The 576,716-nt window shown below is 43.3% G+C and overlaps 2 protein-coding genes across 3 annotated transcripts in view; one reads left to right on the forward strand and one right to left on the reverse strand.

Moving 5' to 3' along the window:
• Window positions 1–50,888: 50,888 nt before the first annotated feature.
• CCDC178 (coiled-coil domain containing 178) lies at window positions 50,889–443,018 on the reverse strand. Of its 2 annotated transcripts, XM_068237319.1 has the most exons (20): window positions 442,883–443,018; window positions 431,854–432,027; window positions 398,803–398,942; window positions 393,230–393,264; window positions 390,236–390,327; window positions 374,751–374,963; window positions 361,548–361,768; window positions 354,300–354,442; window positions 348,198–348,351; window positions 321,948–322,043; window positions 321,170–321,306; window positions 320,204–320,387; window positions 316,556–316,618; window positions 311,681–311,842; window positions 300,757–300,870; window positions 289,357–289,502; window positions 282,921–283,080; window positions 188,464–188,613; window positions 100,839–100,973; window positions 50,889–51,272 (listed from the first exon to the last, which is right to left on the reverse strand). In XM_068237319.1, the coding sequence occupies exons 2-20, from the start codon at window positions 431,885–431,887 to the stop codon at window positions 51,120–51,122; spliced, it is 2,532 nt and encodes an 843-aa protein (XP_068093420.1). In that variant the 5' UTR covers window positions 431,888–432,027; window positions 442,883–443,018; the 3' UTR covers window positions 50,889–51,119. The 2 variants fall into 2 exon arrangements, with proteins under 2 accessions (XP_068093420.1, XP_068093421.1); XM_068237320.1 differs by lacking the exon at window positions 431,854–432,027.
• Window positions 443,019–554,560: 111,542 nt separating this feature from the next.
• Window positions 554,561–576,716, forward strand: part of ASXL3 (ASXL transcriptional regulator 3) — a 149,270-nt gene continuing 127,114 nt past the window's right edge. Inside the window, exon 1 of the mRNA XM_068237321.1 lies at window positions 554,561–554,796. The gene's annotated coding sequence lies outside the window, so the exon portion shown is untranslated. The remainder of the gene's footprint in view (window positions 554,797–576,716) is intronic.

A 576,716-nucleotide genomic window follows, 5' to 3' on the forward strand; every position in this document is an offset into this window, starting at 1 on the left:
GTTCCCTTTCCCAAGCCTCTTTATTTCCTATATCACCTATGCAGGCTGGTATAGCTGGAATTCAGAGCCCTGACCGCGTGGGGCTTAACCCTAACCATTAGCAATACAGCCCGCGTGGTCCATGATGTGGGTGGGGGGGGGATTCTGAAAGAGAGGGGTGTCAAAGCCTCCCCTCTTGCCCCAGTGCACTTGTCCAATCCATGGACAAGGGCTCTTCCTGACCTCTGGTGTCCCGGAGGAGGTGGGGGTCCTGGGTGGGAGACCCCTAGATTCCCCCACCATATGAAATGAGTATAAGAGAACTAATGTACCCCTTACCTATTTCAACACATTTTCATTTTTTGAATTAACCATAACTGTGTACTGACCAACAGGAAACCCCAGCAGGATATACACTGCGGTTCCTGGGGATATACGTAATACTGATAAGTAGATAAATTACCTGTCATTTAATCACATTTAAAACCCATTTCACCTATCGTAACTTTGAAATGTTTTTTTCTCCTTGTTTCCACTATTCTCCTTAACATATGATGCAAATATGGTGATTAGCATTTATGGAGGCTTTGCTTTCAACCGCTAAAGTCAGCAGTATTCTTTAACCTGCTGAGCGGTCTGGACGAGCTCAGCTCGTCCAACACCGCTGGAGGCTGCCGCTCAGGCCCTGCTGGGCCGATTTTAATGAAATAAAAAGCAGCACACGCAGCCGGCACTTTGCCAGCCGCGTGTGCTGCCTGATCGCCGCTGCAGCGCGGCGATCCGCCACGTGCAGCGGCGAAAGAGGGTCCCCCCAGCCGCCCGAGCCCAGCGTAGCCGGAACAAACAGTTCCGGCCAGCGCTAAGGGCTGGATCGGAGGCGGCTGACGTCAAGACGTCGGCTGACGTCCATGACGTCACTCCGCTCGTCGCCATGGCGACGAGGTAAGTGAAACACGGAAGGCCGCTTATTTGCGGCCTTCCGTGTTACTTCTGGCCGCCGGAGGCGATCGGAAGAACGCCTCCGGAGCGCCCTCTAGTGGGCTTGCATGGAATAGTTTTTTTTTAATTTAAAAAAAACCCTCCCGCAGCCACCCTGGCGATTTTATCAGAACGCCAGGGTGGTTAATGCAATTTCACCACAAAATCTGCCAGTGAATTTGCAGAAATGTGAAAGGAAAAATTTAACCTGATGGAGAGATGTCTTTTTTCAACCAAACTATGGTACTATGTTATGTTACGTCAGTACCCCCCAAAAAGTTCAGTAAGTTCAAATGGACTAATTTGCCACAAATTCAAGTTAGAAAATTTTGCCTGCTCATCCTTAGTCCCCAAATTCCCTTAAAGAGAATCTGTATTGTTAAAATCGCACAAAAGTAAACATACCAGTGCGTTAGGGGACATCTCCTATTCCCCTCTGTCACAATTTTGCCGCTCCCCGCCGCATTAAAAGTGGTTAAAAACAGTTTTAAAAAGTCTGTTTATAAACAAACAAAATGGCCACCAAAACAGGAAGTAGGTTGATGTACAGTATGTCCACACATAGAAAATACATCCATACACAAGCAGGCTGTATACAGCCTTCCTTTTTAATCTCAAGAGATCATTTGTGTGTTTCTTTCCCCCCTGAGGGGGGAGTGCATAGCAGAACCACAACACTGAAGAACTTGGCAGCCTTCCAGACACAGGCTGACAAGTCTGACAAGGGAAAGATACATTGTTTTATTACAGAGACTGTGATAGTACAAAGTGCTGCAGTAAGCCAGAACACATTAGAATAGCTTTTGGAACTTGTAGGATGATAAAAAACAGGATGCGATTTTTGTTACGGAGTCTCTTTAAATGCTCTTCCTCACATTTGAATTTGTCCTTACAAACCTAGATTCACTATAGAAGCTAGAGGCTGCCTTAGGGGAATTGTTTAGTGTTGCTTACATGAATATAAGTGCTGTTCAACACTTTATTTTTATGTCTGTTCTTAGGAAAAGTCCAGAAAAATTAATTTTCACTGTACACCTTCATACCTGAGGTTGATCATAAATCCACTACGATGATCATAAACTGCTAATTGAAATTACGTGGAATTTTGCATACATTTTTGCAATTAAGGCCATACGTACCGGTAATTACGATTGGGAAATTCAATTGATTCTGTGTAATTCATTCATAATTTCGAATAATTTTGTGGTGACTTTAGTTGTTAATAGCAAAGCACCCATACATGCTTTCATCATCAAAACCGGTACATTAAAGAGAGACAAACAAATGCTAGCCGAGAAGGTTGTACCAGGGAAAACAATAACACACACTTAGTCCAAAGGACAGGCCCTAAGGGTACAATAGAGACAAACGTGTTGTTTGTACATAAATAGACTCGAGAGTCCAAAGAGTAGGAGGTACATAAGGTAATTAACTCCCCAGCAAGGTATTACATACAGTGAGAGGAGACCATACTATGTGTGGAGGTCTTTGCTTATCCCCCACAACATGAATGTGGTGTAGCTATTCCACACTGTGGTCTCTATGAGCTCTGACTGGGGCTATTTGCTGGGGAATTAATGTTGGTGGGGGTTGCACTTTGTATATAATACTGTAAATATGTATAGCACTCTTTGAAAAAGCCGTAGGGGGAAATGTTAGAGCATCATATTACAGCACTTTGTAAATAAGCACTCCACATCTATCTTGTATACCTCCAGTTGAATATATTTGCTGCACAGGATGTATTATACATTATTGCGACCGCTCTGAGTTCAGGCCCAAAAGCCATCATAGGAGTCTGTCTGGATACAGCCTGTGTAGCTCAGCAAGGCTCATAGAGACCACAGTGTGGAATAGCTACACCACATTCATGTTGTGGGGGATAAGCAAAGACCTCCACACATAGTATGGTCTTCTCTCACTGTATGTAATACCTTGCTGGGGAGTTACTTACCTTATGTACCTCCTACTCTTTGGACTCTCAAGTCTATTTATGTACAAACAACACGTTTGTCTCTATTGTACCCTTAGGGCATGTCCTTTGGACTAAGTGTGTGTTACATTAACCACTTTACCCCCAGCAGTGCGGATTTCTCAGTCCCTTTCTCCACCCTGTTACCACCAAGGGACGGAGAAATCCGCACCTGACGCCGCTCCCACCGCTCCCGCCACTGACCGCGCGCCCCCGCGCTCGTGCACGCCGCTGCACGCTCGCCCAGAGATCAATGAATGGGAAAAACCTTTCCTGTTCGTTGATCTAAGCCCCCCGCAATGATCAGCTGCTTCTACGAGAAGCAGCGCGATCATTGTGAGAAAAAAAGTTTACCAGCCTCCCTGAACTTCCTGCAAGCGTACTTCCTGTACACTTGCAGCTCGCATAAACAAAAACTTACTGTGGCCATCTTGTGGCCAAATAGTAAAACTACGCCCTAAAGCATTTTTCATATACAAATACATTAGTTATACATTAAAAATTAACTCATCACCCCCCACACTCCCCAATTATTTTTTTTTTGTAATTTAAAAAAAAAATGACAATTAAAAAATATATATAAATAGTTACCTTAGGGACTGAACTTTTTAAATATTTATGTCAAGAGGGTATAACACTGTTACTTTATAAACTATGGGCTTGTAATTAGGGATGGACGCAAAACTGAAAAAAATGCACCTTTATTTCCAAATAAAATATTGGCGCCAAACATTGTGATAGGGACAAAATTTAAACGGTTTTATAACCGGGACAAATGGGCAAATTAATTTCATGGGTTTTAACTACAGTAGCATGCATTATTTAAAAACTATAAAGGCCGAAAACTGAAAAATAATAAATTTTTTCCCACATTTTTCCTATTTTTTCAATTAAAACACATTTAGAATAAAATAATTCTTGGCATAATGTCCCACCTAAAGAAAGCCTAATTGGTGGCGAAAAAAACAAGATATAGTTCATTTCATTGTGATAAGTAATGACAAAGTTATAGATGAATGAATGATAGAAGCGCTGAAAGGTGAAAATTGCTCTGGTGCTCAAGGGGTAAAACCCCTCAGTTGTGAAGTGGTTAAAGAGAGGCCGAGGTGGGTTCATATCACTGAAAAAAACCTAGACTACCTGATCCAGGGGGGGGGGGGGGGGCTGGGCGGATCAGGTAGTCACCATCCACGCCACTCTTCGCCGTTCCTGAGGCCCGCATGGCTCCACTTTCACTTTTGTGACCTCTGTTTCACGACGCTGGAAGAAGAGAGATCTCTCCCTCCTAGCATTCAGGGAGGAGGGGGTTGCATAATAATAAAGGCCTGCTGGCCGAAACGTTGTGTTGTTTTGTCACTATGGTGCAATAAAATGGTGCTACAATATATAATAATCCAATCATTTGTATAGCGCTTTTCTCCTGTCAGACTCAAAGCACTCAAGAGTTGCAGCCACTGGGACGCGCTCAAGATGCCACCCTGCCGTGTTAAGGAGTCTTGCCTTGAACTCCTTACTGAATAGGTAATGACCCTAGCCAGGATTCGAACTCTGGTCTCCCATGTCAGAGGTAGTGCCCTTAACCAGTACACTATCCAGCTACTGCATTTATCCAGGTAGAGACCCAGTCTTTTTCTTCTATTGCGGCAGGGGGCGTGACCAGGCAGAGAGAGCTGCCCAATGGCAGGTCTGGAAAGCCTGAAGAAGTGCCCCTTGTGGGTATTTGAGAAGGGAATCCCTCTCCTCCCATTGCCCTCCTCGGGGGTAAGGGGGCTATAGCGCTGCAGTGGGGAGGGGGAAGAAATCGGCAGTGGGGGGACACAGAGGCATGTCACCAGGCAGAGACTATGCCTCTGTAACCCATCCCCCCCCCCCCCCCCCCGCCGAAGTGCCTCAGGTTCTCTTTAAGGGGAATAGTGGGAACAAGTCCAAAAATTATTTTTCAAAAATTCCTTATAGTTTATGAGAAAATCAATTTAAATATATAAAGGAAAATATTTTTTAACCACTTAAGCCTATCTTGACAAGTATTCTCGTCCAGATAGGCACCGCTAAAGGCAACCTGGATGAGTATTCTCATCCAGTTTGCAAGTGGCGGTAAGAACATAAACTTAAAAAAAAGATGAATCACTTCCTGGTAAACCAGGGAGTGTTTCTAGCACCATCCAGTGACGATAGGTTAAATTACACACCACTGATTTAGTTTAAAAATGTACATAATTATCATTATTAATCACTTCCAAAGCCCCCCCCCCCCCCCCCCCCATCCCAGTTACCAAGCAAATAGAGTGAACAAAAATCTATAAATAGTTGCCTTAGGGTCTCTTTTTAATATGTATTTCATGAGGGTATATCACTGTTATTTTAGTACAGAAGGGCTTACAATTGATGGGACACGAAAAAATATAAATACACCTTTATTTCCACATAATATATAGACACCATACATTGTACTAATAACATAATTTAAATGTTGTGATAGACGGGACTAATGGGCAAATAAAATGGGTGGGTTTTATTTTATAGTAGCATTGCTTATTTTAAAACTATAGGGGATGGAACTGGAGAAATAGTGTATTTTTTCTCTTCAATTTGTGTATTTGCCTAAAAAATGCATAGAAAATAACGTAATTACTGAAAGTATTGCTCACAAAAAGCTTAATTTGTGGTGAAAAAAATGAGATATAGATCATTTACGTGTGATGAGTAGTAATAAAGTTATTGGCGAACGAATGGGAGGAGCGCTGACAGGGGAAAATTGCTTCCTTCCTGAAGGTGAAAACACCTGCGGGCTGAAGTGGTTAAACTAAGAAAAATGAAAGTTGTAAAGAACATTTTTTATTTGTATAATGTTCTATTTTATGTGATTTCTGCAGGCCATATTGGGCTCACAAATTGTCTGTACAACGTTTTCTACTTTTTCTACTATAAATTGGCCTTTGTACCTAATAAAAGATTTTGGAACTAAAAAACATTTTTCCTTTGCATTTTTCAAATTGTAGCAGTTTTAGTGACTATCTAGCATGTCTGAGGCTTTGCTGTTAACTGCTAAAGTCAGCACAAAATTATATGAAAATGATGCGAAAATGCAAAATTATGCTGATTACAGTTACAAACAAATTCAATTATGATTTTCCCTAAATTTTGCATTACGAATTTGCAATGTAATTGTGAATTACGATGTGAAATTATGATTATGCAAAATACAGAGTTGTACCCATCCCAATCAATCAAGGTTAGTCATTTAACTGATTTGGCTGTAGAAAATGAAATCAGATAGGCTGTTAAGGGTTATTGCACATTGTATATTATCAATACGTATCATTCTGCCTTTTTAAGTAAAACTATTTTTTTCTCTTTCTAAAGACCTAGCATCAGATCATCTCCATATGTAAACATTGAAAACAACGTATATTATAATAAATAATGAATAACCTAGTTAACCTACCATTCAGAACAAGCACAAAACAAACCTCACTTTAAAACCTCCTCAAGTATCAAATATAATTAAAGATTGATTCAAAGAGATCATTAGGACAAATATCTTATTATTTCTTATTGCTTTTGGTTAATTGAATCCCTTTGATACTCCTCACTAAAAGAAAATAATTGTTATCCTAATGTTTCAATCTCACCCTAACTCTTAACCGTATATTAATAGATAACACAAAGTGACAAGACAAAGGACTGAGATTTGCTAAAAAGTGTTTTCGTAATCTTTTTTGTCCTTAAGAATTGTTTCATATATGACAAACTTAGTTTAAATAAATACCACAAAAAAATCTCAGAGAAAAGAAAAACAGTGGAATCATAAAAATGTAATTGATTAATTCAATACAAAAAAAAAAGTAATTGATTAAAAATACACTCAATAAAAACCTTACATGCCATAGCTGAAAGGCAAACTCTAGATTTACTTGACTTATTTCCTGTTGGCAACAGTGTGAGGTGTTGGTGGCAGTGTTGCAGTTAGTGCAAAGCAAGTCTAAATGCGGTTTAATTGTATAGAGATTTTGCATTGTGACTTTGGTGTATAGGTGCAATTTTAAGTTCATTTCCATACTGAACATTTTATCCACCAAGAAAGTCTATGATTTTTTTTTTCTGAGTGCTCATCGTGAATATATAACAAGTGACCTGCATGGTTGGGAATCTGTTACATCACAGATATCAGTCCTCCAAATTCGCTCAGCAAATTTTCTTTGCATAGAACAGAGGTGTCGAACTCCAGGCCTGGAGGGCCAGAGCCATGCCAGTGTTTAGGATGGAATGAGAAAGAGAGGAATGTGTTCTGCATGATGGACCACACCTTTCCTGATTCAGACCCATCCATTTATTTGAGCTGTGTCATGTGTGAGGACCTCGGTCCTCGTAGGACCGGTTTGACATCCCTGGCATAGAACTTTCTGCTTTTTATGATATATAGAATGTGGCTGGTGTATTTTATGACTTAAGATTGGTAAAAGTTTAATAAGCCTGCAGATGTGCTGGGTGTTGGTGGTGGAGTTGTAAAAAAAAGTTGGTGGTGGAATTGTAAAGCCAGGTACATAAGGGTTCACTTGGTGTTTGATGCACACACCCTTTTTGCAATACGTTTTCAGTTCCTTTCTTCTGGAAGCAGGTGGTGGATGACCCTCTTTACATGGGCTGTCTGCAGCCTGTTTCCCCATTGGGGTGTGTAGCTGTAGAGTCACACTTGAGCTTTACCGGGCTTGGGGTGACTTATGCTTCACTCCTCCCGTCGTAGTGCTCCCAAGTTGCGCACATTTGGCCTGGTATAATAATGCACTTGGACGCAATACGAAATAAGGTAGGTCTTATCTTTTGGGAGGTGGGTGCGGGCGGCCCTCCCTGGCGGCGGCAGCGCTTGGGGGGGCGCCCCACACTACTCAAAACCTCCCCCCAGGGGGGTGGCTACAGAGTCTCTGAGCAGTGAGAGTGCTTGGAGTGCCCTGTTGGCCCCCCTTTTCCTGGGATCCTGGGGGACCTCCACGTGGTGAACCTGGATAAGTGCTAAATGCTGTGTGAATGAATCCCCCGCAGGGCAAAAATTTTGCGGTGAGTTAGTTGGCAAAACCCTGCATATACTGGCATGCGAAAACGAATGCAGATTTGCTTGAGCAGTGTCTCATGAATAAGCTGATTAGGCCTTATCTGCAAAGCCAGGTTCACTTGGTGTTTGATGCACGCACCCTTTTTGCAATAAGTAGGTGGTGGAGTTGTCTGAACACAAAAAAATTATACAATTTTAGTTTGTTTTCTAGGGGTTTTAGTTTCAGTTGTTTTTATTGACAGTTGAATTAATAAACATAACAGTGAATAAGCATCCCGAAGGCACTGATATCTACACAGAGATAATAATAGCAGATAACATGTCACATAATAAAATTATGAAAATACACATACATATCATATACTTACCGATATACAGTCAATATTAGAACCTAGATTTTTAAGACCGAGAGGACACAAGACCTAAGTCCAAGGAGATCAGAGGCCGATAGAGAAGGCTGCCAGGATTTAGTGAAGGTTTCAAAAGTATCATTGGCGATTGCCAGTAGACGCTCGGATATCAATATATCCAAAATAATAGTGTCGATTTGGGCTATAGACAAAGTAGGCTGCTGCCATTGTCTAGCTATATGTATTCTGGCAGCCTTGGCTACGTGTTGGGACAAGCATTGCTCTGGAAATTTCCAACCATATGGATTGTCCTCCAGCAGAAGGAAACAGGGATCAGGGGGTATCGATGTACCAGAGTGGTGTTAATGAGGGTGGTTATTTTAGACCAGTAACGGTTAATGCTGGGCAAAACCACCATATATGGGAGAAGATACCAGGTTGGCCACAATTCCTAAAACACAAGTTACTTCTAGTAGGATTGATGGAATAAAGCCTATCTGGATTGAGATACGACCTGTGGAGGATCTTGTAATTAGCCTCAATTGTGCTAATTCATAAAGATTTCCCCAGCTGCCGTTGAAGGCGGTAAATTACCGCAGCCCCTTGAGCGGTAGAGTAGAGCAGTGTGGTGATATCGCTCTGTTGCCCTGCACAGATGACTCACACAGACTTTCCCTGCCTGCAAAGATGACTTGCACAGATGACTCACACAGACTTTCCCTGCCTGCACAGATGACTCGCACAGACTTTCCCTGCCTGCACAGATGACTCACACAGACTTTCCCTGCCTGCACAGATGACTCGCACAGATGACTCACACAGACTTTAGGCTCCCTGCACTGTGCATTGTTAACAACTCACCAGAGGTGTAGGTAACTTGTTAAGACCTCACCAGAGGTGTCGGTAACTATCGTCAGGCTTACCGCTTGTTGAAGGCTTTATGAATTGACATTTGCTGAAAATGTACTAACATGTGTTGGAGGTAACTACAGCCAAGTCGGTAATTTATCTCCCTGGTCGGTAATGTCAGCTTTTCATGCGGTAACAGCCTTTATGAATTGATACATTGCTAAGTGATTGGGAAAGTCTGCTGTTTTCAGGATTACCGCATGCGGTAATGCTTTATGAATTGAGGCCATTGTGAGAGAAATAACTACTACCTTTTTTCTAGTGGTTTTGATTTGTTATAATATTCCTTTACATATGCAAACTATCTATCACTGTAAATTAAGTACCCACTAGAGATGCTCATCTGAATTTCCAATCAGAACTCGGAAATCGGAAAACGGAACTCGGAAATCTGATTTTTGTGGAAATGTTGCATTACTGCAATTTGGTAATTTTAGCCCAATCACAGAACTCGGAAGCATTGGACCATTCAGAGAATGCAGAGTCAACTCAAAAGTATTTAGCCAATGAGAGAATGCAAAAAAATTACCAAACAGCCACTACTCAGAAATCGGAAAACGGAACTATCTCGGAAATCGGTTTCCTGTGGAAATACTGCATTACCACAACTCAGTAATTTTAGCCCAATCACAGAACTCGGAAGCATTGGACCAATCAGAGAATGCAGAGTCAACTCAGAACTATTTGGCCAATCAGAGAATGCAAAAAAAATTACTCAAAAAACACTACTTGGAAATCAGTAATCCGAACTCGGAAATCGGAAAACAATCGGAAATCTGCAGAATCATTAATCTGCATAGGCAGAAATCAGAATTTCTGTGGAATCAGCATTTTTGACCATCCCTAGAACCCACTGCAAAAAAATAAAAAATAAATAAATAAAAATATTGTCTCAGGATGCCAAATTTGCTCATTCTGCTTTCTAAGCCAGGCTGAGGAATTATCATTTAAGGTACTGTATATACTCCCATATAAGCCGACTCGCATATAAGCTGACAACCCCCCCCCCCCAAGTTTTACTAAAAAAAGGGGTAAAATTGATTGACTCTCATATAAGCCGAGGGTAGCAATCGCAGCAAAGGCAGGCGAGCAGAACCACGGTCACAGGTGCCTCTATATAGTGCACTGATGGTGTGACAATGCAAATAGTGACAATGTAACCCCCCACAAACACATACACACACTCCTCAAATGCCCCACATAAAAATTGTCACGCCACAAGAATGCCCTCCACTACATGTATAACACAATAATGAAAATCAAATATTCCCACCTACACAGACACTGCCCAAGTGCCCCCCACCAAAATGTATAACACAATTACCAGTATGACAGTAAAAACAGTCCCCCCCACACAAACACTTTATCGTAGAGAAGACGTCCCCCCCACACAACCACTACGTTATAGAGAAGAGACTGTGAGGTAGAAGCAGGCTGAATCCTGTCAGCGCGGGCCAGAGAGAAGACGCGCAACGCTGTGTATCAAAATGCTAATGCCGGGCAGGGCACCTGCTTGATCGGAGGAAGCACAGACCACTGTGCATTGACCGGGGGGGCATTCCGGTCCAGTAAAAAAGAATGCGGTTATGCTTTACATGGCTCTGCAATTCCTGGGGGCACTCGGGCAGTGTTTGTGTAAGGGGGGGGGGTATTTGATGTCATACTTGTATTATACATTTGGCGGGGGCACAACATTTTTGCTGGCTCGCATAGAAGCCAACACCCCCACTTTAGGGCCACTTTTTTGGACCCAAAAATTCGGCTTCTATGCAAGTATATTCGGTATATCTTTTTCACCAAAGGGTAGACTTGCCAGAAGCAGAAATTCAATCATTTGGCATGTCTATGAGATGAGCTAACATCTGTAAAACATTATTTTTCTCTATTGGACTCAATCTATCAGTATGTTTTTTTAATGTAGAGGGTAAACCAAAGAAAGCCTGGCAAACATGTGGGAAGTATACAAACTCCATGTATTGTACTCAGGCCAGGACTGAACCTGGGTCTATAACATTGCAAGTGACCATGTGTTGATTCACACAAATGGTTATGTGTCTATGAGGTTTGCTGCACCATTTTTTTTATGTAAGTGGGATTATTTAAGGACATTTTTGCAGTGAAGACGAAGCCTGTGTACAGGACATACTGTATGAAAACAAGTCTACTAATTTCTTAGATTAATTAAGTCATGTCTTAGTTCCTATTAATGTAATGCATGTTATCTGTATGCCAATACATAATTTCATGAATCAATACCTCAAATTGATTAGGTACTTCCAGCATATAAATAGCTTTAATCTATTAAATGAGAATGGCTTTCTTCCTAAATTCAATAGAAAATGTAATTACACCACATAAATGTAGGTATTTCTATACCTATCTACCATATATTATGATCGCTGCTGCGTTAGTAATGTGACAGAGTCAGAATGGAATAGGGGATTGGGAGCTTCGTATATGTCAGGAACAGATAGACAAGTGATGCCTGTGGTTACTATTGACAATCAAATTATAGTTGGTTTGTTAACATAGAGAAATACTTGTCGCCAAGACTAGGAAGATTTCTGGTTTGGAAATCTGGCAAATAGCAAATGTATAGGCTATGCAGAGGTTGGTTCTTTTAGATTTTTTTTTTTTTTAACAAGAACACATATAGGTTAAAATGGTTACTGCAATAGCAGATACATAAAATGAACAAAGCATTGTGCATTGACAATCAATATACTGTAAAGCTGTCCAGTCCACTCCCCTCCCATCGCCATCCCTGCATGAAGTAGTCAAAAAGGGTCTGGGAGGAGGCCAGCAGCCATTCCCTGTGAGCGCAGATCACCTGACATCGCCACTACCTCCCTTAAAGAGAACCAGAGATGAAGCACCCTCATGTATTTTATTACATTTATCAGTGGGAACATGACAGTAAACACCTACCCTGCTTTTAGTTTCATTGTTATCTGCTTAATTAGTCTATTAGCAACTGTGATAAGAATCCACCGACTATTCAGTCGAGGTTTGACCTGGAATCATTATAGCTGAGTCACTCTTCTGTGGAGTCCTGTCAAGCCCAAGCCTTCCCCCTCCTGGCTTAGATCTTCTGCTTTGCATACTGAGAGCTGTGATGACTGGGAGGGGCTGCTGCTCCTGAGAGAGAAGCTCTGTGGCTGTAATATGATCTCTGTGTGCACTAGATTCTCATAGGAATGAAACTGCAGTTATTATCAATGACACTTCCTACAGGCAGATCATACCAATATGAAAGCACATAGATGAAAGGCTGCATTTAGCCTAGATAGCAGCATAGTCTCATATAGCCTAGACAGCACATCCAGAACAACTCATATAACCCGGAAGGAGAAGGGATATGAGCCGGCGGCCATATTTGATTTTTCCTGGAGCAAAAATGGATAAAAACACTAAAAAAGGCACACCAGAGCGGCAAAATTATCAGGTAGAGCATTTATTCTTTACAAGCTATCAACTGATATGTTTATTTTGTGTGAAACGTTCATCTCTGGTTCCCTTTAAAAAGGAACTTTACCAAAAGATAGTAGTACAGGAAAAAAAAGTTAATACATTGTAAAGTGAGAAGATAGAATAGAAGTAGAAGATAGATAGAAAATGATTGATACTCACTGTGTAATTTGTTCATGTCGTCTGATCCACTGTGAGCCTGCAGGTCATCATTTTTACTACTGGTAGGTAAAAAAAACAACAGACAGCTCCAACTGATATATAACAGCCATTATTTCTTACAATGCAACGAAGGTTCACAGACAGAAGGCTGTCAGGGCCATTGCACTAACAACACACTGTGGGAGGGGTGTCACCACGATATCAGCCATACAGATGACCCTGCTGATCTAGTCGAGAAAAAGATAAAGATTTCTCGTGGGAAAGGGGTTATCAGGGTTATTGCTTGTTTAAATGTGGAAGGGAAAATGCTATAGAGAGGTTGGAAATAGTGGTTAGAGCAGGAATGAAGGGAGAGTAGAGCTGGGGTATAAGATAAGAAGGAATAGGGTCCAGAGCACATGTAGTGAGATGAGCTTTAGAGATTAGTGAAGAAAGGCGCTGTTCGGTTAACCACTTGAGGACCCACCCTTTACCCCCCCTTAAGGACCAGCGCTGTTTGTTTGGATCTGTGCTGGGTGGGCTCTGCAGCCCCCAGCACAGATCCGCGGCCACACAGAGCGATCAGATCGCCCCCCTTTTTTTCCCCCTATGGGGATGATGTGCAGGGGGGTCTGATCGCTCCTACCTGCAGGCATGTTGCGGGGGGAGCACCTCAAAGCCCCCCTCCACGGCGACATTCTCCCCCCTCCCTCTCCTACCTGCTCCCCCGGGAGATCTGGGCTGCACAGGACGCTATCCGTCCTGTGCAGCCAGTGACAGGACGTCCCCTGTCACATGGCGGCGATCCCCGGCCGCTGATTGGCCGGGGATCGCCGATCTGCCTTACGGCGCTGCTGCGCAGCAGCGCCGTACAAATGTAAACAAAGCGGATTATTTCCGCTTGTGTTTACATTTAGCCTGCGAGCCGCCATCGGCGGCCCGCAGGCTATTCACGGAGCCCCCCGCCGTGAATTGACAGGAAGCAGCCGCTCGCACGAGCGGCAGCTTCCTGATTAATCAGCCTGCAGCTGGCGACGCAGTACTGCGTCGCTGGTCCTGCAGCTGCCACTTTGCCGACGCACGGTATAAGCGTGCGGTCGGCAAGTGGTTAAAGAACCACCATCGCGAAAATCATAACAATTTAAAATAACGTAAACACATACAAAGTAGTACGTTTCTTCCAGAATAAAATGAGACAAATAACTTTTCTCCTATGTTGCTGTCACTTACAATAGGTAGTAGAAATATGACAGAACCAACAGGTTTTGGACTAGCCCAGCTCCTTATGGGGGATTCTCAGGATTTTCTTTACTTTTAAAAGCACTTGGTGAATGGCAGTTGCTGTGCCTAACTGCCAAAAAAGTGTGCAAACAGGTAGGGGGCGGTCTGCATCTTTATATAAATTATTTTCAGGGATTGTCTCTTTAGAAATAATAAAGGCCATGTGGAGAATCTCCTATGAAAAGATGGACTAGTCCAAATCCTGCTGGTTCTGTCAGATTTCTACTGCTTAATGTCTGTGACAGCAACATAGGAGAAAAGTAATTTATGGCTCATTTTACTTTGCAAGAAACATACTTTTTATTTGTATGCGTTTACATGTATTTTAGATTTTTCAATTTTCGCGATGGTGGTCCTTTAAAGAAGTGAAAGCCGTTACAGTGGGTGAGTGACCAGCCAGATAGAGTGGGGGGGGGGGGGGGGAGGAAAGGAGGCCTGGGAGAGCAACCAGGCAGAGGTGCGAAAGGTTGAATAGATGGTTAAAATTGGAGTAAGTAGGAGGTGCCCGGGAAGGAATCAGTATATCGATATCTATCAATAGCGCTATACTGTAGTATCCAACAATAATATAGAATAATATTAGGTTGTCCTACCTTAGAGTAGTCCCGTTAGGGAAAAAGGCGAGGAAAGGCTTGATAAATAAGGGTCAAATTTAATGGTGCACAAGACAACGCGTTTCGTGGCCACTGCCGCTTCCTCAGGTCAATATAAGTGCCTGTTAGGTTGAGTGTCCGAGTATCCGGGCGCCATTGAGACTAGATAGTTGGACTGGTGAAAGGGTAGCTGATAGACATGACAATGGGGAAGAGGTGGGGTGGAGTAGGGAGTTGAAGGTGTTAAAAAGTTGTTTATGGATTTGGGACTGTGAATAGATGAGGGAGGTGAAATATGACTGTTTTGCAAGGGAAATGGTGTCCCTGAGACAGTGCAACACTTTTTTATAATGCTGGTACACTTCTACAGTAATGCTTTTCCTTCACTGTCGCTCTGCCACTCTTGACTGACTTTTCAGTTGTTTAATGGGTTCAGTCAGTCAAGACTATTTGTTGATTTGGTGGGGCAAATGTTGGTGAGAAGGGCAGCTGAATTCATGACAGCAGAGTCTAAGTTGGAATAGTGATTGGATGCTGTCTCAGGGTCAGTGTAGGGTGACAGATTACTCAGAAATTTTAAAGAATCAGCCAAGGACTGGAGATCAAGGTTGCAACAAATCCTACATAAGTGAGTGGGATGCAGTGCTGGGGAAGGAGGAGACAGGGAGGGACAGATTGTGAATGTTATAAGCCTGTGATCTGAAAGGGGAAATAGAGGGTTATTAAAGATTGAAACAGAGAAAAGCCAAGTAAAGACTAGGTCAAGAGTGTGGCCATCTTTGTGGGTGGATGTAGAGGACCATTGGAGGAGATCATAAGAGGAGGCTAGTTTGAGAAGTTTAGTGACAGTAGGGCAGTTGGTATCAATGGGCACATTGAAGTCCCCGATAATGATAGAAGGTATGTCAGCGGAGAGCAACTGGAGAAGCCATGCAGTGAAGTGGTCTATAAACAGAGTCTGATCCTGGAGGACAATAGATGACAGCAATCTGGAAGTGGTGAGGGGAGTAGACACAGCATAAACCTCAAAATATGCAAGAGATAGTGAAGGTGCCTGTGTAGGAGGTTTGAAGGAATACGGTTCAAAAAGGAGAAACCCACCGTCCCCCTTTTTGCAATCAGATCTAGGAGTGTGGTTAAATTGAATTCCACCATATGAGGGGGTAGCCAGAGATACAATATAAGATGGAGTTTGCCATGTCTCAGTAAGGCCCAGGAAGGTGAAGGAGAAATTAAGGTTTTATGGACATCATGGGCCAATTTGTTAGCTACAGAGTGGGCATTCCATAGAGCACCAGATATGGGAGGGGGAGAATGGGTAAGAAAAGGAATGTTAATGAGGTTAATCAGGTTAGAATGTTTGTGGGTAAGGTAGGTATACGGATACAGAACCAGGATACACGAGGAATCTCCTCTAGATGCTGAGGGAATTGCTGTTTCTTGATAATCTCTTTCTTTGAATCTTTTTAACTTCATCTAATTGTTTTTACTTTTTTTAATGGGAGGTCTTCCACAGAGGAGAGGTCCATATCTTTTCTGCAGTCTAAAGAGCTGCCATGAGAAATAGCTGAAGAATCATTGGACACCAGTATGTTCCTAAGTGCAATCAGGTAGTCATGTAATGATTAGAGTTTGTGAGTGATTTCCATTAACAAGTAGTTCTATTTAAGAGGGGATTTGGTGTAGACCCAGTTTTATAACTATATAAGTTGCTATTAACAGCACAAAACAGATGTCAAGTCTTCTGCACCCAATTTCTGTCCATGTGAGTAATGTGTTCACATATCTAATTAGTTCATGGATCCGATACATTGTTAACTTACTATCAAGGACAGTTTAAGTTCTATTGTCATTTTAGTTAAATAGCTGGTGGTACTAATCCTGTATCCTCCATGTGAGTGTCTAGCGACTTTTAATTTTAGCATTCATTTTTATGGGTCCTTCTTGAGGCCTACGAATTATAGTGATAAAATCTTGTTTTTGTATATTTTTTGCAGTTACTTGTATCTTCATATATTATCATTTTCATCATTGTTTCATTGGGCATATTGTAAATACACGAATTGTTTTACTTGTTTAATTACTTTGACTTATTTAAACACTCTACACACATTTCCTCCCGTTGTCTGTCCACGTGAGTAAATGTTCTACCAGCCTCTGTGCACACTAGAAATTTTAATTTTGGAATAAAGTAATGACTTTAAATTGGATGTGCTTTAATTCCCCCTCTCCTGTTCTGGAACAGAAGAATGCTTTTTATTTAAGAATGAACTGCAGAGACTGAAGGGGTTTACACTTGTATAGTTTATGAAAGTGCACATTCCTCATTTGGCTATGGACTTACAAGGCTTGCGATATGTTCACTGGAGACCTCAATAGTTCTCCATGCACTGTTCAGTTTGTTTACAAGCAACTGAAGATTGTCCTATTTATTGTGATCAAGATTTAAGGTTAAAATTTAATTGTGCTGCCTACTTCCGGGTTTTCTGTACCCCATAATCCAGTGTAACCAATGACATGTCCAGACATCCGCCACTCATGTCATAGTATGGAAGAGCGGGCAAAGGGTCTGCGATCAGCTGCTGAATGAAACTCCGACATTTCTGTGATGTCTGTACGTTCTCTTCATGTTAGCATGGGTTTCCTTCAGGCACTTTGGTTTCCTTCCACATCCCAAATCACATACAAATAATTTTAATAGTTAAATGGATTCTCCAAAAATCACACAAATAATTTAATTGGCTTTTCACCTTTGTATAGTGCTTTTCTCCCCTCAGGCTTTAAAACTTCAGATTCTAAGGGCATTCTCAGTAGGCCATCCTGCAGTGTTAAGGAGTCCTGCCCAAGGACCCCTAATGAAAAGGTGCTGGCATCAACCAGGTTTTTTTGACATGCAAAAATTTCTGACTTGATGCAGAATTATGCAATTTTTTATTCAAATGTATGCATCTTGAAAATGGACCGATCAAAATTCGACCCTGGTGGGATTTGATCGGTTCATTTTCAAGCTGGGGAACCACTTAACATTCACTGATAATTAATTACAGGCCACTAAACGCGTGTGGCATTGAACATATCTAAGATCAAACAGATAAAAATCATTTCTAGTTCAAGTTTTGTCTGTATGGGAGATCTCATTTATCTGAGGCAGTCAAAACTTAAAACATGGCCGAGGTCGCAGCCATGTTGACAAAAAAAATGATTTATGGATGTAAAAATAAACATGAAATTGGCAGTGGGGAGCAGCGAAAGTGACAGCAATAACATTAGGGGGTCACACTGAAGACATACATATGTTTATACATATGTATTGTTGCATATGTTCCGACTCGCTCTCTGAACAATGAGCTGGGACACCTACATAGATGAGCAGATGCCTGGGCGGGAATGTGCAGCAACAGGGCGGAGATGGGCGGCAACAGGGCAGTCAAGGAGGCAACTGCTCTGCCTCTACCAGAAACATTATCTCTGACTTTAATGTTGGAGATATTACAGGCATATGGGGCTGGTGGTGACTGCAAGAGGATACTGAACCAGCATACAGGTATGGTGGCCTTCAAGGCACATACTGCTGCAGTCAGTGTAGATGTCAGGTTTTGGGTTAAATATCTCCTTTAAGTACTTAAAAGAAGAACATGGGTCCGATACAATTCCATTTTTCTTCTAAGTTTTCTGCTAGGAGAAAATTTGTGTCTTCTGTTTAAAATAACTTTTTAGCACTGCAATTGAAAAATTACCAAAAAGTAAGTGAAAAAGTACTATCAATTTTTTTTTCTTGCTTGCTGGTGGCTTAAATGCATTGTATTGATAAGATGCGAAAATATCACCTAGGAGAAAACCTGGAGAAAAAGTGAATTGAATCCGGTTCAATGTGAGGAAGCATTGGATCAGCTCTAAGCTACTGATCAGTTGGTCATGATCACATGACTCCATGCCTACCGTGCATCCTGTTTAAGCTGAAAAAGAAGAGACAAACAGAAATGCAGCATAATCACATGCTTGCAACCTGATACAGATCTCCAAATTCATCATATGACTTCATATTTTGCATATTTACCCTTAACGTTGCTCTTAGTTTAGGAGTATTGTTTAACCTTTTTCAGAAGCCACCCTATTATGAGTTTTTATAAATCACATATAATATATATACTGTAGGCCATTTATATTTATTTATGACAAAATCAAATAAAAAATACAATAACACTACTATGTTATTCTAATGTTTGTAATGTGTTTTTTTTTTTTAAGAAAAAAAGTTTTCTGGTTTAATCATGCCAGACCTTGTATTTCGCTGTCTTACTTTTGAAGTCAAGCTGTGACAAGTTCATTTCTGCAGATTTTTGTACGCTTTAGAAATCAATATGCTTCTTATTGCCATTACTGAACAGTTTGGGGCTTTGCGGCTAGCTAGCATGACAATAGATGCACTGCCTGGAACAAGTTTTAGTTAATTAGAGTCAATCAATCCAAACTTTGCTAAATTATTCATGTGAAACAATAGTATAATGAACTAAAGTCTGTGAGATGATTGGGAAATACAAATTATCGCACCCTGTTAAATTAAATGTGACTCTCTGAGAGTAAACCCATCCCCTTAAACGAGTACCTAGAGAGTAAGTGTGGAAAAGGTGAATAAGCATCACATAGTAAAAATAATAAACACGATTCATTGTCAAAAGACAGTTCATTTCATATTGACTTTCTCAAGGAAACAATGCAGCATACCTGCTAATCAGAATACAATGTAACTTGCAATCCACAGTACTGGCCCCTGTGGAATATGATTTGTCAGCTTTACATGTCTACATCTGTACTGAGAACTTGTTAAAGAGACTCCGTAACAAAAATTGCATCCTGTTTTTTTATCATCCTACAAGTTCCAAAAGCTATTCTAATGTGTTCTGGCTTACTGCAGCACGTTTTACTATCTCCATCTCTCTAATAAATCAACTTATCTCTCTCTGGTTCAATTTACATTACTATCTCCATCTCTGTAATAAATCAACTTATCTCTCTCTTGTCAGACTTGTCAGCCTGTGTCTGGAAGGCTGCCAAGTTCTTCAGTGTTGTGGTTCTGTGATGCATCTCCCCCCTCCAGCCCCCTCTCTGCACACTGCCTGTGTATTATTTAGATTAGGGCAGCTTCTCTCTTCTCTCTTATCTTTTACAAGCTGGATAAATCCTCCTCTGAGCTGGCTGGGCTTTCACATACTGAGGAATTACATACAGGCAGAGCTGTCTGCACTCTGCAGAAAGAAACAGCCTGACACTTCAGTGGAAGATAGCTGCAGGGGGAAAGAAACACACAAATGATCTCTTGAGATTCAAAAGGAAGGGTGTATACAGCCTGCTTGTGTATGATTGTATTTTCTATGTGTGGACATACTGTACATCAATCTACTTCCTGTTTTGGTGGCCATTTTGTTTGTTTATAAACAAACTTTTTAAAACTGTTTTTAACCACTTTTAATGCGGCGAGGAGCGGCGAAATTGTGACAGAGGGTAATAGGAGATGTCCCCTAACGCACTGGTATGTTTACTTTTGTGCGATTTTAACAATACAGATTCTCTTTAAATTGCTATCTGTCTGGTAATCAGATAAGTCAAGTTCCCAACAATTCAAATTAAATTTAAATTATAATGATAATATGAAGGCTGCCATTGGCATGACCTTTTCAAAAATGTAATTTTCTTGATCATCAGGTAGTTGTTTTTTTTATCACTAGTAGTTTTTGAGTAGATATTCTGTTAGTGGAGTTCACTTGGAAAGTGAAATTATCTTTGAAGAAAATAGTTTAGAGAATCTTTTTTATTTTATTTATTTTACTTTTTTCTTTTCATTTTGGTTTACTAATTATTTTGCTCTAACCTACACAAAAGAAGATCATGTTTTAGATCTTTAAGTCCAAACTTCTGGCTCATTGCCGTTCTCTTATCATGGTTGTCTGTGAAGGATGATTTTTTCCTTTATAGTTGACATTCTTTGACTGGTCAAAGCCAAGAGACTGTGACCAGCAAATGACTAAAATAATCCAATCAACTGCTTAGAAACCTGGCTATACATGAAAGTGGCATCCTTAATTTCTGGCTATCATAAGTGAAAGCAAAGAGGGAGGAGCAACATAAATATATTATATGAACAGAAAAGTAATAATAAAAATATGTTTTATTATTATACAGTTCCTAGAGGCTAAAACAGGAGTGGGGGGTACATATTGCATTTCCATTATATGGTTGACCTGTACTCATTTCTAAACCACTCATATGTGGTATGTAAGTCATACAAATCAAGTACAGAGTTCCCACTTTACTCCAGAGTCATTTTCCAAGAGGGGTTTGTGTAAATCAAACTTCCCTATGCTAATGTATACCAGAGTGAGTTCAGGACTAGAAGAGAAACTGGCTCTGATTGGCTAGGTAGATTAGACTTAGTAGGGAGTTTTACTTACAACTGTAGGGTTTGTTTTTGAATCCAGCAAAGTGAGCTAGTGGTTAAAGGGTCAGTGACAGTGTACCCCTGCAAAGCCATACCAGCCCACATGGTTTTTTAACATTTGCGATTACCTTTCACAAGGGGCAGCAAACCTTTCTACCTAATCCAACCCACACAACAATCTATTTCCTGACATTTAGGGACATGGGGACTCATGCCATTTGTTACCTTAATAGAATGTGGAAATAACATAAAGGATGCTTCCGGGGTGTCTAGTCCCCACTGTAATGGTGCAACCAAAGAGCACTCTCCAATTGAGGTTTAAAGAAGTTCTCCATGAGGTCCATCTGTTAATATAATGTGCTAATAACATAAATGATGCTTATGAGCAAGGGTGCAACACGATAACACTCCCAAAATGTGGTTTTAAACAAGTTCTCCATCAGGTTCATCTGACATGACCTGTCCTTGAATATAAATGTCTGTCTTCGTTTTATTTTAGATACAGTGCTTTACTGTGCATTATAGCAAGTAGACTGGTCAATTTCAATTAAATCTCCCATTAGGTTCTAAAAAGGCAGTCAGTAATGTAATACCTGCTGCTTGAGGAGGGGATCGGTCAGGCAAAAACAATGCAAAATATTAATGGCTGTTTCATATGCATAATGATTGAATTGTAAGCTATAATAAAGAAGATTTTAAACCTATGGCAGAGAAATGACCATTGTGTTGAGCACATGAATTGTGATGGAAGCTATGGACAGCTGAGAGCTGTTCAAGCCAGATTGAGGACTGTAACTGACAAAGACAGGTGTGTAGAGGGCAGTTATAGTGTTTTGGTCCAGGGATGAGAAGAGGGATTTAGTTTGTTTCCTCATGGATCACAAGTGTGTAAATAGTGAGAGAGAGAGAGATAGCAGAAATTTATCAGCACCTTACCAGATATTTTGGTCTCTCAGGATCACCTGAGCTGATAACACCCAAATCTGTTTCTCAGCTCCTGATTAAATCCCTATACACATGCTACATTAAAGTCGGCTGAGGTGGCCAATAGTGGCTGCCTCAGCCGATAGTGCGGCTTGTGTACAGCAGCCCCCGACCAGCGATCACAGCTTGGCCAGCAATCTACCAGGCGGATCAACTCAGCTGAGCAACAGCTGATACCTTTGTTGGTGCAGCTTGCCCCGCCCATCATGTGACGTAATATCAGTGCAAATGCATTTGCCCTCTGCTCCTCACATAGCATCAGAACGCATCATCAGCTGTACAGCTAACTCTGCATCTGTACAGCCTCTGTGCAGTGCTATCCACTGAGGGAGTGGGTCCCAATCCTCATCGGGTGATATCAATCGTGTGTACAGCCTTTTGCTACAGTAACAGCTCCCTTAACCCTCCTGGCGGTCTATTAAAAACCGCCAGGGGGCAGCGCAGCAGTTTTTTTTTTTTTTTTTAATCTTGTAGCGAGCCTAGGGCTCGCTACATGATAGCCACTGTGCAGCGGCATCCCCCCATCCTCTTTGATCGCCTCCGGCGATCAGGAAATCCTGTTCAAAGAACGGGATTTCCTGGAGGGCTTCCCCCGTCGCCATGGCAATGGGCGGGTTGACGTCACCAACGTCATCGACGTTGTGACGTCATCGAGAGTCCCGATCCACCCCTCAGCGCTGCCTGGCGCTGATAGGCCAGGCTGCGTAAGGGGTCTAGGGGGGGGCGCGGCGGATAGCGGCGAATCGGCGCGGAGCTGCGGTGATCGGCGTGCACACGCAGCTAGCAAAGTGCTAGCTGCGTGTAGCAAAAAAAAATTATGCAAATCGGCCCAGCAGGGCCTGAGAAATCTTCCTGCGTGGCTTACCCCGAACTACGTTCGGGGTTACTGCCAGGAAGGTTAAGCCCTCAGAACACAGGTGTCAACATCGAGGCCCATGAGCCAAACTTGGCCCGTCTCACAATTTTATGTAGACTGTTAAATAGTTACATAGTTATTTTGGTTGAAAAAAGACATACGTCCATCGAGTTCAACCAGTACAAAGTACAACTCCAGCCTGCTCCCTCACATATCCCTGTTGATCCAGAGGAAGGCGAAAAAACCCTTACAAGGCATGGTCCAATTAGCCCCTAAAGGGAAAAATTCCTTCCCGACTCCAGATGGCAATCAGATAAAATGCCTGGATCAACATCATTAGGCATTACCTAGTAATTGTAGCCATGGATGTCATTCAACGCAAGGAAAGCATCTAAGCCCCCTTTAAATGCAGGTATAGAGTTTGCCATAACGACTTCCTGTGGCAATGCATTCCACATCTTAATCACTCTAACTGTAAAGAACCCTTTCCTAAATAAATGGCTAAAACGTTTTTCCTCCATGCGCAGATCATGTCCTCTAGTCCTTTGAGAAGGCCTAGGGACAAAAAGCTCATCCGCCAAGCTATTATATTGCCCTCTGATGTATTTATACATGTTAATTAGATCCCCTCTAAGGCGTCTTTTCTCTAGACTAAATAAACCCAGTTTATCTAACCTTTCTTGATAAGTGAGACCTTCCATCCCACGTATCAATTTTGTTGCTCGTCTCTGCACCTGCTCTAAAACTGCAATATCTTTTTTGTAATGTGGTGCCCAGAACTGAATTCCATATTCCAGATGTGGCCTTACTAGAGAGTTAAACAGGGGCAATATTATGCTAGCATCTCGAGTTTTTATTTCCCTTTTAATGCATCCCAAAATTTTGTTAGCTTTAGCTGCAGCTGCTTGGCATTGAGTACGATTATTTAACTTGTTGTCAATGAGTACTCCTAAGTCCTTCTCCAAGTTTGATGTCCCCAACTGTATCCCATTTATTTTGTATGGTGCTAGACCATTAGTACGTCCAAAATGCATGACCTTACATTTGTCAACATTGAATTTCATCTGCCATGTATGTGCCCATATAGCCATCCTATCCAGATCCTGTTGCAATATGACACTATCTTCCTGAGAGTTGATGATTCTGCACAATTTTGTATCATCTGCAAAAATAGCAACATTGCTCACTACTGCATCTACTAGGTCATTAATAAATAAATTGAAGAGCACTGGACCCAGAACAGACCCCTGCGGGACCCCACTGCTAACAGTTTCCCATTTTGAGTACGATCCATTGACCACAACTCTTTGTTTTCTGTCCATTAGCCAGTTCCCTATCCATGAACACAGACTCTTCCCCAGTCCTTGCATCCTCAACTTTTGCACCAGACTTTTGTGGGGAACAGTGTCGAAGGCCTTTGCAAAGTCCAAGTATATCACATCTACAGCATTCCCAATATCCATATTAGTATTCACTACCTCATAAAAGCTGAGCATGTTAGTCAAACAGGCCTGTCTTTAGTAAACCCATGTTGATGCTGAGAAATAAGATTATTTTCAACTATGAAGTCATGTATAGTATCTCTTAGTAACCCCTCAAATAGTTTGCATACAACTGATGTTAAGCTTACAGGTAACAGCTTCAAAGGTGCATGATTGTAAGGAGTAAAAGACTGTAAATATTAATACACAATTTGGTTCACCACTGGCACTTAGACTGTTTTAGATTTTGTCTCTTCATGTGATTGAATTTGACACCCCTGCCTTAGACTATAAGCTCAAATAGGCAGCAACCCTCTTTCCCCTTATGTACTGCTGTGTAACTAGAGTTGGGCCGAACCTCCGATTTTAGGTTCGCGAACCGGGTTGGCGAACTTCCGCGGAAGGTTCGGTTCGCGTTAAAGTTCGCGAACCGCAATAGACTTCAATGGGGATGCGAACTTTGAAAAAAAAATTTTTTATGCTGGCCACAAAAGTGATGGAAAAGATGTTTCAAGGGGTCTAACACCTGGAGGGGGGCATGGCGGAGTGGGATACATGCCAAAAGTCCCCGGGAAAAATCTGGATTTGACGCAAAGCAGCGTTTTAAGGGCAGAAATCACATTGAATGCTAAATGACAGGCCTAAAGTGCTTTAAAACATCTTGCATGTGTATACATCTTTTAGGTAGTATAATTAAGGTACTGCTTCACACTGACACACCAAACTCACCGCAAATAGCTGTTTGTGTAGTGACGGCCGTGCTGGACTGGTGCGCACCATGGCGAGAGTGCAGGTTTTGGTGGCTTTACAGCCCATATGGTCGCCTGGCTGATGTAGCTGAATGACAGAACAGTGACTGTCCAGCTGATCAAATTTGGTCTGACCACAATGAAGCAACGACCCTATTATCTTTTGTGTGCCCCCCGAGACACTCATCTAGGCGCCGGTCATTGCTTCATTGTGATACGCAAGCCCCTTCACCACGGCAAGGTAATGATCACGAAGGGGAATGGGCGCATGTACATGCCTTTTCTTTTGTTGTTGCAGCTGCCCGCAGTGCAGCCAGAAAAATTAGGCAGTCATGTACACGCACCAGAAAAATTATTACAGCGGCCGCTGGTAGCAGCGGCCTAAAAAATTCAGCAATCCGCCTGGAGTCCCGGACCCTGTTGGTGGTGGCGGAGAAGGTAGTCAAGCGGCCTGCAGGCAGACATGCTGTGTGGAGGGACTGGGAGCGACTTAGTCTTCTTGGGGCAGGCCAGGCAGCCAGTCACACGGCGTGCAGGCAGAGATGCTGTGTGTGCGGGGACTGACTTAGTCTTGGGGCGGGCAGCAGCCCTCCGGGATTCATGCCTCATTCATTTTGATAAAGGTGAGGTACTTAACACTTTTGTGACTTAGGCGACTTCTCTTCTCAGTGACAATGCCTCCAGCTGCGCTGAAGGTCCTTTCTGACAGGACGCTTGCGGCAGGGCAGGAGAGAAGTTGGATGGCAAATTGGGACAGCTCTGGCCACAGGTCAAGCCTGCACACCTAGTAGTTCAAGGGTTCCTCATCGCTGTTTACAGCAGTGTCTACATCCACACTTAAGGCCAGGTAGTCGGCTACCTGCCGTTCCAGGCGTTGGTGGAGGGTGGATCCGGAAGGGCTACGGCAAGGCGTTGGACTAAAGAACGTCCACATGTCCGACATCACCATGAGATCGCTGGGGCGTCCTGTCTTTGACTGCGTGGACACGGGAGGAGGATTAGTGGCAGTGGTACCTTGCTGGCGTTGTGCTGTCACATCACCCTTAAAGGCATTGTAAAGCATAGTTGACAGCTTGTTCTGCATGTGCTGCATCCTTTCCACCTTCAGGTGAGTTGGTAACAGGTCCGCCACTTTGTGCCTGTACCGAGGGTCTAGTAGTGTGGCCACCCAGTACAGCTCATTCCCCTTGAGGTTTTTTATACGGGGGTCCCTCAACAGGCAGGACAGCATAAAAGACGACATCTGCACAAAGTCGGATCCAGTACCCTCCATCTCCTCTTGCTCTTCTTCAGTGACGTCACGTAAGTCAACCTCCTCCCCCCAGCCGCGAACAATACCACGGGAAGGTTGAGCAGCACAAGCCCCCTGCGACGCCTGCTGCGGTTGTTCTCCTGCCGCCGTCCCCTCCTCCTCCTCCTCCCCCAAAGAAACACCTTGCTCATCATCCTCTGAGTCTGACTCGTCTTCTGCACACGACTTCTCTTCTTCCTCCTCTTCCCCCCTCTGTGCTGCCGCAGGTGTTGAGGAAACAGCTGGGTCTGATGAAAATTGGTCCCATGCCTGTTCCTGCCGTAACGGTTCCTGGTCACGCTCATTCGCAGCTTCATCCGCCACTCTACGCACAGCACGCTCCAAAAAGTAAGCGTAGGGAATTAAGTCGCTGATGGTGCCCTCACTGCGGCTCACCAGGTTGGTCACCTCCTCAAACGGCCGCATGAGCCTGCATGCATTTTTCATCAGTGTCCAGTTGTCGGGCCAGAACATCCCCATCTTCCCAGACTGTTTCATTCTATTGTAGTTGTAGAGGTACTGGGTGACGGCTTTCTTCTGTTCTAGCAGGCGGGAGAACAGGAGCAGGGTCGAATTCCAGCGAGTCAGGCTATCGCAAATCAGGCGTCTCACCGGCATGTTGTTTTTCCGCTGAATTTCCGCAAAGCATGCCATGGCTGTGTAAGACCACCTCAAATGCCCACAGAACTTCCTGGCCTGCTTCAGGACATCCGCTAAGCCAGGGTACTTTGCCACAAATCTTTGAACAACTAGATTCATGACATGTGCCATGCAGGGTATGTGTGTCAGCTTCCCCATATGCAAAGCGGCAAGCAGATGGCGTGACACCGTCGTACCTGGCATGCAGCATAGGCCCTGCGGAGCCGGGGCTGTGTAGCTGGAGAGGAGAACTGCCACTCAGCCAAGGAGGAGGAGGACAGCAAAGTGCATGTAGCAGGAGGAGAGGAGGTGGCAGGAGGCCTGCCTGCAAGCCGTGGATGTGTCACAATTTGGTCCGCTGCGCCCTGCTTGCCATCGTTCACCACCAGGTTGACCCAATGGGCTGTGTACGTAATGTAGTGGCCCTGCCCGTGCTTGGCAGACCAGGCATCCGTGGTCAGGTGGACCCTTGACCCAACGCTCTTCGCAAGAGATGACACCACTTGCCTCTCAACTTCACGGTGCAGTTGGGGTATGGCCTTTCTCGAAAAATAATTCCTGCCTGGCATCTGCCACTGCGGTGTTCCGATGGCCACAAATTTACGGAAGGCCTCAGAGTCCACCAGACGGTATGGTAACAGCTGGCGAGCTAACAGTTCCGCCACGCCAGCTGTCAGACGCCGGGCAAGGGGGTGACTGGCCGAAATTGGCTTCTTCCGCTCAAACATTTCCTTCACGGACACCTGACTGCTGCTGTGGGCAGAGGAGCAGGAAGCGCTCAAGGGCAGAGGCGGAGTGGAGGAGGGTGCCTATGAAGGTGGAAAGGAGAAAGCGGCAGAAGCAGATGATGCACCTGAAGGAGGAAGAGGAGAAGGAGGGTGACTTTTCTTTTGTGTGCTGCTGCTGCTTTTGCTCAGGTGGCCATCCCATTGCGGTTTGTGCCTTTTCTCCAGGTGCCTTCGTAAGGCACTTGTCCCTACGTGAGTGTTGGCCTTTCCACGGCTCAATTTTTGTTGGCAGAGCCAACAGATGGCTTTGGTCCGATCTGAGACACACACATTAAAAAATTTCCACACCGCTGAGCCACCCTGGGATGTGGGCACTATGGGGACCTCAGCAGCTGATGCTGAAGGGCAAGTTGGCTGGCTGTACATAGGTGGCGATACATGGTGCCGGACACTGCCACCAGCTGTTTCTGACGAAGAGCTGCCCCAGCTTCTTTCAGCAACTTCTCTCCTCCTACTACTCTCTGAATCCCCCTCTGAACTGTCCCCCTCTTCATCTCCTCTATTGGGAACATACAGAGGATCCCTATCATCGTCATCATCGTAATCATCCTGCCCAGCTTAGCTTGCCTCAGAAAAATCCAAACATGCACCATCAGTAGGTCCTTCATCCTCCTTACACGTTACATCCATAGTGTTGCCGCGTAACTCAGACATATGAGCTGGTGAAAATTCATCTGGCTGTAACAATGGCTGTGCATCAGTGATTTCAACACTAAATAATTCTTGCGAAGTGTCAAATGCAGCGGAAGTGGTGCTAGTAGTAGCGCTGGTGGCTGAGCAAGATGAGGTGTTCTGTGTCGCTAAATACTCAACCACGTCCTGACAATCTTGGGAGGTGATGGGACGAGCCTTCTTCCGAGCACTGTACTGTGGGCCAGGTCCACACGAAATTACATTTACACGACCTTGCGCAGACCTGCCGGGTGGCCTTCCTCTGGCTCTGGCACTACCTCTTCCTCTACCTGTTTTGTCCATATCGGGTATGCACGGAGTGGTATATCACACTGCGTGCACTCACGTAGGTAGGTGGGTTCACTTAACTGCACAGGTATGCACACTGATGCGGTGGGTTCACTGAACAGAACAGGTATACAGTGGCGGGTTCACTGAATAGTACAGGTATACAGTGGCGGGTTCACTGAACACAACAGGTATGCAGTGGCGGGTTCACTGAACAGAACAGGTATACAGTGGCGGGTCCACTGAACACAACAGGTATGCAGTGGCGGGTCCACTGAACACAACAGGTATGCAGTGGCGGGTTCACTGAACAGAACAGGTATACAGTGGCGGGTCCACTGAACACAACAGGTATGCAGTGGCGGGTCCACTGAACACAACAGGTATGCAGTGGCGGGTTCACTGAACAGAACAGATATACAGTGGCGGGTTCACTGAACAGTACAGGTATACAGTGGCGGGTTCACTGAACACAACAGGTATGCAGTGGCGGGTTCACTGAACAGAACAGGTATACAGTGGCGGGTTCACTGAACAGTACAGGTATACAGTGGCGGGTTCACTGAACACAACAGGTATGCAGTGGCGGGTTCACAGAGCAGGTATGCAGTGGCAGGTTCACTGAACACAACAGGTATGCAGTGGCGGGTTCACTGAACACAACAGGTATGCAGTGGCGGGTTCACTGAACACAACAGGTATGCAGTGGTGGGTTCACTGAACAGGTATGCAGTGGTGGGTTCACAGAACAGGTATGCAGTGGTGGGTTTACAGAACAGGTATGCAGTGGCAGGTTCACTGAACACAACAGGTATGCAGTGGCGGGTTCACTGAACAGGTATACAGTGGCGGGTCCACTGAACAGAACAGGTATGCAGTGGCGGGTTCACTGAACACAACAGGTATGCAGTGGTGGGTTCACTGAACAGGTATGCAGTGGTGGGTTCACAGAACAGGTATGCAGTGGCGGGTTCACAGAACAGGTATGCAGTGGCAGGTTCACTGAACAAAACAGGTATGCAGTGGCGGGTTTACTGAACAGGTATACAGTGGCGGGTCCACTGAACAGAACAGGTATGCAGTGGCGGGTTCACTGAACACAACAGGTATGCAGTGGTGGGTTCACTGAACAGGTATGCAGTGGTGGGTTCACAGAACAGGTATGCAGTGGTGGGTTCACAGAACAGGTATGCAGTGGCAGGTTCACTGAACAGGTATGCAGTGGTGGGTTCACTGAACAGGTATGCAGTGGTGGGTTCACTGAACAGGTATGCAGTGGTGTGTTCACAGTACAGGTATGCAGTGGTGGGTTCACAGAACAAGTATGCAGTGGCAGGTTCACTGAACACAACAGGTATGCAGTGGCGGGTTCACTGAACAGGTATACAGTGGCGGGTCCACTGAACAGAACAGGTATGCAGTGGCGGGTTCACTGAACACAACAGGTATGCAGTGGTGGGTTCACTGAACAGGTATGCAGTGGTGGGTTCACAGAACAGGTATGCAGTGGCGGGTTCACAGAACAGGTATGCAGTGGCAGGTTCACTGAACACAACAGGTATGCAGTGGCGGGGTGGGGCTCCAGGGGCTAGTGTAGCCTAATTGGCTACACTGGGCCTGCTGACTGTGATGTAGAGGGTCAAAGTTGACCCTCCATGGTGCATTATGGGGCGAACCGAACTTCCGCAAATGTTCGCCTGCGGGACGCGAACGCGAACCACGGAAGTTCGCATGGAACCGTTCGCAGGCGAACCGTTCGGCCCAACTCTATGTGTAACATGGGTACATATTGTCCACCTCTATGTACAACTCGTGGTCATGATGATTTGTCCTTTATCTGTAATCAGTTGTTTTGTAACTATAGTTTGTAATCTCTACTGTACAGCGCCACAGTGTCAAAATAATAATACTGCAATATCAACTTAATGTGATCATCCTACAACAAATATCAAAAGGTGGGCTTTAGTAAGTATCAAATGGCTGACACATTTGGAAAATGTTTTTTTACCAAAGGAATAGCTGTGTGTTAGAGCTTTAAAAAGAACGTCTGATTTCCTGAAGCACCCAGCACTTGCTATAATCACTCAAACTACCTTGTTGAGTGGTTGTTGAGCTATGCGTAATTCTTGACACACAATTTATTTTATTGTACACCTACAATGTGCGATGTACTAATCACTCACTTAAGATGATTGGTCATTTGCTGCTAATCTATTTGTATTAGCACAAAACTATATATTACCATATTGATGCAGTTTATAACCTGTTAAATGAAAGTACTTTATGTTGTTTTGAGCATATTACCAATTCTACATAAGAAGACCTACATGTGAGAGAAATATATATATATATATATGGTTTCACTCACAAACATTATTTCAAAAAGATGTTTACATTATTTTTCAGAATGGTGTTTGCCATTTAACAGTGCTTATTGCTAATTTGTGCGTAAAGTTATACATCTACACCCTCAGGGAAATATGTTATATGCACTTTATAATAGGCATCTTATCATTTAGTGCTATGTGTACTTTATTATATTCACAACTGCACTGTATTTTTCCATAACTATTTATATATTTATCTCTATAATAAATACCTTGGCCCATATGCAATTCACTTGTCATATCAATGCACCTTGTCCTAAAATCCATTTTAAACCACCAGCAAGCAAGAAAATACTCAATATAAATTTGGTAGTACTTTTTCACCAACTTTTGGGTACTTTTACACTTGTAAAATGCTGAAAAGTTAGTTTAAAGAGAAGATGAAAATTATCTCCTAGGAGATGACTCAGGGAAAAAAGTGAATTTGTGTAAATAGAATGAACAATGAAAGCAAAGGATCATTAAACGAATCATGTGCCCATTAAACAATTTTGCCATTCGTACTGGTCAGTGACTTTCGTTAGACATAAGGGTCTGTGTGCAGTTCACTTTTTCACCTGACTTATCTCCTAGGAGATAGTTTTTTATGTTTGTTTAAAACATTCGGTACTTTAACAGGAAAAAGTAACAAAAAGTATGTGAACAAGTACTATTAAAATTATTTTGAGTATTTCTTGCTTGTTGGTGGTTTAAAAGATATTTCATTGACAAGTTGTGAAAATATCTCCTAGGAGAAAACTCAGGAGAAAAAGTGAATTGCATATGGGCCAAAGGCCCTCCATTAAATTCACTTTTTTCTCCTAGGAGATAATTTTTCATCTTCTATTTAAAATATGGAAAACTACCAAGAAGTAGGGGGGAAAGTGCTAACAAAATTATTCTGAGTACTTTCTTGCTTGCTGGTGGTTAAAAAAAGCAAAAATCAGTAACCCTTTGCACGCTCGCATGCAAATGTTCAAACAAATGCATTCACAGATTCACTCATCCAGGCACCACTGTTATCCCTACAGCTAAATTAAATGCCAGGGTCTTAGTTCACAGAAGAATGCATTATTTTGCTTAGTCACCTACACTGTGCAGAAGTACCCAGGTACACGTAGGTGTCCTAACTCTGGTCTTGTAACATGCATAGTGCAGACATGCAAACATTCATTGCATCAAACCTATCTAGGGATTAGGAGCACACATCCTGACGTCCTCTCATGGGACAGCTAGTGCATCATACCAATCGCACAAGGGAGCTAACATAATGTATCCATGCGCACAATGCACATACACCAGCATAAGCTGTGTACATGCTGACAAAAAAACACAAACAGGGGAAGGAGGGAGTGCACTAGATTAAAACCCTGGCCACATAGGTCCGTAACAAGAAAAAAACATAAGTCCAGGCACATCGCCTCTAGTTAGGACATTTAAATAAGTCATTTAAGGAAAGGGAGGTGCTAAAGGGGGTGTGGTCAGAAAAATAGCAAAAATCAGTAACCCTTTGCACGCTCGCATGCAAATATTCAAACAACTGCATTCACAGATTCACTCAACCAGGCACCACTGTTATCCCTACAGCTAAATTAAAAGCCGGGGTCTTAGTTCACAAAGGAATGCATTATTTTGCTTAGTCACCTACACAGCGCAGAAGTACCCAGGTAAACGTAGGTGTCCTAACTCTGGCCCTGTAACATGCATGAGATGTCCCATGAGAGGACGTCAGCATGTGTGCTCCTAATCCCTAGATAGGTTTGATGCAATGAATGTTTGCATGTCTGCACTATGCATGCTACAGGGCCAGAGTTAGGACACCTACTTTTACCTGGGTACTTCTGCGCAGTGTAGGGGACTAAGCAAAAGAATGCATTCCTTTGTGAACTAAGACCCCGGCTTTTAATTTAGCTGTAGGGATAACAGTGGTGCCCGGATGAGTAAATCTGTGAATGCATTTTTTGAACATTTGCATGCGAGCGTGCAAAGGGTCACTGATTTTTGCTATTTTTATGGCCACTCCCCCTTTAACACCTCCTTTTCCTTAAATTACTTATTTAAATGTCCTAACTAGAGGCGATGTGCCTGGACTTATTTTTTTTTTTTTTTTTGCAGGTGGCTAAAAGGCATTTTTTTATAATGGGAAATATCACCTGGAAGAAAACATTTACTATTTATTTATTGTATTTATAACGTGCCAACGTATTACACAGCGATTGACATTAGTTAGGGTTACAGACAATATTTAGGGGTGACATACAGCAATAAGACAATACAGGAATACATGCAAACCAGATCACACAGCACAGTATGAGTACAAGATAATGCTTTTCCAGTCACTGGATGGGAGCATGGAGATTAGGCAAGTCAAGTTCACTCAAGAGTTCACTCAGATCCATAGGATGGGTGTACAGTAATGGAGGTGCGTGAACAGGTAGGAGACTTAAGGAGGAGGTCAATCTAGAGGGAGAGGTAGGGACACGAAAGGTAGGGGACCAGAGTTCACCTGCCACCAATCCATAGGAGAAAAAGTGAATTGAATAAGGGCAATGGGCTCTCCATATGATGATTAACATACTTATACGTACTGGGCACCTCTACTGTCATTAATGTTGGTGTTTGACATCCGTGACAAATTTGCCCAGTTTAAGACTATAGTTTGCAGGAATGTAATACTAATATTGACACAAACACCATTCAGCAGCTTGTAAATCAACCTGCATGTTAGAGATTAGGGGATGATAGACATATAGACAGATAGAAGTGCAAAATATTTCATAGTGTAAAATGAACAAAATGACCTCCCTTCTAAAATACTTCAAAGTCTTCGATGTTCCAGGTAACAGACTTTGTCCATCTTACAGGAATAATAACGTCTGACGATTACAACAAAACTTTCATAATTGCAAAAGGGATGTTTAGACAAAAAATGAATAAGATTGGAAAAAAAACAAGCATTAAAAAAAACAACTTTTGCTTCCTGATGGAGATAGGTAAAGCAAGTAGAAGAGAATAATACGCCATATGTATTTTAAATAGGAACAAGAAGTTGCCCCCAGACACAGCAAGAAGATGATGACAGATGGAGGAAAATGTGTCATGATCACACCTGCAGGCTTCTGTGAGTCTCATTTCATTCCAGCTCTACCCTGTCATATGGGTGCTTGTGAAGCGATTTCAATGATTTGGTAAACAGATGTGGAGCCAAACTGCCAGTGTCATATCATTCTGCATTCAAAGCTGGAAATCAAGAGACCGTAATACATAGATCCTCTCAGACATTTCTGTAAAAGACTATTAAATGTCAGCTTTGAATAAGCACTGTCTGCATATGTAATATACAAACCAGTAAATGCCAACTCTACTATAACAAACATATTTCAGTTGTGCGTGAATGTTGGTAACATAAATGACATACACAATCTCTTGGGGGATCCAGTGGCAACGTGATTCTGCCAGATTTTTCAGGACTCCCAGGGGAGCAGTCACTACAAATCCAAATCATAGTGTCAGTTCTCAAATGGATTGTCTGTAAAGTATGAAAAAGTAATAACTGGACAGTTCAGCTGAGAAATAATGACTCCTTTCTTATTGTCCTATAGGATGAGGCACATACATGTAGTACTGCACGGATAGCTAGCCATACTTCAAGACATGTGAAAACATGGCAGGTAATGAGCTCTACAACTAAAGCGCAATACTCACCATGATGTCACCATGGCATACCATGGGAATGCATGATGTCACGCAATGTTACATGACGGCACCAACGAGAAGTCAAGCAATCGCGGTGCTTTGCGTGGAGTCATCGGGGATCTCACAGATTTTATCCGCCATGGTGGTCATTATGGCTGCATGCCGCTAAACGTTGTTCACATGATCACGCACCCGTCCACACATCATCGCTCAAAAAATGATGGTTGTGAAAAAAATCATCTGGAAAATCGCGTAGTTGGTACGGGCTTTAAATCCCTAAACTTACTTGAAGTTACCCATTAAAGGGGCACTATGGCGAAAAATTGTAAAATGTAAAATATGTGCAAACATATACAAATAAAAAGTACATTTTTTTCCAGAGTAAAATGAGCCATAAATTACTTTTCTCCTATGTTGCTGTCACTTACTGTAGGTAGTAGAAATCTGACAGAAGCGACAGGTTTTGGACTAGTCCATCTCTTCATGGGGGATTCTCAAGGATTTATTTATTTTCAAAAGCACTTAGTGAATGGCAGTTGCTCTGTCCAACTGCCAAAAAACTGTGTAGCAAGCAGGGAAGCTGGTTAGCATAATTGTTTAAATCCTTTTTAGGGAATATCTTTATAAAGAATAAAAGCCTTGCTGAGAATCCCCCATGAAGAGATGGACTTGTCCAAAACCTATTGCTTCTGTCAGATTTCTACTACCTACTGTAAGTGACAGCAACATAGGAGAAAAGTAATTTATGGCTCATTTTACTCTAGAAAAAAATGTACTTCTTATTTGTCTATGTTTGCACATATTTTAAATTTTACAATTTTTTGCCATAGTGCCCCTTTAAAGGAAACCTAAATTGAGAGAAATATGGAGGCTACCATTGCCTACTCCCTAGTCTTGCTGTTATATACCTCTGCCTCGAATACTTTCTAAATCACTTTTCCAGAACAGCTGATCTGCATAGTAATTCTAGATCAGTGATTTAGAACATTTTAGAGGCAGAAGAACATAAAAGCCAGAGAAGGAAGCCTCTGTTTTATATGTAAAAGTAAGCAAAACATTTTGAATCAGGATGCTACAATTTATTAGCTAATTTCAAAGAAAAAGAGGAAGCTTTCAGCTAATCGGCCGTCTTCAGACTCTGTTCCTGTATGCTGACAAGATGTTAGTAAACACAGCTTCTATACATTTAACAATTATATATTGATGTTAAATGTATATAAGCTCCCTTGTTTAACATGTTGTCAGCAGACATGAACAGAGTCTGAAGAAGGCTTATTAGCCAAAAGCTTCCTCTTTTTCTTTTAAATTATCCAATAAATGGTATCATCCTGATTTGAAACTTCTTACTTTTACTGATGTCTAACACGGTACAATACTCTATCGCTACACATAAAAATGAAGGGACTGTTCTTTTAAAGAGCTGGACTACACCTGGTCCTGAGATGATCCACACCTACTGGCTAAAGGAGAAATATCATGTACAGGTATATACACACTTCTAGCAATTTACATTTCTAATACTTACAGGACACAGCTGTGCCCTGTATGGCATATATCTTAACATAATAATAGTACATACATTAGAGAGGTGTGCTTTATGAACATAATGGAAATGATGGAAGGATAAAATGGAAATAATAAAGGATATACTGGTAATTTAAATGATTTTCTATTGTCTACCGATGTAGGAATCTAATCAGAGTCTGAGATATAATACTGTCATTTTTATTTTTGATTGATGCAGTAATATGGGCTTGACCTGATTTGCACTTTCAAGGTAGTTGTTACAGGTTTTAGTTTCTGTCATTAACTGGTTACAATAAAGACTAATGAGACTGAACCTATTTACCTGAGAGAAGAAGCAGTTATGGGGTGTATCATCAACTGTATAAACATGTAAATACTGTAGACCATTTAGAAAATACACTGCTCAGTTGCTATGTTAATATCTTTATGTTTTCATGAGGAGAAACGTTTATTTCTGCAGACGTATGAAGAGTTTTATGTCTTCCTCTGTCCTGACTATATAACTTTTTGTTTTCAAGTTCTAAGTTAAAGAAGAACATTTTTTTCAAGCAAACTGCACTGTAGATGTCACCACTCCATTTAGTGTAAAAATAATAAAATATTGGGACGGAAGCACCCTAAAAATGTATAATTATTTAAATGATTAAAACCATTTAAAAGGCAAGAAAAACAAGATGAGGGCTAATATAAAATATAAAAATAACCTATTGAAAAACACTGACAATGGGTTTCACAGGCATCCACGTGCTTCCTCAGGTCATTAAAACAGTGTGTCAAAGTAAGAGCTTGGAGCTTGACCCGAGGAAGCAGATGGATGCCAGCGAAATGTGATGTCCAATGTTTTTAAATGAATTATGTTTTTATCTTGTAATATTTTTTTTCTTGGGGTACATTTTTCTTGCCTTTTAAAGTTTTTAATCGTTTTATACGCCTTTGGAGTGCCTCCATCCCTATTTTGCACCTCTGAACCCCCCACTGGAGTCAGTCTTTAGTGTAGGCAATTGTTTGTTCTTCCATTTTCCCATCTACTATCACCTTTTTTGCTGTGGGATTTAACCACACCAAAGCAAGTCAACCCTCTCTCGGTAGTCAGTTCCACCACTTTCAAGCTAAAATCCATAGATGCCGTTCTTCTACCTGGTTTTATGATTACCCTATTTGTTATCTTTTCTTTGTGCATTACTGTACATACTACACCATATGGGGCCCCGGTTCTCTCTGTTTTGATTTATTCCCCCTGAAACAACAGGTGTTCCAGACCCCCCATCATTAATAAAGTACTTTGGCTCACATTTTAAGACTTGTTTTTACAGCACATTAATAGTGGCAGAAAGCATATTCAGTACTTGTGGAGCAGCTCAGAGCAGCATTGAGGGAGGACTTTCACAGTGGCTGCTTGCATTACAGAGAGGGCATGGGGGCAGGGCAATGACCTCTGACCTCAGATCAACATCTGTGTTAACAGCATTAGCTTTATGAACACCATACTGGGTGGCTATATACAGTAGCACATTTTTGAGTTATTAGATGTAAATGGAGCAATGCAAATCTGTTTCTAGCAAAAGATATCTTGAAGCTTGAATTTTCTTTGTTTCACAACTTTAGTTCAGATTTAATAAAAGACACAGTGCTTGAATCCATTTAACAGAAAAGAAAAATGTTTTTTTTTTTTTTTTTAAATGAATCCAAAGACAAAAAAAATGGATCTCTTATTTCTGATGATGCAGTGAGGCTGAATCAAGTTATACAAAAGATATCACATTTCCATAGTTCCCTTTGAAATAACTCCCACATGAGCTACACTATACATCTTCAGTTGTATATTCATCTTTAGTAGTAGTATACATGAGACCACACTGGGAGATTTCTTTTTCATTGAACACTGTAAATGCATAAGCAAAATTGTATGATTTCATGGTATGGAAATTACCATAGTTTAATGCAAACTCAACTGCTGAACTCAGATTGCAAGTTTTACTTTGCACAGTTATCTGTCTAGGAATGCAGAGTTGGGATCGCTTGTGACGAGTATTTGAGTGAGCTAAAACACTGTTTTTTTATAGGGGATTAATGCATTTTAGCCTGTGTCTCAAATATGCCACTCATAGGCTTGTAAAACAAAGCAGTGTGTAATTAAAATTTAAAGGACTACTACAAATGGTAAAGTCGTAAAATTCAAAATACATGTCAACTCATGTATTTAAAACATGTGTCCCAAAGTAATACTGTATGCACTACATTTTTTTCCTACATCACTGTCAATCACAGTAAGTAGTAAAAAAGCTGATAAATCTGACCTGGTTTTGGACAAGTCCATCTCCTCGTGGGGGTTTCTCATCGTTTCCTTTATTCTTTTCCCAAACGCTCCTCAGGAATAGTCTACACACAGATACCAGTCAGCCTCCCTTCTTGTTTGGATGCTATTTTGGCAGGTGGAATAAGTAACTGCCATTCAGTAAGTGTTTTTAAAAATGCAGAGAATCCACTATGTGAAGATAGACTAGTCCAAAACCAGACAGATGTTACATTTTTACTATCTACAATAAGTGACATTGACCTAGCAAAAAATGTAATGCATAAGGAATTCTACTTTAGGACAAATGAACAGCTTATAGGTATGTATTCTAAGTTGTTACAATTATTTACGCTAGTGGTCCTTTAAGGACTTTTGAGATAAGGGAAGCAAAGGCCTCCATAGGCATTACACAACAGTTCACCCCGCAGGTCATTTCAAATGGACTGGACTACAATCTTATGTTCCTGGGAGTAAAGAATGTCTGCCACATGAGCGATGTTATGATGGAAGTTGTTCCTCCTTATGCATCAAAATCATTGTCACTATAATCCCCTAAATAAAACAGTACTTCGTGACTGCTTATCCTCCCTCCCTTCTCCTTAGATATTAAGAGATTGTATATCTGATCTGAAAAATCGTGATAACATCACAGTCAGACATCGTACAGCCTTGACATTAGGTCTTATAAATTTTTTTCAAACCAAGATGAAACAGGAAATGATGTATTGAACTTGTGACCCCGGCTTTTCTCTTGAAAGTAACACAATGGCCTTTTATTAGTCCGTTATTTATTAAATTTTTTAAAGTTTCAGATATATACTATTTTAGATTACATTTAATTATTGGCAAAAAAAATGCTTTATTTTATAGCTTTACAGTTCTCATCCAGGTTGCAGCCATATTGTTCACTTTGCAAAGCAGGAAGGAGTCTCTAAAAAAAACAGCAATGCCTGCATATCTACAGGCAGTGGAGGTAATGGCCTTTTATGTATAAGTTATTCATCAGTATCTTTATACTACTCCAAAACATAAAAAAACAGGATGTTAAGATGAGATTTTATATTGCCTGCCCTATGTTTAGGACTTTAACCTGTAACCTAGTTGGTGGCCTTGGTTTGTTTCTTTTACTTTACCACAGAAGCCTGTTTATTCTCTTGTTTGCGTGCTATTAACAATATTCTCAAAAAAAAAACAGAAAATAAATGGCAATTTCTCGCACAATAAAAATAAGACATAAAACTATATGTTGTGACCTCTGACCTGTGTCCAGCCTGGTCATATCTGTGAAGTTTTTTACCCATTTGTGTCAAGCTGAGCATTTTTTTTTTTGCATAATATTTACCTCAAGCTTGCTTCAAGCTAATGTCTTAATAATTTTCACTCCTTTCTCAGGTCCTTACCACAAAGGACTTGACTAATGATCCGTGGACAAAATGAAGCATTTAAATTTATTCATTAATCATTCATCTCCAGCTCATTGAAAACTTTAAACTTCTTCAAAATTAAGATAGAACACTGAAGAGTGATTGAGGGAGACAGCTCCCCACGAGCTAAAGAACAGGAAAAAAAACACGTACAGGCAAAAATCGTAAACAGGGAAAAAAAACGTACAACAAAAATAGATGACGGCGGGCATCACCACCGATCACACGGGTATTAGGATCATTACAGTTTATATAAACTTTAACTACTCCTTCCAGAAGCCTTTATTCGGGCCAACACAATGGGGAAATCTGGGGAAGCGTACAGTCACTGTCAACACCGCCAGTAATTATTCTCTCTTCCAATTAATGGTGACATAGATTAATTATCATGCAGGAGAACAGAGGCGCCAAAAGGATAAAAGGAAGCTAAATGAGCTTAAAAACCAAATTCTTGGTAAATAGAGGAGGTAGTGGTGGACTTACCTCCTCCAAGTAGACACACAACGACTGTAGTAAAGACAGTCAATATATTTTATTTATGAACTCCAAATATGCAACGCGTTTCGCAGGTTTGATCCCGCTTCATCAGGCAATAACAACGGAGCAATAGCTGTAAACAGAGATAATTGGCTCATAACCCATGTGTAGTCATACAGTCATTAAATTGTATAAAAATAAAAATATATATAAAAACTATAAATAAATATCAAACATCAGAGGTGAAATAGGTATTAAAAAGTGGGGGTGATTGGGATAAAGACAGTGGAACAGGTAATTGTGAGCAGTGATGAGCAAAACTGTTAATATTCTTTTCACATAAAATCTTGCAATAATAATGCTTAATTCAAATTTTAAGTAAACAATTTTGGGGAAAAAATTCCCGTTAAATTGCGCGGTTTTTGCGTACATTGCACATATTCACGAAAAAAACACCGATCTTTTGGGCTAGAATAAAAATTATTGTTTCAGACGTTTTGCGCTAAAATATAGTTCTATACGTTTTTACAATAAAATATTGATCTTGTGTATTTTTGCGCTAAAAGCAAAGAATGTAAAAATCAAAGATAAACCTCAAATCAAAAACCGAATTCTCAATGCAAAAGTTCACAAGCAATTGAAAACATGAAGGTATCATAAAGAAAGACAGCTGGGACTTACCATATGTGGTCAGTAGAAGAGCCAGGCACCTCTGTGAGGGCTCACTTCCAGGAGTGCTCATTTATACTACTTTGGGGGTTGATTGACCAATCACAGTGCTTGGTAAATGTGCTGAGTCATTCTGCACATGTGCAGATGAAACTAGCAGTTGCTGGTGCCATTTTGGAATAGGGCAAGAGTAAGGGCAAGTTCATTTTAGTGATGCAGTGCCATCTAGTGGTGGATTGTGATATATGTATATAGGTGATTGTATGAAAAAGTGCATAGTAGAGCGTAACAATTACCTGAACAGATAAAATAAGTACCTGCAAGACAGGTTAAAATGATGTGATATATGTAGAATAATAAGATAATCAAAGAATATTAAAAACGCATACTATAAAAATATATAAAAACCTCTAAGAAAAGCATGATATAAAACACTAGGAAAAATTGTCACATCTGTGTCACTTGATGTTGTAGCATCATGATATAAATAACCATATTGTTGTCTATCCATCCATACGTTTTTACAGTTTTGTGGCACTGTATTGATCATAATTTACAGTAAAAATTATAAAACTGTAAAATCATAACATCAGAAATTAAAAAATTAAAAGAGAGGACTAGATAAAAGTGTGAACGGAACAGTATGAATATATTGCTTACAAAATTAATAGATTTTTTCTAGGACCTCGTTTAATCCTTCTGGAGCGAGTGTCCTAAGAGTCTGGATCCAGTACATTTCTAGTTTTTTGAGTTTCTCAAATGCCGCTGGTTCTGATTCGTTAATGGTGTCAATTAAGGTGATGGAAAAAGTGTCGGGTTTGCTCTGGTGCATGAGGTGAAAGTGACGTGAAACACTGTGCATGGGAAATTTATTAAGAATGTTCCTTTTATGTTGGCCGATTCGGCTCCGGGCTTCTTGAGTTGTTCTGCCAACATACTGGAGATGACAGGCACAAGTAATCACGTAAATAACGAATTTGGACTGGCAGGAGATGTGTTTCTTTATGGAGTAATGGGTATTGGTGACAAATGATTTAAATGAGGAGGTATTGGAGACAAAGGTGCATGCTAGACAACGGATGTGGTTGCAGGACCAGGACCCTGGTGTGGAGGGGGCTTGGTTAGGTGTACTTTCAGTTTTGTGGCAGCGGAGTCTGCTGGGGGCTAGTAAGTTACGGAGGTTGGGTGCTCTTCTATAAGTGATGAGTGGCTTATTGGGTAGAATGGGTCTGAGGTATGGGTCCTGGAGTAAAATTTCCCATCACACTCATCCCCGCATTCATACAATTTCTAAACTCAAACAAAGCCGGCCTTCAATTCACCTCACAACATCACCCTGTATCCATCGACTTCCTGGACCTAACGATTTTCACTGAACACAGTAAAATCAAAACCAAGACCTTCTTCAAATCCGTAGACTCCAACAACTACATCCACTTCAATAGCTTTCATCACAGACCTTGGACCCAAAATACACCCTACAGCCAGTTCAGACGCATACACAGAAACTGTACCGATAACCATGATTATATTACACAATCCAAAACACTTACCAAGAAATTTACTGCTCGAAAATACCCGAAAAAACTCATCCGTGATGCATGCCATAAAGCTAAACAACCCTCCATTTCATACCCAATACCCAATCCTAATACTGATGCAAATCCACCCCCCAGATTCATCACACAATTTAGCAAAGAACACCAGGGCATCAGATCAATACTCAACAAAAGATGGGAAATTTTACTCCAGGACCCATACCTCAGACCCATTCTACCCAATAAGCCACTCATCACTTATAGAAGAGCACCCAACCTCCGTAACTTACTAGCCCCCAGCAGACTCCGCTGCCACAAAACTGAAAGTACACCTAACCAAGCCCCCTCCACACCAGGGTCCTGGTCCTGCAACCACATCCGTTGTCTAGCATGCACCTTTGTCTCCAATACCTCCTCATTTAAATCATTTGTCACCAATACCCATTACTCCATAAAGAAACACATCTCCTGCCAGTCCAAATTCGTTATTTACGTGATTACTTGTGCCTGTCATCTCCAGTATGTTGGCAGAACAACTCAAGAAGCCCGGAGCCGAATCGGCCAACATAAAAGGAACATTCTTAATAAATTTCCCATGCACAGTGTTTCACGTCACTTTCACCTCATGCACCAGAGCAAACCCGACACTTTTTCCATCACCTTAATTGACACCATTAACGAATCAGAACCAGCGGCATTTGAGAAACTCAAAAAACTAGAAATGTACTGGATCCAGACTCTTAGGACACTCGCTCCAGAAGGATTAAACGAGGTCCTAGAAAAAATCTATTAATTTTGTAAGCAATATATTCATACTGTTCCGTTCACACTTTTATCTAGTCCTCTCTTTTAATTTTTTAATTTCTGATGTTATGATTTTACAGTTTTATAATTTTTACTGTAAATTATGATCAATACAGTGCCACAAAACTGTAAAAACGTATGGATGGATAGACAACAATATGGTTATTTATATCATGATGCTACAACATCAAGTGACACAGATGTGACAATTTTTCCTAGTGTTTTATATCATGCTTTTCTTAGAGGTTTTTATATATTTTTATAGTATGCGTTTTTAATATTCTTTGATTATCTTATTATTCTACATATATCACATCATTTTAACCTGTCTTGCAGGTACTTATTTTATCTGTTCAGGTAATTGTTACGCTCTACTATGCACTTTTTCATACAATCACCTATATACATATATCACAATCCACCACTAGATGGCACTGCATCACTAAAATGAACTTGCCCTTACTCTTGCCCTATTCCAAAATGGCACCAGCAACTGCTAGTTTCATCTGCACATGTGCAGAATGACTCAGCACATTTACCAAGCACTGTGATTGGTCAATCAACCCCCAAAGTAGTATAAATGAGCACTCCTGGAAGTGAGCCCTCACAGAGGTGCCTGGCTCTTCTACTGACCACATATGGTAAGTCCCAGCTGTCTTTCTTTATGATACCTTCATGTTTTCAATTGCTTGTGAACTTTTGCATTGAGAATTCGGTTTTTGATTTGAGGTTTATCTTTGATTTTTACATTCTTTGCTTTTAGCGCAAAAATACACAAGATCAATATTTTATTGTAAAAACGTATAGAACTATATTTTAGCGCAAAACGTCTGAAACAATAATTTTTATTCTAGCCCAAAAGATCGGTGTTTTTTTCGTGAATATGTGCAATGTACGCAAAAACCGCGCAATTTAACGGGAATTTTTTCCCCAAAATTGTTTACTTAAAATTTGAATTAAGCATTATTATTGCAAGATTTTATGTGAAAAGAATATTAACAGTTTTGCTCATCACTGCTCACAATTACCTGTTCCACTGTCTTTATCCCAATCACCCCCACTTTTTAATACCTATTTCACCTCTGATGTTTGATATTTATTTATAGTTTTTATATATATTTTTATTTTTATACAATTTAATGACTGTATGACTACACATGGGTTATGAGCCAATTATCTCTGTTTACAGCTATTGCTCCGTTGTTATTGCCTGATGAAGCGGGATCAAACCTGCGAAACGCGTTGCATATTTGGAGTTCATAAATAAAATATATTGACTGTCTTTACTACAGTCGTTGTGTGTCTACTTGGAGGAGGTAAGTCCACCACTACCTCCTCTATTTACCAAGAATTTGGTTTTTAAGCTCATTTAGCTTCCTTTTATCCTTTTGGCGCCTCTGTTCTCCTGCATAATATTGAGTCCACCCTGGGTGGAGGGTTGAACCCCCTTTTTCTCATCTACAGAGAGCGACTTCTTATTCCTGAGTGGGGTCAGGAAAATCTCCCCACCTGCCTTTACAGTGGTTGCCTAATGGTAACCCTGGTTTGTGAGTATTAATATTTACTCTATCTAGTAACCATTTACCAGTACATATTACACTATTGGGGCTCTTGGTGTTCCTTGTTTTTATCTCGTTGCAAGCTCGCTTGGCCCATCCACGGATCAGGGCACCCTACACCAATTGCAGACCCTCAAACATGGAGTTCGTTAATGATCGATCTACACATAGGAACAATCTCCTGGCGCTGTTTAAACGCAATCCGGACCTGCCCAATGTTCCCGCCTCCATACCCACTACTGATGGACCTGTACCAGATCCCATCGATCTCAAACCTACATTCCTAAAACTTGAAAATGCCTTAAAAGATGAGTTTTTTCAATTAGCGGACATAGCAATGCAGCAGACTTATATAAACGAAAAGATCTCCCCCGATGGTATTCGAGTTAAGACATTATCAGCCTTCCCGAATGACACCGTATACTCTACAGAATGGTACGAGTACCTTGAATCTTGTGGCGAAGGTATGATGACCAGATTAATAAATAAACGCACTACGCTGGTCAACAATTTACAGCCAATCATCAATGAATGCAGAGAAGTTCTGTCTCTGCATATCAATAACCCACAGTATTACCCACTAATGTCGAATCTCACAAATAAAGTAAAAAAGTTTGAACGGGACACCATGGATAACAAAATCAAAAAGCTAAACAGGGACCGACTGGCATACGCAGAACATCGCGAAAGGGAGCGTAAACCGAGACCTCCCCCAGGCGGTCCCCCCCGCCCCCCTCACAACCCACTACCCAAATATCACCCCACATCCACACCATGCCCACTCATGAGCCTGTCTATCCCTCCCCCACCACAATTCAAATACCCACCATATCCCCCACCTCCCCTGTTCCACCCCCCACCAACTGGATATGTCCCAATCACAGCCCCACCCCCCCCACAGCCTAAGCCCACAGACACCCCTACCCTCATCAACACTCCCCTACCCATCCAACCACTACCCACAACACTGCCCAACACAACACACTCTACCCCCAGACCCAATCTAGAACCAAAACCCATGAGGACAAACCCCAAAAAAAGAACTTTCAATGAAATAGCCAGCAGCCCAGACAAATCTGATGACAACATGGAGATGACAGGCAACACTCCCGCCACCACCGTCCCGGTCTCCACTACCAAGGCCGCCAAAGTACCTCACTTGGACCCCCTCATCGCCAACCCCACCACATTAGCCCAAAACGTCCTTCAGGACCACACCCCCATACCAATTTCTGAACCAGTTTCCCCAACAGAATTTGGGATCTCACAGATCAGCCTCTGTGATACAGACCCATCATCACCCAACTATTCCCCACTCCCGAGTCCCCACCCCCAACCCACCCGGGCAGCCCTTCTCTCTCAAAGTCTTCCCCTCCTGGCCCCAAACACAGTTCAAACCTCAATAAAATACTTTTTCCAACCCCTCAAGATTCAATCCCATCAAGCACCCACTCTACAAAATAAACCCAATCTGTCCAACTCTTTTTTAGAATTGCCCCCATCCCTCTCCCAGAAAACGACGACCACCCCACAACCCTACCCAGTCACCACCCAGAACAGAACCCACCACCCCGAGTAACCATATTAACCTCTTCCCCACCCAAACGTAGGAAAAGGGGCTCGAGGGGAAAAGGCAAAAACAAAAACAAAATACCCACACAAACAGAATCCAAAGATCAACCCATAAAATGCATTTTTAACCTCTCGAATCACATACTCACTCAACATGAAACTACACTGCTGGAAAAGGGGCTGTCTTTCTGTCCCATCAATTCCACCAATATGTTTGATCTCTTCACTGACCTCAATTCCTACATACGGAAACTCACCCTCAAAAGACACTTTGCCATCAAAAAGAATCAAACCCTACTCACCTCCGCCCCTCTCATTATCACGAATAACGACAATTTACCGGTAGTCTCCTCTGATCCAAACGAAATACAACTTGAAAGATGCATCACCACACAGCTTAAAGGTAAATCCCGCTTCTATCCGACAGCCTCAAAGGGTAATTTCATTGAAACATTTTACTCCCTGGTTTTAGATGACTTACAGACCTTACAATATCATACACCTACTGTTAAACCCAATCTCACACCCAAAGAAAATTCTGCTCTCAAATCTCTCCTCAACAATCCAGACCTCATCATAAAATCCGCCGACAAAGGCGGCGGTATAGTTATCCTCAACAGAACAGACTACTTAGAGGAAGCCGCAAGGCTCCTTGAAGACCCCAGACACTACAATAAACTTTCCTCAGACCCCACCATCACACTCAATAAAATCCTTAAAGACTTCATTAACCAAGCCCTACTACTAAACATCATCACCAAAAACGAACGTAATTTCATTCTTAATTTTCACCCAAAAACCCCCTTCTTCTACTATCTCCCCAAAATACACAAAGATCTCCATAAACCACCCGGCCGACCAATCATATCAGGTATAGACTCCATGACAAGCAATCTCTCCCGCTTCATCGACCGACACCTACAACCAATAGTTACCAACCTCCCATCATATCTGAAGGACTCGCAACATCTGATACAAATACTATCCCACATCCCCTGGTCCTCTGAATACCATTGGCTCACTTGTGACATCACATCGCTTTACACCAACATTCCCCATCAGTTTGGTTTATCAGCTATACAATTCTTCCTTACCACTGTTCCCTCCATGCCACCCATACAACAGAATTTTCTTTTACAATGCACCGAATTCATCCTTAACAATAACATTTTTTCCTTCAATGACAAATACTACCACCAAATCAGCGGCACAGCTATGGGTAGCTCCTTTGCACCATCATATGCAAACCTCACCATGGGCTACATTGAACAACAACTAATAGAAACTGAACATCCATTTACCGACAACATTATACTATACAAACGTTACATCGATGACCTGTTTTTTATTTGGAAAGGTGACATCACACTCATCCCCGCATTCATACAATTTCTAAACTCAAACAAAGCCGGCCTTCAATTCACCTCACAACATCACCCTGTATCCATCGACTTCCTGGACCTAACGATTTTCACTGAACACAGTAAAATCAAAACCAAGACCTTCTTCAAATCCGTAGACTCCAACAACTACATCCACTTCAATAGCTTTCATCACAGACCTTGGACCCAAAATACACCCTACAGCCAGTTCAGACGCATACACAGAAACTGTACCGATAACCATGATTATATTACACAATCCAAAACACTTACCAAGAAATTTACTGCTCGAAAATACCCGAAAAAACTCATCCGTGATGCATGCCATAAAGCTAAACAACCCTCCATTTCATACCCAATACCCAATCCTAATACTGATGCAAATCCACCCCCCAGATTCATCACACAATTTAGCAAAGAACACCAGGGCATCAGATCAATACTCAACAAAAGATGGGAAATTTTACTCCAGGACCCATACCTCAGACCCATTCTACCCAATAAGCCACTCATCACTTATAGAAGAGCACCCAACCTCCGTAACTTACTAGCCCCCAGCAGACTCCGCTGCCACAAAACTGAAAGTACACCTAACCAAGCCCCCTCCACACCAGGGTCCTGGTCCTGCAACCACATCCGTTGTCTAGCATGCACCTTTGTCTCCAATACCTCCTCATTTAAATCATTTGTCACCAATACCCATTACTCCATAAAGAAACACATCTCCTGCCAGTCCAAATTCGTTATTTACGTGATTACTTGTGCCTGTCATCTCCAGTATGTTGGCAGAACAACTCAAGAAGCCCGGAGCCGAATCGGCCAACATAAAAGGAACATTCTTAATAAATTTCCCATGCACAGTGTTTCACGTCACTTTCACCTCATGCACCAGAGCAAACCCGACACTTTTTCCATCACCTTAATTGACACCATTAACGAATCAGAACCAGCGGCATTTGAGAAACTCAAAAAACTAGAAATGTACTGGATCCAGACTCTTAGGACACTCGCTCCAGAAGGATTAAACGAGGTCCTAGAAAAAATCTATTAATTTTGTAAGCAATATATTCATACTGTTCCGTTCACACTTTTATCTAGTCCTCTCTTTTAATTTTTTAATTTCTGATGTTATGATTTTACAGTTTTATAATTTTTACTGTAAATTATGATCAATACAGTGCCACAAAACTGTAAAAACGTATGGATGGATAGACAACAATATGGTTATTTATATCATGATGCTACAACATCAAGTGACACAGATGTGACAATTTTTCCTAGTGTTTTATATCATGCTTTTCTTAGAGGTTTTTATATATTTTTATAGTATGCGTTTTTAATATTCTTTGATTATCTTATTATTCTACATATATCACATCATTTTAACCTGTCTTGCAGGTACTTATTTTATCTGTTCAGGTAATTGTTACGCTCTACTATGCACTTTTTCATACAATCACCTATATACATATATCACAATCCACCACTAGATGGCACTGCATCACTAAAATGAACTTGCCCTTACTCTTGCCCTATTCCAAAATGGCACCAGCAACTGCTAGTTTCATCTGCACATGTGCAGAATGACTCAGCACATTTACCAAGCACTGTGATTGGTCAATCAACCCCCAAAGTAGTATAAATGAGCACTCCTGGAAGTGAGCCCTCACAGAGGTGCCTGGCTCTTCTACTGACCACATATGGTAAGTCCCAGCTGTCTTTCTTTATGATACCTTCATGTTTTCAATTGCTTGTGAACTTTTGCATTGAGAATTCGGTTTTTGATTTGAGGTTTATCTTTGATTTTTACATTCTTTGCTTTTAGCGCAAAAATACACAAGATCAATATTTTATTGTAAAAACGTATAGAACTATATTTTAGCGCAAAACGTCTGAAACAATAATTTTTATTCTAGCCCAAAAGATCGGTGTTTTTTTCGTGAATATGTGCAATGTACGCAAAAACCGCGCAATTTAACGGGAATTTTTTCCCCAAAATTGTTTACTTAAAATTTGAATTAAGCATTATTATTGCAAGATTTTATGTGAAAAGAATATTAACAGTTTTGCTCATCACTGCTCACAATTACCTGTTCCACTGTCTTTATCCCAATCACCCCCACTTTTTAATACCTATTTCACCTCTGATGTTTGATATTTATTTATAGTTTTTATATATATTTTTATTTTTATACAATTTAATGACTGTATGACTACACATGGGTTATGAGCCAATTATCTCTGTTTACAGCTATTGCTCCGTTGTTATTGCCTGATGAAGCGGGATCAAACCTGCGAAACGCGTTGCATATTTGGAGTTCATAAATAAAATATATTGACTGTCTTTACTACAGTCGTTGTGTGTCTACTTGGAGGAGGTAAGTCCACCACTACCTCCTCTATTTACCAAGAATTTGGTTTTTAAGCTCATTTAGCTTCCTTTTATCCTTTTGGCGCCTCTGTTCTCCTGCATAATATTGAGTCCACCCTGGGTGGAGGGTTGAACCCCCTTTTTCTCATCTACAGAGAGCGACTTCTTATTCCTGAGTGGGGTCAGGAAAATCTCCCCACCTGCCTTTACAGTGGTTGCCTAATGGTAACCCTGGTTTGTGAGTATTAATATTTACTCTATCTAGTAACCATTTACCAGTACATATTACACTATTGGGGCTCTTGGTGTTCCTTGTTTTTATTTCCTTGTTTTTAGATTAATTATCAGATGAGGCAAAGCCAATTGCAATCAGTCACCCAGAGCTGAAATTAGATCGTTCCTGACAGCAGCATGAAAGTCACCTGTTTCATTGTTATGGATTTGCTGTAAGTAAAAGGATGGCAAGGCATGCTGGGATGTGAGAGAGTTTTTCGTCCGTAGAAGTGTGAAATGGCAAACAGGTGAATGTCCAATTACACTGTTATGTGAACTGTGTGACTTTGCCTGTCTTTTGTTTCGGCATGTGAGATAGACTGCTTGTTTTCTTTGCCGTCTTCTCTGGGTGAGCCATCTGTCAGAGAAGTAAGGAAGGCAGAGATGTGCTGAATTGTTTTTGACATCTCCTCCTGTTTAGAAGAGGAAAACAAACAAAATCAATATATTCTCATTAATTAAGAAAACAAAGCACTATTACTAAATCAAACATATGGAAGACTTACTAACAATACAACGATAAAAGCCGTAAGATATCTTGTTTCTTTCCTCAGCGCAGCCCATAAACAAAAATAAAGAGACAACACAGAGTCCTATAAAGTCTACACATGGAAGGCATTCAACTGACGCTATTCCAAAGTGCAAAGCAGGTGTCTGTGCTGTGCTAATGCCTCTGCTCACTCACTTTCATACTAACAGACTTGTAGAACACATGATATATATGGGTGCCAATAGGAATTACATAATTTTATCCTAGAATGCAAATTATTCACAACATTAGGTGACACTTTGGTTCTCATCACTGTACCTATGGTGGTACAAAAACTCCTCAAACCACCTGTAAAATGCAATAAAGATACCCTCCAGCTGTATTTTTTCAAACAATGGTCTATTTTCCAAAATACAATCAGACTTATATGTAATTGCCTGCAATTATCTAAAACGGTCCACAAATATGAGCCAATGGTCAATTAGGGATGATGAATGATACATTTTTGCACAGTCGGTGCAATTATGGACGCAACTTGTTTGCTGATTGAAATTGGATCCATCAAATTCAGTTGCAGTTGGTTTTGGTTGATACCATGTCAGTCTGCACACAAACATTAAAGAAATGTGCATCAAAATAAGCATATTGACCATCTCTATGGTTGATCAAACCAACCTTTTTTACGTTAGAATAAGTGCTGATCTCATGTCTATTGGTACAGCAGATGGCCACCCCAGGTCAACCATTCCTCACTGTGAGATTGATCAGCCAGGCATGTTGGAAAAATTGTCACAACTGATCACTGTTTCCAACAGACATAGCTAATGCTGACAATATTTGTTTTTCAATCCATAGGCATAAATGCACATGTTCCAACCAAGATGAGCATTTATATTTATTTCAGGCCAAGTCTGCACATTAAAATGCCCTTTTAAGGTAAAACAGTAGGAAATTATACTCCTCTTGAACAGAATTTATCCTACAGATATGTGTACATTATTTAGTTTTGGCCGCTTAGCCACTCCCTCTACCCTCACTCCCGACTGCAATGTAAGCAATTTGAAGATCCAGGCTTTGTCATGTAAAGGCCTATACCACTGCAGAAAAGTGTAATTTGCATTATTTGCATGTTAAGTACGAGGGGCTGCAGGGATGCAGTGTAGGTTAAAACAGCAATTATAAAAACACGTTATGTCACCTTAAAAGTGTCCACTGTAACATATCACTGTTGTGGGATGTATTTGTCAGAGGGTGTCTGAAGAGCTCCTACACCCATCAGCTGAGAGTGTATTACTTTTTGAGGGGTGGAAGGGTTTGCCAACCCCTATGCAAGGCATCCTCCCAAACACAAATACACACTGCTGACAGGCATATCAGGCTGGTAATTTGAGCTGGGGGGGATCATTCTGATCATTAACAGCCTCTACCAAGGTAACGCACCAACAAGGCGTGCACCGGGCCGAGTAACAGCTCCAGCGGTGGGTTTATCGCAGATAGCGCACTTTTGTCAGTCGATGGCTTCAAAAACTGTGCTGAGTGATGGCAGGGGTAACAGAGGGTCCCTGCAATCCAGGTAAATCATATACACTGGTACAATGCATAATTCAATCTAACTTACATTATGTAAATGTAATGTAATAACTACATGCAGACTGGTTCATATACTATATTTACATGCATACTGATTAGGAGGTGGTACTGGATCTCCCATGGGCAGTACTGTATCACTTTGGTTGTATTTATTGAGAGGTGCACATTATGTCTTGTTATATGTCTGCACTGTTCTGAAGAAGGGGACCCTGCATGGCCCCAAAACAATTGTCAACGTTTGGCGTTTGACACATGCATTTGATGGAATAAAACAACATTTTTTGCTTGTGAGAAGCCTGGTGTTCTGACCGATCTTTGGACTTACTGGTACAAATATGGGTGAGGAAACTGCATGAAGTTTGAATGTTCTCAAAGTATTTGCCTGGTTACTTTGGTTTCCTCCCATATCCAAAATACATACAGATACGTTTTTTGGCTCCTCTCACACAAAAGCTGTCAACACTCCCATTTAAACCACATGAAAGCATGAAAAGCACCTATCAGCAAACTTCAGACTGACCAGGTGGGTCCCTGCATTGTAGCCATGACTTATACAGGCGTACAAATAATAAAGCAGTAGGGTATTGTACCATCAGTAAGGGCTGGTGCACACCGAGCGGCTTTTTGGGCGTTTTCAGATCCGCTTGCGGCTGCGGATCTGCTTGGTCAATGTATCTCAATGGGGTGGTGCACACCAGAGCGGCAGGCGTTTTGCAGAAACGAAAAATGCCTGGGTGAGGCATTTTTTGGATTTCGGATGCATTTCTGCCTCAATGTTAAGTATAGGAAAAACGCAAACCGCTCTGAAAAACGGCACTTCAGAGCGGTTTTGCCGGCGGTTTTGTTACAGAAGCTGTTCAGTAACAGCTTTACTGTAACAATATATGAAATCTACTATACTGAAAACCGCAGCAGCAATCCGCAAAACGCTAGCAAAACGCCTCATAAAAATAAAAAAAAGCGTTTAAAAATCTGCTAGCATTTTGCGGATCTGCTAGCGGGTTTTGGTGTGCACCAGCCCTAAGAGCAAGATGTTTTAAATCAGGATGATACCATTTATTGACTAACTAAAAATGAATAACAATAAGCAAGCTTACGGGCTTACAGCCTTCATTGGGCTTACATCCTGTTAGTTTGCAGGCTGGTGGTATAGACAGCTACAGTGGTGTGAAAAACTATTTGCCCCCTTCCTGATTTCTTATTCTTTTGCATGTTTGTCACACTTAAATGTTTCTGCTCATCAAAAACCGTTAACTATTAGTCAAAGATAACATAATTGAACACAAAATGCAGTTTTAAATGATGGTTTTTATTATTTAGTGAGAAAAAAAACTCAAAACCTACATGGCCCTGTGTGAAAAAGAAATTGCCCCCTGAACCTAATAACTGGTTGGGCCACCCTTAGCAGCAATAACTGCAATCAAGCGTTTGCGATAACTTGCAACAAGTCTTTTGCAGCGCTCTGGGGGAATTTTGGCCCATTCATCTTTCCAGAATTGTTGTAATTCAGCTTTATTTGAGGGTTTTCTAGCATGAACCACCTTTTTGAGGTCATGCCACAACATCTCAATAGGATTCAGGTCAGGACTTTGACTAGGCCACTCCAAAGTCTTCATTTTGTTTTTCTTCAGCCATTCAGAGGTGGATTTGCTGGTGTGTTTTGGGTCATTGTCCTGCTGCAGCACCCAAGATCGCTTCAGCTTGAGTTGACGAACAGATGGCCGGACATTCTCCTTCAGGATTTTTTGGTAGACAGTAGAATTCATGGTTCCATCTATCACAGCAAGCCTTCCAGGTCCTGAAGCAGCAAAACAACCCCAGACCATCACACTACCACCACCATATTTTACTGTTGGTATGATGTTCTTTTGCTGAAATGCTGTGTTAGTTCTACGCCAGATGTAATATGACACGCACCTTCCAAAAAGTTCAACTTTTGTCTCGTCGGTCCACAAGGTATTTTCCCCAAAGTCTTGGCAATCATTGAGATGTTTTTTAGCAAAATTGAGACAAGCCTTAATGTTCTTTTTGCTTAAAAGTGGTTTGCGCCTTGGATATCTGTCATGCAGGTCATTTTTGCCCAGTCTCTTTCGTATGGTGGAGTCGTGAACACTGACCTTAATTGAGGCAAGTGAGGCCTGCAGTTCTTTAGATGTTGTCCTGGGGTCTTTTGTGGCCTCTCGGATGAGTTTTCTCTGCGCTCTTGGGGTAATTTTGGTCAGCCGGCCACTCCTGGGAAGGTTCATTACTGTTCCGTGTTTTTGCCATTTGTGGATAATGGCTTTCACTGTGGTTCGCTGGAGTCCCAAAGCTTTAGAAATGGCTTTATAACCTTTACCAGACTGATAGATCTCAATTACAGTACTTTTGTTCTCATTTGTTCCTGAATTTCTTTGGATTATGGCATGATGTCTAGCTTTTGAGGTGCTTTTGGTCTACTTCTCTGTGTCAGATAGCTCCTATTTAAGTGATTTCTTGATTGAAACAGGTGTGGCAGTAATCAGGCCTGGGGATGACAACAGAAATTGAACTCAGGTGTGATAAACCACAGTTAAGTTATTTTTTAACAAGGGGGGCAATCACTTTTTCACACTAGGCCATGCAGATTTGGAGTTTTTTGTCTCACTAAATAATAAAAACTATCATTTAAAACTGCATTTTGTGTTCAATTATGTTATCTTTGACTAATAGTTAACGTTTTTTGATGAGCAGAAACGTTTAAGTGTGACAAACATGCAAAAGAATAAGAAATCAGGAAGGGGGCAAATAGTTTTTCACACCACTGTATATACATGCAACATCAAAAGGGAAAACACATTTTTTCCAAGCATAAATACATGTCATTAAGATGCATTAAGTGAAACAGAACATCTAAATGGGGTGAGAAGTTGTTAGCTGAGATAAGGAACCTTGTTTACTCCATGCTCACAGGCCTGGGAGTTGGACTGACACAGAGATATCGTAAATTCTGAGTTCACAAGTTCAGCTATATTGGCTGAGAAAGAGTTTAAATATCGCCAGCCTCATACCAATATAAAAAGTTTTTGCCCTTATTCAAGCCCTTGTCCACAGCTTTGAACCAATTTATAAATTTTGTTTCTGCTATTAATCGATCATTTGACGTTTTGAAGCCACCCTTCAGGGCAGTGACACAAAGATCATACATGCTGTGTTCGTTGGACCAAAAGTGTGTAGCAACTGGGAGTTCTGAACTGGTATCATCCTGATTTAAAACTTCTTACATATAATAAAGGCGTCTACAAAAAAAGGGTGCCACGCGCCAGATATTGCCGCTAGTAGAATATTGGTAAAATTACATATATTATATTAAAGTCTCATAGTAAAATATTGGTTATATTCCCCGATACTTTACTATGACCTACCCTAACCTTATTTTCCCACAGAATCCTCCCTCTACCAATGCCTACCCGTTAACCTTCCCTCTACTGATTCCTAACACTTAACACCCGCCTCGTGGTGCCTAATACTTAACTCTCCCCTGGTGATGCCTAACCCTTAATCCGCCCCTCTGTAGTGCCTAATCCTTAAACTCCCCTCCCTTGGCTCAAAACTGTGACTAGCAGCAGTACAGGAACATTTGGGTGACCAGAGGCTTCCACTATGTTTTTCATATTGAGACTTCCTATTGTGGCTCTATGAACTTCTGTATGATTTTTGTATTCAGACTTCTACTATAAGATTTTGGTATTGAAAATGCCTATTGTCGTTACATCAGGGGTGTCAAACTGAAATACAAAGTGGGTCGAAATTGAACACTGGGACCTAGTCGCGGGCCAACCTCAATGTCTACTGGCCACCTTCCTCCCTTATAACGTTCACAGGTGTCTAATGCCCCCCCCTCCAACCCCTATAAAGTTCCTTGGTGTCTAGTGGTCCTCCCTCTCTTATACAGTTTCTTAGTGTTTAGTGCTTTCCCCCTTACCTCCTCTATATGGCTTCTCTGGTGTTCTAGGGCCTCACCTCCAATACAGCTTCCCTGGTGGTCTAGAGAGTGGGCCAATCATAATGCAAAGTGGGTAAACCACTTCAGGGCCAAATTTAATGGCTCTGAGGGTCAGATTTGGCCCGCAGGCCGGAGTTTGACATGTATGCGTTACATTAATTTCTCTGTTTTTCATATTGAGACTTCCACTCTATGATTTTCATATTGAGACTTCCTATTACCATTAAAAAATATTGTGCAACCTTATTATACTTTGGGTTCCACAAAAGCCACTAAAAACATTGTGCTCTATGCAGCGCCCTTTTTAACCTCTTGCCAAATGCACCCTTTTTACCTGCTTCACTTATACAGTACTTCTTATCTCATTTTATTTACATCTACTAATTTGTCTTCTGTCTGAAGCAGCTGACCTTCCAACCATAATAGATATGGAAGTTACCGCCATTCTGGATAGCCGATCTAGGGTGAAATCTAATTGACATTTTACAGTCAGCAAAGATGTTTTTCTCATTTGTGACAAAAATTTAAAACTAATTTAATGAGGTTTCATTGGGTTCTGTCTCAATAGACAATAGAACTGGGATTAAGCAGTAAATGAACATTTGATTTGATGGACGTCATGTCTTTTTCTAACCTAATGAATCCAATTCTAATTATCAAATGATACATAAAAAGTATATTTTTATTTTGCCTCCACTGAAAGCTATTACATTGCTAAAGTACAGTGAAAGTTAAATTATATGAACAGGTTGTATTCAGAGGATAAGTGACCGAAGACAAAGCTATCGATCCACATACCATGTGCATTGTCTTTTATTTACCTTGTTTGACCCAGGATCTGTAATCACTCTTTGAAAATTTGGCTTTTACTAAAATCTAATTTTCAGGCAGGCTTGTGGCAACGTTCCTTTCTATAACTTTCTTAATGGGAGTGAATTTGATGGGAAAGAGGAGGAAATGAGATCAGGTGCACCTTCCACCTCCGCAACATCTCTATTATCCTCTCCTACCTGTCCCCTTACACCACCAAACTACTAATCCATGCCCTGGTCATCTCCTGCCTGGACTATTGCAATTGCCTTTTATCAGGCCTCCCCTCAAAACAAATTGTATTGCCCACCTTCAATTGGTAATGAATGCAGCAGCCAGACTGATCAACAGCTCTCATCGCAGTGCCTCCCCTCTGTAAAGCTGTCCACTGGCTCCCCATCCGCATGAGGCAATGGCCAACAAATCGGTGCACAGGACTTTTCAGCCTCCTCCTTTCTATAAAATTGACTTAAGCAAAAGACACATTTTTGAAGGAGAGATTACATGGACCAGGAAGAACCAGGTGAGGAACAGACTACACACAGAGGTGTGTGGATCCAGCATGAACATACATCTGTGCTTACCTTAGGTAGTTTTGCCTTGGGTCAAGTATCCTTCAAAGCTAACTCATAGTTTATAAATATAGTCTGAACAACCTCCCCCCCCCCCCATAAAAAATAATCAACATTGTAAGTTTCTGGAGATAAGTAACTTGGCTGCCCACAGTTAAATCATGAGATGCTAGTAGACCACTCACTCTGTATAAATCACTTGGTAGGCCACATTTGGAATTTGGGATAAATTCTTGGGCACCACACTATGGGAAGGACATTCATACTAGAACAGGTACAAAGATGGGCAACTAAATTATTAAGATGGAAGGCTTCACATACCAAGAAATATTGGACAAACTGAGATTATTTAGCTTGAAAAAGAGGGCTCAGGAGTAACCTGCTTAACATATAAATACATCAGAGGGCAGTACATAAGCTTGGCAGAAATGCTTTTTTGTCACTAGGCTTGTACAAAGGACAAGGGGGCATGAACTGTGTATGGAGGAAAAAGGGTTATTAAGGGGTTATTTTACAGTAAGTGGTTAAAATGTGAAATATTTTACCATAAAAAGTATTTATGGCTAATTCTATATTTGTATTTAAAGGGGGCTTGGATGCTTTGTTTTCCTTGCGTTGAAAGACACCCACCACAGCTATAACTACTAGGTAGTTCCAAGCAGAGTTGATCCCGGTATTTTTACAAAAAGAAGGGAAAGGGAGCTCTAGAGCTAAGCATATTACAACTTTATTCACCAGATCCTGATTATCAAATTACGCATTACAAAGGTAAAAAAAAAACCCATTAAAAACAATAGTGAAGCATGTAGTGAAGCAGGGCTAAACAAAGTTCTCTTTGGAGTGCACTCCTATTAAATAGACTTGCATGTATATTTATATATATTTATACTCTCTTAATCTTTGGGCCCAATTGATTCCATGCTCACAAAGTGTAGATGTCTGGTAGGAAATATTTTGGACAGTTGATCCTTTCAAATGGCAATCACCCCGTATGCCTAAACAATAGCATGCCTCTACAGTATGCATATGCATGTACGCATTCATTACTGACCAATACATTAAGGTCAGACTTCAATCAGATCACTTTAGTGACCAGAGCTGTCTCTATATATAGCAAGCCGATACAAACTCACGTGACCACGAGTATAGCCATGGCTCCCTTTGATGATTGGTTACCCCAGTGGGATGCCATTAGACATAACTCAATCGATCCTGGTAACTCTTGATTCCGGGCTCGGCAGCTGTAGACAACAACATTCAATGGTCCATTACCACGTGGCGGATGGCAGCATTACCCGCTATCTGAGAGGAAGAATGCGGAGGCACGGAGGACGCCGTCTGTGGCTCCACTTCCTGGTCCGACTTCACGCAGCACATGGTGCGTTTCGTCACTGTAGACTTCCTCAGATGTACTGCACATGTGTGCCACCTCACGCAGATTTATAGCCGCGTCAGGCCACATAATTAGCAAGTTAAAAGCTTCTGTAACAAACAGGCTACTGCCATCTTGTGGGTAGATTTCAGAATTGCATGGCTGATAACCAATCCTTCAATATAACAATTCACTTCACTTCACTTGAGGATACAGACTCCCACATTGATAGATCCACGTAAATTCTTTTCTTAATAACTGACGATCAAAGTCCCCTCTTCTGGGGCTTATATTTAATTTGTAAATGCCCATCACTTTTAATCCTGAGACATCAGAGTTGTGCACAGTTTTAAAGTGTAACGCCAGAGGATAAAGCTTCTTTTTATCAATAGTTGTACTTCTTATATTTGACAAATGTTCCCCAATTCTTATATAAAGGGGTCTATAAGTTTTTCCAATATATATTAGATTGCAGGGACACTTTATCTGATAAATGACTTTTGTAGTTGTACATGTTATGAGATCATTCACAAAAAAGGTTTTTGAACCATCATAGTTGTGGAAAACATTCCCTTTTTGTACATGTGTACACACATCACAATCTCCACATCTGTGCATCCCATTGCTTGCCAGCTTTCTTTTGGGATGCCCCGTTCAACCAAACTCACTTCTAACTAAAAGGTCATTAAAATTGACCCCTCTTTTTGCAGCAATATGTGGGTAAGACCCCACAATTTTTGACATAATTGGGTCCGGTAGCAACAAATGCCAATGTTTTTGTAAGATGGCCTGTTTGTTACAGCATTATTGAAGCTTTTAACTTGCTAATTATGTGGCCTGATGCGGCTATAAATGCACGTGAGGTGGCGCACATGCACAATACGTCTGAGGAAGTCTACAGTGGTGAAACGCGTCACATGCTGTGTGACGTCGGACAAGGAAGTGGAGCCACAGACGGCGTCCCCCATGTCTCCGCATTCTTCCTTTTAGATAGCGATTAATGCGCCCATCCGCCGCGTGGTATTGGACCATTGAGTTTTGTTGTCTACAGCTGCTGAGCCTGGAATCAAGAGTTGCCAGGAGCGGTTGAGTTATGTCTAATGACATCCCGCTGGTGTAACCAGTCATCAGAAGGAGCCATGGCTATACTGGTGGTCACGTGAGTTTGTATAGGCTTGCTATATATAGAGACATCTCTGGTCACTAAAGTGATCTGATTGAGGTTTGACCTTAATGTATTGGTCAGTAATTAATGCGTACATGCATTTCTTACCCGACATCTACGCATTGTGAGCATGGAATCAATATATATATATATATATATATATATATATATATATATATATATATATATATATATATATACATGCAAGTCTATCTAATAGGAGTGCACTCCAAAGAATACTTTGTTTAGCCCTGCTTCACTACATGCTTCACTATTGTTTTTTATGGTTTTTTTTTTACCTGTGTAATGCGTAATTTAAAAAATCAGGATCTGGTGAATAAAGTTGTAATATGCTTAGCTCCAGAGCTCCCTTTCCCTTCTTTTTTTGATGTATCTGTATTATAGGTGAGACGAGCCATTTATATGACAGCACTTTTTGGGTTGATAGCCCATAGTTTTTGTATATTGTATTGATCCCAGTATTTTACCTGCCACCTAAAGTAAGGGTGAAATAATATCCCATTGAAGGTTATTTGGCAAAGCATTGTAAGGGTTTGTCTTCCCCTGGATCAATTGGTAAGAGTGCAGGACAGAAATGTACCCAATTTATTTTGACTCATCTGCCCCGAAATTTAACATATTAGTGTCACCCTTATGCACAATAAAAATATGTCTGGCAACCACGGTGTCACAAGATCAAGCAACATCATTAATATGCTCCAAAAAACATCTTTTGAGATGGAGATAATACTTTTCGCCAACATCCTTTTTACAGGTACATGTGCCCATAAACTAGACAAGAGCATGAATATTATCAAGATCTGGTTCACAGGGTCAGCTCATTTTTATTTGCAGTATACCCCCGAGAGAAACTAACAAATAGAACAGGACCTGACTAAAGGCACATCCAGACAAAGGGGGATGGGTTCACAGTTTGTTTATAAAGAACACTATCAATAAATAGCCCAGTGTTGTATAAGACACCGGAGAGTGCATTATAAAATACTGCTAAAAATGTAAAATACCCTTTGTTAGATATCACCTTTGCTCCGACACCAGCACCCCCTTTGAGGTGCACCTCACAGAATGTGAGATGACTCGACTCTCCTTACAGCAAGCATTATAGGAGATAGAACTTCTTTAGGCTTCCAAGTTCCAAGTTGTTTATTCAGTAAACAGATTTACAGATACAGTTCGTTACATCTTAGCAAAGCAGATTCTTGTGTTGCGTTACAGCTTCGTGATTACCTTCCTGCTGAAGGTAATCAGGTCATCTTATGTCTATACTACGTTACATCTAGACTACCTATGTAGAGCATATATTATATCAGATTACATAAATAAAGGAAAGTAATTAGGGTTCCAGTCAGTAGATAGAGAGCATGAAAGTAAGAGTTCCCTCCGTTGGCAAATCATGAACCTTAATACTGACCAGGAAAGAGTTAACTGTGTCATCATCTGAACCATCTATGATTGGTTCAGATCCCTTGTGATGTCCTGATACACACCTACTCAATTAATATTCTATGAGCCCCCTTGTCCCAGTTGCAGGAATGTTATGTTTTATAAGTATGGCCTATGTTGATTGTTTCCGTAGTCCATTTGTCTGGGGCAGTGTAGGCCTGTGGCCTTTCTTCAGGAACATGTTCTCAGTATCTGCTTGCATCATCTGCTTCAAGCAGACACTGAGATGCTTCTGCTTGCATCACGAGAAACTCTATTTAAAGGTATACTCTGCGAACAAGCCTTTTATCTAAAACTCAGTCCAACTAACTGAGGCCTACTTTAATTATAACACCCTTCTGTCCTCCTCATACATTATGTTTATATCAAATTTCTGACTAGGTTTAGACCTGGTACATTGAAACGTAGACAGCATTTTTGGAATTGGTTGAAAAAAACATTTGATGGTTGGGTAGAGATTTTCTGAAATAAATATCAAACTTGTCTGCATGCATTCATCTTGAGAACTGCAGAACACAACCTTTCAACCTTCAAAGTCAACTTTGGAGTTCTATTTTAACTGTCTGCAAGAAATTGGTGTAGCTTAAAATAGATCTTTAAGGCTAGTTTTGGTATGAACTTTGAAGATGGTTAGCTGTATCATCAGGGATATTCAAATTTAAGATAAGCAAATTTGTAAAGTGATAGAGAGATCTGGTAATTGGATAAAACAAAACATATCATCAGCATAAGCTGCCACTATGTCTTTTAGTTTAAATTCCATTGTATTATCATAAAGGTTTATATCCCTAGATTTATAGTAGCCCCATATACTAGCTATATTGGCTGCATGCTGCTACTGCATGCGCCTCTGACACAGGAGACCAGGGTTCAAATCTTGGCTCTTCCTGTTCAGGAAGCCAGCACCTATTCAGTAAGTAATACTTGAGCAAGACTCCCTAACACTGGCATGGTGGCCTACTGACTACTGAGCTCACCCCTAGTGGTTGCAGTTGTCAAGTGCTTTGAGTCCAACAGGAAAGGTGCTATACAAATATTAGGGTTATTACAACTTTTGGATTAGAGTTTGAGTATATTGACAAGAGCCCACTAAACATTCTGGGAACCAACCCAATCTCTTCTAATACCAAATGGTATAAACCCATGACACTCTGCTGGATAACTTCTCCACGTCAGTAGAAAGGAGAAGACTCTCAACACCTTTTTCTCCTGAGTTTTCTCCCAGGAGATTTTTCAATTTATCTATTTTCAACTTATCTTAAAAAAACTTATCAGCATCTAGCAAATAGAAAATTACTAAAAAGTAGGTAAGAAAGCAATATCTAACTTGTTTTGAGTATTTTCTTGCTTGCTGTGAGCTTTAACCACTTCGTATCCAGACCTTGTTTCCCACTTATGGACCAGAGCAGTTTTGACAGTTTAGCTATGTCCTTATTTAATCTGAAATAACGTTATCCCTACTTATGACACAGAAATGAAATATATATTGTTTTCTTTCAAGACAAACTAGGCTTTCATTGTATGCCATTTTTTTCCCTTTTACATTATGTCTCAGTTTTACTAATTCCAGTGTAAAAATAAAAAGTGCTACTGTAGATAAAAAACGCAAATTTTGTTTGGCTATTCTTACTGCTTATCACTAAACTTAGATTATGTTCCGGTCACAATTTATGGTGAAGATATTTGATTCTGAAATATTGCTACAGAGTGTATTTTTCACTGAGAAAATAAAAGTTTTTTTAATGGTAAAAATCAATCTCATTAGCTCAGGAAACATATATTCCTGTTCACCAATTAGTGCTGCATCAGATAGTGCCAAAAATGTGCACAGGAGCAAGCCCAATCATGCACAGCACTGCTTCTGTAGTGGTGGATAAAGAGGTTAAAGGTATTTTATTGGTAAGGTTTGAAAATATCCTTGGAGAGTACTCAGCAGAAAAGTGACTAGGATATGGGCCTAGTTTTCAGTTTATTTTGATATTGGCTGAAACAGGTATTGTCTCATATACTACATCCTCATAGTTGTCTCCCTACTTACATTTTTTAAAAGACTATTATTTATTTTACAAAAATAATATCAATTTGTGGCTGAAGGGGTTGGATTATTATTTTTGGTGACTGGCACACTAAGAACTGAACTGGATAATATCTATTTTTGGCTGAACGGTTTAGATTATTATTTTTGGTGGCTGGCACACTAAGAACTGGACTGGATGATATCAATTTGTGGCTTTAGGGGTTGGATTATTATTTTTGGTGGCTGGCACGCTAAGAACTGAACTGGCTAGCCCATGCCACTGATTTGCACAGTCTCACTGCTTTGGAGTTTGTAGACAGTACACGGAATTGCCTGTAAAAAGTTGCCTACAGTATCCAAGTATGAATTGTTTGAAAAAAAAATACTGACACGAAAAGTGTATTAGATCTCCTATTTTATTTGTGATATAGTCATTATGCTTGTTATCTCACATGGATATAGTACATAAAATGACACAACATAAACAGTAGGTGTAATGTGCCATGAAATGCATAAAGAGTTTTCAAGTGGTGCCCTATTTCATGATTCAAATAGTACACCAGCTTCAGCTACAGCTGTGTTATTTACGCTGTTTATACATTGCTGTGATCACCGCTATGTTTTCTGCATTATAATCCTGAGCAGTTCTATGTTTTGTCCTCATCTTTTCTTGTGTCACATCTCTGTGTAAGTGACATTATCCCTGTGAGGCTGCTATTATATTTATGTTGCAGGGGTGAGCAGGGCCTGTCACGTCTTGGGAATGCAGTGGTTTAGGCATTTCTCAGCTGTGTGGGTTTTAAAAACCTGCAAAGCTGTGCAGGAAATGTTCAGTGCAGCCTCATTTTCATTGAATACATTGTTATGTTCCTAAGAATTTGCAGTTGACTAGCCACATGTGTTTGCTTCCATAACTCAGAAATAAAAGCTGTAGTACCCACTTGACTCATATTTCAAATACAGTATTATAATAATAGGCTGGCTAGCTAAATTGGACACAGATGACTTCACATTTTCTATCATCTGAAGAAACTGGAGTCCTTCTCACACAAAAATGTAAAACACAAAGATGCAATATATATATATATATATATATATATATATATATATATATATATATATATATATATATATACTTGTATGTATTAATAACCCATAAATACACAAACGCACACATACACACACACACACACAAGCGTTGTGACAGGCACAAACCAAATACACACTCTGTTAATCAGTTTTCCCAGGTTTGTTTTTTGTTTTTTTCCTTAGCTTTATTAACCTTACATTGCATCTGAATTAATATGCCATATGTAAGTCCCATAGATTTTCAAAGAAAACCTATTATAAAAATATACAGACGTGAAAAAGTACAGTTTTTGTAAACATTTGTTTAACATAAGTGGGCATATCAATATTTTCAATTCACTCAAACACTAAACTATGATGCACGACCTGTTTGAAAACATCTTGCAGTATCTCTACTGGACTACTTGGCCATTCCAGAATGCTCCATTTTCTCACTAAATTCTTTGGTGCTTTTACTGGAATGTATAAGGTCATTGGGCAAGATTTATCAACACATTACCTACAGTTTTTCCTTCTTAAACAGTTCTAACCAGTACTGGGGCTGTTCTGCATGTTAATAAGAAAGTAATTAAATCCCATGTAATAGCAGCAGTTTAGTGTGAATTTCTAGAGCTGAACTACAGTTAAAAAAAGTGCAAATCCATCCATAAACTGTTGCAGATTAAGACGTGCTTAATAGCAGTTCTACATATAATGCAGCAGTGTAGGCTTTGCATGATTTGTGAAGGGCTCCTCCCTCCTACTGCCAGGTGTCCTGTGAAGCTGTTCTGCGCTTAACCCTTCCAGTGCTGGGCATTGATGCAATACAGCAGATGTATCAGTTACCACAGCAACAGCAATTCCCCTCACACACTGCACTGAGAGATCTTGCTAACTCTTCCTATTTTACAACAATTTTAGAAGGGAATCTTGTGAATTCTTAAGATGTCTGAGACAGTTCTGCAAGGATTTCCAAAAACCTAACAATATTTTGTCTCGGACACTATTGATAAATCAGAATCAGAAACTTTATTTCGCCAAGTTCGACCGAGGTTGAACCCGGAATTGGTTGTGGTTCACATGGCAATGGCAACAGACAATAGACATAACAAGCGAAACAGTCAAAGACAATAGCAATAATACAAATAATATTACAAAAAGTACAAGCAAGGCAGGCAATAATACATCAAGACAGGCAGTACCTATACCTTTTTAACGGTCTATGCAGTACAATATGCGGTCGGCTCATAAACTGAAATCCTCCGGGTTTGGATATTGTGCTGCACAGGAATAACGTAAGTTCATTGAAAGATTCAGCACCTTGAGTAGAGCTCTGCCAAGAAGAGCACCAGGTTACTAGCTGGGTTATTTACTGGCCCGGGTTCCAGTGTGCCTTGTACACACTAATTGGCTAATTTGACCTGAAGCGACTAGCGTAACGACGAGAGGCAGGAGTTCAACAGGAGGGCTGCTTGGGGAAAAAGGTGTCTCTACGCCTGTTAGTCCTCGGGCGGGTGGTCCTGTAGCGTCGTCCCGATGGTCCCGATGGGAGGAGCTTAAAGAAGCGGCAACCTGGGTGGGATGGGTCCTGGGAGATCCTGTTGGCTCTTGTTTTCATTCTGGTAGTGTAGAGGAGGTATAGAGGTGGCAGAGGAGAGCCAATGGTCCTTTCTGCTGAGCTGATAACTCTTTGAAGCTTATACTTGTCACTGGCGGTTGCTCTTGCATACCACATGATAATGGCGGAGCAGAGGGTAGCCTCAATAGTGGCAGTGTAGAAGCTGGACAGCAGCTCCTGAGGCATACCAAATTTTTTTCAATTGGCGCAGGAAGAATAGTCTCTGTTGAGCCTTCTTCTGGATTTTGGTGGTGTTCTGCGCCCACCTTAGGTCCCCCATTGTCCCATGGCATTGTCCAATTTCAGTTAAAATTTAGTTTTCTGACACTTTATCCCCTGGAACATTTAATTCATGGTGGATTTTATGGTGCTGGACTGCCCAGTCCCTAATGCTGCAAAGTATCACCAAACCATAACATTTCCACCCTCCATCTCCATCAGTGTCGGACTGGGATGTGGAAAAACTGAGGAAATCCACCTGCTGGCCAAGCAGCAGAGACCCTGTGTTATCACTCCCAATAGAAACCTGCAGCAAGCCTTCACTGTGTGCAGCAACACCTGATTACTGCTGCTTGGCCAGCAAATGGATTTCCTCAGCTATTCCAGCTCCCAGTCTGACACTGATCTCCATCATTTACAGTAGGTATTAGGTTCTTCTAGTGAAATGCTCTTTTTGGCTTTCACAAAATGACCCATATCCTATTAACTTTCCTTCTGAGTTTTCTCCAAGGTGATATTTTTAAACCTTACCAATACAATACCTTTAAAGAGAATCTGTATTGAAGAAAGGTTATATAAATAAATATATCAGCCTGTTCGGAGACAGCCTTAGCCCCCTCTGTGACATTTCGCCACTCTCCGCAGCAATATTGGCGATAAAATAACAGTTTTATCAACTGTTTTGTAAACAGTAAAGATGGCCGCCGAAACAGGAAGTATACTGAAAAGAAACAGGATGTATACTGCCTTATGTTTGCATGACAAGTTTTTATTATTACACAATGAATGTAACCTTCAGATGTTTATGTGCAAGTTTAGAAAACGTTTTACCTTCTGCCTCTGCGGCTCTGTGCCACTGAAGCGTGACAAGAATCCTCAGACTCCTTTATAAACACAGCTGTTTCTTCTGAGCCAGGAGTCTGGGCTCTGCACTTGTGTCTGGGTAAGAAATTGTCAGCCTGTGACAGGCAGATCCCTCCTCCCTCAGCCTCACAGACACAGTTGAGACTGACAGCAGGGACCTGTCTGTAAGTGAGAAATAAATAAAGCACACAGGAGTGAGCCTGGAGGGGGCGTGCAGGGGGCGTGCATAATTTGTCCCTACCACAGCAGAGGTAGCTCCTTCCACCCTGGGTCAACAAAGATACTGTATCTTAGAGAGACAGTGCAACTAGAAAAGGCTGCAGTAAGCCAGAGCACATTAGAACAGGTATAGGAACTTGTAGGATAGGAGAAATAAGGCTGAACATTTTGTTACAGAGTATCTTCAAAGCTCACAACATGCAAGAAAATGCTCAAAATTAGTTAGATATTACTTTTTACTTACTTTTTCAACTGTTAGGTACTAAAAAGTAATTTTTACATAAGATGAAAAATTATCTCCAGAAATCTAAGGAGAAAAAAATATGCAATTTACTTTTTCTCCTGAGTTTTCTCCTAAGAGATCATTTTTATCTTCCATTTGAACTATTTTTTTCAGCACTTTGCAACTAAAACAATTTCAAAAAGTATTTTAAAAAGTACTGTCAAAATTATTTAGAGTATTTTCTTGCTTCCGGGAGGCGTAAAAAGGCATTTTATTGACAAGGGTCAATATGCAATTAACTTGTTCTCCTGAGTTTTCTCCTAGGAGATACATTTCCACCTTCTCTTGAAAATAACTTTTTGGCACTTTGCAATTGAAAACGTGTCAAAAAGTAAATAAAAAAGGATAAACATAATTATTTTGAGTATTTTGACTATTTTCTTACATGCTAGTTGTTTAAAAAGCCTTATACTGAACTATAACTCAGGAGAAAAAGTGAATTGCATATGGGCCAACGTGTTTTCTGGGACTTTGGCCAGACAATGCTTTGCCTCTTCATACCATACAGATCCAGGGCCCTTATTCAATTCACTTTTTCCTCCTCTCAAGTTTTCTCCTAGGAGATCATTTTTCATCTTTTGTTTAAAATACCTTTTTAGCAATTGAAAAAGTACTAAAAAGTGCTAAAAAAATACTGTCAGTATTTTCTTGCTTGCTTGTGGCTTAAAAGGCATTTTATTTATAAGGTATGAAAATATCCTAGAAGAAAATTTAGGAGAAAATTTAGGAGAAAAAGTGAAATAAATAAATGCAGCAGTGGCTGAATGGAGTTAAGGGCTCTGCCTCTGACACAGGAGACCTGTTCAGTAAGCCAGCACCTATTCAGTAGGAGGCCTTGGTCCAGTCTCCCTAACACTGCTACTGCCTATAGAGCGTGCCCTATTGGCTGCAGCTCTGGCGCTTTGAGTCCGCCAGGAGAAAAGCGTGATATAAGTGTTCTGTGTTTGTTTGTCTGTGTTTGAAATAAAGGCTCTGGGTCCTTATTCAACTAACTTCTCTCCTAAGCAAACAAGATAATACTCCGAATAATTTCGACAGTACCTTTTCACCTACTTCTTGGTACTTTTTCAATTGCAGAGTGCTGAAAAGTAATTTTAGGTCGCATTCACAGTGGGACGTTATGGTTGCGCGTTGTAAAGTCTTATAACGCAGCTTACCACCCTGCAATGATAAGCCTATGGACCGTTCACAGTGCAATATTATCGTCGCGTTGAAAATGTTGCATTGTGGTAACTCACTGCTTACAGTGCGTTACCTCTTAACGCAGACACGTTGCGACTTTAATGTTGCGTTAAACCCAATGTCCCACTGTGAATATGCCCTTAAACAGAAGATGAAAAATTATCTCCTAGGAGAAAACCCAGGAAAAAAGTTAATTGCATATGGACTCTGGTATTTTTTTCCTAGGTGTTCCTAAGCAAACTTTAGTATTGTCCTGTGACCATATGCAATTAACTTTTTCTCATAAGTGATATGTTCACATTCTTGCCAATAAAATGCCCTTTAAACCACCGGCAAACACTTTTTGACCTACTTTTTGGTACTTTTTTATTTGCAAAGTGTTGAAAAGTTATTATAAAAGAAAATACAAAATAAATGGTCTCTGAGGAGAAAAAATTTAATTACATATGGGCCTCAACATTGTACCCAGACAGCAAAGGTTTGCTGCATATACACTTCGCAAGTAAGTAACATGTACATTCCTTTCTAATGGTAGTCTCATGCCACGTTGAAATCACTAGTAACAAAAGCTACCAACAGTTTATGTTAATCGCGCATGCGCAGTACTTTCATGCCGGCCGCCGTGATGACGCGAGGCGGCCGGCGTGTGACGTAATCCGCGTCATATGCGGAAGAAGCAGCCCGACGCTCGGGAGAGTGTCGCCCGGCCTGCGGCCTGTCAGCCATTCTGGAGCGGGGAGAAGGAGAGGAGCCAGGACGCCGGCGTGGGACCTCCCGACCAGCACTGGGCTGGAGAAAGCCCCTGGTGAGTACAACTTTTATTTTTTAGATGAGCTCGGAGTCCCTTTAAACACAGAGGTTGCTATGGAAGAAAAAAATCTAAATCAAAGATATTCTTCTGTGCAAGAAAGAGGAGGAGAGGAGAGGATCGGCACTGCAATCATCTCTTTATTCTATAGTGAGGCACATGAAAAGCATAACCCATCAAAGTGGAAATATTGCAACATACCAGTGCTAGAAGCGATATGGGTGACGGTGGGTACAGGGCACTGGTAGCCTTACGGCCGTTTCACCGTAAGGCTAACCCTAACCCGAACAGTGCCCTGCACCCACCGTCACCCACATCGTTTTTAGCACTGGTATGTTGCAATATTTCCACTTTGATGTGTTATGCTTTTCATGTGCCTCACTATAGAATAAACAGATGATTGCAGTGCCGATCCTCTCCTCTCATCCTCTTTCTTTCACAGCTTCATTGTTATGATCAGTGATTAGAGCAAGCAGCCATACACCATAGTGAGTGAAGCAACGTGGGCTCTGCCAGCTCCCTGCTCAAGAACATTTCACCTGCTGTAGTGCCAACCATACGCTCTCTCTGCACAAAGATATTCTTCTGCTTGAATGGCGATAGTTTTAGCTTTAGGCAAAAGTCAAACTTTATTTTTCATACTGAGCCTTACTGTAGTACTCGGCTATATTTTATATGCTTGTTGAATACCTACTCCTCTGAGAACTTTCCATAACTGCCAAAGTAAGCAGTAAAAGACACTGCGTTTTGTGGATCTGGCTGGCTTCCTCAGGTCTACAGTACATTGTCTTATGCAGCTGCAAGTACGGACTGGGAGTGTCTATAAACAATTATCCTCAAACCTCTAACATGAGGTACGACTGTTTCATTACCAGAGCTTATCCATTGCATATTACAGTGAGGCACCTCCTCCAATTCTGAGTATAGCTCCCCAGTACGCTTCATAAGTAGAAGTGTACAAGCACAGGAGTTAGCAGAAGTTAGCAATTTTTCTCTCATATATGTTGCACTGTGTAGAGTTCAAGCAACAGTCCACATAAATTAAGCTTTAGTTTTATGTCACTGTATCTCTTTTTCCAGCATCCAAAATACAGTCTTCATAGAAGCACAACCAGGCACCACATGGTGAAGGACTCCCGCTGGCTGTATATATGACCTCCATAACCGCTGATCACTAATGCTCCAGATACATTTTTACATCCGCCAACTGATAGCGGATTAGCCGGTACTTGAACGGCTAATACAGTATATGTGTAAATGGTTCCAGACATAGACACTGTTACCTTAAAGATGAAAAGCACATTTAACCATAACATATGCCCATAACATAAGCCCATATACATTTCCTATAATAAATGCATCTGCTCTCACATTGAAAAAAGAGCTTATAGTTTATACATGTGATGGCTCTTAAATGCATACCTCAGACCTGTGAGTTTTATTATCTGAATCAATGTCATTCTCTACCCTATATATAAATAATTATCATCACTGTATGGTATTAAATTCCGATATATATATATATATATATATATATATATATATATATATATATATATATATATATATATATATATATATATATATATATATATATATATATATATATATATATATATATATATATACACACACACACGTACACATACATACATACACACACAGATACACAGTATATATCACTATACCACAAGATCATATGAGAAGGGCTTTCGACCCATAATAATTATGACTGACTCATACATGTTTCATCTACTGGTGGGTGGAATGAAGAAGTAACATCTGAGGCAAGGTTACTGTCAAAAGGGATTCTGGGATATGTAGACCTTACCCATCACCACCTTGCAGCACTGGTCCAGGAAGCATGCCATAACACTATAATGAGGGAAATTTTGTTACTTCTGACATGTCCTCAGGGCACAATGTAAAGTGTGGCAGTTACACTTTCTTTTCAAACACTGATTTAAGTAATGGTGTTTTACATGTGTATAACTGCACTTACCCTTTTATTGCTATTTTCACAGATAATCTAAATATAAAAATTATTGTCAAGTTCTGTAAATGTGCATCTTTCAAATAAGCAGATTATAAAAACTTCACAAGAAGATATTTTTAAAAGTATGTATAATTGCTTCATGCATATCTTTTTACTTTGACTCCAAGCCAGTTGTTATTGTTGTGCCAGGATGTGGCTCACAGACTGACAAAGGTTGGGTATCTCCACATGAAATGGTCTTATGAATAGCTCTCATAGTGATCCATGAATCACCTCACTGCACTCTGTTCATTCAATGCAGGCTGAACGGAATGCAGCTCAAGCAGAGCACCAAACAGAGCACCAGCAGAGCATATCCAACCTTCAAACAATATCAGGATTATTAGATATTTTACTATTTAATTTCTTAAGTGAGGGTAAAGAAAACAAATGATCCTCATTCTAGTGGGATAAAATATCCATATGGTACAGTCATTAGAATATGACTATGGTAGGGATTAGATTGTGAGCTCCACTGAGGGACAGTTATTGGCATGACTATGTTGTCTATAAAGCACCATGATCACAATCTGGTAAGTATCTATCCATCATAAATTCAAGACATTCATATACTGTAAGAACAATAAACATGAAAATGCTTGTTGTCCTATAAGTGACAAATTCAGATAATTTTCCAATAATACATAAAAACCGTGGCGTCAATTCACCAAGCATTACTGCATTTGGTAACGCTGAAAACAGCTGATTTTACCGAGCACTTAAGAAATGTCAATTCACCGAGGCTGTTACTGCATGCAAAGCTGAAATTACTCAGCAGTGAGGTAAGTTACCGACTTGTGTGGCAAACACCTCAACAAATTTCAGTAAATGTCAATTCACCATGGTTAACCTATTTTGGTTCCTGGATGTAGAAACTACGTCCAGGAACCATGTGCGCTACCGAGCACCTCCGCGGCCGATCGCGCGCGTGCACGCGCACTCCCGGCCGCGGATTCGGTAGCCAGGGAATCAATGTATCGGGCTATGGTGCCCGATCATTGATTCCTCTCCCCTGCTGAAAAAGCGACAGCTTCTCTCAGAAGCTGCGCCTTTTCTGGCCGTTCCCTCCCTGATGCGCCACTCTAAGCGTGTGTTACGCTTAGAGTGACGTCATGTAAACAAACTCATGGCCGCCATCTTGTGGCCAAAAAGTAATACTACAACTGAAAATAAAAATAAATTAAAATGAACACACTTTTAAATTATAAATCTATTGTTTACCCCTCACCCTCCCAAAACTACCCAAATAAAATGTTTACTATAAAAAAAAAAAAAAACATTACAATAAAAAAAAACAAAACATGTAAATATTTACCTAAGGGTCTAAACTTTTTAAATATCAATGTAAAGATGAAATATTTCTATATTTTTTTTATTTTAAACTTGTTAATAGTGATAGATGCAAAATGGAAAAAATGCACCTTTATTTCCAAATAAAATATTGTCGCCATACATTGTGATAGGGACATAATTTTAACGGTGTAATAACCGGGACATATGGGCATATACAATACGTGAGTTTTAATTATGGAGGCATGTATTATTTTAAAACTATAATGGCTGAAAACTGAGAAATAATGAATTTTTCCATTTTTTTCTTATTCTTCCTGTTAAAATGCGTTTACAGTAAAGTGGCTCTTAGCAAAATGTACCCCCCAAAGAAAGCCTAATTGGTGGCGGAAAAAACAAGATATAGATCAGTTCATTGTGATAAGTAGTGATAAAGTTATAGGCTAATGAGTGGGAGGTGAACATTTCTCTCGTGAAAACCACGGAACCTGAATGGGTTAAAGCATGCAGTAAAACACTGTTCCATTACCGACAGTTCTCTTCTGTTGGTATCAGTGCGAGACTCACAGAACTCACAGAAGCAGAGAGGATTACCTATGACTGACAGGGGCGGAAGCCAATAGAAAGAGCCCCTGTCTCCTGCAAGTCGGGATGATGCAATTTGATAGGATCTGCAGGCTTCTTCGGCGGGTCAAACTTTCCTACCCCCAGGCAGTGAGCAGGGAGAATGGAACAAAATAAGTTTCCCCTGCCTCCCTTCTGCAGTTTAACCTCTTCCATTCCTGTTTGAAGATGCAGAGTAGCTAGTAGGGAAAACATCTAAGCAGGGCATGTGGAAAGTCTCCTCGAAGTTCATCTAAGCTGTGGCAATTAAATAAAATGTTAAGAAAGACTAATAGACAGATTCAGAGTGAGCAGAGGCAGTATAACAAAAAGTATAACAAAACATGTACCTCTTAAAGGGATGTCAGGATGCCTCTTACTATTGTAATGATGTCTCTGCATGGAGTTTTGTCTATTGAAGCCGGTAAATTACCAAACTTCTGTGGGTAGAGGGTAATGTTCGGTACGTGAAGATCCATATTATTATAAATGTCCATTCATGACAGTCTCTAAAAAGTAAGATAGTAAAACGAGATGTATGTTGCTTTAAATATGTGCAGTGTAGGCTGTGGTTGCCTGGAGACTTGGCTTTAGCATGTTGCCTGTGCACATTTACCAATTAATGTGATAGCAGTCTTAGACATCAGTCCACCAAGTGCTGCAAAATCATCTCAGCTATAAATCTGTCCAAAAATCTTATCAGGTGCACACAGTACAGGTTGGGGGGGAGGAAAATGAAGATTTGATATACTGGCAGACATAGACATAAAATGCATCCTTATATTTAGCCAGGTAAGCCAACTGCATCATCAATTTCAGCATGTAAATGGATGAACTTGCCATGTAAAGATTACATTTTAATGCCGCCATGGCTTTACCTGTGTGATGCCAACATATTTCGCAGCTCTGCACAAAGCCGCTGGCTCATGACAAACAAATACGAATACTGAAATAATTTTTAAAGAAATCTGATAACCAAAAAAATGGTATCTGTTCAAGTCAAAATAAACAAATACCAAGGGGTGAGCAGCACCAACCATCATAAGCAGGCTCTACAAAGTATCACAATAATGATAACCAAAAGGTGGCATCATTTCACCAATATAACCAGCAAATAACAAAAATCCCCTATATGTGTTATTTTACCACCTGTATACTGCAAAGACCAGGAAACATAGAACATATAGAATAACTGTACTCTTTTTTTTTTTTTACAGAAACCTTGAAAAGTAGCAAATATAAAGCATTATTGATTTTGCTCGTACAATGAGACATAAGAAAAAAGTAGAGCCCTTTTTAAACACAATTGTAGTAATAGCAGAGGTATGTGGGGAGGTGTGTAGTCCAGAGGAGTCCCAAGTCTTTCTACAGATACAGTAAAAACACAGAGAGAGGCCAGGAGCCGCTTATGGTGTAGTATATTAAAGTCAGGTTCTGTATAAATACAAAAGTGAGGAGGTACTCACAAAGGTGGGTTGCAAGACCAGCAGCCACAGTATTAAAGCAAGTGAGTAAGTGTTTAGGTGCTCTGAGCTCTGCACCTCGGCTACGCAGACACTACTTACTTTATTTCATCTGAGGAAGCGGACTGTACTCCGCGAAACGCGTTAACGTTTCTGTGTTTGATTATTAAAATTTCTGTTTAATATTGGCGTTGCCCCTTCTTCCTAGAGGTAAGCCCTTTTACATTTATTACATCCATGGTTATTTTTGGTGGTGCCTTCTCCCTCCCAGTGACCCTTAGAAGTACCATGTTGATAAACCAAAAATAGTGAACGCCCCAAGTTGTAAGCTAGTGAAAGTCTAATACCCTAAAGAGAATCCAGCGTTTCACTTTACTTAAGATTTTCCTCAGGGGTAAAGGTGGTAATATTCTACTGTAATTGAAAAAATATACTTTAAGCATTATCATAAAGCATTGAGGAAAGTCATCGGGACAACTTTTTATTATATTACCAATTCTATATTATGTACCAGTGGCTGTGGTTGTATATAGAATTGTCTTTATTATGTACCCCATGTTTTGTTCCTTACTATGTAAAGCAAATTTGTTGGCTCTTTATAAATCAATAATAACAATATCAATAAAAGTAATAAAAAGTTAACTTTCTGATAAAAACATGCAACTTAGGTTGCCCAATGCGATCACAAATGGTCGTTTTGGTCTTATTTGCAAAGTGTGTTCTGATGTCCTCCAAAGCCTGCTGACTTCTTGTTAGCAATCAAGCATGTTGGAAAACAATCACTTTTGTTATTTCTTGCCACAGGTGCCATTAGCTCACTCCCCCTCATCTGTTCTCTCTCCATAGAGCAGAACATGCTGGTCAGCAGATAGCTATGCAGCACGTAAGGAAAAGGGCTGTCCAAATCAATGAAGAATGATTGTCCTGAAGACTATTGTCCAAAGTGTGTACATAGTTTGGTTGAAAAAAGCATCCACCCATTAAGTTCAGCATGATAAAAAAAAGACAAAAGAAAGGAAAAAGATTACTGTCCACACTGCTAAAGCAAAACTCGAGTGGTGTGTGTGTGTGTGTGTGTGTGTGTGTGTGTGTGTGTGTGTGTGTGTGTGTGTGTGTGTGTGTGTGTGTGTGTGTGTGTGTGTGTGCGTGTGTGTGTGTGTGTGTGTAAGTGTGTGTGTGTGTGTAAGTGTGTGTGTGTGTGTGTGTGTGCGCGCTGAAGGAGCAATGAACATTGAGTTCATTCATTCATTTGAAATTAATTCTTTTGACAATTTCAAGTCAGTGCAAAAGCGGAGAATTGTTATCATTTTAATTTGCTTTGAACTGACCCTAAACCATTGAGTGAATGTGAAGATCTGTACCTATTTTTTTAAGTGCACCTTAGCAAGGAACACTATTGCAAACAACACTTTTTGAAACTTATTGCTGAGTTCCCCATATACCGGTATAATCTTTCCTTCTACACATATAGCCATTTTTGGGAGCCTTCTACCTTGAAGAGCTTTGAAAGTCAACTGTTCTGACTGGCTGCTTGAACTTGCTATAACCCTCTACAACAAACCCTCTCCTTCATAAGAAGCTTTGAGTCAGAGATCACTCTTTAGTGTCTGGAGGCAAGTGTCGGGTGTTACTACAGAATCATAAGCTCTGTAGGTAATATCAGTTCCAGAACTTAGCAGTCCCCATGAAACCGAGACCACATATTCTGCAGCTGGGATGATGCTGTGCACTAGTAGAACAATGTTTTTAGGTAAATAGAACATAGCATAGTGCAAGCGTTGCTCTGGTAATGAACATCATAGCGCAAGCGTTGCTCTGGTAATGAACATCATTACCATAGCAATCCTTGCACTACTTCACTATTGCGGGTTGTGCTAATAGCATAACTCGTGTTACACACTACCGGAAATAAGGTTAATATTGCCGTGTGCTTTCTGTTATCGCAGTTTTGTGCATCAAGACCTATGACTGCTATGTTCAATTTGCCTAATTAACATTGTTCTACAGTGTCTCCGCACAGCAATATTACCGCTAGTTAGTGCATCAGGCCCATAGGGCCAAGTGTTCAGGGTAGTTCAGGCTACTGAAATGAAAAGTATATGGAGGCTGCCAAATTTATTTTCTTTTAAACAATACCAGTTGCCTGGCAGCCCTGCTGATTGATTTGGCTGCAGTAGTGTCTGAATCACACCAGAAACAAACATGCAGCTAATCTTGTCACATCTAACAATGTCAGAAACAGCTGATCTGCTGCATGCTTGTTCAGTGTCTATGGTTAAAAGTATTTGAGGCAGAAGATCAGCAGGACAGACAGGCAACTGTTATTGCTTAAAAGAAAATAAATGTGGCAGCCTCCATAGCATAGCCATCTAGCTACAGTTGTGCTTTAAAAGAAAATCTCAACCAAGAGGGACATGGAAATTTGAACATGGACCATGGAAAGCCTGTCTGGCTGCAGGAGTGTGGCTACAACAGGCATGGGAAAACTCGACCCTCCAGCTGTTACAGAACTACAAGTAGTGGTGCCAACTTATCCCTTTAAAGACATATATGAATTATACAGGTTTTGTGGCTAGGTAGATGCAGTTAAGGCACTGATTATGTGAAAATAGCCCCAGAACCTGTATAACTTAGATGTGTCAGTAATTAAAGGGATGAGTTGGCAACACTGACTACAAGTCCCACAATGCATTTGCCTTTAAGAGTCATGACTGTGGCTGCCAGACTACTGCAATGCATTGTGGGACTTGTAGTTCCTTAACAGCTGGAGGGCCAAGTTTGCCCATGCCTGGGCTACAATCATAGGGTTCCAAACTTTGATTGGGCAAAACATTTTCAGGCATAGCTTTTTAAAACATTTCCTATAAATATTGTTAATTAAAGCAGAGGAAGACCCCTGTGAACGCTTAACTTCATTATTTTGGCTACCACGCAGAATTCATTTCACTGCCAACTCAGGTCCACTTGTTAACATGCTCCATAAAAGTTTTGAAACTGATTTGCAATTCACAGCGGTCATGTAACGTAATGCTGTAATTTCAGAAAAGGTTAAATTCCCCTTTGGTTCTTTGTCCAAGTCTTGGACTTGCTGCAAACTTCTGTTCCATAAAGCTCCGAATTTAAAACATTGATAAATGAAGTCTCTCTTTAGTTAATAAATGAAGTATCTCTTTCATTGTCCTTTGTCAGCAACATTCATTTTAATGGAAAGTAAGTTTACAGGGTTACATGATTGAACTACTCAGCCAAGTCAGTGTTGGCAAATGAGGGGCTAAATTATTGATGTTACACACTAATGAATTCTGATGAGAAATAAAACACAGACATTACGTTTCAAGTGGTCCATAATTATTTTTGTACTTTAAAAGCAATTGTGTTCTTTTATTTCAAAATCAGTTTGGTTGAGTAAAATAAAAAACAAAGTTATTGATTATTGCTGAAGTCATTAGACTGAGCGAAAATACTCTGAATTTGATGTGTAGTTAAAAGGTGCCATTTACTCCGGCTGTCATGGCTGCTGAATAAACAATGAGAATGCGGAATCTATTTAACATTGTTCTAATGGGACTTTCAACGTTTCAGCTATGGAAGGTACGATGAGAATTTTCTGTACGGTTCGGTAGTCTAGACCAAGGTAAACACTGAAACGCCAAATGATTATTTAGTTAGACTGTGAGGTCTGTGCCACAAGGGTGATTTCCATGCTTCTGATACAACTTTCAGTGAAAAGTTACTGAAATGAACTTATATTGCCCACCTAGTGTTGGTAGCAAATGACTGATGATCTGCTCCGTCGAACCGTGACATTTGGGCGCCAAAGAGCCACAGAATTATGGGCGCCGGCATAGGCGCTCATACAAATATTGGTAATAGCACAACATTTGCGCCCACTCTTTGTAGCCACAGTTTTCATAGTGGCTGGCCCCAGTGGCCGCTATTCATTGGGTGATTTTGGTGCCTAAATGTCCTGCTATTACTGAAATTTGTATGTGCGTCTTTGGCGGCATTTTTAGTGGCAGGTTTGCGAAGGTGGTTACAGTTAGGTGTTGGTGAGCGGTTAGACATGGGGAGTGTTTTTAAGTTTAGGCATGGGGGGGTGGTTAAGGTTAGGCATGGGGGGTTTTAGGGTTAGGCATCGGCAGGGGGGGTGGTTAGGGTTAGGCTTCAGCAGGGGGAATGGTTAGGGTTAGGCATCGGTAGAGCGAGAGTTCTTTGTGAGAATAAGGTTAGGTTTAGTTGTAGTAAAATTTTGGTATGATTTACCAATATTTAACCATCATAATTTTCACTTCATATTAGTAAAATATTGGCGAATTTACCGATATTCTGCCAGCTGGTATTTTGGAGCTCAAATTTCCAGGTGCCTTTTGCATATATGCCCGCTCAATTGCTGTATAGCTGTATAGCAGCAGTGTTTGAGCTATCAAAGTACCAGCGCATCACTCCCTCCCTGGCAGTAAAGGTTCATGCAGTCAGTTCCCCTCCAGTGAGTTGGGCAGCATGGTGGCATAGTGGTCAGTGTTGCCAAGCGTCAGTGAAAAGACGGACTGTCAGTAAAAAAGCATCTAAAAACAGCTGTCCGTATTGCCCGAATTTCCTGGGCATTCGTCCATACAAATACACAGAATTGCTTCAAATATCTTTTGCCCATGCGCCTTGCATGCTCTGTTCCCCCCTCCCTCAGTCTCCCTCCTCCTCTCCCGAGTCCAGTCCAATCACAGATTGCCTTTTTGGCGCCGTCACCTCTGTTGCCCAATAAGAGAGGCAGCTACGTGACGCAGTCAGCCCGGTCCAGCCAGTCACAAGGACAGGAGTCACGGACGGACACAGACACGAAGGTCGCAGCGCCACACGCCCACCAGCAGCAGCAGCAAGCAAAGCAAGTAGCCCACTGACTTCACTTGAGACCAGGCACAGCGGCGGCGGCCGCCAGGGATTCGGGGAGACGACCAGCGTACAGAGAGGCAGACAGGTACCCCCAGTCACCACTACCATATACTGAGGTGAGGGGACACCCAGGACAGTGAGTGAACGGAGCAACCTGACAGATCAGAATCAGAATCAATTTTATTTCGCCAAGTAAGTTTGCACCTACAAGGATTTTGTCTTGGCAGTTGCTTAACAAACACAAACAAAAACAATACAAGGACAGACAGTATGTATATTACAAGTCAAGGACATTATGCAACTGTAAATTTAATCTACATCTGTTCAAGAACAATGTATCAGTAGCCATACAATCATATTTACATTGTTTTATATATTTCCACAGTCCTATAACCACAAACAGCTGTTCAGTACAGTTAATTTGCTTCTTCCTTCTCCATCCTCTATACAGGTAGTGCCTGGTTAACAAATGAGATAGGGACTGTAGGTTAATTTTTAACCTTAATCTGTTCTTAAAGGGGCACTATGGCGAAAAATTGTAAAATGTAAAATATGTGCAAACATAAACAAATAAGAAGTACATTTTTGCAGAGTAAAATGAGCCATAAAATACTTTTCTCCTATTTAGCTGTCACATACAGTAGGCAATAGAAATCTGATAGAAGCGACAGGTTTTGGACTAGTCCATCTCTTCATGGGGGGATTCTCAGGGTTTTCTTTATTTACAAAAGCACTTAGTGAATGGCAGTTGCTCTGTCCAACTGCCAAAAAAACTGTGTAGCAAGCAAAGGAGCTGGCAGGCATAATTTTTTAAATCCTTTTTAGAGAATATCTTTATAAAGAATAAATGCCTTGCTGAGAATCTCCTATCCCCTACGTAGTCACATACACCGCATAGAGGTAGCCCAGTGTCGTATGTGTCCTAACTCTGGCCCTGTAACATGCATAGCACAAACATGCACACATTCAGCGCATCAAAACCTATCTAGGGAATATCTAATATCTATATCCTTAACGTCCTCCCTGGGACAGATAGCGCATCTAACTAATCCTGCAAGGGAGCTGCTAGTACCTGCATATGTACCATGCGAACACACCAGCAAGCTGTATGTTAAGACCACTAATAGAGGAAGAGGGAGAGCATGTAACGATTGGTGAAGCACAGAGAGGTCTGATCACCGGTGATCTGCAGTATCACGGGGAATACAGACGTATACCAGATTATAAGTGATCTGCAGTCTCACCGATAATCCAATATACTAGCTAACCTCTGTTCACCTGAGTAGAGTGTGGTGTTTGGTGTAACAGTAACACTTAGAGGACTAGGCCTCAGTGCAGCAAGGAGTACTGCACAGATTCCTTCCGCAGACCTGAGCTCTCCGAGACGGGAGGAGTCAGACTGACAGTAGGAAGGATAGTCTGAGAGTGACACTCAGGAGTTGATGTCACTGACAGGACGAGGAACCGCCTCCAAGCGTAAGGTCGGTTCTCGAGGTCAGACAAGCCAGGTTGTACACACACGGACAGACAAACTACAAGATCATAAGGCAGAGGCGGAGTCTAGGTACAGGCAGAGTTCGGCAACAGGGTATCAGAAATATCGAGGTACAAGATCAGAGTTCAGGAGGATAGTCAGGCAAGCAGGAAGTCATAACAGATAATCACAATCAAACTAGTACTTTAGCTATCAACAGAATCTAGCTAAGTGTAGGATTACAGCTCCAGCTGGTCCCGGCACACTTACGGATCTGACTACGGATCTGGGTGCTCCCACATGTGTGATCGCACGCCAGACAAGAAACAAGTGAACAGCCAGCAGTATATATACTCAAGGACCTTTCCAGGACCTCCCTAATTGCTGGACCAATGAAAGTTGTGGAAAATGTCAGCTGACCAGCCTGGTCAGCTGACTACTTCTGGCTGTTATATAAGCTCTGTCTCTGTGCGCGCGCGCGTGTCACTCTGAATCCTGGTGGACTATCAGTCCCAGCCACACCAGAACTGTCTTGCAATGTATCTTGAGCACCGCGTGTGGGGGCCGCTTCCAATGCGGATTCCGCCGTTCCCAATGCGGATTCCGCCGTTCCCAATGCGGATTCCGCCGCTCTGCCTAAGCGGCATGCGGCGGTTTTTCCGCGTTGTGATGCCCTGCTGGACGCGGAAACAGCCACCTCACTTTGAGAGACAGCGGCTTTTCCGCGTTTCATCACAGTAACCCCCCCCCCCGAGGAGTGGACTCCGGACAACTCCTACCAGGTTTCTCGGGGTGTAAGACATGAAATTCCCTCACTAACTCATCCGCATGCATGCGGTTCCCAGGTACCCATTGCCTCTCTTCAATGCCATACCCTTTCCAATGTACCAGATACTGTGTAGAATTTTGTACTACCCGAGAATCTAAAATCTTCTCGACTTCATATTCCGGTCGATCATCAATTATTACAGGAGGAGGAGGATTGAGACCCACATGAACTGCAGGTTTCAGTAGGGATACATGGAAGGACCTAACGCCACGCATGCTCGTAGGGAGATCAATGGCATATGTGACATTGTTGATTTTCTTTGCTACCCGGAATGGGCCCACGAATCTGGGCCCCAACTTGGCTGAGGGCTGTCTCAAGGTCAAGTGGCGGGTGGACACCCAGACCAAGTCTCCTGGTTGAAACCTCCACTCTAAAGAGCGTCTCTTGTCCGCTTGACCTTTCTGACTCTGAAATGCTTTCACTAGATTATCTTTTATGGTCCACCACATGTCCCTAAATGACCTCTGCCAGGCCTCCAAGGCTGGGAATGGGTTGGACGCAATCGGTAACGGAGAGAATTTAGGTAATCTCCCGGTCACTATCTGAAACGGACAGAAACCCGAGGAAGAACTCTTTAAGTTATTGTGCGCAAATTCTGCGTACGGTAAAAATTTGACCCAATCACTCTGCGCTTCAGCAACGTAACATCTTAAAAATTGCTCTAATGATTGGTTGACCCTCTCCGTTTGGCCATTTGTCTGTGGGTGGTAGCCCGAAGAAAATGACAGTCCCATGCCCATTTGGTGACAGAATGCCCTCCAAAATTTTGAGACAAACTGGACTCCCCGATCGGATACTATGTCTTCCGGAATGCCATGCAGCCGGAAGATATGGGTGATGAATAGGTCGGCCAATTCCTGGGCCGAGGGGAGTCCTTTCAAGGGCACGAAATGGGCCATTTTACTAAAGCGGTCGACTACCACCCAGATGACCGACATGCCCTCCGACCTAGGAAGCTCCCCCACAAAATCCATGGACAAGTGGGTCCATGGTTCGCTCGGGGTGGGCAAAGGCTGCAGAGTACCAACAGATGCCAGCCGGGAGGGCTTGCTTTTTGCGCACACCGCACATTCCCTGACAAACTCTTTGCAGTCAGCTGCTAGGGAAGGCCACCACGCACACCTGGCCACTAAATCCTGCGTTCTAGACGCCCCAGGATGTCCCGCATTCTTGTGTGAGTGGACCATCTCCAAGATCTGGAGACGGAAGGGCAACGGGATAAACAAAACCCCCTCAGGTTTCCCTTCCGGGACATCCTGCTGGAAAGGACCCAAAGTTTCCCTCCAATCCTTCCAAGTCTCGGTAGCGGCTAACACCAACTTTCGTGGAACAATGGTGTCAGGAACAGAGGGCTGTGCTGTCTCTGGCTCGAAACACCTAGAGAGTGCATCCGCTTTGGTATTCTTACTACCTGGAGTGTACGTAATTAAGAATGTGAACCTCGAAAAAAATAACGACCATCGAGCCTGCCGAATGCTTAACCTTTTAGCCCCCTCGATGTACTCGAGATTCTTGTGGTCGGTATAAACCGTGATCATGTGCTCCGCTCCTTCCAGCCAATGACGCCACTCTTCGAAGGCTAGTTTGATGGCTAGGAGCTCCCTGTTGCCTATATCGTAGTTTCTCTCTGCCGGAGAGAACCTTCGTGAAAAATAGGCACACGGGTGTAATCTCCCCTGAAGACCTGAACGTTGAGACAGCACAGCCCCCACTCCAATCTCTGAGGCGTCTACCTCAACTATGAACGGGAGAGAAGTGTCCACGTGCCTCAATATGGGTGCTGAGCAGAACAACCCCTTTAAAGTAGCGAATGCCTGTAAGGCCTCGGGAGGCCAATGAGTGGTGTCTGCCCCTTTTTTTGTAAGACTGGTAAGGGGTGCAATAACTGTGGAGTATCCCTTAATAAACCTTCTATAGTAGTTTGCAAAATCCAAGAAGCGTTGTAAGGACTTTAACCCCACCGGCTGCGGCCACTCCAAGACCGCAGAGACCTTGGCAGGGTCCATAGATAGGCCCGAGGTGGAGATTATATATCCCAGAAAAGCCACTGACGTGACCTCAAAAATGCACTTTTCCAGTTTAGCATATAACAAATTCTGCATCAGTTTGTTCAAAACCCATCTGACATGAGTTCTGTGATCAGAGAGGTTGTTAGAAAAGATAAGGATGTCGTCAAGGTAAACTAAAACGAACTTCCCCAACACCTCCCTAAAGACCTCATTAACCTATTTTGGTTCCTGGACGTAGTTTCTACGTCCAGGAACCATGCGCGCTACCGTGCGCCCCCGCGGCCGATCGCGCGCGTGCACGCGCACTCCCGGCCGCGGATTCGGTAGTCAGGGAATCAATGTATCGGTCTACGGTGCCCGATCATTGATTCCTCTCCCCCGCCGAAAAAGCGACAGCTTCTCTCGGAAGCTGCGCCTTTTCTGGCCGTTCCCTCTGCGATGAGTCACTCTAAGCGTGTGTTACGCTTAGAGTGACGTCATGTAAACAAACTCATGGCCGCCATCTTGTGGCCAAAAAGTAATACTACACCTGTAAAAAAAAAAAAATTAAAATTAACACACATTTACATTATCAATCTATTGTTTACCTCCCACCCTCCCAAAAAAAAAAAAAAAACCATTACAATAAAAAAACAAAAACATGTAAATATTTACCTAAGGGTCTAAACTTTTTAAATATCAATGTAAAGATGAAATATTTCTATATATTTTTTATTTTAAACTTGTAAATAGTGATAGATGCAACACGGAAAAAATGCACCTTTATTTCCAAATAAAATATTGTCGCCATACATTGTGATAGGCACATAATTTTAATAGTGTTATAACCGGGACATATGGGCAAATACAATACGTGAGTTTTAATTATGGAGGCATGTATTATTTTAAAACTATAACGGCTGAAAACTGAGAAATAATGAATTTTTTCCGTTTTTTCTTATTCTTCCTGTTAAAATGCATGTACAGTAAAGTGGCTCTTAGCAAAATGTACCCCCCAAAGAAAGCCTAATTGGTGGCGGAAAAAACAAGATATAGATCAGTGCATTGTGATAAGTAGTGATAAAGTTATAGGCTAATGAATGGGAGGTGAACATTTCTCACGTGAAAACGACGGAACCTGAATGGGTTAATGAGTTCCTGGAAAACGGCCGGGGCATTACATAACCCAAAGGGCATTACCAGGTACTCTTAATGCCCGTCCGGAGTATTGAAGGCCGATTTCCATTCGTCGCCTTCTCTGATGCGCACCAGGTTGTATGCCCCTCGTAAATCTAGTTTTGAGAATATCCTAGCCTCCGTGACCTGTGTGAATAGGTCATCTATTAATGGCAGCGGGTAGCGATTCTTCACAGTGATTTTATTAAGCCCCCGATAATCGATACATGGCCGTAAGCCCCCATCTTTTTTCTTAACAAAAAAGAAACCTGCCCCAGCGGGTGACCGGGACGGCCGAATGAAGCCCTTGGCCAAATTCTCACGGATATAATCCTGCATGGCCAATTTCTCGGGCCCCGACAAATTGTACAAATGTCCCCTGGGAGGTACACAACCTGAACGGAGATCGATGGGACAGTCGAAAGGGCGATGTGGGGGTAGTTTGTCAGCTGCCTTGGGACAGAATACATCAGAAAATTCGGAGTACTGATCTGGCACACCTCCCACCTGAACACTGGTTTGCCCCAATGTCAACTTTCCCAAGCACCGTCGGAAACAATGAGGTGACCAGGTAGTTAACTGACCCGTGGCCCAGTCTATTTGAGGTGAATGAGTTTGCAACCACGGCATGCCTAGGATAATAGTGGAGGTGGACATACGTAACACATAAAACCGTAACTGTTCCCCATGCAGTACCCCTATGGCGACTTTCACCTCCGGGGTCTGTGACAGTGGGCGCTCCCGTTGCAGAGGGGAATTGTCCACTGCCGTGACCTGAATGGGGGGACTCACTGGAATGAGGGGAATACCCAACTCCTGAGCAAATTCAAGGTTCATAAAATTAGCTGCTGAGCCTGAATCGACAAACGCTTCAGTGGCTACTGACTTATTCTCCCATGTAATCGTACAGGGGAGAAGCAATTTTTTCTCTTTAAGGGGTGAAAATTGTGTGCCTAGGGTGTCACCCCCCACTACTCCTAGGCAAACTCGTTTCCCGACTTGTTAGGGCAATTTTGCACCCTATGTCCTGCCTCTGCACAGTACAGGCACAGACGTTCTGTCATTCTCCGCCTCCGCTCCACCTGGGTCAGTTTTGATCGACCAATTTGCATTGGCTCGGGTGGAGGCAAGGCCGGAGAGGGTGAAACAGGCGGGGATGCCGTAACTGAGGATGCAGCAGAAGGTACCGCATACGAAGTCACCCTGATACGGTGACTGCCCCTAGCCTGCCTCTGATGGCGAAGTCGACGATCGACTCGGTGGCCGATGATATGGCCTCATCGACTGTCTTGGGCTCGGGTAAGGTTAACATCAAATCGGAGACCTCCTCCGACAACCCAGACAAGAAATAATCCATCAGAGCAAAGTTGTCAAATCTGGCGGTAATAGACCACCTACGAAACTCTGCCGCGTAATCCTCGACCGACCCTCTGCCTTGCCGCAAAAATTTGAGCTTCCGCTCAGAGGTTGCCGCAAGGTCAGGGTCGTCGTATATCATGGCCATAGCCTTAAAAAAATTCCTCTACCGAGGTCAGAGCAGTATCGGTGGGAGGCAGATTGTATGCCCAGGTCTGGGAGTCACCGGTTAACAATGTTTTAATAAAAATGACCCGTTGGGTCTCAGTCCCCGAGGATCGGAGTCTCAATTCGAAGTACGACAACACTCTACTCCTAAAATTCCGGAAGTCAGACTTGTGGCCGGAAAACTTATCAGGTACGGGCATACGTATGTCATCACTAGGAGGGGATCGCACCGAATCAACTGACGTCTGAAGGGTTTGCACAGAGCCTGTTTGGGCATCAATCAAAGCTTTGTGCTGGCCCAGTGCTTGATGGATAGTATCCACTGTAGTGGCAAGCACGGTCAGAGGGTCAGCGCGTGCGTCCATCAGTTTATTGGTCTGGCGTTCTGTAACGATCGGTGAAGCACAGAGAGGTCTGATTACCGGTGATCTGCAGTATCACGGGGAATACAGACGTATACCAGATTATAAGTGATCTGCAGTCTCACCGATAATCCAATATACTAGCTAACCTCTGTTCACCTGAGTAGAGTGTGGTGTTTGGTGTAACAGTAACACTTAGAGGACTAGGCCTCAGTGCAGCAAGGAGTACTGCACAGATTCCTTCCGCAGACCTGAGCTCTCCGAGACGGGAGGAGTCAGACTGACAGTAGGAAGGATAGTCTGAGAGTGACACTCAGGAGTTGATGTCACTGACAGGATGAGGAACCGCCTCCAAGCGTAAGGTCGGTTCTCGAGGTCGGACAAGCCAGGTCGTACACACACGGACAGACAAAGTACAAGATCATAAGGCAGAGGCGGAGTCTAGGTACAGGCAGAGTTCGGCAACAGGGTATCAGAAATATCGAGGTACAAGATCAGAGTTCAGGAGGATAGTCAGGCAAGCAGGAAGTCATAACAGATAATCACAATCAAACTAGTACTTTAGCTATCAACAGAATCTAGCTAAGTGTAGGATTACAGCTCCAGCTGGTCCCGGCACACTTACGGATCTGACTACGGATCTGGGTGCTCCCACATGTGTGATCGCACGCCAGACAAGAAACAAGTGAACAGCCAGCAGTATATATACTCAAGGACCTTTCCAGGACCTCCCTAATTGCTGGACCAATGAAAGTTGTGGAAAATGTCAGCTGACCAGCCTGGTGCCCCGGATGTCCCCCAGACAGAGTCAGCTGTGGTATCTCAACGGTGGACATGCTCAAAGCTGTGGTGCATCAATCCGGGGTATGTTGGGTGCTGTGGTGCCTCTATGTGGGCATACTGGGTGCTGCAGTGCCATGCTGGGCATTGTGATGCCTTTATAGGGGCATGTAGGGAGCTGTGGTTCTTCTATTGAGGCATGCTGGGAGTTGTGGTGCCTGAATGGGAGGCCTTGGGAGCATGAGAGGTGGTCCACTAGAAAGTCAGGGAATGCTATGGGGAACTGCCAGCCCATCTAGCAGAAAGCTAGACCAGCAAGCACAGAAGCTAAGTAACTCTGACTAGTTATGTGATATGCTGCATTTTTTTTTTTTTGCATTAATGAAGAGGGGGGCTTCATCCAACATTTTGCTGGGCAAGCCTACTTAGACAGCTGTTAAGTTCATGTAAATTTGGCTGCACCCATGACCACACCCACATTCTGCAGCATGGCCACACCCATTTTAAGCTAGAGTGCCCAAAAGTGCCCCAGATCTCCTAGGAGCCTAGCAACGCCCCTGCTACTCGCAACAAAATAGTTCATCAATTCTGTTTTCAAAGGTGATCATTTTATGGACTTATTATTATTATTATTTAGTATTTATATAGCGCCGACATATTACACAGCGCTGTACAGTATATATATATATATATCTTGTCACTAACTGTCCCTCAAAGGAGCTTACAATCTAATCCCTACCATTGCCATATGTCTATATTATGTAAGTACTGTAGTCTAGGGCCAATTTTTTAGGGGGAGCCAATTAACTTATCCGTATGTTTTTGGAATGTGGGAGGAAACCGGAGTGCCCCGGAGGAAACCCACGCAGACACGGAGAGAACATACAAACTCTTTGCAGATAGTGCCATGGCTGGGATTTGAACCAGGGACCCAGCGCTGCAAGGCGAGAGAGCTAACCACTACGCCACCGTGCTGCCCATATGACTTATCATATCAACTTTGCCAAAAACATCAGTCAAGATGGTTGTACTCTTTAAGCAGCAGCCTCCAGTATTCACTTACTAAATCACTATTGTGCCACAATTCAGACACACGTATATTTGTATAATAGGGGCACATTTCAAATGACTGCCAAACAACAAGGCTTGTTTAACATTCAATTTGCATCAAATACATTATAGCAGAATCCAAAAACTATTAAGGTCTACGTCTTGCTAAAGGAGCCTCTATATTTCATACAAACAGAGTCAGACAACAGGTAATTACAATACTACATATTTCTATCTGAAGGACTGCATGGATTTCATACGCTGTAAGGCTGAATGGTTTATTTCTGTGCTCAGAAACTGAGCTGGAAATTTATTTTGGTAATTTCCAGATGTCTGTTCCATATTTTATGTACAAGGCCCACCTTGACTCCCGTCCTTCCTGTCAATCACTGAATAACACTAGAAGACTAGCGCATTCCAAACTATGAGGCAGCAATGGCACCAAATGTAAAGGTGTTACATGCTTGAAAGAGGATTGCAGAGCACAGCATATGCATGGCTGTCATGAGAGCACAACAATAACAATGGAAACTTAATTTAAGAACCTTAATATTGTGAACTACGGATTTATTTCAGTAAAAATGAAAATTATTTGGGTTTGATGTATGGATAAATAGGGATAAGGGAATATCAATTTTAGTCTCACAGCAAATTGGGCCTGAATCTGCTTGTAAATTGGATGAATCTATTTTCAGGGTTTCTTGTTTGTAATGATCAACTGGAAACTTTGGGTGAAAATGCCATGGTTTTGATACTACTGGATAAGGATAACTGGCAAATAATGTGTCTAAATAAATGGAAAAAAAAATTGACGGATACCCCCTTCCCCAAGACTGTAACCTTGTGTCGACCATGCAGGCTGGTAGAGCCAGAATTTGGAGACTAGACCTCATGGTGCTCCATGTACTGAGCTATACCATTCTGTATGCTCCATGATATGGGGAGCTCTGGAAGACGGTGGCTGCAAAGCCGCTTCCTCCTCTCCCCAAAATACCTTGTCCATGTCTAGGATGAGGTTCTTATCCCCATCTCTATAAATTAGTGGTCGTAAATCTGGGAGCCCTCTTTAATATTAAGGGGACCCTCAGATGTCTAACCCCGTATTAAGTAAATAGGAATAGAGGGTCTTTAGTGACCCCTTATCAGGTAAATAGGCATAGGGGTCATTATTGACCCCTTGACTATTTAGAATAAATAGTTAAGAAATAAACATTAGGGACCATTTTTTTTAATCGGTTTACTTTCTTCTGTATACTTCTTTCTTCTGATGTCACCTTCTTCTGTATACATCTATCTTCTTACATCATTTTTATTGGTGTATTTCTCTCTCCTCTTTTAATCTAAATTTCTTCTGCCTTCTTCCTTCTGTTATCTTGATTGCAGAGTCCGAGTCCTCACTGCCACAATACTAGAAAGGGAAAGCCGGCAGCCACGGTTTCTTATTGGTCATTACACTAACCAATGGGATCCTTTAAAATGCAAAAATTACATCGGTCGGTGTATTGACTATCAGGAAACCCAAGTGGCAAATTCAAATTCACTGGCTTTGCCAGTGATCTATGTATAGTCGCAAAACCCATGCGTAAGGATACTTTATCTATCATTTAACTTCCATTTTTTCTATTGTAACTTTAAAATCAATTTTATTAAAAATGTCATGGTTTTTTTTAGAAATTATTTTTGACTTGTTCCCACTATTGTCTCTAACATAGAGAGCAAATTAGGTGATGATAGCATGCGTGGGGACTTTGCTATTAACCACAGGAGTCAGCGCAATTGACTTGCATGTATGTTCGCAAAATTGGTTCACTGAAATTTTACAGAACTTTCTGAAGTTTGATGAAGATCTGGTGATGTCACTGTTGGTAATCCCTACTGATTGATAACCTTATGCTGCTGCACAGAAACCCTACAAGAAGCACAAGGAGGTTTCATTAATCCATATCATCAAAGCACAGGAAGGCCCTCCTTTCTACTATCTATCTACAAATACATTTGAATAAATTAATATGGTTAATGGTTTCAGAGAGACGTATGAATCCTGCTAAATATGTTACAGTAATTCTCACAGTGGAGTCTATTCACTTAAAAAAAATAAAACTAACATGTGCATACAGTGCACACAAATTTTACAGGGTGCTACACAAACACGTTACGTTGGCAATGCCTGCGTTGTATGTATCACGTGCGTTACCCAAGCTACATTATGGGAGTAGTTTTATGGTTTTACCTAGTTTGCATCATGTCAAGTAAAATCTTTGCACATGTTACCATTTTTTAGTGAATACCCCTCAATATACTGGTGATTTGTATTTGTGTGTTTTATGTTGTTCTATTGAAATACCGTTAAATTACACCTGGTAATTGGCTCTTCTTGAAACCACACTCCTACTTTGCAGCTGCAATTCTTTTTCTTATCTTCATCCTGTAGGGGACTTGATAACTGCACTTATTATATGGCACATGGCTTATTTTATGTTAGATATATTTTAGTTTGCTAAGGTGTACTGTACATTGGGGCAATCAAAAAAATATGTGTTCTGAAACATGATTGACTATTTGCTGTTTGTGGTGAAGTTAAAAAGTGTACGTGTTTTTGAAAACATTTGTGGAATTAGCTTGAGAAAGGAGCTATACGAATATTGCTGCTTTATAAGCTGCATTTCATAGTCATGAATTGGAAATTGAAGACTTTTTTTTTTCTTTTTTTTTTACTGTTGACAGTGCTGTCTTAACTATCACTATTTACCCTTTTCTATTAAATCACTTTGTAATGGCTTACACATGGGACTTACTGGAATACATAAGGAAAACTATTTAATATGTCAGGCAGAAATACCATGAATTGGTACTACTGGAAGCTGAACAGAATTGCTCTATGTTCCTCCTTCATCGCTGATCACAATCTCCCCATCATATCCTCTCCACGTGTACAAACGCTGGTATGTTAACACTGTGCTCTATTCAGCCACTTACAAACTGATAAACTAACTTAAAGAGGAACTGTAAACAGAAAAAAAATCCTCTCAGCGATGTCCAGTAAAAATGCCTGGGACGAACCATTTTTACTCCTGGCAGAGTAACCGTTATTTTTTTCTTTATTCCAGTAGTTGTAACTGTTATACAGTGAAGGTTGTAACCACCTTTTTTTACTGACTGATGTCATCTGAAGGTGCCCAATGCATGTGTGGAGAGAGAAGTGCAGTTAGAGAACTAGCTGAAGGAGGCTAAAAGTAGTTTGTATATACAAACAAAATTGAATGGTTGTTGTAAAGCAGTTTTAGTAAAGTAATTGTAGCAGGGTAAATGAATGGAGAATAGTGAGGAGCGCAATGACCTAATTACGTTTACGCGAAATGTCGCGTAATTCGCGAAATTAAGATTATGGCCATAATAGAAATTTTGCAAATTTCACAAAATTACATGAAATTTCGCGTCTATGGGGAATTTTGTAATTACAATAGATTTTTCATAAGTAGGATCATTTACTTAACACAAGCAAATCAGAATTTTGTGTTTAACACGAAAATCCTTCAGTTCTTGAAATTGTGTTCCAGTCCAGAGCCTCCTGATACATTTAAAGCGACAGCACTTGCAGGGACCTTTGCATCATCAGATATTGCAAAACCAAGTGTCATGATCACTAAATGCACCTTGACAAAGGGCTGGTGCACACCAGAGCGGTTCATGAGCCTTTTTAAAGAGACACTGAAGCGAGACTAAATCTCGCTTCAGGTCTTATATATAGCAGGGGCACGTGTGCCCCTGCTAAAACGCCGCTATCCCGCGGCTTAACGGGGGTCCCTTCACCCCCAACCCACCCCCCGCAAAAGTTGGTCGTAAAATGGTCGCTGGTAATCTTCTTCCTGGAGGCAGGGCTAACGGCTGCAGCCCTGCCTCCCAGTGCGTCTATCAGCGGCGCATCGCCGCCTCTCCCCCGCCCCTCTCAGTGAAGGAAGACTGAGAGGGGCGGGGGAGAGGCGGAGATACGCGCTGACAGACGCGCGTGGCGCAGGGCTGCGGCGGTTAGCCCTGCCCCAACCAGGAAGCGCTCCCCCGCTGCACGGAGGGGGTTTGGGGGGACAGGGACCCCCGTTAAGCCGCTCTATAGCGGCGTTTTAGCAGGGGCACACATACCCCTGCTAGCGGTTTTTGGTGTGCACTGGGCCAAAGAGCACGTCTTAGAAGTGGCTGCAGATAGAGCCTCCTGATACATTTAAAGCGACAGCACGTGTAGGGTCCTTTGCATTATCATTAATTGCAATCGATGAGTGTCTTTCCTGAGTTTAGTCATTACCTAAATGTGCATAATTACTATTAGGGCTGGGGCACACCGAGCGGCTTTTTGAGTGTTTCTGCAGCAGCTTGCAGCTGCGGATACGCTAGGGTAATGCATTTCAATAGGGGTGTGCACACCACAGTGGGAGGCGTTTTGCAGAAACTAATTCTCCCGGGGTGAGGCATTTTTTGGATTGCGGAGACGTTTCTGCCTCAATGTTAAGTATAGGACAAACGCAAACCGCTCTGAAAAACAGCAGATCAGAGCAGTTTGCCAGGCGGTTTTGTTACAGAAGCTGTTCAGTAACAGCTTTACTGTAACAATATATGAAATGTACTACACTGAAATCCGCAGCAGCAATCCGCAAAATGCCTCAGAAAAATAAAAAAAAGCGTTTAAAAATCTGCTAGCATTTTGCGGATCTGCTAGCGGGTTTTGGTGTGCCCCGGGCCTGAGAAATGAAATTATGTCCATTTTGTTAATTCAAATAACTTTGTTTCTGTAGAAGACATGAAATTACGAAATTTTGCAAGAGCGACGAATGCGATGAAACCCCGGCGCTGTTCCCACAATGTGTATGTACGTAATATGTAAGTGCGCGTTTACACATTACCTGTCCTGTGTTGCGGGTGCCCGCCTGTCTTCTGCTGCTCTTCTATTAGCTGCATAAACCACGCTGGCGTGCTATGCGGCAAGCAGAAGAGTGTTGGAAAATGCACGGGCACTGCAACACAGGACAGGTAATGTATAAATGCACATTTACACATTACACACACACATACATATGTACAGTGGAGAGGCGGTGGACAAGGTGGGCTCGGCCAATTCCCAAGATTTCATGCAGAAATCGATCGGAAATCGCTCTGTGGTGTATAGGCAGCTGACAGATGTGTACCTAGCATTAAGGTAGCCATATCGCTAGCAATGATGGGCAGATTCGACCAAGAGACAAAACCCTCTCTAAGCGATATGGCTACCTTAACCACCCTGGCGTTCTGATAAGATCGCCAGGGAGGCTGCGGGAGGGTTTTTTTTAAATTAAAAAAAAACTATTTCATGCAGCCAACTGAAAGTTGGCTGCATGAAAGCCCACTAGAGGGCGCTCCGGAGGCGTTCTTCCGATCGCCTCCGGCGCCCAGAATAAACAAGGAAGGCCGCAATGAGCGGCCTTCCTTGTTTTGCTTACACCGTCGCCATAGCGACGAGCGGAGTGACGTCATGGACGTCATCCGACGTCCTGACGTCAGACGCCTCCGATCCAGCCCTTAGCGCTGGCCGGAACTTTTTGTTCCGGCTGCGCAGGGCTCAGGCGGCTGGGGGGACCCTCTTTCGCCGCTGCTCGCGGCGAATCGCCGCAGAGCGGCGGCGATCGGGCAGCACACGCGGCTGGCAAAGTGCCGGCTGCGTGTGCTGCTCTTTATTTGGCGCAAATCGGCCCAGCAGGGCCTGAGCGGCAGCCTCCGGCGGTGATGGACGAGCTGAGCTCGTCCATACCGCCCAGCTGGTTAATGCTAGGTACACACGTTGCAATTTTCTGACAGATTTTTCTGTCGGATCGATTATTTCCAACATGTCCAATCTGATTTCTGATCAATTTCCCATTTACTTCTATTGGAAATCCATCAGAAATCCGATCAGACATGTCAGAAATAATCGATGACTGTAAATCTGGCAGATAATTGCATCATGTGTACCTAGCATTAGTTGTCAGTCTTTCAAGACTGAAGAAAAAGACTTTTTTTCTGGACAGAATATTTACAGTGCTGAGTGGACCCCCTGTAGTGTAGGGGGTTGGGGAGGAGGAGGATTGTGCTAAAGGTATGTCTTTACAAAGGGAGAGGTCAACACCCACAGACAAATGACTGCAGAAGGGGAAACAAACAAGCAGAAGCCTGCATTTGTCAGAATGTGTTGTTTACTATGGGTAGCTGTGCAGCCTTGCAGCCCCCACCTCTCCCATATCAGCTTGTTTTACTCACTTCATCCCAGCTGGAAGTCCTCCCTTATCAGCTCTTTCTACAGCCCTCCATTTCAGTAGCTCTATCTCTGCTCTGCCTGCCATGTGAGTTCACCGGAGATGCAGGCAGATGGGACAGAGATAACACAGAGATTGCAGGAGAGCTGTAGGAAGTGTGTGCTGAAAGCACAGGGCTTCCAGCTCCGATGAAGTTCCTTACACATACCAGCTGATCTGCAGGACGTGGAGCTGAGAGTGGCAGCGCAGATTCAGGGGGGCAGAGAGGAGGAAGATCTGTCACAGCAGCTGAGGCTGCAACATCGGCTGCTTCTGCCTCCCCTCGTGCACAACTGCACATGTCCTTCCTTGATGACGGTGAGGACAACAGTTTTTTTTCCTCTCCCAACTACTGCTGGTGATGTCACTACCCAGGGGGCAGTGCGCACAACTAATTTATACATCCGCGGAGGAAACTCATGGAGGGGGCGTGGCTTAGCATTTAAAGGTGAAATTCCAGCAAAATGCTGGCTTTATATGAGGAAATACTGGGGTTTCCCCCATAAATTAGGTATGGCTATCTGCTGGCAATGAGTTGTCTTTGATGTTACAGTACCTCTTTAAGCTGACATCACACTGGGCAGATGTAAATGCTCCATGTGGGATTTTAGCTGTACTCTGTGATTACAAGTGTTCCTCTGATTCACAAGGCACTCCCTTATCTCACAATTCTCATAGACCATCCACTGGAGTGCATCTGTGCAGATGCGAATCAGAATCCATTGCAATGGGGATTCAGGTGCGATTGCAACAAAAATGTGGCTGACACCATTTTTTCCCTACACATGATTCAGATGCAGCCTATTGATTTCAATAGAATCTCATTTCAGTACCCTTTTTGTGTCTGGGATGGGAATAGAGATAGCCCAAATGGTTCGCCAGAGAACTTGTTCGTGCAAACTTAGCTGGTTCGAGTTTGCTGTGAACAGCGAACACTTAGCGAGTTCGACCTGCCCCCTATAGTACATCATTGGGCTAAACTTTGACCCTCTACATCACAGTCAGCATACACATGGCAGCCAATCAGGCTGCTCTCCCTCCTGGAGCCCTCCCCCCTTATAAAAGGCAGCAGCGTCGACCATGTTCTCACTCTGTGTGCTGCTGTATTAGTGAGAGAAGGAAGAGACATTGGCGAGATAGGGAAAGCGATAGTTAGGAGGTCTGTTAGCTTGCTCCTTGCTGATATTTGTTGATGAAAAACACCCCAAAACAGCTCTTTTGAGAGCTAATGTTCTTCTGATGTGTGTGTGTGTGTGTGTGTGTGTGTGTGTGTGTGTGTGTGTGTGTGTGTGTGTGTGTGTGCCACTGACACTGCATATACAGCCCTGTCTGTCGCAGCTGGCCCTTGTTAACTGCTGTACTGTGCCAGGCCCAGCACATTCAGTGCATACCTTTCACTGCCTCTGTGTGACTGTACTTTGTATTATACCACCAGCACAAGTCAGTGCATACCTTTTCCCCGCACCTGTGTGACTGCATAATTGTATTATAGCAGCAGTCAGTGCATACCTTTTCCCTGCACCTGTGTGACTGCACAATTGTATTATAGCAGCAGTCACTGCATACCTTTTCCCTGCACCTGTGTGACTGCACAATTGTATTATAGCAGCAGCCACTGCATACCTTTTCCCTGCACCTGTGTGACTGCACAATTGTATTATAGCAGAAGTCAGTGCATACCTTTTCACTGCACCTGTGTAACTGCACACTGTATTATACCACCAGCAGTCACTGCATACCTTCTCACTGCACCTGTGTGACTGCACACCTTCTCCGCCACCACCAACAGGGTCCAGGACTCCAGGTGGATTCCTGAATTTTTATGGCCGCTGCTGCTAGCAGCGGCTGCTACCAAACATTATAATACATTTTTTTCTGGTGCTTGTACATGCCTAATTTTTCTGGCTGCACTACAGCTGCAACAACAAAACAAAAGGCATGTACATGTGTTAATTCCCCTTCGTGATCATTACCTTACCGTGGTGAAGGGGCTTGCGTATCACAATGAAGCAATGACCAGCTATATGAGTGTGTTGGGGGGCACACCTGACCCAAGATAATAAGGTTGCTTCATTGTGGACAGTTATTCTGTCATTGAGCTACCTCAGCCCGACCATATGGGCTTGAAAACCGCCATCGCCTGCACTCTCACCATCGTGCGCACCAGTCCAGCACAGCCATAACTACACAAACAGCTGTTTGTGGTGCGTTACACAGTGAGTTTGGTCTGTCAGTGTGAAGCAGTACACTACTTACACTAACTGCTGATCCATGTATACACGCGCAAGGATGTTTTCAAGCACTTTAGGCCTCCAGTTTTAGCAATGCAATGTGATTTCTGCCTTTTAGGGATTAGAACCCTGCTGTGCGTCAAATCCGTAATTTTCCCCGGGACTTTTGGCATGTATCCCACTCCGCCATGCCACCCTCCAGGTGTTAGACCCCTTGAAACGTCTTTTCCATCACTTTTGTGGCCAGAAACAGTGTTTGTAGTTTTTCAAGTTCGCCTGCCCATTGAAGTCTATTGCGGTTCGAAAAGTTTGCAGGTTCGCGAACTTCTTCGGAAGTTCGAGTTCGAGGTTCGCAAACCGAAAATCGGAGGTTCGAGCCATCTCTATCTGGGTGAATGGAGCAATTCAGCCCTAGTGAAAACAGGCCTAATCTTCTGTTTCCTTTTACACTCAGCAGACATTTCATGCAAAATGCGGTTAAATTACACACGGAAGCTTAAAGTCTGAACTAATAGGCACTTGCATACAGTACCAATGACATCTTGAAATTTGCTGTCCCTGCTTCCCCAAAACTACTCATTGTTTTACTAGATTTTATGAAGTTTGAGTCTAAGGACCCCTGTTGTATCTGGTTATGTAAAGCGGAGGCTGATATTACTGTATTTTGAGACATATAGGAAAGACATGGCTTTCATATAAAATAATAGGATGTGAGCTAAGGGAAAGCTGGAAATAGCTACACACAGTACAAACTTTTAATGTTTGTGTGACTTATTGCCCTGTCCTGAGAGCACCTCACACAGATTGTTAGCTTGAATCAAATCAACATTTTTGCTTTTAGCTTGACTGGTAGGTGAAGAGAGACAGGGGATCCTCATTGCGGGTTACCCTGCTGGTTATCCCATGAAGGTGAGGGCCTCTTGTCCAATGCAAATCCTCAGGTCGTCTCATTCACTAGCTTTTTGTCCATTCAGATACGTTTTCCATTGTGGGTACATGCATTGTTTATATAGCATGGTTCACAAAACTGATTCACAAAACTTCTCATGAGTTATCCCTCCCTGCCTACTTCTTACTTTGTCTATAAAATAACACTTTTTTGGTATGGTCCAATCAAAAGCCTAACTTCAGTACTGCATTACTCACTCTTTTTTTTAATACTGCTTTGCTTGTTGGGTGCATTGAAGATCTCATATAGATAAGGTGAAAAACCAATACGAAGAGAGAATTAACAAGAAAATATGCAAAACCAAAACTTTTTGTTTCTAGTTGTTGTATGTATCCAATGGTTCATTTTTTCTTACATTTCCGTGGTGTTAGACAGTAAGGCTTCTTTTACACTGAAAACTGATGCGTTTTAACTTTCCAAAGCAGTGCATTGTGAAAAAACTTTCAGTTAAAATGTGCATAGTGTGAACTGAGCCATAGGAACACATGGACATTACTTTAAAAGTCAGTTGTCCTTTCAGTTATAACTGAAAGCATCTGATATAGTGTAAAAGGACCCTATAGCTTGGTTCATAGTGGGCATTGCTTTGTGTTCCCTGTAACAGCAGGAATGCAACGCAACAGGAAAGTCATGCCGCATGTTATCCGTGCATTGTGTCAATGAAAAGCATGCTTCACTGTCACTGTTCACATATACATTTTGTGCTAACACACTGAATGCAGTGCACAGGGGATGCTGCACGCCATTATACCGGACCGCAGTGGCCACTCTGTGAATGTCACATATGTGGTGAACTGCAGAGCGGCAAGCTACATCACAATGTGGCCTTTACAACGAATGCCTGTGACCTGCGCTGTGAGTTCTTCATATGCATGCATATTCATTTGTTTTGTGATTGACAGATTTCACTGTGTGTACAAGGAGTAGAACATGAGTGGTGTACACGGCTACGTTGTATCAGAATCATTTTTGGCCACTCGTAAAATTATCTGAAATAAATAAATAAATAAGAGAAAGCACTAGCACTAAAGATCACACTGGTCACACATTTATCAGCAATTGCAGCCAGTAATGAACTGGTTAATAGAGGAAGTGCTGTTAGATATGAAATACACAGAGAGAGGAAGACTGGGCCGAATAAATCTGAAGGTGAAGTAGCATCAGCCTGCACAGATATGCACGCTTTTGGAGTCATCCTTCATGCAATTTCAGTTTATTAAGGAGGTTAAAAATTGATGAAACCCTGATGGGATATGGTTTAGAGGCTTCATCACACCACCCATCATTTGCTTTTCAATCTAGATCACAATGGTCTTTCCAACTTCCTTACAATCACCTACCTGCACGGCTAATATTTTCTGAGCATTCTCCTGAGAGGCTGCCTGGAAGCGGGCCAGCCCAGCCTGGTTATACAGGCCTCGCTGTTTGAAGAACTCCACCAGAGCCCGGTGCATCCTGCTCTGCAGTACCGAGATCTAAAAATAAATAAATAAAATAAGAAGAGGAGTAGGAGAAGGAGGAGGGGGTTGAAAAAAAAACACAAGTCAGAGCAGGAGAGGAAATTAATGGCAGTGTTCAAGAAGAATGATGGAGGGAAATATAGAAAGCAGTCAATAGCCCATTCTGCACTGTACAGACCTGACAGGAATTTCACAGTCTCTTGGTTTTTCAGCCCACTCATGTGCATTCATCAGAAACCAGTCACATCTGGCTGCCAGGATGGGGGGTTAATTTTCTCTAAATGCCTCAGCAGTTTTGTTCTAGCTGAAGCAAACTCTGTGACTGCAAAGCTGATGAGTAAAATATTTCTACTTCACCCAGTTTAACTCAAAACCGATAGCTTTAGGACATATTGAACCTTTTTTTTTTGTTTTGCTATTTTTTTTTCATAGAAAGGAATCCTCTCAGGCTTTGGGGAAAGCACATCAGGTCAGCAGAACATTTAAAATGCAAGGTTAGGACTTTGATGGACATTGTGTTTTTACTTCTCCTCCTTGTAAAGCTTATCATAGCCTGGCAATGTGTGCTGCGGAGCATGACAAAACTAAAGAGAATTAACTCAGCCATCAAATGCGGAGGGAGAACAATAACAGGATAGAAATTCCACACACAAGTCCCTATTAATCTAGCTTGCGGTGAGCATGTGACACATGAACATGCACCTGAACGCTGCTCGGCTGCCGAGAACGCTGATTCTGAAAAGTGACACCCAATGTCATACAGAATGTGTCTTCAGCAGTCACACAGCAATGTAATGTGTAAACTGATGTACAGAAAATAAACTTACTCCTAACCTTAACACAAACTGATGAACAGGAAAAAAATAATAATAATGTGTTTCTAACCATAACACAGGGAAGATAGTGTGTGTTTTTTATGCCCCAGAATTACTGCAGAAAAATACAACATGCTTGTCAGCTGTAACCTACCAGCATTCTCTTTGTGCTCATCAGACACGGAAATCAAACTGCAAACATGGAATATCCTATGACTACTGACATGCTGACTATACCTGCCCATAGTTAAAGTGTAACTCTAGTTCTTATTTCCATAAAAAAAAATAATAATAAAAATGTAACATAAATGACTGATGAATAAGCAGTTTTGTCATTTTAAAGAAGACCTTTAGCAAAAAGGCGAAAAAATTAATACATTTATCGGAAAGTGAGGAGTAAAAAAAATAGAAGAGAGATCAATAAATTATTTATATTCGCCATGCAATTTGATCATTTTATTTGATCCACAATCATCCTGCACGTAATCATCTTTATTGCTAGCAGACAAAAAAACAAACAAAAAAAGCAGACACCTCCAGCTGCCATTATCTATAACCACACCCACCCACGCGATAGGCTAAAAGGTTGCTTTTTTATAGATATACATATGTACAGGGGGAGATACGGGTTGTTTGGCAGTTAGAAAAAGCTGTTATTTCCCACAATGCAACAAGGTTCACAGACAGGAAACTGTCAGGACCTAGGTCCTGACATCACACCGTGGGAGGGGCTTCACCACAATATCAGCCATACAGACCAAAAGGGTAAATATTTGTCATGGGAAAGGGGGTATCAGCTACTGATTGGGATGAAGTTCAATACTTGGTTACAGTTCATCTTTAGGTAGGCTTATGCACATTATTATTGTTATTTAGTATTTCTATAGCACTGCCATTTTCCGCAGCACTTTTACTGTGTATATAGTCTTATCACTAACTGTCTCTCAGAAGGGCTCGCAAATAGTATGGTTCTGAACCCGAACACACGCATTCAGCAACATTTCAGCATGGAACAGCTGCATTTCATTTAACTCCGATACTTCCTCCTTCTAGCTTAGAAGGAGGAGGTACCCTGCCCTGCTGAATGCGTTTGTTTGGGTTCCGAAACACATATTGCCAAATTCAAACACAAACACTACTCACAAGATTAGTCCTATCATAGTCATAAATCCATCATACGATATGGCCAAATGTATTTTTAGGGGGAAGCCATTCAACGTATCTGTATGTTTTTGGCATGCATAAGAAAACTGAAGTTCCTACCCATGCAGACACAGGGAGAACATACAAAAACCATGCAGATAGTGCCCTGACTAGGGTTTGAACTGGGGATTGTATTTACTTGCCGTTTTTGGAAGGTAAACTGGGTAATTTAAATTTTTTTAATTAAACAAATATACTTTTGTACTGTTGCTAATTGTAGAACCTCATTTTAAGAAAAGAAAAACATAATGCAATGATTTACAACTGTTTTAAACCCTATAAAAAATAAATTTTGAAATTGAGAAATGTTAATGTTTTGTGTAAAACAAGTGCACAGGGCAACAAAGTAAAGTGGAACATTTTTATGATTCTTAAAGTAAAAAAACAAAAACTTCAGATGGAACATCTCCCAACGATTCAGAGTATATTTGTAGAAAACCAAGATACAGTAACAAAAATGGGTAATAAAAAGCACTGTATAGGCAAGTAGTGTAAAAATTTGAGAATAACCTTTCTCAATGTGAAAATTGCAAAGAATTCAATATTTATAGACTTTTTTTTTAAGGTAAGTGCTATTTGTTTTAATTGAGAAAAAAAGAGCATACAAAGGAAAGATACAGCTAAAACAAGCAAAACCATCTGGAGGAAGAGTATCCAGATATTGTATAACAATACAATTGCAGAAAATTGGTTGGTTCAAATGTGTACCCCCTCCCCTTAAAGATAATCTGTACTCTAAAATTCTTACAATAAAAAGCATACCATTCTATTCATTATGTTCTCCTGGGCCCCTCTGTGCTGTTTCTGCCACTCCCTGATGCAATCCTGGCTTGTAATTGCCAGTTTTTGGCAGTGTTTACAAACAAAAGACATGGCTGCTAACCAGCATGTGATAGGCTGAGAGAAGCTCAGTCTGTCACTCATACAGAGCCTGGAGGGGGCGTGGAGAGGGTGTGTATAGCTTATTCCTATCACAAGCAGAGCAGCACATTCCAGCCTGAGCCGACAAAGCTGACAAGGGAAAGAAGATTAGATTATATAACAGAGATAATACAGCCACTGTGCAACTAGGAAAGGCTGCAGTAAAAGATTTTCCCGCTGATATACAGCAGATTCGATCACTGTGAATCTGCTGTGAAATCGCTGCATAAACACAAACGCAAACGATTGATTTCCATCTGAAATCAAACGTTCCCGTCGATTCATGTCGAGCCGTCCGTGCGGAAGATTTTGCTCGATGGCCGGCGGGTCGGGAGCGCGTCGATAGCAGCATTCGAATGCTCGACGACCAACGCAGTGCAGCGGCAATAGTACAGCGCCCTCTACTGTTTAAACTTCCCCGGACAGAAAGAAGGGAAGTCTGCTGGTCCGGAACCCAGCGGAGACAGCGGTGACGGGGGGGGGGGGGGGGGGTGGGGTGGGGGACTCGCGCCGGCCAGAGCAGGTAATGTATGCGGGGGGCGGTAGCTTCCCCTCAGATTGTGATCGGTTTCATGCTGAAATCGATTCACAATCTGTTTGCAGTAAAGGCAGCGATACTATCACTCTCTGATCAGATTCGATCAGAGAGGGATCTATCTGTTGGTTGAATCTGATGGCAAATCGACCAGTGTATGGCCACCTTAAAGAAAACCTGAACTGAAAATGAAAAGTCAAAATAAGCATACACAAGTCATACTTACCTTCCATGTAGTCTACTCCTCAGTGTCTTTCTCCTGTCCCGCGTCCTGGTTGTTCACTGTGATCAAGGGAATTTTCCGTTCTCCATTTTGAAAATGCCCATTGCCCATAACAGCTTTCTGGTCAACACACAGTTAAACTGTAACATCGCCCACTTGAGCCATAGGGAAACATGGACATTACCTGGTACATCAGTTTTCCTCTCAGCTATAACTGACAGCAACTGATATTTTACTGACAGCAACTGATATATTTCAGATCTGACAAAATGTTGTCAGAACTGGAAGGGATTATTGTCAGAAGAAAATGGTGAGCTTCTGAGAGGTGCTGATGGCAAGGTAACTATGTAATGTTCATTTGAAGTTACCTCATGTGTTTATTTTAAATATTTTTACTCAGTACAGGTTCTCTTTAAGACAGACCACATTAGAACTGGTAAAGGAACTTATAGGATAGAAGAAATAAGGCTGAACATTTTGTTACAAAGTCTCTTTAACCACCCTGGCGTTCTATTAAGATCGCCAGGGCGGCTGCGGGAGGGTTTTTTTTAAATTAAAAAAAAACTATTTCATGTAGCCAACTGAAAGTTGGCTGCATGAAAGCCCACTAGAGGGCGCTCCGGAGGCGTTCTTCTGATCGCCTCCGGCGGCCAAAAGTAACACGGAAGGCCGCAATGAGCGGCCTTCCGTGTTTTGCTTACTTCGTCGCCATGGCGACGAGCGGAGGGACGTCATGGACGTCAGCCGATGTCCTGACGTCAGCCGCCTTCGATCCAGCCCTTAGCGCTGGCCGGAACTATTTGTTCCGGCTGCGCAGGGCTCAGGCGGCTGGGGGGACCCTCTTTCACCGCTGCTCGCGGCGGATCGCCGCAGAACGGCGGCGATCAGGCAGCACACGCGGCTGGCAAAGTGCCGGCTGCGTGTGCTGCACTTTATTTGATCAAAATCGGCCCAGCAGGGCCTGAGCAGCACCCTCTGGCGGTAATGGACGAGCTGAGCTCGTCCATACCGCTAAGGTGGTTAAGGCCATCCCTATTCTTTTTTACCACCTAGATGTATACAGCTAAGGACTACAACAGTCAGTCTAGTTTATATTTTAACAGAATCTGGGCTGGTGCACACCAAGAGTGCTTCTGAGCACTTTTAAAAATGCCAGCGCTTTGAAAAGCGCTTGGCCAGTGTATTTGAATGGGTTGGATCACACCAGAGTGATGTGATTTTCTCCCAAACGCAAACGCGGGTCCGGCAGCATGTCTGCTGATTTCTGAGGCGATTCAGCCTCGATGTTAAGTATAGGAAAGTGGAGAATCGCTCTGAAAAGCGCTACATCAGTGTTTTTGTTACATAAGCTGTTCAGTTACAGCTCTACTGTAAAAAAAATAAAAAACGCTACACCAAAACGCTCCAAAAATTGCTAGGCATGATTACAAAATTGCTAGGTACATGCCTAGAATAGCCTAGAAAAATCACATCAAAAAGCGCTGAGCATTTGCAATTATGCTAGCGCTTTTTGGTGTGCACTGGCCCTCAGAGAGTCTGGAGAAATCTCTACATAAAATGGACCAGGCTGGAGACCATATTGGATGGCCGTGATCTTATAATCCTCAGACAAAAAAACACTGTTTATAGCAGCATGCAAAAATGCAATTTAACACTGTAGCATACAAAGAATAAAATATATAAACATGTTTCAGAAACGTCTTTTCTGAGCCCAGGGAACCTGAGTCTCTATTAAGTAAAGTAGACAGGGCTACATTACTCTGTAAAGCACTGTGTAGGCAAGTAGTGTAAAAAATAATAAAATAACATTTATCAATGTAAAAATTGCAAAGTTGCCTTATGCAACTTGTCCAACTCCATTACATGAATGGAATTCCTTGAACCCTAAGGATTTCTTCAGTGATTCCCACTTGACTGAACAACTGAAACAATCCCTGCTCAATCGATTTAGATGAAGTGTACAAAGAAAATGGATGGCAGAAGCTGTTAGAAAAGCCACCACTGATAGTATATATTCCTGAGTATAACTATACACACATAATACTGCCATTTTATCTTTACTTCCACAGATGCCACAATATCTGCTTTGATGAGAGTAACCAGTCTCCTTGAATCTAGAAAAAGATTTACAGATTTGCATTTGATAAGCATTAACCACTTAAGGTAGCCATACACTGGTCGATTTGCCATCAGATTCGACCAACAGATAGATCCCTCTCTGATCGAATCTGACTACCTTTACTGCAAACAGATTGTGAACAGATTTCAGCCTGAAACCGTTCACAATCTGTTGTGGTGGTGCTGCCGCCGCTCCCCCCGCCCGCATACATTACCTGCTCCGCCGGCGCGACTCCAGTCCCAGGTCATCGCTGCTCAGTCTCCGCTCTGGTCTCCAGGTCCAGCATGCTTTACTTCTTCCTGCCCGGCAGGAAGTTTAAACAGTAGAGCGCCCTCTACTGTTTAAACTTCCTGCCAGGCAGGAGGAACTGAAGCATGCCGGAGACCAGCACGGACACGGAGCAGCGGTGACCAGGGATAGTCGCGCCGGTGGAGCAGGTAATGTATTGCCGCTCTATTGCGTCGGTCGTCGGGCACTCGAACGCCGCTAGCGACGCGCTCCTTACCCGCGGGCGATCGACGGTAATTTTCCGCACGGAGCTATCGACGGGATCGGACAAAATGGATCCAAATTCGGCGTGTAGCGCGAACGATTGGCAGCAGATTCGATCCCAGTGATCGAATCTGCTGTCGAAACGGCGGCAAATCGGGCCAGTGTATGGCCAGCTTTAGGTCTATCTGGACGGATATATCCGTCCAGATAGCCTGCCTTGCTGCCGCTGCGCCAGGCGAGCAATCACCCGCGCTCCAACCGCCTTCTGCTAGCCCAGAGATCATTTAATGGGAACACAGTTTCCATTCATTGATCTAAGTCTCCGTATGAAAGACCGACACCGTCAGCGAGACGGCTCCGTCTTTCATAAATCCCATTCTGTCCCAGCCACGCTTTACTTCCGCTTGTGTAGTAATACTACGTGTGCAGAATAAAGCCCCGAGGGCATCTTGTGGCCATATAGTAAAATTACATCAGGAAATAAAGATTTCCAGATAATGCATTTTTACCTCCTACACTCCCCAATAGCTACAAAAAACTTTTGTAAAAAAAATAAATAAAATTACATAAATAGCTACCTTAGGGACTAAACTTTTCTAATATGTATGTAGTAAGGTATATTACTGTTATTATGGGCTTGTTATAAGTGATGGATGCAAAACTGTAAAAATGCACCTTTATTTCCAAATAAAATATCGCCGCCATACATTGTGATAGGAACATAATTGTAATGGTGTAATAACCAGAACAAATTGACAAATAAAATACATGGGTTTTAATTACGGTAGCATGTATTAATTTTAAACTATAATGGCCAAAAACTGAGAAATAATGATTTTTTTTCCATTTCTTTCTTAATCTTCCTGTTAAAATGGATTTAGAATAAAATAATTCTTAGCAAAATGTACCCCCCAAAGAAAGCCTAAATGGTGGCGGAAAAAACAAGATATAGATAATTTCGGTGTGATAACTAGTGATAAAGTTATTGTTGAATTAATGGGAGGTGAAAGTTGCTCGGCTGCACAAGGTGAAACAGCACTGTAGGCTGAAGTGGTTAAGCACATGCTTTATTTTTCAGTTAGCGTAAATCATGTAGTAGTACTATATAGAGGCAGTGGCATAGCTAAGGAGCTATGGGCCCCGGGGCAGGTTTTATATGGGCCCCCCAGAGCACTCCATACATAACAATTGATACGGCGCACCAAAACCTGACAAGGATTTCCACAGTGTCAGAGGTGCAAGTAGGGGATGGGGAACAGTTTGTTAATGATTACTACCATTTTAAGCATCTATACAAGTAAATATTACCAGCACAGGACCAATAAAGAGCTAATATTGTGCTTGAGGGAGGGCCCCCTGTGACCCAAGGGCCCCGATGCGGTCGCTACCTCTGCAACCCCTATTGCTACGCCCCTGTATAGAGGATGCTTTGTTTATCTGAAAAATGTACTGTGCACAGGTGGAGTTTCACACTCTGGAGTTTCTGCAACAGGTGTTGGCCTATGACATTAGTTTGGTGTGGCTTCTACACCAGTTGGTCCATGCACTGCTGCTGTTGTTGCATTTGCAATATGATTTTAATACAGTGCCTTGTACAAGACCTACTCTACAGGTTTGCCTCCTTCATCACATGTAATCTGTGCTTATGGTAGCAGGCTTTTGAAGGTGTTCTCACCAATGTGATTTTTATTTACAACACTATTTACAGAAAAAAATACAAACTATAACGGCAGAAAGTTTAAAGCAAAATAACCATATAATCAATCCTGCCACTCAGCCTACTTACCTTACAGTACAGAGTCCCTTTCTACCAGACTGCCCAGCCTAATGGTGCCCATACATGGTACATTTTTTTTCATCCACTCTTACCATTTTTATGTAGTATAAGGCTTCTTGCACACCAAGACGTTGTGTTAGGTGCCACGTTAAGGTCGCATAACGTGCACCTAACACAACGTATGGTGCTGCAAGAGCCGACGGTAGAGTGAGCCGCGTTAGGCGGCTCGATTCCTATAATGTCTCCCAGAGTGGCGCTGATTGGCCAGCGGGACCACGTGATGCGGAGCGAGACACTCCCCATCACGTGGTCCCGCCGGCCAATCAGCTGCCGCCAGTGCAGTGAATATTAAGTAGCCATGTGCGCGGCTACTGTAGCTGGCTCTCCCCGCCTCCTCTCCGCCCCCCACTGCGCATGTGCAAACAGTCTAACACGGCTATAGCCGCTCCAACGCCGTAGCATGCTGCACTTTGCACCGAACGTGCAGCATTACATGTAACGCAACGTGGGCTGTGTGAACAGCCCACTTGTGTTACATTGCTGTGCGTTGGGGGAGCGTTACAGGCGCACTAACGTGCGCCTGTAACGTCTTGGTGTGTAAGCAGCCTTAGGGTAAATTAAGTGAATATACTGAAAGGATAATTTAGACAGTTCCCTTATTACATAGAAATGGTAAGATTGGATGAAAAAAAATTGTACCATGTATAGGCCCCATTACGCTGCACAGTCTCCTGCCTTCTGTACAAAGTTAGGGTAGGGATGGGACGCACTAGAGCGCGTTTGGCCAAGTTTTTTTATTTCTGACAATCGCTGGAAATTTCAAAAGATGCTTTGCATATGCAGCATTTTGGGCATGTTTGTGTTTCAATGCAAAGGATAGTAGCGCTGCAAAATCACTTTTGTATCTCTTTTCAAAGCAATTTTGCAGCAATTTGGGGGCTGGATGGACACTCACCATGTGTCCTTATGTCCAGCTCCCTCCATAGCCCCACCCCCAACAGAACATCCTTTTCTCCTTTCTTATGCATAATTCAAACTTTACATCCTAAAGTAATCCCCTTTCTAATGCCTAATCCTAATTTTTTACCACCACCCCACAGTATACAGTCCTTCCAGACACTTAGAGATAGAAAACCTGAAGTGAAAACTTATGAGATAATGAATTCTATGTGTAGTGCAGATGATATATAGAAAAACAGTAACATGGAAAGGAGATGTTATTTTCAGTTTTTAATTTTTAAGATTGCTTCAGACTGTCACAGTTGCTGTTTAGAATCTACACGCTGCCCTTTTTGAACTGAAAAAGAAGTAATGACCTTTTGAACTACTACTACTACGATTAAACCATATTAGAAGCCTTATCTAACGGTTTCTCAGCTATTTTAGCCTCTATTTACGCTTCAGGAAACTGACTGAAATCGACAAGCTCTTTTGCATAGATAACAACTCAAAGTTTTTTTTTTAACTCTTACTTTACTAGGAAACAAAAAAGGGACTCCAAAGAATGTCTTACTAAAGGGGCCCATACACTGGTCGATTTCAGCCATCGATCGACAGACGATTCGACCGCTCTGATCGAATCGGCTAGAAATCGATGCAGCAGGAAACATCCGGCCAATTTCGATCGATTTGCTTGATCGGTCTATATGGAAAATATAGGTCGATCGGCTGTTGTCAGCAGATCGTTGCCCATAAGGTTGCATTGGATCGAATGGAGCAATAATGGATTTCGATCTAACATGAATCTATCTGATTCTGAAATCTGCTGCAAATCGATAAGTGTATGGCCATCTTGAAGAGGAACTGCAGCCTAAACAAACATACTGTCATTAAGTTACATTAGTTATGTTAATTAAAATAGATAGGTAATATAATATCTTACCCACACTGTTTTAACCACCCTGGCGTTCTGATAAAACCCGCCAGGGTGGCTGCGGGAGGGTTTTTTTTAAATAAAAAAAAAGCTATTCCATGCAGCCAACTGAAAGTTGGCTGCATGAAAGCCCACTAGAGAGCGCTCCGGAGGCGTTCTTCCGATCGCCTCCGGCGGCCAGAATTAACACGGAAGGCCGCAATAAGCGGCCTTCCGTGTTTCGCTTACCTCGTCGCCATGGCGACGAGCGGAGTGACGTCATGGACGTCAGCCGACGTCTTGACGTCAGCCGCCTCCGATCCAGCCCTTAGCGCTGGCCGGAACTGTTTGTTCCGGCTACGCTGGGCTCGGGCGGCTGGGGGGACCCTCTTTCGCCGCTGCACACGGCGGATCGCCGCGCTGCAGCGGCGATCAGGCAGCACACGCGGCTGGCAAAGTGCCGGCTGCGTGTGCTGCTTTTTATTTCATTAAAATCGGCCCAGCAGGGCCTGAGCGGCAGCCTCTGGCGGTGTTGGACGAGCTGAGCTCGTCCAGACCGCTCAGCAGGTTAAAAGAACAGGCAAATGTTTGATTTCATGATGGCAGCTATCTTTTTGGTTGAAAGGAGGTAACAGGTAGTGTTGGGCGAACAGTGTTCGCCACTGTTCGGGTTCTGCAGAACATCACCCTGTTCGGGTGATGTTCGAGTTCGGCCGAACACCTGACGGTGCTCGGCCAAACCGTTCGGCCACATGGCCAAACTAAGAGCGCATGGCCGAACGTTCCCCGAACGTTCGGCTAGCGCTGTGATTGGCCGAACGGGTCACGTGGTTCGGACCCGAACGCGCTCTGATTGGCCGAACTGTCACGTGGTTCGGGTAAATAAATACCCGAACCACGTCATATCTCCGCCATTTGTCTGTGGGTTTAGCTTTGGGTAGGCAGGCAGGGTAGTTCGCGCTCCAGCCACGCTAGCCAGGGTCCCCCCTGTCATTGTGTCGCTGCTGGGAACAGTAGTACACCGCTCGCTCAGCCACACTATATAGCATTCTGTTTACTGCCACTCTGTGTACCTCGCTCAGCCACATTATATAGCATTCTGTTCACTGTTCTGTGTCTGCTGGGAATAGTGGTACACTGCTCGCTCAGCCACACTATATAGCATTCTGTTTACTGTTCTGTGTCTGCTGGGAATAGTGGTACACCGCTCGCTCAGCCACACTATATAGCATTCTGTTTACTGTTCTGTGTCTGCTGGGAATAGTGGTACACCGCTCGCTCAGCCACACTATATAGCATTCTGTTTACTGTTCTGTGTCTGCTGGGAATAGTGGTACACCGCTCGCTCAGCCACACTATATAGCATTCTGTTCACTGTTCTGTGTCTGCTGGGAATAGTGGTACACCGCTCGCTCAGCCACACTATATAGCATTCTGTTTACTGTTCTGTGTCTGCTGGGAATAGTGGTACACCGCTCGCTCAGCCACACTATATAGCATTCTGTTTACTGTTCTGTGTCTGCTGGGAATAGTAGTACACCGCTCGCTCAGCCACACTATATAGCATTCTGTTTACTGCCACTCTGTGTACCTCGCTCAGCCACATTATAAAGCATTCTGTTCACTGTTCTGTGTCTGCTGGGAATAGTGGTACACCGCTCGCTCAGCCACACTATATAGCATTCTGTTTACTGTTCTGTGTCTGCTGGGAATAGTGGTACACCACTCGCTCAGCCACACTATATAGCATTCTGTTTACTGCCACTCTGTGTACCTCGCTCAGCCACATTATATAGCATTCTGTTCACTGTTCTGTGTCTGCTGGGAATAGTGGTACACCGCTCGCTCAGCCACACTATATAGCATTCTGTTTACTGTTCTGTGTCTGCTGGGAATAGTGGTACACCGCTCGCTCAGCCACACTATATAGCATTCTGTTTACTGTTCTGTGTCTGCTGGGAATAGTGGTACACCGCTCGCTCAGCCACACTATATAGCATTCTGTTTACTGTTCTGTGTCTGCTGGGAATAGTAGTACACCGCTCGCTCAGCCACACTATATAGCATTCTGTTTACTGCCACTCTGTGTACCTCGCTCAGCCACATTATATAGCATTCTGTTCACTGTTCTGTGTCTGCTGGGAATAGTGGTACACCACTCGCTCAGCCACACTATATAGCATTCTGTTTACTGTTCTGTGTCTGCTGGGAATAGTGGTACACCACTCGCTCAGCCACACTATATAGCATTCTGTTTACTGCCACTCTGTGTACCTCGCTCAGCCACATTATATAGCATTCTGTTCACTGTTCTGTGTCTGCTGGGAATAGTGGTACACCGCTCGCTCAGCCACACTATATAGCATTCTGTTTACTGTTCTGTGTCTGCTGGGAATAGTGGTACACCGCTCGCTCAGCCACACTATATAGCATTCTGTTTACTGTTCTGTGTCTGCTGGGAATAGTGGTACACCGCTCGCTCAGCCACACTATATAGCATTCTGTTTACTGTTCTGTGTCTGCTGGGAATAGTAGTACACCGCTCACCCGCCACTGTATAGCATTGTGCTCTGTGTCGCTGCTGGGAATAGTGGTACACCGCTCACCCGTCACTGTATAGCATTGTGCTCTGTGTCGCTGCTGGGAATAGTGGTACTGTATAGCATTTCTGTACTGCCACTGTACTGCTGCCAGTCAGCGTGTACTGTAAGGATAAGTGAAATGAGGAAGAGATCCGGTGAAAGAGGGAGGGGCAAGGGAAGAGGTGTTTCCCCTGACGGTTCACGTACAGGCCACAGGGGAGCACCCAAGAAAACCCACTCAATACCGCCCATGTTGTCCAGGACAACAACCCTCACAAATCCAAAAGAACAGGACCAGATAATTACTTGGATGACCTCTCAAGCGTCCAGCAGTGGGTTAAGCAGCACCAGCACATCACGCACGAGGTCCGAGTCCTCAGCCAGTTACAAGGAGCCAGTGGGCACAAAGCTGACACAACCGGCAGCGACACCACGCACACAACTGCCAGATAACCAGTCCGATGAATTACCTCAGGACACAATGGGGTATTCGCAGGAGCTATTCCCAGCCCAACAAACTTCCACCTTTCAAAGGTCAATGGAGGAACAGCCAGAAATGTTGTGCCTGGATTCACAACCGTTAACTGTGGGAAATGCACCGCGCACTGAAATACAAGGCGAGTCCGAGGAGGACTCGGAAACCCAAATCCCAGAGCAATTTGGGCAGGAGGGGTTGCAATTGCAGGAGGTCGGCCGACAAGATCTGGAAGACGACGTTGGAGTGTGCTGCGCAGAGGTTGTTGTGGGGAGCTCTACTCCACGGCGGCGGCCCACAATGACATATGACGAGTTTGAGGAGATGGAAGAGGAGGGTATGGACAATGTGGACAGAGACCCAGATTTTGTTTGTGAACGAGAACATCGCCGTCGTAGCAGCAGCACAGATGAGTCTGTTGAAGAACCCACTGCTGCACGAGTTCGCCTTGTGCCACAAGGTAGGCGGCGCGCAATTTCAGGCACCACAAGCGTGGAAGTTCAAGTGAGAGGCAAAAGAGGAGCAAACAGAAATCGCCAGCAAGGAGGCAGGTGCTCCAAAGTCTGGGCTTTCTTTGAAGACTGCACTGAGGATGTTACCATGGCGATTTGCAAGGTGTGCAAGACCCGCCTGAGCAGGGGGAAAAGTATTAACAACCTCTCCACCACCAGCATGAGCCGTCACATGCTATCCAAACATCCCACTCTGTGGGCAAACGCGTCAGGACAGGGTACCAGCAACAACACTGCCTCCCTTGGGTTCACCAGACTCACCACCAGACCCGCCTCAGCAGCAGCAGTAGCCCAGCCATTGCGTGGTTCACAACATTCACAAACATCAGACGACGCTGACACTGTCACTTTCCGGAGTAGTGCTCTTGAGGTCTCCCAGTGTTCATCAAACACAACAACCAACAGCCCTTCCATGTGCAGCGCTACGGTTCAGTTGTCTGTGTCGGAGATGTTTGAGCGCAAGAGGAAATTGCCAGCAAATGACCCCCGGGCCGTGGCAGTAACAGCCAGCATAGCCAAGCTTCTGGCCTGCGAAATGCTGCCATATCGAGTGGTGGAGACAAACAGCTTCAAGGGCATGATGTCAGTGGCCATCCCACGTTACGTGGTTCCCAGCCGCTACCACTTTGCGCGCTCTGCAGTGCCTGAGTTGCATGAGCACGTGGTCAGCAAAATAACCCGAAGCTTGAAGAATGCCGTTGCCTGCAAGGTTCACCTCACCACTGACACCTGGACGAGTGCGTTCGGCCAGGGTCGATACATCTCCCTTACCGCGCACTGGGTGAACATTGTGGAGCCTGGCAGCGATTCCTCACCTGCTACGGCACGGGTGTTGCCCACGCCACAAACAGCTGCACCGCCGTCCCTCCCACTGGATAACAACAGCAGCACCTACCTCTCTGACTCCTTCTCCTCCAACGCATCTCAAAGCTGTACCTCATCCGGAAACGCTAACCCAGCAGCAGTAGGATCGTGGAAGCAGTGCAGCACAGCTGTTGGCATGCGTTGCTGAAGCTAATCTGCCTTGGGGATAAGCAGCACACAGGGGAGGAAATTTGGAGGGGAATAAAGGAACAGACGGATTTGTGGCTGGCACCGCTGGACCTGAAACCGGGCATGGTTGTGTGTGATAATGGGAGTAATCTCATTCGCGCTTTAAGGTTGGCTAAGCTGACACACATCCCTTGCCTGGCGCACGTGATGAACCTAGTAGTTCAGCGGTTCCTGAGGACATACCCAGGCGTGGACGATCTTCTGTTGAAGGTGCGTCGAGTGGCCAAACATTGTAGAAATTCCAGTACTGCTTCGGGGGCACTCGCCAAGATGCAGGAGCGCTTCAATCTCCCCCACCATCGCTTGCTGTGTGATGTCCCTACGCGCTGGAATTCTACGCTGCACATGCTAGCCCGCTTTTGCGAGCAGAAGAGTGCAGTGGTCCAGTACATGACGGTGCAGTACCGAGGCGAGTCCGGCCAGCTGCCAAGCTTCTGTGGATCCGATTGGGCCAACATGTTGGACCTCTGCCAAGTCCTCCAAAATTTTGAGCAATCCACGTTGCTTGTGAGCAGTGACAACTCTTCAGTCAGCATTACCATACCACTGCTGTGTTTACTGAAGAGGTCGATGTTCAAAATCAAGGAAACAGCTGTCATGATGCAACTGGGGGAATCTGAAGGAGAAAACGATCAGCGTGATGGTACCAACATCAGGCCATCCGCCTCAGGGAACGCTGGCCCCAGCAGCTATGACGAAGAAGAGGAGGAGGAACAGCTGGAGTTGGAGCAGGAATTTCATGCCACCACTGACGAGGGCCAGAGCGGTGCACGTTGGACTTCCACAATTCAACGCGAATGGTCAGCAGAAGCAGACCAGGAGGAAGGTGACGACTATGATGCATCACAACAACTATCACAACGCTCACAAGAGGATGATGAGGATTCTGGTAGGACTCTGGCACACATGGCTCAATTCATGCTAGACTGCATTGAACGTGACCCACGCATTGTGCGCATTCTGGACAACACCAATTACTGGGTTTATACCCTTCTGGATCCACGGTACAAACACAATGTTCCAAAACTGCTTGAAGAAAGAGTCAGACAGGTCAAAATGGAAGAATACCAGCAGGCCCTTGTGGAGACTTTAGAGAGGAGATTGACATCCTCCCCCTCCTCTAGCCAGTTGTACGCAGACAGACTGACTTCCGCAAACCCAGGACGACCAGGAGGGCAGCAAACAACGCAAGCCGCAGCTAGTACCCAAAAGGGAACGGTATCGGCAGTGTCCTTGGAGTGGGAAAATTTTCTGACACCCATGCAGCAGCAGCCCACTGAACAGCAAGCGTGCAGATCCACCTCCAACACCGATCGCCTGGAGAAGATGGTCAAGGACTACATGTCAGATGACGTAGCTGTGTCGAACAATCCATCTGCACCCTTCAACTATTGGGTATCGAAGCTAGACACCTGGCACGAACTGGCAATGTACGCAATAGAAGTGCTGGCTTGCCCGGCAGCCAGCGTTATGTCGGAACGCTGTTTCAGTGCTGCCGGAGGCATCGTCACAGATCGGCGTATCCGCCTCTCTACAGAAAATGCAGACCGTCTGACTCAAATTAAAATGGATCAATCCTGGATTGGAAATGACTACGCAACACTCCAGGACCCCAACCAAGTAACATGACCAATGAACATCTGGGATGGTGTAGCGTTTCCGGTCCCTGTTTATTGAACCTCTCATCTGTATTACATTTATGACTGCATGGCGGCAAAAAGCATTGCTGCTATATCCGCACGCTTTTTGTCCTCATGCAAGGCCTGGGTTGTTGTGTCTCAAAAACCGTGGCCTTCTCCTCCTGCGCCTGCTCCTGTTCCATCACGTCTGCTGCTGCTGGGTTAGCGTTGCCGCGTGGTCCCTGTTTATTGAACCACTTATCTTTATTACATTTATGACTGCATGGCGGTACAAAGCATGCTATCCGCACGCTTCTTGCCCTCATGCAAGGCCTGGGTTGTTGTGTCTCACAAAGCGTGGCCTTCTTCTCCTGCGCCTCCTCCTGTTCCATCACGTCTGCTGCTGCTGGGTTAGCGTTGCCGCGTGGTCCCTGTTTATTGAACCACTTATCTTTATTACATTTATGACTGCATGGCGGTACAAAGCATGCTATCCGCACGCTTCTTGCCCTCATGCAAGGCCTGGGTTGTTGTGTCTCACAAAGCGTGGCCTTCTCCTCCTGCGCCTCCTCCTGTTCCATCACGTCTGCTGCTGCTGGGTTAGCGTTGCCGCGTGGTCCCTGTTTATTGAACCATTTATCTTTATTACATTTATGACTGCATGGCGGTAAAAAGCATGCTATCCGCACGCTTTTTGTCCTCATGCAAGGCCTGGGTTGTTGTGTCTCACAAAGCGTGGCCTTCTCCTCCTGCGCCTCCTCCTGTTCCATCACGTGTGCTGCTGCTGCTGCTGCTGCTGGGTTAGCGTTGCCGGTCCCTGTTTATGGAACCTCTTATCTTTATTACATTTATGACTGCATGGCGGTACAAAGCATGCTATCCGCACGCTTCTTGCCCTCATGCAAGGCCGGGGTTGTTGTGTCTCACAAAGCGTGGCCTTCTCCTCCTGCGCCTCCTCCTGTTCCATCACGTGTGCTGCTGCTGGGTTAGCATTACCGGTCCCTTTTCCTGGAACCTCTTATATGTATTACATTTATGACTGCATGCCGACAAAAAACATGTTACCTGTGCAAAGAAAACAGACATTTCCCGCATTTAAAAGACAGTTTTCCCTTTGAAACTTTAAAATCGATTTTCTCAAAAACTATAAGCTCTTTTTGCTAATTTTTTTTTCCTCTTGTACCCACTCCCAAGGTTCACATACCCTGTAAATTTGGGGTATGTAGCATGTAAGGAGGCTTTACAAACCACAAAAGTTCGGGTCCCCATTGACTTCCATTATGTTCGGAGTTCGGGTCGAACACCCGAACATCGCGGCCATGTTCGGCCTGTTCGGCCCGAACCCGAACATCTAGATGTTCGCCCAACACTAGTAACAGGGAGCATGAGACTCAGTTCCAACTGTCGTGTGTCCCGAGCACCTCTCCCAGTTGCTAGGCAACGTGAATAACAACATAGGAAATCCCATCATGCTCTGCACAGCATCAGGGGAAAAAAGCCTGTGCTTTTTTTCTTTGATGGGTGGAGCTTAGGTAAAAATGCAGCTATAAATTATGCTTTAGTAAGGAAAACAAAGTTCTGATGCTGTGAATCTGATAAAGAAACACCAAGCCTTTTCAGTTCTGCTGAGTAAATTTTTAGTCCGGAGGTTCACTTTAAGGCTGGTATTGTATGTACCTATGCTTATCTCATCATGTCACTTCAAGAACGCTTTACCTCTCAACTCCTAATTTTAAAGAATACTTTCCCTCACCCCACCCTATCACTAACTCTCCTAACAATAAAAAAAAAGAAAAGAAAAGAAAAAACCAACAACTCGCCTTCCGGCATTTTTTTCATGCACTATAGCCAATATCGCTAGCACCCAAACATTTAAATTGGGGCTGAACAATAGCTACTTGCTGCTATTTACTATTAACCCTATGGCCACACTCAGCTGAGGCTGCACTAAAATGCCGTGCTTTGAGTTTAAACATATCTGCAAAATGGGGTTTATCATTGTACTTACACTTTAAATTGAATTGGTCATGTTAGGTATATGGACCCTTGCCACTGATAATTTTTATTTTAGAAGTTTCTACCAACACCAACACAACACAGACAACACAGAACATTTATATCGCGCTTTTCTCCTGGAGGACTAAAAGCGCCAGAGCTGCAGCCACTAGGACGTGCTCTATAGGCAGTAGCAGTGTTGGGGAGTCTTGCCCAATGTCTCCTACTGAATAGGTGCTGGCTTACTGAACAGGCAGAGCCGAGATTCAAACCCTGGTCTCCTGTGTCAGAGGCAGAGCCCTTAACCATTACACTATCCAGCCACACACTAGTTTCTAGTTTCCAGGCTCCAGTTTATATTGACTAACTGATCAGAAACAAGCCTGTAGGCTGGAACTTCTGATTCCACTAGCAAATCATTTGCTTAAGGCCAGTGGTCCACTCAATGGTAGACACACACAATGTACATGCCACGGAAAACTTAAGTACCACAAGAGTGTGTATAAGTAGAGCTCACCCTTCTATTAGGCTAAGTTCACATTGGGGAGCTGTGTTGGGTTTCCTGTAAAAACAGCAAGGCAATCGAATATCATTGCACGTTATGCTCGCGTTGCATACAGTGAAGCATACAGTCAATGAAAAGTATGCTTCTCTGCCACTGTCAACAAGCGTATTATGCAGGAACACACTGCATGCTCCACCTTAGAATAACGTTGCAAAGACCTACAATGGCAGTCAGTTACTGCACATTATATTGCTATTACATCGCACCGCAGCACTCCACTGTGAATGTACCCTTATGACAGGTTCACTTTAATAGACTTTAAATTAACTTAAATGTATTTTTGTAGACAACAACATCGGTAAATAATGCTGAGCTTCTCTGTATAATACTTCCTGCAAAAAAACAACAACAAAAGTAAGTCCAATAAACAATCATGCTTGTAATGGACAAACACAATAAAGGAAATTTTAATGTGCCTTTAATATTTATTATTTTTAAAGCACAATCAACTGTTTGGATCACATTTCTGTTTTATATTTAACAGTCTAAATTTGCATTAGTTACCAAGCACGACATTACAAGTAATGCAATGTCATCATCATGCACTGCTATTGCCACAGCTGATATGCAAATTAATGCATTCAAAGAATCCGTGGTGCTGTTACAGCACAATCTCAATGGTCTGGAACTCTCCTGACCAATCCCGACGCAGAGTTCCTCAAGCTTGATAGTCAATTAAGGCTGTGTGTTTGTCAAGGAAGTTGCAGAGACCATAATCTTAACAATTCACTACACTTTCATAAACTGTACTTTTCTACATGCTTTGGCAGTTTCTGCTAGGATCACTACGTATAGCGGTATACATTTGGGTATTATTATCTCAGGCTCGTGGTAAGAGACGCTTGTGTACTGGATACATTGTCAAACAATCTTTAAAAAGACATTTTTTAGTTTTAAGAAATTGGTCTGCAACTGTCAATTTCCCCATCTGTCCGCCTCTAATCATATCAGTGCCATTTGTCACAATAAATATTACTAATTTAAAAAATGTATAGACTAGGATGCTCCCTCTGTAGCTGCACAGTGTGAAGGTTCAACGGAAATAACACTGGAGATGATTGATAAATCCAGAAAAAAATAAAATATATAGTAAATATTTCAAAGCCACTAATCGGCAGTTATTCAAATTTATATTTTAAATGGCACTAAAGAAAGCTGTGATTGGTTGAACACAGACGATCAGCAAAGTGCTGAAAAAACGCTCAGCGTGAACTAGCCCTTATACAAATTGGGACAGGATTTCGAGTAAGGCAAACTGGGAAATTGGCTGAAACTCCAACTACTCAATAGGTCCCTAAGACCCTTTGCAAGTCCACCACTAAATCCAATGCACTCCACTTTCCCACATAGATCAGCTAAACATATTGCACTTTACCCTGTTGGGTGGGCTGTCGACACTGGTTAAGACTGGAGGTACCTGCCTCATCTGAAAAATAAGATTGTTACCACACTGGCCAAACAATTGTTTGCCATATTCACAGCAGGAGTAATATAGGCACAGAGAGTAGGAACCCTACTCTCAATGGCACATCTGGCTCCTGAATGGTTACTGTTCTGGCACAGGAGCCAATGGCCTCTTTATATAAATAGAAAGAACCATATAGAAAAAATGAATTCCAAGGTTTTGTGGTACAAAAAGTCTCAAAAATCTTTATTGACATAAGTATAAAGTGATTTCATAAAAAAATCTTTGTAAGAAGCTCCTTATTTCAGTAAAAAAAAACATCCAAAGACAGGGATATAGCAATCAATAGTAGTGTAGGCTTAATATATTCAATTTAGGCAACAGCACGCTCGTTTCGCGCACACAAAAGGCCTTCGTCAGGCCACTGTATAAAGCACTGTCTATGAACCCTGCAAGCAAAACATGGCAGGAACATCAGAGAACAATGGTGACAAGCATCTGAACCAAAAAGATGGAAACTGCACAATCCTAATGGCAGGCAAACATTCAGCCAAGCAGCTAAGTAAGGCACTCCTTAGTGTACTATAATGCTGCACATTTTATTGATAAATGCAGGTCTGCTGTATGTAAGATAAGGCTGAAAAACCACAGGTCATTTGTTATTTATCAGCTTGACTGAAGGCCCATACCCACAGCAACATTGGGCAACATCGTTTAACAAAAGCATGTGAGACGATGTTGCCCCCTGCGGTGATTACACATTGATATGGGATGGACGCAGCGTATCCTTAACCCTTTCGGGACCGGCCGCCTAACCCCCCTTAACCACTTGCCGACCGCCCAGTGCACATTGGCGTTGGCAAAGTAGCAGCCCCAGGACCACGTAACGCACATTGGCGTCGGGTCCTTGGACACTGTGTTGCCGGGGATCCGCCGGCAATAGGCTCCGCCCACCCGCGACGTCAACCCGCCGGCCAATCGGAAGCGCCGGCGGGTTGTTAACCCGAAAATCGCTGCATAGGAAGCGTATAATACGCTTTGTAATGTTTACAAAGTGTATTATACAGGCTGCCTCCTGCCCTGGTGGTCCCAGTGTCCGAGGGACCACCAGGGCAGGCTGCAGCCACCCTAGTCTGCACCCAAACACACTGATCTGCCCCCCCTGCCCCCTGATCGCCCACAGCACCCCTCAGACCCCCCTGCCCACCCTCCAGACCACTGTTTGCACCCAATCACCCCCTAATCACCCATCAATCACTCCCTGTCACTATCTGTCAACGCTATTTTTTTTTAGTCCCTAAACTGCCCCCTGGGGACTCCTGATCAACCCCCACCCCTCAGATTCTCCCCAGACCCCCCCCCCCCTTGTGTACTGTATGCATCTATCCCCCCTGATCACCTGTCAATCACCTGTCATTCACCCATCAATCACCCCTGTCACTGTCACCCATCAATCATCCCCTAACATGCCCCTTGCGGGCAATCTGATCACCCACCCACACCATTAGATTGCCTGCAGACCCGACGTCAGATCACCTCCCAAGTGCACTGTTTACATCTGTTCTCTCCTCTAAACACCCACTAATTACCCATCAATCACCCCCTATCACCACCTGTCACTGTTACCCATCAGATTAGACCCTAATCTGCCCCTTGCGGGCACCCAATCACCCGCCCACATGCTCAGATTGCCCTCAGACCCCCCCCTTATCAATTCGCCAGTGCATTATTTACATCTGTTCTTCCCTGTAATAACCCACTGATCACCTATCAATCACCCCCTGTCACTGCCACCCATCAATCACCCCCTGTCACTGCCACCCATCAATCAGCCCCTAACCTGCCCCTTCCGGGCAATCTGATCACCCACCCACACCATTAGATCGCCTGCAGACCCGATGTCAGATCACCTCCCAAGTGCACTGTTTACATCTGTTCTCTCCTCTAAACACCCACTAATTACCCATAAATCACCCCCTGTCACTGCTACCCATCAGATTAGACCCCTATCTGCCCCTAGGGCACCCAATAACCCGCCCACACCCTCAAAACGCCCTCAGATCCCAGCCCTGATCACCTTGCCAGTGCATTGTTTGCATCTATTCCCCCCACTAATCACACCTTGAGACACCCATCAATCACCTCCTGTCACCACCTGTCACGCCCTAGCACACCTACCCATCAAATCAAGCCCCAATTTGCCCCGTGTGGGCTCCTGATCACTCGGCCAAACCCTCAGATCCCCCTCAGACCCCCTTCCCATCACCTCCCCAGTGCATTGATTGCATCTATTTTCCCCTCTAAACACCCCCTGAGACACCCACCTCCTGTCACCCCCCTAGCACTCCTATCCATCAGATCAGGCCCAATACAACCTGTCATGTAAGAGGCCACCCTGCTTATGACCGGTTCCACAAAATTCGCCCCCTCATAGACCACTTGCTATCAAAATTTGCAGATGCTTATACCCCTGAACAGTCATTTTGAGACATTTGGTTTCCAGACTACTCACGGTTTTGCCCCCGTAAAATGCCAGGGCAGTATAGGAACTCCACAAGTGACCCCTTTTTAGAAAAAAGACACCCCAAGGTATTCTGTTAGGTGTATGAAGAGTTCATAGAAGATTTTATTTTCTGTCAAAAGTTAGCGGAAATTGATTTTTATTGTTTTTTCACAAAGTTTCATTTTTCACTAACTTGTGACAAAAAATAAAATCTTCTATTAACTTCACCATACACCTAATGGAATACCTTGGGGTGTCTTCTTTCTAAAATGGGGTCACTTGTGGCGTTCCTATACTGCCCTGGCATTTAAGGGGCCCTAAACCGTAAGGAGTAGTCCCAGAAAACAAATGCCTCAAAATGACCTGTGAATAGGACGTTGGGCCCCTTAGCGCACCTGGGGCTTGATTCACAAAAGAGTGCTAACTGTTAGCACGCCCGTTTTCGCGCGAATTTTCGCATTGCACACGGTCGCGAATTTTTGCGCGAAATGGTAACGTTTTCGCGTGCAAACGCGAATTTTACCGCGAAAACGATATCGATTTCGCGGTAAAATTCGCGTTTGCGCGCGAAAACGTTATCGTTTCGCGCGAACATTCGCGACCGCGTGCAATGCGAAAATTCCACCCAGCATGGGTATATGTAAAAATACACCACAAAACACATTATACTACTTCTTATGAGCACGGCAGTACCACATGTGTGGCACTTTTTTGCAGCCTAACTGCGCTAAGGGGCCTTAAGTCCAATGAGTACCTTTAGGATTTCACAGGTCATTTTGAGACATTTGGGTTCAAGACTACTCCTCACGGTTTAGGGCTTCTAAAATGCCAGGGCAGTATAGGAACCCCACAAGTGACTCCATTTTAGAAAGAAGACACCCCAAGGTATTCTGTTAGGTGTATGACGAGTTCATAGAAGATTTTATTTTTTGTCACAAGTTAGCGGAAATTGATTTGTATTGTTTTTTTTTTTTCACAAAGTGTCAATTTCCACTAACTTGTGACAAAAAAAAAATCTTCTATGAACTCACCATACTCCTAATGGAATACCTTGGGGTGTCTTCTTTCTAAAATGGGGTCACTTGTGGAGTTCCTATACTGCACTGGCATTTTAGGGGCCCTAAACCATGAGGAGTAGTCTAGAATCGAAATGCCTCAAAATGACCTGTGAATAGGACGTTAGGCCCCTTAGCGCACCTAGGTTGCAAAAAAGTGTCACACATGTGGTATCGCCGTACTCAGAAGAAGTAGTATAATGTGTTTTAGGGTGTATTTTTACACATACCCATGCTGGGTGGAAGAAATATCTCTGTAAATTGACAATTGTGTGTAAAAAAAAATCAAAAAATTGTCATTTACAGAGATATTTCTCCCACCCAGCATGGGTATGTGTAAAAATACACCACAAAACACATTATACTACTTCTTCTGAGTACAGCGGTACCACATGTGTGTTACTTTTTTGCACCCTAACTGCGCTAAGGCCCCCAAAGTCCAATGAGTACCTTTAGGATTTCACAGGTCATTTTGCAACATTTGGTTTCAAGACTACTGCCTACGGTTTAGGGCCCCTAAAATGCCAGGGAAGTATAGGAACCCCACAAATGACCCCATTTTAGAAAGAAGACACCCCAAGGTATTTCGTTAGGAGTATGGTGAGTTTATAGAAGATTTTATTTTTTGTCACAAGTTATCGGAACATGACACTTTGTGAAAAAAAACAATTAAAATCAATTTCCGCTTACTTGTGACAAAAAATAAAATCTTCTATGAACTCACCATACTCCTAACGGAATACCTTGGGGTGTCTTCTTCCTAAAATGGGGTCATTTGTGGGGTTCCTATACTGCCCTGGCATTTTAGGGGCCCTAAACCGTGAGGAGTAGTCTTGAAACCAAATGTCGCAAAATGACCTGTGAAATCCTAAAGGTACTCATTGGACTTTGGGCCCCTTAGCGCAGTTAGGGTGCAAAAAAGTGCCACACGTGGTATCGCCGTACTCAGGAGAAGTAGTATAATGTGTTTTGTTGTGTATTTTTACACATACCCATGCTGAGTGGGAGAAATATCTCTGTAAATGGACAATTGTGTGTAAAAAAATTCAAACAATTGTCATTTACAGAGATATTTCTCCCACCCAGCATGGGTATGTGTAAAAATACACCCCAAAACACATTATACTACTTCTCCTGAGTACGGCAATACCACATGTGTGGCACTTTTTTGCAGCCTAACTGCACTAAGGGGTCCAAAGTCCAATGAGCACCTTTAGGCTTTACAGGGGTGCTTACAATTTAGCACCCCCCAAAATGCCAGGACAGTAAACACACCCCACAAATGACCCCATTTTGTAAAGTAGACACTTCAAGGTATTCAGAGAGGAGCATAGTGAGTCCGTGGCAGATTTCATTTTTTTTTGTCGCAAGTTAGAAGAAATGGAAACTTTTTTTTTCTTTTTTTTTGTCACAAAGTGTCATTTTCCGCTAACTTGTGACAAAAAATAAAATCTTCTATGAACTCACCATGCCTCTTAGTGAATACTTTGGGATGTCTTCTTTCCAAAATGGGGTCATTTGGGGGGTATTTATAACATCCTGGAATTTTAGCACCTCATGAAACATGACAGGTGCTCAGAAAAGTCAGAGATGTTTCAAAATGGGAAAATTTACTTTTGGCACCAAAGTTTGTAAACGCTATAACTTTTACCCACACCAATAAATATAGGCTGAATGGGGTTTTTTTTTATCAAAAACATGTTTGTCCACATTTTTTGTGCTGCATGTATACAGAAATTTTACTTTATTTGAAAAATGTTAGCACAGAAAGTAAAAAGAATCATTTTTTTTGACAAAATTCATGTCTTTTTTGATGAATATAATAAAAAGTAAAAATTGCAGCAGCAATCAAATAGCACCAAAAGAAAGCTGTATTAGTGACAAGAAAAGGAGGTAAAATTCATTTAGATGGTAGGTTGTATCGTATGACCGAGCAATAAACCATTAAAGCTGCAGTGGTCTGAATGGAAAAAAAGGCTCTGGTCCTTAAGGGGTTTTATGACTGCAGTCCTTAAGTGGTTAAAGGGGGGGGGGGCACATTTGGGGGGTCAGGCAGCCGGATACCCTCTGTGGTGTGCTGGGCTGTGAGTCCCCCCCTTTAGCCAGATGTCCTCCCTGCACTCAGCAGCCATCAATCACCTTCCAGGCTCCAACGATGAGCCGCAGCGGACCCCTCTGCTCTGGCCGGCATCTCTGCTCCTAATGCCACTCAGTTCGGGACCCCGGCGCTGACGTCAGAAGGAGCAGAGATGCTGGCAAGAGCGGTGGGGGCTCCGATCTTCGCGGGAGCGGCAGGGAGGTGAGTGGATCCTCTTCTTTCCCCCCCTGCCGCCGCAGCTGTCAAATTGATCACAACGATCTGCCGGCGATCGTAGTGATCACATGATCAGCAGCCATACGCAATGGCTGCTGATCACTGAGGGGAGATGTCAGCTGTCATGTGACAGCTTAATCTCCCCTCTCCGGTGCGCACAATTGCGTCGGGATGGTTTGTTAGCGCGGACGTTGAATCAACGTCCAGTCAGGATGGCAGCACCACCTGCTGGACGTAGATTCAACCTACGTCGGTCCCCAAAAGGTTAAGATCACCGCTGACCCCGTGCAAAGTACTGTGATCGCTTACTTCTCATTCTCGCCTGTCGTGTAACGCTGCGCAACATTGCTGGCAGGAAGAGGCTTCGCTTGACAACCGTCATCAAGGGGACATCTCTAGACCAATCAGGCGGTGAGTATGTAGCTTGAGTAGACTACAACTTCTCTGGAATGTTTGACCAGGGTAGTGCAGAAAGATAGGGGTTTTCTGCTGGTGGTCCCTCCTCATGCCTAACTGCACCGCACCAGGCTTTGGGTCAATGACCCTGTGGGTGACGGTAGCTAAGTCTGCCCTCAGACTTTTCATCCAATTAGATATGTGTCTAATCATGGATACACTGGTTGAATGTGTAGGATGCGACTGGGTCCATTACTAGTTTAGACACCACGATCTCACACTGTCCACTGATAACTCTGCGCAAAACTGAATACAGATACAGTGGTCCAGTCCTGCCCTCTGCCCTGTTCTATTACAAGTTCCAGCTGTAAGGCCTGGGGCCCACTGGAGTTTGCTCCTGTGCTTGCAATTGTGCAACACTCTGTGCAGTGATTCCCATGGTAATTTGGGGTGCCATTTTTTGGATATTCTGTACATTCAACTGCAAGCGAATGTACAGCACTTCTGATTTCTGTATTTTTTTTTCATCCTGTGGAAATAAAGTTTAAAATATGGTTCTTATCGGGCCTCCCAAACTTTATTTTGGCGGGTGCATAGCCCCACCCCTTACATAAGGGTCATATGCGCCTCTCTATCTCTAATTGTTCCAATTATGGAAGCGCAGTTGACCTTTTGTGCTAGGGGCAGGACTACCTGTCAGGGACTCAGGGCTCTTTCACATTAGGGCAGATTTTCTGCGTTTCAACGCAAAGGGTAAAGTTTGCGTTACCCAAGGTGAAATGAAAGTCCATAGACTTTCATTTTAGCTTTCACATATAACGCTGCGTTTTTGTGCGTTGCGTTACACTGCACCCAGGCGCAGTTTTTCGGCCAACGCTAGCTTTATGCGTTACAATGTTAGTCAATGTAAAACGCACATTATGCGCGTTTTTAATCCGTTAACGCAGGCAATCAGTCCCAGAATGCAACAGAGGAACAATGTAGAAAGTTGACAACTAAAAGAAAAAAAAATTACCTGCGTTTTTCTATGTGCAGTAACGCATTGAAAACGGATTAAAAACGCACACTCACTGCAGTGCAACGCATATCAAAACGCAGTAAAAGGCATACAACAAAACGTATGCTTTGAGCGTTCTCCAACGCAAGCTCTGATGTGAAAGAGCCCTCAGCTAGCAGTCTAAACTTAAACTAGCTGAAAAGCTATTCAAAAGTGATTTTGCAGCAATCCTATCATTTGTAACAGAGCACAATCACTACAACAATGCTGCAGGACCCGCAATTGTGATTTGGCCTTAAAGGAAAGTGACGTGTGACATGATGAGATAGACATGAGTATGTACATCAAACAAATACCTATGCTGTGTTCCTTTTTTTCTTTCTCTGCCTGAAAGCGTTAAATATCAGGTATGTAAGTAGCTGACTCAGACAGGAAGTGACTACAATGTGAGCCTCACTGATAAGAAATTCCAACTATAAAACACTTTCCTAGCAGAAAATGGCTTCTGAGAGCAGGAAAGAGATAAAAAGGGTCAATGGTTCATAGATTTTAGCTCTGGCATACTTCAATGAATGTGTCATTGAGCAAAAACAATAAAACAGTTAACACTTAAAAAGTAGATTTAAACATAAAATAAAACTGTGGAATATCTTAAAAAGTAATTTTGGGAGAAGAAAGATAGATACAATCTTTTATTTCATTCGTTTATTTTTGCTTCGGGTGTCCTTTAATGCAATTGCGGGTGTGGAATTCCCTTTATTGACTTGCTTCAGCATAGCACTGTCTGGGATTGCCGATTAGGAGGATTTAATCCGCAAAACAGATTTTTTTTTTTTGCTTTGATATATGGTTACTGTTTGGAAACCAATTTGTTGTTGTTTTTTTCTAAGTTTAGTTAAGCTTTAAACCACTGGCTGCACCACCAAGGCTCAAAAACTATCATTTCCATTTTTAAAACACAACAATAAAACATACAGCAATGATCACCGTAGTAGCCGCGCAATTATAAAATAATTAGCATGGGACTCTAGAGGACTTTTTTATACAGAAATTGAATTGTGCCAATATAATCACGGTAGGAAGCCACGCCAAGATTTATTCTAATTTATCTCACCCAGGAGTGCATCTCAATCTGTAACTCAGTTGTGAAATCCTAAGAAGAAAATTATTTATATGTTCTGCATTCACAATTATTGCTGGAATATCATTTTCAACAATCTTCATTAGCTTACTGTACATAAGGCCTATTCTTCCAAATACAGTATAACAATTTACTCCCATACCGCTCCCAGTGTTAAACAGAAACATAAATAAACATGAGAATTTCTCTTGTGCACCTCCCCATCCATATGGCATCCTGGTTTACATGATGAGAAACCATTCAATGTGACACTGCACACAAATGTGACATTAATTATGGAGGTCAGCAGAAACAGAACAGGGATAAATAACAGGGTGCTGTCTGCAGGCAATTGATACAATGGTTAAAGTAATGATGCCTGATCATTTCAAGCAATAGAAAGTAGTAAACTATGAGAAATAGACCCTAGAGCTTACTAGTTGCTATCCTAATTTGTATGATACATGGTAGGACAACCGGTTAGCAGATCTGGTGTCATTTTATTCTACCCACCCAGCTTCTGATTTCTGTATATCCATGCTGTATACTATCCATATAACCAGAAATAGATTATGATGTAGTGGCTCCCTTGGCAAAGTAGAAGAGTTGGGGCTCCCTTGTGCTTCTTTTGGTAAGCTGAAGTGAAGAGAGATCAAAGAAGGGGGCAGGTGGGACCCTTGACACCCACTAGGCCCCAAGCTCATGCCTAGGTTGCCTTTTGAATGATCCTGCTCTCCTGCTTATCCTGCATATAACCCATGTAAAGTGCTCAGATAAAATTACTACGCCCTTTTTGGGGGGATTCAGACTGTAGGATGTTCAACTAATGTATCTTGAAATCGTTGTTAGGCATAGAAAAAATGGTGGTTTCCGATTTGTAAATTTGGGGGTGATTTACTAAAGAAGTGCAGATGGGTAGTGTTACACACGTGGGGTCCAGCAATGATACAACTAGGGCAGACTCCATTAACTTTCTGCAGAGTCAATACCTACAGATCTCTGAACTTCAAATGGCCTTCAGTTTAGCTCAAAAACAGTGCATGGAGAGCTTCATGGAATGGGTTCCCATGGCTGCCAAGCCTTAAAGAGAAACTCCAACCAAGAATTGAACTTTATCCCAATCAGTAGCTGATACCCCCTTTTACATGAGAAATCTATTGGTTTTCACAAGCAGACCATCAGGGGGCTCTGTATGGCTGATATTGTGGTGAAACCCCTCCCACAAGAAGCTCTGAGGACCGCGGTACTTTTTACAGTTTGCCACAATGTAACAAGATTCACAGACAGGAAATAGCTGTTTACAGCTGTCTTCAACAGCCAAAACAGCTAGCAGCAGCTACATAACCTGCCCACAGTAAAAATGTCACCATGTAATAAATGTCAGAATGTAAATCGGGGAGACTAAAGATGTTACAATGAACAAACACTGACTAAATCATTTATACATAATTATTGTAAAAATGAAGCACTTTTTTTATTACATTATTTTCACTGGAGTTCCTCTTTAACCACTTGAGGACCACAGTCTTTTCACCCCTTAAGGACCAGAGCCTTTTTCTCCATTCAGACCACTGCAGCTTTCACGGTTTAATGCTCGGTCATACAACCTACCACCTAAATGAATTTTACCTCCTTTTCTTGTCACTAATACAGCTTTCTTTTGATGCTATTTGATTGCTCCTGCGAGTTTTACTTTTTATTATATTCATCAAAAAAGACATGAATTTTGGCAAAAAAATGATTTTTTTTAACTTTCTGTGCTGACATTTTTCAAATAAAGTAAAATTTCTGTATACATGCAGCGCGAAAAATGTGGACAAACATGTTTTTGATTAAAAAAAACCCATTCAGTGTATATTTATTGGTTTGGGTAAAAGCGTTTACAAACTATGGTGCCAAAAGTGAATTTTCCCATTTTCAAGCATCTCTGACTTTTCTGCGCACCTGTCAGGTTTCATGAGGGGCTAAAATTCCAGGATAGTACAAATACCCCCCAAATGACCCCATTTTGGAAAGAAGACATCCCAAAGTATTCAGTGAGAGGCATGGTGAGTTCATAGAAGATTTTATTTTTTGTCACAAGTTAGCGGAAAATGACACTTTCTGACAAAAAAAAGAAAAAAAAAAGTTTCCATTTCTTCTAACTTGCAACAAAAAAAAAATGAAATCTGCCACGGACTCACTATGCTCCTCTCTGAATACCTTGAAGTGTCTACTTTCCAAAATGGGGTCATTTGTGGGGTGTGTTCACTGTCCTGGCATTTTGGGGGGTGCCTAATTGTAAGCACCCCTGCAAAGCCTAAAGATGCTCATTGGACTTTTGGCCCCTTAGCGCAGTTAGGCTGCAAAAAAGTGCCACACATGTGGTATTGCCGTACTCAGGAGAAGTAGTATAATGTGTTTTGGGGTGTATTTTTACACATACCCATGCTGGGTGGGAGAAATATCTCCATAAATGACAATTGTTTTATTTTTTTTACACACAATTGTCTATTTATAGAGATATTTCTGCCACTCAGCATGGGTATGTGGAAAAATACACCCCAAAACACATTATACTACTTCTCCTGAGTACGGCGATACCACATGTGTGGCACTTTTTTGCACCCTAACTGCGCTAAGGGGCCCAAAGTTCAATGAGTACCTTTAGGATTTCACAGGTCATTTTGAGAAATTTCGTTTCAAGACTACTCCTCGCGGTTTAGGGCCCCTAAAATGCCAGGACAGTATAGGAACCCCACAAATTACCCCATTTTAGAAAGAAGACACCCCAAGGTATTCCGTTAGGAGGATGGTGAGTTCATAGAAGATTTTTTTTTTTGTCACAAGTTAGCGGAAATTGATTTTAATTGTTTTTTTTCACAAAGTGTCATTTTCCGCTAACTTATGACAAAAAATAAAATCTTCTATGAACTCACCATACTCCTAACGGAATACCTTGGGGTGTCTTCTTTCTAAAATGGGGTCATTTGTGGGGTTCCTATACTGCCCTGGCATTTTAGGGGCCCTAAACCGTGAGGAGTAGTCTTGAAACCAAATGTCGCAAAATGACCTGTGAAATCCTAAAGGTACTCATTGGACTTTGGGCCTCTTAGCGCACTTAGGGTGCAAAAAAGTGCCACACATGTGGTACCGCCGTACTCAGGAGAAGTAGTATAATGTGTTTTGGGGTGTATTTTTACACATACCCATGCTGGGTGGGAGAAATATCTCTGTAAATGACAATTGTTTGATTTTTTTTTACACACAATTGTCCTTTTACAGAGAGATTTCTCCCACCCAGCATGGGTATGTGTAAAAATACACCCCAAAACACAATATACTACTTCTTCTGAGTACGGTGATACCACATGTGTGACACTTTTTTGCAACCTAGGTGCGCTAAGGGGCCTAACGTCCTATTCACAGGTCATTTTGAGGCCTTTGGATTCTAGACTACTGCTCACGGTTTAGGGCCCCTTAAATGCCAGGGCAGTATAGGAACCCCACAAGTGACCCCATTTTAGAAAGAAGACACCCCAAGGTATTCTGTTAGGAGTATGGTGAGTTCATAGAAGATTTTTTTTTTGTCACAAGTTAGCGGAAAATGACACTTTGTGAAAAAAAAAACAATACATATCAATTTCCGCTAACTTGTGACAAAAAATAAAATCTTCTATGAACTCATCATACACCTAACAGAATACCTTGGGGTGTCTTCTTTCTAAAATGGGGTCACTTGTGGGGTTCCTATACTGCCCTGGCATTTTACGGGCCCAAAACTGTGAGTAGTCTGGAAACCAAATTTCTCAAAATGACTGATCAGGGGTATAAGCATCTGCAAATTTTGATGACAGGTGGTCTATGAGGGGGCAAATTTTGTGGAACCGGTCATAAGCAGGGTGGCCTCTTAGATGACAGGATGTTTTGGGCCTGATCTGATGGATAGGAGTGCTAGGGGGTGACAGGAGGTGATTGATGGGTGTCTCAGGGGGCGGTTAGAGGGGAAAATAGATGCAATCAATGCACTGGGGAGGTGATCGGAAGGGGGTCTGAGGGGGACCTGAGGGTTTGGATGAGTGATCAGGAGCCCACACGGGGCAAATTAGGGCCTGATCTGATGGGTAGGTGTGCTAGGGGGTGACAGGAGGTGATTGATGGGTGTCTCAAGGTGTGATTAGAGGGGGGAAATAGATGCAAGCAATGCACTAGCGAGGTGATCAGGGCTGGGGTCTGAGGACGTTCTGAGGTGTGGGCGGGTGATTGGGTGCCCGCAAGGGGCAGATTAGGGTCTAATCTGATGGGTAACCGTGACAGGTGGTGATAGGGGGTGATTGATGGGTAATTAGTGGGTGTTTAGAGGAGAGAAGAGATGTAAACACTGCACTTGGGAGGTGATCTGATGTCGGATCTGCGGGCGATCTATTGGTGTGGGTGGGTGATCAGATTGCCCGCAAGAGGCAGGTTATTGGCTGATTGATGGGTGGCAGTGACAGGGGGTGATTGATGGGTGGCAGTGACAGGGGGTGATTGATAGGTGATTGACAGGTGATCAGTGGGTTATTACAGGGAATAACAGATGTAAATATTGCACTGGCGAATTGATAAAGGGGGGTCTGAGGGCAATCTGAGCGTGTGGGCGGGTGATTGGGTGCCCGCAAGGGGTAGATTAGGGTCTAATCTGATGGGTAACAGTGACAGGTGGTGATAGGGGGTAATTGATAGGTGATTGATGGGTAATTAGTGGGTGTTTAGAGGAGAGAATAGATGTAAACAATGGATTTGGGAGGTGATCTGATGTCGGATCTGCGGGCAATCTATTGGTGTGGGTGGGTGATCAGATTGCCCGCAAGGGGCAGGTTAGGGGCTGATTGATGGGTGGCAGTGACAGGGGGTGATTGATGGGTGGCAGTGACAGGGGGTGATTGATAGGTGATTGACAGGTGATCAGTGGGTTATTACAGGGAATAACAGATGTAAATATTGCACTGGCGAATTGATAAAGGGGGGTCTGAGGGCAATCTGAGCGTGTGGGCGGGTGATTGGGTGCCCGCAAGGGGTAGATTAGGGTCTAATCTGATGGGTAACAGTGACAGGTGGTGATAGGGGGTGATTGATAGGTGATTGATGGGTAATTAGTGGGTGTTTAGAGGAGAGAATAGATGTAAACAATGGATTTGGGAGGTGATCTGATGTCGGATCTGCGGGCGATCTATTGGTGTGGGTGGGTGATCAGATTGCCCGCAAGGGGCAGGTTAGGGGCTGATTGATGGGTGGCAGTGACAGGGGGTGATTGATGGGTGGCAGTGACAGGGGGTGATTGATAGGTGATTGACAGGTGATCAGTGGGTTATTACAGGGAATAACAGATGTAAATATTGCACTGGCGAATTGATAAAGGGGGGTCTGAGGGCAATCTGAGCGTGTGGGCGGGTGATTGGGTGCCCGCAAGGGGTAGATTAGGGTCTAATCTGATGGGTAACAGTGACAGGTGGTGATAGGGGGTGATTGATAGGTGATTGATGGGTAATTAGTGGGTGTTTAGAGGAGAGAATAGATGTAAACAATGGATTTGGGAGGTGATCTGATGTCGGATCTGCGGGCGATCTATTGGTGTGGGTGGGTGATCAGATTGCCCGCAAGGGGCAGGTTAGGGGCTGATTGATGGGTAGCAGAGACAGGGGGTGATTGACTGGTGATTGACGGGTGATTGACAGGTGATTGACAGGTGATCAGGGGGGATAGATGCATACAGTACACGGGGGGAGGGGTCTGGGGGGGGGTCTGGGGAGAATCTGAGGGGTGGGGGGGTGATCAGGAGGGGGCAGTGGGCAGGGGGGGGGATAAAAAAAAAATAACGTTGACAGATAGTGACAGGGAGTGATTGATAGGTGATTAGGGGGGTGACTGGGTGCAAACAGTGGTCTGGGGGGTGGGCAGGGGGGGGGTCTGAGGGGTGCTGTGGGCGATCAGGGGGCAGGGGGAGGGAAATCAGTGTGCTTGGGTGCAGACTAGGGTGGCTGCAGCCTGCCCTGGTGGTCCCTTCGGACACTGGGACCACCAGGGCAGGAGGCAGCCAGTATACTAGGCTTTGTATACATTACAAAGCCTATTATACAATGTAAGTGCGGCGATCCGGGTGCTAGTAACCCACCGGCGCTTCCGAACGGCCGGCGGGTTACTACGAGCGGTGGGCGGAGCCAGTCCCCGGCGGCTGATCGCGTCACGAATGACGCGATCGCCGCATAACCACTCCCGCAGCCGCCCCCGCCGATGGGCGTATTGCGGTCGTTTGGGCCCGGACTTTGCCGCCGCCCATCGGCTGGGGGCGGTCGTGAAGTGGTTAAAGAGGAACTCCAGTGAACATTTTACTGTTGGCAGGTTATGTAGCTGCTACATGGTTTTTGGCAGTTGGAAACAGCTGTAAACAGCTATTTCCCACAGTGCAACAAGGTTCACAGACAGGAAACTGCCAAAAGTTTGAACTTTTCTTGTGGGAGGGGCTACTTGTGGGAGGGGTTTCACCACAATATCAGTCATACAGTGCCCCCTGATGGTCTATTTGTGAAAAGGAATAGATTTCTCATGTAAAAGGGGGTATAGGCGACAGATTGGGATAAAGTTCAATTTTTGGTCGGAGTTTTTCTTTAAATCACCAAGTGCATTGGAATTCCAGGATTCCAAGAGATGAGTGCTTGTCTGACTGCAATGTGCCAAGTGTATAGTTTGATAGGGGGATTATGGTGAGAGGTTGTTTTGCAAGTGCTGGGCTTGGCCCCTCAGTTCTAGTGAAAGGAATGCTTTAGGATGCCAAGACATTTTAGACAATTTCGTGCTTCTATTTGGGAACAGTTTGGGGATAGTCCCTTCCTGTTCCAACATAACATTGTGCTAATGCACAAAGCAAGGTCCATAAAGATATGGATGAGCAAGTTTAAGGAGGAGGAAACTGACAGCCTGTACAGAGCCCTGACCTCAATCTTTGTGAAGAATTAGAGTGGAGACTGTGAGCCAAGCCTTCTCATCCAACATCAATGCCTGACCTCACAAATGCCCTTCTGGAAGACTGGTCAGAAATTCCAATAAACACACCTCTGAACTTTGTGGAATAGCTTAAAGAGAGCCTGAGGTGGGCTCAAAAAATGGAAAAAAAAAGTAGGCTACCTGATCCGTGGAGCTGAGCGGATCAGGTAGCCGCAAAACCGCCGCTCTACGCCTATCCTGTGTGCCGCACAGGCCCACTTTGACTTTCGTGACCTATAGGTCACGATGCTGCAAGGAAAGACTGTGTGTCTCTTGCAGTATGCAGAGAGGTGGTGGAGCAGCAGGGGGCATGGCCAGGGAGAGAGAGCTGCCCAATGACAGCTCTGGAAACCCTGCAGGAATGCCCCTGGCAGGCGTTTTTAACAGGAAATCCCTCTCCATGTGTTTACCTTTGAGATAGCGGGGGGGGGGGGGGGGGGCAGAGAGCAGTGGTGTGGGGACAGTGAGGCATGTCATGAGGCAGAGAACATGCCTCTGTGTCCCATCTGCTCACCATCTGCTCACCTTGGGTTCTCTTTAAGCTGTTATATAGATTAAGAATGGAATGCCATTTGAAATGCTAAAAAAAAAATGGGATGTCATTAAAGTTCATGAGTATACATAAAGGCAGGGCCCCTAACACTTTTGTCAGCATAGTGTAAGAAATTAACATATGACCATATGTATGAAAGTTGCACAAGCTGTGGGGTGGACGACTGGACGGGTAAGTTATTGCAAAATGGCCCTAAATTAGCCATCAATCGTCGCTGCTGGGACACATTCTCATAAACATGACACAACATTCCAATCACTTTGTCAATGCAGAAATAATCGACCAGTGCTCCACACAATAGAATTGATATCTGATTGATTTGTGTTGTCAATCAAACTGTCCTGAAAGTAAGTCATAATGCCAACCCTCTCCTCTCTACTCCAACAAGCTGATGATGCGCATGTTCAGAAACACTGTATAGATTGAAATATAACTTAAAGGCATTTGATTGTCGTAAAATCCACAGACATTTCCCACCCTGTTCAATCAAGCGTTTTTGCGTTATCTGGCAAATATTGATTGGTTTGCATCAATCCAACCTGCAAAATTTTACTTTAAAAAAAAATAGATTTGATAAAAGAACTGGATCTATTGGTGGATCGAACACCAAAATCAATCAATGTATGGTGACCCATAGTGGCTTCTAAAGGGCCCTGGAGCTGAGGGCAGCTTGAAGCTAAGCTGTTCACTGCCTATTTTATTTTTTGTGTTCCCCATACTCAACACCAGACATTTATGCTGATAGCTTTAGGGTTGAGCCGAAATTTTCGAAATTTCGCGTTACTATAATTACGCATGCGAAATTTGCTATTACGATGCGAAATTATGGTAGCGTAATTGCCTTAAAAATCGTAATTGAAAATACCGTAAGCGTAATTTTCAACGCTTAATTTCGCGTTTCGTTCATAACGTAATTTTGCGTTAAACCATAACAAAATTTCGCGTTAAACCATCCCGTAATTTCGCATTTCTTCGTAATTTCGCGAATTTCGTAATTACTTGTTAGCTATAAAAAATTACTTGTTCGCATTAGCCAATCAGAAGCGAATCAGCGGTAGTCAGACGAACGCTAACAAATTTTCGCATATAAACGCTTTTTCGCGTTAAATAATGTAAAAACTAAGCATGCGCAGTTCAAGGGTGTAAACTATGCTTACAAACGTTTGCATGCAAGGCAAACGTAATTTCGCGATACCCACCGTAACGCGAAAACGACGCGAAAATTAACACTTACAGTAATATGAACTATCACAAAATTACGTTATGTAACTACACTTACAAGCGGTTGCATGCAAGGCAAACGTAATTTCGCGATACCCACTGTAATACGAAAATTACGCGAAAATTACGCTTACGCGGAATTTCGCGAAATCCTTCTTCATTACGATTATGTACTTACGGCCATAATCGTAATTACACTAATTATGCGAAATTTCGCAAAATCGTAATTAAGTAATTACGCTCATCTCTAGATCGCTTATCCTTATATCACATGATGGAGCTCAAGAAAAGGGCAGACAGTGAATGCATACATATACAAAGTGTATGAGTGAGTACAACAGAATACCCAAGCAGCTCAGGGTGACCTTGAACCACAAGGAAAGTATACGGGACTAAAAGAGACCAAAAAGCACTCCTACTAAAAGCAACGCTCAGTGTAATTTGCCATCTTAAAACAGAAGGTATTTTGTGATAATTCAGCTTTAAGTGAGCAACCAGGGCTACCCACAATGCATCACTACTGAATATGCAAATTATGTTCTTTATGCCCCTAATGTCAGGCATACATTCAGAACGGCTGGTGTATAGCAAGCCTATAGCTTAGAAATGTTACAGAGTCCCATCAAGTCAATGAACATGGAGTGGATTTTAAAAGAGTGGCTTGTAATCTGACCATTACCCATCCTGAGCCTGTGGATCATGCTAACACTTTCTTGCTGCTGCAACTTTCTGGAAAGCCAAATATCAGGTTTATTGATATATTTATTATACTCAGCCCAAAGAAGGGCTTGTTCCAGGGCTGGTCACAGAGAATTGAGGTTTCTTCCTCCCCCTGGTCCTCCCCTCATAAGTTTCTCATTATACTGTGACCCTGAACCTGATCTGCCAGTCACCAATCCTGACCTCTGCCTGTGACCTTGACCCTATTCTGCCTTGCCTTTTTCAAACTTCAGGATTCAGGCGCTTGTTTTTCTTGTTTCTGAGGGCTGCGATCTAGTAATGTTGACTACTGGGCTAGTGACCTATTATCCTTTGAAAGATGTTTAGGTGATTACTTAGACTCACTCTTGGTGAATTCACATCTCCCGCCAGGATCCTGACATCATACTACTGTAAAGCAAACACTGAGTCCCATGTCAAAGGGCAATGTATTCTTGCAACACAAACTGTAAAGATTTTTTGTTAACTAATTGCAGTTCAGTACAAGATACCTGTAACTTTGCACCTGCAAAGCTATTGCTGGGCCACAGTCTGAGAATTTGGTTGGACTAGTTAATTCCTGATTTAAGTTATCAAGTAATTAATGAAAGTGCGCTTTGAGTCCGCCTGGAGAAAAGCGCAATATAAATGTTATTTGTCTTGTCTTGTCTTGTCTTGTCAAGGGAAAAGGCAAGAAAATTGTGTGACAACTGAATATCAGACTGCCTGTGATGGCTGAGTACTTCAGAAGGAAGCAGGAGATTTGGGTGCCTGTGACTAATGTATAATTTGGGTGACACCATAGGCACTAATGCAATATCGGCTACTGGCCACCGAAAGCAGAAATTTGGGTGCTCAATAAATAGCAGGCACCGAGCCCATCCAACCAAAATTTTTCACTTTAGGTTTAGGTGTCAGGAAGGGGGGTTTAGGGTGAGGTGTCAGGAAGGGTGGTTTTAAGGTTAGGCATCTGGAAGGGGGGTTTTAGGGTTAGGCATCGGAGGGGGGAGGGTTCTGTGTGAGAGTCGGGTTAGGTTTAGCTGTAGTAAAATATCGGTAACATTTACCAATGTTTTACTATCGTCATTACCTCTGTAAATATTTTTTCGTTTACATTTAATGCCCAATTTACAATGAGGCCCTAACAAATTGATACAAGAATTTACAGTTACCCAAAGAGGCCCTTAGATGGTAAAAGTGGCAGAGGATACATTTTGAAGTCACCACACTGATCATTTGTGCGTAACTGGGGTAACTCATAAGAAAACTCAGAACAAGGTGCTGTTCAGTCTCTAATCTATATGTCCATGACATTTACGCTTGCAATTACAGATGCACCTGAAAAGGAAAAACCAAGTGATGTAGCTAAAGAGCACATGACACCTAGTCAAGCATTTTCTAAAAAAATATTGTACTGTAACTGGTTGACTACCATATATTCAAATGGACAGCAAGATAGCGAGTCTCTATTCACAACAAGAGCATAGACCCCTGCTAGACATGATTTGCACAATTTAAAAAGTGAACACTGTTTCACTTTAAAGTGATTATTGGAGGTTTGTACTAGGTTTACAATAATTTCTCGGTGCAGTAATATTGTGTTATACCGTGTGTTGGTGCAAATAATGCATCTATTTAAAACACCTCTGCTTTAAATGTATGTAGTGTGAGTTTATTGCTCATTGTAGTGTTAGCTACATTCAATAAAAAAATACACCAGTTGCAGCAGAAAGGATGCCTTCAAGTAGAAGGTTAGAAAAACAGAGGCCTGATAATAATTTTTCTGCACAGCTCCATCATATAGCATGCTAAGTACTGTCTGCAGATCAATATTCTTAATAATTACGTAGCAGTCAGTATACCATCCTTGGCATCACCACTCATACTGTTTGTTTCCTCACCCAGGGCACTAGCTACAAACTTGCACAGCAGCCTTAGCAACCAGCAGAGCAGGCAAAGAATAGATGTGATTTACTAACAGATGCAAACGTGAAAAAATAAGCAAAATCAACCCAAATCCCCATTTTCTTTAATAATGTACTGATAATGCATTGCTGATTTTATCCCAATTAGGTGTTTCTTGAGAATCTGAAATGAATCACATATCTTTGAAACATTATCTGTAGTGTAGGTCTGAACTAGTAGTGCTTTGTGTAGCCCAACCAGTGGCGTAGCTAAGGAGGTATTGGCCTTAATGCAACTTTTGCATTGGGCCCCCTCCCAAGCACTCTATTTATAACAATTGATACGGTGCACCAAAACCTGCCAAGGACAACCCCTATTGCTACACCACTGTAACCCACTTCCTTCCTGAGCTTTCCCTTAATATTGATGACATGATTTGAAGGCAGCAGAACACAAATATGTGATTCAGATCTTAAATTAGCATTGCCATGCGCAATGATGGGTAGCAGTAGGTGAATGTTTATAACTGGGAGAGATAAAGGGAGGCTTCAACAGGCCAAAATTACAACTCTGGTGTATGGGTACAGACTGTTGGTAAAGGCCACCACATATGTAAACAATAGGTTGCCAGAATATTCTTGCAAAATTTAGCAAATTGAAGTGGTTATGGAGCAGTTCCACTGTTCACTGTCATTTTCAATAAATATACAAAGTATATGTACAGTACAGTATATGATCTTCTACTCCATTTAAACAAAAAATGTTTATTGCAAAATACACATAGATGCATCCATGTGGTGTGTTGCTAGGTATCACACCAATAGAGTGTTATGGTACAGGGGTACATTGAGACGGCACCAGCCCGTTTCGGTTTTTCAAGCATAAAGAACGATGCCACAGCAATTGGAAAATAGATCCAGTTGATACCACAATAAAAAAAAATCAATAAAAAAGCAAAAAGAATGAGGATTGGCTCTTAGGTGCATGGAAAAGAGTAAAAAATGTTTTTCTTTATTATATAAATCGCATATATAAAACCACTACAAACAAATCCCCCCTAAACATACATACAAACCCACAGACATGAAGTTAAATACTCCTCCTAACCACCTATACCACCTGAGGGGGCTGCAGTCCCCCAAAAAACAACTGGTTGTTGAAAAATGCAGAGTCCACTTCCAGACCACAAACATTGATAATCATCACAAAGAAATCCGACTGTGGGATCCCAAGGGGCATAACAAACTTGTTACTGACTGATGCATGAATGGCAGTTATGATGAATATAAGCAGTGTGTGGCTTCCACATAAACATAAAGCGATGGATGCATAGTTCACAGTGTCTCCAAGCAAGTTGCAGAGAGCTTGTTAGTAGATGCAAGCAAGATGGGCCAAATGATGTGCACTATTGTCCATGACCCTCACTCACAGGGCGATAAGCACACAAAGCAATAGCAATGGCAGAAGCAGCATATACTACAATGGATGTCCCTCAATCGCAGGGCAGGTAGCAGCCATCAGCAAATTCCTAGTGCCCACATCATGCAAAAACGGCAACTGCAACAGTATGGAGTATATGCAGTGTTCATCAAATGTATATCCCTCCATGCAATAGAATTGAGGCAATGTGGGAAGCAGTTGAATCAATTGATGTTGTCAGGCATGCCACATAGTTACCAAACCAATGTCCGTGGTCGGATGAATGTAGGAAGGCTTCTGGTATAATCCTGTTGGGTCAGGTGGATGGAGGTGGAGAAGGAGATCTGCTGCCAGGATTGCCTGACATGTTTCGCCGCAACTAGCGGCCTTTTCAAAGGCAGGCAGCGTAAATAGCATCCAGACGCCATTACCGCGTCTCTAAATATGTGCCCAGGCAGCGCCGCTCCGCCCGCCCAACGTCCCGCCGCCCCCACGTCACCACTACACGCCCACAGTGTCACGCAGGCGTGTGGGCGCCAAGTCGCCGGAGCGCATTTGCGCTCCAACTCCGCATACCCGGAAACAGCAATCTGCGCCTACCAGGAAGCGGAACGGGGACGGGCGGCCAATAGCGAGGACGGGAGGCGGCGAGGCAAGGGCGGGACAAGGCGGAACCGCCCCCAAACATCAAAATATAAACATACCCATTAGGCTGAAGCCCATTAATTTGAAAACAAATGTATCCCTCCCCCCGCCCTCAGAGCAGAGGGATTGGTCATCAACATTTATCCTGGGACAACGTAGAGGCCCATGCCCGCAGACGCAGACCAATGAAGAGGTCCCATCTGCGGACAGGGGCCGCCACATCCCCCCCCACAATCACATTGAAGAAATGTATCACAAAATGAAAATAAAAGCTAGGAGAGGAGGAGGGTCCAGCTCAAATGAACCTATCATCATAATAGTTGGGGGAGTGTGCCATTTGTAATAGCAACACCGCCCTCCAAATAGAAAGGCCAAACGAAACGCCACAGTACCTGAAGGTTGAGACGGATGGCAAAGAGAGTGCAACAGGCATGGAACCGGGGGGCCGTGATGGGAGACCCCCCACACGAATTGGTGTCCACACTGAAATGGGGGGGGCCCACGGGAAGGGAACAAGAAGGGATAGGAGGGGAAAGAAATGAAATGAAAAAAATGAAAAGGAACACAGGAAGTGTGAAGTGGGGATGGGATGAAGAGGAACAGGCAGAGGGGAATAGAGGGGGAAAGGTACAATAGGAAGGAAAAAAGAGAGAGTGTGAAGAGAACAGGGCAGTCAGGCAAGAATCAGGAATAATTGGGAAATTGCATGGGAGATCATATGCAAAACAGCATACATTGCAGCATTATCTTGGTAGAAAGATCCTATAGTTAATGCTATCATTCAAACCCTTAGGTTCAGTAGCTCTCAGGTTGAAAATCCATCGGGACTCAAGTTGTAAAAGTGCTCTATCAATGTCCCCCCCTCGGGGGTGTATATGAATTCTATCTAGCCCTATAAATTTGACAAAACTTGAGTCCCCTCTATGTTCCAAGTGTACATGTCTGGAGATGGGTGATTTAAAATTACAGTTTGTAATGTCACCCACATGGTTTTTAATCCTCTCCCTGAAAGCTCTTTTAGTTTTGCCAACATAAAAACATCCACATCTGCAATATAGTAAATATACGACACCAATGGTGTTGCAATTTACAAAATGTTGCAGTTTCCAATTGCGGCCATTGGGTAACATGACAGACTTACCAATCTGTAGATAGCGGCAATAGCTACAACCCCCACAACTATATGTTCCAGTAACTGTGCAGTGTTTCTGGGGGCCGTTAGGACCCCAGAAATGACTCGATGTTAAGGCATTGCGCAGTGTATTACTGCGTTTGTATGTTACCTGGGGGACAGGGGATACAAATTCCCCTATGGATCTATCATTTGTCAGCACATGCTGGACCGATGGTTGAAAAAGGCCTATAAACGGGCAAAATCAACTGATCGGAAGACACTTCTGTCTAAGAAGACCGAAGCCAATGCAGATAATAAGGTGACGAGATTAATTACCCGTTTTAATGATCAAAATAAGGAAGTTGAGGGGATCCTCCGCCGACACTGGCATGTGCTGACAAATGATTGGTAAGTCTGTCATGTTACCCAATGGCCGCAATTGGAAACTGCAACATTTTGTAAATTGCAACACCATTGGTGTCGTATATTTACTATATTGCAGATGTGGATGTTTTTATGTTGGCAAAACTAAAAGAGCTTTCAGGGAGAGGATTAAAAACCATGTGGGTGACATTACAAACTGTAATTTTAAATCACCCATCTCCAGACATGTACACTTGGAACATAGAGGGGACTCAAGTTTTGTCAAATTTATAGGGCTAGATAGAATTCATATACACCCCCGAGGGGGGGACATTGATAGAGCACTTTTACAACTTGAGTCCCGATGGATTTTCAACCTGAGAGCTACTGAACCTAAGGGTTTGAATGATAGCATTAACTATAGGATCTTTCTACCAAGATAATGCTGCAATGTATGCTGTTTTGCATATGATCTCCCATGCAATTTCCCAATTATTCCTGATTCTTGCCTGACTGCCCTGTTCTCTTCACACTCTCTCTTTTTTCCTTCCTATTGTACCTTTCCCCCTCTATTCCCCTCTGCCTGTTCCTCTTCATCCCATCCCCACTTCACACTTCCTGTGTTCCTTTTCATTTTTTTCATTTCATTTCTTTCCCCTCCTATCCCTTCTTGTTCCCTTCCCGTGGGCCCCCCCCATTTCAGTGTGGACACCAATTCGTGTGGGGGGTCTCCCATCACGGCCCCCCGGTTCCATGCCTGTTGCACTCTCTTTGCCATCCGTCTCAACCTTCAGGTACTGTGGCGTTTCGTTTGGCCTTTCTATTTGGAGGGCGGTGTTGCTATTACAAATGGCACACTCCCCCAACTATTATGATGATAGGTTCATTTGAGGAATCTGCACTAGGCAGATTCCCTAGTGCAGTTAGGATTGCATATCTGTTTTGTTTGTCTGTTGCGATTGTTCTGTCCCAGCGGTGGTCGACAGGAAGTCATTCTGATCTTTGTTCTTGGAGTATAGCTGGAGCAGCGGTTGCTACCAGCTATCTCCTCTAATCTGTCTTGCCTGGATCGCACTCGCCTTGCGCTAGTGCTGTGGATCCGTCTCTCTCACTTATTCCTGTTTTCGTGTATCTGTCTTGTCTGCTACGAACGCTTGCTGGAGGCTCGGTGTGGTAACCGTTAAGCAAGCGCTCGCGTCCTCTGTTTCATGTTTGTCTGTCGGTGGTTAGTTAGGCGTGCTTGTCTCTGTTGTGCTTAACACACGGAGACCGCGCATAAACGCGTGCACTGTTGCGAATGAGTGCGGTGTTCACGTTTAGTTAGCGTTTGTTATTTTCCTTATCTTTTCATTGTATTATTTGCTGTGCCTTTGCTACTCTCGTGCTCTGCCTTGCTGTAGCCTTGTGTCACCTCTGGCAATCGCCTCTCTCGTGATTGCGTTCCTACTTCATATCTGCTGTTGTGTGTGCACCGTCGCGGGTTGGCGACTAGATTGGGGCACATACATACATTCTATCCCTGTGCTCATTCTCTTTTGCAATCGCTTCTCTTGCGATTGTGTTCTTACTTGGTTTCCTCAGTTGTGTGTCCGCCGTCGCAGGTTGGCGGCTAGATTGGTGGACATACATACATTTCTCATCTGTGCTTATTCGGTCTTGTGTCGCTGTTAGCAACCGCCATCTCTGGCGATTGCTTTCTCACCCTATCTTCCTGGTTGTGTGTTCATCGTCGCAGGGTGGCGACTAGATTGGTGAACACACATACCCTCTGTCGCTTTGATCTCTCTCTTTCAGGGCTATCTTGCCCTGCGTTTCTTCCCTTCGTGCAATTCCTGTCTTGTGTCTGTGGCAGGGCAGAGGAGCTGTTCCTCTGCACTCCACAGCTCCACCTGCCGACAGGAATTTCCCTCTACAGGTGCATTGCACCTTTTGCTGGGTTCCCTCAAATTATACGCTTGTGGAGGATTTCCGCAGTGTCAGCGCACGTCTTGTGCGCTGATCACGGAGAGAATTCCACAATCGTTACAGAAAGTCACCCAATAATTTAGTTTAATAGAATTCCATAAACAGGAGCTTTAAAAACTGTACAATGTATCTTCTACCTCCGTCCACCATTCACCACCAGTGGTCTAAATTGCTTTAAAGAGGAACTTTAGCGAAAAGGGGAAAAAAATCAATACATGCAAGTCAAATGTTAAAACTTAGAAGAAAGATTAAGAAATGATTGATATTTACCATGTAATTTGTTTATATTGTTTGATTCACAATCAGCCTGCACATAATCATCTTTACGACTGGCAGAGATGAAAAAAAAAACAGACAGCACCAACTGCCATTATTCATAACCACACTCCCTATCAACGTGATAGGCTAAAAGTTTTTTTTTTTATAAATATACATATGTACAGAGGGAGATACAGATTGTTTGGCACTTGGAAAAAGCTGTTATTTCCCACAATGCAACAAGGCTCACAGACAGTAAACTGTCAGGACCAAGGTGCTGACGTCACACTGTGGGAGGGGTTTCACCACAATATCAGCCATAGAGACCCCCTCGATGATCTATTCGAGAGAAGGTAAAGATTTTTCATTAGAAAAGGAGTATCAGCTACTGATTGGGATGAAATTCAATCCTTGGTTACAGTTCCTCTTTAACATACAATGCAATGTACAATTATTTTACATAATGCAAAGTTGAAGTCAGCCAAGTTCCCTACCAGGGTTTCCTACTGTATCAGCTGCTCGAACTTGTTGCATAGCAAAATAAGGGCTTTTGTGTCTTTGAAAGCTGGAATGAAAGTGGCATACTCAAATATTCATGCATGACAGTTTTCCTTTAAGTTATTTTTAAGCTTCATCTTCTCTCCCCCCCCCCCCCCCCCCCCACTATAAGTAACGGAGAGTCACACTTGCTGCAGCCATTTGCATCTAAGGAAGAGATGTTTTGCTTTGGTGATATAGTTAATGAGTCTAAAAATATTCAGTATAATAATTCTGTCAAAGCCCCCACAGTCTCCACAATGAGCAGAAGCCTGCAGGATTCCAATGGGGAGCCACGTAATGAGCTCTCAGCATTCGCTCCCACATCGTCCAGGCAAAATATACTTGGGCCTTTATGGTTCCACATCATTAGCAACATGAAACAAAGACACATGCTTGACTTTAATAAGCGACTAAAGTTGCTGGCTTATTAGGCTGTTACTGCACATAAGCTCTATTTCAGTATGACAAAACAGCTCTGCACAAACAAAAGGCAAGGGAGGGCTCCAGAAACAATTTATGGAATGGGGGGTTTACATGGCAAATTATTGAATGGAGAGCCATCTACAGCCAGTGTCCTCGTATGGATCACTCTGTTGGAGAGCAAGCTGTGATGGGGCTGCCGCCGTGATCACCGTGGCTGCCTATGTGACTGAATTATACTTGATCAACTTGCAAGGAGGAAATGAGCAAGTCTATTTCCCACTGGGAAAGGTTCAGATATGATTAACTGGGGCATGACCAAATAGGTCAATGATATCGCAGTGCATTTCTAGCACTGTAATTAAGTGGGAAATTTCTGTGATTTGTTTTTCCTTGTTCTTCGTGTAGCAATAATGCATTACCATGGATTCAGTTAGTTTCTTTCATAACAACTCACATCTACACAATCATTTTCATTTAAGCAACATTCTCATTTACATCTCTATTTTTTTCCTCCAGCCAATAAACAAACACTTGGGAAGAATTGTATTCCAACTAAAGAAAGCATGTCATGTATTGAATTTCTGATAAACTGGTTACTGCCAGAGACAGGAAATCTTTAATGTACGAGTCAGAAAAAAAAAACGTAACGTTGAGTCTGTTTTGGTTGTCACTGGAAATGACTTCCAATGTTAAAACCAGGACGCGGTGTAGTCTTTTAGACGAGTGATGAAAATTAGACAAAAAATGATGTTTTTTGGTCACGTCAGGTTGAGACCAACAGAGCTTCTGAATCTAGTTGGGTAAAGGTGCATATGCAAGCACTGTTGCCTTAGTATTGGGGCCTGATCTCTAGGGTGACAGTTCCAGGCACTAATGTTATACAGACATGTTGCTTGTCTGTAGCTGAGTGACATGTATTCATCAATGCAGAAGAAAGGAGGTACAATGCAAAATGGAGTGTCTTTGGATGGTTGAGGTAAGGAAGGGAATAATACTCTTGTTTGTTGCTGTAGTTTAAAGACCCAATGTGTCAGATCATTCAAAAATGTCACGAGGTTTCCAAAAAAAAAGGAGGATCCGCAAACTACAGTGGAGTAGATAAAAGCCGGTATTCTTTATTCAAAACAGTCAACATATGAAGACATAGACAACCACAGGATCAAACTGATGCGTGTCGAGCTCAGGATACACCCTTAGTCATAGTTATATAGTTGCAACTTTATCGCATGGGCATAACCCAGAGATTGATGGATCAAAACCATCCTCTGCTAGGCATGATTTATTTTTTGTACCTCGCTTTATTGCATGGGCAAAACGGTTTCCATAGCTATGTAAGAGAAAGTGTAATAAGGGCCCTGCCATAACATAGGTATTAGGGTAGCTAAGACTACTCCTGGGCCTTTCTTGTAGTTGAAGAGATGAGTGAACTGTGACACCACACTTAAAAAAAAACAGCAAAGCTTCCCCATATTGGAGCATTGAATTTGGTAAAGTCTTAAGCCAATGTGTTGTAAGCCACAAGTAAGCATTAGGTTAGCAGGAAGGGTTGCATGGCCACCTAGCTTTTCATCCTTCCCACCCCTGCCCTGGAATCTTCCAGACTTCAAATTGCTGTCCTTTGCTGTGTGTGTTACACCAGCATCATCCAGGGGGGCACATGATCTTTCTGATTCTGAAGTCTTGAATTGAATCCTGTAAGCAGTTTCACCATGTGTCCCACTGCTTTCATCTAGCAAATTAGGCAAATAAGCAAGCTCCTTTTTCTCTTGGGTATATCACAATGGTACATGCTAGGCTGGCTTCAGCATGTAGTTCTGTTGGTAGTATAGTGGTGAGCATATCTGCCTTCCAAGCAGTTGACCTGGGTTTGATTCCTGGCCAATGTATGTGAGCTTGATTTTGACAACCTACAAATCCCTGGAAGGCAAGATGAGAGAGAGAGAGAGAGATATCCGGGTCATGGGTGAAATTATCCGCAGATAGCTGTCCGGATTTTAAAAAAAGAAAAAAAGGAATCCGAATCCAAATCGGATAGCTGAAAAAAGTTCGGATATCCGGGTTACCCGGATATCCAAAATCCATAAGCAATGCACTTCTCTCATTTCAAGCGGAAATGACTCTTTGGGTTGAAGAATAAGTAGGTATTTATAAGGCATCAGAGGCGGGGATACCCACATAGCTATGATCCCGTTTCACCAGGAAGAAACAACTCCGGGTCCATTAAGAATCAGACTGATATAACTGTGGCTCTCAGGCCATTGTCTCCAAATACACAAAGCCAAGGCTGCCAGGTTTTGATGAAAATTTCAAGGGTATCATATGTTATTGCAATCAGCCTTTCAGAGATAAGAATATCTAGAATTATAGATTCCGTAAGATCTAGGGATAGAAAGGTCTACTTCCACTGATGGGCTGTATGCCACCTGGCAGCCTTAGCAATATGTTGGGACAGTCTGTGCTGAGGGCATTTCCATCCAATGGGTTTATCTCCTAGTAATAACATTTGGGGGTCAGGGGGAATGGAATTATTTAGTATTTGTTTTATGAGGGCAGATATCTTGAACCAGAATAGTTTAACAGTGGGACAAAACAAAAAGATATGAGCTAACAAGCCTTGTTGACCACAATTCCTGAAGCAATATGATATATTTGGTGGAGAAATGTTATGTAGTAAGGTTAGGGTCAGATAGGTCCTGTGTAAGATTTTCAAGTTAGTCTCTATGTGTGAGTAATAGCTACTGCCCTTGGTTAGAGTCACACAACATTTAGACCATTTATGTTCAATCATAGCAATATGTAAGTCTTCCTCCCATCGTTGCTTAAATCTAGTCTTCAACATATCTAGAGGCTGGGAAAGGACTGAATATAGATATGAGATCAGCCCACCTTCTGCCAGGGGTTTGAGAAGTGGGTGAAGCAAAAGTTTTGAAGTAGTGAAATATCTGGATGGCTGAGAAGTGCTCAGATGGCAGAAAAGAAGTTAAAGACTTAAAATTGTTCCCAGGTGGGAATAGTATCATTCACCATCAATTGTTTTAAAGTGATGAAGCCCTTTAATTTCCACCATCTAAAGGCTCTGTAGCCCCGGTTAAATGAAGGGTTCCCAAAGATTGGTAACAATTGAGGGGTGGAAGACTGAAGTTGCCTCTTAAATATCAGGCTGTTCCATAGAGATATAGAATGATATGTTAGTGGAGAAATTGATTTTATCTTGGAGAGATCGGGGCAATTACCCCAGACTAGTGTTGGGCGAACAGTGTTCGCCACTGTTCGGGTTCTGCAGAACATCACCCTGTTCGGGTGATGTTCGAGTTCGGCCGAACACCTGACGGTGCTCGGCCAAACCGTTCAGCCACATGGCCGAACTAAGAGCGCATGGCCGAACGTTCCCCGAATGTTCGGCTAGCGCTGTGATTGGCCGAACGGGTCACGTGGTTCGGGCCCGAACGCGCTCTGATTGGCCGAACGGTCACGTGGTTCGGGTAAATAAATACCCGAACCACGTCATATCTCCGCCATTTCTCTGTGGGTTTAGCTTTGGGTAGGCAGGCAGGGTAGTTCACTCTCCAGCCACGCTAGCCAGGGTCCCCCCCAGTCATTGTGTGTTGCTGCTGGGAACAGTAGTACACCGCTCGCTCAGCCACACTATATATATAGCATTGTTTACTGCCACTGTGTACCTCGCTCAGCCACGCTATATATAGCATTGTGTTTTCTGACACTCTGTGTACACGGCTTAGCCTGGCTATATAGCATTGTGTGTACTGCCACTGTGCACCTCGCTCAGCCACGCTATATATAGCATTGTGTTTTCTGACACTCTGTGTACACGGCTTAGCCTGACTATATAGCATTGTGTGTACTGCCACTGTGCACCTCGCTCAGCCACGCTATATATAGCATTGTGTTTTCTGACACTCTGTGTACACGGCTTAGCCTGACTATATAGCATTGTGTGTACTGCCACTGTGCACCTCGCTCAGCCACGCTATATATAGCATTGTGTTTACTGCCACTCTGTGTACACCGCTCAGCCAGACTATATACCATTGATTACTGACACTCTGTGTACACCGCTCAGCCAGACTATATACCATTGTTTACTGCCACTCTGTGTACACCGCTCAGCCAGACTATATACCATTGTTTACTGACACTCTGTGTACACTGCTCAGCCAGACTATATACCATTGTTTACTGACACTCTGTGTACACCGCTCAGCCAGACTATATACCATTGTTTACTGACACTCTGTGTACACCGCTCAGCCAGACTATATACCATTGTTTACTGACACTCTGTGTACACCGCTCAGCCAGATTATATAGCATTGTTTACTGACACTCTGTGTACACCGCTCAGCCAGACTATATTGCATTGTTTACTGACACTCTGTGTACACCGCTCAGCCAGACTATATACCATTGTTTACTGACACTCTGTGTACACCGCTCAGCCAGACTATATACCATTGTTTACTGACACTCTGTGTACACCGCTCAGCCAGACTATATACCATTGTTTACTGACACTCTGTGTACACCGCTCAGCCAGACTATATACCATTGTTTACTGACACTCTGTGTACACCGCTCAGCCAGACTATATACCATTGTTTACTGACACTCTGTGTACACCGCTCAGCCAGACTATATACCATTGTTTACTGACACTCTGTGTACACCGCTCAGCCAGATTATATAGCATTGTTTACTGACACTCTGTGTACACCGCTCAGCCAGACTATATTGCATTGTTTACTGACACTCTGTGCACACCGCTCAGCCAGACTATATACCATTGTTTACTGACACTCTGTGTACACCGCTCAGCCAGACTATATACCATTGTTTACTGACACTCTGTGTACACCGCTCAGCCAGACTATATACCATTGTTTACTGACACTCTGTGTACACCGCTCAGCCAGACTATATACCATTGTTTACTGACACTCTGTGTACACTGCTCAGCCAGACTATATACCATTGTTTACTGCCACTCTGATTCTGCTGGGAACAGTAGTACACCGCTCGCTCAGCCAGACTATATAGCATTGTGTTTACTGCCACTCTGTGTACACCGCTCAGCCACACTATATAGCATTGCGTACTCTGCCAGTCAGTGTGTATATTGCTGGGATCAGTAATACTCCACTCACCGTCAACCACTATATGAGCTCAACATGAGTTCCTCAGAGACCTCCGCTGTGAGCAGCACTCCCAACAACAGCAACAGCCAACGCCCCACGCAAGCTATAACATCAACCCCAGCAGCCGGTGGTCAGCAGCAGCCCTCCCCAGAGGAGAACGTTGTGTCCATCGGTCCGTCGCCAGAGCGATTAATGAGGGCTGCCATTGAGGAGATGATGGGGCCTGATGTGGAGGAGGAGGTCTGGCTCAGGCCAGCATCCCAAGTTAATGTTGAGGACGATGAGGGGTCTGTGTCTGGGGATGTTGGGGTGGCAGAGGTGGTGGGTGGGTCAGACTCAGGAGAAGAGTTGTATGATGAGGATGATGATCGGGACCATCTGTATGTGCCTCAGAGTCCGACCCCGGAAAACATGTTGTATCGTGTGTTTAGGTACTAAAATCTGCGTTCCCTCCCAGTAGTGTTGGGCGAACAGTGTTTGCCACTGTTCGGGTTCTGCAGAACATCACCCTGTTCGGGGTGACTATATAGCAGACTATATAGCATTGTGTTTAATGCCACTCTGTGTACACGGCTCAGCCACACTATATAGCATTGTGTTTACTTCCACTCTGTGTCTGCTGGGAACAGTAGTACACCGCTCACCCGCCACTGTATAGCATTGTGCTCTGTGTCGCTGCTGACAATAGTGGTACACCGCTCACCCACCACTGTATAGCATTTCTGTACTGCCACTGTACTGCTGCCAGTCAGCGTGTACTTTAAGGATAAGTGAAATGAGGAAGAAATCCGGTGAAAGAGGGAGGGGCAAGGGAAGAGGCGTTTCCCCTGACGGTTCACGTACAGGCCACAGGGGAGCACCCAAGAAAACCCACTCAATACCGCCCATGTTGTCCACGACAACAACCCTCACAGATCCAAAAGAACAGGACCAGATAATTACTTGGATGACCTCGCAAGCGTCCAGCAGTGGGTTAAGCAGCACCAGCACATCACGCACGAGGTCCGAGTCCTCAGCCAGTTACAAGGAGCCAGTGGGCACAAAGCTGACACAACCGGCAGCGACACCACGCACACAACTGCCAGATAACCAGACGACGTTGGAGTGAGCTGCGCAGAGGTTGTTCTGGGGAGCTCTACTCCACGGCGGCGGCCCCCCACAATGACATATGACGAGTTTGAGGAGATGGAAGAGGAGGGTATGGACAATGTGGACATAGACCCAGATTTTGTTTGTGAACGAGAACATCGCCGTCGTAGCAGCAGCACAGATGAGTCTGTTGAGGAACCCACTGCTGCACGAGTTCGCCTTGTGCCACAAGGTAGGCGGCGCGCAATTTCAGGCACCGCAAGCGTGGAAGTTCAAGTGAGAGGCAAAAGAGGCGCAAACAGAAATCGCCAGCAAGGCAGGTGCTCCAAAGTCTGGGCTTTCTTTGAAGACTGCACTGAGGATGTTACCATGGCGATTTGCAAGGTGTGCAAGACCCGCCTGAGCAGGGGGAAAAGTATTAACAACCTCTCCACCACCAGCATGAGCCGCCACATTCTATCCAAACATCCCACTCTGTGGGCAAACGCGGCAGGACAGGGTACCACCAGCAACACTGCCTCCCTTGGGTTCACCAGACTCACCACCAGACCCGCCTCAGCAGCAGCAGTAGCCCAGCCATTGCGTGGTTCACAACATTCACAAACATCAGATGATGCTGACACTGTCACTTTCCGGACAAGTGCTCCTGAGGTCTCCCAGTGTTCATCAAACACAACAACCAACAGCCCTTCGGTGTGCAGCCCCACGGTTGAGTTGTCTGTCTCTGAGATGTTTGAGCGCAAGAGGAAATTGCCAGCAAATGACCCCCGGGCCGTGGCAGTAACAGCCAGCCAGCATAGCCAAGCTTCTGGCCTGTGAAATGCTGCCATATCGAGTGGTGGAGACAAACAGCTTCAAGGGCATGATGTCAGTGGCCATCCCACGTTACGTGGTTCCCAGCCGCTACCACTTTGCGCGCTCTGCAGTGCCTGAGTTGCATGAGCACGTGGTCAGCTAAATAACCCGAAGCTTGAAGAATGCCGTTGCCTGCAAGGTTCACCTCACCACTGACACCTGGACGAGTGCGTTCGGCCAGGGTCGATACATCTCCCTTACCGCGCACTGGGTGAACCTTGTGGAGCCTGGCAGCGATTCCTCACCTGCTACGGTGCGGGTGTTGCCCACGCCGCAAACAGCTGCACCGCCGTCCCTCCCACTGGATAACAACAGCAGCACCTACCTCTCTGACTCCTTCTCCTCCAACGCATCTCAAAGCTGTACCTCATCCGGAAACGCTAACCCAGCACCAGCAGCAGTAGGATCGTGGAAGCAGTGCAGCACAGCTGTTGGCATGCGTCAGCAAGCGTTGCTGAAGCTGATCTGCCTTGGGGATAAGCAGCACACAGGGGAGGAAATTTGGAGGGGAATAAAGGAACAGACGGATTTGTGGCTGGCACCGCTGGACCTGAAACCGGGCATGAAGCTAGACACCTGGCACGAACTGGCAATGTACGCAATAGAGGTGCTGGCTTGCCCGGCAGCCAGCGTTATGTCGGAACGCTGTTTCAGTGCTGCCGGAGGCATCGTCACAGATCGGCGTATCCGCCTCTCCACAGAAAATGCAGACCGTCTGACTCAAATTAAAATGAATCAATCCTGGATTGGAAACGACTACGCAACACTCCAGGACCCCAACCAAGTAACATGACCAATGAACATCTGGGATGGTTTAGCGTTTCCGGTCCCTGTTTATTGAACCTCTCATCTGTATTACATTTATGACTGCATGGCGGCAAAAAGCATTGCTGCTATATCCGCACGCTTTTTGTCCTCATGCAAGGCCTGGGTTGTTGGGTCTCAAAAAGCATGGCCTTCTTCTCCTCCTGCGCCTGCTCCTGTTCCATCACGTGTGCTGCTGCTGCTGGGTTAGCGTTGCCGCCCGGTCCCTGTTTATTGAACCTCTTATCTGTATTACATTTATGACTGCATGCATGGCGGTACAAAGCATGCTATCCGCACGCTTTTTGTCCTCATGCAAGGCCTGGGTTGTTGTGTCTCACAAAGCCTGGCCTTCTCCTCCTGCGCCTCCTCCTGTTCCATCACGTGTGCTGCTGCTGCTGCTGCTGGGTTAGCGTTGCCGGTCCCTGTTAATGGAACCTCTTATCTTTATTACATTTATGACTGCATGGCGGTACAAAGCATGCTATCCGCACGCTTTTTGTCCTCATGCAAGGCCTGGGTTGTTGTGTCTCACAAAGCGTGGCCTTCTCCTCCTGCGCCTCCTCCTGTTCCATCACGTGTGCTGCTGCTGCTGCTGCTGCTGCTGGGTTAGCATTGCCGGTCCCTGTTTATGGAACCTCTTATCTTTATTACATTTATGACTGCATGGCGGTACAAAGCATGCTATCCGCACGCTTCTTGTCCTCATGCAAGGCCTGGGTTGTTGTGTCTCAAAGCATGGCCTTCTCCTCCTGCGCCACCCTCCTCCTGTTCCATCACGTGTGCTGCTGCTGGGTTAGCGTTACCGGTCCCTTTTCCTGGAACCTCTTATATGTATTACATTTATGACTGCATGCCGACAAAAAGCATGTTACCTGTGCAAAGAAAACAGACATTTCCCGCATTTAAAGGACAGTTTTCCCTTTGAAACTTTAAAATCGATTTTCTCAAAAACTATAAGCTCTTTTTGCTAATTTTTTTTTCCTCTTGTACCCACTCCCAAGGTGCACATACCCTGTAAATTTGGGGTATGTAGCATGTAAGGAGGCTTTACAAAGCACAAAAGTTCGGGTCCCCATTGACTTCCATTATGTTTGGAGTTCGGGTCGAACACCCGAACATCGCGGCCATGTTCGGCCTGTTCGGCCCGAACCCGAACATCTAGATGTTTGCCCAACACTACCCCAGACCAGGGCCTTCAGTGACACCAGGGCCAAAAGATCCTCTTCCATTTGAGCCCAAAGGGGAGGGTTAAAGGGGGCATGGATAGGTCTGATACCCCCAAGGTCTGATATCCCCAAACCCCCTCTAGACCTGTTCCAGTACATATTTTATTTATTCTACTTTTTTTATTTTTCCATATAAACTTAAGAATATGTTTTTGTAGGTCTTCTAAGATAGATCTGGTGAGTGGGATAGGAATAGAACAAAACAGGTACAGAATGCAGGGGAGTAGCATCATTCTAACTGCCTGGATTCGTCCAGTCCAGGAGAGAATTAGTGAGTCCCACAGTGTTAAATTATTTTTTTTATCTTGCTTAGTAATTAAGGAGCTACAATTTAGTTAACGCAGTTCAGCAGGATTAGATGGGATCTTTATACCCAAATAGGGAAACTCCTAAGGAATCAGTCAGGGCTGTTGCAGCTGAAAGTTGGAAATGAGCAAATAAGACTTTGGTTTTATTTATATTGAGGCAAAGACCTGAGGCTGTTCCAAAGCTCTTTACTAGTTCTAGTAGGTTTGGGATGGAGGTATGAGGAGAAGAGAGCGTCAACAACATATCATCTGCAAAAAGATTTGCCTACTTTTAACCACTTCAGTTTTCAGTGGTTTTTCCCCTTATGCATCCGAGCAATTTTCACCTCCAATTCATTCGCCAATAACTTTATCACTACTAATCACAATGAAATAATCTATACCGTGTTTGTTCCGCCACCAATTAGGCTTTATTTGGGTGGTACATTTTGCTAAGAATTATTTTTTTCTAAATACATTTTAACGGGAATATTAAGAAAATAATGGGGTACAAATTCATTATTTATCAGTTTTCCGCCATAATAACTTTAAAATAATACATGCTACCATAATTAAAACCCACATATTTTATTTGCCCATTTGTCCCAGTTATTACACCATTTAAATGATGTCCCTATGACAATGTATGGCGCCAATATTTATTTGGAAATAAACGTGTATTTTTTTCAGTTTTGTGTCCATCACTACTTACAAGCTTATAATTTAAAACATAATAGTAATATACCCTATTGACAGGCATATTCAAAACAAATTCAGACCCTTAGGTAACTATTTATGTTTTGTTTTTTTTTATTGTATTTTTTTTTTTTATAAAACAATTTTATTTGGGTATTTTTGGGAGAAGGTGAAAGGTAAAGGTTTAAGTGTGGGTCTGTACATTAAAAAAAAGTATGTAGATGAAGTTTTACTATTTGGCCACAAGATGGCCTCAGTCATTTTTTTATAGGCGTCCTGTAAGCGTACCATTAGGGGAGCTACGTCCAAAAGGCTTAAATGGTTAAGTGCATCCTTCAGTGACAGCAGAAACTAAGTTAAATACACGACTGCATAGCTACAATATCCTGATGAACAGTTACATGTTACTAGCTGGACAGACCTGTATTTCCAGTAAAAGAATCCAATTTCTATATACTGTGGAAGAACCTCCATTGGTTAGATATGTCACACACCTACCTATCATTATTGGATTACACCAAGCAGGAAGAGAACACCCACAACGTAGTGTTCATCCTCTATTTTGTCCTGTTATTCCTGTTTTGCTTCCAATATAGATCAGTTCCCTGATTGCCGAGACCAGTGATTCCCAGAAGTACAGATGACATGTGATAATGTCATTGGCTGGAAAAAGGGAATCCTAACAGTTGATTTGAGAGCCTCTTTTCTATCTTGACCACAGTGAGTGATGAGGGATTAAACTGTAATTATCAATCATACAGGGAGATCTAATGTACTGTAGAAAGAGTTCAATGAAAAGAAGAGAAATTTCAATGTTCTCTTTTCAACCATTCAATCAAGTGCAGGGAAGTTGAAAAACGTTAATTCTTTAAAACAAAAGTTTTAAAAACTCACTGCGTATCTCTTCAGTCTTTACTGCTTATCTCTTGTAGCAAAAGAAGGAGTAAAGGGAATCACTTGGCTCTTTTGATGCAGGTACAACAAGATCAGAGGGTAATTTTCAAACACAAGTTGTTCCTGAAATGCTATACTTTGGAAAGGTGGGGTGTGCCGGGCGTTGTTTCTCTTGTGCTGCTATCACCATGGTGGATGGTGGGGGTCTTGGCATGGCTGGTGGGTCAGTCTCCCCACGGGAGTCTCTCAGGATCATCTTTATTATTCAAAGTAGACTGTGCTGGGGATCCCTTGTGGCGGGATGGGCTGTCGGGGGCTTGCTGGTCCTGTCAGGCTGACAATGCCCTATTTGGGTGGCGGTGGGGTGGGGTGCAGCTTTTCTCTCACCCTGAGGGGGCAGCCCTTCCTTTGTTTTTGTTTTTTGGTCTCTGCGGTCGTTCGTGACAAGTTATTGTTAGGGACCACAGTGGTTTGAATGGATGAATATATGGCTTAAGTGGTTAGGGTTTAGAATGTTATGGTAAATGATTCTGCTCATGTACACCTTTGTATATTAAAAAAATAAAATAAAGGTAGAAGCCACCGCTCAACTGCACCGTGGAGAGCAGTGCTGGACCCAAGGCAGCCAGGCCCAGATACTGGCCTCAATTCATGGAGCATTATCAAACGTTTATCAAACACTTTATCAAACGTTTGATAAATTACCTTATGGGTAAAATCTCATTTTGAATTCACTAAGGTGTTATATATTTGTTGAACGTTTTATCGGTAAAACATTCGATAAATATATAACACCTTAGTGAATTTAAAATGAGAATTTACCCATGAGGTAAATTATCAAATGTTTGATAAATTGTTTGATAAACGTTTGATAATGCTCCGTGAATTGAGGCCATTGAAGCAAATATGAAGAAAGGTATGGTCCGCAACAAGATCTCTCCACAAAACCGTAATTTATTTAGGACGTATCCTCAGGCAAGTATAAAAGTACATAAGCTTATGTACTTTTATACTTGCCTGAGGATACGTCCTAAATAAATTACGGTTTTGTGGAGAGATCTTGTTGCGGACCATACCTTTCTTCATATTTGTATATTAAAATCACGAAATCAATGGCAAATATGGCAAATAAGAAATTAGAGAAAATAAAGTATGAATAATGGATATTCAAACAATTATGCAAACTTAACCCAACACAGGAGTGCTGCAATGAAGCCAGTCTGTTTAAAGGGAAGGTCCGAGCAACCTACAAATAAAAAATTTACTTACCTCAGGCTTTCTCCAGCCCCTCCTCAAGCTGTTCTGTGCCTTTTTGACGCAGCTCCGGTGGCTCCCGGTATCCTCCTGGCGAGGTCGGCATCTACCTTCGCACCCCTGCACTCCAGCATGAGGCTCACTGAATTGCACTGACGTCATCCGGACAGTACTGCTCAGACGCAGAACTACTGCGCCTCCGGAATACAGTCCGGATGACATCGGCGCAACTCTGAGAGCCGCTCGTGCAGGCTCGTGGACATCTTGCATCGTAGGAGATTATGGACAACCAGCATGGAGCTGAGCTGCAGCGAGGGCACAGGACGGCTGGCAGGGGATGGAGGAGGCCCCAGGTAAGTGGATTTTTTGATTTTTAGGTTGCTCGGATGCATCATTTAAGTCTTAACTGCTTATCTCTTATAGTAAAAGAAGGAGTAAGGGGAATCACTTGACTCTTTTGATTCAGTTACAACACGATCAGAGGGTAGTTTCCAAACACACATTGTTACTAAAATGCTATACATTGGAAAACTATTGGGGGGGGAGACGCCCAGAATAATAAAATACATTAAAATAATAGAATTGAGAGTGATAGGTTAGCCTACCTTTCTAGAAGAAAAAGGTAGCCTAACCTATCATTCTCAATTTTAACATTTTAATGTATTTTATTATTCTGGGGCCTCCTCCCAATAGCTGTTATAATCTAAACCTTAGCTTTATCATTTAAGAGTCTATCTAAAAGTACTCCCAACATCGAGGCACCTACTCATCTGGGTAGTGACCACCAGAGGTCGACACCCCGACCCGAGAGGAAGGAGGAATCTTTTGTACACATTAAAAATGGTTGCCATCTGTTGCAACCCGCACAACGTGAGTATAACACCTAATCTCCATCCTATAGGTGTTTTTGACAGTTTGCACCATTGGTTCCTGATCTTTTTCAAATATCCTGGGAGCTAAGGGACAACCCACCAAACCTTATACACTGGAGAGGGACGATCATGGGTACCTCGTACAGTATAAAGGATATCCAAGAGAAAAACTAAGATCCTTTAGAAGAGAGTATTGATGTATACAATTTAAAATATATATAAGCTAATTTTAGCAATGCAGCAAAAAAAAAAAGAAAAGAAAAAAAAATCTGCCTATCTGAATTGAAAGTGAGAACTGCATGACTGACTTTTAGTTGTTATAGCAGAGCACAGACTTCTGGACATTGATCAGGCTGCAAAAGAGCAGGTTTACCAACAATGCACATGATGGAGGAAGGAAGCCTCTCTCTTTGTTCTTCTGTTGTACTGTATGCTAAAGCGCCCAGGCACCCAGGCTGCAAACAAAATTCCCTAAGGCATTTTATTGACCAGAGGAAGCAGGTAAAGACCCGAGAAACGTGTTGTCTTTTTAAATTGTGCCTGAATAAACCTCACCTTATCTAAACCCTTGTTTTCTGTGTTTGTTAAATGTATTTATTTAAGATAAATGTATTTATTTATGTCTTTTGCAGAGTTATCTCCGTGGTCAAGGTGGGCGCTGGAAGTCCTCCACAAGCGACTAAAACGGCAGAACCCAGCTTGGTGCAATGCACTGGAAGAGGGAAATTCCCACCGGCAGATGGAGCTGTGGAGTGCAGAAGAACAACCCCTCTGCACTGCCACAGAAGCCAGATGGGAATTGTACGAATTGCAACAATGCAGGGCAAGATAGCCCCTAGAGAGAGAGAGTTAGCACAGCGACAGAATGTATGTGTGTCCACCAATCTAGTCACCCCCGGCGACGGTAAACACACAACAACGGAAATCAAGTGGGAACGCAATCGCAAGAGTGGCGATTGCCAACAGTGACATAAGACCGAATAACGACAGAGCACAATTGGAGCAAGAAAGACACAGCAATAACAATGATCAGAACGCCAAGGAAAATAACAAACGCACTCGCTAAGCGTGGTCACCGCTTGAAAAGCGCAACAGCGACAAAGCACGCTAATGGCGCGGTCTCAGCACGAAAAGCACAACAGAGACAAAGCACGCCAACCCTAACTAACCAATGTAACGTGAAACACGAATAGAGAACGTGAACGCTTGCTAAACGGTTACCTCACCGAGCCTACAGCAAGCGTTCGTTCCAGACAAGACGGACAGAAGGAGCAACCAGCAGCAACCGTAGCTCTGGCCTACACTCCCAGACAGGGTACAGAAGGAACCACCACCACTACCGCTAGGGCGAATGCGATCCAGACAGACAGACAGTTGGGGCTACCAGTAGCAACCGCTGCTCTGGCTTGCACCCCTAAGACAGAATACAGAAGGAACCACCGCTACTATCGCTAGGGCGAATGCGATCCAAACAGACAGAACAATTTGCTGTCGACCACCGCTGGTGACAAGACAATCGCAACAGAAAGACAGTACAAGGAAAACAGATAATACAACCTGACTACGCTAGAAGGAATGCTAGTGCACTCCCAAGGAATTACTCTAAGATAATCTTAGCAAACAATTAGCAAAGGCTGAGACTCCAGGTAAGTTAGCAGGAACAAACCATCATGACCAGCCAGGAATTCTGGGAAGAAATGGTCTTTATACTGCAAGCCATCAGAGGAAGCAGCTAAGCAATTTGCATGACAAGTGGATGCAAATTCATCCCCAGAACAGCAACTCTGCAGCTTTCAGAGTGGAGACAGGTCTCTTTTCCAGGGACCTGCCGCACTCAGATTACAAAATGGTCAAACAGCTGTCTGCCTGTGCAGACAGCAGAGCAGATCATTACACATATACTCTGAGAGATGTATCTTTTTGGGCACCTCCACCTCTCTTCATTTCCCGCTACACCTTCTTTGGAGGTGTCCTTCTCACTAGTGTGGTGCCATCCACAGTTAGTAAGGACCCCAGGAAAGAAACCACCTGGTTCCAGGAGGAGCTGGAGTACCGATCGGGGACGATGTTTTCCATATAGGCGATATACGGTGGTTGCAGGTTCTGCAATCCACCTTTGCAAGTATAACTAATTTTAATATTGAACTAATTTTATCCTACAATACTGCACCATTTGGCTCCTACTCTTGTCTTTGTCACACAGGCTACCGTGGTTCCCCCACAGTGACCGGTCCTACTTCTACACTATATCAGATCATGGCTAAAAAAAGTAGTTTAAAGCACAGTGTGAATATTTTTTTTTAGTATCTTAACATGAAGCACAGCACCTGGACACACTCACTGACACAGGTGTACCAGGGAGGCAGAAAGCAGAATAATGATTAATTCAGTGCATAGCGGCGATAATTATTCATTTATCGCTAGACCACCAACATGCATTACATTTGGGGCGCAGCTGTGTGGTGAGAATTGATAGTGTGGGGGCAGTGCTGAGGGAGACAGAGCTGTGTGTAGGGATATGTGTTAGACCATGCTATCTGTGTGTAAGTGTGTGGGGAGTGGCCTGGAGTTGGTACTGTAGGGATATCCAAATGTCATGTTCGCACTGGGTCCAAGTGTGTAGCTGTTACACAGACAGACATCTGAGACGCCAAGCACTTAACAATAATCAAGAGTTCATATGTTAACAATAATCAGTAACTCACTTATTGTTTGTCAGACTCAGAAAGGCCTCCATCATTTATTTGCACTCTCTACACACTCAGAAAATAACATACAGCCAAGGAAAGAAAATACTTTTCAGTTAAGACAAAAAAATGTCTCTCCCAGCTTAATCAGTCATGTTCACATCATCTGCAACCATATCTTCTTTCCACATAGATTTAATTTGACAATCCATTTATTACATTTGTTACCTTGTGCTGCCACATTTTAATTTGCTCAGCAGTTTTTTCGGTTCTGAGTGACATAATACTTCCTTGGAAATGCCCAGGACCATTAAATACTGAGTCCCTCATGGCACAAGTCTTTTCATTCAAAATGGCTAGAAAGAAAGAATCAAACTGTTTTTTCCCCAGTTCTGTCTTTAGTGACTCCTCAGACTTCCCTGAAACCATTGCTGATGTTTCTATTGTCAGTTCTGTGCTATTTATCTGTTACCTTATTTTAGCCTGCCTTGTGACTTTGTGCAAACCACTATAGGTGGGCATACCTTAAATAGATTAGATGTTAGATATGATATTAGAGCATGGAATCTAAAATCTGCTGAAGTATAAGGCCACAGTGTTACAATATGGCACAAAATACATATGGGACTATAAAATAAAGGTTTATCAAAATAAACCTTTATTTTATAGTCCCATATGTATTTTGTGCCATATTGTAACACTGTGGCCAGTCTATTCCCCTGCCTCTATTTTCACCATTCACGGACAATTGGACGCTGCTCACCACGCCTTCCAGCGTGTGTTTGAACAGACGTCCTCGCTACCATCGCAAGGAGGTCTGGAGCTGGTGACGTCGCCTCCGCCCTGTCTCTGCCTTGCTGCCACGGAGAGCCCGGTCCCCGGCTGCCTAAGAGGGACGCATGCGAATCGCGGCTGAGTACGCTGTACCGGCCACACTAATACTAGGTGAGACCTTTCCTAGTGTTAATTGATCTATCATTGCTGGAAATCTCAGAGCGCTCCTCTCTTTTTTACACACTAGAAGGTCAGGGAATTCTATGGAGTAACTGCCAGCAGGTCAGCCCACCCAGCAGAAAGCCAGACCAGCCAGCACAGAAGCCAGGTAACTCTGCCTAGTTAAGTTTAAGTGCCGATTTATGTGATATGCTGCATTTTTTTTTGTTTTGTTATTAATGGAGAGGGAGCATCATCCAGCTTTTTGCTTGGCTGGCCTACTTAGACTGCTGTTAAGTTCATGTAAATTTGGCTCCACCCATGACCACATCCACATTATGGTGCATGGCCACACCCATTTTCGTTTGGAGTGCCCAAAAGTGCCCCAGATCTCTTAGGATCCTAGCAATGCCCCTGCTCCTAAGATTGCCATGTTTATGTGCATATCAATTATGTTGGACATTAACCACTTGAGGACCGTGGGCTTTACCCCCCTTAAGGACCAGGCACTTTTTTTCCATTCAGACCACTGCAGCTTTCACGGTTTATTGCTCGCTCATACAACCTACCATCCTAAATGAATTTTGGCTCCTTTTCTTGTCACTAATAAAGCTTTCTTTTGGTGCTATTTGATTGCTGCTGCGATTTTTACTTTTTATTATATTCATCAAAAAAGACATGAATTTTGTCAAAAAAAATATTTTTTTAACTTTCTGTGCTGACATTTTTCAAATAAAGTAAAATTTCTGTATACATACAGCGCGAAAAATGTGGACAAACATGTTTTTGATTAAAAAAAACCCATTCAGCCTATATTTATTGGTTTGGGTAAAAGTTATAGCGTTTACAAACTATGGTGCAAAAAGTGAATTTTCCCATTTTCCAGCATCTCTGACTTTTCTGACCACCTGACATGGTTCATGAGGGGCTAGAATTCCAGGATAGTATAAATACCCCCCAAATGGCAGCGTTTTGGAAAGAAGACATCCCAAAGTATTCACTGAGAGGCATAGTGAGTTCATAGAAGATATTATTTTTTGTCACAAGTAAGCGGAAAATGACACTTTGTGACAAAAAAAAAAAATTCTTCTAACTTGCAACATTTCTTCTAACTTGCAACAAAAAAAATGAAATCTGCCACGGACTCACTATGCTCCTCTCTGAATACCTTGAAGTGTCTACTTTCCAAAATGGGGTCATTTGTGGGGTGTGTTTACTGTCCTGACATTTTGGGGGTGCTAAATTGTAAGCACCCCTGTAAAGCCTAAAGGTGCTCATTGGACTTTGGGCCCCTTAGCACAGTTAGGCTGCAAAAAAGTGTCACACATGTGGTATTGCCGTACTCAGGAGAAGTAGTATAATGTGTTTTGGGGTGAGTTTTTACACATACCCATGCTGGGTGGGAGAAATATCTCTATAAATGACAATTGTTTGATTTTTTTTACACACAATTGTCCATTTACAGAGAGATTTCTCCCACTCAGCATGGGTATGTGTAAAAATACACCCCAAAACACATTATACTACTTTTCCTGAGTACGGCGATACCACATGTGACACTTTTTTGCAACCTAGGTGCGCTAAGGGGCCCAAAGTCCAATGAGTACCTTTAGGATTTCACAGGTCATTTTTGTTTCAAGACTACTCCTCACGGTTTTAGGCTCCTAAAATGCCAGGGCAGTATAGGAACCCCACTAATGACCCCATTTTAGAAAGAAGACACCCCAAGGTATTCTGTTAGGAGTATGGTGAGTTCATAGAAGATTTTATTTTTTGTCACAAGTTAGCGGAATTGATTTTAATTGTTTTTTTACACAAAGTGTCATTTTCCGCTAACTTGTGACAAAAAATAAAATCTTCTATGAACTCACCATACTCCTAACGGAATACCTTTGGGTGTCTTCTTTCTAGAATGGGGTCATTTGTGGGGTTCCTATACTGCCCTGGCATTTTAGGGGCCCTAAACCGTGAGGAGTAGTCTTGAAACCAAATGTCGCAAAATGACCTGTGAAATCCTAAAGGTACTCATTGGACTTTGGGCCCCTTAGCGTACTTAGGGTGTAAAAAAGTGCCACACATGTGGTACCGCTGTACTCAGGAGAAGTAGTGTTATGTGTTTTGGGGTGTATTTTTACACATACCCATGCTGGGTGGGAGAAATATCTCTGTAAATGACAATTGATTGATTTTTATTACACACAATTGTCCATTTACAGAGAGATTTCTCCCACCCAGCATGGGTATGTGTAAAAATACACCCTAAAACACATTATACTACTTTTCCTGAGTACGGCGGTACCACATGTGTGACACTTTTTTGCAGCCTAGGTGCACTAAGGGGCCCAACGTCCTATCCACAGGTCATTTTGAGGCATTTGTTTTCTAGACTACTCCTCACGGTTTAGGGCCCCTAAAATGCCAGGGCAGTATAGGAACCCCACAAGTGACCCCATTTTAGAAAGAAGACACCCCAAGGTATTCCGTTAGGTGTATGGCGGGTTCATAGAAGATTTTATTTTTTGTCACAAGTTAGTGAAAAATAACACTTTGTGGAAAAAAAACAATAAAAATCAATTTCCGCTAACTTTTGACAAAAAATAAAATCTTCTATGAACTTGTCATACACCTAACAGAATACCTTGGGGTGTCTTTTTTTCTAAAATGGGGTCACTTGTGGGGTTCCTATACCGCCCTGGCATTTTACGGGCCCAAAACCGTGAGTAGTCTGGAAACCAAATGTCTCAAAATGACTGTTCAGGGGTATAAGCATCTGCAAATTTTGAAGACAGGTGGTCTATGAGGGGGCGAATTTTGTGGAACCGGTCATAAGCAGGGTGGCCTTTTAGATGACAGGTTGTATTGGGCCTGATCTGATGGATAGGAGTGCTAGGGGGGTGACAGGAGGTGATTGATGGGTGTCTCAGGGGGAGGTTAGAGGGGAAAATAGATGCAATCAATGCACTGGGGAGGTGATCGGAGGGGGGTCTGAGGGGGATCTGAGGGTTTGGCCGAGTAATCAAGAGCCCACACAGGGCAAATTAGGGCCTGATCTGATGGGTAGGTGTGCTAGGGGGTGACAGGAGGTGATTGATGGGTGTCTCAAGGTGTGATTAGAGGGGGGAATAGATGCAAGCAATGCACTGGCGAGGTGAGTAGGGCTGGGGTCTGAGGGCGTTCTGAGGGTGTGGGCGGGTGATTGGGTGCCCGCAAGGGGCAGATTAGGGTCTGATCTGATGGGTAACAGTGACAGGTGGTGATAGGGGGTGATTGATGGGTGATTGATGGGTAATTAGTGGGTGTTTAGGGTAGAGAACAGATGTAAACACTGCACTTGGGAGGTGATCGGACGTCGGATCTGCAGGCGATCTATTGGTGTGGGTGGGTGATCAGATTGCCCGCAAGGGGCAGGTTAGGGGCTGATTGATGGGTGGCAGTGACAGGGGGTGATTGATGGGTGGCAGTGACAGGGGGTGATTGATGGGTGATTGACAGGTGATTGACAGGTGATCAGTGGGTTATTACAGGGAAGAACAGATGTAAATATTGCACTGGCGAATTGATAAGGGGGGGTCTGAGGGCAATCTGAGTGTGTAGGCGGGTGATTGGGTGCCCGCAAGGGGCAGATTAGGGTCTGATCTGATGGGTAACAGTGACAGGTGGTGATAGGGGGTGATTGATGGGTGATTGATGGGTAATTAGTGGGTGTTTAGGGTAGAGAACAGATGTAAACATTGCACTTGGGAGGTGATCGGACGTCGGATCTGCAGGCGATCTATTGGTGTGGGTGGGTGATCAGATTGCCCGCAAGAGGCAGGTTAGGGGCTGATTGATGGGTGGCAGTGACAGGGGGTGATTGATGGGTGATTGACAGGTGATCAGTGGGTTATTACAGGGAAGAACAGATGTAAATATTGCACTGGCGAATTGATAAAGGGGGTCTGAGGGCAATCTGAGCGTGTAGGCGGGTGATTGGGTGCTCGCAAGGGGCAGATTAGGGTCTGATCTGATGGGTAACAGTGACAGGTGGTGATAGGGGGTGATTGATGGGTAATTAGTGGGTGTTTAGGGTAGAGAACAGATGTAAACACTGCACTTGGGAGGTCATCTGACGTAGGATCTGCAGGCGATCTATTGGTGTGGGTGGGTGATCAGATTGCCCGCAAGGGGCAGGTTAGGGGCTGATTGATGGGTGGCAGTGACAGGGGGTGATTGATGGGTGGCAGTGACAGGGGAAGATTGATGGGTGAATGACAGGTGATTGACAGGTGATCAGTGGGTTATTACAGGGAAGAACAGATGTAAATATTGCACTGGCGAATTGATAAGGGGGGGGGGTCTGAGGGCAATCTGAGCGTGTAGGCGGGTGATTGGGTGCCCACAAGGGGCAGATTAGGGTCTGATCTGATGGGTAACAGTGACAGGTGGTGATAGGGGGTGATTGATAGGTGATTGATGAGTAATTAGTGGGTGTTTAGGGTAGAGAACAGATGTAAACACTGCACTTGGGAGGTGATCGGACGTCGGATCTGCGGGCGATCTATTGGTGTGGGTGGGTGATCAGATTGCCCGCAAGGGGCAGGTTAGGGGCTGATTGATGGGTGGCAGTGACAGGGGGTGATTGATGGGTGATTGACAGGTGATTGACAGGTGATCAGGGGGATAGATGCATACAGTACACAGGGGGGGGGGTCTGGGGAGAATCTGAGGGGTGGGGGGGTGATCAGGAGGGAGCAGGGGGCAGTTTAGGGCATAAAAAAAAGCGTTGACAGATAGTGACATAGAGTGATTGATGGGTGATTAAGAGGGTGATTGGGTGCAAACAGGGGTCTGGGGGGTGGGCAGGGGGGGGTCTGTGGGGTGCTGTGGGCGATCAGGGGGCACGAGGGTGGAGATCAGTGTGCATGGGTGATTACCGTGGTGGCTGCAGCCTGCGCTGGTGGTCCCTCGGACACTGGGACCACCAGGGCAGGAGGCAGCCTGTATAATACACTTTGTATACATTACAAAGTGTATTATACACTTTGTATGCGGCAATCCGGGTGCTAGTAACCCGCCGGCTCTTCCGAACGGCCGGCGGGTTACAGCGCGAGGGGGCGGAGCCAGTTGCCGGCGGCCGATCGCATCACGAATGACGCGATCGCGCCGCCCATGCCCGTAAAAGGACCGCCGCCATTTGTCTATACGGCGGTCCTTGCGGGGTCCACTTCCCGGCCGCCAATTGTATATACGTCGGTCGGGAAGTGGTTAAAGAGACTCTGAAGTCTCCCTAAAATTAGGTTTTTATTTTAACCAATTCAGGATTCGGCGTACGCTTAACTACGCCCCTGAATCCTGAAGTGAATTGCATGGAAACCCTGCGAGCCGCCGATCGCAGCTCGCAGGGTAAATGTAAACACACGGGGAAGATCTTCCCCGGTGTTTACATGTATACGGCACTGCTATGCAGCAGCGCCGTAGAGGAGATCGGCGATCCCCGGCCTCTGCTTGGCCGGGGATTGCCGACATCTGATAGGCTAAAGCCTATTCCATCAGACGCAGGACGGAAATCCGTCCTGCGTCGCTCACAGGGGGAGGGAGAGGGAGGGAAGGGGAAGGAGGCCAGGAAGCGCTGCGGAGGGGGGCTTTGAAGAGCCCCCCCCGCAAGCGCAAGCAGCCGGTGGCGAACAGACCCCCCCAGCAGGACATCCCCCTAGTGGGGAAAAAAGGGGGGAAGTCTGATCGCCCTGGCTGCTAGCTGATCGGTGCTGCGGGCTGGAGAGCCCACGCAGCACCGATCAGCAAAATACCCCCCTGGCACAGAAGTGGTTAAAAACCTCATTACCATTATTGTCCCTCCTAAAACGCTGCAGAACCATGGCTGAAAACCCCCTCGATCACCCCAAACTCACGGGTACAATCACGGGCTCCTTCCGCATAGAGGCAGCGCAGCTCTGCCTCTATGCACCTCAATCAGCCTGGATCAGTATTCCTTCACTGAGAGGGGCGGGGGAGAGGCGGAGATACGCGCTGATTGACGCGCATAGAGGCGGCTGCAATATCCATGACCAAGAAAGTAGTGGATTTTGCCTGCCATGTACCCCCTTCAGTTTGGGGTGATCGAGGGGGTTTTCAGCAGTGGTTCTGGGGCGTTTTAAGGGAGACTATAATGTTAATGAGGTTTTTAAAATAAAAACCTCATTTTAGGGAGACTTCAGAGTCTCTTTAACAAGATAAAGCTATGGCTTATCTTCACAAACTACCAAACTCTCAAAACGTCGCTATGAAAAGAGCCATAAGCTCGGTACACACGCTAGACCGTGGTCTCAGGAACTAACGATGAACTACAAGCTGGGTATTATATGAAAAAGGGTGTCTTAATGACAGTAAAAGTCAGCGATTATTGTCCATGTAGACTGATCCATCCTGGTGGATCGGTTGGGGCGATAATCTGTGATAATTGTTTATACTGCAAAATGGCAAAAAACTGATCCATTAAAAATACTGTGAATCTTGGACTTCTGGGTCCTCATTTTCATGCTTCTAGCAACGATCCGATTGGGAAACCATCATTGTTCCAAAGCTGAATTCAAATCTGTGCCGGCTTCGTTTGCGCATTACTAACCAACAAGGATTTCTTGTTTTCCAACAACTAGCGTGTGTACAGTTCTTAAAGGACCACTATCGTGAATTTTTTTTTTAATTTGTATGTATTTATATGTATAAAATGTACATTTCTACCAGAGAAAAATGAGAAATACATTTATTTTCTATTAAAAGTCTGAACTGACAGGTTTTGGACTAGTCCATCCCTTCATGGGGATTCTCAGGGTTTTCTTTGTTTTCAAAAGCATTTACTGAGCAGCAGTTGCTCTGTCAAAACACCAAAGTAGTGTGCAAGTGGGTAGGGAGGCCAGCTGACATCGTTATATAGATCCTTTGCAGGTAGTGCTTTTATAAAGAATGAAGGAAATATCCCCCATGAGGAGATGAACTAGTCCAAAACCTTTCAGTTCTATCAGACTTTTACTACCCACTGTAACTGACAGCAACATAGCAGAAAAATAATTTATGGCTCATTTTACTCTTGGAGAAATGCAGTTCTGATATGTATGTGTAGAAATCCTACATTTTTTCCATGACCGTGGTCCTTTTTTAATTTAAAAAGTGGCAGACACCCTTTTGAATTTCGCTAACAAAACTGACAAACAAAGAGAGAAAAAAACCATAATACAATTTACTGTGATAGTATTGTTATTTGTGACAAGGTTGGTATATGAGGTAAAAGCAACACGTAAACAACTTAGTCAAGGACATCTGCTTTACTGCCCAGCAATAATGTGCTGAACCCCATCCAGCAGTATTGCCCACCACCACAATGTAGTAAAACTACTTGCACAGTGTACAGTGTATGCAGAGACGGCACAGGCTTTTTCATCAAATTAGTATGCAACATAAGGCAGCTGTATATTCAAATGGGTTTTCTAGCAATTTGGTTGTTTTCCTTATAATAACAGGAAAGAACATTTTGATTTTGAAGGTGACAGAGGCAATATTACTAGAATTAAACAATCTGAATTAGCTTTTTCATGAAATGTAATATGTTTTATGCTTTTAGATTGGATGCTCCAGTGCGTTCAGATGAGCCTTTTCACTGTCACAGTCAATGACCAGGAACAGAATAAGCTCTGGAGGTAGGATTATCCTCAAATTTAATTTTTTTTTTATAGAAAAAGAAGCTAATAGCAAATGTTCCCAGCTAACTGTAGGTTCATCTATGCTATAACTAGAGAAACATATTAGATGAAAAGAAAAGTAGAACATTAGTAAACAAAGGGGTATTTGGGAGATTGCTATTCAGCATCAGCTAGAAGCAATTCTTATCAAGAAAGATGGAAATAAAGGACAAGTATGCAGACTTTCTAAATGATCCCTAAAGAATTAGGTTTAATGTCGTTTAACATAAGCAGTGCATATTAAATTGCAAGCATATTTCCTATGCAATTCTGGTCTCTCCATTCAGACAACTACACATTTATATTAACAAAAGAACCCCACAATACATTGAATCAAAGTACAATTGTTTATTAGTGACTGATATATATATATATATATATATATATATATATATATATATATATATATATATATATATATATATATTGGGAGTCACCATCGCAGAGAACGTGTCCTGGGCTGACAATGCTTTAGCTCTAACTGGCAAAGCACAACAACGCCTCTACTTTCTGAGAAAACTAAGGAGCACTAACCTCCCACAGAAGCTGCTGGTTAATTTCTACAAATGCACTATAGAAAGCGTTCTGACCAATTGCATGACGGCCTGGTACAACAGCTGCACGAAGGCTACTAGAGAAGCCCTGCAGCGAGTTGTTAAAACAGCAGAAGCCATTATTGGCACTGAACTACCATCACTGGAACTTTTGTACAATACTCGCAGCGTGAGAAGGGCCAAAAACATTATCAAAGACAACACTCACCCTGGAAATGCCTTGTTTGAGCTCCTTCCATCAGGTAAACGTTTTAGATCAACCCGCACACACACAATCAGACTGAAAGACAGCTTTTTCCCATCCGCCATAAACTTGATAAACTCTGAATCCTCTCTGAAATAATTAACACTGTGTACAAATTGTTTAAACATCTGTAATACCTGGCATACTTGTATAATTTCTTCTCTTCCTTGTTACTATCACTATGTTCCCTATATGCACCGTGGGGTTGTCATGAAAAGTAATTTCGTTGTGTTACACAATGACAATAAAGTGAATTGAATTGATTTGAATATATAGCATATAGTTGGTGATATCTGTTTTCTTTCTTGTCTGCCAGCAGTAAAGATGCTGACCTGCAAGCTCACCGTGGATCAAACAACATGAACAGCAAGTAGCTTTCATTTCTTGATCTAACTTCCATTTTTTTTAACATCTGACCTTGCAATGTACTGATTTAATTACCCCCCCCCCCCCCCCCCACACACACACACACATCAATCTTCCAGTAAAGTCCCTCTTTAAGCTAAAGAAGTAACTGTGTTGTCTGTCTCCCCACTCAGGACTTCTGAGAGCCCAAACAAGGTCCCTCAAATAGTCTGGGCTTCCTGGTATCACGCTACATTATTATATACCCAACATCGGCACAAATGCAGAAGCCAGGCAGCAATCACATGGGGTTGTGATAAGCCTGCGGTCAGAAGTGAATTGGAGTCCTTGCTTTGCTGCTAGGGCTCAGAAGAGGGGGAGAGAGGATGAAAGGTGGGGGGTGGGGGTGGGGATTAGACATTTTGCACTATTACAGACACTGAAGTTTAATTTGTCTCAGCAAATAGTAGAAGCAAAATTTCAAAGCAAGCAATTCTTGGCCTTAAGAAGTAGCAGGGCAATATTTCTGGAAAGGCCAGAAATATGTGTGCAGAATTGGCCCACTATCTGTCATTGTGTGACTAGCATTAAAGTGGGATAACACTCTGGCATAGCATTTAATAAAATTGTGTTTTCCTACTTTTCATTACCCATACAGTTATCATATTTGCTTTTGTGCACAAGCTATATTGTCTGTTTACAAATTACAAGTTCCCAAAGTACAGTTTATCTGCTCTGAAAGCTGCCAATGCATTTTTTTGCATAGCTGCTGTATTCATATATTAAATCTATCTAATGATCACTTCTCAGCTCTTTCTGCTTCTCAGCTCAGTACAGCTCAGTTTCGGCAGTTTGCTAATGTTTACTAAATGTAACTGACAAAGGAATGTAAACAAAAGATAATGTTATCACCTCTTCTGATGCAGCCAGAAGCTTTCCACTAAAGCAAGGAGCTTTCCACTGAAGAACAAAGTGCTGTGTTTAACTGTTTTAATGATGTTCTGCTACTATTTTTTTTGTGGTAGTAGATATTATGCTACAAATAATCTTTTAGAACAAAGAAGGAATGCTGAGTTTCATACCACTTTAAGGCTGGTACACACCATGCAATTTTCACTTCAGATCCTATTTCCGATCGAGTAAATGATTGGATCGAGCAAAAAATATACAGCCTACTGATTACCGATCTCAATCTCAATCTCATTCTTGATCAAAAGCAAATGGGCCATGCTGGAAAATATCTATTGAAATACTGGCTCTCGTTCCGGGTGCATGTCCTTTCCATTCATTTTTAAACAATGAATTTGAACAAATTGCATATGTATGTATGCTAGCTAGCTGACTTCTATATGCAATCGGTGTAGGGTCTGAAATGAAAATTGCATGGTGCGTACCTGGCTTTAGTCAGACCAATGTCTAGCAGATTTATAGCTGTATCCTCATAATATCCTGTTAATTCTTTTTATTAGTAATACACTCAAACACACACACTCTCACACACATGAGACCGAGAGAGGAGACAATGCTGTGACTTATGCAATGGGGAAGCATTAAGGCGACTGATATAAACACGATATGAATATCACCATCACAGCTCTACATTTCCTGCATTAAGGAATAATTAGGATTATATGTGGCAAACATCATAACTACTTTTGTTTATGCTTCGCCAGACAGTAATTATGTTTCAAAATACTTGAAGTAGTACAGTGTATATAATATAGTTTAACTAATTTGTAACTACTGTGTGATGATTTGCAGTTTACAGTGCTAATGATTTCTCAAAGGCAGTTCAGGAACAGAAGTAAGTGAACAGGTTGACTACAAAGACTTGCAAGAAAGAAGATTTTACATAGTGGTACTGGCATACTAATGGAAAGCAAAATGAAACATCCATAAGAGTCAATCAGATTCTAGTAGATATTTTTTCACTACAAATGACAAAATGAAAGTAAGCACTGGATTATTTGGTATGTCAGTAGCTTTACTTTCACACTTATTTTCTTTACTTGACTCGTGATTCTAAGCAGCACTAGGGTGTTGACTCATTAAGCTTGTTTCGTGAAGCTGCACCTTAAATTAAGCAACGAGAGTTAAAGAGAAGCCATGACCAAGGATTGAACTTCATCCCTACCAGTAGCTGCTATCCACTTTCCCATGATAAAGCTTTTCCTTTTCTCAAATGGATCACCAGGGGGCTCTGTATGGCTGATATTGTGTTGAAACCCCTTCCACAGTGTGATGCCAGGAGCATGGTGCTGACATCACACTGTGGGAGCCTTGAAGCATTGTGGGAAATAACAGCTGTTTCCAACTGCCAAAAATGCAAGCAGCAGCTACATCCACCTGCCTGCCAGCAGTAAAAATGTCGCCATTTGATAAATGTCAGAATGTAAATCAGGGAGAGAAAAGATTTTACAATGGGAAAACACTGACTAAATCATTTATACATAATTATTGTAAAAAATAAGCACTTTTGTTCATTACGTTATTTTCACTGGAGTTTCTCTTTAACCACTTGAGGACCACAGTGTTAAACCCCCCTAAAGACCAGGCCATTTTTTGTTAAATTGGCCACTGCAGCTTTAAGGTCAAGCTGCAGGGCTGCACAACTCAACACACAAGTGATTCCCCCCCTCCCCCTTTTCTCCCCACCAACAGAGCTCTCTGTTGGCGGGGTCTGATCGCTCCCCCAGTGTTTATTTTTTTTTATAAATATTTATTTTATTATTTTTATAATAAATGTTACTGTTTTCAGTACAATGCTGCCTTAGATCGCAGCGCTGTACAGCCTGATTAGATGGCTATTTCGCCGTCTAACAGTCTCTTAGCGGCGATCGCCGCTGGGAGACTGAAGGTGGAGCAAAGCTCCGCCTTCCAAGCATGGATGCGCGTGCAGCAGCGCCCGATCTCCTGCTAGCCCCATAGAGAGCCGTTCACGCCAATCGGCGTGGAACGGTCCTGGGGATGCCGCCACATTTACGCCAATTGGCGTGGAGCAGTCGGCTAGTAGTTAAAATCTTCTCGCACACACTACGCACAGTAGTGCTGTGTAGCATGCATTGGTATCTTATGTGTGCTCCTTTGAAATGATTGGCACTCCTTTAACCCATTCCTGAGCCCTGTCAAGTCCAGTGGCTTTCTAGGACGTAATCTCCACATTTTGATTGGCCTAATAGGCTTCCTCCCCCCTCATCAGGCAACATCTAGAACTGAGCTAGCCGAGAATCTCAGGAATTTCTAATGCAGGTTTGAGAATCCGAATGGGGCACTGGAGGGACTAGCGATGCCATTCGCCCTCCCCTCAGCCACCGATGATAATGTCCAGGGTCTGAGCTCACCAGCTCCAGCTGTGAGTGAGGCTGATGTTCTGCACCACTTGTATTGACAAGTGGTGCAGAACATCAGCTCACTCACAGCTGGAGTTGGTGAGCTGAATCCCAGAAAAGCCTCTGGTCCTGATGGCATTTCATCAGCCTACCTGAAAACTTGTGCATGGCAGCTCGCTCCCATCCTCACCTTGTGTACAAATTTTCTGGTTGAACTTGATGGACAGATGTCTTTTTTCAACTAAAGTAATCTAATGAACCTGTCCCTGACTAACCAGACTCTGGATTAGAATATATAGGATCCTGTACTCTGCTCAACCATGTGTTTTGAAACGACCCATGATCTTCATTACTGGATTTGAAAAAAATTGAACTCTTGATTGAGCTTCAGGATAGCCTGGCAGCATTGGTTTTCATGGCTGCCTAGATGACCATATCAAAGAACGAAAAAAAAAAAGCAATACAAAAACATGGTGAGTCCAGCTGAAGTGAAAAATAAAATTACCTTTTTTCTAGTCAACGAGAGACTAACTAACTTTTCACATGACTCCCATAAACCATTTTATAAGATCTAGAATCCATGGATTTGGCTGGTGCTCCCCAATCTTGACATATCTCAGATAGAAGACCTTAAATGACACATCAAGATGAGCATTACCATGGCATTTTTTCTTTTTTCATTTCCTTTTTTCTTTCCTTCTCTCTTTACTTTTTGTTTCTACCTTCCTTTTCTGTTTTATTTTCCATTTGTCTCCTTTTCCTTACAATCCCTAGTAAAACAATTGGCTGACTAGGTCACAAATAGTATCCCAGAGGTTGTCTACTGTGACAACCTATTCAGAAAACAAAGCAATAAACGTCAATGTATAGTCCTAGGGCCTGGTCCAATTCACTTTTTCTCTTATGTTTTCTCTTGGGAGATAATCTTTCATCTTTGTTTAAGATAACTTTTTAGCACTCTAATTAAAAAAAGTACTAAAAAGTAGGAGAAAAAGTACTGTTAAAATTATTCTATTTATGGATTGCTGGTGGCTTAAATGACATAAGACTTAAGATACTAGGCGGGAAAAATGACAAACCTCTTTAAAAAAAAAACAGAATTTTGAAACCTTAATATTGTGTGGGGTTACCAGAGAAGTATTAGCAGGTCACAATATCTGACAGAAGGCTCAAAGATCATAAAATACACAAGAGGCATATGACAGTAAAAACAGGTCCAGATCCTAGTACAACATTTACTAATCTTTATTCTTTGTTTATCATCAAACTTGTTATATATTTGGAAGTGTGCTTGGAGCTTACAGGAAAAGTGACTGCCTTTGTTTATGGCAGTAAAGTTTAACTATCACCATCATTTTTAAAAGTGAGTAAAGGTGCTCTGATTAGTTGGATATGTGACTGAGATGATGAGGAGATTTATAGTCATTTTCTGGGCAGATGGTGCTTGATGTACTAAACTTCAGTTAGACTGCAATAACCATCACATAAATACAGCTGGTGATTACACCTTACTTCTTTCAGGTTTGAGCTACAATACTTATAGGTGCCTTCGCTCATGTATGAACAAGGGCTTTGCTACAAAGTACCGCTTGTTATGTGCTGCGGTCAGCTAAATGTTCCTGTTCAACTACTGCAGCATGTGAAAATGTTCATGGTGGTGAATGTGTTCAGTTCAGTGTGAAGCCAGTAAAAAACAAAACAAAAAAACAGCATGGCCCCTAACCCTGAAAGAAATAGCTCCCCCTTGTACTTTAAGTTCTCTGTGGGCACAGAGGGTCTATGGGCAGATCCCCATAGGAATGACGATTTATGATGGGTTCTGATCACCTCAAGTTTGGAACATTTAGATAAGCACTTCTGCTCTCACAAATGTGTACAGGGATTACTCAGATCCCAAGCATACTGCTCCAGTGCGTACAATTTGAGTCACAAAAAGTGAATTGATTATTGTTATTCTGAAGTCTTTAGGGTTCTTCTCCAGGACCCATCTTCATTGGGGGTCTTCATCACAATATGGCTTCTGTCTTGTTGATAGGAGGCCTCTCAACTTGTTGTTTACAGGCTTCCTGTTGATTGAAAAGTCTCTGGAGGAAGTGAGTCCTCTACAAGCTCGTCTGCTTAACTAACAGCCTGCTGCTATCAACTCCTATTTATAGATTTGGATTATGCATATGTTGTAACAAGCCTTACCGTATACCTGACCTGAGGCAATGCTACCTAAGGTAAATTCATGCTGGATCCACATTCTCTGTACATTGTCTCCTCATTCTCCCAGGTCTCTGTAAACCCTGCTTGATAAGTTTGACAGAGGTCAATGTTCCATATCGATTCTGTTAGATCTTCCATTAGCTTATTTAACAGTTGACCATGAAACCTTGTTAAGCAGGCTATAGACATTATGTGGTACTGACAGATGAATTATCCAATGGTTTCAATCCCTCTTGAATAGCAGAATGCAAAGAATACCCTTATTTTAGTTCCTATTCAATCATATGGCGTGCTGCAGGGCTCAATTCTCTCTCCCCCTCCCCCCCCCCCCCCCGCTATTAAAATGTACTTGTAGAAATCATCCAATTATTGGAATGAATGGGCGTCAACCTTTACTATACAGATGATACCCACCTATATTTTTTTAACAAACCTGGAAAGACAGACCCAATTTTAACAATAAATGCGTATAGCTTCTTTCTTTTTCTTTTTTTTTTTCTTTACCAACCTGGTGCTACAGATTTCTTTCCAACAATTGCTTACTCTTGCCATTGTAGGTCAGTGCATGGCAGCGAAACAGCAGTGCTCCTAATCATCACTAATAGAGCTAAGTAGCCCAGAACTCACCATAGGTGCAGCTTTGATGTAATAACTGATGGGGAATTAAACTTCCAAAATCAAATCTCTTCTGCTTTGAAAATTGTATTGTGGAACATTAAAAAAATTAATCTTCAGTAAAAAACGAAAGAATAAAAAAAAAAAGAGAAAGGGGAGGTTATTGAAAAGGAATACTTATAAAAGGAAAGTTACTCATAATAGTAGGCACGAAGCAGTAGTGGAACATGGAACCTTCCATTTTCAGGTATGGAGTGTCGCTTTGCACAGAAAAAAAGGAGCAAGGTAAGAGATTTTAGGAGGAGGCAAAAATAAAACAAATTCTAAAAATAATGTATTATGGAGAAGGTGTAGTGACTTACCAACTTTCCAATGAACGCCACTAAGTACGGGTAAAAGTGTTTATAGGGCACGTTTCACAGGTTAGCCCACATCATCAAACCAAATACAATGTCTGTAGGTTAAAAGCATTCACTCAATATACATAAAAATATAACACTCCTACGCCTTCATTTTGAAATGGTTTTAGAATTTTTATGTTTTTGGTGCATCCTACCAGCTACTAGGTTTATTGCAAAAACTAAACACTTTCTCGATTTTATTACATTGTGACTGGACTACTGCAAAGCCATACAGATGCCAATGAACTAAGCACCAGCACCACCTTCAGCTAGAACAGAACACTGATGCTACAAATTACCACATAACACCAGTTCTTTATCCAATTGACGGGTTAGACATAAAATTTAGACCTTGGACATCTTAAAAATTTGATGCAGCTGATTTCCACCTCCTCCAACCTCATATCAAGAGGCTCTAATAATTTAATCATCCTCAAAGTACACCTCAAATCTTTGGAACAAGAGCCTTCTGTTGTGCTCCTTCCCTATGGAACTTTTCACTACGCTCAGTCAGGACAACTTCACACATGCATATATTTAACAGAAAAAATGCATTAATTTTTTGGGGAAATATTGAATGTACAAACAATACACAGTCGTAGACTGGAACGTCATAAGCACCTTCCTACCCTACCCAACCGTTTTTGCCCCACCCAACCCCTTTTGCCCCACCCATGGTCAACCGCATCAATCCATCTAAAAACACAGGAAAGTAAGAAAATCAACATCCCTTCAAACCTAGCGTTCATGTATTATTTTAAACTATGCCTTGACCCTCTATATAAATGGGACAATTATGATGTAAGTAAGTAAGCTTGTACAGACTTAGAGATTGATTTACTAAAGACAAAGCACAAAAAAGACTTTGAGATCCCCATATATAACAATCATAATATGCTTCCCTGGATAGGGAAAAGCTACAAAACTAAGCAAGAAAAAAGTTTACTAAAGGTAGCAAAAGAGGACTGATGAAACCAGTTCAGGATTATAACCTTTCTGATATAAAAACAAAATACACTCAACAACTGATGATTGCGGGCATTAGAAAAGACTCCCTTGACAACCCCCAGGAGGAGAACTTTTGGAGTGACAAAGACAGATCAACCTAGCATTTTGCTCAGGACCTCCCCAGCCAGTAACCCAGAGGGGGTCGATTCTAGGACATAACCAAAACATATGACAGTAGGAGGCAACATTATGGCGACATCTAAGACAATGTCCATCTCTGTCAGGATATATATGATTGAGCTTCTGGGGGAAAAATACACCCAAAATGAGAATTTCATTTGTATAAGTCTGTCCTTAGCTGATACAAGCACCTGGTTAGAACCATTCAGCAAGTCTAACCACTCTGAATCAAGGTCAGCGACTTAAAAGCTCAAAGACCTGTGTCAACCTGTCCCAAAAATAACATGCAGCAACTCAATATATACCACAGAAAGGGTTTTAGGTAGTTTTTGCTGCATAAGTAATGCCTCCAGTGGGTCAGATATTAGTGTAATAGGCTGAGGAAATTGTGCTCCCATTGCATGGCACACTTGAAAGAACATGCACAGCATGTTGTTGGGAAGATAGTACATTCTCTTGAGCTCCTTGTAAGTCCAAATTTGACGATTGCGAATGTTGAGGAAATGCAATAGGTTGGGATTACCCCAAAGAGGCATAAGAAAGTTGATAGTTGTTATTATTTAGTATTTATATAGTGCCTACATCTTCTGCAGAGCTGTACAGAGTATATTGTCTTGTCACTTAACTGTCCCTTAGAGGGGTTCACAATCGAATCCCTTCCATAATCATATGTCTATGTACAGTATGTGCATGTATTGTAGTCTAGGGCCAATTTAGGGGGAAGCCAATAAACTTATCTGTATATTTTTGGGAAGTGGGAAAAACCAGAGTGCATGGAGGAAGCGCACACAGACACAGAGAACATAAAAGCTCTGTGCAGATAGTGTCTGGTAGGAATATGCTCTTGTGCCTCTAAAAAGAAGGAGCATCAAAGCTTCATAGAGTGGCTTCAGTAGCGCAGGCTGAGTTCTGCCTATCCTGGCTGAACAACCACCACACAGTCACCAGTGTCGGCACCCAAAAGTACAGCTAGAAGTGTGGAAGTGCCAAACAGACATCGAGGTATTTAAATCCATATTGAAAGTCTACCTGTTCATTCTACAACTTGCAAAACATGTAGCTGTTTCCTCTATGACAAAATCAATCCTGCTAATAGTTACTGATTAGCGAACTTAGGCATGCTAACTGCTTGGAGTGCTATGTGAAGTAAAAGCTTCACTTATCCAGTTCACCCCAAAGAGCTTTTATCCTAACGGACCAGAGCAATTTTCAGTTGTCAGTGCTCCTCCCTTTTATTCCCTAATAACTTTATTACTACTTATCACAAGAAAATGATCTATACCTCATTTTTTTAGCCACCAATTAGGCTTTCTGTGGATAGTACATTTTGCTAAGAATTTTTTATTCTAAATGCATTTTAATGAGAAAAACAGAAAATAAAAAAAATCATTATTTCTCAGTTTTCAGCCATTATAGTTTTACAATTAAACATTCTCCTGTGGATAAAACAAACACGTTTTATTTACCCAGTGGTCCCGATTATTAACCACTTCACCACTGAGGGGTTTTACCCCCTGAGCACCAGAGCAATTTTCACCTTTCAGCGCTCCTTCCACTCATTCGTCTATAACTTTATTATTACTTATCGCAATGAAATGAACTATATCTTGTTTTTTTCGCCACCAATTAGGCTTTCTTTAGGTGGGACATTATGCCAAGAATTATTTTTTTCTAAATGTGTTTTAATGGGAAAATAGGAAAAATGTGGGGAAAAAATAATTATTTTTCAGTTTTCGGCCATTATAGTTTTTAAATAATGCATGCTACTGTAATTAAAACCCATGAAACGTATTTGCCCTTTTGTCCCGGTTATAAAACCATTTAAATTATGTCCCTATCACAATGTTTGGCGCCAATATTTTATTTGGAAATAAAGGTGCATTTTTTTCAGTTTTGCGTCCATCCCTAATTACAAGCCCATAGTTTATAAAGTAACAGTGTTATACCCTCTTGACATAAATATTTAAAAAGTTCAGTCCCTAAGGTAACTATTTATGTATTTTTTTAATTGTAAATTTTTTATTTTTTTTTTAATTACAAAAAAAAAAAAAATGGGGAGTGTGGGAGGTAATGAGTTAATTTTATGTGTAAAAGTCATTTATTTGTATGTGAAAAATGTGTAGGGTGTAGTTTACTATTTGGCCACAAGATGGCCACAGTAACTTTTTGTTTTAATGCGACCTCCAAGCTTCCTTCCGGAAGCTTGGAGGAAGTATAATGAGCATGGACACGTGAGTTTTTTCTCACAATGATCGCGCTGCCCATAGGAGAGCAGCTGATCATTGCGGGGCTTAGATCAACGAACGGGAATGGATTTTCCCGTTCATTGATCTCTGGGCGAGCGGGCGGCGGCGGTTTTACTAGCGGCGGGCGGCGTGTTTACGAGCGGGAGTGCGGGCAGCGTCGGGAACGCGGAAAGTACGTGTTTCTCCGTCCCTGGTTTTTAAAGGATGGAAAAAGGGGCGGAGAAATACGTACGCGCGGGGGTAAAGTGGTTAAACCATTTAAATTATGTCCCTATCACAATATATGGCGACAGTATATTATTTTGAAATATAAGTGTTATTTTTCTGTTCTGTGTTTTTTGTTCTGGCCATAATTACAAGCCCCTATGTAATAAATTAAAATTAATTTTTCCCCATAAAATATAGAATAAAAAATCTGAGTCCCTAAGGCAACTATTTTTTTTTTTTTTTTAAGCTGATTTTTTTTTACACTTTTTTTGGGGGGTGGGGGGGGAGGGTTTGAAGTGTAATTTTATTAATGATGTGTATATACTTGAAAATGTATGTGTTTTGTAGGTGTAATATACTTTTTGGCCACAAGATGGCGCTAGTGAACACTCGTTATAGGAAGTGTTCACTTTTTTTTTTTACACTTTATTTAATTGTTACATTTCCTGTTTTTGTGAATGGACGTAGCCGCTGTTCGCGGTCACGTCCATTCACTCCAGGCACTGCGATTGGGTAGAGGACAGTTCGGTCTTCTTCCCCAATCACCCAGCACGGGATCCCGATGGAAACAGCGGCGGTAGCGGCACGCACACGGCGGTAGGAGCGGCGGGAATGCGCGACGTATTAAAAAGTCATCTTGCCGTTAATAGCGGTAAGCATGACGTTTCTGTAAATGGTTATGCTGTGATTACATGATGTAAATACTTTCTGATCTATGTACTTTTCCATGTCGATGCAACGGTACCTTCTAACAGATCATAATAAGTAATGTAAAATAAAGAACTGCCAAGTGATCCATGCGTTTTTCCCTTTTTTACGTGAATGACACATTATTTCAGTTTAACATATGTGGGGTCAATTTGTGCTGAGTAGTTATTAGAAGCCATGATAACAAAAGTCATTACACTGCAGTTCCGTTTTGACAGTAAAAATTTCTGCAACATTATCACAAATCCTCCTGCATTAGTGCAATGATCCTTACAGTAGTTTCATATTAGAATGAAAGGGCTGCTCTAGCATACTTGATAAAACTTCTTCCAGGCTGACTTTTACATGTGTGTGTTTATTTTTAATTGATGTCACGTATCACATGTGGCATTTATGAAGAAAACAAACAAGTAAATGACCTAAATATACAAAAAATGCTGTCAGGAATATTCCACAGCATGCAGAGTGCAATGGCAATGTACACAGAATTGGTCCAGCTATAGTAAACAAAAAGCTGACTTGTTGCTCTGGGTTACCATTCTGCGCAATATTATTTTTCTTTTATTAGTTGAAAAAGCTCATGGACATCATTGTGATTCTGGCTAGAATTTTACTATCCTATAATTAATATGAAACAACCGCATATACTATGCTACAGTAATATTCCCTGCAGCTGAAGAAATTAACGCATGACAAAATGAACTGTCCATGATTTATAGTGTCATTTAGGAGTCTTTGAAAATACGTTTATTCTTTAGTCAAAGGCCAGACAGACATGAGGAGGAAATCAAGAAGGCAGCACTCATGGGCCCATATGCAATTAACTTTTTCTCCTGAATTTTCTCCTAGGTGATATTTTCATACATGTCAATAAAATGCTTTTCAAACCACCAGCAAAAGAGAAAATACTCAAAATAATTTTAATAGTACTTTTCACATAATTGTTGGTACTTTTTCAATTGCAAGGTGCTGAAAAGTTATTTTAAAGTTGAAAAATGATTTCCTAGGTGAAAACTCAGGAAAAAAACTGAATTGCGTATGGGCCATGGAGTCTTAAGCCCAAAAGTGTTATTTACCGTAAGTGCAAATGTTTTCACTGGAACTAGGGATCCCTTTATCAAGGAAAATATCAAGACATAAAAATGCTTGTAGGAAAGATGAACTTGTTCTAGCCTTAGCAAGGGCTTTGTGCAAAGTACCATCAGGGTAGCCTCTGGCTACAAACATGCCTACCATTAGGGAGAACTACCATTATGGAGAACATAGGATAGGCAACAACAGGAAAAAAATGTAATTTGGGTCTTAGATAGTGTGGTAAGGAGGTTGTTTTTGGATTTTATAGCTACCTGGTGTCACCATCTGTGAGAATTTCTATCCCTTCCTGTCCAGAAAATAATGGAAAGATCCAAGAATGACAGATACAGCAACATACACAATATTATTGGAGAGCAGGAAAGAATTAGGACTTCCAGGTAATTGTTATAGTTGTGCCTTATTTACTGTGCCTGTGAATACCCCTTTTCACAGGGTCACCATGACAAAAACACCTGGAAAATGTAAAATACATGTACAGTATATGCATAGCTGTACCATATTAAATGACTAACTTTTTATAATTTCTATGCAGCGGTCACTTACAGTAGGTGTTATTAATATGGCAACTCTGAACTTCCTGCTGACAGCATTTGGATAGTCCTTCTCCTCGTGGGGGATTCTGAAGTTTTCCTTTAGGTTTCTCAAAAACACAGTCACTGGCAAGAATATATGCAACGATGGCAGCCTGCCCATTCACATGAAAACTACTCTGGAACTGCCCTAAGCTGTAGGATTAAAACTAATAGTATGGAGAATATTGTTGATAAGTCCAGAGCTGAGCTTAATAAAATTGCCATTTCATATAGGGAAAACATCATCAATGTACCGCCGCCATGCTTGTACACATACTGCAGTGTAAATGATGAGAGAGAAATGCATTTTCTTCAAGATAACCTGCCAAAATGTTTGCAAAAGATGGGTCTGCAAAGCCTTCTATTGCAGCTCCAAGTGTCTGTTGTTGTATATGTTCTTCTGAACAAACACATCTGAACAAATCCTTCTCTAGGACAAGGAGAAATTCAGTGGGAATACTAAATGGATTAGATGTCAGAAAGTGTCTGATGGCCATGAGGTGGCCTCATTTGGAATATTAGTGTAAACAGATGAGATCACATGTAAGAAATTATAATAAATATGCAGGGTAGAGAGTTTTTGCTGAAAATGTATTGTGGTTTTCAGGTAGAGAGTAATGATTGGCTGTAAAATGGTAAACCATAAATTGTTCCGGTGCTTGTGTGGCAGTCAGTTTCTACTACAATGGAGTACAATTTCACTTGGTTTACCTTCTTGTGTAACCCACAGGAGTGATTGGGTTGGTGCCGTGGCTGGATAGTGTACTGGTTAAGGGCTCTGCCTCTGACAGAGGAGACAAGGGTTCAAATTTCAGCTTTTGCTGTTCAGTAACAAAGCACCTATTCAGTAGGAGACCTTGGGCAAGACTCCCTAACACTGCTACTTCCTATAGAGTGCATCCTAGTGGCTGCAGCTCTGGCGCTGGATAAATAAATGTTATACCGTATTTTTCGGACCATAAGACGCTCCGGACCATAAGACGCACCTAGGTTTAGAGGACAAAAACCAGGAAAAAAAATACTAAACCTGTGGCATCCATGGTACAGGGGCATCTTGTGGATATTCTCCCCTCCCCAATTTATGTGCCCCCTTTGTACCTGTAGTGTCTCTTTTTTGACCTCCACTGTCCCTGTGTGGTCCTCTGTCCCCCTGTGTCCTCATCCATGCCCCTTATGTCCTCTAAGGTGTCCCCTGTGTCCTCCAAAGTGCCCCCCTAGGTCCTCCAAAGTGCCCCCTGGGTCCTCCAAAGTGCCCCCTGGGTCCTACAAAGTGCCCCCTGGGTTCTCCAAAGTGCCCCCTGGGTCCTCCAAAGTGCCCCCTGGGTCCTCCAAAGTGCCCCCTGGGTTCTCCAAAGTGCCCCCTGGGTTCTCCAAAGTGCCCCCTGGGTCCTCCAAAGTTCCCCCTGGGTCCTCCAACGTGCCCCCTGGGTCCTCCAACGTTCCTCCTGGGTCCTCCAAAGTTCCCTCCTGGGTCCTCCAAAGTGCCCCCTGGGTTCTCCAAAGTGCCCCCTGGGTTCTCCAAAGTGCCCCCTGGGTCCTCCAAAGTTCCCCCTGGGTCCTCCAAAGTTCCCCCTGGGTCCTCCAATGTGCCCCCTGGGTCCTCCAACGTTCCTCCTGGGTCCTCCAAAGTTCCCTCCTGGGTCCTCCAAAGTTCCCCCCTGGGTCCTCCAAAGTGCCCCAGTGGGTCCTCCAAAGTTCCCCCCTCCTCTAAAATGCCCCGTGTTCTTGTGCACCCTGTACTTTTCTGTCCCCTGTGACAACCTGTCTGCCTAAAGTGTGTGTGTGGCCTGCAGTATGCTAATGCACAGTGTGTGTCCCCCGAGGCTGCCGCGACCCTCCATACATTGTTTCCGCCCGCCCCCCCGTCCTCCTCTGCCCCTCCTCTGCCTCCCTTCCCTGGCTCTCTAATGTGGGGATATGCGGGGAGTGCGAAGGCTGCTGCGGCTTACCGAGTGATTATCGCGCTGAGCATCGGTAAATCCGCCGAGTTAGCAGCCGCTGGGTTGTCCGTGCACGTTGCTGTAGCCTCTCTGCCTTCACTTCCGCTTACATCACCAATGCGGAAGTGAAGGCAGAGAGGCTACGGCAACGTGCACGGACAACCCAGCGGCTGCTAACTCGGCGGATTTACCGATGCTCAGCGCGATAATCACTCGGTAAGCCGCAGCAGCCTTCGCACTCCCCGCATATCCCCACATTAGAGAGCCAGGGAAGGGAGGCAGAGGAGGACGGGGGGCGGGCGGAAACAATGTATGGAGGGTCGCGGCAGCCTCGGGGGACACACACTGTGCATTAGCATACTGCAGGCCACACACACACTTTAGGCAGACGGGGCAGCCGCGGTCACTTGATTTTAAGGCTGGGGGGACAACTGGTGCCGACTGAGGCCGGGCAAAAATTGCAGCATTTGGACCATAAGACGCAGGCACTTTTTCCCCCCATATTTGGGGGAGAAAAAGTGCGTCTTATGGTCCGAAAAATACGGTATGTCTTATTTTGTACACTCTTTTTTTCAACAGAGCTCCAAATGCCATCATGTGCAAAGATGTTAGCTGTCCAGAAGGGTAAGGATTGTACCGGTCCTGCTTTATCAACCAAATCCCATCTTCAGCCAATATTGTATTGTACTGGCTGGTTTAGTTCTACCTCTTATATAAGAGGCCATACCAATCTCTGTGTGCTGGTAAAAGATAGGGAATTATCCTTGATAGCTGCTTGCAAAACCATGAGAGTAATATAAAACAATGCGTTACCTGTAAGTAGTCTCTCATTGTTGACTCCATTTTCAACCTGCTTTCATAAGTGACCATTTGCTTGTCTTTCTCATCCAGATAGCTGTTTTGCAAAGACTTATATTCATCAGCTAGTGCAGCATTTTCATGCAGTGCTGTCTCCAGCGCTACCTGCATTAAAAAGACAATATGATGAATAAGCTAAAACATATAAAATATGCAAAAAGTGGATTTATTTAAGTTACATTCCCTAAAAGGAAGACAGAAACAGAAAGTTCAGCCGTTAGTATTTCCCTTCCTAGGATCTTCATCTCTTCCATTTCAGTATTCCTCACAAAAAAGATGAATGCAAATCATAGCATAACAGGCTAAATGCTATATGGGCTGATTCATGAAGCTGCGCTGCTACAGCAGTGTGAGTTCCATCATGACCAACAACGCGACCTAAATCCAGGGAGGCATGCCACACACTTTCATGCAGCATAGCGTGCCTTCCTTAGTTACGTGCATTGCTTACATAGCAACACACACTCCTGCTGCGATTGTGATCGCGATACTTCACTAGCACGGTCACTACTATGTTAATTAACATAGTTACTATGCATAGTACTTGAGAAGTATCGCTGTGGCTTGTCCCTGGATTTAGGTCGCGCTGCTCATCATAGAGGTGGTGCTACTATAGGAATCAAGCCCATAGTGTCTTATCCTCTCCACCACAAGTGGTGTGAATCTACTCACCGAGTAAAATAGCAAAAAACACCCTATGCACCTGTATAACGACTGCACTACCTTTCTGTGCATTCCGATAGCAGTGACAAGGGGTTCGCTAGTATAGATCACAAGGTGCCCCATCACACTAACACTCCAAGCTGCTCACCCAAACAACTGTCTGCTCCATAACACACCAGCTATAAACACATGGGAGAAATGCCAACCTGGCCTCTCATTGGCACAAGGCAGAGTCAATATATAGCAGATACAAGTCTCTTCTCCTAGATTTTACTTTCAAAAATGTTTTAAGTTTTCAACATGGTATTGGGTAACACATTTTCAAAACATATTTCTTCTCCGAAATTTGAATGCAAAGCTTATAAAACAAGTGTACTAAGACTGGTCTGGCTTGCTTGGGGAAGCAAGCTGAATGTGACTTAGCACACTTCATCCAAGGAACTGTGAGTGCTATTGCTTTTAGATTTCTAAAAAAAAAATAAAAAAAATAAGGCTTTACATTATGTCAGCTTTACACTTAATTTTTTTATTGTCTACCATCTCTTTATGTACCAATGTCTGTATTTGTATAAATCCTCTTTTGTTTCTCATTCTGTACAGTGCCACGGAAGACAATGACATCTTATAAATCAGTAATATTAGCCATGGATAATGATGGCACTGTAGAAATCATTAATGATAATGTTTTTTCAACATTCCAACATGCACAACAGCTAATGCTGAGTTGGTGGCTGGCAGGGTACACACTCTTCAAAGCTGTATGAAACAATTTCGATTGGTCATTTTGGGGCCACCAAATCTGTATGTGTACAAGAAATAGTCATATGGCCACTTCTTTATAAATAAGAAAAAGAAGGGACACCGAGAGCCCAATATAGTGTAGTAAGTTGGGTGATGGGTAAATGGAAAAGTATATGATAGATATACTCACAAGTCAGGGTTACCAATTAGGCAACCACTGTGTAGGCAGGTGAGGAGATTAGACCTGTCTTCACTCAGGATTAAGATGTCACTCTCTGTAGATTAGGAGAAGAAAGGGAATTCAACCCCTCCACCAGGGGTGGATGCTGATATTGTAAGGAGAACAGAGGAGCCAACAGAATAAAATATATCTAAAAACTTGAAAATTTCTCGGGAGGCGGTGGTGGACTCACCTCCCCGAAGTAGACATGATACTGTCAGTTTTAGTACAAACAAATTGACAGAGGCGCTTATCGGGACCTTAAGACTGCACTGTGTGTACTCTTGTTCGTTATTGCCTGAAGAAGCGGGAATATACCAGCGAAACACGTTGCGCTGTATGTTGGACTATATAAATAAATTTGTTTGTACTAAAACCGACAGTATCATGTCTGCTTCGGGGAGATGAGTCCACCACCGCCTCCCGAGAAATTTTAACGTTTTTAGATATATTTTATTCTGTTGGCGCCTCTGTTCTCCTTACAATATCTTTATAAATAAGCCCCTAAAGCAAACTCGGTATACAAGAAATACTGCAAAAAAAACATTTAGGCTTTATTGCATTTAAAGAAAAGTAATGCAAAAGACTCTCACTGGAAGCTGCAGGCTATATGGTATGGAGTATGTGCACTGAAAGTACTGTACATATATCCTTTACATCAACTATTGATGCCAGTTTAGTACATAAATTATCTAATAGTTTATCAGTTTAAAAAAAAAATCACCACTTTTCATTTTAAAACAAATGTTCATACAGTATATGGCTGATAAATAAGAAAGTTTGACTGGTAAATGTTACAAGCATTGCAAAATACAATGGCATTATGAAAGAAATGTTGTTTGCACAACCAACAATCTGCTTTTCATTCCTCTTGTTACACTTAATCTTGCACATGATTCATTAGTAAGTTACACCGATCCACTTGGTTACTCAAGTCCTCTTACCAATCACAGCACCCAGCTACAGCAAACAAAAGCCTTTTAAGTAAAATCTCCCTCCCTGGCCCCCCAAATACTGACATCCAGTCTGGTGGATTTAGCGCTTTATTTCAGTTCCTTCTGCTAATGGGAAGAAGGTGCTGTCAGAAAGTTCAAAGACAATGACAAATGGTAAAGAATATAATTATTTAATTATAACAATACTTTCTAAGGCATATGTCACTAATAGTCATTATAGAATACCCAAACTATTTGCTTTCAATGCAAGTCTACATATTCACTTAAAAACCATTATGAGAACTCGACTATTAGCCCAACGTCCAACGCACATTTCATGCCTATGCTGTAACCAGAATCATAGCTGCAAATCATGTGGCCTCATGGCAAAATACTGATGGGGCCTCTAGGAAAACTTGAGCAACAGCACTCTTCCCCATGGATACAAGTGGATGTGGCAATGCACACTCAAATACAACATATAGTGCATAAAGCCTATGGTGGCAGAAATTCAAAGTTGCCTTTCTTAAAGAACAAGCAACACCCATGCTAACCTAGAAATAAAAAAACACATATATAAGTAGATAAATACTACTTCTACTTACATAATAGATGTATTGTGCTATCTACGTAATGATTCCTGTGAATTTTGTAAAGGAAAAGCAGAAAATCCTATTCTAGGAAGCGGCCATTTTGCCAAGCAAATGCTGACATCATATCCTCCCTGACTCTTGTCCCCCCCCCTCCCTTCTCTTGCTCATTGTGTATTCATTAGCTGCCTTCCTCCCAGAGTCTTCAGAAACTCCCACTGAGGTGTATACTAGGAACTGCACTGTCATGTTTTTATTTACTCCTCCAATTGCTGAGTCACCTCAGCCTTGGTTGAAAACACAAGTGATAAGAGGGTGTTTCTGATAAGCAGCTAGGCAGGGAAATAAAGGGAAGAGGAGGAATATATTATAGATAAAAAGAACCCCCAGCATGCGACTGAATGGCAATGGCTATTAAAGGGCCAGTGCTCCTAAAGTATGTGATACCGCCAAACCATAACAGCAGAAAAAGTTTAGCAAGTTTTGAATGCAGGATTAGCATCTTTATCACTTAATACACTTAGACCAGTTGCTGTTGAAATTTGAGTTTTATGGTGACGATACCGCTTCAAGCTAGGTAGACTTTAGATTGTTTTCAGTCAAAACAAACATTCCTAAACAACTTGTCTGAAAATCTTAAAGAGACTCTGTAACAAAATTTTAGCAGTATTTCTCCTATCCTACAAGTTCCTAAGGCTGTTCCATTGTGCTCTGGCTTACTGCAGCACTTTCTACTTGCACCATCTCTGTAATAAATCAACTTATCTTTCCCCTGTCGGATTTGTCGGCTGTGTTTGGAAGGCTGCCATCTCTTCAGTAATGTGAACAAGTTAACTCCTTCCAAGCCCCTCCAGTGCTCCTGTGATGATTATTCCTCACAGGCAATGTCCCTGCTTTCACTGTCAGCTTATCTGCTATCTGTGAGGCTGATAAACACAGACTGATAAACTGAACAAAGAATAGCTGGCTGAGGAGGAAGCTGCCTGTCAGGCTGACACCAGTGCAGAGCTCTAAAGACACAGCTTTTCATGCTTTATTGACACAGAGCTCTTTTAAAACTTGCACATAACCTCTGGAGACTGAATTCAATGTGTAACTCACTAAATTCTCTGTGTACTCACTGTGTATTAACTGAGTTCACTGCTCTGCTGATGTACTTCCTGTTTTGGTGGACATCTTTTCTGTTTACAAAACAGTTTATAAAACAGTTTGTTTACCCTCTTTATTGCAGCGGAGAGCAGCAAAAAAATATTACAGAGGGGGCTAGGAGATGACCCCAAACAGGCAGGGATGTTTGTTTATACTTCATTTTGTGAATACAGATTCTCTTTAAGCCTGCTTAGAACGATGTTCAAATTTGGAACATCCTTCTGATTTCCAACACTACATTTCAGTGCCATTCAGCAGTGAACCTCTGGACAGGGTTGGGGGCATTCAGTGTCTTGGTAACCATTATACATTTTATTCATCATGTTAATTTTATCACTGTCATTACCAATTCTATAATTTGTATTTTGTATCATTCTTTGTATTTTGTCACTAATTATGTATCTTGTATATTGGTGTACACCATTGTCTGTATTATTATGTACCCCATGTTTGTTTCTTACTTTGTACAGCGCCACGGAATATGTTGGCGCTTTATAAATCAATAATAATAATAATAATAATAATTCACTTACTTGTACTTCATGATAGGTTTCCAGTGACTGTAGTATGTGAGTCACATGAATACTCTACTGCATGGTCAGAACAATGTACTGGCTGCGGTGAGATAAACAGTCCATTCATGTTGAAGAGGATGCTAAAGATGCTAAAGAAGTTTTGTCTATTTTCCCCGGGTCTCAGCAATACGATTTGTGAACCACATTGGGAAGAGAAAGGCTCACACAAGAGTGCTGGATACTTTTTTTTTTAAAGACAAATTTTATTGAGCAATTTCAATTTTACAATAGTGCTCAGCCAGCTGGCCGGCCGGCACAACATTAATAGTACAACACCAAAAAAGCTGTTGCAGAACAGAGATAGCCCCCCAATCTTAGCTAGTAACATAATCACAATAGGTGAGTTGACTTCTACCCGTGCATCATCTTCACCCCGTACCCCCCACCCAGCAGACTCTCAATCAAGGTGAATGGCGTGAGCATCAAACCACCTCAAACAGACCTTCTCGATTCCTTAATGGCTTTATAGATTAATGGCCTTTCATAGATCTTTTTGAAGATAGGCAGTTCCTTTTGGATGGAGGTTAGAGTGCTGGATATTTGAACTACTCAGTTACAATGCTAAAGGATGTGCAGACTTTAGGCATACAGTACTTCAGCTAACATAACTGTCTGTGGCATTATCTGGAAACAGTGTCAGCTGTACAGGCATCCTCTGTCTGCTGCATCCAACATATTTTAAAGTGTACCTGTGATGAATGCCATCTCCGGTACGATACGTCCTGGGGCCACCCTTGAGGCCGCTCAGTTTCTTGCTGTCTCTCTGGGCTGCTCCTGTCACCTGCAATACAGCCCGAAAGCCTGGCCAAATCATGCATTGTCACACAGGCGTGCTACTGCGCAGGTGCAGAACGCTCCCAGGGACGTGAGCGTAACGGGAAGCGCGCCTGGCCGGGCCACTCATGTGCAACGAACCACAACTTGGCCAGGCTTTCAGGCTGAATTGCAAGTGACAGCGAGGGTCTGAGTGGCCTTAAAGGGAACTGAGCACATTATCTTTCACTGGAATCTCTCCTGGCATAGAAGCTGCCATGTCCCCCCCCCTCCCCTTCTCACATTCCTTATTTACAGAAGTCAGAGATGCTATCTTGACACATTGACACACACACAATGTCTTTGACGAAACAGTCCTAATTACTCACCCCCTTTGTTGATGAAAAGGCATTGTTTACCTCTTGGTAATTAGCTCAATAAAACAATTAGGTTCCTGAAAGCTTTGTGGACGGGGACGGCTGGGCAGGCCTGCTGAAACAGGCTAATAAAACTACTTTGAATGTAAAATACAAGGTAAAATGAAAGTTTATTTGAATAATAGATCAGATTGTCGGCATGCATTTTTCATGTGCTATAGAAATGTCCTGAGTGATAAAAAAAGGTGCTCGGTTCACTTTAAGGGGGCTTTAAAAAGCCCAGGTAAGTATAGAACCTGAGATGGCTAACATCTCAGGTTCACTTTAAGCAAATGGCTTGTTTGGGTTTTCAGCCAATTTCTTTGCTTTCACACAAAACAGGAAACCCCCATTTCTCCTCTTTTTTTTCTGTGGAACTGAACATTCAGCTTGGTCAAGCATGTGTGTCTTTAAGGAGCTGCAAGAGGCTAAAACAACTTTCATTATAAGGACCTGGGTTCAAAATGCATGTGCACTAATGAACAACCCTTAAATATTTGTACCATTACATTCAGCAATGTAACCATACATTCAGTACATTCAACACAGTGGTTAAGCATTTATACAAGACAAGACACAGAACATTTATATCATGCTTTTCTCCTGGTGGAGTCAAAGCACCAGAACTGCAGCCACTAGGACGCACTGTATAGGCAGTAGCAGTGTCAGGGAGTCTTGCCCAAGGTCTCCTAATGAATAGGAGCTGGCTTACTGAAAGAACTGAGATTTGAAACCGAGGTCTCCTGTGTCAGAGGCAGAGCCCTTAACCAGTACACTATTCAGCCACTAAACCTACTGCTGAATGGGAAGCAGAACGACACATATTCTCACCAGAGAAGGCTGTGATCAGCCCCCTCTGCCAAGTTTAGTGTAGCGTGTGAATGAGTCTGAATATTTGCCTCTATCACCCGACTTCGCGTTTTAATTTTATTTTGAAGAAAAAGATTGTAAATCGATTTTCGTGCTGTCATCATTCATACATACTTACTACTGCCTTAGCCCCGTGTACCACAAGTAATTCTGAGTAGGTCGATCAGCGTATTTGGTGTATAAAGGTGACTCTGATATAACAGCCATTAAAGTCCTCCTTTATACAAGGATATCTGGTAATGATGAATAGGCCCACATTCTAGCCCACAAAGGCCTTGATTCACTAACCAGCGCTAAGCCGGTTAGGAGGCCTTAACAGTTAGTGCGCGCAAACCACAGCGTTAGGTAGTTTGCGCCCAAAGGACCACCCACATTGTGCGCGGCAGGACAGTAATAGTGCGCGGTGCAACGATAATGTCGCACCCGCTGCCTTGTAAATGTTGCACCCGGTGTGACGAGAACGGCCCATCGGGTGCCCCCAAAGCAGCACATTGCTGCGCCGTTTCTACGAGGCAGCGCCGCACCGCGCACTATTTCTGTCCCGCCGCGCTGCACGCGATGGGAGTGGTCTTGTGTGCGATGTAGCTTTGCGTGACTATTAGTGCCTGTAAAGCTACTTATGGGGCACTAAGTGGCTGTTCACACCGGCGCTATCACTCAGCACCAGTTAGTGAATCAAGCCCAAAGAGTCTCAAACAATTCAGTATTGTAATGATCGGTGTAACACAGAGAGGATCTGATTACCGGTGATGTGCAGTATTACCGAGAATGCAGATATATACCCGATTATTGATGATCTGCAGTATCACCGATAATCAGATATATCTCTAACCTCTGGACACCTGAGAGATGGGAGTGTTTTGGTGCAACAGTAATACTTTGAGGACTGCACCTGAATATCAGGTGCTAGAGCAATAAGGAGTACTGCTCCGCAGCAAGTTCCTTCCGTTGGTCTGAGCTCTCCGAAGGGAGGAGTCAGGCTGAGAGTGGGAAGGACAGAACGTGAGTGACACCAAAGAGGGAGTGTGACTGACAGATCTGTGAACTATCTCTCAACAGGAGAGATAGTTCTCGAGGTCGGGCAGGCCAGGTCGTTAACACACGGACAGATACAGTACAGATACAGGAGACAGATGCAGAATCCTAAGACTAGCCGGGTTGGCAACAGAGTATCAGAATGACAAAAGGTACAAAATCAGAGATCAGAAGAATGGTCAGGAAAGCAGAAGGTCATAACAAATAATTAACAATTCCTAGACTAAGGTGTGAGTTCCTTGGTCATCAACACCTTGGAAACTGGTCTAGATAATAACACAGATAATAACAGAATTCCTAGACTAAGGTGTGAGTTCCTTGATCATCAACACCTAGGAAACTGGTCTAATGTAACACAGATACTGACAAGGTCTGAGTGCTACCACGTAGTGATCGCAACGCCAGACACCAGAAGAATGACCAGCACCCAGTATATATACACCAGCGCTCACCTGCGCCTCCCCTAAGTGCTGGACCAATGAAAACTGAAAGAATTGTCAGCTGACCGGCCTGGTCAGCTGACACCCTTCTGGCTGTCATAAATGCTCTGCCTCTCCGCGCGCGCACGCGTCCTTCTGAACCTGTGTGGACTATCAGTCCCAGCCACACCAGACATGTGTTGTAATGCCTCTACTGTTTTGGATGCGGAATCTGCCTCACCGCTGTCCGAGCGTGCGGCGTTTTCTCCGCATTCAGCAGTACTGACAGAAGTAGGCATATGTGCCGCGTCGGACGCGGAATCCGCCGCCCTGTTCTCTGGGCATGCGGCAGTTTCTCCACGCTCCGTCAAACCAGTGAATGCAGGTCTCTGCACGCAACCTGCCATGTTGAACACGGAATCAGCCGCCTTACTCTGAGTACTTGCAGTGGCTTTTCCACGTTTTCTCACAGTACCCTCCCCCCCGAGGAGCTCCTATCCGGTTTCTCAGGATATAGAGCGTGGAATTCCCTTCTTAATTTGTCCGCATGCATGCGACACTCAGGTACCAATGTTCTCTCCTCAATACCATACCCCTTCCAGTGCACTAGATACTGTACCAAGTTCTGCACTACACGTGAGTCTAAAATCTTTTCTACTTCGTACTCAGGTTGGTCGTCTACCATCACAGGAGGAGGAGGAGTGGCACCCACATGGACTGCTGGTTTAAGCAGAGACACATGAAAAGATCTTACACCACGCATGCTGGCAGGAAGATCAATGGCATAAGTAACATTGTTGATCTTTCTGGTTACAGGAAAAGGGCCCACAAACCTGGGACCTAACTTGGGCGAGGGTTGTTTCAGGGTCAAATGACGTGTGGACACCCAGACCAGGTCTCCTGGTCGGAACTTCCACTCCAAAGATCGTTTCTTGTCAGCTTGACCTTTCTGATTTTGAAAAGCCTTCTCCAAATTATTTCTCACGATTCCCCAAATGGTTTTAAATGATTTTTGCCAAGCCTCCAGAGCTGGAAACGGAGTGGAAGCTACTGGTAATGCGGAGAACTTGGGCAACTTTCCGGTTACCACCTGAAACGGAGAAAATCCAGAGGAAGAGCTTTTCAAATTATTGTGCGCAAATTCTGCATGTGGCAAGAACTTGACCCAATCATTTTGCACATCCGCAACATAACATCTTAAAAATTGTTCCAAAGACTGCTTAACCCTCTCCGTCTGACCATTGGTCTGTGGGTGGTAGCCCGACGAAAATGACAGTTCCATGCCCATTTGATGACAAAATGCCCTCCAAAATCTAGAAACAAATTGGACTCCCGGATCTGACACTATGTTTTCCGGAATGCCGTGTAGTCGGAAAACGTGGATGATGAAAAGATCGGCCAACTCCTGGGCCGAGGGGAGTCCTTTCAAGGGCACAAAATGGGCCATTTTACTGAAACGGTCGACTACCACCCAAATGACCGACATGCCTTCAGACCTTGGAAGCTCACCCACAAAATCCATGGACAAATGGGTCCACGGTTCACTCGGGGTGGGCAAAGGCTGCAACGTTCCCACAGGTGCCAGATGGGAGGGTTTGCTTTTAGCACACTCTCTAACATACTCCTTGCAGTCTGTTGCCAGAGAAGGCCACCAAGCACACCTAGCAACCAAGTCTTGTGTTCTGGAGGCCCCCGGATGCCCAGCATTCTTGTGCGAGTGGAACATCTGCAAAATCTGGAGACGAAATGGCAGTGGTACAAACATAACTCCCTCAGGCTTTCCCTCAGGGACATCCTTCTGGAAAGGACTTAAAGTCTCTGTCCAGTCTTTCCAAGTCTCTGTGGCTCCCAGCACTACTTTCTGTGGGACAATGGTCTCTGGGTCTGAGGGCTGTGCTGTCTCCGGCTCAAAACATCTGGACAAGGCATCCGCGTTAATGTTTTTACTACCCGGAGTGTACGTAATTACAAATCTAAATCTCGAGAAAAACAGTGACCATCGAGCCTGACGGGGGCTTAATCTCTTAGCCCCCTCAATGTATTTCAAATTTTTTGTGATCAGTGTAGACTATAATCGTATGTTCTGCTCCTTCTAGCCAATGACGCCATTCTTCAAAGGCCAACTTAATGGCTAGGAGCTCCCTGTTGCCTATATCGTAGTTTTTCTCTGCTGGTGAAAACCTCAGAGAGAAATAGGCACACGGGTGTAATCTTCCCTGCAGCCCAGAGTGTTGAGACAGCACAGCCCCTACCCCGACTTCAGAGGCGTCAACCTCTACAATAAATGGATAAGAGGTGTCTACGTGTCTCAAAATGGGTGCAGAGCAAAACAGTTCTTTCAAAGTGGAGAAAGCAGCCAGAGCTTTGGGAGACCAGTGGTTGGTATCTGCCCCTTTCTTTGTGAGACTGGTGAGGGGTGCTACGACTGTGGAGTACCCCTTTATGAACCTTCTATAGTAATTATCAAACCCTAAGAACCTCTGGAGAGATTTGAGTCCTACTGGCTGAGGCCATTTCAGGACAGCAGAGACTTTGGCAGGATCCATAGAACGGCCCGAGGTGGAAATTATGTATCCCAGAAAAGGGACAGATGTCACCTCAAAAATGCATTTCTCCAATTTGGCATAAAGCCTGTTTTGTCTAAGCTTGTGCAGCACGAATTTGACATGAGACCTGTGCTCAGAGAGGTTGTCTGAGAAGATTAGTATATCGTCCAGGTATATTAGGACAAATTTACCCAACACCTCCCTGAAAACTTCATTGATGAGTTCCTGAAAGACGGCCGGGGCGTTACACAACCCGAAGGGCATCACCAGGTACTCGTAATGCCCGTCGGGTGTGTTAAAGGCCGCCTTCTATTCATCGCCCTCTCTGATCCGCACCAGGTTGTATGCACCCCGCAAATGCAATTTCGAAAAAATCTTAGCATTGGTGACTTGAGTGAATAAATCGTCTATCAAAGGTAATGGATAGCGATTTTTAACTGTGATCTTATTCAGTCCCCGGTAATCAATGCATGGCCGAAGGCCTCCGTCTTTCTTTTTTACAAAAAAGAAACCTGCTCCGGCAGGCGACCGGGAGGGGCGAATGAATCCTTTAGCTAAGTTTTCACGGATGTACTCTTGCATGGCCACCTTTTTTGGCCCAGACAAATTGTAGAGATGACCTCTAGGGGGCATACAACCTGATCGAAGATCAATGGGGCAATCGAAAGGGCGATGTGGAGGTAGTTTATCGGCAGCTTTGGGACAAAACACGTCCGAAAACTCAGCATATTGTTCCGGAACTCCCTCCACATGAATCCTGGTCTGGCCTAAGGTCACCTTCACTAAACAATGACGAAAACAATGGGCTGACCAGCTCGTTAGCTGACCAGTAGCCCAATTTATCTGAGGGGAGTGAAGGTGTAACCACGGCATGCCAAGGATGACTGTGGAGGTTGTCATGCACAACACAAAAAACTGCAATTTCTCTCTATGCAGCACCCCTATAGTGACTTCCACCTCTGGTGTCTGGGACAGAGGACAGTTACGCTGCAGGGGTGAATCATCCACTGCCGTAACCTGGAGGGGTGGTTTTACCGGGGTGAGCGGAATACCCAATCTCTTAGCAAATTCGTAATCCATAAAATTAGCCGCTGAGCCTGAATCAATGAAGGCCTCAGAGACTTCAGATTTATCATCCCATGTAATCATACAAGGAAGAAGTAACCGCTTATCCTCTAGGGGTAAGAGCTGTACGCCTAGAGTATTACCCCCAACTACTCCTAGGCAGTAGCGTTTCCCGACTTCTTAGGGCAATTTCGTAATCTATGACCCCCCTCTGCACAATAAAGACACAACTGCTCAGAAATCCTGCGTCTCCGCTCCACTTGAGACAGACTTGACCGAACAATCTGCATTGGCTCGGGTGGAGGTGAAACGGGAGGACATGGAGTCACAGGAGGCGCAGCGTAGGACACCATTTTAACATTGTTCCTACCCCGGGTCTGCCTTTGATAGCGTAATCTGCGATCAATCCTGATGGCCGATGAAATAGCCTCATCAACGGTTTTTGGTTAAGGCTGACTTAACATAAGGTCAGAGACCTCATCTGACAATCCTGATAAGACACAGTCTAAAAGGGCATAGGTGTCCCACCTGGCTGAAACTGACCACCTCCTAAATTCGGCAGCATACTCCTCGACCGGACTCTTGCCTTGACGCAACAACTTGAGCTTCCGCTCAGAAGTCGAGGCAATGTCTGGATCGTCGTAAATTACTGCCATAGCTTTAAAAAATTAATCTACGGAGGTTAAGGCTAAATCTCCGGTGGGCAGACTGTATGCCCAGGTCTGAGAATCGCCTGATAACAAAGTCTTAATAAATGTGACCATTTGGGTCATGGTTCCTGAAGATCTAGGTCTCAACTCAAAGTATGACAACACTCTACTCCTAAAATTTCGAAAGTCAGATCTGTGACCAGAAAATTTTTCAGGTACAGGCATACGTATGTCTGTGAAGATCGCACCTCATCCACGGCCGTCTGAAGGGTTTGTAAAGAACCGGACAAAGCGCCAATCATCGCTTTGTGATTACCCAGCACTTGGTTGATGGTCTCCACCGAAGTGGTAAGTGCGCCCAGACGGTCAGTGTGTGCGTCCATTTGTATTTTTTAGGTCTGGCGTTCTGTAACGATAGGTGTAACACAGAGAGGATCTGATTACCGGTGATCTGCAGTATCACCGAGAATGCAGATATATACCCGATTATTGATGATCTGCAGTATCACCGATAATCAGATATATCTCTAACCTCTGGACACCTGAGAGATGGGAGTGTTTTGGTGCAACAGTAATACTTTGAGGACCGCACCTGAATATCAGAGTACTGCTCCGCAGCAAGTTCCTTCCGTTGGTCTGAGCTCTCCGAAGGTAGGAGTCAGGCCGAGAGTGGGAAGGACAGAACGTGAGTGACACCAAAGAGGGAGTGTCACTGACAGATCTGTGAACTATCTCTCAACAGGAGAGATAGTTCTTGAGGTCGGGCAGGCCAGGTCGTTAACACACGGACAGATACAGTACAGATACAGGAGACAGATGCAGAATCCTAAGACTAGCCGGGTTGGCAACAGAGTATCAGAATGACAAAAGGTACAAAATCAGAGATCAGAAGAATGGTCAGGAAAGCAGAAGGTCATAACAAATAATCAACAATTCCTAGACTAAGGTGTGAGTTCCTTGGTCATCAACACCTTGGAAACTGGTCTAGATAATAACACAGATAATAACAGAATTCCTAGACTAAGGTGTGAGTTCCTTGATCATCAACACCTAGGAAACTGGTCTAATGTAACACAGATACTGACAAGGTCTGAGTGCTACCACGTAGTGATCGCAACGCCAGACACCAGAAGAATGACCAGCACCCAGTATATATACACCAGTGCTCACCTGCACCTCCCCTAAGTGCTGGACCAATGAAAACTGAAAGAATTGTCAGCTGACCGGCCTGGTCAGCTGACACCCTTCTGGCTGTCATAAATGCTCTGCCTCTCCGCGCGCGCACGCGTCCTTCTGAACCTGTGTGGATTATCAGTCCCAGCCACACCAGACATGTGTTGTAATGCCTCTACTGTTTTGGATGCGGAATCCGCCGCACCGCTGTCCGAGCGTGCAGCGTTTTCTCCACGTTCAGCAGTACTGACAGAAGTAGGGCTATGCGCCGCGTCGGACGCGGAATCCGCCGCCCTGTTCTCTGGGCATGCGGCAGTTTCTCCGCGCTCCGTCAAATCAGTGAATGCAGGTCTCTGCACGCAACCTGCCATGTTGAACACGGAATCAGCCGCCTTACTGTGAGTACTTGCGGCGGCTTTTCCGCGTTTTCTCACAAGTATATTTGGAAAATGCCAGATGTGACTGACAGATTCCCAGCCCTAGTTTGCATGCTACATTCTAGAGTAATTATGGTTAAACATGATCAATGAACGTGGCTGGGTCACTAATGAGTAAAAACATTCTCTTCACTTAAGTTCCACTTTTTCAACCCAACAGGCTTAAAAAAACAAATAGAACGAGGTTGTAGCTGGATGAAATATAGACTGTTCATCAGCTGCCTGTCTGTCCCCTGCACTCACCTTCAAGTCGTCAATAGAGGAGCATGGGAATATATTAGGCAGGGGGAATCATATTTTCATAAAATTGTAGGAGGGAAGAAAAATGAAGATTGAACTCCAGAGAAAAACGAGGATAAATTAAATAAAATTGTTCATTTTTTGTGCCCCTTTTAATCTTACTGACGTATTCAAACTATTGGACATGTACTGTAACTGAATATCTCAACTGTACCTGAAGAAATAATGGAGCGTGTCTCAGCAGTAAAACAGAACGGCACTAAACTGATGAGTTTAACCCAGCAGAAAGAGCGGCTGTAAACATGACAAATGCCTGCTATTGATTTCAGGTTTAATTACTCTGTGCAGCACTGACAAAGCCCATCAGATGTTGTTGTGAAGTGTAAATGGAACAGACCACACTTCACTGACCAGAGGAAACTGATGGTGTCTGCAGTTTGCATTGTTTACTTTATCCTCCGTAAACTTCAGCCTTGATCAAATTAACAAGTGCTACTAACCTCCAACAAACTACTGTGCTCCCTGGTTTTATAGCAGGAGCTGGAGATTACTACCATTCAGTGCACACTGACAAGAGGGGAATGTTTTACAGTCTTCCCCATTTATAACTGACTACTGCTGACTGATTTTTAAGTGGACATGCATAGTACAAGACCTTTAATATGGCCTGCAGAAAAAATATTGCACCAGTCATGTCCTAAGCACTTTTTTATATAGGGTTTAACACTTACCGTATTTCTTTTTACAGTAAAATTACACTTTGACACGTTCATAAATTTTGACATTTTTACTATTGGTTGCTTTGGAGGTCAGGAATCAGGGAGACGTTGTGCCAAATATGGTGAGGTGAAGGGAAGTTCTGACAAGTGGGAATAGCCAAAGGAGAACTTCTACCTGCTTAGCTGAGACAGAACGGAGGAAACCAATCAAGCAGACTGGTGAAGAACTGTCTTGAGAGGCGCTTTTATTTTTAACCCAGTGTGGCACACATTATGCTGGCTATGCATCACAGTCCTTATGCTACTTACCTAGAGATATTCTCTGTGACCATGTAGCTGGTTGCTTCATAAACCATGTATTACCGGGGAAAATCTCGTATGGGTATTGGTGGCAGTGAAAACAATCCATAAAGCATTTACTATGTAAACTTTAGGATTAGTATTATACTGTATAATGAGGACAAAGACAGTGCAGATACCCTAACCATATAGTGATGCAGTATACAAAAGGCCTAATTATAATTATTGTTAGCAATACAAAATACAAGTTTGTATCTTTAACCACTTCGGGACTCGCTGCCTAACCCCCCCTTAAGGACCAGGGCATTTTGCGGTGGAGGGGGGTGCACGCGTTTGGGGGGGGGGGGGTCGGGCGACCGGATCCCCTCTGTGGCTGGCTGGGCAGTGTCCCCCCCATGGTGGCAAGTGTCCCCCCTGTAGCTGGCAGCCATCACTTACCTTCCAGGCTCCAGAAATGAGCCACAGAAGCCACCTTTCTCCGGCCGTCATCTCCACTCCAAATGACGCTCAGGTCAAGTCGCGGCTTGATGACGTCATCAAACCGGGACCCGGCGCTGACGTCAGACCGAGCGGAGATGCTGGCCAGAGCAGAGGGGGGTGCCGATCGTCGCTGCAACGGCAGGGAGGTGAGTGGATCCTCTTCTTTTCCCCCCTGCCACCGCTGCCGCTGTCAGAGTGATCACTACAATCCGACGGCGATCGTAGTGATCACGTGATCAGCAGCCATACGCGATGGCTGCTGATCACTAGGGGGAGATGCCAGCTGTCATATGACAGCTTAATCTGCCCCTCCAGGTTCGCACGATCGCGTCGGGAGCGGTGCTTTAGCGCGGACGTTGAATCAACCTTCGGTCAGAGCGGTACCACCACCTGCCGGACGTTGATTCAACCTGCGCCGGTCTCCAATAGGTTAAAGTATACCTGAACTGACATGTGACAAGATGAAATAAACATGGATACATATAGCACTAAGCTTGCTTAGAATCTACCTACTGTATATCCACTTTTTATGTATCTAATTTTTTTTTTTTTTTGCATTGAAAAAGTTAGATGGGGCAGTGTTATCTTCAAGCAAATTAAGTAGTTGAACAGCAACTGGAATGCTGCCTCTGCACTCCTGTAGCCTAAACTAAGCCAAAATAGTTGTATCTGGCTGAGAAATCACTGTTGACAACAAATGAGAGCAAGGAAGTTTGAACGTTCATTATTTCTTTTTTTTGTTTTTCGTTGTTTGCTTTTTTGATTGGCTGCTGAATGATACACATTGTAAATCACACCAAAATGCATGTTGCATACATTACAATTTATAGCTTTAAACTGAATATAGCAATATGAGACTGCAGGGAAGTTCCATACACCATTGCAACTACATATATAATTATTTCATAGGTATGTTTTCAGTTTAGGTGTGATTTAACAGTGAAAAATTGCAAATGAAAAAGTAAATGTAGGGATGAATGAGTGTAGACAATGCAGCACTACATTCTTTCTGGCAATCGTGTTTGGGGAAGGGGGGAAGCTTATTTTAAGCAAAGGATAATTATTTGCAATTTTAAGAGTTCTAAAGGTACGTACACACCTCTGATATTTCTGAATGACTTTTCGTTCAAACGACAGTTGGAAGTGTGTAGGTTTGATCGTTCAACTGATAGCAGCAGTTTTGATTGATCTGCACGGCAGATCTGTGAAACAACTGTTGTTCAAACGACAGTAGGTCCGTACATGTGTACAAAGGACTTGTTGTTTGAAAGTCTATTACTTTGACACTAATAGACATTCAAACGACAAGTCGTTTGATCAGTCTCTTGATCTTATCCATTGTTCTATCCATTCTGTTGACCAGTCAAACGACATTTAAATTAGCTGTAATTAGCATTTCAAATGTTTTGTCATCTGTGTGTACAAGGAGTCTGAATGACTTTTTGTATCACACGTGTATACGCACGTAAGACTGACTGAGAAAGGAAAACCAATTTGAAAAAGGAAGTGAATTTATATTAAACTGAAGTCACCTGGATAACAAAATTAATTTGTTGTGCACAAATTGTTTCTCATGAATTGTCTACCTATTTTATTTTTACGTATTTATGTCATAACTTTTCCACACCAAGTAAGCAAAGTAACACTAAATTAAGTAAAAAAATAGTCTTACAGTTAAGTTAATGAGGAGCAACTTAAAATGGATCTCCATCCACATTAACAATATCCTGCAGCCTTGCTGTCAAGAAAAGTTATATTTTACCTGCGATGTCTTGTCCTGTGAAGCCTTCCCGAAGACCCCGCATCACTCCACTTCCAGCGCCTGGCCACGCCTCCCCTCTCTCCCAAGAGAAAAACACCAAGACATTTACTGCAGAAAATACTGTAGCTTGGAGTTTTTCCCCGTGGAGAGAGGGGAGGCGGGGCCAGGCGCCAGATGTGGAGTGATACGGGGTCTTCGGGAAGGCTTCAGAGGACAAGACACAGCAGGTAAATATAACTTTTCTCTACAGCAAGGCTGCACGATATTGTTAATGTCAATGGAGATCCACTTTAAGTTTTTTTTTCTTCATTGTACTACAAAAGGTACTTTATAGATGGAGTAGAGTAGGCTAACTCATAAGATACCATAAGTTTTTAGGACCCATGAGTGACAACACACATGAGAAAAGTTTAGGGTATAATTTTCTTCTCAGATTTCATATGGTAAAGCATTCTTAGAACCTTCCTCATTGAATACTGAAGACTGATGTGCTTCATTTTTGCAGCTGCTGGCAGGGTCATCATTTACTTGTAAGGATTAAACACAAACGTTTCACATTAACAAAGGCAAAGGTAAACTGTTATACTACAGTCCAGCAGTGTCCTCAGCATGTTACAGCAGTTCTCCCGGACTCTGATTTGAGTTGTTTTAATATACCTAATCGGTTACGTCACTGAGGGATGCCTCTCACATATACCTGAGCCACTTTGACCAGGGCCAATCCTAGCCCATCAAAAATTTAATTTGGTATACTGAAAGTAATTTTCCTCTAAACTTACTATTACTACTTGTACTATTTTTTTAGTACAATCTTTAAGACAGCAACTTATTTTGTTTCATCCTACAATCATTTATCAGAAGTTGTACTGTCAACCTACAGGTTTAGCTAGTAAAATCTAAATGTAATCTAGTTATGATGAGTTAGTAGTATTAGGAGCACTAAGGATATTTAGAAGTTGATATATAGTGACAGCTGCAATACACAGTTATGTTAAGTAGGGCTGGTGTTCAGATTATCTATTTTATCAGAGTTTTCTATACCCTGCATTACTCCCATATACTTATAATGCGGAGTTGTGTTCTACAATATTATACATTGTTGGTATTCAAATGGTAAACAATGTGAATCCAGAATAATCTAAGAAAGAAGCCTTGCATTTTTACTAAGGCAATTTTCCTGAGTTACAGAATAAATTGTATGCAAAAGTTTTATTAAAACATCTGTAGCACAAATGCTCAATGTTGTCTTTATTATGATAGCAGCTAGTTACTCCTTCCTATGCAAACGCATCCTCCAGACTAGAAGCCACAGAAGTAGATAGGTGTGTGTCTGTGTTACAAATCACCCTACACAAGTGGTTGTCACCTATCATCACAACTGCATCTTTTTTTTTTGCTTTGTGTTTTTTGGGGGTATAAAACTGCAACTGGATTGAAAGAATTAAAAACACATGAAACTTTTGAGTTAATGAACAGGGTCTTTAAGTGCTCATTTAATTCAAACAGCTGTTTGTTAATGCCGTAAGCAGTGTCATAAACTGTGAAAATACAGTTAAGTGCAAGACACTAGTTAATGCTATAAAGCAACACATGCTCTAATATTAAAAGCGTTTAATGGGATTAATACAAAATAAAGCATTAGCTGTGTGTTATAATGGCTAAGAGCTGCAGGGCAAATGCTTCTGCAACGCAACTTTGTAGTCAAATCGGCAGAAAGTAAAGTCAGACTGTACAGCAAATCATGACAATTTTTATTCATCCACAAGAAGTGGAACCCTGATACGCTCACATCTGTTCTAATCACACGTTGGATAAAATCACCGTTTTCTAATGTCCTATATAACTAAAATTGTAAATCCCCTACAAGCTTCCATCTGTTGACACTATATCTAAAGGAAGATACCCCAATATAACACATCCACATCCAAAGTTTATTCATAAAATATTTATGCAGCTTCAACCTCATAATTATTTTTCCGAGTTTCTGGCTAATTTTATTATATAAACAATATAATAACAATTGTAATAATAAAAATTGAGAGAAAAAAGCAGTCAAAGGGTATTGACCTCTATTGGACGGCCAAAGTAGAAAACTATCACAGTGATCACAGTTTTGTTTTATATATATAAAAAAAGGTCTCTGGTGCTTAATGTGCCAGAGACACGGCCTCCCGAGGTGGTTAAAGGAACCTGAACGGAGTAAAATGATTTAAAATAAACACATGATGTAAATGAATATTACATACTTACCTCGCAGTCAGTTCATCTCAGAAGCTCACCATTTTCTTCGTACAACCATCCCTTTTAGATCCAAAAAGATTTTGTCAGAACTGAAATATATCAGTTTCTGTCAGTTGTAGCTGAAAGGACAACTGATGAGCAAGGGATGTCCAGGTTGCCCTATGGCTCAAGTGGACGATGTTACAGTTTAACAGTGTGCTGACCCGGAAGCTGTTGCCAGTCTTTACCAGTTTTAAAATGGAGGACGGAGAATTCCATCTATCACAGTGGACAAACAGGATGCAGGAGAGGAGAAAGAGATTGAGGAGTAGACTACATGGGAGGTAAGTATGACCTGTGGGTGTTTATTTTGACTTCTAATTTTCAGTTCAGGTTTGCTTTAAGTAATCCCTTTTAGGCTACACATCACACTCAGTGTTACGCATAGTAGTCTCAATAATAATCCAACGGCTGTTGTCTCTCCCAAGCATAGCATGAAAGTTATGCTATGAGGGTAACTGATGACGGCTATAGCTGAATCTAGTCGGGTTGAGAGCAGGCATTGCAATCTGGAATATTGGTGGATTGTTCTGAGGTGGGGAGTACCAGTAATCGTGGGAAGTGTTGTTTGCCAGTGGGTCCTAAAGTACCCACAAATGTGAGTGTTATCTGCCATAATTGTTTTTGGATTTTTATTAAAGTCAATTATTTGCATCAGATCCTAAGACTAAGGGAGTCCCCCGCTCTTTATTTGATTTCTCTACATATGTACACGTGCATTGGAGTTACACCAGCATAAGAGACAAGAAAGGGAACCCCAGATTAAGTATAAGGATCTCATGCTATGCTTGAGAGGGACAACAGCGCATCGGATTATTGCTGATATCTGAGTAGGCTCTGTTTGGGACGGTGTCTATCTGCACGCGGCTGAGGTGTCACAATATCCCACTGAGGGTGCCTGGGCTCGAAAATTGAATATCTATACATAGTAGTCTGTCCACTACACTGCACCATAAGAACAATTTGCTGGCATTAATTATGCTCTCATACACAAGAAAAATATTCACCGGGGGATACAACAACTGCCTCTACCCAAGGCTTTTCACAAAATACCACCTCAAAATCTTCACCAAGTGCTCTTCTATAGTCAATTCCTCACCAACAAATGATATTCATGTACTACCTCAAGTCGCTCATGCACATCATGGAAATCACAGATGGTTCCAATGATTCATGCAAATCAAACCTTTAGTCTCAGTATTCACACGCTATACACTGTGCGCAGTGACGGCTCCAGGATTTTTTTGGGGGGAGGGGGGTGCTATGCAGGTGCTGGACCAACTTCTGGGGTAGCTGATGATAACCGGATGAGGGCAGAGCTAATTGTAATTTAAAAGTGCAACGCAAAGACAGTGGGCCCAAGTTTTGGTGACGCTTTCCCCAGAAAATTCGCATAATTGTGCAGATTTTCTCCAGAAAATACATGTATTGTGAGCAGTTTTGTCCAGAAAACACGTTCAATCATGACGGCAGATTTGCCGGGAACATACAAAATGTCGGCAGGCCAGCAGCAGATTTGACCACAAAAAACACCTGTTAAATAAAAAAAAAACATTTACTCACCTGCAGAAGACCTCCTGTACCAGCCTCCGTCCGGTATGCAGCTCCCACAATCCTCTGCAGCCAGCCAGCAACGTCCCTGACTTGCTGAGCTGGAACTCCCGCACTGAGAGCAGGGCTACGGGAAAATGGCACCCAAAGCCCTGCACTGCAGACTCGAAGTCTCCAGAGCAGGGCTTTGGACGCCATTTTACCATAGCGCTGTGAGCTGCAGGCTGCTGCTGCCACTGAACTGACGCGGTGTCTATCAGACGTCGAAAGTCAGTTCGCGCTGGGTGGTGCTTTAGGGGTGCTTGGACAATTTTAGGGGGTGCTGCAGCACCCCAAACCACCCCCCTGGCACCGCCCATGACTGTGCGCATGAGGCTATCAAGATAAGAGATGAGCTTAGGTGCTCAAATTTCACCTAGTAGTAGTTTCACAGCAAAATGTGCAATTACAATGAAAAATCATAATACACAATATCACATTGCTGCAAAGTCAATTCACAGATATGCATAATTGTAATGCGTAATTTTGCATTACATTTTGAGAAAATATAATAGATTTTCTCAAGATAGACATTTAGCAAACTTTATTGAAAATTGGTTTTGTCAGTTGTCACGCCCTTGACTTCATTACACTTGATAAAAATGTGTTTTTGCATGCATGCCCACACATGATTGCGCATATACTTATGTGTGAAAATGTGTTTTCTCGTGCCCATTTACCTCAAATCCCATATATACAGTATGTTCATGCATACAGTCATCTATGCAAACATGTGTTTTCTCATTTCCATATACTCAAATGCATTTGGAGAAAATAGGCTTGATTCATGAAGCAGTGCTGCTGTAGCAGCACGAGTTAAAAATCAACGAGCGCATGCTACGCACACTATGTGCGGTAATGCTGCGTAGCGTGCGTTCCTAAGTTAAGCGCTCCTTTCTAAGTTACATGTGCTTCTTTCATCTGCCGTGCGATGTGAAGTAGTTAATCGATGTAGTAGCAGCCGCGCTAGTGAAGTAATGCAGTCGCACTACTTCACATTGTGTGGCAAATTAAAGAAGCACATGAAAGGAGCGTGCTTAACTTAGGAAAGCATGCTACGCAGCATGACTGCACATAGCGTGTGCTCACTAATTTTTAACTTGCGCTGCTACAGCTGTGCATATATTTTTGAAAATATTACCCGAAAATTCACAAAAGCAAAGTTACCCTTTACATTCAACAGTTATCAAGAGATGTCCAACTGGTGGTGGGTCGGATGTGGCCCCCTTGTCGCAATCACTTGCCCAGACTATTTTTTTCATCTGTTCCCCCCCCCCCCCCCCCCTTCCTCTGGCAGGCGCATCTTTTGTTGCATTTGGCTCTGTCCCCAAAGTCAGGACATTGATCAGGACATTGGAAAATCTGGTGCAGGACACTCCCTGCCCATGAAGTTGGACAGCACCGTTATACAGAAGAGAAGATGAATGGCAAACATAGACATACCTACATATGACAGAGCCCAGAAGCACAATCTTTTCCTACCACCTGGCTATCCAACCTCCCTCTGAAAGATAATCCTTTGAATTGGGCCTGAATTATAAAGCATTAAGAAATATTACAGGACACCATGTGCACTTGAAAATTGTATTGGAACTCTCAATACATGCATGTGTATGATTAACTAAACCTGTTTGTTAGATGTAACTGCTTATATCAGTATGCTGTCAGACACTGCTGGGTCCCTGGCCCCACAGCAGTTGTATGGTCTTCTATAGAAATAATTACACCCTTGGGGATAAAACAGACTATGTGAAAGACAAAATAAAGGGTGTGAAATCAGCCAGACAGACAATGGGCATCCACAGTAAACACACATAACGTACACAAGTGATAAGAGAATACACAGCAAACTGAAGCAGTCCGGGGACTCAAGCCAAAATTGATGCAATATAAGGTTGATGGTTGAGCACCATTTAAAGAACAGATATATTGGCATATTTTTTCTAGCTGTTAACAGTACATTATTATTTTAATTAGTATATTATTAAGATGCTAGACATTGTATTTCATTACAGGAACATGTCCCATATGCTAATTGATGCATTGTGCAAAAACCAAGTACATCAAGCCTTCATGGCCTTTGCTTCGTGGCACTCATTTACCAAGCTAATTAAAATAAATACTGATGGCACAGATACCATTTGAAAGAATGGAATCCTGCCTATTTATTCCATTGACATGACAAGATTAGTAGCATGCAAAATATGATGGGATCTGATAATCCAATTACTTTATAATGTTTTCATTGAGCAAATTGCTGGGCATACAGAAACCCAGAGTAATTAACCCACTTTATGTACAGCTTATAGAAGTTATTTTATAAGGCAGCTAATGAATGTTCAGTAGAATAACATCCTCTGTTACATGATGACTACAGCGTGGTCACCAGATTTCTACTTTTAGAATGAATAATATATACCTCAGTAGTGAATCTGTTTATTATACAAATGGTAACACTATCCACCTGGGTCTGATGGAATGGCCATTGAGCAAACTGCTACAGTTACGCAGTAGCAATAAAGACCCTCATTATACTTGTGCCTATATACCATATTCCCAACACAGGTTCTGAAATTACTTTTCTGTATGATCCTGTCTAGTTTCATAAATTCCTTCAAGTAGGGGTATCAAAAGCCAGCTGCTTTGCCTTGGTAGAAATTAGGGCTTATCAATTTGATGCAAATATTTCTGAGTTTATAAAAATTCATGTAAATTTGTATGCAAATATATGCAGCTTGAAAATGAACCAATCAAGTCCCACCCAGGTTTAAATTGATTGGTCCATTTTGACGCTGCATATATTTGCATAAAAATGTACATAAATTTGCATACACTCATAAATATTTGCATTTTATTGATCAGTCCTACAAGAAATCATAAAATCTTGCATTGAGGATGGCCTCATGTCTGTTCTGAACCTTGTGAGCTTAGCAAAATCTATGCAGCAGGTGCTGACGTAAGAAGTGCGCTCTCTACGTATCTCCCTGGCTGGAGAGATACGTAGAGGGCGCACTTCTTTTGCGCAGACTGGCCATGCCTGGCTGAAGTTACATGACCTGGTACTGGAGCAGGAGAAGGCTGAGGACGGCGGCGTGGGAGCAATCCATGTGCATGGGGCTGGAGTAAGCCCCACGTACTGTATGTATAAAACTTTTATTTTAGTTCTGGTACACTTTAAACACTTGTACTAATGACCAAGAGCCTTTGTCGCCCCTTTTTCCTGTTGTGTGGTGCTGCTGCCGTGTGTGTATATTCAGTATATATATATATATATATATATATATATATATATATATATATATATATATATATATATATATATATATTTATTGTCTGTTGTCTATATTTTGTGATTTCACACAATGCATTCCTTTTTAATGACAAATGGTATTCCCAACAGTCAGGCGTGGCCATGGGAACCCTGGTGGCTCCCACCTTCTCCAACTCCTTTTTTAATGGGGGCGGGAGAGTGAGGTAATTCTCTAGGAGGAGAATCCATTTAAGGAATGCATTGGCCAATGGCACAGATATTTGGACGGTGTCTTCCTTGTGTGGCATTCATACACAGTTTAACCAGTTTCTGGAATTCCTGAACTCCAACAGGTTCAACATGCAATTTACTGGCGTGTTGGGAGGTGATCGGTTGGAGTTTCTGGACTTGGAGATGTTCCTCGAGGACGGGTGCCTCCACACAAGGGGACATTGAAAGTCGACTGCCACCAATTCAATGCTCTTGAGTACCAGCTACCATCCAGCCCACATGATCAGGTGTATCCCCTATAGCCAGTTAAAAGGGATAATTCCAGGCGTTGTGATTTTCTTAAATAGAGCCAGGAGTTTGCTGTGAGACTTGCTAATAGGGGATATGACCTGAAGGATGTTAATGCAGCATTCAAAAGAGCAGATTCCCTTGAAAAGGGATCGCTGATAAAGAATAGGAATATCAAAAAACCTTACCGAAATGCCTCACAAAATCAGGACCAGAGATTCACCTGTATTTTTGATTTCTCGCCCATGGCAAAACACATTAAAAGCATCGTCTATCGACATGTGCATGTTCTGCATAAGAACCCGTACTTGGTAGATGTGGCCAAAAATAGACCAATGATTTCCTGCAGAAAAGCCCGTACTGTAGGTGATGCTATAACTGGCAGTGAGTTTAGACAACAGAAGCAGTCTAAATAGTTAGAAAGAATATTACCAATAGGTGGTAACTGCACACACTGCCACCAATTTAAAACGGGACGTAGCATTCAACTGGGCGGTTAAATATTGCAGATTAAGAGCTTCATACACTGTCGCACAAAATTCTTTTTGTTTATTGCATTATTTGCCAATGCGGCAGTGTTTACATTGGCCAAACAACTCGAATGCTATGCACCTGCTTTCAAGAACATTGCAACTCAGTCAAAACCGGGGTAGGCGCTGGGAGGTTGATTAGACATGTTAGAGACCACCACTGAGGAAATACTGATTGTTTAAAATTTGCTGGAATCATCACGGTGAAGATCCCCCACAGATCAATCAATCGTGAGCAGAACCTATTGCAACAGGAGGCTAGAATTATCTCTGACAGGAGCCTGTGGAGCCCTTGGTTTGAATGATAGAAACGAGCTTCATTGCTTCTTGAATAAATATAGTTGAATTTATAGTGATGCAATGTTATGTCCTTTAGAACAGAATCACTCCTTTTACTGAAAGAAATTGATGTTCTTCATGTTTATAAGTTTTTATTTACTTTTCTTGATCTAATGCTTATCTTTGTATTAGTAAACAGGAGCCAAATGATCACTATGGCTATGTCTGCCGCTCTCCTTGGCCGCATTTGAATCACCCAATGAAAATATACCTCTGTATTTGCATACGCAGGGAATCTTGCAGCGAAGGACAGAGGTATTGAGGGTGGTCTTCATTGTGGCGGTGAGAGACTGGCAGTACCTCCTGCTTTAACAACCTGAAGTGCTGACAGAGTTAACATCCTTGGTTTCTACAGCACAACTACGGCAATACACCACCCCCCAGTGACATCTAGCGTCACGATTGGATTACAGAGCGGGGAGACCCGCGGCTTGCTGATTGGCTAGAGCAATCCATGTGACCGGAGTAGGAGGAGGGCGATGACCCGCAGACAGCGCAGCGTCCATTCCAGGGCGGTTTGGAGGAGGAGGTAAGCGTGATGGCTCCTTATTTAAGACATGTTTGTTTGTTCACATACTGTCTATGATGAAGCAGGGCTAGTCCCTGCGAAACCGCTGTCAGACTTGTCGTTCCCCCCGCTGCTGTAAGCTTTTTTGTGTCAACCCAGCCACAATTAAGGTTATTTTAGCAGCTGTACCCATCTCCTCTTTGTCTCAGTGGCTGAAATTGTGGACTTCCACTGGTGCACGCTGCAGGTAAGCCCAGTGTGGCAGAATCCATCCCTGCTGCATCTTGTTGCAGTTCTTTCTTCCTTCACAATTGCATATATAAATATATATATATATATATATACACGCATTTTATTATTATTATTATTATTATTGATTTATAAAGCGCCAACATATTCCGTGGCGCTGTACGAAGTAAGAAACAAACCTGGGGTACATGGGGTGGCTGGAGTGTACTGGTTAAGGGCTCTGCCTTTGACATGGGAGACCAGGGTTCGAATCCTGGCCAGGTCAAGTACCTATTCAGTAAGGAGTTCAAGGCAAGACTCCCTAACACTGCACGGTGGCCTCCTGAGTGCGTCCCAGTGGCTGCAGCTCTTGAGCGCTTTGAGTCCGACAGGAGAAAAGCGATATACAAATGTTTGGATTATTATTATTATTATAATACAGACAATGGTGTACACTAATATACAAGATACATAATTAGTGACAAAATACAAAAAATGATACAGCATACAGAATACAAAATACAGAAGTGGTAATGACAGTGATAAACATAACATGATGAATAAAATGTATATATGGTTTCATTCACACATCAGATCAGTATCGCAATGCTGCATGATACTTGTAGCTGACTACAATGCTCGGTTGCTCGAAAAGTAAACATACTACTCTTAGTTTCTGCAAATTATCTTTCCCTTAACAAAGCACATCAGAATTTCTAATTCTGGGTTCTCCCTGTGCGAGAAATAGATTCCAAAGTATGTGGCTGCAATTAGGCTTCGTTAAGATCTCCCCAAAACCTGTTTTGTCAGAAATGTAGATCTTCTAATAGCTATTATGTTCATCTTATCCTTCAAGCAACAGATTTCTAATGCTGTCAGATCTACATTTGCCTTCTTAAAACCATTGGACTCTGTGTGACCTTTGTTTGATGACATGATACTATCTTAATTCTCACATTTGTATTTCCTAAGCTGAGTTAATGAATTGTTTTTCTTATGGGCTGTTCTACAGTCCAAATTAAGCATGCAATTCCATGCAGTGTGCAGCTGGTTACACTGCAACTAGGTGATGAAGTAACATTAAAATGTATCCATGCCATTCTGTGTAATGAATGTATTAATTCTAAATTGTCAAAACAGAAAACACTGGAATCCTGTGGTCATCAGCACACAATATAAGTTATTTGTATAGGCATTGTGTGTTTTTATAGTATATAAATTTGAAGTTAATGAGTGTTATAGACATAACTGCTGGTAAGTTTTCACACTCATTTCTCTCTGGGGGACAGCAGAGTCTGGGGAGCAGAAGAAGTGTAGTGGGCCATGAAAGGAGGATAGGCTTCAGATATGTTGAGTACTTGCACGTATTGCTTCACACAGGCCAGGAAAACAGATAAGCCTTTGGATAATAACACTTCAACATTAGCATCAAACATGTGAACCGTCCTTCCAAACAGAGACCTGATAACAGACTATGAACAGTTCCTAGCCACATGATATTGTATTGACAGATACACCCAGCAAATGTCGTTCATCTGGAGATGAACCGGAAATGTAATGGTGCAGTACAGGTGGTGGTGGAGTACTGGGCATTAGAAGGCTCACACCACTTGGCTCTGTTCTGACTGGAGAAACTGCCTAACCAGAGAAAAGCTAGTCCTACAGTTCCTTAAAGGACCACTATCCGGAAAAAAAAATGCAAAATGTAAAACACATATTTTTGCATTATACAAGTAAAATGCACTATACATTTCTTTTTTATTATGTTGCTGTCGCTTATAATAGGTAGTAGAAATCTGATGGAACTGTTTTAGACTACGGTTTTAGACTACTCCATATCCTCATGGGAAATCTTTAGTATTTTTTTATTCTTTTCAAAAGCACTCTATGGGAAGGATTTATATAACCAGCCAACCTCTTTTCTTGCTTGCATGCTATTTTGGCAGTTGGATTGAGAAACCGCCATTTAGAAATAACTTTTGAAAATAAATGAAACACCTGAGAATCCCTCATGAGGAGTTGGATCAGACCAAAACCTGTCAGATTTTTATTACCTACGGTAAGTGACAGCGAAATAGGAAAAAAGGTCATTTATAGTGCATTTTACTGTGGGAAAAAAATTACATTTTTATACACATGCATTTTAAATGTTACTATTTTTGACGATATAGCAAATAGCTTTACTGTAATGATGAAGCATTTTGGGATCATCTATGTCAAGAGGTGACCATGATTGTTTTCATTTTTTATGGATTCATAGTGCTGACTTTTTCATCACTTTACATAGTGTTGTTACAAATGTACAATCTACTATCCCTACTATCATATAAGGACAATTATCAATTATCAAATTATCAAAAAAAATACAACAACAAAAACATAATTAAAGTATAAAAAAATAAATGTGAGAGATGTACTTTAACCACTTTACCCCCGCGCATACGTATTTCTCCGCCCCTTTTTCCATCCTTTAAAAACCAGGGACGGAGAAACACGTACTTTCCGCGTTCCCGACGCTGCCCGCGCTCCCGCTCGTAAACACGCCGCCCGCCGCTAGTAAAACCGCCGCCGCCCGCTCGCCCAGAGATTAATGAACGGGAAAATCCATTCCCGTTCGTTGATCTAAGCCCCGCAATGATCAGCTGCTCTCCTATGGGCAGCGCGATCATTGTGAGAAAAAACTCACGTGTCCATGCTCATTATACTTCCTCCAAGCTTCCGGAAGGAAGCTTGGAGGTCGCATTAAAACAAAAAGTTACTGTGGCCATCTTGTGGCCAAATAGTAAACTACACCCTACACATTTTTCACATACAAATAAATGACTTTTACACATAAAATTAACTCATTACCTCCCACACTCCCCATTTTTTTTTTTTTGTAATTAAAACAAAAATAAAAAATTTACAATTAAAAAAAATACATAAATAGTTACCTTAGGGACTGAACTTTTTAAATATTTATGTCAAGAGGGTATAACACTGTTACTTTATAAACTGCAGGCTTGTAATTAGGGATGGACGCAAAACTGAAAAAAATGCACCTTTATTTCCAAATAAAATATTGGCGCCAAACATTGTGATAGGGACATAATTTAAATGGTTTTATAACCGGGACAAAAGGGCAAATACGTTTCATGGGTTTTAATTACAGTAGCATGCATTATTTAAAAACTATAATGGCCGAAAACTGAAAAATAATTATTTTTTCCCCCACATTTTTCCTATTTTCCCATTAAAACACATTTAGAAAAAAATAATTCTTGGCATAATGTCCCACCTAAAGAAAGCCTAATTGGTGGCGAAAAAAACAAGATATAGTTCATTTCATTGCGATAAGTAATAATAAAGTTATAGACGAATGAATGGAAGGAGCGCTGAAAGGTGAAAATTGCTCTGGTGCTCAGGGGGTAAAACCCCTCAGTGGTGAAGTGGTTAATGCTAAAAAATATATAAAAATTTGAGTTGCATATAACTGCTGCACACATCTATGAAATTATCCGGAGAAACTGTATATGATAACAGTCACAGTGTGTGGATAATATGGGGCAAAGCTATCATGTTAATTCCCTGCTTAATCCTATCAGTTACATGTATGCAGTCTCTTTGTGATTAGTTAAGCATGAATATGTTATAATAAAAGTAGAATTATATCTACAGAGACAGAACTTTCAGAGGTAACAAATTTTACAAGGCCCGTGAAATTGACTAGAGTCTGTGAAGGGCAAATAGATCATGAAGAATGAAAGTATTTGTTTCTTCAAAAGATTTCAGTTTAGGAACAAAGAAAACTCAAAACAACTGTGGACTACAACACGATGGCAATGCTATGCCAACATCTAACCTTATCAAACAATGAAATGCAATTATTAATGATAACAATAATAATAAAATAAACTTGCATAAGAAAACTGCTAAGTACTATTTGCATCTAATCTGCCTGTATAACATGGATAGCAGATAAAGAAAGAGAGCAAATCTTTTTATTTTTACAATAGGTAGAGAAATAAAGAATACTAGTCGTGTTTTTCTCAGCATTTCATACATGTTAGTGACAAAAACAGGGACTGCATTCCATCCAAGGCATACATGGCAAATTATTCTGTTCATCTTCTTTGGTAAACTAGTTTACCAAAGAATGTTAGAATCTGATGTTTAGAAATCTACTGTAAAATGCCTTGCCATTATAAACTACAAAAAGCTAATGTTTAGCATGGCTCATTTAACATGGACTTCAGCTGATAAAAGTAATGTCTTATAACCCTGCCCCTGCCCCTTTCCTGTGTGGCTTGAAGAGGGATAAAACTCCATATTAACTGAAAAAAAATCCATTAAAAAAAAATTACTTATTTAGCTTACTTGCCTTTTTTGTTTTTAGTGTCATAATTTGGCGAACTGTGATATGAAGAAAAGAAAATAATATTTCTGCTGACTTCCTCTTTACTGTTTTTCTGTGATGCCAAAGGTGACTAACTTCTGCCTTTTTCATTTTGTTTTTTAACCCACCTCAGTTATAGTTTTCCCTCCCTACTGCCACAGCTTACAGTCCCTCCAACAGCAAACGTCCTAGACAAAAGGCTTACAAGACTGCGTAAACTCTTCAAAGGGAGGGAGGGGACTCGAGTACTTTCTGGTCATAGTAGCCTTATCTTATCTGAAATAGGAAGCTTTCTGTTATTTGCATGCTGAGATAAGCTTGTTACTGTAGATTTAAAAAAAGAAAAGAAAGAAACCTTGCCACAATCCTGTTGGCACTGCACAGTTCATGCAGTTAGACAAAACAACCAGACCAGGTAAAAAGAAAAAAATGGGGGACATATAGGCACTTATTTTAGAGGAAAGGAGTTTACATATATTTTTGGGCACTTTTGTGGGATTTTTTTTTATTTTTGTAAGTAACAACTCCCTTTAATTTTAAGCCTTTAAGCCGCTGGGCATGAGACACAGTTTTAACTGTCCTGTGTCCTGATCACCCTTCACAGCTGCGCACACTAGGCTTCAAATCTTAAATTCAAAATAAAAATAAATTGCACCAAAACAACAGAACGAGAACAACAACATCAGAAATCCCATCATGGTTTGCACAGCATCAGAGGGAAAATGCTCGGCAGTTTTCTTCTGTGCAGCTAAAAATGAGGCTTGGGAAAGAAAAACAAAGTTATGATGCTGTGAACTGTTAAAGAAACACCAAGCCTTTTCAGTGCTGCTGAGTAGATTTTTAGTCTGGAGGTTCACTTTAAGTGTAGTTTTAAACAGTTTAGAAGGGGCTAGCACATATCTTACATTATTGTTTGTTTGTTTGCTTCGCCAAGTGTGAACATTGTCCAGGCAGAAAGAGTCAAAGAGAAAGAAATGAGAGAGCACTAAATAAACATCATTTGCTCTTCATTTTCTGTCCTCAAACTAACAGTTTACACATTAAAAGCCACAAAACATCATGGACCAGGTGTGCTCTTATAACAGCTTACATAGCAAGATACAAGACAAACACACAGGGCCATAGCTAAAAATAATAGCTTCTCCCAGAAAAACTTGGATGGGCTCCCCTTAAAGTGAACCTAAAGCCTACCAAAAAAAACGAGACTAACTCACCCGGGGCTTCCCTCAGCCCCCTGCAGACGATCGGTGCCCTCGCAGCTCCGCTCCGATGCCTCTGGACCCGCCGGCGACGACTTCCGGTTTCGCCGTCACCGGCCGACAGGCATGGGAACGCGAGTGATTGTTCGCGTTCCCAGCCTGTATATCGCCCCCTATGCTGCTATTGCGGCCAGGAGGTCGTCGCCGGCGGGTCCAGAGGCATCGGAGCGGAGCTGCGAGGGCACCGATCGTCTGCAGGGGGCTGAGGGAAGCCCCAGGTAAGTTCAACTCATTTTTTTTGGTAGGCTTTAGGTTCAATTTAAGGTTCTCAACCCCTCCCTTGCCTCCCCATTGGTAACTCTCACAGCCTGGGGGCTCATCTTACATGGGCCACAAAACAAGTGTGTTAATCACGATCTTCAGGATCCACCCAAAACATGTGTAGCCACAAAAATACCTGATCTAGAGTATCCGAAGGAGGGGAGGTTATTAGTTGGGGCCCCCTTTACCCCTGGGCCCTCCCTGCAGTCACAACAACTGCTCCCCTGTAGTTACGCCCCTGAAAACAAAAATCATTTCATATTGCCATTACTACACCAAAACCTCTGCTATTTGCCATGGTTTTCTGAATTACATAAACCCTTGACTCGTCTGTCTTTTTTTCTGTAAGGCCTGGCAGATCTCTTGCCTTTCTTCAGTCCTTATGCCCCAAACTACCACCACGCTCTTCACCTATAGACAGAAGGGAGACGGAGTTACGCCTACCCGACTATGGTTACACCCAGGACTTCAGCGTGCAAAGCATAAGGGCTGAGGCCTGGAAGACAGAAGTACTACCAGAACCAAACTAGCAAAACAAGGAGGCTGGGTAATATCATGAAATACTGCTACACAGATCACAGCAGGAACTATGAAGATAAAGCAAGGTAGTGAGCAGGCAGCTATCAACACCACTGGAAATGTGATGACACAGCAAGGTAGTGAGCTGGCAGCTATTAGCTCTACAGGAGCTATAGACTAGAGAGCAAGATTGATCAGAGAGACCGCAGCTCTGAGCTTCCAATAACTGCCACAATAAATGAGACACAATGGTTGCTCAGCGCGACCACAGCGCTGAACATCTGATGTCTGTCCACCACACTGAATCAACAGGGACAAACAAACAGACATACAGAGGGAATGTTTGCCAATCTAATCAGTGCCCAGGGAAGCAAACATCCACATTTGCGCAAACAAGACAAACAGGAAGGAGCATAACTAATAGCAACCGCAGCTATAGACACGTTCACAAGATCAGAACTAGCTGGTAGCCTGGAATGGAAGCTGCATCCAGGCTAGCAGGGCTAGAAGGACTATGAAGACCACAGGATCAGAACTACCTGGAGCACTAGCCAATCACACCACAGTGATGGCTGTGTCCAGGCTATCAGAGCTAGAAGGACAATGATGTCCACAAGCAAGGCTAAACAAGGCAAGGCAAGACAAGGTAATTCCCGATTGAAACATGGGACCCAGCAGAAAGCTTTGGAGAGCTGAACGCTAGGACAGGCAAGATGTGAAAGGAGGAGAAGACTTTTCAATGAACATCACCCAATGAGAGCAGGCATGCAAATGCCCTTACAGCTAAATGGTAATCACTCAACCCTGTGCTAGTCTAATTAAAGACTACAGACTGACTGTAGATGGAAAGGACTATCATTACAAATGCATGAAATATTATGCAGCAACATGCATGTAGAGAATTCAGAGCTGGGCTGTAGTTCAACTTCAGCAAGCCATAGGTGGATTCATGACAGCATCCTGAGCTGCTTTGAACTGCAGAGTGATTGCAGATGGCAATGACACCCATTGTGATTGCAATCAAAACTAAACAACCGAATGCAAGCAGAGAAATCAGAACTGCCCGGTTGCAGTTCCACTGCAACCAACATGACATGCTACAGGAGAGATCGTTACATTTACATCATTCTTTTTGCAGATAACATTAGACCTTCTTCTACTATGAATGGACACAGTTTTTACATGTAATGTGGTGTTTCCACAGATGCAACAGCCAATAAATACTAATATGCTCATACTATACATCCCAAGCAAGTGGAATGCGTTTTGCCTATGCTTCATTAGCTCTGGAAAAATTACATCAAAACAGATTCTTCATTTCTCTCAATCAAGATTTACATGTAATGCCGCCAGTTATACTGAATATGATTCAAATGACACATATTTGTTAGGGACAAATACTTCTGCAATAATATGCGTGATAGATGGAATTATTTGGATTATGTATGCATATAAAGTCAATCATTTGCTTATCATGCTGCGATATATATGCAAGATAAATGTTTTTTACAACAATCATTGTATGAGTGAACAATCCAATGCAACTAAAAGGAAATCTTACACTAACAGTCAGAACACAATAGGATATATTTAATAAAGAAAACCCTGCACTTTGATCACATACAAAAAAGCAACACCACATAATTTGAGTGCCATTTAAATTTTTGGTAGTGTATGGTTTACTGATAGGATGTTTTATTTGTTTACGTGGTATAAACTGTAGTATACAGATGCCATACTTGTAAAGACCTCCGCTATATAGATATACCTACCTTCTTTGCTTTCCCCATTGCTTTTGAACTCTCTTGAGACTTAAGCCAGATAATAGTTTATGCAGCTGGGACTGAGGCAAATCTCTGGTGTGGACTATAGTGTCCTATACACGAGCCAACAACAGCCAAATATACTGCAAAAAAATTGGTATTTGCTCAATCAGGCTGATAACAATCATATGAGGAGCTCACAAGACTGGGAAAATACAAAGAGCAACATTTAGAGAGACCTGGGCTTAAAACTAACAGCGGCTAACTCAACATCCCAAAATTAATTAGATTGTTGGTGCCACATATCGAACAGGCATGTGGGTTAAGCCCCTCTGCCGGTGTCAAGACCAATCTCCTGGAGGGGTCCCAATGCTAATGGTAGATGAATCCACATCCTACACATACAATTAGCGTATCTACAATTGGACACATCACATTATTTTGGCATGTTGTATTAGCAAATGCCGATCTATGAGCTTGGAGCCCAGGTCCCTTTACATGTTGCTCTGAGAATTTGAACAGCCATATATAGCCTACACTTGAGACTCTCTGTGGGTATATCAAAATGTATGGGCTCAATTGGTACTACAAACTGTCACTCCTGGCTGCATTTACAACTGACCTGCACTTCAAAATCACCTTAAAAGCTATTATTCAAACTTTGATGCACAGATTTTGTATACATTCTGTAGAGTTAATTTGCATCATATTCGTTGGTTGATCAATCACATTAACACATGAGGAATCTGGGTGCCTTATCCAGTGAGAAAGTCACATACTTTCCTCGGTAGAGGCCTCTGGATACCACCAATCCAGCACTGGGGACCCTCTGGATGTTCGTAACCGTGCTCCCATACATGAACATGTGCGGCTACACTGTGCAGGATGCCTCGAGCAAGCTGAGCCCAAACGGCTCGGTAGTACTGTGCCGGCACAAGGTGTCCTGTGCAGTGTGGCCATGCTTGTTCATGGACAGGAGCACAGACACATACTTCCACAGGGTCCTAGAGCTGGATCACAGGTTTGCTTTAATCTCTCTGCAAAAACATAATGGTGAACAGAGTGGCTTCCTTTTTCCTCAATCACGCCATATGGTGTCATCTCGCGAGGAGCGAGATTAGACAGGAGCTCGCGCTCACACAAGCGTGAGCACCCATCAGTAAACAGAGCAGGGGACAGCGATCAGCCTGTCAGCAGCTGATTAGTGCTGGCAAGTTGTGTTTTGTATTTATAAAAAAAAAATATATATATGTATTGTTGACATTTAACGCAGTGCTGCACAGAGTATATTGTCTTGTCACTAATTGTCCCCCTGATGAGCTCACAAGCTAATCCCTACTATAGCCATATAACAAAATGTAGTGTAGTGGCCAATTTGGGGGGTTGATAAAAATATATAAAAATTCACTATTTTTTTTATAAATAAAAAAACTGACAATAGCAGCAGCAATCCAAGATCACCAAAAGAAAGCTCTATTTGTAAGAAGAAAAAGAGGTAAAAGAAAATGTGTATGCAGAACTCGGAATTTGCTGTATAGTAAAGTGTACCACAGCAAACTGTCATTTTATTGTATTAAAAAAAAAACATTTTTTACTTTTTTAAATAAATTTTCTCAAAAACTATTAGGTCTTTTTGAAAGAAAAAATGTTACTTGTCCCTACAGAATCTAATTCTACATTTTCGGGCAGTAAATATCGGCGGGTCGTTCGTAAGTCGTGTGTTCTTAAGCTGGGGACTACCTGGATATTAAAAAGATTACATTTCATGGCAACTAAACAAGAAATGGAAGATAAAAGGTTTTTTTTTTAATTCAAGGAAGAATTCTAATCAAATTTGCCATTTTTATTGATAAAAGTTGTTTAGGAGTGGCTGTTTTTTTTTTTTTTTTTTTTTAAATCTGAAAATTAACTGGTGTAGGATAGAGCGTCAATCTCTGGATTTGTAGAGCCGTGGAGAAAAAAATTAGCCACTCTCAATTGACTGATATCAATAAAAATGGGAAATTACATCAGATTTCTTGCTTAAACAAAAACCTTTCAATTTTTCTGAATAACTAATCATTTTTACAATGTTAAGCTTTTTTTTTTCCTTTTCCTCTCCTTTAATTGACTATACATGTTCTCTGGGCCTTTGCTTATGTGCCTCAGTAATTATGAGATACCTTTAACCTCCTGCCGCCCGCGTCACGCCAGTAGCCCCAGGACCGCCTAACGCCAATTGGCGTAAAGTCCTGGGGCTCTGTTTAGCATGGTGCGCGCGCATCTCATGCTCGGAGGGCGGAGCTCTGCCCCGCCTTCAGTCTCCGAGCGGCTATTGCCGCTCGGGAGACTGTTAGACGGCGATTACGCCGTCTATTTACACTGTGCAGCGCTGCGATGAGCAGCAGCGCTGCACTGGGGACAAGAGAGCGATCGGCTCTCATAGGCAGAAGCCTATGACAGCCGATCGCCATAATTGGCCGGCTGTGGGGAGGGAGGGAGGGAGGGAATAAATTTAAAGAAACAGTTTTTTTTCCCTAAAATCTCATAACAATAATATTTATTTAAAAAAAATAAACATGGGGGAGCGATCAGTCCCACCAACAGAGAGCTCTGTTGGTGGGGAGAAAAGGGGGGGGGGAATCACTTGTGTGCTGAGTTGTGCGGCCCTGCAGCTTGGCCTTAAAGCTGCAGTGGCCAATTTAGCTAAAAATGGCCTGGTCACTAGGGGGGTTTAGCCCTGCAGTCCTCAAGTGGTTAAAGGGAACCTAAACCTAATGAGAAAAAATGAGTTTCACTTACCTGGGGCTTTTACCAGCCTCCTGCAGTCATCCTGTGCCCTCAACGTCACATATACACATATATAGATATTTTCATGTGAAATATACCATTTTGAATCACATTGCCTCTTTCCATTATGTTCTCCTTGTTTTTCATATGCTATATTGTTTTTAACATGTATTGCACGGGGGACAGCCCTTTTTTTTATTTATGTGCACTTTGTCTGTGTCTTTTGACCCATGTGAGAGAGGGGGGACTTTGAATATATAAGTACTCTGTGTCACATTGTGAACTTGTGTTATGATTAAGAACCAGTAGGTTCAAAACATGTCAGTTACCTGGCTGTATGAATTTTAATCTGATTTAATAAAGTTGGACTATCTTTTGCTACGGACATCGCGCAGAACTCCTTCCTTTTCTATTTCTATAGGTCCAAGTCACCTGGCTCACACACTGTCGTAGCAGTGGAGGTGGAGCGGAATTCACCTTGTTTTATAATCATTTTTATGTCTTAAAATGTAATCTTTTATTGTATCGTGTGTGGCACCCTTAAAGTGAACCAAGCACCATTTTTAGCAACCAGGGCATCTCAATAGAACATTAAATGGGGCTCTCATTAATTAAAAAAAAATAGAAAAAAACAATTTTACCTCTTCATTTTACATTTCATGGGTTAAGCAGATACCTTTATTATCCTATTTCCAACTATTTCCATGGCCTGCCCAACCATAGAAGTTTCAGGCAGATGATACTGATGTAATTATTTTATTGTACACATTAGCAGAAAGCAAAAAAATGTTTTTCATCAGCGGGGGGAGGAGGCTAGACTGGACACTGTGCTTCAAAGAGTTTACAGAAGTCACAGATGCTTTCTTCACACCATTTTCCTGGATACATAATGGGCAGCTAGAAGGGAAGGAGGGGAACATGGCAGCTCCTATAGCTTTTAGAGAGCAAGGAAAAAGGTGGTGCTTGGTTCCCTTTAAAGCTGTGCAATTTTTCTGCTAAGTAAAAAAAAATCTGTTTGACTTTCAGAACATAATGGATATCTTAAAAAAGGGGGTGGGGGAATGGGGGAGGGGGGCTTTAAGTACAAAATTGCAATGTGAAGCCAATAGATCAGAGTTGCATCTGCAAAGGTTCTTGATATATTTATTTCTTTTTTGCTAGATATAAAACAATATGCAACTTAAATATTTTATTAAGTGACCTGTAGTCTGAAATAAATGAATGTGTCTTTAGATTTTGGTCATGTCATAAAAGGTCTGTCAGAAAATGAATACAAATTATAGCTATGGCTAAACTTAGAACAGACCTTTATAAATCAGTGTCAACAAATTAAATGATTTAAGCAGCCTGCAATATGGTTTACGTTAGTGACTGTCATTTGTCTCTATACAATTAGAATCCCCATTAAGCCTTAATGAAATATGAATAAATACTTATATTTAAAGCAATAATACAATATAATAAATGTACTGCTCAGAGTGAGTTGCTAGATTCCATATTCTGGTTGCTTTGATTGGTTAACATGATTCTCAATGCCAAAGCAGTAAATAAGGCAACGTCTATCCTCATATTTCAATCTTTTTTTTACAGATTAGTGTGGAACACGTTTGGGTCCAAGAAATTTTAATCCTTCAATAAGTAATATTGGAATGACCACATTTTTTTAAGTGAATTAATCCGTGTAATGCAAAGTATAAACAGCTGCTATGACAATCTGGTTCATTCAGATCCCAAAAGAGAGAATTAGCTACCAATTGAAGTGTTCAGCTCTATGTTTATCAGGATTGTATTCACAGCCAGATTAAAATGTTTTGCCTTCTATTTACTTTTCAGGAGAGCACTGGACTGCTGTTTGACAGACTCATTTGCATAAATAAAAATAATATAAGTACTAGATGTACCCATGTTTATCCCATGTCAAATGTCAATTCAGGCATGTTTTACATAAACTTCCCTTCTGTATATGAAGAAACGGTCATGCTGTGGATGGAAACTTACAGGAGACTAGATAATGTTTCTCCATAAAAATCTGTTGAGTGTAAGCTTGAAGGAATAAAATGGATACATCTCCTATTGTTGTTATTGATGTTATAACCAAGAGTCCCAACTATATCTATATTGTCATGTTGTTGACCCGACCAGAGAATACCCGGCTAATGCATTCAGCTCCCTATGCTGACTATTTCATTGTAGTTTGGCACTGTTATTTGGCCTGAGGAAGCGGGCTCAGACCCGTGAAACGTGTTGCCTGTGCTATTAATAAAATCCTTGTTTCATCAAAGATTTTCGTTATTTGAGGTAAGCCACCTCAAAATATTTTGTCAATTTTAAACTGCTTTTAAGTGCTTTTATAAACCACCAGGGCGCCTCTTTCAATCAATTTGTGCATTATATACCCCCATGCCTTATGGTCTGAGGGGTTGGGACAGAACACACGTGGGTTCCCACGGTAGGAATCAGTCTCCCTTCTTTTTCCAAGGAGAGCGACCGCATCCAGGTGAGCGGGTCACCCCGAGTGGAGTCGGGTTTGTTGTCTCCACCTGCTTCCTGTGGTCAGTTGCCCCACTGCAACCCACCTTTGTGAGTAGTTTTTTTTCCATTTCTTATATCCACCATTGGTTTGACATATTACACTATTGAGCTCCCGTCCCTGTCTCCTGTGTTTTTTCTCCAGAGGGTGCACAGACACCCACACTTTGCCATGCTGTCATTCATGTAAGCCGTTCCTATTGGCTTACATGGAGTGACAGGGTCAGGAGCCAATGAAAGCGGCTCCTGAACGGCGCACAGCACTCTGCCGTCATACCAACGGCAGAGAGAGCAGCCTGCGGCGGGGACAGAGCGACGTACCCGGCGGGAGTGGCAGAGTTTAGCGGCGGTTCGTCGGGAAGCGGCGGTTTATGGGACCAGCACCCTCCAGCCCCCTCTGGTCCTTAAGGGTGCAGAGGGTGCTGGTCCAGAAGTGGTTAAGAACATTACCATAGTGTCCAGTTGCAAGAAACCTCTTTCCCATCACATGACATGCTGGTGTTTGTGCGAGGTTCAGAAAGACTCATATGTGTAAAAAAAACAGGTGTCTAAGGAGGCACAAGAAAAAAAAAAGACTGGGTCTGTATCAGGTTGGATTATAGGAAAAATGGCAACCCGATCTGTTCTGCTGCAATGCGGGAGGGGGGGGGGGGGGTGACATCATATGGTGGGCGGGGTGAACAAAAGCTATCATTGAATTGTTCCACCTGGCAGATCACTGGCTGGGTGGCCGTCAGTAGCTGCTGTACACTCACTTGATTATTGGCAGAGGAGGTCGTTTTCGGGGCACCTCAGCCAATTTTAATCTAACGCGCCTACATGCCATTAATCGTGTGTCAGCTGCCTGAAATGCATGCAGGGTGCAACTTGACTTCTGTAGGTGACTGGTATAATACCTGTACAGTAGAATTTTATTAGAAAAGAAGTTAAATTCCGCCTTTTAAAAAAAGGGGGACATGACATTTGAAAATGCTTATTTTCAAGTATGTGTATACATAGAATCACAGCTGAAACTGCCACAGATTTGTGCGGCTATATTCTACATTCAAATCATTCAACTGGCAACACTGCAATCGGTATTTATCATGATTTACTCAACGTGGACAGCATATATCTGCTTCCCTGTAAGATGTTTACTAAATGTATTAGAAAAAAATAAAGTGATTGTTCAAAATAATGCTTGATTGCATTGACAGTAAAATTAAATGCAGGGAAAAAATTAAAAATGTTGTTTAGTGAGGAACAATGCAATGGAATTGCCTTTAATTAGCTCACAGTTGGAGATCTGTTTGCACTCCTTTTTGTAGTTAAGTCTTTCATTTAAGTGAAACAGCAATCTAATGCCAGCAGCATGGTACCACGAGGATATTTGGGTGTAAAATAACATTTATATAGTATAATCTGATTATCAGCCCAATCTATAAAACTGGACATAAATCCAATAATTTTCATGTGCCGACATTGACAATAGACAATTTCTCTTTTAAGTTTCTAATGTAGTTATCCATCATATCATCATTTGAGCAGGTTGATTATGACAGGTTTGGCCAACAAGAGCATTGCAGCCCCTCTAAAATCACCAGTGCTGTTGCATTGGAGGTGGATGAGGTGTAAGCCCATCAAGGCTGAATGCTGCTGGCCAGCATATATAATTCCCAAACTTCAAGAATAATCCCAGTAAGAACAGCTGCTCAAGGCATGTCTATGTATTGATCTAGTGAATTATAGTTCCCTAGGTGACCTAAGTCCATTTAAAAACGGGCTCTTGGTCTGTGGTAATCCCCATCCCCTCTACTCTGCTCCCCTCTCCTCCCCTCCCCTCTCCTCCCTTTCCATCTCCTCTCCTCCCACCTCCCCTCTCCTCCACTCCCCTCCCCTCTCCGCAGAGTCACCGCGCATGTGCACACCCGCCGCACACCCGGCCACCCGCTGACCCATTGCACGCCCGACCACACCGCTGACCTGCCGCACATCCGGCCGCCTGCTGACACGCCGCCCGCTCAGCTTCCTGGTCCCAGGCTATCCCTGTGTAGTATTGTCCGTGCTGCGCAGTGCTCACAATTCATCAAAGGCTGTTCGGTATTTTAGACTTTTGTGTGCTAATTCATCAATATTTTCACAGGTGCAGTAGAAGTTCGGTAATTTACAGAAGCTCATTGTCGGTAACAGCAGAAAAGTGTGAGTTGTCTGTGTTGTTACATACTATTCTCCATGCAGAGACAGCATTACAATAGTAAGAGGCATCTCAACATCCCTTTAGTTTAGATGTGCATCCCTTTAGATGTTTGCTATAATGCCTCTGCTTGCTCTAAATCTATCAGTTTCCATTAGTCTTTCTTAACATTTTATTTAATTGCCACAGCTTAGAAGAACTTCCAGGAGACAGTACACATGCCATGCTTAGGTGATTTTCCCACGAGTTCTTCTGCATCTTCAAACAGGAACCTAATAGGTTAAACTGCCGAAGAGTGTCAGGGAGAAACTGTTTCGTTACCTTCTCTCTGTGTTTGCTGCCTGAGTCGTAGAAAAACTGGACACGCCTGAGAAGCCTATGGGTCCTATCAACGGGACTTTCAGGAGACAGGGGCTGTTTTTATTGGCTTCTGCTCCTGTCAGTCGGGGCGTAGCAATAGGGGTTGCAGAGGTAGCGACCGCATCGGGGCCCTTGTGCCAGAGGGGCCCCGAAGGGCCCTCCCTCAACTACAGTATTAGCTCTATATTAGTCCTGTGCTCATAATAATCACTTCTATAGATACTTTGAATAGCGGTAATCATGAACAAACTGTCCCTTATCCCCTTCTTGCACCTCTGACACTGTAGTTGCCATTGGCAGGTTTTGGTGCGCTGTATCAATTGTTATGTATAGAGTGCTTGGGGGGCCCCACTGTAAAACTTGCATCAGGGCCCACAGCTCCTTAGCTATGCCACTGTGTCAGTCATTGGTAATCAGCTCTGCTTCTGTGAGTTCTGTGAGTCCTGTACTGATTTCGACAGAGGAGAACTGCCGGTAATGAAACTGTGTTTAACCGCATGCTGTAACCTTGATGAATTGACATTTACTGACATGTGTTGAGGTGTTTACCGTACAACTCGGTAATTTACCTCACTGCTCGGTAATTTCAACTTGTCATCTGGTAACAGCCTTGATGAATTGACATTTTCATAAGTGCTCAGTAAAATCAGCTGTTTTCAGCATTTCTGAATGTGGTAATGCTTTATGAATCAAGGCCACAGTCTAATACTGACCCTTGACTAGCATTTGAATTTTCTTGTAAACAGACTTCAATAATCACTAAATAATTTTATAAGTACACTGAGACCAAAAAATAATTTGTACTTTATCAGAGTCAAAATCATAGCCATGTTCCTGACAGCAGCTAAATTTACTATCCATCCATCTTAAAGAGACACTGAAGCGAGACTAAATCTCGCTTCAGGTCTTATATATAGCAGGGGCACGTGTGCCCCTGCTAAAACGCCGCTATCCCGCGGCTTAACGGGGGTCCCTTCACCCCCAACCCACCCCCCGCAAACCTGGGTCGGAAAAAAGGTCGCTGGACCTGATCTTCCTGGAGGCAGGGCTAACGGCTGCAGCCCTGCCTCCAGTCGCGTCTATCAGACGCGCATCGCCGCCTCTCCCCCGCCCCTCTCAGTGAAGGAAGACTGAGAGGGGCGGGGGAGAGGCGGAGGTACGCGTCTGACAGACGCGCATGGGGCAGGGCTGCGGCGGTTAGCCCTGCCCCAACCAGGAAGCGCTCCCCCGCTGCTCGGAGGGGGTTTGGGGGGACAGGGACCCCCGTTAATCCGCGCTATAGCGGCGTTTTAGCAGGGGCACGCATGCCCCTGCTAGCTATGAGGTCTGAAGCGAGATCTATTCTCGCTTCAGACTCTCTTTAACAATCCTGCAATCTCCTATTTGTATAATAATAATAATAATAATAATAATAATAACTTTGTATCCAGCAGACTTGTTGCTATACCCAGTACATGTCTTTTGTACACAACAGTTTGGACTCATTATCCAGCAATCTTTTCACATACCATGCCTCTTCCATATGACTTTCCCCCCAAAAAAACAATTTTGTCTAATATGTCTGAATGGCATTCTCTCAGGAGCATTGTAGCTTGTCAATATGCATTTTAACAAAATGTCTGGCTTTTAAAAGTATTGTAAGGAGAACAGAGTCGCCAACAGAATAAAATATATCTAAAAACTTTAAAATTCCTTGGGAGGCGGTGGTGGACTCATCTCCCCGAAGATACTGTCGGTTTTAGTACAAACACATTTATTTATATACTCCAACATACTTTTAAATGTGTTTTGTTTTGTTTCAGCAGTGGATTGCACCCTCCTGGGTCTTTTTCCATGAGGGCCACTGTCACTCAAAAAGCAATGCATGGTACCGCCAGACATTGATGCACCTTAACCTTGGGTAGGTAAAGTCCACACTCATCAATAGAGCAAAATATTCCTTTATTGAATGCAATTCAAAGCACAGGCAATATACACAGCCCAAGCATTTGTATTTCGCATTTATATGCTTTGCTCAGACATTTTTCATTAGTTAATAACCCTCCCCACTGCCTAATTACCTGGCAGGTGAAGAAAGGATTTGCTTATAGGTATATTTATATCTATGCATTCAACACTTTTGTTAGCAATGAATAAGGATCTCTCGGTCTGAAACACGTTGGCCCTTTGAGGCATCTGTATTGCCTGTGCTTTGTATGGCCTTCAATAAATAAATTATTATTTTGGAAGGGTGAGCAATGCACCCTAAGAAGAAAACACAGACAACGGGAGCCAAAATGGTGCAGTACGTCACAAAGTATATCAAAATGAAAATTAGGCAAAATGCATACTCACAAAGGGAGGTTGCATAGGAAGCACCAACCACTGGAAGCAGGTGGTGATGCACAAACCTGACTCCACTCGGGTACCCAGGGAGGGTGGTGATGGTCACATTCTTGAAAAACAGCAGGAACAGCACATCACATGTGGTGACCAGACTTAGCCCTCACAAGGAGGGAAACAAGAACAAAGGGGGTAAGAGGCGCCCAGGAGTACAGGAAACGGAGTAAAAAAAAAAAAAAGAGAAAAAAGGGGTAGGTGGTTTACCTCAATTACTACAAATTCATACATATAAATATAATAACGTTTTTAATAAGCACATGCAACATGTTTTGTGGGTCTCTGCCCACTTCGTCAGGCCAAATAAAGTCTCTAAGGATTTCAAATGCCAGATGCAAAGCGCCTCTTACATGACCTGAAGGATGAACCCCTTTATTGGAGAGAGTGAAGTGGTAGTTGGGTTCCCTTTACAGCTCTGGGACCCTCTGCGGTTACAGGGCCTGCTTCCCTGTAGTTACGCCCCTTTTAGCAGGTAAGGTATCTTTCCTAAGGCACACCAAGATCTCTACGTATCTCAAGCATATCATAAATTATCTAGCAAACCTTAAAGAGACTCTGTAACAAATTTTTCAGCCTTAGTTCTTCTATCCTATAAGTTCCTATGCCTGTTCTAATCTGCTCTGGCTTACTGCAGTCTTTCCTAACTGCACTGTCTCTGTAATAAATCAATGTATCTTTCCTCTGTCCTGTTTGTCGGGCTAAAGCTTGATTGTGTGGAATGTGCAGGGCTGCTTGTGATTGGTAGAAGGGATACACACCCTCTGCAGGCTCCCTGCATACTCTGAATGACTCACACACTATGCTTAGCTGAGCCTATTAGAAGCTGGTTAGTTTGTTTGTAAACACTGCCTAAAACTGTTAATTACAAGCCAGGATTGCAGCAGAGAGTGGCAGAAACAGCACAGAGGGGCACAGGAGAAAATAATGAATAGAATGGTATGCTTTTTATTGTAAGAATATTAGAGTACAGATTCTCTTTAAGTACATGAGTTACATCTGTTTGTTTTTAAGGGATCCAGATTTGTCATCTCAACCAGGTCATATCACATCATGGTGAAGGTTGCTGGCTGTCGAGAGGTGTGTGAATTAGTGGTTATGTGAACACAATCACATGCAGCATCCACAGCAAGGTTTTCTTATAAAACCAGGTCAGCCTGGGGCTTTATTTAAAATCATGCCCTCATAAGTGTGAAATTACACTGTTTCTAATTTACTAGTGTTTCAGCTGCCTCGACTTTGTTTTACTATTAGAACATCACAATAGTGGCAATCCGCAAATCTCTAGCGCAGTCTTATCTTACAACACCTCCATAACCACATACAGGCCCATGTGCAATTAACTTTTTCACCTGAGTTATCTCATAAGAGATCATTTTCATATACTCTTTAAGATAACTTTTAAGCATTTTACAATTGAAAAAAGTGCATAAAAGTAGGTGAAAAAGTACTTTCAAATTTATATTGAGTATTTGCTTGCTTGCTGGCGGCTGGTGGCTAAAAATACCATCTAGGAGAAAATTCAGGAGAAAAAGGGAATTGCATATTGGCCCCAGTATATATGTAATAATAATGTTTCATAAAACAAACAAGAAAATAGTTAAAAACATATATAAAGTAAAGAACATAAGATTTAAACCACATACATAAAAATGTTACATTCTGTATTTTTCAGAAGGGTTTTACAATGCTTTGTTGAAACTCCCACAAGCTTTTCAAATATCGGATCTGATTTATGATTGCCGAAGTAAGTAGTGACAACTCGCAATAGGGTAAAATTCCAAAATGACATGTTGTGGATTTATTATCCATTTGCTGGCTATTTTTTTTTCTTGCAAATAGCAGGTGATGTTGCCATTTAGCCATGGATCTTATCAGGAAATATGTTTATAGAACATCACTGCAGCTTCAAATAAAAAAATCCTTTCATCATTAAACAGGGAAAGTTATTTAGTGACAGAGAGCACACTTTACATGTATGAGGCCCCAGGTTCAGTTTCTGGCACCTCCACTTATCCTTTAGACTGTAAGCTCCAAAGGCAGATCTTTCTCTCTCTAGTGTTCTCCATTACAGTTATGTAATATGTAAATATAACTTTCGCCAGGGCAGTGCAGAGGGTCCTTAAGTGGGGGGGGGAGGCTCAAATTTAAAAAGGGGGCCTCACAACCCCCCCCCCCCTGACCCCCCCCCTCCTAATTTCTGGCTAGGGGGTATTGGTTTTCATGTCGGTGCTGAATGCAGATGCTGGGTGCCATGTGGGTTCTGGGTGTGAGTACAGAGTGTCATGTGAGTTCTGGCTATGGGTGGGTATAGAGCAAGGGTCCCCAAACTTTTTCGGTCAAGGGTCAACATACTTCAGATTTCTAGTGGGGCCGGAATATACATAAAATGATGTAGAAAAACATGACATTGTATCTAGGTATTGTAGACAGCTCCTATTAACATGTGCAGCCCTAATGTCTTCCATTTAACCATACCATTTTAACATGTGCAGATAGTATACCCCCCAACTTAGCAAGTGCAGTTATTATGTCACCAACACAGCAAGTGCAGATATTGTGACCCTAACATAGCAAGTCATATGTGAGCCATAATGTCACCAAATGGCCTGCAAAAGCCTGCAGTACAATCCAAAAATGTCTTTGCGGGCCAGACAAAGAAGCATACCCAGGTGACAACCTGCCACCCAACTGGACAACAGTGATTGATTGGAAGCTAGTGAATGACTTCTTTCTGGCTTCCATGTGAAAGGGTGTTGTCAGCACTGTGCTATTTTATATGTGGGCTGACAATATTTAAAGATGCAGTGGTCCACATCTATAAGTAATACATTTTGTGAGTGGGGGGCGGTAAAAAAAAGCCTCAGAGGGCCGCATTCGGTCCGCGGGCCTTAGTTTGAGGACCACTGGTATAGAGTGTCATGCAGGTGTTGGCTGCAGGTACTTAGTGCCATGTGAGATGGGTGCGTGTACTGGATGTCATGTTGGTGCTGGGTGCATGTACTGGGTGTGACATAATACTTGGTGCCATGCCTGTACTGGGTGCTGGCTATGGGTGGGCTTTGGGCGTCACATGGGTTTTGAATGCAGATACTTTGGGTTTGGGTACTGGCTAAGTGTGTGCTTGGTGCAGATAGTGGGGGCCATGTGGAGGCTGTGTGCAGGTGTGAGTACTGGGTGCAATGTCAGGCCTGGGTACAGGTACTTGAGGCCATGTGACGTGAGTACTGGGTGCCAGCTATGGGGGAAGGGTGGATGTTGGGAGAAGTAGAGGTCAGTGTGGGTACTGCAGGAACGTAAAGTCATTGGGGGTGCTGGGGGATGGAGAGGTCAGTTTAGGTGCTGGAGGAAGTCACTGTGGGTGCTGCTGGGGACAAGAAGTGTGCTGCTGGGGGAGGGAAAAGTCAATGTAGGTGCTAGTGGAGGGAGGGGTCAGTGTGGGTGCTGGGGAGGCAGGATCACTGCAGTGCTAATGCTGGGGAGGGAGAGGTCAGTATGGGTCCTAGGTGGTCACTGTGGATGCTGGGGGAGGGAGAGGTCACTGCTGTCAGAGAGACACTATCTTACCTGCTCCCACACAGCTGTGGGGATGGATACACAGGGATTCCTGTATGGCACCTCTTTACTCCAAAGTGTCCCAGATGGGGCTTGATTCACAAAAGGGTGGTAAGTGTTAGGATGCCTGTGAAAAGCCAGTTAGGACCAGAAAACGTCCGCTTTGCACGTTAAAATGCGCGCAAAAGTTTGCATGTGTAAAGTTTTACGCATGGCGCGTTAAGTTTGATGCGTGCAAAACGTTGCATCGTGTGCGACCAAAACGTTGCACCTGATGCACCTAAAAGGTCGCACTGGGTGCGCCTGAAATATCGCACTATGCGCTATTTCGGGCACACATGGTGCAACGTTTTAGGCGCAACAAGTTAAAACTTTACACATGCAAACTTTTTTTGCACGCGATCTGTACCAGCTTCGGACGTGCAAACTACTTAGCACGTCTGAGGAAACCTGGATACGGGTGAAACGCGTCACGTGGGCTGTAGTGATGTGATCAGCTGTCTCCACTGGCCTCCACAACCTGACTCCACCCGCTCCCCGACCGAGCAAGGACCGCAACGCGGCGCTTCTAAGCGCATGAGAGTGCTTCCGCCAAGGGCACGCTGGGAACTCGGTTTGCGAGCTGTACAGCACCGACAGTACCCGCCCTACGAGCTAACCGCTACATTCCTGGACGCGTGAGTCCCAGCGTAAGCCGGAAAGTAATCTATGCATGGTCGGGTATGCGTAAGGCAGTCACAGCCACGCATCTAAAGAGGGGTGTTCTGAGGCATAAACTCTGCTTGCTACACGCTATTGCTTGCTGTTGGAGTGCTGCATAAGCTTACACGCTGCTTGGGGACTTCTATACCATCACCTGTGCATTGTACTGAGCTCAATCAAACACTACCAAAGGGGGCCCTGAAGATAACGGTTTTGTTATGGACATTAGGAGTGCACTTCTTTAGCTCAGGGTTTAGCTCAGCAATGTATACAGCCGATCTTGCTTTTAATGGGAGGGTTACAGGGATTTTTCATCTGAATGTGCTATAATAATAAAGTGTTTTTTATAAGTAAGAGGCTCCCTAATACCCTTATTTTTTGTACTTAGCACACTAGTTTGCACGTCCAAAGATTTTAGGCGTGCCCATGGTGGGAAGGAGCTTCCTGCGGGTGTGGTTGGGGCTTCCCATTGGAATGGGCAGGGCTTATCGCGTCCAGAGGCAGAGCTTCATTTTTACAGCCAAAGGGGCCTTTTTATTAAAATTTAAAGGGGGGGGGGTGCTTGGGCACCCAGAGCCCCCCTCCCCTCCCCCGCACATGCCTGACTTCTGCCTCTATGTACAATTTACAAGCAGAGCTATTGAACTGTGTGTTATTTGCTTCATTGTTTATGCACTATTTGTTTTTTACATTTTTATATTTTTAATTGTCTTTTTTTTCTCACAAGGAAAACATGGTTCCATGCAACCCACCTCCCTTCCCCATCCACTACACCCACCCTGAGGTCTGCTCCTGCCCTCATTGGCCACTCACTAGGTCAATCACATCACATAGCTACAAAGGACTCTTTACAGGAGTCAAGATTTGCGAGCCATGGTCCACACAGCTTATTGAACTTTTGGGGGCAGTTCCTATTTAGATACATTTACAAAGATGAAGTGAATCAACCCCCCCCCCCCCCAATTTGATCCAGTCATTGAGTGTTGGGGCTGCAACTGTATCCAATGTAGAATCAAGAGCTTTCTGGCTTAAAAGCACGAACGAACACCAGGGATAATATCATGAGCAACCCCCAATGAACACTTTGGTTTGACAAATAATGGACCATCAAAAACTTTACTTAAAGGATACCCCAACTGAAATGTGACATAATGAGATAGATATGTGTATGTACAGTGCCTAGTACACAAATAACTATGCTGTGTTCCTTTTTTTCTTTCTCTGCCTGAAAGAGTTAAATATCAGGTATGTAAGTGGCTGATTCAGTCCTGACTCAGACAGGAAGTGACTACAGTGTGACCCTCACTGATAAGAAATTCCCCTTTTTTATCTGTTTCTTGCTCTGAGAAGCCATTTTCTGCTAGAAAAGTGTTTTATAGTTGTAATTTCTTATCAGTGAGGGTCACACTGTAGTCACTTCCTGACTGAGTCAGGACTGAGTCAGCCACTTGCATTCCTTATATTTAACTCTTCCAGGCAGAGAAAGAAAAAAAGGAACACAGCATAGTTATTTGTGTACTAGGCACTGTACATACACATGTCTATCTCATTATGTCATATTTCAGTTGGGGTATCCTTTAACACCTCCTTGACTTGCGGCCAGAAAGAGACTAGCCTCTAACATGACCACAGTATACGTAAATAATCCCCAACAGCCTCAGCACAGTGTGTGGACATCGATCATCTCTGGCGGGGTACATTTGTGCAAGTCTAAGAGGAGTATAGTAGATCCAAAAGAAAATTTAAGTCTGAATCAGTCCATCTCTGGCAGAGATCGGCACCTCTAATAGGTTCTTCCATTCCTCCTTCTGTAAGCATGGTGTGTGATTCATACACTACTGATGCATGAAAGATCAGCAGGATGCCAGGCAACTGGTATTATTTAAAAGGAAACAAATATGTCAGCTTCCATATTCCTCTCAAGTCTGTTTCCCTTTAAGCATAGAGATTTACTATAAAACAGTGCTTTAGGATGTATGTTTAGCCTAAATTGGAATGATTTTCATGGCTCCTCCCACCATCTTACAAATATGCATCATGATACTTCTTTGCGGACATGTGCTGAAGTAACAGCCTGTAAATACCTCCTGTTCTACAAAGGTACAAAGGCAATTGAGTACTTTACTGTGCGCTCAGCAGAAGAATGTAATTTTATTTCATGGATCACTATGCAATGTTCTGGTGGATTCCCATAGCTTTACTGATTAGTTTGTGATATACTGTATACTGTATAGACCATAAGATGGTCCTGACCATAAGACGCACCGAGGTTTAGAGGACAAAAACCAGGGGAAAAATAATATACTAAACACGGTAACGCATGTTTTTGACCCTGCATCTGGGGATTCCTTTAATAAGGAGACCCCCCAGAGCTCCCTTTTGTTCTGTCCATCGTTGCCGAAAGCCCCCCGCAGATGAGGTTGGCACTCCTGATATATTTAGCTGCATGCTGCAAGTCCTGCTGCTGTAGTTATTTCTGAGCCCCGGCAAAGCACCTTTGAATCTCCTGCTGGGGATCCCCACTGGTCCACTGTCTGGACCAATGCACCGGGCAGAAAAATTGATCAGGGGAGCCTGCCCCGCTGTGGGGGGCGGTTTTGGGCAATGATTCACGGACTGAGCTCTGCGGGTATCCTTATTATAGGCAGTAGTGGAAGATGGCGGCAGATGTTCGGCAGGTGCACGTGCATGTCCTGGCGGAGCAAGGCAACAGTGCCGTGGTGCTGAAGCTTTCAGTTGAGTAATGCTCTCTAATGATTGGGTATCACACTAGTGAAACCGGAATTAGGATCTGCAGATAATCCTTGCACGATGGCAAGGTGATAAGCACCTCACATCTGCAAGATACTTATCACCTTGAATAGGATATGGCCTACTGACTTTTCCCCCCACTTTTGGGGGAGAAAAGGTGCATCTAATAGTCCAAAAAGTACAATATGTGTGTTTGTTCTCCCACACACAGAGTATGTACAGTATGTACGTTTTAGATGGTCTTATAGATTCAGCATATTAATAAATAGCAGCAACACTATGCTGGATGCCAGTATCTATCCATTATACCAGTGAATAGTATTAAATATCTATAGATAAACTGGTTTAAGTCGCCAAACACTTAATCACACACACACACAAAAAAAAAAATTAACGTCCCTCATTTAAACTTAATTCCAAAATGCTTTATGTAATGAAAAAATAAAATATAAGTCAGCAGACAGTTTATGATAATAATTATTGAAAAAGAGTGGTGTGTGCGCTGGAGAAATTAAAGCATTCAATCAGTCAAGGGGCCAATAACAGAGGAAAAGAGAAATTAAGAACCATAGGCAAGCGAGAAAAGATGTGTTTTAGTATGAGATGTGAAAAGAGATGAAGACTCAATGAGGCAGAGAGATACAGGAAGTCTGTTCCAAATGGTAGGATCTGCAGAGGATAAAACTCTTGCACCAAATGTTGATGTAAAGGGAGGAAACAAAGGGCTCAATGCATGGCAGGAACAAAAGTCACTACTTGTAAAAGGTCTAAGAAGGTTACAAAGTTATAATGATAATTAGAAAAGCAAGGAATAACACAATGTGAAAAGTGAATAAGCAGTAGTAAAAAAAAAAATAATAATAATAGCGAAGCCAAATCAATTATAGCAACAGCAAAACAAAACAACAAATAAACAACAAAAAAACTGGGTGAAATAATATAGCCTACAGTTCTCAATATATAGTTTAGGATAATGAAGTTTACAAAGGCGGTTCTTTTCTTCTGTTATGTAAGTGTTCTATCTACATAACTGATTCACTAGGTATTGAGGCCAGGATGATAAGGGTCCCAGTGATTGTATCTTAAAAAAAAAATAGCAAAGACATCTTTCGTAATTCTATCTGGACAGATCTTCTCTGAAGAGGCTACATATGAGTGGATCTGCAACAAGTAATGCAAATCACATTTAATGTTATCCAGCAAATCTTGTTATTGTGCCAAGTCAGACAGCTCACGCATTTCAGATTCATGGAATCTGATGCAATCTGATTCCAACAAGATTCTACATGTGCAGTACTGCACTTTTTTTTTTGTGCACTTCTCTAATCTGCAATTTAATTTTGCCATACTTATCTGTAAAGTACAACATAAAGCCTACAGTGGTATATGGTCCATACACTTTAAGTTGTTCCATTTGAAAGTTGTTCCACTCCGTGGAGCCAGAGTGTCTTGATGTCACCAGGAAGTCACCGGCCGGTTCGTTCAGCAGCACGAGTATTACCACCAGCGAGGGCAGGATTGTAAGCGGGACGCCCCGGCGAGATGATCCTTAGCAGTGCCGAGGTGGACAGATGATTTATTTACAGACTTCATTCTTGTACGGAGATGTAAATGCAATATTTACTTTGCATGTGGAGCCAAATGGTAGCAGTATTACGCGATGGTACTTTGTTTTTAATCTTTTATGCATATTTAAATAAAACGTGTTGCCTGACTACTAAGAAAAGTTGCAGATCTGTGGTTGGTTGGCGGAATCCTTGGGAAACAACTGATTTAATGCTAGATCCACCTGTTCTCTGAGGTGGAAACTTTCCGGTGAGCTCCTTCACTTTAGTGGGAGGTCCTCTGTGTCTGTGTTCACTGTGGGTGTCATCCTTTTGGGATATAGAAGCTTTGACACCTGGGTCTCTCTCCATAACTATATTAAGTGTACTTCTACTGTATACAGATTTACGCTCAGTTAGTGTGTTTTGCATTTCGTGTAGGAACTATTTGCAACTATTGGTGAGCGCAGTTGGAAATGAAACAATGAACTCTATATAGTTTAGTGTGGCAACTAGACGCCTCTGGATGAGTTTCCCCATGAGGAACCACAAAAAGTATAAAAAAATATATATATCCACGAAGCAAAATGTATATTGTCCATGATGGTTACATTATTATTTTTATAAACCACTTGTGAACCAAGAAATGCATGGAACAAGGAATTGCCATAAGACCATGCCATGCTGTGGTAAATATGAATACAAGAAATGCAGTATTCCATCCTCAGCACCCAATATCCAACTACCAGTATTATCCCAAAAAATATAAAGCTACAGTTTTTTTTTTAACCACTTGAGGACCTAGAGCTTTCTACCCCTTAAGGACCGGCCACTTTTTTTCCATTCAGACCACTGCAGCTTTCACGGTTTATTGCTCGCTCATACAACCTACCACCTAAATGAATTTTGGCTCTTTTTCTTGTCACTAATAAAGCTTTCTTTTGGTGCTATTTGATTGCTCCTGCGATTTTTACTTTTTATTATATTCATCAAAAAAGACATGAATTTTGGCAAAAAAAATGATTTTTTTAACTTTCTGTGCTGACATTTTTCAAATAAAGTAAAATTTCTGTATACATGCAGCGCGAAAAATGTGGACAAACATGTTTTTGATAAAAAAAAACCCATTCAGTGTATATTTATTGGTTTGAGTAAAAGTTATAGCGTTTACAAACTATGGTGCAAAAAGTGAATTTTCCCATTTTCAAGCATCTCTGACTTTTCTGACCCCCTGTCATGTTTCATGAGGGGCTAGAATTCCAGGATAGTATAAATACCCCCCAAATGACCCCATTTTGGAAAGAAGACACCCCAAAGTATTCACTGAAAGGCATAGTGAGTTCATAGAAGATATTATTTTTTGTCACAAGTAAGCGGAAAATGACACTTTGTGAGAAAAAAAAAAAAAAAAAAAAGTTTCCATTTCTTCTAACTTGCGACAAAAAAAAAATGAAATCTGCCACGGACTCACCATGCCCCTCTCTGAATACCTTGAAGGGTCTACTTTCCAAAATGGGATCATTTGTGGGGTGTGTTTACTGTCCTGACATTTTGGGGGGTGCTAAATTGTAAGCACCCCTGTAAAGCCTAAAGGTGCTCATTGGACTTTGGACCCCTTAGCGCAGTTAGGCTGCAAAAAAGTGCCACACATGTGGTATTGCCGTACTCAGGAGAAGTAGTATAATGTGTTTTGTGGTGTATTTTTACACATACCCATGCTGGGTGGGAGAAATATCTCTGTAAATGACAATTTGTTAATTTTTTTTACACACAATTGTCCATTTACAGAGATATTTCTCCCACTCAGCATGGGTATGTGTAAAAATACACCACAAAACACATTATACTACTTCTCCTGAGTACGGCGATACCACATGTGTGGCACTTTTTTGCACCCTAACTGCGCTAAAGGGCCCAAAGTCCAATGAGTACCTTTAGGATTTCACAGGTCATTTTGAGAAATTTCGTTTCAAGACTACTCCTCACGGTTTAGGGCCCCTAAAATGCCAGGGCAGTATAGGAACCCCACAAATGACCCCATTTTAGAAAGAAGACACCCCAAGGTATTCCGTTAGGAGTATGGTGAGTTCATAGAAGATTTTATTTTTTGTCAAAAGTTAGCGGAAAATGACACTTTGTGAAAAAACACAATTAAAATCAATTTCCGCTAACTTTTGACAAAAAATAAAATCTTCTATGAACTCACCATACTCCTAACGGAATACCTTGGGGTGTCTTCTTTCTAAAATGGGGTCATTTGTGGGGTTCCTATACTGCCCTGGCATTTTAGGGGCCCTAAACCGTGAGGAGTAGTCTTGAAACGAAATTTCTCAAAATGACCTGTGAAATCCTAAAGGTACTCATTGGACTTTGGGCCCTTTAGCGCAGTTAGGGTGCAAAAAAGTGCCACACATGTGGTATCGCCATACTCGGGAGAAGTAGTACAATGTGTTTTGGGGTGTATTTTTACACATACCCATGCTGGGTGGGAGAAATACCTCTGTAAATGGACAATTGTGTGTAAAAAAATCAAAAGATTGTCATTTACAGAGGTATTTCTCCCACCCAGCATGGTGAAACAAACATTTTTGTTTCAAGACTACTCCTCACGGTTTAGGGCCCCTAAAATGCCAGGGCAGTATAGGAACCCCACTAATGACCCCATTTTAGAAAGAAGACACCCCAAGGTATTCCGTTAGGAGTATGGTGAGTTCATAGAAGTTGTTATTTTTTTGTCACAAGTTAGCGGAAATTGATTTTAATAGTTTTTTTTCACAAAGTGTCATTTTCCGCTAACTTGTGACAAAAAATAAAATCTTCTATGAACTCACCATACTCCGTACGGAATACCTTTGGGTGTCTTCTTTCTAGAATGGGGTCATTTGTGGGGTTCCTATACTGCCCTGGCATTTTAGGGGCCCTAAACCGTGAGGAGTAGTCTTGAAACCAAATGTCGCAAAATGACCTGTGAAATCCTAAAGGTACTCATTGGACTTTGGGCCCCTTAGCGTACTTAGGGTGTAAAAAAGTGCCACACATGTGGTACCGCTGTACTCAGGAGAAGTAGTATAATGAGTTTTGGGGTGTATTTTTACACATACCCATGCTAAGTGGGAGAAATATCTCTGTAAATGACAATTGTTTGATTTTTTTACACACAATTGTCCATTTACATAGAAATTTCTCCCACCCAGCATGGGTATGTGTAAAAATACACCCCAAAACACATTATACTACTTTTCCTGAGTACGGCGGTACCACATGTGTGACACTTTTTTGCAGCCTAGGTGCGCTAAGGGGCCCAACGTCCTATTCACAGGTCATTTTGAAGCATTTGTTTTCTAGACTACTCCTCGCGGTTTAGGGCCCCTAAAATGCCAGGGCAGTATAGGAACCCCACAAGTGACCCCATTTTAGAAAGAAGACACCCCAAGGTATTCCGTTAGGTGTATGGCGAGTTCATAGAAGATTTTATTTTTTGTCACAAGTTAGTGAAAAATGACACTTTGTGAAAAAAAACCAATAAAAATTAATTTCCGCTAACTTTTGACAAAAAATAAAATCTTCTATGAACTCGTCATACACCTAACAGAATACCTTGGGGTGTCTTTTTTTCTAAAATGGGGTCACTTGTGGGGTTCCTATACCGCCCTGGCATTTTACAGGCCCAAAACCGTGAGTAGTCTGGAAACCAAATGTCTCAAAATGACTGTTCAGGGGTATAAGCATCTGCAAATTTTGATGACAGGTGGTCTATGAGGGGGCGAATTTTGTGGAACCGGTCATAAGCAGGGTGGCCTTTTAGATGACAGGTTGTATTGGGCCTGATCTGATGGATAGGAGTGCTAGGGGGGTGACAGGAGGTGATTGATGGGTGTCTCAGGGGGTGGTTAGAGGGGAAAATAGATGCAATCAATGCACTGGGGAGGTGATCGGAAGGGGGTCTGAGGGTTTGGCCGAGTGATCAGGAGCCCACACGGGGCAAATTGGGGCCTGATCTGATGGGTAGGTGTGCTAGGGGGTGACAGGAGGTGATTGATGGGTGTCTCAAGGTGTGATTAGAGGGGGGAATAGATGCAAGCAATGCACTGGCGAGGTGATCAGGGCTGGGGTCTGAGGGCATTCTGAGGGTGTGGGCGGGTGATTGAGTGCCCTAGGGGCAGATAGGGGTCTAATCTGATAGGTAGCAGTGACAGGGGGTGATTGATGGGTAATTAGTGGGTGTTTAGGGTAGAGAATAGATGGAAACACTGCGCTTGGGTGGTGATCTGATGTCGGATCTGCGGGCGATCTATTGGTGTGGGTGGGTGATCAGTTTGCCCGCAAGGGGCAGGTTAGGGGCTGATTGATGGGTGGCAGTGACAGCGGGTGATTGATGGGTGGCAGTGACAGGGGGGTGATTGATGGGTGGCAGTGACAGGGGGTGATTGATGGGTGATTGATAGGTGATTGACAGGTAATCAGTGGGTTATTACAGGGGAGAACAGATGCAAATATTGCACTGGCGAATTGATAAGGGGGGGTCTGAGGGCAATCTGAGCGTGTAGGCGGGCGATTGGGTGCCCGCAAGGGGCAGATTAGGGTCTGATCTGATGGGTAACAGTGACAGGTGGTGATAGGGGGTGATTGATGGGTGATTGATGGGTAATTAGTGGGTGTTTAGAGGAGAGAATAGATGGAAACACTGTGCTTGGGTGGTGATCTGATGTCGGATCTGCGGGCGATCTATTGGTGTGGGTGGGTATTCAGTTTGCCCGCAAGGGGCAGGTTAGGGGCTGATTGTTGGGTGGCAGTGACAGGGGGTGATTGATGGGTGATAGGTGATTGGCAGGTGATTGACAGGTGATCAGTGGGTTATTACAGGGAAGGACAGATGTAATTAATGCACTGGCGAATTGATAGGGGGGGGGGGTCTGAGGGCAATCTGAGCGTGTGGGCGGGTGATTGGGTGCCCGCAAGGGGCAGATTAGGGTCTGATCTGATAGGTAACAGTGACAGGTGGTGATAGGGGGTGATTGATGGGTGATTGATGGGTAATTAGTGGGTGTTTAGAGAAGATAACAGATGTAAACGATACATTTGGGAGGTAATCTGACGGCGGGTTTGCGGGCGATCTAATGGTGTGGGTGGGTGATCAGATTGCCCGCAAGGGGCAGGTTAGGGGCTGATTGATGGGTGGCAGTGACAGGGGGTGACAGGGGGTGATTGATGGGTGATAGGTGATTGGCAGGTGATTGACAGGTGATCAGTGGGTTATTACAGGGAAGAACAGATGTAATTAATGCACTGGTGAATTGATAAGGGGGGGTCAGAGGGCAATCTGAGCGTGTGGGCGGGTGATTGGGTGCCCGCAAGGGGCAGATTAGGGTCTGATCTGATAGGTAAAAGTGACAGGTGGTGATAGGGGGTGATTGATGGGTGATTGATGGGTAATTAGTGGGTGTTTAGAGGAGAGAATAGATGTAAACAATGGATTTGGGAGGTGATCTGATGTCGGATCTGTGGGCGATCTATTGGTGTGGGGGGGTGATCAGATTGCCCGCAAGGGGCAGGTTAGGGGCTGATTGATGGGTGGCAGTGACAGGGGGTGATTGACGGGTGATTGACGGGTGATTGACAGGTGATTGACAGGTGATCAGGGGGATAGATGCATACAGTAAACAGGGGGGGGGGGTCTGGGGGGGGGGGGTCTGGGGAGAATCTGAGGGGTGGGGGGTGATCAGGAGGGGGCAGGGAGCAGGGGGGGATAAAAAAAAATAGCGTTGACAGATAGTGACAGGGAGTGATTGATGGGTGATTAGGGGGGTGATTGGGTGCAAACAGGGGTCTGGGGGGTGGGCAGGGGGGGGTCTGATGGGTGCTGTGGGCGATCTGGGGCAGGGGGGGAGAAATCAGTGTGCTTGGGTGCAGACTAGGGTGGCTGCAGCCTGCCCTGGTGGTCCCTCGGACACTGGGACCACCAGGGCAGGAGGCAGCCTGTATAATACACTTTGTAAACATTACAAAGTGTATTATACACTTTGTATGCGGCGATCGCGGGGTTAACATCCCGCCGGCGCTTCCGTATAGCCGGCGGGATGTTGTGGCGAGCGAGCGGTGACAGGCGCCGGCGGAGGATCGCGTCACGGATGACGCGATCGCTCCGCCCATGCCCTTAGAAGGACCGCCGCCTCTGTGGGTGAGCCGGTCCTTCAGGGCTCCACTTCCCGGCCGCCTCTGTGCGTTAGGCGGTCGGGAAGTGGTTAAAGGGGCGCTACAGCGAAACACTGTAAAATTTAAAATATGTGCAAACATATACAAATAAGAAGTACATTTTTTCCAGAGTAAAATGAGCCATAAATTACTTTTCTCCTATAATGTTGTCACTTACAGTAGGCAGTAGAAATCTGACAGAAGTGACAGGTTTTAGACTAGTCCATCTCTTCATAGGGGATTCTCAGCAAGGCTTTTATTCTTTATAAAGATATTCCCGAAAAAGGATTTAAACAATGATGCTGGCCAGCTTCCCTGCTCCCTATACAGTTTTTTGGCAGTTGGACAGAGCAACTGCCATTCACTAAGTGCTTTTGAAAATAAATATATCCCTGAGAATCCCCTATAACGAGATGGACTAATCCAAAACCTGTCACTTCTGTCAGATTTCTACTACCTACTGTAAGTGACAGCAACATAGGAGAAAAGTAATTTATGGCTCATTTTACTCTGGAAAAAACGTACTTCTTATTTGTATATGTTTGCACATATTTTAAATTTTACAGTTTTTCGCTGTAGTGCCCCTTTAAGAAAGCAAATTAACCACTTCACCACTGAGGGGTTTTACCCCTTGAGCACCAGCAATTTTCACCTTTCAGCACTCCTTCCATTCATTCGTCTATAACTTTATCATTACTTATCACAATTAAATGAACTATATCTTGTTTTTTCCGCCACCAATTAGGCTTTCTTTAGGTGGGACATTATGCCAAGATTTATTTTATTCTAAATATGTTTTAATGGGAAAATAGGAAAAATGTGGGGAAAAAAATGCATTATTTTTCAGTTTTCTGCCATTATAGTTTTTAAATATTGCATGCTACTGTAATTAAAACCCATGAAATGTATTTGTCCCGGTTATAAAACCGTTTAAATTATGTCCATATCACAATGTTTGGCGCCAATATTTTATTTGGAAATAAAGGTGCATTTTTTTCAGTTTTGCGTCCATCCCTAATTACAAGCCCATAGTTTATAAAGTAACAGTGTTGTACCCTCCTGACATAAAAATTTAAAAAGTTCAGTCCCTAAGGTAACTATTTATGTATTTTTTTTAATTGTAAATTTTTTAATTTTTTTTTTATTACAAAAAACAAATGGGGAGTGTGGGAGGTAATGAGTTAATTTTTTGTGTATAAGTAATGATTTGTATGTGAAAAATGCTTTAGGGTGTAGTTTTACTATTTGGTCACAAGATGGCAATAGTAACTTTTTGTTTAATGCGACCTTCCGGACGCTTGGAGGAAGTACTAGGAGGCTGGGTACGTTTTTTTTTTCACAATGATCGTGCTGCTTAGCGGAAAAGCAGCGGATCATTGCGGGGCTTAGATCAACAAACGGGAATGGATTTTCCCGTTCATTGATCTCCGGGCGAGCGGCGGGCGGCGTGTTTCCGAGCGGGAGTGCGCGCTAGAGCGAGCGGGGGCGCGGAAACTACCGATTTCTCCGTCCCTGGGGGTGAAAGGATGGAAAAAGGGACGGAGAAATTCGTACGGGCGGGGGTAAAGTGGTTAAAGTACAGTATGTAAAATGTGTAAAAACATGTTTTGCATATAGTCCTTGGAGCCAGTAGTGAAAACAATTTAAAGATCTAGACATTTTATGAGCATCACATACACTATCACAATGGTAAAAAGGTAAACAAAAAAAAGTGTTTACTGATGGCATACCAAGAAAAATCTCAGATAAACAGAAGCGATGAATGATGAGAACAGTCAGAGTCAACCCACAGATCAGCTCCTAAGACCTACAACATCATCTTCCTGTAGATGGAGTAACTGTTCATCGTTCAACCATTCGACGCACTTTACACAAGGAGATGCTGTAAGCAAGAGTGATGTAGAGGATGCCTTTTTTCTGCCCACAGCACAAACAGAGCCGCTTGAGGTATGCTAAAGCACATTTGGACAAGCTAGCATCATTTTGTAATAAGGTGCTGTGACTGATGAAGCTAAAATTGAGTTATTTGGGCACAACAAGGGGAGTTATGCATGGAGGAAGAAGAACACAGCATTCCAAGAAAAACACCTAATACCTACAGTAAAATATGATGTTGGTTCCATCATGGGGCTTGATTCACTAACCGGTGCTAAGTGATAGCGCCGGAGTGTACAGCCGCTTAGTGCCCCATAAGTAGCTTTGCGGGCACTAGAAGTCCCACAAAGCTACATCGCGCACAGGACCACCCACATCGCGTGCAGCGCGGCGGGACAGTAATAGTGCGCAATGCGACGATAACATCGCACCCACAGCCTTCTAAATGGTGCATCGGGTGCCCCCGAAACGGCGCATCAATGCGCCGCTTCGGGGGCACCCGATGCGCCGGTTTCAAGGCAGCGGGTGCGACATTACCATCGCACTGTGCACTATTACCATCCCACCGCACTGCGCGTGATGTGGGTGGTCCTGTGGGTGCAAACCACCTACGCTGTGGTTTGCGCCCACTAACTGTTAAGGCCTTAGCGCCGGTTAGTGAATCAAGGCCATGCTGTGGGGCTGTGTAGCCAGTGCAGGGACTGGGAATCTTGTCAAAGTTGAGGGACACATAGATTCCACTCAGTATCAGCAGATTCTGGAGACCAATGTCCAGGAATCAGTGACAAAGCTGAAGCTGTACCGGGGCTGGATCTTTTAACAACACAATGACCCTAAATATTACTCAAAATCCACTAAGGCATTCATGCAGAGGAACAAGTACAACATTCTGGAATGGCCATCTCAGTCCCCAGACCTGAATATAACTGAAAATCTGTGGTGTGAGTTAAAGAGAGCTGTCCATGCTCAGAAGCCATGAAACCTGAATGAACTAGAGATGTGTTATAAAGAGGAATGGTCCTTCAACCAGAATCCAGACTCTCGCTGGAACCTACAGGAAGTGTTTAGAGGCTGTAATTTCTGCGAAAGGAGGATCTACGAAATATTGATTTCATTTATTTTTTTGTGGTGCCCAAATTTATGCATCTGCCTAATTTTGATTAAACAATTATTGCACACTTTCTGTAAATCCAATAAACTTAATTTCACTTCTCAAATATCACTGTGTGTGCCCCTATATGATATATTTAACTGACTTTTTTTATCGTAACAACCAACAATTTATACAGAAAAATCATGACGATTAACAAGGTTGCCCAAACTTTCGCATCCCACTGTATAATAAAAGTACTACAGGCATCTCCTCTTGAAGTAGCCACAGACATGACAGTGACCATTTCATGATGCTGTAGCATTTTAGGACTACATAATAATCAAGCCATCAATGGGATTTTTCAAGTGCAATAGGTGCCCTTGCTAAACCAAGAAATAAAAAAACAACTGCTTCTGTTAGAAGTTTACACATTCCAAGCATAAAAATGGTGCAAAATGTGTGCATAAATATACAGCTGAGCGCATCTCTGATGGAGGCCATTCGGAGGCGGCCTGGTGTTGCGCTGATCCACCTTTTGCGCAATTTTCAATTTTCGATTTTATTTGATTAGCAGCACCCAGGCTATGCATATACATAGGTTAGGATTTAGTTAGTGTTAGGCCCCTCCCATGGAGGATTGACTTCTTCGCAGTGGGAGGGACGTGTACTTAATAGGTTGCATGCAAGCTGTTAATGGAAACCAACATCCTCCTCTAGTGGTAGACAGGTCATGTGTATGCTCGGTGTGTATTCGACCCCACAAGTGGGGCTTGCACTCTTTTGCAGGTAGGCACTAGTCTGTTTTTAAGCGCTGCTCATTTCCTTGCTATGTACTAATGTAATTCGTTTTTGGTCAGCTGCTCCCACTTAACAGCCATGCTTTTGGTGTATATGCAGAGCTTCTGTTTGGGTTCAAGGTGCGTTTGTAGTTCCTGGGGGGGCTCAGCGCATCTCTGATGGAGGCCATTCGGAGGCGGCCTGGTGTTGCGCTGATCCACCTTTTGCGCAATTTTCGATTTTATTTGATTAGCCGCACCCAGGCTATGCATATACATAGGTTAGGATTAAGTTAGTGTTAGGCCCCTCCCATGGAGGATTGACTTCTTCGCAGTGGGAGGGACGAGTACTTAATAGGTTGCATGCAAGCTGTTAATGGAAACCAACATCCTCCTCTAGTGGTAGACAGGTCATGTGTATGCTCGGTGTGTATTCGACCCCACAAGTGGGGCTTGCACTCTTTTGCAGGTAGGCACTAGTCTGTTTTTAAGTAGCGCTGCTCATTTCCTTGCTATGTACTAATGTAATTCGTTTTTGGTCAGCTGCTCCCACTTAACAGCCATGCTTTTGGTGTATATGCAGAGCTTCTGTTTGGGTTCAAGGTGCGTTTGTAGTTCCTGGGGGGGCTCAGCGCATCTCTGATGGAGGCCATTCGGAGGCGGCCTGGTGTTGCGCTGATCCACCTTTTGTGCAATTTTCAATTTTCGATTTTATTTGATTAGCCGCACCCAGGCTATGCATATACATAGGTTAGGATTTAGTTAGTGTTAGGCCCCTCCCATGGAGGATTGACTTCTTCGCAGTGGGAGGGACGAGTACTTAATAGGTTGCATGCAAGCTGTTAATGGAAACCAACATCCTCCTCTAGTGGTAGACAGGTCATGTGTATGCTCGGTGTGTATTCGACCCCACAAGTGGGGCTTGCACTCTTTTGCAGGTAGGCACTAGTCTGTTTTTAAGTAGCGCTGCTCATTTCCTTGCTATGTACTAATGTAATTCGTTTTCGGTCAGCTGCTCCCACTTAACAGCCATGCTTTTGGTGTATATGCAGAGCTTCTGTTTGGGTTCAAGGTGCGTTTGTAGTTCCTGGGGGGGCTCAGCGCATCTCTGATGGAGGCCATTTGGAGGCGGCCTGGTGTTGCGCTGATCCACCTTTTGCGCAATTTTCAATTTTCGATTTTATTTGATTAGCCGCACCCAGGCTATGCATATACATAGGTTCGGATTTTGTTAGTGTTAGGCCCCTCCCATGGAGGATTGACTTCTTCGCAGTGGGAGGGACGAGTACTTAATAGGTTGCATGCAAGCTGTTAATGGAAACCAACATCCTCCTCTAGTGGTAGACAGGTCATGTGTATGCTCGGTGTGTATTCGACCCCACAAGTGGGGCTTGCACTCTTTTGCAGGTAGGCACTAGTCTGTTTTTAAGTAGCGCTGCTCGTTTCCTTGCTATGTACTAATGTAATTCGTTTTCGGTCAGCTGCTCCCACTTAACAGCCATGCTTTTGGTGTATATGCAGAGCTTCTGTTTGGGTTCAAGGTGCGTTTGTAGTTCCTGGGGGGGCTCAGCGCATCTCTGATGGAGGCCATTCGGAGGCGGCCTGGTGTTGCACTGATCCACCTTTTGCGCAATATGTCACTAAGAGCCTCAGCTTATAGTAAAAGCACTTTAAAGAAATGGAGATATTACCGGCATTACAACAAACTCAGGAAGCTGCATGAAAAATTAATTTTAATTAAAGTAATGTAATCGTGTTAAGACTCAGGGCAGCTAAACCCTCTGAAGATAAAGGGTGGGGCCAACCTCATAACAACTATAGAATAAAGGATTTAACTAGGTCACACGGCCACCAGAAGTATACCAATGTGTCACTTTATTAAAGATATGCAAAAGTCTAAAACACATTGCATGAAAAATAAGCCAGAAAATAACCATAGCCTATATCCATCAAGCTAGCTAGCGGTTCCATTTTTTGCTTTCCATAGTAAGATTACAAGGTTTGCTCAGAACTAGAAAACATCCTCGTAAAGTCCTTGAAAGATTGGAGGTAATACAATTGACTGCATGGCCAAATTTCTTTTCATGCCTGCTTACCAAGTTTTGTTCATTTCACAAATAAACAAGGCATGAATACATCAATCTACAAACCATAAACAATAAAGAACTTCATCCTGTAAGTTTGCTACGGCCAGCAGTTTGTGGCTGCATCTCCTATTTGTCATAAGATAAATGAAAAAGTGATTGCCATTTGTCACTGAATACACAGGAGAAGTGTTCAGCTGTGAACCGTTCAATGCAGACAACAGTAAATACTGCTTGTCCCATTACCATGTTTTGTAACATAAGCTTCTAAGAATTATAAAAGATAAAAATGTAATAACATTTTTCATTACAATGCCTGCTAATTTCTCCACTTGTGTGCATTAAAGAGATAAAACTATAAATTTCAAATCACTTCTGGAAATCTGGAATTTAATAGACTATATTACAAATACAGGCAAAGGCCATCTTTTACTAAGAAAGGTGGTTTGCAAAGTTGGGTGTAGAATTTAATTTATGTGTATTGTTCACATTTTTGTGCTGTTCAGTGATTTTTAATACAAACTTTTTTATGTTTCTGGGAGCTACTGGTGCTTGACGGCTTTCAACTATATTAATAGAGTTTATAACTGCACCCATACATTAATATATTCTGCATTTTATCTCAACTCTGATTGAATTTAGGCTTTGCCTGTGTTTGCTGTTGCTATACTTTTACGTATTCCGTAAACGGAATGAACTTTATGAATTTGTATTAAAGGCAATAAAACAACAAAATGTAAAAATGCAAATCTTTGGCACGATAATAGTCTGAGATCACATAGCTTGTAAATGTGCCTGAGGTCAGGTAGGCTACAAGCCGCTGGCCTGGTTTAACAAATTGTGTTACCCAAAAAAAGGTTTTTCTTAATTATTACGATAGTGAGGTACAATTTGTCATGATTTAAATTATAAGGCAAATGCGACATACTACCTCCCCAGGTTGCCATTCTATTGATACGGAAAATATTCACACCATAACGTAGTTTTATATCAAGTACCCAGGGGCATGCAATTTAGGTTTATCCAAAAAATAACTATTTAGGCTCAACCCAGCACAAATCAGCATTGTTTTATGCACATCTTATTACAAAAGTGGAGCTGTTTTATAAAAAATACTTTATAAAAAATGAAAAAAAAATTGTTCACTCATCACATCAACTAAAATGGGCTTACCTCGCGCCCCCCCCCCACACACACACACACCATAAATAAATACGTTAAACAATGTGGCAACTTGGATTGTCAGCTGATATCATAGTGATTTTTCTGCCAGTGTCAATTACCAAATACAATGCCTCCTGCTCTAACCTATTGCACTGCCTCTTGATTGTGTATGACATGTGCCTCCTTCCCCTTCATAATGTACTGTACATACAATCACAAGGCACAGGTGGAGGGTGGGGGTGGTTACTGGCTAATTTCTTTTTTTAACTCAGTTTTTAATCATAGCATGTTAAGCATGGGAATCATACTGGTGGTAGGGGATAATGTTTTAGGAGCATCATAGCAGCATGGGCAGTGGCCATCTCATTTTCTATTCTGTATTAAGTCTGTATTTATCTTGTGGAACGTAAGATGACATGAAGTCAACCCAAAGGGTGTATAATACCTAAAAGCATTCAATGGCTGTTGGCTATCTGGTCATTTACATGTTAGAGACTCACCCAACAGGGCTGGAACACACAGGAAAGCTGGTGTAAATAATGAGGTTCTATCACTGGGTTACAATACATGGACAAGAAACACACTTTGAGGAGCTCTAAACAGCTGTAGCAAAGTATGATAGGCATCAGACATGGGGGAACTGGATCTTTGGTAGACTAAATATGTCACATGTGACACAAGTCCACTATTGGCCACACCTGATTTTGGCCACCCAGATAAAATAGCATTAAACTGGAAATATTGCAAAAGAAACAACAAGATAAACTACTGTGTGATATGTTGGCGCTATATAAATCCAATAAATAATAATACTGGACATTTAGACCACATCCATGCATATTGCCTGGCTGTCAATGGACCTGATCTTTATGGAATCTGAAAAAATATTTGTGTTTCATCTTAGTTAAGTCATATAAATAAAAGATAAAAATATAGCTCATCCATGCATTGTGTGATAATCAATAACCACGAATAAATTACTTTTAACTCAACTAGCATGCTATCTCTCAAGTGATAGTATTTGTGTGACGTTAGATAAAATGAGTTTATTTTGCATCAATCAATAAAGCAGGTATTATCTGTTCACCAGGCAATAATGTGTAAAATATAACACAGAAAAAAGGGCTGTTTCATGTTGTGTCTTGCACACTCATTGACCCAGAGTATCAAGAGACATGAACTTCAGCCTCAGGCAGCACAAAGCTATTGAGTGCTCAGGAGGATGCCCTTTCCCATTACAAAATGATACACATTCAACCTCACACAGGCACATCCCAGAAGCAGCACTGCGTGGAGTTTTCCTGAAGCTGAAGATATACGACCAGCCACAGCCACCAAGGACTTCAACAAATATCTGGTTACACCAAATAAAGTAGAGCTCAACTGAAATAAGGTAACCAGAGCTGCATGTACCAGAATCATATTAGCAACATTTTATTTTGTTTTGTTAAAGAGGCATGGTTATGAAGATATACTAAAAATGTAGATGAATATGGCTATTGAATTCTCTGTCCCCTGCACTGATACATTTGGCTGCCTCTTCCTCCTGGACTGGCGCAATAGTTGTGTGCATACATACATAAGTACATGGGATCCCACCTCCAATAAAAAAATCCATCCCCAATCTCCACACATATAAATGCTGCAGGGGCGCCTTAACCTACTGACCACCCAGGCAGCGGCTTGGAGCGGCTTTGATGGGGAAGGCGCAATAAATTACTGTCAGTCCAAGGGGAAATAAAAATTCCTGTCCTGAAAGACCGTTGTAAGGGACTGGAGAGAAATAGATTTCCTTCTGTTTTAAGAAGGCAAATTACACCAAGCTTTGCTTTTTTAGTAAGAGGGCATTTTGGTAACTTTTATCTCCCTATACAGTCCTAGTAGCTTGGGTCACCCTGCGCTGCTTGGATACTCTGCTCTTTTCACAAATAGCATTCTGCTAAGTCAGGGATAAAGAATCATTCAGAGTTCAGATTTATAGATACTCCCTAAGAACTAGAAGAAGGTGTCTGGTTTATAACTGTTCTCTGCCCCCACCTTTCTGAGCCTGAGTGACTGACTGCCGTTTAAGGGTATGTAGAGAAAGTTTTCTACTCTCTGTTTTAAGAAGGCAATTACACCTAGCTTTGCTTTTTTAGTAGGAGGGCTTTTTGGTTCCTTTTATCCCCCTATACATTCCTAGTAGTTTGGGTCACCCTGAGCTGCTTGGTTACTCTGTTCTACTCTCACAAGTGTTTTTAGGAATGCATCTAATAAGGATTCATAGAAAGATTGGAGACAGTCCCTCACTATTCAGTGTACAGAGGTGACAGCGCCCTACCCCAAAATGTTACTGAGTCTGCAGAGCGAGCAAGACAAACAAACAAACAGTAAACTCTGCAGACAGCCTGTGTGCTCTGCTAGAATGTCCTGCATGTCTAGATGTCAGGACGCTCTCCAGCCATGACTAGCTATGGAGCAGTAGGATCATCTGATGCTCTCTCCCTCTGACTGGGCCTGCACTTCTCCCTGAGTTCCCAAGGACAGTGTTTGAAGTGTGTAATGGACACAGTGGGGGTTGCAGGTTTTGTCTTTCATTGTGAGAGAGTGAATAGGAGGGCAGCATCTAAAGCTCAAACAATGATAATGGACATGTAAGCAATGTGTGTAATTACATCCATCACTACTTATAACTGAAGATGGCATAATAATGTATTTCCATTAATGCTGTCTGTTTGCCCTCTCTCTAATGCTATGTACCCACCTCACGATTTTTCCAACGATTTTCCCAATGTCCATTCATTTTTTTTTTTTTGAGCGACAAGTAGTCATTTACACGATGTCGTGACATCTATTAGCGTTGTGTGGTGAAAAGTGACCGTCACTGAGGACCGGATCTTTAAGATCCTTGACGACACCCCGTAAAGTACTGCGGTCGCTTGACTTCTCGTTCGCGCCCATCCTGTAATGTCACGTGACATCTCGCATACCCGCTGGCAGGAAGATGAATCGCTGGACGCTTGTCATGAGGGGACACCTCGCTGGATCCATCTTCCTGTGTTGTTGCAGTCACTGTGGTGAGTGTGGAGCTTAACTTTGCTCGCCCTCACCCTCTGCTCATGCTCCCTCTCCCACTGTCTCTCTGACCAAACAACTGCTACCTGGGGAACAATGTGCACAACTATGTACACTAGTCTGAGCACTCTTCAGAGGAGCCAGTAGCATTTGGAACTATTATTGTGTATTTATGTAGCACTGACATCTTCAGCACTTTACAGAGTACATAGTCATGTCACTGACTGCTCACTGGAGCTTACAATTTAATCCCTACTATAGTCAAACTGTAATGTCCTACCATATTATTATTATGTATTCATATAGCACTGACATTCTGCAGCACTTTACAGAGTACATAGTCATGTCACTGACTGTCCTCAGAGTAGCTCACAATCTAATCCAACCATAGTCATAGTCTAATGTCCTACCATATTATTATTATGTATTTATATAGCATTGACATCTCCTGCAGCACATTACAGAGTACATAGTCATGTCACTGACTGTCCTCAGAGTAGCTCACAATCTAATCCTACCATAGTCATAGTCTAATGTCCTACCATATTATTATTATGTATTTATATAGCATTGACATCTTCTGCAGCACATTACAGAGTACATAGTCATGTCACTGACTGTCCTCAGAGTAGCTCACAATCTAACCCTACCGTAGTTATAGAATAATGTCCTACCATATTATTATTATGTATTTATATAGCACTGACATCTCCTGCAGCACTTTACAGAGTCATGTCACTGACTGTCCTCAGAGGAGCTCACAATCTAATCCCTACCACAGTTATAGTCTAATATTTTCAATATAGGATTGTTTTGGGGTAAACCAGTTGACTTATTAGTATGTTTTTTAGGATGCAGGAAATGTCTGAAGTGTCTGAAGACAGAAACTCCATGCAGATTTTGCCCTGGCCAATGTTCAAGCCTAGGACTCAGCACTAAAATGCAGTAGTGCTACCCACTGAGCCTCTATTCTACTCATAGATATCTGCTCATCCATGTCATCAATTCCGACCCTCTACTACCCTTCCTCCCTCCATTCTACTTCTCTTCTCTTGTATCACTTACACTACAAACACACTGTGCTTATCTCCAGAATGGATTATGAATCAAGCCATTAGGCCCAGTGCACACCAAAACCGCTAGCAGATCCTCAAAACGCTAGCGGTTTTTGGAGCAGATTTCAGAGCGATTCTAGGCTTGTTTAGAGACATTTTCTAAACATGCTGAGCGTTTATGTGAAGCAGATTACAAATCTTGTTACAGTAAAAGCTGTTACTGAACAGCTTCTGTAGCAAAAACGCCTGGAAAACTGCTCTGATCTAGCATTTTTTTCAGAGCGGTTACCATTTTTCCTATACTTTACATTGAGGCAGAATCGCTTCTGCAAACAGCAAATGTGCAGCAGGAGGCACGTTTGCGGTTTGCTAAAAACCTCAAACCGCTGGTGTGCATCATCCCATTGAAATACATTAGCCAAGCGTTTTCACACACAGATGTGGTTGGCGGATCGCTGCTAAAACCGCTCGGTGTACACTGTGCCTTAAACCACCTTACCATATCAGCCCTTCAATGTCATGATATACCCACTCCAGTCCTACCCCAACAGGTGGTAACATATCTGCATATCTCATAATGTTTGTGAAAAATTATTCTGAAAGGAAGAATGTCTTGCTTGATAATCCAATCTTGCAATGTGACTGACATTGGAACTTGTAGTGTGGGTGTTGTATTTATTTGAGGTGCATACTGGCAGCATGTGCTGTATGGCATACAATGCTGATCATCCACAAGGTAAACTTAGGCAGCTGCCTAGGGTCTAGAGAGAGTTTAGGGGCCTGGTGGTTGCTAGCCCCCACCAAATCTAACTAAATGAGCCAGGTGACCATCAGTGGAGGGCAAAGTGTTATCTTGCCCAGGGCCCCGTTTCATAGTTATCCTTCTCTGATGGCTTATATCATGTGTGAAGTGTTCTATAATGTATATGATTTTATTTTATTTTTATGGGGGGGGGGGGGCGCCACAGGATTTCTTGCCTGGAGTGACAAGAAGGCTAGAGTCGCCCCTGAAATGCTGGTATTTTCAACTTCACTTTACTTTGTCACATGAAGACTCCGTCAAATTGAATCATGCTGCTCTTCCCCACACCAGAGCTAGCTTCCGGCTGCCAAGATTCCTTCTCATGATGCGAGCATACATCTCTACCAAAAGAAGTGTAGGATCAAGGCTTAGTGGCAGACCAACAGCACTCCTTCAAACAATGCCCTGTGGTGAATCCCTAAAACCTCTGCATCAAACCCACAATGCCACTCTCCCACTGCCATAGCCACACTCCCCAACATTATATGGAATAAAAAAGGGAAGTTAGAAGCTGTAAGCACAAAGAATCATGTTGCTCCTCCCCACCACCAGGGCAAGCTTCTAGCTGCCCAGGTTCCTTCTCATGCCAATCTCTACCAGGTGAAGAGCAGAAGCAAGGTCTAGTGGCAGACCAACTTCACTCCTTTAGATAATGCCCAGTAGTGAATCCCTAAAACGTCTGCATCAAACCCGAAACTCCGATCTCCCACTGCCATAGCCACTCTCCACAATATTAGATAGAATTAAAAAAATGGGGGGTTAGTAGCTGTAAGCACAGAGAGCAAAGGGAACATGTGGGTGGCACATGTATTATTCCTCCTGCCTAGTGTGACCACAGGAGCCCTGGTAGTTACAATGACTCAACTACTTCCAGAAGATACGAGGATCTTAGCCAGAAACTTCAGCACAATGTCACTGCTAGAGTCTTGAGAAAATTTAAAGAGTGTCAGGGGGTTTGGGGTATGAAAAACTTTTTACAGAGTTTGATTTGAAGACAATTAGCCAACCAGTATGCTTTTGGGGTGTGGGTGGAAATATGTGGGGAGCATACAAACGCCATTAAGAGATGGTGTCCTGGTAAAGAATTGACCTTAGGATGTACCTATGTAGCTACAGTGCCCATCAAAATACACTTTAAATGATCTATTGATGAACATGGCCAGTAGGATTAAATATTACGACACAATCGTCTGACTAAAAGACCTGATAAATGTAAAATGCATAAGACTGCAAAACACTTTCACAATATGAATCAATTGGTTATTGACTGTAAGTACTTGACTTTTATAGTATAAGCACTGATATTGAAAATATTGGTAATCTCTACAAGTACTCCCTTCCTCGTGCTTACCTCTCCTCCTATGCCGCCTAAGAGAAACCTCTCCTCCCCTCTTCTACCATTAAGCTCCCCTCTCCTATACCTAACACTAACATCCATACCAAACACTATCCTTTTGGGTTTACCTATATTAAACCCATTCCTATCCCCTCACACTGATCATTTGGTCATGCCGCTATGAAAATTCATTTACACCATGGCCTAACTCACAACCCAGCCGCATGTCATGTCTACCGCTATGTGAGTTTGGCTACAGTGTAACCAAACACATAACTGTACTGCACATCATCCTTACTGCTGTGTGAGTTCAGCTACAGTGAAGCCGAACTCATAACCGTTGTGTTCACTCGCAATACACCCATGCACAAGCTAACCCCCTCGGTGCCCCACAGCTGCAAATTTGCATTGCGATCTATGGGACTGCCAAATCACGAGTGGTGTTATTGCGCCAAAAATCTCTGCTTTGAGATGTGGATAATGCTGGGTAGACCTATAATAAGGTAACTAAAGAACACATTTCCAGGATTAAACAATATGATACTAAATTGTGGGAGATTACAAGTTTTTGCTGAACCCAAATCAAAACAGAGATCCCTGACACTTAGCTATGCTAAATAGTAGCAGTACTATGCTTGAAGATACCGCAATGTACCGCACTTTCCTGGAACTAAAGAAAGACCTGAAGAAACTTGCACAACTGGACAGCGACATCTTTTTCTTGACTACATGCAAAAAGGAAAAACTTATACCTCAAGGACTAAGGATACAGAATCCCACCCTGCATACATACAATAGCAGGTTTGCAGAAGAAATCTGCAGGAGGAGCTCGGAGAGAATACGGAATAACCTTTTAAGAGTCTGCTATAACCGTAAGAGGATTACAAAGGATGAGATACAGAGCCTGAAACTGTCTCTGAATGATAACCACACTGGATATACATGGGATCAACTACAGACCTTCTATGTGAAACTACAGAGATTCCTAATTAACAACAAAAAGAAAAAACTTCAGAGACTTAGAATTAAGAGTGGACGCCTGGATGCACAAGCAGCAGAAAAAGAGCAACCCACAGGTGTAATGAATCTTTCCTCTTATCAGGCTACTGAAGCTGAAATGTCAGTACTCTCCAAAGGCCTGTCATTCTGCCCTGCGAGACCCATAGACAGGATTGCACTCTGTGGAGATATGGAGGAATTTTTCAGAAAGCTGCGACTCAAGGAACACTACCATGATAAGGAAGCCTGTGATACAATGGATAATGGACCAAAACGCACCAGATCTAAAAAGAAAAAAAAGAAAAAAAGATGGACCCCCAAAGAAGGAAAAAACCCGGCCCTGGATAAATACATAAACAAATTCAGACGCAGAATCTCTGACAGGATCCTGAGTAAAAGAAAGACACTGGCCCAGAACGTAACACCACAGGAGCGACAGGCCATCAGATCCCTTAAGGAGAATAAGGACATTATTATTAAACCAGCGGATAAAGGTGGTGCCATAGTCATAATGAACACCAGTGACTACATCCAGGAGGCACAAAGACAATTATCCAACACCGCTCACTATGCCAAATTACAGGGGGACCCTACAAAAGGCTACAGGATGGCACTTAATAGGATGGTTAACAGATTGCCTGCAAACATCAGACTACATGTAAGGACCCTTATCCCTGAAGAGCCTAGAACAGCCTGCTTTTACATGCTTCCCAAGATCCACAAAGAGGGAAACCCTGGCAGGCCCATAATCTCAGGGAGCGGAACTCTTACAGAGAACATCTCAGGGTGGCTGGAAAACATTTTGAAACCTCTTGTCTGTAAAAGACCCAGCTACTTACAGGATACCACCCACCTCCTGAACAAACTGTCAGCCATCGGCCCAGTACCTGAGGGAACCATACTGGCCACGATGGACGTGGAGTCCCTGTACACGAACATTCCCCATGATGATGGTATTGCGGCCTGCCGTAAATATCTTCAGGGTCAGGGCATACCTGTAAAGCCTATTACTGGACTGATCAAATTCATTCTCACTCATAATTATTTCACTTTTGGACAGGACCTCTATTTACAGCAGATGGGCGTGGCAATGGGTTCGCGATTCGCTCCACAGTATGCAAATCTATTCATGGCCAAAATCGAAGAGGAATACCTCAATGCATGTGGCATAAAACCCTTGGCCTACTTCCGCTTCATTGATGATATTTTAATCATCTGGTCCGCAAGTGAGGATGATCTTCTCCAGTTCCACAGGAACTTCAATGCCTTCCATCCTACAATCAAATTGAAACTTACCTACTCTCACACAGAGATTAACTTTCTGGACACCACCATATACATCAGGGGTAACAACATACAAACCTCTGTGTATCGCAAACCTACAGACCGTCCCACATACCTAAGATATGACAGTTTTCATCCCAAGCACATTAAGAACTCTATAATTTACAGCCAAGCTATAAGGTACAACCGGATTTGTTCTGACAGGATGGACAGAGACAAGCACCTGGATCACCTTAAGAACACTTTTATTAAACAAGGTTACAGTCCTCCCATGGCTGAGGCCCAAATCAGGAAAGCCAGCAACATCCCCAGGACTGAACTCCTGAAATATAAGCAAAACCAGAAAGAGGAACGTGTCCCTTTGGTTGTCACCTACAACCCACACCTGGAAATCTTAAGGAGGATTGCTAAGGAACTTCATCCCATTTTACACAAGGATCACAGACTGAGAACGATATTCCCTAAACCTCCACTCTTGTCATATCGGCAACCACACAATCTAAAACAGATGATTGTCAGGAGCTCTTTGAATAGGCCTCAACAAAACGGAACATCACCCTGCCGACAAAAAATATGTGGGACCTGCAGACACATTTACTCCACTGACAGGGTAACGATACCAGGTTCACAACAGGAGTACAGAGTACAAGGTAAATTTTCTTGTGGGTCCACCAATCTGGTATATCTGATCATGTGTGCTAAATGCCCCAATGTTATGTACGTGGGAGAAACTGGACAAACTCTGCGCAAACGTATGAATGGACACAGGCACACTATTAATGATACCAAATCTGGACTCCCAGTTGCTACACACTTTCGGTCCAACGGACACAGCATGGATGATCTTCGTGTCACTGCCCTGAAGGGCGGCTTCAAAACGTCAAATGACCGATTAATAGCAGAAACAAAATTTATAAATTGTTTCAAAGCTGTGCAGAAGGGTCTGAATAAGGACAACAACTTTCTATATTGGTATGAGATGGATGATATATGAACTGTCTCAGCCACCCTAGCAGAACTTGTGAACTAAGAATTTACGATACCTCTGGGTCAATCCTAATACCAGGTCTGGGAGCAATAAAGTAAACAAGGATCCTTATCTTACCCCATTTAGATGGTCTGTTTGTATTAAGGCATCTTAATGATGTATTTATGCTTGAAAAAAATATCTGTTTTTCCTTTTGATGTTGCATGTATATAAGCTGTCTGTACCACCAGCTTGCAAACTAACAGGATATAAACCTGACGAAGGCTGCAAGGCCGAAAGCTTGTTTATTCTTATTCATTTGTAGTTAGCCAATAAATGGTATCATCCTGATTTAAAACTTCTTGCTATGCTAAATAATGACAGTAGCTCTCTGTGGACTTCTCAGTATATTACAGGCAGCACAATAGTAAATAGGTATGTGAATAAACATTCTATAAACAGCTATTGCAGCCAGTTTTATCTATTATGTAGCTACTGTGTGAGGCACAAGCAGCTGTAAGTTCACATGTTATAGCCAAAGATCACAGCTAAGTTCACCAGAATCTCATGGGATCTAGTATGCTGTATCTGTTACTTGTATTCGTAAACCACTAATTAGCAAATCCCTGCATCTCAAGACTCCTTTGTTCATGTCTTCTTAGTGACTTTGCTAGTATGCCAAATGTCACTTACTGTGAGAATACTGCATATTCTACAAACCACGCTATGCAGAAAAAAGTACAATTAAAAAGTGGTGTCTTGACAAATGTAGAATATATTTAAATTGTGCCAGTAATTAACATGCCCATTACTATGCCTTTTTGTTTAAAAAAGAATATATCCAATTAATCTGATGTTCTATGCTGTTATAGCACTATAGGTCATTAACATCTACCTCCTCTACTTTCTTTTGTTTACTGTGATTACTAAATCTTAAAATAATTTATAGTTATGATAAAATGTTTTTAAAAGTAGGATGGTCTTAACTAGGGTAATGACCAGTAAAGAAAGCCCATCATTAATTAATTTATTTAAGTATTTCTATAGCACCAACATATTACGTAGCGCTGTACAGAGTATATTGTCTTGTCACTAACTGTCCCTCATAGGGGCTCACAATCTAGTCCCTATCATGGTCATATATCTATATCATGTAGTGCATGTATCATAGTGTAGGGCCAATTTTAGGGGGAAGCCAATTAACTTATCTGTATGTTTTTGGGATGTGGGAGAAAACTGGAGTGCCCAGAGGAAACCACGCAGACACAGGGAGAACATACAAACTCCTTGCAGATGCTGACCACACTGGGATTTGAACCTGGGACACAGCGTTGCAAGGCGAGAGCGCTAAACACTACACCACCATGCTGCCCATTAATGTCAGGATGATAATCAGGTTTGTGGAGACCTCCTAAATAAAGAACAGAAATCTGGGGTCTTCACTATATAGAAATGATCTTCACTATACAGGAATGTGGGAGTATGTCATGGTTCAAAGAAATTTGATTTCTGAGGACTTCCAAAGAACAGTTTCAAATCTCACAATGCTGGAAAAAGGTTAGGGTTTAATTCTACATATCTGAGTTATCTGGTCCGATGTTATGCAGGCTGTGTACACATGTACACAATTCAATGCCACTGTTAAGCTATACACACACACTAAATTGAAATCTTGCCAAGAATCTACCATATGAACAGCAGCCATCAATCCTCCTCGGGTGTCGCCCAGCAATCCACCTGGTGGAGGATTCACACTATCCATGTCCAGACTGTGATGCTCCTTATTTGTCTCTCCGGCAGCCCTCCTCCCCATTCTTGGGCAACAGAATGGGTTGCTGGCCTCTAGACTAGACTAGAAACGTATCTGTACGGACTCGGACATGCACTGTACTGACTCTGCTAAGGAACATGACTTGTACATTTGTACGAGGCTTTGGACTCTGCAGCAGTGGAAATCAACAATGGTTACACCAGCTGCCAGGCATGTGATATTTCAGGAGATCTCAAAAAATGATGGTCCACCACCATCATGAGAACCATGAACTACAACGTTGTGCATGGTACAGTTGTGAGAAAAAAGCAAGTGGTATCTAAAAAAAGAAAATTTCTGCCAGCCTGAGTTTGCTCATAGGCAAGTCAGAAAGCAATTAGAGCAATGTTATGTGTATATTCTGTATGACTGTTAGTCATGAGTTTGAACTGGATTCACTGGGTAACTGGCAGTAAGTAGAAGGTATGGCAGAGAGGGGTAGCATCAAAGAAGCAGAAAAGTGCATGGATGAAGTGAAGTATCGAGTTCAATATGAACCCGAGAGTAGGGATGGCCCTGCCTAGGAGAACTCATGGAGAAGTATGTGATCAGTTTAGTCAGCTGATAGATTTATAAGGTTCTGATTTGATGTGATGACTTTCTGGTTTAACACATGATCATGACCAGCAAATCAGAGCCTAGACAGGGACATCCCTACTGGAGAGGTGTCAAACTGTCAGTTGGCCAAAAAGGAAGATGCAATAATATTCAATACTGGTAGACCTAGGCCATTTAAAAACGGGCTCTGTGTCTGTGTTTCTGAGCACGCGCGCACGGCCACCACCCGTTGTGCGTGCGCCCGCCTCCCGCTGCCGCGCGTGCGCCCGCTCACCTGCCAACGCACGCTGAAGCCACCCGCCGGACACCCGGCCGCCCACTCACACGCTGCCTGCTCAGCTCCCTGGCACCGTCCCCGGCCTCCTGTCTCTGGGTCCGTGCTGCGCACATGCGCAGTAGCAAAAGGCACGGACAACGCTACACAGAGACAGGAGACACACGCAGAGACACAAGGGTTTTACTATAGAGGACTAGTTGACCTGAGCCCATTTAAAAACGGGCTCTAGGTCTGTCATGCCACCGCCGTATGTCAGTGCACATGCGCACGCACCCCCTGCCACGAGTGCGCACCTGTTCGCTAGCGCACACGCCCGCCTGGCTCCCTGGCCCCGTCCAGCTGTTTGCACTGCACATGCACAGTAGCGCAAACCCACGAACACAGGGACAGGATGACGCAGACACACTTAGGTTTTATTATATAGGATTAGATATGATATGAGTATGTACAAGCATTTTGAAAGATTTTTGTGAGAGAGTAAACCATAAATGATACATAGGTATTTTTTAGATGGAGAAGAGGTGGTTAATGAGATATTGTGAACCTTGAGTTAGGGCTTGTTCACACCTAGGGCTTTTTCACATTTTTGTAAGCACCAGCGATTTTGAAAATCGCCCTAAAAGAGGCAAGAGCTTGTGCAATGATTTCCTATGAGAGTGTTCACATCTGAGCGGTTTGATTCCGATCCGCTCACCAAAGCGCTGCCTGTACCATTTTTAGGGCGATTTGCCTAAAATGGCAGGTAAAGGGAAATTGCAAAACGCTTGAAAAAGCGCTTGGTATATCGATTTCCCCAGCGCTTTTAAGAATAAATACACTGTATTTATTCTTTTCCGGGTCAAAGAGTTCACTTCCTGACTTGTGCCAGGAAGTGAAAAAACAAATCCCACTGAAAGAGCACTTTGAAAAGCGCTTTACACAAAATCACAACGTGCAAGTAAGTGCCGGGAGGGGTAAAAAAATTGTGCAAAAAATCAAAAATCCCTGGAGTCAGTGATTTCATCACGGACAAATACACAGTGCAGCAGGTGCATAAAGTGCTATAAATAACAGTTAAAAAAACATTCATATCATCAAATAAAATAGTAGTGCAAGCTTGTACTTATAGCCATGAGGCTATGCTACTTGCCAATCGCAAGAGCGCCACGATTTACATGTAAATTGCAGTGCTCATTTTCCACTAGTTTATTCCTGAATCCTGTGAGATTCTTGGTGTGATTGCACTGATGGCTTCTGGCCGCAAATGCTGCGAGTGAAAACTGCAGGTTGCACATTCGCAACAAAGCACGACTGTGCTTGAGATTGCGCATCCCAGTGGAAAAGTGCTCTTATCTTCAATAAATAAATTGCACAGTTTTATTTGAAAATAAATTGATTAGACATGTTGGGAACAAGAGACATCCATCTGACTGGAATACAGCATTTGCCGGAAAAATCTACAGATATATGTCTAGGTTTACATTCCTTAGGAAAGTCAATGGTGAGATCTTCCCATCAGAGTTTTGAGTTTTGTAAAGTATCACTCATCCTAATAAAGAAGGTTAAATACTACAGCCTCCTCCCTGCCCCCATATAGGTTGCAGTGGGTTATACATAAAAAAAAGCAATCAAGTAATTTAACAAACAGCAATACCAGATCTCAGTTTCTTTTTAGGCGTGTGTGTGTGTGTGTGTGTGTGTGTGTGTGTGTGTGTGTGTGTGTGTGTGTGTGTGTGTGTGTGTTTTCCATCACAAACAGCAGAGAAAAAAAGGAAAATCTGACTTTTACGCTTTTGACAGGAGTCTTGTATAAGTGGAAGACTTTTAATTCTCAAATTGTTTCACTTCAATAACTCTTTTAAAGTTGTTGCGCCAAGATGCCTGGCGGATTAAGCTCCATTGCCTTTTCTTGTTTTGAACTAATGTATTCTTGATCACCGTTTAATGAAACTATATACCACATGGAGATTTCACATTAGATAAACCATGTGAAACCCTCATCAGACAAGTAGCTCTGGCTGGTGGTAATCCTTCAGATGAAAATTTCAGACTAGCAGGTTTTCCAATTTAAATGAGCCCCTTTAACTATAAAAAATTGGCACGCTTTGATTGCTAAAAATTATTTTGAAATTTTTATGCTGCTTTCGTGCCCTGATGGCTGCAAAAAAAAAACAAGAATCCTGCCGTAAATACAGAAAACATTAACTGGTCACTGAGGGGATCCAATTTACAACCCATAGAGGCAACTCACATGGCTCACTGACACTAGTATTATTGGCTTTAGGAGGACATTCGGAGCTGCTTACATCACACTACAGCACAGTGTTTTCCTAAAGTGAAATAGATTTAAGATGCAGGCTAAAGTACTTATGTTATTGATCTGTTTAAACATGTGTATATTATAGTCTGATAATAGCGTGTACTTATAGTATTTACTGCAATCTAATGTAAGTATTGTGTATTTAATGTAGACTTACTTTTATATGCGCAACATTAAGGATGAGCAGTGCCTGGGGCAATGGAGAGAGCCCTATGCTGCAATGTACAATATTAAATTAATCTATTTTGCAAGCAGGGGAGTCTGGAGTGATGCCCGTGTTAGCTGTCTGTTTCATTGAACATCTTATCCCAGAATACTCAATATAGTTCCAGATTTCAGGATGGAGGCTGAAAGTATTTGTACACCACTGCACACATTTTTCTTAGGACAAACTGAATAAAAATGAAACTATAATGCTCACCAGATAGGATATATTATTATCAGTATTAATATTATGTTATATTTCAATCCTAAAACACCATAATATTCCCAAAATCTTTGCATTAGCAATAGACAAAATAATGCTTTTGCATTGAGATGTATCCCGACTGGGCTTATTTAGAGTTCTTCATAAATATTAGCTAGATAGTGATGGTCACTTAGGCCACATACAGACATCAGACCATAGTCTTTGGAAAATGAAAGATCACAGACCAATCTTACCACCCTTCCTGTAGTATAAGAGCCATACTCTACACAGTCTTCTCTATGGAGCTGAACTCCCCATCAGACAGAAATCTTTGCAAGATGCTGCACACACAGATGCTGTACAGACACAAAAGATCAGTATCTGCAAAAGATCTGTTCCTGCCAAAAATCCATTCCTGCAAATTGCAATGATAGTCTATGAGATCTGCAGATCATCATACACACATGATTTAACTGACATTCATCTGCAGATCAGATCCACCAGGATGGATTTTCAGATCTGCAGATCTGCAGATGAATGTCAGTTAAATCATGTGCGTATGATGATCTGCAGATCTCATAGACTATCATTGCAATTTGCAGGAATGGATTTTTGGCAGGAACAGATCTTTTGCAGATACTGATCTTTTGTGTCTGTACAGCATCTTTGTGTGCAGCATCTTGCAAAGATTTTTGTCTGATGGGGAGTTCAGCTCCATAGAAAAGACTGTGTAGAGTATGGCTCTTATACTACAGGAAGGGTGGTAAGATTGGTCTGTGATCTTTCATTTTCCAAAGACTATGGTCTGATGTCTGTGTGTGGCCTTACAGTCAGTGATGGTCATTTAAAGGACAACTGAAGTGAGAGGTATATGGCGGCTGCCAGATTTATTTCCTGTTAAACAATACCAATTCCCTGGCAGTCCTGCTGATCTATTCGGCTGCAGTCGTGTCTTAATCACACCAGAAACAAGCATGCAGCTAATCATTTCAGATCTGACAATAATGTCAGAAACACCTGATCAGCTGCATGCTTGTTCAGGGTCTATGGCTAAAAGTATTAGAGGCAGAGGATCAGCAGGATAGCCAGGCAACTAGTATTCCTTAAAAGGAAATACATATGGCAGCCTCCATATAGCCCCCACTTCAGTTGTCCTTTAACACCAGTGGTTGGTCCTTAGTCCTGTGGTGATTACCTAAGCAATAGGTAAATGACAGTGAAGGAGTAAAAACTGTAAACTAATATAATAATAATTCTTATATTCGTATAGTCAGGCCTAGATTTACCACACAGGAGCCTATAGGCACAGATGTCCTGGCACCTTAGACTTCGCCCTTCATGAACCTCCAAACCCCCACCAAACTGCACCTGACGTGCTGGCTGTCCCAACTGTCACTCCTCCCTTACTTCCCTTCCCGTCATAGGAAGCTACAGGTGTCCCATAGTAGTAGGTAGCCAGAAGTACCCTCAATAATAAGTACCTAGAGGTACCCCAAAGTATTAGGTAGCTAGAGGAACCTCCTTATTAAGTAGCTATATATCACAGTGGTGTGTGATATAAAGAATTACGGAATTACGCTATGAGTATAAATCTTGTTTTTTAGGATATAAGGAGAGCGCAGCTCAACACTGTGATATATATTAACAAACCTGGAAATTGAAGCAGCGATCCCGTGAATAGTACATGGTGGTTTGGAACTATACAGGACTTGGTCTTCAACTTTTTGCAAACGGACTGCAGTAAGGTCTTGTGGTATTTTGGAGTGTGTATCGGGCCGATATAATTGTTAGAGGCAGCGCAGCCCTATCACAATTTATAGTTATTAAGTAGCTAGAAGTGCCCCGGAGTGAAGGGAGATATCGTCAGTGCAATGCCGAGAGCCGAGTGAATAACCTCTCATTTACACTCTCATCAGGACTCTACTCAGGGAAGAAGGGAGGGAGGCGCTCAGAGAGGGGAGTAAGCTGCCTTTCCATCATCAAGCGCCTGTAGGCACGTGCCTATAGTGCCTTATGGTAAATCTGGCCTTGCATATAGTGCTTTTCTCCTGTCGGACTCCAAGCACTTGTGAGGCAGCCACTAAAGTGCACCCAGTAGGCAGTAGCAGTGTTGGGAAGTCTTGCCTAAGAACTCCTTACTGAATAGATGGTGGATTACTGAACAGAAAGAGCTGATATTTGAACCCAGAGCTATGGCTGTCTGCTACTTCAGCCGTGTGTGACTCCATTGAACCTATTAGGCTATTTATGTAATTATTATACACATGTTTTATAAACCCTGCGTGCCCCCCTCTAACTACAGTTAATTCACCAGTTTAATCCAGTGAGGTGAACCAGGGGGTCATTAGGAGTAGCAGTCCATTATCTTTTGTGTAGTGCTCTGGTAAAGACTCCCTGCCCATGGCAAGCCCATGTCACCTGATGGTTCCACTTACAGCAGCAATTTATAGCCTCATGTGGGGGCCTCTGGAAATTCCAGGGTGGTGGAAGACCTCTATAAGCAGATCAGTGAATTTTGCACCTACTGTATCTCCAGGAGATTTGAAATGACTAATTTCCGTTGAAAAGTTGCCTGCCATCCTCTACCATAGTGCCTTTCGTGTTTTCCTTTCAACCAGAACCTTTCCTGGCAACCCATCCTACCCCAGAACTCAAATGCACCCTAATATATTAGTCTCTTCAGTCATTTCTGAGTCTTCCTGGGATTTACCCAGACTGTTACCTACCCCTTCCCACCTTTAAAATAAAATCACAATGAACTTCATTGTGGAACTACCCACTTCCCACAATTCCAGTTATTGCACTTAGCAGTGGAAATGCATTTGCCTTATAATTTTGTGTAATAAAACAGTTCTGTAGTATATACATTAGAACAGGGGTCCCCAAACGTTTTGGGTCAAGGGCCGGGTCAACATACTTCAGACTGCTGGGGGGCCGGAGTATACATAAATAATGTAGAAGTCTTTGCGGGCCTGACAGTGAAGCATACCCAGGTGACAACCTGCAGTCCAATTGGACAGCAGTGTCAACTGATGTGGAATTTGATTGGACGCCATCGAATTACTGCTTTCTGGCTTCCATGTGGATGGGTGAACCACCCAGCACTGCTATTCTATATGCGGACCACATATGGGCCCAAGTGTTTTGCATATGGCCCATGGTGTATAGTGGAAAAGAAAGGGATGCTACTACAATAACAGAGAACTATTAAACATGATTAAATAACTAAGATTGTGCCTTCACCATTGATGTACCTGACCTGTGATTGCACTTTGCAACTACAACAGACTACACCTTCGCCAAAGGAAAAGTCCAGCCGAGAACTAATCTCATACCTTGAGGGAAAACAACAGGTGCGGTGTTCTTGCCAACATTTAATAAACTCTGGGATTTGAAGCAAAATGTACAAATGGAAATTGTGGTGTACCATACTTCTTGCGTACTTAAGATTCTGCAAGGCAGTCAAGAGGCTTCAACCCATTTCTACCAAGATGCCTTGGTGTGTGCAGACACCTGCTGCTCCATAATGTGCATAATAAACAGGTATACGAGCTACCGTTGTTAATGACTGAATAGAGGAATATCAGTCAGCACCTGTGCTTCTGGATGGCTAAAGGGCCCTCCTACCCCCTTATATCAGGACCTGTAGATGATGCCCGTTTCCTTAAAATGAAGAACGAAATATAAATAACATACAAATAACTGCGTTGGTGAAAAATGTGAGACCACTGTCATTTATATAGTTTAGGTTTTCGTAAGGTTAACATAAAAATAAATAAGTATGCCTATAAAGATCGCAAAGCATTATATAGCAAACTCAGCAGAAGAACCCTGTTGTTCGTCATCCCCCAAAAAGCTAAGCACAAATACATCTGAATACACAGCAAACTTTAAAAGAAAACTGATGATGTTTTATAATGTCCAAGAGACTCCTGACCCAATTAGGTCATGTCTAAGTTTTACTTTATTAGATCCCTGAACACTTTACAGCCATGCCAATAATAATCACCACTGGTTACAACAGGATTATCATAACGTAGCGTACATGCCTGCAGGAAAACCCAGGCAGTGCTGACAGAGCACAGCATGATGGCGCAATGATCCAAAATGGTAGTAATTGCTTTCCTTGTCTTTATTTCTTCTCAAGCATACCAGGGAAAGTATCTTTGTCCAAAGAAATAAAAGGAAAATCAAGCATATCTCATTCAAAAGATATCCGAGAATTCAAACAAGCCAACCATGGCCAAAGGTACACAAAACATAACAATATGGCAAAAATATATGTGCAATCTACAACATAACCCTTAAACCAAATATGTTAAGAAAGGGATTATGTTAATCCCGCAATTTAATGAACTGACTTTAATTTTCAGACATTTTTCTCTGTTCCTTGGCTCAGTACGCTGGTTAGTTGCCTGTATATGTACAGCTGTAAGGGCTGGGAACTCGCTAGGTGATGATGGAACTTTAATGAATACAAATAGGGCACCTCATTTTTTCTGCTTAACTTTTGATGAGATTAGAGTAATATGAAAATCTAAACTGAGTACCAAGAGAATGCACAGCCTTCAGGAGCAAAGGCACTGATGCGCCTGTTAAGTCTTCAAGAGGTTTGTTTCACTGTACACTTCATTACATTATGCCTAAGATGAAAGTGCACCAAGTCTTTAAGGTTGATTCAATAAAAGTCTGACTTAACTCATGCTTTATATGAAACTTTTTTTTTTGCATCCTCTCTGCATTTCCATTGGTCTGTTAAAGGACCAATGGGGAGCCCCTGAGGCACATTTAAAGATGCTTTGCTGGGGCTTTAGAATCGCAAGTGCCGGCAATGGTGAGGGAAGTGTGGGGGGTTGTTCGCCGGGAATTTTCAATCAAGATATTGAGAGGATTTTGGTGTGGGACCTTTCCGGGGATATTGACATGGGATCATTAATTAAAGGTAAGTATGTATGGTTAATTAGGACTATTAAAATACTTTTGTTGTCATTTTTATTTCATTTTTAACTGTTTATGAAAATGGGTAAGGGGTACTTCACTTTAGTAGCCCTATAATCTTTTTACCCTGGGGCAGCAATTGGGGACCTCCTTTGTAAAGAGGGCCCCGAGATGCCACCATGAATGCCCTCGGGCATGCACCACTACTTCCTTATCGGGCACTGGAGTTGGGGAGGAGCCCTTAGTTCATGGATTGGACAAAGGCTATGGGGGAGAGGGGGGAAATATAGTGCAGACAAATATATGTCTGCACTATGTTCTGATGAAGGGGACCCTCCTGAAACAATTGTCAGCTATTCATGTGTTGACTGAATGCATCGAAGCATAAACTTCCTAACAAAGGATATAGTGTGCTAACCTACTAAAGATGCGGACCGAAGTATTATAGAAGACATAAAAAAGTAAAAATTAAATACACAGATGGATAAGATGAAAGAAGATTAACATATACAAAAGAAGAACACAAAGAATACAGACAATCACCTCCAGAGCCTACCTCTGCCGATGCCTAACCATAACCAACCCCTCCACAATGCCTAACTCTAACAAACACTCTTCCAGTATGTAACACTAAGCACATGCCCCCCATTGCCTAACTCCAATTACCGCCCCTCCGGTGCTTAACCCTCACTACCCCCTCCCCCCGATGTCTAACCCTAACCGCCAACCCTCTGATGCCTAACCCTAACAGACCCCTCCCCCTTATTCCCCCATGATGCCTAACCTTAAAAATAGACAGCCCCTAACCTTAAGTGCTCTTCCCCCGCCCCCCCAAAGAACCCGCCAAAAATATGAGGCACCACAGAAGTTGGGATGACACCATAGGCACCCATAATAATTTAAGCCATAGGGGGAGATTTGGGCACCTAAGACGCCCGATAAAATAATGGGCCCCTGGGCTGCCCACTATGCAAACTTCGGCCTCCGCCCACATTCACTCCCTGATGCAACTTAGGAAGCGAACTCTTTGACCCAGAAGATAATTAATACAATGTATTTATTCTATAAAATACGAACACAATCGCTGCATAAAGCAGTTTTGTGAGCTTTTAGCGCTCTTCCTATACCTTCCATTATAGCAAAAACGCGCCAAAAATGGTACAGGCACCGCTTTGCTGAATGCACAGCCCACGAACCGAGTTGATATGAACCTTCTCACAGAGATTCATTGCACAAGCGTTTTGTGGGCAATTCTAAAAATCGCCTGCACTTAAAAAAAGTCCAAAAACGCCCCTAATGTGAACGAGCCATTATAATTTTCATTTTTTGCTGCCTACCTAGTTAAAACAAATGATGCCTAGCAAGCTTTAGGTAGACAGAAATACTTATTTTATACATACTTATTTTATGCATCCTCAGCCGGCTAATCTCAGGCTGCCTAATGCAGCCCGATGCAGAGTGGGCACAGGAAGCAGTTTCATATTTAACTGTCCGGACGCTGGATCGGCTCTCCTCTTCCTCCTTCCGCTGTGCTTCAATGCAGACATCCTGTTCTGATGACATGTGAATGGGACCCAGAGAATGGTGTCAGTGCTACAGCACCACCTGGTGGGGTAAGAGGGATAATGGAAGAGACTCTTCCACCACTGGGCAGTGCTACAACACTGACAATTCATATTATGTGATCGAGAACATGAAGGACATGTCGGCATTATATCGGTCACCCAGTGGAGGAAGATGAGAGCCGGTGGTACAACAGGAGAACAGGTAAATGTGAAACCGCGACCTGTCACTCAGCATAGTCTGCCAGGCTGGCAGGGAAGACAGCAGGTTAAATGTGCTTTTGCAGCACACATATAGTTTTCCGTATGTGGCTGCTAAAGGGTTAATAAACCTGATAAACATCATGGCAAATTCAAATGAAGCTCACAGTGATTACTGCAAATAATGTAAATCTACATAAAGTTGCTATACTATCTTATTAAAAAAAAAAAAGAAAAACGAACTCAAATTATATGTTGAATGCAATTAATATAATGAACATAGAGTAAAGCGTGTTTGGGAACAGCAAATAATTGCATTAAAAAGGCAGTTCCACCTCATTTGAAACACAGGGTCAGAAAATAAGCAGAAAGCATAATTATGAAACAGTAGGCCAATATGTAATTGTAGAGGACTACAAGATTGCAGCGTATTGTGTATAGCAGTTGATTATACTGATGGAAGTGGAAGAGTGGAAAGTCACTGAACTGCTTCTCAGAGGTCACTTTCCTTTTGCCATTTCTTACTACACTGCTACTTAAAAAGTAGCGTGACATAAAATTTCAGTTTAAATTGTTTTCCTTCTGTGTAAATCAGAACTGGCTTGCCACTGGCCAATTACAGCAATAGTCCAAATCACAGAATACATATGTGAATGTACCAAATATTTCAGCATAATGATCTGGAATGGATATAATGCAATCATGCAGTGTTTTATTAATTCGGGAAGATGTATTATCAAGAGCTTTATTCGATAAAATGGGAAAAGGAAGCTAGCATATTTTAGGTACTGAATCAATGGAAGCTGGATTGTGATAAATCTGTAAATTCATACTATGAGCACTAATCATTTGCTTTGTGTAGATGCTGTGTACCCAGGTGCTATGGGCAATCTGGTACAATAGACCTACCTTTCTAGCACTGATGTCAATGTACAGTATGAAGAAATCATGCTGTCGTGTTGCTTTACTTTCATAATTTTTTTTCTAACTAGCTATAATGTCAATCATCATGTAACAGTAAGTGGTATAGCATGCTTAAAATGAACCTCCAGACTAAAAATCTACTCCGCAGCACTGAAAAGGCTTGGAGTTTCTTTAACAGTTCCACAGCATCAGAACTTTGTTTTCCTTACCGAAGTCTCATTTTTAGCTGCATTTTTAGCCCATCAAAGAAAACTGCCCTGACTTTTTTCCCCTGATGCTGTGCAAAGCATGATGTTGTTGTTCTCGTTGCCTAGCAACTGGGACGGGTGATCAGAACACAGGACAGTTGGAACTGTGTCTCATGCTCCCTGTCACCTCCTTTCAACCAAAAAGATGCCTGCCCTCATGAAATCACAAACATTTGCCTGTTCTTTTAAAACAGGGTGGGCAAGAGATTATATTACCTATCTATTTTAATTAACATAACTAATGTAACTTAAAGACAGTATGTTTGTTTAGGCTGAAGTTCCTTTTTAACTGACCACTATCACCAATTTAAGGTCAATTTTGTAAAAGTGTAGTAATAAAAACAGCATTTTAATATGAATGGCTGCAGATGATGGATTAACTGCTACTTCAGCCCTGTAAACAGTTATACTTGTGTTTTCATATCTGCTAATTGTTTTACTGCCTTTTGATAGCTGAGCAATAAGCCGCTGATTACTGCAGAGAGGAAATGAATGATGTTTAGCACTCCACTTTCACTACTTTCAGCTGAGACCCCCCCCCCCCCCCCCCACACCCACACACACACACACACACACACACACACACACACACACTGATTCACGTCAATGTTTCTGGTCCAGCAGTCTCTGGCCCCTTAATCACTTTAGTCACACGGATGTAAGTCAGAAGCCCAAAATTGCCAGAGGGGACTGAGGGCAGGGGATTGAAGTCCCCTGAGCCAATCCGTGCTTGACCGGCAAGAATGATCACTGTGTTTGTGCAAAAATAGTGATCTTTCTCAAATTGTCTCTCCTGCTCGCTCATTCCCGCCTCTCCCACCACCAATCATTAGATTAATGAATGGGAACTTGGTTCCCATTCATTGATCTTCCTCAGGTCCTAGTGATCACTTCGGAAGTAACTCATTACTTCCTATTCACGTACTTATGTACGCTAATAGAAAATAATACACGTAGACATCTTGTGGCTAAATAGTAAAATTACACCTACATGCATTAAGGACTCAATTTTTTTAATATGTATGTCAAGAGGTATATTACTTTTAAATTATGGGCTTGTAAATAGTGATGGATGTAAAACTGAAAAAATGCACCTTTACTTCCAAATAAAATATTGTCACCATACAATGTACTAGGGATATAATTTAAACGTTGCAATAACCAGGACAAATGGGCCAATAAAACATGTGGCTTTTATCTACACTAGAACGTTTTATTATAAAACTATAATGGCCGAAAACTGAGAAATAATGAATTTTTTCAATTTTTTTCTTATTATTCCCATTAAAATGGATTTAGAATAAAATAATTCTTAGCATAATGTACCACCTAAAGAAAGCCTAACTGATGGCAGAAAAAAACAAGGTATAGATCATTTTGTTGTGATAAGTAGTGATAAAGTTATTGGGGAATGAAAGGGAGGAGCCCTGAAATGTGAACATTCCTCTCGTCCATAAGGTGAAAACAACCCGCGGGCTGAAGTGGCTAAGGACCAGAGCCTTTTCTTGGTTAGAAAACAGGGCTCACTGATGTCATGCTGCATTAAATCATCTATTTGCACTGCTCTACCATCACTGAAGCCCACTTGCTCTGCTGTCATTATGACAGCAGAGCTCCATGAGATGGTCAGGAGCAGATTTACTTTGCCCCTGACCCTGTGATCACTATGAGCCAATCACAGACAATCACAGTGCTCACAGAGCTCTGCTGTCATACCGAGAGCAGAGTAAGTGGCCTGTACCGACAGTAGAGTGGTGGAATTGGCCGTAGTGGGGGGAGTGTGTGGCGCGGTAATTTAAATCTACACCCTGGCTGGGATAACAGGTTCCAAACAGGATGTAGATTTCAATTAGCAAGGTCCGGAAGCAGTTAAACAGGCTGAAATATCAATTTATAAAATCCAGCAGGTCTTTTCCTCCTGCAAGTCAGCTGCTGTTCACCACTATTCCTTCTTACATGGCCTGTTCCTGGCTGTGAAAGAATTTTCGCACATTTGCAATTCACACATGAATTTTAATAAGTGTAGTCGCAGCCTTACTGAACTCAAGTGCTTCTGATCATGTGATCTATATTTTAAGAAAATATTTTTTGCTGCAAAAACTTCATTTTACATTATGTAACAGGAAAATAATGTAACAGTTAAAGGGGCACTATTGCTAATTTCATCTTTTTTAGTCTCCTTAACATACATATGTCTTATTGGAGTTATGCTATTGCTCAGTATATAGTCGTATCAAAATGTAATTTTACACTTGAAATAAACAATTAGAGCCAGGCAGGCATGTCAGTAGTAAAACCTTTCCGACGCCAGTTCAGCATAAACCATTCTGTAGTAGGGAGGCATCTGTTACTGATCCTTGAGCTGCCGTTATTTTCAACCCCACTGGCCAGCTTACTTATTTTGTTCCATGTTGTATCTGCACTAATGTGCAGTTACTGAGTTCACAGCAGCCGCCGTAAAATGCAGGACGCAGCCTCCTCTGTACAGCGCAGGATGTACCTGTACGGCTGTGTGATGATATGCTGCCCAGCTGCCAAGGACCCCTTTTGTGAAGCTGGCAATGAAAAGGACACCTATTGCTGTCCGTTTCCATGGTAACCCGACCGGTAACCTGACTATGGCAACATACAAAGCAGGACACAGCTGTAGCACTTGTGTCTGCTCTTTGATGCCGCCGCCGCCGCTGCCTAGCACACTTCAGAAGCCGGTCGGGTTACCATGGAAATGGACAACAATAGGTGTACGTTTCATTGCCAGCTTCACAAAAGGGGGTCCTTGGCAGCCGGGCAGCATATCATCACACAGCTGTACAGGTACATCCTGCGCTGTACGGAGGAGGCTGCTTCCTGCAGCAGCTGTTGTGAGCACAGTAACTGCACATCAGTGCAGTTACAACATGGAACAGAATAAATGAGCTGGCCAGAGGGGTAGAAAATAACGGCAGCTCAAGGATCAGTAACAGATGCCTCCCTACTACAGAATGGTTTATGCTGAACTAGTGTCGGAAAGGTATAGCTACTGAAGTGACTGCCTGGCTCTAAATGTTTATTGCAAGTGTAAAATTACATTTTGATACGACTATATACTGAGCAATAGCATAACTCCAATAAGACATATGTAAGGGGACTAAAAAAGATGAAATTAGCAATAGTGCCCCTTTAAGATTTCTTCTCTTTTCTGTTGAGTAGCTCCTAAGACACGTAGTTTACATATTTTTTGCAGCTAAGACGATGTTCGCAGGAGGTAGGTACTCTTTCCTTTGGGACCTTGTAATCATTTTACATTATCAAGGTAACATCTGGAAACCCTGATTACTAAGTTGCTAACGTTTAAGATCTGTGTCTGGAGATTTTTGACATGACGGATGCTTAAAGAAGATCTGTGGTGAATTGACAGCACATTAAAATAAACATATTACTGTTTCCACCATTACTCCCCCTCTTCATTTCTCCTATTTCCATGGCTCCCCGCTGCCAATAAATAACTTAATTAATAAAATATAATTTTTAAATCTTTGGGCAAGATGGCTGCAATATAAAGTGCTTCCGGGTCAGTACACAGTCTCCCTGTACTGTTGTGAGCTGAGAGATCAGCTGAGCTGAAGCCACACAGGCAGATCTCCCTCCCCCTGCTGTCTGGAGTTTGCAGAAAGGTCAGGGATGACTCATCAGATGAGGTGCAGCAGGGGGAGGGAGAGGCAGATAGCAGGGAGGAACAGCTGCTGTATTGTCTACCTCTTCCTGCAGCACAATATTCGTCTAAATAGACGAATAATTAGAAAGGAGCAGGAGAGAGACAGCACAGCTGTTTCTACATGAGACAGGGAAAAAAAGATTAGTACTTTTGAAAGGAACATATCTATTTACTTAAATTGCATTTCGAAAAAGGGCCACAGAACCCCTTTGAGGCCCCTTTCATAATTACTGCATAGTGTCACGGTACTCTCCCACACCGCTCCCCCGCCGCAGCTCGTCACACGGACCATCAAAGTCAATGGTATGTTTTTCAGTTGGTGCGACGTGATGCAGCTTCCACCGCACTGCTCTGACAGAAACAGGCCTTCGGGGAAATACCTGGCATTGGTGTTGTAAAAATACGCTTCCATGCATGCGTGCCACAACGTCGGTCATTTTTTAAAATTACCCTGTGTCGCCATAGACTAACATGTCTTCCAGGCCGACACAGATTCCACAACTCGACACAGAAGTCGCGCGGTAACATAGTTCTGCACCTGCATCTGGGATGCAACAAAAAAGTCACTTCCGTCGTGTCGCACCGTAATGTCGCAGTATCAAGTCTCCATAAACTTTCATTGCCTGGAGATGGGGTGCGGTAAAAATACTGCACCACCCCCGTGTGAAAGGGCCCCCAGGGGAATTTACGTAACGTACTGTCATTGGGAAGTTAGCACGTCACCGAGCGGGGCGGAGTCACACAGATTTCCTTGTTGGCGCAGTCTGCTGCAGGGACCAAAGTAAATGCAATGGTGTAGTACGATGCGCTGCGGTAGACTATTATGTCGCACACAAATCACGCCACATCATGGTTACAGTTGCAAAATCTCCAATATAAAGTTCCACACTTACTGTGCCTTGTTTCTGCATCTTCTGTCTGATCTGTAACTGTATGTTATGATCCTCATCCTCTCTTTTCATTCGCTGTCTGCAGGTTTCTGCTTCCTTCAACAGATTTGCAGATGTGTCTCTGATGTCATTCAGTCGCAGTTCCTGCAGATTATATTTTTGCCTGAATTATAAAAAAAAAAAAAAGGGCAAGAAAGTTATTAAATGTGTCTGTGGATAATGGCCTATGGAGATATAGTAGCATTTAGGTAAATAAACAATAGCAGGGGTCTCTTAACCGCCAATTTAATGAATGGCTAGCAAGTGCTACAGGCCGATTTATTTTTGAAAATGTTGTTTTGTTTCTTGTTCACAATATTTCCTTGTTCCTAAGTGGCACACTTAGGCAGGGCACACAGTTGTTAAAATAATTTGCATTTTGCTGCATAGTGTGAAACCTGCACCGCTGCACATATAGTGAAAGATAATAGTCCGCTTGCAAAAGTTTTCTGTTTATTTCCATTTTTGTTTTAGCATTTCCTCCATGTTAAAATTATCACACACTTTTTTTCTTTTTTCCACATACTGTGTGCATTACTAAGTAAAAAAATCAAAAATTAAGCGTGGAAAGCACATTGTGATGTAAAAACAAAAAAAAAACAACATTATTATTATTGATTTATAAAGCGCCAACATATTCCGTGGCGCTGTACAAAGTAGGAAAACAAACAAGGGGAGGAGCATAATGATGCAGATAATGATATACATCAAATATGGACAGGGGCATTGCTAGTTCCAAAGATCAGTGGCATGTGCCCCTGATCTATCCTGGGTTCCCCCGAATGTCCCACAGGCAGAGAAGAGGCACCACAGTACCCAGCATGGCATCACACAGTACTCAGCATGCCCCACAGAAGCACCACAGCACTACACAGCATCCAGCATGGCACCACAGCAACCAGCATGGCATCACACAGTACTCAGCATGCCCCACAGAAGCACCACAGCACTACACAGCATCCAGCATGGCACCACAGCAACCAGCATGGCATCACACAGTACTCAGCATGCCCCACAGAGGCACCACAGCACTACACAGCATCCAGCATGGCACCACAGCAACCAGCATGGCATCACACAGTACTCAGCATGCCCCACAGAAGCACCACAGCACTACACAGCATCCAGCATGGCACCACAGCAACCAGCATGGCATCACACAGTACTCAGCATGCCCCACAGAGGCACCACAGCACTACACAGCATCCAGCATGGCACCACAGCAACCAGCATGGCATCACACAGTACTCAGCATGCCCCACAGAGGCACCACAGCACTACACAGCATCCAGCATGGCACCACAGCAACCAGCATGGCATCACACAGTACTCAGCATGCCCCACAGAGGCACCACAGCACTACACAGCATCCAGCATGGCACCACAGCAACCAGCATGGCATCACACAGTACTCAGCATGCCCCACAGAGGCACCACAGCACTACACAGCATCCAGCATGGCACCACAGCAACCAGCATGGCATTACACAGTACTCAGCATGCCCCACAGAGGCACCACAGCACTACACAGCATCCAGCATGGCACCACAGCATCCAGCATGGCATTACACAGTACTCAGCATGCCCCACAGAGGCACCATAGCACTACACAGCATCCAGCATGGGACCACAGCAACCAGCATGGCATCACACAGTACTCAGCATGCCCCACAGAGGCACCACAGCACTACACAGCATCCAGCATGGCACCACAGCAACCAGCATGGCATCACACAGTACTCAGCATGCCCCACAGAGGCACCATAGCACTACACAGCATCCAGCATGGCACCACAGCAACCAGCATGGCATCACACAGTACTCAGCATGCCCCACAGAGGCACCACAGCACTACACAGCATCCAGCATGGCACCACAGCAACCAGCATGGCATCACACAGTACTCAGCATGCCCCACAGAAGCACCACAGCACTACACAGCATCCAGCATGGCACCACAGCAACCAGCATGGCATCACACAGTACTCAGCATGCCCCACAGAAGCACCACAGCACTACACAGCATCCAGCATGGCACCACAGCAACCAGCATGGCATCACACAGTACTCAGCATGCCCCACAGAGGCACCACAGCACTACACAGCATCCAGCATGGCACCACAGCATCCAGCATGGCATTACACAGTACTCAGCATGCCCCACAGAGGCACCATAGCACTACACAGCATCCAGCATGGGACCACAGCAACCAGCATGGCATCACACAGTACTCAGCATGCCCCACAGAGGCACCACAGCACTACACAGCATCCAGCATGGCACCACAGCAACCAGCATGGCATCACACAGTACTCAGCATGCCCCACAGAGGCACCACAGCACTACACAGCATCCAGCATGGCACCACAGCAACCAGCATGGCATCACACAGTACTCAGCATGCCCCACAGAGGCAACATAGCACTACACAGCATCCAGCATGGCACCACAGCAACCAGCATGGCATCACACAGTACTCAGCATGCCCCACAGAGGCACCATAGCACTACACAGCATCCAGCATGGCACCACAGCAACCAGCATGGCATCACACAGTACTCAGCATGCCCCACAGAGGCACCACAGCACTACACAGCATCCAGCATGGCACCACAGCAACCAGCATGGCATCACACAGTACTCAGCAAGCCCCACAGAGGCACCACAGCACTACACAGCATCCAGCATGGCACCACAGCAACCAGCATGGCATCACACAGTACTCAGCATGCCCCACAGAGGCACCATAGCACTACACAGCATCCAGCATGGCACCACAGCAAGCAGCATGGCACTACACAGCATCCAGCATGGCACCACAGCAACCAGCATGGCATTACAGCACCCAGCGTGCCCTATACGCCCCATTGCTGTGTGCTGTGGTGCCATGCTGGGTGCTATGGTGCCATGTTGGGTGCTATGGTGCCTTTATGTGGGCATATTGGGTGCTGTAATGCCATGCTAGGTGCTGTGATGCCTTTCTGAGAGAATGCAGGGAGCTGTAATTCTTCTATGGGGACATGCCGGGAGTTGTGATGCCTCAATGGGAGATCCGTGGGAGCATGGGAGGGTCCAATAGAAGGTCAGGGAATGCTATGGGGGAACTGGCAGCAGGCCAGACCACCCAGCAGAAAGCCAGACCAGCCAGGACAGAATCCAGGTAACTTTGCTTAGTTATGTTTAAGTGGCACTTCCTAGTCATGTGATATGCTACATTTTTTTGTATTAATGGAGGAGGGGGCTTCATCCAACATTTTGCTGGGCAGGCCTACTCAGACTGCTGTTAAATTAATGTAAACCTGACTCCGCCCATGGCCACACCCACATTCTGGTGCATGGCCACACCCATTTTTTCAGCTGGAGTGCCCAAAAGTGGCCCGGAACTCTTAGGAACCTAGCAACGCCCCTGAATATGGACACTGGTACAAAATACAGAATTGAAGGGTAACTGAAATGGTAACTGAACTGACTCAAATGGTAACTGAACTGACTCAAATGGTAACTGAACCAACTAGGGGGAATGCGTTACTGGATCTGATCATTTCTAATAGACCAGATAATGTATCAAATGTGCAGGTTCAAGAACATTTGGGAAATAGTGATCACAACATGATAACGTTTGAGCTGGTGACTGATAGGCCAAGGGGCAGCGGGACCACTAAAACTATGAACTTTAGAAAAGCAAAGTTCACTGAAATTAGGCAGGCACTAAGTTTGGTGAACTGGGATAATGTACTACAAGGGGAAGACACTGAAGGGAAATGGCAAGCTTTTAAACTTATACTCAATCAATACTGTAGTATGTATATCCCATATGGAAACAAAATGTCTAGGAATAAAAAAAGGCCTCTATGGATGAATAGAAAGGTTAAAGATAAAATGAAGAGGAAAAAGAATGCCTATAAGGTCTTAAAACAGGAGGGGACCGAGGCTGCACTAAGCAATTATAAGGAGTGCAATAAAAATTGTAAAAAAGAAATTAGGCAGGCAAAGATTGAAGCTGAAAAACAAATCGCTAAGGATATCAAATCTAACCCAAAAAAGTTTTACAAGTACATTAACTCTAAAAAAAGAAAGGTTGACTGTATAGGACTCCTAAAGGATGAGGATGGGAACTCAATGGTGGATGACCAAGGTAAGGCAGAGTTATTAAATGCTTTCTTTGCTTCTGTCTTCACAAAAGAAACAGCACTGTTGCAAACTACAGAGGCGGAAGAGTCTCAATCTTCTAACTGTAATATTAAATACTTAACGCAGGAAGAAGTGAAGGCAAGACTAAATAAATTAAAAATAGACAAGGCACCTGGCCCGGATGGCATGCATCCTCGGGTCCTAAGGGAATTAAGTTCAGTTATAGATAAACCCCTTTATCTTATCTTTTGTGACTCTCTTGCAACTGGCAGAGTCCCAGTAGATTGGCGTACAGCCCACGTTTTCCCATTATTTAAGAAGGGCAAAAAATCTGATCCAGGAAATTATAGACCTGTAAGTTTAACATCAGTTGTATGCAAACTATTTGAGGGGTTACTAAGAGATACTATACATGACTTCATAGTAGAAAATAATCTTATTTCTCAGCATCAACATGGGTTTACTAAAGACAGGTCCTGTTTGACTAACATGCTCAGCTTTTATGAGGTAGTGAATGCTAATATGGATATTGGGAATGCTGTAGATGTGATATACTTGGACTTTGCAAAGGCCTTCGACACTGTTCCCCACAAAAGTCTGGTGCAAAAGTTGAGGATGCAAGGACTGGGGAAGAGTCTGTGTTCATGGATAGGGAACTGGCTAATGGACAGAAAACAAAGAGTTGTGGTCAATGGATCATACTCAAAATGGGAGACTGTTAGCAGTGGGGTCCCACAGGGGTCTGTTCTGGGTCCAGTGCTCTTCAATTTATTTATTAATGACCTAGTAGATGCAGTAGTGAGCAATGTTGCTATTTTTGCAGATGATACAAAATTGTGCAGAATTAATAACTCTCAGGAAGATAGTGTCATATTGCAACAGGATCTGGATAGGATGGCTATATGGGCACATACATGGCAGATGAAATTCAATGTTGACAAATGTAAGGTCATGCATTTTGGACGTACTAATGGTCTAGCACCATACAAAATAAATGGGATACAGTTGGGGACATCAAACTTGGAGAAGGACTTAGGAGTACTCATTGACAACAAGTTAAATAATCGTACTCAATGCCAAGCAGCTGCAGCTAAAGCTAACAAAATTTTAGGATGCATTAAAAGGGAAATAAAAACTCGAGATGCTAGCATAATATTGCCCCTGTTTAACTCTCTAGTAAGGCCACATCTGGAATATGGAATTCAGTTCTGGGCACCACATTACAAAAAAGATATTGCAGTTTTAGAGCAGGTGCAGAGACGAGCAACAAAATTGATGCGTGGGATGGAAGGTCTCACTTATCAAGAAAGGTTAGATAAACTGGGTTTATTTAGTCTAGAGAAAAGACGCCTTAGAGGGGATCTAATTAACATGTATAAATACATCAGAGGGCAATATAATACCTTGGCGGATGAGCTTTTTGTCCCTAGGCCTTCTCAAAGGACCAGAGGACATGATCTGCGCATGGAGGAAAAACGTTTTAGCCATTTATTTAGGAAAGGGTTCTTTACAGTAAGAGTGATTAAGATGTGGAATGCATTGCCACAGGAAGTCGTTATGGCAAACTCTATACCTGCATTTAAAGGGGGCTTAGATGCTTTCCTTGCGTTGAAAGACATCCATGGCTACAATTACTAGGTAATGCCTAATGATGTTGATCCAGGGATTTTATCTGATTGCCATCTGGAGTCGGGAAGGAATTTTTCCCTTTAGGGGCTAATTGGATCATGCCTTGTAAGGGTTTTTTCGCCTTCCTCTGGATCAACAGGGATATGTGAGGGAGCAGGCTGGTGTTGTACTTTATACTGGTTGAACTCGATGGACGTATGTCTTTTTTCAACCAAAATAACTATGTAACTATGTAACTATGTAAATGACAGATGTAGCATGATGAATAAAATGTATAACAGAGTGCAAGCTATGAAATGAACAACAAAATCCAAGACACAAAAGGGTGAGAGAGCCCTCCCCTTGCAAGCATAAATGACTGCATTGTGGTAGCCTAAGGCCCCTTTCACACAATGTCCGTTGCACTGCAGCATAATTCTGCATGTCAATTCACTGCCCCTACATTGATAACACCCCACTGGAGCTTTCAGTTGGCCATATAAATGCTGTTTGGGCTAAAGTATAGCCCTTAATTACTTCCTAGAGATTCACAACAGGACTCCCCAAAGACAAATTTCTCATATACAAAACTTCAAGGGTGCAAACATTTTTTTAAAAAAAGCTACAATAAGAGATCCAGAAATAGAGTAGGTGGCTTACTCCAGCACTGCAATTGTTTTCTGTGTTAATTTCCTGCTGTTCTGAACTACATTCTCGTATTGAATCAGATCTTGGGTCAGTCTCTGAAATTGCCGTATACGTTCAGTTGTGCTCTTTATCTCTTCAGAAACTTTGGATATTTTCATCTGAAATATATGGGAATACATGGTTATTTGTACAGTGTACAGACACAGCAAGCTTCAATCACACACAAACTATATGCCTTTTACAAGTGCTTATAGCTGTATCTACTCTGCACTGTAGACATTCCTCTCACTTCCTGCTCTGAGCCACGCCCCAGGAAGTGACAAAAACTTTTCAATCAAGGTTATATATCTTAATAAACTACTAAAATATGTTTATTTACTGCTGTGTATGTTCTAGTTACAGTACTTCCCACTTTTATAAAAAGAAAAAAGCATCCCCCAAATTCTGATTACAAATAAAATATCCACTGTGTAAGTATTTTTGTGCCATGATAACATATTGTGCATGTGAGTAATGGCTCTTTACTCAGCAAAAATGTTACAGAATGAAAGATAACACAAATTAATAATAATAAAACATTATAATAAACAATGTGATTTTTTTCCCCCTTTTTAACATTGTGTGTGAATAAGGATTGTGGGTTGCAATTTAGTCTGCCCCTTATTAAGGGAGTATTCACACGGTATTATGAGCCCCCCACTCAATGCCTCCTCCTTCTTTTTCAAGTAATGGATTGGTTGGTTGGTTGGTTAGGACTTTGGCAGGAAAGATCACAAAATCCCTGGCTTCTCTATCCTGGACACCAAGCCTCAGAATAATTTTTACAGTACTTTTTCACCTATTTTTTTGAACTTTTGAAGTTGCAGTGCTGAAAAGGGTATTTTAAAAAGATGATCTCCTAGGAGAAAACTTATAGGAAATCTGAAATCAAAATAAACTGCCGCTGGGGGGTACTTACCTCGGGAGGCTTCTAATGAGGCTTCCCGTTCTCTTAACCCTCTGGGAGCCAGCGCTGGAAGCCCCCGAATACCATGTGTGGCAATATTTACAATCTGCGTTCCTGCGCAGCCGAAGTATCAGCTTTCTGATCGAGCTCAAGTGAATTAGCCGAGCCCGATTAGGTCTGCTCTACTGAGAAGGCGCATGCGACTCGCACCTGCATAGTAGAGCTGACCCAATCAGGCTCGGTTATTTCCGCTGAGTGGTCACAAAGCTGATACTGCGCCTGTGTAGGAGCACAGATTATAAATATTTCTGTGCGCTAATGTGCCTGTGCACAGCTTGTCAGTGGTTGTCGGGGGACCCAGCACCGGATCCCAGAGCCTCAAGAGGATTGGGGGAGCCAGCACCGGATCCCCGAGTCTCAAGATGATGGGAGAAGCCTCACTTGGATCCTGAGTCTTCGATCTCCTGAGGTAAGTACCCCATAGGAGCACTTTTTTTACTTATATATTCAATTTAAGAAAAAAGTGAATTGGATAAGGGCCTATCTGGGGGAAATATCCTTTTTAATATCGTATTGGAAGTTCAATTAACTTTTTGTTTGATTGTTTGTTTGTTAAAGACTATCTGCGGAGGATAAGCACTACACTCAACTTTAATGTTATTTTGGCTTTTTTTACATATTGTACACGGATGCACACAGTTAAAAAAAAAATGTGTTTGCTAGGCATCCCACATTATGACTGCAGTACCCTTTTTAGTGGATCTCATTTAGTGGAGCTCATTGTGGCTCCTCGTGTCTGCAGCAGTCTCCCGCCCTCTGCACATGTTGCAGAACATACTGAGCTGATGGCAAACACATTCCAAATTGCAATCATATTTTTTGGCAGAAGGATCACAATCTGCAATACTACAGAGGCTATGAAGATCCATTAAAAAGTGTGCTTAAAAGAAATCCATTAATTTGTCTCTTTCTCCCCTTTTCTGCTGTTTGGAAAATAGCAGACATGTTCGTTCTTAAGAGGGTAAAAGTGGTTGACCTGTTTACAAATACGTGGATGATGTTATGATTTTCTTTACTGCCAAGTCTGGCTGTTGCATGACTTCACCGTGGTGACACATTGCTTATATTAGCAAATGGCAGCCAGTAGGATAAGTGACTCCTAGTGGGCAAATGCAGTAAAATTGATATTAAAGCCCAGAAATAAGTTTTCTCCCAGTCTTGTCCCTTGTTCCCCTAACACAAAAAAGTTATGCAACCAACTGTCATACCAGCTACAAAGTTTATGTCCCCCTCTTCAAAGCGCATCATGTTGCTCCTCCCGCCTACAACTTTTTGGGGCCACAAAAAAGGTTCATATTTCTTGTAATGGTGAAGGTGGTTACAATATTATAACTGTCCATGAAAGCAAAACAGAGTTCTACAGATACAGATGTATGTCTACTTATTAATCAGATTGCTTGTTACACATCAGACTCTTTCTTCTATTGCTATCAGCAATACTGAACTATGTAGAAGTTTATGAATTATGCTTTTTCTTTCATTAGAAGAATTAGGCATGTTGTGACACTTTCCATCTAGAACATGCTTAGGACAGTAATGACTTTCAGAATAATACAGCTTTTTGGAATTAAACAGAACATCTTCTTTTATATGAGAACAGTGCAAATGCTGCTTTTTGTGTTTTACTGACACATTAATAGCAGAGTCTGAAGATGTTACAAATAATTCTATCTTGCAGCTGATACAATCTTGTAACTAATAGACTGGCTGAGATTACCCATCATTTACAAGAAGGTGCCATCTGCTGAGCAAAAGTGTAATAAGCAAGCAATTTCAATTATATGTGAAATCTTTTTCTTTCTTTATTGATTTTTCCTGTCGTTTTCCTAAAGCCCTGAAGCAATCCACACTAGTTTGGCAAGTGAACAGAATAGCCGTGTCTCCAGTGACCCCAATATCAATTTTGCTTTTTATTTTACCCTCTCTTAAGGCTATGAGCCTAATAGACTACGTCAAGCAAGAGAAGGAAAACTACTATATACATCCAAGGCAACTGACTAGAAATGGCAGGCTCCTCGCGAGAGATAGATATAATATTTTCAAAATTGACCTGTGCACTTTAAACCAGGGATGGGCATCTTTCAGCACCACAGCACTTAATCAGCTATTGAACAGCTCCCAGTGTGCACAAGTTTAGCACTGGGGTGATGAAACCCGCTGACTGCATTAACAGAACTTTGTACACATGGGGAGCAAAGCTAAAGTTGTTCTGGAAGTATATGTGATGTTAAAGCAGACATTAAGCGAAAAGCGTATGATATAATGTAGTATGTGTAGTATAAATAATGAATCGAACATTAGTAGCAAAGAAGAATGTTGTATTTTATTTTTCAGTTATATAGCTTTTTTTTAATAATATTGCATCATTCTGTAACCTTTGCAGTTTTAAAATCAACTCTGTCTTTTAATCCTTAAAAAAAAGCAGAAATAATGTCCATTTAAACTTTCCTCCAGTAAAACCTTATCTCAAGATGTTTCTCACTGTTTCTTTGCTGTTTAAAGGGAACCTAAACTGAGAAGGATATGGATTTTTCCTTTTAAAATAATACCAGTTGCCTGACTCTCCTGCTGATCCTCTAATATGTTTAGCCACAGCCCCTGAACAAGCATGCAGATCAGGTGCTCTGACTGAAGTCAGACTGGATTAGCTGCATGCTTGTTTCAGGTGTGTGATTCACCCACTACTGCAGCCAAAGAGTTCAGCAGGACTTACAAGCAACTGGCATTGTTTAAAAGGAAACATCCATATCCCTCTCAGTTTAGGTTCCCTTCAAAGAGAGCCTAAGGTAGGCAACAATAATCAACATAGTATAATAGAGGTGCCAATAATTATAAAAGGTTTAAAAACAATTTAAAGGACCACTATTGCGAAAAAAGTAGACAGTTAAAATCTGACAGAACCGACAGGTTTTAGGTCAGTCTATCTCCTCACATGGGATTCTCAGGGTTGTCTTTGTTTTCAACTTTTCAACAGCATTTCTTGAACAGCAGTTTAAATGCCAAAATAGTAAGATACCAACCAGCTTCCCTAATCACTTGTGCACTATTTTGTCAGTTAGACTATGCAACTGCTGCTCAGGAAATGCTGTTGAAAACAAAGAAAACCTAAGGCCCCGTTTACACTAAAGGTGGCAACACACCATACATTTTTTTAAATATCTGTTCAATTTAAGAATTGCAATCAATTTTTCTGACTGATTGTAACATTTCAAAAATATGACCAATGTACCACACACCTATGTTCAATTTTCTCCTCAATTATGATAAAAATGATTGGAAACTCAGAGAAAATTGCTAGGGTGTGTATATTAATAAATTAACAATCCAACACACAGCATACAATCTTTAGTAGAAATTGAAGAGAAATACCTGGCATTCCGGATCGATTTAAATCGAAAAAAACGGGAATTCCGATCGGATTTTTCAGTCGAATGAAAAAAAAGCTTTCAATTTTTCCGAGAGATACGATCGTTTTTATCGAATTACTGTAAAATCGGATCATTTTATTGTCTGGTGTGTGACCACCTTAAGGCCCCATTTACACTTAATCAGTTGGTACGCATTTTTTTTTCTTCTCCATAGCAGTGCATTATAAAAAAAGATTTCAGTTAAAACGCGTTAAGTGTGAAAGGTGCCATAGGAAACCATGGGACTTACTTTGAAAATCAGTTGACATTTCAGTTATAACTGAGAGCAACTGATTAACCAGCTGAGCGGTCTGGACGAGCTCAGCTCGTCCAACACCGCCAGCGGCTGCCGCTCAGGCCCTGCTGGGCCGATTTGAATGAAATAAAAAGCAGCACACGCAGCCGGCACTTTGCCAGCCGCGTGTGCTGCCTGATCGCCGCCGCTCTGCGGCGATTCGCCGCGAGCAGCGGCGAAAGAGGGTCCCCCCAGCCGCCTGAGCCCAGCGTAGCCGGAACAAAAAGTTCCGGCCAGCGCTAAGGGCTGGATCGGAGGCGGCTGACGTCAGGACGTCGGCTGACGTCGATGACGTCACTCCGCTCGTCGCTATGGCGACGATATAAGCAAAACAAGGAAGGCCGCTCATTGCGGCCTTCCTTGTTTATTCTGGGCGCCGGAGGCGATCGGAAGATCGCCTCCGGAGCGCCCTCTAGTGGGCTTACATGCAGCCAACTTTCAGTTGGCTGCATGAAATCGTTTTTTTTTTATTTAAAAAAAACCCTCCCGCAGCCACCCTGGCGATTTAATCAGAACGCCAGGGTGGTTAAGTGTAAACAGGGCCTAATGTGGCCACTAATGATCCAATCTTTTTCATCCAATCTTACCAAATCTATGTAGTATAAGGGTAAATTGAGTGAATAAACTGAATGGATACTTCAGTTAGTTCCCTTATATTACATAGAAATGGTAAGATTGGATGAAAAAGATTGGATCATTAGTGGCCGCCTGTTTCCACTACACGCAGATTGGATGCAGAATGGATGCAGAAAAAATGACTCCAATTAATGTCTATTGGCCTGTTTCCACTAAACGCAATTTTTCAGATGCAGATTTTTCCATAGGCATTCATTGGAGTCAGTTTTTCTGCATCCATTCTGCATCCAATCTGCGTGTCGTGGAAACAGGTCCTTAATCAGTTGCTCTCAGTTATAACTGAAATGTCAACTGATTTTCAAAGTAAGTCCAATGTTTTCCTATGGCACCTTTCACACTTAACGCGTTTTAACTGAAATATTTTTCACAATGCACTGCTATGGAGAAGAAAAATAAACACGTACCAACTGATTAAGTGTAAACGGGGCCTTAGGATCCCCCATGAAGAGATGGACTGGCCCAAAACCTCAGTTCTGTCAGATTTTAACTGCCTACTTTTCGTGATAGTGGTCATTTAAGCTTTAAAATGGGAGGTAAAGGTAGATTTACCTCACCAAATGAAAGACAACAGTGTTGGTTTTCAGACACCCTTTATTGAAAAATGATACTCAAAATGCAATGTGTTCCACAGAACTAATCCACTTCAAAAACAGGCTATGGAATATATTTAAAGTGCTAATCACTTATACCCATTGGCGCCTCTGTTATTGATTATACCTTACCACCCTTGGTGGAGGGCTGTTACTCCTTTCACACTACACCGAGATCCTTTTTTTTTTTTAATCTGGGATTATTCCCCCCCCACACACACACACTTATACAGTGGTTGCCTTTACAGTGACACATATTTACAAGTATATTCTTCTACAACTCCTTTGGTCCAATCTATTTTTTTATTTTCTACACCATATTGCCTCTTGATTTTATCTCCCTTTTTACTTAATTATGGAACAATACAAACCATGAATTAATTCTCCTTATATTGGATACTTTTCAAAAGTTATTGAATCAAGGCCTATGTGTCGGAAAATATAAAGGTTAATTCAAAGAATGTTGATACATGAAAATAGTATCAGTAGGAAACAAAGGGGTTTATTCATTAAATGCCAGTAAATTTGCCACGTGCAGGCCAGGTAGCAAATATCAAGTGTAATGGTACTTATGCTATTGAGTCTGCCTAAAATATTGATTGCTTAGCAATCATCTCACTTTCTTTGTGTTTAAAAGTGGCCATACACTTATAGATGGCCACCAGATTTGAACATCATATAGATTCCTGTAAAATGGATCTCAGATCAAATTTAGGGTTCTATATGATGTGTGTCACACACTAGGGATAGATTTTTAATAGATATCCAATTGAACGCTATTAAAAATAGATTGAACTGCAGCCTTGCACTGTTATGCCGGGCATACACGAACCGTTTCTGCAGCTCGATTAGCCGATAGATCGACTGCCGCCACGTCCCCGCGGGCGCTTCCTTATCTTCCGCTCATCCCCGTGTGCACCTGGATCGATTCCCGCTCGTCCCCGCGGGCGCTTCCTTATCTTCCGCTCGTTTTCCGCGATTGTCCGCCCACGGGTATCGAGCGGGGAATCGATCCGGTGGGCAATCGGCCATGTAAATTATCAATCGAGCCATCAGCGGGTCTATTGATAAGGAAAATCTAACCGTGTGTGCCCAGCATTAGTTCTATTGCAATGCTATGGGGTATCGATCTGCCAATGCTCTTGATCCGTCGACACTCAACTTAGCAACATATTGTTAATATCAACATGCTCAAAGAATACCATGATCACAGCTTGACCATTCTGGCCATCTGCAACTCCCTGACTAATGTTTCTGATGAGGACTACTTGCCTGATCTACTACAAACTGCTAAAAGGGTGCCCCTTCCCAGGTCCCCATTGGGCCCCATTTAACCCACAAGCAGTAAGTGGGGATAAAAGGAGTGCTGGTCAGGCATACTCCTGTCTTCACTTCTAACCCTAGTTATACCCTCCTGTCTTCACTTCTCACCCTGGTTATACCCATCTGAACCTTTATTATGTCAAAACGATGAGTCAGAAGCCAATACAGCAAACCGCATTTCAAGCGCTTTAAGCAGCGCAGGAAAATATGTGAAAGGGGATCAGGAAAATGCTGGAAATTGGAGTCATTCAACCGTCCCACAGTCCTTGGGACTCTCCAGTAGTACTGGTACCTAAAAAAGATGGCAGCATCAGATTTAGTGTAGACTATAGATGCCTGAATGACTACACTGTGAATGGTGCCTACCCAAGGCCCCATGTAGATGACTTCTAGATAAGCTTACAGGTTTCCATTATGTCAGCACCCTATACTTAAGTAAAGGATACTGGCAGAAAGGCCTTGCAGAGCAAGGTAGAGAACAGTCTGCATTTATAAGTCCCTTTGGGCTTTTTGAATTTCTGGTTATGCCTTTTGGAATGAAAAACGCCCCAGCCACCTTTCAGCGGGTGGTAGACAAACTACTGGACAAGTGCCAGGACTTTGCTTGTGCCTATATTGATGACATAGCTATCTTTAGTGACTCGTGGGAGGATCATGGTAGGTGGCCTTTACCCTGGAACAAATCCACCAAGCTTTGCAACCTGAAAAAAAATGGTAAATGGGAATGGCTGAGTTTCAATATCTGGGGCAAAGGGTAGAGGGAGGGAAACTTAAACCTGAACCAGCTAAAATCCAAACCGTCAAGGACTGGCCAATCCCCAAACCAAAAAACACATGATGGCATTCCTAGGCACTGCTGGTTACTATTGCTAATTTGTTTCTAATTTCAGCACAGTGGCCAAATCGGTCACAGACTTGAGTACGAAGAACATGCCTAGACTTGAAATCTGGACCCCTGCTTGTGACCAGGCTTTCCAACAACTAAAGACTACCCTCACTAAAGACTGAACCAGACTACAAATGGTGCTTCATAGTTCAAACGGATGCCTCTGCCTTTGGACTGGGAGCTGTCCTTAGCAAAGTAAATGAAGCAAGAGAGGTACACCCTGTTGCCTATACCAGCTGTAAGCTTCTTGATCGGGAAATAGCCTATTTAACTGTGGAGAAGAAATGCCTAGCTGATGTGTGGGCTCTGAAGGAACTGCAGTCCTACCTCTATGGACATGAATTCCCAATTGTCACTGACTGTAACCCTCTCATCTGGCTAAATAGAGTCTCTGGGGATAATGAGAGACTCCTGCGATGGAGCCTTGCCCTTCAACCCTACACCTTCACCATCCAGTATTGGCGGGGCATCCAGCATCAGAATGCTGATGGAGTTTTTTGCTAGAGTGAAACCTAACCAGTTGGTGGCTCACAAGTACCTAAAGGGGACCTGCAGACCTTTTGCTTAAGCAGAGTCCTCCCTGGAATTTGCGATTTCACATGCTGTTTGTGGATTTTATGCTGCTAAGGACTCAGCCGTGCTACAGCACACTTTGAGGATATATTCCTGTTATTGCTAATGCATATTGGTCCTAATAAAGGACTGTATATTTTGTTTGACACACTTGTTTACTTGTGCTCTTTGATCAATGCTCCCGTTACATGTATCATGCTTCTCTGTCTGGCAATCAGATGAACAAGTCTGGGTTTGGCGGATGTGAAGAAAACAGTACTTGCCCACCCATCCTTGGACTTTTGTACGGTGTATCCCTTGAGGTGCTGGAGTAGGGGTCTGGGCACACCGCTATACCCATTGGGTGCTCCTCCATTCTTTCTGAGTTCATGTATTGTGCCAAGTGTAAGGTTTGGTGGAGGAGGGATTATGGTGTGAGGTTGCTTTTCAGAAGTAGGGTTTGGCCCCTTAGTTCTAGTGAAATAAACTCTGAGTGCTTCTAAAGGCATTCAAGACATTTTGGACAATTTAAAAAAAAAACATATATTGTTACCTTAGGAAATTGGGTTTTTAAATATGTATGCCATGAGGGTATATTACTATTATTCTTGCAAATAAGGTCTCATAATCATCGATAGTGTATAATGAGAAAGCAACAAACACAAAACAGAAAAAGACACCTTTATTTCCAAATACAATATTGTCAACATACATTGTGCAAGGAACATAATCTAAATGTTGTGATAACCAGGATGGATGAGCAAATCAAATTTGAGGGTTTAACTTACTTAGCACTGTTTATCGTAAAGCTATATTGGATGTAAATGGAGAGATAGTGTGTTTCTTCTATTTTTTTACCTTCATTTCCCTTTAAAATGCATAGAAAATAAGGTAACTACTAAACAAAATTTTCACACACTAAAAGCCTAATTTGTCCGGAAAAAAACAATACATAGATAATTTAGGTGTGATTAGTAGTAAAAAGGTTATTGATGAATGAATGGGAACAGTGCTGATATGTGAAAATGACTCTCGTCCTGAAGTGGTTAAAGCCCAAGGATTAAAGAGGAACTTCAGTGAAAATAATGTACTAAAAAAGTGCTTCATTTTTACAATAATTATGTATAAATGATTTAGTCAGTGTTTGCTCATTGTAAAATCTTTCCTCTCCCCGATTTACATTCTGACATTTATTACATGGTGACATTTTTACTGTGGGCATGTTATGTAGCTGCTGCTAGCTGTTTTGGCTGTTGGAGACAGCTGTAAACAGCTAATTCCTGTCTGTGAACCTTGTTACATTGTGGCAAACTGCCAAAAGTACCGCGGTCCCAGAGCTTTTTGTGGGAGGGGTTTCAGCACAAAATCAGTCATACAGCGCCCCCTGATGGTCTGTTTATGAAAAGCAATATATTTCTCATGTAAAAGGGGGTATCAGCTACTGATTGGGATAAAGATCAATCCTTGGTTGGAGTTTCTCTTTAAGAATAAGTTCATACAGTGTGTGTGTGTGTGTGTGTGTGTGTGTGTGTGTGTGTGTGTGTGTGTGTGTGTGTGTGTGTGTGTGTGTGTGTGTGTGTGTGTGTGTGTGTGTGTGTGTGTGTGTGTGTGTAAAGGCAGGCATCCCAATAGTTTTGGCAATATAGTGCGTACGTATTCTGTGTATATATACAAGAGTTAACTGTTTTTAATTAATCAATTTAGTAAAGATTTTATTTTAGACACCCTGGGCTTTATGCGATTCCTGAACTCATCAGCAATAAAATGAAAGGGAACCAAGTGCTGCAGTTTGTCCTGGTTTCTAATAGCTATAGGAGCTGCCCCTTTTCCTTCTAGCTGCCCATTATTTATTTAGGGGAAAATGTGAAGATAGCATATGTGGCTTCTCTAAAATCTTTGAAGCATAGTGTCTTATCTCTCCACCCCCTGCCAAAGAAAGATTTTGTTTGTTCTCTGGTAATGTATGCAATAAAATAATTTCTGTCTGCGATCGGGCAGGCCTTGGAAGTAGGGTAATAAAGGCCTCTGCTAAAGTGTTAAATTTAAAAAGAAGAGGTAAAATTTACGTTTTTTAATAAGGAGCCACATTGTTGGCATGCAGCTATTGAGATGCCCTGGGTGCTACAAATTGTGCTAGGTTCACTTTAAGCAATGGGACCAAGTTATGGATGTGAACTACAAAAATGATATAAGTGTAACTGGCATACATACATTATATCAGTGTTTGGTCTTCTTTGCTTGTAATATCACAGTTTATAAATCTTTAAACTTTTCATCACACCTCAAAGCCATGCTCGTATGCAATAGGGCCGGTTACAAATATGTTTTAGTGAGGTAAACAGGGCACATAATTACTCAGAAATTATGCAAATTCCATGCATGTAGTGTTTTTTTTAGATTTTTACCCAAGGATTTAGCATTTGGCTACTCTAATGGCTGGAGCACACTGTAAGCACTTCTCTAAGCACCCGCGATTTGAAAAGCTCTTGCTAATGTAATGCTATGTGTGTGTTCTCACCTAAGCTATGTGATTTTTTTCAAAATCACCCATAGCATTACATTAACAAGAGTTTTTCAAATCAAAAGCGCTTCAAAAGCAATTGCAATGTGAACCAGCCCTAAAACCTCCTTCTACTTAGCCATCATGGTGCCCTACAAGATTGAAGGTAGTACACTTTCTTGCATCCATTAAATGTCAAAATTAGTCAACTGTTTACCTGTGTATCATTCAGCTGCTGTTCCAGGTTGCTTATTTGGTTTCCTAACTGCTGACTGGTCATACTGAACTGTTCATCGCTTTGCTGCTTCTTCTGTCGAACACTGCTGAGCTCCTAGAGAAGGCAAAAATACACAGAACATTTGTGACTGAAATACAGGGCATCTACACCAATACAATGCGAGAAATCAAACCCTGCAATCTTAACTATTCAGTAAAGGCAAGAGACAGCTGAACTAAGTGTATCTTTGTTAAGCAAAGTAGGGGTGTGAAGGACATAATGGCAGCCAACTGAACACTGTAATAAAACTGACGTGTCATCTCACCTGTTTCTTAGAATGACTCAGGCTCTTTACCTCGGTCTTTTATAGCTTATCCTTAATATAACTGAATAGTTTGCTTGCGCAACAGTAATATCATTAAGTTATGTATCCTTGTAAGACAGGGGTGCCCAAATGTTTTAGGCCAAGGGTCAAATCACCATTCTTGAGAGTGCCAAGGGGCCGAACTAGCAAAATGAAACACAATTTTTGCTGATTGCTGTTAGGTACACTAGATCTGTGACATTTTGTCAAATAAAACATTTCCACAGGAAATAACCCATATACCATGTGCCAGTGCTTCTGGCACAGTAGCAGCTGCTAATCAGTGGCTGCTACTGCTACAGTGGTGGCTGATAACCTACAGGTGAGCGAAGGGGGAGGCAGAGTGGTGATATAAGGTGGCTCCTACATGCGGCACCACAGTTACGGTCTGCAGGCCACTTCGAATTAACAACTGTAGAGAGCTTCGGGGGCCACCAGAAAATGCTTGGCAGGCTGCATTTGGACCCTGGGCCAGCCTTTGGACATGCCTGATGTAAGAGAAATATGTCTACATGTATAAAATAGACAAATATTTTCAATCAACTTTAATGCAGGCTTATTGCCATAAGGTAAATGGCATATGGAATAATTACCAAATAACATTATTTTCCCCTGTGACTTGTTAGATAATATTGTTCCAACAGTGGCTTCCTTCCTTTTTGCTTTGCCCCAGAGGAGGTAGTAGCGGCACTGCTTCATTTGCTTGCTGTTTAGCTAAGTACATACGAAGGATTAAACTCGGCCATTAAGATCCACCTCGGCTGAGAATCTAGCATGTGTACATAGAATGCCAGATCTTTAGGAACATTTGATGTGTGACCGATCCCTAAGCGCATCCTGTCTGACAGAAGCCCCTACGGGTGTGCGCTGCATGACTCCTACTCCCTGAAACAACAGATGTGTTGCTAGCACTAGGCGAAAGACGCATCTGTACAGCACTTTGCCCCAAAACTGTCAGCTGAAGGCTCAAACCCCAATCCCAGTGGGGGATAGTAATTGCAGATGAATACATAGCTTTGGAAATACACTGACAGAGTGTATTGTCTTGAATTAGAAAAACTGCCCTAGATGGATAAATGAGACATTAAAAAAGATAACACTCTAAATCACAATGCAAAACATTCAACAAATGGAGGACGGAAAATTCCATTGATCACAGTGGACAAATGGGACAGAGTAGAGGAGAAAGATATTGAGGAGTAGACTACGCAGGAGGTAAGTATGACCTGTTTATGGTTATTTTTACTTTTTATTTTCAGTTCAGGTTCTCTTTAATCAACAAGCAGGCGGGGCTGGCAGCTGAGAGAGTGAGTGCTCATGTAACCCGGGACGCTGGGAGCCGGTACCTCGCACAAACCCAAGCATACACGGATCCACGTGGGGAGAAGGGAAGGTGTGGATGAGACAGCCATCCAAATACGCTGTTTCCTTACATGAAGGGGGAACCATGAGTCTTGAGCCAACAGGCAAACCCTGTGTAACTCTTGACCGCACATAAGCCACACATTACTTGGAGAGGAGTGAGGTGTATGCTGCACACACGTTGTCGATCCAAATTACAGCTGCACATTCTAGCATGGCCACACATCCACAGTTTTATGTGAGGGAGAGCTGGACATCACAATTAGACAAGCTGCAACAGCAGTCAATGAATAGGTTGTAAAACCAGTACACATGCACCAATCAGGTTGAAACGAAAAGATCAAGGACACCTGTTGCTATTGCAATTCCATCAGTAATCCAAATTTACCATCAGCAATCCAATTTTAATTGGTTGACATCTATGCAAGGAGTGTGAGCTAGAGAGGCCTTTCTGGTAAGTGTCGGTGGTGGGTCCACACAGGTTCAGTCCACGGGAGGACGCCAGTTGGATCTGCCTAGGCGAATCCAAATTGGTCTAAAACTTTGCGATCAGTGGTTCGAGTGTTCACTCAATCATGAATTTTAATTGTGTTCGTTTTAAATGTTGTGGCTTTGCACAATATCAACCCTGAATGTCTTTTGTTATAATAAAATCTTCCATGCACACGTAGCAGTACCGCACTATTTTACTATTGATTAATTAACTTTTTCTCTTGGGTTTTCTTCCAGAAGATACACTTGTATCTTGTCTACAAAATAATTTTCATCACCAAGAAATTGAAAAGGTACTACAAACTACATAACGTGTAATTTTTAAACTTTTCTTTTTTCTTATTTGCTGGGGGTTACTGGAGGATACTGTACCAAAATGACAATAATAATAATAATAATAAAGTAGCAATATAGGATATTATTACAGGATATGGTTTGCATACCTCACAACGTTTTGAGATAAGAAAGAGGGACACTTAAGCCTCATCCCTGACAAACTCCTGACCACGCCCCCGACAAACCACTAGTCATGCATTCCATAAAGATTTCATAAGAAAAATATGTTGTTTTATCATTCAAATCACACTGGTCCTTTCTATCCTGGTCCATTTTCCTTCATATTAACATTGAAAATAACAAATATAATCAATTTAAAGGATGCAAATAAAGTTTAGAGTCAATTAAACACACTATCCAGGAGAAAAATACATATATTTACACAGATTTGTACGTGAGTCCTGTAAGAGGGACACATGAGTAGGAAAGGATCGACAGAGTGTTTGGGTTCCCAAAGAGGAACTGTCCCTCAAAAGAGGGACAGTTGGGAGCTATGGTTTGTAATCTAGCAAAAGGAAGACTGTGAAAGAAATCAAGAAAGGTTATCTGTAAACACGTTACCACTGATTTCCAGCTTTGTGTCTTTTACGGTTTCTTTTTACCATTTTAATACAAGAACGATATTTGCTAATTTGAAAAACAATTTAAAGTACAAATAAGATTTCTGGCTGAAGACAAAGATGTATCCCTCTCTCCCCACCCCTTTACTCTGCAAGACTAATGATGTGATCTTTGTCACTTTTTACTTCTATATTTTTCTGGGGGAAGGGCCTACAACATTACTCACTGACACCACCACTATCCAGAGTCTACAAAGTAAAACTAAATTGCATGCATTTGTGCTTTGTTATTTGTCTGATTACACGATTAGATGATGAAAAGGACTTACAGTACAAGGCTGCAGAAGCAGTGACATTTACATTTACCAAAAGTGAAGATGATTTACTAATGGCCTGACAGATCCAAGAACCAGCAGGTGTCCTAATGAAAATAATCCAATTGTATTAAAAGAAAAATACTGTAATTGTGTTTTTCTACATTTTTTCACTAGGAGGTTTCAGCATTTCCTGACCTGCAAAAGCCATTCCTGTGTTCATTGCTGGCAAAGAGCCCTGCTGATTCAGCTGGGCCCAACTAGGCGCACTGGGACAATGAAAAGAAACGTCAATGCTGTTGGTATGAGAGTGCGAAGAGATGTGTAGTCAAGAGAAGTCATGTCATGCCTGTTCTGTTCTATAGAGAGGACAGAGACAACGAACGTAGACAAGCTAATAGCACCGGCGGTGGGTAGAATATTAGTTGCACATTAGTTGCTTGTCATTTAGAGACCCACCATGATAAATCACTAAGGACTCGTTCACACCTAGGGCGTTTTGCAGGTTTTTTTTAAACGCCCTAAAACCGCTAGTGCAATAAATCCCTGTGGGATATTTCATATCTGAGCGTTTCGTCAGCTTTCCACTCAGCATGTACCGTTTTTAGGGTGATTTTGCTGCAATGGAAGGTAGAGGAAATGCGTAAAATGCTCACAAAATCGCTTTGTGCAGCGATTGCGTTCGCGCTTTTAAGAATAAACACATTGTATTTATTATTTTCCGGGTCAAATAGTTCATTTCCTGACTTGTGTCAGGAAGTAAAAAAACAAATCGCTCTGCAAAAGCACTGTAAAAAAAATTGAAACAAAGGTAAGCCCTGGGAGGGGGAACAAAATTACTCACAAAATTGCAAAACGGCATTTGCGATTTCGATTTTAGAACAAAGCCTAAATAACGTTGTGGGACACTGACTGCATCATATTATTTAGTGAACTAAAGGTAGAAAGGTGGCCATACACCATACAATTATTTTCATTATATCTTTTTAATCCAATCTTTTTTTGATTGATTGAGCTGTTTGAAACATCAAACTAATTCACTATACTGTATATACTTGCATATAAGCCTAATTTTTCAGCATAAAAATGTGCTGAAAAGTTACCACCTCGGCTTATATGCGAGTCAGTGGAGCAAAACAGATTGTGGAGCAGGTTTTTTTACTGGCAGCGGAGCGTAAGGATTGTGCACTAGTGATCCTGCTATTACCAGCTTGCGCCTTGCTGTGCCCGTGCCCTCCATCCCTGCAACATGGTGTGCAGAGTGTGCTGCTCAAGACTACCTGTGCCCCCTGGCTTGTGAAGCAAAGTGTGCAAGCAACATGTCAATGGTACAATGATTCTTTCTGTGTGGCAATCGCTGTGTCTTATATCTATGATGCCATCTAGTAGCTTCTTGAGACACAGCTGTATGATCCTGGGGCACATCTGTCTACTGTGGAGGGGGCTATATTGGGGAGGGGGCTTATACACGAGTCACTCGCTTTTTCCTGGTTTCTGAGGGAAAAGTGGGTACCTCGGCTTATACACAGGTCGGCTTATATGAGAATATAAACGGTACATTATTTAATATTTTATTTAAAAAAAAAATGATCAGAATAAAAAAAAATGATTTGATTGTTCTATACAATTGATAGTTTTTATCGAATCATGTATGGTCGCCTTGAGATTGTAGAATGTGCAAGCATAATACCAGCAGCACTCACCTGTCACATGCAGCAGGTTCTCCCTATGCACGCTAACAAAAGTATTTTTTTGTTTTTATTTAAAGAAAACCTGTAATGAGAGATGTAATGATGTAATGAGAGATGTAATGAGAGATGTAATGAGGGTACTCACCTTGGGTGGGGGAAGCCTCCGGATCCTAACGAGGCTTCCCCCATCCTCCTGTGTCCCACGGCAGTGGCGAAAAAGCTCCTGGAACGGCGGGGATGTAAATATTTACCTTCCCGGCTCCAGTGCAGGCGCAGTATCGGCTCTCCGTTCGGAGATAGGTGGAAATAGCCGATCGCTGTCAGGCCGCTCTACTGCGCAGGCACAAGTCTCCTGCGCCTGCTCTTTTTTGTGCGTTTCTATGAGCATGAGACACAGTTCCAACTGTCCTGTGCCCTGATCACCCCTCCCAGCTGTGCACACTAGGCTTTAAATCTCAACATGTAAAAAAAAAAGATTGCACCAAAATATCAGAACGTGAACAACAACATCAGAAATCCCATCATGCTTTGCACAGCATCAGGGCAAAAAATGCCTGGGCAGTTTTCTTCTGTGCAGCTAAAAATGAGGCTTGGGTAAGAAAAACAAAGTTCTGATGCTGTGAAACAGTTAAAGAAACACCAAGCCTTTTCAGTACTGCTGAGTACATTTTTAGTTTGGTGGTTCACTTTAATGCAATTTAGCCACAGCACACAATATTTGCATAGACTTACAGATAAGCAGCTGAAATGTCTAAAGGTGGCAATACATTTACCGATTTTTCCTATCAAAATCTGGCAGATCACTCTGATTGAATATGCTAAAATCAATGCAGCGAATTCTACCCGATCGATCTAATTTCACCATCAGTGGCGGGGCAAATCATCTCAGAAACTCTCATGTTATTCGAACATGATTACACCTTAGTTCACGAATATTTAATTTGTGAAAAGCATGACACCTGACAGACAGACACAGAACATTTATATTGTGCTTTTCTCCTGGCAGACTCAAAAAGACAGACCTGCAGCCAGTCTACAGGCAGTAGCAATGTTAGGGGGTCTTGCCCAACATCTCCTTACAGAATAGGTGCTGGCTGACTGGCCAGGAAAAGCCAAGATTTTAACCCTGGTCTCCTGTGTCAGAGGCAACCAGTACACTATCCAGCCACTGCCAACACCTGTCTTATTGTAGCTCAGTTCCCTATCAGCAGAGTCTTATTAAAACGGTTTGCATAATGTAAAGTAAATCAGTACAATATACCGTAAGTAATTAGCAATATTTATTCATATTTAAAACCTTTTTTATGTATAATATTTACTAATATGGTAAATACTATACAGTGATTATTGTGCTCTACAAATCCTTCTACCTCGCTGCCAGTTAAAGAATGAAAATGGCCACTTTATTAAAAACAACAGATTCAGTGTTCTGACTGCAGAATTTAATAGAGTAAATCAGGGTTTCTCAATATTATTATAGCATGTACTCCTTTGTCAGTGACTGTACTGGTCAAGTAGTATCCACTGGCATAGCTAGATTTATATTGTCTTATATCCAGAAGCATAATTTGGCTGAGTACAATAGAGACTAAACACGGGTACATGCAACCCTCGTACCTGTGAGTCTGGAATTCTCCTGAGCACAATACAGCACATTATTTGTCTTGTCCACTGCTGTGATACATTTCTTTTATATAGTTCCGTAATCTGACATGATGTGACAGGCAGCTGACACAGTGTCATTAATCCTTTAGCCTGTCTTTTGAGTTTTCTTATTCAAGTGCGTAGTTTTGAACCTTTTTTTCACTGAACTGCAATTTCCACACTTTTGTCCATTTTGCCACTTCAGCAAATTCACTAGCCATTTGTTAACTCCATACTTACTGCAGGCCTTGAATGTCAACGCAAAAGCAGTTTCTCCCGTCATCCGCAAAATTGAGTCCTTCCATATTATGTAATTCATTCATTAATTAAGACATAAACCTTCCAGTTCTCCAGGACATTCCACTGCTACCACAAATTTTGGAGGCTTTTGGGAAATGTATTATTTAAACCATTATGAAGCAAAATACCGATGTACAGTACGCAGGTCTCTTAAACCTGATTATCTAGTTCAGTGGAAAACATAACCTTTTAAAACATGACATAGTATGAACAAGTGAAAGAAGTACTTTGCAATAAAACATATTTGATGTGATGATGAGAGTTAGTGTAATTTTTCATCCCCCCAAAAAATCTTATGGTCAAACAATACAATGGAAAGACAGGTATTCAGTGTGTTTTAAAAGGAGATGACATATGAGATTGTACTCTTAAACTGTCAAGAATCTAAACATAACAACCTTTTCCCACTGACTTATGTACATAGTTGAAATAAATAATAATAATTTATATCTTGACACTTCCACAGATAATGTTCTCCTTTCTAACAGGAAACAGACACGAGAATTGTCCAGCTGCAGGGATTTGCAAGCATGAATAGAAGCTTGTGGTACACAGGGAATTATATATCAATTTTTAGTCACAATGTTTAAGTTTCAGCTTAAAAGTTTAAATGCTGGGGCAATATTATTTCAGTGGTGCAACATGATTAATGTTATTATTATTATTATTATTATTATTATTATTATTATTATATTCTATATATATATTATTATATTCAATCAAACTCTGGATCAAGGCCCAATCTAACCTCTTAGCAGACCCAACCCTTCTGCTTTCAGAATACAGAAAGATAGTATAAAAAGTCTTTGATCATATCCCGGTTCTACCTTTCTCTGATAAAATGCTTACATTCCAGCTAATCTAGGTGTTGTCTTCTTATTTAGCCTATAGAAACCAGTGTGCAATATTCAGCAAATGCAAACCCATGTTTCAGTGTTTCTTAAAGAGCAACTGTTGCGAAAATCTTAAAATTTAAAACACATACAAGTAAGAAGTACATTTCTTCCAGAGTAAAATGAGCCATATATTACTTTTCTCCTATGTTGCTGTCATTTGCAGTAGGTAGTAGAAATCTGATATTACCGACAGGTTTTGGGTTAGTCCATCTCTTCATGGGGGATTCTCAGCATGGCCTTCATTCTTTATGAAGACATTCCCTGAAAAAGATTTATACAAAGATGCTGGCCAACCTCCCTGCTCACTGCACACTATTTTGGCAGTTGGATGGAGCAACTGCCCTTCACTTAAAGAAAATCCCGATAACCCCCCATGAGAAGATGGGTTAGTCCAAAATCTGTCGGTAATGTCAGATTTCTACTACTTAGTGTAAGTGACAGCAACATAGGAGAAAAGTAATTTATGGCTCATTTTACTCTGGAAGAAACATACTTCTTATTTGCGTATGTTTACATGTATTTTAAATTTTAAGATTTTTGCGACAGAGGTCCTTTAAAGAGAACCTGAACTGAAAATAAAGAGTAAAAATAACCATACACAGGTCATACTTACCTCCTGTGTAGTTTACTACTCAATCTCTTTCTCCTCTCCTGCATCCCATTTGTCCACTGTAATCAATGGATTTCTCCGACCTCCATTTAAAAAATGGCCATTACCCCATAGCAGCTTTCTGGTCAGCCCACTGTTAAACTGTAATATCACCCACTTGAGCCATAGGGAAACATGGACGTTACCTTGCACATTCAGTTGTAACTGACAGCTGCTGATATATAACTGACAGCAACTAGTATATTTCAGTTCTGACAAAATATTGTCAGAACTGGAAGGGATCACTGTAAGAAGAAAATGGTGAGCTTCTGAGAGGAACTGATGGTGAGGTTAGTATGTAATATCCATTTGCAGCTACGGCATGTGTTTATTTTAAAAGATTTTCCTCGCTTCAGGTTCCCTTTAAGCAAAGTACCCAGAGGCACATAACGGGAAGGTGATTCTGGGATCTTCGCTGACAAACAATCGTTCCCCAACCGATCTGGCGGAATCTGCAAGTATTGTTTGCGCTGTCATAAATGAACGATTTACATGAGCACAGCAAAACCTGTGAAAATCAATGAGAACTGGAACAACCCTATGCAATTTAATCCAACATGGCGGTCATTCAAAAAGGAAGGATTGCCTGGAGTGGCTTGCATCATGAAACATCATTGAATACATTTCTGTTAAACAATGCTGCATGATATTACGGAAGAAATTGCTTGCTGCAAAAAATCATTCGGAAAAATCATGTCATGGGTGTGGTTGTAACCCCCCCCCCCCCCCCCCGAATTCAGAACTGAGTGAGAGAGATGAGGTTTAGTTTTGGCTGAGGTAGGTTAGGTCCAGGTGTAGACAAGAAGGCTTAAAGGGACACTTAAGTCAAACAAAAAAAATGAGTTTTACTCACCTGGGGCTTCCAATAGCCCGCTGCAGCTGGCCGGTGCCCTCGCCATCTCCCTCCGATCCTCCTGGCCCCGCCGGCAGCCACTTCCTGTTTCGGTGACAGGAACTGACAGGCTGGAGATGTGAGTGATTCTTCACGCACCTGGCCACAATAGCGCCATCTATGCTGCTATAGCATATATCATATACCATATAGCAGCATAGAGGGTGCTAATGTGTCTGGGAACGCAAAGAATCACTCGCGTCCTCAGCCTGTCAGCTCCTGTCACTGAAACAGGAAGTGGCTGCTGGCGGGGACAGGAGGAACGGAGGGAGACAGCGAGGGCACCGGACAGCTGCAGGGAGCTATTGGAAGCCCTAGGTGAGTAAAATTCATTTTTTTGTTTGACTTAAGTGTCCCTTTAAGTGATAGGTTAGGAGTATAGTTTTATCAAATAAGGATAGCAGGTTAGTGCTAATTGTCAAAAAAGGGACTTTTCAGTAGGTAGGGGAGATAAAGGTTAGGCATGGAGAAGAAGATTTCCATCAGAAAGTAGATTTTATTTAAGGGAAAGTCTAAATGTAGCCATTAAAAAGGGGTTTCCTTAGGAAGGTGAATTTAAAGCTAAAGCAGTTGAAGTGAAAAAAGAAAGTTACATACGTACACAATGAGAAAATTTCTAGAGTGTCCGGAGGCTTCCCAGTTTCTTTTACAGCCCACCGTTCAGCACAAGATCCTGCTAAACTGTTTCGACAAATGCTTATCAAATAGGTTTCTTGTGGCCATGCTCCTGCCATGGATGAGAGCATCCAGACTGTGCATGTGCAAGTAAGGCCCATGAATGCCCTGTAGAATTAAATGCTTGTGCACAGCTGTGCATGTGCAGCGTCGTTCTACTGGCCATGCACGGACCTTACTTGGATGTGCTTCTGTTGGTTTATGCGCAAAGCACACAATTGTATGTTCCCTACAATATGCATTAAAGAGAATCTGTACTCTAAAATTCTTACAATAAAAAGCATACCATTCTATTCATTATGTTCTCCTGGGCCCCTCTGTGCTGTTTCTGTCACTCCCTGCTGCAATCCTGGCTTGTAATTGCCAGTTTTAGGCAGTGTTTACAAACAAAAGACATGGCTGCTAACCAGCATGTGATAGGCTGAGAGAAGCTCAGTCTGTGACTCACACAGAGCCTGGAGGGGGGCGTGGAGAAGGTGTGTATAGCTTCTACCTATCACAAGCAGAGCAGCACATTCCTGCCTGAGTGCCTGAGCCTGACAAAGCCATCAAAGGAAAGAAGATTAGATTATATAACAGAGACAGCCACTGTGCAACTAGGAAAGGCTGCAGTAAAACAGACCACATTATAACAGGTATAGGAACTTATAGCATAGAAGAAATACGGCTGAAAATTTTGTTACAGAGTCTCTTTAAAGCACACAAGTCTGAGGAGCTTAAGGCTTTAAGTGAGTCAATCAAAAAAGTACCTCTGATTTCTTAGTGTGTAGTTGAGTCAATTTCCTGAATTCTGCTTCCAGTTGAGTCACTGGTTGTTCGATCTCTTCTACGGCCTTCTTCAGTTCTTCTTTCATCCTTTTGTTTTCCCTCGCTTTCTGCTCTCTTTCTGCCAAAAGTGCATTAATTCTTGCCTAAGCAATATACAAATTAAAAAAGGTGTAGAAAGAGATGAGAACTCAATGAGATTTCACTTATCATTTCAGTGGCGTAGCTAGAGATCATGGGGCTCCATAGCAAAACGTTGATGGGGCCCTGAGAAGTAGGCACTCTTAAGCAATGCCACCTGCCCCTACCCTATGTATGTGAGTATTTACATTGAGGGTTTGAGGGTGGAGGAACACAAGAAAGTTCATGGTGAATGCATTAAAGGAACACTATCAAAGTAATGAGGGTTTTGTCCACAGTGGACAGAGCATACATTATTGCTGTGCGGTGTATTCTTCTTTTTATGCACCTCATAGTCAGTATCCCCTTTACACACACTCACAGTGACAAATTGAGCACTAGACCATTATCATACTAGGTGGTTCCTCCTTTACTGTAACTAAGTGGACTATTCTATTTATAGGATCCCCCACTTCTAACCGCTTTATAAAGCGGATGACATGCCTCAGCAAGTTACTATGAGGAGCAAGAGACAACCGCTCTCGTTCCTATTCTGCCCAGCCAATAGTTTGACAAAGGAGTGAGAGTGTCTCTCCCTCCTCGCGATCCCATTAGCGACATCCATGTGTGCTCAAATAGCTGCCCCGATTGTTTCTCGCACCTCATAGTAACTTTATGAGGCAGGTTTATAAAACGCTCAGAAGTGGGGAACCTATAAATAGAATAATTCACTTCGTTACAGTTAAATAGGAACCACCTATGATAATGGTCTAGTCCTCAATCGGTTCCCATCAGTGTGTAAAGGGCATGCTGACTATGACGTACATAAAAAGAAGTAGACACCACACAGCAATAATGTATGCTCTGTCCACTCCTACTGTCATTACCACGTTCATTCATGCTGTGGATAAAATCCTCATTACTTTAATAGTGTTCCTTTAAGTACCACTTGGGCCCCCTATGCTCCAGGACCCCATAGCAGCTTCTATCGCTATTGCTACGCCCCTGTATCATTTACATATTATATTACCTACAGTTTTTATTCAGTTATGTGACTACCTGCATGACAAGTAGCCAGCCAGACAAAGGAACAGTGAGTTGGATGGGATACAGCTAGAAGGTTTACAAACTGTAGAGTGGACAGGTTATGCCTGAAATAAACTGCTTATTATTAATGACACATTTGCATATGTATGACATAGCCCCACTCTTAGTTCCTTTACAATCACTCCCCTACATAGAGCTTTTTTAAGGGCAGAAAAGTGATCTAGCAAAGCAAATTGCAAGCAAGAAAAAGAAGACTATGGAGATTATTCACAAAGCTTTTTTACCTTATCTGTTACATTTGTAAGTCCCCAAAGAGCAAAAAAAATGATATAAGGTAAAAAAATATTGAAATGAAGTAAATCAGGGATAACCTACTTTTAGAGACTATTTGCTTGTAAATGTGCTAATAATTTTTATTAATTAGCAGAAAAATAAGTAATTTATGAGAAGTTTTGTGAATTGACTCCTATGTGTTAAGAAATACATTACGGTAACTATTATATATAGTATATACCAGACTATAAGACGCACCCAAGTTTAGAGGAAAAACAATCAAGAAAAAATAAAAATAAACCTAGGTGCATCTATAGTGCAGGGTCGTCTTACGGACCTTTTTCCCCCAATTTGTCTACCAGATGAGGGCAAATCATACTGCAAAATGGCTTAGGAAAGTAATCTGCCTGCTATGAGGCTCTCACCCTTCCCCTCTGCCCCTCTTATCTTGGAATAGCTTCTCTGTCACTTGTGGCAGACAACATCCAGTGGCCACTGACTAGCACTTAGGTCGGCTGGTAATGGTGCTGATGTGGTGTTGTGGCACTGTTTGCTGGAGCCCTCGTCAGCTGGCTACTACAGCTTGTCACTGTGGACTGGATTCGGCTGTGCATATACTCTGCACAGCCAGTATTTGCCCACACTCCTGAAGCTTCCGCAGCCACCAGCAGCACCAGCTCTGTGGGATAGAGTCAGGGATCAGAGAGGCTGCCATGCTGCTTCCAGCTCTATTTAAAGAAGGAGCACTGTAGCATGCTTGCTACCGTCCTGCACCAATCACTGGAGCCCCAACAGCACCTCGGGTGGGCTCAACGAAACCTGCATGTCAGGGGGCGAGCGCTGTATCGTGATTGCCCATCCTGCACCAATCACTGGAGCCCCAACAGCACCTCGGGCGGGCTCAACGAAGTCTGCGTGTCAGGGGGAGAGCATTGTAGCATGATTGGCACTGCTCTGCACCAATCACTGGAGCCCCAACAGTACCTCCAGCGGGCTCAATAAAGCCTGCGTGTCAGGGGACATTTAGTTGTGTTTCCACTTTTGTAGATACCAGTATAAATAACCCTTACTAATCTTACATTTTAGCTCAAGGTCCATCCATTGGATAGCTGCTTAGGCTTAAAGAGACCCTGAAGCGAAAAAAAATTATGATATTATGATTTGTATGTGTAGTACAGCTAAGAAATAAACCATTAAGATCAGATACATCAGTCTAATTGTTTCCAGTACAGGAAGAGTTAAGAAACTCCTGCTATCTCTATGCAAACAAGCCATTAAGCTCTACGACTTTCAAAGTCGTGGAGAGGGCTGTTATCTGACTTTTATTATCTCAACTGTTATTGAACTATTTACTTTTTCTCTGCCAGAGGAGAGGTCATTAGTTCACAGACTGCTCTGAAAGAATCATTTTGAATGCTGAGTGTTGTGTAATCTGCACATATTATAGAATGATGCAATGTTAGAAAAAACACTATATACCTGAAAATAAAAATATGAGAATATTTTCTTTGCTGCTAATCTTCTAGTAATTATTTATAGTACACAACCAATTCACTATATCATATTTTTTTTTTCGCTTCAGTGTCTCTTTAACAGCTTACATACAGCCCTCTTCTCTACACTCTGCTGACTGCATGGACTTATTTGCTTCAGTGTTAATGTCACATTCATTACAAACAGGCATAAATAGTAGTAGAGGACATTCTTTGTAAACTAGCTACTCATAGTAGCTATTCAATTAAAAATAGCTTTGAAAAATTGATTATTTTGAAAACAAAAGCTGTGAAAATGGATGCACACAGCCTCTTTTAAAACTGCAGTGCGAATAACATCACTAATAGGCAAAGTGTACAGCAACAAACTCCTACAGCTATCTACTGTACAATCCAATAGTCATCACCACTATTGATGAGCTCTATGTAAGGGTTGCTTCAGAAGCATTCCAAGATAAAGGCACTCACGTGGTTCAAAATGCCCATAGCTGACATAGACTAGGACCGTTTCCTGTGTGTCAGATAGCACCACAGTGTCCTTTGCCGGCTCCTCCCATCTATGGACAATGGCTGATGTTAGCCATGTACAGATTGTTCCTTGTGAAGCATTTTCCCTTCCTCTTTTCCTTGGCCTACAATCTCTTGCCCTCCTCTTCCTCCTCCATCTTTGGCCCAGCAGAAATGGGAACATGTAACTAAGATGAAGAATCCTGGGCATCTTGCCACTATCTTTCTTGGGGGGAAAAAATTCCATGTGGCAATAAAATTGACATTTGAAGAATGTCAGCTTTTCCTCCTCCCATCTTCCTGTTGGTTAGCCTACTCGGGGTCTGTTCCAGCAGGAAGACAATTGGGATGGTGTCACTGATGACTGCCTGATCCTGACTGAGAATTTTAGTTCCTGCTTCAAATGGCTCTAATATGGCAAACCTCTTGTATTTTTAGCCACTTCCCATAATACACCAATTCTGCTGACTGTCTCATCTGCACAACCTTCACCACATGCTCAGTTACTGCTCTCTGTTGTTGCCATTGTTGCTGCAACATGCAATTGCCTACGGTTTAAAGCCAATGTCACACACAATCTTTGCTTTTTTTGTGTGGTGTCAACCATAAATCTGCCTGGACCTGCAAAGTGCTTAAAATGTCCTAGTCTATATGGCTGCAGGTGCTGAGGCAGACAAGCTTTATAACAGCATGGTACAAATGAACTTGTGTTTCACTTCATGATTTTGAGTTTCTTTCTCTGTGGAGGGAGATGGTGGATGGCTCTCCCCGGGTGGAGGCAGCCCTTGGGGGAGCCATCTGCACCTTCACTCCCCTCCTCCTGAAGTGCATTGTGGAGAAGGTGCCCTTGAGTAACCACATACTTGGGGTGCTCCACACCATGCTCCCCTTTCCTGGTGTGGTGCTCCCAAGTCGCGCAGTTTTGCATACCTTTGCAGTTGGATAAAATTTGCAAGGAGGTAGGGACCAAATCCTTTGAGGGGCAGGTGTAGAAGGCTCTCTCAGGCAATTGCCATGCCAGGGCCAGAGGCGCCTGCACTACTCCTCAGGACCCCCCCCCCCCCCCCCCATGCACCTGCGCTGCTTCTGGGCAGTGAAAGTGCTTGGGGCACTGCTTCTCTTTCACTGGGGCATGGTGAGGCCTACTTGTGGTGCCCCGTTTGGGATGCAAATACTTTTGCATGGACTAACCCCCACAGGGAAAAGCAGTGGGTATAGTTAGTTCAAGACCCTGCATATAAATTTTCCCTTAGTGAGCCTAGAGGCTAAATCTGTAGCCAGTATACGTCAGGTTGGGTTGGATGAGTACACATCAAGCATTCTTTTTGTCAGTTTAATTTTACAATACATGTTTGAGAATTTTTAGAATAGCTATTTGAGGAAAATATTTTGGCACCTTGAAGTTGCTACATAAATTACCTGAGTGATTTGACCAGTTCTCGCTTCTTCAATGATTTGATCCCTCAATGAATCGGCCAAATTCTGCAAAGTTAAACATAAAAATATGAACATACAAGGTTAAGTGTTATAATAAGATTCGATTTCCATGTCATTCTGTGAAATAAGTATTTGATCCCCTGCAACCCAGCCAGAATTTTATCTTCTCCAGATTGGTCCATGTAGCATACAGATTACAATCAATTACATATATACCCATTACGTTTACAATTCACACCAGTCTAAAGAATTACTGTATTTTTTGGACTATAAGATGCAAAAACCAGGGGAAAAATATATATACTAAACCTGGTGCATCCATGGTGAAGGGGCATCTTGTGGATTATGCCCCCTTTTCTACCTCATCCCTCCGTGTAGCTTTTGTGTCTCCCTGTGCCCTCCACTGTCCCCTTTGTGTCCTCCTGTGTCCGCCTCTGTCCTCCTGGTGTCCCCCACTATGCCCCTTTGTGTCCTCTTCTATACCCCTTCTATGCCCCATTTTGTCCTCCTCTATGCCCCTTTGTGTCCCCCTGTGTCCTCCTCTGCATGAGTACAGTACAGGGAGTCCCCGACACTGCGCCAGACTGGAGGTTTGTATTGGCAGGCGTTCACAAGTCAGGAATTCCTTGACTAAGGCCTGCATGCTGAAATGTTGTGCTTTCTGTGGCTATGGCACCACTAATAAATTAAGCTAATATTGCAAATTCCAGGTGGAGACCCAGCTTTCTTTATTCTTTGTATCATAATCTTCATACGCAGAACAAGTGTAGCCAAAAAACACCTTATCTGAAGGATGGACCCCTTTAATGGAGGAAAGGAAGATCATTAGTTGGGGGCCCCTTACAGCTCTGGGCTCCCCTGCAGTTACAGGGGCTACTCATCTGTAGTTACACCCCTGCTCGTAATTGACTAAAATCCTGCAGTGCCCACAAGGTCCCTCTGCTTAAAGAGAATCTGTATTGTTAAAATCGTACAAAAGTAAACATACCAGTGCGTTAGGGGACATCTCCTATTCCCCTCTGTCACAATTTCGCCGCTCCTCGCCGCATTAAAAGTGGTTAAAAACAGTTTTAAAAAGTTTGTTTATAAACAAACAAAATGGCCACCAAAACAGGAAGTAGGTTGATGTACAGTATGTCCACACATAGAAAATACATTCATACACAAGCAGGCTGTATACATCCTTCCTTTTGTATCTCAAGAGATCATTATACACAGGCAGTGTGCATAGAGGGGCCAGGAGGGGGGAGATGCATCACAGAACCACAACACTGAAGAACTTGGCAGCCTTCCAGACACAGGCTGACAAGTCTGACAAGAGAGAGATAAGTTGATTTATTACAGAGATGGTGATAGTAGAACGTGCTGCAGTAAGCCAGAACACATTAGAATAGCTTTTGGAACTTGTAGGATGATAAAAAACAGGATGCAATTTTTGTTACGGAGTCTCTTTAAAGAGGAACGTCAGCCTAAACAAACATACTACATAAGTTACATTAGTTATGTTAATTAAAATAGGTAATATAATCTCTTACCCACCCTGTTTTAAAAGAAAAGGCAAATGTTTGTGATTTCATGGGGGCAGTCATCTTTTTGGTTGAAAGAATTCCAACTATTCTGTGTCCTGATCACCCTTCTCAGCTGTGCGCTGAGTAGATTTTTAGTCTGGAGGTTCACTTTAAGAAAGAACATAAAAAGGTCCGTCTAAGGTCTGCCAGTGAACATATAAATGATTCAGAATGGGCTTGAGAAAAAGTGCTGTCGGACAGAGTCAAACTTGGCATTAGCTCAAACCACCATGCTTGGAAGAAGAGAAATAATGAGTAGACCTTAAGAGCACATCCCCACAGTCAAGCATAGAGGTAGAAACTTCACCATATTGAGGGGCCAATGGGACCATGTATCATAAAAGCTTGGATAAGAATCTCCTTCTATAAAGTAGGAGTAGGCCAAAATCCCTCCTGATATGTATGCAAGTCTGGTGACCAACTACAAGAAATATGTTACTGCTGTGTTTCCCAACAAGGGTTACTCCTCTAAAGGTTCCCATACATGGTAAAATGTTTCAATTTTTTTCGATTAGATAATTTAGTTCGATTATTCCATTAGATCGAATATAAAGATTTTTCCAACATGTCTGGTCGGATTTTTATAGAAAAAACAGGATAATCGTTCATTTTTCTTCGTCGAAAAAAAGATTATTTTCAACTTTCATTCGACTTGATTGTTTTAGTCGAAAAAAATGAAAAATGTAACGTTTTTATTGTACCCTGTATGGGTACCATAAGTCAGGTTTTACATGAGAAACAAAGACTTACAGTAGCTTATGTAATGTTTTAATAAAAGTTAATATACAGTTTAGGTTTTTACTCATACAACTATAAACTCAATTAAAATGTAGGCTAAGAGCAAAGATTATGAGCAAAGTGACATAATGCAATTAGTGTTAGGCACATTTTTTTTTTTGGGGGGGGGGTCAAGGATAGGCATTAGGTAGGGTGGGTTAAGGTTAGGCACCTCCAGGAGGGGTTCAGGTTAGGCATCAGATGGGGGGCTAAGGTTAGGATCCTTGACTGGACGGTTAAAGTTAGGATAGACACCCAACTGATGCAATGCTGCAATAAAACATATCCGTTATGGGTGCTGAGTGAGGTCAATGTCATATCATAATCTGATCAGAGAGGGATCTATCAGATCAAATCTATTCACACACTACACACAGAATTTTAATAGATTTAATTGAACAGTGCAATGTTATGAGTCGCTTCCGACCGACAGCCGATCAATAACTTCCATCCGGTACGATTGACCGATTTTCCAAAACCCGACTGTCTCTCCCCAAAACGCTCAACCTTCAAGCGCACCCTTAAAACACACTTTTTCAGACTAGCACACAGTCTAACCTAGGACATTCCACTTTCAGGACCTGGACAAGCTATGCTCTTCTCTGAATAAAGCTTACAGGCACAGCAACCCTGGATGTAAACCTTCTGTATTTCCCAACCTCTTTTTTCCTCCCTATTCCTTTAGATTGTAAGCTCACAAGGGCAGGGCTCTCTCCCTTTCATTTTGTTAATCACCATACAGTTATAACTTAAGCTGGCCATACACTGGTCGATTTTCACCAGTGATATGTGGTCTTTCCGATCATTTGATCAAACATGCTGACCCAACCATATTATCAACAATATTTGTTCAAAATCGATCAAATCAGTTGATGGTAGAGAACAGCCTGCAATTATTAAAAAGTTCACTGTGCATGGATGAGAGTACAATTAAACAACTACTGTACTAATTCACTAACTTTCTGGTGCCAAATATAATTCTATAAGGAATGTTGCTTCTTTTACATTTTCTTTGGTTTGTGTTTTTGAAATAATGCTGCAACTTTCTAGTACCTATTGTCATTACATAGCTCTCTAAAGCTCATGCCATGTCTTACAGGATACTGCCATCTTGTGTTTATTTTTAAAAATACACTTCACCTTAAAAAAAATAGCAATAGAATGTAACGTTGAGCACAGCACAGGTGTCTTGAAGAAAGGCAAACGAGCAGCAGATTCTAGACACTAGTCACTATGCTAAATGTAAATAGCAGGAGAAATGAACAAGGATTCCTGTAAAGAGTACCTTCAGTCGCCTCTCCTCTTTAGTGGACTTGTCCTCCAGTTCAGCCAGTTTAATTGTGGAGGCTGAATGGCTGACAGAAACTTGAGAAAGCTCTTTAGACACTTTGATGGTCTGCTCTTCATTCTTCATCAGGTTCTTAAGCATGCGTTTAATATCTGCTTCAAGTTTATCTCTTGTTTTGTGGCTATTGTGGTAAAAGAAAAACACATTTATTCAAAATAGTAACTTATTTAACTACAGCAAGCTCATATAAACTTTGAATTTTTACGTGTTATGAAGTGCATTTTTAAGTAGATCTGTGACATGACATCTTTTAATGTATTGTGGGAAGAAAAACTTCAAAAAGTGCACAGAAACTATGAGCTCTGCACTTCTGTACAAATATATAATAATATATATAATATTAAATGCATTCACTTACATCTTGGGCACTAAGTGCATTTTTGTATGCATGCATGGATTGTTTTAATGGAACATCAGACAGACCAGTCTGTGTACTTCTGATGTCCTAGCATAAATGGGAACATCAGGCAGACCAGTCTGTGTACTTCTGATGTCCTAGCATAAATGGGAACATCAGGCAGACCAGTCTGTGTACTTCTGATGTCCTAGCATAAATGGGAACATCAGGCAGACCAGTCTGTGTACTTCTGATGTCCTAGCATAAATGGGAACATCAGGCAGACCAGTCTGTGTACTTCTGATGTCCTAGCATATCCTACATATTGTGCATTTCTTAAATTGCGCACAGCAGCGCAAATTAGGGAAGGGCTCTTAGATCTAGGCTTTGTTTACCAGACAACAGCCAACTAGATTTAAACAAATCTCTCTAAAAGAAACCAACAACATTAAAACACATCAGAAACTATTTCATGAGTCAAAAAGCTTATTCAGCTACAAAAAATAAATTCAGGTTCCACAGTGCAAGGGATGGTAAAGTAAACAAAAAGACCCTAGCTACTTAACCTGTTAAAGATTTTAATTGATAGGACTTCATTCTCAAGAGTAAGGCTTTTATTTTGATATTCTAGATCCCGTAATGCATGAAGCTTATTATGAAGTTGTTGCTCCAAATTTGATAACTGGGACTGCAAATCAGATTCCTTAAATAAAAAGAAAGATAGTTTAACAATATATATATATATACACATGTATGCACATATCACACCAACAAAACCAGGAATCTATTCCGCCCAATATGTTGTGCTTAATGCTCACAATATACATTTATTATTTTAACCACTACCCCACCACAAATTATTTCCCATTAATATCTCGCTATTAATTATATCGTTTCATGTCACGCCAAAATGATCAATACATTTTTATTTTTTGCCACAAATTAGACTTTCTTTGGGCAGTACTTTCTGATGAAAATTAGTTTATGTTATGTGTGTTTTAAAAGAAATAATAAGAAAAAAAATCATTATTTTTAGTTTTTATCCATTGTAGTCCTTAAACAAAATGTGCTACTGTAAATAAAACCAACACTTTTCATTTACCCGTGCACACGTCACTGCAAAAGACAAATACGTATATCTACGCCCCTGGTGCTGTAGTGAAGTCCACAGGGGTGTAGATACACGATGCAGCGGTGGGGAAATGGTTAAGAATCAGCAAACATATTATTACTGTGCCAATTTTAAGGTGTGAAAATATTTTTTATTGGTTGCTAGAAGTTGCGAATGGCAGATCTATTCCAGGTTGATGTAATTTGAAAATAAACTCAATAATTTGACCTTACCAGTACTTTTACATCTAGTAAAAGCTTGTCATAAACATTTGTTAGGTGTCTGTTTTTCTTTTCTTGATCTTCCAGTTCATATTTTAAATCAGTCACCTAAAAGGCAGAAGAAAAAGATACACATTATTCTTTAATTATATTACTACCCACATACAAATCATGAATATTGAACTTGGAATTTGCCTGCTGATAAATGAAGTTTAACCATGGAAACAATGTATAACATGGATACAATATATAGAGTTCATATGCTGCTTTAACTATTTCAGTTGATGATCTCATCGGGACCTCTTGGTGTGAATTTACAGTGAAAGAAATACGTTTTTGATCTCCTGCTGAGTTTGCCCCTTTGCTCTCTGACCCAAAAAATCACCAGTCTATAGGTGTAATGGTAGAGTACATATTGTTATGGCGCCGGGCAGTTTGGCGTGGGGTGAGCTGAATGACGGTTCTCCTCACTGCCGCAAGATTCCCCAGCGGCGTTAAAAGAAACCAGAGACAAAATACAAAAAAGTTTTATACATACATCCGGCCATCAGAGAGAGACGTAGAGAGAGCACTTCCTCTTGCGTAGGCTGCCCGCGACTGGCAGAACTAAAGGCACCTGATACCGGAGCTGTAGGCAGCGGAGGACAGTGGCGTGGGAGCAATCTGTGTGCATGGGGCTGGAGGAAGCCCCAGGTATGTATAAAACTTTTTTTTATTTAGTCTCTGGTACACTTTAAATACTATTCCCCCTTTAGATTGTCGTAACTCAGAGGGAGATGTAATTCGGGGTCTGCAACCGCCGGAGCTCTGAATTACCGCTATGAGGCCCGCACAGCATTACATTGCTGCTATGGGGCGCCCAGTTTCGGCATTCATAACCTGCTTTAGTAATGGTAGATCTATCATTGTAATGGTAATGATTTATTAAATGTAAGGAATAGCGGGGCCGCCTCCGCTTCCCAGCCGGCGGCTTCCGACTCGCATACGGAGCCGCCAGCACAGAGCAGGGCAGTCGCCGCTGCGCCTGACGATATGGCGGCGGGCCCCGCAATCCAGCCGGCGGACTTCCGTGCGCGAGTGTGCGCTGACCGGGGACCTGGCCTCACTGATGTGCAGAGGCAGAGGGTAATGCGCACGCGCGCGAGGTGGCAGGACATTTACCTTCTCCGTAGACGGGTCAGCTGATCCGGTGATCAGCTGACCTCAGCCAACCAATCACAGGCTGACCTTGGTTCCAGCCCCCTGGGCGGGCTGGTGGAACAGGGCTTCTGCATTTAAGCCCACAGATGTCAATTGCTCACTGTCTGCTGTCGTGAATACATTCTGTGTTAGCGCTCAGACCTCAGAGTGCAGTTCCCTGGTGTTGATACTAAGGATTTCACACCTTAGCTTAGGAATATTGTTGTATATTGATCTGTGTTTTGACTCTTGCTATCCCTGACTACTCTATCTCTTGCTGATCTTGTACCTTTGCCTATCTGATCCTTGTTGCCGACCTCTGCCTGTTTACCGATTACTCTTCTGCCTGTCGCTCCTGTACTGCCGCCGTCATCTCTGTTGCCGAACCCTTGCCTGTCTGACCTTTCTCCCTTCAGTGGAACGTCTCCCACTGGAGGGTTATCTCTGAGGCTTGCCTCTCCGAGACGCCTGCCCCAAGCAGACGATTACTGCTGGGGGTCGAGATTCCTCACTCTGCCTGATTAGAGGATCTCACTCATGGGGTTCCCATTCAGAGGTAACCACACCTCTGAGGAATTGCCGTGTGGTGGACATTTCCACACTTTCTAATATATTACTGTCTTTACTGTGTTCTTTTGCTGGTGTCCAGAGGTTAGCGATATATCGGATTATCGGTGATACTGCAGATCATCAATAATCGGGTATACATCTGCATTCTTGGTGATACTGCAGACCGCCAATAATCAGATTCTCTCTGCGTGCTGACACCGATCATGACAGAACAGCAGACCATTGGTATGGAAGCACTACGCAGTCAGATCGAGACTCTAACCACCTCGCTTAATAACCTCATCGAGGTGGTTAATACACAACAGACTCAGATCAACCAGTTGGCTGGGTCTGTACGGGTCTTGCAGACGACTGTGGCCACAGTGCAATCCCCTCCGGTCACAGATCTCCGCATGTCAGTGCCCTAAAAGTTTTCAGGGCAAAGATCTGACTTCCAGAATTTTCGTAACCGGGTTTTATCTTATTTTGAGTTACGACCTACCCAGTCAGGTTCTGAGCAGCAAAGGGTGACTTTTATTAAGACCTTATTGTCCGGGGATACACAAACCTGGGCATATGGCCTTCCACCCGAGGATACGGCTCTCACGTCAGTTGAGGAATTTTTCAAATCAATGGCTATAATTTATGATGATCCGGATGCCTCGATCACTGCCGAGAGGAAGCTCAAAACTCTCAGGCAGGGTCGAGACACGGTCGAGGTTTACGCGGCAGAGTTCAGAAAGTGGGCTGTGTCATCTAGGTGGGGGTCTTACGCCTTGTTAGACTGTTTTCTGTCAGGCCTATCAGACGCAGTATCTGAATTAATGTTGGGACACCCAGAGCCCAAGTCCATGGATGACGCCATTTCTTTGGCGATACGGGCGGACCGTAGATTGCGCTATCAGCGCCAATCGAGAGGCAGGAATGCAGTGAGAGTTTTTTCTCATGTGTTCTCATCACCTGCTCCTGCTACCGACGAATCGATGCAAATCGGACATTCTCGGTTGACTCGAGCCGAGAAAGAGCGTAGAAGGGCAGAGAACCTTTGTTTATATTGTGCAGAGCAGGGTCATATTGCTCAAAATTGCCCCAGGAAATCGGGAAACGCTGCTGTCTAGGTGTAGTTAGAGGTAATACCCTAGACGCACAGAACTTACCTCTAAGTCAGAATAATCGGTTACTTCTCCCGTGTTCCATTTCCTGGGGGAATTTTTCTGTTTGTACTGCAGCTTTTGTGGACTCTGGGTCCGCAACCAATTTTGTAGTTTACGAATTTGTGAAAGGACTGGGGGTTCCCTTACAGCCCTTAGACCGACAAATAGTTGTCACCGCAGTAGATGACTCTCCTCTACAGTGTAGATCACCTCTCTCTCAGACCCCAAGGTTGTCATGTACTATAGGGGTTCTACATAAGGAGAGTCTACAGTTTCTTGTTTTGCGCATGGCAACCTCCACCGTTATTCTTGGCATGTCCTGGTTACAGCTCCATTCCCCACAGATAGATTGGGCCTCAGGTCAGTTACTCAGCTGGTTACCTTATTGCCATACCCATTGTTTGGGGAGGATTGCCATGTGTGCTGCCAAGGTAGAGGTCAAGGGGATACTCGCACAGTATGCTGAGTTTGCGGATGTGTTTTGTCCTAAATCCGCTGATAAACTTCCACCACATCGGAGTTTCGACTGTCCTATCGACCTAAGATCTGGTTGTATGCCTCCTAGGGGTCATCTTTATAATCTTTCTGGTCCGGAGAAACAGGCAATGCGAGAGTACATTACGGAGAACCTGGCAAAGGGGTTCATCCGCCCTTCTCGGTCACCGGCCGGGGCGGGTTTTTTTTTCGTTAAAAAGAAAGATGGTGGCCTTAGACCCTGTATTGACTACCGAGGTCTAAACAAGATCACCATCAAGAATCACTATCCATTACTTCTGATAGACGATCTCTTTGGCCTGATTACTAATGCCACTATTTTTTCAGAATTGGACCTACGTGGGGCATACAACCTGGTGCGCATTAGGGCTGGTGATGAATGGAAGACGGCCTTCAATACACCCGACGGGCATTACGAGTATCTGGTTATGCCCTTCGGGTTGTGTAACGCCCCGGCTGTCTTCCAGGACTTGATTAACGAGGTCTTCAGGGAGGTGTTGGGGAGGTTTGTCGTGGTATATCTCGATGACATATTGATTTTCTCTCTAAACCTCGTAAAACATCACAAGCATGTCAAATATGTGTTGAAGAGGTTGAGACAAAACCTATTGTATGCAAAACTAGAGAAATGCCTTTTTGAGGTCACTCAAATTCCTTTTCTGGGATACATCATCTCAACGTCAGGGCTCTCTATGGACCCAGAGAAAGGTTTCGGCTGTCCTTAAGTGGCCGCAACCGGTGGGTTTAAAGGCACTTCAGAGATTTCTCGGTTTCGCTAACTACTACCGGAGATTTATTAAGGGATTTTCTTCGGTAGTAGCCCCTCTGATTAGTCTAACCAAGAAAGAGGCTGACCCTTATCAGTGGTCATCGGAGGCCCAGGCCGCATTCAATACCCTGAAGAAACTGGTTTGCTCAGCACCCATACTGAGATATGTTAACATCGCTCTTCCCTTCATAGTAGAGGTAGATGCCTCAGAGATCGGGGTGGGGGCTGTGCTGTCTCAGCGCTCGGGTCTGCAGGGCAAGACACATCCTTGTGCCAATTTCTCACGCAGGTTTTCTCCTGCTGAGAGAAACTATGATGTGGGCAACAGGGAACTGTTGGCCGTCAAGTTAGCTTTCCAGGAATGGCACCATTGGCTGGAAGGTGCAGAACACACCATTACTGTATATACTGACCATAAGAACCTGGAGTACATTGAAGGGGCTAAGAGGCTCACTCCTCCTCAGGCCCGCTGGTCCCTATTTTTCTCGCGTTTTAGATTTATTATCACGTACACTCCAGGTTCCAAGAACATTAAAGCGGACGCTCTCTCCAGATGTTTTGAACCGGAGACAGCTCAGCCCGCACTCCCCGAGAGCATTGTACCACACAAGGTGGTGCTGGCAGCCACTGAAACCTGGGAGGACTGGGCAGTCACACTGGCGCCTCACCAGCTAGATACCCCAGAAGGGAAACCGGAAGGGGTTCTCTTTGTTCCACTTCCGTTCTGTTTGCAAATCATGCAGCTATTCCATGTCCATAAGAACACAGGTCACCCAGGGGTCACCCGCACTCTAGATCTACTCACAAGGTGTGTTTGGTGGCCTTCATTGGCATCTGATTGCAGGGAATTCGTCAGAGAGTGTGTGGTGTGTGCCATGAGTAAACCGTCTCGCCAGGCTCCAGTGGGTACCTTACAACCCTTGCCAGTTCCAAGCGAACCATGGACCCACCTGTCCATGGACTTCATTGGCGAGCTTCCCAAGTCGGAAGGTATGACGGTGATATGGGTGATCGTGGACAGGTTCAGCAAGATGGCCCACTTTGTTCCTCTTAAAGGTTTTCCATCAGCTCAAGACTTAGCCGACCTCTTCATACAGCACGTCTTCCGATTACATGGGATTCCAGATGATGTGGTGTCGGATAGAGGAGTCCAATTTGTATCAAAATTTTGGAGGGCTTTTTGCCATAATTTGGGTATGAACCTGTCCTTCTCGTCTGGGTATCACCCACAGACCAACGGGCAGACCGAAAGGGTTAATCAGTCACTGGAACAATTCCTGAGGTGCTATGTGGCAGATGCACAAACGGAGTGGGTTAAATTTTTACCCTTTGCTGAGTTTGCACACAACAACCTGAAAAGCGCTTCAACAGGCTTGTCCCCTTTTCAGGTGGTGTCAGGGAGGTCTCCTAAATTTTCCCCATTGCCGGTGTGTTCCTCTCCCTTCCCAGCCCTGGAAGATTGGCAGAAGGTTTTATAGAAACTTTGGGGACAAGTAAAGGAGAATTTGGGAGTAGCCTTCCAGAATCAAAAGAAACAGGCTGACAAGAAGTTGGGGCCCAAGTTCATAGGGCCTTATCCGGTGGCCAAAAAGATCAATGAGGTCTCGTATGTGATTGATCTCCCAGCCAGCATGAGAGGTGGGAGATCATTCCATGTTTCCTTGTTGAAACCAGCAGTGTATGTGTATTCCTCTCCCCCCCCCCCCCCCCCCAGTGGTAGTGGAGGGCCAGACTAAGTATGAGGTTGGGAAAATTTTGGATTCCCGGCTGGTACAGAATTTCGTACAGTATCTGGTCCATTGGAAAGGGTATGGGGTGGAGGACAGATCTTGGGTACCAGAGAGTCGCATGCACGCTGAGAAATTAAAAAAGAGGTTCCATCAGTTACATCCTGAGAAGCCAGGTAGGAAGTGTCCGGAGTCCACTCCTCAAGGGGGGGGTACTGTAAGGAATAGCGGTGCCGCCGCCGCGTAGGGCAGCAGCCTCCGCTTCCCAGCCGGCGGCTTCCGACTCGCATACGGAGCCGCCGGTACAGAGCAGGGCAGTTGCCGCCGCGCCTGACGATATGACGGCGGGCCCCGCAATCCAGCCGGCGGACTTCCGTGCGCGAGTGTGCGCTGACCGGGGACCTGTCCTCACTGATGTGCAGAGGGTCATGCGCACGCGTGCGTGGCGGCAGGACATTTACCTTCTCCGTGGATGGGTCAGCTGATCCGGTGATCAGCTGACCTCAGCCAACCAATCACAGGCTGACCTTGGTTCCAGCCCCCTGGGCGGGTTGGTGGAACAGGGCTTCTGCATTTAAGCCCACAGATGTCAATTACTCACTGTCTGCTGTCGTGAATACATTCTGTGTTAGCGCTCAGACCTTAGTGCAGTTCCCTGGTGTTTATACTAAGGATTTCACACCTTAGCTTAGGAATATTGTTGAATATTGATCTGTGTTTTGACTCTCGCTATCCCTGACTACTCTATCTCTTGCTGATCTTGTACCTTTGCCTATCTGATCCTTGTTGCCGACCTCTGCCTGTTTCCCGATTACTCTTCTGCCTTTCGCTCCTGTACTGCCGCCGTCATCTCTGTTGCCAAACCCTTGCCTGTCTGACCTTTCTCCCTTCAGTGGAGCGTCTCCCACTGGAGGGTTATCTCTGAGGCTTTCCTCTCCGAGACGCCTGCCCCAAGCAGACGATTACTGCTGGGGGTCGAGATTCCTCACTCTGCCTGGTTAGAGGATCTCACTCACGGGGTTCCCATTTAGAGGTAACCACACCTCTGAGGAATTGCCGTGTGGTGGACATTTCCACACTTCCTGATATATTACTGTTTTCATTGTGTTCTTTTGCTGGTGTCCAGAGGTTAGCAATATATCGGATTATCGGTGATACTGCAGATCATCAATAATCGGGTATACATCTGCATTCTTGGTGATACTGCAGATCGCCAATAATCAGATTCTCTCTGCGTGCTGACACCGATCATGACATTAAAGTTGTGAGAGACCGAATAACAACAAATAAACCCTCAAAAGCCCAGTGCCCCAAAATCTGAGCTTGATATGAATTGTAAAAGAGTGAACTAGGTAGTTGATCCCCTATCAAGCAGCATTTCAGGCTCCCAGATGTCTTCACTGTATACAGGTAAAGAGCAGAGATTAGGAAAAAATTAAGTGAGTACTCTTAATCCCAGCTTGTTACAAGACCTCTATAAAAGCAATCAATCAGATTTAGAACAACCCACCATGGCCAAGACTAAAGAGTTGGTGTCATAATTTACACAGGGAAGAAACACAAAAAAGCACAGGGAGAACTGTCTCTCGGCTTCTCCCTGTGCCCAAATCAAATTTTGACAGGCATTTACATACGCAGTGTTGGAAGGCAGGATAGATAGCAGAGGATTTCTGCTATAAGTTCCAGTATAGCATAAAGCCACATGATCTAAAAATCAAGTGACCACAAGGGCTTTCCAAGTATACAAGAGTGTACGTGTCTGCTATGACATAACCCATGCCTGGTTCCCAAAAGGTTAAAGTGGACCTGAACTCAGGAAAGAAGTTTACACACTACTCAGCATTTTAAATGATTTTACAGAGCAGGCTAGTGAACTTTTGAACTTTACTCTGCAGAGAAAAGTAAAATACATTGAAAGACACTTGAGATAATAAGCTTCAGAAGACAGAGCTCTCTGCGACTTTGAAAGTCGTAGAGATCAGTGGCTCTTTTGCATAGATAACAACTGAAATTTCTTAACTCTTCCTGTACTGGAAACAATATTAGACTCATATATCTTCACCTAATGTTTTATTTCTTAGCGGTACTACACATACAAATCATTATATCATAATTTTTTTTTCGCTTCAGTGTCAGAGAATAGATTTTCTCAAAAACCTTCTTTTTTGACTTGTTCCCACTATGGGAACAAGTCAAAAAAGAAGGTTTTTGAATAAATCTATTCTAAAAACGCAAATGAAAGATGGTTTTTAAACTCTAACTCTAAACTAAAAATTACAGTTTAACCACTTGAGGACCACAGTCTTTTCGCCCCTTAGGGACCAGAGCCTTTTTTTCCATTCAGACCACTGCAGCTTTCACAGTTTATTGCTCGGTCATACAACCTACCACCTAAATGAAGTTTACCTCCTTTTCTTGTCACAAATACAGCTTTCTTTTGGTGCTATTTGATTGCTGCTGCGAGTTTTAGTTTTTATTATATTCATCAAAAAAGGCATGAATTTTGTCAAAAAAATGTTTTTTTTTACTTTCTGTGCTGACATTTTTCAAATAAAGTAAAATTTCTGTATAAATTTTTGTCCAAATTTATTCTGCTACATGTCTTTGATAAAAAAAAATCCATTCAGTGTATATTTATTGGTTTGGGTAAAAATTATAGGGCTCGATTCACAAAGCGGTGCTAACCCAGTTAGAGACTTTAGGCATGATAACCATTGCACCAAGCTGGTGAAAAGCCAGTTTAGGCGTGATAAGTTTAGGTGTGATAAGTTTAGGCATGCTAAGTTTAGATAAGTTTAGATCGCACGCAAAGTCCTGCACGCAAAGAAGCGCCATTAAACTCTATGCGAAGTGCACCAGACTTTGCTAGCGCAAAACTTTTGATCAGCTGTGCACTGCGGTGCTAACCCAGTTGGTGCTTAAACTTATCATGCCTAAACTTATCACACCTAAACTTATCATGCCTAAACTGAGTTTAGACATGATAAAGAGCTTTTCACCAGTGTGCTAACTGTTAGCACCGCTTTGTGAATCAGGCCCATAGTGTTTACAAACTATGGTGCCAAAAGTGAATTTTCCCATTTTGAAGCATCTCTGACTGTTCTGACCACCTGTCATGTTTCATGAGGTGCTAAAATTCCAGGATAGTATAAATACCCCCCAAATGACCCCATTTTGGAAAGAAGACATCCTAAAGTATTCACTGAGGGGCATGGTGAGTTCATAGAAGATTTTATCTTTTGTCATAAGTTAACGGAAAATGACACTTTGTGACAAAAAAAAAAGTTTCCATTTCTGCTAACTTGCGACAAAAAAAAATGAAATCTGCCACGGACTCTCTATGCTCCTCTCTGAATACCTTGAAGTGTCTACTTTCCAAAATGGGGTCATTTGTGGGGTGTGTTTACTGTCCTGGCATTTTGGGGGGGGGGTGCCTAATTGTAAGCACCCCTGTAAAGCCTAAAGGTGCTCATTGGACTTTGGGCCCCTTAGCGCAGTTAGGCTGCAAAAAGTGCCACACATGCGGCAGTTTTGATTCAGACACATGATCACAACTAGTTGCAGTATCAGGAATCTTTTAAATTCTTTAATGCTGTGGAGTGATTGAATATAATACTCTCTCTTAAAGTGGACCTAAATTAAAAATACAAGATTTCAGAAATAAAATCTATTTTCTAAATTATAATAAATAGCAGCCTTTTTTCAGCTGCATGATGACAAATATAAAGCATTTTACATTTATTGGAGGAACCCATCCCTTCCTTTCATATTGCCGGGACAGAATCTGGCAGACTGGTGGAGTAGGTGGTGTCCGGCAAAGGAGGAATTGCTAATGGCTGCCACCTGTATAACACTACTTATGAAAAGAGATGGGTGAAAAGCATGCACTGAAATGCTCATAGGCTTGAAGGAGTGTTGATTTCTCTTTGTATGTGTCAGAGTGGTGCAACTAAATATTTTGAATTAAAAAAAAAATGTTTGGTTTGCGTCCACTTTAATCTTAACGATCACATCGAAAACATGATCGTTTGCTAAAACTTGCACAATTAATGAGAACCTTTAGTGACATGACTATTCCATGTAAAGCACTGAACATGTCAGTATTATATAGATACGCAATAATAATATTAGTAATAATGTACATAATCATTCCCACATGCATAATCATTATGTGTGATACACAGAACACTACATTGTTTTGTTTAGATAGCATAGTTTTGTGTTACTCAGCTTAAAAGTAATTTCTCCCTAGTAAAGCGTTTAGAAGGTCCACTGTGAAGTGGAAATGATTGCTTACTGGACTTAATGCCTCTTGTTCTGTGTCCTAATTTAAATTAGTTCTTAGTCACAGAAGATGCTGTGGCTGCTTTTTATCCTTCACAGCCAGATGATATAAAACATGAGCCAATCAGTTGTAACTTCCACCTCCCTTTATTAAAGCACTAAACACGTCTTGGGTTACTGAAATTGCTTTCAACCTTACACTTATCATATGTTCTTCAACATATGCATTATTCGGCAGTTTAACAAAAACCGCAAGCACAAACAAAAGCAAAGCACTGCGTTAGAGTATTCATTATTGTTCATTGCTACTAAACTGACCTAGGAGACCTTGCACAAACCATTACAAGAGGAACTACACTAACAATTCCTGTGACATGGCTTTTGGTAAACAATGCATTATTTCACCCATTATTTTAGCAAAGTTGAATGTTTTTAAGTGCTTTAGCACTGGAGCAAGTTTTGCTCTCATGGTTTCAACATTTTTATCTTACAGAATTTTTGATATTCTTAATAGAAAATAAGGATGGCAATAGTAAAATTACAGAAAAATCTTTTTGCTTTCATGGGCATATTTTGGTACAATTACCACAGTGGAGAAATAAGCTATATAGCAAAATTCCACCCAACTATGTCCTAAAAAAATAAGTGCACCCAACTTAAAGAGAAACCGTGACCAAGAATTGAACTTCATCCCAATCAGTAGCCGATACCCACTTTCCCCTGAGAAATCTATTCCTTTTCACAAATGGATCATCAGGTGGCTCTGTATGGCTGATATTGTGGTGAATCCCCTCGCACAAGAAACTCTGAGGACCATGATCCTGGCAGTTTCCTGTCTGTGAACCTTGTTGCATTGTGGGAAATAGCTGTTTACAGCTGTTTCCAACTGAGAATAAGCAAGCAGCAGCTACATCACCTGCCAGCAGTAAAAATGTCACCATGAGATAAATGTCAGAATGTAAATCAGGGATTTTTTTTTTTTTTACAATAGGCAAACACTGACTAAATTATTTATACATAATTATTGTAAAAATGAAGCACTTTTTTATTACATTATTTTCACTGGAGTTCCTCTTTAAAGGGATCCAACTGTTATCCAACAGTTTAGGCTGTTTAAAAAAAAACATGTGATACAACAAGTTCCTGTCATAGCAATGTAAAAAAACTGTCCCTTTACAGTTCTAAATGTACAGGAAAAAATAAGACATGTACCAGCCAAAATGTAGCACTAAATACAGGATCTTCTCAAAAAATTAGCATATTGTTATAAAGTTCATTATTTTCTGTAATGTACTGATAAACATTAGACTTTCATATATTTTAGATTCAAATACACACAACTGAAGTAGTTCAAGCCTTTTATTGTTTTAATATTGATGATTTTTGCATACAGCTCATGAAAACCCAAATTTCCTATCTCAAAAAATTAGCATATTTCATACGACCAATAAAAGAAAAGTGTTTTTAAAACAAAAAAAGTCAACCTTCAAATAATTATGTTCAGTTATGCACTCAATACTTGGTCGGGAATCCTTTTGCAGAAATGACTGCTTCAATGCGGCGTGGCATGGAGGCAATCAGCCTGTGGCACTGCTCAGGTGTTATGGAGGTCCAGGATGCTTCGATAGCAGCCTTAAGCTCATCCAAAGTGTTGGGTCTTGCGTCTCTCAACTTTCTCTTCACAATATCCCACAGATTCTCTATGGGGTTCAGGTCAGGAGATTTGGCAGGCCAATTGAGCACAGTGATCCCATGGTCAGTAAACCATTTACCAGTGGTTTTGGCACTGTGAGCAGGTGCCAGGTCGTGCAGAAAAATGAAATCTTCATCTCCATAAAGCTTTTCAGCAGATGGAAGCATGAACCCACTTTTGAACCAGAAACAGCGGCAGAAGCGCCAGACCTGGGCTACAGAGAAGCAGCACTGGACTGTTGCTCAGTGGTCCAAAGTACTTTTTTCGGATGAAAGCAACTTTTACATGTCATTCGGAAATCAAGGTGCCAGAGTCTGGAGGAAGACTGGGGAGAGGAAAATGCCAAAATGCCTGAAGTCCAGTGTCAAGTACCCACAGTCAGTAAAGGTTTGGGATGCCATGTCAGCTGCTGGTGTTGGTCCACTGTTTTATCAAGGGCAGGGTCAATGCAGCTAGCTATCAGGAGATTTTGGAGCACTTCATGCTTCCATCTGCTAAAAAGCTTTATGGAGATGAAGATTTAATTTTTCAGCATGACCTGGCACCTGTTCACAGTGCCAAAACCACTGGTAAATGGTTTACTGACCATGGTATTACTGTGCTCAATTGGCCTGCCAACTCTCCTGACCTGAACCCCATAGAGAATCTGTGGGATATTGTGAATAGAAAGTTGAGAAACGTAAGACCCAACACTCTGGGTGAGCTTAAGGCCGCTATCAAAGCATCCTGGGCCTCCATAACACCTGAGCAGTGCCACAGGCTGATTGCCTCCATGCCACGCCGCATTGAAGCAGTCATTTCTGCAAGAGGATTCCCGACCAGGTATTGAGTGCATAACTGAACATAATTATTTGAAGGTTGACTTTTTTTTGTTTTAAAAACACTTTTCTTTTATTGGTCGGATGAAATATGCTAATTTTTTGAGATAGGAAATTTGGGTTTTTATGAGCTGTATGCCAAAATCATCAATAATAAAACAATAAAAGGCTTGAACTACTTCAGTTGTGTGTAATGAATCTAAAATATATGAAAGTCTAATGTTTATCAGTACATTACAGAAAATAATGAACGTTATCACAATATGCTAATTTTTTGAGAAGATCCTGTATAGTTGTATTGTTTTCAAAGAAAATAAGACCATCCTGTGTTGGATATTCTAGAACATTCTGTAAAACTTGCGTACCTGTAATGAAAAATAGTGCCCCAAATGGGTACTTACCTACATAGAGGAAAACCTCTGGATAATCCAGACAGCTCCACTGTTCCCCTCTTCCTCACTGTTGTAGGACTGGGAACCCCCTAAGCCTCTCTTCAAAAGCTTTTTTTGACGGAGCTCACCGCACCGCACAGGCGGCTCAGGCCTGCACAGTAGCACTTGGCTGAATAGGTATGGCTTCTTCTGCCCAGCTCATGTGGCGGATCCTTTCTACTGCACAGTCACAGTGGTCCTAATAGCAAGATTAAAGTCTCCACAATCTATGTTGCCTGCAGCACAGCTGGCAAAATTCAAGTCCCAGGAAGTTAGTTTTCATAAGTATACCAGACAAGTTACAGCAGTCTCAGTAACAAGGTCTACACAATCATCTGAAGGAAGAGTAGAGATATCAGTGGTCAGACCCCAGAATCTGATTTTTTTTTTAGGCTTCAGTAGGTTAGATTTTTAGTTTTCAAGATCGCAAGTGAAGTGTGGTCCGGTGTAAGTCTAGGAACAGAAATGTTCCTCCTATGTCCTTGTTGGGGTGTACATTCCTCCTGACGCTGATGTCAATACAGCCCTGCGCATGCTCAGCGATACCATCACACAGTGGGAGTCGTCCCTTCAGGACTCGTTATTCATTATCTTGGCGGACTTCAACAAGGCCAACCTACGCCAAGAACTGCCGCGCTACAACCAGCATGTCTGCTGCCCCACTAGAAGTGCCAACACACTGGACCACTGCTATACGTTCCTGAAAGATGCATACAAGACAACCCCGTGGGCAGCACTAGGTTCATCGAACCACTGCATCATTCACCTGATATCCACCTACAGGAGACGCCTGGAAACTGCAAAACCAGTCCTAAGATCCAGCAAAGTATGGTTGGAGGAGGCTAAACTACAACTTCAAGCCTGCTTCGACTATACGGACTGGAAGGCTCTGGAAGCAACAAACTTAGATGAGTGGGCAGACATTGTATCCTCGTACATCAGCTTCTGTGAGGACCAGTGTGTACCAACAAAAATCCGCAAACACTACCCGAACGACAAACTATGGCTCTCCAATAAACTTCGGCATCTGCGCAGAAGCAAGGAACTGGCGTTCAAGTCTGGTAACCAGGAGGAGTATAGGAGGGCTAAAAACACCCTAAACAAGGAACTGAGGGCCACCAAAAAGAACTACACTGTAAAACTGGAACAGAATTTCTCCTCAAGGGACACACGAACTGTCTGGAAGGGGCTTAAGGCTGCCACGAACTACAAGCCCCCACCCCAGCATGCAACTCCCAGCACCGAGCTCGCTGAGAACCTCAGTGAGTTCTATTGCAGATTTGAGAACCTACCGGTCCCAGCAAGGTCCCAAGAGCCCCTTGCCACCTCCTCTGACTTAGCACCCCCACATCCAAGCCCACCCCCCTAGCGGTGAATGAGGACGATGTCAGGAAACACCTCTCAGGGATTAATGCAAGGAAAGCAGGCCCAGATGGAGTGTCACCAGCCTGTCTGAAAACCTGTGTGCAGCAGCTTGCTCCTATTCTCTAATCCATCTTCACCAAATCCATCCAGGAAGGCAGGGTCCCTGCTTGCTTCAAGAGGTCCACAATCATCCCTGTCCCCAAAAAACATGGTGTCTCAGACCTCAACAATTTCAGGCCGGTGGCTCTCACATCGGTCATCATGAAAACCTTTTAAAACTTGGTTTTGCCCCTCCTGAAGCTATCCACTGAGTCCCTGCTGGACCCGTTTCAGTTTGCGTATAGAGTCAACAGGTCTACTGACGACGCTATAAACATCTGCCTGAAGCTCGTAAATGAACACCTGGATAGACCTGACTCATACGCCAGGATCCTTCTACTTCCGACTTTAGCTCGGCGTTTAACACCATCAGCCCCCAAATACTTCAAGAGAATCTTGCTGCCCTTGGGGTCCACCCTACCCTCCGCCTCTGGATCACAGACTTCCTAAGTAACAGAACTCAGGTCGTCAAGCTGGATACTATCATCTCTCAAACGAGGACCACCAACATAGGGGCCCCTCAAGGATGTGTACTGTCGCCGTTTCTATTCTCCCTATACACTAACAATTGCAGGTCCACTGCGAACTCCGTCTAAGTCATCAAGTTCGCTGATGACACCACCATTGTTGGCCTCATCTCTGGGAATGATGAGCAGGAGTATCGCCACCAGGTTGACAGAATTTGCCACTGGTGTAAGGAGAACGGCCTGGTCCTCAACACTGCAAAAACGGTTGAGATGATCATTGACTTTAGGAAACGCTACCACTCCACCCCTGATCAGCATTGATGGCACGGTAGTTGAGAACGTTCCCTGTGCACGCCTCCTCGGCACGACAATCTCTAAGGACCTGAAGCCAACACAACCTCCACCCAGAAAAAGCACAGCAGAGGCTATTTTTCCTACGCCAACTAAAGAAGTTCGGTATGGGCCGCGAGCTTCTGACGAGCTTCTACACTGCCACAATTGAATCTGTCCTCTGCTCCTCCATCCTGGTCTGGTATGCTGGCTCCTCCACCAGCGACAGACACAAACTGCAGAGGGTCATCAGATCAGCGGAGAGAATCATCGGGAAACCACTCCCCTGTCTAGATCTAATCTTCAACTCTAGACTGCGCTCCAGAGCTCAAAAAATCGCTAATGATCCGTCCCACCCAGGCTTTCGCTTCTTCAGTGGACTTCCCTTAGGCCGGAGATTCCGATTCATCTACACCAGGACCACAAGGTACAGGAACAGTTTCTTCCCCTCAGCCGTAAACTATCTGAACTCTTAGATCTCTCTTCATCCCCCCATGACAAGTGGTGACTGGTAGCACCTAGCCTGACTGCACGGCTGCACACTACATGTATACGTGTTCAAATGTCTCCAATTGCTGTAACTGTATCCTTTATATTGTCTTGCAGCTTACATGTATTTGTATCGAATGTCCTGTTCTTTTTCACACTAGCCCTGTACTTGCCAAAATTCCGGGCACGGCCTAGTCGTGCTTGGCGAAATAAAATCTTCTGATTCTGAGAAATGCAGACATCAAACCAACAAATGTTGATTCTGGTGATACCTTTAATGACTAAATGTACATGATTTATTGCAAGCTTTCGAAATGTTACATTTCTTCTTCAGACATTATACAGAACTGTATCAGAACCGTACAATAAGAATTTTGAATCACATACAGACTTATATATGATTCTGTAGGTTCAGTCTGACATGATGTCACACAGTTGTTCCCTCTTTGAAATGCAAAAAGACATCCTCAGTGTTCAGATCTACTGAACTTCTGGCAGCGTTTGTCACTAAAAGTAAACACACACAATAATCAACTTTTCTCTTGGTACCCTAATATGACTACATTTGAACAAACGTGGCCACAGCATGAGGAATCTGAAAATGACCATCCTAAGGGGAAATTTCAAATCTTGGAAGGAACGTTGGACATTTGAATACAAGTTCATGAAAATGCTTCAGACTCCAAACAAGGGCTTGAACAAAAAATACAGATTCATGAGTATTTATGAATCGTAACACCATTTGGCTGTCCTTGCAGATTTCTTATTTTTTCTCTGACTGGCTGACTTTTTAACACTTCTCTGTGTTGCTGCTCTCTGGCTGAGAGATAGGTTGATTATTTTGTGTGTTTACTTGTAGTGACAAATGCTGCCAGAAGTTCAATAGATCTGAACACTGAGGTTGTCTTTATACATTTCAAAGGGGGAACAACTGTGTGACTTCATGCCAGATTGAGCCTACAGAATCATATACAGGTGTTAGACAAAATAATGGAAACACCTTGAAAATCAACAAAATATATTTTAATATGGTGTAGGTCCACCTTTTGCGGCAATTACAGGCTCTATTCTCCGAGGCATTGATTCATACAAATTGTGAATTGTTTCCAAAGGAATTTTAGCCCATTCTTCAGTTAAAACACTCTCCAATTGTTTTATAGACGATGGCGGCGGAAATCGACTTCTTACTTGAATCTCTAATAACGACCATAAATGCTCAATAATGTTGAGGTCTGGGGATTGTGGTGGCCAGATGACATGCTCAACTGCATCAGAATGTTCTCCGTGCCATTCTTTAACAATTCTAGCTGTATGGACTGGGGCATTATCATCTTGAAAGATGGCATTCCCCTCCAGAAACAGTTCTTGAACCATAGGATGAACTTGGTCCAAAATTCCTAAATAGTCTCGGCTGTTAATTCTTCCATGAAGGGAAATCATTGGCCCTGCGGATTTCCAAGAAATAGCACCCCAGATCATCACAGAACCCCTGCCATGTTCTACAGTTAGGAGAAGGCAGTCTGGATGAAATGCTTCTTTCAGCTATATGCAAACGTACACTCGGCCGGAGATCGGAAATAAGGTAAACGATGATTTGTCAGAGAAAATCAAATTTTTTTCACTGCTCGAGGGACCAATTCTGGTGGTTTCTACACCACTCTAAACGCTTTGAAACATTTGTCTTTGAGAGCAGAGGTTTTCTAATTGCAGTTCTTCCATGGAATCCAGATTTGTGCAGTTCCCGACTAACAGTTTTTGTGGAAATTGGGTTCTGTAGGTGTTCATTCAGCTCTGCAGTAATTTTAGGAGCCGTGGCCTTGCAAGCTTTTCTAACAATATTTAGAGTCCGACGCTCTCTCTCAGACAACTTCGACTTTCGGCCACAACTGTGCTTTGCTTAGGACGTTTTTCCTTCTCTTTCAAAGGTAGTCATTACTTTTGAGACAGTACCTCTTGAAATGCCAAGGATTCGGGCAGTTTCTGTTACAGTAGCGCCTGCCATACAAGCACCAACAATTTGGCCTCTTTGAAAGTCTGAGAAATCTGCCATTTTTATAAATTATAACCAACTTTGGTTTAAATATCTGTAAAAAAAAAATTATTTTAATGAAACATATCATATAACAAAAATAATAAACAAAAAAAATTAACATATGTCAAGTTTTGATTGCTTAAAGCATGTTCAAAGATTATAATGCCAAAATGTTAGGCGTTTCCATTATTTTGTCAAACTCCTGTATAAGTCTGTAGGTTATTCCAAACTTATTGTATGGTTCCGATACAGTTCTGTATAATGCTTGCAACAAACCATGTACAGTTAAGGCTCGATTCACAGCGTGATAACTGCCATCACAGCAGTTATCACGTGATCTGCCGCGCGCAAAGGTTTGGCCGCTTAAAGATTACTCCGCGTGATAAATGAACGTTTACGCGCAATCATGCGTGTGAAACACACGGAATCAACATTTGTTGATTTGATGTCTGCAGTCTTCAAGATCAGAGGTTTCTTGACCTGATCACAGGAGTCCCCCGCTCTATACAGCAGAGTACTTGGCCCCAACTTTGGACTAAACAATGCGCTCAGCTACCTGTAGCTCTCTTAACAGAACACCACTGACCACCTTTTAACATCCTCCACTTCTCTTACATAGTTGCATAGTTATTTGGGTTGAAAAAAGACATACGTCCATCGAGTTCAACCAGAGAGCAAAGTACAACACCAGCCTGCTCCCTCACATACCCCTGTTGATCCAGAGGAAGGCGAAAAACCCTTACAAGGCATGGTCCAATTAGCCCCAAAAGGGAAAAAAATTCCTTCCCAACTCCAGATGGCAATCAGATAAAATCCCTGGATCAACATCATTAGGCATTACCTAGTAATTGTAGCCATGGATGTCTTTCAACGCAAGGAAAGCATCTAAGCCCCCTTTAAATGCTGGTATAGAGTTTGCCATAACTACTTCCTGTGGCAATGCATTCCACATCTTAATCATTCTAACTGTAAAGAACCCTTTCATAAATAAATGGCTAAAACGTTTTTCCTCCATGCGCAGATCATGTCCTCTAGTCCTTTGAGAAGGCCTAGGGACAAAAAGCTCATCCGCCATGTTTTTATATTGCCCTCTGATGTATTTATACATGTTAATTAGATCCCCTCTAAGGCGTCTTTTCTCTAGACTAAATAAACCCAGTTTATCTAACCTTTCTTGGTAAGTGAGACCTTCCATCCCACGTATCAATTTTGTTGCTCGTCTCTGCACCTGCTCTAAAACTGCAATATCTTTCCTGTAATGTGGTGCCCAGAACTGAATTCCATATTCCAGATGTGGCCTTACTAGAGAGCTAAACAGGGGCAATATTATGCTAGCATCTCGAGTTTTTATTTCCCTTTTAATGCATCCCAAAATGTTGTTAGCTTTAGCTGCAGCAGTTTGGCATAGAGTACGATTATTTAACTTGTTGTTGATGAGTACTCCTAAGTCCTTCTCCAAGTTTGATATCCCCAACTGTATCCCATTTATTTTGTATGGTGCTAGACCATTGGTACGACCAAAATGCATGACTTTACATTTTTCAACATTGAATTTCATCTGCCATTTATATGCTCATATAGCCATCCTATCCACACCCCGTTGCAACTATGTCCCTATCTTCCTGAGAGTTAATGATTCTGCACAATTTTGTATCATCTGCAAAAATAGCAACATTGCTCACTACTGCATCTACTAGGTCATTAATAAATAAATTGAAGAGCACTGGACCCAGTACAGACCCCTGTGGGGCCCCACTGCTAACAGTCTCCTATTTTGAGTATGATCCATTGACCACAACTCTTTGTTTTCTGTCCATTAGCCTTTATAAACAGGTAATCCATTTAGATAAAACTCTTAATAAAACGGAGTTGCTCAGCTTCATCTGCCCCTTTGAATAGGTCACAAAGAGCTACACTTAGCAGAACCTAAACCTTCTTTAGCACCATCTTAAAAAGAACACAATCCTTTTACTTAGCAGGCAATCTTCTTGATGAAACAGGAAAGTGGCTCTGCTTCATCTGCCTTTCTGAATAGGTCTCAGAGATATACATTTAGCTGGAAAGGGCAGCACAATACTGCTACAAAAGCAGACAAAGCAGTTATTGTCAGTTTGTTTGTTTCCTCAATAGGTCAGTTAACCAGTTGAGGACCACAGGCTTACTCCCATCCCCTCTGGACCAGGCTATTTTTTACAATTCAGCACACTGCAGCTTTATTAGTGTGCTGCACAGCCAAACAACTTAGCAGCCAAATGAGTCTGCCCCCATTTTCTGCCCACCAACAGAGATTTCTGTTGGTGGGTTTTGATAGCTGCTGCAGTGTTTGTTTGTTTTTTAAAAACAAATTAACATGTTTTTCTTAATTAAATTTCCCTATGTTTCTTTTATGTACATCCCCTCCTCCCCCCCCCCCCCAACTCCAATCAGTGATAACCTCTCATAGGCATCAGCCTATGAGAGGGGATCACATTGTGGGCCACTCGAGGGGACAGCTTTGTCACTAAGCTGTCCCCTTACAGTGCTGCCGATCCAACTGTTGGATCTACTCACAGGAATGTTGGTCTGCTATCGTGCAGCTGATGTGTGTTTACAAGTAGTTTGAACAACTTGTAAACGACTTGTACTTGTTTTGAATGTGTAGTCCGTCATTCCGCTTGCGTGCGCAGTATGTATATGAGTTGGTAATTTATCTGTCTAGACGTGTGGACATACACTTTGTGCGGTGCGCCAAGTTGTGCAGTTCGTTGGGTCGTGCGGATGTTGTGCGCTATTTGGACGTGTGGACGTAGCTTAAGAGGCAAGACAGAGTTTGTTAGACTTCACACTTCATTGAACAATTATCCAATTCCTAATCAGCAGCTTTCATATTCGGTTAAATATATTTTGCAAATTTAATAATTTCCTGTCTGAACAGGAAGTAAGGGAATTTTTTTAAATGGAGTTCCAGGACAGCAACCCAAAAGAGGTAGTCAGCTCTTATTACACTATCAAAGACTTCAATATTTTTTCTCTGTAGTAATGCTATTAGTGTAGTTTTAAGATGCTAACCATTCAAGATTAATAATCAGCCCAGTACATAGTGGGATTCCAACACCCTTCGGACAGGTTAAGGAGTCACGGGGCCGATGTGTGTCATGTATGGATCACCACCTTTTATCAAGATATTTTTGCTAAAACTAGTATTTACATAACAACTCCTCCTGTACCTCCTTGTAAGATGTGTTGGTGGGGAATGTGCACTCCTAATAATATTGGCTGACGTGCCAGGTTCCATCTGGGCACACTTCGGACGTGTATCGATACTTGAATGAGAGAAGAACGGCACCGTCATGGAGTTGTTATTTAAGTTCTTCTATTCTTCATTACATGACGCATACAACAACATTTTGAGGTATCCAGGGGGGTATATAAAGAGGAACTCCAGTGAAAATAATGTAATAAAAACAGTGCCTCATTTTTACAATGGTTATGTATAAATGATTTAGTCAGTGTTTGCCCATTGTAAAATCTTTCCTCTTCCTGATTTACATTCTGACATTTATCACATGGTGACATTTTTACTGCTGGCAGGTGATGTCAGTGGAAGGAGATTCTGCTTTTTTGGCAGTTGTAAACAGCTGTTATATCCCACAATGCAACAAGGCTCCCACAGTGTGATGTCAGAACCTTGGTCCTGACATCACACTGTGGGAGGAGTTTCACCAAAATATTAGCCATACAGAGCCCCCTGATGATCCGTTTGTAAAAAGGAAAATATTTTTCATGGGAAAGGGAGTTACTGATTGGGAGGCTACTGATTGGGATGAAGTTCAATTCATGGTTTCTCTTTAAGCACAGTATGTATAGGCCCATCACATCACCACAACTGAGCTAATGGTTCATCTCTCTTTGTCGCTGCAGGATTGTAAACCAGAGTTTGCTTATTAATAGTTTGATAGTTTGGTGTTGTCGTTTGCAGGACTTGGGATTTATTCACAGTGGCTGCATTATTTTTGGTTGTTTTAACGTGTGGATATTTGTAATTTTCTTTAATAAACAGTTTGCATTATACAGATCTCTCATCAATGGCTTATGATGAAAAAGTGGTCACTGTAGAGGTAAGAGGCAGCACTGCAGAAATTGATTGTTATGAGATGACGCGGAAGACTGGCAAATATCAGTTCTGAGCGCATGGTGAAAAATATATATTTTTTCTACCATGAAAGGCAAATTTAACTTCAGCAAAACATGTTTTTGTGTTTATATTTTTAAACTAGATTAAAAAAATACATAAAACTGGATTTAAAAGGACTGGGGAAGTGTCTGACTCAAACTTTTGGTACTTTGCCATACATATAAATTGCACCAATATAAATTTCCTTCATCTAGAATACTATCCAACATGTGATGGGAGGACAAAGTAAATTAACCATGGGTCTTTTCTTTCGCAAAGTTAATGTTATTTCGACAAGTATGTAGAAATGCAGAACAGAATTTATATTTATTTACAGCTAATATGAAATTATCAATCCAAAACTCAAATTTAATGCTTGAAAGGAAGTTAATTCCATTGAGCTATGCACTGAAATTAGTAGTCTAGAGTCATTCTGATTCCTTCTTTCACAACAGACTGAATTTACATGATACAATCCACACTCATCACTGCTACTAACGGGGCATCGGACAGGATTACACTAGACAAGCAGACTGGTCTCATTCATGTCCAGCAGAAAAGAGAATTATGCAATATTTGCCCTTTACTCTAGCCAAGTGCTTGGGGATAAAGCAAGTAGACGTACCTTTAGTGCTAAATAAAGTGCTTTTAGCAGATTTTAGTGTTTTTAGTAGATGTCCTTTTAGTGCTAAATAAAAATACTTTCCAGTCACTCTGGTTAGTCCTTACTACTACTTCAGGAGAGGTTAGCCTGTATACCTCTGCTATAAAATTATATTATACTCATACCATAATATTAGACCATACATACTGCCTGTAAACTGGATGATTGTTCTTGTTAAAAAACAAACGGTCTAGGAGTGTGACCATCCAGTTTCCTGTTCCTAAAGCCCCTGGAAACCCGAGCGGGGGATGGCATCTTCCCATAGGCTCTGTTGATGGTTGCAGGCTGCTAAAATTCTACATACATTGTGTTGTGTGTCGAGGTCACCTGTCATACTGCACCATAAGCCTCCTGGTCTCCCTTTAGTTTCCCAATGATTCTACACAATCCTGGTAACACCTTCCCTGAATGTTTCTTATTAGAACAACAAAGTCGATCAAAAACTCAAAGAGACTCAGAGACTAAATTATAAATAGATTTATAAATACCTCCAAAATACCTTCAACCAGAATTTAGACTCTCATTGGAAGCTACAGGAAGCATTTAGAGGCTGTAATTTCTGCAAAACAAGGATCTACTAAATATTGAATTTATTTCTTTTTGTGGTGCCCAAATTTATGCACCTGCCTAATTTTGTTTAAACAATTATTGCACACTTTCTGTAAAACCAATAAACTTAATTTCACTTCTCAAATATGACTGTGTGTGTCCCCTATATGATATATTTAACTGAAATTTTTTATCATAACAACCAACGATTTATACAGGAAAATCATGACAATTAACAAGGTTGCCCAAACTTTCGCATCCCACTGTGCCTGGGGCTTCCTCCAACCCCATCCGCATGGATCGCTCCGTTGAGCGGAGGGACCGGAGCCTTCAACCTTGTACATGAGGACTGTTGCCCAGCTGGGATTAGGACTCAATCCCTTGGATGACAGTTTGTGGTCAAGGCTATACCTACTGTATCCGTTGCTAGTCTAGAGCCTACCAATTCTTCTATTATCATGAAGGGAAGAGGAAGGATGACAAGCGGAGCACCACAAAGCAGTTTTGGCAGTCAGGGTGAGTAGGAGCACAAAGGGGTAGATGCCGGGCGTCACTAAAGGCCCATACACACGTCTGATTTTTTGGAACGACGGGTCGTTTGAACGTCCCGTCGTTCAGACGTCCGCCCGCTAAATCGGGCGTGTGTACAGACTGTCGTTCGCGTGATAAGACTGAGTTTGAGCGATCCGCCGGGATGGCTAATGTTAATCTTGCTCTGTACGCTCTTAAAAACCTAAAGAAAGATTCTTATTGATTCCTGTAATGCTGGTCTCCTGCAATACAAGGTCACTTAAAATACAATTGTATAGTTCCACCCCAAATGCAATGTCAAATACAGTTCACAAAGGCTATATGACGGGGTTTTAAATGAACCAAGAGTCTTTTATTCTTCAATTTTCAAATTTCTGCAAGATTGCGGACAAAGTACATAGACAGCCAATACAGGACTCCACATCATAAAAAAAAGGACTGCCTAACACGTGTTTCACGGTCAAAGACCGCTTCCTCAGAGGCATACAGTGTACACACATATCAACTGTCGGTTCAACGACAATATCCCAGCGCAATCTGTAGACTCAATAGAAATGCACTCCTAGAAGAGATCCGGGACCCAGAAGCGCATCCAGGAAAAGGAAGTCCTTGCAGAAATTTGAAAATTGAAGAATAAAAGACTCTTGGTTCATTTAAAACCCCGTCATATAGCCTTTGTGAACTGTATTTGACAATGCTGGTCTCCTGCTTGGTTCTCTGTTAATAAGTCTAGTTTTCACTTGACTATGTTGTCTGTTGAAAACAGACATGGCCTAGCCATGTACTGGTCAATTATTGTCCAATATACCAAGCCTATCAATCCCTATCTGATTCTAATTCTATCGGATAGTAATTCCTACACTACCTGGCAGACTAGATTTAGATCAATTTCAGGAGAAATCTAAAGAGCATCCAACTGCAAGTGTTGTGCTGCTCAATACAATGCTTAAGTATGGCGGTGTTGATCCTCCGCCATTCCTATTTCACCCACTCACACAGAGATTTAACAACTAGTCTGATTAAACACAAGATACACTGCCCAAAATTAACTGAAAATGAATCAATCAGGTATGTTGGGACAACAGACAACTGGCAGATTTAATCAGAGGTCATATGGTCAAGTGATCAAATGTTTATTCTTATAGTGTTGGTATCCAGTTTTACCTAGTAATACTGGTTAGGTTTCCCTGCCCTTTGACTAGTCTTCAACCATGTTATCTAAAATGTTGTTGTTGTGCAATAAATATAATATAGCTGTATTAAGAACCAAGACAGATCTGAAAACTTTGTTTTGTAATGTGAGAGAAGTCTTTACTTCTGTACAGTGCCGTGGAAGGTGACGGCATTAATCAATAATAAAAATAATAATAACAGCATTAAAGCAATAGCGTGTGTGTGTGTGTGTGTGTGTGTGTGTGTGTGTGTGTGTGTGTGTGTGTGTGTGTGTACGTGTGTGTGTGTGTATGACATTTGCTTTATGCTCCTCCTCTCACTGCCTGATGAAGCGGGGTCACGCCCGTGAAACGCGTTGCAATATCTTGTGGAGTGTATCTATAATAAAAGTAATTGTGTTATAACTTGACACATTCGTTTGTCATATCCTTTGGAGCTGTTTAGGTTCCACCTCCCACCACTTCCATGTTTTAAAAATGTTACCATCTTTTATACTTTTGGCGCCTCTGTCTACTTAATACTAATTGCCTGGCAGTTCTGCTGATCATTCTGGTCAGTAGTGTCTGTATCACACACCTAAAACAAGCATGCAGCTAAACTTGACAGTTTTTTTTGTCAGAAAGACCTGATCTGCATGCTTGATTGGGGTCTATGGCTAAAAGTATTAGAGGCAGAGGATCAGCAGGATAGCCAGACAACTGGTACTGTATTGTTTAAAGGATACCTTAGTTATTTTTCTTTGAAAAAGGATGCCTTCTGTGTTTGGGGAGCTGTGCAGAGTCTAACCGTACCTCCCGTGCCCTGGCATCACCCTCTGCTCTGCTACAATTCAGCCCATTTTGTGCCTCCTGGTCGGTGCAGTCGGTGACTTCTGACTCGGACATACTATGCTGCACATGCGCAGTATACCCACTACAGCCCCCTAAGCCCGCGGTCCCTGGCGACTCCATATGACATGGGCGCACACGTGCAGTCGTAAGGTGCCCTGGTGGACATACTGCACATGTGCAGCATAGTATGTCTGGGTCGGAGGTAGCCAACCCCACCAATCAGGAGGCACAGATCTTGCCAAATTGAAGCAGAGCAGAGGGTAATGCCAGGGCATGGGAGGTGCGGTAAGACTCTGCACAGCTCCCCATACACACAGTAGGCATCCTTTTTCGAACCCCATTAGAGCTAAGGTATCCTTTAAAATTAAATAAATATGTCAGCTATCATATCCCTCTCCCTTCAGGATCCCTTTAACAAATACTAAATAGTATGCTAAATATAACAGGAGTTATTCTCCCCTTTTGTTACTAAGGTACCCACTTGTCGGTTCCAGGAAGCCTCGCTCTCTGTAAGTTGTTCTTTTTCACTTAATAATTTACTGTAGAGCTTTTTACCATCCTCAACCTTGCTTTCAGTATCCGTCAAGTCAGCAGAACATTTATCCCATACATTCTTCGCGTTGCACAGCTTGTCCCTAGAATTGTGGGAGAGAACAAACATGGAAGATGGTAAGCTGGAATTATCTGTTGCATACATGGGGCCTGATGTACTAACTAGCAGTAATATTGCAGTGCAGAGACAGCATACTTACCGGCACAATTGCAGCAGTGTACTGCGAGTTACACTATTAGTGCAACCCGTGGTACTCAAGTACCAAGTAACGTGATTGAGTAAGGTGTGTTACCACAGCAAAGCTTGTGTAACTTGAGTCCCGCCAGTCATGCTAATATCGTAACTCGCGGTACACTGCTGCGGTAGTATTGGTAATATTGCTGTGCACAGTTTCTGCACGACATTAGTGCATCAGGCCCATGGTCGTTAAACTTCTTTTAGTACATTCCTTTTTCACTGTTAAAGTCCAAGCTCAAACACACTTTAATATGTATTTACAAAATAATTTTAAATATGTTATCCATAAAGATTTTGTTAAAAAAAATGATAAAAGAAAATATCTTACTCAGTAACCAACAGCTGCCTTTTTACACTAAATCATTCTGAAACACTCTGCTATTAGCTGCACATTTCATTGCCCAGACTATTCATTTTCTGAACTGAGAGTAATCTTGATTAAAGTAAACCGAGCAGCATATTTGGCCCACATGGCATTTTAAAGGAAACCTAAAATAATTAAAAATAAGTCAGTTTAATTTTCCTGGGGCTTCTACCGGCCCCCTGCAGCTGCCCTGTCCCCGCGCCGGGGATAAAAGATCATCTGGTCCCCCGCAGTCACCCACTTTCGCGTGGCCAGGGCCGTGCAGGCACAGTGACCATTGACTGGCTGAGTCACCAGAAACTAAAGTAGGTTGCTGCTGGGGGGCCAGAGGATCTGTTTGTCTCAGCATGGGAACAGAGTGGCTGTGGGGGTCTGGTGGAAGCCTAGGTAAGTTCAACTGGTTTTTGTTTTTTTTATTTTATTAGTTTGGGTTTCCACTAAAATGCATGCTAACAATGAGGCTTATTACTTTAAAAAATTCCATTCTACTTCTTTTTACATTTAAATGTTTGTTAGAGGCTTTTATTACCCTATTTCTGCTGCCTGCTGTTTGCAGAAAGAGCAGGCAGATAAGGACTGCTGTATTTAACAGTAGCAATGAGTAAACACAAGCTTTCATTAGCACGCGCAGGGGGAGGGATAGGACACTATTCTTCAGACAGTATAGAGAAGTCACATTCACACCTTCCCATGGATAAATAAGGGCAGAGGGGAGGGAAATGGCAGCTCCTACAGTTATTAGAAACCAAGAATAAGTGCAGAAAAAAAAGCTGCTTGGATAACTTTAAGACACCATGCTGGCATAGCCTGCTGTAGACTACTCACATGAAGTGGAATTTCAAGACCCCACTTTATGAACAGAAATCGAACGCATAGCTGGGGGTTTCCAGCTGTATGGACAGGCGTAAAGCTGTAAGCAAGCACAGCTATAAAACTAATTTGAAAATGCAAAGTTAAGTTAAAAGGAATAATTTACACTAACTGGCATTTGTGCATTTAGAATTCAACAACTTTAATTGGTGGTTTAGTTGGGCTTCAATAGTATAACTGTAATGAAGTCAGCCAGGGGGAGGATGGCTGCTCAAGGATCTCCAATTTCCAGGCCAGAGAAAGCCAACATTTTTCAGCAGCAGCCTTTAATTACTGGCAGTGGGAAACCCTGAACATGATGACAGCTTTTCAACTAAAAAGAAAAGTTTGCTGCAAAGAAGTAAATTCACTGTAGTGCTTGGGTCTATGTATACGGAAATTTGTTATGCATTCAAATTACCACTAAAAGTAGTCTTTAAGTGAAATATGATATATACAGGAAATCTAACCTGCATACAACACAATCAATTGCTTAAAGGACATCCAAGGTGAAAATAAACTGATGAGTAAAAAAAATTGTATCTATCCTCCTTCTCCTAAAAATTACTTTTTTTTAGCTATCCCAGTTTTATTTTATATTTAAATCTAGTTTTTAAGCTTTTACTGTTTCATTATCTCTGCTCAATGACACATTCATTGAAGTATGCCAGAGCTCAAATCTATGAACTATTGACCCTCTTTATCTCTTTCTTGCTCTCAGAAGCCATTTACTGACAGGAAAGTGTTTTATGGCTGTAATTACTTATCAGTGAGCGTTATGCTGACCCAGACAGAAACTGTCACTGCATACCTGATGTTTAACTCTTCCAGGCAGAGAAAAAAAAAAGGAACACAGCCTAGTTATTTGTGTGCTAGGCACTATACATACACATGTCTATCTCATCATGACACATGTCACCTCAGTTGTCCTTTAAAAGATATTAACTTTATTCTTAATATGATCCATGCAATAGTAAATGGAACACATACATCTTTGCAGTGACTTTTTTACCATCTCATAATTATGCATGCAATATTGCCAATAGCAGTCACTCTCACTCTCTAAACATACACACCTGACGGGACCAATAGCACACTACAGGAATAGTGCTATACAATGAACTGTGTACTAGCCGCTGGCAATAGGTCACAAACTGCTTAAATCTTTACTGTGAGCAATACATACAGTGAACATTTAGCCACTTGAGAATGAGATCAGTGCAATAGTGCCAAAGGAACTGTGCATTATCCTGACAGCCACATAACGTGAAGTGGGTTAATTAAGTACTACACCAAGCTTGGAACTTTTTCCTATAGGGACTGTGGATGTTTACAGATAAAAATGACTATTTCTGCAACCTTTTTTTAAACACTTCTGATGCATGTTTTAAACAGAATTGCCGGAATATAGCATTTTAATTTCTAAATTTTCCACCTTTTTTTCTTATTTTTTGAGGCTTTTACAATGTTTCTTTGACAAATACCAGGTAGTTCCTCAGGTGTGCCATATGACCATAGTGAAATCAAGGACTATGCAATTTGTGCATTATGTTGGAATGTTGGACACTAAGGGTTAATGGTATGTTGGGTGGAGCAATTGGGATCTCCGGTGAGGTTTCCCATCTCTGTATGTATATTTGTGTGTATGTATTCAGTCGCAGCTAAGCACCAGATGAAGGACTACAGTCTGTAACATGTAGTGCTCCTGTTCTGGAACACACAGCAATGTTTTTTGCAGCCAGTGGTGTGTCATCTCCTTCTTTATATGGTTTGACCAAGGACTGAGCAATCCGGTCGAGACTCGGCACCGGCTCATTACCAGGACTCATACATCTGAATCACTTCCTTGGCACCACACATACAATTAGTTCCTCAGGTGTGTATGTATAGGGAGTGAGAAGGCTAGTATTGGCAATATTACATGCATAAATATGACTTGATAAACAATTCACTGTGAATACATATGCATTTGATTTACTATTGCATGGATCATCTTTTAAAGAGAACCCGAGGTGTGTTTAAAGAATGTTATCTGCATACAGAGGCTGGATCTGCCTATACAGCTCAGCCTCTGTTGCTATCCCAAACCCCACTAAGGTCCCCCTGCACTCTGCAATCCCTCATAAATCACAGCCATGCTGTGAGGCTGTGTTTACATCTGTAGTGTCAGTCTCAGCTGCTTCCCCGCCTCCTGCATAGCTCCGGTCCCTGCCTCCGTCCCTTCCCTCCAATCAGCAGGGAGGGAAGGGATGCAGGCGGGGACAGGAGTTCTGCAGGAGGCGGGGAGAGCAGCAGACTGACACTATAGAGATAAACACAGCCAGTTCTGACAAGCTGTTTGTCAGCAGCGTGGCTGTGATTAATGAGAGATTGCAGAGTGCAGGGGGACCTTAGGGGGGTTTGGGATAGCAACAGAGGCTGGGCTGTATAGGCAGATCCAGCCTCTGTATGCAGATAATATTCTTCAAACCCACCTCGGGTTCTCTTTAAGCAATTGATTGTGTTGTATGTAGTTTAGATTTCCTGTATATATCTTATTTCACTTAAAAACATGCTAATTTTAGTGGTAATTTTAGTACGTAACAAATTTTCATATACAAAGACCCAAGCGCTACTGTGAATTTTTCTTTGCAGCAGTCTTCCACGCACAGTATAGCAGCTGGGCAAATGGATTTGCGTTTGACACCATATGTCATAAATAGCCTTTCAGTGCCTCCAACAAAGATAGTTGTAAAAGAAACGTTAAATTAACGCGTGTGCATCCTATTTCTGCCAGTGAAGGCAAAATTCTATTAGCCTTTCTCTCTTTATTTAATAATCTCAATCTTCATGTATTAATAATTGCATCCTATTATTATTAAAAGTATTACTTAGTGAAAACATTACAGTATAATGCATTTTACAAATTACAGCATGCTATGATCTTGCTAACAATCTTGTTTGTTATATAGTGTAGAATGTTAGTATTAGGAAACTTATGAATTGTAATCTGATACTGAATAAAACAAATGCTAACATCTTTACCTACCGTAAACATGGTTAAACTAAACATATTACACAATAAATACATAATCATTGGCTAGCTTCAGGGATACATACATGGACAAACAATTGGTAGTTGAGGAAGGTGATTTTCCAAGCTAATATAAATGTGTGAGCGTCTACAACTTGTATACGCATGTTGACTACCAGAAAGCAAAACTGGAGCATGCACAGAGCATAGCCGACAATGGTTTTAGGGAAATTCACTAAATTGAAAGCCAGCTATCAGCATTCAGCAATAACATTGTGCTCACTTGGTAAACACCAGTCTGTACCAATGCATTTACAGTAAGTGGGAATCTATTATAAACATTTCCCCTGACATTTATGCAATAGTGGGGGAAACACAGCACCTGTCTATGCTAAGGCTGAACACATGCTGCCTGTTGTGTTACTGAGGACACATACTGCTTGTTAACATGGGAACACTTGGTTTTTGTTTAAGGCATTGGGAGACACTTGTTGCCTGTTATGTTACTGGGGACATTTATGTTATTTGGGTACACATGCTACCTGTTTATTTTACTGTAGGCCACATGCAGCCTATGGTAACACATGTAGAATAATATTATTTGGTTGAAAATGTAGCTTATTTTTTGATTATTATTTAGTATTTATATAGCACCGACATCTCCCGCAGCGCTGTACAGAGTATATATAGTCTTGTCACTTAACTGTCCCTCAGAGCACCTCACAATCTAATTCCTACCATAGTCATATGTCTATGTATGTATTGTGTATTGTTTGTATTGTAGTCTACGGCCAATATAGAGGGAAGATTATTAACGCAGCAATATGTTTTTGGAATGTGTGAAGAAACCAGAGTGCCCGGAGGAAACCCACACAGACACAGGGAGAACATACAAACTCCGTACAGATAGTGCCCTGGTTGAGATTCAAATTGGAGACCCAGCGCTGCAAGGCAAGGGAGCTAACCACTGCGCCACAGTGCTGTAACGGTTACTGGGGAATATATACAGCCTGTGTTACTTGGGTACACGTGCAACATAATTATATTATTGGGCGACGCATGCTGCATAATTATGTTATTGGGCGACGCATGCTGCATAATTATGTTATTGGGACACACATGTGGCCTAATTATATTAATGGGGAAAACATGTAGCCTATGCATTTTAACTGTGCATTTCAACCATTCATGTGAATTAGCCCGGGGAAAATATATAAAGGACATCAAATGTTCTCATGGAAAGCAAGATTTTAGGAAACAATGGATTTCTTTTGTTGCATCTGCAACACAGGCAAGTTGCAATTGCCTTGTATTAACACTGCAATCCCATTCACAGCAAGACCAGAAATACCAGCAGAATCCTGCTAAAAAGCAGCTAAATACAACTTGCAGCATTTAAAGATACAATGCAATGTAACAGCAACAATACAAGCCAGCGTTCACATCGCCATAGGATACAATTCAACATCCTGATACTGAGATCACGATCCATTCAAAAAGGCTTTAAAATGTACATCAGAAGCAAAACAGATATCCACACGTAGTACTCTAGAACTAAAGCACTCACCTGCAGGCCTGCAGGGCTCCCCTCACTTCAGCCAGCTGGGCTGCCATATCACTCCTCTCTTTATTGGCTTCTGCAGTAACCTTATCAAAACTCAGTGTGGCTGCTTTCAGTTCCACCTCTGCACCATTAAGCAACTTTGTTGCCTGAAAAGGAAATCAAGAAAGGCATTATATAAATAGTGGCTGCAAATAGTTGAGGCCCGATGCTGTGAGAAATTAATTCAGCTTATAATTTCGCTTATAAGTAACAAATAAGTGAGCAAGAACGATCTCCCATAATGCATCACTGCCAAACATACAAATCATCTCTTTGTGCCCCTAAATGCCAGGCACACATTTAGAACTGCTGGTGTATAATGAGCCTATAATTTATACATTTTACAGAGCCACGCTAATCCAACATGCATACAGCCATTTCAGAGTTTTTTGCTCATCAGTGCATGGCATGGATTGATATGGAGGTAGAAAAATATATATGCTTCACACTTAGGGCTGGTGTACCCCTAATAGCGCTAGTGTAATAGCAAACGCTCAGCATTTTAAGAAGTGATTTTTTATAAGCGATTCTAGGCGTGTGCCTAGTGATTTTCTAGCTATGCCTAGTGATTTTTGGAGCATTTTGGTGTAGCAATTTTTTATTTTTTGTACAGTAGGATAGGCTAGGTAGGTACAAGTACCCCCCCCCCCCCGTATAGTGCTAGGTAGGTACAGCTGTCCCCCAGGATAGGCTAGGTAGGTACAGGTGTCTTCCAGGATAGGCTAGGTAGGTACAAGTGTCGCCCAGTATAGGCTAGGTAGGTACAGCTGTCCCCCAGGATAGGCTAGGTAGGTACAGGTGTCCCCCAGGATAGGCTAGGTAGGTACAGTTGTCTCCAAGGATAGGCTAGGTAGGTACAGGTGTCCCCCCGTATAGGCTAGGTAGGTACAGATGTCCCCCAGGATATGCTAGGGGGACACTGTGTCTGGCATACCCTTTTTGCAAAATGTTCTTGCCCGACACAGTGTCGGGCATATTGCTTAGGAGTTTAAAAAGCAGTTCCAGAAACAAGTACTCACATTGTGGGTCCTTGCAAACAGATCCCTGGTGTGCATAAACAACCCTTCAACAATAATGTAACTAAGTGTAAATACAGTATATTGTAATTGGAAGTACTGTATATAATTGCCCACTTCTTCAAATCCCAACCGGGTTTTGGCCTTCCGTCGTTGTCAGCGGATGTTTTATATATCTCCTGACAATGGCGGAAGGCCAAAACCTGGTAGGGATTTGGAGAAGTGGGCAATTATATACTTCCAATTACTGTATATTTACACTTACCACTTTATGTGCAGTATTGTTGAAGGCTTGTTTATGCAGCTGGGTCCTGTTTCCAAGGAACCACTATGTGAGTCCTAGCTTCTGGAACTGTTTTTATCTGGTTTTTAAATAAATTGGATTTTATTTTCTGGATTGGAGATCTGATCATTTGTATTTGGTTTATGTGGTGACAGCCACCTGTCAGTATATTGTGCACTGGGTGGCTGCAGGTCTCCGCAACATAGAACAGAGGAATATCTACTATGGTTTGATATGGCTCTATGCAATAGGGCTTGGACCAGTACTATGGAATATCCAGATAGCTTATGGGGACTTAGTGGTTCTGCAGTTATGCTAGTGACTAACTTGTTGACCTTCCCACTGAGGTGAGGGCTTTCCCAAAGTTCAGAGTCTAAGTGACCATGGGTTTCCATCAGAGCGACCTGCAAGGGTTGATGGACTTTGCTGCCTAGCACCCACCAGGTTGAACTCCATGTACCCTAATAGTGAATCTGAGAGGGAGCGACACCACAATGCAGAGGATGATGCTGATGATGCCAAGTTGGAGGGATGAAGAAATATTGTAATTAAGGGCAAGCCTAGGTCAGTAGAGGCAGAAGAGGTTCAATATGGGAGACAAGCCAGAAGTCAATGCAGGCAGCAAACAAGCTGTACAGTAGTCAGGAACATTAGCCAAGAATCAGGGCAGGCAGACAGTAAGCATAAATGAGGAAACAGGCTGGGTCAATAACAAGGATCAAACATTGGTATTTCTCAGAGGAAAAAGGCAATTCACCCAAAGCTGTCATATCAATCCGCACTGTGTGCAGACTGAGGTAGCCTCTTACATGGATGGGTCATTAGTTTTGGCACGAACGATCTTCTTCACGTGGGATTCTGTATAAGCAATGTGTATGGAGTTGCGCTCTTGATCAAGGAATCTAAGTTGTGGCCCATCTCTCGTGCATGATGAGCATGCTGGCGGACTACAGCGTATGATATTTTGGTCACCATGAGCTATCTGGATATTACTTAATTTGTTATCTATGCTTCATTGCTAGTTGTTAAACATCATGTACCTTTACAACTACACTCCATACATGGAGAAATGTATATTTTAATTATTTATATGTTACATAGTTACATAGTTATTTGGGTTAAAAAAAAGACATACAACGTCCACCGAGTTCAACCAGAAAACAAACTACAACACCAGCCTGCTCCTTCACATATCTATGTTGATCCAGAGGAAGGCAAAAAACCCTTAGAAGGCATGGTCCAAATAGCCCCAAAAGGAAAAAAAATCCTTCCTGATACCAGATTGCAATCAGATAAAATCCCTGGATCAACACCACTGGGCATTACCTAGTAATTATAACCATGGATGTCTTTCAATGCAAGGAAAGCATTTAAGCCCACTTTAACCACTTGCCGACCTCCCACTAACAATAGGCGGCGGCAAAGTGGCACCCCCAGGACCGCGTAACGCCGATCGGCGGTGGCACCTGGGGGACTAATTAGCCGGGGATCACCTCCCCAGTGCATTATTTACATCTGTTCTCCCCTCTAATCACCCACTGATCACCCATCAATCACCCCCTGTCACCACCTGTGACTGCTACCCATCAGATCAAACCTTAATCTGCCCCTTGTGGGTACCCAATTACCTGCCCATACCCTCAGATCGCCCTCAGACCCCCCCCCCCCCCCCCCCGATCACCTACCCAGTGCATTGCTTGTACCTATTCCCCCCTCTAATCACCCCCTGAGACACCCATCAATCACCTCCTGTCACCACCTATCACCCCCTAGCACTCCTATCCATCAGATCAGGCCCTAATCTGCCCCCTGCCATCTTCTGCTCACTTGGCTAAACCCTCACCCGCCCCACCGCAGTGACAGAATTTTTTTTTCTGATCACTGCTGGTCTCTACGACTTAATTGTGGCTGAGACCAACCGTTATGCCACACAATACGCAACCGCCAATCCAAGAAGCTATCATTCCCAGCCTTTTCGGTGGAAGCCACTGCAAGTTTCCGAACGTAACATTTTTGGGGGCCTTCTCCTTAACATGGGTCTAGTCAAAAATAATGTATTGTGGTCTTATTGGTCTACGCACTCAATACATCACATGTCCATGTTCTCTGCTGCCATGTCCAGGTCACGATTTGAGAACATCCTGCGCTTCCTGCACTTCAGTGCCAATGCAATCTGTCATCTAAGAGGCCACCCTGCTTATGACTGGTTCCATACAATTCGGCCCCTCATAGACCACCTGTCATCAAAATTTGCAGATGCTTATACCCCTGAACAGTCATTTTGAGGCATTTGATTTCCAGACTACTCCTCACAGTTTTGGGCCCCTAAAATGCCAGGGCAGTATAGGAACCCCACAAGTGACCCCATTTTAGAAAGAAGACACCCCAAGGTATTCCGTTAGGTGTATGATGAGTTCATAGAAGATTTTATTTTTTGTCACAAGTTAGTGGAAAATGAAACTTTGTGAAAAAAAAACAATAAAAATCAATTTCCGCTAACTTGTGACAAAAAATAAAATCTTCTATGAACTCACCATACTCCTAACGGAATACCTTGGGGTGTTGTCTTTCTAAAATGGGGTCACTTGTGGGGTTCCTAAACTGCCCTGGCATTTTAGGGGCCCTAAACCATGAGGAGTAGTCTGGAAATCAAATGCCTCAAAATGACCTGTGAAATCCTAAAGGTACTCATAGGACTTTGGGCCCCTTAGCGCACTTAGGCTGCAAAATAGTGTCACACATGTGGTATAGCTGTACTCAGGAGAGGTAGTATAATGTGTTTTGGGGTGTATTTTTACACATACCCATGCTGGGTGGGAGAAATAGCTCTGTAAATCGACAATTGTGTGTAAAAAAAAAATCAAAAAATTGTCATTTACAGAGATATTAGCATTAGCTGCAGCGGCCTGGCATTGAGTATGATTATTTAACTTGTTGTCGATGAGTACTCCTAAGTCCTTCTCCAAGTTTGATGTCCCCATCTGTATCCCATTTATTTTGTACGGTGCAAGACCATTGGTACGGCCAAAATGCATGACTTTACATTTTTCAACATTGAATTTCATTTATGTGCCCATAGAGCCATCCTATCCACACCCTGTTGCAATATGTCACTATCTTCTTGAGAGTTGATGATTCCACACAATTTTGTATCATCTGCAAAAATAGTAACATTGCTTTCTACTGCATCTACTAGATCATTAATAAATAAATTGAACAGCACTGGACCCACTACTGACCCCTGTGGGACATCACTGCTAACAGTCACACATTTTGAATATGATCCATTGACCACAACTCTTTGTTTTCTGTCCATTAACCAGTTCCCTATCCAAGCACACAGACTCTTCCCCAGTCCTTGCGTCCTCAACTTTTGCACCAGACTTTTGTCTGGGGAACAGTGTTGAAGGCTTTGCAAAGTCCAAGTATATCCAATCTACAGGATTCCCAAGGTCCACATTAGCACTCACTACCTCATAAAAGCTGAGCATGTTAGTCAAACAGGACCTGTCTTTAGTAAACCTATGCTGATGCTGAGAAATAATATTATTTTATACTATGAAGTCTTGTATAGTATCTCTTAGTAACCCCCTGAATAGTTTGCACACAACTGATGTTAAAGGGAACCTGAACTAAGTAAAATTATTTAAAATAAACACATGAGGTAACTTCCGATGAACATTACATAGTTACCTTGCCATCCATTCCTTTTAGAGCAGGGGTCTCAAACTCGCGGCCCGCGGGACATTTGCGGCCCTCGATACAATAATTTGTGGCCCTCGCCGGCAAAAGCTTCCTTATAGGTCGCTTCAGTGCTCCCAAGTAATCCGCCGCATCCCCGCCGCTAAACAAGGGCTGCAGAGCCCCCAAATCGCCCGGGGGGCAATCCGCCGCCATTTCCTGGAAGGGGCAGAGCTTTCAGCTTCAGCTCTGCCCCTCCTAACGTCAATCGCCGCACGGATCGCCGCCTCTCCCCGCCCCTCTCTGTGAAGGAAGAGTGAGAGGGGCGGGCAGAGGCGGCGATGTGCCGTGATTGTGAAATTCCTTATGCGGCCCAGTCTCATTCTGACTTTGCCTACTGCGGCCCCCAGGTAAAATTGAGTTTGAGACCCCTGTTTTAGAGTCTCACCATTTTCTTCTGACAATGATCCCTTCCAGTTCTGACAACATTTTGTCAGAACTGAAATATATCAGTTGCTATCAGTTTTATATCAGTTGCTGTCAGGTATAGCAACTGATGTGCCAGGTAATGTCCATGTTTCCTTATGGCTCAAGTAGGTGATGTTACAGTTTAACAGCGTGCTGACCAGAAAGCTGTTATGGGGTAATGGCCATTTTCAAAATGGAGGATGGAGAATTCCCTTGATCACAGTGGACAACCAGGATGCGGGACAGGAGAAAGAGATTAAGGAGTAGACTACACGGGAGGTAAGTATGACTTGTGTATGTTTATTTTGACTTTTAATTTTCAGTTCAGGTTTTCTTTAAGCTTACAGGTCTATAATTTCCCGGATCTGATTTTTTGCCCTTCTTAAATAATGGAAAAACTTGGGCTGTACGCCAATCTACTGGAACTCTGCCAGTTGAGAGTCACAAAAGATAAAATACAGGGGTTTATCGATAACTGAACTTAATTGCCTTAGGACCCGAGGATGTATGCCATCCGGGCCAGGTGCCTTGTCTATTTTTAATTTATTTAGTCTTGCCTTCACTTCTTCCTGTGTTAAGTATTTGATGTTACGATTGGAAGATTGAGACTCTTCTGCATCTGTAATTTGCACAGTGATGTTTCCCTTGTGAAGACAGAAGCAAAGAAAGCATTTAATAACTCCGCCTTACCTTGGTCATCCACCATTGAGTTCCCACCCTCATCTTTTAGAAGTCCTATACAGTCAACCTTTCTTTTTTTTTAGAGTTGATGTACTTGTAAAACTTTTTTGGGTTAGATTTGATATCCCTAGCGATTTGATTTTCAGCTGCAATCTTTGCCAGCCTAATTTCTTTTTTACAATTTTAATTGCACTCCTTATAATTGCTTAATGCAGCCTCGGCCCCCTCCTGTTTTAGGACTTTATAAGCATTCCTTTTCCACTTCATTTTATCTCTAACCTTTCTTTTCTTCCATAGAGGCCTTTTTTTATTCCTAGACGTTTTGTTTCCATTTGGGATATATTTACTACAATATTGATTGAGAATAATTTTAAAAGCTTGCCATTTTCCTTCAGTGTCCTCCCCTTGTAGTACATTATCCCAGTTCACCAAACTTAGTGCCTGCCTGAGTTGATTGAACTTTGCTTTTCTAAAATTCATAGTTTTAGTTGTCTCACTGCCCCACGGCTTATCAGTCACCAGGTCAAACGTTATCATGTTGTGATCACTATTTCCCAAATGTTCTTGAACCTGCACATTTGATACATTATCTGGTCTAATTGTAATGATCAAATCCAGTAACGCATTCCCCCTAGTTGGTTCAGTTACCATTGAGTCAGGTAACGGTCCTGTAGTGCTGCTGCTTTTACCAGAATGGGTAGCCTCAATACTCCAGGCAATGTCTGGAAAGTTGAAGTCACCCATAACTATGACCTCATTTGTACTTGCAGCTTTTTCGATCTGCTGTAGTAATTGCAGTTCTGCAGCTTCATGAATATGTGGTGGCATGTAGCATACTCCAATAAGCAATTGGCAACAGTTATTTCCACCATGAATATGAAAAAGTAATAGAACAGTTGGAAACTAAAAATGATTTACCATCAGGCATCAGCTAATCAGTGAGATTATACTGTGTGTAGATAACAAACTCTGTCTTCATTAACTAGCTAGGACTAGGAAAACCATGCCTGGAGTTGAGTTTTGGTATAAATTCTAATGAAAACCTATTTCGTTAGTAATAGAATTTTGAACTTCAGAACATACTTCAGCTTGTGCCTGTTGTATCCTGCTCATGATATCTCCTTCATGATTCAGCTTTTCATCCAGGAGAGGGCGGTGTTTCTCAATGAAGCCAATTTCATCCTGCAGTCTTGTATTCACTGCTTCTAGCTTGGTTGCTTTGTCCTGTGCCTTTTCCAGTTCTTGTTTTTTACATGCAAAGTGCCATCTTAGTTCAGAAAGATCCTGAGCAAAGGCATCATACTCTGTTTACAAAAAGACCCAAAAAATGTACATGGTTACTAAATCAGCATTGTTCTCTTGGATTTTAGCAATGTAAAAGCTCTCAGAATAACACACATATCCTTCTCAAAGTTACAGAGCAATTGTGAAAAATGATTATACAGTAGAATCTCATTATAGTAAACTCTGATATAGTAAACCTTTGGATATAGTAAACTCAGTCCTTGAGTACCGGTCATGCATCTGTGTGAATATACAATGCATGACTAATTCTGAGATAGTAAACTTCTGATAAAGTAAACTACTTGGGCCCATTCCTTGGAATTTACTATCAAAGGATTCTACTGTATAATTAATTCAGTCAACCAACTCTAAAGAGACAAAGGCAAGCAGAAAAATATGATTTAGATGTGGCCATAACATGTCTCCACAGCTTAGAGCCAGAGCACACTGTCACATTGCTGAGCGGACTCTAGCAAAGCGTCTCAATTTACGATACTCCATGACACATCCATGAAATGCCTTCTGTTATTTCATGCATTTATAGATCTCCTTCAGCATAAAAAGTTAAAGGGGAGCTGAAGTGGGAGGAATATGGAGGATGCCATATGTATTTCCTTTTAAAGCGGTATCGTCGCCATAAAAATCAAATTTCAACAGCAACTGGTCTGAGTGTATTAAGTGATAAAGATGCTAAGCCTGCAATCAAAACTTTCAAAACTTTTTCTGCTGATATGATTTGGAGTTATCACATACTTAAGGAACACTGGCCCTTTAGTAGTCGGTGCCAAAGAATTGCATGCTGGGGGTTCTTTTTATCTATAATATATTCCTCCTCTTCCCTTTATTTCCCTGTCTGCTGCTTATCTGAAACCTAATCCCCTACTCACTTGTGTTTACAAGCAAGGCTGAGGTGACTCAGCGATTGGAGGAGACAAGAAAAAAAGTAAAGGGCAGAAATGACATCACGAGTTAGCCTTAACTGTGGGCAAAAGACATGGCCCCCACCAGGAACAGAATTCTCGTAATTTACTATATAACATTCACTGAAATCAAAACGTGGACAGTATAATACATGTGTTATGTAAGTAGATCAAGTGTTTATCTACTTATATATGTGGTTTTTTTCCTGGCATAGTATGGCTGATCCTACTGCTTTAAACAATGCACATTGCCTGGCTGTCCTGCTGATCCTCTGCCTCTAATACTTTTAGCCATAGACCCTGAACACGCATGCAGATCAGGTGTTTCTGACAAACACCTGACAAGAATAGCTGCAGCCAGGCAGATTAGCAGGAATTATGACACTCACATCAAGCTGGAACACTAGCAGAATTAAAAATAACTAGTTTGTTAAATTATGCGTTTGAAGAATGGGGATGTTATCTTCCAAAATAGATTGCATGTGATAGCATTGTGTACTAAACCCTTACAGCAGCGATGAGGTCTCCCGGTTGTGGTAGAGTCCCTACTCTACCTATACCAGTCAGTAAGCAAGCAAACACTTCATGCTCATAACCTGGGATTCCTGCTGAGGCCTGTCAGCTTCAACTATTTGTCTGGGGTCGCAGGGAGCAACAAACTGCACTACTTACACCTTTCTATAAATGGGCTGTACTGGCACAAAGGACAGGAAAGCTACAGCCTTCAGTCAGACCACAATGACTGCTAAGACAAACATACAAGGAAGGATAGGCTATGCTCATCCTGTCTTGGAACCATGAGTGCTTTTCCATTTAATCAACCAAGATGATTTCTGGACAAGTGGCAGTGGTTTGGGATACTTAATGCTTTTTTATCAGTAGTAATGGGTGCCTGAGAAAATTTAGACTGTGCAATGGTGATTTAGGCTCCCCCAAGACACTGAAAATACTTTAGATGTGGCTTCAGTTAGCAGGGAAAAGTTCAACAGAGGAGCAGAAGATTTAGAGGTCCAATCCATGAGCACATAAGCCAAATGCACACTGTTAGGTACACAGTTTTTTTTTATTATTTCAGTAGTTTATGTAGACAGATTTAAAGTAATGCAAGTCAACTGAAATAAAGTCCCGATTTACCTAATTATAAAACATTAATCATTCTGTCATTCAAAGTCCTATTATTAGGTAAAGCATGTTTGTTTCACTTCACTAACCAAGGTCTAAATATAGCAAGCACTGATGTCAAGCAGCTCTTTAGTCATGTAAGGTTTTTTTTTTCGCTTTGTTTTTTGTTGTCTTTTTGCTAATTAAACTAAACAGACAACAAAGTGCAAATGATAAAACTGTTTAAAAAGACATTTAACTCAGTGTAATCAATTTATCAAGATGTTGTAATTTGTTCGAGCAGTATTTCTTACATTATTTCCCTATATTTGTATAAGTACAGCACAGCAAAATGAAGCATGCAAATCAGCATTAATAAGTGTCATTTAGTAAATGAGCTCACTGGAGCAGACATACGGAAATGCAACCTGCTTCCTAATGAGCATGCTGCGGATCCCAATGGCATCATGAAAAAGTACATCTAAGCTGGGTAACCACTGCACTAAGCCAAAGAGAAGGCTGGAAGTGCACAGGATCTATGGAGCTGTGTTATTTATTTAGATACTGAACATAGCCCTTAAAGCGGATCCAAGATGAAAAACTAACTATAACAAGTAACTTGTCTATATATCTTGTCTAAAGTTTAGATACAGTGGGTTGCAAAAGTATTCGGCCCCATTGAAGTTTTCCACATTTTGTCACATTACTGCCATAAACATGCATCAATTTTATTGGAATTCCACGTGAAAGACCAATACAAAGTGGTGTACATGTGAGAAGTGGATCGAAAATCATACATCATTCCAAACATTTTTTATAAATCAATAACTGCAAAGTGGGGTGTGCGTAATTATTTGGCCCCCTGAGTCAATACTTTGTAGAACCACATTTTGCTGCAATTACAGCTGCCAGTCTTTTAGGGTATGTCTCTACCAGCTTTGCACATCTAGAGACTGAAATCCTTGCCCATTCTTCTTTGCAAAACAGCTCCAGCACAGTCAGATTAGATGGACAGCGTTTGTGAACATCAGTTTTCAGATCTTGCCACAGATTCTCTATTGGATTTAGATCTGGACTTTGACTGGACCATTCTAACACATAGATATGTTTTGTTTTAAACCATTCCATTGTTGCCCTGGCTTTATGTTTAGGGTCATTGTCCTGCTGGAAGGTGAACCTCCGCCCCAGTCTCAAGTCTTTTGCAGTCTCCAAGAGGTTTTCTTCCAAGTTTGCCCTGTATTTGGCTCCATCCATCTTCCCATCAACTCTGACCAGCTTCCCTGTCCCTGCTGAAGAGATGCACCCCCCGAGCATGATGCTGCCACCACCATATTTGACAGTGGGGATGGTGTGTTCAGAGTGATGTGCAGTGTTAGTTTTCTGCCACACATAGCGTTTTGTATTTTGGCCAAAAAGTTTCATTTTGGTCTCATCTGACCAGAGCACCTTCTTCCATACGGTTGCTGTGTCCCCCACATGGCTTGTGGCAAACTGCAAACTGGACTTCTTATGCTTTCAGTTAACAATGCCTTTCTTCTTGCCACTCTTCCATAAGGGCCAACTTTGTACAGTGCATGACTAATAGTTGTCCTATGGACAGAGTCTCCCACCTGAGCTGTAGATCTCTGCAGCTCGTCCAGAGTCACCATGGGCCTCTTGACTGCATTTCTGATCAGCGCTCTCCTTGTTCAGCCTGTGAGTTTAGGTGGATGGCCTTGTCTTGGTAGGTTTACAGTTGTGCCATACTCCTTCCATTTCTGAATGATCGCTTGAACAGTGCTCCATGGGATGTTCAAGGCTTTGGAGATCTTTTTGTAGCCTAAGCCTGCTTTAAATTTCTCAATAACTTGATCCCTGACCTGTCTTGTTTGTTCTTTGGACTTCACAGTGTTGTTGCTCCCAATATTCTCTTAGACAACCTCTGAGGCCCTCACAGAGCAGCTGTATTTGTACTGACATTAGATTACACACAGGTTCACTCTATTTAGTCATTAGCACTCATCAGGCAATGTCTATAGGCAACTGACTGCACTCAGATCAAAGGGGGCTGAATAATTATGCACACACCACTTTGCAGTTATTTATTTGTAAAAAAATGTTTGGAATCACGTATGATTTTCGTTCCACTTCTCATGTGTACACCACTTTGTGTTGGTCTTTCATGTGGCATTCCAATAAAATTGATTCATGTTTGTGGCAGTAATATGACAAAATGTGGAAAACTTCAAGGGGGCCGAATATTTTTGCAACCCACAGTAGTTTATACAGCAAATCTGGCTGCATACAGCTTCAACAGTTTATGATTATGTATTCCTGTGATACAATGAGAGCGGCCATGTTCTCCAAGAGGAGCTTTAACCCAAGATTGAATTTCATCCCAATCAGTAGCTGATACCCCCTCTCCCACAGGAAATCTTTATGTTTTCTCAAATAGATCATCTCTGTGGCTGATATTATGGTGAAACCCCTCCCATAGTGTGATGTCATGACCATGGTCCTGCCAGTTTGCTGTCTGTGAACCTCATTGCATTGTGGGAAATAATGGATTTTTCCAACTGCCAAACAAGCAGCATCTTCCTCTGTGCATAGAATCCTCAGTAACAAACATTCTGTACAAATCACCTGCCAGAACTAAAGATGTCACCACCACCAGTGAAATTTCAGAATGTAAATTAGGCAGTTTTATTCATTATGTTATTTTCATTACAGTTCCTATTTAAGCTTTCAGGCACAGAAAAATCTGACAAAAGCAACCCTGCAACATTAAGCATAGCTGCATATATTTGATGCCCGGCATTATGAGCATCTAGTGCCTTTTGGGCTTTATCATGCTCCAATATGTCTTTTAGGACTTTGTTAATGTGTTAAGTGACTTTCTGGGTCATTGTGTAGTCTATTTCGACATTTGGCTACGTAATCTCTGGCACAGGCCTAACTATGGACCCTGTCAAGCTTTGTGCAGTCTTGCATTGGCCTCAGCCTAATGAATAGTCACTTCAGGGCTTCTTGGTGTTTGAAAATTTTTATAGAACGCTTATTAGAATTTTTAGTCAACTTTTTCAAGAAATGATTACATGGGACGGGGAGAAGGGGATGGGGAGAATGAGGAGAGAAATAGACATCGCAAAGAGGTATGTGGATCCAGCATGAACCTCTGTTCTTTCCTCTAGCAACTTTCAATCAGGTCAGGGGTGCTTTAAAATACCCAGGGAGTAATATATTTTAACTCAAATGCACATTAATAACATAATCAACATAACCTAGCAGCATACCAAATATCTCACTGCTGGTCAATTGAGTATGGATACTTTAGTAACATCTATATACTGTATATTCAGAAAGTAATTGCATTAGCTGCACCCTGAATGAGTGGGTTAGTTGCTGCTCACTTCAGATCTCCTTTTTTTGTTTAGGCTGTGGGTGTCAGAAGACACAAAGTCACTGTTCAAGTGCTCATGTACACTAACCCCTATCAACATTAAAAAAGTCATCATGGCACTTAAAGGGGAACTGAAGAGAGAGGTATATGGAGGCTGCCATGTTTATTTCCTTTTAAGCAATACCAGTTGCCTGGCAGCCCTGCTGATCATCTGCCTCTAATACTATTAGCCATAGCCCCTGAACAAGCATGCAGAAGATCAGGTGTTTCAGACTTTAAAGTCAGATCTGACAAGACTAGCTGCATGCTTGTTTCTGGTGTTATTCAGATACTACTGCAGAGAAATAGACCAGCAGGGCTGCCAGGCAACTGGTATTGATTAAAAAGAAAATAAATATGGCAGCCTCCGTATACCTCTTACTTCAGTTCCCCTTTAATGTTATATCTTTTTTTTTTTTATCAAAGTTGTATACTTCATAATTATCATTCAGAATCTTAACACTTTTCTTCCTACCATTCCTGACTTTTTACAAACATTTTCTCTATGCTTAACCCTACCTTAAAGCAGAACTGTAAAGTCACTGTAAAGCAAACAGTTTCACTTACCTGGGACTTCCCCAAGCCCCCAGCAGCCGTCCTGTCTTGCGCCGGTCCTGCACAAGTCGACGGTAACGGAACTGGCTGGCGCGGAAGAAAGGAGGTTCGTGCAGGACCAGCACGGGACAGCATGGCTGCTGGGGGCTTGGGGAATCCCAAGGTAAGTGAAACGGGTTTGCTTTACAGTGACTTTACAGTTCCACTTTAAATTGTTTAGTCTTACTTTAAATCCCAATTCCATGATTTGTTTCATTATATTATTTTTGTAAGTCATGTGGAGGGGAATAGAAACTTTTTTGGGGGGGTTTATTGCTGCCATTACTTCCATTGGAGAGATTTTTCCTAATTTCCTGCTCTTGGGACCTTCACAAAAGTTTTTAGCTTTAGCATGAAAACTGGTAGCCCAAGAACAACAAATGAGGGACGTCTCCAACCTACTCTACGATAACTGTTTTATTTTGTGCAGCCTCCGTTACTTTTAGGAAGATTTTCCAACTTCCTAGTTGTACTGAATAATAAAGAAATTTTACAGATAGTGACATAGGACAGCATTAAAAAACCCAGAAGTTTGCCTATGAAGAGTTACTACTTTGGAAAAAATTTTAAATAGAATCTATAAATCCCTACAATCCGAGGGCATTACTTTTGTGAATGTGTCAGCCTTATACCTTTTGCATCACAAATCTAAACTTTATTTATTTAAAAGTCTTTTTCATTACCTTGTATTTTGCCTATTATGCAGTAAAAGTTTTGGTAAACTAAAAACCCATAGGAGTTCTTTATCCCTTACCACCCTGTCCAAAACTAAAATATTTGTTTTTATGGAATTAGGCTTTGAAGAGTTACATAAAGACGTATAATAATTAGTGCAATGATTAAAGTACTTGTTCCCCTTCCCTTACTTTATGGAGAATTAGTGGAACCCATTGTTTCCTTCAGGTTTGGCAGTATCTAATTTGCGAAATGGAACAACAGAGGTTTGTCCCCTATCCCTGACCTCATTACGGGGTGTATAATTAAGTCATTTCAGAGGCTGAGATTTAACTATGATCTTCCAGAATGGGAATACATTACACATATGCATATTTCACGCTTTGAATCCTCCCTTCCCAATAGTCAACACACATCAAAGGGAAACCAAAATATACAAAAAAAGTATATATATATAATGCACATCGAATTGCAGGTGCCAGCACTGGTAATAGACCAATTTGATAAGCCCACAACCAAGAACCAACCAGCATAAGCTGCACACTGCAAAATCACTAAAAAATCAATTGACCGCAATGCAATCTCTAGAAAAAAGCAATTGCAATTAAATTATTATTTATTATTATTGTTGGAATATGTTGATAAAATTGCATTTTTCTAGAGATTGAATTGCGGTCGATTGATTTTGTCGTGATTTTGCAGTGTGCAGCTTATGCTGGTTGGTTCTTGGTTGTGGGTTTACCACATCAAAGGGAACCCGGGCTGAATCAAAATGTTGCAAAGATCCTGAGAAGCAAGTTATGATTTCCTTTCTATACAACTAGTTTATATTGTTAGAAACTATAGGAAGCCTGATTTTGCTTTTGGATGGGTCAATGGTTGAGGCTATTAACAAAATATCTCACAATATAAAGAGTTACTAGATCAAATGAAGAACTGTTTTCCAGTACATGAAGAGTGAAAAAACTTGAGTTGTTATCTATGCAAAAGAGCTTCTCTGAGCTAGTTGACTAAACTTGGTCGATTAACTTGGGAGGAACTTAAACAACCAAGAAACAGTGAGAGAAAGCTTGAGATAAGGTTTTACTTCAGGAAAGTCCAAATGGTCATTACTCCTGCTTTGATTTACAGCTCAAATGACAACTGAAACGAGAGGAATATGGAGGCTGCTATGTTTCGTTTTTAAACAATACCAGTCGCCTGGCTATCCTGCCACAAATACTTTTAGCCATAGACCCTAAACAAGTATGCATCATATCAGATGTTTCTGACATTGTCAGATCTGACAAAAGTATGTGCTCTCTTATTTCTGGTGTGATTCAGACACCACTGCAGCCAAATAGACCAGCAGTGCTGCCGGGCAACTGGTATTGCTCAAAAGTAAATAAATATGGCATCCTCCATATCCCTCTTGTTACAGTTGTTAAAAAACAGAGTGTGGATTCTAAGGACTCGTTTCCACTAGCAACACAAGTGGCCGTGCGTCAGCATGGCTCTGCTTTGCATGACATGATTCTTCCAGAGGTGCTTGCGATCCCATTCATTTATACTGAATGGAATCACTGCGCAATCGCCCCATAATGTGTGCAACTATGCACATGTATGGAAACATCAGACAGTGTAGTCTATGCGATTAGGTTTCCAAAAACGTGGCTAATATCATATGGAAACGAGCCTTAAACTGCATTTGTGACGGTCCGATGCAATGTTACAAATAAAGCTATATAACTGTAAATACAAATATTAGACTATTTTCTTTGCTACAAATGTTCTATTTATATCCATACTACACATAAAATTCATAGGGCTTGATTCACAAAGCAGTGCTAATGCATAGCACGACTATGTTATGCATTTAGCATGCAATGTGACAGGCGCGAAGGTTTGCACGCGTAAAGGTAACCGCGCACTATCCTTTATGTGCACAAACCTATGTGCGTGTCACATTGTGTGCTAAATGCATAGCACGGTCGTGTTATGCATTAGCACTGCTTTGTGAATCAAGCACATTATCTCATAAGTTTATTTTCGCTGTAGATTTGCTTTAATGATATTGCAATTGGGGATTTCTGGGTGCCAAATCATGTACTGCATGCTTACTTGATCTTTTTACTGGTTTTGATATTTTAAAGTGAACCTCCGGACTAAAATTCTACTCATCAGAACTGAAAAGGCTTGTGTAATGAGCCGCTCAGCTGGCTGCACAGGCAGACAGCTGTTTGACCATTCCTCTAGTCTGTGGGCTGCAGGTCTCTGGAAGAGAGACCTGTCTTCACTTTGCAAGTTTCAGACCTGTTCTGCTGCTGAGGAATTTGCATACATTTGTCATGCAAATTATCTAGCCGCCTCCCTTGAAGGCTTGCAGCATAAATATCATGTGATCCCACAATCCTTGGCTGGTCATCATGGTTTGTTACTGTTAAAACACTCCTGGAGTGTCAGCCTTGCTATTGCTTGCTAAAGATTATCTTAGAGTATTCCTGGGGACTGCATTAGGCATCCCTCTAGTACAGTCAGGTTGTATTATTTATATTGCCTGTTCTGTCTTCTGTTTGTCCTTGCGATTGCACTGTCGCCAGCGGTTGGCGATGGTGAATAGTTTGTTTCTGTACTTGGATCACACTTGCTCTGGCGGAAAGAGCAGTGGATCCTGCTAGCCTGTTTCTGTACTTGGATCACACTTGCTCTGGTGGAAAGAGCAGTGGATCCTGCTAGCCTGTTTCTGTACTTGGTTCACACTCGCTCTGGTGGAAAGAGCAGTGGATCTTTCCTGTCCTGTCCCTGAACCTAGATCGCACTCGCTGTGGCGGAAGAGCGATGGATCTTATCTGACCTATTCCTGTTTCTGTTTGTTTGTCTGTCTGGATCGCACTCGCTCTAACGGTAGCAGCGGTGGTTCCTTTTGGTACTCTGTCTGGGAGTGTAGGCCAGAGCTGCGGTTGCTGCTGGCTGCTCCTTCTCTCCATCTTGTCTGATACGAACGCTTTCTGTAGGCTCGGTGGGGTAACCGTTAAGCAAGCGTTTGTGTTCTCTGTTTCGTGTTTGTGTGGCGTTGGTTAGTTAGGGTGGCGTGCTTGTCTCTGTTGCGCTTTTCGTGCGGAGACCGTGCGGTGAACGCGTTCGCTGTTGCGAATGAGTGCGGTGTTCGCGTTTAGCTAGCGTTTGTTATTTTCCTTATCTCCTCATTGTTGTTTGCTGTGCCTTTGCTACTCTCGTGCTCTGTCTTGCTCAGTCTTGTGTCACTTCTGGCAATCGCCACTCTCGCGATTGCGTTCCTACTTTGTTTCTGCTGTTGTGTGTTCACCATCGCGGGTTGGCGACTAGATTGGTGCACACACATACACTCGCTGCTCTCTCTCTCTTTGAGGGCTATCTTGCCCTGCATTGCTTCCCTTCGTACAATTCCGATCTGGCATCGAGGGCTGTGCAGAAGATCTGTTCCTCTGCACTCCACGGCTCCATCTGCCGGCAGGAATCCCCCTCCACAGGTGCGTTGCACCTTTTGCTGGGTTCTCTCAGATTATACGCTTGTGGAGGATTTCCGCAGTGTCAGCGCGCGTCCCGTGCGCGGACCACGGAAAGTATTCCACAATCGTTACAGCTTGGTGTTTCTTTAACAGTTTCACAGCATCAGAACTTTGTTTTTCTTACCAAAGCATCATTTTTTAGCTGCATTTTTAGCTAAGCTCCACCCATCAAAGAAAAAAAGCCCAGAGGGTGAATAATTAGGAGTGTGTTTTCAAAGCCATGCTTTGAAAACACACTCCTAATTATTCACCCTCTTTGCTGATGAAAGGCATGGTTTATCTCTTGGTAATTAGCGCAATAAAACAATTAGAGGTTACTGAACTTTCTGCGGATGGGGACGGTCGGCAGGTCTGCTCAAACAGGCCAATTTAACAACTTTGAATGTAAAATACAAGGTACAATTAAAGTTTATTTTAATAATGAAACAGATAGTCGGCATATATTTTTCATGTGCTATAGAAATGTCCTGAGTGAAAAAAAGGTGCTCGGTTCACTTTAATGACAGTATGTTTGTTTAGGCTGGAGTTCCTCTTTAAGTCACTGTTATGCTAAGGAATGAAAGTACAATGTCTTCCAAATGGCAAGGAGATTTTTGATGGGCAAGACTAACTCTGTCCTTCTCAGCAGTGCAGAGGTCATCTATTGTGATGTAATCATCAGCTAATTACTCCAGAGCACCTGCTGCCATAAGTGCAGAAGATCAAAAATATGTTAAAGTACCCCTGAATTGGGTTTGTGTGGGGAGGGGGTAAATGAAGTTCATGGTGGGCTACATTACCTCCTCTTGAGTGTCTAGATACTGCTTGTTGTCTTCGGGGTCCCTCCCATCCCTTGTCCCTGGTTCGCTAAGTAGTAAAAAACATCCCTCCTTTCCAGAAGTTCCCCCATGCGAGCCTCATGATAGAGAATTCTGGAGTTCCAAACTGTGTGTGTACAGCAAAGGTAAGCACTCTTCCACAAGTGTTTTCTTTCACTGCGCATGTACAGCTCAAAACACACATCAGAATTGCTCTGCGCAACTCGAATGAGAGGCTAGGGAGATGAAAGTTTCAGGTACGGGGAATGGAAGGGACCAAACAGCGTCTAGAGACTCAGGAAGAGGTAGTCTAGCCCATCATGGGCTTCATTCAGTAATTTTTTGGTAAAGGTATGCACATAGAAAAGTAAGCTGATGTACAGGAAGGAAGGACTACATATGGAAGAATGCTGCTGACTATGCGCATAGTAGAAAGAAGCCTCTTTTTTTTTCAATTCATTAGCTGCTACCTACAGTATAATAACCAATTCAATTGCAGCATAAAGCTATACGAAAAAAGGCATTGGTATTACATGTGCTTCTCCTCCCCCCTGCTGTGCTGAAAATGGTGACTGCCAGTCTGCCACAAAAAGGAGCACACTTTTCCATAGCACTGGTGTAGCTTGCATCTCCTTTATCCAAAGGACTCCAGTCACTTTTAGTAGCCAACTTCCTCCTCAACTGTCGGAGCCCCTGCTGCCTCTGATGAGCTCCTCCCTAGAAGGATTTGGCAGTTCAGGAGAGAGAGGAAGAGGACCAAGTTAATGACGGACTGATATCACAGCCTGAGAGTCAGTGCCAGGGGCCCCTCAGATATACTTAAAGAGTAACTGTTAGCCCCCAAATTGAAATTTAAAACACTATTGCAATGTTTTATTTATTATATAAGTGAGCCAAAAAGCCAATGTAGAAGTTAAAAATCAATCTAATTTTGTTACTATGTAACCTTTCCCCCCAGCTCCGGACGCAAGCCGCATATCAGATACTGTAGCATGCAGAGCATGCCTATGTCTGGCCGACCCCCCTCTCCCCCCCAGGACCAGGTGCCGATCTATTCGCACCACAAACAGCTGACCGCTCTGACAGCGAGAGAGAGCGGCAGCACTTCCAGAGCAGCACCGCAGAGCAGCCGGCGCCGTGCATCTCTCTCACATGTGATTCTCTCACATGTGACTCGGCGGCGGCTGCTCTGCGGTGCTGCTCTGAAGTGCTGCCGCTCTCTCTCCGTGTCAGAGCGGTCAGCTGCGGTGGGGAGAATATATTGGCACCTGGTCCTGGGGGGGAGAGGGGGGTCGGCCAGACATAGGCATGCTCTGCATGCTACAGTATCTGATATGCGGCTTGCGTCCGGAGCTGGGGGAAAAGGTTAGATTAGTAACAAAATTAGATTGATTTTTAACTTCTACATTGGCTTTTAGGCTCACTTATATAATAAATAAAACATTGCAATAGTGTTTTAAATTTCAATTTGGGGGCTAACAGTTACTCTTTAAAGCTTCCAAAGGAGCTCATGCCAATTGTGTTAAGAATGGTAGTTATCACAACCATGATATATGCTCCTGTTATTATAGGTAGCAGCTATTTAATATAAAAATAATGAATGCTTCTGCTATACGCCTATGCTGCACTCTTGAGGTAGGTTTCATTTAACATCAAGAATTCTGCAACACTGATCCTATAGGCCTCGTTTCCATCTTCATTCTGCATGCAACGTAGGTTGCCATGGTGATGCAGATGTGCTAGTAATTCCAATTCCAATCCCATTCATAATACATGCAACCATGTATTGAGATTTTACAGTGAATCGCAACGCATGGATGGAAAAATCAGACAGTGCAGTCTGTGTACTTCCTGATGTCCCTGTGATCCACACTGCATTTCTGAAATCGCAGCCAAATCACACAGATGGAAACAAGGCCTTGATGTACTTTCAGTAATATAAAGAACTGGGAGGAAATACACCACCGCACCTTTCTGAACCGCTTCAGGTAGATTGTGAAGCTTCCAATGGGAAAGTATATCAATTTGTTTGATCAGTCCTTGCCTCCGTTTTTTTTCCAGTTTCAAGGCTTCTTCTGCTTCTTGCCGGTCAGTTTCCAGCCTGCAGATAAGTTCTAAAACTTCTGAAATGACAGCATCTGTGTCAGGCTTTGGATTCACAACTCCCCCGGGCTGTGGGGAATCTGAAAAATGTAACAGTTAATAATCATGATTGCTTAGCACAGCCTTAACGAGTATACATAATGCAAAATATCACTTACCCAATTATACAGAAAGAAAAGAGACTCTACACTAGGCATGGCAAACTTGGCCCTTCAGCTGTTACGGGACTACAAGTCCCACAATGCATTTGCCTTTATGAGTCATGACTGTGGCTGTCAAACTCCTGCAATGCATTGTGGGACTTGTAGTTCCTTAACAGCTGGAGGGCCAAGTTTGTCCATGCCTGCTCTACACACAACAGAGAACATTAGATTGTAAGTAAATCAACCTAATTTAGATTTTATGTTGGAGCAATATATATACAGTTACAGTATATTTATACACACACACTCGTGACTGCCCTCTAGGAGCAAAAGTGGAGCAGCTGCCAGAGACACTAAAGAGAAACCAGTTGTCATCCTTCTGGAGGATAGGCTAAACTTTCAGTAAGCATCAAACATCATGGATCAGCTACTTTTAACCACTTTTTATTTTTTTTATGTTAGCTAATAAATGGTGATATCCATCCAATCGTCTTGCTGGATAAACTACATAAACTTAAACCAGATGGTTAGGGAGTTTGGCTCTGGAGGGTCAGTAGAGGGTCTTAAGTGGGTGTAGGGCTAATATATTATTCGGAAATAAAGGTTTTTTTGTTTGTTTGTTTGTTTTTTTGTGTTTTTTATACCCTATCAATAAATTACAAGTCCTTATTTGCTAAAATAACAGTAATATACCCTCAGGCAACTATGTATGCATTTTTAAGGTATACATTTTGGAGGCTACGTTTTTGATTATTGATGTTATACCTTTACTTTATTTGGTTCAATAAATAATTTTTAAATAAATTAAAGTTAAAAAAATAATTTAGTAAAGTGTAAGATTATACTTTGGATGATTCAGCAGCACACAAGACAAATGCAAATGGGTGCAGGCAAATGGCAGAGGTCCCCTCCTACACAATTCATAAGCACAAAAAACAGTCAGTTTGCAGCATACCAGCTTTTCGATAGAGCAAAACTAAAAATCAAAATTATTCATTTTTTTTGCTCTAATAAAGAGCTGGTGTGCAAAAAACAACAGTTTTTTTGTAATGTTACACATCAATATAGTTACATATGCATATCGCTTTACATTGTAAAGAATACATGTTGCAACCATATATGTGTAATGGTAAAAGAAGATATTGGTATTACTTTTGGTAATCTGTCATTTTATTTAACTGTATTTAACTGCAGCATGGGCTGAAAAAATAAATATGGGCATTCTTCCACTTTTGGTACGACAACATAAATCAGTTACTGTGAGTTTACTTCTTCCATTGTCAAGGAGTAGCAATCAACACTACAGCCATTTAACAGCAAACAGCCATCTAGCAACTAACTGTAACGATTGGTGTCAGCAACACAGATTTTTTTCTGATTATTGGTGATCTGCAGTATAACCAATAATATAGATGCTATACCTGATTATGTGGTGGTCTGCAGAATCACCAATAATACTAGTATAGCTAGGCACAGGACACCCAATGTGGTATTGTGTTTGGTGCAACAGTAATTGGAGAAGTTATCTCCCGAGAAGCGGGAGATACAGACACTACTGCAGCCAAGGATTCCCTGAGGAGCAGGGAATCAGACTGTACTGCAGCCAGTGGACCCCTGAGGGGCAGGGACCACTGAGTGTGGTGCAAGATGATCTCCTGAGGAGAAGGAAATACAGACTGTACTGCAGCCAAGAATTCCCTGAGGAGCAGGGAATTCAGATTGTACTGCAGCCAGTGGACACCTGAGGGCCAGGGACCACTGACTGGGCTGCAAGAGTGATAACTGGTGGAAGGAGAGATTATGATTGTACTGCAGCCAAGGATTCCCTGAGGAGCAGGGAATCAGACTGTACTACAGCCAAGGATTCCCTGAGGAGCAGGGAATCAGACTGTACTGCAGCCAGTGGACCCCTGAGGGGCAGGGACCACTGACTGTGCTGCAAGATGATCTCCTGAGGAGCAGGTGACCATAAGACTGTGCTTGCAACTAATGGACACCTGAGGAGCAAGTGTCACAGACAGTACAGTAAGGCTGATCACCTAAGGGTTAGGTGACAGCCAGAAAGGTCAGACAAGCAAGGTCAGCAACATACGGACAGATAAAGTACAGAGACAGAAGACTGATTCGGTATCCAGGTACAGGCAGTGTCGGCAACAGTTTATCAGATAGGCGGAAGTACCGAATCAGTAGGCAGGAGAGTGGTCAGGGAAGCCAGAGATCATAACAGGTAAACAGTAATATATAACAATCCTAGTCTAGGTGTGAAGTCCTTGGTTTCAACACCTGGGAACAAGACTAACAGATGAACAGTAGTAATATCCTAGTCTAGGTGTGAAGTCCTTGGTTTCAACACCTGGGAACTAGACTAAAGGATGATACACAAGTCTTACAATACAGTAATGCTTTAAGGCTATCAACGGAATCTGTCTAAGTGTGAATTCCCAGCTCCGGCTGGTTCTAACACACTGTAAGATCTGACTAGGGTCTGAGTGCTCACACGTAAGCATTCGCAACAGCAGACAACTTGCAACTGACAGGCAAGTCCTATAAATACCCAGAGCACTCCAGTCACTCAGCCAATCCGGAGCATAGCTGGAGTCAGCTGATCGGCTTGATCAGCTGACTCCCCTTCTACTAGCATAAAGGTCCTGTCGCCTGGCGCACGCGCGCATAGATCTTAATCTGTGTGCACTAGAAGCACCAGGCGAACCAGCAGCATGTTGTTGCGCGGCTGGAATGCGGAGATAGCCGCCATGCCGCTTGCCCATGCGGCGGCATCTCCGCTATTCATTACACTAACATTTAGTGCTAGGGATTATGGTAAGTGCTGTGCCCAACAGGCAGGTGGTACAGGAAATGGCATCAACACCTTCCACTGAACCACTTAAGGACAACAAGCTTACAATTCCGTGCTCTGCAACTTTAACAACTTGCTGCAGAGTCACACAAATTAGCACACAAATGAATCTGCCCCACTTTTGTTGCCACCAACAGAGCTTTCTGTTGGTGGCATCTAAATGCTGCAGTTTTTTATTTTTTGTTCTTTTTTTTTATAAAAAAGTTATTTTTAATTTATCCCTTCTCGCCCTTCCTACCCCCGAGAGCCAATCAGTGTGATTAGCTCTCATAGGCATAAGCCTATTAGAGCGATCACTTCTTGAGTCTCTCCTGGGGACAGCTCAGTTAAAGAGCTGTCCCCCGTACAGCGCTGCAAGAGATCGCAGTGCTGTACAAACCGCCTCTTTGTTTCTATTTTACAGCCTGTCAGCCACAATCGCGGCTGGCAGGCTGAACGCTTAAACCACGAAGAAAATTCTGACAGAGGCAGACTGCGGGGATAAGCAGATTTTGCTTGTAATGGAAACAGGCCCATTGACTTGTATATGTCAAGCGAATTTGCATGCAAAAAATGCGTGCAGATTTGCGTTAGTGGAAACGGGCCTTTAGTCGTTGTTTGTTCATTGTAAAATATACGTGGTCTCCCAGAATGCTCTGGAGTTTTTGATTCCACATCAGCCTAGGCTAAACATCACTGGGAGGGCAGGGCTACATTCAATATACAGCAATATAAAATATAGCAAGTGATATGGTTGCTAAAACCAGGAAAATGACAGGGAAATAAAAGTAGGGATGCCAAATAATTTAAAACTGTGCTTATAATATTAATTTAGAAATTATTTAGTTAGGGTTTGCCTATTGTAAAATCTTTCCTTGCCCCGATTTGTGAGCTTGCAAAAGCAGGGATCACTCACTCTTTTGTGTCTTGGAAATTGCCATACATTTTGTTCACCATGCTACAATTGTCACTGTAATTATTCTGGCGTCTTCCAGTTCTGTATTATGTTCCATGTATGTGGGGGTCACAGGGCAGGGTGCTGTGGGTGCCCTGCCCTCTGTGACAATAGTGTAAAAGTGAACAGAGGCACCGTCCAGCAGGATAAAAAGTGATAAAAAGCTTAAAATTCCTCAGGAGGTGGTGGTGGACTCGCCTCCCCGAATTAGACAGGATACTGTCAGGTTTTTATAATAACAGGTTTATTAATATACTCCAAACAGAACAGTGCAACGCGTTTCACGGGTATATTCCCGCTTCCTCAGGCCATAAATAGACAGGAGTACACAGTATAGTCTCTAGGTCACGATAAGCGCCTCTGTGACAATAGGTACAGTGGGGGAGGGGTGCAGGGAGAGCTGCAGCTGCCGCTGTTCTGGGCTTGCTATACTTTGAAATCCCCTCCAGTGCCCCCTAAAGGTCTTTTAACAGACCAATGGGAATCGTTATTTGGCTGTTAAAAGACGAATAGATGGCACTGGAGGGGATATTTAAGATGCTCTGCAAGCATTTATGGTTAATTAAGACTAATAAAAGACATTTCTTGTGGTTGTGTTTTTATTTCATTGTAACTCTTTCTGGAAAAAGGTAAGGGGTACCTACAGTAACTCTGAACTTATTTCACCTGGGGGAGGGGAAGGCACCAGATGCCACCATGAACCCCCAGCTGACAGCCCCACCTCCTCTTGGGCACCAAAGGTGGGAAAGAGCCCTTTGACCATGGATTGGACAAGGGCTGTGAGGGAGAGGGGGAGGCTTGGCCACCCTCTCTTCCAGGACTCCCCCATACCATGGATCATGCGGGCTGGTATAGCTCAGGGTGCAGAAGCCCGGGCCACGTGGATGACAAGGCGTTAAAGAGGCTTGGGAGGGGGGATTCCATGTCATTTCATCTCATGTCATTAGATGTATATTGCATCATTTCTCCTCGGGAGGGGGGCACATCCTCACAAGTTTGCTTCAGGCAGTGAAAAGTCTAGAACCAGTCCTGCTTGCTTTGCTAGCAATTACACTATAAACATGCCTTTGAGGTCTTTTTACTAAATTTGAGACAACCAAAACAATTCAGTGATCTGGGTTCCTTAGCATCCTACAGCAATATATTAGCATCTATGAGGATTTTTGCAGAGGAAAAAAGGGCACCCAGTGAAGCTGAAACTAGTTTATTCAGCTTCACTAGCTGTGAATAACCCTAGTCTCACAATGAACCCTCCCTCTACTGATGCCTAACCTTAACCACACACCTCCCCACGCCTAACGTTAACCACCAATCCCCCCACACCTAACCTTAAAGGAAACTCCCCCCCCCCGGGCAAATCTAACAAAATTCTCTAAAAAAAAATTATAATTTTCAGGGCACCCAAATTTCCCCTTAACATTGATAATTGAATGGGTGCCAATGAGGTGCCCAAACTTACGCCGCTAGCGGGCGCCCAAATTTCCTGGATCAATATTTTCTGGGACTAAAATAAATAATGATATTTGTCAGTAAAGGAAATTAGAAGAATGTGTAGCTAATCTATTAGGAAATTAATATAAAAGAAGATCTGCAAGGTCAAAGTGGCAAAAAATTCCTGATGTAATGGAATATCGTGGTTTAATAAATACAGTTAATATTAATGTGACTCAGCAGAAAAAAAGAAGTGTGACTCCAACTGTTCTGCAGATTTTAAGAAGAAAATTAATTTGTCAACAAATAAGATGGTAGAAATAAGTTAAAAATAAAGATACATTTCAGACAGGAAATATATAACAAATCAAGGGAACTTTTGGCAAATGTGCTTGTGATTTAATATAAAATACAGAAGTGAAATACAGTATACATCTACTTTATTCTTTCCATCCAGTAATCATCAGTTAGATTTTTTTTCTTCTGAAGAATTTATTCATTTGAATAAATTATCATTTCCTGGATAAGTTTTGAGACATACAGCAGAATATGTGATTGTCAAGTCATCCAGCTCCCTCTAGTGGCCTTTAGCATGTCTCTGCAACAACTGAAGCTAGTTTTATATGGTATACACGTAAAAGAATTTATTTATCATACATGTATTTATTTATTGTTCTTACTAACCAGATTCCATTACTGTCCCATTATGAATTCCTTAAAGCATTACTTTGGGTACAATCAACAAAGTATCGATAGGGGAAATGTTTAAAGGACTCCAGAGGTTAACGAGTATTATCTATTCTTACTCACCTGACGCTTCGTCCAGCCCCTGAAGCTGTTTGTTTAACATCCCTATAACTTCAGTTCCCAAAGCACAGTGCAAGGGCAGGGCTCTCTCACCCTTTAATGTCTTTTAATTTGTTATACATTTTATTCATCCTGTTACTTTTATTACTGTAATTACCAATTTTGTAATTTAGCGCCAATTTTTATTTAGTACCAATTCTGTATTTTGTATAATGATGTACACCTCTATCTGTATTATTAGGTACCCCTTCTTTGTTCCTTACTTTGTACAGTGCCACGGAACATGTTGGCGCTTTATAAACCAATAATAATAATACAGTAGAATCCCTTTAAAGTAAACTTCAATGGACCGGGAAAAGTAGTTTACTATATTAGAAATTTATATATCACTGTATATTTATAAAATATTATCATTACAACAATAACGTATTTGCTGGGACCTAAGGATTGAGTTTATTATACATAGAAGTTTACTATATCAGAGTATGGTTTTGTGTTGCAGTCACAAGATTAAGTGGACAAGTGCAGACCATCTTTGTCTTTCTAGACTCAGAGTATACTATAACAAGATTCTACTGTAATAATAAAGACATTTTAGACACCCCCACTCTGCAACCATCCAGATTTCAGACCACAAATGAAATGTATCAATTGTACCCATTTACCAAATATCAGTGAGTAAACCTCCTTCAATGATGACATACACAAATAATGCTACCCTAGATAGTCTCTCTCTCGCTTTCTTTTTCCATTAAAAACAAAAAAGTTTGCCTTCTTAAAACAGAAAGAATTTGCGATAATTCATGGTGGAGTGAGCTTGAGATGTCTCCCAGTGCATCATACATGCAAATTAACCATTGTACCCTTAGAAGCTAAACACACCTCCAGAAGCGCTGGAATGCAATGATGTGTCAGCTTGTTAATTTGTACAGAGCCATAATAATCCAACATGCATATACACTGTTCCGGATTGTTTGATCCTCATCAGTGCATGGCATGGATTAATTTGGCTCAATTAACAGATAGTCAAAGGGCAGATGCAAAAATCAGTGTAAAGCATGACCATTAATGGTGCAACTTATAGTGAGCAATCGTATTTTCAACTTGATCCTTTCAGACCGAAAGAAATTTAATTGATTCACAGAATTAAATGATCCAAACTATTGTTATAGGTAGTCCCCGGTTAACGAACGAGATAGGAACTGTAGGCTCATTTTTAACCTGAATCCGTCCTTAAGTCGGAACGCTGTGCCTTCTCTGTCCCGTGCTTCCAGCGTCCCCCGTCTGTTTCATCTCTGCCCCCCTCTGTGTCTCTTTATGCCTCCAGTGCCCCCTTTCCTAAATCAGAGTATGCGCAGCAGAAGCGATTACAAGTCTCACCTATTCCATGGCGGCTCCGGGCCAATCAGCGGCGTCTTCTCTGCCTTCACCATTCCTCCCAGCGGCTTCACTAGTAGCGTCGTCGTGTAATGACGCAATCAGAAAAAGCTGCCGGGTCTCCTTTTGATTGCATCATTACGCGACGCTAGGGAAGCCGCTGGGAAGAGCATTGAGGGGAGAGAGGACGCCGCTGATTGGCCCGGAGCCGCCATGGAATAGATGAGACTTGTAATCGCTTCTGCTGCGCATACTCTGCATTAGGAAAGGGGGAACAAGAGGTAGTCCCCGGGCTGCGTGACGTCATCGCAGAGAGTCGGCGGGCGTTCGTATCGGCGGGTCGTTCGTAAGTCGGGGACTACCTGTACTGATACCAGTTGCCATCATATGCATGAAAAAATCCAACATGAAAATCGACCAGTTAATGCAATCATTCAGAGTCAATTGGACCCATTAGCCTCTCTGTTTTCATACATTACAATCTGAATAATGAGACTGAAAAAATGAAGACTATACCATTAATGGGCACCTTTACTTAAAGCACATCTTAAGTGATAGGGCTGTGGAAGCTGACATATTTATTTCATTTTGAATGATGCTAATTGCTTGGCTGTCCTGCTGATCCTCTGCCTTTAAAGAGAACCCAAGGCGGGTCTTCGCTGTCCCCCCTGATAAATAGCGCAATCTGCTTGTCGCTAGCCTTCTATTTACCTGCAAATGTCAATCAGTGTCCTCCTCCGCCTCCCCATTATATGCCGCTCTCCCAGCCGCTCCCTGCCTCCACTAGCTTCCTCCAATCGGAAGCTAAGCCACGACCCAGGAAGTACTCCTATATGCAGATCATACACAAATTCCTGGGTTGTGGCTTAGCTTCCGATTGTAGGAAGCTAGCGGAGGCAGGGAGCGGCGGGGAGAGAGGCATCTAATGGGGGAGGCGGAGGAGGACACTGATTGACATTTGCAGGTAAACAGAAGGATAGCGACGAGCAGATTGTCGCTAGCCTTGCGCAATTTATTAGGGAGGGACAGCAGAGCTGGGGGGGGGGGGGCTGATTGCAGCAGCAGCAGGACACAGAGATATGTAATTGTGCACAAAATATGTCTTTGTGTCCTATTAAGATTAAAAAAAAAAAAAAAACCCGCCTCAGGTTCTCTTTAATACTTTTCGCCAAAGACACTGAATAAGCATGCAGATCAGATGTTTCTGACTGAAGTCTGACTGGATTAGCTGCATGCTTGTTTCAGGTATGATTTAGACAATACTGATGCCTGCAAAATCAGCAGATACAAGTATCCAAAAAGGTGTGCACGCCACTTTAACAGGAACTTGTTATTGCTCCATTACCATGTACACATCATAAAACTGATTGTGTGTATATGGTGATAGAGCAATAAAATGTTCCTGTTAAAGTGGTGTGGGGACCTTCTTTACAATTGTGCTTATATGGTGATGGAGCAATAAAAAACTCCTGCTAAAGTGATGTGTGGACCTTCTTTGGATAGTTGTTCATTTATTGTGTTTATAAAGTGCCAACATATTACGTAGCGCTGGACATTAGTTAAGGTTACAGACAATATTTAGGGGTGACATACAGCAATAAGACAATACAGGAACACATGCAAACCAGATCATGCAGCACAGTATGAGTACAAGGTAATGCTTGGTCAGTCACTGGATGGGAGCATGGAGATTAGGCAAGTCAAGTTCACTCAAGAGTTCACTCAGATCCATAGGATGGGTGTACGGTAATGGAGGTGCGTGAACGGGTAGGAGACATAAGGAGGAGGACCCTGCCTGAAGGCTTACACTCTAGAGGGAGAGGTAGGGACACGAAAGGTAGGGGACCAGAGTTCAGCTGTGGGTTAAAAGCACTAGTGAAGGGGGGTAGGCCAGAGTGAAAAGGTGAGTTTTGAGGGCCTTCTTGAAGATGTTGAAGGAGGGGGCAACGCTAATGGGGTGAGGTAGGGAGTTCTATAGTGTTGGAGCGGCTCTTGAGAAGTCCTAGAGGCGTGCATGGGATTGGATGATGCCGGGGGGCAGTCAGGCAAAGTTAATTGGAGGAGCGGAGTGAGCGGCTAGGTGTGTACCTCTGGGTAAGATTGGAAATGTAGGTTGGGCAGGCTTTGTGGACAGATTTGTAGGCCAGACACAGTATCTTGAATCTGATTCTGGACAGGATAGGAACCAGTGGAAGGATTCACAGACGGGAGCTGCCATGGTGGAGTGATGGGAGGAGTGGATAATTCTGGCTGCCGCATTCATGATGGACTGCAGCGGGGCAATTCGGGTCATAGGGAGACCAGACAGAAAGGCGTTGCAGTACTTGTATGGACTTTGGCTACTTGGTCCTGCACCCACCACCTCTGCTGGACGTGGCAGGTTCCCTTTAAATCAGCTGCAGGTGGTTTGTTAAAGCGGACCCAAACCAAACTTTTTTTTAGTTCAAACTTTTTAGTTGCACCACTCTGACACATACAAAGATAAATAAACACTCCTTCAAGCCTATGAGCATTTCAGTGCATGCTTTTCACCCTTCTCTTTTCATAACTAGAGTTATACAGGTGGCAGCCATTAGCAATTCCTCCTTTGCTGGATACCATCTACTCCACCAGTTTGCCGGATTTTTTCCCGGCAATTTGAAAGGAAGGCAGGGGTTCCTCCAATAAATGTAAAATATTTTATATTAGTCATCATGCAGCTGAAAAAAGGCTGCTATTTATTATAATAATTTAGAAAATAGATTTTATTTCTGAAATCTTGTATGTTTAATTTGGGTCCACTTTAAGTAAGCCCCAGGTTAATAAAGTTGCAGAGTTGGTTTCTGCTGCAAATTTAAATTGAATTTTTTCTGTTATGTTTTTAAGCATTTTCACAATGCAATTGGTACTTGAAAGTCTGTTTACTGCTGGTTACCAGCCCCACTTTCTGGCAAATGTAAGCATTTTCCCTGCTGATTCTGTCTTTATTTGTTTTCTGAGTACTTATAAAATTGGAAAACAATTCATGGGGTACTTCAAGCCTGCTGTGTAAGAAATAAAAAAGCTACGTCATTTTTTTGGCTACATCTAGTAGCAGATATCTATAAAAAGGGTTCCAAGGTATTTGCTGCATAACTTTAATGCATTTTTTTCTGCTATCTCTGTTAGCAAAAATAAAGAGAACATCACATGAAAGCAAATATGCAAAGATAAAAAAAGTCTACTACTCAACTATAGAAAAGCAAGGCTCTTGATCCTATTGAGCCTTCATTGTCCCTTTTCTAGTGTTTTTGTTCCCCCGCTGTTCACCAGTGAAGTTACGCCACCTACGGGAGCCCTCTAAAGGCTTTGGGAGCACTCGTAATTGCACAGTGCTCCTAAAGGCGGGCAGCTCTGCATTGTACATCTGCAAGTGCACACTCGCTCATGCGCAGTACTGAGCCGCCCATCTTCAGGCATACGCGGAACCTCAAGTGATCCCAAAGCCTTCCGAGGGTTTCCGTAGGTGTATTGAACCAGTTGGTCAACTACATACAACGGACGGAGTTGACAGGGCTGAAACGAGGGGACAGGGAAGGCTCAATAGGATCCAGAGCTGTTACTCTCCATAGGTAAGTATCAGACTTTGTTTTTTCTTTTTTTTTTTTTTATAAAGACGAAGTTTATTGATGTGCATGAAATATACATATTACCAACATCAGATATTGTTAAAATTAGCTAGTGCAGAATAGCAGAAAAAAATTGACATTGCATCGAATAAGCACATCAAATAAGGAAATTGTAGAATATAATAGGCTAAATATAGCCTACAGAACAAGACAAAACAAAAGAACACAACACTTAAATCTCATGTGCGGTCAAACCTGTAAACAACTTTCCTTCCCTCTCCGCCCTCTCCAGGTGAATTTCCGAATAACATCCTGTAGTCCTGTTGATAAAATTCCTAACGTTGTCCCCTATATGTTAACCAAGCATCCCAGATTTTGTTAAAGCGGTCCATGTTTTCAACGCCTATGTAGAAAACCCGGTCTGTTAGTGCAATTAAATCTAGGCGATGTTTTACCGTGTCAATGTCAAGAGTAGGTGCTTTCCATTTAAAGGCAATGGTCCACTGCCCTGCACAAATTAAATATCTAAAAAAAGTCAGACGTGGGCCTGCAACTAATCCATCAGAAATGTATAAGAGAGCCTGGGAGGGACCTAGTATAATATGGGTTTTATAAATTTCAAAGAATAGGGTGCTGATACTGGACCAAAATTGCGCTGCTATTGGACACTCCCAAAAAATGTGATATAGTGTACCTGGCCTGCCACATCCACGGAAGCAAGTAGGGGATACCTGTGGATATATAGTATGCAACCGCGCAGGGGTGAAATACCATCTCAATAATAATTTTACCGGGGTATCCTTCAGAATATTGGATTTCACTACTTTTGAAACCGCCTCCCAACAGGAAGACCATTGGGAAGGGGTTAAGGTACAATTCAGGTCTTGCTCCCAGGCCCTCATATATGGCAATTTTTCGTTATCCTCTGTCCCTCTTGATAAAAGGGCATATAAAATTGATATAGTTCCTTTATGTCTAGCTGGATTGAAGTATAAATTTTCAAAGGTAGAAGGTTCCCAAGGTGGGGGAGTAGGAAATTGAGATTTATAAAAGTGTTTGATCTGGCAATAACGAAAGGCCTCTCTTAAAGGGGCATCAAAAGTATACCTTAAATGTTGAAATGGGACAAACGCATTGCCAGACCAAAAGCGGGAGGCTGTTATTAAGCCTTTTTCCATCCACCAGGCAAATTGAGAGGAGTTTTGAAACGCTGGAGCAAACCTGGGGTTACCCAAAAAGGATAATTTAGCAGGTAGAGACTTGATTAACTTAAACTTATAAGCAATGTCAGACCATAATTTAGCAAGCGAGGCCACAATCCTATTGAGTTTAACCAGAGAAGATATATCCCGACTGGTCACTACAGTGATCAAATGAGAAAGAAAATAAGGGCGGACAGCCACTGCTTCAAAATTCCACCAAAGTGGAGGGGAAATAGTAGTGCCCCAGTCTAGAATTTGATTTAGTTTAGCAGCAAGATAATAGTGCCATAAATTGGGTAGGCCTATGCCTCCCTGCGTGGGATGTCTATATAAAATTTGAGCCCTGACTCTGGCTGGCTTTGCATTCCAAATATATTTGTTAATCTGAGATTGCATAGGGGTTATGATTTTTTTGGGAAAGGTAAGGGGTAGCATACGGAATAAATAAAGAATTTTAGGAAGTATAATCATTTTACAGGCTAAGCTACGTCCCAACCAAGAGACCTTGTAATGGGACCAGTTTTTTAATAACGTGTTTAAAGAGCGAAATAGGGGGGGATAATTAGCTGCAAAAAGATTACTATATAATGGTGTAAGCAGAACACCCAAATATTTAAATGTCTTGCTGCACCATTTAAAATCAAAGTTTGCCTCCAGTAATTTTATAGTGTGTGGCAGTAGATTAATTGGCATGGCAGTTGATTTGGAAGTATTAACATAAAGTCCTGATAAGGACGCAAATGTATTGAGTAGGGAAAATAGATTAGGGAGAGTAGTGACCAGCCGGGTTAAAAATAGGAGTGCATCGTCCGCATAGAGCACTAATTTGCAATTGTCATGACCGTATCCTGCAATATCAGGGTGTTGCCGGATCGCCTCTGCCAGTGGCTCAAGTGCAAGGGCAAAAAGCAGAGGCGATAGAGGGCAGCCCTGCCTTGTACCACGTTTGAGAGTTATGTTTGCAGAGGAGGCTCCAGGTATACGAATGATTGTAGTGGGGTCATTATACATAGAAAGGATTGCTGTGAGGAAAGGACCTGAGAAACCAAAGCGTTGTAAAGTTTTGGATAAATACTGCCAGCCCACCGAGTCGAAAGCCTTGCTGATGTCGAGCCCTAACATCAGCAGTCTATTATTATTTAACTCTGCGTCTTGAATTATATCGACTGCAAGCCTCACATTATCTGATCCCTGTCTTCCTGGAATAAAACCTGTTTGGTTATTCCCAACAAGGTAACCCACAATGGAACCCAGCCGCACAGCCAGGATCTTGGCAAAGATCTTAATGTCATTATTTAATATAGATATGGGGCGAAATCCTGCTGGGGTAGTGTGATCAGCCCCTGGTTTAGGGAGAAGAGTAAGAGAAGCTTCAAGCATCTCAGGGGGAAATTTACATCCTTTGAGAATATTATTAAAAAGGCTAGTAAGGGGGATAGATAGGAGATCTGAGAATTTTTTATAATATTGAGGGGAAAAGCCATCAGGTCCTGGCGCTGTGGAGGATTTGAGAGATTTTATAGTAGACTGAACTTCAGACATAGTAATGGGGGCATTTAACATATCTAATTGTTCATTGGATAATGTAGGGAGATTAAGTTGATCCAGCCAAGATCCAAGAGCAACCGAGTCAAAACCAGGAGACTGTCCCAGTAATCTAGAGTAGTAGTCCTCAAATATTTTTATCACACCAGAGGGCAATGTTTCCACAGTACCTTTTTTATTTCGTAGCTTATAGGTATGCGGGGGTTTGTAATATTCAGTGAGTTTACGGGCGAACTGAGTGGAGGGATTGTTTCCCTTTAGGAGGAATCTAGCTTTAGAAAATTTTAAGGCCTTCATATGTGTGGAGTTTAGACTTTGTTTTTTCATTGCTAAGTCTTACTTGAAATATTTTTCCATTTTAAAAATGTATTACATATTAATGTTACAAATATACAGTTGTAAAATGTGTACCATTCTTTAATCTCTTTCAGCAGGCGGTCAGCAGGTGCACTGGGACTGCCGACTGGCGGTGGATTCACCATCTTAAACTGCCAGTGTGAAGTGGGCCTAAGATATGCAAATTGCCAGCAGTTACTCTGCAAAGTGGGGCCAACAGCTTATGCCGGGATTGTATAGTAGAAATAGGTCTGTACTTATCCCAGAATGTCCAAATAGCAAACTTTATTATGGACGTATCCAAAACAGTTAATTACAGACACCATCAGCTATAACTTTTTGTGGACTGGCTGTCTGTGGTCAGGCATTGTCCGGATCCTATGAGGGTGATCGGTGTATTTCCACTTGCTATATGCCAAGATGTGTTGCATCTTCATATACAAGTCATAACAGTGGTATTCAGAAATAACTCTGATAACTTGAAAACTGGAGTTTCTAAAAGTAACCAGTAAGCTTTCACTAGGTATGGCTCTACTTGTTAAATGAGAGCAGGATATAAGCCCAGTCCATTAAATATGAACCGTCATTCCTCAAGTAATTACAAATGCAAAAAACAGCAAGGCCCCATGCTACAAAAAAAAGACAGCGTGCTGCTATTTTCAGCAAATTGGGCACATTAAATATTAAACAGAATTGTGCTGAAACCAAGTTATAGCCTTGTGCTGGCAACAGCTCTCCAGAAGAGGGCAGCACTCCACAGGACACAAATAAAGCACAGTCCTGTATCCCTTCTAATCATATTTACCAGGATGCATACAATAAAAGCACCCCTAGTTGTTCCAGTTAGTGCAAACTTTCAATATTTTAACATTCCTTATAAGATGGCTAAAACCAGACTTTTCAGTCTCTTTATAGACTATGTGAAACCTTCAGCTTAAATCTTTTGGTATACATTTTGTTTTGTTAACAATAGAGGAGATCAAGATGTAAATAATTCTGAGCTGATGCAAATGTTTATGCTAATTTAATTAAATGGTCCATTTTCTAGCTGCATACATTTACATAGAATTAGCATAAAAAGTGAATGAGGAAAGCTTTGTTCACTCTGTCACTGTCTCTCCTCTCCCCCTTACCTTTATCAAAAAGACCAAGTCCCCTGATGTGCAGGGCTGGAGATTCCAATGGGGTATCTATCACAGCATCGTCACTGCTGGCATATAATGCCCTAAAATGAAGATGATATTAGTATCATTTCACGTGTAAAGGAAAACCTGTTACTTTAAACAAATGTAAAATACACAAAATTAGCCTCCATTTAGGCTACTTGCACACTAAGACGTTGCGTTAGGTGCCACGTTAACGTCGCATAACGTGCACCTAACGCGACGCCTGGTGCTCTTCTATGTGGACGTCAGAGTGAGCCGCGTTGTGCAGCTCACTCTGGCGTCCGTGATGCCGTGATGTGTACTCTTGTGCGCATGCGGCATCACGTGGTCCCGCCGGCCAATCACCGCACAGAGCGGCCGCTCCAGGAAGTAAACACTGCACGTCACAACGTGCAGTGAATATTAATTAGCCATGTGCCTGGCCGCTCTCCGCTCCTCCCCAACATGACTGCGCATGTACAGACAGTCTAACGCGGCTTAAGCCGCTCTAACGCCGTAGCATGCTGCACTTTCGGGAGAATGAGCAGCGTTACATGTAACGCAACGTGGGCTGTGTGAACAGCCCACTTGTGTTACATTGCTGTGCGTTGGGGGAGCGTTACAGGCGCACCTGTAACGTCCCTGTGTGTAAGCAGCCTTAATGGAGTGTGACAATATAAAGGTGTTGTGCTGCTTAATAGTCTGAAAATCGTACATAACTTGTGGAAACAGGAAACATTTTCTAAAGTAGCTGATGACACATTACCAGTGGAGGTGGGAGTGTAAAAGGGAGTTCCCTCCATTAAAAACTGGTTGCTGCCATACTAGAGATGTCTATGTAAATTGTATAGGGAAATGCAATAACAAAAACCCTCCGAATGTACCAACGTTGGTGGCTCTATTGATATCACTCTTTTGTGGTGCACAAAAATATGTTGTCTCTCACCCTCTGGAAAAGGTCTACTGATGGCCATGATGGCCATGATACAAAGCATGTCCAGCAGTGTACAATACAAAGCAGGATTTACATAGAGGGAACAAACTTCTAGAAGTCTGTTGCTAAGCATTGACAAAGAAAAATGTCAGCTGCCTATCTGCTGCAGCATAAATCACATAGTGATTGTGATTCACAGGGAATGTAGGCCTACCTGAAGCCCCAGGGCTTAAATCTAAATTATTGCAAATACCTTCTATTTTAATAAAGCAAATTTACATTAAAGCATAACTTTTAAGTGGACTTTTTGGTCTCTTTGAGCCCTTTTTACTTTTTGTAATGGGTCTGGGGTAGCAATGAACTCTCTGGGTACTCTGTACAGTTAGGCTGACAAACCTGTCTTCAGCCAAGAAACATTTTGTGTGATTTGTGTTGGTTGGTTTAGACCAAGCATGGGCAAACTCTGCCACAGTCATGACTCATAAAGGCAAATGCATTGTGGGACTTGTAGTTCCGTAACAGCTGGAGGGCCGAGTTTGCCCATGCCTGGTTTAGACTGTTGGTTAGTTGAGTTCTTGATAACTGGGTCTTTAACCACTTCACAACTGAGGGGTTTTACCCCTTCAGCATCCAAGCAATTTTCACTTTCAGCTCCTTCCATTCATTTGCCAATAACTTTATCTCTACTTATCAGAATGAAATGTGTTAAATGTGTTTTTTTTTATCACTAATTAGGCTTACTTTGGGTGGTAAATTATGCCAAGAATTATTTTATTCTAAATGTTTTTTAATGGAAAAATAAGAAAAAAATTGGAAAAAAATCCTTATTTTTTAGTTTTCGGCCATTATAATTTTTAAATAATGCATGCTACCATAATTAAAATCCACGTAATTGATGTGCCCATTTGTACCGGTTATTACACCATTTAAATGATGTCCCTATCACAATGTCTGGCGCCAATATTTTATTAGGAAATAAAGATGCATTTTTTTCAGTTTTGCATCCATCATTAATAAAAAGCCCATAATTTGTAAAGTAACAGTATTATACCGTTTTGACATACATATTAAACAAGTTCAGTCCCTAAGAAAACTATTTATGCATTTTTTATAATTGTAAATTTATTTCATTGTATTTTTTTACAAAAAAAATAAATGTTGGTAACTATTGGGGAGTGTGGGAGGTAAGGGGTTAATTTAAAATGTAAAAACAGGTCTTTGCATTTAAAAAAAATACTTTTAGATGTAGTTTTACTATTTGGCCACAAGATGGCCTCAGTCTTTTTTTTTTATACGTCCTGTAAGCAAAATATGTATGCTTACAGGAAGTGTACTGAGGATAGGAAACTTTTATTTATTAGAATGATCATGCAGCTTCTCATAAAAGGCGCCGATAATTGCTACGGGGACTTAGATCAATGATTAGGAATTGCTTTCCCATTCATTGATCTCCTGGCGGGCAGATGGCAACATGAACGAGCGCACAAATAAGCGGGAGCGCGTACAGCAGTGGTAGCAGCGGGAGTACGTATATTTACTCCCCTGGGCGGTTAGATGAAGTCTGCAGGGGAGTAGATATACTGTACTGGGGGAGTCATTCTGATTGACTGGTTATGATCATGTCTCACTTGACGATGCAATGAATTATGTGTTTCTACATCTATAGAAGAGATAACTTACTGATGACCAATGTTGGAGAAATCATCACACATGCTCAGTCACAATAGAGGATGGACAAGTCAGGTGAAACATGATTTATCTATTGATCTAATATTGTGTTGTTGAACAGTTACATTCCATTGTGCGTGAACAGCTTTTTCAACTCCACACAAATTGAAAATTTTGTACATAACACATATAAACTGCCTAATCTCTGCACTTATCTTTACAAAAAAAAAGAAATAATTTTAACAAAAACAAGACAACTATGATTGATTTATTGGTTGCAAATATAAACATGACAGACAGCGGTATATAACAATGGTTTTAACAATTGCAGTGAAAACATAAAAAGTCAAATTAATGACAAGGTTATAGAGCAGTCTTACCATGTTACGCTTCTTTTTGGAGGTATAACCATTTGCTGAAAAAAATGAAAATAGCACAGAATACATGATTAAAAATTCTTGATAAAAAAATACAAGCCCCCTCAATGACAGGTTATTATTTATTGACGTAGAAACTCCTTAATTAGATATTTGTTTAAGAAACTAGTTATTGGCCACTTCCTATTCCAGAGACACATGTTCTATGTTGTCAGAATGTGCATGTGGAAAAAGAGGTTAAAGTCCTACTAAACCTAAAATTCAATAAGGAATGGCCTCAACACAACCATGTTAAGTGAAAATTATACATTTTTTACCATTTGGAACTGAACTTTTCAGTCAAAAATGAATTGTAAAGCCATGTTTGCCTGCATACATGCTGTGTGCCTATCCATAAAAACATAAGTCTGCTACAGCTCAACTGAAGATTGTAAGAATGGAAGTTTAAAGGGTAAAGGTGGGCACTAATTATATAATTTGCGGAATAATCGATTACGAATGATTCTTCATAAGAACTATCATAAATGATCGTTTTGGACCACTAATGGACAAAAATCTTTGTCTGATCAGATTGATGGGATCAAACCGAAATTCGTATCAATTTCATTAATCTGATTGGTTAGGAGATGTTTGTCCATTAGTTGTCCCAAGCGATCATTTAAGATCGTTCATACGAAGAATCGTTGGAAATAATGTGAAAAGGTGTTAAAATAGTTTTTTTTTTATTTCTTTGTCCAGTTTTAATTGCCATTGACCTATCTGGGTGAATTTCTATTCGAGCTGACTCCAGGCAGGAGGTGGGTACATATCACCAACAGGAACAGATGGCACCACAAATGACACCTTTTTATGTGTTAGCATCCCCCTCAACTTTTTATTGGCATCTTTCTTATCCTGCCCTCAGTACCACCAATAACACATTTACTGTCGGAGGTCCTAGGAACAGGAATTGATAGAGAATCTCCTCATAGAGAACTGAAAAAGACCCATGTGTGGTTTTTAATTGACACACAACTTCAATAGAAAGGTTGGACATAGGCTAAGGGTTGATGTAACGATTGCAGAATAATCTCCGTGATCAGCGCACAAGGTGTGCGCTGACACAGCGGAAATCCACAAGCGTATGAAGGGGGGGAATCCAGCTTTGGTGCAAGCACCAGTAGAGGGCAATTCCCACCGGCAGATAACGCTGTGGAGTGCAGACGAGTACAACCGCTGCACGGCCACAGATGCCAGATGGGGATTGTACAGATCAAGACAATGCGGGGCTGAACAGCCCTTAAAGAGAAAGAGCACAGGCAGTGGCGTACCTAGGGCATTTGGCACCCGGTGCTGGGTATTAAAAGACACCCCCCCTCCTTAAAAATGGGCGTGGCCACAACCTGCGGCGTGCTTCGCAGCAAAAAAATGGGCGTGGTCATGACCAGATGAGGGCGGAGCTTACTGTATTTTAAAGTATTAGCTAGTATAGTTGCCCCCAGTATAGCTAGTACAGTTTCCCCCAGTATAGCTGCCCCCAGTGGAGCTAGTACAGTTTCCACCAGTATAGCTGCCCCCAGTGGAGCTAGTATAGTTGCCCCCAGTATAGCTAGTATATTTGCCCCCAGTGTAGCTAGTATATTTGCCCCCAGTATAGCTGCCCCCAGTATAGCTAGTATAGCTGCCCCCAGTATAGCTAGTTTAGTTGCCCCCAGTATAGCTAGTTTAGTTGCCCCCAGTATAGCTAGTTTAGTTGCCCCCAGTATAGCTAGTTTAGTTGCCCCCAGTATAGCTAGTATAGCTGCCCCCAGTATCGCTAGTATAGCTGCCCCCAGTATCGCTAGTATAGCTGCCCCCAGTATAGCTGGCCCCAGTATAGCTGCCCCCAGTATAGCTAGTATAGCTGCCCCCCCCCCCAGTATAGCTAGTATAGCTGCCCCCCAGTATCGCTAGTATAGCTGCCCCCAGTATAGCTGGCCCCAGTATAGCTAGTATAGCTGGCCCCAGTATAGCTAGTATAGCTGCCCCCAGTATAGCTAGTATAGCTGCCCCTCAGTATAGCTGCCCCCAGGTATAGCTAGTATAGCTGCCCCCAGTATAGCTAGTTTAGTTGCCCCCAGTATAGCTGCCCCCAGTATAGCTAGTATAGCTGCCCCCAGTATAGCTGCCCCCAGTATAGCTAGTATAGCTGCCCCCAGTATAGCTAGTATAGCTGCCCCCCAGTATAGCTAGTATAGCTGCCCCCCAGTATAGCTAGTATAGCTGCCCCCCAGTATAGCTAGTATAGCTGCCCCCAGTGTAGCTAGTATAGCTGTCCCCAGTGTAGCTAGTATAGCTGCCCCCAGTGTAGCTAGTATAGCTGCCCCCAGTGTAGCTAGTATAGCTGCCCCCAGTGTAGCTAGTTTAGTTGCCCCCAGTATAGCTAGTTTAGTTGCCCCCAGTATAGCTGCCCCCAGTATAGCTAGTATAGCTGCCCCCCAGTATAGCTGCCCCCAGTATAGCTAGTATAGCTGCCCCCAGTATAGCTAGTTTAGTTGCCCCCAGTATAGCTAGTTTAGTTGGCCCCAGTATAGCTAGTTTAGTTGCCCCCAGTATAGCTGCCCCCAGTATAGCTGCCCCCAGTATAGCTGCCCCCAGTATAGCTAGTATAGCTGCCCCCCCAGTATAGCTGTCCCCAGTATAGCTAGTTTAGTTGCCCCCAGTATAGCTAGTTTAGTTGCCCCCAGTATAGCTAGTTTATTTGCCCCCAGTATAGCTGCCCCCAGTACAGCTGCCCCCAGTATAGCTGCCCCCCAGTATAGCTGCCCCCAGTATAGCTAGTATAGTTGCCCCCAGTACAGCTGCCCCCAGTATAGCTAGTATAGCTGCCCCCAGTGTAGCTGCCCCCAGTATAGCTGCCCCCCAGTATAGCTAGTATAGCTGCCCCCCAGTATAGCTGCCCCCAGTATAGCTAGTTTAGGTGCCTGCAGTATAGCTAATTTAGTTGCCCCCAGTATAGCTAGTACAATTGCCCCCAGTGTGAGGAAAGCCTGGAAGGAGGGGTGGCGGGGAGGGGGGCCGGACCCCCCACCTCCCTCACCTGGGTCCCCTCCTTCTGGCGCTTCCCTCTCCTAATTAACAGCAGCGGGCAGGAGCGGCGAAGAAGACTCACTCACCTGCTCCTGGCGATGGCGCATAGCGTCATCCTCACGCGACGCTGGTCTCCGACCTCTCTGTCGCTCACTGTGCTTCCGCCAATCAGGAAGCACAGTGAGCGGTGGAGAAGGCGGAGACCAGCGTCACGTGACGATGACGCTATTTGCCATCGCCTGGAACGCAGGAAGGTGAGTCTCTTGCCCGCTGCTGCCCGCTGCGACTAATTAGGAGGGGGAAGCGCCAGAAGGAGGGGACCCAGGTGAGGGAGGTGGGGGGTCCGGCCCCCCTCCCCGCCGCTTTCCCCGCCACCCCTCCTTTCCGTGCTGCTTCCCCTCCTGTCTAGCACAGGCCTCTGTGGGAGGCCTTGATGACACCCCCTGGGGCGCCCGACACCCGGTGCGGGGCGCCCCTTGCCGCCCTATGGTAGGGACGCTACTGAGCACAGGTACAGGATGAATGTGTGTTCACCAATCTAGTCGCGACCCTGCGACGGTGAACACACATCAGCAGAAACAAAAGTAGGAACGCGATCGCGAGAAAGGTGATCGCCAGAAGTGACACAAGAAAAATTAGAACAGAACACGAGAGGAGCAAAGGCACAGTAAATAATACAATGAGAATGATAAAGAAAATAAACGCTAACTAAACGTGAACACCGCACTCATTCGCAACAGCGAACGCGTTTACAGTGCGGTCTCAGCGTGTTAAGCACAACAGAGACAAGCACGCCTAACTAACCACCGACAGACAAACACGAAACAAAGAACGCGAGCGCTTGCTTAGCGGTTACCTCACCGAGCCTACAGCAAGCGTTTGTATCAGACAAGACAGACAAACGGAAAACAGGAATAAGCTAGGAAAGATCCACTGCTCTTACCGCCAGAGCGAGTGCGATCCAGGTACAGAAACAGAATTGCAGATCAGAAGGATCCACAGCGGCTACCGCTAGGGGCTAGTGCGATCCAAGCAAGACAGGCAGATGAGATAGCTGGTAGCAACCGCTGCTCCAGCTATACTCCAGGAAAACAGAACAGAAGGATCCACAGCACTAGCGCAAGGCTAGTGCAATCCAGGCAAGACAGATCAGAAGGATCCACAGCACTACCGCTAGAGGCTAGTGCGATCCAGGAAAACAGAACAGAAGGATCCACAGCACTAGAGCAAGGCTAGTGCGATCCAGGCAAGACAGAACAGAAGGATCCACTGCCACTACCGCTAGAGGCTAGTGCGATCCAAGCAAGACAGATCAGAAGGGACTACCGGTAGCAACCGCTGCTCCGGTTAGCACCCAGACAACCAGAACGATTTCCTGTCGACCACCGCTGGAACAGGACAATCGCAACAGACAGACAAAACAGATATACAATCTAACTGCACTAGGGAAACTGCCTAGTGCAGTCCCAGGAATTACTCTAAGATAACTTTGACAAGATATAGCATGGCTGACACTCTAGGAGTGTTTCAACAAACCCTGAAGGAATGACCAGCAAAGGACTCTGGGAAACATAGCTTCTAATACTGCCAGCCCTCAAAGGGGACAGCTGGGCAATTTGCATTTATGCAAATCCCTCAGCAAAGCAACTCTGAAAGTTGCAAGATGAAGCCAGGTCTCCTTTCCAGAGACCTGCATCCCTCAGACATAAGGAATGGTCAAACAGCTGTCTGCCAGTGCAGCCAGCTGAGCGGATCCTTACAGGCGAACTGAAGAACATGGGAGCTTTAAATCTTGGTGGTTGATATGAGATCAAATACTTTTTTCACTTATTTAAATGCACATCAAGCTCTGACTTAGCCACACTGGGTTTTTAAGAGTTCTTCAGATGTTATTCTCACAGCTATAATAAACCTGTCATTACAATTATAGACTGGTCATTCACTTAGTTGGAAGGCAAACTGCAAAATCAGAAGGGGGTCAAATACGTCTTTCCCTCATTGTATTTTTATTTTTGTCTTATTTTGGTCTGAAGTTGGGTTTCAAATGACCCCAAAACAATATTAAAATTTGAACCTGGATTTTATAAAGCACGATGACTTGCTTTTGCCATGCCCTGTGTAGTTGTTTTGTATTTGTTTACTTTCTGTGAGCACAGCATGTCCTGTTCTGCTGCTTTTTAGCTGCATTTCACCTTTTATCGCTGTGAATGGAAATGTATTGTAAATGCATTGTAAGTACAACACAATCCATTTTTCATGAACTCATGTTTACTTTCGCTGCATTTACCCTGCATTTGAATCTGACTCTCCCGTATACTCTTTTTAGAGCAAATAACTACAGCTATTATAATTGTCCTTATTTCCTGTTAGGTTGCTATTGGAACTGATGGAAATAACTATATGCCAAAATAATAATAATGGACATTGTACATAAAAATGGAATAAATGCATTCTTAGCAATTTCATACATTTAAAAGGGGCCCACAAAAATAATAATAATAATAATAATGTCTAATCTCAACACTCACCTGCACAAACCACTCTTTGATTTTCCCTTCCAACTTGCCAATATGATGAACAGCTTTTTTAACACAGGGCAATGGTGTGTTTACCATTTCACAGCTCCGTCGCCTTGCCGAGTCTGCAGAAATCATCTTTCTATTCAGATCTGAAAACAGACAAGCTCTAGTTTTAATTATGTGATGTATGAAACTTAAATCAGCAAAGAAATCTATATTGCTGCCATGTCTGAAAGATTATTGGATGAACAAATATCATTTTAGGGTAGCTAACAATCAGACATAATTAGAAAAAGAAAAATGGCATTAGTTTTCTGTTTCGAAAATATACTGTTGTTGCCTTATTTATGTTCATCACAGACTTAGGTAAGCTGCCCCTCAAAAATATCAATAAAATACATCTAAAGGGACCCTTAACAGACACCGTGGGTTTGCATATAAGCATACCCACGGCTATTTGGTTAAGAGGAAATCATTACCGATCCCTTAGGTACACATTCCTGCTCCTGGGCTGGCCACTATCAAGTACAGTACATGGAATCCTCTCTGCGCTTGCGAAGGCTTCCTGGCTACTTCCCCTTTCCTCTGCCATGCATCATATTGGGTTTCACGCGCCGTTGGGAGGAAGTAGCCAGGAAGCTTGTGCACACGCACACAGGACCCGCAGGCTTCTTCTTCCAGGGCCCTATCACGACTTTCAGCAGAGTCGCCGGATCCAATGCAATTGATAGCGGCCAGCCCAGAAACAGGAGCGCTTACCTAAAGGGTTGGTAAGTGTCTCCCCTTAACCAAATAGCCGTGGGTATGCTTATATGCAAACTCACGGCGTCTGCTTAGGGTCCCTTTAAGCCACCAGTAGGCAAGAAAGCACTCAATACAGTGATAGTACTTTTCACATACTTTACGTCATATGTTGTCATTGTCTAGTCTGCCATCCTTCCCTCCCTCCCCCCCCCACCCCTGCGCATAGCAACATACACGTCATCGACAATACCGTCGTTAACATACTGACTGAGTGAAGGCAACCTTGCCACATTGGTAGCTGAAAAAAGAAAATGCAAAAAATATAGAGAGTGGTTACATGCCATACTATATAGGATAATATGTGTTCAGAATGATTGTGGTCACAGCTGTCACAGATGTTAAATGTGAACAAAAAATAACAATACTTATTCAAATACAAAAGCACAGAATACAAAACCAATTCAGCGCAGTATAGACCCATAAAATGGCAATAAAAATGCAGGAAACTCTGCTGGTAGGTACATGACAGCAATATAATAAACCAAACAATTACAATATGAGCACTAGGACCACACCAACAGGCACATCAAAGACTGCCTTAAGAGACAAAAAGGAACTGTCCTGAAATGTTTTATCATAGACCTACTTCTTCACAAGGCACAATCATGCATACACACATGTATATGTATATATATATATATATATATATATATATATATATATATATATATATATATATATATATATATATATATATATATATATATATATATATATATATATATATATATATATACACACACACACACAAGTATTCACAATGTGACATCGGGGTCACGTAGGACCAGTTGTGCACATTAAGCATGACTAACAGAAAATCAGAGTACAATAATGTGTTAACTGGCACTGGGACTGAGGATAGTCCTTCTATCAGGGTAGATAAACAAGCCAAGATAAGGGGAGGAATTAGCTAAACCATACCATGAGCCAACCCAAACACATGGTTTTTAGTATTAGAGTGGTGCCTTGCACGGGGAAGATTCTGCCTTTGTCCCACTGTTAAGAAGAAGAGGCTGTTCCTCACCTTCACATACCCCAAGAAAGGAAGTGAGAATAAAAGAAGGCAGCCACGATACAGTAATAAGGCAGCCATCGGATAACAACTGAATGGAATGACTACAGGGATACATTATACTCCTTTCCTAATCTAACAACATTCTTTAATGTAAATTGGTGGCATGGTGTAGCGCTAGGGTCCCAAGAAAAAATCTGGGCCAGGACATTATCTGCATGGAGCTCATATGTTCACTCTGGGTTTGTCTGAGTTTCCTCTGGACACTCTAGTTTCTTCCCACTTTCCAAAAACATACAGCTAAATGAATTGGTTTTCCTAAATTTGGTCTTTGACTATGACTGAGCCAGTGATAAGATCATGAGCTCTTCTGAGGAACAGTGACATGACAACTCTGTAAAGTGCTGTGGAATATGTCATCATTATATAAATTCAAAATATATTCAAAATAATAATAATAATAATAATAATAATAATAATAATAATAATAATAATAATTAAAAAGGCTCCCACCATTTTCCAAGCCATGGCAAGTGTCCTAATGGTAGTAATCCACTGGGGTTCTTTACAAACCTGTCAACTGACAATTTTTTGCAACTTAGCCAACATTGTTTCAGTACAAATTATCTACCTAATTACTATAAGGCTCAGTTCCCATTTGCGACAGCCCGTTCAGATTGGAGCGGACAGTTCAGTGTCCACTTCAACTGATTTTTCTCATCCAGTTCGCGCCCAGAGTAGGTGCGTTTCCACCATAGGTTCCTAAGGGAAACTCATCCGCTATCTGGAAAGAGACTGCAGGTCGGGACTTTGCATTGCGATTAATGCAACATACACAGGGGAACCATACTAGCTATTGGAAGCAGGAGCTATTCTTAACATTGGATCCATTGACATGTCCTTTGCAACGTAACAGAACGGGAACATTATTTAGTGCGATGGGAACTGAGCCTAAGGACCCTTTTCCATCGATTAGATACCTCGCCACATCGCATCGCTAGCGCTGCTGGCCACGTCACTTCTACATATCCTGATGCGGAAGTGACTGGACGACATGGGGAGCGATTGTGCGCGGATGCTGCTGTGCAAGAAACTACAGCATGCTGCAGATTATCGGATCACTCCACACCGCTCCACACACAATGGAAACTGTTGCCGTGCATTGGGTTTAGGACGTCTAATGGAAATGGGCCCTTAAAGAGAAACAATTATATTATTTTGACAGAAATGTTATAATATAAAAATATAAGAAAAAGGGTCAAGTAATAAATAAATAAAGCCTACAAAATCATTGGCAAGCTTCACATTAACTAAATTTTTGTGTAACAGATAGTCTATGTTAACACTGGGATGAAAATCTTCTAAAATTAAATGAGTTCTTAGGAGGAAAATGTGCTGCTTATCAAGGTGGGCTTAGTAGGTGATATTCGGAAGTGCCTGAGCCCCATGGTCAGACCAATTTATGACAGCGCAGAGAACTTAGCATAGATCCTCACAAGCGTATCAAACGCCTGCACTTGTGGTTAGAACGCAATGTACAATTTCCTCAGCTGTGATGTTCCATTAGGTTATGAACACATGAATGCATGCAAAATCTCTTCCACTTTGATACTGGATTTATGTGCCCTGAATTTCAATTGAATATGAGCATAAAGGATCAGCATATGGTAATACACAGTATGCATTCAATGCCTGAGGATCCTAAAACACTTTGCAAGAGATTAGGGAGAGCCATGCATTTTGCCAGAATTTAATAAACCCCATTTCCAACATGAAGAGAAACGTAATACAGATTAATTTAAAATTGCATACATTACATCAAAAATCTTCTGCCCTCTGGGACCGGAATGACAGAATTATATTTTATTCTTCCGATTTAATAACCGTATGAGTTCATTTCAACAATATTTTGATGACTGTTTATAGTTCTCTGCCATATGATGTTAGACTTTTTACTAATTCAGTTTACACAGAGTGGCAACTAATTACCAACTGGGAAATGTATATAGAGTGATATTCGGCCCTAATCCCCCCCCCCCTCCTCCCGGTGGTGCCTAGCCCTAAGACTCCCCTGGTGTTGCTTAACCCTAAGACCCTCACTGCTGGTACCTAACCCTAAGAACCCCCCTGGGGGTGTCTAACCCTAAGACCCTCCCTGGTGATGCTTAACCTTTGCTTGGTATATATCGTGGCCATTATAAAAGCCACGGTGTGCAGCAGAAAAGGTCAGTTTTGGCACCTGTAGACACCTGATAGTGGGTGCCACCATGCGATCGAATTTCATTTTTTTTACAATCGGTACCTATGGCAGCACTGTTTTTTCTGTGAGGGTTCCTGCACCCTTTTTTCCAGTTTCATTTTATTCCTGACCTTCAGTGCTAGTTCCCAGGCTATGATGCTGATCATTTTGGCATCAATACTTTATGACCCCCTGAAAAAGCACATTACCAGTGAAGTCACAACACTTGATTTCCATACTTCTTGCATTGATTTTTCCATTCAATCACAAATCTTTCATTAAATCAACTGCAAATCATGTTTTTTTTATTTATTTTTTTACTCATAAAAAGTGATTGATATTGAGTGCTGACTTAAAGAGAACCTTGATGGGTCAAGTCAGACAATCATTGTGCAAATATCTGATGGATTTTTCAAAATTTTCATTTGCTTCCTGTTGGATCAAATTTTGGAGCATAGGCTTTTTTCTTTTTGGAACTCTCTTCACAATAGAATCAAATGTACATCAACTGCCGTGTGGACAACTCTTTATATTTTTACTAATGAAGCTGATGGAATTGAAAGTTGGCTGATGTGTATCGAACTTTAAAAGGAATCCTTTTGATGATACACAGCAACATAGCAGATAGTACTAAATGATTCAGGATACTTATTTTAACCTTTGCTATTCTGTTTCAGCGGCAGAAACACTTCTTATATCCTTATATAACAGGATATTAGTATGTAGCTCTGCCCCCTCACTGATGTGGGTGTGGTGTAATTAGGCCCTTCTTTTCAGAGAACTTTGGGAATCAACTGACTTTTCTGCTCAACAGATGGGGAACGAAGGGGGGGGGGGGTATACACCTTGCCACAGTAAAGATACCAGTTCCTGTGAAAATTGTAGGAATGCATGTCAGGGGTGAGGTAATATTTTACAATGGGCACACACTGACTAATAATTTAAAGATGTATTCATCTTCGTAGTGTATTGAGCCACTGTCAAAAAGGGTTAGGGATTCTCCAGGCATTCCAGGTATAACAGTGGGCAGTTTGGAATTTAAAAAATTCCTTATTTGCAGATGACACCATTTTTACTTTGAGCAACCCATTTGACTTCTTACATAATTCAATCAAAGAGATGGACCTTTTCTGCCAATTCTTATGATTTAAGATCAACAAATCAAGGTCGGAAACTATCCATTTTGGCCAGTCTGGAATACAGCAAGAGGCAATGACTCGCTGCTTCGCCTCAAAATCAGACCCAGCAGTATAAGATAATTGGAGGTAACGTTCTCCCAGAACGTGAAGATCAATAACAAATAAACTATGGTCCTAGACTATCTAAACTCCATAGGCTTTACAGGAATGTCAGAAGGGTAACATCTTTCTCCTAGGGCAAATATACACTGTCAAAATTACTATACTGCCTAAGATACTGTACGTATGCCAGGCCTTTCCCATAAAAAATGTTTTAAGAAATATATACATTGTTTACAGTCACATATAACTAAATTTGTATGGAGGGGTTTATTCCCTTTTATCAAGTACTGGTATTACCGTAAGCATGTTATAAACTCCAGGGAGGCATGGGGCACCTAATGTGCTGCATTACTATTATGCATTCAGGTCGGTACAACTGCTTCAATGGGCAGAGTCAGATGTGTAAATCTGGAGCAAGAAATATAATCTTTAGTTTTACTTGTGTCCATTAATATGTGCAATTTTCTGTCAAAGAAATGTGCTGTTCACAGTGCACAAGTTGCGTTACATAGTAACGCAGCACGTTTAAACAAAGTGCTGCATGATGCTGTACGTTATACTCGGCTAAGCCACGTTAGACTGTTTGCACATGCTCAGTAATGTTGGAGGAGGAGGTCTCCCCTCCTCCTCAGCGGCCAGCCACATGGCTAATTAATATTCACCGCACTGTGGTGACTCGTGGTGGGACTGTAGTGTTGTCCGGATCATGAACGAATCGTTCATTTGATCCTGATCTTTTTTGTGAGTCGAATCATCCGGATCACAACAATGAACGATTCGGTTCACAGTGGATGTCTGTCTGGAAGAAGAAAGAACATACAGAATGTATAGTGCAGGGAAAGTCCTGTCCTGCTAGTCATTTCACCCAGTCTGCTTCCCTAGTAAAATGATTCAAATGATTCGGTTCAAAGATCCGGATCTTTTCAATGATCCGATTTAAATGATCCAAATCCTTAAAAAGATCCGGACTTCCTATCACTAACCTGGAGCGGCTTCTTTGAGAGCTGCATAACGCAGCTCAATCTGACGTCCAACTTCAACACCACCATGCATTGCGTTAGGGGCACGTTATGCGACCATAACGTCCCCTAAAACGCAACGTCTTGGTGGGAAAGTAGCCTAAATGGCAAGAGCGAACTAATTCACAGTGGTATGATAAAACAGAGAAACCGAGAGCCCAATATAGTGTAGTATGTATTGGATCAGGGAGAATTAGTGTGGAGCAAGTATTATACTTACAAACATGGGTTACCGTTTAGGCAACCACTATATAGGCAGGTGGGGAGATTAGACCTGTCCCCACTCAGGATTAAGATGTCGCTCTCTGAAGAAGGAAAGGAGGGTTTGTCACCCTTCCAACCACCAAGGGTGGATATCTTGACAAGTAGATGTACAGAGGCGCCAAAAAGATAAAATATGCTAAAATGTTTAAAATATTCGGGTGGCGGCGGTGGACCAGCCACTCAGAAATAGACTCGATGCTGTCGCTTAAGATAAAGACAATTTATTCACATGCTCCATGAACAGAACCGCTACGCGTTTCACGGGTATATTCCCGCTTCCTCAGGCAATAAACAGATAGGAGTACACAGTACAGTCTCAAGGTCACGAATAGCGCCTCTGGGAATGATGTGGTATGAGGAGGAATGGGTAGCGTTATTTGCTCCTTTAGTCTGCTCCTCCATTAATTGTGCTATGAAGTAATGCTATTATAAGACACTGCACAATTCGTTTACAACCCGTATGACACTGCTGAAGTGAGGCCTAACCAATTCCGATTTGTGTTTAAGAAGATGCCTGCTGATCAGGCTCACTGCTGGTGGGCGTGGCCTTATGTCGATGATTTTTGGGTAGTGTGCTTTAATTTGGCTTCTGAGGTGTTAGGACTGTCGGTACACCCAGAGCTCCGGGACAGCTCTCTTCAACAAGACTGTACCTTCTCTTAATAGATATCAGAAGAACTTGCTAGGTCAACTTTCCAAACTTGGAGATCTCTCTCTCCAACCAAAAAGATTACCTTGGCCCATATGCAATTCCCTTTTTCGCCTACGTTTTCTCCTAGGTGATAATTTTTCATCTTCGCTTTTAAATAACTTTTCAGCATTTCAAAATTTACCAAAAGTAGTTGTACTACTATCAAAATGATGTTGCGTATTTTTTTGCTTGCTGGAGGCTTACAAGGCTTTTTATTAACAATGAGTGAAAATATCAACTTGGAGAAAACTCAGGTGAAAAAGTGAATTGCATGTGGGCCTTCGGTCCATGCGCAATTAAATTCTTCACCTAAGTTATCTCCTAAGAGATAATTTTCATCTTTAAACTAACTTTTCAGCATTTTACAATTGAAAAAGTACCCAAAAGTTGGTGAAAAACTACTATCAAATGTATTTTGAGTATTTTCTTGCTTGCTGGTGGCTTAAAAGGCATTTTAATGACAAGCTGTGAAAATATCACGTAGGAGAAAACTAAGGAGTGTATTGCATATGGGCCCTTGGGCCATATGCAATTCACTTTTTCTTTTAAGTTTTCTTCTAGGTGATACTTTTAAATCTGTCAATAAAATGCCCTTTAAACCATTTACATACAAGAAAATACTCAAAATAATTTTTATAGTACTTTTTCACCTACTTTTTGGTACTCTTTTAATTGTAGAGTGCTGAAAAGTTATTTTAAACAGAAGATGAAAAATGATCTCCTATGAGAAAACTCAGAAGAAAAAGGGAATTGCATACGGGCTCTTGTGTCTTAGAAAGTCAGCTGACAATTTTGAGAAGACTTGAGATCCCTGGTGTCCAACACTCCATGTTCCTCAATTATTGTTTAGGGGATTCTCTTGCTGTAGTATTTAATTTCCCTATCCTGTGGCATTATACCTCACTTTGTACTGATCGATCAATGGCAATCGTGTACTTCTGCATTATGTGCATACAATGTTGTTGTTTATTTACTTTCATTTGCCTAACTATGATGAGTATTGTTCTAGATCATCGATATTAGAAAACATTAACATAAATTGCAGTGTCTTAGCTTGCTTATAAAAAGTTACCATTGTTGCTAATGTTCTATTTATCACCAGTACTACACTACACATACAATTTATAATCTTATAAGTTTATTTTCACTTCAGGTTTGCTTTAACGTTGTAACGATTGTGGAATTATCTCCGTGGTCAGCACACAAGATATGCGCTGACACTGCGGAAGTCCTCCACAAGCGTATAAAACGGCAGAACCCAGCTTTGGTGCAATGCACTTGTAGAGGGAAATTCCCACCTGCAGATGGAGCTGTGGAGTGCAGCGGAACAACCCCTCTGCACTGCCACAGATGCCAGATGGGAATTGTACGAATTGCAACACTGCAGGGCAAAATAGCCCTCAGAGAGAGAGTGAGCACAGCGACAGAATGTATGTGTGTCCACCAATCTAGTCGCCACTCGGCGACGGTGAACACACAACAGCGGAAACCAAGTGGGAACGCAATCGCAAGAGTGGCGATTGCCAACAGTGACACAAGACCGAGTAAGACAGAGCACAAGTGTAGCAAGAAAGACACAGCAAATAAAAATGATCAGAACGCCAAGGAAAATAACAAACGCACTCGCTAAGCGCGGTCACCGCGCAAAAAGCGCAACAGCGACAAAGCATGCTAATGGCGCGGTCTCCGCATGAAAAGCGCAACAGAGACAAAACACGCCAACCCTAACTAACCAATGTAACATGAAAATGAATAGAGAGCGCGAACGCTTGCTAAACGGTTACCTCACCGAGCCTACAGCAAGCGTTCGTTCCAGACAAAACAGACAGAAGGAGTAACCAGTAGCAACCGCAGCTCTGGCCTACACTCCCAGACAGAGTACAGAAGGAACCACCGCCACTACCGCTAGGGCGGATGCGATCCAGACAGACAGACGGGACTACCAGTAGCAACCGCTGCTCTGGTTTGCACCCCTAAGGCAGAATACAGAAGGAACCACCGCCACTACCGTTAGGGTGAATGCGATCCAAACAGACAGACAGATGGGGCTACCAGTAGCAACCGCTGCTCTGGCTTGCACCCCTAAGACAGAGTACAGAAGGAACCACCGCCACTACCGCTAGGGCAAATGCAATCCCAACAGACAGAACGATTTCCTGTCGATCGCCGCTGGCGACAAGACAATCGCAACAGATAGACAGTACAAGGCAAACAGATAATACAACCTGGCTAGTGCACTCCCAAGGAATTACTCTAAGATGATCTTAGCAAACGATTAGCAAAGGCTGAGACTCCAGGTAAGTTAGCAGGAATGAACCATCATGACCAGCAAGGGCTTCTGGGAGGAAATGGTATTTATACTGCAAGCCATCAAAGGAATCAGCTAAGCAATTTGCATGCCAAGTGGATGCAAATTTCTCAACAGAGCAGCAGCTCAGCAAGTTGCAGAATGAAGAAAGGTCTCCTTTCCAGGGACCTGCAGCACTCAGACCTACAAAATGGTCAAAAAGCTGTCTGCCCGTGCAGACAGCAGAGCAGATCATTACAGTACCCCCCCCCCCCCTCCAGGGACGGCTTCCAGACGTCTCTCAAAACTGATATTTCCAAAAAACAAATCTGACTGAACACTCATGAAGGTCGGTAACCCAAGGAAGATAGGAAGTGGTGTATAAATATTGACTAGTGCGATATAAATACTAAACAGGCATTAATATCTCATGAAGGTCGGGACAGCCCGACAAGGCCCAATTCCAGAGTCAATCCTCCCGAGACCAAAGTCGTCGGAAGCAGAAGCCACCAAAACATGCCCGTCAGTACTACAAGCCTCAGCGCAACACCCATCAGAACTGTGAATGCCAGAAAGAGAACCCATCGACACTCTCCGAGCAATACCCACCACCTTCCAGGGACCGTCCAAAAATACCAAACCTCCCACTATACCTATTCGAAGTGTCCCTATCAACACAAAAGCCACTGTTGATCTCGTCCAGGGTACCAAGACAGATTTCTCCCAGAATCTCCCAGAACACTTTGAAGCTCCACAGAGATCCCAAGAGGCCAGAACGTTCACCAGGCTCACATGGAGAACTATCAAGAACCCCTTGGAACCTATGACAATTCCGGATTCAGAATTACCAGGACAACCATCAAGATCAGGGCTTTCAGGGACCACTTCTGGGCATCCAGGCAGGCAGGCAAAATCAGAACATGTCTCCACCGAGGAAGCATCTGAGCATGCTGGTAACCGAGACACACTTGGGCATTCTGGCTCACAGAGCACATCGGGGCACACTAGCACAAGAGAAACCTAAGGACATGTCAAGGAACTGCCAACCTCAGAGTCCCTTACGACAAGACCAAAACCAGGACCGGGCAGAGAAACATCACGAGTAGTGGACACAAGTACTGGTCTTTCAAAAGAAGACTTGGACTCAGACTTAGAATTCTCTGTGACTGTAATATTATCTGACCAAAGCTCATTATTGACTATGCATGATTGAAGCTCCACAAGAGCTGCAAAAGTAGTCAGCATAACAGCAATTCCCACTGAAGTGGGCAATAATTCAGAAAGATCTGGGGGGCAGGAGGCATCTCGTAAAAGTTCTGCACCCTTCAGGAGGAACTCAGAGACCTCCAGAACATCGAACAAAACCTCAGGAGCATAGTTTCCCAAGTTTTCTGACAAAGAAATCAAGGATTCTGGGGCGTGGCTTGGCGTTGCTGCGTGATGGCTGCCTAACTCTTGAGCTCCTGCTTGTATGTCTGCCTGAAGCTTCTTTTCCAGCCATCCCGGGCATCCACCCATGGATAAAAAGAGCTCCCGTCACCAGAAATTACCTCATGCAGACGGTAAACCTAAAACCGCTCAAGCAGAGCGTACGGTTCCAGACTTATTCCGCTCGCAAACACTCCACTCTCAAACCTCCAAGATGGCGCCGCCAAAGGAGGCCGGTTCATCCCCCGGCTCATCCCCACCTACTACAACCAAGAGCACGGACAAACAACATAAAGCACCTACCCTGGCAGATATGCACACCATGGTTGAGGACATTAAAGCCTCTTTCCACAGCGCGATAGCGGAGATCAGATCAGATATGGCAGGTATAGGCCTCAAGCTGCACACGATGGAAGAAGCCGGTGAAAAGAGAGATGCGCAACTAAAATCCCAGCATAACACCTCTCAAAAACACAAGGGGAGACTGGATGAACACACCCGTAAGTTGGAAGCATAGCCGGCTTCCAAGGGGGCGCCTATAGCTGGTTACCTATACTGAGGGCACCTACACCTGATTTCCTATATTGGGGACACCTATAGCTGGCTACCTTTACTGAGGGCACCAACACCTGGCTACCTACGCTGGAGGCACCTACACCTGGCTACCTATGGGGGCAATGGAGACCTTCATGTACCAGCTCTCTGTGTCCTATATACTTTTATTACTATTCTTTTTTCTACTTCTCTATCCAATCTATCTTGACTCTTTTTCTGAACTACCTCCAGGGGTATCGTATTCGCCAAACGAAAAAAACATGTTAAGGCGATTTACAAATCACCCTTCCTCCAAGGATGGAAAGCCACATACATCTAACAACCTAATAACAGTAAACCTGATATCATTTAACGTGAATGGATTGAATACCCAAGAGAAAAGAACTTCCATATTAAATTTTTTGCAAAAAGAAAAAACTCAAGTGGCCTTCCTCCAGGAAACACACTTGAGAACTAATCACATTCCATCCAGGTTTGACTATAGGTTTCCTGTGGCTTTCCATGCTACTTCTGCTACTTCCAAAACGAAAGGTGTATCAATTCTTCTTCACACGGACTTCCCTTTTTCTGTAGAGGAGATGGAGCATGATTCGAATGGCCGCTTTATTTTTGTGAAGGGTAAGATGGGAGAAAGACAGATCACATTGGCTAATCTCTACGCTCCAAATAGGCAACAGACCTCCTTTATTTCTACAGTTATACATAAACTGATGGGCTTTTCCCAAGGTATTCTGATTGTAGGAGAAGATTTTAATGTACCCCTACAACCCTTACTCAACTGTTCTAATGTCTCCATAATGGCTATCATTCATAAAGCATTTCCGCATGCGGAAATGCTAAAAACAGCTGACTTTACCGACCACTCGGCAAAGTCAGCATTCATAAAGGCTCTTTCCGCATGAAAAAATGACACTAACGAGCAGAGTGATAAATCACCGCCTTGTGCGGTGATTATCGGAACAAATGTAGCAAAATGTTCATTCATGAAGAACACCGCAAGCGGTGTCAGGTCGGGAAGTCCCGCTCCCTCTGATGTGGCGATACCAATGCAAGTGAATGGAGACACACAGACCTCCCAGGCAGCTGCAGCAGAGCGGAACACGGAGAAATGTATCAACTCTGCAGCTTCCGTGTCTCCACCTGCCTACCGCCTGCCTATCGCCAGCCTAGTTCGGGGAATCTCCGCAGTGCTACCGCACATGGATACTTTTCTGTGAATGCCCACCCAGAAGTCTAAAATACCGCCAGCGGTGTTTTCCCGCACTGATTCCCCTTACCGACAGCCTCTTTATGAATGATAGCCAATGTCTCCATAATCTCTCCCTAATGGACTCATGGCGCCTAATTCACCCAAAAGACAGGGACTATTCGTTTTACTCTAATATTCACAATAAATACTCATGCGTTGACTACTTTTTTGTAGCCCAGCGAGACCTGTCAATGATAAAAGATGCCAGGATTGGTAATATCTCCCTTTCGGATCATGCTCCACTATTCCTAACATTAGAATTTCCGGAAAAACTATCCAAAACTTGGTGTTGGAGACTAAATCCAAACCTTTTAGCAGAAAAACACAGAGTTCAAGAGATCTCGCAGAACTTGCAATCATATTTTGATATGAATAATACCCCAGAGGTGTCTGGTCTTACTATGTGGGAAGCTCATAAGCCAGTAATTCGAGGCCAGTTTATTAGGTTGGGATCCAAACTTAAAAAGGAAAGAGAGGAGGGTATTGCTAAGCTTTCAGCACAGATATCTAGATTGGAGAGAACTCACAAACAATCTTTGGCTGCTCAGACGCTGAAGGAACTCTCCGCTTGTAGAGCCCAACTTCAATACTTGCTATTCTCAGATGCTAAACGTAAAATCCTTGCTGGAAAAAAACATTTCTATGAAATGGGCAACAAAAGTGGGAAATACCTAGCTAGATCTCTCCGGAAACAAACCTTACGTTCACAGATATCCTCCATAGTTGACAGCAACCAAAAAAATTGACGAAATCAGAAGAGATTGTTGAGGAGTTTAAGAATTATTATAATTCCTTATACAACTTGAAACAATCCCAACAAACGCAAAGTGACACTTCCGAAAATCGGGACCGGTCTGCTAAAATAACAGATTTCCTGCAAAGATACGGAAAACCATTCCATATCTCTGCTGAAGACAGAAAAGACTTAGACTCCCCCCTGACTACTGACGAATTCTTGATGGCAGGTCGGATGTCCCAAGTGCGGTTCAAAAGACCTGGATTAACCCTTTACTCCTGGCTACAATTAAAACCATGAGAAAGATACTCCCTTCCTTGGGTTTGTGTTCCTTTCCAAGCAAGATTACCCCGCTAGGCGTCAATTTAGCTTTTTTTACCAGCCCCTGATGTACCATTCCTCAGAGAATGGCCAAAGGACGGTTGTCCTAGAATTAAAGACTTCATGTCCGGAGCAGGGTTGCCAACCGTCCGACTGTGGACGGACAGTCCGTACTAAACACATAAAATTTCCCCTGTCCGTAGTTGCCCGTATATTTAATTGGGCGTCCGTCCAAAACAGATAACACAGCCGCGATCTGGTGTGCGCATGTGCGCACCGCAGCTACAGGAAGCCTGGTACCTTTGCCGGCACACGAGGAAACTCTACATGAAGCCCCATACTGCCCTAGGCTTCTCTGTCCTTCTTCCCTCCCGCCCTCCAATCAGCAGTGCTCTTTCTGCTGCTTCTGCCTCTCTCCATCCAATGAGAGAGAGCAAGAGTAGAAGCAGCCATGAGAGCCCGCCCCCCACAACTCCCGTCCAGGAACTGGAAGCAGCAGCAGCTGTACTGTAGGGGACAGAGAGAGCAAGGACCGAGCAGCCAGCGTGTTCATCACTGCCTTCCTCTCCCCCTGTCCCCAGAATATAATGGCAGCTTGATCCAGGTATGAAGTTGTGAGGGCAGTGTGTGTGACATCTGGGCTGGGGATATACAGTAGTGTGTTCTCCCCCTGCCAGCCACTCTCTGTCCAGTTACAAGGCAAGTCATTCTGCCAGACTGGTTCTTTGTTTATATCTCAATCTGCAACCCTCTGCATATTTCCCCCAGCCAGTCTGGCAGAATGACTTGCCCTGTAACTGGAGTGGCTGGCAGGGGGAGAACAAACTACTGTATATCCCCAGCCCAGATGTCACACACACTGTCTGCTTCTTACATAAACAAATTGTTGGCCAGAAAGCAGTTTTGGAACTAGTTTTCCATACACTGTGCACACTACAGTCAGATTGTACAGTACAATCTTAGCAACATACTGTAGATGTGACAGGACCTACAGATTTAATTTACTTTGATATGGCCTTTGTACAACATAGATGTGGTAAGATATGATAAAGATTGTACAATAAGATTCTGCAGCGTATGATTTGTGATTGCTTTGGTGTCATTCACAAATAAGAGTTCTGATTGCATGTTGACCACAACTGCCTGTGCCATTATGTGTTGTTTTTTTTCTGGTGAAACGCTGCCGTATTTTCTGGGTAAATGCTTTGCCATTATCTGTATTTTCTGGGGAAAGCTGCCGCATTGCAAATGCAGTTAGCAAACCAGCCAAACTGTTCCACACAGTGAAAAAACTCTGCAACCCGGCATGTCAAAAACTTAATATCGAGTCTTCAAAGGACCTCTGTGACCAATTTCTTCACAGACAAAGTCTCCGCTATAAGGTCCACCATCCAACTTACAGCATCTGAGCCTAATATAGAGCCGAAAACCATTTGCAGAGACAACGTAACACCTTGGTCAAACTTCAAAGAAATTGATGAAGAAGTCACATCAAGCATCCTCCTTCACCTCTGCCTAACTACCTGTGACCTGGATCCTGGCCCAACACAGTTCATGTTGAACTGCCCCGACCTGTTTGTACCGGTATTCCTCAAAATTGTTAACTGTTCCTTACAATCAGGGATATTTCCTGCTTTACTGAAGGAAGCAATCATCAGGCCTCTCCTCAAAAAACCCTCCCTGGACCCTGAGGAAATGACCAGCTACAGACCTGTCTCTAACCTCCCCTTTCTGGGCAAGCTAATTGAAAAAGCTGTCTACCTCCAGCTAGAAGCCAAAATCCTACAAAACAACAGTTATGACCCATTCCAGTCTGGCTTCAGGAAACACCACAGCACTGAAACTGCCCTCATCCAAATATGCAACCACCTGCTCATGGCAAGAGACAGAGGAGAGTGCTCGATCCTCATACTGCTAGACCTTTCTGCAGCCTTTGATACAGTTGACCATGACATCTTGATAAACAGGCTACAGGAATACTGCGGCATTGATGGCATAGTTCTTCAGTGGTTCCAATCCTTCTTGAGTGGCAGAACCCACAAAGTATCTATGGGCCCCTTCCTGTTCACCCCTGTATCACTTAAATATGGGGTGCCCCAGGGCTCAATCCTCTCTCCCCTGCTTTTCACGATTTACATGATACCGCTTGTAAAACTAATCCAAAAACATGGCCTGACATACCACTGCTATGCAGACGACACCCAACTATATCTTTCCTTCAAGCCTGGTGTGACAGACCCAACTCGAACTATAAAAGCCTGCTTACGTGAACTACAGCAATGGATGAATGACAACTGGCTGAAACTAAATGCAGACAAAACTGAAGTCCTTCTGATTGGAGGGCAGAGCATAACAAAACAACTTAACTTGCAGTCTTCACCACTGGGAATAGGAGGCATGGATTTATGCAGCTCTAATCATGTGCGTAGCCTGGGAGTTCTAATTGATGGGGACTTAAACTTCAGAACTCAAATCTCTGCTGTGGTGAAATCATCCTATTTTCACCTGAAGAACATTGAAAAAATCAAGCACCTCATCCCCCCAGAAGATCTGCCAACCTTAGTCCATGCCTTCATCACATCCCGACTGGACTACTGTAATGCTCTCTACACTGGCCTTCCAAAAAAGGTCTTGCACCGCCTACAGCTGATACAGAATACTGCTGCCAGACTGCTAACCAACCAACCCCGTCACTGCCACATAACGCCAGTCCTGCACTCCCTTCACTGGCTACCTATAGAATGGAGGGTCCTATTCAAGATCGGCCTACTGACATTTAAATCCCTGAATAATCTAGGTCCTGAATACATGAAAGATATGTTGCAGCTGCGTAGCAATCCCCGCATTCTCAGATCCACAGGTTCTAATAATCTAGTCATACCCAGAATCCATTTGGAAACTTTTGGTCCCAGAGCCTTCTGTCATGCTGCCCCTACGTTTTGGAACTCCTTACCTCAACAGATCAGGACAGTTCCATCCATGTTTAAATCCAGACTGAAAACCCACCTGTTCAGTTTGGCATTTGCAAAAATATAACTTTTGTTGTGTGAATACTTCATCCTACTACCAATTACTGAATCTGAGAGAGCCTACGCGCTTTGAGTCCTATGGGAGAAAAGCACTATAGAAATGTTATTGTATTGTATTGTATATTACGTGTCTTGCTGTCTGAGGGGGGCTGCCTGCTGTCCCTGGGCCTTAGTTGTATGTGGGTGGGGGGGACAATGTCCAATTACTTTTAAGATTACTGTGTTTGGGAGAAAACCTGGGCCCACTGTCTTTGCGTTATACTGTTACCTTACAGTTCGCTTTGCCCATATCCTTTTGTGGTCACACCAATTTTTTGCTGCGGCGCACTACGCGCACCGCACTCCTATTCTGCACCAGCCCCCCAATCAAATTTGAGAACCCAATGTAGCCCTCAAGTCAAAAAGTTTGCCCACCTCTGGATTACACAGTGAGCTCCTCTGAGGATAGTCAGTGACACAGGGGTGTATCAACAGGGGGTGCAGAGGTAGTGACCGCATCCGGGCCAGAGAGGCCCTCCCTCAACTACAGTATTAGCTCTCTATTGGTCCTGTGCTCATGATAATCACTTCTATAAATACTTTGACTAGTGGTAATCATTAACAAACTGCTCCCCATCCCCTTCTTGCACCTCTGACACTGTAGTTGCCATTGGCAGGTTTTGGTGCGCCGTATCAATTGTTATGTATAGAGTGCTTGGGGGGCCCTATTGTAAAACTTGCAACGGGGCCCACAGCTCCTTAGCTACACCACTGCAGTGACATGACTATGTACTCTGTAAAGTGCTGCAGAAGATGTCAGTGCTATATACAGGACTGTAGAGTTGGTACAAAAATCATCCAACTCTGACGCCTTATTTTATGAAACTGCTAACTCCAGGTACCCAAAATTTGCTCTGACTCCACAACCCTGGCTATATAAATACAAAAAAAAAAAAGAATGCCCAGAGCTTAGCTCCACCCACAACTCTACTTAAAAGTGCGCTTTTGACTCCACCCCCAACTCCGCCCCTGTCCGTCCAACATTTTGAGTGTCCTGCTTTTTTTGGGCCTTTTGTCCGTCAAAAATTAGAAATTGGGTTGGCAACCCTGGTCCGGAGACTCAGTCAAATCTTTCACTGAGATGTCTGTGCTGAGAGAAGGTAATGCCCTAAATCAATAGCAATTCTTCCAAATTAGACATTTCTTGAACTCTCTTAAGCAAACATTTAATTGGAAAAACCACTCACTCCCTTTGAAGAATTAATAGTAGCGGAAGAGAAGCCGGGCCATTTAATTTCTATTCTACATCAGATGGTAGTACAGAAGCCGAATGCAGATAAATTTAACTTTCAAAGATATTGGGAAGAGGACTTGGGAACTGTGTGGGATGATGAGCAATAGCAAAAGATTTTCATATTGAATCAAAAGGGATCCTTAAACGTTAGTACTCAGGAGACGGGATACAAAATCATTTCACGTTGGTACAGGACCCCATCATCCTTACATAACATCTACCCGTCAGTCCCTGACACATGTTGGCGATGCGGGCATGCGGGAGGCTCGCTTCTGCACATATTTTGGTCATGCCCACTAATTAATCCGTTCTGGTCACAGGTCCATCGAATTATGGAAAAAATCTCATGTGACCAAGTTATCTTCTCACCAGATTCCCTTCTATTACACAACAAGATGGAATTTATTAAATCATACAAGAGATCCCTCCAGAGCTGGAAACGGAGTGGAGGCGACTGGCAATGGGGAGAATTTGGGCAACTTCCCGGTCACTATCTGAAATGGACAAAATCCCGAGGAGGAACTTTTCAAATTATTGTGCGCGAATTCCGCGAAGGGCAAAAACTTGACCCAATCGTTCTGTGTTTCTGCAACGTAACACCTCAAAAACTGCTCCAATGATTGATTGACCCTTTCGGTCTGACCATTGGTCTGTGGGTGGTAGCCCGACGAAAATGACAGTTCCATGCCCATTTGGTGACAAAATGCCCTCCAAAATCTTGAAACAAATTGGACTCCCCGATCTGACACTATGTTTTCCGGGATGCCATGCAATCGGAAAACGTGGCTGATGAACAAATCGGCCAACTCCTGGGCCGAGGGGAGTCCTTTCAAGGGCACAAAATGGGCCATTTTACTAAAGCGGTCGACTACCACCCAAATGACCGACATGCCCTCAGACCTGGGAAGCTCACCCACAAAATCCATGGACAAGTGGGTCCACGGTTCACTCGGGGTGGGAAAGGGCTGCAACGTTCCCACAGGTGCCAGCCGGGAGGGCTTACTTTTCGCACACACCGCACACTCTCTAACATACTCCTTACAGTCTGTTGCTAGAGATGGCCACCAAGCACACCTGGCAACCAGATCCTGTGTTCTGGAGGCCCCAGGGTGTCCCGCGTTCTTGTGTGAGTGGAACATTTGCAATATCTGAAGACGGAATGGTAGTGGTATAAACATAACCCCCTCGGGCTTTCCCTTCGGGACGTCCTGCTGGAAGGGGCTTAAAGTCACTATCCAGTCTTCCCAAGTCTCAGTTGCTGCCAGTACCAGTTTCTGTGGGACAATGGTTTCTGGGCCGGAGGGCTGTGCTGTCTCTGGTTCAAAGCATCTGGACAGGGCATCTGCCTTAATGTTTTTGCTACCCGGAGTATACGTAATTACAAATCTGAACCTCGAGAAGAACAATGACCATCGAGCCTGACGGGGGCTTAATCTCTTGGCTCCCTCGATGTATTCTAAATTTTTGTGATCAGTGTAAACTGTAATCGTGTGTTCTGCTCCTTCCAACCAATGACGCCCTTCTTCAAAGGCCAATTTGATGGCCAGGAGCTCCCTGTTGCCTATATCGTAGTTCCTCTCTGCTGGAGAGAACCTACGAGAAAAATAGGCACATGGGTGCAATCTACCCTGCAACCCTGACCGCTGGGACAGCACAGCCCCTATCCCGACCTCCGAGGCGTCTACCTCAACAATAAAGGGATAGGAGGTGTCAACGTGTCTTAAGATGGGTGCAGAGCAAAACAAGTCTTTCAAGGTGGAGAATGAATGCAGAGCTTTTGGAGACCAGTGGGTAGTATCTGCCCCTTTTTTAGTGAGACTGGTGAGGGGTGCAATGACAGTGGAGTACCCCTTTATGAACCTTCTATAGTAATTGGCAAAGCCTAAAAATCTCTGAAGAGATTTTAACCCCACTGGTTGAGGCCATTCCAACACGGCCGAGACTTTGGCAGGATCCATAGACAGGCCTGAGGTGGAAATTATGTACCCTAAAAAGGCGACAGACGTTACCTCGAAGATGCACTTCTCCAATTTAGCGTAAAGCATGTTCTGCCTTAGTTTGTCCAATACAAATCTGACGTGTGTCCTGTGCACAGAGAGGTTGTTTGAAAAAAATAAGTATATCATCTAGGTATACTAACACGAATTTACCCAACACCTCCCTGAATACCTCATTAATTAGTTCTTGGAAGACGGCTGGGGCATTACACAGGTACTCGTAATGCCCGTCGGCCGTGTTAAAGGCCGTCTTCCATTCATCGCCCTTTCTAATCCGCACCAGGTTGTATGCACCCCGTAAATCCAACTTTGAAAAGATCTTAGCGTCGGTAACCTGTGTAAACAAGTCATCTATCAGGGGCAAAGGGTAGCGATTCTTCACTGTGATTTTATTCAGGCCCCGGTAATCAATACATGGCCGCAGGCCTCCGTCTTTTTTCTTAACAAAAAAAAAACCCTGCGCCAGCGGGCGACCGGGAAGGACGAATGAATCCCTTGACTAAGTTTTCACAGATGTACTCCTGCATGGCCACTTTCTCTGGCCCAGATAAATTGTAGAGGTGACCAACCAGATCGGAGATCGATGGAGCAATCAAATGGGCGATGTGGAGGTAATTTATCAGCAGCCTTGGGACAGAACACATCAGAATATTCAGCATATTGTACTGGTACCCCCTCCAAATGAATCTTGGCCTGGCCCAGTGTCACCCTCCCCAAACACTGCTGAAAATAATGATTTGACCAGCTAGTTAGCTGACCAGTAGCCCAATTGATCTGTGGGGAGTGAAGGTGCAACCATGGCATGCCAAGGATGACTGTGGAGGTGGTCATGTGTAACACAAAAAACTGCAGTCTCTCTGTATGCAACACCCCTATAGTGACCTCCACCTCGGGTGTCTGAGACAGTGGATGATCACTTTGCAGGGGGGAGTCATCTACTGCCGTAACCTGAATGGGTGGTTTCACCGGGGTGAGCGGAATACCCAATCTCTTAGCAAATTCGAAATCCATAAAATTAGTAGCAGGGCCTGAATCGACAAAAGCCTCAGAAACCTCAGTTCTATCTTCCCATGTAACTGTACAAGGAAGAAGTAATCATTTATCTTCTAGGGGTAAAAGTCGCGTGCCTAGAGTGTTACCCCCTACAACTCCTAGGCGGTAGCGTTTCCCGACTTATTAGGGCAATTACGTACTCTATGACCCCCCTCTGTGCAGTAAAGGCACAGCTGCTCAGACATCCTACGTCTTCGCTCCACTTGAGATAGTTTCGACCGAGCAATTTGCATTGGTTCCGGTGGAGGCGAGTCGGGAGGAGGTGGAGTTGCTGGAGGCGCAGCGTAGGACACCATTCTTACACGGTTACAACCCCGGGTCTGTTTCTGGTTACGCAGCCTGCGGTCGACTCGAATGGCCGATGAAATGGCCTCATCGTCTGTTTTAGGTTCAGGCAGACCTAACATGAGATCTGAGACCTCATCTGACAACCCTGATAAGAAACAATCTAAGAGGGCATAGGTGTCCCACCTGGCTGAAACTGACCACCTCCTAAATTCGGCTGCGTAATCCTCGACCGGACCCTTGCCTTGACGCAAAAGCTTGCTTGCTTGCTTCCGCTCAGAAGTCGCAGCAAGGTCTGGGTCGTCGTAAATTACTGCCATAGCTTTAAAAAATGGGCTAAGAAAAAAGGGCTAAGTCTCCGGTGGGCAAACTGTACGCCCACGTCTGAGAATCGCCTGATAACAAAGTCTTAATGAATGTAGCCCTTTGGGCCACAGTTCCCGAAGATCGGGGTTTCAACTCAAAGTAAGATAACACTCTACTTCTAAAATTTCGGAAGTCTGATCTGTGACCAGAAAATTTCTCAGGTACAGACAAACACATGTCAGAGCTAGGAGGGGATCGCACCTCATCCACTGCTGTCTGGAGGGTTTGTAAAGAAGGCTTCAATCATAGTCTTGTGACTACCCAGCACTTGATTGATGTTGTCCCCCGAAGTGGCAAGTGCGCCCAGACGGTCAGAGTGTGCGTCCATTTGTATTTTGGTCTGGCGTTCTGTAACAATCGGTGTAACAAAGAGAGGGTCTGATTACCGGAGAACTGCAGTATCATAGAGAATACAGAATATACCCGATTATCGATGATCTGCAGTATCACCGATAATCAGATATATCTACTAACCTCTGGACACCTGAGATAACGAGTGAGTGTTAAGTGCAACAGCAATACTTTGAGTACTGCACAGAAGTATGTTCCTTCCGATGGCCTAGACTCTCCCGGGGGAGGAGCTAGGCTGAGAGGAGGAAGGACAGAGCGTGAGTGACACCAGTGAGAGGGTGTCACTAACAGGTCTGGGAACTGCCTTTAACAGTAAGGCCAGTTCTCAAGGTCGGGCAAGCCAGGTCATTAACACACAGACAGATAAGGTACAGATTCAGGAGACAGATACGGAATCCAATAAACAGGCAGGGTTTAGCAACGGAGTATCAGAATAGCAAGGTACAGAATCAGGAGGCAGCTACAGAGTCCAGGAACGAGCAGAGTTTGGCAACAGGATATCAGAAATAACAAGGTACAGAATCAGAGTTCAGAGGGATAGTCCTGACGGTAAGGTGTGAGTTCCTTGATCATCAACACCTTTGGAAACTATGCTAGAACACAGATACAGACAAGGTCTGAGTGCTACCACGTAGTGATTGCAACGCCAGACACCAGAGAAATGACCAGTACCCAGTATATATACCACAGCGCTCTCCAGCGCCACCCCTAAGTGCTGGACCAATGGGGAATGGTGAAAATGTCAGCTGACCAGCTTGGTCAGCTGACTCTTCTCTGGCTGTCATATAAGCTCTGCCTCTCAGCGCGCGCACGCGTCCTTCTGAACCTGTGTGGACTAGCAGTCCCAGCCACACCAGACATGTTTTGCAAAATATCAGCTGATTCGGGCGCGGGAGCCGCCGCACCGCTTTCCAAGCAAGCGGCGGACTCCCCGCGTCCACCCACCATGTCAGGGGTATCGCTATGCGTACAAACCGCCGCGTCCAACGCGGACTGCATGGCTCTCTGCCTATGCGGCATGCGGCGGTTTCTTCGCGTTGTGCCACCATGTTGGACGCGGAAACAGCCGCCTCACCCTGAACACTTGCGGCGGCTTTTCCGCGTTTCTTCACAATAGGCTACTAAAGCTGCATGGTACATTATTGAATACATCTACTGTGATTATAATCAGCGTAATATACTTGCTGTTACATGAGAAGGATTTGTAATTGTTATCCCATGTTTCCTGGGCAATTCCGTTTTTCTTTTTTGTTTTTTATTACATAGGCCCCTCTGGAACATTGTCGGAATATTTATGCTACCAAATCCTCTTCTCTGATATTGTTAGCTGTATAATGTTTATCTTATTCTACTGTTACTTTTTTACCTTCAATAAAGCTTGAAATTGTGAAGAAAAAAAGAAATCAAGGATTCTGAACTATCCATGTTACAGGGCAGGCTCACAGGAACACCTGAGAAACAGGCATTAGATCGCACAGACTCAAATTCCATACAAACAGAAGAAAATCTCTCAGAATTCACACAGGTGTCAACAACAGTGGTACACCCAATTATTTCAGATCGCACAGTGTCAAAACTCACTTGCTTTACCCCAGAAAGGCAGGAACAATCATCCTATAATGGTGTCTCTTTATTGAAGTCAATTGGTTGATGTGTGTGCAATTCATCCAAAATCGTCTGCCACACACAAATCTCCGGATCCACAAAACACTCGTCACACTAATCAGATTCGATTAAAGTGTACACAGAATCAATACAAGCGTTCAGAATCTCTTCACTTTCTGCGATGTAAAAAAATCGCAAAACGCTTTCCAATCAAACTCGAACTCCTCAATCAAAGCCCCAATCTCCCACGGAGCGAATGGAGGCTTAAACAACCCTATATCAGAGAAACACTCATATGGGTTGGGATCAGGAACATGCATAGATTTTCTTACTGCTTTAATATAATGTATAATTCTGCCTATAATAGGATCCACATATGCTTTTGCTTTGGGTAATGAAACCTGAGAAAAATCGTACAAATCGGAAATTCCCTCTACACTGGGAATTTCGGTTTGGCTGGTCATACTGTAACGATTGTGGAATTATCTCCATGGTCAGCACACAAGATGTGCGCTGACACTGCGGAAGTCCTCCACAAGCGTATAAAAACAGAAGAACCCAGCTTTGGTGCAATGCACTTGTAGAGGGAAATTCCCACCGGCAGATGGAGCTGTGGAGTGCAGAGGAACAACCCCTCTGCACTGCCACAGATGCCAGATGGGAATTGTACGAATTGCAACAATGCAGGGCAAAATAGCCCTCAGAGAGAGAGAGTGAGCACAGCGACAGAATGTATGTGTGTCCACCAATTTAGTCGCCACCCGGCGACGAGATTACACACAACAGCGGAAACCAAGTGGGAACGCAATCGCAAGAGTGGCGATTGCCAACAGTGACACAAGACCGAGTAAGACAGAGCACAAGTGTAGCAAGAAAGACACAGCAAATAACAATGATCAGAACGCCAAGGAAAATAACAAACGCACTCGCTAAGCACGGTCGCCGCGCGAAAAGCGCAACAGCGGCAAAGCACGCTAATGGCGCGGTCTCCGCATGAAAAGCGCAACAGAGACAAAACATGCCAACCCTAACTAACCAATGTAACACGAAAATGAATAGAGAACGTGAACACTTGCTAAACGGTTACCTCACCGAGCCTACAGCAAGCGTTCGTTCCAGACAAAACAGACAGAAGGAGTAACCAGTAGCAAGTAGCAACCGCAGATCTGGCCTACACTCCCAGACAGAGTACAGAAGGAACCACTGCCACTACCGCTAGGGCGGATGCGATCCAGACAGACAGACGGGACTACCAGTAGCAACCGCTGCTCTGGTTTGCACCCCTAAGGCAGAATACAGAAGGAACCACCGCCACTACCGTTAGGGCGAATGCGATCCAAACAGACAGACAGATGAGGCTACCAGTAGCAACCGCTGCTCTGGCTTGCACCCCTAAGACAGAGTACAGAAGGAACCACCTCCACTACCGCTAGGGCGAATGCAATCCCAACAGACAGAACGATTTCCTGTCGACCGCCGCTGGCGACAAGACAATCGCAACAGATAGACAGTACAAGGCAAACAGATAATACAACCTAACTACGCTAGAAGGAATGCTAGTGCACTCCCAAGGAATTACTCTAAGCAAAGGCTGAGACTCCAGGTAAGTTAGCAGGAACAAACCATCATGGCCAGCAAGGGATTATGGGAGGAAATGGTATTTATACTGCAAGCCATCAAAGGAAGCAGCTAAGCAATTTGCATGCCAAGTGGATGCAAATTCCTAACCAGAGCAGCAGCTCAGCAAGTTGCAGAATGAAGACAGGTCTCCTTTCCAGGAACCTGCAGCACTCAGACCTACAAAATGGTCAAAAAGCTGTCTGCCCGTGCAGACAGCAGAGCAGATCATTACAAATGTCTAATATTAATTATTGTAATCCAATTTTTGCCCAGAGAAAAGCATCAAAACTGGGTAATATGTATAAAAGAAAAAAATGGTCAGCAGTGACAGTAGGTGTTCCATGCCACAAGACATAGATCTTATCTTTACTAACAGCATAAAGTCTACACAGTCCTTTATCTTAACCTCTATCCATTGTAAGTGGGTTCACATACAGTATGTGTAATGCTGGGAATACACCATACAATTTTCTGTTAGATTTACCCGCCAGATAGATAAAGTTCAACATGTTGGAAATGTAACTATCTTACCATCTATCTGCCGAGCAATTAGGCATTGTTCTACTCAGCAGGAGATAAACAGAAGAGAATGCACCAGAGATAATGACCATTCTCTACAGAAAATAATCTAATTATGCATTCTAATAGAAAATCTAATGCTGGGAATACACCATACAATTTTCTGTTAGATTCTTCTGTTATGCTGGGGATACACGGTACGTTTCTGTACCGTGTATCGACCAGCTGATCCGGCCAGCTGATAATATTCAGCTGGCCCGACCAAGCCGCTCGACCCCCGACTGCTCGATCCCGAGCGGTAATCGATCCGCGCGGATGAGCGGGGACGCGGCGTGAAGCGGCTGGGGTCAACCCGTGTATTCCCAGCATTAGATTTTTCTGTTAGATTTTCTGTTAGAATGCATAATTAGGTTATTTTCTGCAGAGAATGGTCATTATCTCTGGTGCATTGTCTTCTGGTTATCTCCCACTGAGTAGAACAATGCCTAATTGCTAGGCAGATAGATGGTTATATAATTTCCAACATGTTGGAATTTATCTATCTGGCAGGTAAATCTTACAGAGAATCTTACAGAAAATTGTATGGTGTATTCCCAGCATAACAGAAAAATCTAACAGAAAATTGTATGGTGTATTCCCAGCATTAACATACCCATACACCTGTTGATCTGCCACCAGATCGACCAGCAGATAGATCCCTCTCTAATAAAATCTGATCAGAGAGAGATCTATTGCCTGCCCACACACTGCACACCCAATAACTGAAAGATTCCAGCATGAAATGGAAATCGTCCTGCTGCTGCCCCCAAGTGTATTTGTGTGTCGACCTGTGTGTGCAGTATTGAAGGATCACCCTTAATGGCAGTCACAAATTCTGGCCTGCTATGGTGGCATCTCCACAAGCACCTGTACCACTGGCAAGGGTGCAAGTAGTGATGTTGTTACATGTGCCAGTGTCACGTAGTACAGTCGCTAACAACATGGGCATATCAAAATGAAGGGAAAGCAATACGCATGGGGATGGCAAGAGATGGGTGAAATGGGTTTATCAATCAGATCCAGAACAACTAAGCTGTGATATGATTTTACAGTTTCCAAAAGACTAGATATGCCTACTTTTTTTTTTTTTTCAAATGCGGAGTGAGCCACCCCCTGAAACCACAGCAAGTAAAGTGGATGGCCCAGCATAGGTCAACTCAAACCACTAACTCTGGGGCACAGGCTTCCTCTACTTCTGCCAAAGAAGAGTCCTAGCCTAGGAAGGAAGTCAAGGGTGCATCAGTGTGTGCAGTCAGCCCTCCAAAGGCCATGTCTGAAGAGGGATGGCACAGGCATGCAATGAGATATGTGCTACCTTATGGTACTTACTATGAGATTACATCTGGTCAGAAGGAGTAGGGGAGGGAGGTGGTAGGTGACAAGGAGTGAAACCCAAAATGGGCGGGGGCATGAACCAGCAGAGTACCTGCCAGGGGAAAGAAAAAGAAGGAACTGCACATTACAAACATTCTGAAAGAGGGAACAAGTTGCCCAAATAGAAAAAGGTGCCCAAATAGTGCTAATAGAGGAATCAATCAGTTAAAGAGCACCTGCAGTGTAAACTAAACATCCAACATTGGATTGTATTCTCATATAAAGGTATAATTACCTGCTGCAACAATCTTACCTTCCTGCGGCGAGTCCCGCGGCGTCTCCGGCGGTACTCGCTCACATAGTAGGACTTCCGCTCTGCCATCCTCCAGTAGCAGCCCCAGCACCCCTGCAGCAGTATATCAACACGCGCGCGTGCGCAGTACGTCCAGACGGACGCGCGCGGGACAGAGCAGCCTTTATAGGCTGAGGAGGCGTGTCTGATCAGGTGTCAGCTGTGATGTCATCAGCTGACACCTTTTTGCAGGAGGTGCTGTCAATTCTGGGGGGTGGGCTTATGCTGTGTCTCTTGAGTACTTAAGGCCAGAGCATTCACTTGCTCATCGGCCTTGATACTAGTTCGCTGGTTCTTATCCCCTAGCTAGTGTGAGAATTGAGAGCTACATTTCATATACTGTGCATCAGCATGATATATATGTACTCTAGTCTGTCAGTATTGTATTATTGTAATATTGTATATTGTCTTTGTTCCAACCTTTGCCTCTCTTCTGATTATGAATTTGCCTAGCCCTTCTGTACTACTGCCATCTGATCTCTGTGTATGACTCACCTTTCACTGACCTTGATTCTGTTTGCTCCTTTCAATACGACTGACATCTGACTTATGTGTATGACTCTGCCTGTTAATTGACTACTATTTTTGCCTGACCCCTCTGTACTGCAGCCATCTGCTCACGTGTATGACCTCGGCTTGTCTCTGACTACGCTTTCTCTCCAGTTTTCTGACTATCACTTGTTATGCTAACTCTCTTCATGTATCAGCATGATATTATCAAGGCCCATAAATTATGGATGAGCTGCAAAACCAGATTTTGTCACTAGCAGGAGCTGTTAATCGGCTCACTGAGCAGGTTTCCACTCAACAGACCCAGCTGACTCAATTGTCTAATACCCTTGCTCAGATGAATGTCTCTGCTAGTGCCAATCAGCAACAGATTCCTCCAAGTGCTTCTAACATACCTATCCTAGAGCCCAAAATGCCTCTACCAGAAACATTTTCAGGCTCACGATCTGATTTTAGCAACTTTCGCAATCGTTATCTCTCTTATTTTGAGGTTAGGCCTAGATCTTCTGGAACTGAAGCACAGAAGATCACATTGATTAAAACCTTATTACAGGGTGACTCATAGACTTGGGCCTATGGGTTGAGCCCCGATCATGACACACTCATCTCTGTAGAAAGCTTCTTTGATGCCATGGCAACCATTTATTCTGATCCTGATATCTCAGCCACTGCTGCTCGCAAGCTAAGAGACCTCCATCAGGGTCGACATACTGCTGAGGAGTATGCTGCTAAGTTCAGGAAGTGGTCTGTTTCTTTTAAGTGGAATGGGGCAGCACTCTTCGATCAGTTTTTATTCGGGTTAGCAGATACCGTGAATGATGCACTAGTCAGTCATCCTGAGCCCAAGAATTTAGAGGATGCTATCTTTTTGGCTATACGGGTGGATAGACGGATTAGGCATCAACGTCAGGGTAAAGCATATTCTGCTTTAGGGAACGCCAATAGACCAAGTAGCACTTCCTCCACTTCTGGTGAAGAGCCCATGCAGCTGGGGTTTTCTAAACTCTCCCTTGCTGAAAAACTCAGAATAAGACAGGAAGGACTTTGTATGTTATGTGGTGTGAAAGGTCATTTTGTTCAGTCATGTTCTGCAAAGAAGGCGCCAGAAAACTCCAGCGCCTAGGTAAAGTAGGGGGACTTCACTTGGGCGAGCAGTCTCTTCCCCTTAAAATAAAGAAAATTTTATTACCCGTAACTATTCATTGGAACAATAAGCCTTTTCACTCCCAGGCCTTCATTGATTCCGGGGCAGCTGGTAACTTCATTGATACTGTCCTTGCCGCTGATTTGGGTATTCCTGCCGTATCTTTGCAGAACAAACTATATGTCACCGCCATTGACAACACTCCTCTGCAGACTAAACAACCCATTTCCATTACTCCTGAAATCTCTCTACAGGTAGGGGCCCATGCATTTTGAAAAAATTCAGTTTTATATGCTCAGGATGCCCTCTAGCCCTTTGGTTCTAGGCTTACTGTGGTTGCAGGTTCACAACTCCCGTATAGATTGGTGCTCAGGACAACTTACCAGTTGGTCGCAGCAATGTCAGGGGATATGGTTGAGGAGAATTCCTCTCCTAAGCTTAGGGGTCGAATCTGTCAACATACCACCACCTTATGAAGACATTTGTCTTGATGTCTTTTCTCCCCATTTAGCTGATAAATTACCACCACATAGACCATACGACTATTCCGTTGACTTACTGCCTAGTACCGTCCCCCTGCGAGGTCATCTTTACAATCTTACTGGTCCTGAAAAACTGGCCATGAAGGAATACATCAGGGAGAAGGGGTTTATATGACCTTCCACGTCTCCAGCAGGAGCGGGATTTTTTTTTGTAGAGAAAAAAGATGGAGGGATTAAGTCCCTGTATTGACTACAGGGGACTTAACAAAATTACCGTAAAAAAAATTGGTATCCTTTGCCGTTAATTGATGATCTTTTTTCTCAGGTTTCAAGAGCCAGAATTTTCTCTAAATTAGATTTACGAGGTGCATATAATCTGATGAGAATACGCCAGGGGGATGAATGGAAGACAGCCTTTAACACCCAGGACGGCCATTATGAGTACTTGGTGATGCCTTTTGGCCTTTGCACTGCCCCCGCTGTCTTCCAGGACTCTGTAAATTATATTTTTAGGGATGTGTTGGGTAAATTTGTGGTAATTTACATAGATGACATTTTAACTTATTCTAACACTTTGTTAGAACACCGAAATCATGTTAAATTTGTGTTACAAAAGTTGAGAGAAAATTCTTTGTTTGCTAAGTTAGAAAAATGTCTTTTCGAGGTCACACAAGTACCCTTTTTAGGGTATATAATTTTGGACACGGGACTTTCAATGGACCAGAAGAAACTTTCTGCAGTATTAGACTGGCCATTGCTTAAGGGTCTTAAGGCTATTCAGTGGTTCTTGGGTTTTGCCAATTACTATCGTAAATTTATAAAAAACGTTTCCACCTTGGTTGCTCCTATAACCGACTTGACAAAGAAAAACGAAGATTCTGTCAACTGGTCCTCACAGGCCTGCAAAGCTTTTTCTGATCTCATATCAGCTTTTTGTTCCGCTCCTATCCTTACCTATCCAGATGTTGGGTTGCCGTAGGAGCAGTCCTCTCTCAATTCTCTGGCGGACCCGAGCGCTTACACCCCTGTGCATTCTTCTCTAAGAAATTTTCTTCAGCAGAATGTAATTATGATATAAGCAACAGAGAACTTTTGGCTGTAAAGATGGTCTCTGAGAAGTGGAGGCACTGGTTGGAAGGAGCGGTTCACCCTGTTACAGTCTATACCGACCACAAGAATTTAGAGTATATCGAGGGGGCTAAAAAGACTCAACCCTAGGCAGGCACGCTGGGAAATGTTTTTCTCCCGATTTAATTTTGTTATAACATACAAGCCGGGATCCAAGAATGTGAAGGCTTATGCCTTATCTAGAAGTTTTGAACCTGAAATGTATCAACATGTTACTCCGGAGATGATTATACCTTCGCATTGTGTTCTTGCAGCTGTCCACACTCAAGAATTTTCTGATTTGTACAATTCTCTACACTCTTTTCAAGTCCCTGTAACGATTGTGGAACTTTCTCCGTGATCAGCGCACAACGCGTGCGCTGACACGGCGGAAACCCTCCACAAGCGTATATTTGAGGACACCCATGCTAGGTGCTATGCACCCGCAGAGGGCGAAACCCTCCGGCAGATGGCGCTGTGGAGTGCAGGCGAACACAGTCGCTGCACAGCCACAGATGCCAGACGGGAATTGTACAGATCCAGGACAAGGTACGATCAGGCAGGGCTGGATAGCCCACAAGAAACAGAGCAAAGGGACAGAACCAATGTGTGTCCACCAAACTAGTCGCCACCCAGCGACGGTGAACACACAACGGCGGAAACGAAGTGGGAATGCAATCGCAAGAATGGCGATTGCCGACAGAGACACAAGACTGAGCAAAACAGGGCACGAGGGTAGCAAAGGCACAGCAAATAATACAATGAGGAGATACGGAAAATAACAAACGCTAGCTAACCGCGAACACCGCACTCATTCGCAACAGTGCACGCGGTTATGCGCGGTCTCCACGTGATAAGCACAATAGAGACAAGCACGCCTAACTAACCATTAACAGACAAACATGAAACAGAGGACGCGAGCGCTTGCTTAACGGTTACCTCACCGAGCCTCCAGCAAGCGTAGCAGACAAGACAGACACACGAAAACAGGGACAAGCGAGAGATAGGATCCACAGCACTAGCGAAAAGTGGCTAGTGCGATCCCAGGAGACAGAACAGAAGGATCCACAGCGCTAGCGAAAAGTGGCTAGCGTGATCCAAAGAGACAGATCAGAAGAGATAGCTGGTAGCAACCGCTGCACCAGCTATACTCCAAGAACAGAGATCAGAACCATTTCCTGTCGACCGCCGTTGGGACAGGACAATGGCAACAGAACAAACAAACAGATAATACAACCTGACTGGGCTAGAAGGGGAGCCTAAAGCAACCCCCAGGAATTAACTATACTAGATAGCAATGGCTGACACTCCAGCAGTGTCCATCAGGAACAGACCATGGAAGGGAAATGACCAGCAAAGCCTTCTGGGAAACATAAAGCTCTTATAGTGCCAGTCATCAAAGAAGGCGGGTAGGGGATTTGCATAACGAATGTATGCAAATTCCCCAGCAAGAGAACAGACCAGAAACTTGCAATGGAAAGACAGGTCTCTGTTCCAGAGACCTGCAGCCCACAGACTAGAGGAATGGACAAACAGCTGTCTGCCTGTGCAGCCAGCTGAGCGGATCATCACAGTCCCCCTGGAAAACCTCCTGATGTAGACTATGTGCCCTTACATTTACAGTATGTCTTTAAATACTCCAACTGTTTCATGAATCTAAGTTGGCAGGGCATCCTGGTGAGACCAAGACGTTGGAGCTCTTGTCTCGTCATGTGTGGTGGCCCTCTCTAAAAAAAGACTGTAAAGCTTTCGTGGCAGCCTGTGCCAGAAATAAGGTATCTCGGGTTGCTCCCCGAGGTCATCTTATGCCTTTACCTATGCCATCTAGACCATAGTCTCATATATCAATGGATTTTGTGGTAGATTTTCCTTCCACTGGGGGTAAAACGGTAATCTGGGTCATTGTTGATCGTTTCAGTAAAATGGCACATTTTGTACCTCTCTCTAGTCTGCCCTCTGCTAAAGAATTGGCCAAATTATTTGTGGTCCATGCGTTCTGTTTACACGAAATTCCAGAGAACATAGTATCAGATCGAGGGGTTCAGTTTGTTTCTCATTTTTGGCACACCTTCAGTACCCTTTTGGGGATCACCTTGTCTTTCTCTTCTGGTTTCCACCCAGAGATTAATGGACAAACTGAAAGAACCAATCAATCATTAGAACAATACCTCTGTTGCTTTGTCTCTGATTATCAGAAATCATGGCTTGACTTTCTGCCTTTTGCCGAGTTCGTCTTCAACAATCTCTCCAGTTCTTCAACTAAGCTGTCTCCTTTCTTGATTGTTACCGGCCAGAATCCCCGATTCACTTTTTTCCCATCCTCACCTTCTCTTTTTCCAGCCCTGGAAGAAAGAAGTTCTCACTTACAACGAATCTGGCCACAAGTTCAACAGAATTTACAGAATGCTGTCTCTCGTCAAAAATTCTACGCTGATGCTCGGCGTTCACCTGAGTTCAAATTTAATCCTGGAGATCTTGTATGGGTGTCTACCCATAACATTCCTCTGCGCCAACCTTCTACTAAGTTGGGGCCAAGGTTTATTGGTCCGTATAAAATTCAGGAAAAAATTAATGACGTAGTATATCGGGTGACTGCCCCAATCCATCAAAGGAGTCAATTCATTTCATGTTTCCCTCTAGAAACCTGCTGTTAACATAATTCCATCTTCAGTCCCTCCACCTCCTGTCGAGGTGGATGGAGAGCCTGAATATGAAATCGAGAGAATTCTCGACTCTCGAAAGATCCGCAATTCTTTACAGTGGATTGGAAAGGATATGGCCATGAGGAGTGATGTTGGGTCAGGTTCACGCTGACCAGTTGGTGCACAAATTTAATCTGGACTACCCTAATAGACCTGGTAGAGAGTGTTCTGAGACCACTCCTCAGAGGGGGTGGCGGGGATAATGTAACAATCTTACCTTCCTGCAGCGAGTCCCGCGGCATCTCCGGCGGTACTCGCTCACGTAGTGGGACTTCCGCTCTGCTGTCCTCCAGTGGCAGCCCTGCGGCGGTGGATCAACTCGTGCGCGTGCGCAGTACGTCCAGACGGACACACGCGGGACAGAGCAGCCTTTATAGGCTGAGGAGGCGTGTCTGAACAGGTGTCAGCTGTGATGTTCGCTGGTTCTTCGCCCCCCTAGCTAGTGTGAGAATTGAGAGCTACATTTCATATACTGCGCATCAGCACGATATATATGTACTCTAGTCAGTCAGTATTGTATTATTGTAATATTGTATATTGTCTGTGTTACAACCTTCGCCTGCCTCCTGATTAAGAATTTGCCTAGCCCTTCTGTACTACTGCCATCTGATCTCTGTGTATGACTCGGCCTGTCCCTGACCTTGATTGTTTGTTCCTTCCAATACGACTGATATCTGACTTATGTGTATGACTGTTAATTGACTACGATTTTGTCTGACCCTTCTGTACTGCAGCCATCTGCTCACGTGTATGACCTCGGCTTGTCTCTGACTACGCTTTATCTCCAGTCTTCTGACTATCACTTGTTGCGATAACTCTCTTCACGTATCAGCGTGATACCTGCTGTGTCTCTTTCTTCTCCCAGGTCCACCAGCTTCAGGCCTGTAGACCCACACCTTTGCAGAAAAGGGTCATGGCACTTCTTAATCTCCAGATGGAGAAAGTGCCATGGCATTTTTGTGTAAGGGGGCAAGGCTATGCACCAGTAGCCAGCAGGCACGGGCTCCCGGAGTGATTCAGAAGAAAAAGACCCAGCAGTTAATTACACTTTTACATGAGAAGATGATCCATTTAATGTTTAATTTACACTGAGGATACTCTAACACCCACATTAGTTGTCCTTATCTGTCAGCAGAGGTATGTGGGAACAGTTGCAGCCCACTGCTAAGTCTGTTCACAGGACTTCTGCCATCTGAGCATTCTTTAATAAATCTGGCAAAGCCACTGTCAGCTACAACATCTCTACTCAACCCTCAAAACGAGGCAAAAAAATCAGTACCCTGAGCACTATGAGCATGTGCAACCATATTTTTATTATTATTTTTTATTTATATAGCGCCAACATCTTCCGTAGCACTGTACATAGTGATGAACAGAAACTTCTGTAGATGGCTCATTTGACCTAGGCGATAGAGTAAGCATCTCATCATGCTCCTATTCTCACCACTTAGGGTAAATAATCTCCACCTCCATTCACTATGAAAACACATCAGACAACTGATATAAATAGAGTTAGTGGTGCAGAGATGTCACACCACACTGCAACACTCAGAGAAAAATCCAAAAGGAAGAAACTCTGCATGCACACCAGTGGGTAATTGCAATAATCGTCTTACTCAAAACAGACAAAGAACAGCTGGCGAACATGTTTTAGTCTATAGGAAGGTCTTACTCATACCCATGGGGGAATCAGCCAGAAGTCATTGGTGTTCTTGTGCGTAAAGTAGTAGAAAGTATCAGCACTCAAGGATACCTATGAAGAAGATTGGTCTGTCCTTCTTGCCTATTTACTCTTTCCAGTGCTGTTGTAGTATGCATATGGGGCGTGCTCAAGACAAGAATAGACACACTTGTATATGTACCGTACATCCTCGGCTATAAGTCGAGAAATTTAGGACTGACTCACAGTGTAAAAGTGGGGGGGGGGGTCGACTTGTACTTGAGACAGTCCTAAATTTACCAACTTATAGCTGGGGTCCGGTGCCTCTTTTTCTTAATTATGCTATACTAAACTGCCCCCCTCTCTGGCTCTCCCTCCCTCCTGCCTCCACCTACTAATAATTATAGCCAGTTTCCCTAACAAAACTCCCCTCCCTTCCCAGCCGCTGTGGTGCCTCCCTGTCTCTCTAGCTCTGAGTGCCCGCTGCCCTCTCCCTACAGATGCCCGCCTCTCTCTCCCTGTTACATGAATTCAGTGTAAGCAGGGCTGACATACATTACCTAATCCACCGCTGCGCGGTGTCCTTTGATCTCCTCTTTGCTGATGCCGGTAAGCGTACTATAACATCTCTCCCGTTTCTGGTACCATGTGACTCCTGATGTCACATGGTACCGGAAGCAGGAGAGACGCTATAGTAAGCTTACCGGCATCAGCGAAGAGGAGATCAAAGGACACATTGCGCAGCGGTGGATTAGGTAATGTATGTCAGCCCTGCTTACACTGAATTCACGTAACACAGGGAGAGAGAGGCGGGCATCCGTAGGGAGAGGGCAGCGGGCACTCAAAGCTAGAGAGACAGGGAGGCACCACAGCGGCTGGGAAGGAAGGGGAGGTTTGAGGGGAAACTCTGCCCTAGCAATGTATGCCTGCTGTGCTGCAATGTGCACTCTGCATACAGGGCACTCGGGATGGGGGAGAGAGAGAGGGGTCTATAGGTGGGCAGATTAAGGAATCACAAGGCACACAGAAGGGAGGACACAGCTGCAGCCATACAGGGCACAGGGGATCAATGTTGGGCAGGTGCTGGCTGCAACTGGGGAGTTAGCTATTAACCTCTCCTAGTTTCCAAGTGCAGACATTACTTCTGGTCCCCAAGTGCAGAACCAGTAACCCTCCTAGTCCCCACCTGCAGCTATCAACTTTCGTGGGCCGACTTATACTTGAAACTTTGAAAATACCAGCTTAAGCAGATCAAATTTTGGGGGCGACTTATACACGAGGTCGACTTGTATCTGAGTATATACGGAAGAAGAGGAGGCTGGCATTTTAATCTCATGCATGCAAAGTTAAACATTTTAAAAATATTAATTTGTGATAATTTTTGATCATATGTGATTTTCATCGAATGGGAGAGCTAAAAAGAATTTAGATCTAATCTAATAATTTTAAAATATTAATGGATTCTTTTGTATCCTTTTCTGATTGCTATAGAAAATTATAATTTAAGAAGATTGAATTAAAATGTAAGTACAGTATGCGTGGCCAGCACAAGACAGGACAAGCTTATTTGATCAATCCTTTTCTCAAAAGTGATTGGTTATTGATTGTATGCTGCACCCATAGACTAGGGTTGCCAACTTTTCTCCTGCAGTAAGTGGATCATGTAGTGAACATGTGCCAGCGGCACAAAACAGTTGTCTACAGGGATCTCCAGTCTCGTTACCCACACAGCCATATGTAGCTCCTTCACTGGACAATTGTCATCATTGTTCTGCCTGACTCACAAAAGTGTGAGCCCTCATAACAGAGACCATTGTGAATTAAACATAATCCGTAAATGTTCAATAATGTGCCTGCACTATCATGGGTGTCCGCAGAACATTTTCCAGGGGTGGGAGGTGCCACCCGTGTAGCGCCTGACTCGGGCGCCGCTATAGCACTAGTGCTATACTTCACGTCCCACGCTCGAGTAATTTGGGGTTCCGGTGATCGCCGGACCCTGAATTACTTCTCTCTCCGAGTCGTAGAATAGTATTTCAAACCACCAGGAATTTGAGCAGCAGCAGGGTGAGTCATCATATATACATAGGCAGCAAGACTGTCTATTCACAAAGACAGATTTGTGATTTACAGGCGGTGCATATAGTGCTCAGCCGCAAAAAAAGTGTGACCATGAGATATTGTGGGTGGAGCCAAACATGTATGGACCTAGCAGCGGTGTGCCCCCTCTCTTTGAAGTAAACAAAAGGCCCTTAATAGCAAACATCCATATGAGACATAACAAGATAGATATTTTCCAAAATAACCTCATCTAGGGTTATTTTAAGCAAAAATATCCTGCACACAATAATTATGCAGCGGGACTATGGTGGGGATTAGATTGCAAAGTGCTGCCGAAGATGTCAATCCTTTTATAAATACATAATAATTATTATGCAGCAATCATGAGGCCTCCAACTGACAAATTTTGCAATCATAAGTCCTCCAAGAGACAAATGCGGCAATCATGAGGTACCCAAGTGGCAAATGAAGCAATCATGACACCCCCAAGGGACAAATACAGCAATCATGAGGCACCTAAGTGACAAATGCAACCCTCCAATTAAATCATTTTGGTTGGCGCCCCCAATTACAAGGCACCATTGTGCCCCATCTTCCAGTCTCCCCACATACCAGTTTTAGGTAAGCAGAGGGGATCCCCAGCATAGGTGGCCAGGAGAAGCACCCTGAACGAAGCTTATTTGAGTCTTTTAGGCGTGATAACTGAGTTATCACCGCTTTGTGAATCAGGCCCAATGTATTTATTCATGAAAGTGCTGGGGAAATTGCTATATAAAACGCTTTTTCAAGTGCTTTGCGAATTCCCTATACCTTCCATTATATGCAAATCGCTCAGAAAATGGTACAAGCAGCGCTTTGGTGAGCGGATCGGAATTGAACCGCTCATGTGAACACTCTCATAGGGAAACATTGCACAAGCGCCTTTAGGGCGATTTTGAAAATCGCCGGCGCTTAACAAAAAACCTGAAAGTGTCCTAAGGCCCCTTGCACACTGCATGCATTTCCGATTCAGATTACGCTTTTTAATCGTTTTTTATATAGTTACATACATAGTTACTATGTATGTAAATAAGTAAAAACCGATTAAATAGCGGAATCTGAATCGGAAATGCATGCAGTGTGCAAGAGGCCTTAGTGTGAACAAGCCCACAGTGTTTAAAGGCACACAATACTGGTACAATTGTCATCCTATTTCCCTGTAATAATTTTTTTGAACAGGTGTCTTATGATGCACATACACCTAGACCAGTGGAGTACTGGGACCTTTTGGCCTGGGGGGAAACACAAACTAGAGGCCCATTATCATGGCAGCCCCAGCCCAAATGACTTCACACACGCACCACTTGTTGTATATGCCAGTAGTCACGTGGAGCGCCAATGCGGAAATACAAAAAGAACACTCTAGGGACAGCGTGACAGGTAAAGTACAGGCTCCCCGGGGAGGTGGGGGGGGGGACATAATACATTTTGAGGGACAACGGCCGGGGTTTACGTCGTGTCTATCATTCGTGGTTATCGCATGCCATGATTATCGCACCTGACAATCACATTGCCCGAAATTTCCCAACATCTCAGATTGATACATTCAACCAATTTCCACCCAAAATGTTTACCAGATTCGATAATATCTAAATGGTTGGTCGATCGGTTGTCAGGTCAACAGATGTATGACCACTTTAATTCCCCAAGATAGTTTCTGAAAATTGTCTGCAACACCTCAACCAAATAACCATGTGTGCTGCTAGGGCTCAAAACAAGAGCAATTATATGGTATAGGAAGAAAGCCCTTAAAGAAAAGGACCTCCCACAGCAAATTTAGGAAAATATAACAAAAATCTTAATTCAACATTAGGTATAATAATAATCACAATATTGATGATTCAATAAAGAATAATAACCATTTAAAAAAAAAAAAAAAAAACAAATAAATGTTCCAACATGATCCCTACTACGTGTGAAACAATCACTCTAAATGCAATATATTGTATAATGACACAATGCTGCTGTCAGACATAACACCCAAAAGTGGGCTCAATATTGTGCCCAACAGGGGGAGAACCCGGGATCAGTATACAACCTAGTGTGATACAAAGCCAATAAAACAACAACTGTGCAATAAAATCTTAAAGAAAATAACACATGAATAAATATCACATATATGAAAATAAAGTGCACAATTGCTATCCAGATAAACAGTATTAATAGTGATAAGAGGATGCCTGGTGGAAAACTGAGGCAAAGGAACAGCCCATAGGAAAAAGAGAGTATAAAGTGGAGTAGTGCAAAAAATAGGAGATACTTAGCCCAGAAATGATAAAGGTCAATCTCAGCAGCACAGCAGGGAGGGAACAAGGGATCTCCTCAGAGGACAAGATCCCACTAGTTCTATGGGGAGTTGCCCCACTTTATCAAGGAGAGATAAAGCAGGGTGACGCCCGTGGAACTAGTGGGATCTTGTCCTCTGAGGAGATTCCTTGTTCCCTGCTGTGCTGCTGAGATTGACCTTTATCATTTCTGGGCTAAGTATGGCCCAGTGCACACCAAAAACCTCTAGCAGATCTGCAAAACGCTAGAAGTTTTTGAGGCAGATTTCAGAGCGATTCTAGGTATGTTTTCTAAACAAGCCTAGCATTTTCTATAGCGTTTTTGTGCAGCAGATTACAAATATTGTTACAGTAAAAGCTGTTACTGAACAGCTTCTGTAACAAAAACGCCGGGAAAACCGCTCTGATCTAGCGTTTTTCAGAGCTGTTTTCCACTTTCCTATACTTTAACATTGAGGCAGAAACGCCTCAGAAATCCAAAAAATGCTGCAGCCCCTGAGTTTGCGTTTGTGGAAAAAACAAGCCGCTCTCCCATTCACTTTCATTAGCCAAGCGGTTTTCCCCCTGAAAGCGCTTTAAAAAACGCTCCAGGGACCGCTCCGGTGTGCACAAGCCCTATCTCCTATTTTTTGCACTACTCCACTCTATACTCTCTTTTTCCTATGGCCTGCTCCTTTGCCTCAATTTTCCACCAGGCATCCTCTTATCACTATTAACCTTCCTGGCGGTAAGCCCGAGCTGAGCTCGGGCTATGCCGCGCAGGAAGATATCTCAGCCCCTGGTGGAGCGATTTGCTCCATTTAAAATGCTGTACGCGCAGCTAGCACTTTGCTAGCCGCGCGTACAGCTCGATCGCCGCCGCTCTGCGGCGATCGCCCGTACGCAGCGGCGCAAGAGGGCCCCCCCCGCCAGAGCCCTGCGCTGCCTGGACCAATGAGTTCCGGGCAGCGCTATGGGCTGGATCGGAGGTGTCTGACGTCAGGACGTCGGCTGACGTCCATGACGTCATTCCGATCGTTGCCATGGCGACAGGAGAAGCCAAACAGGGGAGCGCGTTATATACGCGTTCCCCTGTTTGCTATTGATGCCGGCGACGATCGCACTAGAGGGACACATGCAACCTCTAGTGGTGTTTCATGTAGCTACCACTCTGGTAGCTTTACATGAAACACAAAAAAAATAATTTAAAAAAAACGGATTTTTGCCAATCTGGCAAAAAAAAATAACCGCCAGGAGTGTTAATACTGTTTATCCGGATAGCAATTGGGCACTTTATTTTCATATATGTGATATTTATTCATGTGTTTTTTCTTTAAGATTTTATTGCACAGTTGTTGTTTTATTGGCTTTGCATCACACTAGGTTGTATACTGAACCCGGGTTCTCCCCATGTTGGGCTCAATATTGAGAATACTGTGGGGTGTTATGTCTGACAGCAGCATTGTGTCATTATACTATATATTGCATTTAGAGTGATTGTTTCACATGCAGTAGGGATCATTTTGGAACATTTATTTGTTTGTTTTTTCAATGGTTTTATTCTTTATTGAATCATCAATATTGTGATTATTATTATACCTAATGTTGAATAAAGATTTTTGTTATATTTTCCTAAATTTGCTGGGGGGGGGGGGGGGGGAGTTTCTTTAAGGGCTTTCGTCCTCTACCATATAATCACTTTAATTCCCCAAGGCTCATTTCCCCCCCAAACACACACACACACACACACACTTATGTCCTCTCCTTTGCCACCATCTCTACTAATCCCTCAAATATGCCTCTCTTCCACCTCAGATATCCCTCCCCTTAACCAGTAACATCCTTAGTGACCTCCCTCCTGGCACCATGACCCCTGCCTCATTCATGCTTATTTCCAAAGTTTCTATACCCCTCCTCCGATCACTGTTCCCCCACCCAACATCCATGCCTTGCTTACCTGCTTTTTATTGGTGGTCAGTGGCAATGCATCACTGCCTGCCCATGATGACCCACTTTACTATATGAAACTCTGTAGGCCACATCCATACTCAGTACTGACAAATGGAAAAGTCATTATGATTCGATCATAGTGAAAGAATCTGTCCATAACAATTGATGCATGTATGGCCAGCTTTAGATTATGGTTTCTAATAACAAGATTGGAGAGAGAAGGCAAAGCAGGTGGTTTTGGTGCACTGCTCTCAGCACCAGTTACCCAAACCAGGAGTCCCATAGCAGCAATTATAAGCTGTGCAGGGCACGTAAGGGGAATTTGGGGCTCAGGTGATCGCTGTACCCCAAATTACACCTCCCTCCGAGTTGCAACAACTCAGGGAGGAATAATATTGAACACCACCAGGGAGTTTAGTGGCAGCAGGAAGAGCTGTCATTCTGTGCTCCTGGCGCCCAACTCACCCGCAACATACAAATACTAAGGCCCCGTTCACATCACAAACGCGGATGGCCATGCGTGCAGAGCGCAACGCATGCGAACACACGCCATCCGCGTTTGTGTGCGTTGCGTGGCTGATCCCATCACTGAAAAGTGAATGGGACAGCCACGCGTTTTTGCAAAAAAATTCGTGCAGCATGTGTTCCCAGACCGCACAGGTCCAGAACGCATGCAGTGTGAACATCAGACAGTGCACTCTATGCTATGCTATGATGTTGTGCGTGTCGGCCTCCCGCACGCGTTTCCAAAACGCGGCTGGAAACGCGTGCAGTGTGAACGGGGCCTAAGGGCTCAGACACACTACAAGCACTTTTATGAGCACCTTTTAGCCATCAGAACTTTCTGAGAGCTTTTTAAAAAGGGCTCCCATTGACTTACATTAAAATCATGGTAAAATCACAATTGCGGAAAAAAATCGCTCAGAAAAACGCTTATAGTGTGTCTGAGCTCTTATGCAGAGAAAAAACAAAGTTGCTTTCTTAAAACAGAAAGAATTTGCGATAATTCAGGTTGGAGTTAGCTTGAGATGTCTCCCAGTGCATCACTGCTGAATATATGCAAATTAACCATTGTACCCTTAGCAACTAAACACACCTCCAGAACCGCTGGAATGCAATGATGTGTCAGCTTGTTAATTTGTACAGAGCCAAAAACATGCATACAGACTGTTTCGGTTTGTTTGATCCTCATCAGTGCATGGCATGGTTTAATTTGGCTCTATGCAGTAGGGCTTGTAACACCGAGAGGTACAGACTAACCAGCAAGCTCATGGTGACCCAGAACTCATTGGAGTGTGTAAAGGACTACAATGGTCCTAAAAGCCCCCTTACGAGAAACAGTGAGAAGAGAAATGCTGAAAGAGATGGAAGAAGATAGTTAAGTGACAAGACAATATGCTTTGTACAGTGCTGCAGAAGATGGCGACGCTATATAAATACTAAATAATAATAATTATAATTTGCCTCACCAGGATTGCACTTTTATTTAGCTTTCCTGTATAACAAGAAGACACAGTCAGCCAGCTCTAGGGTAAGAGGGAAACAGAGGGAAATGAGGAAGGGCTGGTGCACACCAAGAGTGCTTCTGAGCGTTTTTCAAATCGACAGTGATTTGAAAAGCGCTTGTCTAATGTTACCCTATGAGGGTTTTCTCACAGCAGCGTTGGGATTTTTTTCAAAATTGCAAACACACAGCATGTAGCATTTTTTGGAGCGATTCATTCAGAAATCGCTCTGAAAATCGTTTCACAAAATCGCACTCGCAAATTGCTAGTGATTGCTATTGTGATTTTGGCGTGCACTAGCCCAGAGAGAGGAGGAGTGGAGAGAAATTGAGAATAGCCTGAGTTGGAGCAGAGAACGTATCGGTATTGCAGTCCCACATCAGACAGAGGCTACTTGCCTGTAATAGAACTCCTGCCCCTGCCAGTCTCTCACACAAGTCAGAAAGCAGCCCTCCTGGAGTCTAGGGACTGTCAAAAACTTTTCAACTTGTTTAATGCCTTATCCACACATGCAGTCATTATAACAATGGGGAGAGACAAGACAGATGTTTGCCCATGGACCCTCCAGGCAAGCTCTGCATTATGTTGTGTATATATACCAGCTTGCCTGCCCTCTAATTGCACTTTTACAGCTAGCCCAGTGTTTCACATTGCCTTACAACAAAAACCTGAATACACCAGACCTTCCCCAAATCATTGAATGAAAGGCGACCTGGGGGAAGATTGCCCCCCTTCCCCCCTGGCCAGTCCATTCCTGACCTAGACACAGCCAGGTGTCACTAAATATCAAAATTTACAATCCACAGTACTGTGACAGTACTGACACATCTCAGTTATTAATCTACTAACAACATGAATACAAAATTATAATTCATAACTTGTGTTAAATATTAAATTAAATCTATAGCAAGTCGATCAGGTGCAGAATGCAGAAATAAATCTCTATATGACAAGGTCTAGAGAAGTTTTACTTTGCAGTTTATGGTAATCAGGACAAAATAGATACAGCAGCACACCTTGTGATGTTACAGAAGACAGCGGGATGTCTCAGCGTGAGCTGTGCGCAATGAGCAGGCAGTTACCCTTCCCTGCCGTAGTTTGTTCGCAGGGAGTTCCGGTTTTCAGAACAGCGGCAGCCTGGAGCTCTATGGCAACCCAGCCAAACACTGATCGCCACAGCCCCGCCTCAACCACACTACATTTGATTCTATGGGCGGAGAGCTGACAGCACCTGCTGAGCTGAGAGAGCATAACTGCTCAGTCTCTGTTGACAGAGGTCCCCTGGGAGTGTGCTGTCTCCAATGCTGCAGGGCTGCACTGTATAGTATGCTCAGGTGAAGGGGGGGCAATCTCCCCCCAGGCCACCTTTCATTCAGTGATTTAGGGCTGGTCTGGTATATTCAGGTTTTTGTTAAGGCAATGTGAAACACTAAGCTAGCTGTAAAAGTACAATTAGAGGGCAGGCAAGCTGGTAAATATACACAACATAATACAGAGCTTGAACAGCAAAGTACCCTCTGTGTGAGAGGACTGTTAATAAAACTTAACTTTTAATAATGATTTATTAAAATGCGCTAACTGCTTTCATAACAAATACATTCTCTGTTTAGAAAACTGAGCTAGAGGTACATTATAAGTACACAATGTGATCAAAATTACACCCCTTCAGCCAGTGGCGTAGCTAAGGAGCTGTGGGCCCTGATGCAAGTTTTACAATGGGGCCCCCCAAGCACTCTACACATAACAATTGATACGGCGCACCAAAACCTGCCAATGGCAACTACAGTGTCAGAAGCAGTTTGTTAATGATTACCACTATTCTAAGTATCTATAGAAGTGATTATTATGAGCACAGGACCAATAGAGAGATAATACTGTAGTTGAGGGAGGGCCCTTCGGGGCCCCTCTGGCCCAAGGGCCCTGATGCGGTCGCTACCTCTGCAACCCCTATTGCTACGCCCCTGTCTTCAGCTCAGTAGTCTACTAAAGTATATTACACAATACCCCCCACCAGAAATAAACCCAACATGTTTCACTTCTAAAATGAAGCTTTTTCAAGGTAAAACATGATGTGCTATAAGTGCAATAGTGCTAGGGTGTAAAATACAAGGTAATAATAAAATAACAAAGTGCTAAGGAGCGTTTCCGCTCATGATAGCAGTCAGCTGTCTGCTATCATGAGCGGACCCGCTCCTTAGCACTTTGTTATTTTATTATTACCTTGTATTTTGCACCCTAGCACTATTGCACTAATAGCACATTAAGTTTTCCCTTGAAAAAGCTTCATTTTAGAAGTGAAACATGTTGGGTTTATTTCTGGTGGGGGGTATTGTGTAATATACTTTAGTAGACCACTGAGCTGAAGGGGTGTGATTTTGATCACATTGTGTACTTATAATGTACCCCTAGCTCAGTTTTCTATACAGAGAATGTATTTGTTATGAAAGCAGTTAGCGCATTTTAATAAATCATTATTATAAGTTAAGTTTTATTAACAGTCCCCTCACACAGAGGGTACTTTGCTGTTCATTTAGGATTTCAGGTGCTATGAAGGGTAAAAATGATGCAGAGCTTGCCTGGAGGGTCCATGCACAAACATCTGTCTTGTCTCTCCCCATTGTTATAATGACTGCATGTGTGGATAAGGCATTAAACAAGTTGAAAAGTTTTTGACAGTCCCTAGACTCCAGGAGGGCTGCTTTCTGACTTGTGTGAGAGACTGGCAGGGACAGGAGACCTATTACAGGCAAGTAGCCTCTGTCTGATGTGGGACTGCAATACCAATACGTTCTTTGCTCCAACTCAGGCTATTCTCAATTTCTCCCATCGTCCTCCAGGACGGCTGCTGCTGAGACATTGCTGTCTCCTGTCACGCTGGAAACACCTAAAATAAATTCTAATGTTAATTAGGTATGAGCCCATAAAGGAACCCCTCCTCCCTCTCATCTTCAGTTTTTTGTTGTTTCCCATTCATACTGGACGCCTGACTAGTGAGCAGTTTATTATTTTGATATGGGGGTTTGCCTCGGGCACCCATGTCTTAGCTAGGTTTTTATTGCCTTGTGGTGGCTAGGGGCTGGTAGCGGATGTTTCTGCCCTGGTGGGAGACAGAAAGGAGATCTTTACCTGGTCTCCTGGTCTCCTAAGACTCTCGTTGCAGGAGAAGCCGCCATGACCACCTTAGGAGCGTGCAGTGAAGTGCGCAGCCGGAGGAAAGTTAGCCGAGAGCTGATTTCGCGAAGGGACGTCGGGTGTGTGACATCACTTCTGTTTCCCACGGCTGGTGCAGGACGGGAGGGCGGCGTCCGAAACCAGGAAGTGCGGCTATAGATTCCGCGCTTGGGCGCACGAGGAACACCGCTCATGCTGCAACATGGAGCAGATGCAGTCCTCCAGCACAGCAGCAGAAGATACCCGGGTGGCTACTTCACAACAGGCTGGCGCAAGTCCGCGGGTATGTGGGAAAGAGGTTGATGCTGTTATTTTTGTTGGCATAATGTACAGGCAACATTTTAGTGATAAATGTTTTCTGTTTTATGTTTCCCCCACAAAAAGCCACAGCAAAGCAGAAAATAAGATGTAGGGTTTGCAATGCTAGGCTTCAGGAGGGGGCAACTAGGAATATATGCAGAGACTGTCACTTACAATCTGAACAGTCTACTGCTTCCAAAGGGGAGAGTTCTCAGGCTACAGTAGCTTTATTGGAGCTAATGCAGATAAAGGATGCAATTTCCAATACTTTTACTGCATTCAGATCAGCTTTTCCTGTAAGCCAGGAGCAGACTCAAATCTCAGCCTCTGCCACCATAGATCAACAGGGAGACCCACACACAGTCCAATCTGCTGTAGATATATCAGGTCAAACATCTTTGATTTCCCAGACTTTGCCTTTATCTCAGATACAGGCTTCTTCTGAAGCTTCAGAGGAAGAAGGATAGGCCATAGAATCAGATATCTCAGAAAAATCTAAAGCAGTAAAATCCACTCATTATTTATTTTCTGCAGAGGATACAGAAGAGATATTAAAAGCGGTATATGATTCTGAACAGATTAAATCAGATTTGCCCGTTACATCTGTTCGGGATGATATTTACAAAGGTCTGATTGTTAAAACAATGAAGGTTTTTCCCATACACGACTCTATTAAGGAACTCATTAGATCCCAATGGAAGGATCCGGAGAAACGTCTATTCATTCCTAGATCCTTCAAGAGGAGATTTCCCTTCAAAGATAAAGAGGAATCTCCTTGGACAAAGTGTCCAAAATTAGACGCAGCGTTGGCGCAATATTGAAAAAATTCAGATCTATCGTTTGAGGATGCGGGCTCCCTTAAGGCTTCTTGCACACAGTGACGTTACAGAAGCAAGTTAGTGCAGCCTGTAACGCTCCCCCAACGCACAGCAATGTAACACAAGTGGGCTGTTCACACTGCCCACGTTGCGTTACATTGTAACGCAGCAAAGTGCTGCATGCTGTGCGTTCTCCGCGGCTAAGCCGCTTTAGACTGTTTGCACATGCTCAGTCATGTTGGGGAGGAGGGGAGAGCGGCCGGGCACATGGCTAATTAATATTCACTGCACTCAGTGACGTGCAGTGTTTACTTCCTGGAGCGGCCGCTCTGTGCGGCGATTGGCCGGGCGGGACCACGTGATGCCGCATGCGTCCAAGAGTACGCATCATGGCATCACGGACGACAGAGTGAGCTGCACAACGCGGCTCACTCCGACGTCCACACCAGAGAGCACCAGGCGTTGCATTAGGGGCATGTTATGTGCCCTATAACGTCCCCTAAACGCAACATCCCGGTGTATAACTAGCCTAAAGGGAACCCGAAGTGAGGAAAATTATTTAAAATAAACACATGACGTAGCTACAAATGAATATTATATACTAACCTCACCGTCAGTTCCTCTCAGAGGCTCACCATTTCTTCTTACAGTGATCTCTTCCAGTTCTGACAATATTTTGTCAGAACTGAAATATAACAGTTGCTATCAGTTATATATGAGCAACTGTCAGTTACAACTGAATGTGTAAGGTAATGTCCATGTTTCCCTATGGCTCAAGTGGGTGATATTACAGTTTAACAGTGTGCAGACCAGGAAGCTGTTAGGAGATAATGGCCATTTTTTAAATGGAAGACGGAGAAATCTATTGATCACAGTGGACAAATGGGACGCAGGAGAGGAGAAAGAGATCGAGTTGTAGACTACACAGGAGGTAAGTATTTCCTGTGTATGGTTATTTTGGCTTTTTATTTTCAGTTCAGGTTCTCTTTAAGGATCCCATGGACAGAAAGGCTGAGGCCTTACTCAAAAGAGCGTGGGATGCAGTGTCTTTTTCTTTCAAACCGGCCATTGCATCCATTTGCCTGGCCAGGAATCTGGTTAGATGGGTTGAGGGTTTGCAGAATCATTTAATTGCGGGCACCCCCCATGAGAAGATTCTCGAATCCTTACTTGTGATTTCAAAGTCGGTAGCTTTTCTTGCAGATTCTGCATCGGAAAGTTTAAGGTCGTCGAACAAAGCGGCGGCTTTAGTCAATTCCTCCAGATGGGCAGTTTGGTTAAACGCCTGGGAGGGTGATTCAGCTTCTAAACATCATTTATGTTCCATGGAGTTCCAGGCTGAGTTGTTGTTTGGGAAAGATCTCGATGCAGTTTTAGAAAGATCTTCTGACAAGGGTAAAACATTTCCAGACAAAAGGAAAAAGATCCTTAAAGGGAACCTTAACCGTGGGCCCAAAAAAGAATTCACTTACCTGGGGCTTTCCCAAGCCTCCTGCAGCCGTCCTGTGCCCGTGCCGGTCCTTCGGTGCCCTCCGGTCTCCCTCCGTGGCTAAGTTTCGTTTTCGGCCGACCGCCAGTCGTCCTCCGGCAAAGCGTCCTCTTCTTCCGGATTCCCCGTCGTAAAGAGCCGTAAAGCTCATCCGCATGACGCAAGACGCGTCATGCGGACGCGCTTTATGGCTCTTTACGACGGGGAATGCGGAAGAAGAGGACGCTTTGCTGGAGGACGACTGGCGGTCGGCCGAAAACGAAACTTAGCCACGGAGGGAGACCGGAGGGCACCGAAGGACCAGCGCGGGCACAGGACAGCTGCAGGAGGCTTGGGAAAGCTCCAGGTAAGTGAAATTTTTTTGGGGCCCACGGTTAAGGTTCCCTTTAAAAAACCCTTCTTGGGTAAAAGGAACCCTCCAAAGGGAGAATCTTCGTCCAAGGGTGCATTTCAGTCCAAAAGGTGGACATATATAACGCAGGCAGAGGTCGAGGATCCTTTCTATTTAACCGCCCCCAGGGGCCGTCCACAAAGCCAGCAAAATGACTATTAGGGGGCTGTAGGTGGGAGGTTAAGACATTTTCTTCCGGCCTGGAAGGAAATAACCAAAAGTCCTTATGTGCTGAATTTGATTCAGTTTCGGTTACCAAATCGAATTCAATTCTGTCCCTCCTTCCAGCAGATTAGTGACGGGTATTCCGAAGGACCCTCAGTGGGCACAAGCCCTAAGGGATTCAGTAATATCATTACTGGAAAAGAATGTAATCATGAGGGTTCCACTACAGGAACAGTTTCGGGGGTTCTATTCAAAAGTTTTCCTAATACGCAAGCCGTCAGGGAAATTTCGAATGATTTTAAACCTAAAACCCCTGAACCCTTACATTGTGGAGAAAAAAATCTGTATGGAAGGCATTACCTCTGTAAAGAACTCGATGTTTCCGGAAGCTTTTCTTGCAACATTGGACTTAGAAGATGCGTATCTTCACATGCCAATTCATCCAAATTACCAGAAGTTCCTAAGATTTGCAGTATAGATCAAAGAGTTGATATGTCCTTACCAATATCGAGCCCTCCCGTTTGGAATTAGGTCCGCGCCGAGGATTTTCACAAAAATCGTAGCAGAGGTAATAGCTTTTCTACATCTCCACAATGTAAGGGTTCTGTCTTATCTGGACGACTTCCTATTTCTGGCGGAATCCGAAGAAATTTAAAAAAAGCAGCTACATTTTTTAATGGAATGGTTGACAAAGCTGGGTTGGATTATAAGCAAAGAAAAATCCCAGCTGATTCCAACTCAAAAGATATTATTTTTGGGGTTACTATGGGACACCACAACTCAGATGGTGTATTTACCAGAGGACAAGGTGGAAAAATTAGTACAGAAAGCACAAGATTTCATGAGAGAGAAAAGAGTATCCCTAAGGAGGGTCATGTCCCTACTGGGACAAATGTCCTCAACGTTCCCAGCAGTGGAGTGGGCACAGGCTCACTCAAGGGACACCCAAACCTGGTTTCTTTCAATTTGGGACAGGAACCAAAGGTCATTGGACAGTCTTGTTCAGTGCCCAAGTCAGGTTCTTATATCCCTTCAATGGTGGACTTGTCAAAGTCACTTGTCACAGGGGAGGAGGTGGTTTCAGACATCCCCGGCAAAAGTTTACACAGATGCCAGCTTGAGGGGGTGGGGAGCCCGTTATTCAACTTTCCAGGTCAGCGGCCTTTGGGATCAGGAAATGATAAACTCCTCATCAAACTTCAGGGATGTAACAAACGTTGGAGAGGCAGTCGCGGTGAACAGCGCTACCACCGCAGCTGCCTCCAGCTCCCTGTTTAGCAATGTACCCGTGCCTCAGGCGTCTAGCACGCCGAGGACGGGTCTGTCAGTTGCGCATAGGGCTGCTTTGTCCCGTGCGCGCGCGCACAGACAGGACCTTTATGCGGGGAGGAGGCACGTCAGCTGACCGGCTGGTCGACTGACGTCAGAGGAGACGCTCGCCGCTCCTCATTGGCTGATAGGAGGGGGCGTGCCAGAGGGGTCTCCTCTGCTTTATAAGCCTAGCTGAATCACTCGCAACTTTTCTGCTGTTGCGAATACTTGGTGTTAGCGCTCAGACCCTTAGATAGTTCCGGTGTGCTTTGATCCGGGAGGAAACCGGGGATTTCACACAAGATAGGAATTGTTTGATAGTCTTAAAGATTATACATTACTGTGTTATTATGTGTGCATGACTCTGGCTCATTCTGACTACTCTTCTGCTCAGTGATTCTGTACCTCTGCCCATCTGATCTTGCTGCCGACTCTGCCTGCTTATACCTTCCTGTCTCTGCCTTCCGATTTTGTACTGCATCTGTCTGTCTGTTGTCGAACCCGATCTGTCTGACCATTCTACTCTCACCAGAGGGCCCTTGACTCTGGTGAGGGGCACTGTACTGTTAGTACCCACCAGCTCCTCTGGTGAGGTATTGCCAAACCTATCAGTACTACTGTTGCACCAATCACACATTGCTATTTGTTGTCACATCAGCTTCTGATATACCAGTATTATAGGTGATTCTGCAGATCACCATATAATCAGGTATATATCTGCATTATAGGTGATACTGCAGATCACCTAATAATCAGAATTCTGTTCTTTGCTGACACAAATCGTTACAAGGGAATTGATGGCAGTGAAGCTGGGACTTCAACAACTGCAGGTTCATATAGTGGGAAAGGAAGTCTTAGTGTACTCGGACAACATAGTTACGGCATCTTACCTGAAGAAGCAAGGGGGAACCAGAGTGCAGGTTCTGCGAGATCTCGCGTTAACAATAATGACTTGGGCAGAGTTGAATCTGATTTCTCTGACGGCAGTTCACATTCAGGGAATCAGAAACAGATGGGCGGACTCACTCAGCAGAGGTATGTCAGTAGAGGCAGAGTGGCAGCTGAATCAGCAGATTTTCCTTCAGATTGTGCAGGAATGGGGATGCCTAATAATGGATTTATTTGCTACACCGCAAAATGCAAAGGTAAGGGACTTCTGTTCCCTCTACCCTACGGTGCCGGAGAATCGGTTGGATGCGTTAGTGGTGGAATGGCCTACGGGACTTCTCTATGCCTTTCCATCATTCAAACTGATTCCCAGGGTTCTCAGGAAAATACAGATGTCAGATTGCACAGTGATATTTATAGGTCCGTGCTAGCCCAGGAGGACCTGGTTCCCATATCTACAACATCTTGTCATCAGGGGTCCATGGTATCTGGGCAGCAGAGCAGATCTCTTGATGCAGGAGGGACGGCTTCACCCCAATCCTCGACTTTTGAACCTCACTGCTTGGATGCTGAAGAAAGCATCTTAGAAAAAAGGGGGTTTTCAAAAAAAGTGATTTCCACTTTAGTTAAGTGTAGGAAACCTTCGACAAGGAAAAAATACGGGAAAATTTGGAAAGCCTTCTTAATTTGGAAGGAAAAAAATGGAGTCAGGTCTAATGACTTAACATTTATTTTAGAATTTTTGCAAAGTGGAGTAGAGTTAGGGCTAGCAGTTAGCTCCCTAAGGGATCAGGTCTCCGCTCTTTCTGTTTTTCTTAATAGACAATTGTCCAGGAATAATTTTGTGAAGAATTTTCTTACCTCAGTAGCCAGGAATCAGCCAGTTCCAGAAAAATTAGTCCCACCTTGGGACTTATCATTAGTTCTCGATTTCCTAACTTCAGAGAAATTTGAACCTTTGTCAGAAGTACCATTAAAATTTTTGTCCTTGAAGGTGGCCTTTTTAATAGCTATCACATCGGCTAGGAGGGTTAGCGATATTCAATCCTTATCCATAAAGGACCCATACATGGTGGTGCATCCCGATAGGATAGTTTTTAGGCCAGACCCTGCTTATCTACCTAAGGTAGCTACAGCTTTTCATAGATCACAGGAAATAGTTCTGCCTTCTTTTTCCACAGATCCAACTAATGATCGAGAGAAAAAATGGAGTATGCTGGACGTTAGAAGAGCAATTCTTATTTACCTCCAGCGTACTGCTGATTGGAGAAGGTCGAGTCATTTATTAGTTTCCTATGCAGGATCAGGTAAAGGCTTACAGACATCTAAGGGCACCATTTCTAGATAGGTGAAGGAAGTCATCACATTAGCTTATAAGTGCTCTAAAATGGCAGCTCCTTCTAAAGTGACAGCACACTCTACTAGGTCTTTGGAAGCTTCATGGGCAGAAAGATCAGGGGCAAGCCTAGAACAAATTTGCAGAGCCGCAACCTGGTCTTCATATACCACGTTCATCAGACACTATCGGGTCGAACTGCTTTTAAGCCAGGACCAAAGTTTTGGACGAAAGGTTCTACAGGCCATTATCCCTCCCTAAGGTAAATTTCTCGCTGGTCTCAGCAGCAGCCGTCCTGGAGGACAATGGGAGAAAGTCCCAGCTGCTTACCGGTAGCTCAGAAGCACTCTTGGTGTGCACCAGCCCTTCCTCATTCACCTTTGTTTCCCTCTTCCCCTAGTGCTGGCTGTGTCTTCTTGTCAAACAGGAAAGCTAAATAAAAGTGCAATCCTGGTGAGGCAAATTATAATTATTATTATTTAGTATTCATATAGCGCCGCCATCTTCTGCAGCGCTGTACAGAACATATTGTCTTGTCACTTAACTATCTTCTTCCATCTCTTTCAGCATTTCTCTTCTCACTGTTTCTCCCCTTCTCTGCATAAGAGCTCAGACACACTATAAGCGTTTTTCTGAGCGATTTTACCGCAATTAAGATTTTACCATGATTTTAATGTAAGTCAATGGGAGCCCTTTTTAAAAAACTCTCAGAAAGTTCTGATGGCTAAAAGGTGCTCATAAAAGTGCTTGTAGTATGTCTGAGCCCTTAGTATTTGTATGTTGTGGGTGAGTTGGGCGCCAGGAGCACAGAATGACAGCTCTTCCTGCTGCCACTAAACTCCCTGGTAGTGTTAAATATTATTCCCCCCTGAGTTGTTGCAACTCGGAGGGAGGTGTAATTTGGGGTACGGCGATCACCTGAGCCCCAAATTCCCCTTACGCGCCCTGCACAGCTTATAATTGCTGCTATGGGACTCCTGGTTTGGGTAACTGGTGCTGAGAGCAGTGCACCAAAACCACCTGCTTTGCCTTCTCTCTCCTCTCTCCAATCTTGTTATTAGAAACCATAATCTAAAGCTGGCCATACATGCATCAATTGTTATGGACAGATTATTTCACTATGATCGAATCATAATGACTTTTCCATTTGTCAGTACTGAGTATGGATGTGGCCTATAGAGTTTCATATAGTAAAGTGGGTCATCACGGGCAGGCAGTGATGCACTGCCACTGACCACCAATAAAAAGCAGGTAATCAAGGCATAGATGTTGGGGGGGGGGGGGGTGTAAGCAGTGATGGGAGGAGGGGTATCAAAACTTTGGAAATAAGCATTAATGAGGCAGGGATCATGGTGCCAGGAGGGAGGTCACTAAGGATGTGTCTGGTTAAGGGGGAGGGATAACTGAGGTGGAAGCGAGGCATATTTGAGGGATTAGTAGAGATGGTGGCAAAGGGGAGGACATAAGTGTGTGTGGGGGGGGGGGGGGAATGAGCCTTGGGGAATTAAAGTGATTATATGGTAGAGGAAGAAAGCCCTTAAAGAAAAGGACCTCCCACAGCAAATTTAGGAAAATATAACAAAAATCTTTATTCAACATTAGGTATAATAATAATCACAATATTGATGATTCAATAAAGAATAAAACCATTTAAAAAACAAACAAATAAATGTTCCAACATGATCCCTACTGCATGTGAAACAATCACTCTAAATGCAATATATTGTATAATGACACAATGCTGCTGTCAGACATAACACCCCACAGTATTCTCAATATTGAGCCCAACAGGGGGAGAACCCGGGTTCAGTATACAACCTAGTGTGATGCAAAACCAATAAAACAACAACTGTGCAATAAAATCTTAAAGAAAATACACATGAATAAATATCACATACCGTATATACTCGCATATAGGCCGACCCCCCAACTTTTACCTGAAAAAAACAGGGGGAAATGATTGACCCCCATATAAGCCGGGGGTAGGAAATGCTGGCCGCCTTATTCCCCTAGTGTGTCCCAGTATAGCTAGTAAAGTGCCCAGTATGGGTAGGTAGTGCCCCAGTATAGCTATTATAGTGCCCAGTATAGCTAGTATAGTGCTCAGTTTAGCTAGTATAGTGCTCAGTATAGCTAGTATAGTGCCCCAGTTTAGCTAGTATAGTGCTCAGTATAGCTAGTATAGTGCTCAGTATAGCTAGTATAGTGCCCCAGTTTAGCTAGTATAGTGCTCAGTATAGCTAGTATAGTGCCCCAGTTTAGCTAGTATAGTGCTCAGTATAGCTAGTATAGTGCCACAGTTTAGCTAGTATAGTGCTCAGTATAGCTAGTATAGTGCCCCAGTTTAGCTAGTATAGTGCTCAGTATAGCTAGTATAGTGCTTAGTATAACTAGTATAGTGCCCCAGTTTAGCTAGTATAGTGCTCAGTATAGCTAGTATAGTGCCCCAGTTTAGCTAGTATAGTGCTCAGTATAGCTAGTAAAGTGCTCAGTATAGCTAGTATAGTGCTCAGTATAGCTAGTATAGTGCCCAGTATAGCTAGTATAGTGCCCCAGTTTAGCTAGTATAGTGCTCAGTATAGCTAGTATAGTACACAGTATAGCTAGTATAGTGCCCCAGTTTAGCTAGTTTAGTGCTCAGTATAGCTAGTATAGTGCCCAGTGTAGTGCCCTGCCCCGCACGCTCCCTCCCTCCCTCCGCGGCCGCTGCTGCTATTACCTGCTTTAGGCAGCGGCCGCTTCCTAATCCGGGTTCCCCTCTTCATCCTGCGGACTCCGTAACTGTATCACAGCAGCGCGCCTGGCGGCCAGGAAAGAGCGGTTCCCCTGGTAACGGCGATGCGCCGTTACCAGGGGAACCGCTCTTTCCTGCCCCCTGCATCGTCACAGCAGCAGCGCCGGGCGCGCTGCTGTGATACAGTTACGGAATCCGCAGGATGAAGAGGGGAACCCGGATTAGGAAGCGGCCGCTGAAGCAGGTAATTTAGCAGCAGCGGCGGCCGCGGAGGGAGGGAGGGGGCGGGCGGCGCAGACCACCACCCACGACTCGCATACAAGCCAACCCCCCAACTTTTGGCCCCCTTTTTGGGGGTCAAAAATTCGGCTTGTATGCGAGTATATGCGGTATATGAAAATAAAGTGCCCAATTGCTATCCAGATAAACAGTATTAATAGTGATAAGAGGATGCCTGGTGGAAAATTGAGGCAAAGGAGCAGCCCATAGAAAAAAGAGAGTATAAAGTGGCGTAGTGCAAAAAATAGGAGATAGGGTTCACACACTGGTGCACACCGGAGCGGTTCTGGAGCGTTTTTTAAAACGCTTTCAGGGGGAAAACCACTTGGCTAATGAAAGTGAATGGGAGAGCGGCTTGTTTTTTCCACAAACGCAAACTCCCGGCTGCAGCATTTTTTGGATTTTTGAGACATTTCTGCCTCAATGTTAAAGAATAGGAAAGTGGAAAACAGCTCTGAAAAACGCTAGATCAGAGCGGTTTTCCCAGCGTTTTTGTTACAGAAGCTGTTCAGTAACAGCTTTTACTGTAACAATATTTGTAATCTGCTGCACAAAAATGCTACAGAAAATGCTAGGCTTGTTTAGAAAACATACCTAGAATCGCTCTGAAATCTGCCTCAAAAACTTTTAGCGTTTTGCAGATCTGCTAGAGGTTTTTGGTGTTCACTGGGCCATACTTAGCCCAGAAATGATAAAGGTCAATCTCAGCAGCACAGCAGGGAACAAGGAATCTCCTCAGAGGACAAGATCCCACTAGTTCCACGGGCGTCACCCTGCTTTATCTCTCCTTGATAAAGTGGGGCAACACCCCGTGGAACTAGTGGGATCATGGCCTCAATTCACTAAGCTTTATCAAACACTTTATCAAACTTTTGATAATTTACCTCATGGGTAAAATCGAATTTTTAATTCACTAAGGTGTTATATATTTATCGAATGTTTTATCGATAAAACGTTCAATAAATCTATAACACCTTAGTGAATTAAAAATTAGATTTTACCCGTGAGGTAAATTATCAAACGTTTGATCAAGTGTTTGATAAAGCTTGGTGAATTGAGGCCCTTGTCCTCGGAGGCGATTCCTTGTTCCCTGCAGTGTTGCCAACTCATCCCTTTAATTACTGACACATATGATTTATACAGGTTTCGTGGCTAGGTAGATGCAGTTAAGGCACTGATTATGTGTAAGTAGCCCCAGAACCTGTATAACTTAGATGTGTCAATAATTAAAGGCATGGGTTGGCAACACTGGTTCCCTGCTGTGCTGCTGAGATTGACCTTTATCATTTCTGGGCTAAGTATCTCCTATTTTTTGCACTACTCCACTTTATAATCTCTTTTTCCTATGGGCTGTTCCTTTGCCTCAACCAGGCGTCCTCTTATCACTATTAATACTGTTTATCTGGATAGCAATTGTGCACTTTATTTTCATATATGTGATATTTATTCATGTGTTTTTTCTTTAAGATTTTATTGCACAGGCAGGGACGGATCAAGACCAAGTTGCGCCTGGGGCAAGGTCAGGTTTTGGCGCCTAAAGGTCAGGTTTTGGTGCCTAAACTGCCATTCATTTTGCCGCCTTTTTAAGAATACAACAAACTGCACCTGGGGCAAGATACCCGCTTGCCCCCCTAGATCCGTCCCTGTGCACAGGTGTTGTTTTATTGGTCTTGCATCACACTAGGTTGTATACTGAACCCGGGTTCTCCCCCTGTTGGGCTCAATATTGAGCCCACTGTGGGGTGTTATGTCTGACAGCAGCATTGTGTCATTATACAATATATTGCATTTAGAGTGATTGTTTCACACGCAGTAGGGAACATGTTGGAACATTTATTTGTTTGTTTTTTAAATGGTTTTATTCTTTATTGAATCATCAATATTGTGATTATTATTATACCTAATGTTGAATAAAGATTTTTGTTATATTTTTCCTAAATTTGCTGTGGGAGGTCCTTTTCTTTAAGGGCTTTCTTCCTCTACCATATAATTGCTCTTGTTTTGAGCCCTAGCAGCACACATGGTTATTTGGTTGAGGTGTTGCAGACAATTTTCAGAAACCATCTTGGGGAATTAAAGTGGCGATACATCTGTTGACTCGACAACCGATTGACCAACCGTTTTGATATTATCGAATCGGATAAAAATTTTGGGTGGAAATTGGTTGAGTGTATCAATCTGAGATGTTGGGAAATTTTGGGCAATGTGGTTGTCAGGTGCGATAATGATGGCATGCGATAACCACGAATGATAGACACGACGTAAACCCCGGCCATTGTCCCTCAAAATGTATTATGCCCCCCCACCTCCCCGGGGAGCCTGTACTTTACCTGTCACGCTGTCCCTAGAGTGTTCTTTTTGTATTTCCGCATTGGCGCTCCACGTGACTACTGGCATATACAATGTGGGGTGCGTGTGTGAAGTCATTTGGGCTGGGGCTGCCATGATAACAGGTCTCTAGTTTGTGTTTCCCCCAGGCCAAAAGGTCCCAGTCCTCCCCTGAGTATGCTTGTTCTCTGCCTGCTCAATCATAGTATTTCTCAAAACACTTTGGCACTTTGTGACGATTTGCTGGACATTGAAACAGTGGAGTGTTGTAGCATGCTAGCCATCACTAAAAGCAAGATGTTTGGAATCAGGATTGTACCATTTATTGGCTAACTTACAGGAAACAAAAAGTACGTTTTCAAGCAACAAAAGTCTGAAGAAGGCTTATTAGCTGAAAAATTACTTTTTGTTTTCCTCTAACTTAGTCAAATGGTATCATCCTCATTCAAAACTTATTGCTTGAAATTGTTTCCACTCTTATTTATGGCTCAAGGCCCTTTCACACTGGGTCATTTAAAGCACCTCATCGCTTTGCTAATGAAAGCCTACAGGGGATTTCACACAGCATGAGGTGTGGTACGCTGCACCGCAAGTCACTGATCTACTGCGAGTGCATATCAACATTACCACGCGACCTCAGCAGCGACGTGCGGCGGACCAGAAGTCAAGTTTGCCAAAATGTTGGCGTTGCGGTGTGCATGTGCAGAAGTGTATTTTTACCACACACTTTCATATCTCCAAAGCTGGAAGTGACCGCAAGCAAGCATCACTTCCTGTTTGCGGTCACTTCCTGTTTGGATACCGGCCAGGAGGCTTGTTTCTTGCGGTGTGAAGCCGGCCTCAACTTGTTACCAGTGGCTGCTCCAGCTGCTTATTTTTGTGGGGGTGGGGCCCATGACAGAAAAAAAACATTTACCCAGCAATAATCCAGGACTGGTATTGTGCACTACGAGTACATAGCTGTGCTGCCCGCAGCAGAGGGGGGTTAGCTTAGCTATGCCACCGCCTTAGCCGATGCGCTCCACTTGCTTTCCAAGTTGTGTTCCATGTCAATTTCATGCTTCCTTCTTCCGGGTTGAAGGAGGAAGCATAGGAGTGACATGGAATGCAAGTGGAACGTATCGGCTAAGCCGGCAGCATGGGTAAGTTAACCCCCCCTCTGTCACAAGTAGCGCTGTCAAATTTAAATTTTGATTACGAGTAACTACGTACTTGTAGTGCACACCACTATCCAGGACAACATCTGCAAAGAGTTTATTTCCCTCTGTCTGTGTGGGTTTCCCCTGGGCACCCCAGCTCCTTCCCACATACCAAAAACATACAGATAAGTTAATTGGTTTTCCCCTGAATTAGCCCTAGACTACAATAGACATACTGTATGACTATGGTAGGGATTAGATTGTGAGCTCCTCTGAGAGACAGTTAATGACTAGAGTATATACTCTGCAAAGCGCTGCGCGAGATGACGGCACTATATAAGTATTAATAATATTCCCATCAATTAAATTGAGGGGGCGGAGGAGAACGCTGGGGAGCGGTGGGCATGAGGAGAGCCAACTACACATGCCTGCTCCCCCGTTTTTAAAATTACATATGTGCTAAGGTATCTTTTAAATTTCTTTTTCTTATTTCAAAAAGTTTGGTGATATGAGTGTATTCAACAGATATTACATACGTTCTAATTAAACTTTTTTTTTCTTTGAATACAACTTACTACGTTCAGGAAAAACCTGTTTAAGTATCCCAGTTTAAAAAGACTGCACACCAACGTTCTATGGCTGGTGGGTGCTGGACCTGTGGCTACAGTGGCTGGATAGTGTACTGGTTAAGGGCTCTGCCTTTGACATGAGAGACCAGGGCTTGAATCCTGGCTAGGATCAGTACCTATTCAGTAAGAAGTCCATGGGCATGACTTCCTAACACTGCAGGGTGGCCCTCTGAGCGCGCCCTTAGTGGCTGCAGCTCTTGAGCACTTTGAGTGTAACAGGAGAAAAGTGCTGTACAAATGTTTGGATTATAGTACATCCAATTGCCCAATAAGGCACAGTACCGTGATCTGTACTGTGCTGTGCCTTGACATAGGGGACTCTATGACATAGGTTCCACCGAAATGATTGTTGGTGATACGGTCGGTTGTGTAGTGATGGAACAATAAAAGTAATTCTTTGAGGTGTGGTGTGCAAACCCTTATTGGACAGTTGGATGAAGTATTATGTTCTTATTTAAAGCTGTATGAGGCCTTGTTCACATCATACACGCTTCCGTGTGCATTTGGAAGCGCGTATGATGTGCTGAAATGCAGGAACGGCAGAAGGGCATAGACTGCCCTTCTACCGTTCACATCTACTGCGCTGCGCAGCAGTACGATGCGCTGGGAAGCGCTTGCATACTGCTGCATGCATTTTGCTTGGAAGTGCAGAGCTGATCCCATCACTGTCAATGGATGGGATCAGCAGGGCAGCGGCGCAGATGGCGTGCGATCGGATGCGTTGCGTTCCGATCGCACGCCCATCTGCGCCAGGTAGATGTGAATGAGGCCTAAAACCCTGACATAATATTCAATAAAAACATGTTTTCCTACTTTTTATATGCCATATGGTTATCATATTTGCTTTTATGTATAAGTATTCTTATTCATTTAGAAATTACAAGTTCCCAAAGTACACTTTTATTGGTCTGACAGCTAACTTTGCATTTTATTCATAACAGGTTTATTTATCTTTTAATTTAAGCAGAAATACTTTCTTAATGTCTGTCTGTGTTCAGGAGACTCTGCACAGTCAGAGAATGTGTCACATTCCTCACTTGATACAATTAAGTAAACACAAAATAACATTATCTCTAGTTGGATGCGTCCAGCTTTCTCCCGGCAGGGAACTTGTCCTGTGTTAACGCTTTGAAAGCTGAAAAAAATGGTGGTAGTATATAATATGCTGTAAATAATCTTTTTGAGCAAAGAAGAAATGCAGGGTTTCGGTCCACTTTAACAGAAAAAAATCTGCCACTGTATGAATAGTACTGCAGGATACTAAGAAAACCATAATAAAACTGCATTCTGAGAAGCATGATAAGATCCTAATATAAATCATGACTGAACTCAGTAACTACTAATGGCCCATACTCACGGGCTACAATTGTCGCCGCAACACGCGACGCGCGCTTGTTGCGGCGACAGGTCGCCCGAGAGTAAGAGGCGTTGCACGGGCGCGCAACCCGAATCGTCGCTCGTCGCTGATGTCGCCAGGCGATTGACCGCGGTCAATCGCCTGGCAACAGTTGCCGCCGCAACTCCGCCGCAACTGTCGCTAGTCCGCGTGAGTATGCGGACTAGCGACAGCTTCCGTCGCACAGCTGATCCCTCTTCCGCGTGTGTACGCTGAGGGAGCTGGAGACGAGCTGTCGCTGGCCTGTCGCGCACACGTGAGGGTGACAGGCCACTTATGTAGCCCGTGAGTATGGGCCATAAGACTTGCATCAGTAAAATAGTCCACATTCTCAAAAATAAATAAATGATGCTCAAGTAAATTTTTGCAGATTACAAACTTCATCTTCAGGTCAGCTAACTTGAAGTATTTTGATAGCGACCCCTTATGGTATGCAATAACTGTGGCCCCCTTAGTCCCTCTCTGTCACGTGGGAGCAGAGCAGGGACAATGTCCTCCAGCACCCAAGGCTGAGACACGAAAGTGCGCCCCTCCATCCCTACCACCCCAGCCGTCACACACTGATTGCTATTAGACTAGCAGGTGCCCCAGGGCCCACAACCTCCCCAACACCTTAATATCTATATATTTTCTTATTTCTTTCTGCTTCAAACACAATTAGGAATGACAGCTGAATGAATTCTGCGCCCCCTCCTACACTGCGCCCTGAGGCTGGAGCCTCTCCAGCCTATGCCTCGGCCCGGCCCTGCGTGGGAGCCCTTTGTCACCATTAAAACATGTCCAACCCTCTTTGTCCCTTCTATAACAACTTAATAACAAGCGTGGTTCAGGTTCACTTTGTGTCCTTGTGGCCACCTAATATGTGGACATCATGTGTCTCTTTATCTGTGTTCATTATTTTCTCAATAACAAAAAAAAAAATCACTGCCTTCAGCCTCCGTCTCAACAATACCTAAAAGAGTCAACAGCTGAGGGAGTTGTGGGTTGTAATTGGCCTTGCCGGCTGATGACCTACCCTTTAGGGACAATGGAAATCGTCTCTGGCAAGTTCAGAAGACTTTTGTCAAACTTCTGATTGGTTTTACAAAACTATCATTATAATGAAGACTTTATCAGACAAAGCATCTAATCATTCCATTTTTGGGGATTGTAAAATATTTGTGCTAAAGGTAGCTATACTCTACAATTATTTGCACATTAATTAGATATTCAATTCCACAAAACATTTGGTTGATCGTAAATTGAAATTGTATTTTAAAAATTGTGCTCAATAATTCACATCTTTCTACTGATGTCAGGGAAGTATGCCACCATGATTTCTGTCAGTCTGCACATGTATGCCCCAATGCACCGTGCTCCGGCGTTCACAGTTACTGCATCGCAATTGGCTTCCATTACCCCAAGCACCAAGCATAAAGCGCAGTGCTTGCGGTAATGCACTGCAAGTTGTGCTTTGGGATTGCAGCTGGATGAACACTTTCAGCACAAGCAGTAAGTGTAAAAGGCGCCGCTGGCTTGCATTGCCATTGTGTTACCCTGCAGTAAAACGGTAACGCAATGCACACTTGCAATACAAGTGTAAAAGGGGCCTGAATCAAACTGAAAATGCTATACTGCTTGTTTCAGGGCAGATTTAGTGACTATCATTCCCCCACCACTCCTGTCCTGCCCCATCCCACTGAGATTTTTTTTAGTTTGGGGGGCAGCCAGGCAGAGACAGCGGTGCAAGGCTAATTTCTGATAGATTTCATGCGGGGTAAGAAAAATATGTCAGGAGCGGTAACCCCGACTAGAGACAGCCCGAACGGTTCGCACTCGAACTTATTCGCGCATACTTCAGTGGTTTGCGTTCGCGGTGAACCGCGTACTATATGCGAGTTCGACCAGCCACCTATACTACATCAGTAGGGTCAACTTTGACCCTCTACATCACAGTCAACAGACACAGGGTAGCCAATCAGGCTACACTCCCTCCTGGAGCCCCCCCCCCCTTATAAAACGCAGGCAGAGTCAGCCTTTTCACTCACTTGTGTGGCTGCAGTAATTAGAGAAGGGAGAGAACCTGCTGACATAGTGAAAGCTTAGTTAGGATCTTGTGTTGGCTTGTTAGCTTGCTCCTTGCTGATACTTATTACTAAAAAGCACTCCTCAACAGTTCTTTTGAAAGCTAATGTTGTTCTTGTGATCTATTTTTGTGTGTGTGTGTGTGTGTGTGTGTGTGTGTCCCACAGACACTTGTGTTGTATATACAGCCCTGTCAGTCAGTCGCAGCTGCTGGACCTTGGCCCCTTGGTAATTCCTACTGTACCACTGCCAGGCCCAGCACATTCATCAACTACCTGTGTGTGTGACAGCTGCACATTTGTAATACCAATCCCTGCATACCTGTTCAGTAGTGCACCTACCTACGTGACCGCAAGCAGTGTTATATTATATACCAGTCACTCGCTGCACCTGTTCACGGTACCTGTGTGTGTGACAGCTGCACATTTGTAATACCAATCACTGCATACCTACCTGTTCAGTGCACCTACCTACGTGAGTGCACGCAGTGTTATATACCAGTCAGTCGCTGCACCTGTTCACGGTACCTGTGTGTGTGTGTGACAACTGCACATTGTATTGATACCAGTCACTGCATACCTGTTCAGTGCACCTACGTGGCCGCACTCAGTGTTATATTATATACCAGTCACTGCATACCTGTTCACGGTACCTGTGTATGTGACAGCTGCACATATGTAATACTAGTCATTGCATAATTGTTCACAGTACCTGTGTGACCTCACGCTGTTCAATATAACAGACTGTGCATACCTGTTAACTGCACCTGTGTGACAGCTGCACATTGTATTGTAATACCAGTCACTGCATATTTTTCACTGCGCCTGTGTGACTGAACATTTATTAGTCAAGTCAGTGCATACCTTTCACTTCTCCCCCCCCCCCCCCCCCGATATGGACAAAACAACAGGCAGAGGCAGATTCGGTGGCAGGTCGTGCTGACGTGATTTCGTGCGGCCCTAGACCAAAGTACAGTACTCAGAAGAAGGCACGTCCCATCAACTCCCAAGATTCAGGACTTGGTTGACCATTTAACACAGAACACCTCATCTTCCGCAGCCACCAGCGCTACTCCATGCACCACAACCGCTGCATTTCACACTTCGCAGGAGTTATTTGGTGGGGAATTCACTGATTCACAGCCATTATTGTTACAACAAGTTGAAGGCGCTAAGCAAGTTACACCACCTCATATGTCTGAGTTAGGGGTAGGGGAAACTATGGACGTAAGGTGTGAGGAGGAGGATGAAGAAGTACCTGCTGTTGGTGCAGTTTTGAGGTGTCTGATGCAAGCAAAGCTGGGGAGGATGATGATGTTTATGATGATACGGATGCCACGTGGGTTCCCAATAGAGGAGCTGAACAGGGAGACAGTTCAGAGGGAGAGTCAGAGAGGAGTAGGAGGAGACGAGTTCCTGAAAGAAGCAGGGGGAGCTCGTCATCAGAAACAGCTGGTGGCAGTGTCCAGCACCATGTATCACCACCTATGGACAGCCAGCCAACATGCCCTTCAACGTCAGCTGCTGACGCCACCATAGTGCCCACACCCCTGGGCTCAGCGGTGTGGAAATTTTTGTGTGTGTCTGCCTCAGATCAGAGCAATGCCATCTGTTCTCTCTGCCTCCAACAATTAAGCCGTGGAAAGGCCAACACCCACGTAGGGACAACTGCCTTATGAAGGCACATGCAGAAAAGGCACAAACTGCAATGGCAAGACCACCTGAGGAAAAGCAGCACAGATAAGCAAAGCCACCCGCCTTCTCCTCTTCCTCTTTCAGCTGCATCATCTTCAGCCGCTTTCTCCCTTGCATCTTCACAATCACAGCCACCCTCCTCCACTCCGCCTCTCACCTTGAGCGGTTCCTGCTCCTCTGCCCACAGCAGCAGCCAGGTGTCCGTGAGGGCAATCTTTGAGCGGAAGAAGCCAATGTCTGCCAGTCACCCCCTTCCCGGCGTCTGACAGCTGGCTTGGCGGGACTGTTAGCTCGCCAGCTGTTACCATACCAGCTGGTGGACTCTGAGGCCTTCCGAAAATTTGTGGCCATTGGAACACCGCTGTGGAAGATACCAGGCCGCAATTATTTATCCAAAAAGGCGATACCCAAACTGTACTGTGAAGTTGAAAGGCAAGTGGTGTCATCTCTGGCACACAGCGTTGGGTCAAGGGTCCATCTGACCACGGATGCCTGGTCTGCCAACCACGGTCAGGGCAGGTACATTACTTACACAGCCCATTGGGTCAACCTGGTGACCGCTGGCAAGCAGGGAGTACGTGGCTGTACAGCGGATCTAGTTGTGACACCTCCACGGCTTGCAAGCAGGCCTGCTGCCACCTCCTCTCCTCCTGCTACATCCTCTTCGCTGTCGTTCTCCTCCTCCTCGGCTGAGTGGCAGTTCAACTCTACTGGTGCTGCAATCTCCTCTCCAGCTACACAGCCCCAGCTCCCCAGGGCCTAGGCTGCATGCCAGGTACGACGGTGTCACGCCATCTTAGACATGTCTTGCCTCAAAGCGGAGAGTCACACTGGAGCAGCTCTCCTGGATGCTCTGAACAAACAGGTGGATCAGTGGCTGACCCAACACCAACACCCAACATAATAAGGTCGTTGCTTCATTGCAGACCAAATTTGATGAGCTGGACAGTCACTGTAGTTCTGTCATTGAGCTACCTCAGCCCGGCGACCATATGGGCTTGAAAACCGCGATGGCCTGCACTCTCGCCATGGTGCGCACCAGTCCAGCACGGACTACACTGCACAAACAGCTGTTAGCGGTGCGCTACACAGTGAGTTTGGTCTGTCAGTGTGAAGCAGTACTCTAATTACACTCCCTGATTGATGTATACACATGCGAGATGTTTTAAGGCACTTTAGGCCTCCAATTTAGCATGCAATGTGATCTCTGCCCTTTAAAACGCTGCTGTGCATCAAATCCAGATTTTTCCTCTGGACTTTTGGTGTGTATCCCACTCCGCCATGCAAAAACTCAGATGTTAGACCCCTTTAAACATCTTTTCCCTCACTTTTGTGGCCAGCATAAATGTTTCTAGTTTTCAAAGTAATTTCGCGCAAACCAAACTTTTTGCATAAGTTCACGTTCGAGGTTTGTGAACCGAAAATTGGAGGTTCGAGCCATCTCTAATCCCGACCTCAGCTCGGGTAGCTAAAATAGATGCTGCTGTGCATTACCTGGGTCCCACACACTATCGGCGCTGACCAGCAGGACTCTAAGATTATATTGCCGGCCACCGGGATCCCCGTCTCCTCTCTTTTTCCTGGATCCTGGTGGCCAATCTGAGACAGTGTGTCGGTGCAGCATATGGGAGCGGTGTGACATCATCGGCGGCGGAGCCAAAGTTTAAAGTGGACCTGATCTCTTGCACAGAGCAGAAGGAAAACTGAGAAATGCGTCCTGTATGTAGAGAGTTTAGCCTGTCTAATTCCCCATCTGGACCCGATCTGTGGGCACAGGACAAAAGGTAAACATAGAGAAATGTGCCCCATATGCATGTAGAGAGTTTAGCCTGTCTAATTCCTGATCTGGACCAGATCTGTGGGCACAGGACAAAAGGTAAACATAGAGAAATGTGCCCCATATGTATGTAGAGAGTTTAGCCTGTCTAATCCCTCTTCTGGACCTGATCACTTGCACAGGACAGGAGGTAAACATAGAGAAATGCAGTCTGTATGTAGAGAGTTTAGTTTGTCTAATTCCTTCTCATTTGTCTCTAATCACAAGTTGTAATTTGATCCCCCCTCCCCGTGTCACATGACTGCCATGGCAGAGATGGCAGATAAGCTCATTTGAAAGCACATGGTATTAACAATATAGCCATTTGGTTCCCAAATGCTTCTGAGCTAAATGTTTCTGCTGATCTGCCTTACTGTTAGAGATTTTTGCCTGAATTTTGACTACTTTCTGCTTGCCGCCTGAACTGACCGCTGGCTGGATTTTGACTACTCTCTGGGTTGCCAGCTGTATCGACCTCCACCTGGATTTTGACTACTCTGTGCCTGCCGACCTAAGACTGATAGCAAAGGGAAAAAAGTCAGAAAGGAATCACGCTTCTACTGCCCCGATTGGGATGTCACCCTCTGTGCCATTCCCTGTTTCAAAATATACCACATGCTGGAGGTGTAGTATATGTACATACTGTAGTCTGGTGCCTTATTTGTACAGTTTCACTGTTTTTTAAGTTTATTCATAAATGTAATTATTTCAACAATTGTGTGTTCTAGTCTTATTATACCGGGATGTCTACAAGACCTTTATTCTGAAATATCTTAGTGAGTTATGATTTAAGAATTGGAGGCCTAAAATTATTGAATAAAAATGTACCCCTTTTAGGCCCATAATGCCAGAAAGAAATGAACCGCCAGGGAGGTTGAAAAGGAGGCACTCTGGATTTTCTGAATGGGTACCGGGTACCCAGTCCCCCAGTGGGCCTAATGCGAAATGGGCCACGAATGTATTTTATGACCTGTAATATACACCATTTTCACCTCTTTACGCCGTCCTTTCTTGTTGCTTATAGCCTTTATTATCAGTGTATATGTTTTTTGTTTTCATTGTAATTTTCTGTTTGATGCAATATGATGTGTAAGGGAGTGTTCCCCTCTAGGTTGTCTAATTACACCGTACATATATATATTGATTACACCTGATATGTATTGTTTTAGCTATGTTTACTACTGCCCGACACACGTCAGCCTTCTGTGTGATGTCCAGAATTCATTAAAATTACAGTCATTTTTACCTTGTCTGGTTTGGGCTGTCCGTTCTTAAAGAGAACCTGAGGTGTGTTTAAAGAATGTTATCTGCATACAGAGGCTGGATCTGCCTATACAGCCCAGCCTCTGTTGCTATCCCAAACCTGTAACGATCTGTATCAGCACGCAGAGAGAATCTGATTATTGGCGATCTGCAGTATCACCAAGAATGCAGATATGTACCCGATTATTGATGATCTGCAGTATCACCGATAATCCGATATATTGCTAACCTCTGGGCACCAGCAAAAGAACGCAGTAAAGACAGTAATATAAATCACCGAAGTGTGGAAATATCCACCACACGGCGATTCCTCAGAGGTGTGGTTACCTCTGAATGGGAACCCCGTGCGTGAGATCCTCTAACCAGGCAGAGTGAGAAATCTCGACCCCTAGCAGTAATCGTCTGCTTGGGGCAGGCGTCTCGGAGAGGCAAGCCTCAGAGATAACCCTCCAGTGGGAGACGTTCCACTGAAGGGAGAATGGTCAGACAGGCAGAGGTTCAGCAACAGAGATGACAGATAAAGTACAAAGACAGAAGGCTGATTCGGTATCCAAGACAAGCAGGGTCTGGCAACGGTATATCAGATATGCGAGGTACCGAATCAGAAGACAGAGGAGTAGTCAGAAAAGCAATAAGTCATAACAGATATCAAACAATGCCTAGTCTGAGTGCGAGGTCCTTGGTCTCAGCACCCTGGAACTAGTCTGAATAATAACACAGATTAACAGTACAAGTAAACTGGCTAAGTGTGAATTCCCAGGTCCACCTGGTTCTAACACACTGTAGGATCTGACTAAAGGTCTGAGTGCTTCCACGAAGTGATCGCAACGGCAGACACCCAGCAACTGACAAGCAAGCTGTATATATAGTTGCAGGACTCTGCCGCCCCGCCCGAACCACTCAGCCAATCAGGAGTCCAGCAGGAATCAGCTGATAATCCTGATCAGCTGACACATCTCCTGCTGGCATAAAGGTCCTGACTTCTGGCTCGCGCGTGCGTTGCTCTAAACCTTTGTGAACTAACAGGCTCAGCCACACCAGCTGCACGCTGCTGCGTGCAAACCGCCGCGCTGGACGCGGAATCAGCCGCCTGACTGTTGTTGCATGCGGCGGCTTTTCCGCTTCCCGCTCTGCCGCCAGACACACGCCTCCGCGTGCAAACCGCCGCACTGGACGCGGAATCAGCCGCCCGCTCAGTAGCACTCGCGGCGGCTTTTCCGCGATCTCTCACAAAACCCCACTAAGGTCCCCCTGCACTCTGCAATCCTTCATAAATCACAGCCGTGCTGTGAGGCTGTGTTTACATCTGTAGTGTCAGTCTCAGCTGCTCCCCCGCCTCCTGCATATCTCCGGTCCCTGCCCCCGTCCCTTCCCTCCAATCAGCAGGGAGGGAAGGGATGCAGGCGGGGACTGGAGTTCTGCAGGAGGCGGGGAGAGCAGCAGACTGACACTATAGAGATAAACACAGCCAGCTCTGACAAGCTGTTTGTCAGCAGCATGGCTGTGATTTATGAGGGATTGCAGAGTGCAGGGGGACCTTAGGGGGGTTTGGGATAGCAACAGAGGCTGGGCTGTATAAGCAAATCCAGCCTCTGTATGCAGATAATATTCTTCAAACCCACCTCGGGTTCTCTTTAAAATACAAGAATAAGAATAGAATTGGAAATGCACATTACAACAGCCTGGTTCAGTAACTTGTAACTGCTTTGCTACAATTACTAATAAAGAGTTATATTTTACAAGGTGGTGCTGGCCACCTACATCTGTATATCAAGCATCCCTACAGTACCATAAGGAATTGGCAAAGCACACCAGCTTGGAGAAGTGTCTGGATGGGTGTCTGCCATGAGTGCTATCAACACTAAATTGGGCATATCAGTATCTTTTCAACATTCAGGGAGGGATCACACATTATATTTGCATGGAATACATGTGTAAAATTAAACAGTTAATATAATTTTAAAACAACTGAGCAATGGCAAAACCCTTGAGTCAAATGTTCATTTCCTGGTCTTGAGAATAAACTTAGGAAGTAGATACAACATTTGGATTCCTGCTCATTTTATAGGGGTACTATAGAAGGATACGCTAATATTCTTTGAAAAACAGGCTTCTTTCCATGTAACCACCCCATTTCTGTCCTGACCTACATCTGTGTAGGTCTCATTTACACTGTTAGCTTTAACCCAATAGCATCTTCAAACAAAATATTTTGTTTGAAGATGTGCACTAATTTTAACCTCAGCCGGCAGAACTCATTGCACAGGGAATGTTTTTATAGCTACCTGTTCCGAACTTCCTCTTTTGACTTTCGATTACATGTCATTACATGTGATCTGGGCTCAGAACATACTGTAGTATCAGAGGTGCAGCGCCACCCAGTGGTGGAAGAGGGAGAATGAAAGGCACACTTCCCCAGCAGCAGCAAAAAATCAGCCCTGCAGCCAGTGGCGTAGCTACAAACCTCTGGGCCCCGATGCGGAATCTGGATGTGGGCCCCCCACGGCAACAACAGCCCCCCTCCCCCGGCAACACCCGACGCACACACATATCCAAATCCCTATAGCCAGCTATAGGTCCCCCCAGTATAGGTAGCCAGGCATAGGTAAGCCAGTATAGTTGCCCCCGGTATAGGTTAGCCAGGTAGGTGCCTCCAGCATAAGTAGCCAGTATAGTTGCCCCCAGTATAGGTTAGATAGGCAGGCGCCGCCGGTATAGGTTAGATAGATAGGTGCCCCCAGTACAGGTTAGCTAGGTGGGTGCCTCTAATATAGGTAGCCAGAATAGTTGTCCCCAGCATAGGTTAGATAGGTAGGTGCCCCCAGTATAGGTTAGTTAGGTAGGTGCCTCCAATATAGGTAGCCAGTATAGTTGCCACCTGTATAGGCTAGCTAGGTGCCCCGAATACAGGTTAGACAAGTAAGTGCCCCCAGGTTAGATAGGTAGGTGCCCCCCAGTATAGGTTAGATGAGGTAGCTGCCCCCCAGTATAGGTTAGATGAGGTAGGTGCCCCCCAGTATAGGTTAGGTAGCTGCCCCCCAGGATAGATTAGGTAGCTTTCCCCCAGGATAGGTTAGATTAGGTAGCTGCCCCCAGGATAGGTTAGATTAGGTACCTGCCCCCAGGATAGGTTAGAGTAGGTAGCTGCCCCCCAGGATAGGTTAGAGTAGGTAGCTGCCCCCCATTATAGATTAGGTAGCTGCCCCCCAGGATAGGTTAGATTAGGTAGCTGCCCCCCCCCCCCCCAGATAGGTTAGGTGGGTAGCTGCCCCCCAGGATAGGTTAGGTAGGTAGCTGCCCCCCCAGGATAGGTTAAGTAGGTAGCTGCCCCCCCAGGACAGGTTAGGTAGGTAGCTGCCCCCCCAGGATAGGTTAGGTAGGTAGCTGCCCCCCAGGATAGATTAGGTAGCTGCCCCCCAGGATAGGTTAGATTAGGTAGCTGCCCCCCCCAGGATAGGAAGGTAGCTGCCCCCCAGGATTAGGTAGGTAGGTAGGTAGGTAGGTAGGTAGGTGTCCCCCCCCCATAATGAAGGGGGGAGCCGCAGCTGCGGGGAGAGCAGCCCGACCTCTCCCTCCCTTCCTCTCCCCGGGCCCCCCACCCCCTTCAAATGCAGAGGGCGCGGCGCACGGAAGCGCTGTAGGCAGAACTCACCTCCGTCCCTGCGCCGCTGGTCTCCTCTCCTCCCGCTCTGTATAGATGTTGTTACACACTGCTTCCTGTTTAGCCGGAAGCAGTGTGTAACAGCATCTATACAGCGAGAGGAGATCAGCGGCGCTTGGAACGCAGGGACGGAGGTGAGTTTCAGCCTACAGCGCTTCCGTGCGCGTCACTCTGCATCTGAAGGGGGGGGGGGCCCGGGGAGAGGAAGGGAGGGAGAGGTCGGGCTGCTCTCCCCGCAGCTGCGGCTCCCCCCTTCCCAATAGCGTGCACGGCGCACGGGCCGCACTCAGTCCTGGCCGCACTATAAAAAGACATGGGCCCCCCGGGCCCCTCCCCCGCCTCTTCAGGAGCCGGGCCCAGTCGCGCATGCGACCGCTGCGACCTCTATTGCTACGCCCCTGCCTGCAGCTTAAAGAGGAGCTGTCAGCCATACTATGCCAGATAAAAAAACGACATATATAAGTAGATAAATACTAGCTCTACTTATATAACGTGTATTGCACGGTCCAAGTGTTGATTTCAGTGAACTTTAAAAAATAAAAAAGGTAAACGGAGAGAATTCTGTAAGCTGGCAGGGGCCATCTTTACTCCCTCTAGCTGAAGCCAATGGTGAGGTAATTTCCTCCCTTACTCCCCCCTCCTCCCCACACTAATAGCAAGTGTTATGTCTCAGGCACCCCCCGCAGGCACAGGGTTGATTGTAAATGCAGGTAATCCCTAAGGAAATGGTAGCAGGGACAGGGGTAGCGGTGGTGGCAGGAGATGCCTGTCCAGCTGGAGTGTGGGGAGGGGACAGACACGTACAGTCATGGGAGGCAGCCAATGAGAGGAAAAGGAGTGAGAGTGACACAGGGTGCAGCCAATCGGGCTGAACTAGCTGTGTCTGTGCAGAAACTCCTCCCCCCTGCCCCAGCCTGCACTGCAACTTCTCTTCTGCGGCTGAGTACTGGCTGCGTACTAAGGACATGAGGATTAATCTCTGCAATAAAAAAGTAAGATTGATTTTAAAGTTATGCATTGCCTTTTTAGCATACCTTTTATATGATCAACAGATAGAAATACAGAATTGATTTTGTTTTTCATACCTAACAGTTACTCTTTAAGGCTACTTTCACACCAAGACGTTGCGTTTTAGGGGACGGTATGGTCGCATAACGTGCCCCTAACGCAACCTATGGTGGTGTTGAAGTTGGATGTCAGATTGAGCTGAGTTATGCAGCTCTCAAAGCAGCCGCTCCAGGTTAGTGATAGGAAGTCCGGATCTTTTTAAGGATTCGGATCATTTGAATCGGATCATTGAAAGGATCCGGATCTTTGAACCGAATCATTTGAATCATTTCACTAGGGAAGCAGACTGGGTGAAATGACTAGCAGGACAGGACTTTCCCTACACTGTACATTCTGTATATTCCTGTTTCTTCCAGACAGACATCCACTGTGAAATGAATCTTTCATTGTGATGATCCGGATGATTCGACTCACAAAAAATATCCGGATCAAATGAACGATTCGTTCATGATCCGGACAACACTACAGTCCTACCAGAGTCTCTGCAGTGCAGTGAATATTAATTAGCCATGTGGCTGGCCATGGAGGAGGAGGGGAGACCTCCTCCTCCAACATTACTGAGCATGTGCAAACAGTCTAACGTGGCTTAGCCCAGTATAACGTACACTGTGAACAGCACAATTGATTTTACAGTGCTGTGAGTTAGGCTGCGTTACTGGCTGCTGTAACGTGGGACTTTAACGTCCCATGTGAAACCAGCCTAAAGGTTAAATGTAAATGAACACTTTGATGACACATAGCAGATCATTCTTAATTATTCTGGATACCTATTTTCACTTTGGTTATTCTGGTTTCAGCAGCAGATACGCTATATATATATATATATATATATATATATATATATATATATATATATATCAAGATAGTAGTATGTATCCCCACCCCATCAGTGATGTTTTGCCATGGCAGTGCTGTCATCTGTCCTTCTTCCCAGAGTACTTAGGGAGATCGACTGATTTCCCTGCTCAACATACAGAGGGAAAAATGACAGTTAGAGTCTGTCCACACACATGCGCATAAAAGCACATAAAAACATTGTCAAAATTGAACTCATACAAAAAAATCAGGCGTTTTAATGCATTTTTTTAGTGGTTTTAGCCCAATACTTGGGAGAGAAATGGAAGTTGGGCTGCAGTCCCTAATGGGCATGGAACTACTTTGCCACCTAGTAATCACCAGGTCTCGACACTTTTGATTGCCCCACCAAAGACAAAAGAACATGCACACATCAAGGCAAGAGAGGGCACATGCCTAGAAAATAATGGAGTCAGCACTAGCCATCGGTCAGGAGGAGTAGCTTTGGTTTGTAGTTGAAAAACAAACCTGAGGTCAAGGCAGATGGCAAGTAGCCAGACTGGAGAATGTAATGGTTAAGGGCTCTGCCTCTGATACAAGATACCTGGGTTTGAATCTCTGCTCTGCCTGTTCAGTAAGCCAGCGCCTATTCAGTAGGAGATCTTGGGCAAGTCTCCCTAACACTGCTATTGGCTATAGAGCGTGTTCTAGTGGCTGCAGCTCTGGTGCTTTGAGTCTGCCAGGAGAAAAGCGTGATATAAATGTTCTGTGTCTGACAATGGGTAAGGGAAACAGGATACTGGACTAAAGCTGCAGAGATTACAGCAATGACCTGCTTTAAGGACAAGATGTCATGCGCATTAATGTTCGCGCCACATTACTGATTTTGCATCCTGTGGATTTGTACACATATGCACAGTGAGAATTTGCATAAAATGACCGTGGGGCATTGCAAAGTCGGACCTCTGCGACCGTGTAGATGCAGATCAGGTGAGCTGTAACAATGCCAAAGTGGTGAACCACCTCATAGAAAATAGTGGATACAGTGTCTGGAATTTTTTTTCTGCAGTTTTTCCTTTATTTTTAAAAGCACTTATACTGATCAACATTTGCTCATCCCAAATCCCAAAAAGTGAGTGAGTGAGTAGGCAACCTGGCCGACTTTTTAGTACAGTAGATATCCTTTCCAGGAAATGCTTTAGCAAAGAATGAAGGAAATACTGTGAATTCCACATGAGAGGATGTACTAGTCCAAAATTTCAGATTTCAACTACTTATTGTAAGCGACAGCAACATAGGAAAACAAGTAATTTATATTACATTTTACCCTGAGACAAATGTACATCTTATATTTATGTGGACACACATTTCCTAATTTTTCTGTGATAGTGGTGCCTTAAAGGGATACTATCGATACCCAAGTGTTCTAAAATGACAGTGTGCAAATAAAGTCTAAGTACCGTATTTTTCGGACTATAAGACGCTCCGGACTATAAGACGCACCTAGGTTTAGAGCATAAAAACCAAGGGAAAAATAATTTACTAAACCTGGTGCGTCTATGGTGCAAGGGCGTCTTATGAACCTTCTCCCCCCCCCCCCCAATTATTATGTCCCCCTTCTGCCTTCCGTGAACCTCCTGTGTCCCCTGTTCTCCTGGTGTCTCTTTCCCCCTTCCTCTTTCCAATGTTCTCTGTCCCTCTTCTCTCTGTCCTCCATCCCCGTCTCCTCTGTGTCTTCTACCCCTGTGTCCACCGTGTCCTCTATCCCTCATGTCCCTTCTACCCCCCAAGGTCCTCTAGTGTGTTAATACTTGCAGCCTGGCATCTTTATCTGTGTGTCCTCTACCCCTCGTGTCCCTTCTACCCCCCAGGTCCTCTAGTGTGTTCTATATCTGTGTGTCCTCTACCCCTCATGTACCTTTTATCCCAATATCCCCCTCCTCCATCCCCATGTCCGCCTGTACTTGTAACAGGGCATCTCAAGCCCTGTATTCCCGTGTCCACCATGTTCATTGGCATCTGCTAGGCATCTTAATCCCCTTGTTCCCGTGTCCTCTGTGTCCCCCATCTCTTATTTGCATTCTATTGCCAATGTCCTCCTTCTCTGTCCCCGTGTCAGCCAGTGCATGTGATGCATACTTGTAGTTGGGCTGTGTTCCCGCGTCATTTATTACCCGATCGCGATGTCCTTCTCCTCTATCCCGTGTCCTCCATTTATTCCCCCGATCGCGATGTCCTTCTCCTCTATCCCCGTGTCCTCCATTTATTCCCCCGATCGCGATGTCCGTCTCCTCCATCCACGTGTCTGCCAGCGTTTTAGACACAAACTTTCAGCCGCGCAACTCCCTCCATTAAAAAGTCAAAGCACAGTTTGCTGATCTATAGGCGGGATAACAGCTCCATCAGTGGGGCCAATCAGTGCACTCCCTGCTACTGAGGGAGTGCAGTGATTGGCCCCAGTGACGGGCTGTGCTCCCGCCCTCGGGACTATCGGGTGCTGTTTGACTGGACCAGGAAACTTTAAGCAGCGTGATTGGCGGTCTTGGGCAGCGCACCCCGCCTGATTAGCTCGTAGATCGGCAAAGCTGTGCAGCGACTCCTTAATGGAGGAAGCTGCGCTGGCTGAAAGTTTGTGTCTAAACCGCTGGCAGACACGTGGATGGAGGAGAAGGACATCGCGATCGGGGGAATAAATAATGGAGGACACGGGGATAGAGGAGAAGGACATCTGGATCGGGGAATAAATGATGGAGGACATGGGGATAGAGGAGAAGGACATCGGGGAATAAATGATGCGGGAACACAGCCCAGCTACAAGTATGTATCACACTGGCGGACACAGGATGGAGGAATAGGACATTGGGGATAAAAGGGAACACGGGTAACACAGTGATGAGATGCGGGGCTAACACACTGGCAGACACAGGGATTGAGACGCAGGTACGAAAATGGAGTATTCGGACTATAAGACGCACTTAATTTCCCCCCCCACTTTTGGAGGAGAAAAAGTGCGTCTTATAGTCCGAAAAATACGGTAGCTGTGTAAACATTTTCCTACTTTTCATGTTAAATATCAGAGGCAAAAGCTGTAATTTATTGAGGGTAGGATTTAGCTATATTGGGGGCAAATCAATTGCAAAAGGGGCGTCTGCTTCAATGCACAGCCAAAGTTGCATATCAGACTACAGAAAGCAAATATCAAACATATCAAACTCTGAAAGCAAAAACAGTAGGAAAAGCTGTGACAATTAGTTACATTTCCTCTGCTCTCTTCAGATAGGTCAGTCAGAAACACAGGACACAGGAGCTGCAGCTGTTGGGAGCTCTTTTCTCTGTCACACACAGAGCTACACATAGAGTTAACTGATCAAGTGTGAGGGGAATTTCCCCTCTCCCCATGGCTCAGTCAGCCGTCAGTTTTGGCGTCAGTAAACTTTGAATGTATTTTGCTAACAGTAAACAAAGAAATTGCTACTAAAATGTATACACCAGTACTTAGCAGCACTTCCCAAACAATTCCTGTGTCAATTGAAAAAAATATGTGAATCGATAGTATTCCTTTAAATATTGTTTTTCAATTTCACTGTGCAGCTGCTATAACTTTTTAGGAAACTTGTTGGAAACCATGGTAACAATAAATTGTCTTATTGCTAAGGATACCAAATTGTACCCATTTGTCTAATTGCCTGATCATAGATCTGCATAAAATATATCAAGTTCCTTTGCTTCATTTACTATAAAGAAATAAGACAAATTTATTTCTCACTCCACCTGCTGCGTTGGGTTTACTGCATAGTCACATTCATTCCACAGGATGAAGGGTTCTTCACATCCATAGGAATTGCATATGTAGTGTTCAGAGTAATCAGTCACTCCTATCACTCCAGTGTCTGAGACATGCAAGGCAGTATCTCAATTCAGGGCCGCCCCCACAAACCTCCTCCCCAAACTGCTGTGAAAAGCAGCCCCCATACCCCATGAAGCTGCATCCACACTTTCCATTATTCTCTCCCCCAGCACTTGGAAAGAAAAGAATGAAAAGCCAAAGGCAATTGTGGATTCCAATAAGAAGATGGGAGCAGTAGATCTAGAAGATAAGATGCTGCCTGCTGATTTGCTACAAAGAAGAAAGTGGGTGTGGTCTAAAAACCCTTTCCAGATGTCAATGCACAATGCAATTGTGCTTTAAAAAAAAAAAAGGCTATCAGGATGCCTACTTACAATTTCAGGAGGAAGTAATACATTTGTTTATATTTAACTCTGCCCAAACTGGAAAACAAATTGATACAATTTACTTGGAAAACACAATTCGATCGAAAGAATGACATTTTCCTAGCATAATCCCTCTAAATGAGATCAAACAAAAACCCCAGAGAATATGCAGAGTGTGTGCCACATAAAAGAGGAGGAAGCCCCTATGCATTGCATGTACACTCATCAATTATTAGATTTCAATTTTTTTCTTTGACTTGTTTTATAACACTGACATATTTTACTGGCCTTTGCTTTCTTTCCTGTATATTCATTTGACTTACTGTCCTCAAAGGAACTCTCTCTTAAAGCGGACCGAAACCAAACATTTTTTTTAATTCAAAATATTTAGTTGCACCACTCTGACACATACAAAGATAAATAAACACTCCTTCAAGCCTATGAACATTTCAGTGCATGCTTTTCACCCTTCTCTTTTCATAACTAGGGTTATACAGGTGGCAGGCATTAGCAATTCCTCCTTTGCCAGACACCTGCTATTCCACCAGTTTACCGGATTATGGCCCGGCAATATGAAAGGAAGGAAGGGGTTTCTCCATTAAATGTAAAATATTTGATATCTGTCATCATGCAGCTGAAAAAAGGCTGCTATTTATTATTATAATTTAGATAATAGATTTTATTTCTGAAATCTTGTATTTTTAATTTGGGTCCACTTTAACTTACCACAATGTTTTTGGGTATGGGAAGAAACCGGATGCTTGAAAAACACATAAATGTCAAGCAAATAGATTTTTGGCAGGAATTGAACTATGGACCCCACTGCAAAGTGAGATTGTTAGCAATAGGACTTTTTTTAACCATTTCAGTCCGCAGGTATTTTTCACCTTATGGACGAGAGGAATATTCCCATTTCAGCGCTCCTCCCTTTCATTCCCCAATAACTTTTTCACTACTTATCACAAAGAAATGATGTTTACCTTGTTTTTTCCACCACCAATTAGGCTTTCTTTGGGTGGTACATTATGCTAAGAATTATTTTATTCTAAATGCATTTTAACGGAAATAATTAAGAAAAAAATAATTATTTCTCAGTTTTCGGCCATTATGGTTTTAAAATACCAACTTGCTACTGTAATTAAAATCCACACATTTTATTTGCCCATTTGTCCCGGTTATTGCAACGTTAAAATTATATCCCTATTATAATGTACGGTGACAATATTTTATTTGGAAATAAAGGTACATTTTTTTAGGTTTTGGCCATTATAGTTTTAAAATAAAACACGCTACAGTAATTAAAACCCACATATTTTATTTGCCTATTCGTTCCGGTTATTAACCACTTAAGCTCTCAGTCGTTTTCACTTTATGCATCCGAGCAATGTTCACCTCCCATTCATTAGCCTATAACTTTATCACTACTTATCACAATGAACTGATCTATATCTTGTTTTTTTCCGCCACCAATTAGGCTTTCTTTGGGGGGGGGGGGGGGTACATTTAGCTAAGAGCTACCTTACTGTAAATGCATTTTAACAGGAAGAATAAGAAAAAAATGAAAAAATTCATTATTTGTCAGTTTTTGGCCATTGTAGTTTTAAAATAATACATGCCTCCATAATTAAAACCCACGTGTTGTATTTGCCCATTTGTCACGGTTATTTCACCATTTAAATTATGTCCCTATCACAATGTATCGCGACAATATTTTATTTGGAAATAAAAGAGCATTTTTTCCGTTTTGCATCCATCACTATTTACAAGCTTATAAAAAAAAAATTACAGAGAAATATTTCATCTTTACATAGATATTTAAAAAGTTTAGACCCTTAGGTAAATAGTTATGTGTTTTTTTTATAGTAATGTTTTTTTTTTTTTTATTAAACATTTTATGTGGGTATTTTTGGGAGGGTGGGATATAAATAGTGTTTTATTTGGCGAAATATTTGTGTATTGTAATTTTTTTTACTTTTAGATGTAGTTTTACTTTTTGGCCACAAGATGGCAATCTTGAGTTTACATGACGTCCCTCTAAGCCAGGGGTCTCAAACTCAATTTACCTGTGGGCCGCCGGAGGCAAAGTCAGGATGAGGCTGGGCCGCATAAGGGATTTCACAATCGCGGCGCATCGCTGCCTCTGCCTGCCCCTCTCACTCTTCCTTCACAGAGAGGCGGCGATCCATGCGGCGATTGACATCAGGAGGGGCAGAGCTGAAGCTGAAAGCTCTGCCCCTTCCAGGAAATGCCGGCGGATTGCCCCCCGGGCGATTTGGGGGCTCTGCAGCCCACATTTAGCGGCGGGGGTGCGGCGGATTACTTGGGAGCACTCAAGCGAACTATAAGGAAGCTTTTGCCAGCGAGGGCCACAAAATATTGTATCGAGGGCCGCAAATGGCCCGCGGGCCGCGAGTTTGAGACCCCTGCTCTAAGCGTACAATGTACGCTTAGAGGGACATAGCGTCAGAAAAAGCGTAGTGTAACGATTGTGGAATTCTCTCCGTGATCAGCGTACAAGGCGTCCGCTGACACGGCGGAAATCCTCCACAAGCGTATAATTTGCGGGAACCCAGCAAAAGGTGCAAGGCACCTGTAGAGGGAATTTCCTGTCGGCAGGTGGAGCTGTGGAGTGCAGAGGAACAGCTCCTCTGCCCTGCCACAGACGCCAGACAGGAATTGTACGAAGGAAAGAAACGCAGGGCAAGATAGCCCTGAAAGAGAGAGATCAAAGCGACAGAGGGTATGTGTGTCCACCAATCTAGTCGCCACCCTGCGATGATGAACACACAACCAGGAAGATAAAGTGAGAAGGCAATCGCCAGAGACAGCGACACAAGACCGAATAAGCACAGATGAAGAATGTATGTATGTATGTCCACCAATCTAGCCGCCAACCTGCGACGGTGGACACACAACAGTGGAAACCAAGTGAGAACGCAATCGCAAGACAAGCGATTGCGAAAGAGAATGAGCACAGGGACAGAATGTATGTATGTGCCCCAATCTAGTCGCCAACCCGCGACAGTGCACACACAACAGCAGATATGAAGTAGGAACGCAATCGCGAGAGAGGCGATTGCCAGAGGTGACACAAGGCTACAGCAAGGCAGAGCACGAGAGTAGCAAAGGCACAGCAAATCATACAATGAGAAGATAAGGAAAATAGCAAACGCTAACTAAACGCGAACACCGCACTCATTCGCAACAGCGAACGCGTTTTCTGCGCGGTCTCCGCGTGTTAAGCACAACAGAGACAAGCACACCTAACTAACCACCGACAGACAAACATGAAACAGAGGACGTGAGCACTTGTTTAACGGTTACCTCACCGAGCCTCCAGCAAGCGATCGTAGCAGACAAGACAGATACACGAAAACAGGAATAAGTGAGAGATACGATCCACTGCTCTTTCCGCCAGAGCGAGTGCGATCCAAGTATAGAAACCAAGCGAGCTGAATCCACTGCTCTTTCCGCCAGAGCAAGTGCGATCAAAGTACAGCAAGAGAGATGGAGATCAGACGGAACCACAGCACTAGCACAAGGCGAGTGTGATCCAGGTAAGACAGATCAGATGAGATAGCTGGTAGCAACCGCTGCTCCAGCTATACTCCAAGAACAAAGATCAGAACGACTTCCTGTCGACCACCGCTGGGACAGGACAATCGCAACAGACAAACAAAACAGATATGCAATCCTAACTGCACTAGGGAACCTGCCTAGTGCAGTCCCAGGAATTACTCTAGGCTAATCTTCAAACAATGAGCAAGGCTGACACTCCAGGAGTGTTTCACAGGACTAACCCTTATGACCAGCCCAGGTCTGTGATATCACATGGTATTTATAGTACAAACCTCCAGAGGATGTGGCTAGGAAATTTGCATGACCAACGCATGCAAATTCCTCAGCAGCAGCAAGCTGCAAAACTGACAAAAGGTCTCTCTTCCAGAGACCTGCAGAATGCAGACCTGAACAGTGGTCAAAAAGCTGCCTGCGCAGGCAGCCGAGCGGATCCTCACAGTACCCCCCCCCCCCCCCCCTCTAGGGTCGGATTCCAGACAAGCCTCTAACCTGATATTTGCAAAAGACTCTAACTGAAGACTCATGAAGGTCAGGACAGCCCGACAAGGCCCAATTCCAGAGTCAGCCCACCCGAAACCGACCTCATCGGAAGGAGAAGCCACCGAAACATGCCCATCAGTACCACACGTCTCAGTGTAACACCCATCAGGACTGTGAATGTCAGAGAAGAAGCCATCGACACCCACTGAGCCATGCCCACCACCTTCCAGGGACCGTCCAAAAATACCAAACCTGCCAGAGTGCCAGAGAAGTGTCCCTTTCCACAAAGCACCCACTGCTGATCTCATCCAAGGTACCAGGAAATATTTCTCTCAGGATCTCCCAGAACACTTTGAAGCTCCGCAGAGATTCCAGGAGGGCAGAACGATCACCAGGCTCACACGGAGAACTATCAAGAACCCCTATGGAACCAATGACAATTCCGGATTCAGAATTACCAGGACAAGCATCAAGACCAGGGCCTTCAGGGACCACCTCTGGGCGTGCAAGCAGGCAGGCAACATCAGAACAGGTTTCCACCGAGGAAGCATCTGAGCAGGCTGGCAACCGAGACACACTTGGGCTTTCTGGGTCACAGAACACATCGGGGTACACTAGCCCAAGGGGAACCTCAGGACACGTCGAGGAACTGCCAACCTCAGAGTCCGTTATGAAAAGACCAAAACCAGAACCGGGCAGAGAATCATCACGAGCAGTGGTCTCAAGCACTGGACTTTCAAAAGAAGGCTTGGACTCAAACCTAGAAATCTCTTTGACAATAATATCATCATTGACTACATATGAGTGAAGCTCCACCAGAGCTGCAAAGGTAGTCAGCACAACAGCAATGCCTACTGAAGTGGGCAACACCTCAGAAGGACTTGGGGGGGCAGGAGACATCTCCTACAAGTTCTGCACCCTTTGGGAGGAACTCGGAGGTCTCCAGGACATCAGACAAGACCTCAGGAACATCATTTTCCAAGTTTTCTAAGAAGGATTCTGAACTATCCATGTTACAGGGCAAAACTGGAACTTTATTTTGTGGACAGGGCAGATGTCCCAGGGAAGGTTCCACCATAAACTGAGACTGAATTTCATCATCATGAGCGGAATGTACAGGAATATTTACTGGAACACACACTGACTCCCTAACTTTAATCTCACTGCACCCAGAATTCTGTGTAGCAGTCAAACTAGCTTGCAACTCCAAAACTGCAGAAAAACAGGTGAGTATAGTAGCAATACCTTGACGAGCCTCTCGGGACACTGCAGGAGACTCTAAACAAGGCCATATTAACTCACCCAGAGTACAAGGTGCAGAATCAGCATTTTCCTCAGAACAAGAAAGGGACTCACAAATATCAGTGCGAGTGGAGATCATGTTTTCATTCATGGTACAGGGCAGATTCAGAGAAAGCTTCTCTGGACAAAGCAAAGAAGCTTCAGCATCAGATTTGCAAAACCGAAGCGCTGTCTCTCTCTTAGATTTGGCTAACAATGTCAAATCCGAGGAGTCAGAATGCAAAACTTGCGAATCAAAAATCGCTTTAGGTTGTGAAACTGACGCTTCCATAGCGCAAACCTCCGCGATCTGCGGGGCAGACTGTAAGGCGTTCAGGACAGAAACACTGGAGCAACTGTCACCAGGCAGCGGGCCCTTACAGGTGTGAACAGGGTGAGACAAAGACACATTTGCAGTAGAAATAGCGACAACATCAGGAAAAACTTTATTAGACATATTAATTTTACTTTTGATGCTGCATAATTTAGGAATTTTCCCCATAGCAGGATCACAGATGGAAGATCTTATAGATCTGTCTCTAAATGACAAGGGGTCCCACACATCCTTGAGAAAACTGGCACATTCATGCTGATCACAATCTGCAGGAACATCCGAGAAACAGGCATTAGATCGCATAGATTCAAACTGCACACAGTCAGGAGAGAATCTTTCAGGATTCGCACAGGAATCAATCACAGTGGTACACCCATTCATTCCAGATCGCACAATGTCAAGACTCACATGCTTTACCCCAGAAAGGCAGGAACAATCATCCGACAACGATGTCTCTTTATTGGAATCAATTGATTGGTGTGTGTGCAACTCATCCAAAATCGTCTGCCATACATAAATCACCAGAACCACATCACCCTCGTCACATTCATCGGAATCAATCAAAAGGTACATAGAATCGAGACAATCATTCAAGACATCTTCGCTTTTTGCGATGTAAAAATCGCAAAAGGCTTTACAATCAAAATCAAATTCCTCCATCAAGGCCCCAATGTCCCATGAGGCAAATGGAGGTTCACACAAGCCAGTATCAAGAAAATCTCCATATGGGTAGAGATCAGGAACAAGAACTGATTTTTTAACTGCTTTAACCACTTCCCGACCGCCCACTACACAGGGGCGGCGGGGAAGTGGAGCCCTGCAGGACGGCCTCACCCACAGAGGCGGCGGTCCATTTAAGGGCATGGGCGGAGCGATCGCGTCATCCGTGACGCGATCCTCCGCCGGCGCCTGTCACCGTTCGCTCGCCGCAACATCCCGCCGGCTATACGGAAGCGCCGGCGGGATGTTAACCCCGCGATCGCCGCATACAAAGTGTATAATACACTTTGTAATGTTTACAAAGTGTATTATACATGCTGCCTCCTGCCCTGGTGGTCCCAGTGTCCGAGGGACCACCAGGGCAGGCTGCAGCCACCCTAGTCTGCACCCAAGCACACTGATTTCTCCCCCCCCTGCCCCAGATCGCCCACAGCACCCATCAGACCCCCCCCCTGCCCACCCCCCAGACCCCTGTTTGCACCCAATCACCCCCCTAATCACCCATCAATCACTCCCTGTCACTATCTGTCAACGCTATTTTTTTTTTATCCCCCCCCCCTGCTCCCTGCCCCCTCCTGATCACCCCCCACCCCTCAGATTCTCCCCAGACCCCCCCCCCCCAGACCACCCCCCCCTGTTTACTGTATGCATCTATCCCCCTGATCACCTGTCAATCACCTGTCAATCACCTGTCAATCACCCGTCAATCACCCATCAATCACCCGTCAATCACCCCCTGTCACTGCCACCCATCAATCAGCCCCTAACCTGCCCCTTGCGGGCAATCTGATCACCCCCCCACACCAATAGATCGCCCACAGATCCGACATCAGATCACCTCCCAAATCCATTGTTTACATCTATTCTCTCCTCTAAACACCCACTAATTACCCATCAATCACCCATCAATCACCCCCTATCACCACTTGTCACTTTTACCTATCAGATCAGACCCTAATCTGCCCCTTGCGGGCACCCAATCACCCGCCCACACGCTCAGATTGCCCTCTGACCCCCCCTTATCAATTCACCAGTGCATTAATTACATCTGTTCTTCCCTGTAATAACCCACTGATCACCTGTCAATCACCTGCCAATCACCTATCACCCATCAATCACCCCCTGTCACCCCCTGTCACTGCCACCCATCAATCAGCCCCTAACCTGCCCCTTGCGGGCAATCTGATCACCCACCCACACCATTAGATCGCCCGCAAACCCGCCGTCAGATTACCTCCCAAATGTATCGTTTACATCTGTTATCTTCTCTAAACACCCACTAATTACCCATCAATCACCCCCTATCACCACCTGTCACTGTTACCTATCAGATCAGACCCTAATCTGCCCCTTGCGGGCACCCAATCACCCGCCCACACGCTCAGATTGCCCTCAGACCCCCCCCCCCCTTATCAATTCGCCAGTGCATTAATTACATCTGTCCTTCCCTGTAATAACCCACTGATCACCTGTCAATCACCTGCCAATCACCTATCACCCATCAATCACCCCCTGTCACTGCCACCCAACAATCAGCCCCTAACCTGCCCCTTGCGGGCAATCTGATCACCCACCCACACCAATAGATCGCCCGCAGATCCGACATCAGATCACCACCCAAGCGCAGTGTTTCCATCTATTCTCTCCTCTAAACACCCACTAATTACCCATCAATCACTCCCTATCACCACCTGTCACTGTTACCTATCAGATCAGACCCTAATCTGCCCCTTGCGGGCACCCAATCGCCCGCCTACACGCTCAGATTGCCCTCAGACCCCCCCTTATCAATTCGCCAGTGCAATATTTACATCTGTTCTCCCCTGTAATAACCCACTGATTACCTGTCAATCACCTATCAATCACCCATCAATCACCCCCTGTCACTGCCACCCATCAATCACCCCCTGTCACTGCCACCCATCAATCACCCCCTGTCACTGCCACCCATCAATCAGCCCCTAACCTGCCCCTTGCGGGCAAACTGATCACCCACCCACACCAATAGATCGCCCGCAGATCCGACATCAGATCACCACCCAAGCGCAGTGTTTCCATCTATTCTCTACCCTAAACACCCACTAATTACCCATCAATCACCCCCTGTCACTGCTACCTATCAGATTAGACCCCTATCTGCCCCTAGGGCACTCAATCACCCGCCCACACCCTCAGAATGCCCTCAGACCCCAGCCCTGATCACCTCGCCAGTGCATTGCTTGCATCCATTCCCCCCTCTAATCACACCTTGAGACACCCATCAATCACCTCCTGTCACCCCCTAGCACACCTACCCATCAGATCAGGCCCCAATTTGCCCCGTGTGGGCTCCTGATCACTCGGCCAAACCCTCAGACCCCCTTCCGATCACCTCCCCAGTGCATGGATTGCATCTATTTTCCCCTCTAACCACCCCCTGAGACACCCATCAATCACCTCCTGTCACCCCCCTAGCACTCCTATCCATCAGATCAGGCCTAATACAACCTGTCATCTAAAAGGCCACCCTGCTTATGACCGGTTCCACAAAATTCGCCCCCTCATAGACCACCTGTCATCAAAATTTGCAGATGCTTATACCCCTGAACAGTCATTTTGAGACATTTGGTTTCCAGACTACTCACGGTTTTGGGCCTGTAAAATGCCAGGGCGGTATAGGAACCCCACAAGTGACCCCATTTTAGAAAAAAAAGACACCCCAAGGTATTATGTTAGGTGTATGACGAGTTCATAGAAGATTTAATTTTTTGTCAAAAGTTAGCGGAAATTAATTTTTATTGGTTTTTTTTCACAAAGTGTCATTTTTCACTAACTTGTGACAAAAAATAAAATCTTCTATGAACTCGCCATACACCTAACGGAATACCTTGGGGTGTCTTCTTTCTAAAATGGGGTCACTTGTGGGGTTCCTATACTGCCCTGGCATTTTAGGGGCCCTAAACCGCGAGGAGTAGTCTAGAAAACAAATGCTTCAAAATGACCTGTGAATAGGACGTTGGGCCCCTTAGCGCACCTAGGCTGCAAAAAAGTGTCACACATGTGGTACCGCCGTACTCAGGAAAAGTAGTATAATGTGTTTTGGGGTGTATTTTTACACATACCCATGCTGGGTGGGAGAAATTTCTATGTAAATGGACAATTGTGTGTAAAAAAATCAAACAATTGTCATTTACAGAGATATTTCTCCCACTTAGCATGGGTATGTGTAAAAATACACCCCAAAACGCATTATACTACTTCTCCTGAGTACAGCGGTACCACATGTGTGGCACTTTTTTACACCCTAAGTACGCTAAGGGGCCCAAAGTCCAATGAGTACCTTTAGGATTTCACAGGTCATTTTGCGACATTTGGTTTCAAGACTACTCCTCACGGTTTAGGGCCCCTAAAATGCCAGGGCAGTATAGGAACCCCACAAATGACCCCATTCTAGAAAGAAGACACCCAAAGGTATTCCGTACGGAGTATGGTGAGTTCATAGAAGATTTTATTTTTTGTCACAAGTTAGCGGAAAATGACACTTTGTGAAAAAAAACTATTAAAATCAATTTCCGCTAACTTGTGACAAAAAAATAAAAACTTCTATGAACTCACCATACTCCTAACGGAATACCTTGGGGTGTCTTCTTTCTAAAATGGGGTCATTAGTGGGGTTCCTATACTGCCCTGGCATTTTAGGGGCCCTAAACCGTGAGGAGTAGTCTTGAAACAAAAATGACCTGTGAAATCCTAAAGGTACTCATTGGACTTTGGGCCCCTTAGTGCAGTTAGGGTGCAAAAAAGTGCCACACATGTGGTATCGCCGTACTCGGGAGAAGTAGTACAATGTGTTTTGGGGTGTATTTTTACACATACCCATGCTGGGTGGGAGAAATACCTCTGTAAATGACAATCTTTTGATTTTTTTTACACACAATTGTCCATTTACAGAGGTATTTCTCCCACCCAGCATGGGTATGTGTAAAAATACACCCCAAAACACATTGTACTACTTCTCCCGAGTATGGCGATACCACATGTGTGGCACTTTTTTGCACCCTAACTGCGCTAAAGGGCCCAAAGTCCAATGAGTACCTTTAGGATTTCACAGGTCATTTTGCGACATTTGGTTTCAAGACTACTCCTCACGGTTTAGGGCCCCTAAAATGCCAGGGCAGTATAGGAACCCCACAAATGACCCCATTTTAGAAAGAAGACACCCCAAGGTATTCCGTTAGGAGTATGGTGAGTTCATAGAAGATTTTATTTTTTGTCAAAAGTTAGCGGAAATTGATTTTAATTGTGTTTTTTCACAAAGTGTCATTTTCCGCTAACTTGTGACAAAAAATAAAATCTTCTATGAACTCGCCATACTACTAACGGAATACCTTGGGGTGTCTTCTTTCTAAAATGGGGTCATTTGTGGGGTTCCTATACTGCCCTGGCATTTTAGGGGCCCTAAACCGTGAGGAGTAGTCTTGAAACGAAATTTCTCAAAATGACCTGTGAAATCCTAAAGGTACTCATTGGACTTTGGGCCCTTTAGCGCAGTTAGGGTGCAAAAAAGTGCCACACATGTGGTATCGCCGTACTCAGGAGAAGTAGTATAATGTGTTTTGTGGTGTATTTTTACACATACCCATGCTGAGTGGGAGAAATATCTCTGTAAATGGACAATTGTGTGTAAAAAAAATTAACAAATTGTCATTTACAGAGATATTTCTCCCACCCAGCATGGGTATGTGTAAAAATACACCCCAAAACACATTATACTACTTCTCCTGAGTACGGCAATACCACATGTGTGGCACTTTTTTGCAGCCTAACTGCGCTAAGGGGTCCAAAGTCCAATGAGCACCTTTAGGCTTTACAGGGGTGCTTACAATTTAGCACCCCCCAAAATGTCAGGACAGTAAACACACCCCACAAATGATCCCATTTTGGAAAGTAGACCCTTCAAGGTATTCAGAGAGGGGCATGGTGAGTCCGTGGCAGATTTCATTTTTTTTTGTCGCAAGTTAGAAGAAATGGAAACTTTTTTTTTTTTTTTTTTTCCTCACAAAGTGTCATTTTCCGCTTACTTGTGACAAAAAATAATATCTTCTATGAACTCACTATGCCTCTCAGTGAATACTTTGGGATGTCTTCTTTCCAAAATGGGGTCATTTGGGGGGTATTTATACTATCCTGGAATTCTAGCCCCTCATGAAACATGACAGGGGGTCAGAAAAGTCAGAGATGCTTGAAAATGGGAAAATTCACTTTTGGCACCATAGTTTGTAAACGCTATAACTTTTACCCAAACCAATAAATATACACTGAATGGTTTTTTTTTTATCAAAAACATGTTTGTCCACATTTTTCGCGCTGCATGTATACAGAAATTTTACTTTATTTGAAAACTGTCAGCACAGAAAGTTAAAAAAATCATTTTTTTGCCAAAATTCATGTCTTTTTTGATGAATATAATAAAAAGTAAAAATCGCAGGAGCAATCAAATAGCATCAAAAGAAAGCTTTATTAGTGACAAGAAAAGGAGCCAAAATTCATTTAGGTGGTAGGTTGTATGAGCGAGCAATAAACCGTGAAAGCTGCAGTGGTCTGAATGGAAAAAAAGTGGCCGGTCCTTAAGGGGGGTAAAGCCCTAGGTCCTCAAGTGGTTAATATAGTGTGCGTTCCCACCTATAATAGGATCCACATAAGCTTTGGATTGGGGCAAAAAACTCGGAGACTGAGCAACATGATTGTAAACATCATTAGGGAGTGTTTTATTCAGATGCTTGCGATTTTTAATTTTTCCCTTTTTAGCCACTTTGCATGTCTGTTTAAATGCAAGAAACGTATCCAGGCAGTTCTCTTGCATCTGCTTAGAAGCTAAAGTGGCAAGAGAAACATTGAACTGATTATCATACTGAATGGTTTTGCACATTTCAGACCTGACAGAAATAACCTCTTTATTTGTGGTTCCTATGGGCAACGAATCTTTTGGCTGACAAGCCGAATCAGCAGATTGGCCTGCAAGCACCAACTCATTAACATATGGTAATGACAGAGAAATGTTGCATAACCTAATCTGATCAGCATCATGCACTGCAGGAAAAAACTCATAGAAATAACTTGGCATGCAAGTTCCAAGCTTACGAGAAAACACATGAGCCAGAAATCTGCGAGGGTTATGTCTCAGATTCTTGTGTCTGGCATACTCATCAGCCCACACGAACAGATCCCCTTGGAAAAGATTGTAAGCAATCTGACCACTCCAAGTGGAAATATTGGTGGCCTGAAATTCAGGATTTGCCAAGAATCTGGAACATTCTGATATGAACTCATCTCTGGTTTCAGAGTCCAGTATCTTAAACCTCTTAAAGACACAGGACCCATATTTGACCAAATCGTACAAATCGGAAATTCCCTCTACACTAGGAATTTCGGTTTGGCTGGTCATACTGTAACGATTGTGGAATTCTCTCCATGATCAGCGTACAAGGCGTGCGCTGGCATGGCGGAAATCCTCCACAAGCGTATAATTTGCGGAAACCCAACAAAAGGTGCAAGGCACCTGTAGAGGGAAATTCCTGTCGGCAGGTGGAGCTGTGGAGTGCAGAGGAACAGCTCCTCTGCCCTGCCACAGACGCCAGACAGGAATTGTACGAAGGAAAGAAACGCAGGGCAAGATAGCCCTGAAAAAGAGAGATCAAAGCGACAGATGGTATGTGTGTCCACCAATCTAGTCGCCACCCTGCGACGATGAACACACAACCAGGAAGATAAAGTGAGAAGGCAATCGCCAAGACCGAATAAGCACAGATGAGGAATGTATGTATGTCCACCAATCTAGCCGCCAACCTGCGACGGTGGACACACAGCAGAGGAAACCAAGTGAGAACGCAATCGCAAGAGAAGCGATTGCGAAAGAGAATGAGCACAGGGACAGAATGTATGTATGTGCCCCAATCTAGTCGCCAACCCGTGACGGTGCACACACAACAGCAGATATGAAGTAGGAACGCAATCGCGAGAGAGGCGATTGCCAGAGGTGACACAAGGCTACAGCAAGGCAGAGCACGAGAGTAGCAAAGGCACAGCAAATTATACAATGAGAAGATAAGGAAAATAACAAACGCTAACTAAACGCGAACACCGCACTCATTCGCAACAGCGAACGCGTTTTCTGCGCGGTCTCCGCGTGTTAAGCACAACAGAGACAAGCACGCCTAACTAACCACCGACAGACAAACATGAAACAGAGGACGTGAGCGCTTGCTTAACGGTTTCCTCACCGAGCCTTCAGCAAGCGATCGTAGCAGACAAGACAGATACACGAAAACAGGAATAAGTGAGAGATACGATCCACTGCTCTTTCCGCCAGAGCGAGTGCGATCCAAGTATAGAAACCAAGCGAGCTGGATCCACTGCTCTTTCCGCCAGAGCAAGTGTGATCCAAGTACAGCAAGAGAGATAGAGATCAGACGGATCCACAGCACTAGCGCAAGGCGAGTGCGATCCAGGTAAGACAGATCAGATGAGATAGCTGGTAGCAACCGCTGCTCCAGCTATACTCCAAGAACAAAGATCAGAACGACTTCCTGTCGACCACCGCTGGGACAGGACAATCGCAACAGACAAACAAAACAGATATGCAATCCTAACTGTACTAGGGAACCTGCCTAGTGCAGTCCCAGGAATTACTCTAGGCTAATCTTCAAACAATGAGCAAGGCTGACACTCCAGGAGTGTTTCACAGGACTAACCCTTATGACCAGCCCAGGTCTGTGATATCACATGGTATTTATAGTACAAACCTCTAGAGGATGTGGCTAGGAAATTTGCATGACCAACGCATGCAAATTCCTCAGCAGCAGCAAGCTGAAAAACTGACAAAAGGTCTCTCTTCCAGAGACCTGCAGAATGCAGACCTGAACAGTGGTCAAAAAGCTGCCTGTGCAGGCAGCCGAGCGGATCCTCACACGTAGCTTCCGAGAGAAGCTGTCGCTTTTTCAGCGGGGGAGAGGAATCAGTGATCGGGCACCATAGCCCGATACATTGATTCCTGGGCTAACGAATACACGGCCGGGAGTGCGCGTGCACGCGCGCGATCGGCCGCGGGAGCGCGCATGTCCTCCTTGACATTTTTATACGTCAAGGAGGACAAAGTGGTTAAAATGTTTAAAATATTTCCCTAGTACAATGTATGGCTCCAATATTTTATTTGGAAATAAAGGTGCATTTTTTTCAATCTTGCATGCACCACTTAACGACCGCCTAACGCTGATAGGCGGCAGCTGGTCATAAGTGGAATTACATGGAAACCGTGTCAGTTCACGGAGGGTGTCTCTGTGAACAGTCTGCGAGCTGCCGATCGCAGCTCGCAGGCTAAATGTAAAGACCCCAGCAGGACATCCCCCTAGTGGGGAAAAAAGGGGGGGAAGTCTGATCGCCATGCTGCAAACCTGATCTGTGCTGTGGGCTGGAGAGCCCACGCAGCACAGATCAGGAAAAAAGAGCCTGGTCCTAAAGTGGTTAATTACAACCGCATAATTTTAAAAAGTTCAGTCCCTAAGGTAACTATTTATGTATTTTTTCATTTGTCTTTTTTATATACATGCATACAATTTAAATAGGTAACTATGGGAGAGGGTGGGAGGTAAGGGGTTAATTTTAAATGTGTGTGTGTGTGTGTGTGTGTGTGTGTGTGTGTGTGTGTGTGTGTGTGTGTGTGTGTGTGTGTGTGTGTGTGTGTATATATATATATATATATATATATATATATATGGTTTTTTTTATTAAAGTAAATGAATGTAGGTGACTTTACTATTTGGCCATAAAATGTCCTTGCACATTATTTCCTATTAACATGCTATAAGTACGTGTACAGGAATTAATGCATGGACGTGTTACTTCCTAGTTTTAAAGACCGCAGACATGTCATTGATGCCGGTGATCATTGACATGGGGACTTAGATTAATCAATAGATGTGTTCCCATTCATTCATCTGCCAGGTAATGGGTGGCAACGAGTACCTGCACGGGAGGGGGCGCGGGAGCAAGCGGCGGCCGTTCGCAGCAATAGACGTATATCTACGCCCCTGGGCAGGAACTGAAATCTTGCAGGGCGTAGATATACTGCAGTGAATGGCATAAGAGGCTAAAGAAGATGCCAACCCATTTCTTGCACTTGAATTTGGCTGCCCGAAAGGTACTTAACGGAAACCTGTAAGGACTTGTGGCTTCTACCAACCCCCTGCCAACATCCTGTGCCCACATAAGGACAAACCGATCCTCCGGTCCTTTGCCGTAGCTCTTTCGTTTTCAGCAACTGAGCCTGCCATTGAGAAAACCTCATACTGCGCCTGCGCAGAATGCTCCCAACAACGGAAGCCGAGCCAGGAAAAGCGTGGCCAAGGCTGCACAGGTGCAGTGGCCGTCAACTTGCGTTGACAATTACAAAACTGAGCCATGGTGGAGGACCAGAGGATTGTTTTGACCTGGCGCAGGCACAGGACATCTGCAGGGGTCTGGCAGAAGCCCCAGGTAAGTGAAACTCTTTTTTGTTTAAAGTCATTATAGGTTTCCTTTAAAGCGGTATTGTCACCATAAAAATCACATTTCAACAGCAACTGGTCTGAGTGTATTAAGTGATAAAGATGCTAATCCTGCATTCAAAACTTGCAAAACCTTTTCTCCTGTTATGGTTTGTAGTTATGACATACTTTAGGAGCACTGTCCCTAGTGCCAAACAGCGCCAAAGAGTTAAATGCTGAGAGTTCTTTTTATCTATAATATATTCCTCCTCTTCCATTTATTTCCCTGCCTAGATGCTTATCAGAAACACCCTCTGATTCCTTGTGTTTACAAGCAAGGCTGAGGTGACTCAGTGATTGGATGTGTAAATAAAAAAAGACAGTGCAGTTGTTAGTATATACCTCAGTGGGAGTGTCTGCAGACTCTGGGAGGAGGGCAGCTAATGAATACTCAATGAGCAAGAGAAGGGAGGGGGAAAAACAAGAATCAGGGAGGATATGATGTCAGCATTAGCTTGGCAACATGGCCATGGCCTAGATTAGGATTTTCTGCTTCTCCTTTATAGAATTCACAGGAATCATTACGTGGATAGCACAATACATCTGTTATGTAAGTAGAAGTAGTATTTATCTACTTATATATGTGTTTTTTTATTTCTAGGTTAGCATGGGTGTCGCTTGTTCTTTAAAGTAATCCTTGACTGTATAAAAAAAAAGGTTTAACTTACGTTGGGCTTCTACCAGCCCCCCTGAAACCATCCTGTGCCCGCGCCAGGACGAACCGATCCTCCGGTCGCTTGTAGTTACTCAGTTTTGTTCTGATGTGCGACCCTGGTCCGCACGCCTCTTAACCACTTCAGGACTCAGCCTTTACCCCCCCCCCCCCTTAAGGACCAGCGCTGATTTAGAAGATCTGTGCTGGGTGGGCTCTACAGCCCCCAGCACAGATCAAACAACAGGCAGAGCGACCAGATCGCCCCCTTTTTTCCCCACTAGGGGGATGATGTGCTGGAGGGGGGTTTGATCGCTCCTGCATTCGTGTGGGTGGCGGGGGGGGGCACCTCAAAGCCCCCTCCACCACAGGATTCCCCCTCTCCCTCTTCTCCCTCCCTGCCCTGGAGATCGGAGGCTGCACAGGAACGGATCTGTCCTGTGCAGCCTCAAACAGGCTCCTGCCTGTCATGTGACAGCGATCCCCGGCTGCTGATTGGCCGGGGATCGCTGATCTAGTACAACGCTGCTACTATTAGCAGCGTTGTAAAAGTGTAAACAAAGCGGATTATTTCCGCTTGTGTTTACATTTAGCCTGCGAGCCGCGATCGGCGGCCCGCAGGCTATTCACGGAGCCCGCCGCCATGAATTGACAGGAAGCAGCCGCTCGCGCGAGCGGCTGTTTCCTGATTAACTAGCCTGCAGCCGGCGACGCAGATGTGCGTCGCTGGTCCTGCAGCTACCACTTTGCCGACGCGCGTTATGAGTGCGCGGTCGGCAAGTGGTTTATCATGCTCCTGCGGACAGGAGCGCTCTGCACATGAACAGTATGAAAAAAAAATCTCTACTGCACATGCACAGAATGCTCCCATCAAAGGGAGTGTGATCGAGGAAGCGCACGGCCACGCATGTGCAGTGGCCCATTAACTTGCCAGTCGGCCGGCTGGAAGAGAGTTGCTGCAGGGGAAACTTGCCGACATCGCGGAAACAGGGCAGCTGCAGGGGGCTGGTAGAAGGTAAGTTAAACTTTTTTTTTTTTTATACAGTTAAGGTTCCCTTTAAAGGCAGAAAGACCGTGCAATCATTACTTTTTGTTCTTTGTGTACCAATACATGGGTGCTGACTAAGACTAAAGGTGGCCATACATCTAGCTTTTTGTCTGTATGATCGATCATTTGATTTGACCATTTTATCAAATCGAGAGAGAATCGAGTGTGTTCTAGTATGCCTAGTCGATGAAAAGTGGCCGATATCATGTTGAATCGACCAGCTTACTCGTTCGAGCAGTATGCAAGATATCGGTTGATCGCACAGGAATCGACTACTGTTCACATATCAGTTGACCGACTCTGAATCCATTTTTGCATTCAGAGCATGGAGGCACATTAGTCAGATCGATTAGTGAATATGAATCGCATGGGATATCGCTTGTAGTGTGTGGGCCACTAGTTGATCTATTTCCGATCAACTAAACTGAGGTTGATCGCCCCATAAAAGTTGATCACTTCAAGTTGGAGATAGTCTTTTTAACTTCTCCCAGGAAGGGGATATTGGAGACGGGTCTGTAGCTGTTTAGAGCCTCTGGATCTAAGGATGGTTTCTTTAGTAGCAGTCTGAAGATTCCTTCTTTCAGACACGTGGGAAACCACCCTTCTCGTAGGGAACAGTTGACTATTTTGTGGAATGCTGGTCTAAAACGCTCTGGGCAGTGGCGTAGCAACAGAGAATGCAGAGGAGCCTCTCTCAACCACAGTATTAGCTCTTTATTGGTCCTGTGGTGGTAATGATAATTTCTATAGATTTTTTGAACAGTTGTTATCATCAACAAACTGTCCCCAATCCCCTTCTTGCAACTCTGATACTGTGGTTGTTCCTGGCAGGCTTTTGGTGTGCCATATCAATTATTATGCGGGGGGGAAAGCAATGTAAAACTTGCACTGAGGATCATAGATCTTTAGCTACACCACTGGCTCAGTGCATTTCACCATAAAGTTAGTTGAGCCAGGTACCAGGTACCAGGTAGAAGAGAATGTCTAAGATACCCTCTTCCTTAAAGGGAACCATAGATGAACATGAAAAAGATTTTATACATACCTGGGGCTTACTCAAGCCCCATACGCTCTGATCGATCCCACGCCGTCATCCTCCGCTGCCCGCAGCTATGAGAACCGGGACCCCGCTCTGCCGTCAGCCGGAGCCAGTCTAAGCGTAAGGGAAGTGCACGGTTTGCGTATCTCTGCAGCAGCCGCTGGAGAGATACGTAGAGGGCGCACTTCTCCTGCGTAGGCTGGCTCCGATGACGTCAGTGACGGGACCCGGTTCTCGTAGATGCAGGCAGCGGAGGACGGTGGCGTGGGATCGATCAGAGCGTATGGGGCTGGAGGAAGCCCCAGGTATGTATAAAATCTTTTTCATGTCCCCATCTCTGGTTCCCTTTAATTACCTTGAAATTAGACCATGGTGGTTGGCTATTTTTGCATCCATTATATGGCTCTGCTTAGATTTCCGGTGGGACAGAATTAGATGTTGAGTGATTGCCCCTAATTAGAATAGTTAATAGCATAAGTTAATAATGTAAGTTGTCAGTGATATATATATATCCCGACTTTTTGAGATGATAAAGAGGGACACTTAAGCCATGCCCCTGCCACACCCCTAGTTACACATACTGTTAAGATTTCATAAAAAAATATGTTGTTCTATAATTTTTCTCTCTCTTTTATTCCTCACATTCACTCTCTAACCAGCTCCTGTCATCTTCAACTCAAAAACATATCTCGCATCCAAACGTTTCTCACTCTTCACTAGTTTCCAGATACCAACTGTGAGGATCCGCGTGGCTGCCTGCGCAGGCAGGCAGCCTTTTGACCACTGTTCAGGTCTGCATTCTGCAGGTCTCTGGAAGAGAGACCTTTTGTCAGTTGTGCAGCTTGCTGTTGAGGTATTTGCATACGTTTCTCATGCAGATTGCCTAGCCACATCCCTCGTGGGCTTGCTCTATAAAGAGCTATGTTTCCCACAGTAAGTTGCTGGTCATAAGAGTTAGTCCTGTGTAACACTCGCCTGGAGTGTCAGCCTTGCTCTTTGTTTGAAGATTAGCCTAGAGTAATTCCTGGGACTGCACTAGGCAGGTTTCCCTAGTGCAGTTAGGATTGCATATCTGTTTTGTTTGTCTGTTGCGATTGTCCTGTCCCAGCGGTGGTCGACAGGAAATCGTTCTGTGTGTCTGGGTGCTAACCGGAACAGCGGTTGTTACTGGTAGCCCCTTCTGATCTGTCTTCCTGGATCACACTAGCATCTTGCGCTAGTGCTGTGGATCCTTCTGGTCTGCTACTCTGTACCTGGATCGCACTAGCATCTTGCGCTAGCGCTGTGGATCCTCCTGTTCTGTTTTCCTGGATCGCACTAGCCACTTTCGCTAGTGCTGTGGATCATATCTCTCGCTTGTTCATGTTTTCGTGTGTCTGTCTTGTCTGCTACGAACGCTTGCTGGAGGCTCGGTGAGGTAACTGTTAAGCAAGTGCTCGCGTCCTCTGTTTCGTGTTTGTCTGTTGGTGGTTAGTTAGGCGTGCTTGTCTCTGTTGTGCTTATCACGCGGGGACCGCGCATAAATGCGTGCACTGTTGCAAATGAGTGCGGTGTTCGCGTTTAGCTAGCGTTTGTTATTTTCCGTATCTCCTCATTGTATGATTTGCTGTGCCTTTGCTACTCTTGTGCTCTGCCTTGCTGTAGTTTTGTGTCACCTCTGGCAATCGCCTCTCTCGCGATTGCGTTCCTGCTTCCTATCTGCTGTTGTGTATGCACCGTCGCGGGTTTGCGACTAGTTTGGTGCACACACATACAATCTGTCGCTTTGCTCTCTCTCCTTCAGGGCTATCTTGCCCTGCGTTCCGTCCCTTCGTGCAATTCCTGTCTGGCATGTGTGGCAGGGCAGAGGAGCTGTTCCTCTGCACTCCACAGCTCCCCCTGTCGACAGGAATTTCCCTCTACAGGTGCATTGCACCTTTTTCTTGGGTCCCGCAAATTATACGCTTGTGGAGGATTTCCGCAGTGTCAGCGCACGTCTTGTGCGCTGATCACGGAGAGAAACCCACAATCGTTACACCAACCCAATCTCAATCTCAGATCTGCACATAACCTTCTTTTGTTTTCCTCTAGAATTACCCCCTTGCATTCACATTTACATGATTTTGCACATGCTTCACCCCTCCTCTGGAATACCCTTCTACAACACAACAGTCACTCTCCAACCTTTGATATCTTTGAATGTGCCCACAAAACCCACTTTTGTCGACAAGCATACACTCTTCCTTAGGCCATTCTCCCTTTGACCTAATGCCAAGTTTCACTCCTACTAGATATTCTAAAAACACACTGCCTCAATAGGTATGCATATTACCCCACCTCTTGTTTCTCCCTATTACTGTAGATTGTAAGCTCACATGGGCAGGGCTCTTTCACCTTTTTCTGTCTTGGATTTTGTTATACATTGTATTTATCATGTTACTTTTGTCACTTTTATTACCAACTAGCTGATGGCCCAGCATTGCCCGGGGTATGCATTTGGCTGGTTTTGCCTCACTTTTTTTAACCCTAACACGCAATTACTCAATGACCTAGTTTGTGAGCTTTGCAGTCATTGGCATCAATAATTTGCATTGAAATGAAACAAATCTGATTGGCTGTGGCTCCACCCCCTTTTCTAAATACGAACCCCAGTCACCCAATGACCAACTGTACCAGGTTTGGAGCTTTTGTCCTTAGCAGAGCAAGAATGGCAGCAATTGAATATTCCCCTTGAAAAACAATAGGTGAATTTTGATTTGCTTTTGTAGGATCCACCCACTTTTCTGAATATTAATCCCAGTCATCCAGTGACCAACTGTGCAAAGTTTGAGAACCCTACAATTAACAGTGTAAGAATGGCTGCAGTTTAAATTTTCCCAGTGAAATTTGTATTTGTCTCCACTCACTGATGACCCGGCGTTTCCCGGGTATGTATTTGGCTAGTGTTGGCTGCACCCACTTTTTCTAACCCTAACACACAATTACTCAATGATCAAGTTTGTTGGCTTTGCGGTCTTTGGCATCAATAATTTGCATTGAAATGAAACAACTCTGATTGGCTATTTGTGGTCCCTTTTCTGAATTTGAACCCCAGTCACCCAATGACTAACTGTGCAAAGTTTGAGAACCCTACCATTAACAGTGTTAGAATGGCTTCATTTTACATTTTCCCAGTGAAATTTGTATTTGTCTCCGCCCACGTTTTGGTTATGGGAATGAAAAGTATCCAATATGTTATTCCAAGTAATGTACTATGTGTGTGCCAAATTTCATTTAAATCCGTTCAGCCATTTTTGCGTGATCGAGTAACAAACATTCAAACATCCAAACTTTGCCATTTATAATATTAGTAGGATTCTGTATTTTGTACCAATTCTGTATTTTGTACTGATTTAGTAAATTGTTCTATACCAGTGTCTGTATTATTATGTACACCCTGTTTATTTCGTACTTTGTACAGAACTACAGAATATGCTTGCGCTTTAGAAATCAATAATAATTCAAACCAAACTGGTCCTTTCTACCGATTCATTTTCCTTCATATTAAAGTGGTCTGCAACTCAGTTATCATATTTGCTTTTGTGCACACGTAATATTGTCTGTTTACAAATTACAAGTTTCCAAAGTGCAGTTTTTCTTGCCCCGAAAGCTGGCATTGCATTTTATTATGTTTCTATTATAACTGCTTTTTATTATATATTAAAATCTTCTAATGAGCTTTAATGAACACTGTGTGTGCCTGAAGCACAGACAGTTTCTCAGAAAGTGTTTGATTACATTCCAGTGTTGATACATTTGTGTTTAACCACTTCAGGATTCTGCGTACGCTTAAGTACGCCCCTAAATCCTGAAGTGGATTCCAAGTTCCATGTCAGCTCACGGAGGGTGTCTCCGTGAACACCCTGCGAGCCGACGGGCGGCTCGCAGGGTAAATGTAAACACACGGGGAAGATCTTCAGCGCCGTAGAGGAGATCAGCGATCCCCAGCCTCTGATTGGCCGGGGATCGCCGGCATCTGATAGGCTAAAGCCTATCCCATCAGGCGCAGGACGGAAATCCATCCTGCGCCGCTCACAGAGGAAGGGAGAGGGAGGGAAGGGGAAGGAGGCCAGGAAGCGCTGCGGAGGGGGGCTTTGAAGAGCCCCCCCCCCCGCAAGCGCAAGCAGCCGGCGGCGATCAGACCCCCCCCAGCAGGACATCCCCCTAGTGGGGAAAAAAGGGTGGCAGTCTGATCGCCCTGGCTGCCAGCTGATCGGTGCTGCGGGCTGGAGAGCCCACGCAGCACCGATCAGCAAAAAACCCTGTGGTACAGAAGTGGTTAAAGGTGCGTACATACGTTGGATTTTTCCAAACGACCGGTCATTTGGACGTCTGATAAGACTAGATTTGACCGATCCGCCAAGTGGACCGGTCAAAACCAGCATTATCCGCTGAATGACCTTTTGTACACACACCCAATTTGACGTCCGAATGACCGGTCTTTGGAAAAATCCGACGTGTGTATGTACCTTAGCAAGTAAAAAATATAATCTTATCTCCAGTTTGGATGCGGATGTGAAGCTGAATAGCAGGAGAAAGTGCTTTGTTTAACTATTTCAGTGATGGTCTGCTAGAATTTTTTTCTGGTGTAGTAGCTTTCAAGCTGTGAGGAATCTTTTAGAACAAAGTAGAAATGCTGGCTTTCAGACCACTTTAACATTTGAAAATAAGAAATAAATCAATTTAAAGCCAGTGGTTACCTATTTAAAAATAAAAAAGTAAGATACTCACCTAAGGAGAGGGAAGGCTCGGTCCTAATGAGCCTTCCCTCTCCTCTCCTGGTGCCCTCGGTGCTGCGCTGGCTCCCCCGTTCGCGTCTGCCGCCGCAGGGACTTCGGAGGTCTTCTGGAGCACACGGGCTTCCCAAGACGGGCCGCTCCATACTACGCACCTGCGAGTGCGTCGTAGAGGGCGCTCGCGCATGCGTAGTATGGAGTGGCCCGTCTTCGGGAGCCCGAGTGCTCCCGAAGGCTTCCGAAAGCTCCCTTCGGCATGCGGAAGTGGCAGTATTTGACCGAACTGGTCGAATACTGTCACGGGGGATCCTGTGCGGGGCCGGGCACTGGGAGAGGAGAGAGAAGGCTCATTAGGACCGAGCCTTCCCTCTCCTTAGGTGAGTATCTGACTTTTCGATTTTTAAATAGGTAAACATTCACTTTAAAGGACAGGAACAAAGTGTAGAGCCAATTAAATACATTTTTTAGCAGAAAAATACATATGTTTACACAGATTTGTATATCAGTACCGAAAGAGGGACACATGAGGAATAAAGAGGTAAAGAGGGATTGGGTTCCCAAAGAGCAGTTGGAAACTATGCATATATATATGTTATATATACACATGCAAAATAATGGTAATGATTGTAATAAAAAAAGACGATTGGAAATTATGCAAAGAAATAATACAGATGTTGGGAATAAATGTTTTCAAGCTTATTAGTTAAATGTGGAGAAAAATTATTTTTCCCCAAAACATAAAAGCCACAAAAGGGGCAGTTAAAAGAGCTACAATGCGATTTGGCTCAAAAAACAAACAAACCTGGGAGCTATAATTAATTAACAGTACTAATTTATTCTGTACTGTTGTTTTACACTACCGTTGTAAAATATCCAGCACAGCCACCTAGTGGCTAAAGTGCTGCCAGCAGTTCAGACAGAGTGACAAGTGTAGAGGGAAGAGGGACAGCTGGCAGCTATGACTGGGTCACCCTGGCAGCTGAAGTAGCAGCCCTATAACGTGCGTGTGGGGCTGGGAGAGAAGAGGGCGGAGTTGCTTCTGCCAGGATCTGGATGAAGGGGGCGGAGATGTACGCAGGGAAACCCCGGCCCCGCTCACTGGAATTCCAAGCGCTGCCTGGCCTGGAAGAGCTCGCGAGGTTTGTCCACCTCCACCTCCGTTGCTGTCTCTTCCTCTCGCGAGAGCACCGGGTCGCCATTCGTAGTGACGTCAGTGTGTATTGTTGTGAGGGGGAACGGGAGCATCCCAGAGCTGTCAGCTGAGCGGTGTCGCTGCCTTGTAAGCCAGAGTTGCGGCGGCCCTTCTCCTCTTCCTGTCACGCCGAGCCATTGTCTGCTGTGCCCGTGGATCCCCCACGTCACAAGAACCATCAATGAGATGCCAACATGAAAGACAAGAGGAAGAAGAAGGACCGCACCTGGGCCGAGGCTGCCCGCCTGGTAGGTGCCCCTTCCTCCTGTCTCCCGGCAGCCTGCTGCATAGCCGGATACGGGCTTTGTTGTCATGGGAGTTTATGGCTGCAGTGCTGGAAGGCTCTCCTCTGCATACAAGCATCATGCAACCTGCACTCCATTCATTTGTCTGTGCTCACATGTATGAGCAGTGCACAGCCCCCACTTCATTCATACATGTATTCTGCTGCTAAAGACATATGCACTGCACTTGTGAATCATGTTTGACCAGTCAGCACACTATCATTGCATTCATTATGCAAGCACACATGGTGCTATACCATTTATTTTTTCCAACCAGTGAGAATCCAGCCCCTTATTTATTTTGCTTTATCCACCTGCATCATATCTAGAATATTATTATTATTATTATTATTTGTTTATATAGCACTGAGATCTTCCACAGCGTGTTACCGAGTAGACTGCATTAATTATTAGTTACTAGCTATCCATTGACCAATTACAAACCAATGTCACTGGCATAATCTATCTACCACTGGACCAGTTTAGGGGGATTGTCACTTAACCTACCTGTATGTTTTTGAATGTGAAATGAACACGAACATGGGAAGAACATACACACTCCATGCAGATATTGTTCGGGACACGACTCAAACCTGGCAATGTTGCGCTTTAAGACCAGAGTGTTGTCTGCTTATTCACCGTGCTACTTTAGCGATGAGCTCGTAGTTTGACTGACCACTTTTTTTTTTTTTTCTGGGTTATAAACAGGCACCAGAACATTCCATGTTGTTAATCAGATTTTGAAACTAATGGTGCTTACACGTATCCAATTTTGATCGGCAAATCACTGACCAATATTACCACCTCCATGTAGTATAAGGACCAACAGACTTTGATTGCTATAAGAATATTGTGTAGGTAAGCTGTCATACAACGTGGAGTTGAAAAATTGGCCAATCAAAATTAGATATGTGTATCAGGATTAAAGATTACGTTGACAGGTTGATTAATCATGCTGTAATTCATTCGTTTCCAAATTTCTTTAGCCCCTTTTTAAGTTCTGGTTCAAATAAAAAAAGTGATAGGTTGCCGGCACTACAGAGTCTCTAGCCGTGTGACTGGGAGAGAGGATGGACGGATGTTCTAAAAACCACCTTGATATTGTACCAAATACTGCGTGCTCATGACTTAAATAGCGAAACATACACATAGGATCAGCATCAGAAAAGAAAAAAACAGTTGAATCAGGCACTGCAGTAATTACTGATGGTGTTTCTGATTGTAAATAAAATCACCATTGCTGTATCAAAAATTGTGACATTCAAAAAGGTAGGTACAAAACATCATCATCTGTAGAAAAATCGTCATGTGCAAACATCTTGTGCATTTAAACAGTTGCAAGAGGAGGATGTCCTACCATATCAAAGGTGGCGGTGGTGGATGCAGGGCAAAAACGGTAGCCTAACAGCCGTTTCGCACGGCGGTGCTTCTTCCGAGGCTGATCCACCAGGACCAGGTGGATCAGCCTCGGAAGAAGCACCGCCGTGCGAAACGGCTGTTAGGCTACCGTTTTTGCCCTGCACCCACCACCGCCACCTTTGATATGGTAGGACATCCTCCTCTTGCAACTGTTTAAATGCACAAGATGTTTGCACATGACGATTTTTCTACAGATGATGATGTTTTGTACCTACCTTTTTGAATGTCACAATTTTTGATACAGCAATGGTGATTTTATTTACAATCAGAAACGCCATTAAATCAGTAATTACTGCAGTGCCTGATTCAACTGTTTTTTCTTTTCTGATGCTAAGTTCTGGTTCAGCCACCGCTAATCCCAGTTCTATGACTAAGCAGAAAATGAATATACTGTATAAATGATTCACATAAATCCAATTGGGCACTAGTCTACTTTAGGGGAACCAGCATTAAACTTAATGGGGATGAGTCCTCCAATCGCTGTACCCTCTTACAGCACAAAGTGTTGTCATTGGGCAAATAGTGTGGGCATGGTTAACTACAACCTATCTGAAACCTGGCAGTTCGAGAGCATGCTGTCCACCCAATCACGTTAGCTGAATTTCCCTATGAAGTTTCCTGCTGGGTCCCCTAAAATAGACTAGTGCCTATGATGGCAATGTGCATGTTTATAGTACATGCCTGGCTTGCTAATACTTCATAGGGATGCGTGGAACATTTTCCTAATGTGCAACTCTCCGCTCCCTGTGGAAGTGGAAGCAGCACATGTGAATGAAAGCCATTACCTGCTGGCTCTGTTGATTAATTTGCTGCCAGTCAGTTGACCAGCTTTCTTTTGCCTATACAGCCTCCACCTCTTGAATTAAGTGAAGATTTTCCGGTTAGGAAAATTTCCTGTACATCCCTAATGCCCATTTATTAATTGAGTGTTATAAATACGTACAGTGCTATTATGTATGTGACTTAAATACACAGCTAGTTATACATTCATTTTCCAATGTTTTTGTGTTGCACTCACATTTATTATGATTAAGTATACAGTATTCCTGTTTTATATAATAATTTTCTCTGCACACATACATTACATTAATATGCACCATGTCTGACCTCACCAAAATTCATTAACTTCTTATACGCACATCCATTGCAGTCGCAGGCATTATGTGCATCCCAAGAATCCTTAATCAAGACAGCTGGAAAGAAAACTGATGCAGTAGGAGAGCACTTGTCCAATCAGGCATCAGCTGGAGATTCAAGTGAGCCTTCCGATTGGTTGATCTTGGCAATTGCTCCACATTTGTTCCAGTTTTCTCTTCACCTTTCTTGATAAACGGTCTCCACAGTGTGTGTGCGCGCATCACACAACTAGCACACTAGGCATAGGTTTCTCTGTAAACATTCATACATGCACAGATGCAGAATTCTCAGCCTGTCAGTGACTCTGCATTCATTTTGTGTATTATCTGTTCACTTGCATAATTTAGCTGCCTATAAATATTTAATGTACCCTAGTAATATAAACAAAGCCTGTTTCTCCATGAACTATAATTAGTTTCTGGGATATTCTTGGGCATTGTTTTGTTTTTAACATGGCGTATTTGGTGTCTATTTGTTTTTAATTTTTTGAGGGGGCATGTTTGAATAATATTATGACATACAATGGAGTTGCCATTATTATAACGTTTTTAATATTTTTATTAATTTGGGGGCATATAAATGTAAGCATATATTGCTTTCTTTTAGTTAGAGTTTTTTTTTTTTTTACTGAAAAGTGTTCTGTATGTACTTTGTATATATGGTAGTTGTTGTGTGTTTAATTTTGTAATCATTTTTGGTGCATGCACAGTCTTCACCATTTTCAGCATGATTGAGATGTGCAGATTTATTCTGGTCAGATTGGCTTTTGTACAACAGGATACACAAGCAGCTCGGGGTGCCCCAAAACCACTAGGAAAGTATAGGAGACTTAAAGGGAAGGTTCAGGGAGGGTGGGTAAAAAATAAAAATCAATTTCCACTTACCTGGGGCTTCCTCCAGCCCGTGGCAGGCAGGAGGTGCCCTCGCCGCCGCTCCGCAGGCTCCCGGTGGCCGACCCGACCTGGCCAGGCCGGCTGCCAGGTCGGGCTCTTCTGTGCTCCAAGGCCCGGAACTTCTGCGTCCCACGCCGGCGCGCTGACGTCATCAGACGTCCTCCGGGCTCTACTGCGCAGGCGCAGAACTACTGCGCCTGCGCAGTAGAGCCCGGAGGACGTCCGATGACGTCAGCGCGCCGGCGTGGGACGCAGAAGTTCCGGGCCTTGGAGCACAGAAGAGTCCGACCTGGCAGCCGGCCTGGCCAGGTCGGGTCGGCCACCGGGAGCCTGCGGAGCGGCGGCGAGGGCACCTCCTGCCTGCCACGGGCTGGAGGAAGCCCCAGGTAAGTGGAAATTGATTTTTATTTTTTACCCACCCTCCCTGAACCTTACCTTTAAGAGACACAAAAGCCCTCCTACTAAAAAGCAATGCTTGGTGTGATTTGCCTTCTTAAAACAGAAGGTATTTGAGATAAATCAGGTTTAAAGAGAGCCCAAGGTGTGCTCATAATAAACAAAAACCTAGGCTACCTGTCCTGGGGGGGTCGGGGCTGGGTGGATCAGGTAGCCGCAGTCCCCGCCGCTCCTGAGGCCCGCAATGCTCCACTTTCACTTTCATGACCTCTTGGTCACAACACTTGTAAGAGAGAGATTTCTCTCTCCCAGCTTGCAGGGAAAGAGAGCTGCCCATTTGCAGCTCTGGAAAGCCTGCAGGAAAGCCCCTAGTGGACATTTGAGCAGGGAATACCTCTCCGAGATAGCGACCGAGATAGCTACAAGCAGTGTCTGGGGGACACAAGAGACCTGTCATGAGGCAGAGAACATTCCTCTGTACTAAATACTAAATAATAATAATAAAATGCACCGCTATTGAATATGCAAACTATCTCTTTATGCCCCTGACGCCAGGCTTACATCTTAGAACCGCTGGTATTTAGCCAGCCTATAGCTAATACATTTTACAGAGCCACATCAACCCAACATGCAAGAAGGCAAATCACACCAAGCATTGTTTTTAGTAGGAGGGCTTTTCGGTCTCTTTTAGTCTCTTTATACTTTCCTAGTCCTTTGGGTCACCCCTCGCTGCTTGGGTATTCTGTTGTACTGGTTTAAGCCCTATCCCATAGAGCGATATCAATTGGTGCCCTGCACTGATGAGAACCAAAAGTACGGAACAGGATATCTGCATGTTGGGTTGATGTAGCTCTGTAAAATGTATTAGCAATTGGATTGCTAAACAGTGGTTCTGGATGCAAGCCTGGCTTCAGGGGCATAGAGATGATTTGCATATTCAGTAGCAGTGCATTGTGGGTAACCACAGTTGTTCATTTAAAGCTGAGTTGTCGCAAATACCTTCTGTTCCTTACGGGACCTTGCTTGACTAAACACACACACACACACACACACACACACACACACACACACACACACACACACACACACACACACACACACACACACACACACACACACACACGGCTGGGGGGCAGCCGATAATGACCGATTGGACTGACGATGTCAAATTCTGAGGCTAGTGATGCATTTGTACAGCATTGGGCATCGGATTGTCGCCCAAGGGATCATTTCCCGATCCCCGACAGATGACAGTCATCTTATGTGTGTACGTAGCTTTGTATAGACCCAGCAGTGCTCAGAATTGAGCAGGGAGAGGATTGTGTGGCGATTAGAGATATATCAGATGATTAAAATTTCAGCTTGCATGCAGATTCGGGGCCCTTTTCCACTACTAATCGCAATCACAAACGCCAGCGATTGCAATTTTTCATAAATTTTGTTATGCGATTGCGATTTTTAATTTACATTGCATTATCCCTCTTAAATTTGCTCCAGAAAGCGATTGCGATTTGCAAATTGAATCACTATACTGGAAAATACTTCTCATGATTTCTATGATAAAGTAGCAACCCTAGCGATTTGCCATTCAGCTGTGTAGTGAAAAAGGCCCATAAAGAGGAACGGTCGTGAAAATCTGAAAAATTTGAAACACATACAAATAAGTACATTTCTCCTAGAGTAAAATGAGCTATAAATCACTTTTCTTCATGTTGCTGTCACTTACAGTAGGTAGTAGAAATCCGACATTACCGACAGGTTTTGGGCTAGTCCATCTCTCCATAGGGAATTCTCAGCATGGCCTTTATTCTTTATAAAGACACTAGTAGACCCAAGCCCGTTTAAAATCGGGCTCTAGGTCTTTTTTCTACCGCCAGTGCGCCAGCGTGTGCCTGCAACCGCCATGCTAGTGCACCCGCCCACCTCGCTCAATGATGCTGGCCAGCCTCCCTGCTCGCTGCACACTATTTTGGCAGTTGGACAGAGCAACTGCCATTCACCAAGTGCTTTTAAAAATGAAGAAAACCCTGAGAACCCCCTATGAGAAGATGGGCTAGTCCACAATCTGTCAATTATGTCAGATTTCTACTACCTACTGTAAGTGACAGCAACATAGGAGGAAAGTAATTTATGGCTCATTTTACTCTGGGAAAAATGTACTTCTTTTTTGTATGTGTTTACAAAAAGATTTTTTTGCGACAGTTCCTCTTTAAAGAGAATCTGTATTGTTAAAATCGCACAAAAGTAAACATACCAGTGCGTTAGGGGACATCTCCTATTACCCTCTGTCACAATTTCGCTGCTCCCCGCCGCATTAAAAGTGGTTAAAAACAGTTTTAAAAAGTTTGTTTATAAACAAACAAAATGGCCACCAAAACAGGAAGTAGGTTGATGTACAGTATATCCACACATAGAAAATACATCCATACACAATCAGGCTGTATACAGCCTTCCTTTTTAATCTCAAGAGATCACTTGTGTGTTTCTTTCCCCCTGCAGCTATCTTCCACTGAAGTGTCAGGCTGTTTCTTCCTGCAGAGTGCAGACAGCTCTGCCTGTATGTAATTCCTCAGTATGTGAAAGCCCAGCCAGCTCAGAGGAGGATTTATCCAGCTTGTAAAAGATAATAGAGCAGAGAAAAGCTGCACTAATCTAAATAACACACAGGCAGTGTGCAGAGAGGGGCCAGGAGGGGGGAGATGCATCACAGAACCACAACACTAAAGAACTTGGCAGCCTTCCAGACACAGGCTGACAAGTCTGACAAGAGAGAGATAAGTTGATTTATTACAGAGATGGTGATAGTAGAACGTGCTGCAGTAAGCCAGAGCACATTAGAATAGATTTTGGAACTTGTAGGATGGAAGAAAACCGGATGAAATTTTTGTTACGGAGTCTCTTTAATGCCAGTTGTATGCATCTTAATACTGTGACTGTCAAATTTTCTTTCTGCCAGTTTTGAATGGCCAAATTCCAGGCTGCACCCAGTTTGCATTAAATTTGTATGCAAGCCACAGTTATTAGTATATCATTGACTATCTAGTGGGGAACACCAGAGCTAGACAGATTGACTAGAAGACGGGGTCTGCTACAAATGATCATGTCATCACTGTTCACAAGTAGAATAGACAGCCTAATTCCTATCTAAAGAGGCTGAACTGTTATTATGGATCTTTGTAAAGGTAAACAAACACACAATTTCCACCCAATGTGGCAAACTGTGCTCTGTTTGATGACAATCTGATCAGAGAGGAGTCAAATCTTTCCACGTGTTCTTTATAGACTTTCAGCAAACAATCTGTTGAATCTATCAAACTGCAGTGTTGCACTGTCCACTCCAGTGCAGCACTATAGGCTGTCACTCAACCTCCGCTTCCAATCAATTAAGATTTTCTGCCTGGTCCAATCACAATTGCAATCAATTTTTCTCTGAAGCTCGGTCGGTATTCTGATCAGTTTGGCATATTGTGCTATGGATTCCCAGCAGATTTGATCAGAATTAACAAATCTGCTGGGAATTGGCAGGGAAGGTCGATGTGTGTATGACCTGCTTTACAGATCAGTGACAATAAACCTGAAATGGAAGTAAACTGATGCAGTGAATAATTGTCTATAGTCCTAGCCTCAGACGCGTCATTCCTGGAATCCTATAGGTCTTTTTTGTTCTCAATGCTGGCTATAAATGCAAGTCTGTGGAGTCAGATGTTTCATAAACTGAGGAGTCGAATGATTTTTGTACTGACTCCACAGCCATCAGCCAACATGCATCAATTTTTCTGATCAATTTTTTGCCAGTTTGATTTGATAGACATGGTAAATGATTGATATAATTTATTATTATTATTTTGGACTTGAATAGCGCCACTATCTACCATGGCGCTTTACAATAGAGAATACAATGTGCATTACAATGCAATGGTTTATAGATAAACAACAAATGGCCAGATCAGTGATGTATCATACATGAAGGTGGAAATATGTAACAGATTACACAGCAGTAATAACATAAAAGGTGAAAGGACCCTGCCTAAGTGGGCTTACACTCTAAGGGGTAAAATGACAGGTAGCTGTGTACAAATAAGTGGCTAGGAAAGGTTATACACTTGCCTGAAAAGGTGAGTTTTCTGGTCCCCTCTAAAAATAGTCAGTGTAGGTGAATAACGGACAGATTGCGGGAGGGAGTTCCAAAGGAGTGGGTAGATTCTAGAGAAATCTTTTGTGAGAATGAGAAATGGTGACTAGAGGAGAATGTTGGTAGAGTGAGAGAAAAGTGTAGTTAAAGGACACCTAAACTGAGAGGGACATGGATGCAGCCATATTTATTTCCTTTTAAACAATATCCGTTGCCTAGTTTTATTGCTGATCTCTTTGGCATCAGTAGTATCTGGATCACATGCCTGAAACAAGCAATCCAGTTAGACTTCAGTCAGAAACATGCCTGTTCAGGGTCTATGGCTAAAAGTATTAGATTCAGAGGATGAGCAGGATGCCAGGAAACTGCTTTTATTTAATGGAGTACTGTGGAGGGTAGGTGAAAAAAAAGAGTTGAACTTACCTGGGGCTTCTAATGGTCCCCCGCAAACGTCCTGTCCCGCACAGCCACTCACCGATGCTTCTGTCTCCGCCTCCGGTTCACTTCTGGAATTTCCGACTTTAAAGTCGGAAAACCACTGCGCCTGCACGGCCTTGCCCTCTTTTCCGCTGACTTCACCAGGAGTGTATTGCACAGGCCCATTACAGTCTGCGCCTGCACAGTACGCTCCTGGTGACGTCAGCGGGAGTGAGGACACGGCCGCGGAGGCGCAGTGGTTTTCAGACTGTAAAGTTGGAAATTCCAGAAGTGAACCGGAGATGGGGACAGGAGTATCGGTAAGTGGCTGCGCAGATGTGGGATGTCTGCGGGGGACCATTAGAAGCCCCAGGTAAGTTCAACTTTTTTTTTTCCCCCCTACCCCATACAGTAGTCCTTTAAAAGTAAATAAATATGGCAGCCTCCATATCACTCTAAGTTCAGGAGTCCTTTAAACTGACTGTGCACCTGGAATTTTTTTTTTTTTTTAAATCGACCTCCCCATAAGGAAGATGCATGCTAGTATGACACTGGAGTAAACTTAATTACTTACCTACAGGATGCTGATATGCATGTAGTCTGTGGATTCGAGAATATCTATATTCCTACATCCACGGGCTACAACTCATGGCATACATTGCGGCAGGCGTGCACACACTAATTCCCTGGGAAGTTTATAATGCGGTACAGCTGTGGCTCCCATGGTGAGGGGAGAAGCACACCTTAGGTAAGTGATTATGCTCACCCTGACCCCTTCCCCTCTGATGGAGCGGACTAGCAGTAGACGAGGGAGAGCACAGGTAGATGAGTTGTGCTCAAAGTTCATAATAGACTGGAGCGGAGCCAGATGGTTAGCAGACAGGCCACAGAGAAGGAGTTAGAGTAGTCAAGACGTGAAATAATTTGGTGGCATCCTGATGAGAAAGGGGTGAATCGATATTTATCTGATATTCATAATTAATTTCTTTGTCATGTTGCCTCAAGTTATTAGATCAGATAGGATTTTGGCTGAGCTTTGGAATGTTTGATCGACAAAACAATTTTTGTTTGACAGGATGACCAGTGTTATTTAGGACATCATACTACACACACTGACGTGTGGTTTTACAGGTATGGTGTCTTTTTAAGTGTCTCTAGTACCTGTGAGGGGGGGAAAAAAAGTTCCAATGTATTGGAACAGAGGCGCATTTTGTTTGGCTCAAAAACTACTCTGGCACTTTATATGGCCTGAAGAAGTGGGCTCAGGCCCAGGAAACGCGTTGCCAGTGCATAGTAATAACATATGTTTGTTCTATACATGAATTGTCTTCATTGAGGTAAGCACCTTATCCTTTCTTTTTCGTTGTTTTTAAAGCAGTTTTATCTCTATTGCCTCTTTTCCCCATTGTGTTCAAAGGTATATACTTACATATAGGGAAACCTTTGGATAATCTACTCCTCCACCCATCCTCCTCCGCCCCCCGGATCCCTAGCTGGGACCCTCAGAACATATTCAACAAGAGCTTGTTGAACATGTTCTCACTGCTGCACGTTTGTCTGTGTATGAGCGTGGCTGCACTGCACAAGCACAAATACATGCTGCACAGCGGTGCCACTTGTGCACAGCTTTTATTTCTGTACATAACCAAGTTTGTACTCTGCACCTGAGCAGTGTGGTAGTGCTCTTACATGGACGGAAGCACGGCAGCAAAGAGAGTGCTCTTGGTAAGCATAGGTGGGGTGGTAGAGGATTGGAGAAGCCTCTGGATGATTCAATGGCTTTCCTCTATTTCCTCTATTACTTTAAAGGGTGCCCGTCAGAGAATAAAAAAAAGTCAAATACCTTTTTTTTTTTTTTTTTTTTTTTTTTTTTGTTCCTGCTCTGAAACCCTTTTTAAATTATTCAACATTATTATTGAATGTTGATCCCAGCCACAGTCCCCTCCATGTACATGTGCAGCTGCAAAGTACGGCTTGTGCATAGCGTGGAGCTGCTTCCACAAGTAGCTCCGTGGTCCAAAAAAGAGGAAGAGGGTCCTGGTTGCCTTCGGAGTGGTTGTGGAGGATCGGGGGTAGCATCCATAGGCTTCCTTCAACGGTGGTCATTTATACTTTTTCTTTTTTTTTCTTTTACCAAGCTTCTGGTTTGCTTCAAAGTGTACCTGAGATGGGCGATTACCAATAAAATATACATACCGGGGGCTTCCTCCGGCCTGATCGCTCCCACGGTGTCCTCTACTTCCTCTCCGTTCGCCTGCAACTGGCCCCGAAATCAGACGGGACCAGTCTGCGCATGCGCAGTCCAGCCAGACGTGCTCCCCTGTTTTGCGTCTACGCGCCATGAACGTTCGAGAGTGCACGCACGTCTGCGCCGCGCAAACACAGTTGGCCCTGGACGACTTTCCGGTGCCAATTGCAGGTGAACGGAGAGGGAGAAGAGGAGCGCCGTAATTCCTATTACAGTACAGCCTATGGGCACACCATGCGCTGCCAAATTTCCTGCACTGTTTTTGCCGGACTTGATTAGGACACCATAATACACACACAAGCATGTGTAGCTTCACATGTATGGGGTCGGTTAAGGTGCGTTTTAATCCAGATTACTGACACACCAATTACTTGTGTGTATGTAAGGTTACCTGTAGTACAAAAAACAAACAGCATTTGTAAAGCGTTTTCTCCTGTAGAACTCAAAGTGCATAAGCATAGCTCAGACTAGTAATTGGTTGAATAGTATATTGTGGTACAGAGGAAATCCTATATAATAAAACCCATAGTGTTCCTGCTTCATCCTCCTCCTGTCTGTGTGTTAGTGGTTTTGCGCGACTGCGCATTTGTTGGGACAGGAGGAGGATGGGGACAGAAGGACGGATGGTTGTCGAGGCGCGCGGATGCGCTTATGTGGCCGCGCGCGCATGCACACTGACATGCGGAACAGACTTAAAGCCCTTAGTTCCCCTAGTATTTTATAAGTCTGCAAATGCCAGGCTGAACAGGTGGCATAAGGTGATACATGTACTGTTGGAGGGCCTTGAGGACAGGTTTGAGAGATGTTTAAAATGTAAGTCTGCCATAAAACTGTGGCTTTCAATGTGACCAGGGTGAAATGCAATAGCCTATTATTGAACCTATTTTGATATACTGTAGCCCAAAATGTTGATCTTCAAATTGATAAGTGCATTCTCTTATTTGACCCTTATTCTTCTCACATATCCGCTGAATGGGAAGTTAAAGTCTGTCTGCACTTTAAAGTAAAGTATCCCCTTTACAACGTTCACAAGTTTGATTTCTGTCCCTTTGACAATAATTAATCAATCTTTGGGGCTGTTCTATGGAAAGGGGAGGGGTTTGAGGGGGGGTTAGATGATGAGTCTCAGACAAGCAAGGATTGGCCTATGGCAGGGGAAGAAATCATTTAACCATTTAGCAACTTTCACCTCTCATTCGCCAAAAACGTTATCACTACTTAATGCAAGAAAATGATCTTTGGGTGCTACATTTTTCTGAGAAATGTTTTTCTAAATGCATTTTATTGGGAATATTATGAAAAAAATGTAGTTGTAAAAAATGTAATAAAAAAATATAATTATTTCTCAGATTTCAGCCATTTTAGTTTTAAAATAATACATGCTACCATAATTAAAACCCATGTATTTTATTTGCCCATTTATCCCACTTATTACACCATTTAAATGATGTCCCTGTTGTGTCTACCATTTTTTCTGTTTTGTGTCCATCACTATTTACAAGCTCATAATTTAAAAAAATAATAGTAATATGCCCTCTTGACATGCATATTAAAGTTCAGACCCGAAGGTAACTATTTGTTTTTAGTTTTTTTTTATTGTAATTTTTTATTAAGTTTTTCTTATTGGGGTATTTTTAGGAGAGTGTGTGTGGGAAGTAATTTGTTAATTATAAATGTAAGTGTGGTAACGTTTGTTAAAAAAAAAAAAAAAGTGACCAAGGCTAGACTATTTCAGTTTCCTGAAGAGTATTTGAAAATTTACTTGTTCCCTTAATCCAGTCTTGGACATGTAGCGCCTTAGATTGCGCAGGTTCAATTCCCCTATATGTTTTGGGAGCTGTAATTTTGAGAAGGCTATTCTGGGTTTTTTGTTTTGCCAGATGACCTTTTTGAATGCTGATTCCACCGATGTAACATCTTTATGTCGAAGGAGAAGAGGGATTGTCTGCAGGGGGTATAAGAGTTTTCCCATGGTTGTCGTTTCAATTAAAGAGAACCCGAGGTGTGTTTAAAGAATGTTATCTGCATACAGAGGCTGGATCTGCCTATACAGCCCAGCCTCTGTTGCTATCCCAAACCCCACTAAGGTCCCCCTGCACTCTGCAATCCCTCATAAATCACAGCCGTGCTGTGAAGCTGTGTTTACATCTGTAGTGTCAGTCTCAGCTGCTCCCCCGCCTCCTGCATAGCTCCGGTCCCTGCCCCCGTCCCTTCCCTCCAATCAGCAGGGAGGGAAGGGATGCAGGCGGGGACTGGAGTTCTGCAGGAGGCGGGGAGAGCAGCAGACTGACACTATAGAGATAAACACAGCCAGCTCTGACAAGCTGTTTGTCAGCAGCGTGGCTGTGATTTATGAGGGATTGCAGAGTGCAGGGGGACCTTAGGGGGGTTTGGGATAGCAACAGAGGCTGGGCTGTATAGGCAGATCCAGCCTCTGTATGCAGATAATATTCTTCAAACCCACCTCGGGTTCTCTTTAAGGCTGCTCTGCCCGCAATGCCGAGAGGTAGATGCTGCCATTTATTTAGCTGGTCTATGATATGTTTGAATAGTGGGGTATAGTTTAGAGGATAGAGTTGAGTTGGGTCTCTGGGTATTTCGACCCCTAAGTATTTAATATTGGATGTTGCTAGTTTGACACCTAGATCTGCCCAGTTTCGCGTATCTGCTTGTTTAGAGAGTGGCATGAGTTCGCACTTTTGTTTATTTTAAGCCCAGAGAGGTGTTTGAATCCCTGTAAGAACTTGTGGCATTTGGGTTGCTGGATTATTTAAGAACAGAAGTATGTCGTCGGCAAATATTGCCTGCTGTACCTCCGTCTCCGATACTTTGATACCTGTTATGTGTTCACGAAGGATTGTTAGTGGTTCTAATGCAATATTGAATAATAAAGGGGACAGTGGGAACCCCTGTCTAACTCCTTTTTGAATTGAAAAGGGGGTTGAAAGAAAACCTGTAGTTGCTATTCTTGCTTTCGGGCCACTATACATTGCTTGTATGGCACTCATGAAGGTGCCTGTAAAGCCCATTGCAATCAGGACCCCCTGCAGCCAATCCCATTCTACATTGTCGAAAGTCGTTTCTGCATCGAGCATCAGGACTGCTACCGATTTATAAGAGACTGGGAATGCCCTCACATGTTCAAGCAACGTTAGCATTTTTCTTATGTTCGTGACTCCCGCTCTGCCTCTCATAAATCCCACTTGATTTTCATGGATTAGGTTAGGTAAGTGTTCTGCCAATCTATCAGCCAATATTTTTGATATGTTTACATCTTGGTTGATAAGCGATATTGGTCTGTATGACCCAACATCGCTCAAATCTTTGCCTTCTTTAGGAATCAATTTTATATAGGCCATATTGCCTGTATCCGGGCCTGGTGATTTTTGGTTAGACAAGCTTTTAATGGTATCCTGGACCTCCTGCACTTCTATGGGTCTATTTAGAGTGTCTATTTGCTGTGCATTTAGTTTTTTGAGTGGGATGTTTGATATAATTTCCGTGAAATGGGATGGATCTTTTTTTTGGGGGATGAGTATAGTTTTGCAAAATGATTTCTAAACAGCCTATTGATGTGTTCTGGGTTATTTAGGCTATTTTCATCTTTAACCACCCTGGCGTTCTATTAAGATCGCCAGGGTGGCTGCGGGAGGGTTTTTTGTTAAATAAAAAAAAAAAACTACCGTATTTTTCGGACCATAAGACGCACTTTTTCTCCTCCAAAAGTGGGGGTGAAAAGTCAGTGCGTCTTATGGTCCGAATACTACACTTTGTATCATCGTGGGCCAGCGACACTGACTCTCCCGCACTTCCACTTATCCTTGCCGTAACGTAACTGCACAGGCAAAAGCCTGTGAATAGTTTGAGCTCCATCTGTGCCCCGTGGGTTTTACTCACCTGCCAGTAGCCATGTGAAGGGAGAGGGTTGCGATAGGTTGCTGGGTGCCACGCTGGACCGCGGCGGCTTGCTCGCTGGTGGAGGCAGCAGCTGGTTTCGAAGATGCAGCTGATGCACATGGAGCTGCTGGAGTCTCGGACCTACGTGTCGCTGACCCCTTCTACACACAGGCGTGGGTTGCTGGACACAGTGGTGTTGGTGGCCCAAAAGTTGGAGGTGGCTGACGCACATGAAAGAACTGTCGCGGACTTCCCCCGTCCACACACAGGCACGTGTTGTTGCTGGTCACGGCCGCGTTGTTGATGCTGAAGGGCGGTTTCCGGTACAGAAGTAGGAGGCAGCGGCCGGTGCACGAGGTGGCTAATGCGCATGAAGGTGCTGCTGGAGTCCCGGGCTGTTGCTGACTTCCCCCGTCCACACACAGGCACGTGTTGTTGCTGGTCGCGGCCGAGTTGTTGATGCTGGAGGGCGTGTTTTCCGGTGCAGAAGTAGGAGGCAGCGGCCAGTGCACGAGGTGGCTAATGCGCATGAAAGAACTGCTGGAGTCCCGGGCTGTCGCCGCCTTCCCTCCTTCCATAAACAGGCACGTGTTGCTGGTCGTGGTCGGGTTGATGACGCTGGAGGGCATGTTTTCCGGTACTGCAGCGGCCGGTGCACGAGGTGCTGTTCTTCTCCATGCCGGTGAGTGCTGGGCTGCGATGCTGATGCAGTCTCTCTCATGCAGACAATGCGCTGCTTTTCCTCATGACAAGACTTCTGGTAGTCCCTAGCAGACTGGAGTGCTACATCTTCACCTTCTCTCCGCCGCTCACCACAACTTTGCCAGGGGGTCTTGGGCTGCCGGTCGGCATCATGGCTATGTGACTGCTTAATATACTGTAACTGAGGTAAAGGGTGAGGAGACTACTGCAACTGGGGGGAGGGGGGGGGGGCGATACATGTAATGAAGATTACTGTAACATGGGGTATTAATGTAACTGAGGGGTTATAGCTGTAAAGGGACATGACTAACTGCATTACTGTAAGGAGGGGGTAATACTGTAACTGGGGATAGTAACTGGGGGTAATACTATATCTAGGGTGGATATTACTTTAACTGGGGGTAGCTGTAACTGAGGGTAAATTACTGTAACTGTGGGATATTAGTGTAACTAGGCTTTTTTACAGTAAGTAAGGGGGGAGATTATTGTAACTGGGGGTATTACAGTAACTGGGGATGGGATTACTGTAACTAAGGAGGGATTATGGAGACAGTTTGGTTAGAGAAGCTCCACAAAACACCCCTGCACCATGGACACACCAGGTTTAGTATAGATTTTTTTTTCCTAATTTTTTTCCCCCTAAACCTAGGTGAGTCTTATGGTCAGGTGTGTCTTATGGTGCGAAAAATACGGTATTTAATGCAGCCAACTGAAAGTTGGCTGCATGAAAGCCCACTAGAGGGCGCTCCCGAGGCGTTCTTCCGATCGCCTCCGGCGCCTAGAATAAACAAGGAAGGCCGCAATGAGCGGCCTTCCTTGTTTTGCTTACATCGTCGCCATAGCGACGAGCGGAGTGACGTCATGGACGTCAGCCGACGTCCTGACGTCAGCCGCCTCCGATCCAGCCCTTAGCGCTGGCCGGAACTTTTTGTTCCGGCTACGCTGGGCTCAGGCGGCTGGGGGGACCCTCTTTCGCCGCTGCTCGCGGCAGATCGCAAAGTGCCGGCTGCGTGTGCTGCTCTTTATTTGATGAAAATCGCCCCAGCAGGGCCTGAGCGGCAGGGCTGAGCTCGTCCATACCGCCCGGCTGGTTAATAGAGCAAGGCTCCTGAGCTGCTTTTCCTTGGCGTGCTATATTAGCTAATAGTTTCCCGGACTTTTCTCCATATTTGTGGAAAATGAGGGAGCTATATGGTTTTTGTAGTTCCGCTTGAAGTGTAAACCACGTCTCCCTTGCGTTTTGCCTCCTACCATTGTTCTCTATTGATGGGTGTTGGGTGCTTTTGAAATTCTTTAAAGGCATTTCTTACTTTCTCTAGTTCTAGGAGATATTGATTGTGGGTCTGTTTTTTCTTGACTGCTACATATGATGTAATTTTTTTCCCCTTAGGACTGCTTTTGCGGTTTCCCAGAATAAAATCGGGTTGGAGATGTATTCTAAATTACATATATATTCCTGCCACCACGTTCTTAATTTATCTTCAAATTCCTCATTACCATAGAATTTGACAGGGAAGCGCCATAGAATATCCGTGCCTCTGGGAAAGTGGTCTTCCATTTCTAATGGCACTGGGGAGTGGTCAGAGATTATCATGTTTTCAATTGATGCCCTTGTGATTCTTGACTTTAGAGAAGTATGCATCAGGATGTTATCTATCCTGGAAAAAGTTTTATGCTTTGGAGAGTAAAATGTGAATTCATGATCTAGTGGGTGGGCATACCTCCAAATGTCTATTAGAGCACAAGAATCCATAACAGGCTGTAGAAATTTCTCTATTTCGTAATGATAGTTTGGGATGACTACGTCTTCTAAAAAATCAGGCACAGTATTCATGTCGCCCCCTACCAGTAGAGAAGTTGTTTCCTGTGTTAAGGTCTGAGTCTGAATGGAATCGAAAAATACCTGTTGGTTAGTATGCAGACCATAAACATTATAAAATGTTGTTTTTTTCACCTTGCAATTGGAGCTGCAGTGTAGACCATCTCCCGTCTGAATCATGTTTATGGCTTATTACCTTATGCTGTAATTTTTTGTTAATACGAGTTATGACTCCCGCTTTTTTGTCCACTGCTGGGGAACCAAATACTGATCCCACCCAAAATGTATTCAGAAATCTGAATTGTTCAGTTAGCAAGTGCGTTTCCTGCAATAAACAAATATCTGGTTTAAATTTCCCTAAATGTCAGAGTATTTGTGACCTCTTTTCTGGGGTTTGGAGGCCTTTTACGTTCCATGTCAAATTTTATGTGCTGCTGATCCCATCCATTGACATTGAATGGGTCAGCTCTGCGCTTGCGGGCAAAATGCATGCAGCAGTACGCAAGCACATCATAGCGCATCGTACTGCTGCACTGCGCCTTTGATGTGAACGGCAGAAGGGTTGTCCATGCCCTTCTGCTGTTCTTGCGTGTCACCATGTCATATGCGTTTCCAAATGCACGCAGAAGTGTGTATGATGTGAACAAGGCCTCTCTGTTTAAATCATTTTAATGTACTTGGAACAGTGGGCTGGACATGGAAGGACCCTACATGAGATGGGCTGAAATCTCTCCTCCTTCCTCATCGCAAAGCTTCCTTGTCCATGTCAAGAAACTGAAAGAAAAAAAGCACTTTCTGAAATCAGTAATGTATCTTAGCAGGTGATGGGTGTAACAGCAAAAAGTATTAGTTACAGTAACAATTGAAAATCCCCAGTAAACTAATTCATAACCCTGATACAGTGGGATGCGAAAGTTTGGGCAACCTTGTTAATCGTCATGATATTCCTGTATAAATCGTTGGTTGTTGCAATAAAAAGTCAGTTAAATGTATCCTATAGGAGACACACACACACAGTGATATTTGAGAAGTGAAATGAAGTTTATTGGATTTACAGAAAGTGTGCAATAATTGTTTAAATAAAATTAGGCAGGTGCATAAATTGTAAGTTTCCCTCCTTTTTAATTTTTCTCTGAAGAGTAGCAACAAGGGGGTCTCAAAACAACCCTCAAATGACCTGAAGACAAAGATTGTTTACCATCATGGTTTAGGAAAGGATACAGAAAGCTGTCTCAGAGATTTCAGCTGTCAGTTTCCACAGTTAGGAACATGTTGAGGAAATGGAAGACCACAGGCTCGAAGTGGCAGACCAAGAAAAATCTCGGATAGACTGAAGCAACAAATGGTGAGAACAGTCAAAGACCTACTACATCATCTTGCTGCAGATGGAGTCATGTGCATGTGCACTTTACACCAGAAGATGCTGTATGCAAGAGTGATGCAGAAGAAGCCTTTTCTCCGCCCATAGCACACACAGAGCGTTTGAGGTATGCTAAAGCACATTTGGATAAGCCAGCAAGAGGAATGGTCCAAAATACCTTTAACCAGAATCCAGACTCTCATACAGGACGCGTTTAGAGGCTGTAATTTAGGCAAAAGGAGGACCTTCTAAATATTGATTTAATTTCTTTCTTGTGGTGCCCAAATGTATGCACCTGCCTAGTTTTGTTTAAACAATTATTGCACACTTTCTTTAAATCCAATAAAATTAGTACTAAATTACTTTTCAATTCTATAGATTTTCTACTTTCAGAAAAGTCACGGTTTTAGCCTTTTTCATTTACTGTATGTTTTGTATGTCTGTACTGTATACAGACGGGCAAAAAATAGAAAAGCTGGCTTGGTCTTCAGAACCGCAAAATAGGAGCACACATTTTGGCAGTGGGAGGTTTAAAGGAAATAACTTGCGTACTACATTTTGTTCTCGTCAACTACGTATTAAGTATGAAAACATAAATATTGTGTACTGCAGCACTAAACTGGCTTCTGCTCACAAAATGATACCAGGTTGGTGTGCATATGTACCTCCTAGAAATGGATGTATTGCCATTTGTTTTTGATATATATTAATAAAACTTTGGCAAAAATTACTGTATGTTACCTTTTTTAAAAGACAGTATTGTATCTTGCATGTGTGGTCCTTGGGGTACTGCAGATTCGCTTAGTCTTTGCACTAAAATGGTGTGAAGCAGCAACCTCTCAACATAACTTTCCCACTGACATGGTTACTTGATAGAAGTGAAGAAATTCTTTATTGTAACACCCCAGATACAGTAATGTAGTCATAGTAAGACTATCCTGGCTTGAAAATGTGTTTTTCTGCTGGAATTTAACTATAAAAAGAGGCCCATGGTACTATTACAGAAATTCTTTTAAAATGAAATGTAGTATGTCCATTTCCTTGCTGACTCGAAAAGCAATTTTGAGCTATGCTGTTGTCAGTTTAAAATGGTAACAGTGTAAATACGGTACAACTGGTTTGTAGCAGATTCCCTGCAGTTATTAATGTTTTATTAATATTCTGTTGTAATAGAGCTACTAGCTTTGCCTCGGGCTGCCACTCCAGTAGCAGCTTACACTGTTAATTTGGTTCCTGCCTGTAATTGTTAATTTAATATTTTCTCTTCCCACTTTTTTGTTGCATTCCTAATTTGGAGGCAGCATCTGCTGCCCTGTGGCTAGAGCAACACAAACTTGTGTTTATAATTAATTTTTGGGTGTTATTATAGCATTTGAATTGCAGAAGATTCCTTAAAGCCTACAGTTATACTTAGTTATTGCTGAGAGAAAGGCAATCTCTTCTGTTGGGCTATGTACATGGCAGGGATTATTGGCAGGCCTCACTTTAGCTTCCTATCATGCAAGCATGTTAAATGTAGCTGTACCAAAGCATTATTTACAGAGACTGTGATGTAGTAGCATGCCTTTTAGCTGTCAGTGAATGGATTAGTTTGGGTGTTAAAAAAACAGTAAGAAGTTCCTACTCTGTGCAATTATCTGCTCATGCAGCAACGTGGGATGTTTCTAGGCAGCCTGTAAGTCGCAAAGAGTGCATATTCACGTATACAAGACTTCTCACGTGCCTCACCCCTCCTCTGGAATGCCCTTCCACGGCACACCCTTCACTCTCCAACCTTTGAAATCTTTAACCACTTCCATAACGCTGGTATATGTATCTACGTCCCTGGAAACTTCGCATCACAACCAGGGATGTAGATGCACATACCTGTTTGTTTACCTCTTTATCTCCCTATCGCCATCTCGCAGGCTCGCCAACCTGCCGCAATCTTGCTTTTCAGTGTGTTTCTCAAACCTGATCACAGTGCCTGTAATGGATGACAAGCTGCGGCAGTGAGACGCAATCTGACAGTCTCACAGAAGCCGAACTTCAGTGTTCCGTGTTTGTTCAGTGTAGTGCCATCTTGTGGCCAAAAAGTAAAATGCAGGCTAACAACTTTACAACTTTATAAAGATACCTTTATAAAGTTGTTCTGCGCCTGCGCAGTAGAGCCCGGAGGACGTCCGACGACGTCAGAGCGCCGGCGTGGGACGCAGAAGTTCCGGGCCTTGGAGCGCAGAAGAGCCCGACCTGGCAGCCGGCCTGGCCAGGTCGGGTCGGCCACTGGAGACCACCGGGAGCCTGCGGAGCGGCGGCGAGGGCACCTCCTACCTACCACGTGCTGGAGGAAGCCCCAGGTAAGTGGAAATTGATTTTTATTTTTTACCCACCCTCCCTGAACCTTTCCTTTAATAACCTAAAATTACAAAAAAATTTATGCTTTTTTATGTAAAAACTGTGTGCTTGGGGTTCTCAGTTTGTGCATGTTTGACTTAAAGAGATATTGAAGCGGAAAAAAAATTACGATATGATTTGTATGTGTTGTACAGCTGAAAAATAAAACATTAGGAGCAGTGATATAAATCTAATATTGTTTCGAGTACAGGAAAAGTTAAACTCCAGTTGTTATCTATGCAAAAGAGCCATTGAGCTCCACGACGAGAGCTCTGTCATCTGAAGCTTATCTCAACTGTCAGTCACTGTATTTTCTTTTTCTCTGCAGAGGACAGTTCAAACGTTCACTGGTCTGTTCTAGAAAATCATTTAGAATGCAGAGTAGTGTGTAAACTGCAAACATTAGAGAATGATGCAATGTTATAAAAAACACTATTTAACTGAAAATAAACATATGAGTATATTTTCTTTGCTACGTACTACACAACCAGTTCATTATATGATAATTTTTTTCCCGCTTCAGTGTCTCTTTAAAAGACCACTAGCGTGAAAAAAGTAGGTAGTTAAAATCTGGCAGAACCTACATGTTTTTGGCCAGTCCATCTCCTCATGGGGGATTTTCAGGGTTTTCTTTGTTTTCAACAGCATTTCCTGAACAGCAGTTGCAAAGTGTAACTGACAAAATAGTGTCCAAGTGAATTGGGAGGTTGGCTGGTACTATTTTGGCAGTTAAACTGCTGTTCAGAAAATGCTGTTGAAAACAAAGAAAACCCTAAGGGCCTGTACACACTGAAAAACGCAGGCAAAAACGCAAGCGCATGCGTTTTTAAAGTGCCTGTAGTTTTAAAAACGCATGCGCTTTTGCCTGCGTTTTTTGTGCGTTTGCGTTTTTCTTGTAATTGCTGATTGGCTAAAGAATCCTTTGTTTTTTTTCTAGTTTACATTTCAACAGGAATCAGGAGATTGCAGAGTCTTCTGGGATACTGACTTCTGAAAAACGCAGGCAAAAACGCAAGCGCATGCGTTTTTAATGCGTTTTTCATGCGCTGCGCTTAAAAAAGCGCAGCAGGCACTGCGTTTGCGTTTTTAAAAAACGCATCGCACCAGTGTGTACAAGTCATCACGATTTTCATTCTTTTTCAAAAGACCTTGCGTTTTTAAAAACGCATGCGTTTTTAAAAACGCAACGCAAGCGCAGCAGTGTGTACAGGCCCTAAGGCCCCGTTTACACTTAATCAGTTGCTCTCAGTTATAAATAAAATGTCAACTGATTTTCAAAGTAAAGCTGGCCACTAACGGTCCAATTTCTGGCGAAAAATCGTTTGAGCGATCAGAAATTCTGATCGGATTGGTTGTAAATAATCTCCATTGGTGGACACAATCGATTATGAACGAGTGAAAAAAATGTCGCCCGAATGAATTTTCAGCGAACGAAAATTTGGATTTTCTTGGTGGTCGTGATAAATAGGAAGAAATTATTGGTTAGTTGATGGTGTAGTGAACGATTTTTCGTCCGATCAGAATTTCTGATCGCTCGAACGATTTTTCACTAGAAATTGGACCGTTAGTGGCCAGCTTTAGTCCCATGTTTTCCTATGGCACCTTTCACACTTAACGCGTTTTAACTGAAATATTTTTTACAATGCACTGCTATGGAGAAGAAAAAAAACCGCATACCAACTGATTAACCACTTAAGGACCAGGGGATTTTGCACTGATCGGTGCTGCGTGGGCTCTCCAGCCCGCAGCACCGATCAGGAATGTGGCAGGGCGATCAAACTCCCCCCCCCCCCCCTTTTTTTTCCCCACTAGGGGGATGTCTTGCAGGGGGGGTCTGATCGCCGCCGGCTACTATTGATTTGCAGGGGGGGCTCCTCAAAGCCCCCCTCCGCAGCGTTTTCCGGGCTCCCCTGCTTTCCCTCCCTCTCCCGTTACCTCGGAGCGGCGCAGGGCGGAGTTCCGTCCTGCGCCTGATAGGATAGGCTTCTGCCTATCAGATGCCGGCGATCCCCGGCCAATCAGAGGCCGGGGATCGCCGATCTACGTCACGGCGCTGCTGCGCAGCAGCGCCGTGTGATGTAAACAGCGGGGATTCCTTCCCCGCCTGTTTACATTATGCGTGCGAGCCGCGATCGGCGGCTCGCACACTGTTCACGGAGGCAGTCTCCGTGAACTGGCATGGAAAGGCCGCTCGATCGAGCGGCCGTTTCCATGCTATACCACTAACGACCCGCCGACGCCTATCGGCGTTAGGCGGTCGTTAAGTGTAAACGGGGCCTAACGCAGATTGGATGCAGAATGGATGCAGAAAAACTGACTCCAATGAATGCCTATGGGACAATCTGCAGCAGAAGAATCGAGTTTAGTGGAAACAGGCCAATAGACATTAATTGGAGTCAGTTTTTCTGCATCCAATCTGCTTGTAGTGGAAACAGGCCCTTAGAATCCCCCATGAGGAGATGGACTGTCCCAAAGCCTGTCAGTTCTGTCAGATTTTAACTGCCTACTTTTTTCATGATAGTGGTCCTTTAAGTAGCTAACATGATTCAAATAAATTGTGTTTGTCTCAGTTTTATCACTTGTCTTTCAGTTTTCTGCGTGTTTTTTTTTCTGTCTTCATTTTCTTCATACCATGGGTGTTTTATGCAGAAAAACATGCACATTTTTTCACAGCAGCCAATGATTATGATTAAAAAACTGAGCAGCATGCAGTACTCTTCTAACCCTTTCCACTCTCAATTTCCCGTTGCACTCGTATGTCCCACAGAGTGGGACATACCGGTAAATATGCCGGCGGTTTTCAGGCACATCGGTCCCCCAACAATGCCAGATCTCTCTCCCCTAATGTGCCCCAACATGTAGACTACATGCCCACACCGTTAGTACCCCCCTGGCTGAAACCGGAAGTGCGCAATCAGCGCTACCAGGAAGGGACCACTGCATTGAATTTTCCTTGCATTTTCCTTACTGATTCCTTCTTGCATATTTCATGCCGATTCCATTGCAGATTTCTTGCAGATTGCTTGCAAAGTTGCATAGAGGAGCAATGGCATCCTATGCAATGGACGTGGAGGAGCGTCTAAATAGTAGCCAGCATGCCATTGCTCTAATTCCCAATCGAAATACCAAAGATTGCATCGTGTGTAGTGACATGAAGACACCGGGTGGCGGGCATAACACCACCTATTGCGAAATTTGCTCATGCAAGCCACGATGACACCCAGGAAATTGCTGTAAAATTTACCATACCTTGGCTTTCTCCTCTGCTACCAGCCAATAGAAGATGCCAAACTGTCAAATAAGGTATTAAATTAAACGTTATGTGTTCTTTAAAATAAGATATGCCATGTTACGTTCCATGGTAAAGAGAACCCGAGGTGGGATTTACTTATGTTAGTGGGGCACAGAGGCTGGTTGTGCACACTAACACCAGCCTCTGTTGCCCCATGGTGTGCCTTCAGGACCCCCCTGCGCGCCGCTATAGCCCCCGCAGTGCCTGCGACACGCAGCGTGTCGCCAGCACATTGTTTACCTTCTCCTGTCTGTTAGCGCCGCTCCTCCGTATCGCCGCTACCCGCCTGCGTCACTTCCCTCCAATCAGCGGGAGGGAAGGGACGCGGAAAGGTAGCGGCAATGCGGGGGAGCGGCGCTAACAGACAGGAGAAGGTAAACATTGTGCTGGCGACACGCTGCGTGATGCCAGCACTGTGGGGGGCTATAGCAGCGCGCAGGGGGGTCCTGGAGGCACACCATGGGGCAACAGAGGCTGGTGTTTAGTGTGCACAACCAGCCTCTGTGCCCCAGTAACAGAAGTAAATCCCACCTCGGGTTCTCTTTAAACTGGGAGAGACAGTAAGAGGGAGAGTGCATTTTTGTAAAAAAAAAAAAAAAAACTCTGAGCAGAAACGACTTCCTTTAGGAAAAAAACTCAGAGTGGAAAGGGTTTATCAGAATCAACAAATGGATCTTATATAAAAAAAAAAAATAGTAATCGCATGTAGTGTGCAAGAGGACTAAGTGCGAACTAGCCCAATGATTAACATGAGTTTTCAGTTTTTCTGTGCAGAAAACATGCACGAAAACAGTCAAGTGTGTCCCCTGCCTTAAATTTCGATCTGCGTGTCTTCTTTCTATAGATTCAACTGTGATGTATTTTGATACATTACAGATGATATTCATCTTGATATTGAATCTACATTTAAAGTCACGGATTTATATTCCACCACAGAAAATCCTGATCAGGAGATTAAAACATTGTGTCGACAGCACAGGAAATTGACCCTTAAACATTTGAGACGTAAATGGAATATATCAACTCTAGAGTCTTATAAAGAGGCACAGGTATTACCGTGGGGAATACGTGAGAAAATTATCCCCGCTGAGCACCTGCGCAATGATCGGTTCCTTTAAAAATGGAAGGCCGCTAGTATTGCACATGGATTTGTGGTACTGGGCCTAATCATTGAGGAGGAAAATATACAACTATTAGAGATTAAAGAGGCTGTGGACACAAGCATCAAGTCTCTAGATCCATTTAAAGAGAATCTAGTGTTTTTGAAACTAAATGATCTATTGAAAGGGGAGATGGAGAGAACACAGAAAAGAATCAAAAAGGATAAAGTACTTAAAAGATTTAGCAGAGTGGAAGGAGGGGGAATATTTCCATTATTTACCTGGCAAACCACGATCTAGATTGAAGAGTAGACCCAGAACTCCAAGAGATCAGGGAGGAGTTGGAGGACAGCCAGACTCTCCTGAGTCATCGACCTCGGGTAAGTCAGTTGTTTTTTTAGACGAAAGCAACGGAGGCAGCGACGACGAAACAAAAAAGAAGCAAGGAAAAGGAAACAGGCGAGGCAGAAACAAGAAGAAAGTGCAGCCTTTAAAACCTATATTACGAGTTCAGCCGCCACGGCAGGGCAAGTACAAATAGGTGACAATATGGGAGGGTTTAATTGCATGTGTGAAGGGGAGATTGCCCCAGCACCTGCACAAAACCAACCACGAGAAACGGCACAAAATGTGATTAATCTATCTGATTTCCCCCTGGGCCCGGACCACATTTTCCCTCCTTGGCAAGGGGTTATCTTTTTCGCCCGTACAAGGGGGTGATGAATTTTTAGTACAGGAGGACTTACAAATGTTTTTCCAAAAGCTTTGTCTAAAGGCAACCTATGACAGTAAAAACAAGGAAGGGAGAGAGGGGCCCCATGACAATGAAAATCGTGATGGATTTATCCCGGAAATTGAGCCTGAGTGGAGTCTCGGCGATCTCGAAACACTTAGGACACTTGAAACACTTAGGGATCAGAATTTAGAGGGGGGTCAAGGTGAGGATCAGGGAGGAACCAAAGAAATGGGATTAATTGAACATGTGGATTGTCACTCTAAGTCTAGCTATATGCCCTCACCACATACCTTTCCATCACTGGTAGTGTTGGGCGAACACCTGGATGTTCGGGTTCGGGAACGTTCGCCGAACATGGCCGCGATGTTCGGCATGTTCGGGCCGAACCCCGAACTCCCCGAACATCCCGCTTTTGGGGGCCCTATGGGGTTGCAGGCATAAGGGGGGAGCATGCCCCGATCGCGGGGGGTCGGAAATTCCCCCCACCCCCTCCGCCCGCTTCCCCATACAAAAGTTTGACGAAAGTAAAATAGTACCGGTGGTGGTGGCTGGCTGCTGCAGTGGCTGGCTGGCACTATGAAGTGACTGAGGAGGAGGAGTCGGAGTAGGACGCGTTGAGGGAGGCCGGGCAGCGGGCGGTTCAGCGGTAGTACCCTTGTGGTACTTCCGCCCTTTCTCTGACCTCACGTCCTCTGCATACGAGGGTACGCGTCACGCGTACCCTCGTATGCGTCATCACGCAGAGGACGTGAGGTCAGAGAAAGGACGGAAGTACCACAAGGGTACTACCGCTGAACCGCCCGCTGCCCGACCTCCCTCAACGCGTCCTACTCAGACTCCTCCTCCTCAGTCACTTCATAGTGCCAGCCAGCCACTGCAGCAGCCAGCCACCACCACCGGTACTATTTTACTTTCGTCAAACTTTTGTATGGGGAAGCGGGCAGAGGGGGGAGTGCTAGCGGAGGGGGTGGGGGGAATTTCCGACCCCCTCCCCCGCGATCGGGGCATGCTCCCCCCCTTATGCCTGGGACCCCATAGGGGGGCCATATTCGGCCGAACAGGGGCCCTGTTCGGCCAGGCATTCAGCAGTTCGGGCGAACCCGAACAGTTTGGCCGAACACCACCAGGTGTTCGGCCGAACTCGAACATCACCCGAACAGGGTGATGTTCTGCAGAACCCGAACAGTGGCGAACACTGTTCGCCCAACACTAATCACTGGGAATATTTCTTGACCTAGTCTCCCGTGATTTTAAAAAATTGCCATGGAACAGGGAGCCTAGAGATAATCTAACTAAGGGAGAAAGAAAAGCATTAGAAGAACTAAAACAGGCAAAGAAAATAATAGTACGCCCAAGTGACAAGGGGGGAAATGTGGTCCTATGGTCTAGGGATCTGTATTTAGAAGAAGCGGCGAGGCAACTAAGTGATACAAATACCTACCAGCCACTCCGGAGCGGTCCCAATGAGAGGATAGCATATGGAGTTAATCAATGGGTCGATGACGCAGTAGACGAAGGTGTGCTAGATGAAAAGGGAAGAAAACTTTTTGAGGATTGGTACATATAGGGTCCCGGTGTTCTATCTGATCCCCAAGGTTCATAAAAACGTGATCGATCAGGCCCCCCGGGAGACCAATAGTTAGCGCCATTAATGGTCCTACTGAGAAATTAGCCATTTGGATTGATTGCAAGATCAAAATGCTGGTTGCATCTCTCCCTTCCTATGTACAGGATTCAAGAGATGTATTACGGCTGATTGGCGATTTATCAGTTGATCCCGGAGATTTTCTCGTTGGGATAGACGTTGAAAGTTTGTATACGTCTATCCCACACAAGGTTGGATTGGATGCCCTGAGGTTCTTTTTGGCCGACACTTATCCCGATACGCCAGTCCATAATGACTTTGTAGTGCAAGCCATGAGGTATGTACTAGAGCACAACTGTTTTTTTGTTTAAAGGAGAACTGTAGAGAGGGATATATGTATGGAGGCTGCCATATTTATTTCCTTTTTAAGCAATACCAGTTGCCTGGCAGCCCTGCTGGTCTATTTGGCTGAAGAAGTGTCTGAAACACACCAGAAACAAGCCTGCAGCTAATCTTGTCATATCTGTCAAAATTGTCAGAAACACCTGATCTGCTGCATGCTTGTTCAGGGTCTATGGCTGAAAGTATTAGAGGCAGAGGATCAGCAGGGCTGCCAGGCAACTGGTATTGCTAAAAGGAAATAAATATGGCAGCGTCCATATACCACTCACTACAGTTCTCCTTTAAGGATACCCACTATAGGCAGGTGCGCGGTACGTCGATGGGGGCGTCGTGCGCACCTGCCTATGCCTGTTTACACCTAGGCTTGTGGGAACGGAAGGACGTTTATACGTTACCTGAATTTGACTCTCATGTTAAAATGTGGCTCCGTTTTATTGATTATGTGCTGGTGGTGTGGAGGGGGCGTGAGAGTGAGACCTTTCTGGACCGGCTCAACGTCAACCAGCGGAATAGACACCTCACGTACACTTATAGCCTAATTGGCATATCCTTTTTGGATCTGAGTGTCGTGAAGGATGGTAATACATTGCGGACTACTGCGTACCGCAATCCTACTGCTGGGAATACCCTCCTCCAAGCCACCAGCCATCATCCACCACACCTCATTAGAGGGATCCCTAGAGGTCAATTCCTCCACATTAGGAGGAATTGTTCCAGCAAGGTGGACTATCAGCAGGAAGCCACGGAAACGTACGATCGATTCAGAGATCGCGGTTATCGACATGAGTCGTTGTGCTGAGGGCCCTCCAAACTCCACGTATTGAGCTACTTAAAAAACAGGATAGATGTCAGGTACAGGCTAGACAGGGAAGAGCATCTTGTCCTAGCTTTATTTCCTCGTACAACTCCAATTGGTCACGTATACGTGACATTTTGACTAGGCATTGGTCGGTTCTGCAGGTCGATCCGGTCTTTGGGCCTATTGCCGTTGAGAGACCGCCTTTAGTGGCCCGACGTGCGCCCAATTTGCGGGATCGCCTGGTACATTACGATCTATTGCCAGAGTCTAATTGGTTGGGTGAACTTAGTACCAAAGGAATGTATAAGTGTGGTGCATGTTCCATGTGTGAGTATGTGGACGTTGCAAAAACGGTTCAGGCACCAAACAAAATGAAGGAGTGGAAGATACATTCTTTCATCGACTGCAATTCAGAATGGACAGTGTACATTATACAGTGCCCGTGTCCCATGATATATGTTGGCATGACAACAAGAAAATTAAAAAAGAGGATCTCAGAACATGTAAGCAACATAAACTGTGGAAAAAAGCCTAATGGGGAATATCGCAGTACAGTTGCTGAACATTTTTGTGAGGCCCATGGGTGTATGAAGAACGGCTTCTGGTTTAAAGGCATATATAAACTCCAAAACAACAGAAGAGGTGGAGATAGAGAAAAGTGGCTGTTGCAACAGGAGGCAAAGTGGATCTATTTATTGGACTCCCTTACCCCCACTGGTCTAAATCAAGAATTAAGTTTCGCCCCCTTTCTATGAGCTGAGAAATTGGCTGATAATGTTAGATATAAAGGTATGCTGAACTCATGTTGGGGACATACGTGGTGATCGGTATTGGAAGATTCAACTGTGATCTGGCTGTGGCTGTCTCTCTAAACGGCAAGTTTGGCTGTGATGGCTATATATACACCTGTTGGTGGATTCACAGGGTAGTATCATCTGACCGTGTGAGCTGTAGTAACGAGATGGGAAAAGTTCCGGAGTTGAACTATGTAGCCATGGTTACATGTCATGTCAGCAGGAACGGCCAGTAAATGCGTCCGTAATGCCGCATAAATCACTGACCCACCCGCTACGTCCTACATCCTGACGAAGCTCGCAGTGGGCAGGCGCAACGCGTCGATGGGCGGGGCTTCACCTCGATGTGCATCTGAGCGCTCCAACTAGCCGGCCGGCCGTGCTGCAGTGGAAGGACCTCCGTCTCCCCTCCCCGATCATACCTGCTGGGTCGAGCAAACCGGAAGCTGTGGAGGGTCGAGTAGGAAACGGAGGTGTTATGTAACCAGCGCTGATGAGGGGGAAGGCGATTGGAGGATTCTGTCTGGTGGTGGGGTGGTAAGAAACTGTTGCCCAGAGACTGTCCCTTATATTGCTGGAAAATCTATGCAGCTTGAGCCCTAAATACGGCATGTAGTTGCCTAATTCAGCAGCCACTTTTTCTCCACACTCTGCGGACATTAACCTGCTGGGCGGTATGGACTGCCGGAGGCTGCCGCTCAGGCCCTGCTGGTCCGATTTTGGTCAAATAAAAAGGAGCACACGCAGCCGGCACTTTGCCAGCCGCGTGTGCTACCTGATCGCCGCCGCAGTGCGGCGATTCACCGCGTGCAGCAGCGATTCGCCGCGTGCAGCTGCGAAAGAGGGTCCCCTTAGCCGCCCGAGCCCAGCGTAGCCGGAACAAACTGTTCAGGCCAGCGCTAAGGGCTGGAGCGGAGGCGGAGGACGTCGGCTGACGTCCATGACGTCACTCCGCTCGTCGCCATGGCGACGAGGTAAGCAAAACAAGGAAGGCTGCTCATTGCGGCCTTCCTTGTTACGAAGAACGCATCCGGAGCGCCCTCTAGTGGGCTTTCATGCAGCCAACTTTCAGTTGGCTGCATGTAATAGGTTTTTTTTAATTAAAAAAACCCCTCCCGCAGTCGCCCTGGCGATCTTAATAGAACGCCAGGGTGGTTAAGGGAAGGTAACCGATACCAGAGTGAATGGAGTGTGTGTTGTTGTGCGGAGTTTGGTGTTTGTTAGGAGCGCTCCGCAGTATTTTCATTGGATTTAGGGTGGGTTAATGATTTGTATTCATGCTCAATAAAGGTTTTTTTTACATTTCTAAGTCCTGAGTGGCAGCATGTGTATCTTTTTAAGTTAAGTATTTTGATATATCCCCCTGCATTTATTTGCTATAGCAGAGGTGAACAAATTATAAAATTCAGGATTCAGATTGTCCCATCCTGGAGACAGCTCCCCCCCCCAGCACTAAGTAACCTTTTCTCACTTATGCAGGCTGTTAGAATAGCTGAGCCAACCTGTGTGGAACTTACTACATGATACGGGGCTCTGTAAAAGAATGGTGACAAAGTCCACCCCCCCCCCCCCCTCTCTCCTACAGAGCCCTTGATGGTGAAGGTGCTCTTCCCTTACTTTGGTGCCCCAGGAGGTGTTAGGGGTTAGGTCCTGGGGTGGGGCTTATGTTGGAATCTTGGGGAGCCCCAGATGTCCTGCCCCTTTCAAATAAATGGGTATAGAAATTCCCTTTTGACTCTATATACTGACCAATGAAAATACTCCTCAGACGATTCTATGGACCAATGGGGAGCCATGTCAGGAGGCTCAAAGATGCTTTGCTAGGGCGCCCTGAACAGTGTAGGGGGAGAGCTGGCATGAAGAAGGTGGACGACAGATAAGGATTTTTCTCTATTAATAACCCAATCATAATGCATTTGCTGCGATTTTTGCTGGATGCTAGGAAAACAAGGAGAAAAAAGTGAAAAAAAAGAAATGCAGGGCCTCTTTGTGATCAAGAAGATCACAATGCACTAGTATAAGTTCCTGCGATTTTTTTTTTTTTTTTTTTTTTTTTTTTTTTTTTTTTTTTTTTTTAAATTATTATTTTGTTAATATCATTGCCTCATTCACTTTGTGCACTTCTGTCCGCTTTTTTCAGCACATAATGTTAACAGATACATGTTGCTGAAAAAAATGCGCACAGAAGCGCATTGGTGTGAATGAACCCTTAGGGCCCTTTTCCACTTGCAGCGAATGCGATGCAGAATCGCAAATTGCCAGCAATTTCTAAATCGCTAGGGTTTGCTAAATAACTTAGGAATCGCGGTCGGAATTTTCCACTAGAGATTCGATGTTTAGTAAAGCGCGATCGCGCCGCAGAGCTATTTGTTTTTTTTTTTTACTGCAGTTTTGCTATGCAGTGCATTGCATAGCGAAATCGCAATCGCCCAAAAAAATTAGCAATTTGCTGAATCGCAATTGCTAGTGGAAAAGGGCCCTTAGGCTCTCTCAGATTCAATAGTTGGTAGTAGGATGAAGTATTCATACAACTAAAATTCTATTTCTGCAAATGCTTAACTGAACAGGTGTGTTTTCAGTCTGGATTTAAACACGTCCAGAGATGGAGCTGTCCTGATCTGCTGAGGTAGGGAGTTCCATAACGTAGGAGCAGCATGACAGAAGGCTCTGGGACCAAAAGTTTCCAGGTGGACTCTGGGTATGACTAGATTAGAACCTGTGGATCTGAGATTGCAGGGATTGCTTCGCAGCTGTAACATTTCTTTCATTTGTCCAGGGCCCAGATTATGTAGTAATTTAAATGTCAGTAGGCCAATCTTGAATAGGACCCTCCATTTTATAGGTAGCCACAGGACTGGTGTTCTGGGGCAGTGACGGGGTTAGTTGGTTAACAGTCTGGCAGCAATATTCTGTATCAGCTCTAGTCGGTACAAGTCCTTTTTTTGGAAGGCCGGTGTAGAGCATTACAATAGTCCGTCCGGGATGTAATGAAGGCATGGACTAAGGTTTGCAGATCTTCTGGGGGGGGGGGGGGGGATGAGGTGCTTGATTTTTGCTATGTTCTTCCTGTGAGAGTAGGATTATTTCACCACGGCAGAGATGTGAGTTCTGAAGTTTAAATCCCCATCAATTAGAACTCCTAGGCTATGCACATGTTCAGAGCTGTGTAGATCCGTGCCTCATATTCCCAGTGGTGAAGACTGCAAGTTAAGTTTTTTGTTGTCATGCTCTGCCCTCTGATCAGGGGGACTTCAGTTTTATCTGCATTTAGTGTCAGCCAGTTGCCACTCATCCATTGCTGTAGTTCGCCTAAGCAGGCGTTTATAGTTGGGTCTGTCACACGAAGCTTGAAGGAAAGATATAGTTGGGTGTCATCAGCATAGCAGGGGTATGTCGGGCTGTGTTTTTGGATTCGTTTTCCAAGCAGTAACTTGTAAATCGTGAAAAGCAGGTAAGAAAGGATTGAGCCCTGGGGCACCCCATACTTTAGAGGTACAGAGGTGGACAGGAAGGGCCACATGGACACTTTTTGGGTTCTGCCACTCGAGAAGGATTGGAACCACTGAAGAACTATGCCATCAATGCCGCAGTATTCCTGTAGCCTGCTTATCAAGATATCATGGTCAACTGTGTCAAAGGCTGCAGAAAGGTCTTGCAGTATCGGGATGGAGCACTCTCCTCTGTCTCTTGCCGTGAGCAGTTGGTTGCAAATTTTGATGAGGGCAGTTTCAGTGCTGTTATGTTTCCTGAAGCCAGACTGGAATGGGTCATAACTGTTGTTTTGTAAGATTTTGGCTTTTAGCTGGAGGTATACGGCTTTTTCAATTACCTTACCCAGAAAGTGAAGGTTAGAGACAGATCTGTAGCTGGTCATTGCTTCTGGGTCAAGGGAAGGTTTTTTGAGGAGAGACCTGAATATTGCTTCCTTCAGTAGAGCAGGAAATCTACCCGATTGTAAGGAGCAGTTTACAATTTTGAGGAATACTGGTACAAACAGGTTGGGGCAGTTCAACATGAACTGTGTTGGGCCAGGATCCAGGTCACAGGTAGTTTGGCAGAGGTGAAGGAGAATGCTTGATGTGACTTTGGTGCTATATTAGGCTCAGATGCTGTAAGTTGGCTAGCAGACCGTATAGCGGAGACTTTGAGAAGAAATGGGAAAATTGGTCACAGAAGTCCTTTGAAGACTGGATAGTACATTTTTGGCATACCGGGTTGCAGATTTTTTTTTTCTACGGAACAGGTGGGCTGGTTTGTTAACCGCATTTGCAATCTCATGTGTTAGGAAGGATGACTTTTTCTCGGTGATTACCTTTTGGTACTTCTTCAAGTGGATGATTTAGCAGGGCTGTGGAGTCGGAGTCGTGGAGTCGGAGCAATTTTGGGTGCCTGGAGTCGGAGTCGGGAAAAAATGCTCCGACTCCTAATGAATTTGTAACTGTAATTAAAATAGAAAACATGATAAAATGTTCTATTTCTCAGATAATAGTCATTAAAAATAATGTGTATATATACAGTAATAGCTGTGTTCAGTCCACAAAAATGAAATAAACCAATCAAAATTAGTTACTTGTGCTACTTCAATAAAGCAGTCCCCGTATTTTTAAAGTCAGATATACATATCTGATTGTGACTGTACAGTATATATGATGTGTACACAGGAATCTTATATATACACAAAATACCATCTATGCTTTAAAGAGACACTGAAGCAAAAAAAAAAATATGATATAGTGAATTGGTTGTGTACTATGAATAATTACTAGAGGATTAGCAGCAAAGAAAATATTCTCATACTTTTATTTTCAGGTATATAGTGTTTTTTCTAACATTGCATCATTCTATAATATGTGCAGATTACACAACACTCAGCATTCAAAATGAGTCTTTCAGAGCAGTCTGTGAAGTAATGACCTCTCCTCTAGCAGAGGAAAAGTAAATAGTCCAGGAACAGTTGAGATAATAAAAGTCAGATAACAGCCCTCTCCATGACTAACTTAGTTGGAGAGCTTAATGACTTGTTTGCATAGAGATAACAACTGGAGTTTCTCAACTCTTCCTGTACTGGAAACCATTACACTGATGTATCTGATCTTAATGTTTTATTTCTTAGCTGTGCTACACATACACATCATAATATCATCATTTTTTTTTCGCTTCAGTGTCTCTTTAAATATAAAGCCTGATGTGTAGCCGTGTCACTAATAGACATGGTCAATGAGATGGAAATAATTCTGCATTGATGCTGGTTTATGCAAATGTATGCACTCTCTTTGCTCATGAAATCAAATAATTTGATATGTTGTTAAAATTTGGTTTGGTGACTATGAATTAAAGGGTACCTGAGGCGAATTAAAAGAAAAGCTTTATACATACCTGGGGCTTCCTCCAGCCCCCTTCAGGCCATTCAGTCCCTCACTGTCCTCCTCCGCCACCTGGATCTTCTGCTATGAGTCCAGGTAATTCAGCCAGTTTCGTGGTGGGTGGTAGATCAGCAATATGTTTTTCTCAGCTGAAATTTGCGCCTCCAAGTGTTCAAGTGTGTTGGTAGGTCCTACAGTAAGGGGTCTGATTTTCAAAGCTGATCTAAAGCAAAGTGCAACCCCTCCGCCCCACGTTCTTTCCTGTTGCAGTCTATCACGGAATAGTTTATTGGCACGGCGGCCTCCAGGGTGAAGCCAACTGGTTCAGAAAGCCAGGTTTTAGGCAGGCCAGATTACTTGAGATTTATGCTTTAATACTTTTTGTCTTGGTGCTCCAAATTTCAGTGCCCTAAAAAAGCAAATTATAATTTAATGTGCACAATGAATAAATGGTGATTGTCTTCTGGTGGTGTTCTGGATGTTCTTATTTTGCTTGTTTCATTTCTCTGGTTGCTTGTTATACATTTAATCAAATAGGCTAGTTTGGCGTAGACATAATAAAAAAAAAAAACCACAACAAAAAATATAATCACAAATACAATATTGTGGTACTAGCTTACCATTTTGCATACCATTTTTTGCTATGGAACAAAAAAGTGGCAAGTAAGGGACCATCAGAGTGCAGAGATGACTGTGACCTGGATATGCCACAGACTGCAAAGCTTGTGAATGGGTATTGCTGTGTGCTTTGGCTATTTGTTTAGAAGGCTCAGTTGTATGTCTGTAGGACACTGTCAAAGGGGATAACCATTTCTATCGCAGTGATACTAAGTGTACAGGCATATATGTCTTGCTTTGTTTATTCCTAGTAATACTGTTGACAATCATTCCACACTTCTGTAGAAAGGACATCTGAGCACCCGCTTACAACTTCTGTTCTATAGAATAATAGATGAAAAATGACTTATCTGGTTTAAGGGGTGACTGCTTCTGAATAAGCTGGCATTTATCAGTGAAATATGTTTTCCATACATTTACTGTAGCTGTTGCCGGGGATAAGTCATTTTACTGTGCCTTTATTATAATTCACAAAGCGCAAATACACATCATTATCTCTGTATGACTGCTGTGGGGAATATGGGTTACTGTACACGTCTGTATAAAGTCTGTCCGCTGATTTGTATTTATATTAGGTTTACCTTTCATTCTATGATCTTTTATTATGCACTAAAAACATTCATATTTATAAGTTTCAATAATTTACCACTTGTATGAAAATGATGGCCTTGATCTTCACATAAATCATATCCACATATTACTGGGAGAGTTCATTTGCAAAAGGCAAGGTTGAATAGCATATATAAAGCTTGTAGTCTGAGGATAGTAATTTGTTTGACGTAGATGGGAAGGTATTCAGTTACTTTATATACCGGTAATTATATAGTATTTTTATAATGCAGACCATAACTGCAGATGATGCGTACATGTAAAATGGGTGCTGGTAGTACTGATAGTAGGATATCTGTAATTATACCGATACGCTACTAACCTTCTGTACCCTCATTTTTACACTGACCCTTCCCGATCTATCGGCTTTCGTCCGGTATTTGTAACCCATTACGTGTAGCCACTATTTTTATGTAGCAGTTTTTTGTATCTGTGCTACCTGCTATTTTTCACCGGGTGCTTCCGGCAATCAAATTTCCTGCTGTAGCTGCTACTCACAACTTTTATCATTGATGCCTATGGTGGCACCCAAAATTCCCCTTCGGGATATGACCGGTTAAGCATGAATTGCCTTTTCTGCAAATTTAGTTGGCTGCCCTAGACAATCCTGGATCAAGATTCTCAGGAAATGTGACTCTACTAGGTTTAGTAGCATATGCGGACACCACTGTTCTCTATAACAACTTAAGGGTAAATAAGAGCTTATTCACACTGATCTGGACAGGATCAGGGGAAAAATGCATGACATACGGCTACAACGAATGCAACAACTGCCTTAAACATAGAAATGGTTTCCAAATTGTTATTATCTGGTGCTGGATCTAGTTATCCAGACTCAAACCAGCAACAAAGAAAGTGATCCACAGACTTAGATGAGCTCTAAAAAACAACATCTTTATTGGAAAGGGACAGTCATAGGAATCAAAACATCCCAAAAAACTACTAAAGAAGGGAAGATTGTTTTCATTCCTAAACCTGTCCATTGTAAATACTGTAAAGATGAGTTTTACAGCTCATCTGAGTCTGTGGATCATCCTCTTTCTTCATCGTCTTATGAGAACTGGTATCTCCATTCCATTTCCAGTCTGTTGAAAGGATACTCATCACAAGCCTTTCATGAAGACTTCTCTTTGTGGTAAGCATGGATATTGGTATATATCCAGCGTCCACACGTTACAATGGATGTAATAATGGATGGCAACAGATGTCAATGGATGCACCACTGGAGCCAGAAACAGATCCATTACTGCAAGTGTGAACCAGTCCTGATTCCATGAAAAAAGCTGCTTATGCTGCTTTGATGTGGCTCTGAAAGCCACAGAGTTTCACATTTGCTAGTAATAGAAAGCATTAATACCCCATAGATTCTTAGAATTAAGCAAATAACAAATCCTGTGTTAGGAAGTGGATCTGACTGTTACTGCTGTTCTTTTCATTAGGTGTGCTAAAAGAAAGCCGTGTGTGGATTTAAGATCAAACCTTTAAAAAAAAAAAAAAAAAAAAAAAAAAAAAAAAAAAAAAAATCATTAACTGTGCTATATAAATGTGAAGTCAGTTAGAAGTTCTTGTATTCATGGAACTCGCAGTGCCCAGCAGTGTGCTAACTTGGCTGAGGCACTTCTGAACCTTAGAGGAAAGATGCATTCTAAGTGCCAGCAGTAGTTACCCTCTAAAGACTCATACTCTTCCTTCTCTTCAAAGTTGATGACATATCAATCATATATTGCAGGAGAGTCCAAAGCAGTTTCATTGACTGCAAACAATTTCATAACTAGCCTTATCGTTTCTATTACTGTGCTATTTTATATTTCAATAGTATTATCTTTGTCCTGGATGCTTTTCATGTGCTTATGCATATTTTCTTCCTGCGGTGCTACACTTGTGCTGAGATATGAGCATATCCTTGGTTATATTGTGGAGGAGATGTTGTTTCAGGTTAACTTTCTTTCTTATTCCACAAAGTGTTCATGCTAAATTAGTCTTTAGAGTTTAAAGGACTACTGTAAGGGGCTCAGGGGAAGAGTTGATCTTACCTGGGGCTTCTAATGGTCCCCCACAGACGTCCTGTGCCCGCGTAGCCAATCACCGATGCTCTGGTCCCGCTGCCGGTTCACTTCAGGAATCTCTGACTTTAAAGTCGCAAACCCACCGCGCCTGCGTGGCCATGTCCTCGCCCCCACTGACGTCACCGGTAGCATACTGCGCAGGTGCAGACCTCATTCTGGTCTGCAGTGATCTGATAACTGTTGCATAAAGTAAATTTTGAAACATGCTTTATCCATTGTATTAGATTTGTATGCAAGTTTGTGCTGTTGTGTTTACAGGGGTAACGCCTTCCATACTCAATGTGCGTATTTTGGGGAGATTGCCTGACAGCTTGTGTGGCAGATTTGACTACCTAATAGGGGCACCTCTTGCTACCTAATACTGGGGGACACCTCTGGCTACTCAATGTTGGGGGGACTTAAAGCTAACAAAAATCCATTAATATCAAAGGGCCTTTCAATTGATAGATCGCTTTATCAATTGAGCATTTATTTGGAAATGCCATTCTTTATCTAATTGAGTCATATGCAATCAACTGCTTTGTAGCTTTGTACTGCATTACGCTGGAATTTGATCTAATATATTGTACAAGAGGGTAAACAGGCCAGCAATCCGTATTGGGAAGATAACAGTTGTGTACTTTAACGGTGTGCAAGTACATTGCATCTCATGAACTATTTCAGGCAGGTGTTGTGTTTTGTTTTTTTTTTCTTTAACGGGTTGTGTACAGTTGCTTTTCTGCCCCATCCACTTCCCACCATATGCTGCTCTCTCAGTTCACCCCCTCTCCATATGACTATGGTCCTGCCCCCTGTCCCAGCATTACGGCATCATCACAAGTGCAGATATAAGGAGATAAGCGGCCTACACAAGGTTCTTTAATGAGATGAGTGGTATGAGGTGAAGCTTGGCTAAGGTTGCTGCAATTCAGCCTTATACTGGGAATACGCCATACGTTTTTACCCCCGATAGATGGGTTCGATAGATAATTTCCGACATGTCCGATACTCCTGATCCATTTTTGGCTCGATTTCTCATAGAAGCAAATGGAAAAAGCGAAGAAAAAGGAGTGGAAGATGAGAGAATCAAACGGTAAAACTGTCGGGTGGAAAAACGAGCGGAAAAACGTATCGTGTACCCAGCAGCCTTTGATGAATCGATGCAACACCATACAATTTTCTGTTAGATTTACCTGCCAGAACATGTTGGGAAAAATCTATCTGGCATTAGAAAAAAAGGAAACCTACTATCACTGAATTTAAACATACCATATCATAAATGGTTGCAATGGAAATTAACAAAATAAAAATCATGGTATATTCCCTTTATGTACAGTAAAGGTTTTCCATAATGTTTGCATGCCTGTTCCTCAGCCCATGAATAAGGAAAATAATGTAGTATATTTTATGGGAAAACGCATTTCAAATTTGTTGAGACTCCAGAGTACTGTTATGTGTCCAGAGCAAGGCTCAGTAAGCCTGCTGTCTGTAAGTATCCACAGCCCTCTGTAACACTTCAGATTCCTCCCAACCACTTAGCAGTCACTTGAAGATGTTCCTATTATTTAGATGCTGACTGTTACCTTTGTAGCAAATCAAGTTCACCGATCTTTCAATGCACTGCTGTATTTCAGTAATTACAACTATGCGTATTGTGTATTTTTTGCAGGAAAAGAATTTCAATTAATAATGTGCATTTCCCTCTAATCTCCAGGCTTTAGAAAAACATCCCAATTCACCGATGACCGCGAAACAGATCTTGGAAGTCATCCAGAAAGAAGGCCTAAAAGAAACCAGGTGCGTACTTACATTCTGTGGCAGCACAGTGAACCGAATATTATCCTGACACGCCGGGTGATGTCTGCGGCCGTCATAAACAATGTGTGGTACTTTGGGAAAGTGCACATCTTACTTGTTGTTGTCAGCTCATGGTATGTGTTCTCTGAGAAGTTAGCAGATAGCTTTGCTAGTCTTGGCTAGCTTTAAGAGAATGATCTAACAGTGAGTTACTGTAGGAATCTAAGTTTTATGTTTTCTGAAAATTGTCCACATGCAGCTGTAAGCAAAGGTGATGACTTCATGTTCCCGACACAATGAACATTAAAGACTAGCTCTAGCCAAAATAATTTTTTTAAATCTCTTTTATCATAAGTCCCAAGTTTAATAATGGTTGTCATGTTGTTCTATTAAATTATACTTATTAAATATCTTTCTAAACTTCTTCTAGTTTTAGTTGGCCTTAGAACTGAGAGGGTAATCGGGCAGCCTGCCTGGAGTCTTTTCTCCCAGTCACATGAGCCTATGTGTTAAAGTCATCCATGTTTTTTGTGAATGAACATTACAGATACAGTCCAGCACATTTAAGTATGAAGTTGCACAGGTTTCAAAAGCTGCTGAAGCTGTAATAGGTCTGATTTTTATCCAAAACAGGAAATTTGGGCACGAGTGGCACTATGGGAAAAAACGGCGCCACCATAGGATATAATGGTAAAAGCCATGATTAGTGGCATTGCAGGGAAATGTGGGTGCCGCAACGCCACGAATAGTGACAATGATGGGAGCCCAAAGCGGCAAATGGTGGCAATCAAAAGAAATTTAGGTGCCTGAAGCTGCGGCAATGTAGTGGTTAATGGCACAACTGGAAGAGGTAGAACTACGGGCGATCCCCGTAAATGCAAAATATAAAACTACTTCTAAGTGAAATATCAAAACTGCTTTATTAATTGGACAACATCATAAAACTGACTAAAAACAGCATGAGTTGGACATCCAACCACACATGCCTTCACCAAACACCCACGCAGCTGGCCAGCTTGTCCTGATAGTATAGAGGCATATGATTATCAGTTCAAATCAGGCTAGGCAAGAAATAGAATAGAAAATAGTTCCATAAATCGTCAGATGTGCTGATCAAGCAATAGCATGCAGGCCAGTATGCAAAAAAGCTGGCAAATGAATGTCATGCAAACTGATACATAGCAGACTGTCAAGAGGTTCTCACTACTCTGTTGTATCCCCACGCCATCCAGGCACTCTGACAATGTTATCACCTGGTAAGCCAATAATGCTGGTTTCTCTCATCGTTCTTCAGGATGGCTTCCTCCGGAGAGGAGACTGACCCACCCCTAAAGGAAACAGGCAATAATTAAATAATTGAATTAATCAGGCCCAGCCCATATAAGCTCCCCTTCCTCCTAACCAACTCAGTTTTTTTGACTGTTACCTTACACCCGAGGTTACAGGCTGTTAGGGACTCTGAGGCAGGGGGAGCCTGTTGGTAGCCGTCTTTGCCTAGAAGGAGTTCATGTACATTTTATATATCCAGCGACAGGGGAACTTTCTTGTCTGATGTTCTAAACGGACCAAGGTATGATAAGGTATTTTACTTTTTGGCCGTTTGCTTTCTTTGCTTTCACTGTGGGGCTGTAGGAGGGCCCTGCAGCTGCTGTCTCCTGATTGTGATCGGGTCCTGGGACATGTTATAAAGGTGTGGTAAGGTGTGATAATCTGTGGTATGCAGAGATTGGGCAGCAGATATCACATGCTGGCTGATGTCAGCAGAGAAGGCAGTGCTGACCCAGAAGCAGTCCAGACACTTAGTTACAGTCGTGATAATGTGTTGCCTGTTTTTTCATCACAATCTCTTATCGCAGAGTTTACCTCCTGCTCAGTTACCTAGAGGGGATTCTCAGATAGGGGTATAGAGACTATATCTGAGGACGAGGATGGCAAGTTCATGGAGGAAGGTGAGGCCAGAGACTCTGATATATCTCCTGAGTCTGGTCCCTCTAGAACCTCACAGTACTTGTATAGTGCTGAGAATACATTGGAATTGTTAAGGGCCATTTATGACTCTGAACAAATTCCTGAGACCACGCCAACGACCTCTGCTCAAGAAGAGATTTATAGAGGGTTGGAGGGTCAGCCAACTAAATGCTTCCCTGTACATTCCGCTATTAAGCACATTATATCCTCACAGTGGAAAGATCCGGAAAGGAATTTATTCATTCCTAGGTCTTTAAAGAGGCGAATTCCCTTTGAGGAAGATCAGGCTCCATGGGCCAAATGTCCAAGGCTCCTCTGGCTCAGTATTCCAGAGGCACTGACCTTTCATTTGAGGGTATTGGCAATCTAAAAAAAATCGTATGTATAAAAAGCTGAAACCTTGTTGAAAAGGGCCTGGTATTCAGTTTCCTTTTCATTTAAGCCAGCCATATCCTCTATCTGTTTGGCCAGAAACCTGGATAAGTGGTTATCCGGTCTTAAGAAGCATTTGGTGGAGGGTACTCCTCATTAGAAGATTTTACCCTCCTGAGGTGTCTTTAAGAAATTTAACACTTAAAGTTGCATTCCTGGTAGCCATTACATCAGCCAGGAGAGTGAATGATATCCAGGCCCTGTCCATCAAAGAACCGTATATGATCATCCACGATAAGATCGTTTTCAAACCTGATCCTTCCTATCTACCTGAAGTTGCATCTGCATTCCACAGGTCTCAGGAAATTGTTCTACCATCCTTTTCAACAAATCCAAAGAATGACAGAGAGGTGGCATTAACCACTTAACGACCAGCTAACGCCGATAGGCGGCGCCTGGTCGTTTGTGGTTTTGCATGGAAACGGCCGCTCGTCCGAGCGGCCTTTCCATGCCAGTTCACGGAGGGTGTCTCCGTGAACAGTGTGTGAGCCGCCGATCACGGAAGAAATCCCTGCTGTTTACATCAATTACAGCGCTGCTGTATTGACCGTGACGGAGATCGGCGATCCCTGGCCTCTTGTCGGGGATCGCCGTCATTTGATAGGCTGAAGCCTATCCTATCCGGCGCAGGACGGATATCCGTCCTGCGCACGAGAGGAAGAGGAAGGGAGGGCAGAAAACGATTCAGAGGGGGGCTTTGAAGAGCCCCCTCACGCTCGGCCACACGGAGCGGCGGCGATCAGACCCCCCCCCAGCAGGTCATCCCCCTAGTGGGGAAAAAAAGGGGGTAGTCTGATCGCCCTGCCTTGCACACGATCTGCGCTGCAGGCTGGAGAGCCCACGCAGTGCAGATTACACAGAACAGCCCGGATGTATGTAGAGCAGTTCTGACATATTTAGAAAGAACTAAGCTGTGGCGGAGAAGTAGTCAGTTGTATGTAGCATTTGCAGGCAAGCGTATGAGGCTACAGGTATCTAAAAATTTGATATCCAGATGGATCAAGGATCTCATAACTCTAGTTTATAAAGAGTCAGGTTTGAATACCCCGATTGGTGTTAACGCACACTCTAAAAGATTCCTCCCTGAGGTAAGATTTCTCGCTGATCTCTCGGGAGGAAGCCATCCTGAAGGACGATGAGAGAAGGACCCAGCTAGTTACCGGTAGTAGGGTTTCGACGAGTCCTTTAGGATGGCTTCCGCAACCTACCCTTTACTAATATTATTATTATGTTCATGTATGTTATGTATATGGGTGTAGTTTTCTCTTGTATGAAACTGAGTTGGTTAGGAGGAGGGGGAGCTTACATGGGCTGGGCCTAATTAATTCAATTATTTAATTATTGCCTGTTTCCTTTAGGGGTGGGTAAGTCTCTTCTCGGGAGGAAGCCATCCTGAAGGACTGGTCGAAACCCTACTACCGGTAAGTAGCCGGGTCCTTTGAAAGTATAGTCCCAGCAAAAGTTCAGATGCAGGCAGCGGTAATCATCCTAAGCACAGATGCGTATGCTGCAATTTCCATGGCCTGCAATAGGCTGTTGGTTTATTCAAGTAGTTCAGCCGGGGAAGCCGCCGTATCTATCCAGCAATACGGCATAGGATCAGTGAGTCTCCATAAGTGAGTGAGTCACCATAAGTCTGCGTGGCAAATCTGCGTGAGAGTCGGGGAAGACGCGTGGCAGTACGGCGTCTCATGCGAGCACACAGCCTCTACATGTTTTGCCGGACTTCCAGGCTTCCTCCGGAAGCAGAAGTTGTTAATAAAGTGACATTTTGGTGTCCGAGACACCGATTAACACTGATTTAAAATAGCGGGCACCAGGGCTGCCTGCTATGCAAATTGTATTTTAAATGGCACCTGCTATCTATAGCTCAAGCGCCCACCATTTTATTGGTAGCCTCAGGATGCCCAAATGCAACTATTTTTTTTAATGCTATTCTCCACTTTGCGGTGGGGGAAGGGTTGGGTTCCTTTGTGGGGATGGAGGGATGTTAAGGGTTAGGCACTACCAGGGGTTTGAGGGTTGGGCAACACCAGGCGGGTGTAAGGGTTAGGCATCGGTAGAGTAAGGGTTAAGCATCAGTAGAAGGGTTCTGCGAGAGTGTAGGGCTAAATTAAGTCATAGTAACATATTGGTAAAGACTACAGGTATTTTACCATCAGAATTAAGTAGTAGAATATCAGTAATTATACCGCAATTCTAGCGGCAATCCTGCACCTTTTTTCCTAGGCACCTTTTTTTTATATGTACACCCTTTAACCTGATTCATAGCAACAGGTACAGCAGACTTTTTCACCCTGAACTGCTGCATGTTTCCTGACATTGAATAGCAAGCAGAATAATTACCATGGAAATAGGAGAACCATACCTCTAAAGGAATGTATATCCTACACAAGCATCAAGGTTCCTCTTGTCATATCTGTGCCTCCTTTAGAAGATACAAAGACCTCACAGTATTAGCAATCCATAATGTGAAACAATGTCTATAGTGTATAAAGAAGAAAATGTTTCTAGCTTCAGAAGAAACATTTATAATTGGAGTAAGAAGATGAGAATGGAGGAATATCGGAACAATGTGCATGATTCTGGCTGTGCAGCTTACCTGAGGAACAGTACAAATAACCTTAATAAGGAGGAGAAGGGGGGGGGTTGTCTGGCGAAGTTGAAACTGGAAGAGATCCTTGAATAAGATTGAGAGGTGGGGCCTCTCCAGTTTATCTTACCTCTGGGGTCTACCTCTGCTGTCGGAGTTATGTTTTTAATCTAAAGTATACCCAGTGTGATACCAGCTCACAGACTTGTCTTTCAGCTAAAAAGACTTGATTTTCAGCTCCAAGCAAAAAAATTATTTAAAAGCGAGACCAAACCGATACAGTATATTTTGTATTACTGAAGAAGGCCCTATCTGAACTTTGTTGGTGTAAACTGTAACTTCTCAGAGGTGTTCTGTGATCAAAAGATTACTGGGCATCCAGGCAGATTCACAAATATTTACAAAGCTTATCATTAAAGATTGCAAGTGATGCAAATAAAGTTCGAGGCTGTGTAGAAGACTTCGTCTCATAAATTTATTTTTTTGTTAAATGGATTTCCAAACTGGTCATAAGACACACACACACACACACACACACACACACACACACACACACCCACACCCACACACCCACACACCCACACACACCCACACACACCCACACACACCCACACACACCCACACACACCCACACACCCACACACCCACACACACACACACCCACACACCCACACACACACCCCCCCACACCCACACACGTTGGCATAGTGCAGTAGTTTTCAACCTTTTTAGGTGACATTGCACAAAACAGTCTGATCTCCTTGACAGATCAAATATATATCTAGTAAAAAGGCCTGCCCGTTCAAAAACGGGCGCTAACTCACAGCCGCTAACCCCCACCACCGTCTGAAGTATATGCACACAGGGGGCTGCTTGCTTGGCAGTTGGAAAAAGCTATTATGTTCCAATAAAAATTATTGAAATTGGAAAAGGCTATTATTTCCTGCTGTGCAATGAAAACCTCTGTGAACCACAGACCGCAAACTGTCAGGTCCGGCCCTGTGTCCTAACTGCCCTGGCTGCGCACATGCTCCGTACAAAAAAAGCCAGGGACACACAACCATTCAGTTGATGACGCAGGGACACTTGCATTTAATTGTGTAGGATAGAAAAACGCTAACCATATTCATGAAATTTATGAAAAGAGTGCATTATCCTGAACAGGCTTGAAAATGAGACCTACAAGCTTTCAGGAATATGAATAAAGAGAATCTGTGGGGCAGCTGGGCCTGTTGTGAAGCACACAATTTTGGTATATGTGGCCTAACCTTCAATGGAGACACCTATAGCTCCATTGCTATATCAATGAGCCGCTTTTCTAATTTTAGGTGGGGGCTGCTAGGTAGGAATAATGTGATGCATGCGGGGGGTGCTGGGTGGAGATAATGTGATGCTGGTGGAGGGTGCTGGGTGGGAATAATGGGATGCAGGTGGGTGGGTGCTGGGTGGGAATAATGGGATGCAGGTGGGTGCCTGGTGGGAATAATGGGATGCAGGTGGGTGGGTGCTGGGAGGGGGTAATGTGATGCATGCTGGGGGTGCTGCGTGGGGGTGATGCATGCTGCGGGTGCTGCGTGGGGATAATGTAATGCTGATGGAGGGTGCTGGGTGGGAATAATGTGATGCGGGTGGGACTGATGTAATGCAGGCTAGGGGTGCTGGGTGGGGAAAATGTGATGCAATCCGGGGATGCTGGGTGGGGAAGTGATGTTGGGGATGTGCTGGGGGGATATAGAGAGGTGTGTGTGTGTGTGTGTCTAATTAAAGGAGCTTGGTGGTGAGAGGTAAGGTAGGATGAGGGTGCAGGCTGTGTGAGGAGAAGCAGGTGTGAGTGCTGTATGGGGAGAGGCAGGTAAGGCTGGTTGAGTATGCTAGGTGGGAAAAGACAAGAGTTTAGATGAACAAAGACAGGTGGTGGTGCTGGGTGGAGGCTGAAAGTGCCAGCTGGGTAGAGGCAGGTGACACTAGCTAAGGATGCTCGGTGGGGCAAAGGCAGGTGAGGGTGCTAGCTGGGGAGAAACAGCTGAGGCTAGCAGAGGATGCTAAGTGGGCAGAGGAAGGTGAGGGTGGTGTAAGGCAGATGAGGGTGCTAGGTGGAAGCTGAGGATCTTGGGTGAAGGTTGAGGGTGCTAGCTAAAGAGAGAGGCAGGTGAAGGTGGGGTAAGGTTGGCTGGGAGTGCTGAATGGAGGCTGAAGGTGCTAGGTTGGGAGAGGCAGGTGAGGGTCCTGGACTGTGAGGCTGGCTGATTTTACTTGGTGGGGAGGCCAGTGAGGGGGCTGTATCTTGATTCAGGGGGGTAGCTTGGGAGCTTCAAACAGCCTGTGCCTTCCATCCAGTCTGTGGTTGCCCTCTCTTTCCGCATCTCCTCATCTTCCACAAAATAGAAGTATGACCACAAAACAGAGGCTGCCAATATGTCTGTGAATGTGAGCTCCAGCGGTCATTTTTTTTTTTTTTTTGTCCTTATGTAAAATTATACTGCAGAATGAAGGGGGAGGCAGCAGCAAGACTACAACAGTGACACACAGGGCTGTGGAGTCGGTGCAAAAATCATCCAACTCCTCAGTCTATCAAACTTCTGACTCCACAGCAAGGCTGCCGTGGCATATAAATGTCTCGGAACCCCTACCCATAGCATTACTCAGTTTGCACTAAATATATCAATTTACTAAAACTGTTTAAAGCACACAGGTTACGCATGAGCCCGGTGGAACACTACAACCTTATACAGTGCTGACACTTGCATACACATGTTGGGGCACTGACAGGATTACTGACAAAAAGGAATCCACTTCCTACTTTTTCAAATAATAATAATAATAATTACATTAACACCTACCTTATTATTTCTAACATAATCACCTTTATAATGTACATTTTACTACTCACCTTTATGATTTTATCTTGCACATATTTTTCCTTATACTCTTGCACAACTTCCTTGTTTCTACATATCACTAATATATGAATAAAGATCTTCACATTGGATCCTATTGTATATACAGGATCTTCTCAAAAAATTAGCATATTGTGATAAAGTTCATTATTTTCTGTAATGTACTGATAAACATTAGACTTTCATTTATTTTAGATTCATTACACACAACTGAAGTAGTTCAAGCCTTTTATTGTTTTTCTTATTGATGATATTAGCATACAGCTCAAGAAAACCCAAATTTCCTATCTCAAAAAATTAGCATATTTAATCCGACCAATAAAAGCAAAGTGTTTTTAAAACAAAAAAAGTTAACCTTCAAATAATTATGTTCAGTTATGCACTCAATACTTGGTTGGGAATCCTTTTACAGCAATGACTGCTTCAATGCGGCATGGCATGGAGGCAATCAGCCTGTGACACTGCTCAGGTGTTATGGAGGCCCAGGATGCTTCGATAGCAGCCTTAAGCTCATCCAGAGTGTTGGGTCTTGTGTCTCTCAACTTTCTCTTCACAATATCCCACAGATTCTCTATGGGGTTCAGGTCAGGAGAGTTGGCAGGCCAATTGAGCACAGTAATACCATGGTCAGTAAACCATTTACCAGTGGTTTTGGCACTGTGAGCAGGTGCCAGGTCGTGCTGAAAAATGAAATCTTCATCTCCATAAAGCTTTTCAGCAGATGGAAGCATGAACCCACTTTTGAACCAGAAACAGCGGCAGAAGCGCCTGACCTGGGCTACGGAGAAGCAGCACTGGACTGTTGCTCAGTGGTCCAAAGTACTTTTTTCGGATGAAAGCAACTTTTACATGTCATTCGGAAATCAAGGTGCCAGAGTCTGGAGGAAGACTGGGGAGAGGGAAATGCCAAAATGCCTGAAGTCCAGTGTCAAGTACCCACAGTCAGTGATGGCCCGGGGTGCCATGTCAGCTGCTGGTGTTGGTCCACTGTGTTTTATCAAGGGCAGGGTCAATGCAGCTAGCTATCAGGAGATTTTGGAGCACTTCATGCTTCCATCTGCTGAAAAGCTTTATGGAGATGAAGTTTTCATTTTTCAGCACGACCTAGCACCTGCTCACAGTGCCAAAACCACTGGTAAATGGTTTACTGACCAAGGTATTACTGTGCTCAATTGGCCTGCCAACTCTCCTGACCTGAACCTCATAGAGAATCTGTGGGATATTGTGAAGAGAAAGTTGAGAGACGCAAGACCCAACACTCTGGATGAGCTTAAGGCTGCTATCGAAGCATCCTGGGCCTCCATAACACCTGAGCAGTGCCACAGGCTGATTGCCTCCATGCCACGCCGCATTGAAGCAGTCATTGCTGCAAAAGGATTCCCGACCAAGTATTGAGTGCATAACTGAACATAATTATTTGAAGGTTGACTTTTTTTGTTTTAAAAACACTTTTCTTTTATTGGTCGGATGAAATATGCTAATTTTTTGAGATAGGAAATTTGGGTTTTCTTGAGCTGTATGCCAAAATCATCAATAAGAAAAACAATAAAAGGCTTGAACTACTTCAGTTGTGTGTAATGAATCTAAAATATATGGAAGTCTAATGTTTATCAGTACATTACAGAAAATAATGAACTTTATCACAATATGCTAATTTTTTGAGAAGATCCTGTATTCCTATTCTGTCCTATATAGAAATTGTCAATCTAGCACACACCATACAGTCTTACAAAAAATTTATCAGAAATGTTCACCACTCTGATTTGAGAAAGTTTGAAAAAAGGGACATCCAATAGGGTTTTTCACTTGAATGGAAAAAAAAGCTTTCGATTTTTCTGTACAACCGATTTGTTTTTATTAAATTGCCATAAAATTGGATCATTTAATTGTATCGGTTGTTGCCACCCTAATAAAAATCAGAAATCTGTGAATTAGAAACACAGTTTAGATTTCCCAATGAGTACTAAAAGATGGGGGGAAAAAACACTTGTCTTCTGCAACACTGACCCATTTCCTTTTAAGATTCTTGATATTTTCCCCACAGGCTTTGCGAAATCCATTTTTAGGAAAATGTACATGGAAAAGTCTCCAAGGACAGGAGATTAAAGTCTTTCTTTAACATTTACAAATAGTAAAATTAACAGTGTTAAGCCTTTGGGATAATATACATATTGGCAACGTTTGGAGTACATTAGCCATGATAGTTAAGCCTGCTGCTCAAACCCACCTACTGCGCAGGGAGTCATTTTCAATAAATATGAATATTTGATGTTAGACATGATCCTCAGCGTACGACATTTAAAGATGGTTGTTAAACAAACTTGAACTGTACAAATGAGACCTCCATTCTGCAATATTTATTCAGAATAGTAAAATAATATGTAGAGGGAGAATTACCTGAATAGTAAAATATAATAATCACAAATATAATTCACACACAAAGTCTATAATTATACCAGAAGGCTGTAATTGTGTTTTTGCAGCTATTCTTAGCAATTACATTCGTAAAAAGAGCAGAATGGCAAATGCAAGTAGAAGTATAAATGTGTCAGAGTCAGTTGAATCATTTTGGGCTTCTTTGAAAGAGGGGAAAATAAAACGTTTTAGGTTTTTGCTCATGCAAAGCATGCTATCTCTGGTTCCAGTAATCTGATAGAAATTGTTACATCGTGGTGGGGGAAGCCAACTTTGCTGTCACCACCAGCAACTATACCTTATTCCTTAGCACTAGACCCCATCTTTTCACCCACCTCCTCCCTCAAACCCCACTAATTACACAAAGTTCTTTTTTTCATGCATTTTCCACCAATATCCCAAGGTTATTTTTCTTAAAGGGCATAACTTGCTTTATTTTCCCCTTAGAGCATGGTGTACTCATAATGCTATGTACCCACCATGCAATTTTCCATCATAGCGATGGAACATACCGATATTTTCCAACATTCCTGTACTTTTGTACTTTTGTTTGATCTGAAAATAATCCCATTATCGATCAGGAGCAGATCAGACATGTCAGAAATTATTGGTTCGACTTGTTGATCTGATGGGAAATTGCATGATGTGTACCTGGCAGGGCTGTGGAGTCGGTACAAAAATCTTCCGACTCACGACTCCTCAGTTTCTGAAACCACGACTCCGATTCCAACTCCGACTCCGGGTAACCAAAATCGCTCAGACCTCGACTCCGACTCCTTAGTCTAATACTTAACAGGGCTGTGGATTTTGTACAAAAATCATGCGACTCCGACTCCCGACTCCGACTCCTCAGTTTCTGAAACCATGACTCAGACTCCAACTCCTACTCCGGGTGCCCAAAATTGCCCCGACTCCTCGACTCCAACTCCGACTCCACAGCCCTGGTACCTGGTATAAGATAGCAGGACAGTGTCCATTTATATCCAGGTATGCCATTTTATTAGCCAAAGATGGAGAACAAGTCAATGTATTATTGTTTGTAGTTTTCATGGTATAGTAAATACAAGACTTTTAATATTTTTGGATATCAATGTGATAAATATATATATTTTTTTTTTTTTGGGGGGGGGGGGAGAACCTTTCAACTTGCATAGGTGAATGCAATTGCCTGGCAAGGCAAACTGACACACTGCACTTAAAGAGATTCTGAAGCGAAAATAAATTATTTTTCCTACTAGTTTGCATAAAGAGTATGAGAAGTTAAACGCCACATTCCAGCAGCAAAATGAGGGGTTTATACTTTCAAAGTCGTGGATTTTGCTGCCAAGGGAGGCAGAGCTTTGTACTGCAGCTCTGCCTCTAATGAAGTAAATCTCCGTGCGGATCGCCGCCTCTCCCCGCTCCTCGCTGTGAAGGAAAATTGAGAGGGGCGGGGAGAGGCGGTGAGCAGTGGGGATTGACTTCAGTAGAGGCGGGGATGTGGGGGATATAAACCCCTCGTTTTGCCGCTGGAATGCAGCGTTTCACTTCTCCTCATACTCCTTATGCAAACTAGCAGGTCAAAATAACAATTTATTTTCATTTTAGACTCTCTTTAACTGTAATGGAGCTTAGTAAATTGGACTTTTTGTTGTTCTACTTTGCTCCACACATTTAGATTTTTATTTCATATTGTCACAAAAAAAGTTAGGGGGTTCTTTTCAGTGTGAGGATTTTTAGCACTCCAATTCCAATTGTGTAGGTACTGTTTGAGAAGATTTTCTATGGCAAATCGTATTAGGTGCCACTGCATCGCTTGCTCTTTGTAGCCACAGTTTGCCTAGTGGTCGGCAGCGGCGCCTGCTAATTTAAGGGGTGCCTCTGGCGCACAAATTTCCCACCTTGGCCAATATTGCTATGGGCGCCTACGGCAGCACCCAATTTTCCTGCTTCTATGTAAACACCCACTGGAGAATTGCAACTCCATTAACAAATGACTGCACTTTGTTCTCCCTTCTTCATGCGTGAGCTAAAAGCCATGTCCTCATCATTTATCCTAGTGCCCATTGTTCAATTGCTGTAACTGCAAATAAACTAATGCTCATGGTTCATCTGTTGTATAAAATAAGATGGCCTTTCTCCAAGTCTTTGGTCGAACTTAGTTCTGATAAGTAATATGGTGTATTTTATTGGTTTCAGAAGGTATAATTGTGTCTTTTCCTTCTTTTCCATCTGCTGCTGTGCCTCCGTCATCATTTGGATTTCACCTCTGCAGAAAGTAAGTCACATCTATTTTTCCCTCTGTTCAGTGCAAGTTCTGCATTTATGTATATTTACAGAAGGACAAATTGCAGCGCCTGCAGAAAGTTGTGAAGCTAAGGATACTCAGCAGTTTAAAAAAGAAGTTCTAATGAAAGTTTAATTCTTGTGGCAGCTCTGAATATATTTTTAACCTAGGTTCTTATTGGATATTTACTGTCAAGGTTTTAAAATGTCTTTTTGCATGTGTATGTCGACTTAATCAAACAAGATTTTGCATTTTTTGTGACAGGAGCTAGAATATTTAATGGAAACCGTAAGTCATCTGTTTTATTAAATAATAGTTGTCATACATTGCATTATAAATATTTCCTTTGACTTAGAAGTAGGAATTTGCATTTGTTTCTGTTTGGCTTCACAGTGCAATATGAATGAACCTTCCAATATGAATGGGCCTGAGCAGTGCGTTTGAGGCATTAGCAGTACGGTAGTTTGGATGCAGAGCGATTGGATGATAGTATTGCAGCACTTAAAACAGGCTTTGAAGACTGGCGGTAATGTAACTTTTGGCAGGAAGCCAAACTGTGAGTCTCTCTAGAACTTACTTCCTGTGGCAAAATACGAATTGCATGAAAGTGTGTTGAAAAAAAATATGCTTTTGCACATGTGCAACGTAAAACAGTTTAAAATATCTGCAGTGCCATTGACTTACATGGCTTCCAGTCATTGCATGTAGCCACGAATGTTGACCCACAGTGCGCTGATGCTTTCATGTCAGATGCGAAACTTCCGGCGCACTGCACCGCATCAGGTATGAAATGTCCCATAGACTTTGCTTTAGTGTTACCCTGAGGTAAAAACGGGTAACGCAATGCAATGAAAACTTTCTAGTGTGAAAGCGGCTTGAGGGCTGGTTCAGACAGACATAGCAGCATATACTGGTTTTGGTGTTTTTTCCTTCAATTAGCTTCTTAGTTACCAATGCTTGAACCTGCAATATACACACATTTATTTATGTAATTATTATTAATTATGCTACAGGTTTTCGTAGTTTAGACAGATCCTTGGGCAAGCCACCCATGGCAGCCCTGCATTTTGCTGCAAAAGCTTTTCTGGAAGCTTGAAGAAAAGCATTTGTCAGCTTTTGACAGTGCTTCCCACAGAGGGACATGGAAGCGTGGGCATAAAGGATCCTGGAAGCAACACGTTGCTTCCAGGATCGGCTAAGTGGCAGGCAGAAGACGGCTAAAATCTGAATCAAAATGCTGTTTGCGCAAACTACTGTAAATACTGGTACGTGATCATACCTTTGGCTGTCATCTGAATGGACAGCGTTTAAAGGGGCACTACAGCGAAAAACTGTAAAATTTAAAATATGTGCAAACATATACAAATAAGAAGTACATTTTTTTCCAGAGTAAAATGAGCCATAAATTACTTTTCTCTTATGTTGCTGTCACTTACAGTAGGCAGTAGAATACTGACAGAAGTGACAGGGTTTGGACTAGTCCATCTCTTCATAGGAAATTCTCAGCAAGGCTTTTATTCTTCAAAAAGACATTCCCAAAAAAGGAATTAAACAATGATGGTGACCAGCTTCCCTGCTCGCTACACAGCTTTTTGGCAGTTGGACAGAGCAACTGCCATTCACTAAGTGCTTTTAAAAATAAATATATCCCTGAGAATCCCCTATAAAGAGATGGACTAGTCCAAAACCTGTCGCTTCTGTCAGATTTCTACTACCTACTGTAAGTGACAGCAACATAGAAATGTAATTTATGGCTCATTTTACTCTGGAAAAAATGTACTTCTTATTTGTATATGTTTGCACATATTTAAAATTGTACAGTTTTTCGCTGTAGTACCCCTTTAAACTATGAGTGCCGAGGCTGTTGATTACTGTAGCACCGTGTGAACTAGCTCTTACATGGTTGCATAAAAAGTGATAGTGAAGAGGTGAAATTTTAACTTTCTACCTTATTTTTAAAGATACCCTTTAATGTATCTACCAAAAATATGTGCTTTATAGACACCTGATCTGCTGTATGCTTGTTCAGGGGCTATGGCTAATAGTATTAGAGGCAGAGGATCAGCAGGGCTGCCAGGCAACTGGTATTGCTTAAAAGGAAATAAACATGACAGCCTCCATACACCCCTCTCTTCAGTTCCCCTTTAAGTGAGAGGGATGTGGAGACTGACATATATGTATTTTTTTTCTAAGAAATGCAAATTGCCTGGCTATCCTGCAGATCCTCTGCCTCAAATACTTTGAACCATAGACCTTTTAATCCATATCTGACTGGATTATCTGCATGCTTGTTTTATGTGTGTGATTCAGACACTGATGAAACCAAATGGATCATCAAGACTAATAGGCAACTGGTATAGTTTAAAGAAAACCTGTATCGAAAAAAAACCTCACCTGGGGGGTACTCACCTCGGGTAGGGGAAGCCTCCGGATCCTATTGAGGCTTCCCCTGTCCTCCTCGGTCCCACGGCGGCGGCGATGTAGCTCCCTGAACAGCGGGGATGTAAATATTTCCCTTCCTGGCTCCAGCGCAGGCGCAGTATCGGCGCTTGGCATTAGGTGGAAATAGCTGTTCGCTGTCGGGCCGCTCTACTGCGCAGGCGCAAGTCTCCTGCACCTGCGCAGTAGAGCGGACCCAACAGAGATCGGCTATTTTTGCTTATCTCCGTGTGGAGAGCTGCAACAGCGCCCCCACTGGAGCCAGGAAAGGTGAATAAATCTGTGCTTGTCAGGCTTGTCGAGGGAGGATTCTGGGACACTTTGGGGGAGCCAGCGCTGGACTGCCTGCAGCTACAGGGGAGGGGTAAGCCTCATTGGGACCCTGAGGCTTCCCCCTCCCGAGGTGAGTACCCCCCGGGGGAACTTTTTTTTGTTACAGGTTTTCTTTAAAGGAAATTAATATAGTAGCCACCATGTGCGTCTCACTTCTGGTGTAGTTTCACATAAATTTGTAATACAAGTTAAAATCAACAAAGGTACAATTATAAAATATATAAACATTTTGTCTCTTTTTTTTTTTTTTTTTCATTTTTTCACATATGGGTACCCAGAATGACTAAGAGGGCATATTTATCATAACCAGTGCAAACGGGCTGGCTGCAAATATGAAGTTAAACAGGTGCACACATGGATCGGTACCATGTTCTTGATATAACACTGTGGGAGGGCTTTCACCACAATATCATCCACACCGTCCCCCCACCCCCCCCCCCCCAATTCAGAAAAAAGGTAAAGATTTCTCACGGGAAAGGGGGAATCGGCTACCGAGTTAAAGTTCCTCTTTTAATTATGTCCATAGTGCAATGTATGGCGACAATATATTATTTGGAAATAAAGGTGTATTTTTTACTATTTTTTTTGTTTTGTTTTCTCATTTGTACCATAGCAATAATTGCAAGCCCTTATTTGCAAAAATAACCGCAATATACCCTCATGACATACATATTTTAAAAAGCGGAGTCCCTAAGGTAGTAATTTATCTATTCTATTTTAAATTCTGTCGCTTTGTTCTAATTTTACAAGCTTTTTATTTTGGTACAGAATATTTGAAGATAAACATTTTGTTGCTTTTGATACAGTTTGTCACTAAAAAGAATTCACAAGACATAGGTATCATCCCTAAAACATTCTAAAATCTATTCTACAACTTCTCTCTTTTTTTTTTTTTTCAATTTTTTCTCTCAATCATAAGACACAAGCATACAAAATATAAAACAGGTTATGAACTGTAATAACGGTAGTAAATTACAGAGCAAGTATTATCAAAACACTTTACAGAAGATAAACACATTAGAGGTTATTTATATTGCATACTAAAGTAGTGGGCCCAATACTTCCAGACATGCAGAAGAATACCCTCAGAGCTGGTTCACACTGAGCACTTTTGCAGTGCCCAGTGGATACATTCTCACTGCAGCATTTGTGATTGTGATCAATTGCAACGCGTTGCATGTAGCACTTTGGGGACGATCGCGCTGTGATTCTTGTTCTGTTGAACAGGAATCACAAGTGCAAATCGGGAGATTTTGCCCACGCGATTGCGGTAAAGTGCCCAATGTGATCTAGCTCTTAGCCCGTTAGGGAGTGTGGATTGACTTCTAGACTGACCATGGATTCCCTGAGGTAGGCTTGTAATATTTTCTAAAAGGTAGATGGAGTGGATTTTATGAATGAGATCTTGCCAGGAAGGCGGGGCTGATCTCCAAGTTTTAGCCAGGAGGGCTTTGGCAGCATTACAGAATTGACTCATCAACTTATTCTGATGTCTACTAAGGGAATGAATAGACTTCTGAAATAAGGCCATCCAAGGATCAGGTTGGGTCGTCGCTTCCATAACTTCAGAGGCCAATTCAAAACAATATAGCCATAAGTCCTGAACTAGTGGGCAGTACCACCAGCAGTGAGCCTGATTAGCTGGACAATGACACCCTCTAAGACACATTTCTGTGGTATTCAGGACCCATTTGACCAGTTGCTATGGGTCCATAACCAATCATACCAGATCCTGTAACTCTCCCTAAAATCATAATTAGCCGAGGAGCTAGCCAAGGAGGTAAAAATATCATCATTCTTTCTCATCCCACTGGCTATTGAGTTTGTCCTGTGATTTTGTCGTAGCAGGCAATAAAGAAGGCAGGCTCTGATACTAGACTTCATAGTATGCAAAAGACACAAATCCATCTTGGAGTCTAAGTGAGACATGAGCCCTCTCAAAACTGTTGCGTGACACCCAGAGACCCCCTCCAATTTTCGAGTCAACAAAATGTCTTAATTGGAGGTACTTAAAGAAAAATGAGGAAGGAAGAGTGTACGTTTCTGTGAGCTGAGGCCACGTCATGGTTTTGATCTATACCATCAAGGAAGAAATTCGAAGTTCCAAAAAACTGATTCCAAGGTAGAGGATTCCCAGCTTCTTAAAAAGAAATTTGCAAAGTGAGATGAAGTTATTTAGTATAAAATAAAGGACTGGACATCGAATGGGAGCCTAGGGTTGGGGGCTAACATTAAACAGTTGATGGGGAAGATTAATTCCTGTTCCAAATCTACCCATCTCATCGTGCCCCTAGGGGACGCCCATTGTAGCATTTGGGCTAATCTGAAGGCGGACATTGGGAGTAGTCCATCCCCCAACTACCTCCCCCCCACCCGAGCTGAATATTCATATTTTATGTGGGGGATTTTACCTTTCCATATATATTTAGTGATGTTAGACTAGAAGCATCATATCCTTTTTGACAATCTCAATTGGAAGCTCTCTAAACAAATACAAGACCTTTGGGAGAATAGTCATCTTGACTGCCTTTATCCTACCTAGTAAAGATATGGGGAACTGGAACCACTCTTGTTGAAGTCTGCATTCTACAGCTTATCATGGTTAAAATAATACCACATATCTCATAGTTGATTGTTATTTGGGCATCTAGCAGGCCATTAACGCTGAAGTGTGCAAGTGGCTTTTGTACAGGCCAATTTTGCCACCATACTTTGTCTATAGAAGAGTCTGAACAGCAGAAAAATACTGCAAATTTCTCCATTATGGAAAGCTAACAGCCAAGGCTATTCAAAAATGGGTGTTTTGTAAGCTACCGGCTCGTGTAGTTGTGCTGAAACTTTCCCAAGTTTCATCATCATTTTGAAAATTACATTTTATTTTGACAAGAAGTTTTAAATCAGGATGATATCATTTATTGGCTAACTAAAAAGAATAAGAATAAGCAAGCTTTCGGCCTTGCAGCCTTCGTCGGGCTTAAATCCTGTTTGCTTGCAGGCTGATGGTACAGACAGCTATATACATGCAACATCAAAAGAGGATACATAGATTTTTTTTCAATCATAAATACATGTCATTAAGATGCCTCAAGTGAAACAGAACATCTAAATGTGGTGGAAGGTTGTTAGCTGAGATAAGAATCCTTGTTTATACCATGCTCACAGACCTGGGAGTTGAACTGTCACAGAGGTATTGTAAATTCTGAGTTCACAAGTTTAGCTATATCTCCAATTTCATCCCCTATGGTTTTAATATAAACATTGCTACTGTACATAAAACCCACACATTGTATCTGCCTATTTGTCTTGATTATCACAAGATTTTAATTATGTCCCTAGTACAAAGTATGGTGACAATATATTTGGAATTAAAGGTGTATTTTTTTTTCACAATTTTCATGTGCACGGGAATGCACATGCGGGAGCGCGCATGTGCAACCACGGGAGTGTACGCGCACAGTGGCACCAACACTTTCTGAATTATAAAAACGTCCTGGAGCCATTAAGAGGCTCTAGCACAGTGGTCCTCAAACTAAGGCCCGGGGGCAAATGTGGCCCCCTGAGGCTTTTTTACCGGCCCCCCCCCCACACACAAAATGTATTGTTTATAGATGCGGTCATCTACATCTTTAAATATTGGTGGTCCGCATATAGAATAGCAGTGCTGACACTAACCTTCCACATGGAAGCCAGAAAGCAGTAATTCGCTGGTTTCCAATCAAATTCCACATCAGGTGACACTGCTGTCCAATTGGACTGCAGGTTGTCACCTGGGTATGCTTCACTGTCTGGCTCGCAAAGACTTTTACTTCATTTTATGTATACTCCGGCCACCCAGCAGTCTGAAGTATGTTGACCCGGCCCTCGACCCAAAACTTTTGGGGACCCCTGCTCTAGCAGGATGTTTTTATAAGTCAGCATGTCATTAAGTGGTTAAATGATTTTCTAGTATTGTGGATAATCGAATATTGGTAAAAATACCAATATTCTAACGTTATTTCATGACTGTTACCATTATTTATGTGCCCATTTTTCCTTGCAGCACCATTATAGATATGCCCTATCTATGCTTAACACCAACTCTCCTCTATCTATGCCTACCCCTAGCCATCCCACACAGACTCCTAACACATACCTAACACAAATGGGTACCGACATACGTGCCCATATAAAATGTTGCTTACAGCAGCTATAACAGCAAATTTGGGTGCCGGATTCCCCCTATAAAATAACGGGCATTGCATTACAATATACCCTGCAAGGAATGCAGCCGCAGGGGGGCCCAGAAACCACAGGGGGCCCCAGAAGCCACAGGGGGCCCTGTACTGAGAGACTGACAAGTAAGGGCAAGTAGAGAAAAAAAAACGTTCTGCTTTCTGAAGAATTGCTCTAATGACTGCATCAGTTCAGCCACCGATAAGAAAACATACAAAGTTTTGAAGACAAAGATGTGTGCACTAGCCAATTGAATAACATTGGTTCTGGGAAGGGGGGTGGTTGTTCGGCAGAAGGGTACCCATCCAAAGTTTCACAGGGGGGCCCAGTGATTTCTAGTTACGCCCCTGATTACATGTAATATGCTTTACTCATTGTGCGTAAGACTTTGCTCACATTCTGCTCAACACAGTTTAGTGAATACACCCCTTATCGTTAACTTCCCTTAGCAGAAGCTAGTGGGACCCTGGTACACCTAACTACAGTATGGCGTATGAAGACAACAGTACTTTGCTGACGATGTACTCTTATTCCTGGAGGACCCCCTAGTGCAAGTACCCCAAGTTTTTAATATATTAAAAGAATTCTTAATCCTATCAGGATTAAAAATTAACAAAGACAAAAGTGAATTAATGCCCCTTTCCAAATTAGCAGATACCAGGCAATGGCCCTCATTGGGTCTAAAGGTGACACACACTCACATAAAATACCTGGGAATAAAAATACCTAGAGATCCAACCCAAATATACACATTAAACTACACACCCCTATTTCATCAACTTAAGACCCAATTGGATAGATGATACAAACTACCGATCGGGTTGGCAGGTAGGGTGGCTCTTATAAAAATGACTACAATGGACAGATTGCTATACCCCATGCAAATAGTCCCGCTCCTCATCCGGCACAAGGACATACAGATGCTAGAAACTGCTTTTAGCAAATTTCTGTGGAGGGGAAAAAAAAACCCCGCATTGCCCTAAAAAAATTACAAATGACTAAACAGCTAGGAGGGCTAAATCTTCCCAATCTTAGAAGATATAATTTAGCAGCGATCCTTAGACATGTCCAAGATTGGATCAAAGAAACAAGCAGATACTCAAATTTAAACCTGGAAAAGGAAATGGCAAAGCCCTGGTCGCTCCTTGGTCTCCTGCACTCAAAACTAGCAGAACTCCCTGTAAGACTCAGACAAAATATAATCTTCAGAGACACTATGATGACCTGGAGAGCAGTAAGGAAATCAATGGGCCTACACTGCCTAATATCCAAGTATATGCCCATATGGGGAAATCCTCACTTCCCAATTAGTATTACACAACAGTTTTTTTTTTTAGACTGGGACCAAAAGGGAATAAGCAAGTTGGGAAATCTGTTGCACTTAGACAGTGGCACATGGATGTCTTTCACAGAACTGCGTAGAAAATTTCTATATCTACAGCAGATTTCCTACCATTAGAGATGTCGCGAACCTCCGATTTTCGGTTCGCGAACCGGGTTCGCGAACTTCCGCGGAAGGTTCGGTTCGCGAACCGCAATAGACTTCAATGGGGAGGCGAACTTTGAAAAATAGAAAACATTATGCTGGCCACAAAAGTGATGGAAAAGATGTTTCAAGGGGTCTAACACCTGGAGGGGGGCATGGCGGAGTGGGATGCCAAAAGTCCCGGGGAAAAATCTGGATGTGACGCAAAGCAGCGTTTTAAGGGCAGAAATCACATTGAATGCTAAATTGCAGGCCTAACGTGCTTTAAAACATCTTGCATGTGTATACATCAATCAGGGAGTGTAATTAGAGTACTGCTTCACACTGACACACCAAACTCACTGTGTAACGCACCACAAACAGCTGTTTGTGTAGTGACGGCCATGCTGGACTACTGCGCAACATGGCGAGATTGCTCTTCCTCACTCAGTGATGTCAGGTAATGTGTGACTTCCTTCTCAACTTTCCATGGCATTGTTAAAAAGCTTACGTTTTGTCTTTAAGTTACATTTTCTACTTGCTGTGTACTTGTTCAGTACCGCTACAATGAGAATCCTGTGGAGGCGGGCAAGTCTGCCATTGTGACCCCGGGTAATGGCCGGGGAATGAGGGGTTTGAATCCAGTGTGGAGCTTGAGCAACGGCTACCACTACACATCCAAGGAGGGCAGCGGGCAGGCATGCACGCCCGCCCGCCCCGAGGTAGTGACCAAACATAACAATACAGGAGGAGGACTTTCGAGGCCCTGCTGTGTATTTGAAATGAATGTACTTTAAATCCTTTAACGAGAACCAGTTAAGGCGGGCAAAGATGACACCACATTCCTTTCACGAGAATCATATGGAGGCGGGCAAGTCTGCCATTTGTGACCCCGGGTAATGGCCGGGGAATGAGGGATGGAATCCGGTGTGGAGCCTGAGAAACGGCTACCACTACACATCCAAGGAGGGCAGCAGGCAGGCATGCACGCCCGCCCCAAAGTAGTGACCAAAAATAACAATACAGGAGGCGGACTTTCGAGGCCCTGCTGTGTATTTGAAATGAATTAACTTTAAATCCTTTAACGGGAATCCTTTATGGAGGGCAAGTCTGCCATTGTCACCGCGGGGAATGAAGGTTGGATTCCGGCCCGAAGTGGGAGCCTGCTGAGACCCATGCTGTAGCTGCCCTGACCGTGCTTTGCAGACCAGGCATCTGTGGTCAGATGGACCCTTGAGCCAGCGAAAGACAAACCAAGTCCAAAGCATTTGCCAAGAATGTTTTACGGAGGGCAAGTTTTTTTGCCCTTTTTTTTAATTTTTTGAAAATGATAGATGGTTGTATTTTTAAATTGTTTAAAAGTGTGTCCATTCAAGTGCAAGGTAAGCACTGACTGCCAGGTATAATGTGCAGTCACAGATGCAGTGAAAGGTATGCAGTGACTGCAAACAGCCGTTTGTGTAGTGACGGCTGTGGTGCGCACCATGACGAGAGTGCAGGTGATGGTGGCTTTTCAGCCCATTTGCTCGCCTGGCTGATGTAGCTGAATGACAGAACAGTGACTGTCCAGCTGATCAAATTTGGTCTGACCACAATGAAGCAACGACCTTATTATCTTTTGTGTGCCACCCCCACCCGAGACACTCAAATAGCCGGCGGTCATTGCTTCATTGTGATGCGCAAGCCCCTTCACCGCGGCAAGGTAATGATCACGAAGGGGGATGGGCACATGTACACGCACCAGAAAAATTAGTGTAGCGGCCGCAAATTCAGGAATCCGCCTAGAGTCCTGGACCCTGTTGGTAGTGGCGGAGAAGGCAGTCAAGCGGCCTGCAGGCAGAGATGCTGTGTGTGGGGACTGGCTTAGTCTTCGGTCGTGCAGTATCCCTCCGTGATCCATTCCTCATTCATTTTGATAAAGGTCAGGTACTGAACACTGTCGTGACTTAGGCGACTTCTCTTCTCCGTAACTATGCCTCCAGCTGCACTGAAGGTCCTTTTTGACAGGACGCTTGCGGCAGGGCGAGAGAGAAGTTGTATGGCAAATTGGGCCAGCTCTGGCCACAGGTCAAGCCTGCGCAACCAGTAGGCCAAGGGTTCATCGTCGCTTTTTTCGCAGAGTCTACATCCACACTCAAGGCCAGGTAGTCGGCTACCTGCCGGTCCATGCGTTGGTGGAGGGTGGATCCGGAAGGACTATGGCGAGGAGTTGGACTAAAGAACGTCCGCAGGTCCGACATCACCCTGAGATCGCTGGAGCGTCCTGTTCTTGCCTGCGTGGACTTGGGAGGAGGAGGGTTACTGCCAGTGGTACCTTGATTGCGTTGTGCAGCCACATCACCCTTAAATGCATTGTAAAGCATCATCGACAGCTTGTTCTGCTAGTGCTGCATCCTTTCCGCCTTTTGTTGAGTTGCTAAGAGGTCCGCCACTTTGTGCCTGTACCGAGGGTCTAGTAGCGTGGCCACCCAGTACAGGTCATTCGTTTTGAGTTTTTTGATACGGGGGTCCCTCAACAGGCTGGACAACATGAAAGAGGACATCTGCACAAAGCTGGATGCAGACGTACTCTCCATCTCCTCTTGCTCTTCCTCAGTGACGGGACGCAACTCCTCTTCCTCCCCCCAGCCACGAACAATACCACGGGAACGTGGAGCAGCAGAAGCCCCCTGTGATGGCTGCCGCGGTTGTTCTCGTCCGCCGCCTCTTCCTCCTCCACAGAAACACCTTCCTCATCATCACCATCATCAGCATCATCAGTCTGACTCCTCTCCTTCCCCACACGACTCATCTTCTTCCTCCTCCTCCCCCCTCTGTGCTGCCGCCGGTGTTGTGGAAACATCGGGTTCGTGTGTAAATGGCTCCCACGACTCCTGCTGCCCTAACTCCTCTTGTTCACGCTCCTCCACAGCTGTATCCACCACTCTACGCACAGCACGCTCCAGGAAGTAGGCGTAGGGGATCAAGTCGCTGATGGTGCCCTCATCGCGACTCACCAGTTTGGTCACCTCCTCAAAGGGCTCCATGACCCTGCATGCATTTCGCATCAGTGTCCAGTTGTTGGGCCACAACATCCCCATCCTCCCAGATTGTGTCCTTGTACTGTAATGATACAGGTACTGGGTGACGGCTTTCTCCTGGTCTAGCAGGCGAGAGAACATGAGCAGGGTGGAATTCCAGCGAGTCGGGCTATCGCAAATCAGGCGTCTCACCGGCAAGTTGTTTCTACGCTGAATGTCCGCAAAGCGTGCCATGGCCTTGTAAGAGCGCCTGAAATGCCCACACAACTTCCTGGCCTGCTTCAGGACGCCCTCTAAGCCTGGGTACTTGGACACAAATCTTTGCACGACCAGATTAAGCACATGTGCCATGCAGGGTATGTGTGTCAGCTTTCCCAAATTCAACGCAGCAATAAGATTGCTGCCGTTGTCACACACCACGTTGCCGATCTCAAGCTTGTGCGGGGTCAGCCATTGCTCCACCTGTTTGTTAAGAGCAGCCAGGAGAGCTGCTCCAGTGTGACTCTCCGCTTTCAGGCAAGACATGTCTAACACTGCATGACACCGTCGCACCTGGCATGCAGCATAGGCCCTGGGGTGCTGGGGCTGTGTAGCTGGAGAGGAGATGGCGGCACCAGCCAAGGAGGAGGAGGATGACAGCGAAGCGGTGATAGCAGGTGGAGAGGAGGTGGCTGGAGGCCTGCCTGCAAGCCGTGGAGGTGTGACAAGTCGGTCCTCTGTGCAGCTACGTACTCCCTGCTTGCTGCCATCGGTCACCAGGTTGACCCAATGGGCTGTGTATGTAATGTAGTGGCCCTGCCCGTGCTTGGCAGACCAGGCATCCGTGGTCAGGTGGACCCTTGACCCAACGCTGTGTGCCAGAGATGACACCACTTGCCTCTCAACTGCACAGTACAGTTTGGGTTTGGCCTTTTGTGAAAAATAATTGCGGCCTGGTATCTTCCACTGCGGTGTACCAATGGCCGCAAACTTACGGAAAGCCTCCGACTCCACCAGCTTGTATGGTAATAGCTGGCGAGCTAATAGTTCCGCCACGCCAGCTGTCAGGCGCCGGGCAAGAGGGTGACTGGCAGACATTTGCTTCTTCCGCTCAAACACTTCCTTCACGGGCAGCTGGGTCCTGCGTTGGGCAGAGGAGAAGGAACCGCTGAAGGGAAGAGGCGGTGTGGAGGGTGGCTGTGAAGGTGCAAGGGAGAAAGTGGATGAAGACGATGCACCTGAAGGAGGAAGAGGAGAAGGAAGGTGGCTTGTCTTTTGAGGGGTGCTGCTTTTCCTCAGGTGTTGCCATAGCTGTTTGTGCCTTCACTCCAGGTGCCTTCATAAGGCACTTGTCCCTACGTGAGAGTTGGCCTTTCCACGGCTCAATTTTTGCTGGCAGAGACAACAGATGGCTTTGCTTCGATCTGAAACACACGTGAAAAAATTTCCAAACTGCTGAACCTCCTGGGGTGATGGCGCTACGGTGGCATCAGCAGCTGACGTTGAAGGGCATGTTGGCTGGCTGGCCATAGCTGGTGATACATGGCGCCGGACACTGCCCCCAGCTGTTTCTGAGGACGAGCTCCCTCTGCTTCTATCATGGAGTCGTCTCCTCCTACTCCTCTCTGACTCTTCCTCTGAACTGTCCCCCTGGTCATCTCCTCTACCGGGAACATATGTGGTATCCGTATAATCGTCATCATAATCCTCCTGGCCAGCTGCGCTTTCCTCAGACACCTCCTCAAGTGCACCAACTTCAGGTGGTCCACCATCATCCCCATCCACACACGTTACGTCCATACTATCGCCACCTAACTCAGACGTATGAGGTGGTGTACCTGCGCCTTCTTGTTTTTATTGCAGTAGTGGCTGGGAATCGGTGATTTCACCACCACCACCAAATAACTCCTGCGAAGTGTCAAATGCAGTGGATGTGGTGCTTGTTGTAGCGCTGGTGGCTGCGGGAGATGAGGTGTTCTGTGTTAAATACTCAAGCAACTCCTCACGATTTTGGGAAATGATGGCACGTGCCTTCTTCTGAGCACTGTATTTTGGGGCAGGTCCGCACGAAATCACAGCAACACCACCTCGCACAGCCACAGACCTGCCGGTGCCTGGTGGCCTTCCTCTGGGTCTGCCTCTACCTCTACCTCTTCCTCTACCTGGTTTGTCCATTTTGTCCATTTCGGGGGTATGCTAGCTATATGCAGTGGGGTGGGTTCTCACTCAACACAACAGGTAGTTAGATGCAGTGAGCTGGGTTCACTGAACACAACAGGTAGTTAGATGTAGTGAGCTGGGTTCACTGAACAGTAAAGGTACTTAAGATGCAGTGAGGTGGGTTCTCACTCAACACAACAGGTAGTTAGATGCAGTGAGGTGGCCAGGTGGGTTCTTACTCAACACAACAGGTAGTTAGATGCAGTGAGCTGGGTTCACTCAACACAACGCTAGGTATATGCAGTGATGAGGTGGGTTAGGTAAACACAACAGGTACTGGGTAGTTAGATGCAGTGAGCTGGGTTCACTGAACAGTAAAGGTACTTAAGATGCAGTGAGGTGGGTTCTCACTCAACACAACAGGTAGTTAGATGCAGTGAGCTGGGTTCACTCAACACAACGCTAGGTATATGCAGTGATGAGGTGGGTTAAGTAAACACAACAGGTACTGGGGTATATGCAGTACTGGGTAGTACAATGTGCAGCTCCCTGTCACACACACAGGTAGTCACTGAATGTGCTGGGCTGCTGGCAGTGGCACACACAATATCAATTAGCAAGGCTGTGCATGCATCAAAAGTGTCAGTTTGACACACAGAAAAAAAAATGTACAGGATGAGCTCTGAAAAGAGCTGTTGCTGGGTGCTTTAAAAGCAATAATAATCAGTCAGGAGCAAGCAAAGCAGCCTAGAACCTAACTAATCTGTCCCTAGGAGAAAAAGTCTGCAGCAGCTGTCCCTTTCCTCTCTCTAGCAGGCACACGGGTGAGGCTAATGGCCGCCGGACCCTGCCTTATATAAGGGGGGGGGGGGGGCTCCAGGGCTTAGTGTAGCCTGAATGGCTACAATGTGCCTGCTGACTGTGATGCAGAGGGTCAAAGTTGACCCTCATAGTGCATTATGGGGCGAATCGAACTTCCGCAAAAGTTCGCCTGGTGCAGGCGAACGCGAACCCCCTAAGTTCGCCTGGAACCGTTCGCCGGCGAACCGTTTGCTACATCTCTACCTACCATATCTTCAAATACAATCTTTTGTAAAATCACATGTTGCCAGAGTCTCAGATGTAGCGCTTCCAAACTCCTTCGATAACTTAATAAGTCCCGGGGGACCTTTGAAATCCCTGTCAGATTTGGTAGATGGTTTGAGTAGAGCAGAAGGAACTAAACTAACATATACAAGCTTCAAAGCATGGAAAAAAGACTTCCAAAAAGAAAATATAGGTGACCATATAATCCAAGGGTTGAGTGTGTTCAGATCCTACATATCAAACGAACAGCATAGGACATCCCATCTGCTCTTCCTACACAGAGCCAAATACGCTTTTGATATTAAATATGCACACCCCCCAATCCACTATAAACCAGAATGCCCGAAAAGCTCACTGCCAAATGCAAACCTAACACACTGTATATGGGAATGTTATGTGGTGGACCATTTTTGGGACAAGGTAATTGAATATGCAAACAAACTTTGTAAGAAAAAAGTCAAACACTATCTACTATGTCTATTTCACTGCCATGAGGTACAAAGTGTAAACAACCAGGAAAATCCATCCAAACTTTTTCATATACTAGATTGTGAGCCCCTCTGAAGGACAGTTAGTGACAAGACAATATACTCTGTATAGCGCTGCGTAATATGTCGGCGCTATATAAATACTTAAATATATAAATATAAATACTTAAATAAATAAATAAATATACTGGCTATGGCAAAGCGTGTTATCTTTCAAGTCTGGATCAAGCAAAACTCCCCTACATTGGAAATGCTTCAGAAGGAACTGCTCTCCCTTTTCACTCTTGAAAAATTGCAGGTTTCTCAAAACTCACTCCATCCGAAATAAATAAGTTTATGGGTGACTTTGTACTGACTACGTGGTACTGTCGGGAAGATAGAAGTGGCTCACTAGGTGCACTCAAATATCATCCGCCAAATGAAGGAAACTGACATATACAGTTTTCTGGAAATCGTTAAATGAAAATGTGGTTGCATTATATACAGAAAAACTTCTTTATTCCTTAATTCTGAGGGATGGGACTATGTTGGGGGTGGGGAGGAGGGATGAAGGGTAGGGATAGGGGAACAATATTGCCCGTATTTCAGCTTTTGTACCTTGTCGGTTAACTCATAGATCTTCCACTGTTATTGTCTGGAAAATATTGTTCCTTCTGTGTTGTAAAACTTATAAAAACCCAAATAAAATATATTTTAAAAAAAAGGACAAAACAGTAAATAAGAAAACGGCTGTAGGTGCAATAGACTGTGTCTAAATTTGAAATCTTTTGCTGTAAGAGTTGTGTGCGGGTTCATCAAAGACATGAAGAGGAGTTGAACAATGAGTTTAAGTAGGCAACAGCAACATTTCTTGGAGTTCTTTGCAGATGTTAGACTGCATTTCTACAAATCACGTTTAGTATTTGGTGTGTAAAAAAAAAATGCTGCCATTATTACCCCCCCCCCCCCCCCAAAAAAAAATGCAGCAGTTATTACCCTCAAATATAAAATGCAGCATTTATTACCTCCATATCAAGTGCAGAAGTTGTTATCCCAAATATCAAATGCAGAAGTTAATCCCCCCCCCCTCCCATGAAGCCGTTATTATCCAACCACATATCACATGCAGCAGTTATTACCCCCGAATATCAATTACCCCCCTAATATTTTCAGGTTTACATGGTACCTGCTAGGTGTAATCGCCTCCTGGATTTTTTTATATTTTGGATTACTTGGCAGCATCATCACCCGTGTGTAATGTCAGGATCTATTCCTGAGCATCTTGAATTCTTACTGTGTTGTTCTTTCTGCTGCATATTTGAGATAATGAAGGTGAGGGAAACCTTTTATGCAGTTGTTATGGCAGATACCTGTAGGTGCATACGTAAACAAACCAAACTATGAAGTCAGGGAGAGTAGGAGAACAATGTGTTTGTGGGGTCGCTGGAGGGGTTAGATGTCACTAAAAGATTTGGCATGCCAGACACCACTAGACGTCACTAAGGGGGGGGGGGGGGGTAATGCTCCTATTTTTTAACATTACAGAATTCACTTAACCACTTCAGCCTACAGGGTTGGGATTTTTTTACATCTGAGCAACTTTCACCTCCCATTCATTTGCCAATAACTTTATCACTACTTATCACAATTAATTGATCTATATCTTGTTTTTTCTGCCACCAATTAGGCTTTCTGTGGGTGATACATTTTGCTGAGAATTTAATTTAATTCTAAATTGAAAAAAAAATCATTGCTCAGCTTTTGGCCATTATAGTTTGAAATTAATACATGCCACCGTAATTAAAACCCATGTACTTTATTTACCAATTTCTCCCGCTTATTACACCATTTAAATCATGACCCTATCACAATGTATGGTGCCGATATTGTATTTGGAAATAAAGGTGCATTTTTTTTAATTTGCATCATCACTATTTAGAAGCCCATAATTTAATAAATCATATTGATATACTCCTTTGACATGAATATTTAAAAAGTTCAGACCCTTAGGTAACTATGTTTTTGGTTTTTTTTTATTATTATATAAACTTTTATGTGAGTATTTTTTGGTGTGGGAGGTAAACAGGGGATTTTAAATGTTTAAACATGTATTTATTAAAATGTGGTTTGGGTGTAGTTTTACTATTTGGCCACAAGATGGCCACAGTCAAAGTCCTGGGAGCGATCGATCTCGCTCCCAGGAAGAAGAAAGAAGACCAGGAACTTTTTTAGCTCAGAAAAGTCGCAGCGTCTGAAGAGACGCTGTCGGCTTTTCTCCGGGGGGGGTCCGATCAATGAAAGGGATCTATAATCCCTTTCATTGATCGCTGGGCTAACGGCCGGCGGCGGGAGCGTGCACGGGGGGGGGTGGGCCACGGGAGCGTGCGCCGCGACCCGCATGAGTGCGCGCAGCCTAACTGGATGAAAATTTTTGTCCAGTTAGGCTCAAGTGGTTAATACACAACTGTTTTGTTTAGATGCTTTAAATTGTGGAATTAAATTATTTCTTGTTGATGGACGTGTTTTATTACCCTGTGCACGTGTTGCATTTTATCATTCTGCATAAATTTGTTGATTTAGCACTGGAAAGGTTGCGGATATTCTCTCTTTATATATTCCAGAGGTGTCCTGGGAAATTTCTGATAACTTAATCTGCTCTACACATTCTATTCAGCTACAGAAAAACAAGGCTTATAGGTTTACATTCTACCAAGGGACTCATAAAATACAAAAAGACTGATGTGAATGTGGAACAGCTTAATTGTGTCTGTTTAAGCACAGAAATTGTTAAAGGTAATCCTGTTTGTCGGATAATCCTAAAATGTAGATGGTCTCAAGTGTTTTGATGACCCTTTGTTCTTCTACAGCAAAATGGCAAGGATGAAGTACATCAGGATTTTTAAAACAAACTTGTGGATTCTGCATGGAATTAAACATAAACACACATTAAAAACTCCAGCCACTATGATGCTGTCAAATGCCTGTTATGATTTTATCTGGGGTAAGACGCAATTTGGCTTCCAGCTATTGCTGGCAGCCAAAATACGCTGTTTTTATTGTGATCTGGGCACAGTCTTCTGACGACACCCCAATTAGCATCTGAGCATCGCTATAGCCGTAATTCACATTATGGCCTATGATGGTGCCGGCTGCACCCAAATCTCCAGCGCCCTTTTTACCTGACTCGACCATACCCTATAATACAATTCCCTATATGTGGAGAGTCTGCCTCACCCCCACACTATTATTATTTAGTATTTATACAGTGCCGACATCTTCTGTAGCACTATACAGAGTATATAGTTTTGTGACTGTCACAATTTAAGCCCTAAATAGTCATATGTCAGTTATAGTTTAGGTACTATTTTAGTGGGAATCCAATTAACTTATATATTTTTTGGTGGATGTGGGGTGAAAATAATGTTTACCTGCTTTAAAAGTCTAAAAAAAAAAAAAAAAAAAAAAAAAAGCCATAAAAGTTCATGACTTTCAATTTTTCTCTATCCAACTTGGGTACAAAGAACATTTTTTTATTTTTAAAAAAATTCTGTCGCTGAAAATTAACCTTGAGGGCCTTTTGACACGGGCTTTGCAGCATTTTTACCGCAGCCCACCGCAGGTCAGTGTTACTCAGTGAGGCCTTTTATGCTGACGCCGTGCTACGCGATGTGATGGAAGTAATGGTTCTACCAAATCCTCGGCGTGAGGGCAAACCTATGTTACCATGTGGCTCTGCAGGGACGTGCAGCGGACCGGAAGTAATGCAAGTCTATGGCAACGCGTGCGCGGAAGCGTATTTTAGCAATATGCTTCTGCACACATGTTCACTTCCGCCACAGGAAGTGAGCATAACTTCCTATTTGGCTGGCTGCCCGACGGGGATTACCTTGTACTAACGCGGTAATCCCCGAAGGCCTGTTTTTGGCAGTGCATTACTGCCATTCTGCGTGTGAAACCAGCCTGAGAGTTCTTCAGAGCTCAGCCAAACTTAAAGGACCACGATCATGGAAATTTGTAAAATTTAAAATCCATCCATACATACAAAATGTACATTTCTATAGAGTAAAATGCACAGTAAATAATTTTTTTATCCTATGTTGTGGCTTAAAGTAGGCAGTAAAAATTAAATCTCCTCATGGGATATTATTATTACTTTAATTCTATAAAAAAAAGCACTCTCTGGAAAGGATCTATACAAAGATGATAGTCAGCTTCTCGACTCATTTGCACAATATTTTGGCAGTTCAGTTAGACTGAGCTACTGCCATTCAGTAAAAGCAATAACGGAGATTCCACCATGAGAAGATGAACTAGTTCAAAACATGACAATCCTTTCAGATTTTCACTGCCTACTGTAAGTGACAGCGCCATAGTAAAAACAGTCATTTGTTTTACTCTGGAAAAAAATGTACATTTTGTATGTATTTTAACTTTTACAATTTTAAGAGTTAGAAAAATGTTGTCTGAAAGTGAAGGCATTTTCAGAATTTACAAAGAATGACATAGCATTACCTCAGTTATATAGACACAATTTATTCTGCAGTTAAGATTATACTGTGCATTAATAAAACATTATTTTGGTATTCATAACATACCATAGAGGTGGTCAAGTGAGGGAACATTCAGTTCTGGTTAGTTCTAAAGGACAACTGTAATGAGGGGGTTATGGACGGAGCAGTGCTTTTCAGCGCTGCTAGATTTGGGCGCAGCCGGCGCCTCCATAGACTTCAATAGGAATCACTCCTATAGCGGCGTTCAGTGAGTAACGTCTGCTCCGTTAGAAGACGGAGCCGAGGTTGCTTAAAAAAACACAATAATTCGGCCTCCAGCAATCGCTGTAAGCCGAATTATTTCATTCCCCCACTATACCATGGCGGCCTGGAGGGGGAATAGTAATTAAATCGGCCCGGACTTGTGCAGAAGCAGGATCAGCTATATACCGCTGTATCCTGCGCCCAAGTCTACCGGCGCCGATTTCAAATGTACTCGTTATGGAAGCTGCCATATTTATTTCCTCTTAAGCAATACCAGTTGCCTGGCTGTCCTCTTGATCCTCTGCTTTAAATACTTTTAGCCACAGACCCTGAACAAGCATGCAGCATATCAGGTGTTTCTGACATTATTGTAAGATCTGAGAAGATTAGCTGCATGCTTATTTCAGGTGTGATTCAGACACTACTCCAAATAGATCAGCAGGGCTGCCAGGCAATAGGTATTGTTTCAAACAAAATAAATATGACAGCCTCCATATCTTTCTCGTTACAGTTGTCCTTTAAGTTTTAGGTTTAATCACATCTTGTTTTTTTGTGTCGGGAAATGCATAAATAAGATAACCAAATTGAATTTTTACTATAATTATATTTACTATACTCAACTGTCGCTATCAATTTCTTTAAAGTGAACCTCCGGACTAAAAATCTACTCAGCAGAACTGAAAAGGCTTGGTGTTTCTTTAACAGTTTCACAGCATCAGAACTTTGTTTTTCTTACCAAAGAATCATCAGTGGTGGCTGGATAGAGTACTGGTTAAGGGCTCTGCCTTTGACAACGGAGACCAGGATTCGAATCCTGGCTAGGTCAAGTACCTATTCAGTAAGGAGTTCAAGGCAAGACTCCCTAACATTGCAGGGTGGCCTCTTGAGCGCGTCCCAGTGGCTGCAGCTCTTGAGCGCTGTGAGTCCGACAGGAGAAAAGCGCTATACAAATGTTCAGATTATTATTATTATTATTATTATTTTTAGCTAAGCTCCACCCATCAAAGAAAACTGCCCAGGCTTTTTTCCCCTGATGCTGTGCAAAGCATGATGGGATTTCCTATGTTGTTGTTCACGTTGCCTAGCAACTAGGAGGGGTGATCAGCACACAGGACAGTTGGAACTGTGTCTCATGCTCCCTGTCACCTCCTTTCAACCAAAAATATAAAAGAAAAAAAATCTTTAAAATGAAAATGTTCTCAAAAATAACATTGAATACATTTCAGTCTATAACCTGCAAAGTGCACATAAACAAACAAAACATAAAATCGCTTCTAAAAACAGCTGTACACCGAATTTTAAACTCACCTAGTAATTTGTTACTAACCTCAGGAAAACTAACTACAAGTTCTTCTGGGGATTTAGTATATCTAAGTTGCTTCTGTTTCTGCACACAATCCGAAACAAGGGCCACACCACCAGTTCTGGTTATTCATTTTATTGACTATAGTTGGCTCTATATTTGGGACCATTGTCTTGCTGCAGAATACATTTTGGACCCATCAAATGTTTCTGTAATCCTTTTTGGATAATTATCTACCGGTATTTGTATTTGGTTTTCACGAACATCTAGGAGAAATCACCACAGTTCTTCTGTAGCTCTAGGCAGTCTAGCTGCTGTTTCAGCCAGTTATTCTACATTTGGACCAGTCTAGTGCAATGATGGAGACCACTCCTGACCAGACGTCAGGAGTGGTTTGTAGTCCGTGTCTCACTGGATTCTGTCAGGGCTGAACTACTGGTGCCACTTGGCCTCCCTCAACTGCATAGAAAAATTATAGTCACCCTGAGCTGTAAATAAACTGATGATAAACAATTCATCCTAAAAATGACTTCAATGTTTTTTAGTTAGTAAGTTTTGTCTCAGATGAATGGCACAGTCTTTTACACAATCTTACACAGTGTTATACCAAAAATGTTTGAACTTTTGACCATTCTCTATCCTTTCAAGCTTTTTTACTGACTGGAAAGAATTGTATGTGTAGATTACACTTTAGTCTGACTAGGTCCCAACTACAGAGAAACTCACTTCCTTACCTAAATGTTAAACTCTTTCAGGCACTCAGCATTAAGACTACCATGTACAGTATTTGTTGACCTGCACAATTTTGGCATTGTGTATGGTTTTGTGGTTTTTATTTTTTATATTTTTACATAATCCGCCTTCATTGACCTCACCCAGTTACTGAATCTGTTTAAAGTGGTCTAACACCCAGCATTTCAACTTTGCTTTAAAAGATTGCTTACAGCTTATAAACTATTATGCCAGATTTTTTTTTAGCAGAAATTCACTGAATGGATTAAACATGACATTTTAGTGCTGCATTTAGCTAGAAATGCTCCTCTGCTTGCTTGTTTAGTTACAAATGTATCTATCTACAATGTAACAAACAAACACTGCTCTGAGAGAACAAAGAGGTCTTCCCCGGCAGGCTTTTCAAAGGTCTATTTGTATTCCAAATAAAGATACATTTGTAACTACAGATAAGAAGGGATGCGGATTCCTAGTTAAATCCAACACTAAAATGTCATGTTTAACCCATTCAGTGAATTTCTGCTTA

This window comes from Hyperolius riggenbachi, chromosome 5 (assembly GCF_040937935.1).
Source record: "Hyperolius riggenbachi isolate aHypRig1 chromosome 5, aHypRig1.pri, whole genome shotgun sequence".
In the NCBI taxonomy this organism is placed as follows: Eukaryota; Metazoa; Chordata; class Amphibia; order Anura; family Hyperoliidae; genus Hyperolius; species Hyperolius riggenbachi.

What these genes read in the sequence shown, in the direction of transcription:
- CCDC178 (XM_068237319.1), bottom strand. Translation starts at nt 431,887, where the DNA reads ATGATTTCTGATAATCAGAGACAAAGCAACAGAG. An exon ending in TCAAAGAGTGGTTTGTGCAG is followed by an intron (nt 393,265 to 398,802) that starts GTGAGTGTTGAG and finishes CATTTTTTTCAG; the next exon opens with CAAATGGTTATACCTCCAAA. An exon ending in AAGAGGAGAGGCGACTGAAG is followed by an intron (nt 316,619 to 320,203) that starts GTACTCTTTACA and finishes TTAACTTTGCAG; the next exon opens with AATTTGGCCGATTCATTGAG.